The sequence below is a fragment of the Sinohyriopsis cumingii genome, chromosome 1 (assembly GCF_028554795.1).
Source record: "Sinohyriopsis cumingii isolate HCF-2022 chromosome 1, ASM2855479v2, whole genome shotgun sequence".
Lineage (NCBI taxonomy): Eukaryota > Metazoa > Mollusca > Bivalvia > Unionida > Unionidae > Sinohyriopsis > Sinohyriopsis cumingii.
In genome coordinates, this window is record NC_142961.1 from 144,232,090 (window position 1) to 144,808,805 (window position 576,716).

At 36.5% G+C, this 576,716-nt stretch overlaps 3 protein-coding genes, 1 long non-coding RNA gene and 2 other non-coding genes across 12 annotated transcripts; 5 read left to right on the forward strand and 1 right to left on the reverse strand.

Annotated features, from left to right (window-relative positions):
• The first annotated feature begins 1,270 nt into the window (after positions 1-1,270).
• On the forward strand, positions 1,271-100,075 carry LOC149808075 (uncharacterized). Its single transcript, XM_089964086.1, has 17 exons — positions 1,271-1,359; positions 6,023-6,139; positions 9,535-9,634; positions 12,135-12,306; positions 15,176-15,342; positions 23,578-23,758; positions 27,275-28,660; positions 33,365-33,534; positions 39,051-39,186; positions 41,178-41,359; positions 46,840-47,132; positions 57,781-58,025; positions 60,507-60,847; positions 62,432-62,658; positions 68,070-68,130; positions 89,933-90,029; positions 96,998-100,075. The coding sequence occupies exons 2-17, from the start codon at positions 6,040-6,042 to the stop codon at positions 97,097-97,099; spliced, it is 3,960 nt and encodes a 1,319-aa protein (XP_089820212.1). The 5' UTR covers positions 1,271-1,359; positions 6,023-6,039; the 3' UTR covers positions 97,100-100,075.
• Positions 100,076-176,132: 76,057 nt separating this feature from the next.
• Positions 176,133-346,695, forward strand: LOC149808076 (tetraspanin-18-like). Of its 3 annotated transcripts, XM_089973376.1 has the most exons (10): positions 266,357-266,560; positions 269,356-269,693; positions 324,283-324,444; positions 328,108-328,308; positions 332,885-332,959; positions 334,843-334,962; positions 335,790-335,883; positions 339,537-339,679; positions 344,842-344,925; positions 346,386-346,695. In XM_089973376.1, exons 2-10 carry the CDS (start codon positions 269,592-269,594, stop codon positions 346,458-346,460), a joined length of 1,056 nt encoding a protein of 351 aa, XP_089829502.1. In that variant the 5' UTR covers positions 266,357-266,560; positions 269,356-269,591; the 3' UTR covers positions 346,461-346,695. The 3 variants fall into 3 exon arrangements, with proteins under 3 accessions (XP_089829504.1, XP_089829502.1, XP_089829496.1); XM_089973378.1 differs by lacking the exons at positions 266,357-266,560; positions 269,356-269,693 and adding an exon at positions 176,133-176,652; XM_089973370.1 differs by lacking the exons at positions 266,357-266,560; positions 269,356-269,693 and adding an exon at positions 279,909-284,934.
• LOC149808077 (tetraspanin-9-like) lies at positions 279,727-428,544 on the reverse strand. Of its 5 annotated transcripts, none has more exons than XR_016423969.1 (10): positions 410,994-411,264; positions 389,751-389,960; positions 384,824-385,024; positions 383,442-383,516; positions 382,524-382,643; positions 381,241-381,343; positions 375,511-375,656; positions 374,659-374,742; positions 373,152-374,016; positions 279,727-279,871 (listed from the first exon to the last, which is right to left on the reverse strand). XR_016423969.1 is itself a non-coding variant. In XM_089973363.1 (9 exons), exons 1-9 carry the CDS (start codon positions 427,529-427,531, stop codon positions 373,927-373,929), a joined length of 1,059 nt encoding a protein of 352 aa, XP_089829489.1. In that variant the 5' UTR covers positions 427,532-428,544; the 3' UTR covers positions 364,369-373,926. The 5 variants fall into 5 exon arrangements, 2 of the variants coding, with proteins under 2 accessions (XP_089829489.1, XP_089829476.1); XR_016423974.1 differs by lacking the exon at positions 279,727-279,871 and adding an exon at positions 347,530-348,017; XR_016423971.1 differs by lacking the exon at positions 279,727-279,871 and adding an exon at positions 360,843-362,631.
• Positions 427,733-441,435, forward strand: LOC149808078 (uncharacterized). Its single transcript, XR_016424004.1, has 3 exons — positions 427,733-427,869; positions 437,977-438,183; positions 441,300-441,435. It is a non-coding gene; the product is annotated as an uncharacterized LOC149808078 (long non-coding RNA).
• A 12,430-nt stretch (positions 441,436-453,865) lies between these two features.
• Positions 453,866-453,939, forward strand: Trnar-acg (transfer RNA arginine (anticodon ACG)). The gene has a single exon. It is a non-coding gene; the product is annotated as a tRNA-Arg (tRNA).
• Positions 453,940-467,486: 13,547 nt separating this feature from the next.
• Positions 467,487-467,560, forward strand: Trnar-acg (transfer RNA arginine (anticodon ACG)). The gene has a single exon. It is a non-coding gene; the product is annotated as a tRNA-Arg (tRNA).
• Positions 467,561-576,716: the final 109,156 nt, after the last annotated feature.

The following is a 576,716-nucleotide window of genomic DNA, read 5'->3' on the forward strand; positions in this document are numbered from 1 at the left end:
CCCTCCACTCTTTGGTCCCAATTGTGGTCAGCCCCTTGCTATATTGTTACCCACCTTCCCTGTAATGTATTTTCCCATTGTCCCTAGACAGGCCCAATACTTTTTCCCCCTCTCTAGACCCACCCATGTTAAAATTCCCAAGGTTAAATTCCCATTGTCCCTAGACAGCCCCACAAGGTTAAATTCCCATTGTCCCCAGAGTGCCGGGACCCTGGTTGTAATGGTAAGTTCCATTGTCCCTAGATAGCCCCACTATACTACTTGCACACACGAAACCATATTCCCTCACGACTAAGCACACATCACCCAAAAATGTAGCAAACACAATCGCATGACGACCTAATAATTTATTCTCATGTATCTACATAGTCATGCAGGCATGACGACGAGTGCCGTTTACCCGAGGACCTGGATTCGAATCTCCGTAGAGTACGAATTAAAAATTCTCTAACCTGTATGATAGTATTATTTGTATTAAATATTAATTCTGCCTACTAGTATCAAGCATTCTTCTATAGAATCCAGGGATAGCACTTTTCGCTGTCTGGTGTGTATTTATAATTCTCTATAATTAATTATATATACCTTGATTTCTAGTCCGAGTTTCCTCTGACCCTTGCCACCCCATTTTTTATATTTGGACGTGTATGTTGGGGTGGGATGGCAAGGGTCAGAGGAAACTCGGACTACTTGATTTCTTTCACAGGAATTCGGAATGACAGTTTAGATACATGAAAATTAATTACTATTTATATTATCAGACTATAGGTCGTCATGCGAGCGTGTGTGTGTGTCCCTGTGTGTGTGTGTGTATATATATATATATATATATATATATATATATATATATATATATATATATATATATATATTCAGGGCCGTTGTAAAGGGGCGGGCGATACGTGCCTGGGGCGTCAAGCCGGGGTAGCTACGGGTAGGGGCAATGTCTCCGTTTCGTTACTTTTCGTAAATCTTAGACGACTATAATCATGACCTTCTTAATCTAATGATAAACATATATTTTATATCGAAACAAAGCGTGGAAGTATATATGTCGAAAAGAACCAACACATCAACTCTGTAGATTCAATATTGTTTCAACAAAGACAAAGATGAATGATTAACAATTAATCCTAACAACTTGCATGTATGAACTCGACAGTGGAAGTTTCCATCTTCCATATTTATATCATGTGACTTTCGCGAATGGCCAATGAATAACTGAAAATTAAACCACATGGTCAGCAACCACCATAGTTTACAACATGTCTGCCGGTAAAAGTCTATAGGATAAAGTCAAATAAGAACTTAATATAATGATTTAAAGTTGGATTTCCTATCTTATCGGAATATTTAAAGGTCAGAGCTTATATATATTTCTTAAGTTTTCTTAAAGCGGTGGATCAAACTGACTTTAGTGATTGTATATTTTGTTAGGATTGTAAGAGCGCAAGTTTTCTTCCATACATCGTCTACTGCATAGTTTATTTATGTTTGTCTTCCTTTTCTGCTCGCTAAAAACTGTAAGAATATAATGTAAGTTATATTCATAAATGTGCAACAAAAAGAAATGGCATTTAATATTTTTTAACCCATTTTCAATCGTACTATTTAAGCTGTACAAATTACATGCCGGTCTCAATTTTACCCTCATGAGCCATACGGAACCCAAAATGTATTTGTATTTATGTTGGTGGACACTTAGACATTCCAAACGTATTATTGACAGGAAAGATATTTACACAGTTCTTTAATTTTGCGAGCAGTGATGTGTGAGATTAGTTAATTAACGCACATAAACAGTGTTTGACGCACGATTTTTTTTTTGAGCGGAGAGTCTCGCTGCTTTCCAATATTTATGAGGTCAAAACAGAATCGCGTCTCAATTTTTAGTTTGTATATAGACTAATAATTTCCCAACAGGTATATAACTGTTTTAACTCAAAAAAGTAAATAAAATAGTATTGTGCAGTAAAACCATTCATTGTAGTAAGCATTTGGTCACTTGGTTGGTTTGTTGTTTGGCTATATCATGCAGATGAATTGGGAGCTATGTGCCTTTGCAAGGACACACAATCACAGCTCACCTGAATTTGCAGTTTTGGGGGTGCTTATCACACCCTAGACTATGGGGATGGTTATCACACCCTAGACTATTGGGGCGGTTATCACACCCAATACTCTTGGATGATGAGTCTGATGTTCTACAAACCGAGGTATCCCATCTAAGTTGTCTTCTGCTTTGTCTCCAATCTTCAAGGTCACCACTGTCATATTATTTTGTTACACCCACCCACTCCAGAAAAATTAAATGGTTGTCCCTTATGCTTGTGATATTGTTCATAAGCAGTGCTTAGAGAACATTTTTTAAAGACACAGGCCAAGGGCATGCGACATTTTAAAAAATCACAGAGCACTGACTAAATATCCATAGGCCCCGACTAAAATTCCATGTGTTCAGAAATTGCCCAAGCTTTTGTTGTTATTTTAATACAGTGTTGAAATTGAAGTACTTGAAATATGAAAAGGAATCAACAAAATTATATTAAACTGACTTGTGTTTTATGCAGTCTCAAAATATTTCAGTTAAAGCAATGTTTTCCTCTAGGTCCTGATGTGAACCATTGAATGCTCCAGTGCAAAAGGAAACTTTAAAAAAAAATCACTTGCCATGATTTCACATCCAATTGCTTGACAATATGATATTATTTGACTATTATTTTGCCACCCCACCCCCCATTATTGAAAGGTTGATATCTTACACTTGTGATATTTCTCATGAGACTAAACTCTTCTTCACATCTTACTAGAGTGCGGCTCACAAATAATGAGATTTTCAGCATTTCCACAGTTTCTGCATGATTAGGTGGTAATTTGTAAATAATTGTGGCATAGACATCTCTTGCAATCTCCTAGCTGAATACCTCAACTTTGCCTTCATTTGAATGTACAGTCTGTGTATTTCTTAACAATCTATTGCTAAGTATTCCGGGTCTTGGAGTAGTTTCTTTTTCTGAACACAGCAAAAATTTCCATGTTTCTCATTCTAAGTCAACATAGAATTGAAGTCAGTGGCATTGATGTTTTCATATGAATCGTTAAAAACAGTAGTTTCATGTTTCTTAATGAGTTCATGTGATAGTACTGTTTATGTGTCTCAGTTATTGAAGAGAATTGCTGAAAATATCACTAGAATCAGTGTCTACTATATCTTTTAACAAAATGGATTAGAATATAATGCAATGGTCTCAGTTCCTTGAGGATTAAAAACATTGTATTGAAGGCTTTAATATGGTGCTAATCCCCTAGCTTTATTTAACATTTGCATAGGTATTAATGTGATATATTTAACCAGCAATGTAATAAGAAGTGAGCATGAGCAAGAGACAGTTTATTATTGTTATTCATGCTGTAATGAGAGTGTCAGTTATAGGTAAACAATGAAATGTGGAGAACAGAAGTAGTCCTGTTCCCCATTCGAAGGTCATGATACATGCATTAGGCAAAGAAAAAGAATAAGTGTTTTCCTTTTGTACTGGTTTTAAAACAAGGGTTGGTAAGTAATTTTTTTTAATGTTTAAACATTATAGTATAAAATGATTAGTGATTTTATTTATTTTTATATATATATATATATATATATATATATATATATATATATATATATATATATATATATATATATATAACTTAATTAGATGTACAACTCAATTTTGGGAATTTTGTTTGTATTATTTTGGACTCTGGGGGAACAAATGCTAGTGTTGTCAATGAGAAACAGGGATGGTTGGCTGAATGGAAACATATTTGGTGTTGGTGGGGCCTTACATATGCACAATGATATATGCATTACATATACACAGAAAGTATTGTCTTGATAATATTTATTGAAAGTCATATTCTTTATATTCTGACAAAAAATACAATATATTAGTGCTTTTCACCCCCTTTGAGTTTTTTTACTCCTGAAATCAAAACCTTGACTTTTCTACTGTCTTGACTCTCCAAATTTAAATATGGGGGACTCTGACTCCCCATTCTGAATTTTCTGTTGAGTTCACTTCCTTTAAAATATATACTCTCCCCACTGCATTTAGTTTATTTTCTGTTGTTTTTTTTGTTTTTGTTTTTGTACCAGTGGGTCAGTTAAGGCAGGTGGTCACTTCATACATCAAACATATGATATCTCACAGAGCAAGATAAGATCTCGACAAGTTTGGATCATCTCATTGTCTCCTTGAGATCAATGTTTTGACAGAATATGAGATTTCCTGTGCCACATTATTTTTCTTGTGTTATTTTCAACCAAAGAACCATACTTCATACATGTTTTCATAAGACATGCGTGTTAAATTTAGTAAACGTGCAGATGAAATTCAATTAAGTATCATGTCAGTTGTGACTGAGTGCATATTCCACACACTCTATTACTTATTGAAATATGGTAAAAGTGAATTCAGAGGACCTTTTTTTGTGGGTTTTGCATCACTGTACATGGATGACTTTGGGGAAAAAAGTCAGAACTCATGAATTTAAACAAATTTCACAAAAAATAATGTAAAAATCTGTCTGATACTCAGAAAGTATCAGAGGTATGTATGTAGTTAATGAAAATTTTAGAGGTATAAATAGATGGTTGCTAGACTAGGTTTAGTTATATATTTATTGAAACTTAGGATAAGGCCATCATTTAAAATTGGTTTTCTGTATCCAGCCAAGAAGTTAAAATAGTGGATGTCATCTACACTCGCGTATAAGTCAAGTAGAACTGCAAACAACATAGACACTGATCTGCTGTCACAGTGTTCTGGGAGATCAGGATCTATGTTCTTTGTTCTACTGATTACTTATGGCAAACTTCATAGACCCAGAGCTGCCAGTGCATTACACAATGAAATATCTGGGTCTATGCTGTTTACAGTTGGATCTGATGTATAAGTGTATATATATGGTATCTGTACATTTGCTGATATATTGTGATTATATTGTGACAGTCACTGTAGCCCAATTGGTAGGGTATCATACCTTTAATCCAAAGGTTGCAGGTTCGATATCTGCCCAGGACAGCTTGGATTGACTTTCTTGTTGTTTTCCAGTGGAGAGGAACATAGCTCACATTTCTTTGGCATGGTATAGCCAGCATGTTAAAAGTGCAGTTACAGCCCACTAAACAAAGCAAACGAAAAAATCAAACCCAAAGACAGTAACAATGTAACCTGAATTTCATCAACACTAATTTTGTTGCAGTGTTTCAGGAGAATGAACAGAGGGGGAAAAACATTTTTGATCCAAAATGCGACCACCAGGATGTACTAAGTGTGCATTTTCATATATTATAAGGATTCTTTCTCACAGTCTGAACTCATTCTACACTGATTGAGGGGGACCCGAGTGGTCAAAAGTGCTCTCCGTTATGGATCACTGCCATCTCACCTCTGTCTGCACTTGTTCGAGTCTCAGATTCAGCCAATGTGGGTACGTGAGAAAGCTTGCCAGTAGCTTCTCGTGGGTTGGTGGTTCTTTCCGAGGTTTTCCTGGATTTTTCCTCCACCATTAATACTGGCTGCCATGTATAGCCTATCATGTGCTGAAAAATGGCGTTAAACCCTACAACAACAACAACAACAGCAACAGTGATTGAGGAAAGGTTATATATGTTACATAATTTACAAGGATTTGTAGATCAATAAAGGTCTATGGTCCTAAATGTTGCACAAAGGGTAAAAGGGTTTGGGGTAGGGAGCGGTGATGGTGATGGGTTGTTAAAAAGAAAAGAGCAGGTATTTCAGATAGCTTCCATCTCTTGTTCTTCAATTTTGTTTTGAGCCTGTTGGATGATCTTAAATAGTTCTAGAGATTCAGCATTGACAGTTTGCTTGAAAAGTGTTCTGGAATTATTGGGGTTGAGAAGAAGTCGCGGCACTTTTGTTCTATTGTTCAGAGGACAGCAAACAAAGAATGTTTAAGATATGTCTTGTATTGATTGAGTTTTGTTATGTCAACAGGAATTCTTATTTTACAGATTCAAGAAATGGTACAATGGAGTACCGATGTGGTGGACTTCTCTTCACCTCCAAATTTGACTCTGGGAATCTGGCCCGTGTGGAGAAGGTGTTAAGAGAAGATGATGATGAGCAAGGTAATACAGAATTATTGATAAGAATGATGATGGTGTTGAGGACAACAATGATGACATGCATCAAAAGAAAAGCACAATCTATTATAGTGGTTAAAGTTAAATAGTTTGGCTTAAATTACTAATATTTTAAAGTTGACCAGAACTTAAAACATATGAATCATGTCGCTTTATTAAAACCTCATGAATTTAGGCTTTAGGATAAAATCCCCACTTTGCAAATAATTTCCTATTGTTCTTGTATTGATATATTGATATACAAGGCTCAGGAGAAGCACTTATCCACTTTTCATGACATAGGAAAAAATTTGCTTGGTTAACCCTTTACCTCATACAAGCATCTTTGGACGCCTCTACTCCATTCGCATGGAAGCGCCTTTTGACGCCTCTGCAAGATTCGCATAGAAGCGCCTTTTGACGCCTGCTGTAAACATCAGCCATTTTGAGCTAGTTTTCGTAGCGCCACCTTCGGGGAAAACCCCCCTATTACATACTACATTCATTTCTGCGAATGACAATTACGTCAGATCACGTGGTCGCTATTCATGCACTGGTCGATATCTGCTATTTAAAGTAACTGGGTCGTAATATCCACTCTCCAAAATGGCAGCCGCGGATTTCATTCAGTACGTACGAAGTTTTCACGATTAGAATAACAACCACGAAAGATTCAATAAATTAGGTAAAGGCTCTGATATTAATGTAGGCAGCAATTAGTTTTTATAAATTATCAAATTCAGATGACTTAGTGATATAGACGCACACTAAAACCTTGTAAATTTCGAGTATCGGAAATGGCAGCTACGGTTGGTCACGCGGCCTCACGGACATGACGGTGAACGAGTTCTCTCAAGATTTTGAAGCACATAAAAAAATTCTTCTGTGGAAAATAATTACACAGCTATAACAATCAGACATTGCTCTTAAATTTGTCCACATATAATATATGTGTACCAAAAATGTAAAATGGTTAAAATTGTTGTTAAACGTAACATACACAAAATTGCTTAACAGTTCACAGGCAGGATTTCATTCAGTACTTACGAAGTTTTCACGAGTAGAATCACAACCACAAAAGATTCAGTAACTAAGGTAAAGGCTATGATATTTATGTAAGCAGCAATTAGTTTTTATTGATTATCAAATTCAGATTACTTAGTGATGTAGACGCAGACGAAAAACGTAAATTTCGAGTATGGGAAATGGCAGCTACGGTTGGTCACGCGGCCTCACGGACATGACGGTGAATGAGTTCTCTCATGATTTTGAAGCACATAGAATATTCTTCCGTGAAAAATAAGTACACAGCTATAACAATCGGACTTTACTCTTCAATTTTTCCATATATAATAGATGTCTACCTAAAACATAAAATGGTTAAAACTGCTGTTAAACGTTAACACCACTACATTGCTTAACAATTCACAGGCATGCCTATGCGGATGCGGTCTGCTAGGTAACAGGTGTTCTATTTATAGCGTGCTGCACTTTGTCACTATGCTCTATGAGGTAAAGGGTTAAGTAAAATGCTACTACATCCCTGGCCCAAGTAGATGCAGAATTGCATTTTGATCTTGCATCTAAGTGCATTTTCACCTCTTAACAGGTGCCATGCATCATTTATAAGTAAGTTAATTCTAATCTGCATATTGATGTCAGTCTAGAATGTGTTTTCTTTTTTTACTTGGGTACCTTATGTAAGCTTGATAATGGGTAAATATTGTGGACATGTTATGTTGCCGTTTCACACTTAGACCTTGATTTCGTAATGGTGTTGGTTTTTACAGTGACAATTTTCAGTAATTTAGATGTCAAAATTTATGTTGAGAAAGAGTTCCTTTCAGTGAACTGTAACACATCTTTAGAAATCAGACCTCTTAGAAGTTAAGAGACAGAATTTCAGAATTTGTGATTTTTCATATGGTCTGGCGATGTTACGGTTGTAGCAGGTCACCAGTGTTTTCAGGACTGTAGATTTATTGATACATTGTCATACCAAAAGGATGATGCCAACATATATTTTCTTTAAGCTTGCTAATATTTTAAGTCTCAGTCGATTCCCACCAATTTTCACATAATGTATGCTGTGTAATCTATTTATAAGCAGTTAATGTCAAGACAACAGCTGATTGGTCGAAATCTGTTTGTGTTAATATCCCAGAAAGGTTCCATTTCTTTATCCAATCAGCATTCTCCCTTTTTATTGTACCCATGTGTACCTCTGTAGAATGATGGTTTGACTGAAATAGATCAATTAGTACAAAAGATGGTGGAAATTGAGATGGTTGGAATTCTTTTACATGCAAGATACTGACATTTGTCTTGTGAAAGGTAATTACATACTTATATCAATATATGCTGGCATCTCTACTTTGGTTTGACAGTATATTAATAAAGCTAGTCTTCTAAATATTGGTGATCTGGGGTAAGCACAACAATGTCTGACCAGTTGAAAAGCAAAAAATGTTAACATTCTTTGTCTCTAAACTTTACACATATCTGACCCATAAAGGTGTAAGATAGCTCATTGATACGTAAAATTATGACACCTAGAATATTGAAGTTTCACAGTAAACACAAATACCACTAAGAAATCAAGGACTATATGTACAACTGCAGTTTCTTGAGTTGCAAACCTTGTATCTTATCACTGTGTTTATTTAAAACGCCATGTATTTGGGCATGCTAAAAGCCATGTATTTGGGCATGCTAAAGGGCATTATTAGGGCACGGCTTTTACCCATATTAGTATCAAGCTTGTGTCAAGTACCTGTGGTTCTTTTAGTAAAAGTGTAAGCAGCATTGTAAATAAGTGTACTGTGCTGAGTTTATTGAGGTCATGGACGAGTAACTCTTACGTCTTACTAGTCTCAAGGACGAGTGGTAGGGTCATTTTCTTCCGAACCCTGAAATAATTACACTGTTCTATGAAACAAATTTACATTACGTGCTTTTAAAACCAAAAAGATAAATAATTTTGGTTCTGGTAATGGTGTGAAATAAAATAAGTTAGAAGAAGGTTGGTACACAATTTTTTAATTATTTGTTCAGCTAGTGTTAGTTAATGTCACGCTTTTCAGTCTTGAGCTACCAGTTTAGGAAGTGAAAAATTGTGCACAGTTGGTACCCTTTTCTAGTTTACATGATAAAAAGTTATAGCATTTCCATCATTCAAATAAGGTAGGGCAGGTTACTGGAAATAAAAAATATTTTGTTATAGTGGGGTTGGGTGGCCTAAGGTGAGCACATGTTTTATATTAAGAAATGAAAGATGTTACAGTTTTTTTTATGAATTATCATGTAAGCTTAGTCTGAACATGGTTTATAAAGTTATTACTCATGTATTACATTAACTGCCAGCCAGTTGTCTGTGGCCAAATGCTACCTTTGTGTTGTAGGATCGGGCTATTATGCTGGTGGTGAACCCAGACCAGATTATGAGTTTAATGTATGGACTGTTCCAGATTGTGAAGGAACAGAGTATGAAAATGGAAATCGGTAAGGCTTTATTTCATGTTGAATTTAGCATTAAAAAAATGTTTTTGTTATTAAATATATACCTTTTTTTGCTTATTAGTGCTATAAAAAAAAATTTTTATTTTTAGAAATTGGCCCTGGGCAGGTGGCTTTAAAAAACTTGCCTGGATTAAAATTCACTTGCCTGACAAGGCAGTAGTTTTTACTATTATTTTAACACACTCATCACCTCCAGAAAATTTAATTGGTTTGTCCCTTATGCTTGTGATACTGTCATGAGCTTGAACCCTTGTTTACATTCTCCTGAAGGGAGAAATGGCAGGAGTTGATCTTACAGGACTTACACATTCCAAGTTGTCAACATGATAATGATCATGAGATACTCATCTGAATATCTATAAATGACGAAGCTTGCTGAGATTGGAATGTTTGTTCCAGCAGAATCTGTTGCAGCTGAGAAGTCTTAATTTGTAGAGGAGTGTTAAAACTAGATTAAGGATCAGCGTAAATCCTGAAACTGTGTCAGTGCTGATTAAACTTATCCCTTTATTTTTCTTTACTAGGGCAATAGGTCACTGGCACAAAGAAAACAATAGGCATTTGGCTATCCAATAAAATATTATAGTCTGATAATACAAACCCGTTTGTACCCCTCTACCGATTTAAATAATGGAAACCTTTAATATTATAAAAAGTGCAAGGAACTTAGTCAATTCATTCATTGATTTATAGTTTCTAACCTGACTGTGAGTGGAGTGGCCCTAACACCGTCACCTTATGCTCGTTTCATGCTTAACGGAAGTTTTCAGTGTAATAGATGGACATGCTCAGATCCATTTCCAGTTCCTGGACAAGTCCATTTTCAGCAAATGGGTGTGTGACGACTACAGATGTACATACATAAGTCATCTGCTTCCGATATTTACAAGGTCAAATCAAGCAAAGGAAACTAATGACAACTACAAATTTGCTTTTCATGTGGATTTAACAAGCGGTTTAATTTCTATGTTCATATATATAAAGGGATATAATTCCAAACTCTCAACATTATGTAATTTACGGAATTATCCGGCAGTTGCCAAACAGGATGACCTACATCATTATGTTGTCTGATGGAAATAAACTAGTCTTACGTGTATGCAGTATGGCGCCGTGTTAGTATGGAAAGTCCGTTAAGCATGAAAGTGTGCAGGGGATGCCAGTATTAGTGCCATTCTGGTCACAGTCAGGTTAGAAATTATAAATCAGTGATTCAGTTGACATAGACCAGTGCACTTTTTATCACAATAAATGTTTTCTTTATCGAAATCGGTAGTGGGGTACAAACAAACAGGGATGTAGAGTCAGACTATAATCAAGAGTATATATAACATTCAGGGTAGTAACTTACATGCAGTCTTTGCGTGTCTGCATGATTCTTTATAAATGTAATCTTAGACTTGATAGTACATATGAATAAAGGATAAATCATGTTTGAATCATTTATTGATTGTATTTTCTTATTTATAAATTCTCTCACGCTCTCACTCTCTCTCTTTCTCTCAAACATGCATGCTAAATATATCTTCTATACTTATTGGTACTTAAGTTATTTTTATCAGAAATCATCCTTCTTTTTCTTACAGAAAAAAATGACTAACTTTTTCATGACATAACACTTTCTTCCATATCATTATTTACAAACAGAAATGACAGGCACAAAGAAGTGTTCAAATCAGTGGCTAAAACATATACATTTTTTTACTTCCAAAATGTAATGTTAAGACCTCCTAAAATGATGCCTTGGAAGTCTTAGACTTGTTGAAATATGAAAAGAATAGTGGAACCCGTGTATTATCTAACATCAAGCTCCTTTTGTTTATTCCCAGCTGGCCCACCTACTGCATCTGGCATTGAAAAAGATCATTGCCAGCATCATACTAAAAGTACATGTGTACTGAACCTCAGGGCTCAAGAGTTTTTGTGTGGTTTGACACAGGGTGCTGTTGACTAAATAAGTATCAATTTTACAACCTGACGGGGAGGCAGATTTGAAAGGCTACATGCACTAGTCACTTTCAGCTCCACTGAGACATATATTGGGTCTTTCTTAGACTGTTGAATATACGAATCATACTTGCCAGTGTCCATGGATAGTGGAACACATTCTTACAGAGTGTATTGACTTCTATCTGTGAGACAGAAACTTTTGAAATGAACTCAGTTTAATAATGGTGTGATGATGTATTGCCAGAAAAAATGTTGGACTTTTGAGGAAGTATGATTTACCAAAAATAATTGACTCCATATTCTAAGGATTTATTTTATACCTTTATATTCCATTTTACATTCTATTTCGTGTACATTTTATAGGAAGTCCAAGCCAATCAGTTTTTCAGGAAGAAAGTATTTACCACAATAAGTCATGAATTGGGCCAATCTAAACGATTGTTAATTAACAAATTCATTTTCGATTTTCATAGTTTTTGTAACATTAAAGACGTGTTCATTATGAACATTGATGCCTCTTTCTTCTTTTAAGTTCTTGGTTTTACTTTGGAGTGCGTGGCTGGAACCCTAATCGACTTATCAAAATCAATGTCATGAATATGAATCGTCAGGGAAAGCTGTACAGCCAAGGACATGCACCGATCACCAAAACACTGCCAGGACGGCCACGCTGGGAACGAATTAGAGACAGGCCTACATTTGAGGTGGGCATTAATTGACTAAAATGTACTTGTCCACGTTTTTAATTTCTTTTTTTTTGTTGAGATTTTCATTTCAAGATACACTGATAGGACACTGCTGCATATTCTAATTGTCTTAATGATTGAAATTGAGTGTCTGAAATACATACCAATTATGATGAAAGACTTTTCTTTAGTTGATTTAGGTGAAAATTAAATGTTCTTGGATCTATCATTTACAACCCACCCACCCCCAACCAAAAAACAGTGATGCGTATGTCTGTGTAAAAGATTATACCAACATACATTTCCATGCATTTGCGAGCAAACAGGTTTAATCCATACTGCAGCAATTAAGTTGATTAATTAAGTTGTTCAATGCTTACATGTGGCATAAATGTGGAGAAAATGCCAACTTCTTTTTCCAAACATGTCTGAGCTAACCCATTTAATACCACTATTGTAATCTTAAATAATTATCATATATACTCATGTGCAAGTTGACTGACCTAAAATTTGACCCATCTACCCCGTTTAAGAAATACAGAAAGCCTGTTTTTCTTTGACCCTCTTATAAGACAGGGTGTATTTTGCAAGTCAGATCCATGTGAAGGGGTGACTTGTCAGTGAGTCAGAGTTGCACTTAAGAAAAATAAAAAAGCCTAACTAGATAGACAGATAGATAGGAAAAATAACACCAGTGTAAAATACATTATATTATTAAATGGAATAGGTCACAAATAAATTGACAACTTACAATTTGTTCTAATTAAATCCATTAAAATCCATAGTGCTTGACTTTTTAAGTCCATTTATGTGATAAATCCATGAATTCAATTATAAGACACATGCCAGTATGAAAATAGTTCAGAGTGATCTGATATCCTGTAATATGTCAACTCCACACATCTTACAAATAAACAATGAAAATTAGTTTCACATTTTTGTGATTCCCAGTATCCTATAAATATTACTATCCGTTAACTTCTGTTACAAACTCCAAGAATTAATCAGCTTTGAAATCCTCCATCATCATCTAGTCATTGTAAATATCATCCATTTCCTTGTCTTCTCAGTCATTTGCATGTACTTATGTTGAGACTAGGCTTGGGCTCTGTAAGTGACACTTTGATCATGCAGTCTATTAAAATCTACAACTGAATACATGTCAATTTTGTGGCAAGATCACAAGGAGGACAAATAAATACCTTCTGTTACTTTGTATTGAGCAAGTATTAAACTCATGGCTTGATCAAAGGGTTGTCACATGTGGAAAACAGACAGTTCTGTCTTTTTTTACAAGATAAAGGATTAAGATGAAACATTCACTTTAAGATGTAGAGCTCTATTTGACACTGAACATGTACTTTGTTAAATTTGCAGCTTGATCAAAAGGATTGTCAACTTGAAAACAAAGTGAGAGCTGCCTTTAAAAGCCTAGGGCTTGTCAGGTCACATGCACTGGCAGAAAACTTGGGAGATATAACTTGAGAATAAAATTTAACTTACGGAAAAGGAAAATGCTAATTTAAATTAAAACTTTTATCACCTCAAACACAGTGTTTATGCAGCAAAACACAAATACAGGTTGTTAGGACTAGCACCAAAATGTAAGCAATATACCTACTAGTAAACAACCATGGTAAAGAACATTGGTGAACACTTCACTTTGCAGTGGGTAGTATTTAATTATTAACATTCTCAAATTATTAAAATCAAATGTAGATACAATGATTGTGCAATGAATACATTCATGAAACATAAACACAGTGTATGGCATATACATATATTTGAATCAACAGGATTTTTATGTACTGTAAATATATATAGTTTCTAAAATTATCTATAGATTTATCTTTTTTTTTTCTGTCACGCTTATAAGACAACCCCTATCTGCATGAATGACACTTTCAGTATTTAAAAAAAAGTTTACTTTTAAGCGAGTGTATATGGTAGGTTCTTGGCTGTTCTTAAAGACCACTATCAAAGCATAAGATTCTCGACAATTAGGGATAGGGTGCTTGAACAAAGCCAATGACTGTAAACCAGCCACATGTACAGATAAATTGTATCCAAGGAGTTAATTGTTAACAACTTTTACAAGGAGGAATTTAAATCATGATTTAATGAGTGGTATTCAACATAGGTGATTGATGAGATAAATGAACTTTAGGACACTTTAGATGTGCATTTAAATCAGCTATCGGTCGACCTGAAAACATCAACCCTTAAACCAGCAGCTTATCTACACAATGGTCAAAATATTACTTTTGAGAGACCTGATTGAAATGGACTTTGAAAAAGCATGTCTAATGTGCTGAATCTTTAGCAGTTATTTGATATGTGCAAAAATAAATTTATAAATGGGAATAATATGTACTTTGGGAAATAAAGAAGGTCACAGACACTGAGTAAATCTGCATTTATCAGGTAGAGTTGTTATAGTATTACATGTAGTTTCCACGTTCATAAAGTTTGCATTCAGGTTCAACTGTAATCAATCGGTTTCAGTATTATTCATCATTCGTATACTTTTCTTAAAGTATATTTTACATTCTCAGCACCATGGATATCCATGATGTTAAAACAAAGAAAGAAACAGGTGATGCCATTCCATTGATGGAGTAGAGTGGGTGAATGTCGGCTTGATGTTCATTGTGACTTTAAATTCATGGGACTCCTCCACCATGAAAAGCACATAAATTTGATCCCCATGAATTTAAAGTGTTTCACGACATGTATTTTTGCGCTGTGATTAAATTGATTATTACTAAGAAGAGAGACAAGCTTAGGTAGTTTAGCAAGATTAATAAAACACTTGTATAAATGAACACATAAGATATTTTCTTTTAGGTGTGAAAGCTAGACTGAATTTATCTTTTCTGAATTTCAGACTGTAGATAATCAGTTCATACTGAGCTTCACCTACCGTTTCCCAGAACACAGGGGTGCAACAACCTACTTTGCTTTCTGCTACCCCTGGTCCTACACTGAGTGTCAGGAGAGACTTGCTGACCTGGACAAGAAATATGAGTACTGCGCCAAGCTCAATTCTAACAGGTTATAGTCATATCCATTCTTCATATATCTGTCATGTATGAATGAATTTGAGGAAGATACAGATACATAGAAAGCTTGACTTGAAAATGGAGAAGGCTCACCTTGGTCTGAGTCCAATGGGCTTTTGGCCCATCATCTGCTGTGCATCACCATGCATCTGTCAGTTGTTAATTTCAGTTTCAACTATTCTGGGACTGATGTACTGTCCGATTTGACCACCTTCATTTTAAAAATGCTTTAAATGTCTTATTCACCAAACTGTTGAACAAAATTTTATCAGATGTGACTGGAATAATCCTGACTTGAATACATCTAAATTTTGTACAAATTATACTGGTCTACCTTCAAATATGGCTGCCATTACCAAAAATAGAAAACCTGTCTGTTGTCCATCAATAATTGTTATTTTAAATTTTGTCTGGAGACTGACCAGACCAATTTGAACCAAACTTGGGGTAGAGCAAGCTTTTACAAATGATGCCATTCAAACATAAAATATGGCTGCCATAACTAACAATAGAAAAATCTTTAAATGACTTTGTCTCAATAACTACTGAACAGAACATTGACAGATATTATCCTGGCATGAAGACTTTTCAAATTTGTACAATTATGCTCATGCACCATCAGTTTGCACTTACTAAAAAATACTTATTAAAAGGTTTCTTCTCAGAAACTGTGCAGCATGATCATTGACAAGCATTGGAGGTAAGTATTTATAACTTACTACATTTGTATGTGAAAATAAGAACAAATGTTTTCTGAGTGATGGTACAGTGTGTTAATATTACAGTATTGCTTAGAAACCAGAACAAAAATTAATATTTTCTTATTATTTTAGCTCTACATCTCATAGATAGAAGAGCATACAGAATGGCTTGTTGTCTGTTCATTGTTGTTTGACACTGGTCATCAGTTAGTGCAATATTATCACTGCTTCTCCCAGACTAATAGAGAAATGCTTTCCACACTGTATGCTCTCAAATTAAGATCAAATCCTCTGAAGCCTGATTTTTCGGCTGTTTTTCAACCCAAATACAAAATCTTGTACAAAAAAAAAAAAAAAAACGCCACACCTTCCTTTGGCATTAGAATATCATCCAACCTTGACAGTACAAAAATTGATCTTTCTAAATTTCTGAAAACTTCCATCTCTGAAACACCTCCCTGGGTACTTAAACAACCAAAGGTACTTTTTACGCTTCATGATGGAAAAAAATCTGACACAAACCCTTCCATCTTCCACAACTCTTATCATGAAAAGAATTTATACTGATGGATCAATGGATGAGAAAAAGGCTGAGTCAGCTTTCGTTAGTGGAAAACACACAACACAAGTTCGCTTACCAAACAGCACATCAACTTTTTCTGCTGAAATCAGAGCAATAGATCTTGCTCTGCAATATATTGAAAACAAACATATTTTAAACAGCATCATCTTCTCCAACTCCCTAGCAGTACTTCAGTCATTACACAATAGAAAACTGGTGAACCCATTGTTGACCAATGTTCTCGTCAAAAATACTAAGACGAGTACCTCCCACAGTATTATATACTGTTGCCTACCTAGCCATGTTGGTATTAAAGGTAATGAAAAAGCAGATCACGCTGCTGAAATGGCCCTAACTCAAGAACCATCTGATTTTAAATAATGTATACTGATTTTAAGACTAGCATCAAAGAGACTTTACATCAGAAGTGGCAGGCATCATGGAATGAAGCAGTGAATAATAAACTTCATGCCATCAAGCCAACCCTAGGAGAATGGACTCCTTCCTACATAACCATCCGGAAGGATGAGGTAGTCATTGCAAGAATTTGAATTGGTCATACATATATAACCCACTCCCACATTACTAAAAGGTGAAGACCCACCAGATTACATTTCTTGCAATGTTAAGCGCTTTATGATAGAGTGTTTCGATCTACAACCTATGCGCGATCAGTATTACAGTGTATATGACATGAAGGAACTTTTTGATACAATAAACATCATTTCTGTTGTGAAATTCCTGAAAGAAGTGAACATTTATTCTAAGCTATAACCTGTATGCCATCATCTAGAGCATTTTTATGTAATGTATATACCATCCCTTTTTTCAATACCTTTTCATCTGTCTTCATTAACATGCACCATTTACATTCCCTGTTGATGGGGAAACTTTATTTTTTACTGTTACCATTTTATCATTTTAATTTCAACTATTTGGTTTTTGATATCGCTGGTCAATATGAAACTTTGTATAATTTTTAAACGATTGTACATGTAACCATTTGTATGGCGCTAAATAGCCTAACAGTGCTGGTGCATCGTTAAAATGCAATCAGTCAATCAATCTGCCAAACTAATAGGTGTTTGCCATGAAACTGTATATGCACATTCATAACGAGGTTGAGTTGGTCCTGAATGAAAATGATGCAGATCTGACATCCAGTATGGCCACCACAGCAGCCATCTTGAAAATCTTCTGAATATCACCATGACAGTCATTGTAAATATCTACTTCCTTAAAATGGAAAGCCACATTGACATGGGGTTTTCAACAGAAGAAAATTATGATATCTAGTTGATGCTGAATGAAAATGATGCCAATCTGACCTCAAATATGTATGCCACCATGAACATATTGAAAGTCTTGTCATTGATTCTCAGAACAGATGGTCATATCATAGTGGGGTTTGCACCAAAAGTCTTCTGATAGTGTCTTGTTGATCCTAAATAAAAATGGTGCTGATCTTTATCCATTATGGTTGCCACTGTGGCTTGTTTGAAATTGTTATTTCTCCACAAAATCAGAAATGGTTTCAGCACTCCAAACTTAAAAAGAAGAAATGGTTTTATCTTGAATTCCTGGATATTCTTTTTGGACAGTACAGTTGTTGTTGTTGTTGTTTTAGGGTTTAACGCCATTTTTCAGCACACGATAGGCTATACATGGCAGCCAGTATTAATGGTGGAGGAAGAACCCAGGAAAACCCCTGAAAGAACCACCGACCCACGAGAAGCTACTGGCAAGCTTTCTCACATACCCACATAGGCTGAATCCTAGACTCGAACCCACGCAGACAGAGGTGAGATGGCAGTGATCCGTAACATAGAGCGCTTTAGACCACTCGGGGCCCCTGGACAGTACAGTGTTAATCCCTTCAAGGGATTCTTGTTTATCTAGGACTGATTCTGGCATGAGCTTATTTCGTCTTGGAAAAAGAAGTATTTGTCTTTCAAAGTAGATATCTCTTTTTGAGGCCTGTGCAGTAATTTTGTTGTTGTTGTAGATATTGGGGGATTTAAAAAAATTTACAATGTCAAACATAGATCACTAAAATAGATACTTGATTTCAGTTATCAAATGATATGTGAACAGATTGATCTTGATCTGCCATCACATGATGTGTCAATAGATAGATCCTGATCTGTCATCATATCATGCGTCAATAGGTAAGAAGTGCTAAAAGTTATCTGCCCATCTAGTTGGTAGCCAGGCAGAGTGATCTCCTCTTGATATAGTGATTGTCTGCGAAACCCATGAATATCCCAGTTACTACTTATGGTTGTGCAGAGAAGTACGCTTTCACTATGAGAGACCTCACAAAAGCCAGAATCAACTTTGATACAAGCTGGAGTTCTAAGGAAGGTATACTCCATCTATATTTACAACTTTTCTTTCTTTTATGTCAACAAAGTTCTTTCTTTACAATTTTACCACACTTTGTCATCTTTACACATTTCATTGTACTTAGTTACTTGCACTGGTAGCCTATGTGACTTCACAATTAGTTTGGGCTGTTCTTTTTAATTTGTGTTCGTGCAAGCCCCTGAGACCTATAAAAAAAACCTCTTAATACATATATAATTCCACAACATCTGGCTACATTCAGGTGAGTTTTCTCTGCTAATACATCTAGTGTCTGGATGTCACGTTTCATTGCATTGACCTGTACAGGTCATCCTTGAACCTTTTACAGGATGTATGGTGAATTATGTTGTTTATACCTGGATACTTCATAGCTTTTATTAAATTCATCAGCTTTTCCAGGTAACGCTGTAAGGCAAAGCTCATATGGTCACTGATAAGAGACAGGGGCAGAGATGCAACAGGTTGATATATTCTGCTCAATTTGCCCTAAAGATTAGACAATGGGTAAAGCGCAGAAATGCGTGACTAAGGACAAAGACACCATAAGCCTATGAGCTGACATACCCTCAGTGTAGGAGTTTTTGGCAGATAAGGGAAATAAACAAAGGGCTCTTCAGTTAGAAAAGTGCCAAAAATCTACACAGTCAGAGATATCCCCAGCACCTATTGCACCACCACAGGACTCCTCATAGTTGACGATATATATAGGCCTTCCTTCCTCAGGGTTCCACTCTATATCTGTTAATGATCAGTCAGGAAGGAGCAAAACAAAGTATGCCATTGCTCAGCCAGCACACAGACTGTACATTACGACTCAGACAACATCCTCCCTGCAAACATGGCCTATTTCCATTTTGACTGGCTTAGGCCTGTTACAAGGGATCTTCAGGGACAAACACCTCAACATATACATGACGAGTTACCAGAAGTCAATCTCTTATTCAGTCTGTCTGGCCCAGTGTATACAGGCAATCATGGACCCACATATGGCCTTACCGCACACTCTATTTTTGATGCAGCACTTAGTACCTCAACTTTCTATAGATGTCACTTCTGAACTCTTTCAAACCTTGGTCAGTAGAGTGACTCTTTAAATCAGTGATCGATTGGAAATTACAGTTTCTACTTAAGGGTGCTGTACAGTTTTGTCAGAGGCAAACCTCGACACTCTTTGCCAGATCCTTCTCAGGCAACTTAACAGATGTCAGCCTCACCTCCTGCAGGCAAAGACAGTGATGCTTGCTTCTTGACTACACTGTATCACAGGAAGACTCAGCCTTAGAGCTTTGATTGAAGAAGTTTTCCACCTTTTACCTCCAGAGTTCTGCCCTCTTCCTTCTGCCCTGTCAACCACCTGGACCAGACCGCCAGCATCTGTTGATCTTATCACGAGAAAGAATCCAGCTTCAGATTACATCTGCAGTCTGGCAGAATCACATTTTTAACTGTATATATGGTCAGTTACAAGATCCCAGCATCAGCTGTCTCTTTTTCTTGCAAAACACCTTCCATCAAGTTTTCATGGGTGGTTCTACTATTGCCATATACCAGCCTTCCATTTGGAAACCCCAGCAGTTGACTGGGACATCACAGCTTTGGTGATGACAAAACCATACTCCATTTGTATGGATAGAGCATCTTTCAGTGACACTCAACAATTGCTTTGCAATGTAGTAGCTGTGGGATCTATGTTGGACTTGGTATTGATGACTGTCTTCCAACTGACTCATCTTCTCTTACTCCAGATTCCACAGAACATGCATGGACGTCACTCTCCAGAATGGTCCTAATCTTGAACAGAGATATTCAACATACTTTAGCTAATGCTGTCACAGCAGCTGCAAATTTGCAATTGGTGGAATGAGATTCACCGCTCTCTACTTCCACTTTCCTGAAGGATCATCATAATGCCAAGCTACCATCACAACCGTTATCATTTAATGTACTTTTTAACGGCCAGATCAATGAAGTTTGCAAATGAGCCACAAAGGAGAAACATTTTCTCGCCCCTCAACTGCAGCATCGATACAGGGGCATTTTGGGAGATTAACAAAAGGAACCAAGGGGCACAACTCAAAAACAACCTCTGACAAGCTATTATATATCATAGTTCCTCTCATCGAAAACCATGGTTCTCCCAAACCATTATGGACATAAGACAGAGAAGTAGCAATTGCTTATGCCAAAGTTTCTCTACATGACTGCCTCCATCTCTCAAAAAAGGACATCATCTCCATACTGCCCTTACCACAGATCCCAGTAGGAGGAAGTCTTCAGTTCCTTGCTGCTGAATGGGACAAGATTTGCCACAACGATCAGTGTACCAACAAGTGGCTTCCGAGGGGCTCTGCATCACTTTCAAAACACCTCCTCTATCCAGAGTCGTACCAGCTACAAACATTCCAACAGACCCATTCAAAGTCATCACCTTGCACCAAGAAGTAAATGAACTTCTCCTGAAAATGTGGTAGAAATATAAATTCTATGGGATTCTATTCCAGACTTTTCTTGGTCTCAAAGGCAAATGGCACTCTGCGCCCTGTCAACAACTGAAGTGCCCTCAGTCAATTCATTCATGCTAAGTTCTTGATGGAAACACTTTAGCACTTTTGAATGTTCAAGAGGGAGACTTCACAAGTAGTGTGGACTTAAAAGACACATATCTTCATGTCCCTATTCCCAAGGCTTCCGGGAAGTTCCTTCAGTTCATCTACAGTGACATAATTTATCAATTCCATGCATTCCCATTTGGAGTCAGTATCATTCCCAGGGTCCAGACCATCTCCAAGGTGGCAACATCAAGTTACCTGGATGACATCCTGCAAAAATCAATAGGTGAGTTATATAGAACACAATATAATAACACTGTTTCCAAATATAGGTTTCCCCATCAAAAAGGATGAATCCAACCTAGTACCATTTCAACAATTTGTTCATCTAGGTATGGAATTCAACAAATAGGTAAACAGAGTGAGTCTTCCCCAGGAACGAGCTTTGAAAATCAGGACATGGTGGCTTCATTACTCTCGGGTAATCTCTCTGCATGTGAATTCCTTCACCTTGTAGGCTTGCTTAACACGGGAACGGACCTCATCATCCTATGTTGCTTTATATGCATCTGTTACAAATGATTATTTTATCCCAGTGGAGGCCAAAAGTTTGGCCCACTGAACCAGCCTTTTGTCCTGGATTAAGCAGGTTATTCATTCTGCATATTGAGAAATAACTCCAGCTCTGATGAATTTGTTACACATTTCAACTCACAAGGTTAGAGCAGTGGCTACAAGCATGGCCTTTGACCGGAACTGTTCTGTAACTGATATTATCCATGCCAAGGGATGGAGTCCACATTCTCCAGTTTTTACCTCCGAGGTCTTTTCGTCCCAAAGGGATCAACTTGATTTGGTGGAACCTATAGCCTTGGTGCCACAGGTTGTTCAACAACTTCATAAGACAAGGCTTCATGGCTTCTGCTAGATTTGTTGGAGAGAAGATTGTTGTTGTTGTTGTGGGGTTTAACTCCATTTTTCGGCACACGATAGGTTATGTATGGCGGCCAGTATTAATGGTGGAGGAAGAACCTGGTAAAACCCAGGAAAGAACCACTGACCCACGAGAAGCTACTGGCAAGCTTTCTCACATACTCACATTGGCCGAATCCTAGACTCGAACCCACACAGAGGTGGGATAGCAGTGATCCGTAACATAGAGCGCTTTAGACCACTCGGCCACTCGGGGCCCCTTTTTCTTTTTGAAAGCTGCTCCCTAACAGATGGCATCTTCTCCAGTTGGGTTACATAGAAGCTGTCTCACATTCCCTGGGGACCAGAGATGGCATCTCCAGGGTAAGGGGATGTACCTCCCTCCACCTCTTACCTATTCTCCTAAGGTATTATACTTAGGTAATATATTTAAAGAAGAAAAAGAAAAAAATTCCCAGTAATATATGTTTCTTCATTAATATTTACCCAATCATAATACACCCTCCCAGCAGTTACGTCCATATAGAAAGTATGTCTTACGCTCCAGTACTAACTGAGATATTCATGGGTTTTGCATCCAATCCCAACATAAAAGGGAGATCAAAGTGCCTGACTGCCACCTATGTGAGCAGATAAATTTTAGATCTTGTTAGCTAAAGTGTTTTCTGGGAGGGCTGGATTTCTGAGGTAGTAGTAGTTCTTCTAAGGTATTATGATTAGGTAAGTATTCCTGAAAAAACTTATTTTACTAGAAAAAAATTAGTATCTACTTGCACAGTATTGGACTGACAGCTGATCAGGGCCTGTCTTGTTCATGACTTGTTATCTGTTTTACATGATACAATGCAACAGATACATTAATTTCACACTGTTATACTCCTTGATTTGTGGTATGTGGTACACTTTTATGGCAAACTTCAGTAGCATTATAGTGATGGACCAATGTATTCATTCTTTGATGAATACTATTTCACATTTATTAGAACATTGGGATGGCTATTCATAGCTATCAATAGACCCCTCCCCCCAATATTCTTCAGACATAAAGATTGACATCTACTATGTTAGTTTACAAAAATCAATGATATCATATTATGTTTTCATTTCCTTAATAGCCCACCCGAGACTATCTATTACCATAGGGAGCTTCTCTGTCATTCCCTGGACAAACGACATGTAGATCTCATAACAGTGACTTCCTGCCATGGTATTCAAAATGAAACTGAACCACGCTTTGACAGTAATCTGTTTCCTGACAGAGATACCCCTCGATGTAATGAGTTTAAAGGAAAAAGGGTAGGTAACTTTTATATAAGTTGTAACCTAGGGAAAATTGCACTTTTCTAGGAAATACCATTACAATATTTCCTTGTTGATCTTGAAAATATCAAGATATGTTCCAGAGCCCACAATAAGTTCTTAACAAAAAGTTGTTTCTTAAATTTCTGCAGCTGTCGTTTATTACTGTCACTGGCTTTTAACTTGCAAAAACAAAGTGGGGATGATAAATCCTAGCTTAAATTTGATTTACATAAAGCGTTAATATTTGAATCTTGATCAAAGATGTTATGGAATCTGTCTTTTTTACTTGCATTCCTAGTTAATGGATAGTGTTGTGATACATTTGTTGTGTACAAAGACATTTCTGTATTTAATTGCAAGTTGAGACTTTATGGGCATGTGTGCAGTTGAACTGCCTAGAGGAGATTAGTTACTGTACAATCATTGTTTGAAACTTTTGAAATGAATATCCTTCTTTTATTTCTCTTTTTTTTTCTAATTCTTCTTTTTCTAATTCTTCTTGATCTTTATCTTCCTAAGTAAGAAAGAATGATCATTTCCTCAAATGTAAGGGATTGAAATTACTAAATTCAGTATTAGAGATTGTCATATACTAAAATGTAAGGGATTGAGATTAATAAATTCACTATAGGGGATTGAGGTTACAAAATTCAGTATAAGGGATTGAGACTACTAAATTCAGTATAAGGGATTGTCATATACTAATTCAGTATAAGGGATTGTCATATAATAAATTCAGTATAAGGGATTGTCATATAATAAATTCAGTATAAGGGATTGCCATATAATAAATTCAGTATAAGGGATTGTCATATAATAAATTCAGTATAAGGGATTGTCATATAATAAATTCAGTATAAGGGATTGCCATATAATAAATTCAGTATAAGGGATTGTCATATAATAAATTCAGTATAGGGGATTGAGATTACTAAATTCAGTATAAGGGATTGTCATATAATAAATTCAGTATAAGGGATTGCCATATAATAAATTCAGTATAGGGGATTGAGATTACTAAATTCAGTATAAGGGATTGTCATATACTAATTCAGTATAAGGGATTGTCATATACTAATTCAGTATTGGGGATTGAGATTACTAAATTCAGTATAAGGGATTGTCACATACTAAAATGTAAGGGATTGAGATTAATAAATTCACTATAGGGGATTGAGGTTACAAAATTCAGTATAAGGGATTGAGACTACTAAATTCAGTATAAGGGATTGAGATTACTAAATTCAGTATAAGGGATTGAGACTACTAAATTCAGTATAAGGGATTGAGATTACTAAATTCAGTATAAGGGATTGAGATTACTAAATTCAGTATAAGGGATTGTCATATACTAATTCAGTATTGGGGATTGAGATTACTAAATTCAGTATAAGGGATTGAGATTACTAAATTCAGTATAAGGGATTGAGATTACTAAATTCAGTATAAGGGATTGTCATATACTAATTCAGTATTGGGGATTGAGATTACTAAATTCAGTATAAGGGATTGCCATATAATAAATTCAGTATAAGGGATTGTCATATAATAAATTCAGTATAGGGGATTGAGATTACTAAATTCAGTATAAGGGATTGCCATATAATAAATTCAGTATAGGGGATTGAGATTACTAAATTCAGTATAAGGGATTGCCATATAATAAATTCAGTATAAGGGATTGTCATATAATAAATTCAGTATAAGGGATTGTCATATACTAATTCAGTATTGGGGATTGAGATTACTAAATTCAGTATAAGGGATTGTCACATACTAAAATGTAAGGGATTGAGATTAATAAATTCACTATAGGGGATTGAGGTTACAAAATTCAGTATAAGGGATTGAGACTACTAAATTCAGTATAAGGGATTGAGATTACTAAATTCAGTATAAGGGATTGAGACTACTAAATTCAGTATAAGGGATTGAGATTACTAAATTCAGTATAAGGGATTGCCATATAATAAATTCAGTATAAGGGATTGTCATATAATAAATTCAGTATAGGGGATTGAGATTACTAAATTCAGTATAAGGGATTGCCATATAATAAATTCAGTATAGGGGATTGAGATTACTAAATTCAGTATAAGGGATTGCCATATAATAAATTCAGTATAAGGGATTGCCATATAATAAATTCAGTATAAGGGATTGCCATATAATAAATTCAGTATAGGGGATTGAGATTACTAAATTCAGTATAAGGGATTGCCATATAATAAATTCAGTATAAGGGATTGTCATATACTAATTCAGTATAGGGGATTGAGATTACTAAATTCAGTATAAGGGATTGCCATATAATAAATTCAGTATAAGGGATTGTCATATACTAATTCAGTATAGGGGATTGAGATTACTAAATTCAGTATAAGGGATTGCCATATAATAAATTCAGTATAAGGGATTGTCATATACTAATTCAGTATAAGGGATTGTCATATAATAAATTCAGTATAAGGGATTGTCATATAATAAATTCAGTATAGGGGATTGTCATATAATAAATTCAGTATAAGGGATTGAGATTACTAAATTCAGTATAAGGGATTGCCATATAATAAATTCAGTATAGGGGATTGAGATTACTAAATTCAGTATAAGGGATTGCCATATAATAAATTCAGTATAAGGGATTGCCATATAATAAATTCAGTATAAGGGATTGTCATATAATAAATTCAGTATAAGGGATTGTCATATAATAAATTCAGTATAGGGGATTGAGATTACTAAATTCAGTATAAGGGATTGCCATATAATAAATTCAGTATAAGGGATTGCCATATAATAAATTCAGTATAAGGGATTGCCATATAATAAATTCAGTATAAGGGATTGCCATATAATAAATTCAGTATAAGGGATTGCCATATAATAAATTCAGTATAAGGGATTGTCATATAATAAATTCAGTATAAGGGATTGCCATATAATAAATTCAGTATAAGGGATTGCCATATAATAAATTCAGTATAAGGGATTGCCATATAATAAATTCAGTATAAGGGATTGCCATATAATAAATTCAGTATAAGGGATTGTCATATAATAAATTCAGTATAAGGGATTGAGATTACTAAATTCAGTATAAGGGATTGTCATATACTAATTCAGTATAAGGGATTGTCATATACTAATTCAGTATTGGGGATTGAGATTACTAAATTCAGTATTAGAGATTGTCACATACTAAAATTTAAGGGATTGAGATTAATAAATTCACTATAGGGGATTGAGGTTACAAAATTCAGTATAAGGGATTGAGATTAATAAATTCACTATAGGGGATTGAGGTTACTAAATTCAGTATAAGGGATTGAGATTACTAAATTCAGTATTGGGGATTGTCATATAATAAAATATAAGGGATTGAGATGCATTAAAAAATCTTTATTTTTCAAAATAAGGCTAAAGTGATCTTTCTGCACATGGCATGCTTCATCATTGAAAAGACGTACATTTTTTGTCTCTGTATTGGAATCTTGTTTTCTTTATTAGGTATTTATGCTGACCAGTCGTGTACATCCTGGAGAGACACCAGCTAGCCATGTTTTTAATGGATTCCTGGATTTCATACTTCGTGAGAATGATGAGCGGGCAAAAATGTTACGAAAGATTTTCGTATTCAAAATGATACCGATACTTAATCCAGATGGTGTGTCACGGGGACATTACAGGACAGACCAGAGAGGCGTTAATTTAAATCGCCTGTACCTGGACCCTAGTTTTCATTTACATCCATCGATTTATGCTTGCAAGAGTGTTCTAGTGTACCATCACATTTGTAACAGAGTTATTAAAGATGGTGATAACCTTGATATTACTGTGGAATTTCCTGGCTATACTCTTTCAAGCAAGAAAAAAAAAATAGTTTTGGAAAATGCTTCCAAAAACTCTGAGATGGCACACCATCAACGCAGTGACGTACGTCTTAGTAGTAAAACAGATTCTGGTGATGGTGATAATGTAATTACGGACTTAACATTAAAAGATAATACACTAAATCGGATCACTAATCATGGGGAAAATTTGACATGGAACAATAATACTGTGAACATTGTAAATAATGATGATGATCCAACATTGAAAAGTAGTGTTGTTGGTACAGTTGATAATGGTGCTGTTATGAACAAAGATTTTGTCAGAGATGAGAGCAACCCTGATCGTTCAGGGTTGATGAATGGAGATTGGAATCTTGAAAGAAAAAGTGTGGATTCATTACAAAGGAAAAGTATTGCCTTTACACCGAGGAGTACTGAAGTTTCAGGTAGAATGATAGATTCATTAGAAAGGAGAAGTACGGATAGGGATCAAAATAAATTTATTCCTCCAAAAGTAGAGCCGTTAAACCTTTCAGCATTAGAGAGTGTGGATTTAACACAAGCTGAACATTTAGAGAGAATGTACAGTAACTACAATTTGCGAATGTCCACCGTTAGCAGCGTTTTGAGTGTGTATGACAGTAAGACTGTGATGGATGAAGAAAGAAAAATGGACGCTGAGCTTCATTTGAGATTGTCACGGATGACCATGTCAGATGATTACAGAGGACGTCTCAGTAAACAATTCAATATGCAGAGTGAAACGTTTGATTCTGATGATGAGTTAAACCCCACTGTGGAAAGCGTAAGACGTGATCCAGATGCACAAAATGTAGACAATGACCCCAATACAGAGCATATAGGTAATGAGGGATCTGATGATGATGATGATTATACCCCCGAACTAGTCACTAATACAAATTGTCCACACTTAAGTCAGCCTTGCCTAAGGGAGATTCCTCCTAATGAGAGTGGAATAGCCTTTTATGTTGATCTGCATGGACATGCATCAAAGAGAGGTTGCTTTATGTATGGGAACTACTTCGAAAATGAAGAAATCCAGGTAAAACATGCATACCTCTTTAGCTGTCATTATTTATAATGGGATAAAATAATACAAGGTCATAATATATGTGGGGAGATAATTTTTGTGGGTGACAAATGAATTTTTCAAAGTAAAACAGCATCACAGGAGTGTACTGTAAATTGATGCTATTTTGCACTGAAATGTGAAAATATTACCAATAAGTTATGTGACAGTTTTCCTGCTGTTATGGAACTACAACTAACAAAGATTTTCAGCTTTTCAGGAATGTTGAAAAGGATCTTAAACATGATGAGATTGGTTTTACTGGTGAATGAATAAGATGATCTCTCATTTCATTTTGATTACAGATCATCAAAATATGACCTATTGTAGAGTTTGCATCTTGAAACAATATCAAGTCAAGATAGGATTTGTATGACTTCAGTTTATTATTTTGAGGTTGGGGTAGGGCACAATTATTTTGAAGTGGAGGCATTTAAATTATAAGTTTACAGAAAAACACTTACAGGAATGATTTCTTGCACATGTTAAGTGTTATAATCATGCTGTGCAAAGAATGAAAATCTTGTATTGGTTTTACCACATACACTTAGGCATAATACTTTTTATTCATCTTTTTGTTCCTTTGTTTCTCCAAACATGGAGGGCTTCTCACAAGAAATATTATTGTAACTGTATTCTACAGGATTCTGTCAGACTTAAATTCGAAACTGAGCTCTGTCACAGTTTTTCTTTATTTACTGGTGTATCTAGGATCATGCTAGTTCTTGCTACATTGGTCCCTCACAGTAATGCTGTTTAAGAGGAGACTTATAGCGATGTAAGTTCAGTATCTAAACTACCATCATCACAGTAAAGGGATTCATGACCATGACAGTGTTATATGAGGGATCATGATATAGCAAGGTGTTCTGTAGTGAGGTAGGTTTAATATTTAAATTAGTTATGACAATAATGGAGTCCATGACAATACCTGTGTTATATGAAGGGACCATTATATAGTGAGGTGCTTTGAAGCAAGATAAGTTCATTATCAAAACAACTGTGAGATTTATGATCATACCCATATTATATGCAGGACTGTGCTTTACTGAGATGGATTCGTGACAGTATCTTGTCTTATATGAGGGGCTGTGCTATATTGATTGATGACAATACCTGCCTTATATGGGGAACTGTGCTATATTGATTGATGACAATACCTGCCTTATATGAGGAACTGTCCTATATTGATTTATGACAATCCCTGCCTTATATGAGGGACTGTGCTTCATTGATTGATGGCAGTACCTGCCTTATATGAAGAACTGTGCTATATTGATTGATGACAATACCTGCCTTATATGAGGAACTGTGCTATATTGATTGATGACAATACCTGACTTATATGAGGAACTGTGCTATATTGATTGATGACAATACCTGCCTTATATGAGGGACTGTGCTATATTGATTGATGACAATACCTGCCTTATTTGAGGGACTGTGCTATATTGATTGATGACAATACCTGCCTTATATGAGGGACTGTGCTATATTGATTTATGACAATACCTGCCTTATATGAGGGACTGTGCTATATTGATTTATGACAATACCTGCCTTATATGAGGGACTGTGCTATATTGATTGATGGCAGTACCTGCCTTATATGAAGAACTGTGCTATATTGATTGATGACAATACCTGCCTTATATGAGGAACTGTGCTATATTGATTGATGACAATACCTGCCTTATGTGAGTGACTGTGCTATATTGATTGATGACAATACCTGCCTTATATGAGGGGCTGTGCTATATTGATTTATGACAGTACCTGCCTTATATGAGGGACTGTGCTATATTGATTGATGACAATACCTGCCTTATATGAGGGACTGTGCTATATTGATTTATGACAATACCTGCCTTATATGAGGGACTGTGCTATATTATGACAACACCTGCCTTATATGAGGGACTGTGCTATATTGATTTATGACAATACCCATCTTGTACGAGGGACTGTGCTAAATTGATTGATGACCAAACCTGTCATATATGAGGGGTTGTGCTATATTGATTTATGATGTATGTGTCATAAGACTCGTATACAAGAGACTGTACTTTACTGATTCATGACCATACCTGTCTTTACAAAGGACTGTGCCATACTGAGATATTTTATAGTGATTGACCACTGTACTTGTTTACAACTTTCTTACATACATCCACCTGCAGTTTCTATGTCACTGCAGCAAACTGAATAAATGTTTTACGTATAATTATTCCTTCCCATACCTCATTAATTTATTAAACCATTCCTACTAACCTAGCAAGCCACTTGGAGTTTAAAAGTTACAAAAAAAACAGCATAAATTATGTCTAAAAATTAGTAGGAAACAAAATTTTGAAAACCGAAAGAAAGGGTTTATTACTGAAAGGTAGGAAAACTATGCAGTTTATAGCTTGACTGGCCATAAGACTAGGTGAGCTTATAATATGGCCTTTCATCCATTGTGTGCCTGTCCATCAGTAAATTTTTTTTTACCACTCTTGAGTCAAGATTACCGATCATGTTTCAGTTAAGCTTCTCTGATCCCAGATTCTTGATCCAATTTCAGTCAGACTTTGATCCTAGGTTAATATCATCAAAATGTTGGACAAATTCGATATTGAGCATGATCTATCCTAATGAGTAGGTTTTGAATCAGATTGGTAAACCCTGTTACCACTCTGGAATCCATTTTTTGGAACTGATTTTGATCAAACTTGGAATGTATATTTCTATCATTATGGTCTTGAATGAGTTCAGCAATGAGTGAGATCCATGCAGACTATTGAAGTGATCTTGCTTCTGATTGTATGAGCTTGTTAACACTCTCAAGGCAGCATTTCTGATCCAGTTTTGGGGGATTAAAATTGAAATATTTATTTATATAATTAAGATCTCGATGAGTTCAATAATGAATTGTATCCATGGATATTAAGTAGGCGATATTGCGTCAGATTGGCTGAGCTTGTTACCCCACTTTGAAATTATATTTGTGATCTGATTTTGATCAAACTTGAAATGTGGGCTTTTATCAGGATCTTAGATGGGTTCGATATTGAGCAAGATTCATGCACATTAATCAGGTACTCTTTGGCAGATTTTAGTTGCCACTCTGTAGGCCAAAATAGCAGGTTGATATTAAAGCAAGGGAAGTAACCTTTGATGAGTTCTATTGAGACTCACAGGTTTTGCATTGTGAAGATAGCTTTTCTTCTTGAAAAACATTGGTAAACTTTAAGGAAATGTTGTATGCAGAATTTAATGAATTTCAGTAGAACAATATAAATTAGCAAAATAATATACCTCATGGGTTCAGTTGAATAATCTGTAATTTAAAGCTGAATATGTATGAAAGAACACTTTATCATGAAAATAAAAGAATAAAACTCATAAGCATTTAAAATATTAAATTTGATATTTAATGTTGGGAGCGTCAACTTGCAGTTTTGTGCCTATAAACTAGATGAGTAATGTTGTGTCTGATGCACACAATTAACCTCACTGATCAACAAAAGCTATAATACTGTTTCAGCACCTAAATGTTACTGAAACATTGGTTGTTTTTATGTTTATTTATACATTATCTTTTATCATTTCTTATATTAAAAATTATTAATCACATTATTTTAGATTTATATTTTTGTATATTTGGCCTTAAAATCAATAACCCCATATACTTAATTTGTGAACGATTTCTAAATATAATTATGCCCATTAACTTAAATATATTGGAACTCCAGATTTCCAGATGTCTACGCTAGAAATTGGATGACCATAAAACAAATTCCAGATTTTCTGAATATTGTGACCAGGTCACGTTCATTTAATTCATGGTAACAGTATTAGACATCACATACACACACACACACACACACACACACAATTTCTCACAATAATTTTTAGCTCCTGCTGGACATAGACTAGGAAGCACGATTAAATTTGTTTGACTGTAAGTCCTCAGTTTAAATTAACAGCAAGTTACTTCAGGCAAATGCAAATTAATTAAGCAATTATTTAGAGTGTATATCTAATCTACAGAAAGCATATTAAAATGTTGAGTAATACTAACATGGTCTGTTTTTTAAAGAGGAATACTATGTTCAGTAAATGGAGAGGGAGAAATGAATTTGAAAAAATCTTATTCCATCCACTCAGTCCTGTTTCTATTTAGAATGAAACTCGAAACATATTTTTTTAGATCTAATAGACAATGTTGGAACTAAGTGCTCCAAATATGTCTTTCTACACCACAGTTTTACTACATGTATGAATTTGCATTCACTACCTTACAGTTGTCAATTGCCCATTTGATCAATATGAGGTCCACTTTGGCCTCTTGTTATTTTTGAAATGCCTAAAATGATGTAGATGGTATTGGCATTTGACCACAGTGCACAGATGAAAGTATTTGTTATCACTGTGTTCAATTTCTGATGCTAGTTTGAAGTTCCCCTTGTTTTTTGGAATAAGCAGAAGCTGTATAAATTAAACATTTTTTTTTAGTCTCCTAATGTTTTTGTTGTATCAGGTAATTTTAGAGGTTGATGTAAATAGGTTCCCTATAAAATACATTATCTTTAAGCAATCAGTCTATTTGTTAGAACATCAATTATTGTAATTTATCCTCATGATAAGAATATTAGCTTGTACAATCTTAAAAAGGATTTGAATATTTATTTGCAGATAGAAAATATGCTTTTTCCCAAGCTGATCTCGATGAATAGTGCCCATTTTGACTTCACAGGTTGTAACTTCTCAGAGAGAAACATGTACACTAAGGATAAGAGAGATGGAATGTCCAAAGAGGGAAGTGGTAGAGTAGCCATATTCAAGGCCCTAGGAATTATACACAGGTTGGCAAATTTCAGACTTCATTGTGGTACCATATATGCTCTCTTGTAAGTAGAATACACCTGCAAATTGCACAGATCTAGATCTGCCATTGCATGATACGCTGGCAGATCTGGGTCTGTGCAGTTTGTCAGAAGTAATCAGTAGGAAAATAGAAAAATGTGATCAACATTCATACACCTGCAGAATTCCCAAACTTAATTTTATCATGTCTCAGCGTGAAGACATTTCTTCTTAATTGTTATGTATATGTTGAGGAATGCCAATTAATATCATGAACTTTATTCCTATGAATGTTAGTTCTGAGATATATTACTATTGGACAAATCTTAAAGTTTGATTTTGTGATACAAGTTCTGTGCAGTTGTTTGTCCACATGTGTATATAATAGAGTTTGAACTAAAGTTAATATACATCATTATACTTTTATGTCTTGGGAATAATAAATTTATTGCTTTGTGAAATAGCTTTGTATCTTGAAGCTTTTATTTAAATATCTTATGCTATTTTAAGTGTGTAAGTAAAATTTATGAACTATATGTGTCTTGTTGACACATTTGGCCAGAGAACAAAATATGTGTTTCATATTATACTGGTTTTCAATCTAGGTAGGCAGGTCATTTTTTTTGTAATATTATATATATTTAATTTGATTTTTTTGGTGATTTTATTTTTTTACTAATGGGGGAAAAAAGAGCTTGAATCAACTATGAGAACTAGGGACAGTCGGCCAACTGGAAACACACAGATTGTTTTTTTTTGCCTTTAGTTAAGTTTGGTAGCACAAAATTGATAAGCTTCAACCCCAGATAAATTCAATACACATTGTTATACTTTTATGTCTTGTGAATAATAAATTTATTGCTTTGTGAAATACATTTGGCCAAGAAAACAAAATATTTTTGTTTCCTATTGTACTGGTTTTAAAATTAGGGTAGGCAGGTCATTTTTTTAGAAACATATATCAATAAATTGATTTTTTGTGATTTTCTTTTTTACATTGTTTAAAAAAGGTGCTATGGTCAGCAATGAGGAAACAGGGACAGTCGGCCAGCTGGAAACACTTATTGTTTTTTTTGTGTGTCTTTAGTTTCGTTTGGTAGCACTAAATTGAGTACTATTGATTAATGTTTGGTATTCTATGCTTAGTTATTTTAAACTTCATTTGATTGAGAACTTAAGGTTAATTTTCAATCAACTGGAGAAAAGTTTCCACTACACATGGATAATACTAATGGAAGAATCTTTTTTCTAATCTAAAACCATTTGTAAGAAAAATTTGTTTATGAACTCATTCAGGCAATGAGAAACATCAGTAAATTACATGGAAAAACTCCCATAATCTTTGAAATTATTCCAGTTTTTTAATCATATCTGATAAGCTTAAGGCATGGTGGGAAAATCAAGACTTGGTGGCAAGCATGTGCCCAGGTATATAAAATGAAGACTTGGTGGCAAGCATGTGCCTAGGTATATAAAATGAAGACTTGGTGGCAAACATGTGCCCAGGTATATAAAATGAAGACTTGGTGGCAAGCATGTGCCCAGGTATATAAAATGAAGACTTGGTGGCAAGCATGTGCCCAGGTATATAAAATATGGTGTGCCACCATGTTTGAATGGCTTGGGAAAGCTCTGTTCAGTTTTTTAGTAAGACACTGTTCCACTCTGCCACATTTTGTTGGTTGAATTACATAGAACTTTTTCTGTTGAAAATTACCTCTAATTTAAAATTGTGACTTTACAAATATGGTCACATTTAAAATGTATGCTTCAGTTCTAAAATGTAACAGCCACTAATACAGAAAAATCTTGAAACAGTGCAACAAAAAATAGTGTCAAAACTAATTTTGTTTTAGGGAAGATCTGGCCCCATAATGTGCTTTTTGAAGCCTTTTATTTTGGCTAAATATGGATAACATTTTACTCCCAGTTTGCAAAATCTCACCTATTATTTTGCTATAGTGAACCACATTTTAACACAACTGAAACATTCGTATGTGCAAAATTTCATCAGGATGTGTATCGATGTAGAGCAAAAATTCCAACGTCAGAGATTATGTCATGTTTTTGTTAATGCAGATTTTCACAGTATTTGTTCACTTCTTTGTACATATAGTAATGAAATATATTATCTGCATTTATCTTGATCTGTATAATACCATCATGATATATCTGGGTCACAACTGACTTTTAGTTTTATGCTTCATATACATTTGTGTTTGATCCTTTATTTATAATTTGAATGGGAGAGGTGAAACACTTTTAGAGAAAACAAAGTAGTTCATTAAATTTGGTCTTAACCAATAAGGAACAAATTAGATCCTGTCACAGCCCAAAAATATGATATGTCAGTGTTCCATGTACCCTTTTTCAAAATTTTGAAATTAAAAAATATTAATAGGGTGGTTGGTATGTCCTGGTAAGGAATCCTAAAGCCTATATTTATGTAATTTTTATTTTCACATTATATACATTTTTACTGTGTACTTTAACTTGCATGTAAAAAAAATTAATTGAGTTTGGGGCAGTGATCATGTACAAAATAATCAGTATACCAATCAGTGATTGAATTTCACAATTACGCAGTGTATGACAATTAGAGGGCAGAAGCTGTAAATTGCTTCAACCTAGGTCAAGGACCTGTGATTTTTACCACTGGACCAAGCTGTTTTTACCCCCAAAAGGCAAAGTGCTTGGAATGTATTCCAGTGTCTGGGATGCTGTAATGCCATCTTATCTTCATCAGTTTGTGGGACCCCGAGTGGTCTAAAGCGCTCTCTGTTACGGATCACTGCCATCTCACCTCTGTCTGCGTGGGTTCGAGTCTCGGATTCAGCCAATGTAGGTATGTGAGAAAGAGTGCCAGTAGCTTCTCGTGGGTCGGTGGTTCTTTCCAGGGTTCTTCCTCGACCATTAATACAGGCCACCATGTAAAGCCTAATTTGTGCTGAAAAATGGCGTTAAACCCCACAACAACAACAACAACAACAGTCTTCATCAATGTCCTCAGGCCAAGGATGTGAAAGCTGTTCAGCTTCTTTGCATGGAATCAGTACACTGTCCTTGTTTCACAGGCATATAACAGGGTTGGCAACACATTAGTTATGTAGACCTTAAGCTTTGATTGTAGACTAATGCCTCTGTACTCCAGCACATTTGTGTGTAGTTTGCTGAAGATCACGCTAGTCTTTTGCAATTTTGGTGTTGGTTTCATCATTGATGTGGACTACATGTGACAGTGTGCTGCTGAGATAGGTGAACTTGTCAACTGCCAGGAGGTTATGGCTTTTTACTGTGATGGCTATCCTGGAGCATCACATCTGTCTTCTTGAGATTGATTGTGAGACCAAAATTGTCACAAGCCAAAGAGAAATTGTGCATACTCTGTTGCATGTTTGACTCAGATTTGACATTTAGAGAACAGTCATCAGCAAATAGGAGATCACAAACAGTCACTTCCTATAAATCTGACCTCTTCTGTAGTCTTCATAAATTGAGGAGCTTGCCATCAGTCTGGTATCTGATGTCTCTGTCAGTGTCAAGGTCGCGAAAGGCATCAGTAAGCATGGCAGGGAACATCATACTGATGAGAGTTTGGCAAACACACAACCTTACTAGACTCAGTTGGTGACTGCTGGACTCAATTGGTGACTAACAGACTCAGTTGGTGACTGCTGGACTGAGTTGGTGACTAGGAATGGTTCAGATGATTCTCCTTCATCCTCGACAAGATTTTCATCTTGGAGTTGCTGAACCATCATGATGAATTTTTTTGGGCAACTAAATTTTACTACGATTTTTCAAAGGCCTCCATCAGTCTATTGTCAGGTTTGGTGAATGTCATGTACAGATTGTGGTACCGTTCCTGGCATTTCTTTTGAAGTTAAGACCATGTATGTGGTCCCTCTTTTTTCGCTGAATCCACGTTGAAGCAGGAGCCTATGATCAGTGTGATGTAAAAGGTGATTCAGCAGAATTCTGGTGAGGATTTTGTTGACTGTTGACTGCATGGAGATACCTGATGGATGTTGCAAGATTGTGTTGCCTTATATGAGTAGACAATGGAATCATCCTTGTACTTCTGGGGTATTGTACCCTGAGTCCGCTTTGACAGTAAACTTCTGTGCCATGTGCGAGTCTCCAGCTTTGTAGAATTCTGCAGGTCAATTGCTTTCACAGTTAATATCAGCATTGGAGGATCAGCAAGTGATATGTTGATTTCTGCTTGGGTCTGTCAATCATTTGTCTCCTCACTGATAGATGACTATTGGTTGAGATTGCTGTTGAAGTGTTCTGCCCATGTCTGAAGTATCTTTTCTTTGTTAGTGAGCAGTGTGGCATTGTCAGCATTCAGTACTAGAAATGTTCATAATGATTGTTGTCCGTAGATTGTCTTCAGAGTATCAGTGAAGTTCTTCATGTCATTATTGGCTGCGTAGAACCCCAGTAGATGTAGATATATGCAGAGATGAGAAATGGAACCGTGGGATCTATCAGGAAAAAATATTTGCCATTGCAACCAAGTAGTGCACAACATAATGCAATCTGATTAAAATCAGATCTCCACTGTCCTGTGTAAATATCTGACAGTGACTGGGATCATGTTATGGTGACATACATTATTGCCATAATCACTAAATTTATCAGCCAGTACCATTAAGTCTTATACCTTCATGTTTGGGAGACTGGGCAGTATGGTTGAAGAGCATCAGTGTGTGCTAAATGATTTACTTGATTCACTTTGTTGATTTTTAAAAGCTGCATTTCTATTGGCTAATTCAAAGGTCACCAGAACATGACCCCTTGGCAGTCACCATAAAATCTTCATGTAAGACAGTGGAGATATGATTTTAATTAGATTGCAGAATAATATGTACTGTATTTCATGCCTGGTGATTTCAGTGAAATATTGGGACCCAGTTTATATAGGATCATATCCAGCATAAATTCCATTGAAAGATCCTTGTTTCTACTATTGATCCAAAAAACAATGTTCAGTCCTTGGATAGTATAGAAAGGCATAACTCAAAATAAATGACTGTGAAGCACAGTTCCAGCCACAAACAGATGGTAAACTACAAACTGTAAATGGTAATATCAAATTTATCACAACCCTTGTCCCCTCCCCAGTAACTTCTTCATTAAATGTGGAAATGAATGGTATGTGTCAGACTTACTGAAATAAATACATTACATAGAAAAGAATTTTAACAATCATTTTGTCATAATAGGGTTCAAAGAGAACCACAGTTGAGGTCACAAGGGATCTGGAAGATAGAAAAGTCCAATTATTTTTTTTTTAGCTATTTACATGTAAACTGTCCAATAAAGAGACGTATGGAAAGGATGATAGATTATGCCAATTTGTATATGTAAGAAGTTCCTAATGCAACTTTATATCAGTTAAATGTTATACTGAGTCAAAGAAGCTTTAAAAAATCTTATTGATAGTCTTTGTGATATTAAAAAACAAATATTCATGTACATGTACTACATTGATAATCTTGTTTTACAGCTACACACTTGAATGTAATTACAACACAGGCCGGATGGTAAACCCGGTTCCCCCTGCCCATGGGGATGATGGGCGTGCCACACCGCCACCTCTAGCAGGATTCCCTCCCAAGTACACTGAAGTTCATTTTGAAGATGTGAGTAGCCCAATAAGGTTGGGTCATCAGTTTGCAAAATGTTTGGTTTGAAAATAGCTGATTAACTTAGTTCTTGTTATCTTTTTATGTTAGGGTTGTTCTATTTAAACATTCTTGGTACCCAGGGAAGGAAGTTTTTTGAAAATATATGCTTGGGTACCTTGATTTCACAGAGTTCATATTAAAATGATACGAAAATTCTAAATCGCATCTATGGGTGAGTACCCTACATTAAAAATACCTTCTCTGGGTTCCATGTATATTTTACTGGAACAGCCCTGTTGTAAAGAGTTTTTACTGGGCATTGTATTTCTGTTTTCTTCTTTATTCAGATATTAATATTATCATCAATAGAAATGTTGTAGAAGGTTGGCACATAATCAACAGACATCTTTTCAGGAATGTTAAACTGAAAATTACAGCCAGATTTCCCACAGAGATTAATGATGCATAGCATCACTCTCTTAAATAGTATATGTCATACATGACAGTCATAGAATTGAACAACATTCTTGCTCAGTGTTAGGGCTGTCAAAAATCACGAAAAACCAACCCGGGTACCCGTTGCGAAATTTAACGGGTACCCGGGTACCCGTTAGCACTTAAATGACATGTACAACCGTAGACCAACTAATTGTTATCCCCATTTCTTTAATATTTTATATGGCGATAGAGGCTAACCGTGTAATGCACTACTCGGTCTGATGCATCCGCACCGATGTAGCTGCGAATGATCTGACCGCACGCTATTAATTAATAAATTTATTTAGAATGACCTTTGTACACAGATGGTAGGTATAATCCAACTTTTAATGATCACTGTGATCAGCCGCGTTAAATCCTTTAGAACACTCACCTTTTTTTAAAGTATAAGTCCTTGTTAGAACAGACCACGTTTATTCATCGGCTTTTGACCGCAGATTTGAATTACCCACGCATGCGTGTAAAGCAGCTTTACCACATGTCAAGAGTAATGTGTTAAAACCGTCTTTGTGTGTGTGTGTGTGTGTACGAAGATTTCAAGGTGTCTAGGTGATAATTGTTCATAATATAAATTGTGGGATTTCTTCAACATGTGTGTTCGGAAATCAAAGGTATCCATCTGGATTTCATTAAAAGAGCACGCAATGTACCGATCATTTAGCACCCACAATCAATAGTTATCGTCTACAAAGAGGTTTATTACCTGTAGAACAATGCTATGTTTTAACCTTGGTATATAATGCCTCGGGGATAACGGTTTGTCCTGTTGCACAATGCCAATGAATTTTATTAATCCAAACAGACTCTCTGATGTATTGTTTATTTATATTAAGCAGGGATCTGGTTTCCAATTAAAGCCATAGCTGTCACACCTGTTTGAAGTGGTTGGCGAGTGTGGCGATTTTTTTTTACGGGTACCCGCGTTTACGTTTCAATACCTGGGTTTTTCAATACGGTCGGGTACCCGGGTACCCGTTGACAGCCCTGCTCAGTGTTATAAAAGTCTTCATGATATTAAAGTTGGTGCTGAGACTTAAGTTTGTATTAGTCCTACCAGTCATAAACTGGAGGAACTTATTGGATGACCTTTTGTATGTTGTCTGTCATCTGTTGTGTGTCTGTCTGTTGTCTGTCATCTGTTGTGTGTCTGTATGTTGTCTGTCAGCTGTTGTGTGTCTGTCTGTTTTTGCACAAGTTTGTCCTCCTAAATTACTTAGAGGATCTCCATGAAGCTTTATGCACACATTTATCCCAAGGTCTAGATTGTTCTAACTTAAATAGTGGCCATCTTGAAAATCTTGCTGCCACTCATACCTGAATGAATGGTCATATCAATACTGGTTTTTAACAAAAAGACATCTTATGGTGTCTGGTTATCTCCAAATGAACATCTAATTTGACTTGCATAACAGCCATCTACCATCCATACATTTTTATTCATTGTGGCCAAATTCCAGTAAGAAAATCATTTTTTCTTCTTATGGTAAATACCGATTTTCTCTGTCTAGGTTGGAAGAGCACTTGCCGTTGCTGCCCTTGATATGATAGACTGCAACCCATGGTCACGGATCACTCATTCTGAGCATGCTGCCTTACACGTTGTGAGGGAAAATGTCAGACGCTACATCCGAAGCATCAGAGGTGGCCCCAGAATACCTCGCAACCCAGTGCGGCCATACATTAGGAATAAGTAATGAACCACCATAGGATTTTATAAGCATAAGAAATGATATTTTTTAATCCTAGCAAGTGCTTATGTGTGTAGATCAGTAAATAGATAGATACAGGACTGAGCAAATATTTTCTTGATCAACTTGTCCAAGACAAGTGGCTTAGAATAAAATCACTTGTCCTGAAGAATTTATCATTTGTTCATGGATTTAAATAACAGAAAATATGGTCATTACTTTCAGGCAGGTGACATTTTTTATTTACTAATCTGGTTCACATTTGGTTTCATTTTACAGAAAAAACAGTATCAGTTTTGCTAAATATTCTTTAAAAAAATTCTACAGCATGTAATAACATTTAAAAACTAGTTTATCAGAATCATCATGTTAGTTCATTAAAAATTCTCCACAGTGGTCCTCCTCGTAATCTGCACCCCTCTGACCAGTGTCCACCAGCTTTTTTTGGTCAGAATCCCTTGGCACTGCTGACTATGTGTTCAAAAATGTATTTACTTTGTGTGATTAGATAAAATTTACACACCAGTGAAAAAACAACCATGATCATTTTATTCTATAAACTTAAGCACAGTATTCATAACTCAAGTCAGCACAATATCCAGCTGCCATAAGTAAAAATAGTATCTTAGTCATTTTGACTGCTCCCTCTTAAATAACGAAGTGTATATGAAAGGGTACAAGACTAAAGGCCGTAAATCATGTGACAAGCTCAGTTCTTTTATAAACTCCTAGCATTTCAAGTAAGAATTATAAATTGCAAATGGAACAATTGCTTTTTGCAGAAAATGCAGATGTTATAAGACATTTTCAGTTTACAACGAAAAGTGAAAGCAAATGAAGGATAGTCATTTGTTCAGAAAATTGTTATCAGCTTGATTCAAATCAACATCATCAATTATGTAATCTACAGAAAATGGAACTGATAGACATTCATGGTTACAGCCAGATATTTGTACCCTGATTTTATTAACGAGCATATTTGGCAACATAATTGATGATCATTCATAATTATTTTAAATATCATTAATATAAAATTTATTACATTGATTCCATAATGTGTCTGTGATGTTTAAATTAAAATATTAAATATTTAAAATCATTTATGGGGTTCATATTTTACATGTAATTATTGCTCACATCTGGCTACATGGTTGCTACAGAAGAGGTAGCCTTATAAAAGGGGTACCACTGTGATAAATTGTATAATGACTCAGAGCCATTTTACATGCTACAGTATATTAAATCTTTAATGTTAAGCTAGTTTTAGTACAGCTACCAAAATCTGCTTGATCTGCACATATATTACTGTCTTCCACTAATACAGCTAAAGGTAAGTTTCTTATGTGGTATTATTAGGTATAGCAGTATTGTCAAAGCCATGAATTGAAGTTATTAGGTATAGCAGTATTGTCAAAGCCATGAATTGAAGTTATTAGGTATAGCAGTATTGTCAAAGCCATGAATTGAAGTTATTAGGTATAGCAGTATTGTCAAAGCCATGAATTGGTGTTATTAGGTATAGCAGTATTGTCAAAGCCATGAATTGGTATTATTAGGTATAGCAGTATTGTCAGAGCCATGAATTGGTGTTATTAGGTATAGCAGTATTGTCAAAGCCATGAATTGGTATTATTAGGTATAGCAGTATTGTCAGAGCCATGAATTGGTGTTATTAGGTATAGCAGTATTGTCAAAGCCATGAATTGGTGTTATTAGGTATAGCAGTATTGTCAAAGCCATGAATTGAAGTTATTAGGGTTGCTTCTTGTCAGACAAAGTGATGTACTTTTGCCTGGTCATGCAAGGTACAAAACGGTCAACTTGGTGATTGTTTTGGCATGGCTGAACCAAGTGAATTCTGTAAGCTTTACTGCCAGGTAAGACTTAGAAATTCACTACCAAGTCTCAGAACTTTGTGACTTTGTTGCAGGCTCTTTGTAACATAGGTTGGCAGGTGTTCTTTTCAGTGCTTGTAGATAGGACTGTCGACCATACAGGCATTTACTTAAATAAGTTTGTCAAAACATCTGATTTCAAATTATTTTATAAGCTAGCTGTGAATCAGAGTTAGAAATCTGTGGTTGTTGAACTTTTGAAAATTGATAAAAACTGAATTGTCTTGGACAAGCTTTTCAGAAATTTCTTGAACATTGGGTTATGGGGTTTCTCATCCCAAAGATAGAGAGATGGTTGGGTGCAGGGATAGGTAGATGGGTCAGTAGATAGGTAGATGGTTGGTGGTTAGTTATGTAGGTAGAAGTTCACACAGGACTCTTCTGTTTGCTCACCTTGCCAAAGGCCTGATTCCATCACCCATCTGTCCATAAACACAGCCATATTTTCGATCAGATTTGGTATGTATCATCAAGATCTTGGATGACTTTGATTATAATTGTCATACACAATCAAGATCTTGGATGACTTTGATTACAATTATCATACACATACACTAATTATCATTCAAGCATGACAGAACAATTCATATGCATGATGATTTATTAATATTCATGTGATGTGTCTAGTTCCACAAGTGTCTATTCCTTTTGGGAGACTTGGTCATTATCGGTAAAATACACCGATACCTGACCAGATTTTTGTATTCCAGCTTATATATGTAAATACATTTATTTGTGAATAATAATATTAATAGATAATATGAAATTATTTGCAGATGGTAAAACAGGAAAGACATAGAACAATAGTGTGTGTAATTTGAAATTCCACGACTTGAAAATGTCCAGTAAAGCCACAGCTAGAAAAAAATAGCTGATGAGATGCACTGTAGTGACCTATCATTAGGGAATTAGGGAATAGATGGGTACCCTGCCTGACCTTCCAGACCAGGCTGGGTTTTACACTATCTGGAAATACCTGCCCTTGCATGATTTTAGGATCAAAATTTGATCTTGCTGGGATGGCCTCCTTAACCCCACCCCTGTCTTTTGGGGTGCTAGTAATAAAATACCCACCCACCCCTCCCCACAAGTTTTATGGTTGACAAAAATGCAGGTGAGAGGTGGGTTGGGGATACCATACAAAATGGGAATGAAGAAACCCTACCTGGTAAAAACTGATTCAGCTGAGTAGTTCCCTGATTGATATCCTGGACCCACCAGAATTTCCTTACCCATCCATCCCTACCCTTACCCATCCATCCCTACCAATAAACAAGAACAGAAAATGGATTTTTCAACATATTCTAGAGAAAAGTGTCAATCTTTCAGTCAGCTGGTTGATACTGGTATGTGCCTTCCTGTGTTCTGTTACCACTACCTTAAGTTAGAATTTCACGATAAAGTAAACAATACGTATCTATGGCAGTGGCAGTGACAGCCAGTATATGCAAACACTTAAGTATCAGTAACACAGGTACATCTCATCATTTGAATTGTATGCATTGAGGATTACACTCTCAACTTGGTTATTGTGCAGCAAGGGTTGCCAGGAGTTGTCTATCTTGTTCAATGCATCTGCTGTTATGCTCAGTCTGAAATGATAGTAGATAGTTTGATATCTTTCTTTTGTCTGTTTATCAGTGTATTTTAAAAATACAAATACATACAGTAAACATTGCTTTGTTGTTTGTTGGGCAGCAGAACTTAAATATTTTTCATAGATTTACCTATTTTATTCTCTAGAGCTGTAGTGAGACTTTCACCTAGATCTTGATCTGACTGCTTGAAAACTGGTTAAAATGGCTTTTTTTGTTTAATTTTTAGTAGCCATTCTTTCATCTTTACATAGAAATACTGTGCTGTCTATGTATGCTGGAAATTGGTAGACACTCGCAGTGTTAAATTATGATACTTGTATATGAGTGAATGCAACATGGTCGAACCCATCATGGGCTGAATGAGTATCTATGAAAAATTGCATACTTTAGACTGTGTCACAGTTGTTTGTAGAAAAGCTTCTTATAAACCCAAACAGAATATATCAGAAGAACTTAATTAATAAATGAGCAGAAATTAACTGAAAAGTCAAATCCTGTACATCCATGCTGATACAGCTGAAAACAAAGATGCAGTTTTATTGTGACAGGTGTTCCTCCACTTTGAGCATCAATTGAGACATAATGTTTCCATATGCAGATTATGAATGGTTTAGAACCTGTAGAGATCAAGCATAAAAAAAATTCTTTTAGGCGGTGATTTCTTTTTATGCTTTGTTACATCCAGCTATGGGTACTAGTATCAATGCAGTACTTGATAGTCTCATACGTATGAGACTGGAAACCAGTATGAGACTGGAAACCAGACTTATTGACCATGAGGGTTGAGCCAAAGGCAACTGTTATGGCCATCCTCAAGATCTCATCAGACAAAGTAATAGTGGGAATGGCATGAGGATTTGTACAGAACACTTCCTGCAGTAAGTAATTGGTCCTGAATAAAAAAAATGGGGCAGATCAGACCACCAGTAGGTCATTGCTGCTGTGAATAAATCTGAAAACGAGGACTACTTGACCTTGAGGTCAAGTCAGAGGTCACTGCTTGCCTTTTTTTTTAATTCACTGAGCTTATGATCACAGTGGGTATCTTTGGGTAAGTCTTGATGACACAAGAACAACATGAGAGCATTCATTTTGTTATGTTATTGTTCGTATTGTTCTTTTTTCTTTGTGAAGAATATTGTTCAGAAACATTGTTCACAGATTGATAACTCAAACTACCTCTAAAGTGGGAGTGGACAAGAACAAAGATAGTGGAACATTTGAAAGTCAATTTTACTTGGTAATTGAATGTAAATCCCAAACAGTTAGATAGTAACTTCTTATATATACATTGTATTTTATATTTTGTTGTTTTGCAATAAACAAATTGATAGACAGCACCCTGACATTGATTTTAGGATCGAAGACAGTGACTCGGCATTTTATCTGCAAAGGGTTATAGGTATAATAACAAAGGTTTTAGTAGATTTTTAATAAACCCAGTTTATTGATATATTTGAGGAATATCTTGAATGATACCAGTTTAATAATTTGGATTTTTTATTCACAAAATAATTATGGATTGAACCAAACTTAGGATGTTGGTATGTTGTGACGGTATCTGAGAAGAATTAGTTATCTTCTAACCATGATAAAATGTTTCAGGGTCCAAGGTCTTGACAAAAATGTTTGAACTTATTTTACGGACATGCAAACACACACAAAATTAACTATGCCATGCTTGGTATGTTGGAATTTCTCAAGAGTGGCTTAGATGGTTTCAGTATTGAGGAAGAAAATAAATTAATAAAAGGACTTCTTGTGAATTCCTGCAAGCTCTTTTTGACCAGTAGAGCATCTGTCCCTTCAAAAATCTCTTTTACTTGAAGGTTCTCTATCTTGACAAAATATCGATTCAGCTTTTGTCTTTAGTCAAAGTGTTGCTGCGTTTGATGAAAACTGATACATGCTAGTGATTGTTCAGAATGGTTGTCTTGCATTTATGGCAGGAAACAACATTGACAAATATATTTTTTTTCTACTATATAGCAGTGTTTCCAGTGTTTCCAGCAACCAGGCTAACAATCGGTATAACAGATCTCCGAATGATCAGCAGCCTGTGAGTAGTGCTAACACTCGGCTCTTGTATTCCCGCCTCAACTCAGACCCTGCCTCCAGTTCCACTACCACAAATAATTCTAGGTACAACAGCACCTCCTCTGTCACCATCAATTCTAGGTACAACAGCTCCTCCTCTGCCGTCATCAATTCTAGATACATCAGGAAGGAACCAGTTCTCAGCAACTCCAGGAGAGATCTAGCACTGGAACCAGTGCGAGAAAGTAAGTGTTCTTCATGCGTCTGCCAAGATTTATTATTGTCATATTGTTGTCACAATGCTCTTGACCAATTTCAAACAGACTTGGCAGAGAGCATTCTAGAATGAAAGAGTTTCAGATTTGTGCAAATGATGCTGATTTTCCATCAGATGTAGCAGTCATGACTAAAAAGAGAAAAATGTTTTAAAAACTTCGCAAAAACAACTCAACAGACTTAACCAAATTTGATAGAAAGCATCCTTTGCATAAAGGTCTGTTTAGTCTGTACAAATGCCAATCCATCAGCAAAAATGGATGCCTTTACTAAAAGTGGAAAAAACTTGAAAACAACTTCTCAAAAAAAACACTTATCAAAATCTGACCAAATTTTAGAGATAGAATCCTTAGCATTAAGGGATTTCATTTTTTTTTTAAACAGATGATGTTGATTTTCTATCAGATATGGCTGCCATTACTAAAAATAGAAAAACCTTGAAAAGAACTTCTTAAAAACACTCAACAGAATGTGATCAAATTGGACAGAGAACATGCTTCCATTAAGGGCTTTCATTTTAGTACAGATGATGCTGACCCACCAACACATTGCCATTTTTACTAAAAACAAAATCTTTTAAATGACCATCGAAAAAAGATGTTTAACAGAACAAGATAAAATTTGATGGGAAGCATTCTGGCATGAATTTAGTACAGATGATGCTGATTCACCAGATGATGCCAATTCACTGTCAGTTGCAGTTACAGTGAAACCTGTCTTGAAAGACCACTTCTGTGTGTGACCACCTGCCTGTGCACCCTGTGGGTTCAGTGATGTCAAATAGACCCTGTGCATCCTGTGGGTTCAGTGATGTCAAATAGACCCTATTCACTCTGTGGGTTCAGTGATGTCAAATAGACCCTTTTGCACCCTGTGGGTTCAGTGATGTCAGATAGACCCAATGCACCCTGTGGGTTCAGTGATGTCAAATAGACCCTATGCATCCTTCTGCTGACTGAATGGAGGAAACCTTTTTGCCATGGGTTGTGTCCTGTGTTGTTGGAGGTGAGGATCCTGGTAGATGAGTAAAGGAGATGCTGACGGTTGTCATTCCAGTGTAACACACTACGTTGGCCTCATCTTCGGCTCGATGGCTGGTCAGAAAGGCCTAGTATGATAGTTGTAAATCCAATCTGACACAAATTAAATCCATTTCCAAAGTCACAGTCACATTTCCTTAAGTGTGACTTCATTTTCGAGGTTGCAGGATAGTCCTATAATATTTAAATTCTAAATAATTATCAACCATGCAGTCTGTTTGTGAGTGTGTATGTAAATTGGATTTTTAACATAGCTTTAAAAAAAATTTAGTCATATCACTGCGATGTCCACACTGTGGCAGTTTATAGTGATGTTTAGCACTGGGGCATCATGCTGCAGACATTAACATCATGTCCCACCCAATCACATTATCCTGACACCAGGCTTTAATGATCATAACAGTGCACCAATTAAGAATCCCAATTCAGCCCATGAGGAGTGCATGGAACCGTTGGCCCCTGTTGACATATATTCAGTTTGACGCATAAAATTCCCAGCTGTTGTATCAGGGCCTAGCAAAAGAGCAGCAGTATACTGATGCTAGTGGATGTGTGCTCTAAAATAAACAGAGAGGATTCTACTAAACTCCAAAAGGATCTGACAGTGCAATCAGACTCTTGAATAAGTTTGGCAGTCTGAGAATTTGGGACACTAAAGAATCCCCATATATCACACTTGTGAATATTACTTGAAGTTCTGTACTTCCACCACTTTCTTAAATGTAGGACACCATTATGCAGTAGAATTGCCATGGCTTAAAGTCAGATATTGATGAAATTTGTCTTAAGAACATGATTCAGTAACTGTCTGCCTTCAGTAGTTCTTTCTAAAAGAAAACAGTAAAGTTAATTGTAAAATATTTCACAACATAGAGCACCTTTTCAAGAAATACTGATAAGGCTGTTGAAGGAGTTTCCATCATCATAAAAAACAGAATTCCACACAGCCAAACTAATCTCAATACTATTTTACATGCTGTAGACATTTGTATATACCTACACCAAATTTCTTCACTTTGCTCCATATGTCCACCTCTAAGCACCCCAATCTCTTATGTCCCTCTATAAGCACCCCAATCTCATATGTCCCCATCTAAGCACCCTGATTCCATATTTCTCTCTCTAAGCACCCTGATCCCATATGTTCCCTTCTAAGCACCCCAATCATGTATTTCCTCTTCTAACTAGTCCAAATCTCATATGTACCCTATAAGCACCCATGTCCCATATGTCCCCCTTCTAAGCACCCCAATCCCATATGGCCTTCTCTAACCAATTTCGATCCCATATGTCCCCCTCTAAGCACCCTGATCCCATATGTCCCTCTCTAAGCACCCTAATCCCATATGTCCTCTTCTAACTAATCCCAATCTCATATGTCCCCTCTAAGCACCCAGGTCCCATATGTCCCCCTCTAAGCACCCCAATCCCATATGGCCTCCTCTAACCAATTTTGATCCCATATGACCCCCTGTAAGAACCCTGATCCCATGTGTCCCCCTCTAATCACCCTGGATCCCATATGTCCCCCTGTAAGAACCCTGATCCCATATGTCCCCCTCTAATCATCCTAGATTCCATATGTCCCCCATCTCAACACTCCAATCTGATATGTCCCCCTCTAATCACCCTGGATCCAATATGTCTCCCATCTCAGCACTCCGATCCCATATGTCACCCTCTAATCACCCTAGATTCCATATGTCCCCCATCTCAGCACTCCAATCCCATATGTCACCCTCTAAGCACCCTGATCCACATGTTGCCCTCTAATCACCCCGATCCCATATGTCACCCTCTAAGCTCCCTGATCCATATGTTGCCCTCTAATCACCCTGATCCCATATGTTCCCATCTAATCACCCCAATCCCTTATGTTCCCCTCTAAACACCATTATTAATAAACCTGATCTTAGTCATCTTATTCAACATTTACAGCACCTTTTGTTTTACATGGCAAATTTAACAGCCACCATACATGTTGGGGATGTAAAGATGCCATTGAGGAAAGGAAGAATTTGTTCCAAGCACAATCTTTGCCTTTTTAATGACAAGTCATACCTACATGCATACTGCCAGATGACCATGCTCTCTAGACCTTAGCATCTGCATTCCATCTCTTTTAAATGACTTCTTTTTGGAAGTTGGTGACATCCTCAGTAGTAGTGACCACTGGCCAGTAGACTTAAGAACTAGTATTCATAAACCACAAGGCCTTGGATGGAAATTAAACAAGGCAAATTGAGTAATGTTTTAGTCCCTTGGCTAATTAAATTTGAGAGCTGGTTATTTGACAGTGTAGTAGATCCAAGACACTTTTTACAACTATACTCCAGAAAGTAGCTGGGAATACCATACTAAAAAATTAGGCGATTCCTAAATGTGTTAACAAACCTTAGTAGGATGGTTTATACAAGATGCCAGTAAACAACAACAAAAAAGTCCTTACTGTAGTATCATTATTTTCTTTGGGCTCAATTTTTGTGGTATTGTAAGAAAAGGCATATTCGTGGGTACTTAAATTCGCTATTTTGCCTGTCGAAGTTTGCATATTAGTATTATTTAATTACATGATTTAACCGCTACAAATACCCAAAATAAAGAATACAAAAGAATAAAATTATGCCGATGCAAACGGCAGTCACATTAATGTTTAAAACAATACTACCACCTGTATGAACACAAATCAAAGACCTGGCAAGTTCTATACTTACACTGTGTTTTTGACCAAGTGAATAACATCAGTCGTAGCCGACACAGCCAACAACACTAAAACAATATTTCCATCTCTATGAGCACAAATAAAACCCCTGTCAAAATTAATCACTTTCACCATGTTTTTGTTTGAGTGCTCAACGGAAGCCGATGCATCCAACAACACTAGGCCAGTCAGTTATTAAAGTACATATGAATGATCTCTTACTTAAACCACTGTTCATCAAGTTGCACCATCAGTACTTTCTGATGATCATGGCATTAACACAGTGGCTTAAGAGTGGTAAAATTCAACTTAGACCCCCTTCGGTTCCTGGACTTCCTAACCCATCAGAAGTTGTTGGCACGGCACAGGCGCTTGCTTACCAGGCAGCTAATGATGCAGTAGTACCCCCACTTCAGTCACTGTCCCGGAAAAGAAAGTGAGGAGAGTATAACAGTTATAACGAGGAAATCAAGGCAAAGATAGCTAGATACTCCATCCATAACAGTGTTACCAAGGCAGCCTGCACATTCAGTAGCGATCTGAGTTGTACGATCAGTGAGACCACTGTATGGAGTATATGGGACCAATGCATAAAGTTAAAAAAGCAAGATGGGCAAGAACTTTCTAATATATCCAAATCACCCCGGGTCAATCCTTTGATGCTAGGCAGCATGCTTGTTGCACAGATACAAGATTGGATTAAGAAAGTTAGAATTAATGGAGGAGTGATCAATATTAGGATTGTAATGGCTGGGACAGAGACTGTGATCACCAAGCATGCTTGCAGCCAGCTGGCACATTACGGTGGACACATCAGCATCACCAAGCATTGGGCAAGGTCCCTACTTTGCCATTTGGGATTTGTTAAGTGGAAAGGAATGAAAAGCATAAAACAGCTGCCCCGTGATTTTGTAGACATTAAGAAAACGTTCTTAGAGAAAGTTAACACTGTAGTGAAACAACACAGTATTCCAGACTGTCTTATAATAAATTGGGATCAGACCAGGTGTCAACTGGTATCAGGTGGCGACTGGACAATGGAAGCTCGTGGATCTAAGCAAGTGTCAGTTTCCACACTTGATGACAAGAGGCAGATTACAATTTTACTCACAATAGCAAAATCCGGAACTCTCCTGCCCCCACAAGTCATTTACACAGGGAAGACTGACAGATGCCTGCCCAAAGGTGTAGTTTTCCCTGACCACTGGGATGTGACTTAAACAGACTCACACTGGAGTAACGAAGAATCTATAATACGTTATGTGGATAATGTCATCATTCCATATGTGAACAAAACACGTGACCGCTGCCCCTTGCACAATGCAATCAGCAAGCAGTGGCAATATTTGATGTGTTTAGAGCCCACCAAAGTGCAAAGATGCTAACTAAATTGAAAGACAGTGGAATCACTCTTTTGTTTGTGCTTGCCTCTTGTACAGACCAACTTCAACCACTAGACTTGACAGTAAATAAAGAGTACAAAGAAGAATTAAAGTCACACTTCCATGAGTGGTATGCTAAACAAGTCATGGATGCCATTACGGAAGAAGATGTTACTGGTGACGATCAGTGCACAGTATTAGTAAATATTGCTACCTCATTAATCAAGCCAGTTCACGCTGAATGGATAATTGCAGCTCACACAACAATGAGTGAAAGATTGGACCTAATTATCAGTGGTTTTGAGAAAGCTGGACTTTTTTAATTCAGCAATTTGGGGATTATTTATCTGAGAAGCATTTGTGAGCACCATGAGACTTGATTAACATGATGTTGATACAGTGGTTTTGTCCAAAAATCTGCAAAGTGTGAGCTTTAATACTCTGCTGTAACTAGTGTATATACATAGTGTTTCATTAATAACAGTGTTTCAAGAAATAGTTATAGCATTTTATAGGATTGTTGTTCTTTTGGATTAAAAATGCATGGATAAAATGAAATGTGCTTTCAGAAGGATTTAAATGTTTCAACAACAGTTGTACTCGAATGAAGGATCTACTTGAATAAGTATTAAATTTAATTTTTATGTACTATTAATTTGTATTAATTTTTCTTTCATTTTCAGTATTACTATTGTTTGAATATCTTATGCTTTTTCTCTTTTTTCTCTCTTTCCTTACTTACCTCACATATCGATTGCAGTGAGTATAAAATTGCAGCTATCGGATACCTTATCGAACAAGTGCATTGAAGCAATATAAAATGATTTATAATTCTTGTTTCAAAAGGTTAAAATAAAAAAATAAAACAAACATATGTAAAAGCTAATATTTAATTACCAGTTTATTACAGTATTGACCTTCATTTGTCAAATACTAGTAGCTGTGTTAATCTAAGGGAATGAAACACTGTAAGAAACGGAGGGGGTCATCATCCTCTGTGGGTCATTTTTCGTTGGAGATTTAAATTCGTGGTTCAGGGCAACAACAAAAACCACGAAAATTGATGATACTACAGTAATTATATGAATGCCGATACATCAAAAAAAATCTGAATGAATAGCATATATACTGAGCGATATCATGTCATACCATTAGAGAGTGAACATCTAAATACAGTAAAACCTGTTATGAGCCACCTCTGCTATGAGCGACCACCTGTTATTTCTGACCACAATCATAATGCATGGATTGATTTTATTATATAAATGCTCTGCTGTGAGCAACCGCCTGCTGAACGGCAACCAATGACCATGATGTCTTAGCAAAATATGCATTTTGACACTGCTGTGAATGACTGCATCGCCCTTTATTTAATCCCTTTAACAATGACCATTTATACCATTCTATAAAGAGAAAGAAAAGAAAGAAAGAAAGAAAAATAGGATGGCTACCAGTATCTGAAATTTTGTAGGTCTGCTTATTGTGTTTTCTATTTTCTTTTATAAACCAGACTAAAGTACATGTAGGTTATTCCAACATTTAGCCAGGTTCCCGACCTTATAATAGATACCACTGTTAATGACATTATGAGTAGGACCCAGTATCCAGCTCTATGAATGACTGTATTGCAACAACAGAGACAGGCACCACTGATCTTTAAGTAATCATTTGTAACAATGACTGATTCATTTGTAAAGATTGTTCTGATAAAAAACAAACATTAATTTTTTGTATACAAATTCTGGCTCCCAGTGACAGATGCTACAGTCCATAAACCAGCAAGAGAGAATGGTTTTTGGGATTCGATTGATAGTGTTAAAGGCTTGTGATGTTTGTTGGTTTTTTGGGAATTTTTTTTCTCCAGTGTTACAGTGATTACATCCCAGTCACCAAGCTGTCGTCTATTCAAATTGGTGCGACCGGGTTCTACACTTTGTTTATAGAATTAATGTCTCCATTAAATTAAGCTGTTGACTTTTATCTCTGAGTAAATTGTTTCTAGATGAGAAAAATGTTTCTTTTTATTTCATTAATTGTTAGGTATGCCATGCATATGTATAGATTTTTCAAATTTTCTCTTAGCCTAGTCTACACTATCTTTACAGTTGATATTACAACTGAGTACTAATAATGTTAACATTGAGTACCTTAATAACAATGGACGAACCTCCAAATAAAATAAGCTAAATTTTAATGCTGGAGAAAATAATTATTGTAACTGCAAGAAGTGAAAAAGAGCAGACCAATCACAAAATAGTGATTTAACACAGGTAAAATAAATTTGGGGTGTTATATAGGAAAAGGAGTAAATCAGAGATGATTTCATCTGCTAATACATGTACATTTGATCTTCAGATATAAATGTGATTTCATGTTTAATGATAGAAGTATATTTTTATTGCTATGCAATTTGATTTCAGATGAATACATACAACACATTAGCAATTATTAATAAGGAATAGAATATATGTACAGTGATTGTGGTTATTTTCTTTAAATGTTTTTGGGAAGTGGATCGTGGAAACTAGGGTTTTTGTACAATCCTGTTATGAGAGACAACCTGTCTTGAGAGACCATATTTTGTTGGCAGAAGAGGCTGTCTCTCATAACAGGTTTTACTGTAAATAGCATATATACTGAGTGATAGCTTGTCATACCATTAGAGAGTGAACATCGAAATAAATAGCATATATACTGAGTGATAGCTTGTCATACCATTAGAGAGTGAACATCTAAATAAATAGCATATATACTGAGTGATAGTCTTGTCATACCATTAGGGAGTGAACATCTAAATAAATAGCATATATACTGAGTGATAGCTTGTCATACCATTAGAGAGTGAACATCTAAATAAATAGCATATATACTGAGTGATAGTCTTGTCATACCATTAGGGAGTGAACATCTAAATAAATAGCATATATACTGAGTGATAGTCTTGTCATACCATTAGGGAGTGAACATCTAAATAAATAGCATATATACTGAGTGATAGTCTTGTCATATCATTAGGGAGTGAACATCTAAATAAATATCATATATACTGAGTGATATCTTGTCATATCATTAGAGAGTGAACATCTAAATAAATATCATATATACTGAGTGATATCTTGTCATATCATTAGAGAGTGAACATCTAAATAAATATCATATATACTGAGTGATATCTTGTCATACCATTAGAGAGTGAACATCTAAATAAATAGCATATATATGTAGTGATATCTTGTCATACCATTAGTGAGTGAACATCTAAATAAATAGCATATATACTGAGTGATATCTTGTCATACCATTAGAGAGTGAACATCTAAATAAATAGCATATATATGTAGTGATATCTTGTCATACCATTAGTGAGTGAACATCTAAATAAATAGCATATATACTGAGTGATATCTTGTCATACCATTAGAGAGTGAACATCTAAATAAATAGCATATATATGTAGTGATATCTTGTCATACCATTAGAGAGTGAACATCTAAATAAATAGCATATATATGTAGTGATATCTTGTCATACCATTAGAGAGTGAACATCTAAATAAATAGCATATATATGTAGTGATATCTTGTCATACCATTAGAGAGTGAACATCTAAATAAATAGCATATATATGTAGTGATATCTTGTCATACCATTAGTGAGTGAACATGTGAATGATACTGCATACACTACTGCCTGGATAACTTGTGTCTGGATAACTCATGAGCATTTCTTTGAGAACCTAATTATGTGCCAACCATGTTTTGATCTCTGACTTGCAGAAATATTTGTTGCAGTGTTATACTCAGTTCAAAGCAGACCTGCTTGGCATTATCATGTTATATTATGTCTTTTATTGCAAATCAAAAAAATCGGGTGGAATAAATAAAAAAACATTTAATGGATTACAAGTTCTACCTGCATAAAAACTAGGAGTCATGATTTTGTCAGGTCGGTTCAGTTCAGTTGATCAATCAAACAGTGTTATAAATGTTATGTAAATAATATAATTAAATTACTTTAAGTTAGCCTAATCATTGACAGATGTGATCAAAAATAACAAGGCAACCAAGTGAAATGAATACTTGGTGGATATAAAGCTTGGTTTCACAGATATAGTTAACAATGAAGAAACAAGTTCCAGGGTTTGCAGCAAACTTAAAATTCATGAATTAGCACTCAAAGATTTCCTCAAGGAGTAGAAAACGTTTCACTATTACTTGCAGTGAAATCACAGCATCAGTATTTTACTAGTAGAACAATGCAAAATTTTGATTGCTTGGGTCATGTGACTTGACTGGAGCATCAGTTGATTTGTCGTATGACTAATGGCATTTAGGAAGCTAGCATCTATACATAACAGGTAAATATTTTTTCAAATTACTCATTATGATGTGTTTCTTGTTCAGTTCAGTTAAATCATGATTAGACAAAACCAAAAACAAGGTAGATAATGCTTGTTGAGACTAGTCACATGACCAAAGCAACCAAAATTTTCAAATGGGTGAATGAGAAAGAGTCAGATCTGATTGGTTGCTGGATCTGATGGAACAGCTGGATGTAGCCATGAAATTTGAAATACTGACAGGAGGTATGTTTGTATTATTCCATGGGTATTCACAAGTTTTCAAACATTGGAATTGACCCAGATATATTATGTACATATTGGCTAAAGGCCCCTTCCACTTAATGTAGCTTGAAAGACTTGAGTAATACCTGTGTCTAAAATATACACTGATGTGTTGTGGACAGATTTGTCTGCATCCTTTGCATGATTTTGTGAAGAGGTGAGATTAAACTGCAGACCATCATCAGTATCAGTTCAGGTTTGAGGACCGATTCATTAGACTGATAAAAAAGAAAAATGAACAAGTCTCATAAAGATCGTTTGAAATAAGCATGAATGCAACATTTTACTTGCCACATAAGAACGCACATTTTCCAAAAACACTGTGAAATTGGCATTATTTTGCCCAAAAATTTAATTGGGCATTGCAGGTGCTTTATGCTTACCAGTTGTGATATCACAACACTTATGTATGATATCACATGTGATATCTCATATGCCAGCATATCAGAAATTGGAAATGAGTCAAATCAGTGTCATATCTTTGATGGCATGTGATAATGTAGCATATTTATTTTATCTTGTTTGTAGTGAAATTTTGACTTTATGTCCATTTGTTTGTCCATTTAATAGCCATTCTTTTTGTCTCTGGATAGATCACAGATTGATTTGAACCCAATAATAAGTGTTATTTTTTGTATTTGGGGGCTGCTTATTATGTTTTTTTCAAGAGGAAAGAGTAATTCATATGTGTGCCAGGAAGATATTGGCTTTTCATCAAGTAGGGATGAAGTTTGATTTATGGAGACCACACATTTAGAATGATTACAAGAGAAAATATATATGATACAGTAGAAAGATAATAAAGCCATGAGAGTGGTAATATTATAATGATCAGTCAGTCACTTGAGCTTTACCGTTTATTCTCTCCAGCCACCAGAACTAACCTGAACCAGTCCAGGAGAAAAGTATCGTTGCCAAACTGTCCTGGGTCTGGGACAGGAAGTAGGTCAGCACAAGGTGGGCCATCATCAACTTCCAGCACAGTAACGCTGACAATGACAACAGCTACAGAGTCAAGATTACAGCTGGTGCCACGACAACTGTCCGCAGACAGTGCAATGTCCAGAATTGCAGAGGATGAGAAAGTAGAGCAGCTGAAGCATGTGTCAAATCTGGTAAAATAGTGAACAGATAACAAATGCATGTGTCGAATATGGTAAAATAGTGAACTGAAAATTAATTGCTTGTGACAGATCTGGTAAAATAGTGAACAGATAACAAATGCTTGTGTCAAATCTGGTAAAATAGTGAACAGAAAATTAATTGCTTGTGACAGATCTGGTAAAATAGTGAACAGATAACAAATGCTTGTGTCAAATCTGGTAAAATAGTGAACAGAAAATTAATTGCTTGTGACAAATGTAGTAAAATAGTGAACAGATAACAATTGCATGTGTCAAATCTGGTAAAATAGGGAACAGAAAATTTATTGCTTGTGACAAATCTGGTAAAATAGGGAACAGAAAATTTATTGCTTGTGACAAATCTGGTAAAATAGGGAACAGAAAATTTATTGCTTGTGACAAATCTGGTAAAATAGTGAACAAAGTACAATTGCATGGGTCAGATCTGGTAAAATAGTGAACAGCAAACAGTGGTATGTTGCAGGACTTGTAACAGTTGCAGATATCATATTTATCAGTTCTATTTGAATGGAGAACATTAAAGCTAAAATTGTTTTTTGTTTGACACGAGTATACTGTTTCATTACTTTCTGAGTAAATATCATAATGGTCAGTGGATCTTTTTGGAAATTTGCAAATTGTCATAGGTAAAATTAAATTGAAGATAAAATGACATTATTTATGATGGGCAGGTGTAATTGGCAATTTGGATCTTACAACCAGTCTATTGGCAGTTTTTACTTTGATAAAAATATTATGAAAACTAAAAGATGCCAAAATACTGTAACTTGGTATAAAAAAATAATTAAGTGTGTAAAATCAGGCTGTCTTAATGTTTGATTGAGTATAAGTTGGGGGAGGGAGATTTAATTTTTGTCACTGTTAACATGTTTTTAGTTGTAAATTATAAATCTGTTGGAATCAGCTAATGAGTATATTAAGATCAGTATAGTGGAACTAGGTGTATATACCTGGACTTGGTGTCATTTTGACAGTATTAGAATCCCAAGATCAGAACAGTTATGCTAGATCTATATACCTAGTGTTAGTGTTGTTTGGACAGTAGTTGACTAATTAGAATCCCAAGATCAGAACAGTTATGCTAGGTCTATATATCTAGTGTTAGTGTTGTTTGGACAGTAGTTGACTAATTAGAATCCCAAGATCAGAACAGTTGGGCTAGGTGTATATACCTTGGCATGGTGTCATTTTGACAGTATTTGGCTCATGGTAGGCATTCCTGACCATTTCTGGTCTTAAATGAAAAAAAATGTATTGAAACTGAAATTAAACCTATTCAGAATTTTGTTTCTTGGCCATTGTCATAAAAATGAAGTATTTATGTGGGTTTTAAGTGGCAGTAATTTTTTTTTATACATCTAGGTCCAAATCTGATCAAGGAAAATGGTGCATTAAACTGGATATACCAAAATGTAGATGCCTGGATAAGCTGTTTTTATATTTACTTTCAGTTGTAATCATGTTAATAGATTAAATTTGTAGTCTGGCAATCTCCAGTTTCTGCTGATGTTATTACAAAAAGGCCTGAACCTGAAAGAATGTGCCCACTGATGTTATTACAAAAAGGCCTGGGCCTGAAAGAATGTGTCCACTGATGTTATTACAAAAAGGCCTGGGCCTGAAAGAATGTGCCCACTGATGTTATTGCAAAAAGGCCTGGGCCTGAAAGAATGTGCCCACTGATGTTATTACAAAAAGGCCTGGGCCTGAAAGAATGTGCCCACTGATGTTATTACAAAAAGGCCTGGGCCTGAAAGAATGTGCCCACTGATGTTATTACAAAAATGTCTGGGCCTGAAAGAATGTGCCCACTGATTGCCATTTCAAGTGCTTTGGTTAAAATATTATTTCTTTCAACTTCTTTAATCACAAGTGGCAATTTATATTTTTATTTTGTGAAGCTTGTATTCAATCCTTAATAAGGTAGATATGGACCCGACAACTGGAAATATTAGTAGGAAAGTTCTTGCTCAGTACATATTTTAATAAAATGGCATCATTTTGTCTTCCAATCTATTTTAACCATGATACTTTGCAAATTTCTGATAAGGTTCATTACATATCTTGATGGTTGCTTTTGTTTCCTAAGAAATCATTTCTTCATCTGGTTTTCTCCCTATTGCATCATTTGTTTGGTCCTTTTCCCTAAAAACTAACAAACCAAACCTAATTAAAGAATTTAGTTAGTTTTACTATTACAATCTACATTTCATTTCGTTTTCACAATGTGTTGTATAATTTTGAAAAAAGTTTTGAAAGTTAATGTCTGTATGAAGTCAATTTTTCCATAACGAAAATGCCTCTTCAGAAGTAAACAAAATCGAATAATTAAATTTAAATCATTTTGGGATTCAGAAAACTGTATGCTTGTCCACTGTAAAGTATCTATGACACCTTGACTTGAAACTAATTGAATAATCATTTCATATATCATCATTTTGTCTTCAAAAGCTCGCCATTGCTAAGAAGAGTGGGCCTCCAAGTCGAATTCCACTGCCTACTGGAAGATACTTCCTAAATCTAACACCTCCAAACACAGAGTTACCTCCCCCTAAGACTCCTGGTCGACTTGGCAGCAGTTACAGATACCCTCTTTCAGCGAGGAAAGAGGCCTCCCCCAGGGTGCCTCTTGAGACTCCCATGTCACTGGGCATGTCAGAATATAAAGAGACAAGAGAAGTGTTAGAGATGTCAAAGGTTGATGCAATACCTTTGCCAACTCCACCAATAGGACCCCCACCACATCTTTTATCTGCTGGAGATGGAATGGGCAACTCTATTGACACTTCAAAGTAAGGATTTTGCTGCATTTTCCAAAGAGTGTTTTAGTTTTCTCCTGGGTTTTTAATGATAGTTAATTTTATACTGTACCGATATTCTCAAAAGTTAAAGGTTTAACCTGCCTTAAGATCAGCTTTCTTTTATATTTAACCTTCTAGTTCTTGAACTCCTAGAAAAATATATACTCAGTGATAAGCTAAACTGGAAAATATTCATTTGCGGTATTTTGTTAAAATGCAACTGTACCGTTAAATGTATTTATATAAGGAAAACAGATTAACCTGTATTATTATACATGTCCTGAATGTGTGATTGATGTTGTATGTATAAGTCCTGAATATGTTAATGTTGTACAAGGTCTGAACTTATTAATATTGCACAAGACCAGTAGATATTACTGTTGCAAAAGTCCTGAACATATGAATACTATTGTACAAGTCCTAAACATATGGTTAATGTTGTATGTATATGTCCTGAATATGTTAATGTTGCACAAGTCCTGAATTTATTAATATTGCACAAGTCCAGGAGCTATTAATTTTGCACAAGTCCTGAACATATGAATAATATTGTGCAAGTCCTAAACATGTTATAAAAATTATACGTCCAGAACATATTAATGTTGTACAAGTCCTGAACATATGAATAATATTGTGCAAGTCCTAAACATGTTATAAAAATTATACGTCCAGAACATATTAATGTTGTACAAGTCCTGAACATATGAATAATATTGTGCAAGTCCTAAACATGTTATAAAAATTATACAAATCCAGAACATATTAATGTTGTACAAGTCCTGAACATGTGAATAATATTGTATTAATTCTCCATTATAATACATTTTAAACATGGAGACAAGCAAAATGTTTATTATATAAATGTTCTGATAGCTGATGAAACATTTAGTTTTAACTAAAATTCCATGAGAACATTTGATTTTTACCAAAATCCATGAAACATTTAGTTTGTACCAAATTTTCACAAAACGTTTAGTTTTCCTGAAAATGATTTGATAATCATTTAGTTTTCACCAAAATTCCATGAGGCATTTAGTTCTTACCAAAGATATTTGTAAAATCAGAATCACCTTTTCCAAATTGATTTTATCTTTTACATCTTTAATACAATAATAGCTTTACTAATAAACCAGCCTTGAAAAGAAGTTAAATTTGAATCAGAAATGAGTATAATAAATTGAGGATATATTTTACAAAATGTGCAGATTTTATTTTATACACAAACCCGTTATACAAATTCAAACCAGCACTAGGTCCAGTGGTGTAGATTGTCATACAAGCAAATGCATGTGCATATGCATAGAACAGAAAAATAAAATTACCATATTTAAATTTTCAAGAGGAACTTCACCTTCCTTTTCTCCAGTCCCATTATAAGTGTGTATATTTGAAAACAACCTGACTGCACCCCTGATATTCCCAATAAACACAATAACTTCACATGATGTTTCCATAGTAATGCTAACTCAGTATTGTTACCATGTTTATGTATACCAGAGGTTTGAATAATCCAAGATGTACTGAGTGTGGTAATCTTAAATGATACAGATTGTTGTTTTCTTATTCTTCTCACAGTACTGACACGCAGAAGAAGCGCAGAAGGCTTAGCTATCTCAAGAGGAAAAGTATACAGCAGAGTCCCAAATTTGGCTCAAATAACAACACAAAAACCCTTTCCAAAGGTACAAGTGGGAATGATACATCAGCTGATGAGAAATCATCAAAGTCCAAACGAAAGAAAAGAAAGTCCAACAAGAAAAACCTTACCATTACCTCCCCATCGTCTGATGATGCAAGCCAAGGTAATATTTGATTTTGTATTTGACACTGATCAAGAATGCTTTACAATATGGTCAGTTACACAGGTAAAACACAGAAAATAATGGTACATTTTTGCATCATTTTGAACATTTGTTGGCATTCTGTTTTTTTCATCTCAGTATTTGCTCTTTTATTATTATTAATGCTGTACTGCAAACATTTGGAAGACAACTTACTACAGAATTCGGTTGCTCACCTTAATGTTACACGTTGCATGTCTTTTATGTGATTTGTGTTGAATCATTGCATGATTTATACATCATAAGTTGCACCTGCATGAATTTTTGTTACAGTAAATATTGTTGAAGGAAATAACTTTTAACCATTTTAATATTTTTATTTGTATGTTTTAGGAAAATCTTGTCAAAGTTCAAAATCATATATATATATATATATATATTGAACAGAAAATCCAGTAACTGCATGTTACTGTTTGTTCAAAGAATCCAGTAATACAAATGATAAAGTTGATCAAGTTTACAGCTCAGTTATCTTAATTTCAGAGATAATAAGTATTTCTTAATAAATCAGAAATTTCATTAACTTCATAACAGCTTGGCATTTAAAATCAAATAACTACTCTTTGTTTTAAAAGTTGATGCAACTTCTTTGTGATTATACCTTGATTATTGGGAATGCTGGTTTTTACCAATTAGTGCATACTATCATAGGATGTTTGTGGTATCCGGAAGCATGTCAGTCTCATGAAGTGGATCTTATATACCGTATTATTTTTGTGCAGAAAGACAGATTTGTGCCTGAAACAGTCAGTTGAATATTTATACATGTATATCCACCAGTAATTTGTTTGTCTCATGTCCATGCTGTGTTACTTTGTGTTGTAGGCATGTTTCTACCAGTCCCAGGTAATACTATTGAACCTCAGGCTTTTTCAGTCATTATTTGCTTTTGAATTTAAATATCACAGTTTAAAGTATGACATTAATTTTAATTGTTTTTTAATGATAATGATGTTTAGGTTTGGATGTATTGAAATAATAATTTTGTTAAGTCTGCAATTTAACTGCTGAATGAGATGAAGTTATAAAGTTACATTAATAGTTGTGTGGCACATTTTCTATTTATTCATAACCTTGGGCACATGGTTTTCAAGCTTTTTAGAGCTCACCTGGCCATATGGTATAGCCTTGTGTCCATCATCTATTTTAGGTTATCTGTCATTCATCTACATTTGCTTGTTACTACACTGGAGGCTATGTGTTTGATCAAACTTTGAATGTAGGTTTATATTATGAATATCTGAGGAGTTGAAATATGAGTGAAATCTATGCATATTCATGGGGTGATCTTGGATCTGACTGGCTAAGCTTGTTACCACTCAGGATGCCCGATTTCTTATCTGAATTTGATCATGCTTGGAATGTATGCTTATGTGAAGACCCCATACAAGTTAAATAATGAGCAAGATTGACGCATATTAATGAGGTGATCTTGCATCGGAATGGCTGAACTTGTTACCTCTCTAGAGAACATACTTCAAATTCAATTTTGAGTAAACATGTGAAAGAGATGTAAATCTTCAACATCATAGATGGGTGCAATTATAAGGAAATTCATTGCTATTGAAAAGGCAGTCTTGCATCTGATTGTCTGAGCTTGTCAATACTTTAGTGACTATTTCTGATAAGATTTTTATCAAATTTAGTAAACAGGTTTGCATAACAAATATCAAAAGTGTGCAGTTAGAAATAGTTCTCAATTCATATGCTTTGTAGTCAGTTTTTTTTCTGTCAACTTACCTGTTTTCTTCTCAGATTGAAAGCAAGAGAAGTAATCTGTGTTATTGACTATTGAGAACCACATGTTTTTAGTTATGAAGGTCTGTTCTCTAACTAAACATATAGGGGAAAAGTTGGCCCCTCCCCTCCGTTTGAAAAAAGGAGCAGATTTTCTGAATGTAGGAGGGATTTAATGAAGAAATACAGGTTAGGCTTAAAAATATGACATGCAGTACTGGTGCATTTAACATAATTTTTTACAATTTAGCATGAGTCTCAAAATGACAAGTTGTGTTGTAGACTCTAATCACAAAGAGTTCTTCACCTAGCTATAATATGTAAACTCAGATTTAAAAAATTAATAATATTTTAAGTAAAGCTGTATAGTTTTAAAACAATTTGTAAATATTAGAAAGATATTACAACTCAAGATTTAAAATGAATAGTGTTTAATTTATAACAAGGAAAAATTATAAAATATAAATATTATTGGAGACTATATAAATGCAGGCTAGCATACTCTGCATGCAGGGATGTAATTAAGGATAAAATGTTCTTCACACAATCTGTCAGTCATGAATATTTGTTTGCAAATATTTGTGTTTTTGTTGTCCAAAATTGATTTTGCTCCAGTTAGAAGATATTCCTTGCAAAAATCATGTCTGAGTTTATTAATTTAATTGAAATAATTATTTCATAAGGCTTTGCCACAATTGAAATTCGGAAATATCAGAAGCAAGCAAGATATGTTTGGTGAAATAGGGTTTGATAGTTGCTAGTATTAAGACATCAAAGTGACTGAAAGATTTGTCATTTATATGTTGTCACATATATTATGTCATTTATATGTTGTCACATATATTATGTCATGTATGTTATCACATATATTATGTCATTTATATGTTGTCACATATATTATTTCATTTATATGTTGTCACATATATTATGTCATTTATATGTTATCACATATATTATGTCATTTATATGTTGTCACATATATTATGTCATATGTTATCACATATATTATGTCATTATATGTTATCACATATATTATGTCATTTGTATGTTATTACATATATTATGTATTATTTTATGTTATTTTGTATTTTGATTGCAATTACTCAATTATGAAAAACTTATATTTGTTATTTTTAGCTTTTAATATAAAAATCTACCCCAATTTGATTTGTTCCTGACAAACTTCCAAACTTAATTAGCAGAAGTAAGAAACCCATGGTCATTAAAAAAAAAACACTAAAAAAAACCCACTAAACCTTGTGAATTATAATTTCAGTTTGTGTCAAAGCTATGTGCCTCAGCAGACAACAGATAATACTTTGTAATTAAAAATCTTGGATGACATTAGTTATGAGCAGGGGCTATGCATATTAGTTATGCCTTTATCTTTAGAAAGAATTTTTACCAGAATTTAGTCACATGTGTAAAATAGACGTGATATGAAGTTTGGGAGATAGTATACACCTAGGTTGTGTTCTTACAATACTGCATAAGCCTGTTTAGTGAAATGGTCAACTGTTAAGTTATATTAGCCAGGTGAACAATATCAGGTTAAAAAGGTTTCATGTTCACCAGTACTAACATTCATAACAAAAAAATAGAAGTTACATAAAAAATGTTTCTGTTTATTGACAAAATATTACATATTTTGCAAAGAGACTGCATTAAAGGTGTGCAACCATAGACTTCAGTTAGATAAATAGATCAAAATAATGATCAGTATCTTATTTTGTATTAAAACTACCGTTTCATATACGTGTGGTTTTTCAGAATAATGTCTGCTTGCTTGCCATCATGTCTGAAAGAGTTATGGCCCTTGAGCATAAAACCTTCAGTCTAACACCTTGTAACCAGCACAGCTGTTCAGCCTGAGTTTTCTTCATATTTTGATGTTGTTTGATTTATAGACTCTACAGCAGATGCAGAATTATAGCCCATATTCTAGAGAATTTACCATTTTATGCCTGCTGGTTCATTTTTTTTTTTTTTGTGTGGTGAAATTTTACTCTTAATATACAATCTTGATTTTATCACAAAAGTGTGCCATTATAACCAGGTAGCATAATGAATTATTAATGTTAAGAATGAGTTAAATTTTACAATTGATAAAGTTAGAACAGTTGAAATGTGTATTAGTTTGAATGAGACTTGTTGAATTAGGTAAACAGAAGTGCTTTCTCCTGATTTAGCATTCTGTATTATTACCTTAATAATACTTTTATTTTAACTTCTAAAAGGTGTTTCCAAATGCCAAGACTAACACAATTATATTTTTTTGCACAAGTTTGTTATGAGCATTGTGACAATGATTTGTATTCAGGTGACATGAATCATATTCCGAAATCACACCTATTACATGTATTGCATGTCACAGCATCATGAATATAACAAAAAAACTTTAAATTTATGGTAATCATAGATTTTGATAAATTAACATTTAAGCTAAAAGTAATAATGACTAAAATTACAGTTTGATGAAGAAATCTCAAGGATTATAAGCCATTATTAGCTTTAGGTCTCAAAAGAACAATTTAAAGTAGTGATTCCCTAAACTTATAACATTTGCTAACCATATTCAGGACATCAGTTTTATCAGTGTACCTGTTCTCTCAGCACAGTGTTGGATTTTTTTAATGCGAATTTTAGTGATTTATTTTTTGCCTTATACCCCCTGAACCCTTTTACATAACACCAGTGGTACGAGTACCACACTTTGAGAAACATGTATATAAATGATACACATGAGAAGTTTTTTTTTTCTATGAATAGAAAGCTAGCAATATTTAAGCAGTTTTCTGTTTACATAGACATTACAGTATTAATTTAATTTTATGTAATTGATGTAATTTGATGAATCTTGAAATATTTCTGACATAATGCAAAATGCAAACATTAATCCCTATTATGAATGCAACACAGTTAGAGATGACATCTATACATAAGGCATCTGTTATTGTTAATTACAGTTCTGACATGGTCAGTTCTTTCACAAACCAATAACTTATTTATAGCACTATATGTTCATAAGGATGTCATTGACTTTTTCTGGGCTAAATTTTACTGGAGGGGTTTATGTATAAAGTCTGCAGCTTTTAAAAGTTGTTTGACCTGTTTTTATTTTCTATTTTACAAAAACTATTCATTTGAGGCAGGTATAAAAATAATAATTAAAAAAAAACAAGCAAAGAAACAGAAAAAAATCATTTTCATTCAAGTTTTATTAAGTTGAAACTGACTGAAGTAACCTGAATGTGAAACACAATTATAACCTTTCATATATCTTACAGACCGTTGATAGAAATGGTCTTTCATGTGAATTGATGTTATAGGATGTTTTTTCTGCAGTTAGATTATAGGTATGAGAACAAGTTGATAATTGTGATAGATCATTTCACTTCTTTAATGTACAATTTTGCACTGGTTTTTTTAAAATGATACTCAGAAAACAGTTGAATAAGTTTTGTATCAGCATGGCAAAAAATAGTACTATGCCAAAAACAAAACTGCTTGCATATTCTTATACAAGACTTAGAGTAAATACATGCAAATTTTCATTCCTGAATGTTCTATTCTTCTGTATAGAGTAAATACATGCAAATTTTCATTCCTGAATGTTCTATTCTTCTGATGTACAGTGGACTTTAACTTAATTGGTGGTGTTGGTGTAGAGGGGAATGCTGTCACTCTGTCACCAAGGTAATGTGAACACATCATCTAGACTTTCTTCATTGCTAAGATTACCAATATAGCATCAATCATGGCATTTTCCATCTTCATATGGCATGTTGTCACAGCCTTATTATTCTTGCAGTGATGTTTATGTGAACGCAGCCAGGTCTGGAATTCATGAAGCTTATCAAGTAAAGACTGACTTTGTAATCAAACTCATTCTTCAGATATCACAGTTCTAACTCATTCTTTAGATATCACAATTATAACTCATTCTTTAGATATCACAGTTCTAACTCATTCTTTAGATATCACAGTTCTAAATCATTCAAAAGATATAACAGATCTAACTCATTCTTTAGATGTTACAGTTCTGACTAATTATGGCAGTTCTAACTCATTCTTTAGATATCACAATTATAACTCATTCTTTAGATATCACAGTTCTTACTCATTCTTTAGATATCACAATTATAGCTCATTCTTTAGATTTCACAGTTTGAAATCATTCAAAAGATATAACAGATCTAACTCATTCTTTAGATGTTACAGTTCTGACTAATTATGACAGATCTAACTCATTCTTTAGATATCACAGTTCTGACGGTGCAAAACTAATCAGTTCTACCTATGGAAAGGTTAACTATTTCAGTCTGTAGATATCATACTTTTACTCATGCAAAAGCTGAACTCATTTGCTAGATTATCATTGTACTGCAAAAGCTTAAGTCTTCCAGATGTCATAGTTGTACTCATGCAAAGCTTGACTCATTCATTAGATCTCATTGTACTGTAAAAGATTGACTCATTCTCTATATATCACAGTTCTACCCATCCAAGAGATTAATTCATTCTCTAGATATCATAGTTGTACTCATGCAAAGCTTAACTTGTTTTCTAGATATTATGTTGCTGCACATGAAAAAGTTTGTCAGTACTTCCCATGGAAAAGCTGAACTTCTTCTTTACATATCATAGTTCTATCCTAGATATCACATTTCTATAAATACAAATGCTTATCACAGTTATATTTTCTATGTAAAAGCTGAATTCATTCTTTAGATAACTTAATTCTACCCATGCAGAAGTCAAACTCATAATCTAAATATTCTGACCATACAAAAGCTTAAATTATCCTCAAGATATCATAGTTCTACTCTTGCAAAGCTTAACTCAATCATGTGATATAGTTCTACTCATGCAAAGCTTAACTCAATCATGTGATACAGTTCTACTCTTGTAAAGCTTAACTCATTCATGAGATATAATTCTACTCATGCAAAGCTTAACTCATGTGATATAGTTCTACTCTTGCAAAGCTTAACTCACTCATGTGATATAGTTCTACTTATGCAAAGCTTAACTCAGTCATGAGATATATTTCTACTCATGCAAAGCTTAACTCAATCATGTGATATATTTCTACTCATGCAAAGCTTAACTCGATCATGTGATATATTTCTACTCATGCAAAGCTTAACTCAATCATGTGATATATTTCTACTCATGCAAAGCTTAACTCAGTCATGTGATATATTTCTACTCATGCAAAGCTTAACTCAATCATGTGATATAGTTCTACCCATGCAAAGCTTAACTCAGTCATGTGATATATTTCTACTCATGCAAAGCTTAACTCAATCATGTGATATAGTTCTACTCACGCAAAGCTTAACTCAATCATGTGATATATTTCTACTCATGCAAAGTTTAACTCATTCATGAGATATAGTTCTACTCTTGCAAAGCTTAATACATTCTTTTTCATTTGCAGTATGCTAATCTTCATTTATTTCCGAGACACTAAAATCTGGATAATGAGTAAATACACTTATTTTAGGAATTCATAATTTGTTTATGCTCTTATGTTGTTAGTGGAATTTATTCCTAGTTATTTGTTATTTGCTTACAACTTGTATGCATAGCAGTCAGTTTGATACCATATATACTTGCATGTACATAGAGTCCAACTGTAAACATCATAGATCCTGATCGGCTGTAGGATAAAGGGGCTGCATATCATTATCTATGTTGTTCGTTCTACTGATTACTCCCAACAAACTGCAAAGACCCAGATCTGCTGGTGCACTATGTGACGGCAGATCTGGTCTGTGCAGTTTGCAGTTGGACTCATATAAGTGAGTACAGATGGTATATCAATATGGTTCGCTAAAGACTTGATAGCAAGAAGGCAAAGAGATAAATTAAGTCATAGTAATCACCTAATTAGGAACACAATTAGTGGAAGAAGAGAAAAATTTAGATCTTGCAATTTTTTTATTCTTTTGCACACAGATTAATCTTATTTTTGTTATGAAAATACTAGAAAGTCCAAGTGTACATATTGTATGCATATGCTTATTTGTGTGACCACATTATCCAGGTTTTACTGTGTTTGATGTCAAAGTTTTGAGTAATTTCTCAGTCTTGAAAGTTATACGAATTTAAGCCTTGTGTTATTTACTATTGCATGCAATATTGTTTTGATAATTTATTTATATGCTTATTTAAATGGTATTTATTTTGCTTTATTAACAATTTAAGCTTTATGTACCTCATAAATACCATCACTAGAGCTGTGTGTGATTTATTTAAATTTTTTGGCAAGCTTTTTCTTATGCTGGCACCATGTGAATAGCAGGGGTATATTGCATTATGTTTGTCTGTCTGTCTGTCCTGTATGTGCTTCCCAAAGTTCTTGTATGTGTTGCTTCCTAAAGTTCTTGTGTTTGTAGCTACTTTCCATGGAGTTTTGTTAAACTTAGTAAATATTTTTGACTTGGGGACAGTGTGTTCATTTTGTTCAGTTTCCAGATGCAGATGTATTTTTCCAAAGTAATAATCTAATAATATTTAATGTATACTGTCCAGTGAGCTTGGGGATGTCGAATTGGTTTGATGCTGCCTCATGATTGTTATAAGAAGTGACCAGTGGAGATGTGAACTGTGGTAACAGATTGATTAGCATGCAGAACTCATGCCCAAGGTTCATATCCTGCCTCCCGATCAGCCCTGGTCAGCTGCCATGGCGTATCCCAGGGCTAGATACTTTAATTGAGTTGCCACAGCATTAAATAACTTGTTCATCTTGCTGCTGTAAAACACCAAACGATGCCAAAGCATTAAATGTACATACCGTATGTAGTTGGTTTCAAACGGATAATAATTTAGTATTCATTTCAGCTTTTCTGTTGCTTAGGCAAGAATTCTATATGGAGTTGATGGCCATATTTCAACCAGTGTAACCACTACTCTGTATTTACCCTTTTTTTCCCTAATATCTATTCAGCTGCCAATTGGAAAGACAGCCATAATTGTTGATAGCAAGAGTATAATAATATGGTTCAAGAAGGTCGGGCAAGGAAAAATTCCATGGTTGCAACCAGTCATTAATGAGAATTCTGTGCAAAAATTAATTAGTGTATTTGGACCAGTTATATTCACAGAACGAGATTTGTTAATATATTGACATATAAAAAAATTAAAAGCTGTAAACACTGTAACAACTATGTGATAAATTATGATTCTTGTGTGTGCAACTTGTTCCATGGCTTTTAATGAATTGGCTGGAAGCTTGGCAGACATTATTCCCATTAGGTCAGTGTATGCATATCATGCTGACATCTTGTTTTGATGCATTTTTAGTCAGTTTTCCACCAGCAGCACTGATATTTTCATCATCAAGAATGTTAAAGGTTGAGTAGTCAGAAACACTGCTGACAAGCATAGAGATGCAGGTGAGACACCTGGTTCTGCAAATTTTGTTTTTATAGTTGTGTCCCCTTTCTTGTTGTCACATGTATATTGATTGTTCCTGTGTGATCATTGTGTGTGTAATTAGTTCCACAGCTTTTGATAAATTGCCTAGAGACTTGACATGAAGTCAGCATGTATATATTGTTCCAGTGTCTCATCAACTTTTCCATGAGTTATGCCCCTTTCTGGGTTAAATGAATATACTGTATATGATAATTATTGTGTGCAACTACCAGCAGCCTGCCAGCTTTTTGTCTTTTGGTTTCATTTTGTGGGGTTTAAAACCATTTTCGAGCACATGAACATGGTGGCCAGTATATTTGGTACAGAAAGTACTGTGGAAGTCCCCAGGAAGAACCACCAACCCACAGGAAGCTACTTGCAAGCTTTCTCATATATGCATACAGAGTTTTATCCACAAGTGGCTTCATGTAAGTCATTTGACTCATCAAGGCAAAAAACTGTGAGTCAGAATCCAAACCCATGAGTCTTGTTCAGGCTGATGATCGGTTTTTAGTAGTTTTTAAAAATAATTATGTTGTTTAAATACACAACAAAAATATTAGTTATATAATGTGACTAAAGCCAATAAGGCAAATCCCTTGCCAGAAGCATCTGAACATTCTGTATTTGTTAAAAATCTTGTTGATGGTTTCATGTCATCAGAAATAATCTGAGCATATGTGACAAGGTGTTTATTGCTGACTGTGTCATTGCTTTCATCTGCCGCTGCTGTCACATATGACAAATTTTGCAGGTCACATATAAAACTATCCTCAACAACATTTGATAGGCTCTCCAGTCACTCTGAACAGGTAGTAGCCGAGTTACACTGATTGGCAGAATTCTTCAAAATGCCAATGGCATCAATTTCTTCAGCTGTTAGGTCATGTATTAAATTAAGAAGAGATTTGTATTTTAAAAAAGGGATGTCTTCTACACTCAGCCAATGTACACACTTAAGTAGCAGTAGCACTTTCACTGCTATGTCTCGTTTGTAAAACTGCATTCAAATCTGCCTGGTGTCGTGGACCTTGAATCAGCAGTTTGTGTTCTGGTAACCCAGCATGCCTTGTCATTATACTGTTCTGAAAGTTATTGTTTTTTGCACATTTGGTCATGGAGGTCTATTTTTTAGCCACTATACATACATGGCAAAACATAAAGGCATATTCACTGTCACATTCTTCATGCAACTTAACTTCTTGAAAACGTAGCCACCTGTGTTTTCAACCATTGCTGCACAAATTGCGTTTTATCTTACGAGTAACTATTACCTCATTTTTGGATGATGAAGGCTCCACTGGTTCAATAACAATACTACTATCATTGGTTAGTCATAAACGCAGTCCAAAAGATAATTTCATTTGTTTTGGATCAGTTTTAATTCTTTTGCCTTGAACACCATTTTCATTCGAACGCTGACAGTATCTTGGAACAATGCAAGGAACAATGCAAGGCATACAATTGAGCAAATTGAAATTGTTGCTTCATTGTGTGACAAAGGTGCACATAAAATAATAATTTCTCATGAGAATCACTTTAAAATCACGTGTTTAGTTTCTGCCTCTTTCTTGGGTGGGGTGATTATATGGTTCTAACATCCTGTTGCTACAAATGATCTGACAGTTACAGGTCACATAAGGTCAGATCCAGGCTCTACACTCAGTTGAAACCCAATGTATTATGATAACATTAGCATAAGAAACTGATGTGTGCCTGTTTTCCATTTGGGAGAGTTGTAATCTAGCCATTAACATAGACCAAACCTTAATTATGTGCTAATCAGCAACACATAATATTGGGATGCGTCAATTTATGTTTCATCGACAATTTGTAGACCGAACGTTTGTTTTCTAATCAGCAAAACATAACAATGGGGTGCATCAGTTTATGTACCAGCGATGACTTTTGTGCATCAGATTGGAAAAGTCTGCATATTTGACGCATGACGCATGGGTAGAAACAACACTGCATATTAGTCAAGCCAAGACTTGAACTCATGCGGACAGAGGTGATGTTTGAGTAGTCTGTAGAGGGAGTGCCTTATACCTCTCAGCTGCCTGAGGGCCCCAGTAGCCTCACATCATTTGATGAATTGCCCAGATAGTTGGCTGACATTATTGGCATCAGTTGAACATCTGCATGTGCTTCTTTTGTCATGCTTTAACATGTTTTCAGGAGTTATGTCCCTTTTTTGGTGTTAAATGTATATATATATATATATATATATATATATATATATATATATATATATATATATATATATGCTCTGATTCTTGTGTGTACATTTCTCCCTCACCTTTTAATGATTTGGCCTGAAAAACAATTGGCTCACATTACTTTGACATGAAAATAATGTGTTAAAAAATCATCTAGTAAAACATCTGAAACTTGGCAAGCATTTTGGACATGAGGTGAACATTTGTACATGGTTCTGTCATCATGTTCTGCTGCATGTTTTAAGAGTTATTTCCCCTTTGGTGTTAAGTCTATATGTTGTACTTGAGATTTCTTGAATATGCAACTAGTCCTACAGCTTTTGATGTATTACCTTAAACATTGGTAGACATTATTAATATCACTGAAACCCTGGTGCAGTGATTTCTTTTTTAAAAAATGGCAAATTCTGCTTTCACTTTTTATAATCAATTTTTGGCCAGATGGCAAAAGCAATTGGTTTGATAAGGTCTGTTGATCCGTCCATGTGTTCATCCGACATTAGCACTTAAGTTAGAGTTTGCATTTAGATAATTTTCTCATCAATTATTGCTTGCAGAATCACGTAAGTTGGTACTTGGATTCATCGTGTGCAGTAATTCACCTTTCAGTGAAAATTAGGTTCCTATGACCTGTATTCATAGTTCATGATTTTGGTTAATCTTGGTGTTTAGCTCATTGTCCTGTCTATTATTTCCTGTGGAGTCACATAACCTGGTATAAGGAGTACTTAAACCATCATTGAAAACTAGGTCACTTTGACCTGATCCAGGTTAAACTTTGAATAAAGTTAATTTCCTCAGACAATAATGCCTTTTGAGTCAGATAACATATACATAATTATATTATGAGGTGTATTACAGCCATTAGTGAAAACTGGTCACTGTGACCAGTATTTCACATTCCAGTGATTTTCTTTACCCTTTTTGTTGAGTTTATTTTCTTTTGGTTAGGGTTTGTGTTTAGATATGTGACACTGTTATTCATAGTGTCACATAAGTTGATACTTGGATGTTTCATTTGAACATGCGGCTAGTGTAATCGTATGTATGTATGTATGTATGTATGTATGTATGTATGTATGTATATATGTATGTATCTTCCAGCCATAGAGAGCTGGATTTATCATCCCCACCCCCATTTCCCAAAGATTAAATAATTGATGCTTTAGCTTCTGCCCAGCTTAGCTTTACATCTAGAGTTTAGACAATATATGGCTGACTTTATTCAGATTTTAGACAACAGATGGCTTGCTTTGTTCGCTTACTCTCAGCAGTTGTTGGAGAAAATATATCTAGCACAATATACATGTATATACTGGACATATACGGATATATTATTTTTTTTTACATATTTGCACAGTGCTAAGACAGAAAATGTCTTTAGTGCCTAGACAGAAAATGTAGATAAGCTGTCAGTTTGGTCTGTTGCAACATGCAACCTTGTTTTATTATGTAGCTATGAAATGTTTAAGATCAATTAGGGAAGTAAGTTTTCTTTAAAAAACTATTGACAGATAACCTATATTAATGATAATCAGACATCCTTAATTGACAGTAACCATGCATTCTTAATTGATATTCTTAATTAACAGTAATCAGACATTCTTACTTAGGGATTCTTAATTGACAGTAATCAGACATTCCTAATTGACAGTAATCACACATTCTTAGTTGACAGTAATCACACATTCTTAATTGACAGAATCAGACATTCCTAATTGACAGCAATCATTCTTAATTGACAGTAATCTCACATTCTTAATGAACAGTAATCAGACTTTCCTAATTGACAGTAATCAGACTTTCCTAATTGACAGTAATTAGATGTTCTTAATTAACAGTAATCAGACATTCTTAATTGACAGTAATCAAGCATTCTTAATTGACAGTAATCAAGCATTCTTAATTTACAATAATGACATGTTTAAAGGCCAAAGCAAACTCACTATAGATACTTTCAGTACCATATGTACTCACTTACAAGTCAATTCAAACTGTACGCAATGATCCTGATCTGCCTTAGCATATTGCATCTGTAGATCACAGTCTGTCTTGCTTGTTCTACTGATTAATTCTAACAAACTTCACAAACCCAGATCTGTCAGCACATTATGCTGTGACAAGTCTGGGTCTGTGCAGTTTGCAGTTGGACTTATAAGTGAGTATATACAGCAAGTCAAAATGACTATAGGAATGATTTCTTTTACTAGTTGTGATGTCAAACAAGGAATCAGATGAACATCATGAAAAAAATTAATTCAAATATGCATTACATTATGAAAATCTTTTTTTGATACATTAAGTTGTTTTATATTTGGTCAATCTGGTGTTGATTTTCCAACTTTATGTAACAAAGCTAGACAAGTGTCCTTGTTTTATATTTGGTCAATCTGGTGTTGATTTTCCAACTTTATGTAACAAAGATAGATAAGTGTCCTTGTTTTATATTTGGTCAATCTGGTGTTTATTTTCCAACTTTATGTAACAAAGCTAGATAAGTGTCCTTGTTTTATATTTGGTCAATCTGGTGTTTATTTTCCAACTTTATGTAACAAAGCTAGATAAGTGTCCTTGTTTTATATTTGGTCAATCTGGTGTTGATTTTCCAACTTTATGTAACAAAGCTAGATAAGTGTCCTTGTTTTATATTTGGTCAATCTGGTGGTGATTTTCCAACTTTATGTAACAAAGCTAGATAAGTGTCCTTGTTATTTCTATTAATGTGCATGTACTTTACTTAATTTATCAATTGTAAAACTTAAGAATTATTTCTTTATTCAAATTAAATTTATAACATCAATTTTTTATTATAATAATCTACCAGAAGGGGTGAAAGTCCACAAAGTAATGGTAAAATTACTATACTTTATTTTATTTATTTATTTTTAATGTGAGCATATTTTTTTTAGCAACTTGGATTTATGGGCATGACTTTTCAGATTGAGATTTGAAAAACTCATGCCCATAAATTTTAGTCGTTTAACCTAGCATCTTGATTATTTCAAAGAACAGTTTATTGAGATAGCTTTTATAACAGATCATTTCCTTCCTTCCAAACTCTGATTAGATTGTAAGAATGGTGAAAATCATGATAAATAGTGGCATTTGGGCTTTAAATTTTAATGTAAGAAGGTAATCAAATTCAGCATAGTTGTATTTTTGATTTTATTAGATTCTTTAATAATCCATTTTTAAATGTTAGGATAACTTTTTTGATTTATTCATTATTAATGTTAGGCTGATTTCAGTTGACTTTGATTTTTGACAATGATGTTCTGTCTTGATATGATAGGGGATAACATTTATATACCATATATGCTCTCTTATAAGTCAAATCCAGCTGCAAACTGCACAGTTCCAGATCTACTGCTGCATAATGCACTGGCAGGTTTGGGTCTATGCAGTTTGGTATTAATTGTCAGTAGAACAAAGAATATAGACCCTGATCCGATGGTACATTATATGATGGTACATCAGGGTTTATATTGTTTTCAGTTGAATTTGACTTATAAGTGAATATATACATTTGTTACATTCCTTACATTAATGAAGTTAATATTCAATTTCTTTAATTCGTGCATTTTTTTTTTTACAGTTAGGATAATATGATTATCAGTCTAGATTTTTGACATCAGTTTTCCAACTTGATACATAAATGGAATTTTTAAAAAAAATAAGTTTTCCGATATCCTGGAAATTTCAAGTGGAGAGTTTCCTTGAAAAGAAAGCAAGTTACTCATTCATAAAGTGCAGTAGTCAATTTCCATCATTAAAAGTTTGTTAATTAAAATGAAGTGATTAATGACAAAGTGGCATATCACACAGAAGTATAATTGATTGACAAGAAAACGCCAAAGATGGTCATCTCACACCTGCCAAGAAGTGCATGATTTTGGGTCCCCTTAATTGCTTCATTGGTAATCAACACCCTGCAGACCATATCTCATGAGTTTATTTATTAGCTTCAGAGTATTAATGGGACAACAATAATTAAAATGGAGATCAAACTTTTCCATCCCACTTATGTAACAAAGCCAGCAATAATCTATAGACAGTTGTAGTTTTTATCTGGTATATTTGTTTGACATCATCAGGGTGAGGTAACTGAAAAACACTGCTATTAAAGGGTTTATAAAGATTTGCTGTATCATTGTCCCGCTTCTAATGCTGGTAAGGTCAGGGATTGCATTCAATGGGTCAAATTTTCTTTAATCATCTCTACTGAATTTATTTCACTTCATGTTAGTACTTAACTCATGCAAACCAGTTAAGATGTGATATATTTCATGTCATTAAATATTCATTTTTGTGTTTTAATGACAGCTAATTGTGATGTAATTTCATCATTAAATACCATATAGTAGGTTTTCTAACTTGTGATGTGGTGACTTTTATGGCTTACATTAATGTTGTTATCATGTCACGATGTTGTTTTACCCTAAATTCATGTATAAGCATAAAAGATATTAATAAGGGATGTGATCATATGTAATTATATGATATTAATAAGGGATGTGATCATATGTAATTATATGATATTAATAAGGGATGTGATCATATGTAATTATATGATATTAATAAGGGATGTGATTGTATGTAATTATTTGATATTGACATTCATTGTTTACAGAACTATATTGAATACTTATCATTCAGTGTTTATATAGAGGTTTCATTACATGTATCCATTGATGTCAGTTAAGATATAATAATTTAATTTAAGAATAATGATTAAAATTAATAGTTTCCCATTCATTGAAATGGGAATATATAAAATTGGAACACATCTTTTAAGTCTTCTGCCTCCCTTTTCAGGGTGTATCAAACTCAGAAATCATTGACATTGGTTATGTATGTAATCTGTCATAAGTATATAAACTATCTGCAAGTAAATCTCTCTTTAAAACTTCACAACCTTTTTCCTAGCAACTTGTTAGACACACTGCAAATGACTAGCAATATGGCGTTCCTATTTTAGTTTTTCTCACTGATCTTGCAGATTGATCTCAAAGAAAATCTTAAGTCATGTTTATCTTGATTTTCTTTCCTGACACCAAAATAAAAAAATAAAAAAATTACAAAGATTTCTTTTGTTTGCATCTGGAATTGAAAACGTTTATGTTAGGCTTTTAATTTTGATCATTAAATGTGATGATACGATGTAAAACAAAATACAGATGTAATTATCTCAAGACATCAATTCATTGTAAAAATACAGATGTAATTATCTCAAGTCATCAATTCATTGTAAAAATACAGATGTAATTATCTCAGGTCATCAGTTCGTCATAAAAATACGGATGTAATTATCTCAAGTCATCAATTCATTGTAAAAATACAGATGTAATTATCTCAAGTCATCAATTCATTGTTAAAATACAGATGTAATTATTTCAAGTTATCAGTTTATTTTAATCTCAAAAGAAGATGCAAATGCACTTCATTAATTTCTTTATTTTGGAAAATCATTAATGTGTGAGTAACAGTCAAGTTTTGTCCACTTTAGAAAACAATTGTATGTTTAATATTTATATGCCTACTTAAAGGCAGAACATAATGTTAAGACATTGTTCATCCATCTGTACATTTGTATTTACTTACAACTTCCATCTGTATATATGTACTTATGTAAACATCCATCTGTACATATGTACTTGTGTACATCATCCATGTGTACATTATGTATTTGTGTGCATCATCCATCTGTGTACATATGTACTTATGTAAACATTCATCTGTACATATGTACTTGTGTACATCATCCATGTGTACATTATGTACTAGTGTGCATCATCCAAGTGTACATTATGTACTTGTGTGCATGATCCAAGTGTACATTATGTACTTGTGTGCATCATCCATCTGTGTAGATATGTACTTGTGTACATTATCCATGTGTACATTATGTGTTTGTGAGTGTGTGTGTGTGTGATTTGGATTTTTAACGTAACTTTAACAATGTTTCAGTCATATCGCTACAATGTCTGCAGTGTGACAGTTTATAGTGATGTCTAGCACTGGGGCATCATGCCGCAGACATGTAGCATGATGTCCCACCCAGTCACATTATCCTGACACCAGGCCGACCAGTCCTAACACTAACATCTTAATGCTGAGCGCCAAGTGAGGCAGCTGTTGGTACCTTTTTTGTAAGTCATGTACTTGTGTACATCAACCATCTGTACATTATGGGCAATTTCCATAGATCTTCAGGATGCTTACTTTCACATCCCTATCTTCCTGTCACACAGAAAATGCTTCAAGTTCTATCTTGGCCAGGAGGTATTTCAGTTTCAAGCATTGTCTCCATCCTCAGAGGCGATGAGGATAGTAGCAGCCCATTCAAGGTCTGTAAGGAACTACATCCTCCGATATTTTGATAACTGGTTGATGCACAACATCCTAAGAGAATCTCTTCTAAAAGACATATCTCTTTGTTGGTTGATGGTGACTCCTCTTGGCCTTATTCCCAACATAGAGAAGTTCAGTCTTATCCATTTTCAGGACTTCATGTATGAGGGGATGAATTTCCTCACCAGCCTTGGGAGGGTTATGTTTCTATTTACAGAATTGACCAAATTCTGTCTGCTATAACAGGTCTTCTGGCCAGGACCTCATTGTTGGTTAACCTGTACCTGTGTATCCTAGGAACTCTGGACTCCCCTAGGGAGATCTTACTTCGACTCTCTGTTTTCTGCTTCTAGGAGACTGGAGATCACATAAGACCCCACTATCATTTCAGATCCTCCAAGAATCTGACTTTATTCACTACCTGCATTGGTGGCTAAATTGAAACTGATTTCTGACGAGTTCCAATTCACCCTCCCCATCCTATGAACCCCACCCCTATCTGTATATCTGTGCATCAGATTGGGAATGGGTTCTCACCTGGAGCCAGAATAGTTAGTTCTGAGGAGATTTTGTTATTGGGAGGACATCACCCATTCTCTAAACAGCTTGGAAATGCAGGCAATATTTCAAGTTTTATGATCTCAAGGTCATGGTCATGGTCAGTGTAATGAGAAAATAACGGTTTTCGCTGAGTAAATTTAGTTCAAGACTGCATACCTTGACCAAAGGTATCCAAGGTCAAGCTCATTGAGACCTAATGGTCGATGATCTCCAGAGTTTACCATGTCCGACTAGTGCTGACATAGAGGATGATTAAACTTGGGGTGAGTGTATAATGTACAATTCATGGCGAGTGTATAATGTACAATTTGTGATGCTTGTTTTCCTTTGATTTTGTTTGTAGCTAAGTTTGAAAATTTATACAAAGGACAATAGTAATTAAATTGATAATAAAGAATTTACTTTGTTTTTCTTTCAAAATTCATAGGTATTTAATAATTCATAAGCTTGACTTTTTCACATCTTTTGTGTTCTAGTTCACTCTTTGCTTGACATTTGCAAGGTTATAACATAATATCTGGGAGAGGGCTGTAAGATTATAACATGATATCTGGGATAGGGCTGTAAGATTATAACATGATATCTGGGAGAGAGCTGTGAGGAAAATACTTTTTATTCAGATGAAAGCATGTGAATCTGCTGAGCTTTTAATTTGAACTTCTAAAGATTAAGAAATTAAGAAACTTTTAAGTGAAAGAGCTACCATATATGCTTAAGGCATAGAAGAGGGACCCTTGTCTGATATCATATAATGTGCCATCAGTGGATCAGGGTCTATGTTGTTTGCTCTACTGATTACTCTTACATACTGCATTGATCAGGATCTACTTGTATATTATGCAATGACAGATCTGGGTCTTATATGTTTGAAGTTCTGCACATCTGGGTCTATGCATTTTGAAGTTCTGCACATCTGGGTCTATGCATTTTGAAGTTCGTTATGACATATAAGCAAGTATATATGATAGCCATTCTACATAGTAAAATTTCTGTTGATTTATACTTCCACTATATTAACTTTAATTTTCAATTAAATCTAGGCCAGTAAGGATATGAAATAAAAACTTAATGTGGATTATTCTTCCTACATCAAAAGATATTTGTACTAGTTATTTTGTGTTATGTTAGCTAATATCCCTGTATTTAGGATCAATGAATTTTGTGTAATATTATATAAAAGAAAGTTTATTATAGATTTGCCTAACTAACTTTCTGGCTTCAAGAAAATATATTGAACACTGGTATTGGTAAATGTCTTGTACCTGTTATGTTTTCTTTATTCTTTATGCCTATTTTATGTCCTGATACCATTTGTTATAAAAATAATATGGTATTTATTTACTGATCTACATGTATTTTGCTTTGACAGGCTTCCACTACCACCATCGGTAGGTCAGATATTTGGTGGTGTGTAACATCTACATTAGAACTGGATTTTAGATCAAAACTGGCTGCTATTTTTGGTGTGACAAATGCTGTGAATTTATTTATTCTCATGGGTTTGTTAAACAAAGGATATATTTTGGGGTCTTAAATTCATGGATTGTGGAAGAATCGTATCATTCTCACAGGATCAACAGTGTTTGTTGCATTTTTAAATTTGTGGTTAGCAGTGACCACAAAATCTGTTAAAATGAGTATCCCATGAAAAATAATAAATTCTCAGTACCTTGGTATGATTTGACTAATAGGATTATCAGAGTATTAATTGTTTTGCATAGCATACCATTAAAAGTTTTTTTTTTCCATTTAAGGCTGGATTTCACAGTGCTTAACTTAGAGCTGTATAGAAAAATTATTTTATATATTGGCCCAGATTGAAGTATCTTGTTTCTGTTTTTATCTTAAATAATAATTCTAAATATAAATCACATAGCTTGGGGATAAATGTAACATTTATGCATATTGTTTTGTCTGTTGTTCATAATTATGAAAAAATATTATTACCACACAAAAGTATCAGGAGGATATGATAGCAAATAACGAAGTCTGTCTTCATAAAGAAGCATCAGTAACTAAGTTGGTAGAGCATTGGATTTGTATCCAGGGGTTGCAGGTTTGGTACTTGCCCAGGTCAGATCTGCTTCCTTATTGTGTCCTTGTGAAATTCACTTATCTCCTATTTCCGCATTGTGTCCTTGTGAAAGGCACTTATCTCCTATTTCCTCATTGTGTCCTTGTGAAAGGCACTTATCTCCTATTTCCTCATTGTGTCCTTGTGAAAGGCACTTATCTCCTATTTCCTCATTGTGTCCTTGTGAAAGGCACTTATCTCCTATTTCCTTATTGTGTTCTTGTGAAAGGCACTTATCTCCTATTTCTTCATTGTGTCCTTGTGAAAGCAGGGTTCCCACGCTACCAGGAAAAAGTCAGGAGAAATAATAATTTCTTTCCCGACCTTGAAAAGTCCTTGAATTTTGCAAATATTGCTGAATGTCAGGAAAAACCTGGGAATTTTCCTCCACAATTTGACACCTGAAACAATTACGTAATTGAGTCGCAACTGAACTGATTGTGAGTTACATTTATCGAGTTCTAACCAGAATATTATTAGGAGGTTGCAGTTCGGATCATTTGGGTGCTTGCCATAAATATATTTTTTGAGACAATCCAAACGCTTCATAGATTAGATTTGTCTCATAGACGTTTTGTTTCACAGACAGTACGATATTTTTATCTTTTTTTTATATGGAAGGTATGAAAACCAGTGTAGCATCACAAGAAGAGAACATGGTGGCATTAAAGCATAGCTGCTTAGCGGATGGGCCAACAAACTTAAACATTGTTAAATCGAGTTATAACTGCATAAAATCGATATGAAAATTATTTATTTTCTCAGAAATTGCGAGTATTAAAATCGTTATGTCTTTAATCTGCTGAAAGATGAAAAACTAATGTGTTGATGAAATTTGAGCTGGTACTAGCAATTTCGAATTCTAGTTGCACGAGCACACATAATCTCACAGCCGTCATTTTCAAATAATGTAGAAAAAAATATTAAATGAAAGTTGTATACTGGTTGCAGTAAAAGTACAAATGTGAAAGAGCACAAAATTCTCAATATTTATTCCGAGACCTACTTCTGGAGTTTTGTTGTATCACATGACTACCATGTTGACATGTGCTCTCTCACGCAGGAAGCATAAGAAGCAGGGAACCAGACTACTCTGCTTGATGAATCAGACTGGCCAAGTTTCTTGTAGTTGTTCTCGAAATAAATATGTTGAGAATTATATGTTCTTTCTGGTTTTTACAAAAGGTATGAGACTTTCATTTAATATAGTTGAAACTTTGTACAACGATATTAAAAAGGAGTTTGTTGTTGATATCAATGACTATATGACTTTGTCGTTGTTTGAGAGTTGTGAAGTCATGTGACTATTAACGCAAATGGCGAGTACCAGGTCAGGTTTTATCTACACTGAGTTTCATCTAGTCTGTCAGCGGATTAAAGACATAACAAATATAATACTTGCCATTTTTGAGAAAATAAATGTTTTTGTTATCAATTTCAGGCAGGTATAAGTCGTTATAACATGGTTTAAATTTGCTAGGCCCGCTGGTAAGCTATCTTACGGTGGTGGCAGATTCCAATTTTTTTATTTGTAATTGCTCTGAACCCACTCGCCATCCTAAATCTCCAAATGTGAAGAATGGGATTGGAATATTCTGGATCAAATGGGTAGCCAGTGAAATGTAGCATAGTGAACAGTGTTTGTTTTGATTCTGGATCAAATGGGTAGCCAGTGAAATGTAGCATAGTGAACAGTGTTTGTTTTCATTCTGAATCAGATGGGTAGCCAGTGAAATGTAGCATAGTGAACAGTGTTTGTTTGTTTCTGGATCAGATGGGTAGCCAGTGAAATGTAGCATAGTGAACAGTCTTTGTTTTGATTCTGGATCAGATGGTTAGCCAGTGAAATGTAGCATAGTGAACAGTGTTTGTTTTGTTTCTGGATCAGATGGGTAGCCAGTGAAATGTAGCATAGTGAACAGTCTTTGTTTTGATTTTGGATCAAATGGGTAGCCAGTGAAATGCAGCATAGTGAACAGTGTTTGTTTTGATTCTGGATCAAATGGGTAGCCAGTGAAATGTAGCATAGTGAACAGTGTTTGTTTTGATTCTCGATCAAATGGGTAGCCAGTGAAATGTAGCATAGTGAACAGTGTTTGTTTTGATTCTGGATCAGATGGGTAGCCAGTGAAATGTAGCATAGTGAACAGTGTTTGTTTTGATTCTGGATCAGATGGGTAGCCAGTGAAATGTAGCATAGTGAACAGTGTTTGTTTTGATTCTGGATCAGATGGGTAGCCAGTGAAATTTAGCATAGTGAACAGTGTTTGTTTTATTTCTGGATCAGATGGGTAGCCAGTGAAATGTAGCATAGTGAACAGTGTTTGTTTTGATTCTGGATCAAATGGGTAGCCAGTGAAATGTAGCACAGTGAACAGTGTTTTTTGATTCTGGATCAAATGGGTAGCTAGTGAAGTTTGCAGAACAGGAGAGGTGTGCTCACTTCTTAATACTATAAGGATGATCAGAGCAGCCATGTTTTGAACTTTTTGAAGATTCTGTAGTAGATACTTTGATGTAGCAGATAGAAGTGAATTACATTAGTCCAGTCTTGAAAGTACTAAGAAACACACAATTGTTTTAGTGGCATCAACTGAAAGAAAATTGCAAATGAAGCTGGTGCATTTCAGCTCCAGATATGCAGCCTTGCATATGTTCATGACATGTTGGTGTAATGAGATCGTACCATAAAGAGTGACACCTTGGTTTCGTTGCTGACTGTAAATTTAATGTTAGCATTGCTGATACTTACTGTTTGAGGTAAAGGATATGAATTGGAAAATCTTTGCTTGGTGATCTGGATGGCTTCATTATTATCATCATTCATCTGTAGCTTGTTACATGAGTCAATTGAAATTGTGTGGTGATAATGAGTCAGTTGAAATTGTGTGGTGATAATGAGTCAGTTGAAATTGTGTGGTGATAATGAGTCAGTTGAAATTGTGTGGTGATGAATCAATTGAAATTGTGTGCTGCTGATGATGAGTCAATTGAAATTGTGTGGTGATAATGAGTCATTTGAAATTGTGTGGTGATGATGAGTCATTTGAAATTGTGTGGTGATAATGAGTCATTTGAAATTGTGTGGTGATGAGTCAATTGAAATTGTGTGGTGATGATGAGTCATTTGAAATTCTGTTTTCAAGCATATCTCTAATAGATTGAACTCCTTCACAGAAGAATTTGCAAACAGGTCCAGGAGATCGACTGGAGAGAAGTTCTTTATAAATTGGTGGTGTGCATTTATTCATTGACATTAGCTTGTTCGTAATTTCAAACTTCTCTTTGCAACTGAAACATTCAGTGATCATAGTGCTGTAGAAGGCTGAGTTTGCTGCATGAACATTGTTTGTAATATTCTTCTTAGAAGCTTTATTGATCTGCTTATGAATAGTGAGGCTGGTGGAAAGTCAAACCCTTGCAGCCTCATGGCGTTCTCTTTTAACAGTGTGAATCTGCCCCTAACACTACTATACCATGGAGAACACTTTTGAATAGATATCCTGCACTTTGTTGCTGGGGCATGTCTGTAAAGCAATAAACTCAAGCACTTGTCAAGTTGTACCACTGTAGGAGGTAATGAAGTTGTTAGGTTTGATTGACTGTCATGCTTTAGTTGGGTTCTATTTATCATACAGTGGTTTCTCTTAGTAGCAAACCAAGATGGAGGTTTAGGGACTGATACGGTAAGATTGCATATGATGCAGAGGTGATCTGATGCAGCTTCGTGGATGTAGACTGTTGTATATTATCATCAGGTCTGTGAAGAATCCAGTCTAAAATGTGACCATGTTTACGTGTGGGTTGGCTAACTGACTGTTTGAGGCTGAAAATTTCAATAGAATTTTGGAGTTTTTATATGTATATGGATTTCCAGGACAAAGTGAAATGTGAAATCTGCAAGAATAATCAGGTTACCACCTATACAATTTTTTATGCTCAAGAAAGTTAGGAAACTGCTTCAAACTGACAGATTTATTGGGCTTGTGTTTTCCACTAGAAGGAAGGCAGTAAAGGCAGAAGAAATGGACTGATCTTTAGTCCACTGAGAGTGAATTTTGAACTAGTTCAAACAATGTGTTTAAAATTAAAAGTTGATTTGATAAGATGTTAAATTATTGAGTTCTTTGCGATGACAGCAATTCCACATCTGCAGAAGTGGTGTATGAACAGCTTGATGGTGTAACCAGAGGGTGTTAGATCCACACACCTTGACATTTTTAGCCATGTTTCTGTTAGGAAAAAGACGTCAGTATCTGGACAATTGATAAAGTTAACTATTTCTCTTCACCTTTCATGTGGTCATACTGATTGGGCGTTGAATAATGTAATGCACAGTGTTTGATCAGACTCCAAGGTTGACATTTTAAGAGGAATTTGAATTAAGTTTTCCAAATTAACAGTCAAGTTTTCAAATTGCTGTGTATGAAAGGGTGAAATGGAGATAACTGGATTTTTTTCTTCCTGTTCTATGCTGGCTGGCTTTGAAACATTTCTTTTTTTGCTGCCATGTACATTCAAGTATATCTGAATGTAGTCCCAGCTCATTAAGTCTAGTGCATAATGTAGTATCGAGTGCCATAGAGATGTTATTTAATACAATTAATGATGTTCCAGCACATCATAAATGGGTCTACTGGCGAGTATAACATGATGACATCATGTTTGAAACAAAAGATGGTTGTGTAATTAGTGGAGCAAAATGGCTGAGGAAAAGTCTGATAGTTCTTTTTTCCAAAACAAGTAAATGAAGAAACATGTTCCAACAGTACAGCCAGTGCATGATGAATTAACTAATGTAGATGAATACTGACAACAAACACGTGTCATGAAAAACCGCACAAAAATCTGGAGTGACTGCCTCAAGCCTGTTAAGCAATGGTGGCCATTTTGAAAAATATATATATGCATACACATGGTATATTTCTAATTTCTTTGCTTGTGGAAACAATCATATATCAGATACATTTTATGTGATCTAGCTTTTTCTTTAAGTTGGGCAACAGCATTTTGTGCATTGCTTTAGGTTGTTGTTGTTGTTGTAGGGTTTAATGCCATTTTTCAGCACATGATAGGTTATACATGGCGGCCAATATTAATGGTGGAGGAAGAACCCGGGAAAACCCCGGAAAGAACCACCGACCCACGAGAAGCTACTGGTAAGATTTCTCACATACCCACATTGGCTGAATCCGAGACTCGAACCCACGCAGAAAGAGGTGAGATGGCAGTGATCCGTAACAGAGAGCGCTGTAGACCACTCGGCCACTCGGGGCCCCCCATTGCTTTAGGATGGAATTACAAATTTCTTGGAAAAGAGAACATGTAATTAAAGCATTGACTTAACTAAAGTCTTGTCTCTTCCTTTTATAGTGCTTGAACCAAATGAGTACTGTTGATACTTGCTTATAAGTTGAGTCTAACTGCAAACAACACAGACCCTGATTGGCCATCCCATAATTTGCTGGTACATCAGGGTCTGTGTTTATTCTATTGATTACTAATAACAGAGTGTATTATGTGATGGCAGATCTGGTTTTATGCAGTTTGTTTTTGGACTGGACTTCGAAGTTAAGATATACAATATATGGACTTTTTGTTCTTTTTAAATTATCACAGTTTTAAACTCTCTGTCTTGTGATGCATGCATTCTTATATTCATTCACTTGTTTCTTTTTTTTTGCTACACTTCAGACTGTAATCTTATCAATTACTTTAGAATGTATTATATTTTTGTACTGTTTATAGTCATACAAATGTAACTAAAACTAATGGTGGTGGAAACTGAGATTGATAATTATTCTATAACTAGTTTGTCATCTAAGTTTTACTAATCACTAATATAATTACTTTACTAGATTATTAAAGTATGTGAAGGATGACATACAAATTTTTTTTAAATGACTACTGAAGAAAAAAAAACACTCAACAGAACATAACCATCCAGGTATTAGATGACTTTTAGGGCACATATTCCTTAAAAATATAAAACCTAAGGAGGGCTTCTCAAAAACTGCACAACAGAATTTGGCCACATTGAAGAGGAAGCATAATGGTATGAAGTCTTTCAAGTTTGTTCAAAAGATGCTGATCTACCATAAGACATGGCTACTTTTAACTTAAAATAGAAAAACCTTTTAATTATTTCCTTTCAGCAACTCCTCGACAGAGTTTGGCCAGATTTGACAGAAGGCATCATGGCTTAAATGGCTCCATTCTGCCATTAAATATGACCAACATTGCTATAAAAAAACCCAGAAAAAATCTTTAAAAGACTATTTTCCAAATAACCACTTACTAGAATTTGATCAAATTGGATGCCTTGCATTCTGGCATTGAGGCCATTCAGATTTATACACATGATACAGATTCGCCTTTAAATACTGCCATCATTACTAAAACTTAAATGAAAAAAATTACATGATGTCTTTTCCAAACATGCCTCTCATTACAAATGTTGCTGATTCATCATTAAATATGACAACTGTTACCATCATGTACGATGACAGAAATTTGTCATTTTCTTGTAATAATCTGTACATTGAAGTAATAGTTATGACAATTATGTTTTTGATGCACCTGTAATAGAATTTCCTTCTTGTATATTATGCATTTTGTAATACTAATTTAAGGATAAAGAAAGAGTTTACATATCGGATGAATGGCAAATCACCTGCCTGCCTGATGATGATAATTGGTGTTGCAGGTGAACTTAACAGCTGTGGTATAAATCACAAAGTAACGATAGCTCTGATGTAAAAAAAAACATTGGTGTTATTCCCAATTTAATGCAAAATGAGTCAGTAATGAAAATCCTATTGTGTCAATAAAGTGACAAATCATTTCCTTTTTTTTTTTTCTCTAGACACACCTCCTTCCAGCTCTGCGAAGGGGGACCTCTTCCTCAATCCTATAGACAGCAGTTGTCTTCTGCCAGTAAGAGAAGGGTCCTCTCAACAACAGTGTGTATCATGAGTGTGATGTGTAATACATTTTGTATATTAATACTATCTGTATAATATGTGTTAGAGACATAATGCTAACTAAACATTTGATTTGTTTTGACTCAAGGTATTAAAATATATAACAGAAAGAAAATGAAACCTACAGTTTAAGTAAAATCAACAAGCAGTTTATTTACCTAAAATACAAAAAAGGAAAATTCAGAAGATACAATATTGTGAATTAAATTTTAAATAACCTAAACATAGAAAAAATATAGAATGTTCTGAATGAATTTATTAGTCTTGGATGTCATAATATAATACAATGATGCAATCCAGAATGTCTTTGAATGAATTCACAAAAATCCAAAGTAATATATTAATCCAAAAGTCGATGAGTGCTTTAGTAATTCCAATGAATATTTTAAATAAATAAATCCTCACAAATTATATCTAATTTAAACAACAACTGTAAAACACTGATTAAAATGGATTCCCACAGACTGACCTGAACAAAGGAATGAATTATTTGTTTATCAGATATACACATTTTCATATTTTCACTTAACCTGTAATGCACTTCACTGAAAAAACTACTCTAATTGCAAGCAAGACTGGCCTTGAACTCAAATGCTATGTAAACATTTTGTTTACAAGTTACAATCATGGACAAAAGTTTGCTATGTATTCTGCTTACAACTTGTAATCATGGATAAAAGTTAAGCACACATAATTTAAATATATATAACAAACTGACCTCTCAGCAAAAGTAGTATGCTTTAGGGATGGTGCAGTTTTATGTGTCAACATATTGGTTGTATTATTTTGCATCAGTTCTTCACTTCTTTTATTAATATGGAAAAATTATTGATTAAGTGTTTCATCCCTAAATATGCTCTAAGTTAAACACAGTGTAGTCTCATGTTTTCATTATTATGCATGTAGTGAAGCCTGTTAACATGGACACCTCAATAAAAGGATAACCTGTTCATTAGGGCCAACATTTTTTAATCCAATTTCTTAATTTCACTTGCATGTTTAACTGTTATATAATATATACCTGTCCATACATTATAAACTTTGTTGGTCTCTTTAGTGTCCCTAACAGACAGATTTTACTGTATCCTAAACAATATATAGTCAAACCTTGATGAACCATTTAGCATCCTTAAAGGACTGATTGTACTGTGTTCCCAAACAGTATATTATAGTCAAACCTTGATGAACTATTTAGTATCCTTAAAGGACAGATTGTACTGTGTTCTCCCAAAAAAAATTCTCAGTACAGGTAGCAACACTTTAAGAAATATCAGTTAAATAAGTGAAATTTGTATTTTAGTTCTATCTCTTAATTTGGTTTCAGTGTAAATGCTGTGTGGCATCATGTATTCAAACATGACAAGTGTCAATCAATTGTCACAGCTATGTCCACAAACATTTCCTAATTGCCAAATGTGGTCTGGTCTAATTTTGCAGAAGTGTTTCTTGTATTGTTGCAATCAATTAAATGTAGACATGCTTTTTATTATGATGCTGATTACATCTTTTGTGTCAAATCAAATAAAGGAGTGGAATAATACAAAAAATGTTAAATGTAAATCCTAGCTGTGTAAGAGCTAGCTGTCAAGATACTGTGTCAGGTCAGCTCATTTCAGTTGACCAGTTGTACACTGTTATAAATATTATTATGTAGGTGGCATAATTACAATATCTTTCTATGACTGCTAAGTTGGCCTAGTGGTTAGAGTGTCCACCTTGGATGTGGGAGGTCATATCAAAGACTTACACACATGGTACTAACAGCTGCCTCACTTGGCACTCAGCATTAAGAGGTTAGTGTTAGGACTGGTTGACCAGGTGTCAGGATCATGTGACTGGGTGGGACATCATGCTACATAACTGTGACATGGTGGCCCAGTGGTAGACATCACTATAAACTATCACACTGCAGACATCGTAGCAATATGACTTAAAAATTGTTAAAGCTATGTTAAAATTCCTGATCACACACATTCAGTCACACAGTATCTAACATTAATAAGTGGTTTATTCTACTGATTGACAAATGTGATAAAGAACAGGATGGGAAGCAAGCAAAAGGAATACTTGGTTAGTGAAAATTTTTGTTATGGATCATTATGGGAAGCAAGCAAAAGGAAAACTTGGTTAGTGAAAATCTTTGTTTCTCAGATATGGATCATTATGGGAAGCAAGCAAAAGGAATACTTGGTTAGTGAAAATCTTTGTTTCTCAGATATGGATCATTATGGAGAAGCAAGTTCCAAAGTTTGAGTTAACTTAAAATTCCTGAAATGGCACTCAGAGGTTTGCTGAAGGATGAGCACAAATTTCACTATCACTTGCAATGAAATGGCAGCAGAATTTACTTGTTGAACAACACTAAAAAAAATCGATTTTCAACAATGACAGTTGCTGTTTCATGAATTAAGTATCACTAGTTCTTGAAAAATGGAAATCTTGTTTAGATGTAAATTAACAATAAAACTCCAGTATATCCATATTCACCTGAAGCAAGGAATGATGTAATAATACACAATGTTTCAAAGTACACATTTGATGCATGTCAAACCAAAATGGAATAATTTTTTTTTGATCTTTCAAAGGTTGGTTATCTGGGTGGAAAAGGTACTAGAAAAGCAAACAATTTCACCTAGAAAAGCATTTTATTAACAGTTATTCCCGGCATGATTGTAAAACAAGTATTAAACCATTTAAAGCCTCCCACCCACCCTCCACCCAATCTACTCATTGTCAATGTCCAGGCATACCCTTCTTAATTTTTCAGAGGTCCTTCAGTAACTCGTGCACTTTCTTATACTGCAGTCTGTGTTTTGCACCGTGTTGTGCACAAGTTATTGAGGGAGAGGTGCATAATAAGTGGTACTTGAATTATGTCCCTTTTTTAAAAAAAGGAACAGGAATTAAACCCTTGCTATAATAGTATGATGTAACTGAACTTAATCCTTATTGTTATATTAGATACAATTTCCTAATGCAATAAGGGGTACTTGAATGATCTCCGTTTTAAAATATGGGGTACAGGAATTGTATCCTTTTTAAAAGATGGGCTACATAAATTAAAATCTTATAATAATATGGGGTCTGTGAATTATATATTTATCGTAATAATAGATAAAAAACTAAATCTCAATTATAATATGGTGTACACAAAATTGTATCCTTATTATTATGTAAGGTACTTGAATTATGTCCTTATTATAATATGGGGTACATGAATTATGTTGTTATTATAATATGGGGTTCATGAATTATGTCCTTTTTATAACATGAGGTACATAAATTACATTCTTATTATTATATGGAGTTTATAAATTATGTCCTTATAATAATATGGGGTACATAAAAAATGTCCTTTCTAAAACATGAGGTACATGAATTATGTCCTTATTATAATATGGGGTACATAAAAATGTCCTTATTATAATATGGGGTACATAAAAAATGTCCTTATTATAATATGGATTATATGAATTATGCCCTTATTATAATATGGGGTACATGAATTATGTCCTTATTATAATATGGGTTACATGAATTATGTCCTTATTATAATATGGGTACATAAAAATGTCCTTATTATAATATGGATTATATGAATTATGCCCTTATTATAATATGGGGTACATGAATTATGTCCTTATTATAATATGGGGTACATAAAAAATGTCCTTATTATAATATGGGGTACATGTCCTTATTATAACATAGTGGTACATGCATTATTCTTTTATTATAGTATGGGCTATATTACTTTTTTCCTCATTATATATGGGCACTTGATTATATACTTATTATTATATGGGGAAACATCAATTATATCCTTGTTATAATATGGGACACTTGAATTATATTCTTATTATAACATGGGGCACATGAATTATGTTCTTATTATAATATGGGATTCATAATTTTATCCTTAGTGTATATGGGCACATGAATTATATCCTTTTTTAACATGGGGTACTTGAATTATATTCTCATTATAACATGGAGCACATGAATTATATCCATATTACAATATAGGATACATCTGTTTTGTCCTTACTATAACATGGGGTACTTGAATTCACTTCTCACTAACAGTTTTTAAAAAATTCATATTCATACTGACATTATTTTACCATTGATCCTTATTGTTATAAATGAGCTGAGACCAATACATGTTGTTATGAATGAGCTGAGACCAATACATGTTATGAATGAGCTGAGACCAATACATGTTGTTATGAATGAGCAGAGACCAATACATGTTATGAATGAGCTGAGACCAATACATGTTGTTATGAATGAGCTGAGACCAATACATGTTGTTATGAATGAACAGAGACCAATACATGTTGTTATGAATGAGCTGAGACCAATACATGTTGTTATGAATGAACAGAGACCAATACATGTTGTTATGAATGAGCTGAGACCAATACATGTTGTTATGAATGAGCTGAGACCAATACATGTTGTTATGAATGAACAGAGACCAATACATGTTGTTATGAATGAGCTGAGACTAATACATGTTGTTATGAATGAGCAGAGACCAATACATGTTATGAATGAGCTGAGACCAATACATGTTGTTATGAATGAGCAGAGACCAATACATGTTGTTATGAATGAGCTGAGACCAATACATGTTGTTATGAATGAGCTGAGACCAATACATGTTGTTATGAATGAGCTGAGACCAATACATGTTGTTATGAATGAGCAGAGACCAATACATGTTGTTATGAATGAGCTGAGACCAATACATGTTGTTATGAATGAGCTGAGACCAGTACATGTTGTTATGAATGAGCTGAGACCAATACATGTTGTTATGAATGAGCAGAGACCAGTACATGTTGTTATGAATGAACAGAGACCAATACATGTTGTTATGAATGAGCTGAGACCAATACATGTTGTTATGAATGAGCTGAGACCAATACATGTTGTTATGAATGAGCTGAGACTAATACATGTTGTTATGAATGAGCAGAGACCAATACATGTTATGAATGAGCTGAGACTAATACATGTTGTTATGAATGAGCAGAGACCAATACATGTTATGAATGAGCTGAGACCAATACATGTTGTTATGAATGAGCTGAGACCAGTACATGTTGTTATGAATGAGCTGAGACCAATACATGTTGTTATGAATGAGCTGAGACCAATACATGTTATGAATGAGCTGAGACCAGTACATGTTGTTATGATTGAGCAGAGACCAGTACATGTTGTTATGAATGAGCAGAGACCAATACATGTTGTTATGAATGAGCAGAGACCAGTACATGTTGTTATGAATGAGTAGAGACCAATACATATTGTTATGAATGAGCTGAGACCAATACTTGAGACCAATACATGTTGTTATGAATGAGCTGAGACCAATACATGTTGTTATGAATGAGCTGAGACCAATACATGTTGTTATGAATGAACAGAGACCAATACATGTTGTTATGAATGAGCTGAGACTAATACATGTTGTTATGAATGAGCAGAGACCAATACATGTTATGAATGAGCTGAGACCAATACATGTTGTTATGAATGAGCTGAGACCAGTACATGTTGTTATGAATGAGCTGAGACCAATACATGTTGTTATGAATGAGCAGAGACCAGTACATGTTGTTATGAATGAGTAGAGACCAATACATGTTGTTATGAATGAGCAGAGACCAATACATGTTGTTATGAATGAGCAAAGACCAATACATGTTGTTATGAATGAGCAGAGACCAATACATATTGTTATGAATGAGCTGAGACCAATACATGTTGTTATGAATGAGCTCAGACCCATACAAGTTGTTATCAACGAGTTGAGACCTACTGTTATGAATGTGCTGAGACCCATACATATTGTTATGAATAGCTGAAACCCATACATAATGTTATGAATGAGCTAAAACCCATATATATTGTTATGAATTTCTGAGATCCATACAAATTGTTATAAATGAGCTGAGACCATACATATTGTTATGAATAAGCTGAGACCCATGCATATTGTTATAAATGAGCTGAGACCATACATATTTTTATGAATGAGCTGAGACCCATATTGTTATGAATGAGCTGAGACCCATACAAATTGTTATAAATGAGCTGAGACCAATACATGTTGTTATGAATGAGCTGAGACAAATACATGTTGTTATGAATGAGCAGAGACCAGTACATGTTGTTATGAATGAGCTGAGACCCATACAAATTGTTATAAATGAGCTGAGACCCATACATGTTGTTATGAATGAGCTGAGACCCATACAAATTGTTATAAATGAACTGAGACCCATACATGTTATGAATGAGCTGAGACCCATACATGTTGTTATGAATGAGCTGAGACCCATACAAATTGTTATAAATGAGCTGAGACCAATACATGTTGTTATGAATGAGCTGAGACCCATACATATTGTTGTGAATGCACTGAGACCAATACATGTTGTTATAAATAAGCTGAGACCCATACATATTGTTATGAATGAGCTGAGACCATTATGTATTGTTATAAATGAGCTGAGACCCATACGTATTGTTCGTTATAACAAGATATTAATTTATTAAAGTAATCTATGTGTGGAATCTGTCTGGTTGTTTGTTTGTTTGTTTTTGAAAGAGTATGTCTTTGATATCTGGGACTTTGGAGCAGTGAAGTTTGTTTTAGCATGGACTACAGTAAAATTACGATATGTATTATTCCATACCTGTTGGAAGATGATGATATTCTCTGCACAGTTGATTGTCTGAATAATTGAGTTTTAATCAGTTTGGGACTTAAGGACTTGGTGAAAGTTGATATGAATAATCAATCTGGACATCATTGTAATATTCAGTACAACTGTAATTAATCTGATTAAAAACATTATTACATTTTGTGTCTGTTATCTGTGATTCATATTAAATTTAACTTAATGGATACATTCTCTTTTTATTAATAGAGCAACACCCGTGTGGTGAATGGTGAGCTGTGTGGACAATCTGCAGGTATTCAACCATTTTCTTCTGCGAGTCGACTGAGTGTTTTCTGGATCGATTATTGACAAGATTATGTACCATATCATTGGGAGATGTGTCATGAATTTTCTTTACCATTTTAGCCATAATTCTTTCTTCTGTATTTACACACTTGAGTACTTGACCCATGCAGCACAGGTTGTCTGGATCCAAGTGACATAACACCTACAGTCTGGCATCAATCTGTATTGCTCAATCTTGACCTTTGGGACAAATAGTTGCTTTTGTTGTAAGGTGTAAAGACTCGTATTTAAATTGTATTATAAAAGTTATGTTTATATTCAGTGCTGAAGTACTTTATACAGAAAACACGGTTAGTATACAATAAAATAACACCTTTATTATACATAAAAAAGCAGTATAAATACTCTTCAGCACCGGATATAATAGTTTATAAATATGGTGTTGCAGGTAAATGGGGAATTTATTTATTGTTGTAGAATATTTTTATTTAAAAGTTCCTAGAGAAAAAAATAACCCATTTATGATAAGTTATATGATGGATGTGTAAATATTTTTGTACCAGTGTCTGATTTTTTGCATCAAGCTTAGTTTAAACAGGTATGGATCTAGTAAAGATGCATTACTGACAGGTAATTTTGAAATAAATATTTTATGGTCTTTGTCAAGTAATGCAAGCCTGGAATCAGTTTTGCTGTTTTAGTTTTATAATTACTTATAAAGAATCATTTCTTGCTACATTTTATCTTTGGTTGAACTTGTAAATTAATTGTGCCATGTTTGATAGTTGAAGCTAGTGTCAGTGTATATTCTCAAGAACATTTGATTACCTCCCTTACCCCAATACACAGTAAATGACTCCCCAATAATGTGGCAAGAAGTATTTTCCCATAGATTGATAAGAAAATCTTGTGTTTGACTAAAATTAAGTTTTGTAAAACAAAATTCACATACCCTATATTTCCATAATATTTAAGTTCATTTTTAAAATGAGGTATTAGATTCCTTTTGTTTTCAAAGACGGCCTTACTTTAGATACATGGAAGTCTCATTGCAAAGACATTGCAGAAAGGTTGATTTTTATTTCTCTGCCTGGCCAACTTGCATGCGATATTTTTGATTCATGCGATGTGTAAAAATAATTTAAAAGCTCATGTATTTGCTCTTGCGAGTGTGTTTGTTGCAGAAAAGATATTATTTTTCATTTTTTCTTTTATTTTTGATAATATTATAGAAATCAATTCAGAGTATTTGGAAGAAAGGTAGTTTTATTACTAATGATAAAATATAGTATAATTACAAAAGATTGTCATTATCCTATTTATAACATTTTAAAGACCGAATTCTCTTATTATTATTTTTTGGGGGGGGTAACCACTTTCAGGATTTCCTGGTTAATACAAGCTGCTTCCAGTGCAATAAATGATCCACCTTTGATTATAATAGGATCCCTTTCCACAATCCATTTTCCCCATCCACATCCCATGATTTTAAGGACTAATGAAAATTTAGTTTTTTCTTACAATATCACAAAGAATAGTACCTGCAAAAATGCATTCACAGCAATGCCTGCATTTTCACAGTTCAGCTGTGCATCTTTGGTAGTAAATTTAAAATTTAGTTTCTTATGAAATGACTGTTCATGACCACTGAAGCATGTTAAGGGGAGATAACAATATTATTCTTATTGCTAATCACTGCCCATGTTTGAAAGAAGTCCAACTCTAGAGCAGGCGTGTCCAGCCTGAGGCACATTGTGTGGCCTGCAGCCATTTAGATGGTCCTTTTGTCCTTTTAAAATATGCATTTTAATTAAATATGCATCATTAGTGATTAAAAAAACTGTTCTTGCTCATGTGGCCTGTGACCTTAAGCATTTTATCTGTTTTGGCACCCAGCCAAAAAAGGTTGGATAACACTGCTCTAGAGTAGTGTAAATTTATAAGCTGCAGAAAAAATTTCATTCAACATCATCCATTAGTATCAAAACTTGCAAAAGTAGAATAATTAGTCTATTTTTTTTTCAATTAAAATTTTTAATTACTCACTGTTTACGTATTGATTATTGTTTGCTTGTCTATAATCCTTACCCAGCAGTGAACATTAATTACCAAGATCTGCCATTTCATATTATTATGACATGTCATTTTGCAGTGTTTTCATTGTATAAATTGCCTGAAGCTGTTGGTAATAAATTACATTACCACCATATCCACACAAAATTCCACAGACTCAGCAAATAGTTTAGTCCAAGTTTCTAATGCCTTTATCTTATCATTTTCCAAATATCTGATATAGACATGATAACCTTGTCTAATTCCATATAACCACAGGCTGATATAGACATGATAACCTTGTCTAATTCCATATAACCACAGGCTGATATAGACATGATAACCTTGTCTAATTCCATATAACCACAGGCTGATATAGACATCTATACCACATGGTAACCTTGTCTAATTCCTTATAACCACAGGCTGAAAAACTAGATCTACTTTATGACATCACACGAATGACTTCAACCCCACTCAGTTCTCAAGAAGGTAACATTTTATAAAACATAACAACCATCCTATTCAGACACTGAAGCAGTGTTGAATAATTTAAACAGCAGCAAAAAGCTCAACATCCTTTTCAGCAACATTTTAATGCATTCTAAACAACCTATTGTCATGTGGATATTGCATGCCATCTCTGGTGTTTTGCATCATCTGCATCCGGTTAAATGGCTGAAATGGATGAGATTGTTTGCCGTACAAGAATACTGTCAACCACTTGTGTCAACAGTATACTCTGTAACGAAGGAGGATTCAGGTAACTGATATGGATATCAAATAAATCCCACTGTATAGGATCTGTTATAAGTCAAGTCTAGGTGCAGACAACAAAGATCCTGAGCTATCATCACATGAGGCACCTACAGTCAGAATCTATGTTGTGTGTTCTACTGACTACTAACAATTTGTTCAGACCCAGATGGGCAATTTGACAGTTGTAATGTAATTGACAGTTGTAGTGTAATTGACAGTTGTAGTGTAATTGACAGTTGTAATGTAATTGACATTTGTAGTGTAATTGACATTTGTAGTGTAATTGACAGTTGTAATGTAATTGACAGTTGTAATGTAATTGACAGTTGTAGTGTAATTGACAGTTGTAGTGTAATTGACAGTTGTAATGTAATTGACAGTTGTAATGTAATTGACAGTTGTAGTGTAATTGACAGTTGTAGTGTAATTGACAGTTGTAATGTAATTGACAGTTGTAGTGTAGTTGTAGTGTAATTGACATTTGTAGTGTAATTGACAGTTGTAGTGTAATTGACAGTTGTAATGTAATTGACAGTTGTAATGTAATTGACAGTTGTAGTGTAATTGACAGTTGTAGTGTAATTGACAGTTGTAGTGTAATTGACAGTTGTAATGTAATTGACAGTTGTAATGTAATTGACAGTTGTAGTGTAATTGACAGTTGTAGTGTAATTGACAGTTGTAGTGTAATTGGCGGGTTTATTGAGTATGAATTAGATATGGTTAATTACCCTCATTGAAAATATTGTCATTTTTTGTTTTCCTTTTCCATGAATTTTAAATTAAAATTTGTGTGCCCTTCTATATTTTACTTATTTTGTAGATTTTTTTTGTGTTTGACAAATGTATCAGTTTTAAGTGAAAATTCATGTAATACTTTTAAACTTGTTGCTTTGAGTTATCTTCAGTTATCTGTGATATTTAGTACACAAACTATTGCTGTGATCTTTCTTCTTTCATTTTACTCAAGCATCTGTCACTTCTAATGAATTATATTTTATCATAAAATATTTTGTTTCCTTATTGCATCAATTTCAATTCATTTTGTTTTTCTAATTTTTGTTTAAAGTTTTATGATCTTATTTTATTTTGACTCTATTTACAACTTATATTAATGCCATTTGACATTTTTTAGAATTCAAACCCCCCAAAAATGGGAGTTTGCCTTCCAGTGCCATGTGGTGCTTGATTTCATCATTGCAGTTTGAATTTTATCACTTGCCCAAAGTTATTGGTTACATATTTCCATAATTCCTAGCTGTATGACATGTATCAAAAGGTCAACATTTTGCAGATAATCCTTTTTTTCCATCAGTAATATGTTGTTGTTGTTGTTGTTGTAGGGTTTAACGCCATTTTTCAGCACATGATAGGCTATACATGGTGGCCAGTATTAATGGTGGAGGAAGAACCCAGGAAATCCCCAGAAAGAAACACCAACCCTAGAGAAGCTACTGGCAAGCTTTCTCACATACCCACATTGGCTGAATCCGAGACTCGAACCCACACAGACAGAGGTGAGATGGCAGTGATCCGTAACGGAGAGCACTTTAGACCACTCGGCCACTCGGGGCCCCTCAGTAATATGTAGCAAAGTGCAATCAGTATACACTCAGATCTACATTAGTGGATCAGTGTCTGTGCTGTTTTGTAACACTCATGATTTCAAGTGGAATATAGTCTGTTTCAACCAGACTTGCTTGGTTTCATGAGGTGTCTGCCATCAGCCATAATAAAATCTTTCATTGATCTCATTTACCAATAGTTGGTATTTCCATCAAATGTTTTAGAAGCAAAACTACAAAGATATTTCTCCCTATTCATAAATTTATCCAGATATACTTCTGCAGTCACTCATCAAAATTCTACCGTAAGGATATCCATCAAGATGACATTGTTTTCATGAGGTGTTGATGCAAAAGGCTTGACTCCATCAGCCAATGAACCAGTCCATGTTTATGCAAACGTGATGTCATCTGATGATCTGAATGATGTATTACATCATTTCATCTTGTCTCAGTCTGATCACTTTTCTAAATTTTGGGAAAGCCTCATTTTGGCATTACAAGGGAATTCAATTTTTTGTACCAGACCCTTGTTGGGAAGAAATATGATACATTTTTTTATGCTGTTACCAGTTTAATTTGTGCACATTAACTCTTGTTGTCCACCATCTGCAGTTACCAAACTTTGCGGATGACATAAACATGGAGTAAGGAAGAACCCATTTGATTTGGGGGCCAGAGGTTAAGGTAACTTTGAGTGAAAGGGGAAAACAGGTTTCTGCACAAAAGCTAGTCCTCCACCATCTACCATTACCACACATTATGGTAATCCTATTTATTTCACGGTCAAAATGTCCAAGATATGGGTCACTGCCTTGGTGAAGAATAATGGTTTCAGCAAAATAACTGAGATCTCTGCAGTCTTGAGTTACCAGACTTTGTGAATTTTTGTACGCTTTGGTTATTTATAAGAACCTAGTGATTTTGGGATCAGTCAAAAGTCAGTCACTGTGACTTAAAGAAGAATGTGTTCTGCACAATACCTACTGTTACTAAACTTTGTGGATGGCCAGCACTTGTGGTGAGGAGATGGCCAGCACTTGTGGTGAGGAGATGGCCAGCACTTGTGGTGAGGAGATGGCCAGCACTTGTGGTGAGGAAATAGTCTATTGTTTTGGAATCGCTGAAACTAAAGAAAAATGGTTTTTACAAACACAAAACTTTCAGTTATTGACTGTACCATTGTTTATGGATGACTTACAAATTCAGTAATAAAGAAGCCTACTGATTTTTGGGTCAAGGGTCGAGGTCATTTACAGAAACAGGAAAAATGTTTTTTGAATAATAACTTTGGTTTTACACCAGTTAATTTGATCAAAGTTTGTGGAGAGCTTGCACTGACATATTGGTATATTATTTTTGGGATCAGAATGTAAAGATCAAGACCATTGTGACTAAAGGGATTTTTTTTTTAAAACAATAACTTTTATTACACCGTAAGTTATTCTACCAAACTTTTTAGATTGCTTGCACTTAATGTAATAAAGAAACCTAGAGATTCTAAAGGTTGAAGATCACAATTGTGTTATGTCTAATAAAAAAAACAATGATTTCTGTAGAACTGCAGTCCTTGACCAGATGTCATCAAATCATGTTGGTTAGTAAATCTCCATAGTCAGTTAGACTCTGTTATCACCTACATGGAGAACTATTAAACACGGGGTGTGTGTATAATGTGCCATTCATGGTCCTTGTTTTATTTTATGAATACTTCAATCTTAAAGTTGATTAAGTAACATTTTCTCAATATTAAATCATGTGATTGCACTTCTTGATATAAAAACTGATAGCATGTAGCAGTAAAGCAAAGGCATTATGTCCAAGGCATTGGAATGTACTTCTGAGTCATCTCTCTACGTTACGTTGCATTATGTCCCTTGTCTTCATTACATTGCATTATGTCCCTTGTCTACATTACATTGCATTATGTCCCTTGGTCAAATTTCATTTCTTTGTTTCTTGTCTGTATTACACTGCATTATGTCCTTTGTCTTCATTACATTGCATTATGTCCCTTGTTTCCATTAAATTTTAGTTGTATGAATAAAAACATTAACATCTTTTTATATATACAGAATCTTGAGCTTCTTTCAAATTAAATTATGAAAATTGTTCAATAATTTTTGCTAGTCAAGGCTTATAAACAGTGTCAACTTTTTACATACATTTTTGAAAAGAAGTATTCCTGTAGACTTGTAAATAGAAAAAGAGCCTGGATAGTGTGTCCATTTATTTTTCTATCTTTCTTGCATTTTTATTGAAGACTGTATGCATTATGATGTTTAGATAATCATCACAAGTCATGGTGTTTACTAGTATTTATACTGAATATTGCATGCATTATGATGTTTAGATAATCATCACAAGTCATGGTGTTTACTAGTATTTATACTGAATATTGCATGCATTATGATGTTTAGATAATCATCACAAGTCATGGTGTTTACTAGTATTTATACTGAATATTGTATGCATTATGATGTTTAGATAATCATCACAAGTCATGGTGTTTACTAGTATTTATACTGAATATTGTATGCATTATGATGTTTAGATAATCATCACAAGTCATGGTGTTTACTAGTATTTATACTGAATATTGCATGCATTATGATGTTTAGATAATCATCACAAGTCATGGTGTTTACTAGTATTTATACTGAATATTGTATGCATTATGATGCTTAGATAATCATCACAAGTCATGGTGTTTACTAGTATTTATACTGAATATTGCATGCATTATGATGTTTAGATAATCATCACAAGTCATGGTGTTTACTAGTATTTATACTGAATATTGCATGCATTATGATGTTTAGATAATCATCACAAGTCATGGTGTTTACTAGTATTTATACTGAAGATTGTATGCATTATGATGTTTAGAGAATCATCACAAGTCACGGTATTTAATATTATTTTTAAGGAATTTTGAATCTTTTGTGCACGAAGGGCATTGTTCAACCAGTCTGTCACATGGCTTCATGAGATACATGGGTGGGTCAGTTAAAATGATTCACTGATCACTGTTACCAGTATAAGGGACTTTGGTAAAAGTTTGCAGAAGCAAAATTAGAAAGCGATCTATGAATTTGTTAAAATATATATTCTGCTGTCCTTTATGCCGGTGGTTCCCAACCTTTCATAGCCTTGACCAAAAAAAAGTTTTAATGAGCCTCACAACCCTGTTTCCACCCCACCCCACCCCACAAAATCCTAGTAATCCTCTGTAACCCTCCAGGATGTCTTCATGACTCTTATTTGGGTCATGACCTGGGGTTTGGGAACCACTGCTTTAAGCCATAATAATAATAGTGAAAACTTAAAAGGGTAAAACTTAATACATGTAGCAGTACAGAGGGCATGTTCCAATCATCCATCGAAAATAACCATGTATAGATGAAAAGTGACATCTTAAAATCATAGTTGCATAAGACATCTTCTAATTTCAGCCAATAAAATAACTGTTCCAGCTTTTGAAAAAAACTTATTCTGGCATTACAAGAAAATCTCAGTTTTTTACCAGACCCATGTAAGAGCAAAGACTTCGGATAAGGGCATAATGTTTCATTTAATTCTTGACAAATTCTGATTGTAAGGTGCTTCACTGAATGAGCCGGATACATTTTAAATTAATGTACCCTCTTGTTTAATCCACCTAGTCAGTGCTGAAGGAAATTTCTTCATAGGTTATCAAAAATATATTTGGATAAAAAGAAATTTTCATTACTTGTACAAATGTCCCTGTTAAACTAGCACGTTTGTATGTGTATTACAAAGTTTATAAATGGAAACTTGAAAATACTCTTAATCATTGTCTGTTGTAAAAAATGATACAGTATTGCTTGAAAACAAAAATAGTGCCAATTTTGTATTTATAAAAGTGAATCAAATTATTTTTTAGATTGTTATGTGTCCATTGTCTGCTAGTTTTAAGAACCTCTTATTTGAAATGACATATTGTTCCACTTTAGAGGTATAGGCCTGCAGTGAATGTAACATTTGTTTTGTGATGCATACAAATCCCTTTACAACCACAATCTGCCTGATTTGGCCACTGAACAATTTGTGATCCCAAAATGTTGCTATTATAAATATTTAAAATAATTTACATGTTTGGATAGCACATAAGCACATGCACTGCACAATATGTTTTCATTCTAGTTTAGTTGCAAAAAAGGACAATGTTATTTAATACTACCTGGGATTGTGTCATCTTAGGACAGGATTTGTATGCATCATTGAACATTTTGACATGCTTCTTACAAATCTCTATTAGGTTGCCATGATTAAAGTATTAAAGAATGTTTTATTAGACCTTTTCCACTTGAACTTTATTGTCTAGTTTCTTTTCGTCAAGGTTCAGTATGAAATGACAAATTGTTCCCTAACTTTTTACTAGTAGTATATTTTGGGTTTGATGTACCATATCGTATGACATGTTGTTGAACTCTAATATGTATAGAGAAATGATGCATTAGTCTTCCTGTAGTAACATTACTTTACCAGTATCAGTATTACCGTAGTAGCAAGTACATTTGTAAGGTAATTTACAGTAGAGATTTCAGACAATAAAATTTGTTTACATAGTCGTGTATAATCTGCATCCAACTATGAACAGCATACACTTAGATATACCGTTGTCAGACTTTAAATAGCGTAGACTTGGATATACCGTTGTCAGACTTTAAATAGCGTAGACTTAGATATACCGTTGTCAGACTTTAAATAGCGTAGACTTAGATGTGCTGTTGTCAGACTTTAAACGGCATGGACCCGTGCTATTATGCAGCTCTGAAAAGCATAGAGCCAGATGTATTGTTGCCCAAAAGTGTGAGTAGTATCAATTCAAATGTCTTGTTGCCCAGCTGTCAGTAGCATTGACTCGTGCTATTGCCCAGCTGAAAATAGCAAAAACACAGATGTGTCATTGCCCAGCTGGGAGTAGAATAGATTCATGTGTTGTTATCCAGCTGTGAATTGCATAAACTCAGATGTGTCATCATTAATGTAGATTCAGATGTGTCATCACCCAGCTGTGAATAGCATAGACATAGATGTGTCATTGCCCAGCTGTGAACAGCATAGACTCAGATGTGTAATTTCCCAGCTGTGAATAGCATAGACTTAGATGTGTCATTGCCCAGCTGTGAATAGCATAGATTCAGATGTGTCGTTGCCCAGCATTGAATAGCATTGACTCATATGACTTATTAAATAACTGTATGTTAAATTAAATGTTAAGACTGATTATAGAAAATCAAAACAGGCTACTCCATCATAAAACTTGAATCATTTCAATTTAATCCAAACTTCTAAAATATTACTAATTATGGAGAGATTCAGTAATTTGATTGGTCAGAATATTTTTGATTAAAATTTGGAATAAAGTTACTGTGTGGTTAGAGTCTACACTATTGATTGTAGCTGTGACTTGAAGCAAAAAATCACAGACCCTGATTGGCTAGTGTTATAATGTGATAGCAGATTTAGGTCCAGCTTTTTGTATTTGGATGCATGTTATGCACAGATAAACACAGTGATCTTTTATCACACAGGATTACATAACAATAGGATTATTATATCATGTTATGCACTGATGAACATTAGTAGGATTATTACATCATGTTCTACACTGATATATATCAGTAGGATTATTACATCATTTTCTTCACTGATATATATCAGTAGGATTATTACATCATGTTATACACAGTAGGATTATTACATGTTATATACTGATAAACATCAGTAGGATTATTGCATGTTATATACTGATAAACACCAGTAGGATTATTACATGTTATATACTGATTATTACATTCCTAATATTTAAGAGTTTATCTATCTTCATATTTGTCATTTGTAAATTATGTTCAGTGAACATCTTGTGGAAATGGTACGATTAAGATATTACTTTGAAAATCAGGACATATTTAATTTCTGGCAGGGACAGATAAAATGACCCTTATTTCCCCCAGTATACGTACAGTTCCCACATCAATGTAGATGACAGTCTTCATTGTTTACTTGCTCAAATCAAGATTCCTTAATAAAATTTCATCAGGTGAATGTTTGTGGTAATAAAATCAGTAAAAGAAACAAACGTAAATAAATCTGATTGGCCTATCGTTTATGTTACAGTTTATTGTCCTGTTTGGAAGCAGATACATTTTTATAAATTTGTCAGCATGTGTACATGAACTGTCTTAACAGTGGTGATAATTCAGCTTGAATGACACATGCTTAAAGAATTTTTTTCTCTCTGGCCTAGCATGTAGTGGACACGGTTTTTACATAAATGGTGAATTTCATGTCACTGTGTATTTAAAAACAAAACAACATAACAGTTGAATGTGGATTATAAATTGAGAATCATTAATGTTTTCATTATTTGAGCTGTAGAGACCTAGTTCTATAAAATGTAACATTTTGTTAAAATTGTTTGAAGAGTGAGGCTTGAATGCTGTTGTTTGTTTACTTTAGCTAAAGTGACCTCTACTGGTAACTTTAATTTCAAGAGAGTAAATCTCATGGTAAATTTGTCGATGCTGTCATACTTGGATTTTAAAATAAAAAAGCACTGCCCTTTCATATCTATACATCGCTACCTTCCATCTGACCTTCAGGCCAGGTCTATGCCTTTTCAAAATCTTAATCAAGTTTTCGATTATATTTCATTTATGATCGTAATTCTGAAACTTTGTGAAGGATAGCTGTTACACTTTAACTTCAGAATCACTAAGTACTGCCCTTTCATACCTGTGCATCCCTACCCTCCCTATTGACCCTTTGGCAAGGTCAGTGTCATTTGAAAATTTTAATTCAGTTTTCAGTCACATTTGTTTTGCGATTGTAAATAAAAACTATGTGAGGGCTAGATATTACATTTTGACTGTAGAAACATTAAGTACTGCCCTTTCATATCTATGTACCCCTGTCCTCTCTCTGACTCTCGGGCAAGGTCAGTGTCATTCGAAAATCTGAATTAAGTTTTTAATTACATTTTGTTTGTATGGTTGTATGTCCCAAACATTATAAGGGGTAGCTAGTACACTTTAAATGTAGAAACACTAGGTACTGCCCTTATTTATGCATCTCTACTTTCCCTGTGACCTTCAGGCAAAGTTAAGGTCATTTTTGAAAGTGAAAATATGTGTACCAGGCAAAGAGAGTGTGAAATATAATTCCTTGGAGTTTCTTGTTTCTAGCATTTAGGTTTATTCTAATCTTTTATGACAATGGTTTACATTTGATGAATGATGCTAGACATTTCATTGGTGTGTGGACTTTATTATTAACTAATTACTTGGTGGGTAACAATAATCATATTGACATTTCCTGGGAATTTATTATTAACTACTTACTTGGTTGGTAACAATAATCATATTGAAATTTCCTGGGAATTCACTGGTTGGTAACAATGATCATATTGACATTTCCTGGAAATTTATTATTAACTACTTACTTGGTTGGTAACAATAATCATATTGACATTTCCTGGAAATTTATTATTAACTACTTACTTGGTTGGTAACAATAATCATATTGACATTTCCTGGGAATTTATTATTAACTACTTACTTGGTTGGTAACAATAATCATATTGACATTTCCTGGGAATTTATTATTAACTACTTACTTGGTTGGTAACGATAATCATATTGACATTTCCTGGGAATTTATTATTAACTACTTACTTGGTTGGTAACAATAATCATATTGACATTTCCTGGGAATTTATTATTAACTACTTACTTGGTTGGTAACAATAATCATATTGACATTTCCTGGGAATTTATTATTAACTACTTACTTGGTTGGTAACAATAATCATATTGACATTTCCTGGGAATTTATTATTAACTACTTACTTGGTTGGTAACGATAATCATATTGACCTTTCCTGGGAATTTATTATTAACTACTTACTTGGTTGGTAACAATAATCATATTGATGATTCCTGGAAATTGGTTGGTAACAATAATCATATTGACATTTCCTGGGAATTTATTATTAACTACTTACTTGGTTGGTAACAATAATCATATTGACATTTCCTGGGAATTTCACTGGTTGGTAACAATAATCATACTGACATTTCCTGGGAATACTTGGTTGGTAACAATAATCATATTGACATTTCTTGGGAATTTCACTGGTTGGTAACAATAATCAAATTAACATTTCCTGGAAATACTTGGTTGGTAACAATAATCATATTGACATTTCCTGGGAATTACACAATCAAGTACTATGTTTCTTTAGTAATTTTAAAAGAGGTTTTTAGTTTTAATTGATATTACTCAGATTACCATATATACTCACTTATAAGATGAGTCCATTTGCAAACTGCACAGACCCAGATCTGCTGTCGCATAATATGCTAGCAGATCTGGGTCTGTGCAGTTTGTTAGGAGTAATCAGTAGAACAAGCAAGATAGACCCCGATCTGCAAGCTCATCATACTATGGCAGACCAAGATCTTTGATGTTTGCTGTTTTGACTCGACTTATAAGCAAGTATGTTGTTAAAGTTTTTAATTTGTTTGGCCTATCTTTTGTTTTATATAAGAACTATTTGACTTGTCATTCACAAAGCAAGGTTTTCTTGTATGTAAGTTGATTGATTAATTTATTCTATCAGATGCTTAGATAAGACATCTTGTGCATTCATTTTTTTTCTTACTTACGTTCTTTCTTTCTTTCTTTTTGTTGTTATTGGTGTGTAATTCTGTTTTCAGATCAGTGAAGCATTTGATTAACAGTTTTATATTATGCACAATGTCATCTTTATAGGATGAAGTTAATCTTATTTTGTAAACTCACATAGTTACTTGTGTTTTACTAAGATTTAGCTTGGAAATAAATGGCATGCTATTTTCTCTGTTTTCTGTATTCCTTTTAATATTTTCTTTTTTAACATTATTGCCTACATAAATACTGTCATTCTTTTCACATTAAAAAGAAATTCATTTTAAGATAAGATAAGAATTCTTTATTTCAGGCTGAGCAGTTCATACCTCTAACTTAAAATATAAAATGTATTTTAAACGTAAAAGATCATAGGTGTCCTATGTACAAATATACAAATGCATATACAAGTACAGAACGTGTCTGTTATTTTTTAGAAAAGATTTATAGGACTAGATTTAGATTAAGGGTAATTTGTTCCATTTATCTATAATTTGAGAATCTAAACAAATATCAAAGTCACAATGAGATTTCAAGATGCAAGTCATGCTATTAGATAGTCATCTCATAATTGAAGCTTTTCTCATTAATTCTTCAAAACTAAATACATTTTAATTTATGAACATGTGGCAGAGGTACTGTTCTATCTTACATTACTTAATAGTAACAGAGACTATTGTTATAAATAGTAAAAGAGACTAGTGATTTAAATAGTAACATAGACTATTGTTATAACAGTAAAGAGACTAGTGTAATACATAGTAACAGAGACTATTGTTATAAATAGTAAAAGAGACTAGTGTTATAAATAGTAGCAAACTATTGTTATTAATAGTAACAAAGACTATTGTTATAAATAGCAAAAGAGACTAGTGTTATAAATAGTAAGAGACCAGTGTTATTATTAGTAACAGACTACTGTTATAAATAGTAAAAGAGACTAGTGTTATTAATAGTAACAGACTATTGTTATAAATAGTGAAAGAGACTAGTGTTATAAATAGTAAAATAGACTAGTGTTATTAATAGTAACAGACTATTGTTATAAATAGTACAAGAGACTAGTGTTATTAATAGTAACAGAGACTATTGTTATTAATAGTAACAGAGACTATTGTTATAAATAGTAAAAGAGACTAGTGTTATAAATAGTAAAAGAGACTAGTGTTATAACCTAAAGCTTATTTTCTTTTCATACACTCACTAAATTTTGTCCACAGAGGAGTGTAGCACATTGGGTAGTCGTTACATTCAGACTAAAACTTATAAATTATATAAAAGGAGGTATTTTAAATAAAATTTGAAGACCAATGGACTGGATTTTTTTAAAGTAAACTTTAGAAGGCCAAGTTGGCAAACTTGCCCAGGCTTCTAAATTATTTGAACAACTATTTTTTCACGCAAGCAGACTTTTCAGTAAAATTTTAAAGGCTTGTGGCCCATGTTTATGGTGGAATATAATATAATTTATAGTTGAATTTTGAATACCAAAGGCTCAGGCCTTTTATATTAATAAGATTCTGATGACGAGTGACATATTTTTAAGCGGAATTTTGAGGATGAAGGTCAGATATTAGGGGTGACGGTCAAAGGTTAGAGGCAAATGTCAGAAGTCAAGTGGTCCTGAAATTGCCAAGAGTTTATTATTAATAAGGCAATTAATACAATTTATATTGTGTGATAACAGGTATCTCGTAGTTGCGGGGAATGGAACTATTGAACGAACCTTGATGCTAAATTGTCTTCGATTTATAGCAGTACCACTTGGTCAGAGGTGGCGTTAAGAGTACGCGGGGCCTAGGGTCGACTATGACCGCGCGGAGCTAGTGTATCGGTATCTCGATTGGTATGCTACTGCAAACACTGATTATGTCTAGACTAGATCAACTTTCGCGAGTTGGCGAACGAATTTAATTTTTTCATTATTCATAAAAACAATCCTGTTTTTGGACAACGGTTTCTTTTTAATCGAAATAATAACATGAGACATTAGGCCTGAGGAGCGGGACCTGGGGCGGTCGCCCCACTTGCCACCCCCAAATGCCATTCATGCACTTGGTGTGTGTGTGTATATATATATATATATATATATATATATATATATATATATATATATATATATATATATATATATATATATATATATCTGGCTATAGGTATGGGTGTTTCTCTTCCGAGTTCAACAGTTTTTCTCAATGGATATTAATATAATTGTTTTTAACGGAACGTTTAACAAATTATTGGTTCTATCATCCGGGGAAATGGGGAGCTAAATGCCTTTCCCACGGACAAGGAACAAACGGAAACCCAATTTTGTCCAAGATCCCATTATCTTTTTGTTTACAAAAGGGTTGTATCTGTCACAAATGAACAGTGAATATTACAAATATATATTATATTTATGATCCTTGAATCAAACGCTTGTCACGAACGTCGTATGCCAGCGCGTTGGCCAAATGGAATGTTGTGAAACATATTGGGGACAAACAAATCCAACTTTCGGAGAAAAAATAACTCAGATTAAAAGAAGACGGAAAAAAACACGTCATGTTAAGTTACTAACTTGTGTGTGCGAATGTGTCTAGTATATGTATTCCATTGTGAAACTACGAATCATCCTAATTTTCAGGAGCGCACTTGTTTTCTGTCTGAACTTGATGTAATTTCTCAAGTCCGCTAAATATTTTATCGTTTGTTAAGTAAGTGTGTTTTATGTTTTCTGGTCCTCTTTGATAAATATCTTGCCCGGTTGTTGGCATCCCACTCAAAGTTTCCTTGTCTATTATATCAATAGTGTAGCTAGGAAATGTAAAGCTTCAGTGTCAACACTTCTTATTTTGAACAATAGTCTCTCTAATGTCAGCACAATGTCTTTTACATTATTAGCTATAGTGTAAGCTTAATCACAGCATTAGCTATAGTGTAAGCTTAATCATAGCAATAGCTACAGTGTAAGCTTAATCATAGCATTATACATAGTGTAAGCTTAATCATAGCATTATATATAGTGTAAGTTTAATCATAGCATTATATATAGTGCAAGCTTAATCATAGCATTAGCTATAGTGTAAGTTTAATCATATCATTAGCTATAGTGTAAACTTAATCATATCATTATATATAGTGTAAGCTAAATCATAGCATTAGCTATAGTGTAAGCTTAATCATAGCAATAGCTACAGTGTAAGCTTAATCATAGCATTATACATAGTGTAAGCTTAATCATAGCATTATACATAGTGTAAGCTTAATCATAGCATTATATATAGTGTAAGTTTAATCATAGCATAAGCTATAGTGTAAGTTTAATCATAGCATTAGCTATAGTGTAAGCTTAATCATAGCATCAGCTATAGTGTAAGCTTAATCATAGCATTAACTATAGTGTAAGTTTAATCATAGCATTAGCTATAGTGTAAGTTTAATCACAGCATTAGCTATAGTGTAAATTTAATCACAGCATTAGCTATAGTGTAAGCTTGATCATAGCATTAGCTATAGTGTAAGCTTGATCATAGCATTAGCTATAGTGTAAATTTAATCATAGCATTAGCTATAGTGTAAGCTTAATCATAGCATTAGCTATAGTATAAGCTTAATCATAGCATTATATATAGTGTAAGCTTAATCATAGCATTATACATAGTGTAAGCTTAATCATAGCATTATATATAGTGTAAGTTTAATCATAGCATAAGCTATAGTGTAAGTTTAATCATAGCATTAGCTATAGTGTAAGCTTAATCATAGCATCAGCTATAGTGTAAGCTTAATCATAGCATTATATATAGTGTAAGTTTAATCATAGCATAAGCTATAGTGTAAGTTTAATCATAGCATTAGCTATAGTGTAAGCTTAATCATAGCATCAGCTATAGTGTAAGCTTAATCACAGCATTAACTATAGTGTAAGTTTAATCACAGCATTAGCTATAGTGTAAATTTAATCACAGCATTAGCTATAGTGTAAATTTAATCATAGCATTAGCTATAGTGTAAGTTTAATCATAGCATTAGCTATAGTGTAAGCTTGATCATAGCATTAGCTATAGTGTAAGCTTGATCATAGCATTAGCTATAGTGTAAATTTAATCATAGCATTAGCTATAGTGTAAGCTTAATCATAGCATTAGCTATAGTGTAAGCTTAATCATAGCATTATATATAGTGTAAGTTTAATCATAGCAATAGCTATAGTGTATGTTTAATCATAGCATTAGCTATAGTGTAAGTTGAATCATAGCATTAGCTATAGTGTAAGCTCAATCATAGCATTAGCTATAGTGTAAGCTCAATCATAGCATTATCTGTAGTGTAAACTTAATCATGGCATTATCTATAATGTAAGCTTAATCATAGCATTAGATATAGTGTAAGCTTAATCGTCCCACTTAAGTTACGGCTTTTAGATTACAACTTAAACAACAGTTTAGATATACAAAGTAAAATCATCTATATGCAACTGGACAATATACCACCGTATACCGTGGTTCAAATTTGTTCGGGGTATCCAGCTCTATTATTTATGATTTTAAAAAATAGCAAACATAATCAACATAAACAAAAATGGTGCAGTAATTTTTATAATAGTTTATAAACTGAGAGATTTGGAATTTGCATTTTTGGATATTTTTTTATATATTTATTTATTTCCCATTGGTGTCGTACTCTTTACATGTATTAGTAGTCCATATCTCTCAGTTTATAAATTATTATATTTAAAAATTATAAATTTTGCAGGCCAAAAAGATATTATATATCAGGCAAGAGAGTCACTAAATATTATATATTTTGTTTCCTATGTTCTCATTAGACTCTATTATTGAAATCAATTTGTGCGTTCTACAGGGATCTGTAATTGTGGCAGGCATCCAAACTTGGATGAAGTGCTTTGTTATATTTTTTATATAACTGACAGATGGAATAGACATTTAACGAGGATATATATAATATTTGACTACTTAAACTCACAGACGTAGACAAATGTTAAGACCCACCATGAAATGGTATATCAAAGATTCAATTCTCTACAGAAAAAGAACAAAAAGAGTAGAAATAGAAGTAACATCAGCACATAAACACTGTATGTTTTGAGTAGCTTATCTACTTATAACGTCTGGAAAGAGCCTTTGCGTGCGTAAAAATCGTGTGCAGCTCGATGTTTACATAAAACCTGGCACACACTTAAACCCTTTCTACATTAACGTAGTGTTCAGCACGAAAAATAAGTAATCTTAACAATGACATTCCCATTTACGTAATCCTTAATCAATAGCGATATAAAACGGCCATAAATGTGCATTTAAGAAATATATCCATTAAGATGCGTATTCACAAGATGAGCTTAGTATGATGATGCAAATCTATATGCTTCCCATCATGCACAGGTTTACCGGTTCTTAAATTCGTTTTATCTAACTCAACAACCATCCAAGAATAAGATAGCACAGTACGAAATGTTTCTCGTCACTGACGTAAAAGGTACGACATAAATACTATGCTGGAACAAAATAAAGTTCATACATAATTTCGTTCTTGTCACGAACAACCAGTTAACGCTTATGTGGGGTTTCATATATAATTAGTATTCAAGTCTATTAATGTAAAGTTCTCTTTATTGGTACATATACGAGTTCCTTGAAGATGGCAATAAATGTGACTTAATCACATTGCCGTTTTGAAGTACTATCTTGGAACAGTCTTGAAGCTAAGAGCCTATTAAGAACTTAAAGTCAAATCACAATATTCGTATCTACAGTTGCAATTTTCATGAAGCTTTCTATCTGAATGGTATGCCAGAAGATAATTGAAAACAGCTGAATTTTTATACTATATCATGTATCTCCATTTTTAGATATTTTAGGATATTTTAGCGCAATCATCTTTCTGTGGGGGAGGGATAATCCGAGTACTCGATTAATAAATGAAGCAAAATTTATATAAATATAGGTTTCCTATGTGCAGAATTTGTTTTCATTGTATTAAATGAATGTTTCTGTTATGTAGAAAGTTGTGTAAATGATTTGTGTACGTGTCGTAACTAAACTTAAATTTTTTTTATATCTCCCCTGTGTCGATATCGGACTTCGAGAGATAAGTATAACAATAGTTCAAAACGTACTACTGAAATTTTTCCCAATTTTTTGTATAACTGTGAAATGACTAATTGATTAAAATTTAACTGAAAAATTTATATGAAATATTACGCAATTTTACTCTGCGTGTTAGAATGCGCATAAACAATAGTTTATTTATTTTCGGCGACCATAACATTCTGTGCAGTTGTACAACTCGGCATTTGAGTTTAGGATTATAGGAAGCATACATATTTTAAAATGTTTTGTTTAATTTTATTTTTGAACTTTTGCTGCAGCACAAGATAAGAGTTTGAGCCCTTTCGAATGTAGTGTATTTTAAAAGCCCGTTGGTTTACATTCGGACAGTGGTAATACTGACTTGAATTATCCAACCTAAGTTTTAAAAAGAAATCGTCGCATTTACAAATGGCACTATCTGAACCAGCATGAAAAGATGTGTCAGCGATACCGTTTGCCTTACTCTCTCGTATCCTAAACATTATCGTGAAACCTATTGTGTCATTTTATTTGTCATTTTCACCTGATCTTTTCTTTTATCTGTTGTCTTTGGACGACGTTTATTCTTCTTACAGTTTAATCTAATTTTTTTACTATCATTTCGTTTGCTTGAAACAAATACGCATTTACGTATTAACTAGTCAAATCATAGCTATTTAAAATTGCAGACATTTAAGAACGAGAATGAATACTAAAATACAATTGCTACTCTGTCTTGCCACATAATGATTTATTTGTGGAAACAAAGACTTGTAAGACAAGAAGTTTTTCATGTACACGTGTAAGATCCTTCTGTACATGAGTTAGACACGACCTTTATATACAGTACAATTACAAAAAAAATATTGGCATGTATATACAAATGGCCTTGAGAGCAAGTTTTAGTATATTTTGTTTGTTTGTTGACATTTGTTTCATGGACTACATCATGAACTTTGTGTGTGAAAATAATCTCCTTTCCCAAAGACCACACAGTGGCAGATAACCCAGGTTTGCCCAGGCAGGTGTCAAGCGTCCGAACCTCAAATTCAGTTTCCGACGTCCTACCAAATAAATTACCGCGGTTTCCTTTTTCTTCATGTTTATTATCTTTTTTTTTCTGTAAACTAAACTATCATAAAAACTAATGACAACATATGTACCGTTTTGTTTTTATAAATCAGAGTCGAAACGAAAGGATTCTGTTTCCACTTGTACTAGTTGTTTGAAGATTATCTTATACAAAGCTTTTTAATGTTGATGTTTTATAGTTAAGAAAATTATCAAAACGTTGTATGCAACATAAATAGGTCATGACACATTTTCATTGTAGACATTAAATTACCTTGTACTGTGAGTAAATCGTTTGACAGAGGATTGATGTGTGTCCGTTTCGTACGTTCACGTGAGGTAAGAAAGATTATCAACTTAATATAAAAAAAATATTTTCTTCTCTGCCTATGCTTGATAACAACAACGGCATCTCATCAGAACGAAATGACTGTCACAATAAATGATTAATGATAATATAGACCCGTTCAATTTCTTTGTTATTGGATGCATCGACAGAAAATAGAAAACCTAGATATTAGCCCGTCATTTCTAATCTTCCCCCACATATATCATGTCTTAAACGAGTTTCAAAGGCTTAATATTTTCCTTGTGGATTAAATAGCCAGCAGTCCCGGCAAACATCAATAATGGTCGGCAGAGAAAGAAAACAATTAAGAATTAAGAACCCTTTTCATGTGCTTCAGCAACTGCCGGCAGCGATGTCTATAAATATGAGTCTAACCGTGCATTAACTGTCTTTAGCACAATATTACGAAGCACGGACATTTCACATGTCTAAATTGACATGAAATTGTCTCTCCTCTTCGTGTAACTTAATAATAAAGTTAAATATTTGTTCTGTATACCAGCTAAAGAATACCCTTCAGCAATAACGAACAAAAATAAGGGCTTTCCAAATGTAGTACATGTATCTCGACACATTCCCAACGAGCTTACGTCAAAAATTTATTTACGATAATTGATAGGTCTGAAGATAGAAACATTTACGTCACGACCGGTTTCTCTCTCAAACAGAAAGAAACATAGTAACTGATTTCATTGGACAAAACATTGATTTTTCATTCTGAATTACACTTTGGTTATACAAAATATTTCGCTTGCACAATATGTGTAGTTCCAACAAGATGTTTTTTTTTTATACATACGTCAGTACTAAATTAATCAGTTTGAAATTTTTGTTTGTTAAGCTACAAAAGTCTTTAAAATAAACAATACGAGCTGAATAAAACAAAATATAGTAACAATTTTTTTTTGCGAAATCATAGCAATAACATTTCCGGAAAACTCTGCAGTTAGTGATATGGTAAGTGACCCAACCGACGCCAATCCTTTGAACAATTCTTTATCTCTGTGAGCATTTGAGATTTTGAGGGGCTTACTCGATGCCTATCATTTGAACAATTCTTTATCTCTGTGAGCATTTGAGGTTTTGAGGGGCTTACTCGATGCCTATCCTTTGAACAATTCTTTATCTCTGTGAGCATTTGAGGTTTTGAGGGGCTTACTCGATGCCCATCCTTTGAACAATTCTTTATCTCTGTGAGCATTTGAGGTTTTGAGGGGCTTACTCGATGCCTATCCTTTCAACAACCTCTTATTTCCTACGGCAATCTATCGCTATGATCTATCACTATGATATAACAGGTATTATTACAAGTTAAAGAAAATCTATTTATATTTTTAAAGTCATGTACCAGGTGAAATGGAAGGACTTGTTATTATTTCTCTGTCTCTGTGTCTTTTTCATTGTTCATAACAAAGTTTACTGGGCACTGCATATCGTAGGGTTTCTACGTTTTCATTGTTCATATGCGAAGTCTTAGTCGCTTAAATATGATGGAAGAAAATTTAGAATGGACGGACTTGCAAAAGTCCTCATGATATTTGTTTGTTTCGAAACAATTAAATCGCTCAGTTCATGAACATGTGACGGATTTTTGTCACGAAGGAACTAGTGCTCAAGAGTTTAAAACGACTTCGAAGAATACTGTATTGGAAGCCAAATCAAGAATTTTGCATGAATGAATTTACTCCACTATGGAACTGACAGTAGCTGTAGTAAAATTAGTAGTAGTAGTAGTAGTAGTAGTAGTAGTAGCAACAGTAGTATTAGTAATGTAATAACTATTGTAACAGTAGTAGTAGTTGTAACATCATTACTAGTTGTCGCTGTTGTAGCTATTGCAGCAGAGGTAACAGTATTAGCAACATTATTGGTGGCAGCTTTTGTTGGCTGCTGTTGTTACTTTTGTTCTTGAAGTAAGAGAAGGGGAAACGTTGATAAAGAACAGAGGTTTTAGACGTTATAGCGGCAATTGAAGTAGATTTTGTATCAGTATTCATTAAGCGGGTTATCAGTGACAGTATTGTCATAAGACAGTATTCATTAAGTGGGTTATCAGTGATAGTATTGTCATAAGACAGTATTCATTAAGCGGGTTATCAGTGATAGTATTGTCATAAGACAGTATTCATTAAGCGGGTTATCAGTGATAGTATTGTCATAAGACAGTATTCATTAAGTGGGTTATCAGTGATAGTATTGTCATAAGACAGTATTCATTAAGTGGGTTATCAGTGATAGTATTGTCATAAGACAGTATTCATTAAGTGGGTTATCAGTGATAGTATTGTCATAAGACAGTATTCATTAAGCGGGTTATCAGTGATAGTATTGTCATAAGACAGTATTCATTAAGCGGGTTATCAGTGATAGTATTGTCATAAGACAGTATTCATTAAGTGGGTTATCAGTGATAGTATTGTCATAAGATATTGAAGTAATATCACTAGGTATGGTGGCAGCCTGGTATTATTGGCAGCTGTAATTGTAGAAACAGACGCAGCACTTTCACGAATGTATAGTACCAAGTACGTGTAGTAATTGTCATCGCAGTAGACGTAATAGTATAGTAGACGATCTATATATAAGTGTTGGTATAAAGCAAATTGATACACCAGTACTATTGTTATATCAAATTGTGATCCCCTCATGGCGCAATAATATGAATCTATTATTGAACTGCAGGTCTAGATTCAATGATGAATTTTCACTCATCATTAATTAATGACGTGTGAAAATAACGATAAAAATATTAATAGTCCCCGTTTTCTAAATGAATTTAACATGGTACACAATTTCATCGCAATTATTTCTTTTTTCCGTTCGCCTCTCCCTTATCATGCATAAGGGGCAACATACGCAGAAATATGGAGTGATTTAGAAAAACAATTTGGGCTTAATTTAAACCTTAAAACTAAACTTTCACCAAGTAAGCTACAAGAATACGTTTCGTCGTAACCGGCTTTATCTACATTGTTCATAATATCAATGATACATAGTTGCAATAGCCTGTCTACACTATAAGTTAAATTTGTCGGTTACGAGGCACACTTACCGTAACGTATTTAATGCTTTATTTTTGTTGTTGTTGTTGTCTATTGAACCTATTATAATATTCTAAAAATCAATTATTATTAATTGAATATGAAAATGTCCAAACGGCGGTCCCCCGCCCGCTACCTCCCTCCCTCTCTCTCTCTCGCACTCCCTCTCTTTTATGGTCAGTAGTATTGTTAATTAAAGCAGAATAATGACTTAGATCGACTGCAAAACATATTTAAATATTTTAATGACCTCTTTTTGGTTCGTCATTTTGCTTAGTTTCTATTCCACGATATCTTCCATACACCAGTCCGTAAATGCCTGAGTGTTCAGTGTGTTGGCAGTGCTCTTTTTTCTTCATAAACACAATCTTTCACAATAAATCATAGATGTGTCTTGTATTGTTTTAATCAACGTGAATAAAAACAGAAACTCAAAAAGAAAACAATCAACTTATCGATTTGCAAATGTGATTGTGAACAACAAGGAAAGGCATAGAACTACATTTTGTAGTGGACAACTTGCAGGGATGTGAGGAGTTCATTCACTCGGTTAATACACAGTGGTCCGGAGCATATTTAACTCCGTTGAAAGGGCACATATGTGCATAAGTATGTGATATAAATAAAATATATGGATAGTATGTACGCAGTATCAATGATATACCAGTAGTGATTTACTGAAAGAGGCTCCCTCTCGGTGTATTTTTGGAGCCTAAAAATATATACAGCTTTCGATGGAGGCTCGTGCTTATGGCGTAAATTGTATTTTGCACCCTGTGTCGTTTTCATTCTTTAACTACATTCCAGATAGTACAAACACGATGGGCAAACATTGTATCAACGGCGTCTCCAAATGTCAGATGAACTTTGCTACATGACTCCAACCAAACATCATTTAGCTCACTGGCCCCTCTTGGGCTAACGAGTTGTGTCTATTATGTCTCAGCGGAGAGTATTGTAGAATCGGCGTTGACCAAAGATCACAATTTTATGATGCTAAGTGGGGCCAACGATGGCCAGACATGTTGGCCCAACAGAGGAACAGTAAGCAAAATTGCGTAGGGTCAACGTTGGACACAAGTCGATATCCAATGGGTCAATGTTGGTCGAACAGAGGGCTAATGAGCACAATGATGTTGACAGTCCTTAGTGATGTATACAGTTTTAGCGATATGTTATGTAGATTGTTTATATGTTCAAAAAGCTTGTAAAAGTAAACATCGAAAGCGACAAATTGATTTATTTTCATTTTCACAACATCGGTTCAGTATTACGTAAAACATTGTTACAACGTTCTCTTTTCCTTTTATTTATTTCAAATAAATATGTTCTGCTCAAGATGTAAGAAACAAATAAATATATTCTTTATTACGCATTAAACTTCCGACATCTAAAAAACGTAAATTTCTTACTCCGTTTTAATTAAGATTTCTGGAAGACGTTAATGTATTTTGTAGAATTATTCGCCAAAAAGAAAACGCGTTGGACAAAGAGTAGGAGATGAACAAATGCGAACGAATATTGAAGTGCGAACTATTATATATATATATATATATATATATATATATATATATATATATATATATATATATATATATATATATATATATATATATATATATATATATATATATATATATATATATATATATATATATATAGAGAGAGAGAGAGAGAGAGAGAGAGAGAGAGAGAGAGAGAGTGCTTCATCACTCTCGAAAGATAAAGTATGTCTAAATTAATATCTTCTCAAAATAAAAAAGCATACTGTAGAAAACGCGTACATAAAGTTTATCTTGCGATTCAGAGTTTAAATTAAGTTAAATGATTATGTAATAGAGATATAATGCCTGAAACCAAAATTCAAAATTATCAAAACAAACATAAGCTCATTTGGTATTTTATTGTGATTTAAGAGAATAAAGGCCATAATAGATTATTGAAAGTAAGACCTTAATATATCATAAATAGTTGAAACAGCTATAAATTTTCGATCAGGAATTCGGATACATATACAAATTATAAGTAATTTGAGTCCATTTGCAAGATTTGCAAATTACATTAAACGACGATAAGAAGTGAGAAGATTCGACCTTGGTGAAAAAATGGTTACAAGAGAGCAGTATAAAAAAAATAACATACGCATTTGCTATGAAAAATGCGAAAATATGTATTTAGCAAAATTCATTGTAATTAAGAAATCATGGTGGCTAAACCTACGAAGTAACTGTTTTAAATCAATCAAATAGATGGCAACATTTAAATCTGAAATGATTGATACGTTGGAAAGAATTGAAGAAACGCCGTAAATTGCTGAAAAGATAAACATATTTTAGACGGTAGTCCAGTTGGTTTGTTGATGGCATCTATAGACAATTTTCAAGCATAACTACTTATTTATATGTTTCATACCTTTATAAATGTGTGCCAGAGAATGATATTTAGAACAGCTTTATTGCATCCTGAAAGCTGATATGAAAAAAATGGTTGACTGAATGGTCTACCTACGCATTACACCATCAAGTCATAAAAAGAGTTCCATACAAAAGAATTTATGTAAGTCACTGGACAACCAGTGCCAGGTGTAGATAGTTAACATGTAAACACACACATATATATATATATATATATATATATATATATATATATATATATATATATATATATATATATATATATATATATATATATATATATATATATATATATATATATAGTCATATACTCAAGGGTTGAGAGAGCGAAAACAACAAAGATAGATGTCAATATTCTAGGCAATTTAACACAAGCATGCAAACGGACAAAAACAGTTATAAATTTAAATTGTATGAATAACGCACAAGCACCCGTGACACAGTTAATATGTTGACGTAATAATCTCACTTGGATGTCTCATTTAAAAGGAAAATAGGAATTAGGAAATGTTTCATTACGTAGCTAAACCAAATGACAAAGTCAATATACATATGTAATACGTGGATCCCAAAGTAAGATCACGGAGCGTATATACAATTCAGCTGTAGAACATGTTGTCTCCGCCGGAGATTGGTAAATGGTGCAGCTCCTATATGACTATCCAGGGGGAAGAGAAAGGTGGCTACTTTGCAAACTTTATGATGAAGTTGAAAGATTGAATATTTAAATCCACATACAGATTGGCTTAATATATAGTTAAATGTTTCTAGTTAACTATAATATATATTATATATTGAAAAATGTATGCTTAAATAAATCAAAATGAAGACTTGTATAATTTATCAAAATATCAACACGTTTCATAATAATCTTCCAAAAAGAAAACGTTAGAGATACACGAATAAATAAAAATTAAACACAATCATCACCAAAAAAAATAAATAAAAAAATTAAACACAATAATACCCAAAAGACTTTGAGATTATTGTGTCCATATAACGTTTAGGTCTACTTTCTTTTTCCATTTAGGAAATACATCTGCCCTTATGTATGTTTATCATATTTACGTGTACTCTTCTTCTTCTTATTCTTTTAGTTCTTCCTCTTCTTCTTCTTCTCTCTCTCTCTCTCTCTCTCTCTCTCTCTCTCTCTCTCTCTCTCTCCATCAGGATGAATAGAACTTACAATGTGTCAAGACTGTTGACAACAACTATTTACAAGCCTAGGGTCACGCATTCAATACAGCATCGATATCACCCTTATTATTACCACAAAAAAAACACACAAAAAATTAAAAATAAGAACTTGCTCACGTGACTGTTACTAATTTTAATTAAGGTCGGGAACTAGGTCAGCACTAAGTGTTGACAAATGAATAGTCAAGGTCAAACTATTTTCTGAAAAACATTTCCAAATCACGTAAACAAGATTATATTATAACATCATGTAATGGAATAATAAAAAAAATTAAATCTGACAACAAACAATAAAATTAAAATAAGTATAAATTAAATCAGATATACGTAACACTTACCCCCATAAAGAAAAAGAAAGATTTATATGATAAAGGTTTTGTTTTACCACAAACTAATTATACAAGAGGTTAAAAGGAACTCTTGTAAATTACACACAGGATATATGAAATAATAAATTATTATGCACGGGAAAGTGCATCTGCTATTAAATTATCATATTTTTGATGTGCCTGATGTCAATATCATATTCCTCTAACAACAAACTCTACCTTAGTAGTCTTTGATTTTTATTTTTCATCTCGCCGATGAAAGTAAGGGGGTTGTGGTCACTAAACACAAGAATCGAAGAAGGAGCTGAACTAATTTTAACTTCAAAATGTTATAATGCCAATATAAAAGCCAAACATTCCTTCTCGATTGTTGAATAATTTCTTTGGTGCTTATTTAGTTTCGTAGAAAAATAGCACACTAGATGATCAATACCATTTCGTCATCTTGAATCAAAACTGCTCCAACCTGAACTCACTTGCATCAAAACAATTTAAATGATTGGCTGAAATTTGGAGCTGTAAGAACTAGTATGCTTTTAAGTATGGCTTTTAACTTGTCAAAAGCCTCATGACATTTTTCAGTCCAAAGGAACTTGTTTTTCTTACTCAAAAAATTGGTCAGGGGTTCAGCAATTATAGAAAAATTGGAACAAAATTTCCGATAGTATCTGGCCATACCTAAAAATCGTATCAGTTGCTTTTTTGTGTGCAAGCACAGGGAATTCAGAGATAGCCTTGATCTTAGCATCTAATGGTTGAACTTGTCCATGTCCCATGAAATGTCCTACAAAAGTTACACTAGCACGTCAGAACTCACTTTTGGATAAAATAATTGTCAAACTTGTATCTGTGAGTCTGTCAAAGAATTTCCGCATTGGTGCTAAACGTTTCTTCCAGGTGTCTTTGTAGATGATGACATCATCGATGTAAGCATCACAAGCGTCTAGACCAGAAGTGATCATGTTTATGAGACGTTGAAATGTACTTGGCGACCCTTTCGTCCCAATCGGCATTACTTTATATTGGTAAAGTCAATATGGAGTCACGAATGCAGAAATTTCCTTTGCTCGTTCCGTTTGTGGAATTTGCAAAATTCCTTGCAGAAGGTTAAATTTGGTGACATACTTGGCATTCCCGATCTTATCAACACAGTCATCGATTCACCAAGAATGAATCTGTTTTGTCACACTATTCATCTTCCTATAATTAGTAGACATACAGAAAGTTTTATCCGATTTTGGAACAAGTATACATGATGAACTCCAAATACTTTTACTGGGCTCTATACAATCATTGTCCAGCAAATTCTCAATTTCTTTTTTCAAGTATTCCTATTTGAGAGGGTTCGTCATGTACGGATGTTGTTTCACAGGTTTGAAATTTACAATTTCAGCGTCATGGAAAAGTTTTTTTCCTCCTTGTAGGAACATCTGGAAATAAGTGCTCATATTCAAATAATAACAGTTTATGTTCATTTCTTTATTTTTTGGTCTTGCAAATGTGAAAGTTTCTGGTCCAGTTCTTTCATAATTTCTGAATTCCGAAAATGTGTCACTCCAATATCAGTAGAATCTGATGATATTCCTTCACTTAATGCTTCAATGAGTGGGACACGTACAACTACATTAATTGCATGATTAACCTGGCTATCTCTTTGAATATACTGGTACTCTTATAATTTATTTAGATCACAGGAGCACAAATATTATAATTTAACTCATTCATTTTCTTCTTAACTTTGTAAGAGCCGTAATATCTAATCTGAAGAAAATTTTGAAGAATGAGTACGAGAGACAGAACTCCATCATTACCAAACTCAAAGTTCTCTCCATTGTAGTTATGTGAAACAGTAATTTCATTTTTGACTTGAACTGCTGAATGCCAAATTCAAGCATAATAGGCTGGAAAGTTCCAGACCTAAAATTTGACCCTTGACCCGATTGGACAGATTTGGGAAGGCCAAACTGACTAAAAACACTTTATCAAAGATTGAATATTCATCAATGGTATCGCCTCTGGAGACCTTGTTGACGCACGCATAATGGTCAACCCGTATTGGTTACCTGACTTGGTCTTAGATAAGGGACCAACACAGTCTACCACAGTTCTACCAAATGGTTCGTCAAAGGCAGTAATAGGTTGTATATGAGCCTTAGATATCTTCTGATTGGTTTTTCCTACCATTTGACAAGTATGAAAAATATCTACAGTATTTACCAACATTACGTATGAGTCAAGATCTTGTGAAAAATCTTATTAATCCGTAAATGACCAGCCAAAGGATTTTCATAGGCCAGACTAAGTATTTCCTGTATGTAAGGCTTTGTAACTACAATTTGATAGTTTACTGACCACTCATCACCAGCAGGTACCTCGGGAGGTCTCCATTTTCTCATAATAATTACATTTGTAATGAAATAACAGACAGGAACTTCAGTAGCTTCATTTACACGAATGGCCCAACAGGAGATCTCAGTATCTTTTTCCTGTTCGACGACACGTGATTGTCGTTTATCACCCTGATTAGAATAAAGAGAATGAGTAGTTAAATGAGGATCATTGTGATCAATACCTTCTGATTGACCCAAACAATGAATGAAAGTGACCTCATCAAAAGCCTGACCAATACATGTGTCAGCTAAAGGAATACTTTCCTTATCTACATCATTCTCAAGAACTTTCTTTGCCATAGCTCTTGTAACTGCACAAGCTGGGAATGAATCAAAAAATTATTTATCAACTGGATGGACTTTATGATCCAAGCAAGGCTTGTCAGTTACAAGTGGATTAACAACAACCTAGTCTCGACCTAGGTCATTGCCTAGTAATAAGTGAATGCCCTCAACAGGTAAAACATACACTGTGCTGACTGTCACGGGTCCTGAGATTAAGTCTGATGACAAATTTGCACAATCGAGAGAAACAATAACAAAGCTGCACTAGGGTTTATTAGACCCAACAAATGTATTGCTTTCAATACATGACCGTGACCTTGATCTCTTAGTAATAAGAGCATTTGGAATAGGTCTGTCTTGATTCAGATGCCCATTTTTTAATTTATAGCAATCAGAATTAACGTATCCTTTTTCTTGCAAAAGGTACACATAGGAAGAGACAAGGATCTTGAATCAAGCTTCTCTGAAGTTTGATTTTTAGAAGTTGTGCCAATTTGAGTTTTAGAAGGGCTTGTATTAGGCTGAAATACTTTTGTGCCAGAAGACTGTTGAGTGGAAGTCCTATTTACAAAAGGAACTTTATGAGTTAAAGAATACTCATCAGCAGCACGAGCAGTATTTTCCAAGGTTTCAATCTGATGCTCGTCAAGATAAGACTTAATGTCATTATGGACACAGTTTTTGAAATCTTCAAGTAATACAAGTTGTTTGAGAATTTCATAATATCGTTCAACTTTCTTGGCTAAGTACCATCTATCAAATAATTGCTCTTTTTCTCTAGCTAATTCGCCATGAGTTTGTCCAGCTTCTTTTCTTTAGTTTCTGAATTTTTGCCGATAAGTTTTAGGGACTAACTCATAACCTCTTAAGATGCATTCCTTAACCACATCATAGTCACCACTTTGGTAAGCTGAGAGTGAATTGTAAATATCACTAGCCTTACCAGTGAGAACACGTTGTAATAATTGAATCCAATTCTTTCTTGGCCATTTAAAATTTTCAGCAATGTTTTCAAAACGAGTAAAATATTTGTCTACTTCTTTTTCTCTGAAAGGGGTAACCAACCTAGTATTATTTGCGAGATCAAAACAAATTTTGTATTTGAAGTGTGAATGTGCTTTTCACTTGCAAGCTCCATTTCTTTTATTTTACATTGATATTCCCTTTCTTGCTTCTCTTTCTCCAACTGCAAATGCATTTGCTCTTTCTGTAAGTGTATTTGTTCTTTTTGTAACTGCATTTGTCTTTCTTTCTCTCTTTCTTCCTTATCTAACTGCATTTGCATCTGTTTTTCTTTCTCTCTTTCCTGACTCTCTCGCTGACCTTTCTCAGATTGTAACTTTATTTGTTCATTTTCTTTCTCCAATTTCATTTGTTCTTTCTCTTTATCCAATTACAACTGCATCTACATTTGTATTTCTTCTTTATCTTTCTGAAATTCCAGCTTCCTCAACTCCAATTTCATCTTTTATTTTAATTCTAATTCCTTTACATTTAAATCATAGCCCGATACAGACTTACTGATCAAAAGCAAAGCACTTTTATCCAAAACATTCTTTTGTCCCAAATACTGAACCAAAATATTTATTATTTCTTGTTTCTTTAAGGAAACCTTTACCTCAGAAAGATCGTATTTTCTGGCAAGTTGAATTAATTCATCTTTTATGAAAGGAATTAATTGTTCCTGCAGTAGATTTGAAAGAAAGATTTAAACTTGTAATGAAATTTTAGAAAACGCTTGAATGATTTCACTAAACATTTAAAAAAAAACTAGGGAATTCAAATTTCAAAAAACAAAGTTTTCTGAAAAATTTTAGCCAAAATTCAAAACCGTCCGAGGACGGGCGCTCAATTCTTATGTTACGTGTTTAGGCTCGAATAAACAGTAACACAAGAAAGATTGAAAACATCAAGCTTTGAAAAATGTAACAAACTATTTATTTCCCTGTAAAAATACTGTAAAAACGAAAAAAATGAGAACTTACAAATGAACAGTCAAGGTCAAACTATTTTCTGGAACAAAATTTCAAATCATGTAAAGCAAGACTATATTATAATAGCATGTAATGGAATAATAATAACAATTAAATCCGACAAACAAACAACACAATTAAAATTAATATAAATTAAATCAGATACACGTAACAATATATATGTATGTATATATTTTATATGTGTCTATATATATATATATATATATATATATATATATATATATATATATATATATATATATATATATATATATATATATATATATATATATATATATATATATATATATATATATATATATATATATATATATACATACATACATACATACACATATACATACATATACAATATATACATACATATATATTGTTACGTGTATCTGATTTAATTTATATTGATTTTAATATAGAAAGAGAGACAGAGATAGGTTAAGTATCAGTTTTAAGAGACATCCGAATGATAATCAAGCTTGCCAACACAAAATTCACTTCTGTTTGTAGAAATACTGAGAAAACAAAAAACAAAAAAAAATTTTAAAAATTCATATAAGTAAACTCACAATGACAAAATACTGTTGTTTAATGATATTACACGCTGAAGCATATTGGTGCATTCTGTCATGTTGCTAGATTACTTCCGCCCCATCACTGTTCACTATATCAATATCCGCAAGAAATGTATAAATGAACGCACAAAACAATTTTGCATAAAAACATACGATAATTTGAGAAAACATACAATATGAAGCACCATATGCATAATCCAAATTTGTATAATGTCACTGCCCTGAAATTATTGTTAAATTACAGAACTTCTTTTTATCGCTATAGTAATGGAGCCGTTATCCGTTAGCCTGGATATGGATGAATTGATGTAAACAAAAACGGACAGATGAACGAAGAGATGAACAAACAAACGGACAGATCGGCAAAGAGCAAACGGACAGATCACTGACTGGCAAAGAGATGGGTGAAGGAACTGATGCACAGACAAATTCAGATACGAAAAAAAATAGATTGATGCAGATAAGTTGCAGATGTGTGAACAGGCGGTGAGACTGAGAAGGTAAACAAACAGAACTACTCATATACATAACAGATATTAAAGTTGTCGAGTGAATAATTGCCCGAAAAAGCATGGGCGGACTTTCCAATAATTATTTAAAACAAACAAATAAGAGACCGATTAAAACGTCCATCAGACAACGAACACTAGAATGGATGAAAGAGTACGTGACTAATGCGGAGTCCATTCGTTCGTTTCGGAAACGGATAAACCGTGATGCCCATCGCGCGGATTTAGCTTTCCTATAAGGCGATTTATTATCACCTGCTTTTGCAGCACTTGCTTATTGGTACAGATCAAACTAACGTTAAACGTGTAATGTTAAATATTTCTACACCTAATTATGATTAAATATTCATATTTTGTATACCAATTTTGTTTTATAACGTTCTAAATTTCTTTTGTTTTGGTGATCCTGGGATGATTGTCTGAATAACAATACAGCGCAATTGATTTGAGTGGTTACTTGGATTTACGTCGCGTACGCCCAAAAGGGCATGTGTGACGGGTTTATTCCCGCACAGCGGGATGCAAAATGTTCCTGGGGGAAGGAATTAGTGCCACATCCCACAGGCGTTTATGTGCTTAAGGAGCATTGCTAATTTATCCGTCAGGTCGTAGGACTAAATGTCCCTAACGACCTGGATGAAGGGCTTTCATGAGTGGGAATGGGCCCAACACGCTCATGTTAACAAAGAGTTGATTTCAGTCCGTTATTGACAGTACTAGGTGTCGACCCAAGCAGTATGTAAAGCCCGTTGCGATTGGTCGCAACGATGACGTCACATCGGGACACCTAGCTTTAGGCTGGTGGAAATTATTCCACATCTCCGCCGTTATACAATGTCCGAGAGAGGCAAGAGGGCAAGGAACTCAGCAAGCCATCCATGGATGTCATGCACTCCCAACCCGTACTTAGTCAAATTTAGTCACGTTGTACTAATGGACAATACAAAATGCCAATAATGTGTTACCACCTGTGCAATTGGGTCAAATCAAAACAAGTTGTAAAATTTTCCTACGTCCTAACAATCGGAAAAATTCTAGTACATAGTGTACGTTGTATATGCCCTACAAATTTTTAATAACTAATCTGTCTGAGCGACTTATAACAGGTTTGGTCACTGTTAGATCATAAAAGGTTTGAATTTTGAAGCGGTGGATTGAAGATCAAGTTAGTGTACATAATAGTTTTATCAAAACGGGATACCAAGCCAAAATGGTTCCCTGGATAAGAGACAATATTGGTAGTCCTTAGAGAGGCTTTTTAAGCAAAAGTTACCCGTTTTTCTTCTACTTCTTTACATTTCTCCGCAGTCTTTTTTCCTCTCAGGTAATTTCGAGGTAGCTGAGTAGCGAAGAAATGTAGTTAGCTGCTGCTACTAGTTGCTGGACTGTGTAGTTCTTGTAGGCCTCTTGATAGAATTGTGTAATGATTCTGACACCATAGTGCCACTCGCTATTCATTTATTTTTGCTTTTATTTATATTAGGTGTTTCATGCGCACGTGGTACGCTTATTTGTGTTCGACTGAGGCAAGGGAGGAAGTGACCAGGAAGGCAGGCGACCATCTGCAGGCATGAGTCCGCTCATTCCAGGGTACTGGTCTAAATGGATGTACTTGCACAAATTTTGAGTTTTGGGTCTTGTGTCCGAAATTGTTCTAAAGTTGAGCTAGGTTGGATTGGATGGAAAACTCTGTGCTGCTTTATATTTAGTATGGTCTGTATCACAGAAGTAGCCTCAGTATTACCTTGGCTGTCTTTCATGTTAGGGCTATGTAGAGACCAAAGAAGTTTTTTTCAAAAAATATATTATTTTTGTTGATTTTTAAGGATATATTTAGGATTTAAGAAGACGGAAACCTTTGCTGAGTATTCAGGTCCCTAGGTACGTATCAAAAGCGGCTGTCTGTTTATCTATGTTAATCTGGTTTTAGAGAGTATTTGGGTGGGTTATGTCTGTTTTACAGGTTGTTATTTCTGAGCTAGAGGGACACCCTTGCTGAGTACTCAGGTCCCCCAGGACATGTCAAGGGTGCCCATCTGCTAGTGGAAATTTATTTTTAAGTGAGGTCGGTTTGTTTATTTTATGTTTTTATTTTATTTTATATTTTTTCTTTTAGCTTGGATGTGTCTAGGAATTTAAGTATGTTTTGTAGGTCAGATTTATGTTGGGGTTGTTATTTTTAAGGAAATCTGGGTATGTGGTAGGTATCCACTTTTTTTGTTGGGGTGTGTGTGTCTTTTTGAAATTCCATTCTAGCTACCTGATATTTTGAGCAGCTATTGAATATATGTGGCAGGTCATCAAATGTTTGATGAGATAGCAATGATTTTAGCAGGCTTGGGTCCTAGATGTTTGCCAAAACTTCATGCTAATTATGTTTTTCTGGTTATGATGCGATTGATAATTTTTTTGTCCAGGCTGTTCTCTTTGGGTGGTTTGATGGACCTATTAGTTTCTTTTATAATGATCTGCAGTTTTGATATAGAGCGTTTGTACGAACCAACTTAATTCTTTCATATTATGTCATGAATAACCTTTACGAACAAAATATCGCTGTGAGCGATGAATGCGCCTTTTGTTACATATCGTCCATAATGGTCTATTTCTGGCTAAAATTTGCTATTTCAGAGTTCATGACGTCTACATGTACCTATGACGTTATAGGTTACCAATTTGAAATCCTATCGACATTGTAACATTTCATGTAATCAATGAAAAGGCGCCAGTCTATTCATGAAAATATATTTATTACTAGATCTTAAGGCCGTTTAGAACGTAAAGCGAACCTTGGTAAAAAGGATTAGTTAAGACTATCCAAACCATAGCGATTACTCTTTGTCACACGTGACTTACATTGACAAACCCTTTTGCTTCAAATCAAACATGGTCAAATAACATTGATTTTCAAATTAACAAGTTAGAATTTGTCTTCATGTAAAGATGCGATCACAGAAATAAACCTTGAAAAGGCGTGCACCACTTTCAATAATGCTTGATGAAACTATTGAACAAAAATAAAATCAACAAACCAGACAAATCTGAATAATGTTCTGTATGCATCAATATGGAGTACATACATAACAACAATGTATATACGCTCATGCGTGTGCGTACGTTCACGCAACGAAGAAGAGGAGATAAGGACTTTCTGTGCACAACAAAATGCTTAGGCAGGGATAAAATGAAGTTTGTACCAGAGCTGAGGCCGACAATCAATATATTCATTCATAATTTGATTGAAAACGCAGCAGCTATGGTCGACCATCTTGCCCGGTTCTGACGATCTTTCAGTTTGCTCACCTACTCGTTCATATTTATTTGGGGACAAAGTTGGCTCTTATCCAACGTTGTTGTTTGACACTTGAGTTATATAGATTTATCAGCAAACACGGTCATATTTTCTTAACAAATGAATGATGTATAACTTAAATGTTGTTGTTCTTAAAACTGGAATGTGAACTCCTCTGAATTCGTTTGTAATTTCACTGCCCACATGCCAAGCTGATATCTGTGTTTGGACTATCGGGGAATGTATGATGCATGAAAATTACGTCACTTAGACTGCTTTACCTATATTTCTTATACAGTTTAAACCAGTTTTTCTACCAATGCACAAACTGATAATTGTTGGTATTAATGTCGGGGCAAACTTTCATTAGGGTGCGAAGAGCGAACAGATGACCAAGCCGTCAAACACAATCACTTAAGATACGAAAAAAGTTCAAATTATTTTGAGCACAATTTTTTCTTTTCTTCTTCTTCTGAATTTAGAGTCATTGTATCCTACACGAATGGGTTGGTGTAGAAAAAAAAAACAATTTCTAGAACGTTTTATATGTCATTTCGCCCACAACGAGTGGCTGTTGAAAAGAAGAGAAAGGAAAATTACTGAAATACAATGGGATGGACTCGCTATAAATATACTGATATCTATCGAACTAACAAACATAGATTAAACTAATTTCCTCATTCAAACAGGTTCAGCAAGGAGGTATTGTGAAGAATATAACTGTTCGTATTTCTAACGGAATTCACCCTTTGTTTTTAAACAACTTGTGTATTTGGTCCACGTTGCTTCTTCATGATGGGTTCCGCCGTCTCTAAATTCCGTTTTCGAGCTGCAGTAGGACTGACAAGATTTTATAAATAAATAGAAAATGTGTCATGTTATTGAGATCACGAGGGCTATTCTTGAAGCTGGCTGTTTCTAATTAAGTACAAGTTCCGGTTATTCTTTTATTCTTTTGTATGAGATACCAGTAATCCTTGACTGAATGAAATCATATCCCAATTTTGTATAAAAGAAAAATCATAATTAATTCGAATATGTATTGATCACTAGAAGTTTCTTTTGTATCAGTATGTGCCGAATTCGTATGACGAAAGAATCACTTCACATGTTCTTGTGTGCCTATTATGAAATGTTCAAGACTCGGCAGATATTGCGACTCTCAGAGGAAATCATTTTGGCATTTTTGGCCGATTGTTTTTATTGATTCAGCATCAAGATTGTCCCCTGGGTGTAAACCGCCTTTTTTTTGGTACCATAGCCAAATATGTATACATCAGTAGCACTTCTTTGGAGCCACTTTGAAACTGAAAACTGCAAATTTATAGTTGAAGCTAAGAATAAATGAAGATCTAAAACGTACCATAAAGCCTGATACTAAATAAAATACAGTTGGGACGGAGAAACGTGTAGACGCATCACTGCACTCGGACTAATCAACCATTTGCATCTCCTGTCTAAGCTGTTGGGAAAACTGATAGCTCTCGATTTCTAGCCGTGACTGTTAAATCCATAAATACATGAAATGAACATTTCCCTTTCCTCTAAAATGTACTATAATCGTCTACAGTATGTATTAACTCAAAACGAAATATTTATATTGAACACTGATTAGATCTTAGAACTGTTAGTACTTCTCTCGGTGTTGACTAAAGGGGTGGTTGTGGATCACAAAGGAAGAGAAACTTCTAATATGTTTTAATGGGAAAATGAAAATCAAAGAAATCTTTCATTAGCATATTTTTGTTTTTGTTTTTAAATCCTAACAATGTACTTAGATCAAGTCAAGAAATAAAAGGAAATGATCCAGCAAATAAATTATGAAACAATTAGGACATTTTCCATTTGCACTGAATATTGTATCTAGCAGATTTTTAAAGAAAAACAATATTTGATCTATTTCCGAAATTTAATTCAATATATACAAATAATTAACGACTTTGGGAATTTTAATAAAAATCTGTTTATAGGTTCGAGAAGATTGAAAATACGCAAACGAGGATTTGATCCGTCTGGCAATTATGGATACCTTATTTTAATATAGGAACTAAAATGGTAACCAGGGTAAACAAATAGAGGAAAGTGATGTGTCGGTATTCTCTGAGACTTCAGTTGTATTCAGCTCAGCTGTAGATCATGGGAAGTTTTTAAAAACTACACAGATGTCAGCAGATCATGCGCAGTTATTTAAATGATTTCTTTTAAAAGTACATCTTCTAGTTTCAGTAGCGTACTAACGTGGTGGGTGGGTGGGCGAGGAGGCAGACAAAACCTCTTTGGGCCATCATCGTCGCCCCGGGGGTCATTTAGTCTTAGTACGCTACTGTCTAGTTTCGTTCTGTGTTTGATGTCTTGTATGATTCGAATGGACTGATTTAAAATCTAATGAAGATATCTGTGCATTTTATCCTCATTTTGTTATGTCAAAATGACGTCACCTGTTGACACTTGATATGAGTTAAGACTCAATACAAGACCATCTTTTCATGACACTATCATTGGAAAACATAATTAAAGCGGCGTCAGCCTTCTAAAATATATTTAAGTATTGCAATTTATATTCCTTGACAGGGTAAAAAATGAGATATTGGTCTTCTCGGTCTGCTAGGTTTTCCGGTAAGTCTTCTTTCAATTAATTTTGCATATATTTCGTATAGAACGTTCTTTCTGATATCACCACGTTAGTTTTCCATCAAGAGAGATATTCAAATAGACATGCAGACATCAAATGGGTATTATAACTGACATATGATCATACCTACATACAAACTTACCTACCTACCTATATAATAAATGCATTATTTGATCACAAGGTGTAGAGCAGTTAACATGTCTTTGACTAGAATCGATGTGTGAACGTAAAAAAAAAAGGTATGCTACCGAAAACCAATCCACGATATAGTCTCAGTAACTTTGTTCAACTGAAATACTTATGAGTTTGAAGAGAATCCTTCACTGTATTCCACAAAATGGACTAAGAGGAAATGAGTTCAGTTTAGACATAGACAACGGTTAAAGAACAGCATGTAAATTGTTAGAATGTGACTTTGATCTCAATCATTAATAGATGTGTCCCTTTGATAGCGCATGCGGCAGGCAGATGCTACGCGTCATTTTCATATGCAAAAGATGGCTATTTCTCAACCTTAGTTGTAATGAAAAACGTACAAATTTCCTACATCTATTCGAAAAGGGAATAAAACTCGGAGGTAGAGCAGGGCATCTGCAGATCAAGAGTTCCAAAGTTTAATCGCAGGTGCCGCTTGCATGTTGAAAAGGTTTGGTCTTCAGACATTCCTGCATCCTTCAAGTGTCTCTATCTTGGGATGCCTTTGAATCGAAGTAACACATAACATCGAGTATGTGGTATGTGATATTGATGCATATTTCATTGTATGGTATCGAACAAATCAATAATAAATCTTCCTGATTACTTTTTACATTACTAAAAATGTATAATGCTCTCTCTTAACCACAAAACAATCACTGCTTCTTTTATATATATATATATATATATATATATATATATATATATATATATATATATATATATATATATATATATATATATATATACACACACACACACACACACACATAATAATATCATATATGAGAGAATTTTTAATTCGTACTCTAAGGAGATTCGAGGCCAGGTCCGCCAGTAAACGGTACCCGTAGCCTTGCCTTGCACACACGAGCCCATATTCCCTCATGGCTAAGCACACATCACCAAAAATGATGCTGCTCAATAGATGTTATATGCACTTATGTGAATCCAGGGATAATACTTTCCGTTCTGTCTGGTGTATATTTATAAATTTGTAACTCTGTCTATCTATCTATCTGTGTGTGTGTGTGTGTGTGTGTGTGTGTGTGTGAGAGAGAGAGAGAGAGAGAGAGAGCTAGCTATTTGAAAAGTGATTCAGCTCTTTGCTTAATGTAAAATCAATTTTGATTGGATAGTTAAAGAATGACGCCTGTTGGTAAGACTAAGCTTGAGATATAACTACTAGCAATCCCGTTTCATCTGCTCTCAAACCGTCTACTCCCAAGTTGCCCATTCCTATCATTCATTATAAATAACTGCACAATTTACTTTTTAGCAAAAACTTTTGTTGTGGTGTTACATGATCGTGTTGCACATGTATATATATTATTGCTGTTGTTGTTGTTGTTGTAGGGTTTAACGCCATTTTTCAGCACAAGATAGGCTATACATGGCGGCCCGTATTAATGGTGGAGGAAGAACCCGGGAAAACCCCGGAAAGAACCACCGACCCTCGAGAAGCTACTGCATGTATGTATATAATTATCTTGTTCCAGATAGTTAATTATACTTTTATTAATATATTTAGTACTAGTTAAAAGTAAAATTAAGTATGAAATCAGAATAATTCACAAGCTTTCAATCCCCACAATTTACCAAGCAAAGATGCCTAAACTTGTCACATTATATAATAAACTTTCAGCAGGAATTGCATATCGTTTATGTGAGAAGCTATGTATTGAGTGTTTAGTGTGTGAAAGGTCTTGTACTGAGTGTCTTGTATATTAGAAGTTTTGTATTGAGTGCCTTGTATACAACAAGTCTTGAACTGAGTCTCTTGTGTGTGAGAAGTCTTGTACTGAGTGCCTTGAATACAATAAGTCTTGAACTGAGTCTCTTGTGTGTGAGAAGTCTTGTACTGAGTGCCTTGAATACAATAAGTCTTGAACTGAGTCTCTTGTGTGTGAGAAGTCTTGTACTGAGTGCCTTGAATACAATAAGTCTTGAACTGAGTCTCTTGTGTGTTATAAGTCTTGTACTGAGTGCCTTGTATACAACAAGTCTTGAACTGAGTCTCTTGTGTGTGAGAAGTCTTGTACTGAGTGCCTTGGATACAACAAGTCTTGAACTGAGTCTCTTGTGTGTGAGAAGTCTTATTCTGAGTACCATGTATATCCGAAGTCTTGTGAGTATCTTTTGTGTTAGAAGTTTTGTACAAAGCTTATTAGGTGTGAGATGTCATTACTGAGTACATTGTATATTAGAAGCCTTGTACTGAGTGCCTTGTATAAAAGTATTGTACTGAGTACTTTGTATATTAAAAGATTCGTATACGAATCTTGTACTGTGTCTCTTGTGTGTGAGAAGTCTTGTACTGAGTGTCCTGTGTGTGAGAAGTCTTGTACTGGGTGTCTTGTGTGTGAGAAGACTTGTACTGAGTCACTTGCATGTTAGAAGTCTTGTACAGTGAGTCTTGCGTGTGAGAAGTCTTGTACTGAGTCTCTTGCGTGACAAATTCGTACTTATTTTCTTGTGTGTGAAAAGTCTTATACTGAATGTCGAATGTGTGAGAGGTCTTTACCGATTGTCTGGTGTGTGAGAGGTCCTGTACTGATTGTCTTGCATGTGAGAGGTCCTGTAATGATTGTCTTGCGTGTGATAGGTCTTGTACTGATTGTCTTGCGTGTGAGATGTCTTGTACTGATTATCTTGCGTCTGAGAGGTCCTGTAATGATTGTCTTGCGTGTGATAGGTCTTGTACTGATTGTCTTGCGTGTGAGATGTCTTGTACTGATTGTCTTGCGTGTGAGATGTCTTGTACTGATTGTCTTGCGTGTGAGATGTCTTGTACTGATTGTCTTGCGTGTGGTAGGTCTTGTACTGATTGTCTTGCGTGTGAGATGTCTTGTACTGATTGTCTTGCGTGTGTTAGGTCTTGTACTGATTGTCTTGCGTGTGATAGGCCTTGTACTGATTGTCTTGCGTGTGAGATGTCTTGTACTGATTGTCTTGTGTGTGAGATGTCTTGTACTGATGTCTTGCGTGTGAGAGGTCTTGTGCCGATTGTCTTGTGTGTGATAGGTCCTGTACTGGTTTTCTTGCGTATGAAAGGTCTTGTGCTGGTTGTCTTGTGTGTGAGAGGTCTTGTACTGGTTGTCTTGTGTGTGAGAGGTCTTGTATTAATTACACTGTGTGTGAGAGGACTTTTACTGATTGTCTTGTGTGTGAGAGGACTTGTACTGATTGTCTTGTGTGTGAGAGGTCTTGTACTGATTGTCTTGTGTGTGAGAGGTCTTGTATTAATCATACTGTGTGTGAGAGGACTTGTACTGATTGCCTTGTGTGTGAGAGGACTTGTACTGATTGTCTTGTATGTGTCAAATCTTGTTTTGAGAGACAAAAGGTCTGTTCGAATTTAATTATATTGAACTTTTCTTTTGAATTAATATATAGTCTGCAACGGGGGAATAATCATAGAAAATATAGAGTAATCTGCAATCTACTATCCTTTGCGAAACGTATGAACTGATTTTAAGGCAAATATGGACTAATATATTAGCAAAAGAAAACAAGAAAAAGGTTTTCCAGATCCAAAACAGTCTGCTGTGGATGTTCGATTGATATACATTCCAGATTGTATGTGGACAAAGATGGTTCCATAGAACATTACAAACTAATTTTCAGGTAATAAACGTTACGTCAAATAAGAGACACGTGACCTAACAAGATGTGTTTACAATGCATTTTGTCATGTATGTGGGCATTTTTTGATGACTAAATGGTATTTTAACTCTCCCAACAACTCCGAATTGTATGCATCATAACAAATGAAAACGTCTAAGCTGGTGAAACATTACGTATGTTTATTTGCTTTCAGCGAAGCATGGAAAATGCTGCACAGTTCTAATACACTGTTAACACTATTAAGATGATGCAACGAATATTGGACCACAGCTGGAACGGACCAGGAATCTTTCAATCTTGAACTTAAGGATTAGGCCATCGGATTGAAACTTGTATGATAGTGCGCGTTCATAATTATCATTTATAACCTCTGTCCTATCCAAATAAAATATCTCTTACAGATCATTATAAAGTCAGATTTGAAATGTTTATTAAAGTGTGTGTGTGTGTGTGTGATTTGGATTTTTAACGTAGCTTTAAAAAAAAATCAGTCATATCGCTACGATGTCTGCAGTGTGGCAGTTTATAGTCATGTCTAACACCTGGGCGTCATGCCGCAGACATTTAGCATGATGTCCCACCTAGTCCTATTATCCTGACACCAGGCCGACCAGTCCTAATACTAACCTCTTAATGCTGAGCGCCAAACGAGGCAGCTGTAGGTACCATTTTTGTAAGTCTTTGGTATGACTCGGCAGGGGATCAACCCACGATCTCCCGCATCCGAGGCAGACGCTCTAACCACTAGGCCACCGGAGCGGTCTATTAACGTCAAATCATTCAAATTTAAAGTTTTGAAAAATATTACTCTGTTATTATTTGACGTAACCTCCACGAGATGATCACGAAAATTTAATGTTAAATCATTTTATTTTTTTAATAAAAGAAATTATGTTACTTGTTAATTTAAAGTTAATTTATTTATTAAAATAATTATACTTTTTCGTATTTCAGATTTATAAATACTATTCTTAACCATAGTTGTATATAATTTAAGACTCCGTAAAATAAAATATTTATAATATTGCGTAGTTATTTTCATAGAAAAGTGTAAGGATATAGTAATAAGCACATCCGATATTTTAGATTTCAGTACCAGGATGTGTTTGATCAAATTTGTTGGAATTTCTAGTTGTTCACTATGTATTTATGTCACAATTTTAAATGGAAGCAAACGAGTTAGAAAGTTACTTAAAATGTCTGTATCATGAACAAAAATGTATGGAGATAAAAAAAACAATATAAACAATGATTGAAGACGCATGATCAGACAAACTATTAACCTGTCAAGGGACCTACACATACCATTTATAGGAATAAAGGAAATTTCCATCTGGAACAGTTTAGGTTACTCACACTCTGATTAATAATGCAAGCAGATTTAGATAAAAATTAGAACATATGAAAAAGAAAAAAGAAAAATATATATATATATATATATATATATATATATATATATATATATATATATATATATATATATATATATATATATATATATATATATATATATATATATATAGAGAGAGAGAGAGAGAGAGAGAGAGAGAGAGAGATACAGTCATTTTTAAAATGAAAGATGATGAAAATGTTTGTACATTTCAGATATAAAAGCAGCTCTAGTAGATAAATTAAATAAAACACTAAAAGTGTAGCACGCGTAAAGTTTTGATGAAAAACAACAACACAAATCGACACTATAAAAATATAGCTGATTTACATGACTTGATTAATGTGTATAGATAGTATACCAGTTAAATTAATTAAAGAGGTAAACATATCCAATTTATTGATTAATTGTTTTGGGATATTTAACAACTGTTAAATTTCAGAATGTCTAAGTTCAAACATTGGATAGAGTTTGAATGCTTTCGGATGCAAATCATTTTTTAAGAGGCAATGATATCTTCCAAATATTGCAGAAGAGATTTTTAAAATTGCTAAATTTATTCTAGGAGACCCTACTATATATTTGAGGATTTCAATGGTGCGGAAAATTAAGGGGAATATTTACACTCGACCAGGAGGGTATATTTCGGTTTGAAGATATTTTAAGGAGCAAAATTACCAACGCAAAAATACTGAGTTAAAAAAGGAAAGATTTTGATGATTCTTTGAAGTCTGGAACATCAGAACCTATTATCATATATATTTAATTTTTTAGTTAGTTTCTATAATAAAAAAATTATTTCATGGAATGATGTCGGTTATGTAAAAATGTTTATTTTGATCACTGACCTTGTCCAAAATCATTGTTTTCTAAACAACATTGTGTACCTTTAAATGACTGAATATTAAATATTAGGATTATTATCTTAGTCTGAGTTAAGGACATGTGTTTACCATGTTCTTTATTATAATTGTAGTAACAGGCCTTCAAATTATAGCTAAGATTTTATCTTGTAAACATTTGGAACCATTAGGAATTAATTTTTCCATAAGGTAATAGCTATTTTTAGAAAATGCTAATTGTGACCTAGGTAAGGAAGAGAAGTATAAAATCTTGTTTACGGGGGAAAAATGTATTCCTGCGGTCACATCTGAAGCAGAAATCAGTTTTATTGCTTCATCCAGTATTTAATTTGTGCTGTAATTTATTTATTCAATTAATATATTGAATGGAAGTACCAAGTGCTCATCTAATAATATTCTTGGAAATAGAGACTTGGAGTTATAGTGAAATTCAAAACAAGGATATATTGTTAGATATCATTAATGTGATTCAACAAAAAACTGATGGCACATCATTACTATTTGGGCCATAATAGACATATCAAAAGTTTCAGCGTTGGATTTATTTTGGAATGCGAATAAGGCTTATTCAGGACTTTAATTGTTAAGACTTGTGTTAGAAATTCTAGGATCATTTAGGATTTAATTTTCAATACTGTATTTTTTTTTTTTTTCATTTTCACTTTTTTATTTCAAGGAAATGAAACATTTTTTTATTGAAATTTACAAAACTTGTTCGTTTTCGCTCTTTTCTGTTATTTTGTTTAAGACCATGGAGCCGTAACAATATAAATGTAATATTATTTGGAGCGTATAATAACCAATTTGTTCCCACCCACCCAATCCTAACGCATCCTGAACACTTGAAACGGCTAGGCTTGTTCCATCCGAATCTTTCATGCACATAATGCTAATATGAGCTAATTGTTTGTAGAGGATAGGATCGTATTCTAAAAGTAAATTTTTTAAACAAAAAAAAAAAAACAAACAAAAAAAGAAATAAAGAAATTATATTATCAAAAGAACATAAGGGTCAACATAACTGTACCAGTAGTGTTCACATTTGTGAAACAGCGATGTGAGAGCAAAGAGAAAAAGCTAAGAGATATAGCAAACAAATTCCTAAAAGAGTTATAAAGTAAGTGACCATGTCTATCTAAATGATAAATAAAGACCAGTTCTATCAACTGCAATTTAAGTTTTAAAAAAATACCCCAGGTGTATTAATCTATTTGTCCAAATTCTATCTGGACATGATTTACATCTATTTATAAAAATGTTGAGAAAAAGTGTCCTAAATAATGACAATTATATTTCATTTTTTCAAAACCTTCGTAACAGACATGTTTGAAAAGGATGGAACAGTTTCTCTTTTTGCAAAATAGGCAATAAGGTTTGGTGATATTTTGCGTTTTACACGCCATGTTATAGATCTTATGTGCATATAAGTTTTCTTTGATGTTTATCTATATGCATATTCCTTGTAACATCAGATACTGTTTCCAAGGTCATGTGTGGTTCTTATATCCAACCATAAACAATGGTGCTAAAAATAAAAATTTGTAACAACGATATGTGCTGTTGTTCATAAAAAAAAATATTTCATTGCTTCAATAAACTCTTTTTTCTTTTAATAACCCTGTGAATAAAACACGTTTGTTAATTCTTCAAGAATAATAATTGTTTTATCTTTGACCGAATTAAAATATTTTTCATGTGTTTCTTTTACAAAGTATCAAAATTGTATTTAAAACACATTCTACCTGAATCAAGCGTGACATTTATTAAGGGTACATTATCGGCAACATCAATATTGTCTGTCTTGAAACGAGGTCAGAAAACAAAAGGAGGCCATTTCTGTACTTCTCGTTAATAATATCAGAAATCATCGAATCATATTTCAGACAAATATTCTCCATTTCATAATCCTGGTTAGTGCCATCTATCACTTCAGATGATTTCTTCAATGTAATGGTCAATCTAAAACCATGAGGAAAAACAAAGACAATAGCCTGTCAATGTATGGAAATCAAATGGTATTCGAAAACACTTACCATATACAAAAACCTGATAAGCGTAAGTCACAGTGCTCTGCGCATTAGCCGCTCCTAATTTTAACTTTGTTATTTATTAAGTCATAATTCTCTGCTGTGCTGAGTTCTGTTTGTCATAACAGTTGTTTCTAAGCGCAGATATTTAAAATGGCAATTAGTTTTACAATAACTTCACTACCAAAGTAACCGTTTTTGTCTCTTACATGTAATTTTCTTAAATCGTTTCAACTGAATATTTAGCATCTCATGGGACGCTCATGTCGAATGAAGCAGAAAAACCATCAGATGCAGCCATAATAATGTTTCCTACACAGTCATAATATTATTTCTTAATCTAGAGATTGCCACCTGTAAATGTAATAATAATCGGATGGTATGTGATATATTGATGAGTTTGATGAAGATGTTTTACACATTGTAATGTATTTCTTGCTTTTTGGAAGATTAGATATTTTCCGTATGTTGCCATTTGTTAACAGAGATAATCGATCACTGAACACAACGTGTTAGCTCTGCTCACATGTACCCATGGGCAATATAAAAACTTTGGTCCCAGTATGTCTGTATGAATATATATATATATATATATATATATATATATATATATATATATATATATATATATATATATATATATATATATATATATATATATATATATATATATATATATATATATATATATATATATATATATATATATATATATATATATATATATATATATATATAAGTAGTAAGGTGGGACGGTCTAGGGACTAGGGGAGTTCCATGTTAAAAAGGCAATATCCACTCTGGGGACAAGGGAATTTATCATGGGAGAAAGGACATATCCATTCTAGGGACAAAGGCAATTGAACAATGGGAGAAAAAAATATCCATTCTAGGGACAAAGGCAATTGAAACATGGGATTTTTTATTTTTTTAAAAATAAAAAAATAAAAAATAAAAATAAAGAGGGTTGGCAATGGAAAGTCAATCTCTTTTCGAGAAATGTGGGTGGCCCTGAAAAGGGCCTTTGGGTTTATGTTAATGTATCCATTAACATAAGGGGCACCGTATTGGTCTTCTTCTTGTCCTTAGGCTGCGCCTCACTGTAGGACCGTAAACCAGGACTCTTTTGAGGCATCCTTGTCTTTCTATGTAGGTCCCACGTATCCACAGACTGGTGTCTGTCCTGTGGACAACGGTCCACTTGGATCGGACATACATTAGCATGTCCGTCCTAAACATCATTGAAGACACAAGGGTGGATGATTCAACTGTGGTCCACATCTTGAGGCGACGAGAACAGGTGAATCAATGCAGTGAACTGCGCTTATTTATAGGTAGAGGAAGGATTGAAACGGATTGAGTTCATTGACCAATCCAAACACGCGTTACAAAATTCAGTCAGTCCGCATCCAATCCGAAGAGAGCAGTCTGTGACGTCACGTGGTCTATATAGATTCGCTAGCGCCTGTGTGCAGTCAATCTATGCGACAGTGATTCAACATGACGGAAACTCAGAAAACGATCCATTGGGGGGCACCAGCAGTGGAGACCGCCCAAGGGAATCCGGACTTACTTTCAGAAGAGGTAAATTGGGATTTTGTGGATTTTCTTACCTCGCAAGAATTTGTCCCGGAACCTTCGTCACCTTCTTCATTTCCGCAAGTGGAGAATTTTAGACAGAGACAGAAAGAAGAATTGGAGAAATTTATACAACGACAAAAGGAAGCGGAACAAGCTTTTTTCCTACAACAACATCAGCAAGAAGAAGAGGTTAGAAAAAAACAAGAAGAAGAAGAAGTAGCAGCAAAGAAACAAGAGGGTGAAAATCAAACTGTCACGGTACTGTTGGACATTTTAGCGGAGTTAAGAAGTCTGAAACAAATGTATCAAACTTCTTTATTACGACCGAAGAGAATACGACCTTCCCGAGCTAAACATGTCAACCCTGTGACTAAGCCTACCGTACCACCCTTAGTGATTTCAACCCAATCATCATCATCAACAGTACGCAGTCCAGAAGTAGGCCTTGGCCGTGGCAAAGGCTTAAGGCAGTTAAAGTTGATTGCTTAAACTCACCCCTACACCAAAAACCAAAGGCCCTTTTCAGGGCCACCCACGTCTCTCGAAAAGAGATAGACTTTCAATTGCCAATAACTCAAAAAAGAAAAAAAGAACCATTTTACCCCTATAGTACGTGTCTGTGTATGAGTGCGTGAGTGTAGGTTCTTATTTTAAAATCAAAACTCAAAGACACTTACCTTATATAATTAATGTATTCTTTTCTCAATAGTTACAATCCAATTCACAATTCACAACAGAACACTTTAAAAAGTTCATAGACTTCTTCTATCTCATTGTTTACTCTCTCTTTTTTTTCAATTTCTTCACCGTCACAGTCTTTTCCTCTTCTTCCTCTTCACTTTCTTCCCTTCTTCTTTTCTTCTCCTGTTTCTTTTTCTTCACCTGTCTGCTTTCTTCCTCTGAAGAATCCCTCTCTTCTTCTGAAGAATCCCTCTCTTCTTCTGGAGAATCCCTCTTTTCTTCTGACTCCTCTTGTTTCTTTTTTGGGCAATCTGGAGACCAATGTCCTTTTTCTTGACAATAATAACAGGTATCTTGACTTTTGTCTTTTCTAGCCCCTTTTTTTCTCTTTTGACGGTCTGGACACTCTGAAGACCAATGCCCTTTCTTTTGACAGATATAGCAAGTATCTTCACTTTTATCTCGAAAGGAAGGAGAGTAGTCCGTGGGCTGGTCTGAAGAAAATTTTCTAATGACCCCTCGCAAAGCTCTGATGAAACGTTCGATTTGGCTAGTCTCTTCCATCGTTGTGCTCGGTTTGAGAGTGAAATGAATAGTGAAAGGACAAGACACACACCCTTTTATATACGCTGGTCTGCCAGGACTATAAATTAGTCTATGGTGTTTAAACTTGAGTCATTTGACGTTTTACACTCAAGATGAAACGATCCTATTCATTCGAGAAGAAAGAAGAAGAAGAAGAAAGTAAGAGGCAGAAACGTGATCTATCGCCTCGTACCAGGGCTGAAATCTTGGCACAGATTCATGCCAGTGATTTTGAAGAGGACATGAGTGAACCAGAATCCGCACCCTCTAAACAAAGTTCACCACCCTTAGTCAACCCTGAAAAGTACTATTCCATTCGAGAGACGGAAAAGCGCTCCTCTAGAAAATTTAGAACCACGGCTTACAAATACACGGTGAAGTTTAAAGATTTCGAGGCTGAAGTACCGTTAGAGAAAGCAGAAGGGTTCATCACTGGGGTGTGGGATTCTTTGCTCACTGCACTCAAGCGACAATGTCAACCCAAAGAAGACGATCGCTTGAGACTTTCCATACAACACGACGGTTTGAAATCCCCTGTTTGGATCGAGTTTAGCACCCCTGCAGAATTGACTGCTTCCAAAGTCATGGACAAGATTCAACACGTGCAACAATCTAATGACCAGTTTGACATCACCGATGGAAAAGCCACACTCGACATGACCCACGTCTCTCCTCCTCAAGGGACCGGACAACGCAATAAGGTGTTACTGGTGAACGACCTTCGCATCACCAAAACGAGCCTCGTCCAAATTCACAACCCTCAAGACCAGATGTGTTTAGCCAGGGCTATCGTGGTGGGACGAACCTATGCCAACAAGAACAACACGGTAGAATAGAAAAGAGCCTGGGAGAACATTCGAAAATCGAACCGAGCCAAACAACGAAGTGAAGCAGAACTCCTGTTGCAACAAGCTGACCTGTCCAGAGACACACCCTGCGGTATTCCTGAAATGCAAACATTGCAAGACGTCCTAGCTCCATTCTACACCTTGAAAGTGCACCCTCAAGAAGTGCGCGGGCCTCTGTTGTTTCGAGGACAAGACTTTAAGGATGGAAAATACATTCACCTTTATCATCACGATGACCATTTCGATACCATTACCACTATCACCGGATTCCTGGGATACAAATATTACTGTGAGAAATGTGACTATGGTTATAATAATCGAGAGCAACACAAACATTGCGGATGGAAATGCTCAGGATGTTTGGCCTCTCCACCCTGTCTGAGCGAAGGACAAGAAAGAGTACATTGTCCTGCTTGTCTGCGCACGTTTGTCAGCCCTGCCTGTTACCAACAACATCTGAAGACGCAAGGTTCACAGCAGAAATGTGCTTGTCAACTGCTGAGATTGTGCCCTACGTGTAGACAAGGCATACGTACCAATAATGCCAAGACACACGTATGTTCAGGAAAGAAAAAATGTCACATTTGTCACCACATCGTGGACTTGGAACACGAATGCTACGTACAAAAATACCAGCCCCCACCAGAGAAAGAGGACGGTCACAAGAAAAAAGGCAATTTCATCTTTTTTGATTTCGAATGCATGCAAGAGACCGGTATTCACATTTCTAATTTCTGCGTGGCTCATCGAGCGTGCGAGAAGTGCATTCAAGAACCTATCTTCAGTCATTGTCCTCACTGCAGCAAGATTCCTGGAGGACGTGAAAAAATCTTTCGAGGACCGAACACGCTAACCGATTTTGCCCAATGGGTCTTAGACCCCATCGACAAGACGTGGAGCCAAGAGGACATCGAACGTTACGGAGATTGTCATCGTCATGCCACAGTGATGGCTCACAATTTCTCCGGATACGATGGACAGTTTCTTCTCAGATACTATACGGAACAAGGCACCGAACGTCCTAGAGTGACTTTGAACGGAGCCAAAATCATTTTCATGCAAGTGGGACAAGTACAGTTTAAAGATTCGATGAGCTATTTGGCCATGCCTTTGAGTCGAATGCCTAAAACGTTTGGAATGACAGAAATGGCTAAAGGGTACTTTCCACACTTTTTCAATACGGAAGCCAATCAACACGCCGTTCTACCCCATTTACCTGAGGCTCATTATTACGACCCCGACAACATGCGTACCGAACAACGAGAAGCTTTCTACGCTTGGTACCAGGCTCACGCCTCGGACCCTTTCGACTTTCAGGAAGAAATGCTAAAGTATTGTCGTTCCGACGTGGACATTTTACGGCGTTGCTGTGTAAAATTTCGAGAACTGTTCATGGAACACGGAGGGGTCGATCCTTTGAAAGAAGCTTGCACCATTGTCAAAGCGTGTTCCTTAGTGTACAGGCAACGATTCATGCCTGAAAACACCGTGGCTGTCATCAGTCCTCAAACGACCCACTATGTCAAACGTCAATACTCGGTCAAAGCCCTACGCTGGTTACATTACTTGTGCGACAAGGAAGACAAATGGATTCAGCATGCCCGCAACGGAGGAGGCGAAAAGACCATCGGAACGCATTCGGTCGATGGCTGGGACTTAGAAAACCCCAAGATCGTGTACGAGTTTAACGGTTGCTTATTTCACGGATGTCCCGTCTGTTATCCTGACCGCGCCACTAAAAATCAGTTTTTACAACGAACCATGGAAGACTTGTACCAGACCACTTGTCAGCGACGCCTAAAGTTAGAACAGCAAGGATACCAAGTGGTGGAAATGTGGGAACACGAGTACGATCACCGTATGAAAACCGATCCCGAGTTTAAACGCCTCGTGGAAAGTTACCAGTTCATGGACCCCCTGAACCCGAGGGATAGTTTGTACGGAGGAAGGACCAATGCCACCTGTTTGCTGTACCAAGCCGACGAAGAGAAAGGAGAAGAAATCAAATACTTGGACGTGTGTTCGCTGTATCCCTACGTGTGCAAATATTGTCCCTTTCCTGCAGGGCACCCACAATTGTTCACGGAACACATCGACCTGAAAAACATTCGACAATACGAAGGTCTGATCAAGTGCAAGGTTTTGCCTCCCACGCACTTGTACCATCCCGAGTTACCTCACCATTGCCAAGGCAAACTGATGTTTCCTTTGTGCCGTACTTGTGCCGAAACGTGCAACCAAGATCAACCTTACCAGCACACCCAGGAAGAACGCACATTAACGGGAACATGGGTCAGCGTGGAATTGTTCAAAGCTCTGGACATGGGATACCAACTGTTAGAAGTGTACGAAATTTGTCACTTTCCCAAGACACAACAATATCACAAGGGTGACCCCAGTCAGAAAGGCATTTTCGCCGACTACGTGGATGCATTTTTCAAACTGAAGCAAGAAGCCAGCGGCTATCCGTCCTGGTGTCACACTCCCGAAGACCAAACAAAATTCAAAGAGAAATACTATGAACAAGAAGGCATTCCTTTAGACCACATCGAGAAAAACGAAGGCAGGCGATCGTTTGCCAAAGTGATGTTAAATTGCTTGTGGGGTAAAATGGCACAACGTCCTTGTTTACCCAAGACGGAATATTTGACAGAACCTTCCCGCTACTTCCAGATGATTCACGACAAAACCAAATACATGAAACACGTGGACGTCGTTCGCGAGGATTTGGTCTTGGTCAATTACGAAGAAGATCTGGACTTTGTACAAGACGACCCCTTTGGAAATGTCATAATTGCGGCTTACCTGACAGCTCATGCTCGCTTAAAATTGTACGAAGCTTTAGAACTGTTAGGGGAACTCGTCCTGTACTTTGACACGGACAGTTGCATTTACATCCATCACCCGAGTCAACAGCACCCTGACATCGAAGGAGACCGTTTAGGAGCCTGAACAGACGAGCATCCCGACGACAAGATTCTAAGTTTCGTCAGTGGTGGTCCCAAAAATTACGGTTACGAATACCGGGACAAACAAGGAGAAGTGCTCACGCAGTGCAAAGTGAAAGGATTGACTCTGAATTATCGTACCAGTCGAGTGGTCAACTTTGGGGTACTGAAAGAAGCCTTGCAGTCTGGAAAAGATCAACACTTTAAAGTGACCACCTATCAACCGAACAAGATTGTACGTTTACCCAATCACCACATCGTCAGTCGACCCTTGGAAAAAGTCTATCAAATCGTGTACCAGAAGCGAGTGCGACTTCCCAATCATTTCACCTTACCGTATGGACACGTCGGTATTGGTCTGTATATAAAAAGGAACCCTAGGTAAGATCGATAGTTCATTGTGACTACCAAGACCAAGCGAACAAGATGAATACTTTCAGAGAAACACAAAACAAGTTTAGACAGGCACAATTCAAGTGTGGGGCTTCGGAAGTGGAATGCGATTGTGAGCCTTGCGATGGGTACGATGCTGTACGTTGTGACCTTAGCGATGCCGTAAAGCATCATGGGAACTTTGTTCTCACTACCCCTATCATGGAAAGGGATGCTGTGCGTGCCAAACCTGAGGGATGCGAAAGCGATGCCGCTCGTCCTCTTGGACATTTTACTGGGTTTCGTTTTAAAGGTGGATGTTCACCTTCACGTCTACCCCCCTACGGATGTCATTAAGCTCTGAGCAAACTCCTGTCCATGTCACCCAACCCTCATCGAAACGAACCTGTGAAAGACGAATATTCGTTTCCTGTACGTTTGTCGGAATACTGCGACTTTGAAAATCGTCTTCAATCGTTCAAAGGAAAATGGCCTAAGTATCTAGGAGGCCCGACCCCCGAAGAATTAGCCAGAGCCGGATTTTTCTACTTGGGCGAAGGAGATAAAGTCAAGTGCTTCAGTTGCGGTGTGTCACTTCACCACTGGGAACCGCAAGATTCGGCCTACGTAGAACATCCTCGATGGTCACCGAATTGTCGTTACTTACCCTTAGTGGGACCGAGACATTAAAGTAACTTACCATGTCGTTGACGAAGAAGAAACCACTTTGGCTAGGAGTCAAATGTTGGACATCAACAAGACCAGTATTTAAACTTCATTTCAAAAACGATATTGAATCATTACCTAAAGAACTGCAAGAGAAGATTTACAAGGAAGTTTGGCAGGGACTTGCCAGAGTGAAATCTCAATGGGTGACTGTAGAACTTTTGTGCCGAGAAATTCACAAGAGGAAAGTGAAAAAAGTCAACCAGTGTGTTAGATTTCTTTGGGTCAACTGTGCATTCGTCCTATTGTATTACTCTAGACCGTTTACATCAAAAGAGTTCAGTGACATTCTTGGACGTTACCCTGAATGGCAGTGGTCAGAAATTACTCACTATGTGGATTACTTTTGCTCTAGGAGAAGATTGTGAATTGTACGGACTGACCTATTCATGGATACTTTACAAGAGAACATTCGTGCTTTGCCTCTGGAGTTGAGAGAACGCATTTACCGAGAACTGATCAAAATACAAGTGAAACGCAAACGCAAAGTTATTCATCCGTTTTTAAATTATGCTCTGTTCCAAAGTATAAGAAGACTCATTATGAGTGGATATTACATCAGTCACATAGGTAAACGAGGCTATTGGCCACCACCCAGTGATTTCAAAAACAGCGTATATACTTATGGATACTTTACAAGAGAACATTTTGGGCTTGCCTGAGGAGTTGAGAGAACGCATTTACCGAGAGCTGGTCAAAATACAAGTCAAACGTAAAGAACAGTTGCATCCGTTACGTCACCAGATCTTTAACCACTGCTACCTGAATGGTATAAGAGGACTGATTCGTCAGAAATTGTTTCAGTGGTCAGACCTTGTCGAACACTTTCAGTTAGTGAATGAACTAAACGTTCGTAATTTTGGTTACTTCGAGATTCACCTACTGCAACGTATTGAGGAAGACGAGTTAAAGGATTACCAACATATTTTACGTGGAATCTGCTTAGCGGAAGACGAAACATCTAGACAAACTCTGACGTTTCGGTTACAGTATGCAAGATTTAGATTCCCTACTGGAGAACGAAGATGTCTAGTTAGAAATTACCTTTATTGCTTCCGAAACAAAGAGACTATAAAATCAGGCTGCCATGCCACGGATTATGTCACATGTGATTGAACAGATTCCGTGGAAGGAACTCAGTGACCATATTCAAACCGTGGATCATTACCATCGATTATTACAAGAACTGTATCCATTCAATTTGGGTCGACAAGTGGTGTGCGTCTTAGTGACTTGTTTTCTGGGATTTCGTTTACCAGCCGATTCTTTGTGGACTCTTTACGATCAGTACTTACCACACCCCCCATGGCCTTAAATGTTCACGAACAGCGAGTTAGTGCGAGCCTTGCAACGGGTGTTGAAATAAAGCGGTCGTCACCCTCTTCGATGGCAAACGGACAAAGGTACCGAATTTCTGAACCAAGCTTTCCAAAAAGAATTAAAGAAACGTGACATTCATTTTTTTACCACCGAGAATCCCGAAACCAAAGCCAGCATCGTGGAACGTTTTCAACGCACTTTGAAAGAACGCATGTGGAAATATTTTACGCATCACCACACTCTGAAGTACATCGACATCTTACCGCACCTGGTGCAAGCGTATAACCAATCTTAGAATCGAAGCATCGGACGTGCCCCGCAAGACGTGACTCCCGACAACGAAGTGCTGGTGTTTGAGCGTCTGTTTGGTACGTCCCCGACGAGGGCTGTCCCCAAGAAAAGTGGAGAGTTGACCGTAGGAGATTGGGTGCGCATTGGCAAAACCAAACGCACTTTCGACAAAGGTTACTTACCTAAATGGACGACAGAATTGTTTCGTGTCACTGGACGAGTGCATGGCCGTCATCCTGCCGTCTATAAATTGGAAGACATGAACGGAGAAGTGCTCAAAGGAACGTTTTATTTGCCCGAGTTATAACGTGTCACCAAAAAAGGAGACGACGTGTAAGACATCGAAAGCATTCTCGAACGCAGAATTCGTAAAGTAGGCAAACGACGTGTCAAAGAAGTCAAAGTACGTTGGAAAGGATATCCACCCAGTTTTGATTCTTGGATCGACGCTTCGCAACTCATCGACTATAAAAAGAAGTGACCATCATGCCCTTTCACACAGACGCAGCTACGTCGACCACTCCTTCACCTAGTTCTTCTCTGCAAGATTTACAAAAGCAACCTTTGTGGGTGTGGTGCGGAGAACGTGTGCCTAAAACGCAAATCGTCTTTTTCTGCCAAATCTTCGTGGTGTATTGTGTCATCGGGGCAGCCATCGCCAATTTGAGTTTGCAACAAGGAGACAAACAATTGTGGACCATTTTATTGAGCAGTTGCATCGGTTACCTGCTTCCCAATCCCTCCCTGAAATTCTCCTCGAACGGGAACCTTGTGTCCAGTGCCAGTGCCAGTCACCACTCCAATAACAACAACAACAACAAAAACAACCCCATTTTGGGCGGAGACACACCTCTGACGTCCAGTAACCCCTCGGACAGCCACAGAACTCTGGAATTATGAGTCACCAAAACCAATTTTACTTAACCTTACCCAGTGACAGTTCCATGGAGGTGTTTCCCAAGAACACGTTGTGCTGTTACACGGCCAAATTACCTCAGGCCATCCCATTAGATCACGAAGCCCATTGGGAAGTGGCTTTAGTGGAAATCATTCACCCGACCCAAGTCCTCAATGTCCTTCCCAATCAAAACGTTTTTGATGTGGAAGTTTATGACGAGTAAATGCAACAGTACTTGGATACCAATGGCAAATATGACAAGAAAACTCGTGGCACACAAAATCAAAAGTACACCACCTATCACTTGTTCATTCCCCCAGGCTATTATTTTAGTGGTCAACATTTGGTGAGCACCATTACCTCCCGGTTTAATGTCGTGTTTCTGAAAGCTTTGGAAAGTGTCAAAAAAAGTGTCACCATGGAATACCACAAAGCAGCTCGTCGCTTCTTGATGAAATTTGACGGGAGTAAAATCGTGTCCATTTTATTTTGTCCTGAATTGTTTGACATGTTGGGCGGAGACATGGACATGAGAATGGCCATGATCAAGAAAAATGAATTACCAATCGTTTACGACAACGAGTCTTTCAGCAAGTTATGTCGTGCCCCGGTAGAACTGAACCAAGGACTGAATTTGATGTTTGTGTACTCCGATGTGGTGGAGTACAACGTGGTGGGACACACCTCCGTACCGTTACTGCGTGTCATTCCTTTCAAAGTGGATTCTGCCACGAACGCTGACGAGGAAGGTGGAAACACTTACCACGTTCACCGCGAATTTGTACATCCTCACTATTTGCCTGTCAGTAAGTCTTATTTGGACACGGTCAACATTGCTATAAAAGAAGATCTGGGACAAAATATTCCATTCACCAAAGGAAAAGTCACGGTGAAACTCCATTTTCGAAAACGGTTCTCTCACGACTCGTAAGTCATGTATCCAGTGTACCGAGGGGTTGCTCGACAGCGAGGACACGGTTTAGGAGATATGCTGAAATCGGCCTTTCGTTCGGTGGCCCCAGTGTTGAAACCGATGGTGACACGCGGATTGCACGCCTTGAAAGATGCGGCACTGACACAAGGCAAAGAATTTCTCCAAAATGTCATCATCGACAAACAAAACCCTAAAGAAGTTTTCATGAGGGCAGGCAAAAATGTCTTGCTGCAAACGGGCAAAGACCTTTTGGGCCGACGAGAAACACCATAAATGCCCTGCACGCTACCGAGTCAGGCATTCAGCAAGGACAAGGCAGAAAGAGACGACGAAGAAAACATCCTTTCACCAGACTTCACACGTCTAAAGCTAGAAAGACAAAGAAAAGAAGAACCGTTCGAGACTTAGACGTTTTCGATTATTGAGAAAGAGAAAAAAATGATGCACCGAGAGTCTTGCGCTTGTTCCAAGTCGGAACTGGATCTGTTTGCCATGCCCCCCACCATGATGACCATGCAAGAATCCCAGTGGGTGGAATTTCACCCCGTCTCCTCTTTGACAGCCTCAGCTCCCATCGAGTTTGAAATCAAAGGACAGCCCGAACATTACATCGATCTGAATAGCAGTTACTTGTACCTGAAAGTCAAAGTTGTCGATGAGGATAATACGCCCCTAGATGGTGATGAGGTAATAGCTCCCGTCAACAATTTCATGCATTCCTTGTTCAGTGGAGTGGACTTGTACTTGAATAACAAACTAGTCAGTAGCAGCATGGATACTTAACCCTTATCGAGCGTACCTGGAAAATCTCTTGACGTACGGAATAGACGCCAAGAACACTCATCTCAATGCCTGTGTGGTATGGGAAGCTGACGATGCAGGCCAGTTTGAAGAATTCGAAATTAATACAACCAAAGAACACAATGCGGGATTTGTAGAACGAAGAGACAGAATCAAAAGTGGAGATAGTTTAGAACTGATGGATCGTTTGCATTTGGACCTGTGGTTACAAGAAAAGTATTTGCTGAACGAAGTGAATCTCCGCCTGGGACTGAATCGTAGTAGTGCCACTTTCCATTTGATAGGTACGAGTGCTTGCAAAACTGTCATCGAGGAAGCCAGGCTCTACGTACGACGCGTGGAAGTGTTACCTAAAGTGGGTAACGACAACAGTCAGACGTTGAGCAGAACGACCGCCAAGTATCACATACGACGCGTGGAAGTGAAAACCTTCACCATTCCAACGGGGCTGCGATCCATGATCGAAGATCATCTGTTCCAAGGACAGTTACCCAAACGTTTGATCCTTGGTATCGTCGAGAATGCAGCCTTCAACGGAGCTTTGGCTAAAAATCCTTTCCACTTTAAACACTTTGACGTGTCCAAGATCGAAGTCAGTCGCGATGGCAAGACCTTGTGTACCCGACCTTTCGAACCTAACTTTGACAAGAAGAATTACTTGAGGTCGTACTTGTCCCTGTACGAAGCCACCGGTCAGTTAGGAACCAACACCAGTCACGGTATTACGTACGAGGATTACGCAGGAGGTTACGCTTTGTGGGCTTTCGATTTCACTCCAGACCAAGGCAGCGACGAGGTACATTTCCACCCTATAAAATCTGGCCAGATTCGTGTGGAAATTCAGTTTACTACAAATCTAATAGAGACGGTGAACGTCCTCCTGTATGCCGAATTCGATAATACCATAGAAATCAACAGTTTGAGAGAAGTCATTCTAGACTATTAGAAGCCATGGAAAACTGTTATCCCTCTTTACCTAGTGGAGAAACTTTGGAGATGGAATGTGAGGAGACCGTGGAAGGAGAATCCCAAGACAAAGACGACGACGTTATGATGAATTCAAGATGGCCAGAACAAGAAGCGCATTTAGTCTCCTGTTTTACCAAACACTTGGTCGAAAAAATGACGGAATTGTTCAAGAAAGATTGCTATGGATGTCAAAACGATCATCCCAGTCAAATTCAACACGATAAATGCCTGATGCTGAGTCAAGAAGAAAAATTGGATGAGTATCTGGACGAAGCTTGGAGTCTCATCTCGGACGAAGTCGTGTTGCATCAGTGGTATAAAGACTTGCGTGAACATTCTTGTCCACCATTAACCACGCAAGAGATTCATCGTATCGAAGCTGTCCTGAATCAGAGTGAGGAGACGAAACGAAGAAACGGTTATTTGTCAGATATTTTCAAGCTTAAAGTCAGGATCGAATTGATGACTTATTATTACCTGTGAAGAAGAAAAAAAACACACAAAACATGGATCCCTGGGAACTTTATTACCTTTTGAACTACAGTTCGTATACGGCTTCTTGGAATCCTGTCGTCTGTGCTAAAGATGAACTCCCTCATCGCAAACCTCAAGACCATCTAGCTTATGTGATCAACACGGACGACAGTCATCTCCCAGGAACCCACTGGGTAGCCGTCTACTTTCCTCAAGAAGGATGTGTGGAATATTTCGATTCGTACGGATTGCCCCCTTTGGAAGACGATATCATTGACTTTATGAGAAGAAATTCTGACTACCCGATTCAATAATGTGAAATTACAATGCACATATTCCTTGGTGTGTGGACAATATTGTGTGTATTTTCTGCATCATCGCAGCCTGGGCTATTCCTTAGAACATTTAGTGACTCATTTTGATCCTCGTTCTTCTTCTAGAAACGACGTGAAAGTAGATCAATGGTTTTGTGACCATTATGCTTATCTTTTGTCTCAAGCTAGGAAACGTAGTGTCCATCAATGGCCTAATGATTTCCATCAGTGGAAATCACAATTTCATTCACAACGTTGTCAGCCCTGTTTAAAGTAGAGTGTGAATTGAAAAAAATGTTTGTCATTTAAAAAAATGTTAGATGTTATATTGTTGGATTATTGTTAAAAATGTTAGAGTTGTTGGTTAGTGTTAAGTGATTTTGAATAAAAAATGTTGTTTTGAAAAAAAATGCCTTTGTCTTTTGTTTGGCTATAAGAATGTTGATTCATGCTCTTTGACTTCTGTCTATCCCTCTCATGACACTCATTGAACGTTGCGGCTCGAAAACCGTAGAGGGATGTTTTCCTTCACGTTCGCGCTTTGACTTTAAGAACCAGGGTAGTTTCCAGTCTAACCATCCATTGTCGACTCATCCTCCTACGAAGATGTGCTCCAAACTAGCTAAGCTAAACGAAGCCTACGTGAATTTGCATAGGGTCAGACACAGTCTGATACCGAAGCCAGAAGAGATAGAGAATGTGAGAATGTTAAAAGTCACTGAAGACCTGATAGAAGAGCTCTTCAGAGAAGAAGTGAACAGGGAGAAAGAAGAATGGACAGAGAAGTACAGACTTCAGAGACAGCAGCAACAGCAACAACAACAGCAGCAGCAACCTGAACCTGACAGAGGCTTTGTCGATTGTCGTATCGACACCAAAGAGTTCTTATTCTCTTTCCGAAGAAGCAGACCTATCGTCAGAAAGTCTATCCTCAGAGGACGTCGCATTCTTAGAAACTAAAAGATTGCCATAGAAAAAAAAAAAAAAAAAAACAGCCCTTTTCAGGGCTACCCAATACTCGAGAAAAGAAATAACAATCCATTTGCCAATGTGTGTATGTAGAGTAGTGTGAATATAAAACACTGACTCTTTTTTATTAGTGTGAGGGTATGTGTTTGTGTGTTTGTAAGTGCTCAAGTACGTTGGTGTGGATAGTAGATTAAGATCTTGTTGTTTTTTGTTTTTTTTGCTGTTTGACGTGTGGGGAGAGTAGATTTGGGGTTTGATTGAATTGCTTTTGCGTATGTGAATAGTATATTGAAGTGATTAATGAAAATTTTTACATTGGTAATGGGTAGTATAAAAAAGTGAGTGAGTGTTTCTTTTAGGTCCGCGCGTTTGTTTGGTACTGATCTAGGTAATATCAATTTTGTTTTAAGGGGATGTTTTCCATCACGTCCGCGCTTTCACTATAAATTGAAACTCGCTGGGCAGTCTAGCTACCCTGTTCATTCGTTAACAAGACAATGAATACCAGAATTGTAAAGCTTATAGAACTCCAGATGCACCTGGAATATGCCAGGCGCCTGTTAAATGAATTGGCCGCGGAGGTCATTGTCTAAGAGGGAAGGATGAAAGAGGAGGAGGAAAGAAGAAAAAAAGAAGAGGAGGAAAAGGAGAGAAGAAATTTCAGAATCCCAGAGACAGAAAATTGGGATTCTGAAGCTACTTATCCCTCCTCTGCTCTTTCCCCCAAAAAAGTGAAAAGAGACTGGGGAAGAAGATGTGTGTGTGGTGCCAGGCCTGGAAGGTGCCATCATTAACCAGGTGTCATGGAGTTCAAAAAAAAAAAAACAGCCCTTTTCATGGCTACCCAAACCTTTAGAAAAGAAATAACAATCGATTTGCCAATGTGTGTAGGTAGAGTAGTGTGAATATAAACACTGACACTTTTTTCTTGTGTGTGTGTGTGTATGTGTGTGTGTGTGTGTGTTTGTAAGCGCTGACGTACGTTTGTGTGGATAGTAGATTAGGGGTTTCATTTTAATGCTTTGCGTGTGTGAATAGTAGACTTGGGTTTGTTTATTGCTGCTTCACGTATGTGGATAGTAGATCATATGAAATGAGAAAAGTAGGGGATGTTTTCCTTCACGTCCGCGCGTTGTTTGGTTATGATCTAGGTAATATCAATTTTATGTTTTGGGGGATGTATTCCATCACGTCCGCGCTTTCACTATAAGAACCCACAGTATTAGTCGTTCAAACCATTCTACAGAGAATAAAAAAGAAGATGGAGGTGACAAAATTATTTAACGATTTGAGACATAGCTATTTTTGGATCATGGATGGGACTTACGTAATAGAAAGATTGAATAAGGAAGGAAGATTTGAAGGTAGCCTAAACAATGTGAAGAGTCTTGGAGTAACAAAAGATCAAATAGGGGGAATGACTGAGGAAGAAGTAAAAAGAATCAGAGGATTCATTGACCCACCTTACGTGAGAGTAGGTACTTTAAAGGAAGCCTTGGATCATATCATAGAAGTAAGGAGCTTCCTAGAAAATAGCTTTCATTGGACTGACTGGTGGTACGTAAAGTGGGGTTGTAACCAGTTGATAAAAGCAGAAGAACTAATTAGAGATGTAATGAAAGTAGAAGTGATGAAGATAAAAGAAAAATGGAGCAAAGAGAGAAAGGAAGAAGAGAATAAGAAGAAGAAATTAGAGTTTGAAAGATTAAATGACAACTGGATGAAGATCCAACAGAAATTTAGAGAGATGGGCCATCCTGACTGGATAACAGAGGAGGAGAAGAAGAGGAAGAAGAAAGGAATTTTGGGAAAGATAAGGGGATGGTGGAAGAAGTGGAGGAGTTAGAAGAAGAAACCCAAAGGCCCTTTTCAGGGCCACTCATAGGTCTCGAAAAGAGATTGACTTTCCATTGCCAACCCTCTTTATTTTTATTTTTTATTTTTTTTATTTTTAAAAAAATAAAAAATCCCATGTTTCACTTGCCTTTGTCCCTAGAATGGATATTTTTTTTTTCTCCCCTTGTTCAATTGCCTTTGTCCCTAGAATGGATATTTCCTTTCTCCCATGTTAAATTCCCTTGTCCCCAGAGTGGATGCCTTTTTTTTCCCATGTTAAATTTATATAGTCCCCAGAGTGGATATTGCTTCCCATGTTAAATTTACGTAGTCCCCAGAGTGGATATTGCCTTTTTAACATGGAACTCCCCTAGTCCCTAGACCGTCCCACCATATATATATATATATATATATATATATATATATATATATATATATATATATATATATATATATATATATATATATATATATATATATATATATATATATATATATATATATATATATATATATATATATATATATATATATATATATGTGTGCGTGTGTGTGTGTGTGTGTGTGTGTGTGTACATACATATCTATTTATACATACATATATATATACATTAACGGTGCCTCTGTATTTGTACATTATTTGCTATTTAGTGCCAATCAAAAGTAAATTCTAACATTATTATTATTATTATTGTTATTATTATTATTATTATTATTATTATTATTATTATTATTATTATTATTATTAATCTTCGTCATCTCTGGAGTATAGGGCCTTCACTGCAGTTCTCCATTTGTCACAATCTTGTGCTATCTGTTTTGCCACTCTAAACAGCAACTCCTGGTTGGGAATTAGGTCTGGCCAACTGATGCACCGGATCAGAGAGCTGAGATAAGTATTGACAAAGGCCTGCAGCGTTTGTTCAACTTGTGCCTCCAGGTCTCTGCCGCGTAGAGTAGCACTGATTTGAGATTTCCTGATGCCATGGCGATTTGGCCTGGTGTAGTCCATCGAACATCTCTTAGTCGTACAATATCGGATTTGTTCCTGTCCATCTTTTTGACAACATGTGATGTTTTCTCTGAAAGATCTCATTACAATAAATGTATAATCTTAAGTCCACTTCTTCTCAGAATGCTAGGAAAGATTAAATTGTCTAGCTAAACATCTTAAGCATGAATAGAAGAAGAAACACAAAAACCAAATTGTTTCCATTCTGTCTAATTAAGCCTTGTCCACTTAATTTGTTTATCAAGGCAATATAGAGGTTTTGATCTGTTTCATTTAACTCGTTAGTTTCATTTGACTTTATCATCTCTGACCCTTTCACTAGTTGGATCATACACGGAAAAAGTAAAATGAATTCCTTTAAGTGGTAAAACATTAACGACTGCGTTACCAATCATCAATGCTGCTGTTGCAATGTGATGAGATCAAATTCTGAAACTGTCCCTTTTTTAGTCGAGAATGTATATAATTCTTTAATATCATTATTACACAACATTTTTGTTTTAAAAGTTTAAATGTTCTTGTTTCTTTTATGTTTTGAAATTTGACTTTATTTAATTCGCGTTTAGGTTTTCTAGTTATACTTAATGCTTAAGACACATTGTGAATAATATCCTTTAATGCAAATGAAAAAAAGATATCATTTTGGAATTCAATTTTCACGTTTCAAAATAATTGTAAATAAACTTTATTTATCATGATGTAAATTACGTACATACACTGCAATGTAATGGATCATAGTCATATTCAAAAGTAACAACTTTTATATGTGGTATTGTGTTTTCAGACAATAAATTCAACAAGTCATTTTCGTCTCTTAAAACGTACTTTTCCTTTCTTCCATATATGTAAATGATATATTAACACTAACTATTGCAGAAATATTTGTTTTATTTCGAAAAGCATGCAGTAATTTATAACCAAGAATTATTTTATTTCTAATGCATTAAGAACGTGATTGAACTGCTTCGCTTATTACTCTCTAAAATGTTTTTTACTATTAATCGCAAGACGCCATATTTCAGTTACTGTATTGAATTCAATCTTAATTTCTTACATATCTGCTTTTTTTTCTGATTGGGCTGTATTAATTGTTTCACTTAATTCTGAAGTTTCTTTTTTTTTCTTGAGTAAATGTTTTTGCTGCTGCTGTTAACGTTTGTTCGATATTATTACAATATTTTTTAATCCTTTCAACCTTTTATCAAAGCTATCAATATGCCTTTGTATACAATTATATATTTATTAAGGCTTTATCGGTATATGCATTAAGAATTTCTCCATCGGTATATGCTTGAGCAAATGCTTGAACATGTAATATTAAAACAGTAATTTCATTTTATAAAGTTGTCAAAATTCGATATTTTGGTGTTTTGATTTTGTCACATCAGTAAGTAATAGTTAAATCGTAAATATTGTCATGGAATTTGTTGTTTGGAATAAATACAATGTACTCTGGTTTCGTTTCCGTGTACAGCATTAACTGATGGCAGTTTATATATACCATACATTATTTCGATGTAGTGAGTTCGGTTCACCCCATGATGCTCAAAGTGCTTACAATGGGAAAACGTTGACCGCACAGGCTGTGTATTTCAACATAGCCAATGTACATATAGCCTAACCGTACAGTTAAACATTACACTACGGAAACGTCTTTGTCAGTGAGCGGTCCATTTTACGACGCGAGATCTCCAGCTTTAGAGGTATGTGAATTGTTAAATGTTTATTTTCCTATTTGTATTATAGGATAGAATTATTGTATTATCATATTTTTCCTGAATTTTAGGTTGTTCCGACTTGTGTCATAAAATGCAATGTCATTAGATTTATTATAGCCTGTTTTCTAGTTTACCTGTATGTAACTGAACAGAATGATTACACTTACATTAATGTTGCCTGTATTAAGGTACGAAAGAATGTTATTTCAAATCATCTATAAACAAAAATCATATTTTCGTTACCATTCATTGTGTCTTCATTGTTATCTAACCCATCCCGGTTCATCTTGTTACAAATATTTTTATTAGATGTCATAGCTTCAATAACACTAATTTAATGTTTGTTTTCATTTATCGTCTAATTAACCCCTCTAAATCATTCTAGAGTCAGCATATATCGTATCATACATTGTTACAACGGGACTATGAAATCAATGACTGAGTAGTATCTTTTTATTTCATTATTATCTGTTTTATCATTTCTAACGTCTTCAAGAGATTTCGTTACTGTTTCCATGTGAGCCTCTAATCCATTTAACACTTAGTATATCCTTTATTCAATACGTTGTAAATAGTGCTTGACTTGTTCCCTCGGATTTGGTACCTCATAACTTGTTAAATCTTGTTATTTCACTTTTTCTTTCAGTATCCAATGTTCTTTGAGAATTATACAGGATTGTATATGTATGCTTAATGAATTCTTTTGCACCTATCTTTAATTATGGTACAATCTTTACTTTGATATCACAATCAGTAGTTAATTTAATAATGAACGTTTCCCCGACATGTTTTCATATATCCGAAGCTATTATTCTCTAAAGTCTTATGTATGCGTGAATCATACAAGTTGGTACAAACATGCGATGAGACGCCTGAGTTAATTTTACATGGTCACGTAAAAGTTATAATACGGTCATTGCTTAAGCTCAGTTGACTATTTATTTATTGATATAGCAATTTGTTCATTTCGCTCTCTCGCTTGCTTTTCTCTTCTTCAGCTTATTTACTTATCTCTCTAAAATCAATGGGACCGCTTAAAAATATTTTCATGTTATTATTCTATTAAATTAACGCAAGAACAATACGTTAAGCTATTCCATGGAAATATATTACTTTTTCATCTTCATCTTTAATGCTTATGATTAATCTTATTTTACTTTGTAATCTCCATCGAGATCGAATGAAATAAAGTCACCATGAAAAAATATTTATCGTTAATACTCATCATAAGCATATTAAATGAACGGGTGGAAACATATTGAGGGAGGAACAAGCAGGGTTTAGAATGGACAGAAATTGCACTGAATATATATTTATTGTCAGAAATACAATATAACTAATCAATGTATGCTTGAGTAGCTTATATATTACATTGAATGATTTTGAGAAAACATGTGACATCATCTACTAATCATCAGCCTAGAAAACATTAAGGTATTATGGAATTCCAGGAAAAGTTGTCCGATTCGTCAAAACCTTGTACATCAGTAAATCGAAAGCAGTCTTACTTGTTAAGGATAAAAGCTGAGTCTCGGCAGGGATGTATAATATCATGCTTCCTTTTTCTATTAGTGACAGATATGGGTGATGAGGCAAACACTATGAATGGGGAGGGAAGAATTTCTTAATGACGTAGATTTTGCAGATGATGTTGCCCGAGTGTAAAAAAAATAACCAGTATGATATGCAGCAAAAGAAGAAAGAACTATACGAGAAAGGAATAGAAGCAGGATTATAAATAAGAAGCAAAGATGATGAAAAGAAGTTGTGAAGATAAAGAATCAATACTGATCTCCGAGCAGCAGAACCTATGGCTCATGAATGGTAAAAACGTTCACCTACTTGGGCTCAATAATGTCGCAAAACAGAGGATCAGGCATGGAAACCAAGGAAACGATAGACAAAGCAAGGCAAGCCAAAGCAAACTCAGGTGAGTCTTGGTGCCCTTCGAAGAAATAAGAAAGCTAACCAAGGGGCCTCCATAACTAATGTTTGAGAAAAATGCTGATACTATTGTGACCAAACAAGGTCTCTGATGGAGAGCTTCGCAGAATTACAGAGAACGTACCGTTAATCGAGGAAATAAAATGTAGGCGGTGGATATCGATAGGCTATGTACTGAGGTGATCAGCAAAGAGACTAATGACTTGTGCAATGGCATCGAAAGAGAAAAGGAAACGCAGAAGACCAAAGTTGACCTGGCAGAAATTTGCGAAGAAATAGATGAAAGCAATGGGCTGGAATACATGAGATGTCTACAAAGAAGCCATTGACTGAGGAAAGTGGAAGAATTTGCCAGAGGGCAATAAAAGTCTTAAAGAAGAAGAAGTACTCCAGTAAAATGATTAATATTCAATTGCATAAATCTGTGTTATTCTTCTGCTCCAGAAAATGTATACATTTGTAGATATCAAAACTGTATCTAATTCAGTAGTTAACATTCTAGTTCTCTTAATATTAAATCATAGTAATTTATAGTTGTAGATGGTTAGTATATACGTTGAGTAGTTAGTAGTAGGATTTACTACAAAATTTAATTATGTTTCAAGCACTAGGTATCAATACTTTCTTTGTTTTCATTAGTAGCAGTCATTCCATCTCAAGATTATACAATCCTCCTAGAACAAAAACGCTTTTTGTTTTATTCTCATCACTAATGTAATAGAATATTCTGCATTTTTATCATTGAAATATAAACGGATATAGAATCTATATTTCTGTAAAATAAAGTTGATAATTACCATTTCTGTTATCAAACTGATTGGTAAGATAGATTTCGCTACCAGATTGACCTTCTACTTTTGTGCAAATAGGACAAGTAGTCTTAATATTTTGTTAATATTAAAATAAAAACTTGTTCTCTTTGATCACCCCAACTCCATCAATATGAGATTGTCTTTAATATTTTCAAAAATCCATTTCTCTTAATTATTCAAACCCTCACATAAGATAATTGTTTCCTACAGTTCATTACGTTTTTATTTTACTATAGATACTTTCGTTTAAGATTTGACAAAATAATTAATGAATATTGCTAGAAATATATTTAACTTAGCTAAAAGAAAAATAAACAGCAGTATTGCCTGATAACATTAGCAGTTTAAAAGGATGCCTTCTAAGATCAGAGGGACAAATGATTCACATGATATCTGATTGTTATTTATTTACTTGCTCCAGCAATTGGTATTATTGTATGTGAACATAATCATGTGTATAGAGGTAACACAAATATTTTAACAAAGAGATTGATGACAAAGTAATTTCGTATGCTTCAACTAAAATGATATAAATGCTTCATTGCTTCTTTCATGAGAAAAAATTGACTATACCTTTATCTAAATTTTTAAACATAACGTTTCCTACTTTGAACTTGTGAACTTTATCTCAATTACACGATTCTTGTTGACATAATCCTCGTTTAATTGAAATTCTTTGTCCATATTTATTCGAATTTTTGCTGCAGGTAGTAAAAGTTTTGCAACGTCATTATTTACATTAGCATTAATACCAAGAATAAATTTATGAGAAGATTTTAATAAATTGGTGTCAAATACTGTACCACCTATTTTCATCACCATATTACCTTGAATTAAAAATATTCCACAACCGATAGTCTAACTTTTCATTTTCACGAATATTGTTGAAATCCTATTGTAATATTTTCATCAGACTTGTATCCATGGTGGCCTAAACTTATATTTTTTATTAACCTATTAAAAATCTCTTGTACATCCAATACAGAATGTGTAATAAATGTTCTATTTTCTACTTGTCCATCTATTAATACTGTAACAGCTCCTTCACAAGATCTATGAACTGTTAGAACAAATCAAACACAGATATCAGTCTTAGAAAGTAAGGCTGGGAAACAAGAAATCCCTAGAAAATTATATAATATTACAATCACAATAATTGCACAAAAGAATTAAACGATGAGTAAGATATTATTAGGCTGACAGTTGTTCATAATGGTGTCTCACACTTATAGAGGAATCTATAATAACTACGAAGAATTCATTGGCAAGATAGAGGACTTTGCTAGTAATATGTGAAAGGACAAACTTGCTTTAGCAATTCTGACTTTGGTTTCGTCATCGATATGGAATGCACCTAACAGTGCACTGTCGATGTATCTGAACTTGTCCACTGTCAAGAGGGTTTGGCCATCCAGTGGGATGATAGACTGTATGAAAGACTTTCTTTTTGCAGGTTGTTGCATCATCTCTGTCTCATAATTATGAATGTGAGACAAAAAGTATCACACGCTGTAGATGAATGGACCAATCTTTATTTCAAGTCAGATTCATTTGGCATTCAGGAAACAATTATCAGTGAGATCACGAACATTCAATTCCTGAAACTTTGTGTTGGCTCGAAGTCACCTCAGATTTAAACGCTTGTAGAAAGTCCGGTATATCATATCAATCCGGTGGCATCTGTACGCATGTCAGATAACTGAACTCCTACTAACGAAGGTCGGAGCTAGCATGCTGCATTTCAGGATTCCGTTGGTGACTGGAAATGATTCAGTTGACTCACCATCCACGTAACTGCCGACTGTCTCTAGATAGCACAATTTTGCACGATCTTCCAAAGGCCCACATGACCGGTTAGAGTTCTGTTCCTGAAAATTCTCACTGAATTGTGGTATCACATCTTATCCTGAAGCCATATTGACTCTCAGTAAGGAGCCCTTGTATCACGTGGTGTACAACGCGATTTAGCAAAATTATGGCAGGACTTTTGTAAAAGCAAGGATTTGGCCCTATCTTTTTAGCAGGATTGTCGGTTTCCTGTCAGCTTGTACAAGTGGACAATGGATGCATTAATGTGTTGCGGCTCTAACTTTGAACTGGATAATCCTCTTGATGTTGTTACGGGCTGCCTTTTTAGATAATGAAGTGCTGTCTTCTAAACAAGCGTTTTTGAGCCCATGTTATTCCTTCAGTTGTCTCCATATTACAGAAATGTTCTTATCAAACCAATCTTGATAATTACGTGTGATAGAACCGAGAGTTTTGGATCCAGCCTAGTACACAGAGTTTCTGAAGGATGCCCAATTTTCCTTGACGTTCTTGGAGTTCTCATTCATTATTCTAGCTGGCTGGACAGTTCTTCTACAAATAACTGTTTGGAATTTACCTTTTCAAACTTGAAGCCACTGAGCTTTTTGCGCATATTTGTATTGTAATCGTCTGTTAGGCTGAATCCAAACAGTGAGCTTTGAGATTATGAGCCTTTGGCAAGTCCAGGTTTATGCACTTCTTTTAGTATTCGTCACTCGGATATCGAGTCTGTCTCTTCTCCAGAAGGTGGTGTAGTCAGTAGCTTGGAGCACGGGTACATGCAATACATATTGTTGATGTTTTGCATGCTGAAGACTGTGTTGGTGATTAGAAGGTCGTATTCAACGCATTTGCTCAGTAGGAGGAGTCCACTGATGTTGCATTTGACAAAGCCATTTTTGTCGATCACGCTCGTCTACGTCTGGTGATCTGTACCAGTTCTAGCAATGAAGTCACCGAGGATGATGGCTTCTTTGCCTTCAGTACTTCTGCGAAGAGAGACTCTAAGGTTTCTTAAAATGTGTCCGTGATCTCATGTGGGTTGGTCATTATGGGCTTATAGGCACTGATGATATTTTCATAGTTTTTCCAGATAATTGGAATCTCATTTGCATTGGTTTGTTATGCATAACTTTTGTACGTTTTGTGAATATGTGACTACTGTATTGTAATTGCAAATACAATACTATCTTCACGTCGCTCTTCTTTACTTCGGCCACTCCAGAAGAAGAGGCAACAGGCTTGTAATTCGGTCAGATGATCTTGAACAGCTAGGCAAATTTCACTCAGGGCCACTGTTGGTTTGCTAATCCGGCCCGTTCTCGGATCTTCTCGCAAGTGTATCTGTTGATACAGTGTCTATTACTGTGCGCACGTTTTAGGCACCGTTGGTGAGTTAGATAACAGTTGATCTTTTCTTATAGAATTTTGGACCGCTAAGGTCGGATCCCCAGCAGCCCTGGTATTATGACCAGGGGTAAAAAAGTAGGCAACGTCGAGGGCACCATTCCTAGCTCCTTCCTCATGCGAAGCAGGTGAGTAGTGTGATCCTAACATGGGCTGCTCAGTAAACGGAGGGGGGGGGGTGCTGCAGAGTTCCACTGTCCAGTGAAATGCGGCCCTATGCCCTGGGCCGCCACACTTGCTGATTTGCACCTCGCCCATCGCCACAGGAATATAAAGTATTTAGTTGGGGGGTGTAATATCAACACGTAAAGACTTGCTCATGTGTTGGATTTAAGCGAGAGGAAGGTGCGCAGTCACCTCACTCTCTCTACAAGGACTGACTAAATCCAGTGACACAAAAATGTCGAGACGCCTAGAGACGAATCTGGATGCAGTGTATGACCATAAGGTCCTATTGCACCTAAGCTAACGTCACAACTCTTGCCAACTCCTCCTCGTTCAATATTGACTCGATGTTCTTTCCCCTTGAGTCTTCTAATTCATACAGAAACGAGTTTCCTAAAACTACTTACCTAATTATAAACAAATATCTTAAGTCAAATTAGGACGAGAGCCTAGAGCAAATAGACATGTTTGGAGATCCTGCTTTTCTCCTATTTTTAGGTTTGTAAGTTTCAGAAAAACCTGTTTTAAGGCAGCCGAGTAAGCTCATCCATATTTTTGTTTTATTTCCTTTCTTGTTTTCTTTAAACGGTGACTTGTCTACCGGTCGACTGTACGCTGTATTATATCCATCAATATACCGCTCCGGTGGCCTAATGGTTAGAGCGTCCGCCTCGGATGCGGGAGGTCGTGGCTTCAATCCCCGGCCGAGTCACACCAAAGACTTACAAAAATGGTACTAGCAGCTGCCTCGCTTGGCGCTCAGCATGAAGAGGTTAGTGTTAGGACTGGTCGGCCTGGTGTCAGGATAATGTGACTGGGTGGGACATCATGCTACATATCTGCGGCATGATGCCCCAGTGCTAGACACCACTTTAAACTGCCACACTGCAGACATCGTAGCGATATGACTGAAAATTTTTTAAAGCTAGGTTACAAATCCAAATCACACACACACATATCCATTAATAACATATGTTTTGATAATATAATGACAAACCGCATGATAAAGGGAATAATAATTTTGAATTTTAAAGGAAAACAAGGCGTAGAAGATTTTTAAAACCTGGCGCCCATTAACATTACTCAGCACGGACTATAAAAATACTCATCAAAATATTAACCAATAGGATAACATCTTGTAGGGGACATTATTTATCTTAACCAAAACTACGGGGAAGAGGGTAGGAACATAACAAATAATACACCCAGAAGAATAAAAGTTACAGATTATATGCAATATAAAGGAGAGAAAAGATTATTGACCAATAAAAAATGTTCGACGGAACTGAACATGGTTTCATATATAACATTCTGATAATATTTGGAGTTGTGCAGCATTTCCGCAATCGGATTTAAATATTATCCAGATATAAACTATAAAATCATAGTTAATGCAGAAAAAAGCTTAAAGATAGAAAGGTCTGTAAGACAGCGGTGTACACTTTCCATGTTCAAGTACATTTTAGCCATAGAACCTTTAAACATTAAATTTAATAACAATATAAAAATAGAAGGTATAAAGTTACCAAATCTGGAATAGGAACTGAAAATACAAAAATATGCGGATGATTGCACTAATTTTGGTAAAAGACGAGTTCTGTTTCAAACAGTTAGAAAAAGAACCTGAAAACTTTGGGAAGGCTACAATGTCAAAACTAAATCAGGGAGAAACAGAAATCGTACTGATTGGAAATTGGAAAGGAAACCACACGGGACTACCACAAAAACGTTTGTTGTTGTTGTTGTTGTTCTAGGGTTTAACGCCATTTTCCAGCACCAGATAGCTATACATGGCGGCCACTATAACTGGTGGAGGAAGAACCCTGGAAAACCCAGGGAAGAACCATCGACCCACGAGAAGCTACTGGCAGGCTTTCCCATGTACCCACGCTAGCCGAGCCTTTAACTCGAACCCAGGCAGACAGAGGTGAGATGGCAGTGATCCGGGACGGTGAGCGCTTTAGACCACTCGGCCACTCGGGTCCCTACCACAATAACTATTTAAAGACAAATGTGTAGCATTGGGAATAATCTATGCACAAAATACGGCTAAAATACACTCTGAACAACTAATACATAAAACTCGAAAACAGCTCGAAGTTTAGAAAAACTAAAAAATAACCCTAAAATAACCCTAAAGGAAAGAGTCCAGGTGGCGAAGACATATATATATACATACATGCATGCATGCATGCATACATACATACACAGATACATGCATACATACATACATACATACATATGTGCGTGTGTGTGTGGTCAGAAAGATATAAATGGTCCTAATGCTAAAAGGCTAAGCAATTTAGAGAGAGACATAACAGAAAGAAGAAGGAGGTTAAGGATTAGCACGTTTACAAAACTTCCCAACAGAAAATATCATTAATAGACTTATGAACGTACAATAAAAAAGAGAATCCACCTGAGCTGCACAATACATTTACATTTTTTAACATTTCTAATAAGAAATAAACCGGAAATCTACCGAAATAATAACCTATCCAAAATTCTAAAACCGCCTAAAACAATGAGTGAAATAAGAGATATACTTATAAATATAATATGGCAATATGGACGGGAGAAATAAAACACGATTCATATAGTATATAAAGAACAAAATAGACGAATAAGGCATAAGATAGAAATTAAAAAAATCTCGCCGTACAGTGGACCCAATGTATGAGAATGAAGCAAAACTGAAACAACAACTGAAGTAGTGGGTTATATACCTGCACAATTCATGGCCAATATTAGATGTATCACTTCACATACGTATCATAAACATATATAAAACATGTCCAATGTGTGGAAAATGCAAATTTACTAGACAAAAAGAAACATTTTCTTATAGAGTGTTTAGAAATATAAGAAGAAAGAAGAATCATTAAGAACATAATCCTACATTAGTATGGCTTTTAATTTTATATACAAGCAACATAGCAGACCAGGATTTATATAAGGAACTGATAAACAAAGTCACAAATATCATGAAAAATTTGGGGAAAATACGTGTAGAGAACATATATAAAATGCGTGGGCGTGGATGAACCCAGAAGTAAAATATCATAAACTAATCATAGACAGTGGTCCCTTCTGCTGAAGGGCGAAGAGGATTATTCGAGGCGAAGCGGCATCAAATGGTCGACCCGACAGTGGATGGCGCCGAACAACGGGCCGATCCTGTCACGCATCCATCCAAAAATACACCCTAACCCACCCACCCCATACAATGAGAAAATTTAACACAAATAATAACACTAACAACAGCTACAAAAGGGCGGAAACTAATACAACAATGTTAAGAACACAACCGAAACTATACGGGATACAAGGGTTGTGCGCTCAAACTGAGAAACAATGACGAGTGACGCCATTGCTACAACGCGAGGTAATAAAGGTCACAATGAGTTTCCGAAATGAGAGCTCAACATAAACATCATTACGCAACAAACAACACCAGGGGAACAACAATACAAACTAACAACACCAGGGGAACAACAATACAAACTAACAACAGTGAGCGCGTCTTGACTAACATGCAAAACAAGCAAATATACAACAATATCATCTTTTTTTAACCTTTTTGTTTTGTTTTTCGTGTTTTTGTTTATGTCAGCTTACCTTTTTTCAAACATCGGAACTAGATGCACTTGAGATCCGAAAGGGACAGAGATGGAAAAAAGAGGGCTCTCAGGGAAGAAGAAGGACGACATACCAAATTCAAATAGAAGATGGTAGACGAAGGCACCCTCTTGCCTCGCCCGAGAACCTGATATAACGCCACCTACTCTATTTTTTTCCTTTTCTACGTAATATCCCTTGAATAAATAAAGAACACTGAAAACAAAGAATTTAATCAAATACAGCCAGTGCATACAGAAACAGGAGTATAGCAATATCAAACAATAAAGCATACATACACATAACAAACACTATACTTTTTTTTATAGATACTGGCAAGGATCACTGTAAATAAACATGGCAAGAAACCCAGTCGAAAGGTGTAACATATAAAGGATGGTGGTACGAGTCGACATATCTGGGCCAGTAAGCAAAACGAACATGATCCTGAAAAGGAACCTAAACAAGTATGCTTCCATCAACAAGGAAAGGAACGAATGAACCCTAATCAAAATTATATACAATTTTTGTCTAAATTCTATTGTCTTATTCAAACACAACAATAGATCAATGGGGAATAAGAACAACATATAAAATCCTTTACAAAACTTTCGAAACAAAATGGGGTCACCTTGAAGGTCGCCAACATATCATGCCTCGAGAGCTGAGTTCTAGGCGTCTACCAAAAACAAAATGCACACTATCAATGGATATCCTAACAATGAGTATGTGTGTATATATATATATATATATATATATATATATATATATATATATATATATATATATATATATATATATATATATATATAATGGTTTAACTTTCAGTAAAATTCATCCATATCCTAGTTTTAAGACTTCGACCACATATTTCCAGTACAGGCAACTTTTTATGTCTAAGAGAGTGAAAAATTACTCAGTATTTCAATCTCATATCGTTATATTTGTAAACCTAAAGGTCGCGAGTTCGAACCCTGATTTCGGCCTTACAAAATTTTCAAATGCAATTGAGCCCCACGCTAAATCTTACTGCAAAGAAAGCAAATTATTTATATATAAAAATTAAAACAAAAATACACCCTCTGTTTAAAAACAAAATATGACAAAAATAACAACAAATGAAAATAGAAAAACAAGTTGCTAAATGCTCACATGAAGCGTCGATGGACTGACAAAAAAGGAATGTGCCCATATTGTGCAAATTGCATGTACAGGGAGTCTCGTGACAGTGGTAAACAAACAAACTAAAAGGCTAAATGCGCCTCCATGTGTTCGAATGAAGCATTCCAGGTCAGCCAGAATGCAACTGTTACCATATATGGCATGCATGAAGAACTGCGTCAAATTAGCAAAGCAAGAGTCCAAAGTGAGGGCTAATTACAGCCGTGTAGGAAGATATATGCAAAAGAGATGATGGCTATCCCTTAGCGGTGAGATGTTTAATTCTAATCTAACCACAAGAAAGAGGCTTTCTGTAGTAGGGTGGGCAATTTGCGAAATGTTGGCATACTTAAATATATCATTAATAAAATACGGGAATATGACTTCTAATATTTTGGAGGGAGGGTGTGAAGCTGTTAGAAAAGGTCGTTGACCTGGATCATTCAAGTCGTAAAATTTTGGCGACCACAGGCCACGGTGTTTTTACTAGAATTTTGGAGACCAGTTGTCTCGCACTTTTAGTATAATTTTGACAATCAAAGGCTTAGTTCTTTTTTTTTATTAAATCAGTTTTGTTTGAGTTTTTTGTTTAGTAAAATTATGACTATCGGCGGCTTTCTTTTTTTAAAAATACAAATAAAACAAATTGGTGACCAGAGCCTACGGTTTCCTTAGTAAACTTTTGGTGTCCAGTGGCATAGGTTATTCTTTTTATCAAAAGTTTGGTAACCAGTGTTCTGTCTAAAATCCATACAGTTGCGTAAAGTTTAAAAATTATCTAAAATGTAATGAAAATAAATAAAAGTCTTACAGCATAGTTTTAATTAACTGTATAAACTGTGACGACCATCCATTTTAAAATACGTTTTTGGTAACATTTACCATCTGTTTATGTACTGAGTGTCTGTGTGTTTATATGTATGTGATTGTGTGTGTGGTTCTGAAATAACTGTACCGTATTTCAGTTTGGCAATGACGAGGTTAATTAACGGTAATTTCCTCAGGAATCTCTTGCCCGCAATCTAAAGTAGCTGATGCTATTTGCTAATGGTCTAGTATTATACAAGCATATTTCCCTGGTTGAATAATGGCAACAACATTCAACCCGCTGTCTTCAATACGCCATCAGATATCAACTGCTCCAATAGCTAAGCAATCATCTAAAACTAGCAGTCTTTATGGTTTAGCACACCAGTTCAGCAACAATTTCAGATCTGTGGGGCTTAAACGTTCGTTTGTTTTGCACAGTTATCCGTTTAGTCATAAATATATAACCTGCAGCACGAACTTTGGTAAAGGACTATTTTGCAATTCAGTTGCTTTGCTATATTATGGTTCAGTTGTGTTCGCGTATCTGACACGTAATGAAAATGCAGCACCATCAGCGTCGCATTCTTGTTTTCGTTACAAGAAAGTCAGAACGTTCTATCATAATTATAATTAAAATCACCCGCCCGCCCTTTGTTACACCTCATCAGTGAAGCAAACAAGCGGGTTACGTGCTACTGACGACAATTTCATATGTGATTCCCTGATAAATTTGATCAATCATCATACACATGTGCTGCTATCTTACACTAGGTAATGATAGTTATTTCCCCTAACTCACTGCGACTGCATGTTGAACACATCTATACATGACTCGCATGCAATAGTCGCAGTATAACAGTGATTACAGCGAGCACGAGAAGCATCCACTCTTTTAAGGAAGAATAAAGCACGCTGAATACGTATCATAGCCAGCCAGAGAATAAAGCGACATTTGACCGATCAGATTACCGGCTTGATGTTCTATATTGACACAAGGGAATAACAATAAGAGATTACAAGCCGACCCACTGAGACACGTGTAGTAATTGTTGCTAAACCTGTTCAAAGAGGCATTAGTAAGTAGTGACTTACTTACTACCTACCTGTTCAGTCAGATATGGAGAGGACGTAGCTGCAGTATAAATGTATATGAGTGGAATACTTGCATTATTCTTTTGGAAATTGTATTTCATTCGGAGGAAAGTGTTCGTCTGATGTCACTGTATTACGATATGGGGCTTAAGGAAGACCCACCTGGAAATTTTGATGAAATCCAGGAAATGCACGAGACACAGGTAAGATCATTTTATCTAACGTCATCATTAATTCTTCAGAATAATATTCCTGTCTTATATAATTACACTCTTCTAATGCGATATCCATAGCAGTGGAATTGGCAGCTCCCTACACGACATACAACTTCCCCTTACTACCAAGATTATTTGCTGAATGGGTCTCCTCAACTAATATATACTGAATTCTAACTCATGAAAGAGAATTTTACACCTTTTGTCCACATCTGAAAACATTTTTTTTCCAGTTAGTGTTTTATTGTTTTTAAAATTATTGTTTATTTTATATCTCGTTTGTAACGGATCGCATTGGCATTTTCAAATGTTATTTAACGTTGTTTAGAAATCTTCATGGACAGATGTATTGCCTATTTCGTACCCAGGCGGGTTTGCGGTTGATCTTTTGCCCCTTTTGAGTCAAGATATAATATCCATTCCTGCTTTAGTAGATATTTTATTTTCCTTCATTTTCCCCTTTAAATTGGTAGTTAACCAATGGTAAGTCCGATAAACCCTACAGCGTATGGATGCAGCTGGTCTTGTCTTTTTTTCAGCAAGCAGTGTAACCTGCTATTATTTGCGTCAGAGAAAGGCGTTTATTTTAATTTCAGAATACCCTCATACTGTTAAAACGTTATACTGTTTACAATTTAACAATTCTGTAAATTGATTTTCGATGTACTTTGAACAACAGACGTATCTGTGCTTTGAACTACACTGTGCCATCAGTGACTGACTCCACCAGGAGATGGTGCAATTAAATTAGAGTTCTAGGATCGAAAGAGTATTTATCGGAACCCAGTGTCACTTTCCTCCTTGTGTGTGTGGGAGGTGGGGTGGTGGTGGTGGTGCCATCAATCATTAACTCTTTGATTATATATAATTATCAGTGTAGTTATAGACTCAATCTTTTAGCAGACCGAGTAAAAATTGTTACATTTTCTCAGCCTTTCGCAACATTGAAAAACATGATCTCCTTTACCAATATCATCGTTATCCATTCTTTAAATTGAAGCTAACAGACTTAATGTAGTGTAAATTATTTTATTTTATTTGGTATCGAGTTTCGTGACTTTGCCAAAATTACATTTGTATAAGTATTTAAAGTCATGGATAATGGAAAGGGTTGTATAGGTATTTAAAGTCATAGATAATGGAAAGGATCATATGGTTTTCACATAGGGATCATTTTTCGAATGGTTTATGTATTGGTGGTTTCTGGTAGCAATGAAATCCATGAAATTTGTTACCTTTCATCCGCCCCACATGAGTAAATCCACATAATATCTAAAAATCTAGAACTTTCCCTCCCTGCCGTTTAAGTAAGTCTTGATCTGACGGCAAATAATAGATGCCAAAACTCCGCCTCAGAATCAAAGTCTCTGCTAAAAATGGCAATATATATATATATATATATATATATATATATATATATATATATATATATATATATATATATAGAGAGAGAGAGAGAGAGAGAGAGAGAGAGAGAGAGAGAGAGAGTGAACTCGTGTTTTCTAATCACTATGAACTGAGATATAAAAGAGTTAGCCGCTGTTAATAAAAAATAAATGTTTCACAAAACTTTCTCAGATGCTTGTTAATGGACAATGGATGAGGGCACGGAGCATACATAGCTTCATCAGTTATTGGAAAACATGTTTAATACACAAAAACCTACTTGCATCTTCATTTAAACACCCTTGTATACATACACGCTCAAATCTCCGAGTGGGAGGGGGGCATTAAATTTTAGCCCCTAAAGGGTGTGATTGAAGAAATCATTCTAACACACACACACACACACACACATCTTCTTCTTCCTTTAAAACTAAAAAAGACACGACAGAATTAAAATTTGTGTTTGGTCTATCGCAAATCTATGATTCTTTTGTGTGTCTATGCATATCAATAAGAAACGTGTATTGAATAGAATATACTTCTCTACAAAGCTCTCTACAAATAAAACAAGTACTGGACAATATTTGATTTAAGTCTTTGATCCTATCTGACAAACACAGAAGTACTTCGAATACCGAGCTTTGATCGTTATGTAAAGCGGTTATAAGTATCTCTTCAGTAGCATTTCGTTACATGAAGCAATACTATAATGTACACAATTACCAAGGGGACAATGAAGATAGTTATGTATTTGTCTATGTCGGCTCTCTGGTGTACCTTCATATGTAGATAGCAAATGCATAGCACAATGTAGGAGAGGAACTGGATTTATTATCTGGCGTGGTTTTTTCTTCTTTCTTCTTGTTTCCCTTTTTTTTCCCCCTTTCTTTCGTTGTTGTTGTGATAAATAGCGCAAAGTACAAGGTCCATAGCTATTCCGCCTTCGTCTGTCTTTCCCAGTTCTATAAATTCAACAAATGTATCCAGTGTGGGTATGTGAGAAAGCTATCCAGTAGCTTCTCGTGGGTCGGTGGTTCTTTCCGGGGGCTTTCCCGGGTTCTTCCTCCACCATTAATACTGGCCGCCATGTATAGCCTATCGTGGGCTGAAAAATGGCGTTAAACCCTACAACAACAACAACAACAAATGTATCCCCTTCAGGGTAATAATCGGATGCCATGCGCTAAGTACCTGCTGTTTTGAAAGCGTTTGTTACATTTCAACAAGTGTGCCTGTATATTGTGCAACAATTTCTTTTCTGACCAAAAACAGGTTAAGCAAACTCACCGAAAGCGCTTCATCACCGATACCATTCTGCGAGACCTAAAATGCGAATCGCTTCATATCAGATACGTATATAATGGATTATTTAACTATACTGCTAAAGTTTAATTTTTCAGCTCTCTTTTTTAATATCCATATTTTCTAACTGTCATATTATGTTCATTGAACAATATGTTAGTATGGCCGTCATTTCCAAATTGCCTTTGCTTTCGTGTTCATATTATCCAGGTGAAGAGGTGCAAAGCACAACCAGCACTAAATTCAATATCATGTGTTTGAGATCAATATGAAATTGTTGAAATGTTATCTCTCAACAGTATACGTCATATTTTCTTTGTCAAACCGAAAAATATCGTGGAGTTCACAATAATTTTCTACGCAAGTAAAAAAATATGTTATTTAATTATTGAATTAATATAATTATTCATAAAAGCAATAATCATAAGTGTACATCTGACCGCTGTTTTTATTTATTTATTAAAGTAAGTTCATATATCTATCTTTAACATGCAATGGAAATCGCACTGACCGTTTAGATGTGTTCGTCTCCAGACTATATTCCTGAAGAGAACAACTTCTGTAAACGTTTAGAAGTTCTCTTCTTCAAACATTGTTTGGAAGTGTATCGTTTCCGTAGGTGAAAATATCGAGCATCCAAGTCAGATGGCTGGACGCATGGAAAATACATAACAAGGATATTGATCGTTAAAAAAAGAGTTTTTATTGGACGCATTGTCTCATTAAAATACAAAATTGTCCACAAATTTATGGAAATATCGATGGTCAGATGACTGGAGAGTTTAATTATTAAAAATTAAAGTTTGACTCTATAGACCAAGAAAACCTTTTTCGGATATTTTAATGAGAAAAACAAAACATAATTCGCATACGTAGACAAAACCTTGGGTGTGGGGTGGGATGTATTCGTTTATTTCGCTTTGTTGTGTATTTTGAGTAATTCATTTTTCGTACTGTTAAGTTGTTCGTATTAAGACCAGAGACATATATGTAGTTCCAAGAAAGTCGATAATGAGAACGCGAGAGAACAACGTCAAGAACGTAAGCCGTCAAAAAAGGAATTCTTATTTACGAGAAGAATCGCGGTGTAACAACTTATTTAACGAAATTCTTGAAGCAATCACAGCAGCAAAGTCTTCCCCAAAGCTAGAATCGGCCATTCACGTGTGTGCTTGTAGATAGCTTATGGTTTGTGGGTGCACTGCAAGGTGAGGGAATACTTGGGAGCACGATTTTTAAGACAAATACCCAAACCACAACTAATGTAGTTCAAAATGAACACGTGACATCCATGCGACTGATGAGGGCTATTTCTATCTCTACTTGAAGAATAGTAGGCAAAAGGCACAAAACATCCGTAATTTGTACATTTTTGAAAAAGTTTATAAATATTTGTAATTTAAAATCCTCAAAAAATGGTGATTTATTATAGGATTGCATACACTCAAAATGATATTTACCGCCTTATTGACTGCACAAGATGAGTTTGTTTTTGTTCTGTGGTCTGTCGCATTTTCTCAACCAGCAAATGGGATTATTTACAGGATGCATTATTAGTACCTATATGATTGGTTTGGGTATTGTGTATACATATACATACATTCACCGTATTGCATCGAACCCCAAGATTTCACCCCAGCTTACAGCAAGAGGTACGGGGCCCCAAGTGGCCGAGTGGTCTAAAGCGCTCACCGTTACGGATCACTGCCATCTCACCTCTGTCTGCGTGGGTTCGAGTCTCGGATTCGGCTAATGTGGTTATGTGTGAAAGCTTGCCAGTAGCTTCTCGTGGGTCGGTGGTTCTTTCCGGGTTTTTTCCGGGTTCTTCCTCCACCATTAATACTGGCCGCCATGTATAGCCTATCTTGTGCTGAAAAATGGCGTTAAACCCTACAACAACAACAACAGCAAGAGGTGAATATGAACAGGTCAGAGCTGAATCCCGACCTCTCGTGAAACGAACGCAGACGAGAATGATACAAAATTTAAACGGTTCGTGTTGACGCTAGTAGCCTGTGTTCTTTTTCAGAGCATGCCACACTGCTCACGTTCATCACACGCAGTCCTAATAGTATCTCGGTCATCACAACAACCTTGCCTTTCCCGTATGTCAGTTCGTTTGCCGCTCCTTCTATGTGACAACATTTGTTTTATGCTAGATTTTGGACGTATTCATCGTAGAAAAAGAAATAATACAAATAAGACGAATACAATCTGTCTTTGAACATTTTCTATTATTTATTTGTTGCTTTAAGGCTTTCGGTATCTTACAGTTCATACTATTATCTTCTAAAATAAACTAAATCAATTTAGTCCAGAGCCCTCTAAATACCATTGACGCAAAATGATGGAAAAAAATTAGAAATGATATTAAAATAAAAGAATTCTTTTGTGCATAAAATGAAAATTGCTGATCTTTTGTTTAAAATTTCTGATTTTATTTAATCGACAAGCAAGCTTCCGACCACTCTATTCAATCGCGATATTGATCGCTATTCTGGTCCGTGATAAGTAGAAGATGAAACACGATAATCGTACGCTCCTTGTGATAAAAAAAAAAAAAAACAATCGGGCAATTACAATAAATTAATACCATTTCTCTATCCTGCTGAGACCAGGTCAGTGTATGTGAAAACCAAGTCAGAGGCGTAGCTATGATATTTTGCGCCCGGGGACGAACTATAAAATTTGCGCCCCAGCCCCCTCCCCGTTTAATGACATTTTTGAATATTACCCTTGTTTACTTATTATAATGTAACGTTGTAAGCCTCATTTTGGCGCCCCTGTACCTTGGCGCACGGGGACATATGTACCCCCCTGCCCCCCCCCCCCCCCCAGCTACGCCTCTGAATCAAATCATCATAGAGGTCCTCTTAGGTCCTCTTTATGATCTGAACATATTATACTGGCACCCAACCGACACATCCGGATGTGAAGCCATGTGTACTAGTGTCTAAATTGATCATCACAATTATTTTCGAAAAGAATACTGGTTCTCTTTGTGGATAATCATTATATTATGTAATGTATCAGTGTACAGGAACTATAGCTTCATTCAAAACATGTGCGCTTTGTGTTCGAGTAAACGTGATGCATATGCAGTGACGATCCGCTTATATGTTTATAGACGGAGTCAACATACCATCGTAAGTGCAGATGCGCGGCATCTTGGAATAACAATAGTGCATATACATGCAACATTTAGTCTTGGAACATTGGAACCGAAATAATTGCAATTAACAGTATGTTATCCAGCGATTGGACCCCCGTTCGGCCATTTCCTTCAGGTCACGAAAATGTTCGGCAGTACTTGTAGTTATTTTGTACATATTTAAAAACTATTTTTGTGTGTTTTGTCCAAGTTCGATAACTACTTGCTTTTAGATCTTACCGCTATAACATTGTTTTAGTTCATCCAAGTGCAAAATATACCACATACAGCAGACATCCAATAGAGAACTTTGTACATGTCTTTGATTGTATTTTACATCAACGCATAAGCACCGACATTTTTAACCTTAATTAATGGTATGTGAGAAAGCCTGCCGGTAGCTTCTCGTGGGTCGGTGGTTCTTACTGGGGCTTTCCCAGGTTCTTCCTCCCCTATTGATACTGGCCGCCATGTATAGCCTATCTTGTGGTGAAAAATGGCGTTCAACCCTACAGCAACGACAGCCTTAATGGATACAATCGGACACAAATACTTAGTGCGTAATTATGTCTATATAACAGTTCAGTGGACCTCGCAGCTTATGCATGAGAGAGAGAGAGAGATAACCAGTGGACCTCGCAGCTTATGCATGAGAGAGATAACCAGTGGACCTCGCAGCTTATGCATGAGAGAGAGATAACCATTGGACCTCGCAGCTTATGCATGAGAGAGATAACCAGTGGATCTCGCAGCTTATGCATGAGAGAGATAACCAATGGACCTCGCAGCTTATGCATGAGAGAGAGATAACCAGTGGACCTCGCAGCTTATGCATGAGAGAGATAACCAGTGGACCTCGCAGCTTATGCATGAGAGAGATAACCAGTGGACATCGCAGCTTATGCACGAGAGAGATAACCAGTGGACCTCGCAGCTTATGCACGAGAGAGATAACCAGTGGACCTCGCAGCTTATGCATTGAGAGAGATAACCAGTGGACCTCGCAGCTTATGCATGAGAAAGATAACCAGTGGACCTCGCAGCTTATGCGTGAGAGAGATAACCAGTGGACCTCGCAGCTTATGCATGAGAGAGATAACCAGTGGACCTCGCAGCTTTTGCACGAGAGAGATAACCAGTGGACCTCGCAGCTTATGCACGAGAGACATAACCAGTGGATCTCGCAGTTTATGCATAAGAGAGATAACCAGTGGACCTCGCAGCTTATGCATGAGAGAGATAACCAATGGACCTCGCAGTTTATGCATGAGAAAGATAACCAGTGCAACTTAACAGTATGCTATTCAGTAATCTGAAGATCGCTCGTCCATTTCCTTCAGGTCATGAAAACGTCGTTGTAGTAATACACCTCAGTTTTGATGTATTTGATGGTTTAACTCTTGCGGAATGTACCACATATGTTACTACAGCAAAGACCGAAATGGTTCCGATTGTGACATTGTCTCCTCACGCCGCTTTATTTTTCATGTGAACGAAAGTAGCTTTGAATATAGTTCTCAGTTGCCACTGATTACATCCGAGGTTTCTTGTTCGACTTCACGGGATAGACCGATGATATTCCGATTGGTTATCCAGTCGAAACGGACATCTCTATTTAAAATGAAACTGGCATAATGCAAAAGATAAAAGAGAAAAATAGAAAAAAAATTAACATTGTGTTAGACTCCTTGGAAAACGCATTCCTGACTTCTTCTCACGATATATACCAATAATGGTAATGATAATATACAGTTATTTCAAGAATGAAAACCATAGGCTCAGATTACAGAACACATCGATAACAAATACATTAACACCGAGACTCAAATTACACAACATATTTACAAAATAATGCATCAACATTTTGGAGGTGAATGCCACAAATATCATCAATCAAACATAAATCTTTGATTCAGTCGTATTTTTTTAAAAATCTGTATATATTTCAGAGCCGTTAAATATTAGCTGAAAATAATGGACATGCCAGATTATCAGATGGAACTTTCATATGTAAAATTTTAACGAAAAAGAAATCAATTTTGGACCAATGCCAATATTTTCGTGGGATATGCTTTTCGAAATGCCATGATCCATAGTCATATAGATGGCTTAAAGGTCAAGGTTATTATAAGTTAAGTGAAGATTTGTGACACCTTTCCATGTCTGGATGGTAACTCTTTGGGCTATCGTAGATATTAGATAAAACAACACCCAAATATATAGATTGAGCAGTGTGTCGCATACCAATCAGGTATCACAACCCGTGTTCGTCTTTGATGATATTTAATACGTGTGTGTGTGTGTGTGTGTGTACAATAACACTAAAAGTTGCTTCTCATGAATTTTCATGTCCCAATAAAAAAAAATTTAGGTCATGAAAACATCACAGTTAGAGTGCATCATGTGCCGTTTGCTTTACTCTTCTTGGCATTCTCATGTCCAAATGTAAATGTCAAATGATTGAATAAAGGTTTTGAATGTTGACCTCTCTTATTAGTTTCCCCATAGCAAAACTGCTCATTTATTTCATTATATTTTCACGAGAGAGAGAGAGAGAGAGATTCTAACATACAAGAAGATTGATATCACTGTTTACAATACATTGAAATTTGTAACTGGCAAAGATTGTTTACAGAGACAAGTTAATGTAATACAAAAAATGAATGACAGAGAGAAGAAAAGTCCCATGACAGTTTTGTTTTCAGGGCTTTGCATAAGTACTTTACAACCATCATACACCTAACCTTTGTGAAAAGTTTGGTAAACAAACAACGGAAATAAAGATACAATTTAAATTTCATTTTCATCAGCCAGCTGATGTGGCCAATCAAACATGTTTGTTCTAAATATAAGACTTTTGATTATTCGGTGGAAGAGAACATTCATGTTTTTCTATTCTTCAAATATTTAATTACTATCCACCGCTGTGATTGAATCTTCGTGTTACTAATCAATGTATATTTCTTTGTATTTCATTAAGGATATCAACCAATCAGGCAATTGTAGTTCTCAATAAATCTTAATTTATTTCTTTTTCCTTTCATTTACATGCCCGGACTTTTTCGAGTAGTTGCGGATATGTGGACGGATAATATAAACGTGCAGATTTGTTTTATCACATTTAAAAAAAAACCTTGTTAAACTTAGAATTGCCCTCGATTTTCATACTTATTATTTTTTAGACTTCTTCGTTAATTGAAAACGAAGCTTCCTATGGGATGAATTACAGTTGTTCAATATGGTATATACTTCTGATTTTTCGTTTTTATGGCATCGAGTTTGTTTTTGATTTTATGTACTGTGCTTTATCTTCTAAATTGCGGGCAAAAGAAAGGATTTTTGTGTGTGCAAAATCTGTGTGGTCACCGTGGCACAATAACTTTTCTTTCTAATTGTTATCATTGCTATTCATAGAAAAGTTTGATTTACTTTAGACAGCCGTTATATTTATTCATCTTCTAATGCAATTCATACTGCAGTCTGGTTTGAAAACTGAACTGTAAAAATCTTGTAAACAAAACAAGTCACTAATAATTCTTTATACTTGTCTTTTCCTTCGGGTTTTCTTTGAACGAACTATTGTTTTCCTTTTGTTTGCGTGGTATCTAATTCAACTACTACCGTAAAGTAATGCACATGATGTATGTGATTGTTGAGTGCAAAATATTGTCATGGTTAACCTTGTTTTAAATCGTCATCGCATTTATACAGATCACACTGCGTTCAAAGTGTCAGTAAATGAGATGTTGATAGTGTGTTTCAACGTTGGACTAAATTATATACAGTCACGGCGCAGGACTGCCAAATAATAGGTCAGATGCACATGTGATATGACCATCTGGAACTGAAGTAGGCACGAACCTAAAATTACGTACAGAAGTAAGCGACTAGTTGAAACAGCTTAAATAATGCATTTACTGGGCTAATAAAAGTGTTACATATCGATACAATGTTCAATTTTTACTGCCAGAACGGAACTTTACGATCAGCCCAGTCCTTACAATAGACAAACGACATTAAGTAAAAATGCAAACTAGAAATGGTACAGGTATGGTGAACTCGGAAAAGTAGAAAAAAGAGTGGTAGAAAAGGTATATGATCGATAATGTTTAGATATACATAAAAATATAATAGACGTAATTATTTTGAGTTTACATGGGAACATGGTGATTTCAATATTAGTTCTATAAATTTGCTTACTGTGAAAATTGCTTTAACATTAATGCAATGCTTTAACATTAGTGTAATTTCGCAGCTCACTATATTTGCATGTATTAACATTATTTAGATACTTCCTACATATATATTGTTTTCTTAATCCAGCAAAGTGTTGACATTAAAAAATGTAGTGAGACGGATATTTCACGTTTTCTTCCAGATGCATCCAAATTTGGCCACATAGTTTCAATGGGAAACCTGTGATTGGTTGTAATAATCATTGTCAAAATGATTATATACTATTCTGACAGAGAGGTTAAAAATTATTTTTAAAAAAAAAAAAAAAAAAAAAAACGTGTTCGTGTTCACTTAGACCTTTATTTTCATGTCACCGTCTATTAATGCTTGTTGTCGAAACAATGAGTGGACAAGTATTTTTTATCTCAACATAGAATGGACAAGTATTTCTTTCTGCGTATAGAATGAACACGTATTATTGTCTAATATATAACGAACAAGTATTGCTGCCTGAACATATAATGGGCCAGTATTATTGTATGAAGATAGAATGGGCAAGTATTATTGTGTGAAGGTAGAATGGGCAAGTATTATTCACTGAGATAAAGTATTATTCACTGAACATAGAATGAAGAAGTAATATTGTTTGAGCATAGAATGAGCAAGTACTGTTGTCTGAACATGTAATGGGCACGTATTATTGTGTAAACATAGAATGGGCAAGTATTATTCACTGAGGGTAATTATTGTTCACTGAACATAGAATTAATAAATATTCTTGTTTGAACATAGAACGAGTAAGTATTATTGTCTGAGCATAGAATGGGCAGTTATTACTGTATGATCATAGAATGGCAAGTATTATTGTTGAACAGAGAATGGCAAGTATTATTGCCTGAACATAGAATGGGCAGTTATTACTGTATGATCATAGAATGGCAAGTATTATTGTTGAACATAGAATGGCAAGTATTTTTATTGTTGAACATAGAATGGCAAGTAGTATTGTTGAACATAGAATGGCAAGTATTATTGCCTGAACATAGAATGGGTAATTAAAATTGTCTGAACATAGAATGGCAAGTATTATTGCCTGAAAATATAATGGCAATTATTCTTGTCTGAACATAGAATGGCAAGTATTATTGTCTGAACATAGAATGGCAAGTATTATTGCCTGAAAATAGAATGGGCAAGTATTATTGTCTGAACATCGAATGGGCAATTATTATTGTCTGAACATAGAATGGGCAATTATTATTGTCAGAACATAGAATGGGCAATTATTATTGTCTGAACATAGAATGGGCAAGTATTATTGTCTGAACATAGAATGGGCAATTATTATTGTCAGAACATAGAATGGACAATTATTATTGTCTGAACATAGAATGGGCAAGTATTATTGTCTGAACATAGAATGGGCAATTATTATTGTCTGAACATAGAATGGGCAAGTATTATTGTCTGAACATAGAATGGCAAGTATTATTGTCGGAACATAGAGTGGGCGAGTATTATTTTATGATCATAGAATGGGCAGATATTATTTTCTGAGCAAGTAGTATCGTATGATCATAGATTGGGCAAGTATTATTGTTGAACATAGAATGGGCAATTATTATTGTATGATCATAGAATGGGCAAGTATTATTGTATGATCATTGAATGGGAAATTATTATTGTCTGAACACAGAATGAGCAATTATTATTGTTGAACATAGAATGGGAAATTATTATTGTATGATCATTGAATAGGAAATTATTATTGTCTGGACATAGAATGGGAAATTATTATTGTATGATCATAGAATGGGCAAGTATTATTGTATGATCATTGAATAGGCAATTATTATTGTCTGAACATAGAATGAGCAAGTATTATTGTTTGAACATAGAATGGGCGAGTATTATTTTATGATCATAGAATGGGCAAGTATTATTGCCTGAACATCGAATGAGCAAGTGTTATCGTATGATCATAGAATGGGCAATTATTATTGTATGATCACTGAATGGACAAGTATTATTGTATGATCATTGAGTTGGCAAGTGTTATTGTATGATTACCAAAAGGGCAAGTATTTTTTGTATGAACATAGAATGGGCAAGTATTATTTTCTCAATATCGAATGGGCAAGTATTATTGTCTGAACATATAATGAACAAGCATTATTGTTGAACATAGAATAGGCAAGTATTTTTGGACCACTCCGGTGGCCTAAATGGTTAGAGCGTCCACCTCTGATGCCTCACACACACACGCACACACGCAAGTATTACTGTCTGAACATAGGATGGTCAACTATTGTTGTATGAACATATAATGGGCAAATTATTGTTGTTTGAACATAGAATGGGGCAAAGTATTGTTGTTTAAACATAGAATGAACAAGTAATATTCTCTGAATATAAAATGGATGAGTATTGTTGTTTGAACATAAAATTGCTGTTGTTATGGACTTAACTCAATTGTTCAGCACATGATAGGCTCTATATAGTGGTCAGTATGTTTGGTGTAGGAAGAACCCCAGAAAATTCCGGGATGAACCACCTACACAACTGTAGCTATTGGCAAGCTTTCTCACATACCCACATTAGCCGCGCTTGAGACTCGAGCCCACGCTGACAGAGGTGAGGTAACAGTGAGCTATAAATCTGGCGCGTTATATCACTAAACCATCAGGGGCCTTTTGAACATTGAACGGACAAAAGTATTGTTCTTCGAACATGGAAAGGACGAATATTGTTGACTTTATTATGCAATTACATCTACAAGACTAAAACCACATTGCCCAATACCTAATTTCTGAAGAAGAAAAATAGGCTTAAAATAGATGTCAAACCTTTCGAAATGCTGTGGAAACAAATTTGCGAAATTAAATTGGAACTCACTTTTAGCCAAAGCGTGTATACAGTTAGGGTAAGGTTAATGTACACAGTTTTGAGCAGCACAATGCTGGTGACCAAAAGCACTTTGACTTGACTATAGCGGTCAAAAATAATGCTTAAATTTACCATCAGTGGTAATATTTGATCTGTATCATTGATATTTCCATTGTTACAAGCTCCGGATAAACATCCATTACGCTTTATATTCACCAGTGGATGCCTGCGATAAAATTTCATTGTTTTCATCAATACGCATAATCCTGCTTAATCAATCATTGCGAGCGCGCGTAAAAGTTTCTCGCATGGTTGCTCAAATATGATCGTTCATGCTCAATGAGTGAGCCAATCAGGGGTTTTTTTTGGTTTGTTTTTTTAAACACAGTAACATGTCGATCGATAATACGTCACTTTGTTGATGTAGAATAGTTTTATTTCATTGGCTCGTTGATGACGTATTTATTTATACATGTTCCCGAGAAGGTGGGAATCCTATTGCAGGCAGCGGATTTTCCTTCGCGGTTTGCGACGGTGTGATATTGCAGACGGAAGATGCAGTTAATTGTTGTTGTTATTGGGTTTAACGCCATTTTTCAGTACACGATAGGCTATGCATGGCGGCCAGTATTAATCATGGAGGAAGAACCCGGGAAGAACCACCGACCCACGAGAAGCTACTGGCAAGCTTTCTTACATACCCACATTGGCTGAATCCTAGACTCGATCCCAAGCAGACAGAGGTGAGATGGCAGTGATCCGTAACGGAGAGCTCTTTAGACCACTCGGCCACTCGGGGCCCCTGCAGTTAATATATCCATCGGTTTAAGCACTCCTCCCTCTTTTTATTATTATTTATTATTATTTTTAATTTAAAAATCCCCAAGGTGTTAATATCCAAGTTTTTTTTTTCTTTCTGAACAATATTTCTTAACATTTTCAATTTCCTGTATTTGGATACGATATAATTAAAAAATAAAAATTCTAAAACTCCCAGACCATACATATGTCTGTGTATTACCATGTAATGTAGGAATACGACACTATTTCTAGACCATTCATTATAATCTCTTGACCACTCAAATCATGAAGCCAATTAGGAAAGCTCAGTACTAATTTCGATGTCTCGCAACAAACATTATGGGGGCGCTCTACAGATATTACGTACTTCTGAGAGACTGACAGGTGAGGGTGAAGTGGTTTGCATTTGCAGCATGCACAATGGAGAGAATGTTGGCATAACTCTGCTAAATTCAGTACCTATTGTTGAAATTTCTTTATATATTTTACTTGTGGATTGTACAAGATCTAATTGCAGAGCTGTCTAAAATGGCTGTTACATGTGTCCGATAAGCATGGATTAGTCAAAAGTACACTAACTTTAGCAGTTACTAAAATAGGGAAAACGAATGTTGCCAGAGTATGCAATACCAGCTTCAGAAATTGCAATGAATGAAATGCAAAATATATTAAACTTAACAAAAGAGTTATCGGATCGTATTATTACAACGTACATTTAAAGCACAGGAGAAGAAAACGATGAAGCGGAGCTTGCAGTTTTTCTGTGGGTATACATCTGAAGGCCAAGCTGTATGATCAATAACCCAAACTACCTCAATCAATCCTACACCAATATAAAGGACATTAAAAGTTCTTTTTATAACATCTAAGACATACAAAGTCTTTTTTTTTATATATCCAGGACGACAAGCGATGAAACCCTACGCAAAATACGAAACCGTAGAGCGCCACCTTAAATAATGAACAAGGTATATATATATATATATATATATATATATATATATATATATATATATATATATATATATATATATATATATAATTCAAATTCGATCACGAAATATTTGGATTTGTGATTTGTTTTAAAATCCACATAACAAATGAAAATATTTAACAATAAAAAATAAAATAAAGTACATCATAAAGTCTACTTTCGATAAAAAGAATCTAAAAAGGAATTGTTTGGTTTAAGCATTTTTTTTATTTTAACAATACGCATTTAAATGAACATCATATCATTGAAATGTGAACACTGACAAGTTGAGTATATAAAAACTGCGATCCTGTGTGTAGATATCTGGGTGAAAGCCTAGTTAGCCATTGTTCGGATCATAGAATACGGATTCACGATAATGTGCAAGCAGTTGAAGGGCAAGAAGCAGCCTCTGTGGACGCTATGACATCATTGATCACAGGTGGTTCCGACGTTAAATAAGCATGGTATTGGACTCGTGACACTAGTGATTGGGTGCGTGCTTCTTAGTATTGTGGAACTCAAGGGCAGTAGGCAAACAAGAAGCCTTCTTTGAACTTCTGAAGAAATACAATAACACTAGTCAACAGTGAAATCATTGCTGACTTGAAAAGGCCCTAATCTGTAGTATTTTGGTGTGCCGAACACGAATATAACCGTGAAAAATTTGTATTGGCTCTCGTTTTGAAGATATTCATATACCTCATTTTCTATGTTTCACTGTGTAAATTTCTCCAGTAGGACTGCAGCAACATCCGGAATAATGATGTAACATTGCATAATACCATCATGCTCACATCATCCACAGTTGATTGCATCATCTTCTGATGCAATGCAATACTAATGCCATGCGGCTGCTGAAGTAAGTTGACGTCAGCAGTGTACTATACATGTGTAGGCCTATTATACTAATGCCAGGCGGCTGCTGAAGCTGACGTAAGCAGTGTACTATATAAAGCCCAATCAGATAGGTTCAGCATTTAAAATATTTTAGACGTTGTGCGAGACAGTTCAAGCTACTGTTACATAAAACTTATTATTTTATCCATTTACGTACAATAAAGAACAGTAATGCCTCGAAAGTGTGTTAATACCGCGGACAATTTTTGCTATATTTGTGGGGAAGTGACATTTGCCAACCAGAAGAAAAGTATCAATTCTCAAGTGAAGAAGGCATATCATCTTTACTTCGGATGCAAGGTTGGTGACCAAGACAAGCCTTGGGCTCCGCATATATGCTGTGCTACATGTACAACACAGCTTTCACAGTGCTTGAATTGCAAAAGGTCATCAATGCCGTTTGCAGTCCCAATGGTGTGGAGAGAGCCAAGCAACCACCTAAATGACTGTTACTTCTGCTTGGTTCCTCCTCTTTCCGGCGGAATAACGAAGCGAAAGAAGTCGAGAATAGTCTACCCAAACATTCCGTCTGCATTGAGACCAGTTCCACATGGTGAGGGACTTCCTATTCCAGAACCTCCAGCAGAATATTCTCTTGATTCATCTGACGAAGACAAAGGTGAGTCGACCTGTTCTTCTCCTGGTCCATCAGCATGCAGTGATCCAGATTTTCACTGTGGTGCATCATCAACCCCACACAGAATAACACAGGAAGAACTAAATGACCTGATTCGTGATTTGGACTTAACAAGAACAAGGCAGAATTGCTAGGATCAAGACTCCAACAATGGAATCTTCTAGAAGAAGATGTCACAATTACTGCATATCGAAAGCGCCACCAGCAATTGGAGCCTTTCTTCAGAAAGGAAAGTAATCTGATATTCTGTTCCGATATTGAGGGCCTCATGAATGCTTTAAAAATCACTCATGACCCACAAGAATGGAGACTATTTGTGGACTCTTCGAAACTGAGTCTCAAGGCTGTGCTTTTGCACAATGGAAACATTCTTCCATCTATTCCAGTAGCGTATGCTGTCCACATGAAAGAGACATACGATAACTTAAGGCAGCTACTGAATTCCATTGAGTATAACAAGTACAGCTGGCACCTCTGTGGTGATTTGAAGGTAGTTGCCCTTTTAATGGGACTGCAGCAAGGATATACAAAATACATGTGTTTCTTATGCGAGTGGGATAGCCGAGCAAGGGAAATGCACTACATGAGGAAGGAATGGACTCACAGGCAGAATGTAGCCATTGGAGAGAAGAATATCCAACACCCAGCTCTGGTTGAGGCTCAGAAAATCTTGCTACCACCCCTTCACATCAAACTAGGTTTGATGAAGAACTTCGTGAAAGCCATTGACCGGACTTTGCCAGCATTCCGATACCTGCATGAAAAATTCCCTCGACTCAGCGAAGCAAAGATTAAAGAGGGAGTTTCTGTGGGTCCTCAGATTCGAGAGCTTTTCAAAGATGACCGGTTCAACAACTTGCTGGAAGGTGACGCGAAACAAGCATGGAATGCTTTTCGCCTAGTTTCTACAAACTTCCTCGGAAATGTTAGGGCAGAAAACTATAAGGAACTAGTAGAAGACATGTTGATGAAGTATAAGAAACTTGGCTGCAATATGTCTCTAAAGATTCACTTCCTTCATTCCCATTTGGATTTCTTTCCTAGCAACTGTGGTATTGTTAGTGATGAACACGGCGAACGTTTTCATCAAGATATCGCAACAATGGAACAAAGATACCAGGGAAAATGGTCCACTACAATGCTGGCTGACTACTGCTGGACACTCCTCAGAGATGCTCCCGAACAGCTGTACAAGAGACAGGCGAAGAAATCTAAGATGTAGTCAATGACTTGATTTTTTATAGGTAGGCTATTACAGTTGACCTTTTACTATTGGAATGCATTTCGTTATGTAAACATTAATTTCTTGCAGATTACAAAAAAACTAGAGCCAATTTTGCAATTTGACTGTCATATTCGTGTTCAGCACATAAAAATTGATAAGAATTGACTAATTTTATTTCAGTAACATGACTTTTGTAAAAATTTGTTGTCCAGTGATATATATCACTCTACAACGATTTTGTAGTTGATAGGTTCATGAAAAAGGGAATGGGGAACAATTAAGCTAAAAGGACAATAATTTTTGTAGATGGCTTTTGATTCATTAGACAGGTTAGAAGTGCAAATGAAAAACAAATTAGGGAAAATAATTATATGTTCTAAATACCAGATAGCTATGATAACGGTTGCATTTTAAAAGGGAATTTGGATGTACATCAGAAAACGAAGATCAGCATGTTATCCACTACAAAAATATTAAGCTTTACATATAATAAGAATTTAAGTTGAAAAATATACACATGTTGTCTTGGTTGAACGACCGTCATGTTAAAACCCTATAATAAACTAAATGCAGGTCTGAGACAAAACGCAATAATTAATTAAGAGGAATAATTTTTTTTAAACTAATGAATAACAGAGTATTCGGTAAAGAGATGGAATATAGCATTTAATCAACAACAACAAATCATGTAGACTTGTTTGACCTTGACTTTCCGCATCTGTAAAATACTGTTATTTTCCTGAACATAGAAGTAATTCAAGCCTGTTGGTTCATCTTTGTTATAGAATAAATTTCATCAGCTGACAATGTTCTCAAATATTTAACAGTACTGCTCAATAGTTGTGTTTTCTTTATAAGCAGCTAACACAATAACCTGTGTAGGCCTCACCCCCAGCCCATTGGGTACTATTTTCTGTTTTCTTTCCATCCAATTACCTTAATGTGTCTCTAGTTATGCTTTGATGGACTTTTAAAACTATTTCAGCTCAAATTAAACTGTTTTATATCTCTGCTATTGTTATTTTGTTTTAAAAATGTCGTCATCAGGTAAAGATAATGCAAATGGATTTCTAATTTGGAAGAAAACTTGAAATATGTAAGCTGATTCTACTAAATCTGTAATTGTTATGCTTGCTTGATGCCAGTAAGATATACCACAACCATATGTCGGCCTTACCACGTATATTAGAGTTTTTGTCCAGCATTTCATGCTCTACTGTGTTCTGCATCAACTCATTATCTTCACGACTGTAAAATTGTAACGTCTATTCATAAGAAAAAAAAAGTTAAATGCAAGAAATAAATTCTCAGCATGGTACATTGTTATCCTTAAATAAGTTCGATTCATCTTAAACAATGCATAATACAGTAGGTCTGTGTACGGATTTTGATCGACCGTTAACTATTGATAGATCTCGGTACGGAATTTGGTACATCCTTAACTATTGATAGTAGGTCTGGGTACGTATTTTGGTACATCTTTAACTATTGATAGATCTCGGTACGGAATTTGGTACATCCTTAACTATTGATAGTAGGTCTGGGTACGTATTTTGGTACATCTTTAACTATTGATAGATCTCAGTACGGAATTTGGTACATCTTTAACTATTGATATATCTCAGTACGGAATTTGGTACATTTTTTGACTATTGATAGATCTCAGTACGGAATTTGGTACATCTTTAACTATTGTTATGTCTCAGTACGGGATTTGGTACATCTTTTACTACTGATATGTCTTAGTACGGAATTTGTTACATCTTTGGCTATTGATAGATCTCAGTACGGAATTTGGTACATCTTTAACTATTGATATATCTCAGTACGGAATTTGGTACATCTTTAACTATTGATATGTCTTAGTGTGGAATTTGTTACATCTTTGGCTATTGATATTTCTCGGTAGGGGTTTTGATACATCTTTAACTATTGATAGATCTCGGTACGGAATTTGGTGCATCTTTAACTATTGATATGTCTCGGTACGGAACTTGGTGCATCTTTAACTATTGATATGTCTCGGTACGGAATTTGGTGCATCTTTAACTATTGATATGTCTCGGTACGGAATTTGGTGCATCTTTAACTATTGATATGTCTCGGTACGGAATTTGGTACATCTTTAACTATTGATATGTCTCGGTACGGAATTTGGTACATCTTTAACTATTGATATGTCTCGGTACGGAATTTGGTACATCTTTAACTATTGATATGTCTCGGTACGGAATTTGGTACATCTTTAACTATTGATACGTCTCGGTACGGAATTTGGTACATCTTTAACTATTGATATGTCTCGGTACGGAATTTGGTACATCTTTAACTATTGATAGCAGGTCTCCAACTGGATTTTAAGGTCTGGGTATGGAATTTGATATTTGACTTTTGATAGGTCTCGATACGGAATTTGGTACATATTTAACTGTTGAAGTAGGTTTGAGTACGGTTTTCATACATCTTTAACTATTGATAAGTCGCGGTAAGGAATTTGATACACCTTTAACTACTGATAGTATGTGTGGGTACAAATTTTTTTATTATACATCTTTAACTATTGACAGTAGGTCTCGGTACGGATTTTAATAAATATTGATAGGTGTCGGTACGGAATTTGGTACATCTTCAACTATTGATTGTAGGTCTCGGTACGGAGTTTGATACATCTTTATAATGTATTTTAGGTCTCGGTGCGGACTTTGATACATCTTTATAATGAATTTTAGGTCTCGGTGCGGACTTTGATACATCTTTATAATGTATTTTAGGTCTCAGTACGGACTTTGATACATCTTTATAATGTATTTTAGGTTTCGGTACGGACTTTGATGCATCTTTCTAATGAATTTTAGGTCTCGGTACGGACTTTGATACATCTTTATAATGTATTTTAGGTCTCGGTACGGACTTTGATACATCCTTAAGTATGTATGGTGGGTCTGTGTAAAGAGTGTGTATCCAAGTCTCACCTGTCGTCTAAAGATACGACCTATCGTCTATTGGTTAGCTCATGTAAAAAAAAAAAACATTGTCGTGTTCAGGGATGATATCTACTAAAACAGAACATGTGTGATAATTTTTTTGCAAAGCTGAGCCACTGTTTCTAGAGTTAAGTATAATTCTTTGTTGATTTATCTCTCTAAGCTGTTCACTTCACCAACTACCATTTGCATCTCGATCATACTGCACCCTCTGTATGCTGGTTTTATTTTGTATTTCCTTTTGCCATTTCCTCTAAGTTTGCGTCTGTTGCATTATTAACAGTTTACTATTTATTTATGTACATTATAGTTTTCATTCCTACAAGATATAAAATGAATATAAAAAAAATAACTCCTCTTGTTTTAACACATTTTGGTTAATTTTATGGTAATACATTGCAACATAAGGTTTTATAGATCTGCTAAAATTGTATACGGTGAGTAGTTTATACAGGAAAAAGCGTTGCTTATGGTGTATATGGCATAATTGCTATAACTTATCTGAATACAGATTTTAAAAAGTTTCAATGAGCTCATGATAAAAGAACATTTGTGTAATTTTCCTTGTCTGTCTACTATATTCAAAATCTCAATGACTTGCTTGCAGGCTTGTACATTTCATGTTTTTCAACTTGTTTGAGATGCATTTGAAACCAGCTTCTTCATATCTGTGAATGTTATCAGTTTGCCCAGTGATTTCATTTACTACCATGCCACGACATTGTTTTCGTCTAGACGTATGCGTCATCTCGTTTTTCTCTTGTACCATTTTGCTGTTTGCTGGTGATTCGTTTTTACTTTTTTCTTTTGTACCTCTGGTTTCGTGAACAACATAGATTTGCATGCCGTGGGTGTTTCAATCCCTTCATTCTCGAAAATCTTATTATTTTTTCTACATCTGTCAAGTTATAGAAAGTCAATAACTTTCACTATCTGAGAGCTGTCATGATCGTTATTACTTCTATCTCTTTACCCTTCTTCAGTGCTCTTTGAAGGAAATTTCACCTCTGATGTACTTTTTGCACACAATTTAATGAACGGTATAATATTTTCAGCATGTTCCCATTCCATTTAACAAGTACATTTGTTTCGTCGTTCATTCTTTGGGTCTTCATACTTATTTCAGCTGTATGTACGCCATATTATCTTACTTATAGAGATGACTCACGTTTGTAAAAACACTTTATCCTCTCCCGTCGTGTTTTCCGCTTTGAAAACGACCACGGAAAGCTACTTGCCTAAGTTTCAATATTTCCTCTGAAAAGTTATCTGTGTTCCATGATGTTTGAATGTTTTGTCTACTTGCCATTAATACATCTAAATGGCATGTTTGTTTATCACGTGATGCAAAATTCTGCATTACCCATACTAATGAAGACATATACTGCATTCTGACTCAGAACATCCCTCAGAAGAATATGCCATGACTTAGATTATTGGCATCATGAGTAACAATATTATACGGGAACCATTAGTTTTATGTTTTATCATCACATCATTATCCTTTATCTGCTATTCTTTAGAGAAAGGTTTTCTGTTATATAGAGGTCATATTTGTAAGCTGTTGACCGAGCTAGATGGAATAAATGGTTGACCCGAAGGACTACACTCAATACGGAGAAAACCTACAAAGCAATTCAGTTTGAATCTGTTCAACGAATGCTTGAAATTCTCGTTTGCAAAATAATTGACAATATATGACAATATGGGTATACATTGGATGCATAATGAGTACCTAGTTCCAATATTATAGTGGTAATTAAATGCAGCATTTGCATTAGTTCTAGTCAAAAGAAGACAGGATGTATACAACAAAATAGCAACATAAAAGTTTTGGACTGAAATTCATCCACGTTATATGTAGAGTAAAATATGCTTCATTTAATCATCCAAGGAAACTTGATATAAAACCCGGTGTCTGTTTCTGAACAGACTAATTATTTAATCGGATTCTATAACTTTGTTTAAAAAAATGTAATAAACTGAATATAATACTGTCATGATGAACTGGTAGTGAAAAGAACCAATTAAATGCATTGAAATGTGAAACTAACGTGAAGAGATTATATTATGAAGTACACATAAACCGCTGGTCTGAAAGTTGAAAATGAATTTACTAGCATTTTATATATCATGATGTTGACTGAACAGTGTGTTTTGTGTGTGTGCAGATTGATCAACTGTACTCATCCTCATCCATGTGTATAAAGCAGGTCTGCGTGTTGCATATCAACCTGTTTTCTTATCTTTTATCTATCTTGACTGTGGTAAAATATGAAACATATATCTGAGCAAATGTGTCGAAATAGTGACAGGCGAACGTGACCTTGGCTTTGATACCGTAAATCTAGCTTGACACTGCTCGTCGCACATGTAAAGCCTAATGCCAAAATTTTCTTTGAATTCATGAAATCGCTCAGAGGTTATTGAGAAAATAAAATTTTAATGCAAATGATGGGGAACGTTTTAAATTGAAAAGAGGCTGCAATTACGTGAAATTGTGAAAATTGACCATGTCACAGATTCTTTAAATGAAAGCATCTTATTGGCTTGGATCCATGAAGTCCTTCAACAGGTTATTATGCGGAAACAAAAGGTTTCGATGCGAATATGGACTTTTGTTAGAAAAGGGGTAAAGTCGATCCTGAACGGGATCTTTTAAATGCAGAGCTGCTGATCAAATTTTGTTTCAGTCCATTAAAATGTATTGAGCGGTAGGGAATTTTGTGCGATGGGTCGTGACGTGACGTGACGTGACGAGGTTGATGGACAAGTAAAACAAATCTCCCTCCATAGATTGCAGGTTTGTATGTAATCTAGCTGTTCTTTAATTATGTCATATTTGGTAACACATTAATAATAATAATAATAATAATACTGTAACATGTCAGGTATACACTGTGAAGCCTACTGTATGACTTTGACTTGAGTCGACGATTCACTCATTGTCAAGCATTTCATGAAAAGAGTTGTTGTCAGTTGACAATTTTTTTTGAACGCGGTAATAAGACATACTTTTCCTCTAAGGACGACATAGTCAGGAAACAACAATTTCACACTTATATTTTTTTTCTTGCTTCACATTCGTTTGACTAAACCGTAGATAAGTATTTCATGACACATAGCATTAGACGTGTCTCAAACACAGACTACACAATTATTACTATCTCAAACTACTAAACACCTGTACGAGACAATATCCAGAGAATTCCTTGTATCACGACATTTGACAGAGGGCATTTTATGGAAATAATCATTGTTGCCTCAAAGACTCTTAAGTACAGTTTAGTATGAATGACCTCTTCCAATAACTGGCTGAGTATTCGGTTTGTGAAATATGTACCCAACACCGATTCTCTATAATCAAACAGGTAGTCGCTAAAATCAAACAAAACTTTAAACGGAAGCTTAAATACAAATAGCAGATACCCTGTGCTTGTATAATAATAATAATAATAATAATAATAATAATAATAATAATAATTATTATTATTATTATTATTATTATTATTATTATATGGTGTAACATAATAATTATTTACTTTGCCTATTCCATCAAAAAGACTTTTTTTACAAGTACCGTAATTTGCCCTTAATTTAATCTTTGCGAGGAATTGTAATAGCTTGCCATGCACATGCACAGAAAAATATATGCATTTGTGTAGACGTATAGAAAGGCAGACATGTTAATTTCCAGTGTTAGTTACTTTTCTTGGTTGGTCGGTTGGGTATGACTTTTGGAATGACACATCCTTTAATTTCTCTGAATGACACGGCTGATCTGAAAACAAATCCTTTAGCAGTTAATATCCGGTATAAATCCAGTATTCCGATACCAGCTGAGTGTTTTGTGCCGAGTCAAGAGAATCTTAATTCATTGATGTATATTGTATGATTAATACGATTTCATTCATTAATGTAGATTGTCTAATTAATACGATCTTCATTCATTGATGTAAATTGTCTAATTAATACCATATGCATTCATTGGTGGTGTTTGTCTTGTATAAATCCTTCTTCGTTCATTGGCGTAGAAAACTGTAGATGGTTCCAGACACAAAGTAAACACAACGCATGCTTAATACAATAGCGATTTGCATGTTCCAAAAGCGGTCATTCAGGCGATTTATATAAATAACGTAAGGAAAACCAATATTCTGTGATTTCTGATGAGGCAGTACGTCACTAATAAATAAAAGCAAAACTTTATTCTTCTCCTCTCATTAGTACTAAAGGCAAGGAGAAGGTTAGGAGCTGTCATTTCCATTCGCGTCCTGGTCGTGCGGTTTATGTAGCACGTATTTGTGTTAATACCGGTCTCAGATATTCCATTGCCGGCTTTCTCTAATCAGGGAATGACCGAGCTAATGATTTATCAGAATCAAATTTATATGACAACCCTTGCGGGACCCATGTGCCTCGAGTTACATGGCAGTAATTATATTCCATCGAAACCAGACATTACACGCTAATTAGATTTTTTAGAGTCTTAAACTAAGGACCTCTTGTTTGCATAAAAGTGACACTGTGGCCTTAATGATTATACGTCAGAGAATCTCGCACAGTTCCACGAGAATATAACAGATGCGAGAACGTACTGTGAGGAAAAACAGTATCCCATCCCAGGCTAATGCTGCAACGAAAGTTATACGTTCAAATGAAAAATTGCGAAGCCACAAGGTTACTGATAGAAACCACATTGTGCAAGACTTATTCCGACCACCTCCTTAAAAAGAAATATATAGAAATATATATAAACCAGTTGTATGCAATTTAGTGCCACATAACAGCATGCAAGCCGACAACGTTTGTATAAAAGATATATATATATATATATATATATATATATATATATATATATATATATATATATATATATATATATATATATATATATATGAACGAGAGAAGCTGGAAACATTGTATTGTCGCGAGTAGTAAAGCCACTCGTGCCAATATAAAGTGTTTCCACTTCACGAGTGTAATATTTTCTTATATCTACTCAAACAAGGTAGATTTTCTCTTTATTATATATATTTTTAAGGCAAACCCCGACGACTTGCATGGATTATTTCTCCATTATATTCCAGTGAGATTAACAGCTACATTATTACTACATCGATAAAAGAAGTTTCTAAATGTACAATAATTTTAGGACAGCGAACTTTAACAAATTTACCTTGTATAAATAATGCTTCAAATTTTGTATTTTGTAAACTGAATGTCTGTGTTTCAAACTAAAATGAACAATCTTCTATTTTCTTGAACACATTTTTTTACTGCATTTATACAATGAACGTTGCTGGAGTAGGGGTATTGTAGAAACATCACAGACCTGTCATATCCAACAGATTTCAGAGCGTAGCACCTTTCAACAAAACAAATGGATGATTATGAGTTTACTGGTATGGACTTTAGTTCTTTATTTTGTTCATTCCTGTATTCAAATGTGATTTTGGCCCTGGCAAGCTTGCATGTTTAGTTCTGTGGCCGATGGTGAACACAAATTTTTATTGTCATTTAATTTGGGTTTGCACATCAACACTCATTCATGCCCAATTCCATCGTTTTTAAGCATGATTTTGATTGTGTTGAAAGTTTGGATCGCTACTTAATTTTATTTCAATATTAACCAAGCCTTGTTTCCCAATCGTATGTCCGTTTGTCCGTATGTTCCTTTGTCGTAAAGTGTAACAGGCACATGAAAATCTGTGGTTGACAATGTAGAACAGTAATAGTTCAAGTAATCTCAGTCACTAAAAGTTTGCAGGATTCGTGAAAATTCAGAACTGAATAACGTAAATAAGGGCAAATATATAAATGTTAAATGCAAGTATTTCCAAAAGTGTTATCGCCAGCGATATATATTTCGATGTCTCATTGCCTAACATATGAAAAAAATATATATCTTCTCAAACATTATAAATCTATTTAGAAGACTATCGATTATCACTCTCGTAGTTATATTATGGTGTCGTTCTTTCTTGCTTTATTTCCTTGGTCATTTCCAATGATCTATTTCTTTCTAGCAGGGCCACAACGTCCCCATATGTTGGTGTAGAAGACACCATGCAGCTGACGCAAAATAATTATAATAATAAAATTATTATTATTACTATTATTATTAGTAGTAGTAGTAGTAGTGTCTTTATTTTAAGAGGTAACACATTCAGCATTGATAATTAATCTTCCATACAGTACGCAAAAATTGTGTACATAATACAGTCGTATGTGTATCGTTTATAATTAGTAATCCTAAATCTAAACATGATTAAGATGACATGTAAAAAGCAGGTAAATACTAACATTCATTTAAAAAGAAGAGCAACAACTATGTGCACACAATGATAATATTTCATCCGGGCATTCCCTTAGCAAATAGACATTAGCATGGTATAGCTGAAAAATTCCTCTCTAAAGAACTGCAGGCTTCTTAAAATTATTCATCCATTTATTCTGATAGGAGAATTCGTATACATTTATGTTATTAGTGGCCAAAGACTGTCATAGATACCAGCTAATGCAGTCTGAGAAATTAAAAGCAGTGGCAGAAAATATCACAAGCTTTCTCCATATCCGCATTGTGCATAATCTGATCTGCATTGTCTTCGTCGTTTGCTAATGTCTCAGCAATTAATAAAGCTCTTGTTTGGATGAATCCTTCCATGAATCGACGTTGTAGTTCTGCTTGCAGGGGTATAAAATGGGTTCTAACCTGTTCTAGATAATCTGTTATAACATTTTCAAGACAGTTATTTCTCTTTAGCTTGGTCGATATCGGCGGATTTTGCTCTCTTTTAGTACTGTGCTCGTATTCCCGACTTCATGTTTGATGTTTTATATTAAGGTCTCTGACAAGAGATTGATCAGTCTTGTATTGTTTTCTATCATGTGTGCATTTGTGTGTGTGTGTGTGTGTGTGTGTGTAATATTATTCCATATATCCATTTTTGTCTGAGATTTTCCACTATCGATACCGGCAATAACCCGTATAACTTCTGGTATGTTTACTTACTGTGATGTCTCACTGTCCACCCTTTAGTTTCGCAAGTCACAGTAATGTTTAGTTGTGAATATTTGTACTAGGTATCATCAGTTGTCACGCTTCAAAGATATTGCATTCTCACCAATATCATCTTCGCCAGTAACATCCTCACCAGTAGTGAGGTAATCATTATTTTTTCTTTTGTTTGATTAATTATAGAAACCAGAAGTATTTCTGTATGTATATTTGTATCTCTTATGCAAAATCGCCACGTGATCAGTTTGAGCCAATCAGAATTTGAGATTGCATGATGGCGTGTTTTTATTAATGCTCCAGACAGACGATTGACCATTTTCTCTACTCTACAGATAGAAATCAGGGGAGCAGTATTGTTTGTATCGCTATGTCCAAATATCATAACTTTTCACAGTTAGAGAAAAAGTTTCTGAGACATATCCGAAGGACTTTTACTGTTTGTTCAGTTTTAAAAGATGAAGTAAAATAAAAGCATTGAATGTATATTTTCAACTTTACACAAACACTTGGTGTTGTAAGAATCTTCTGGAAAACAAATATTCTGGATAACAATAAAACTTCGTTCATCATCAAAAATTAACAGTGTTCTTCTTCAAACACTTGCAAGCAGATTAAAAAATGTTTTAGAAAAACATTATAAATATTGCATTACAAAATTGATTTAAATGTTTGCTCTTTTAACGAGTCTGGACAAAAAGAGTAAGTGTAAAAATTAACGACAAACATTTTAAAGCAGTTTATATGGTGAAGTACTTTAGAAAGTAATTACCATGTTAGATTAATCTTTAAAAAAATAAAAGTAACATAAATAAGTACTGTTATATGAAAATGTAACGTGGAAAAAACAATGCATTAAACGGAGAAACGAAACACAAAATACGAACGATGTAAATGGGACGTAAGCATGGTGAGATCAAGCTGGTATTATATTAAAAGGCATACCTGTTATGAAAAGGCATACCTGTTATGAAAAGGCATATCTGTTATGAAAAGGCATATCTGTTATGAAAAGGCGTACCTGTTATGAAAAGGCGTACCTGTTATTAAAAGACATACCTGTTATTAAAAGGCATACCTGTTATGAAAAGGCATACCTGTTATGAAAAGGTATATTCAGATTAGAGGTGAATGTAGAAAGTGTTGTGATGTGATTTGGATTTTTAACGTAACCTTAACAATTTTTCAGTCATATCGCTACGATGTCTGCAATGTGGCGGTTTATAGTGATGTCTAGCACTGGGGCATCATGCCGCAGACATGTAGCATGATGTCCCACCCAGTCACATTATCCTGATACCAGGCCGACCAGTCCCAACACTAACCTCTTAATGCTGAGCGCCAAGCGAGGCAACTGTTGAATGTAGAAAGACTACAGCTAAAGGTTCACTGCGTGCTCACTAAGTTTCGTAATAGTTATTGACTTAAAAAAATAGAAATGTAATCAGTGCTAATAATAGAAATGTAATAAATGCTAATAATAGAAATGTAATAAATGCTAATAATAGAAATGTAATCAGTGCTAATAATAGAAATGTAATCAGTGCTAATAATAGAAATGTAATCAGTGCTAATAATAGAAATGTAATAAATGCTTACATTAATTTAACTGATATCAATAGCTGGAAGAAGAAAATTTGCTTAGCTTTATTGCGTCTTCAAGCAAGAAAAGAAATTAAAAGAATAATACGAGAAAATGACAAGAATTATTAGAAAAAGTATCGATGATTCATTTAGTTTGGAAATATAGAAATGAATACAGGTTTTACAGGGGATAAACATTATTTCTACGAATTTCTAAATGAAGTAGAACACAACTTTAAAATATATTTGGTGGAAGAATGATGCAACTTATTTGGTTAAAATTTCAGTTCTGTTTGTATTTATTTACAATTCAGCAGTTCCTGTTATAAGAAACACCAGCGCAACTGAAACTTACTAGAAACTAATATAACAGAACATAATCCCTAAACATCGTAAACAGAAATGAAATACAGATTTTTTTAAAACTGTTAAACTACTAAACATACACTGTTAGTTGTGGTTCTGTTTTTGTATCTTAGCAATGTAAACAGAATATCTTGTTATCTCTTTGCATTGCATCAGTAACATCTTTCATTATTCCAACGCTACATTGCTTGGTTGCAGTAGTCTCATTAGGTATAACGGTACCAATTGTACAACCCCAGGTGGGTGGAGCTTAAGGTGTAGGGAACATTGTATTTAGAAATAAACACAAAACACTAGCTGTGATTGGTACATTATGTAAGAGTTGCGCTTTTTGTTAGGTTAAAAAAGTTGAGCCTCTTGGCAACATGTGAGATTACTGTTAATTCATATATAGGTCATATTTATCTCTCTTAAATGCAATGGAGTACTGGTTCTGTCCTTGTCAAATTGACAATCTAACGTTGTTGTCTATGATAGTGTGTGACATGCATGCTGAGGTAGGATAGAAAGTATATTTATTTCACAATACACTAGCACTGGGGTTTATGGAAAAACAATGGTACCGTGACACCTATAGGGAAGACCAGCCTCACATCGTATCCATAGAAACGCATACATGTGGGCAGCATTTGTGAACTGTACTAGTTAAATGTAGGAAAACAAATGGATGCTGAACATTTTTGGTCAAATTTTGACAGTCTTTTTAAGAATAAAATGCATAAAAATCTTCAGAAAATAGCACAAGTTGGCTTTGCATGGGGGCTTTTGTAACTATGACATACATAGACTGATGGCTTTATGTCTGTGTAGTCAGCTTCAAGACTGGCATACATACAACAAAATAAGTCATGTAAAGATAATATGGTTAATTTTGGACAAATATTGACTATTGTACCTGAAAAATATGAAAAATCATGTATAAAAGCAACTATCTTGTTCTTGTAAGGCATGCCATAAACCAGGATAGAGAACACTACTTGTAGATAGATCACTTGTATCATGTAGGATGTTCTGGTATGATTAATTTTACGTAATTCATTAAAGATATGGTATTCCTTCCCACTTTAATTTTAATTGTCCTGCTCTAATTGTCCATTTTTGTACACTTTCCTGCCTTGAAATTGTTCATTCAGTTTATTTAGTTAAGTTCTCTTGCATTCCCTTTTGTTGAAGTAGCAGGGAATACCAACAGACAAGAGCAGTTTCTTGAAGTCAGCATTTCCTATTGACACTTGTATAAGCCCAGTTATAATCTACTATTGACATTCAGCTAATTCTATTTATTTCTGTCAAGCTGTTCTTGTGGAATTTTTAGATTAGATCCAACATTACTGAGTGATAACCATTTCATTCACATATTGCCCATTCCTTCCATTCAAGTCCACACAGTTCATCAAACTTTGCATCCCATCCCAAGAATCCAAATTGGCATGGGATCATATGTGCATGGTTTTGGAAGTCTGCACTCTACTTGCCGGCATTGTAGAGAACATGAACTATGTGATATATTATTGTTAATTTTTTATGTTGTTGTTGTTGTGTTTAACGCCATTTTTCAGCACACGATAGGCTATACATGGCGGCCAGTATTAATGGTGGAGGAAGAACCCGGAAAACGCCGGGAAAGAACCACCGACCCACAAGAAGCTACTGGCAAGCTTTCTCACATACCCACATTAGCCGAATCCGAGACTCGAACCAACGCAGACAGAGGTGAGATGGCAGTGATCCGTAACGTAGAGTGCTTTAGACCACTCGGCCACTCGGGGCCCCAATTTTTTATGTAGAAGAAATATACATAATACGTCTCTATATTATCTAAATTATTTACCCTTTTATATTAGATGGGAATGAACACCACTTCACTTGGAATGTGGGTGCCTGTAAGGGATGTTATAGCACAGTTGCCTTCTGACTGTCCTTGGACCTATGGGGCCCTGTCCCCATATATTTGTCCAAGGTAAGGTCTTCTTTAATTCTTTTATCATAAGCTACATCTCCATTTTAGATACACACTTTCCTCCTGTGTTTAACTCCATTTGACTCACTATACTTATTGTTTAAATTTGGCATTTGTCTGTATTTTAAGTCCCCAAATTTCACTACAATTCAACATAACCACTTAGAAGCTGTGATCTACTATAATTGGTGACAGACTGACTGACTGCATCAATTTTATTCACAACACAAAGGAGTAAAGCTTTCTATTTGTGTTACGAAGAGGATGGGTAGGTAGACCTTTGTGTGAGGACTGGGGGTTAGTGACCTCGTATATATGTACCCAGTGTAAAGTGTTCAAAGCTTATACTTTATAATAAGATTGGGTCATGTCCACTGTCTCTAATGTTACGTTCCGCATATACCTAACAAATATAAAGTCCTTTATTTTAGGTGAATTGGACTTTTTGAAGTAGGAGAGGTACATACTATTTGGTAAATTGGTACATTGCCTTTTGACCTAGTTATAACATAATATGGTCTAATGTGATTTATCCCATAACACCCATGTGAAGTTCAAAAAGTGCTGATATTAATAAAACACAACTCATAGCTAAAACAATTCATTTTTTTTCTCCAAAATCTAGTTTAATAGTAAAGCACAAATATGAAAAAAGCAGCTGAAATAGTTCAAAGTCCATTACATACACGTTAATATAAGCCACATCTTGGTACCTCATAAAATTGTTTTGGACAAGCGAGACTAAGTACACTTGTTACTTGTACAGTCCCGAGCTATATCATAAATTATTGAAAAAAATATGGTTGGCAGTAGGTATAACGGTACCAATTGTACAACACCAAGTGGGCGGAGCTTAAGGTGTAGGGAACATTGCATTCAGAAATAAACGATAACACTAGCTGTGATTGGCGCATTATGTAAGAGTTGTACTTTCTGTTAGGCTTAAAAAGTTGAGCCTTTTGGCAACATGTGAGATTATGTTAATTAATATCTAGATCATATTTTGTTTTTTAATGTTTTTTTTAATGTGGTACACATTACTGAAAATGTATTTCTTTTGACTAGATAAATATTACCCCTGTCTAGTTCCAGCGGAGTTATCTCTCTTAAATGCAATGGAGTACATGGCTCTGTCCTTGTCAAATTGACAATCTAACATTGTTCTCTATGACAGTGTGTGGCCTGCATGCTGAGGTAGGAAAGAAAGTATATTTATTTTACAAAACATTAGCATTGAGGTCTATGGAAAAACAATTGGTACCGTGATACCATTATATTCTTCAGATGTACTGACGGTATTTTTAAGTTTCTTCTTCCGATAGGTCTTGTGATTATATATATATATATATATATATATATATATATATATATATATATATATATATATATATATATATATATATATATATATATATATATATATATATATATATACACACACACTGCTGTATCATTAACTGCTACCTTGATTGTAAGGTTCATGCTCATGACATATAGTATAACAGAGATGGTACAACCTGTGATGATACCTATTTCCGGCGTTATCCACGAAGTGGTTAACTTCTCTGCCGTAAATCTTAGCTGTATGATAATGTAATACCATTAAAACCTGCTGATTAACTGTGCAAGTGCTGTGTAGATACCATCAACGCTTTGGTGTGATACCTGGCTGATATCCTCCTCCGACCATGATTGATGAATCTTCATACCGCTTGAAATTTTGTAGTTTCCTACAATGGCAACTAGCCTCCGCTACCTATAAATGTTCTTTGAACTAGCCGTTTCATTAACATTAAATCCGTAATCTCTAGTCTTTCATCCCCCAAGGCTCCTGGGGTGTTCATCATCTGTAGGTGTTGCAGATGTGTAGTGGGTCTCTCCCCCATGTGCCTGATTGAGTCTTTCTCGCTGTCATCTGTCTTTCCAGTGCCACCAATCTATCATCGATTGTCATCCAGTCTTTCCTGGCATTCACAGGTTACCAAGAAGAGCCAATATTGTAGTACATTATATCCGCTGCTGCACCACCATCAGCATCATTCTTGACCATCTATTATTGGATGTTTCGCCACTTATCCGGGAAAAGACTCCTGATGGTGAGGTGGCAGTGTTCAGCAGTCACTGTCTGTTGACCATATGTTCGCACTTCATCCGTAGCCACCTGGACACTATCAGCAGTTTGTTCATAGTGCTTCAACCGCCTTCTATCATATAGGCCTGTTCGATAAGGGTTGTTACCGCCCCTGACAATAGGCTCCCTTGAATAGCTCTTTGGTACATTGAAATCAAAAACCGTGTGCGTGAATTTACAATCCCTATTTCTGGCGAGCAATACTCCCGTTATGGATGCATCAACTAGTTTATCGCTAACCCTAAGCGATACTGAGTAATAAATACCAACCTTTTTCTTTTACATTTCTAGATCGATCTAGAGTGATGAGGCACATATAAATTGATATAAAATTTGTCATAATCGGTGGTTGTATACGATTGGTATGACTTATTTGCCTATCCGGAAAACGTTTGTACTGGAAAGCATTATGCGCACAGACGGACAAATGAAGACGTATTTAATAAGATACATAAACACATTATATACTTATGGATAGCCTGAATTCTGTATTTGAAATCTATAGTATTAGCATCAAAATATGTGGCACCATCGCAAAACGGCATGAATTGAGCACCTGGCACGGATACGTTAGATCGGTAAAGTGATTCTTATGTCAGGTGTTTAGGCTCGAATAAACAGTAACACAAGAAAGAGTGAAAACAACAAACTTTGAAAAATTTAATAATTTATTTCCCCGGAAAAATTATCTAAAACTGAATAAATATGAACTTACGGGTTTTAAGAATCAAATCCAAAAATAATCGAAGAATAATCCACCAATACAATTTTACGAGTCCTAATAATAAAATGTTCTAATGATTTCAAGTTCGAGTCCCGAAGAAAAATCTAAGATGGAAGACGATGACGTATGCTGTAACCTGTAGTATTGAAGTATAAATTTCCTTGAAGAAACAAGAAATATCACTCCGGTTTTGGAAATCTGAATAATTTTTTTTATAAAACCTGCCCTTGTTCGACAGTTTCCAAGATTTTTTAAAACTCCTTTTGAATTCAAGTAATTTTAAATAACTCCAAACAGTACAACATACAAATTCCAATGTAAGAGCCCAACTAACACTGAGAATATCTCTCCAAAACAAAGGTTATATCGTATTCTAAAACGCAACAAGGAGGTCACGTGATCATGTTCCAGAACCACGTCCAAATTACGCACTTGTTACAGATCACGTACACCCAGTGTGGCCCTGACGAAAAGCAATCATTTTACTCTAAGAAATAAAATAAAATTGTTTACATCTTAAACACGTGGTCCCGTCATGACCTCGACAACAACCAATCATTCTAAAATAAAAAATAGAACTTATTTACGTGGTTGCTACTAGTTTTGAATCAAGGTCAGGATCTAGATCAACACCTGGTGTTTATTAAAACAGTCAAAGTCAAACTATTTTCTGGAAAAAGTATCATTTCCAGTGAATACATTTGCACTACAATAGCATGTAATGAAAAATAGATTAAAAAAATTAAAACTGACAAACAAACAATTAAATTTAAATAAATATATATTACATCAGATATAATTAAATCAAATATACATAACACGATATTGATTTTAAAAAAATACTGACTGTTTTATTTTGCATTTTCACACATTTGTATTGGCGTTGATCGATTTAGGCTGATGAGAAACATATAAATTGATATCAAATTTGTCATAATCGGTGGTTGTTTACGATCGGTATGACCTATTTACCTATATAGAAAACGTTTGTATAGGAAAGCATTAAGCGCACGGACAGACAAATGAAGACGTATTTAATAAGATACATAAACATATCATATAGCTTGTTGCATAGCTTAATTTTGTGCTTGAAATATATAGTATTAGCATCGAAACATGTGGTACCATGGCAACAAGGCAAGGGTAGAGGCACATAGCATAAATATGTAGATCGGTATAGTCGCTAACCCTAAGCGATATCGAGTAAACAAAACTACCAAATATTTTATTTTGCATGTTTGCACATTTCTATTGGCATTGATCAGTTTAGAGTGGCGAGAAAAAGGTAAATTGATATCTTATTTGCCTCTACGAAATAAGTTTGTATAGGAATGCATTAGTCGCACGGACGGACAAATGAAGACGTACTTAATATGATACATATACATATTATATACTGCTGGATAACTTTAATTATATGCTTCATATCTATAATATTAGCATCGACATATGTGGCACCATCGCGAAAAGGCATGGGTAGAGGCATATAGTATGGATAAGTAGATAGGCAAGGTCGCTAACCCTAAGCAATACTGAGTTTTAAAAAATACATACTTTTTTGCATTTTTGCACATTTCTGTTGGCATAGATCGATTTAGAGTGATGAGAACCATATAAATCGATAGCATATTTGTCAAAATCGTTGTTGTACACGAATGGTATGACTTATTTGCCTATACGGAAAACGTTTGAATAGGTAGGCATTAGGCGCACGGACAGACAAATGAAGACGTACTTAATAAGATACATACACATATTATATACTGTCGTATAGCTTGAATTTTATGCTTCACATCCATATTGTTAGCATAGAGATATGTGGCACCATCCCAAAACGTCTCAACGATACGAAGATTGGTAATGTTTGCACTGGAAGATGTTAGGCGCACGAACAGACAAATGGAGACGTACTTAATAAGATACCTACACATATTATAGACTGTTGTATAGCTTGAATTCTATGCTTAACATATATAGTATTAGCATGGAAATATGTGATACCGTCACAAAACGGCATGGGTAAATTCACATAGCCCGGATATGAAAATCGTTAAACTCGCAAGCGATACTGAGTTTTAAAAAAAATACAAACTTTTTTATTTTCATTTGTACAAATTTCTATTGGCCCAGATGGCTTTAGAGTGATGAAAAACTTATCAAATTTGTCCTAATTGGTGGTTGTTTACGATTGATATGACTTGTCTGCCTAGACAAATAACGTTCGTGTATAAGTTCATTAGGCACGCAGACAAATGAAGACGTACTTAATAAGATGCACACACTTATTATAAACTGTTGTATAGCTTGGACTCTATGTTTCACATATATTGTATTAGTATCAAAATATGTGGCACCATGGCAAAACGGCATGGGTAGATGCGCGTAGTAAGGATATGAAAATTGGTAACGTTCGTATAGGAAAGCAGTAGGCGAACGGATAGACAAATGAAGAAGTAATCAATAACATATCTACAGATATTATATAATGTTGTATAGCTTGAATTATTGTACTAGCATCGAAATATGTGGCACCAAAGCAAAACAGCATGGGTGAGTCACGTTGCAAGGATATGAAAATCGGTAAATTAGCACGCGATACTAATTTAAAAAATTTAAAAAAATATTTTGCATTTTAACAAATTTTTATTGCCATATATCGATTTAGACTGATGAGAACCTTATAAATTGATATCAAATGAAGACGTTATTAATAAGATACATACACACATTATGTTGGATAGCTTTAATTCTTTGTTTTGCTGGCCTCCATCACAGCATATAAGATTTGCTCGCCGGAAGAACGTTGAATCATGGGTAAATTAGGGGAATTAATAAGTCCAGGGACGTAACAACCGTTATCGAACAGGCCTTTAGATTTAATCTGGCTGTTTTCAATATTCATTTGCGCATCTGAAACAAGGTACTCGTAGATTTTATAAGCATCGACGTTTTCTTTTCTATTTTATATGTGAGTGGATACATAGTTTGTACTTTGACTAGTTTATGACCGCCACCATGTTAGTCTGTTAATGAGTAACATCTCAAGTCAAGCCATATGCAAAAAGTTAACACTCACGTGTGTCATATATGTATACTTGTGACTCAGTTCCAAAAGAAGTGTTGCTTCTTTAAACCGTTACCCGAGTGTATTGCTTTGAGAATAGTACATAATATAAACCCTTCCACAACAATCCTTGTACTTGATATTGCTGAATTAAGAGATTTGTCTGCATCAGTTCCTCGTTATCTCTTACACAGTATCCATACTACTTTTAAATGCAGTCGTGGCGAATAGAGTATGACAGTTATTAAAATCGTGGTGAATCGAGTATGACAGTTATTAAAATCGTGGTGAATCGAGTATGACATTTATTAAAATCGTGGTGAATCGAGTATGACATTTATTAAAATCGTGATGAATCGAGTATGACATTTATTAAAATCGTGCTGAATCGAGCATGACACTTATTAAAGTCGTAATAGCTGCTATATCAATTGTTCTTTTTTTCTAGTAATGTAGTTGTAGAAAAAATAGATCCAGTTTATATGATTAATATTGACCAGTAGTCTGAACCATCGATTCTGCAGAAATGGCATCACATAAGAGACAAATTTTGTCTGATTCAAAATCAGAGTAACCACCTTTTATAACTAGACTCTCCTTAAGTAATGGTAAAAATTAAATCCTTGGAAGAACGTTTAATCCTTCTTATCTGTATATTTCGTACTCGTTTATTCTTCTTTTTCTTTCATTGTCTATATTTTCAAGATTTATCTAAGTATATTTAGCGGATTTTTAGAATTATGTCTTTTTAACAAACTCTGTATTAGTGTTTAATCCTATTATAACGCTGGTAGATTATTTTTAGAAGTTATTGTTGCACAAAAATTGCTACCAATTTTTATAAATATATCACTCAGTAGCAAACCTTGACCGTCAATATATTGCAGTCCAGTTTCACTTTTCAGTCTGAAACTTATTGCAGAAACCATGTTGAAATTATTTTATCGGAGTTATTATCTTGCTGTCCTAAAAGTAATTTCTGGAATCAGTTTTGGTGGACTCTTTGTCATGGGAAACGGGCTATGTAAAAGATGTTGTTCTGAATTTGACCCCATATAATTCACGAATAGCGTACAATCCGATTCTTTGTTTTAACTTTGCAATACCTTCATTTACCAATCTGTTGCTTTCTTGTTGAAAGAAATAATCCCAGCCAGTATATTCATTGGAATCTACATCAGTACTGTGAAGTTGTCATTTTCTTTAATTTTACAGTTGGAAAATTCTCACTCACGAACTTTTTCTTTAATTACATCATTCTTATTTTTATTAGTTACATTGACCTTTTCAAGTGATAAATATTATTATTGAATAGCTATTTCATTTCCCTGTTTTGCATCTTCAGACATGATTCGATTAAATGTTAACGTTTGTATACATTAGATTAAATTGATTCTTTACTATCTTATTACTATTCGAATTAAATGCATTGCCATTAAGTAAAACTATTTTATATTGATATAGCAGTTTTCCTATTTTGAAACCAGATGTGAAACCTATATACATGTATTATTCCCTATGGTGTACTTTGATATGTTCAATGCCAATAATACATTCAATATCCAGCTGTTGGCATTCATAATGGACAGTTAATTTGATTCTGCTAAAATCTCATGTCACGCTATGCTCCTTATGTACTGTTTGAGTCATTGCTGTTAAACCGTAATATGATATGTAACTATCGGCAGTGTTTAATGATTTCTAAGTAAAAATAGTTTCGTCGTAGTAGATTGTTTTCTCTTTAAATACTTCTGCAATATCTGTGTTAATTTGTACGTATGTAATAGCTGTGTTAATTGGTACTTGTACAATATCTGTCTTAATTGGTATTTGTGCAATATCTATGTTAATAGGTACTTATTTAATGGGGGCCCCGAGTGGCCGAGTGGTCTAAAGCGTTCGCCGTTACGGATCACTGCCATCTCACCTCTGTCTGCGCCGGTTCGAGTCTCAGATTCAGCCAATGTAGATATGTGAGAAAGCATACCAGTAGCTTCTCGTGGGTCGGTGGTTCTTTCCTGGCTTTCCCGGGTTCTTCCTCCACCATTAATACTGGCCGCCATATATAGCCTATCGTGTGCTGAAAAATGGCGTTAAACCCCATAACAACAACAACAACAACAACTTATGTAATGTCGGAGTTAATTGGTACTTATGTAATAGCTGTGTTAATTGGTACTTGTACAATAGCTGTAATGTCATATGTCCAGAATTTCAATGTCACGTGTTGTATTAAAAGCGCTTGTATTTGAAGTTCCATTTTCTAGGTCGAGATTTTAGATTATACGTGTTGAATTAAACAGTAGTAGTTGAAAGTTATATTTTCTATGTCGAGCTTTAAGATTGTGTCGTTTGAATTACACGGCGGTGGTTGAAATTTCAATGTCATACGTCGAGAATTCCTAATTTATGTTTTGGTTCAAAGAGTTCATGTTGAAAGTTCCATTTCATATGTCGAGTATTTAGATTTCATCTGTTGAATTACACAGCGCTGGTTAAAAATTCGATGTCCAATGTCGAGTTTTAGATTGGATCTTCTGAGTTACATGGCGGTTGATGAAATTTTAATGTCATATGTCGAGGGTTTCAATTTGACATGTTGAATGACATTCATTGTGCTGAAAGTTCCATTTCGTAGGTTGAGTTTTTAGATTGTATCTATTTAATTACACAACGGTGATTGCACATTTTATTGTGCTGGTCAGAATCGTTATTTTTATATGGTGAAATTTGTTGGTGTTAAAAGTAAAATTTCACAATGTCCACTTTAACAATTCAAAATAATATCGAGTATTAAGATACATCATTCGTGTATTCAATTATGAGGCGCCATTACATTTCATGCATTTACGGTTTCAAAGTTACCATTCTCAGGTCGAGAATTACTATGAATTTCATCGCTAGAGGTCGCTCTCGTAAAGGGTCCGCATTATTTTTAAACAAGGAGGCTGCTTCTCGTTGCTGTGAAATTCAGTAGATGAAATCTAAATACTCGCTATATGAAATGGAACTTTCATCACAACCAGTTGCATACAACGTGTGAATTAGGGATTCTCGACATATGATATTGGAATTTCAACCACCGCTGTGTAATTCAAAATATACACTGTAAAACGTCGACACAGGAAATAGAACTTTAAACCACCACTTGCATAATTCATTTGCATAAATCGAAAATTTCGATCTAGAAAATGGAATTTTACGGACATGCAATTTGATCCAATTTCAACTGCAACTTCCTCATCGGACCAGCTTTTGTCCGCTACGGCGCTTCATGTTGTTGTTGTTGTGGGGTTTAACGCCATTTTTCAGCACAATATAGGCTATACATAGCGGCCAGTAATAATGGTGGAGGAAGAACCCGGGAAAACCCCTGAAAGAACCACCGACCCACGAGACGCTACTGGCAAGCTTTCTCACATAGCCACATAGGCCGAACCCGAGACTATAACCCACGCAGACAGAGGTGAGATGGCAGTGATCCGTAACGGTGAGCGCTTTAGACCACTCGGCCACTCGGGGCCCCACGGCGCTTCATAGATAAGCGAATACTGCCGAGTCCCTATAATTAATCATCGACTAAATGATAAATGTGACCTGATATTCAAAATGGAAAACCTAAAACGGTTTATTGGAAACTTTAAGTACTTCATGAAAAAGTTGAAACAATTGCAGACAAATTTCACAAAAAACAGAAGGCAGACATATTCCATAGTTATTGGACTCGAATCTAATGGAGCAAATGTCATTACCGGGAGACATACAGGCATGGGGGTACGTTTGCGTGAAGACAATCCTTTCCTTATATACAGTCACTGTGCGGCTCATAGTGTACCACTTGCACCTCAATATGCATCTAAAGCTGTAAAAAAAAAATTGCAGGTTTCAAGAACACAGCCAGCCAAGTCTGCAAGTTTTATCAGTATTCGGCAACATGAAATGGCGGAAGGAACTGTATTTTGAGCGATGAAGGTTTTTGTATGTCAAGAGCTTTTGAATCTCTGAAAGAAGCATGGCCATCAGTTGTTCTCGAGCTTGAAGAAGTCCAGTGACTGAACAATATCGTTATTTATCATATAGTAGGTACAGTTTTCCTATAGTATGTGCAGTTTCATATTTTTTATATTACCACATGTTAAAATATCACTTTATGTGATTCTGATTGGTCCAAATAAGGCCATGAAATTATCGTGCAGTATCCTCTTTATTGATTGGCTGGGATCGTGAAAAAACGTTTTGAACCCCGCCTTCTTGAATGTTTGGTTTTGAATGAACATTTTTGGCGGGCATTTTTGAACTCAACTAGCGAAAGGAAATTGAGGAATAATTACCTCTGCTGTCAAAATATGAAAATGTTACCCCCACAGGGGTTTGTTATGTCATGTATAACAATATCATAATGAGAAACATGGCGTAAAAGTACAAGACAAGAACAACAATAAGAAGTAAAACTAAGGGTATTGCTTATTTGATGGCAGGGTGGGGAGAGAGCGCGCGGTATATCTGTAACATAGATATAGAATCAACCCACTGTATATCCTAGCGTGGTTTATATGTTAACTTACAGAAGTAAGTAAACTCACCTCTGTTCACAGAAGAATTTGGACATATATGGGTCTCCTAGCTGACAGAACTTCATCTAACCACAGCATCTTTACGCAGTATATATGGGATGCAAATTCGACTCAAAAGAAATGTGTTTGCGTCTTCTGTACAGTCTATTGTTCCAGTCAAATACTGTAAATATCCGGTCACAAATACACTGCAATAAATGTGGGAATTTCTGCATCCAGTAATCCTATTTCACATAAAAATCGTTTAGTTCTGCAAGTGACATTTTAGGGTAAACATGTACTCTAGACCTACTGTTTACCGTATCAATGTGGCATCACATCGCATTAATCATTCTGTTTTGAAAAAAATGATTTTGTCGTTATAAAATGTTCTGTTTATTCGGATGGAAGCATTTTATTTGATTTATAGTTTGTAGAAATGTACGATCTACTTTTACTAGTTCAACTTTGTTTGGGACTATATTTTATGCACAACAAATGAAAGGTGCACCGTCTGTCAGAATGAACGAATTTATTCGCTCTTCTTTCTAAATAATTTTCACTGAAATAAAAACATGTGATAAAATGAATCTCAAATGTTCTCCGAGCTGTGAAATAAATGCTTGAATGTCGAGATATTTCTTTGTTACGAATTTTATTTTTTGTATGCCATTTCCATTGTTGATTTTATTTGCTCTTGTTCAAAACAAATTAATAACCACGTGTTTGTTTGCAGGGGAGGGGGGCGGTTTAGCTTGGATTTAGCCTTTTTTCTGTTTATAGATAACTAATTCATGCAATCTATACAACGCTGAAGGCGAAGACTTTCGCTCACACCAAGTCACTAAAACTAAACAGTTCATGCGGTGCAAGGAAACATTTGAACTATTACTTTATAAGTGAACTCTGATCAAATTAATGTTAATTGTTTGTGGATTAAGTTGGTAACTGACAGGGACGATTAGAATGAGATTAGACTAAAGTTTGTTCCAATTACCATCGCGAATTTCGTCCTATTTGTAACTCGGTATATTTTCAAGTCAGCCATCATTAAATGTAACTACAGGTGCCTAATTTCGTTTTAAATACTGCGTATGAAACGAATTAGTTACTTTTAGCTTCATTTAACGATGCTGACCTGATAAGTTACTGAGTTACAGATAGGAGAAAATTCGTGATGCTGCGTGGAAGGAACTATGTATAGTGTCATTGTGTTGACTTGTGGCGCTGTCCATTATGAACGCAGCTCCTGTAAGGTCTCACTGGACAGTTTATCTGGTGAATTTTAATCCTAATTGCAGAAAAATGAGAATAATTTTACACTGAAGATACAAATAAAAACAAACTAATGATTTTTGTAGAAAGCATACATGTGAGATTTTGACTGCGGCAATCAGGTTAATTCCTAATGCAACTGGTGGCTTTTATACTGAACCAATACTGCCACCAACCCCTCTTTTATACATTCATTTTTGACAGGAACGATCTATTTTCAATATTTTCCTGTGACAAGGCAGCTAAAAGAATCAGTATGTGCCTTATGCATGAATCAAGTTCACTAGTACTATAACAAATTAGCATACTTTTCATCACCCCTCAACCATCTAGATGTTTAGATATTTACCTCTGTAGCAGACACATGTAAATACGTAAGCCAAGTTGGCTGCTCATTTGCAGCCCAAGTTACGCATTTGATCTCCAATGCTCGTCTAACTGTGACAGGCAGTCACCAACAAGCCAACCCATTTCCAAACCTAACTCAAAGTAAATCTCAACCACATTACAGATTTAGCTTCTGTGTGAATTTATAAATGCCTGGCTTGTGATAATTAGGTTTATGCATTCTACCTTAAAAATTAGGGGGATGTCAAAATACGAAACTATCCAGTGAGACGTAAAGGTCAGAAACTCAATCTCATTTCATTTTCTTGCTCGACCGAGTCATACCAGAGAGACATCATGCTACATGTATGCGGCATGATGCCCCAGTGCTAGATATCACTATAAACTGCCACATTGCAGACATCGTATCGATATGACTGACAAATGGTTAAAGCTACGTTAAAAATACACACACACGCACACACACACACACTTTCTCTCTCTCTCTCTCTCTCTCTCTCTCTCTCTCTCTCTCTCTCTTAAGTATTGTTTACTACGTAGTTTTTTCATTCAATGCAACTGATAAATCATGCTCATGAATATTAGCGGGATATAAAGGACGCAGAAGTATATCATATTTTATAAACGTGTAGTAGTAACCCGTGGTGGCCTGTTGGAGGTGGGGGAGGGGGCGGGGTGCATTAGCCCACGGGCGCCTGGAAAACGGGGGATGGGGAGCGTGCGTCTGGATCATTTTTGCAGCTGAAATTTTCATGGTATTTTACAGCATCTTCGTGGATTGAGGTTGGCATTTGACATAAAAACTGGTATATGTCAAGCATAAAACTTATCTGTGGAAAAAGTACAAAACTGTTATCATTGGCAAAATAGAGGCACTACTGATGAACATTGCCCGTCCACTTGAACTCTCGCATCGCCACCGGGGATACCTTTAGTTCTCCTCTCTTTATTGTCTAACGTCTGAACTTGGAGATCGACTTGCTTTCAGCATAAATGTTGTAATGAAGATTCAGTGGTAAAACTATGTTGATGAGTATACTCTAGTTAAGCTTCTTAACTTCTTACATGTATATATCTATCGGCCTATCTTGAGTGTATGACAGCTTATTTCCCTCAATGAAGACTGATTGCTTGATTCAACGTTATTCTCAACCATAATGGAAAACGTGCTTTAGAGGGCCTTAATACCCCATACAACAGTAATGGTTTCGTTAACAATTTACAGCTGTTTCATATACGACACATTCCCACGTCATGATCAATGCGGTCATGATCGGTAAGAAGTTTATCAACTACAGTTTACATTATATTGGAAGCATCGCGAGTTCCGGAAGCTGTAGGGTCTCCTCAGGTGAGCTATTCACCAGTTATAGAAACAATATTTACATAAAGCAGCTACAGATTTTTGCATGTATAAAGTTACTTATATTGTTGGGTGGAAGGATAGGTGGATGAATGCATTCGTGTACGCACAAAAGAACGTGTGCTCCTGAACAGCGTTGGGTTACCGTCCTTACGAATTTATAAGTCCAGTTGCAAACTGCACAGACCCAGATCTGCAACCGCATTATGCATTTTGAGAAGAGTAATAGGTCCTACAAATAATATAGATCAGGATCCGCAATATGGTGTAGAAGATCAAGATCTTTGTCGTTTTGAGTTTAACTCGACTTATAAGCGGGTACCGACGGTAAGTCATATTGTTAGTGCTGTCTAATGGGTGTAAATCGTTAAATAGTTTAAACACTGTAATTGTATAACGCATGGCATAACATTAACAACCGTTTGCCTCACGACACAGTTACTGCGAAGTCGATATTCACTGTTCGTTGCCAATTCATTGGCTATTCCACCTTCTCCACATTGTTTTGGATATTAATATATCGGCGCAGCCGTAGGGCGTTGTAGTTAACCTTGTTATTCTCCGTGTATCGCTAATTGCGATGAAAGACATTTTTAACAGCTCAATCTAAACCAAGATCTTTCCTCAATCACGTGGATATCAATGATGAAGAGAATATATGTAGTGTGTTATTGTCCTACTGTGCCCAAACAAGATTTTAATAATAGCTAAACTAATATTCCTTCTATGAGTTAAAATGATGTTATAGTGGTGAATTAAATTAATATATGGCTGAATTCTAACCGACTGTGAGTTGTTATTATTATATAGTGGGAAAATGCCTCCACACGTGGAAAATCTTCTACGATTTTGAAAGAGATCGCTGTTTTTTCTTTTCCTGACCTTTATCTTCTGATTCCATCAAAGCTACTATTTAGTCTTGCCGGAAAAAAAAATCAAAAACATTTCACCGGTTTTCAGTATTATTCTGTATTCCAAATGACAAAGATATATACAGTTCAGTTATTGATTGGTCGTCGCGGTTTCAAGCCCCGGCCGAGTCATACCAAAGACATAAAAATGGTACTAGCAGTTGGATTGCTTGGCGCTCAGCATTAAGAGGTTTTTGTTAGGACTAGTCGGCCTGGTGTCAGGACAATGTGACTGGGTGGGACATAATGATACATGTCTGCGGCATGATGCCCCAGTGCTAGACATCATTATAAACTATCTCACTGCAGACATCGTAGCGATATGACTGAAAATTGTTAAAGGTACGTTAAAAATCCAAATCACACACACACACACACACACACACATTAATTGGTCAGTTAACAGAATTAATCTCGGGATTGTCTTGCCAGATGATCTCTCTTTCTAGTGGTCAGCAAGGTGTGGATATCCGTTTCTTTCTATTGGTCATCAAAGTATGGTTGTCCGTTTCTAAGAAACTTGACTCGTCAGTACATGGCCTACTTGATGTGTGTACGGATTGAGTCGGAAATTAACTGACCACGGTGCCGCTAGAAACACGTGCGTATTGATTTGTAATTTAGAATTAAGTTGATAGACTGATGTTGATAGATGTTTGCGTAGGTAAGATGCGCACGATCATACTTCTGTACAACATGTCATTATATAAATTTGTTTGATGACTATCTTTATTGATTTCGTAATATTATCAGGAAAGAAAACATGTGATTTTTTTTAAATTCTTGCCTGAAAGATAATTATCGTTTTGTATTGAGCCACCCAAAGAGGGCTGACGAAACACAGGACATGCCTAAATTTGTTACCGCACGACGTCATTAAGAAATTGAGGGCTGACTTCTGTAGACAACACATGACACGCCTAGTTACCGCAACAGCCATTATGAAATGAAGGGGCTGACTTCTGCGGACAACACATGAAATTCCTAAAGTTTTTACCGCACGAGTCAGTATGAAGCATACAAATTCTACTTCGTTTACCATCTCTTTAGGCAGTAAGTCCTCCATGTCTCCGGCTTCAGATTTTCACCAGGTCTCGTAGTTCACTGATTTAATATATTTTCAAAAACGGTAGATTTTAAATTTAACAAATCTTTTACAAAAATTAAAACGTTTATACCAACCTACCTCCCCTAATTTTTCTTCAATGTAACAAGAACCACGCATATTATTTTGTAAATTTGGCTTTATCATCTCATAATGTACAACCTATCTCAAATACAGCAATGTAAAATATTTACAAATGTTTTACTTGTAGCAAAACCGCTATTATTTGAAAACACAGCATACTCTTAAAAACAAAAGTTGCGAATATAATAATGGGAATTCAAGCAAAACAATACCCAAACAGAAAGGTTGTACCCTCACAAATCTGATTAGAATAAGATCTCCACTGTCCTACGTGAAGATTGTACGCTCCACACGTTACAAATATTACAGTCTGTAAGAATTCCAGTGGAAATATTCCGTGAGAATTCGTACAAGTCTTTATAGACTTAGTCAAAATTGGAATTATTCTCAAGTAATGACTTTGATCAATTTCTCTTAAGACAATGGCAATCAATCAACAGCAGTGTATTTGACCCTGTAGGAGACCAGCCTCCCATGGGATTTTACAGATCTCAATATGTTAATGGCTTATGCAGGGACGATCATGGTCAGTACTGCTTATTCCATCGATTGTTCCGAGCAAAGAGCATGTTTCTAATTATGTCGGCACTCAGATATGAGCACGTATAGGCGAGTATCGAAGAGGTATTGTCTCACATGGCTGCATACGGAATTTATCTTTTTTGAAATAAGATCAATTGCTATTCTTTCCAGGTTTTAACAGTTGCAATATTAGCATTGACGAATATTATCAAAACAGACCTGGTCGGTATTCACCAAATTTCTAAAATTAATTGTGCACTCAAACTTGGTTATAATACAACGTAAGGAACAAATTTATTTAATTTTATTTGACTGATAATTTTTTTTTCAAAATCGATGGATTCCTACTGTCATCTTATGTTGATATTAAACCAATGATGCAATATTTGGGTTTACGTCTGCACTCTCGTCATGATATTTCATGACAACGCGGCCTGATCTTGTGCATACGTTTTAGTCAGCAAGTCAGACGTCGTAAATTGTGCATACGTTTTAGTCAGCAAGTCAGACGTCGTAAATTGTGCATACGTTTTAGTCAGCAAGTCAGACGTCGTAAATTTGAGAATCAGAAGGTGAGTGTGAAAAATAAATAATTCGCAAAGTGGGACACGTGTAAAATTAATTGATTGAAAACAAAACTGTTTGGAAATTAGACCTAACCCGTAAGTGAATACTCCACTACAAGGATAGGAAATCCAGCGGAACCAGCATTCTCGGTATTGGAAAAAATCTACAAACGATATATTTACTCTTCTGGTTTCCTTTCCTTTCACTAAACTTGTACGAATCAGAAAAATGATATCGTCCTACCCTCCGCAGGCATCCGAATGAGCGTCCGCAAAGATAAACGAGTAACATATATGCATACCCCTCGTATCATCCATTATTTCTTCCTATTTCCAAGGATTCAGCTTCGAGTGTGTTTAGTGGCACATTGTACATACATGTACATTTGTTTTTCATTCTCGGTTAAGTATTTGCCTTTAGTACAGGGGTTTATTCTTTACTTGTAAATATTATATGTTGTTATATCTGGACTGATTAAATTTGCTGAGGGGATAAATATTATGTGTACTATACCCTCGTCAAAAACCTGTCATTGTGACCCATATTTAATATTTCACTAGCTTTAAATTTTAAGTTTATTTCTGAAGATGTGTTCATTCCAGAATCGAGCTAGACGAATGTATACATCTCTTTAGTACCATAACAGTACAACGATGAAGGTCATTTCAACCTATATTACAAATTTTACTGCCTTGGTAAGTTTTGCGTTTAGCTCAAAACCAAATAGAGGTTTTGCTGCATATATGCAAACATTAGACCAAGATTCATGAAGCTTGGTGAGGGGATGTATTTTGGCGAGCACTATACTTTTATCACGAATTCATGTCACTGTGAGCCAAATTTCACGCCAAATTTCACGCTCCAGATACTTCGATTCAACCTCTAGCACTGTCATTATGACGTAGTCACTGTGACCCATATTTCTTACTTCATTGACTAGTTCAATTTCGTACTTTTATTGGTCATAGTTGCATCACTGAACTAGATGATTATGTACATCTCTCAGAAGTACACCCATGTCAAAAGAGGTCAATGTGACCTACATTTTGCATGTTACTGACTTTGGTGCGTTTTTGCATATAGCTTTTGGACCACTTAGTGGTTAGAGAATCAATCTCGGATACGGGAGGTCATGGGTACGAACCCTGGCGGAGTCGTACCAAAGACTTCTAAAAACACTGGACAACAAATTTTTACAAAAGTCATGTTACTGAAATAAAATTAGTCAATTCTTATCAATTTTTATGTGCTGAACACGAATATGACAGTCAAATTGCAAAATTGGCTCTAGTTTTTTTGTAATCTGCAAGAAATTAATGTTTACATAACGAAATGCATTCCAATAGTAAAAGGTCAACTGTAATAGCCTACCTATAAAAAATCAAGTCATTGACTACATCTTAGATTTCTTCGCCTGTCTCTTGTACAGCTGTTCGGGAGCATCTCTGAGGAGTGTCCAGCAGTAGTCAGCCAGCATTGTAGTGGACCATTTTCCCTGGTATCTTTGTTCCATTGTTGCGATATCTTGATGAAAACGTTCGCCGTGTTCATCACTAACAATACCACAGTTGCTAGGAAAGAAATCCAAATGGGAATGAAGGAAGTGAATCTTTAGAGACATATTGCAGCCAAGTTTCTTATACTTCATCAACATGTCTTCTACTAGTTCCTTATAGTTTTCTGCCCTAACATTTCCGAGGAAGTTTGTAGAAACTAGGCGAAAAGCATTCCATGCTTGTTTCGCGTCACCTTCCAGCAAGTTGTTGAACCGGTCATCTTTGAAAAGCTCTCGAATCTGAGGACCCACAAAAACTCCCTCTTTAATCTTTGCTTCGCTGAGTCGAGGGAATTTTTCATGCAGGTATCGGAATGCTGGCAAAGTCCGGTCAATGGCTTTCACGAAGTTCTTCATCAAACCTAGTTTGATGTGAAGGGGTGGTAGCAAGATTTTCTGAGCCTCAACCAGAGCTGGGTGTTGGATATTCTTCTCTCCAATGGCTACATTCTGCCTGTGAGTCCATTCCTTCCTCATGTAGTGCATTTCCCTTGCTCGGCTATCCCACTCGCATAAGAAACACATGTATTTTGTATATCCTTGCTGCAGTCCCATTAAAAGGGCAACTACCTTCAAATCACCACAGAGGTGCCAGCTGTACTTGTTATACTCAATGGAATTCAGTAGCTGCCTTAAGTTATCGTATGTCTCTTTCATGTGGACAGCATACGCTACTGGAATAGATGGAAGAATGTTTCCATTGTGCAAAAGCACAGCCTTGAGACTCAGTTTCGAAGAGTCCACAAATAGTCTCCATTTTTGTGGGTCATGAGTGATTTTTAAAGCATTCATGAGGCCCTCAATATCGGAACAGAATTTCAGATTACTTTCCTTTCTGAAGAAAGGCTCCAATTGCTGGTGGCACTTTCGATATGCAGTAATTGTGACATCTTCTTCTAGAAGATTCCATTGTTGGAGTCTTGATCCTAGCAATTCTGCCTTGTTCTTTGATAAGTCCAAATCACGAATCAGGTCATTTAGTTCTTCCTGTGTTATTCTGTGTGGGGTTGATGATGCACCACAGTGAAAATCTGGATCACTGCATGCTGATGGACCAGGAGAAGAACAGGTCGACTCACCTTTGTCTTCGTCAGATGAATCAAGAGAATATTCTGCTGGAGGTTCTGGAATAGGAAGTCCCTCACCATGTGGAACTGGTCTCAATGCAGACGGAATGTTTGGGTAGACTATTCTCGACTTCTTTCGCTTCGTTATTCCGCCGGAAAGAGGAGGAACCAAGCAGAAGTAACAGTCATTTAGGTGGTTGCTTGGCTCTCTCCACACCATTGGGACTGCAAACGGCATTGATGACCTTTTGCAATTCAACCACTGTGAAAGCTGTGTTGTACATGTAGCACAGCATATATGCGGAGCCCAAGGCTTGTCTTGGTCACCAACCTTGCATCCGAAGTAAAGATGATATGCCTTCTTCACTTGAGAATTGATACTTTTCTTCTGGTTGGCAAATGTCACTTCCCCACAAATATAGCAAAAATTGTCCGCGGTATTAACACACTTTCGAGGCATTACTGTTCTTTATTGTACGTAAATGGATAAAATAATAAGTTTTATGTAACAGTGGCTTGAACTGTCTCGCACAACGTCTAAAATATTTTAAATGCTGAACCTATCTGATTGGGCTTTATATAGTACACTGCTTACGTCAGCTTCAGCAGCCGCCTGGCATTAGTATAATAGGCCTACACATGTATAGTACACTACTGACGTCAACTTACTTCAGCAGCCGCATGGCATTAGTATTGCATTGCATCAGAAAATGATGCAATCAACTGTGGATGATGTGAGCATGATGGTATTATGCAATGTTACATCATTATTCCGGATGTTGCTGCAGTCCTACTGGAGAAATTTACACAGTGAAACATAGAAAATGAGGTATATGAATATCTTCAAAACCAGAGCCAATACAAATTTTTCACGGTTATATTCGTGTTCGGCACACCAAAATACTACAGATTAGGGCCTTTTCAAGTCAGTAATGATTTCACTGTTGACCAGTGAAATAGGACTTACAGCTGCCTCGCTAGGCGCTCAGCATTAAGAGGTTAGTGTTAGGACTGGTCGGTCTGGTGTCAGACTAATGTGACTAGAAGGGGATATTATGCTACATGTCTGCGGCGCGATGCCCCATTGCTAGACATCACTATTATCTGCAACGATGCAGAGATCATAGCGATATGACTGAATTTTGTTAAAAGCTAGGTTAATAATCCGATGCAAGCAAGCGCGCACGCACGCACACACACACACACACACACACTTTTGATCACATGGGGTCTTTACATGCTATATGCATACTATCCTATCTAGAGTCATGAACCTTGGTGTGTGAATACACCTTGATCAGTTCAATATTCTTATTCAAAAAGAAGACTGGTCAGGGCCGGATGGAGTAGGGGTGGGAGACTCAGGGTTTCCGGATCCCCCGCTAAAGAAAAAGGTGCACACACAAGCATCACTTGAAATTTGACAATCGATTTATTCTTACGCATGTTTATTGTGTATTATGCAGGCTTTCAGTAAACAGATAATGACTTTTGGTTTCGTGCCCTTTCGAGGAAAGTTTACCCACAACAATTGTACATGTGAACAAGTACAGGAATAAAATGAGTGGACTACCTGCATTTTATATTAGGCATCATCTATAGTAAATAATTAATACATGAACTATGTTTGTACTTGACTATCGTTCCAAGGTTACTCAAGGTCAGTATTTTCACCCAGTACAATCTGGCTTCCATGGGCGAATAATGATAATAACTTCTCAACCAGATTTTAATAACAGTGATTTAAAAAATAATACAAATACAACATTAATTTCTGACTTTCATTAAGTCAATATATTACGTTTGCTCTGATACAGGTGGGTGATGGGTGGATTAATGGACATAATGTGTAATTATGGGTGGATTAATATGGGTGGAAGGTTGTGTAGTTATAATTTGATGAGATTTTAAATAGAAAACCCGAGGTTATGAATTTAGCGGAATGATAATTTCCGCTGGCGTAGCGAGTTGGATTCTCTGATATAAGCACAAGGCCGAGATGATTATCGCATGTGTGTGTGTGTGTGTGTGTGTGTGTGTGTGTGTTTACTAAGAAAACTATAATAGGTGGTGAACAGTCACCAAAGAATGACATTGTTTTTGAAGAATAGGAAAGAGTTCCTCTTCAAATGCATAGAATCTTTAGAATTATTAAATATTGCGTACAAATTGTTAAACATTAGCAAGTTGAGACAAACAAAATGTGTATGGGACTTTATACACAGACTATATAGCGAACCCAGTAAAATAAAGAAAGTAAGTAAGTAAATAAGAAATAAAGAACTCCGAGAAACGTTTGGCTTCACAGATGCTTGGTTGCAGCAAAGCTGTAGGTAATGTTGATGTGTTCTTACAGGTAACACAACAACATTTCAAAGATAAGCGTGCTAAAAAAATGGAATTCAAGGCTTTAATCTTTTATTATAGTAAGGGAATTTATTCATCTTGCAGAATGTTTTTGATTTAAAAATATATTACTGGGTACTGTTTATGTCCCAATCGCTAAATCACGAACACGATCTCACAGGTTATAATGACAGTGTTCCACTGAATATAGACTCAAACATGTACGTAAATATTATTCGAGGCATATTGTTACATGTTTAGGCTCGAATAAACAGTAACACAAGAAAGAGTGAAAAAAAGCTTTGAAAAAATTAACAAATTATTTATTTCCCTGGAAAATTTCTGTAAAAATGAAGAGACAAAAAAGAACTTACGGTCTTAAGAATCAAATTCAAAAATAATCTGCTGCATAAAATTTCAATGAATTTATGGAACTGTTAAGAGGACGCTTTCTAAACGAGCCTCAGCCAACTACAATATGAAATAATCTCAACCAGGCCTCCACCAACTACAATATGAAATAATCTCAACCAGCCTAAGCCAACTACAATATGAAATGATCGCAATCAGCCTCAGCCAACTACAATATGAAATAATCTCAACCAGCCTCAGCCAACTACAATATGAAATAATCTCAACCAGCCTCAACCAAGTACAATATGAAATAATCTCAACCAGCCTCAACCAACTACAATGTGAATAATCTCAACCAGCGTCAGCCAACTACAATATGAAATAATCTCAACTAGCGTCAGCCAACTACAATATGAAATAATCTCAACCAGTCTCAGACAACTATAATATGAAATAATCTCAACCAGCCTCAGCCAACTACAATATGAAATAATACTTACAATAATAATTACACATGTAGCATACTTTGCTTCAACTGTTTATTTTGCAACTAATGAAATTGCTTTCATTTCCTTTTTAATATAATTGCATTTCTTTTATTTTTGTTTGGTTTTTGTATCAATTGATATTGATTCAAGAATCAAAATCATTCGCATATTGTCGTACATATCAAAATGTTTGATTATAATTCATACTAATTCATGCTGTATTGCACCACTGTGTGAATTTGGAGATTTGTGTCCCATTCTTTTTTCATATGCAGCCCCCACAACTTCATTTTAATATTAATTAATTTTGTTTAATTGTATGTTTGCACGAGTCCAATAGGCTATACAATATATATATATATATATATATATATATATATATATATATATATATATATATATATATATATATATATATATATATATATATATATATATATAGAGAGAGAGAGAGAGAGAGAGAGAGAGAGAGAGAGAGAGGTGAAGACAGTATGCAATATGGAAATCACATTGTATCAACGGCTGGTACATAATTTCATTCGACGTAGAATAAATAGTACAGTCATGATGCCCATATCACGTGGTGTACGAGAATAAATAGTACAGTCATGATGATCATATCACTTGGTGTACGAGAATAAATAGTATAGTCATGATGCCCATATCACGTGGTGTACGAGAATAAATAGTACAGTCATGATGCCCAAATCACGTGGAGTACGAGAATAAATAGCATAGTCATGATGCCCATATCACGTGGTGTACGAGAATAAATAGTATAGTCATGATGCCCATATCACGTGGTGTACGAGAATAAATAGTACAGTCATGATGCCCAAATCACGTGGAGTACGAGAATAAATAGTATAGTCATGATGCCCATATCACGTGGAGTACGAGAATAAATAGTATAGTCATGATGCCCAAATCACGTGGAGTACGAGAATAAATAGTACAGTCATGATGCCCAAATCACGTGGTGTACGAAAATAAATAGTATAGTCATGATGCCCAAATCACGTGGAGTACGAGTACTCTAGCATGAACGTATCCATCTTGGTTTTTCATTTGCTTTAGGCATGTACTCACGATGATCGTATCTCCGCATACTGTTTGCATGATCGGTTACATATGTTTGTAACATATGTTCGCAAATTCTATTAACCCATTCATATCCTATATATCTCAAGCTATTCACAAATTATATTTGCGTATATCTTATATTTTTCAAGCTATTCACAAATTCTAGTAGCCCATGCAAATTTCATACGTCCCAAACTATTCACAAATTATATTACCCCAAGCCTGTAGTATTGGTTCCAGGTTATTCACAAATTCTATTAGCATAAGCCTGTTATTCTGGTCCCAGGTTTGAACTCCAAGTCAATATGCAGCTAAACTCGAAGATCACTGCGAGTGGAGAAGGTGTGGGTCTCCCACGCCATTTATGTGCAAACGCGCATACGGGAAGAAGATGGGGTCGGAGTCCCAAATGTCTCTGAAATTGGAATATGTTAGTGTCAGCTGAAACTATATAGATAGATAGATAGATAGATAGATAGATAGATAGATAGATAGTGTTATACGACATTAGTGATACAAAGTTGCAATATCCTTGTCCGCGAGAGACAGGCGTACAGTAAATTTCTTGTTGACGCGGCACACACATACTTCATTTTATTTAATGATTTGTTTGTTTTGTTTTTATTTAACCCTTAATAACGTTAAAAAACAGATCATTTTATAAAACATTAAAATGTCAGAACGCCCCTCCCCCACTCTTTTGTCTCAATGTGTGTGGGTTGTTCAGTAAGCATGTCAGTTATACTTCGGATAATTCGGTGTTTGCAGCACTCTCATTTCTTCATTTACACCACCTTTCACGAATAATTTATTTTATCAATATGAAGGGGGAAAAGCTCAGAAAACCCAATTAAACTTTTTGTCAATGTATAACTTTTTATCAATGTATAAAAAATATGAATAGTTTAAATATCTGCAGAATTGTATGCTGTAGCGAACTCAGTGGGCATGGATGTAAAGCTTTCACTCTGTCCGTCAGTAAAATGTTTTCTGAAGTCAATCATAAATTAGTTGGAAACGCAAGTAAGAATAAATACCTTTAATAAAAAAATTGATTCATCTCGTGATATATCAAAAGATACAGCGTAATTCTCTCTATCTCTCTCTCTCTCTCTCTCTCTCTCTCTCTCTCTCTCTCTTAGGACTCATTCGGAAATATAGTCCGTTAGCATTATAAAAATTATTTTGAGAACAGACATGTAAGGTTGGTTGCCACGTTTTACTATTTATGAAATTTATAGTTTTCAGGCTCACAAAGCCTATTGTTAATTATCTTTGTACTGGATTAAGTATACAAAGCTAATTAGATATTCCGCCTGGGACGGATGTTTTCTCAATAAGTTACTATTTTGCTGCATAATTTCTACTTGGTCCACATTGAACATGCATATGTAATTCCCAAAGTGCTGGAAAATGTGCAAGTCTTAACTAGAACGATTGCTGATGCAACATTATATGGTATCTGATAGATACGCGAGCTGACTTACCACGAGTTAATCAGTCACAGACGATGTGTTAATATACTTCCACCATATAATGTATTGGATTATGAACATTCACTATTTACTTACTAAGAACAATTCATACTACCTCTTGTTTTGACATAATTTTAAACAAAAACATTGATATCTACCCTCTGCCTTTTTCCTATCTTCTTGCTTATATCTCTTTCATGATATAAAGACTCTCTGCCACACTTTGAAACACCACCAAACCCCTTCAGAGATAGATATACGTAAACATCTTGCAAGAATCAGCAGAGAAGGTGAACAGACCTTTTGCTAGAACGTCATTTTTGAAAAAATAAAGCTTCCAACGAAAACAAAAATAGGTCAATAACGCCAAACCAAAGCCTCTAACTTACTATGAGTTTCTCTTATTGGGTTAGTTTTTTTGTTACGTTATCTTTGTCGTTTGTGTTTTTTTCTAAATTTGTATGTGTTTTGTGTACCCACCAGACAATTCATTGAGGTCGTACCTCCTCTGCTACTATTAATGTGTGCGTAATTAAATCATTATTATATTAGTCTCTCAACCAAATATTTTATCAAGACCTATACGATATCGTGATCGAGGATCATGTAAATTTACCGTTATAAATCCGCGTGGAGCAGATTGTGCTTTTGAAAAGAAGTTTTTGAACTTAATCATGTCCACATCCCCATAGTCTGTTGAATATTTCGTAGAGTATGTGTATCAACTCCATTAAAAACAACTAAAATATTACAGTTATCTCTGATCACTTTAGGTATTTATGTATATCAAAAATCACATCCGTGTTTTTATGTCTGCTTCGAGAAAATATTTTAGCTGGATTTGATTGTTTGTCCAGCATTACATTATCGTATTCCACGAGATTATTAATAAATCCATCGAGGTCATCTACAGATGGGCTTCATCAATATCGGTGATAAAATTAATAATATTACCATCTTCGTCCAACATTTTTGCGTTTTCATTAAGATCTTTCAGTACATCATAACATCTCTGATCATCAACTGAGGGAGCTACTAAATACAACTTATCCCACCCGAACCATCTCATTGTCAAATTAAGTAATAATTAAGTTTTACCAGACCCAGATCGGCCTATTATTATCATTCTGATGGAATTCGGTAATGCTGAAAATGTTTTACTGGCTCTTCCTTTCTTGTCGCTGCGAAATCAATGACATCCATGTTATACAAATATAATAAATCTGGATTTATATTGTGTTCGATGTGTTCAAGAAGTGGATTAACAACAATAATAACAAAAAATAAAAAGCGTGCACTTACAGGTAAATGTGTAAAATGTGGTACAATAATATAAATTTATTTATAGTAATAAAGTCGGTGGTGACATCGCTGCTTCATTAGGAAAATTACCAGGAACTCCATGGGCTAAATACCCATGAGAAAAAACATATTCCAGGATATAATTATTGTGGTCCTTGAACCCGACTTGATATCCGACTTGACGAGCGAGATTAACCAAGACATGGAGAGTATCCAATAAGTGCTATTGATCAAATATGTCACGTTCATGATGTAGCTTATAAAAATCCAGATCTGCAAGAACGACATATTGCAGATGTGAAGTTGATTCACTCGTTAAATTCCATAAAAATATATATTTTAGAGAATCATTCGCTAATTGGTTGATAAGATCAGCGATAAAAGGTAAACTAGTATTAGGAGCCGGGAATTAATCATCAGATTATTAAAAAAATGGAATCGATTTATTATAGCCCAAGAGGATATTGGATGGGTAGAGCAGCGATTAGTAAACTCCATGATGCAGCAAATGTTACATACTCTATTGCTGCAAAATAGTTAGCAGGACTGGCAATATGGCAAATTCATCTACCACAACCTAAAAAATTCAATTAGCACATTTTGATGTCAGCACTCTTAATGAAGTTCATCAAGCAGATATTTTTTACCACACGATACTATTAAAATTGGTAGACGTCAATCACGTACATACAAATACGCGTTGACTGTCTTTGACTTTGCAAGTAGATATAAAGAGGCAGAACCACTATCAACTAAAACAGCATCTGAAGTCGTATCTGCTTTTGAATGAATTTATAAACGAGGACCCTTGCGATGACCACATTTACTACAGGTTGCTCCTGGCAAGGAATTTCTAGGTGCAATATTATCTCTGATGAAAAAACATGATGTCAAAATTAGACGAGGACATTCCGCAATTCATCGTGATCAGGCAATTGTTGAACAATTTAATTGAACACTGCTGAGCGGTTATTTGGATATCAAAATGCGAAGATTTAATAATTCAGATATTTCATCACTAATCTGTTTACTTATATTTTCATGGGTTATTCCGTCAGTTTTTGTGTGCGTTTGTTTAGAAGATTTACCGTAAATATCTACCATTAGACTTTAAGATCTGTTTAAAACGATTAGCGGCTACTTGTATAACCGTGCACGACTTTATGAGGTGGTAATGTTGATAATGACACAGCGTCGAGTACAGAAATTACTTCACGCCCCCATATTGGTGGATCTGTTATTGTCTGTGTTGGTAATGTTGAATACGAGACTGCAGTTTTTATTGTGTTTACGTAATTTAAAAATTCTTTTGGTGGAGCCAATCCATACGAATCAAAATAAATAATTCCACGTGGATCAACTGCTTATGCCACCCAATGAGTACCAGGACCAGATCTATTATCGAGATTATCGATACCGGTTTCAATATTGTTTGATTGTTTTGGTAATTGATCACGCATAAACACACCTAAAAATTTTATTATTTAATTTTTAGCAGTATCGTGTAAATCAAAATTTGACACTGGAAAGATTAACGAAGTGTTCTTGGAAGTCTCTGACATTTCCCTTATCGATAATGGGGTTCCTGGTAATCTTAGACCCCTTCCCTTTTTTAAAATCATTTTACTGTTGCTTTCTTTAATGCAATCTAGCAGCAGTTCCAACAGCACCAAGTGCAGATACTTTTGCAATAGCTGGGGCTACAGCGGCTATTAACGCTGGTATAGCTGCAAGAAGTGAAAATATACCACCTGTTTAAATTGAGTCTTTAATCGAACCAGAAGAAAGATTGAGTTTAACGCTGTTTTTGATTGTTTGGCACTAGTGTAATGTCTGAATTTGACATTTTGACAACGATAGTTTATTTTGACCACCTGTAATCTGATTTTTTTTAGTGATATTTTTATTCCGCAGGTCTTTGCTGAATTTGATTGAAGCTTTCTAATCTGACCAGGAGTTAGAGTAAAGCTAACATGATCATATGACATTATAAATATTGTGAGCGATTTAATTACATGTTGTCTACTGGAGCGTCAATAACTCTCATTCGTCCACCAACACCTTCAAGTAGCATTGCTTTATCAGTGAGTATAACTGCAATTGCTCTGTAATTAACACCACCAGGGTTTACACGAGCTTTAAAATGAATATCAACAACAGATTGTTTAAATAATTATATATGCTCCAGCGAAAAGTAATAGATCAGACACATTGTTGTAAAATCTCACTGTGATATTTGCAAACCAGTATCTATATTTTGATCACGTCCCATAAACCTCATTAAACGATGATATGCACGAGCCACATCATTTTGATCAAAATTGAACGTTATATCTTCAGATGGTTCTTGATGTCCGTTTATCCTTAAAGAAACGTCACAAAGATTAAATTTATCAAATATCATATGGCTATGTGTTTGTGAGTTTACTCGTGCAGCATCTTGTAAAGCAATAAATATATGTCGTGGTGCAGAAACTCCTTGCTGTGATGCTATATGCCATGTAAATAAACCATTAACATTCCTTTGAACGCTAAATTATAAAAGTAGTTAATTTTTCTTCTTCAGCAAGCGATGGGGGTCATTAGTGGCATCCACAACGAAAGTTTTGTTATTAGCACTTTGCCAGCATCACCGATAGGACGCCAGAGTGCATCGTCATTAGTAGCTTTTCTCACAAGTACGGTTGTGTGTTTTGCCCATAAAATAACCTTTCTGACATCTCTACAAAATCCAAAAATATGTGATAGTGGAATCGCTCATGAAAATCTACGACCAACTTTTAACATTGAGTTATGTGCATTAAATCCTAAGTTAAATTCTGGATTAGCACCATGAACCACCGGCCACACATCAGCGACATTGTTGTCGACAAAGTTTCTTGATCGTCTTATATTATACTGTTTGTTATCAGGGTGGTCAGAAGTGTCTTTGGCATACATCATGGACGAACAGCTGATCTAGAATAATCATCTGAATATCTTTCTACACCCAATATCGTTGTAGCAACATCAACGTCTTTTTGAACTGTTTCAATATTTCTTCCGTCGATAATATACGTAGCGCTGCCAAACAACGCCATAATACCATTATTAACAAAACCAAATCTAACATCAGCTGCATATTCAGTATCATCTGCTTTTATAATTTCTCCTTCTACTCCAATAAATGCTTCAGCATGTAAGAAATATCTGCTTGTATCTTGAACTTGCAGCTCAATTCGGGCACGCTGATTTGGTTGTTGTGCGTCGCAAGAATAATATTGATAATCGCGTATAGATTCATCTTTACGAATTGGTGCGTCTATACCAAACGCTGGATCGGATACACGTTTGAACATTTTATTATAATTATTTATCGTCTAACACGAAACCACTTCCCGCTAGTAAACTTGCCGTTATAGATATTCTTTTTCAGACGGGGATATATTAGCCAACTCTGTTAGTTTTTTATTTTGCAGCTTGATTTATTATTTTACTGATATTTACAGGCATAACTTCAGTGCTGGGTAATTTTACTGGCTGTGGTTTTCTTCGTACTAATCGAGCTAATCTTTCTTTGATTGCTGAAAATGCTTTACCGGCAGTATCACCAGCAACACCAATAACTCTATCACGAACAACGGCAATAGCTTTCATTGATAATTGTTTTGCAACCGGTGGTGCTTTTGGGACTATCCTTCTAAATGGATCCTGAACAACATCACCAAGTCCATCTCCGTAGGTAACTTTGTGTGTTGGTAATCGCGAATTTATCACCCTGACCATGATCGGTCCACGTTGAGCATTATGTACGATTATCTTATTTTATTGTCACTGATCTAATTACATACGCTCAATCACTGTGATAATTATCAATGATTTCATCAATGAGAGATCGATAAACATTAATATCCACGAATACCTCCTGTAAATAATCGTTGACAAAAATCAGATATTTCATTAATGATTTCTGGTGAATTATTAGAAGCTCGTTTTCCGCCAATCAGACTTTCAAGTCTTCATCATCGGCAAGAACATTATTATGACATGGAGTAACAAGACCACTTCCGGTTGTTTCTTTTTTCTTACTTATTGTTTTTTTTTTCTGCTTCTTCTCTACTTTGTGAAGAACGTGATTTCTTCCATTGTCTTATTGTAAATATTAAATCTTCTTCTTCCTTTTGTTTCCCTTCTCGTTGAACCTCCTTAAGTTTCGACTTCATTTCTTTCTTATGGTTTCTTTTCTGTTTTTGCTTATTCAAGTTGCAACTTCATTTCTTCTTCTTTTTGTTTCCTTTCCAGCATTGCTTGTCTAATATGCTCATCTACTGTCTTGTTAAAATGTCAAAGTTATTAACATCTTCCCAGATCTGATTTTTGGAGTATCAGTAGCGACACGATATACATCTCTTCTCCAATCATGATTTTTTAAAGTTTTAACATATTTGGGGTTTTATATTCTTATCTCTATCATGATATCCAAACGCAGCAATATCAATTATTTGGTTTAGGTCGTTGATAGCGGCAATACCTTCAGGTGTAAATTTCTCCATGATGTTTGTTCTAACCCTTGGCAGAGGTTGTGGTTGAACTTCAGGTTGTGGTTGAGGATATTTTGGGGGAGGGGGAATTGAGCTGCTTGAAGACGGACAGTAATATCAACAGGTAATGTTTCAAGAGCTTTTTGAGCCGTCTCAGTTGCTGTAACAATTTTCTTTGTTGGTTCGACAATTGGTTTAAATAATTGTTCTGTACCTTCTACATATTCAACTTGTGCTTCTTGACGTTCTTGCAGTTTTTGTTTGGGAGCATCACGAACAGGAGGATCTCTCAAATTGCTTCTAATCTTTCTCTGGCTAATCTACTAGTGTAAGATTCCATTATTGATATAATGATTTAATTACTCACACATTTATAGCAGCAGAAGAGGTGCGACGTCAATGAACGTCCGGCGGGTAAACGAACGTACATACAAATTTAGAAAAAACAAGAACGATAAAGATAAAGTAACAAAATAAACTAACCCAATTAGAGAATCTCTCGGCCAGTTAGAGGCTTCGGTTTAACATTATTGGCCTTAATATTTTCGTTTTCATAGAAAGCTTTATTTTTTAAAAATGGACTTTCCAGCAAGTGGTCTGTTCACCTCCTCTGCTGCTCAAGAGAAGGGCTTATTTGAGAATTCTTTTCGATGTATCCTGTGTACAACTGGTACTAATCTACCGTACAATACACCTTCATTTATCCGAACTCAATGAGGTACATGAGGATCGTTCATGTGTTTAGGAGTTTTCAAAAAGAAGTATGTTTCTTTAGAAGAGATGGTGGAGGGGATAGTCTTGATTCGAATGAAGCAGATATTGATAATAGAGGATCTCCTGAACAGTTTTGTATAATTCTTTTTTTAAACAAAATGTATTACTTACACCAAACCTTGTCTTAATTCCAACGTCACTCTCTGTGCCCGACTGATTTGCTTGTTTACAAGCATGAATAATAATAATAATAATAATAATAATAATAATAATAATATTATTATTATTATTATTATTAGTAGTAGTAGTAGTAGTAGTAGTAGTAGTAGTAGTAGTATTTGTTTTATGTGGGTAAATAAACAGATTTGTGTTTGACTATATTTATAGAATAGAACAATTTAAAGATCTTGTAAAACTTCTCAAGATCGTTAACCTGCCAAAACCACACATTGAGACCCAGTATATGAAGTAGTTGATTTTGAATCAGCCATAAGAATTTCAAATTATTACATAAACGTGAAATCATTTGTAATAAACTGAAATGATCCAGATTTAAAAGCAAGACTTATAACAAAATGAGTTTCTCGTGCTCATTTAACGGACCACTTTCATGTTTTATTTGGTGGCAAGTATTGTTCGTAAAGAGACCACAAGGAATCGGCCGGTAAACGAAATCCAAGAAAGGAAGTCACTAAGACACACACCACACGTCGACCCCAATTCAATGGACACTGTTCTCGTAATAAGTGCTGGTAATCCTCCACCGTTTGAACGTTATCATCAATTTCCTTCCACGGAATCTGTTGTATAACCACTGATAAATGTCGTGGCATGGTAGCCCGCTTTCATACCTCTGTTTTGGAGGCAATAAATGTACTTTCTGCACAGAGAGGATCGTAATCCAATGGCGAATCTAAATCGTTGTCACTAACTTGCACGTCATAAGACACCGTTCAGAAGTGTCCTCTTGAACTAAATTTACGTTGTGTAAAAGATTTTGGTAACCCTCTAACTCTTCCTCTGGAATTCGTTGCAGTATGTCTACCTTGTAGTAAAAAGAAGCAGTCACAACAAACCAATCTTTCTCGCCCACATCCAGTTTATCAATGTCTGACCACCGGAACACTCATTTGAATCAGTCCTCTTATATCATTCAGATACCAGAGGTGTAAGCATCGGTGACGTGACGGATGCAGTTGTTCATGCGTTTCACTTGTTTTTTTTTTACCAACTCTTGATAAATGCGGTCTCTCAACTCCACATGTAAACCACGAATGTTCTCTTGGAAAGAATCCGTGATCTTGTCAGTCAGTAACTATACCCACGTTAAGGGTCACTTCTAATTGTCCTTATTTTATTTAAAATCTTCTCCTAGAGCGAACGTAATGGACATAGTGAGTAATTTCTGACCACTGCCATTAAGGGTAACGGTCAAGAATGTCAAAAAAATCTTCTAATGTAAACGGTCTAAAGTGGAATCATCGGATGAACGCAGGCTTGATCCAGAGTTTGTTGACTTTTTTCACTTTCCTCTTGTGAATTTCTCGACGCAAAAATTCTACAGTCACCAATTGAGATTTTGCTCTGGCAAGTCCCTGCCAAACATCCTTGTAGATCTTCTCTTACAGTTCGTTTGGTAATCCTTGAATATTACTTTTCAAATGGGGTTTTAATACTTGTCTTGGTGTTGTCCAACGTTTGACTCCTAGCCAAGCTGGTATCTTCAAGGACATGGTATGCCACTTCAATTACTAGAGTCCTACTAAAGGTTGGTAGTGACAATGTCGAGACCATCGAGCATGTTCCAGGTAAGCCGAATCTTTCTGCTCCCGCTCGTGAAGTGACACACCACAACTGAAGCACTTGACTTTATCCACTATGTTGAAAGTAGATAAATCCTACTCTGGCTAATTCTTCGGGGATAGGTCCTCCCAGATATTTAGGCCATTTTTCTTGGAGCGTTTGCAATACACTTTCAAAATCGCAGTATTCAGGCAAACGCACAGGGAAGGAATATTCGTCTTTCACATGTTCATTTCGATGAGGGGTACGATGAAATCCGCAGTAGTTTGCTCAGTTTTGGATGACATCCGTAGGATGGAAGCTGCATGGTTTCAAAGTAAAGTGATATGGGGGCGCTCACCAATTAATATGTACTTTAGAGAGAGTGACGTATGTAAGATGAAGTAGTTTGCATTTAAAACATGCACAATGGAGAGAATGTTGGCATACCTATATGCTACAGTAATGTAATGTGGATGATATTTCTTTGGATATTGTACTTTTGGAAATTTTACATGATTTAAGCACACTGCTAACTAAAATGACTGCTCCCTTGTGTTAAAAAATCAGCCTGAATTAGTCTAAAGTACACTATACATAGCAGCTATTAAATTGGGGAAAATGAATTTTGCCAGGCTAGACAATACCAGCTTCTGAAAGTGCAAGGAATGAATTACCAGATATATAAAATGTAAAAAAAAGTTATCGGTTCTTTTTTATACAATTTACCTCTGAAGTTCAGGAAGCGAAAATGACCAAGTAGAGCTAGCACTTTTTTGAAAGGTGCACATTTGAAGTAAGGCTAAGCTGTATACTCTATAACCCATAGTACACCCATCAATCATACACCAAAATAAACGGAATTAAAGGTTCTTTTAATTATACCCAAGATATACAAGGTCTTTTTTTAAATAGCCAGTATAACCAGTGAGGAAAGCCGGGGAAATTCTTTTTCTTTAAAATCCTAACCCTATGGAAAATGAGAAACTGTATAGCGTCACCTTAAAGCAAATATAAAAATGTTTGCAATTTATTTTTTTATTTTCATATAATTATGTATGATGTTCTGAATAAAATGGTACATTCATATTGATGTTAAGCATGAAAATAAGCTAATTATGATCATTTTGCTCTTGCTTACATAATTTGCCATGAGGCATGTTTTTGTGAGTAGTGACCTTAATTATGGGGAAATTAGAAGTCTTAGAATATAGGAATATAGTCAACTTAAATTTAAAACTGTTGCAATAAGTGACAGAAATATATGGTGAAAATGTTTCTTTTCATTTATTTGTAATGAAATGAAAAAATAGATGATGAGAAAGTGAATTCGCTTCTTCCATATTAAACAATAGGCAAATATTTTACACTTTGACCTTTGACCTTTATGAACCTGATGAGTTACCTCCCTTTTCAAATTGTAAAATTCATTGTTGATATCTCAGACATAATTCTGGCTAGTTTCATGTTCCTGTCATTCAGCATAACACTGGTTGCTATGTTTACAAAATGTAATGTGCATTCTTAAAATAGCTCACTTTTTATCATGGGGGGGATGGACTTGTTAGAGACTCTGACACTCATAAATACTGTTCTGTGGGGGGAAAGGCAGGAGAATTATTCAAAAGGATTGTTTTGATGCTTGCGACTTAAATGTTTCAGCCATATAGACATAATTAAATCATACAATAATAATACCTATATTCTCTTTATGGGGGCGCTCACCAATTAATATGTACTTTAGAGAGAGTGACGTATGTAAGGTGAAGTAGTTTGCATTTAAAACATGCACAATGGAGAGAATGTTGGCATACCTATATGCTACAGTAATGTAATGTGGATGATATTTCTTTGGATATTGTACTTTTGGAAATTTTACATGATTTAAGCACATTGCTAACTAAAATGACTGCTCCCTTGTGTTAAAAAGTCAGCCTGAATTAGTATAAAGTACACTATACATAGCAGCTATTAAAATAGGGAAAATGAATTTTGCCAGGCTAGACAATACCTGCTTCTGAAAGTGCAAGGAATGAATTACCAGATATATAAAATGTAAAAAAAAAGTTATCGGCTGTTCTTTATACAATTTACCTCTGAAGTTCAGGAAGTGAAAATGACCAAGTAGAGCTAGCACTTTTTTGAAAGATGCACATTTGAAGTAAGGCTAAGCTGTATACTCTATAACCCATAGTACACCCATCAATCATACTCCAAAGTAAAGGGAATTAAAGGTTCTTTTAATTATACCTAAGATATACAAGGTCTATTTTAAATAACCAGTAAAACCAGTGAGGAAAGCCGGGGAAATTCTTTTTCTTTAAAATCCTAACCCTTCGGAAAATGAGAAACTGTATAGTGCCACCTAAGGTGTTCTGTAACGAGTGGCATCGCTTTCGCATCTGTCAGGTTTAACATGCACAACATCACTTTCCATGGTAGGCGTAGTGGTAGTAGTAGTCGTAGCAAAGTTCCCTTGATTTGATACTGAATGGCTGATGTCACAGCGTACTGCATCGCTCTCATCGCAAGGCACATCGTCGCACTCCATTTGAGAATCACCGAACTTGAATAATGTCTGTTTAAAAGTATTCACCTTCACCTTTCTCGCTTGGTCTTGGTAATTACAATGAACTATCGGTCTTGGATGTTGTCACTTTTTATAATGCTGACCAATATCGAAGTGACCGTACGGTAAAGTGAAGTGGTTGGGAAGCAGCACTCGCTTCTGGTACAGGATTTGATAAACTTTTTCCAAAGGCCGACCGACATGTTGGTGTGAGGGTAAACGTACAATCGTGTGCGGCTCGTAGTTGGTCACTTTAAAGTGTCCATCCTGTCCAGATTGCAAGGCTTCTTTCAGTACGCCAATGTTCACCACTCGACTGGTGCGATAATTAAGAGCCAATTCTTTAAATTTACACTCAGTGTGCACTTCTCCTTGATTGTTCCGGTATTCGTAGCCGTACTTTTTGAACTTCCACTAGCAAAACGTAGAATCGTGTCGTCAGGGTGCTCGTCCGTCCAGGTTCTTTAACGGTCCCCTTCGATTTTAGGGTACAGTGACAGAGGCGATAGATGTAGATGCAACTGTCCGTGTCAAAGTACAGGACGCCATCTCCTAACAGGTCTAAAACTTCGTAAAATTTTAAGCTAGCACGGGCTGTCACTTAAGCCGTAATTCGCAATGATGGCATTTCCAAATTCGTCGGCTTCTACAAAGTTCAGTTCTTCGTAATTGAGTAAGATCAAGTCCTTACGAAGGATGTCCACGTGTTTCATTTGTTTAGTTTTGTCGTGAATCATCTAGAAGTAGCAGTAAGGTTCTGTCAAATACTTTGTCTTGGGTAAACACGGTCGTTGTGCCATTTTACCCCACAAGCAATTTAACATCACTTCGGCAGACGATCGCGTTCCTTCGTTTTTCTCAACGTGGTCTAAAGCAATACCTTCCTGCCACCAGTATTTATCTTTGAATTTCTTTTGGTCTTCGGGTGTGTGGTACCAGGAAGGATAGCCACTGGCTTCTTGTTTCAGTTTCATAAAGGCATCCACGTATTCTGCGAAAATGCCTTTCTGAATTTGGTCACCCTTGTGGTATTTTTCTGACTTGAGAACGTGAGAAAGCTTGCCAGTAGCTTCTCGTGGGTCGGTGGTTCTTCCCGGGGTTTTCCAGGGTTCTGCCTCCACCAATTATACTGGCCGCCGTGTATAGCCTATCTTGTGCTGAAAAATGGCGTTAAACCCTACAAACAACAACAACAACTGACTTGACAAAGTAGTAAATTTCATACACTTCTAACAGTTCTTATCCCAGGTCCAGCGCTTTAAACAATTCCACGCTCGCCCACGTTTCCGTCAAGTCACATTTTTCCTGGGTGTGCTGAAAAGATAGGTCCTGGTTGCACGTTTCGGCACAAGTACGGCACAAGGGAAACATCAGTTTTCCTTGGCAATGGTGAGGTAAAACGGGATGGTACAAGTCCGTGGGAGGCAAGACTTTGCATGTAATCAATCCTTCGTATTGTCGAATTTTGTACAGGTCGATGTGCTCAGTCAGCAGTTGCGAGTGCCCTGCGGAAAAGTGGCAATATTTGCACACGTAATGATACAGCGAACACACGTGGTGCAGCAAACAGGTGGCATTCGTCCGTCCTCCGTACAAATTATCCCGTGGGTTCAATGGGTCTACCAGCTTTTAACTTTCCACTATACGTTTAAACTCGGGATCGGTTTTCAAACGTTAATCGTACTAGTGTTCCCACATTTCCAGCACTTGGTATCCTTGCTGTTCTAACTTTCAGCGTCGCCGACAAGTGTCTTCGTACAAGTCTTCCATGGTACTATGTAAAAACTGATTTTTAGTGTCACGTTGAGGGTAGCAAAGGGGACATCCGTGAAATAAGAATCCGTTAAACTCGTACACCATCTTGGGGCTTTCTAAGTCCCAGCCATCTACCGAATAAGGTCCGAAGGTCTTTTCGCCTCCTCCGTTGCGGGCATGTTGAATCCATTTGTCTTCCTTGTCGCACAAGTAATATAGCCAGCGTAGGACTTGGACCGAATATCGACGTTTGACAAAGTTGGTCGTTTGAGGACTGATGACAGCCAGAGTATTTTTGGGTATGAACCGTTGGCGGTATACTAAGAAACACGCTTTGGCCATGGTTTCAAAGGATAGATATCTCCGTGTTCCATGAACAGTTCTCGAACTTTTCCACAGCAACGCCGTAAAATGTCCACGTCGGAACTACAATACTTTAACATTTATTCCTGGAAGTCGAAGGGGTCCGAGGCGTGAGTCTGGTCCTAAGCGTAGAAAGCTTCTCGATGTTCGGTGCGCATGTTGTCGGAATCGTAGTACCGAGCCTCAGGCAAAAGGGGTAGAACGGCGTGTTGATTGGCTTCAGTATTGAAAAAGTGTGGAAAATAGCCTTTGCCCATTTATCTCATTCCAGACGTTTTAGGCATTCGACTGAAAGCATGGCCAAGTAACACGTTGAATTTTTACGCTGCATTTGTCATACTTGCATGGAAATCATTTTGGACTCCGTTCAAAGTCACTCTAGGACGTTCGGTCCTTTGTTCCATACAGTATCTCAAAAGAAAGGTTCCTGGATGCACGTCTCACACCCTCGATGAGCCACGCAGAAATTAGGAATGTGAATGCCAGTCTCTTGAATGCATTCGAAATCGAAGAAGATGAAATTGTCTTTCTTCTGGTCATCTTGTTCATGTTGGGGCTGGTAATTTTGAATGTAGCATTCGTGCTCCAAGTCCACGATTTGGTGACAAATGTGACATCGTTTCTTTCCTGAACATACGTGCGCCTTGGCATTATTGCTACGTATGACTTGTCCACAAGTAGTTCTCAATCTCAGGAGTTGACAAGCACTTTTCTCAACCAGGCCTCCACCAGCTACAATATGAAATAATCTCAACCAGCCTAAGCCAACTACAATATGAAATGATCGCAATCAGCCTCAGCCAACTACAATATGAAATAATCTCAACCAGCCTCAGCCAACTACAATATGAAATAATCTCAACCAGCCTCAGCCAACTACAATATGAAATGATCGCAATCAGCCTCAGCCAACTACAATATGAAATAATCTCAACCAGCCTCAAACAACTACAATGTGAAATAATCTCAACCAGCCTAAGCCAATTACAATATGAAATGATCGCAATCAGCCTCAGCCAACTACAATATGAAATAATCTCAACCAGCCTCGACCAACTACAATATGAAATAATCTCAACCAGCCTTAACCAACTACAATGTGAATAATCTCAACCAGCGTCAGCCAACTACAATATGAAATAATCTCAACCAGCGTTAACCAACTACAATATGAAATGATCGCAATCAGCCTCAGCCAACTACAATATGAAATAATCTCAACCAGCCTCAACCAACTACAATATGAAATGATCGCAATCAACCTCAGCCAACTACAATATGAAATAATTTCAACCAACTACAATATGAAATAATCTCAACCAGCCTCAACCAACTACAATGTGAATAATCTCAACCAGCGTCAGCCAACTACAATATGAAATAATCTCAACTAGCGTCAGCCAACTACAATATGAAATAATCTCAACCAGTATCAGCCAACTATAATATGAAATAATCTCAACCAGCCTCAGCCAACTACAATATGAAATAATCTCAACCAGTCTCAGACAACTATAATATGAAATAATCTCAACCAGCCTCAGCCAACTACAATATGAAATAATACTTACAATAATAATTACACATGTAGCATACTTTGCTTCAACTGTTTATTTTGCAACTAATGAAATTGCTTTCATTTCCTTTTTAATATAATTGCATTTCTTTTATTTTTGTTTGGTTTTTGTATCAATTGATATTGATTCAAGAATCAAAATCATTCGCATATTGTCGTACATATCAAAATGTTTGATTATAATTCATACTAATTCATGCTGTATTGCACCACTGTGTGAATTTGGAGATTTGTGTCCCATTCTTTTTTCATATGCAGCCCCCACAACTTCATTTTAATATTAATTAATTTTGTTTAATTGTATGTTTGCACGAGTCCAATAGGCTATACAATATATATATATATATATATATATATATATATATATATATATATATATATATATATATATATATATATATATATATATATAGAGAGAGAGAGAGAGAGAGAGAGAGAGAGAGAGAGAGAGAGGTGAAGACAGTATGCAATATGGAAATCACATTGTATCAACGGCTGGTACATAATTTCGACGTAGAATAAATAGTACAGTCATGATGCCCATATCACGTGGTGTACGAGAATAAATAGTACAGTCACGATGATCATATCACTTGGTGTACGAGAATAAATAGTATAGTCATGATGCCCATATCACGTGGTGTACGAGAATAAATAGTACAGTCATGATGCCCAAATCACGTGGAGTACGAGAATAAATAGTATAGTCATGATGCCCATATCACGTGGTGTACGAGAATAAATAGTATAGTCATGATGCCCATATCACGTGGTGTACGAGAATAAATAGTACAGTCATGATGCCCAAATCATGTGGAGTACAAAAATAAATAGTACAGTCATGATGCCCATATTACGTGGAGTACGAGAATAAATAGTATAGTCATGATGCCCAAATCACGTGGAGTACGAGAATAAATAGTACAGTCATGATGCCCAAATCACGTGGAGTACGAGTATAAATAGTATAGTCATGATGCCCAAATCACGTGGTGTACGAGAATAAATAGTATAGTAATGATGCCCAAATCACGTGGAGTACGAGTACTCTAGCATGAATGTATCCATCTTGGTTTTTCATTTGATTTAGGCATGTACTCACGATGATCGTATCTCCGCAAATACTGTTTGCATGATTGGTTACATATGTTTGTAACATATGTTCGCGAATTCTATTAACCCATTCATATCCTATATATCTCAAGCTATTCACAAATTATATTTGCGTATATCTTATATTTTTCAAGCTATTCGCAAATTCTAGTAGCCCATGCAAATTTCATACGTCCCAAACTATTCACAAATTATATTACCCCAAGCCTGTAGTATTGGTTCCAGGTTATTCACAAATTCTATTAGCATAAGCCTGTTATTCTGGTCCCAGGTTTGAACTCCAAGTCAATATGCAGCTAAACTCGAAGATCACTGCGAGTGGAGAAGGTGTGGGTCTCCCACGCCATTTATGTGCAAACGCGCATACGGAAAGAAGATGGGGTCGGAGTCCCAAATGTCTCTGAAATTGGAATATGTTAGTGTCAGCTGAAACTATATATATATATATATATATATATATATATATAAATAATATCAACAGGTAATGTTTCAAGAGCTTTTTGAAACGTCTCAGTTGCTGTAACAATTTTCTTTGTTGGTTCGACAATTGGTTTAAATAATTGTTCTGTACCTTCTACATATTCAACTTGTGCTTCTTGGCGTTCTTGCAGTTTTTGTTTGGGAGCATCACGAACAGGAAGATCTCTCAAATTGCTTCTAATCTTTCTCTAGCTAATCTACTAGTGTAAGATTCCATTATTGATATAATGATTTAATTATCTCAATGAACGTCCTAAACGAACGCACATACAAATTTAGAAAAAACAAGAACGATAAAGATAAAGTAACAAAATAAACTAACCCAATTAGAGAATCTCTCGGCCAGTAAGAGGCTTCGGTTTGACGTTATTGGCCTTAATATTTTCGTTTTCATAGAAAGCTTTTTTTTTCAAAAATGGACTTTCCAGCAAGTGGTCTGTTCTCCTCTGCTGCTCAAGAGAAGGGCTTATTTGAGAATTGTTTTCGATGTATCCTGTGTACAACTGGTACGAATCTACCCTACAATACACCTTCATTTATCCGAACTCACTGAGGTACATGAGGATCGTTCATGTGTTTAGGAGTTTTCAAAAAGAAGTATGTTTCTTTAGAAGAGATGGTGGAGGGGATAGTCTTGATTCGAATGAAGCAGATATTGATAATAGAGGATCTCCTGAACGGTTTTGTATAATTCATTTTTAAACAAAATTTATTACTTACACCAAACCTTGTCTTAATTCCAACGTCACTCTCTGTGCCCGACTGATTTGCTTGTTTACAAACATGAATAATAATAATAATAATAATAATAATAATAATAATAATAATAATGATATTATTATTATTATTATTATTAGTAGTAGTAGTAGTAGTAGTAGTAGTAGTAGTTTGTTTTATGTGGGTAAATAAACAGATTTGTGTTTGACTATATTTATAGAATAGAACAATTTAAAGATCTTGTACAACTTCTCAAGATCGTTAACCTGCCAAAACCACACATTGAGACCCAGTATATGAAGTAGTTGATTTTGAATCAGCCATAAGAATTTCAAATTATTACATAAACGTGAAATCATTTGTAATAAACTGAAATGATCCAGATTTAAATGCAAGACTTACAACAAAATGAGTTTCTCGTGCTCATTTAACGGGACCACTTGCATGTTTTATTTGGTGGCAAGTACTGTTCGTAAAGAGACCACAAGGAATCGGCCGGTAAACGAAATCCAAGAAAGGAAGTCACTAAGACACACACCACACGTCGACCCCAATTCAATGGACACAGTTCTCGTAATAAGTGTTGGTAATCCTCCACCGTTTGAATGTTATCATCAATTTCCTTCCAGGGAATCTGTTGTATAACCACTGATAAATGTCGTGGCATGGTAGCCCGCTTTCATACCTCTGTTTTGGAGGCAATAAATGTACTTTCTGCACAGAGAGGATCGTAATCCAATGGCGAATCTAAATCGTTTAGTCACTAACTTGCACATCATAAGACACCGTTCAGAAGTTTCTTCTTGAACTAAATTTACGTTGTGTAAAAGATTTTGGTAACCCTCTAACTCTTCCTCTGGAATTCGTTGCAGTATGTCTACCTTGTAGTAAAAAGAAGCAGTCGCAACAAACCAATCTTTCTCGCCCACATCCAGTTTATCAGTGTCTGACCACCGGAACACTTTCATTTGAATCAGTCCTCTTATATCATTCAGATACCAGAGGTGTAAACATCGGTGACGTGACGGATGCAGTTGTTCATGCGTTTCACTTGTTTTTTGACCAACTCTTGATAAATGCGGTCTCTCAACTCCACATGTAAACCACGAATGTTCTCTTGTAAAGAATCCATGATCTTGTCAGTCAGTAACTATACCCACGTTAAGGGTCACTTCTAATTGTCCTTATTTTATTTAAAATCTTCTCCTAGAGCGAACGTAATGGACATAGTGAGTAATTTATGACCACTGCCATTGAGGGTAACGGTCAAGAATGTCAAAATAATCTTCTAATGTAAACGGTCTAAAGCGGAATCATCGGATGAACGCAGGCTTGATCCAGAGTTTGTTGACTTTTTTCACTTTCCTTTTGTGAATTTCTCGACGCAAAAATTCTAGTCACCAATTGAGATTTTGCTCTGGCAAGTCCCTGCCAAACATCCTTGTAGATCTTCTCTTGCAGTTCGTTTGGTAATCCTTGAATATTACTTTTCAAATGGGGTTTTAATACTTGTCTTGGTGTTGTCCAGCGTTTGACTCCTAGCCAAGTTTGTATCTTCAAGGACATGGTATGCCACTTCAATTACTAGAGTCCTGCTAAAGGTTGGTACTAACAATGTCGAGACCATCGAGCATGTTCCAGGTAAGCCGAATCTTTCTGCTCCCGCTCGTGAAGTGACACACCACAACTGAAGCACTTGACTTTATCCACTATGTTGAAAGTAGATAAATCCTACTCTGGCTAATTCTTCGGGGATAGGTCCTCCCAGATATTTAGGCCATTTTTCTTGGAACGTTTGCAATACACTTTCAAAATCGCAGTATTCAGGCAAACGCACAGGGAAGGAATATTCGTCTTTCACAGGTTCATTTCGATGAAGGGTACGGTGAAATCCGCAGTAGTTTGCTCAGTTTTGGATGACATCCGTAGGGTGGAAGCTGCATGGTTTCAAAGTAAAGTGATATGGGGGCGCTCACCAATTAATATGTACTTTAGAGAGAGTGACGTATGTAAGGTGAAGTAGTTTGCATTTAAAACATGCACAATGGAGAGAATGTTGGCATACCTATATGCTACAGTAATGTAATGTGGATGATATTTCTTTGGATATTGTACTTTTGGAAATTTTACATGATTTAAGCACACTGCTAACTAAAATGACTGCTCCCTTGTGATAAAAAATCAGCCTGAATTAGTCTAAAGTACACTATACATAGCAGCTATTAAAATAGGGAAAATGAATTTTGCCAGGCTAGACAATACCAGCTTCTGAAAGTGCAATGAATGAATTACCAGATATATAAAATGTAAAATAAGTTATCGGCTCTTTTTTTATACAATTTACCTCTGAAGTTCAGGAAGTGAAAATGACCAAGTAGAGCTAGCACTTTTTTGAAAGGTGCACATTTGAAGTAAGGCCAAGCTGTATACTCTATAACCCATAGTACACCCATCAATCATACACCAAAATAAAGGGAATTAAAGGTTCTTTTAATTATACCTAAGATATACAAGGTCTTTTGTAAATAGCCAGTATAACCATTGAGGAAAGCCGGGGAAATTCTTTTTCTTTAAAATCCTAACCCTATGGAAAATGAGAAACTGTATAGCGCCATCTAAGGTGTTCTGTAACGAGTGGCATCGCTTTCGCATCTGTCAGGTTTAACACGCACAACATCACTTTCCATGATAGGCGTAGTGGTAGTAGTAGTCGTAGCAAAGTTCCCTTGATTTGATACTGAATGGCTGATGTCACAGCGTACTGCATCGCTCTCATCGCAAGGCACATCGTCGCACTCCATTTGAGAATCACCGAACTTGAATGATGTCTGTTTAAAAGTATTCACCTTTCTCGCTTGGTCTTGGTAATTACAATGAACTATCGGTCTTGGATGTTGTCACTTTTATAATGCTGACCAATATCGACGTGACCGTACGGTAAAGTGAAGTGGTTGGGAAGCAGCACTCGCTTCTGGTACAGGACTTGATAAACTTTTTCCAAAAGCCGACCGACATGTTGGTGTGAGGGTAAACGTACAATCTTGTGCGGCTCGTAGTTGGTCACTTTAAAGTGTCCATCCTGTCCAGATTGCAAGGCTTCATTCAGTACGCCAATGTTCACCACTCGACTGGTGCGATAATTAAGAGCCAATTCTTTAACTTTACACTCAGTGTGCACTTCTCCTTGATTGTTCCGGTATTCGTAGCCGTACTTTTTGAACTTCCACTAGCAAAACGTAGAATCGTGTCGTCGGGGTGCTCGTCCGTCCAGGCTCTTTAACGGTCCCCTTCGATTTTAGGGTACAGTGACAGAGGCGATTGATGCAGATGCAACTGTCCGTGTCAAAGTACAGGACGCCATCTCCTAACAGGTCTAAAACTTCGTAACATTTTAAGCTAGCACGGGCTGTCACGTAGGCCGTAATTCGCAATGATGGCATTTCCAAATTCGTCGGCTTCTACAAAGTTCATTTCTTCGTAATTGAGTAAGATCAAGTCCTCGCGAAGGATGTCCACGTGTTTCATGTATTTAGTTTTATCGTGAATCAGCTGGAAGTAGCGGTAAGGTTCTGTCAAATACTTCGTCTTGGGTAAACACCGTCGTTATGCCATTTTACCCCACAAGCAATTTAACATCACTTCGGCAGACGATCGCCTGCCTTCATTTTTCTCAACGTGATCTAAAGCAATACCTTCCTGCCACCAGTATTTATCTTTGAATTTCTTTTGGTCTTCGGGTGTGTGTCAACAGGAAGGATAGCCGCTGACTTCTTGTTTCAGTTTCATAAAGGCATCCACGTAGTCTGCGAAAATGCCTTTCTGAATTTGGTCACCCTTGTGGTATTTTTCTGACTTGAGAAAGTAGTAAATTTCGTACACTTCTAACAGTTCGTATCCCAGGTCCAGCGCTTTAAACAATTCCACGCTCGCCCACGTTTCCGTCAAGTCACATTCTTCCTGGGTATGCTGAAAAGATAGGTCCTGGTTGCACGTTTCGGCACAAGTACGGCACAAGGGAAACATCAGTTTTCCTTGGCAATGGTGAGGTAAAACGGGATGGTACAAGTCCGTGGGAGGCAAGACTTTGCATTTAATCAATCCTTTGTATTGTCGAATTTTGTACAGGTCGATGTGCTCGGTCAGCAGTTGCGAGTGCCCTGCGGAAAAGTGGCAATATTTGCACACATAATGATACAGCGAACACACGTCCAAATATTTGATTTCCTCTCCTTTCTCCTCGTCGGCGTGGTGCAGCAGACAGGTGGCATTCGTCCGTCCTCCGTACAAACTATCCCGTGGGTTCAATGGGTCTACCAGCTTTTAACTTTCCACTATACGTTTAAACTCGGGATCGGTTTTCAAACGTTAATCGTACTAGTGTTCCCACATTTCCACCACTTGGTATCCTTGTTGTTCTAACTTTAGGCGTCGCCGACAAGTGTCTTCGTACAAGTCTTCCATGGTACTATGTAAAAACTGATTTTTAGTGTCACGTTGAGGGTAGCAAAGGGGACATCCGTGAAATAAGCATCCGTTAAACTCGTACACCATCTTGGGGTTTTCTAAGTCCCAGCCATCTACCGAATAAGGTCCGAAGGTCTTTTCGCCTCCTTCGTTGCGGGCATGTTGAATCCATTTGTCTTCCTTGTCGCACAAGTAATGTAGCCAGCGTAGGACTTGGACCGAATATCGACGTTTGACAAAGTTGGTCGTTTGAGGACTGATGACAGGCAGGGTGTTTTCGGGCATGAATCGTTGGCGGTATACTAAGAAACACGCTTTGACCATGGTTTCAAAGGATAGATATCTCCGTGTTCCATGAACAGTTCTCGAACTTTTCCACAGCAACGCCGTAAAATGTCCACCTCGGAACTACAATACTTTAACATTTATTCCTGGAAGTCGAAGGGGTCCGAGGCGTGAGTCTGGTACTAAGCGTAGAAAGCTTCTCGATGTTCGGTGCGCATGTTGTCGAAGTCGTAGTACTGATCCTCAGGCAAAAGGGGTAGAACGGCGTGTTGATTGGCTTCAGTATTGAAAAAGTGTGGAAAATAGCCTTTGCCCATTTATCTCAATCCAGACGTTTTAGGCATTCGACTGAAAGCATGGCCAAGTAACACGTTGAATTTTTACGCTGCATTTGTCATACTTGCATGGAAATCATTTGGACTCCGTTCAAAGTCACTCTGGGACGTTCGGTCCTTTGTTCCATACAGTATCTCAAAAGAAAGGTTCCTGGATGCACTTCTCGCACGCTCGATGAGCCACGCAGAAATTAGGAATGTGAATGCCAGTCTCTTGAATGCATTCGAAATCGAAGAAGATGAAATTGTCTTTCTTCTGGTCATCTTGTTCATGTTGGGGCTGGTAATTTTGAATGTAGCATTCGTGCTCCAAGTCCACGATTTGGTGACAAATGTGACATCGTTTCTTTCCTGAACATACGTGCGCCTTGGCATTATTGCTACGTATGACTTGTCCACAAGTAGGGCTCAATCTCAGGAGTTAACAAGCACTTTTCTTCTGTGAACCTTGCATCATCAGATGTTTTTTTGTAACAGGCAGTGCTGACAAAGGTTCTCTGACAAGCATGGCAATGCACTCGTTTTTGTCCTTCGCCAAGATAGGGTTGAGAGGTCAAACATCCCTCACATTTCGATCCACAATGCTTTTGTTGCTCTCGATTGTTATAACCATAGTCTCATTTCTCACTGTAATAACTGTATCCCAGGAATTCAGTGATACTGGTAATGGCATCGAAATGCTTATATTGATAATAGACGCGAATGTATTTTCCGCCTTTGAAATCTTTGCCTCGAAACAACAGAGGTCCGCAAACTTCTTGAGAATGCACTTTCAACGTGTAGCGTAGAGCCAAGACGTTTTGCAATTTTTGCATTTTCGGAATGACACAAGGTGTGTTTTTGGATAGCACTTCTTGCTGTAACGGGAATTCTTTTTCTATTCGTTATTTGGTTCGGTTCGATTTTTGAATAGTTTGCCAGGATATTTTCCATTCTACCGTGTCGTTCTTATTGGCATAAGTTCGTCCTACGACGATGGCACGGGTTAAACACATCTTATCTTGAGGGTTGTTAATTCGGATGAGACTCGTTTTGGTGCTGCGAAGGTCGTCCACCAATAACACCTTTTTGCGCCCTGTCCCTTGGGGAAGAGACACGTGGGTCATAAACAGTGTCGCTTTTCTATCGGTGATGTGAAACTTGTTGTATTGTTGCACGTGTTGAATCTTGTCATTGACTCTGGAAGGTGTCAAGTCTGGTGGGCTTGTAAACCCGATCCAATCTGTGGACTTCAAACTGTCGTGATGACAGGAGTCTCAAGCGATCGTCTTCTTTGGATTGACATTGCCGCTTCAATATGTTTAACAAAGAATATCCCACCTCGGTGAAGAACCCTTCTGTTTTCTCGAACGGTACTTAGGACTTGAAATCTTTAAACTTCACCGTATAAGTGTAAGCTGTAGTTCTAAATTTTCTAGAGGAGCACTTTTCCGTCTTTCGAATGTGGTAGTCGTTTTGAGGGGTTAATAGTGGTGGACTTTGGTTGGGTGTATAATCTCTGGGTCTGGATTATAGCTCACTCATGTCATCTTCAAAGTCGTTGGCATGAATTTGAGCCAAGACCTCAACTACTGTGCGAGGCGATAAATCACGTTTCTGCCTCTTACTTCCTTCTCCTTTCTCCATGATCGTTTCATCTTGACTGCAAAAAGTCAAATGACTACATTTTAAACACCATTGGCCCCTTTATATCTATGTCAGACCAGTGAATATATAAAGGGTCAGTGACTTCCCTTCCAGTATTGATTTCATTCTCGAACCGACCAGAAAGACGGAAGTGCTAACACAGATCAAACTTCTGATCAGAGCTTTGCGAAGTGTCATACGAAAGTTTTCTTCAGACAAGTCGACGGAATACTCCCCCTCCTTATGAGATAAAAGTCAAGATACTTGCTGTATCTGTAATAAGAAAGGGCATTGGGCTACAGAGTGTCCAGACCATAAAAAAACAAGACAGGTGTCCGAAGAGACAAAAAGTCAAGATACCTGTTATCATTGTCAAGATAAAGGACATTTGGCTTTAGAATGCCCTAAGAAACAACATGAGCAAGAGGAAGAGACTCGTTCCGAACAGGAAGAAGAGGTACGCACCCAAAGGAACACCTCGGACACGTACAGATAGAAAAAAAAGAGAAGGAAAGAAGACTAGGAGAAAGTAAGGAAAATGAGGAGGACAAACTTGTGAAAGTGAAGAAATTTAAAAAAAACAGAGAGAGTGAACAGAGACACAGAAGAAGTCTATGAACATTTTAATGTTTTGTTTTGTGTTGTGAATTGGATTGTAAAATTTTGTACACGAATAGATCACACAGTAAACGTAAGTGTCTCTTGGTTTTGATTTTTTTAGAATATGGATCTACACTCACGCACTCACTCGCTCACACACGTACATCATGGGCAACATAGGGATTTTGAGTTTTAACTGATTTTGGCAAAATGAATACTATCTCTTTTCGAGAGAAGTGGGTGGCCCTGAAAAGGACCGTTGGGTGAGTTTTTTTAAAACAAAAAAACAAACTCAGGAATGTGACGTAATCATCTTTAACTGCCTTAAGCCTTTGCCACGGCCAAGGCCTACTTCTAGACTGGCTCATGTCGATGATTTGGTAGAAATCGCTTGGGGGGGGGGGGGCATCGCAGGCATAGTAACATAATTGGGTTGTTTTGCTCGGGAAGGTCTTTTTCGCTTGGTTCGTATTAAAGAAGTCTTATACATTTTTTTGAGACTACTTAACTCTGCTAAAATGTCGAAGAGTACCGTCACTGTTTGACTTTCACTGTCGTCCTTCTCCCCTAGACTTTGTTTCTTCTCTGCTTCTGCTTCTTCTTCCTCTAGTTTCCTTCTTTTTGCCTCTTCTTCTCGCTGTTGCTGTTGAAAGAGAAAAGCTTGTTCTGCTTTTTTTCTGTTGATGTAAAAATTTCACAAATTCTTCTTTATGTCTCAGTTTAAAATCCTCGACATGTGGTAAAAAAGGAGACGGTGGTGAAGGTACTGGTACCGGAACAAATTCTTGCGAAGAAGAAAGAAAATTTACCTCTTCTGGAAGTAGGACTGTGTTGACCTTGGTAGCCACTGCTATACCATCGCTTCTCGTCTCCACGGCCGGTGCACCAATCTTCAGTCCCTTTACGTCACCTCACCTATTCCATTCCTATTGTACCTATACTACAACCCCACTTTTCCTTGTCCGCAGCATGGCTATCTTAAAACTGTTGGAAAGCTTTTATTTTCTGTTGTGAATAACATACTGGTATTTGTTTTGCAGACTACATAGCACGTTTGGTCAATTGGTTTTGTTCCTTTGTAATCATTTATGAAATTCTGTAACCCCGGTAAATGAATTTCATGAAAACTGTTTTTTGGAACTGATGGGTACTCCTTGAAATAGTCATTCAAATCTAATGGAATCTCCAAATCCACTTATAAAACACAACCACTTTTATAGTTTTCTTGTATTTCTATCCTACAATGTCTTCATCGGTTACCCATCTCACGTTTTGACGAATTTCCAGACGACAATAGAAGTTGTTATAAGAAAGGACCGTGATATGACCTTTCATACTCGACATCGTACTATGCACATATACAGAAGGTACAATACAAATTTGTCTGTCATCTTTGTTCATGTCATGGTTTCCTTCAGCATACGTACGTTGTACCAAAATAATACCACCTTGTATTCCACTCTACATCATCATTAAATTATCATGGTCCGTCCAAAGTTCAAGTTTTACACCTGACATCTTCAGACTCGCATTATAAGCCAGTCATCATGCACTATAATAGTAAGCAGGGTATAGTAATTTGTAACACAGATGTATATATTCCTTTACAAACTGTAATGGTAGTATTCATGAAGTGATAACCATGTAGATCTTCTCGAAGTGTGTGAACGTAAAAATTTTCAGGACATCATATATGTGACGGTAGTCGTCAATGTCTATATATATTTCAGTCAGTAACTGGTAACTAACACTTTTTTCCTGGTGTAGCTATTTCATTTAACTTTTCAATGCTAATCGTTTATTCATGAAGGAAAATATCTTTCCTCTAATATTTAGATGCCATGTATATAAAATGTTGTTGAGTTAATATGGCTTTCATCTTCCCCTGTCAATAGGTTTTATATGTTTCGGTCTTAATTGTACATGCACCAATTGAGCACTCTTACTCTACGCAGTGAACATATATTTGAATTCAATGTGTATCTCTGTGCACTGCTTGTTCATGTTTCTTGTGGATTGATTTGAGTTACAAATGAAATGGAATGTATTGAACTGTATTGATTCTCCACGATAAGTCATCGCTTTGGATGTTAAGCTGTTGGCTTACCTCTCTCGAGGAGATGAGGTGTTCCTAAGAAACAGTAGATTGTTACGTACATCATATCAGTCATGTTTATGCCAGACACTCATTGTCCGTGCCGGACATGGAATATTTGTGTGCCATGTTATGCAAACCTTCGGCACATTTCGTAAAATTAACAAGAAAATGGAACTTTATATATATATATATATATATATATATATATATATATATATATATATATATATATATATATATATATATATATATATATATATATATATATATATATATAAAAACTGTGTGTGTCTGTGCTTTACGTGGTGGTTGTTGATTAAAGTTTAACTAGAGGATGATCGACCACGGTGTTATTGCCCGTATATGAAATGATGAATGGGTGGAATAACATAGATCTTAGCAGAGATATAGAATAGAACAACACGAGCCCAATAATTTAATCAATTACATAAATAATGAAATTGACAATGACATTTGAATAGTACAATTTCTCATAGAAATAAAATTGCGGTCATATACAAATTACAATTAGCCGTTCTGTTGATACTGATAAAACAAATTTGATCATGAAATCGATTGAACGATCAAACTCAGTTGCCCAGCAAGCCTGTATAACCTGGTTGCTTGCTGGTCCTTCCAAATATAATGTTGATAACAGACCAGAGTCGCTGTTTCATCCTCTCTGTCTCTAATGCAGCATCCTTTAGGATCATTAGTCGTAATATTTCTTCTCTCTTTTCCCACTGTTTGGGTGGCATATATGGAACACTCCACAATGTACCTTCTCAAGACTCGCTCTTTTCTATGTACTAGAATCTCTTTGTTCCTTTAACTTACGTGACCCGCAACTTCTACGCACTCGTCCATTGGACAAATTTTACGAGAAAGTACTTTCTACAAATCTCGGAGTCAGCTTCTTGCCTCGATGCTGAAACTTTGACTGACTAATTCCACGAGGGAAAACACTTAAAGCATTGAATATCATATGGGAACACACACACACACACACACACACACACACACACACACACACACACACATCCTTATTTAGCTTAGCCAATCATAATTACATTTATTTAACCGCCGAAAATTAACCAATGCATATCCAGGTTTGAGCAACCTCTCATATTTGCGCGGCTTCTTAACAAACGATTTCTGAAAAATCACAATTTATGACACTTATTTCAATGGTACGATGTTGTCGCTGCATTATTTCAACTTTGAAATTTTTCTGCTACTTAAACCCAAATTAATCTCGCCTCGTCCGTTTGTCTGTTATTCCAATTAAAAGTCAAATATGCCCCAAACAGGAACACTATGTCATTTTAGGCTAACAATTCATGGCGGTGGCTTACCCATTTGTCAAATTTAATTGTTTAATTGGTACGTGTCACGCTGACTGCGACAAGATTCATTTCGCTATGTTTTGAAATAACATCTTACAAAATTTACAGTTATATATATATATATATATATATATATATATATATATATATATATATATATATATATATATATATATATATATATATATATATATATATATTATCTTCATTCTGTGCAGGTCTTTTTCTAAATCTAAGAGTTTTTTTACTTTCGCTAAACCTAATTGCCAAATGTTTCTGTTGATGTTTTTCCTCACATATGGCTCAAACTCATTTAGACACATCAATTTTGGATGAGAGCTGTAAAATCTAAAGTCACCGATGTTTCTGTTCAATGAATCTCTGAGTCTTGTTTCCTTATCTTTCTGCTTCAGTTCTGTCTACTCATACATTTGAGTTCTTTTCTGGTTTATACGTGTATTAAATGTGGTTGGAAGGTTTTTGTCACTTAATATGGTATGGGCATATCAGGTAAGGAACTGTTCTTATAATTTGTTGAAGATGAAATATTTTAGTATAATTGACCTACAATATTTTAGTATGTAGTTGATATTGTCTTGATATTTTAAGGTACAGTGGCATAAGTAAGTTATTTAGCGCCGAAACAATTGAAGTAGAGTGCCTTCTACAAAGGGCACATCGCCATAATCCGGCATGGGCTGTTTTGATGATTGAATACGGACCTGCATGCGTTCGGTCGCGATTACGATGCTTCAAGCACCGAGCCATTGAGACCCCTTATATTTTCTTTAACTACAATTAGGTCAATAGAAGTCTCACTTTTTCTTACATGTTTTTGAATTTTATTGTTTTACGTCATCGTTTATTGGGTTTGTTTTGTATGACAATCTGTTCGTGCCGTTCGCTGAATCTCCCAATGTACAATTTTTAAGTTGTTGTTGTTGTTGTGGGGTTTAACGCCATTTTTCAGCACACGATAGGCTATACGTGGCGGCCAGTATTAATGGTGGAGGAAGAACCCGGGAAAACCTCGGAAAGAACCACCGACCCACGAGAAGCTACTGGCGAGCTTTCTCACATACCCACATTGGACGAATCCGAGACTCGAACCCCAATTTTTAAGTCGTATTGTTGAATGCCGTTCACGTCTTTTTTTCTATACAGATTTGTCCAATATACGATTATCAAGCTTCTTTATCTAGAAGAAAGAAAGATGTTTCAACTCTGCAGAGTTTCGAACTTCAGACTTTTAACTTTTGAATCCCTGTTGTACATATACACACTCTGCACATATACACTTGTTAAATTTTTTAATCTTTACAAATCCTATCGGACGACATGTGGTTACTTAAGTCGTATTTGGCTTATCTGACGAAATAGTTTGACTTGTACTTCAGTCGTATTAGCCTATCGGACGAAATTTTGTTATTTGTACTTCAGTTGTATTGGCCCATCGGACGAAATTTTGTTATTTGTACTTCTGTCGTATTGGCCCATCGGACGAAATTTTGTTATTTGTACTTCTGTCGTATTGGTCTATCAGACGAAATTTTGTTAATTGTACTTCAGTCGTATTGGCCCATCGGACGAAATTTTGTTATTTGTACTTCAGTCATATTGGCCCATCGGACGAAATTTTGTTACTTGTACTCATATTGGTCTAGCGGACGACATTTTGTTACCTTTACTTCATTCTTAATGGCTTAGAAAAATTTAATTTTTAATGTTCACGTTTGTCTACAAGAGATTGTGATACATATAAAATATGACTGGCCCCTTTTTCTCTCCTATTCATTTATACTCTTTTTATTTGATTTTATTTTGTTGGGCTTGATTGTTTTCGGCCCACCTTTAATAAACCTTGCATTTTTACAAGAAAATTTTCTAAGAAACCATGTTTTAGAGCTTAAAGCTGCAAAGTCAGCTACTGTTTACGGATATTGCTTTTCGAGCAATTATTCCAAATACTGAACTGTTCATAATATTTAAATTTTATTAGCTTATAATCTTTAAATTTTATTAGTACTTTTTGGAATTATGGCTGCGATTTGTGCTGTGAGCCCCGATATGGGATAAATGTAACGATAAGTAAGATCAAATATCAAGTGCCGTGCCACACGGACTGCAAAAACTCAAATATCAGACTACACTATCCATCGTCAGAAATTATTCACAGTACATGTGTATTTCTATTGGCAAAAACCGGCTTTTATTAAACATATCATACTGAGAGATTTAAATATACCAATGGGAGAAAAATGATATCGCCGATGTGTCAATATCACTTATGTTGCCACAGTGGCGATATCACATTTGGAACTATCGTACTTTTCTCCAATTTAGAAAATACATATGTTATTATGTTAGGTATGTTATTCAAACATTAAGCCAGCCAATTCATTTTTCTTCTGCTGTTCTCTCTCTCTCTCTCTCTCTCTCTCTCTCTCTCTCTCTCTCTCATCGCTCCGGTGGCCTGGTAGTTAGAGAGTCCGCCTCGGATGCGGGAAGTCGTGGGTTAGATCCCCGGCCAGGTTATACCATAAACTTACAAAAATGGTACTAGCAGCATCCTCGCTTGGCGCTCAGCAATAAGAGGTTAGTGTTAGGACTGGTCGGTCTGGTGTCAGGATAATGTGACTGGGTTCATCACTATAAACTGCCACATTGCAGACATCGTAGCGATATGACTGAAAATTTGTTAAAGCTACGTTAAAAATCCAAACCTCTCTCTCTCTCTCTCTCTCTCTCTCTCTGGCAGTAAGTACAGCTCTTAAAATGTGTCAGATGTATACATTCTAGAGTGCACTGATGCTATCAATAAGGTGCCATCAAGAAATGCGTATAAATGAACTCGAAACAGCAAAAGGAGACCTCAAGTATTACCATTTTATAATAAGTTTTCCTCATGAACCACGGAAACTGCCAGTAACTGAACTTATATGACATGCTGCTACGTAGTACCCATACAGTATTATATATCTGTAATTCTCTATGACAAACGGCACACAGTTTTAAGGAGGACTCGTGATTAAGTTTAGTAATGAACTTTTTAAGGTAGCAAGTTTAACTCGCATCACAGTTGTGTTTGGAAACGATGGATAAATCTGACGTTGATTTCAAACCTAAATTAAGTGATGGGCGTTTGCTACCGAACTAGATTGCAAGCTTGACAAGACCACAAGTAAATTAACGCTTGGATGAAGAAATGACATAAAGACCGAACATCCAAGCAAGTAAATATACAATCATTAAATCTGTTGTTTCAAGATGTTACGCTTTGATGTTTTAGCTTTAGAAAACACAGTCTACATAACCTCTATATATTTACTTTTAACCCCAAATACCGCCTTAAATGCGGGAGGTCGCGGGTTCTAACCCTGGCTAAGTCATAACAAAGACTTGTAAAAATGGTACTAGCAGCTGCCTCGCTTGGCGCTCAGTATTAAGAGGTTAGTGTTAGGACTGGTCGATCTGGTATCAGGATAATGTGACTGGGTGGGACATCATGCTGCTTGTCTGCGGCATGATGCCCAAGTGGTAGACATCACTATAAACTGCCACACTGTAGCGATATGACTGAACTTTTTTAAAGCTACGTTAAAAATCCAAATCTCTCTCTCTCTCTCACACACACACACACACACACACACACACACACACACATTTTGTATTTATTTATAAATTTAAGGGCAGCTATAACCAGGTTGATCCACAGTTTAGACTCAAAGTTTTCTCAGCGTGGGCATCATGACATTGTCCTGAACGGACGGACGTTCCACGAATGTTGATAGTGTGTATATATAACAAGGCATTTGACCGGAAATAAATGAAGGAATAGAGGCATAATTCTGTTTATATGTAGATGCCGTGTATATATTGTCATCTTATTTTACTAGTTTTGGGAGTATACGTATGTTTAAGTTTGATTTTTTTTCATTCAAAACATTGTGGCCAAAATGGTGCAAATACCACATTGCATAGTCTGTTGTAATTTTGGATGGCATGTTTGTATCTCGATGCTGGGATTAGGATCTTAATGTTTTTTAATGGTGTTATTATGTTTCAACGACTTTGTTATAAAACGTTTTTGTAAACCATCGTTATCACGTCTACGGTATATCGTTGATCACATCAGTATAGATAACATCACAGCCCACAGAAGGGGACTGTTGATAGCTGTTCGGGAAGCGACGTGTTTCGTGTGTAACTGGGCTTACAACATATATCAGTATGTATTGAACATTTAATATATATATATATATATATATATATATATATATATATATATATATATATATATATATATATATATATATATATATATATATATATAATTTTTCACACCTGGACTTGAAAAATAGCAATAGTGAGAGTGAGTTGGCCAATATAAGTTGGTTTGATTCGTTTGCGTGTTTAGTGTAGCTTGGTCTCACCTGCTCAGGTGGACTTCTAAGGGGTATAACTCTGTTATTCTTAATGGATGATCAACTACCGCCAAGACCGTTGTGGCTGAGTGTTGTGTTCCGTGATACCTGTGAAATGCATTGTACATCCATTGAATAACTAGTAGCAAGTTATCTTATGTTTTACATTTAATCAACAAAGCTCTGTGTGCTCTAATTGATTAAACCAGTTCATGTAACCAATTTGTCAGGCGTTCATTATTCATAGAATCGATTTTACAAGAATTGTGTAAATCTGTTACTGTCGACACATTTTTAGTATTAATTGAATTTGTATTATACCTTCAAGCTATCAAGATTCGCCGAACGTCCGCTCGTTCAGGCCATTATCATGATGCCCAAAACGACATACAAATTTACATTGGTTTGTGTTTAATGTTTAATGTTGTTGTAGAGTTTAACGCCATTTTTCAGCACAAGACAGACTATACATGGCGGCCAGTATAAATGATGGAAGAAGAGCCCGGGAAATCCCCAGAAAGAACGACCGACCCACGAGAAGCTACTGGCAAGCTTTCTCACATACTCGCATTGGGAATCCGAGACTCGAACCCACGCAGAAGAGGTGAGATGGCAGTGATCCGTAACGGTGAGAGCTTTAGACCACTCGGTCACTCGGAGCCCCTGTATTTAATATCCGAAGTCAATGTAAAAGTGCTGACATACGAACTTTATAGATAAAAAGATATCTTAAAAAAATATTTTCAAACACCTGCGTTGCCATTCATCTATATATATATATATATATATATATATATATATATATATATATATATATATATATACGCGCGCGCTACTGTACACATCAAACGTGTTTACTGCACATGGGTACTACACGTTTATAAGCCACTATACACGTGGAAGGTGTTTAATAAAAATCGCTACTACACATTACTAAGCTACTTATACACGTCGAAGGTATTTACTACACATCTCTAACTAATATATCAATCACTGTTTGAATATTAGCACTCTACGTTCGTCTCAAAGTAGAAATATATAAATAGTTCCTGTGTCGGCATTCAAGTGTTAGAAATGATACCAACGTTAAGCTTCCACTATTCCACACCTATTTATATACCTACCTGCGTTCATATACATCTGACAGGAATACAGTCACGCACACAGTCCGACCTTTGCAACTCAAGTATCTACCTGCCCCGTCCTGCCTGCTGACGTCACAGTTTTCTGTTGCTAAATGTTGTTCAATCAAATATTGGAGCACAGGGTATACAACGCCTCGTTCTGGTCCTGTTAAGAGGGTGTTATTTTTGTGGCGATTTTAATAGGACAAAGAGAGGGCAAAAGAGACAAGAATTACTACCTCAAGAAGTAAGCTAGCCACATGGGCAGTACATACTGTGTTACCTACCAGGACAAATACAAATACAGCCGACAAACGGATTGATCTATATCTACAGCAGGTTTGTGACGCTGTCTCCTTGTATCGATCTTCTCTCTGTAATTAAATATTATCGAAATGTATTAGTAAAGATGTACTTATGTTAAACTCGAGGAGTGTACATGTTTAATATTTAATTTCATCTCGTATATAAAGAGACTTTAAGCCGGTGTACTGGTAACGATGTACTTCTGTTAGACGCGAGGAATTCACATGCATAATATGTTGTTTCATCTCATATATTTTGGAGACTTTAAGCCGATTCAGTTGGCTACACGGCTAAAATGTTGGTCGCGCATGACTTCTTAACGGCCCGTACTTTGTTTACCCAAAGGGCATAACTTTTAGTCTCGCACCTGCCATTAGTGGACAAATGGACACGTACGTACACAGATAGGTGAAGAAAACTGTAGGTCTTATCAATTTCATATAATTTAAGGTATTTTATAGTCGGTAGACAATTCTTATATTTTAATGTTGTTGTAGTATTTTGCGATTCAAAAAAAAAAAATGTTTGACCTGACTACCTTTGGTAATAAGTGTAAATTTGTGTGAACTTTGAAGGTCAGATTGAGATTAGTTTCAAGGGCAACTGTGTCAGTGAAAAAGTTCCTGTTCATATTCAATCCGTTTAACATCATCATCTACGGATATTTTGGCATTATTTCGAATTTTATTCCATACGGATACTCAAAAGTGTATTTTTACTATGCTCGAAATTTCCTTTGAATTCCTGAATTTTCTGCTTCATTTAATTTTTAAACTTTCTTTGTTGTTTGAAAATATTTCAAGCTGAAGGGAAGAAGTAAATTTTAAAAAATATTGTGAAAACCACGAAGATGTCGCCTGTTTTGCCGGTTACTAGAAACACCGAATTACACTCAAAAACCTAAATACACAAGTATTACACCCCGATATTATGACTTGTAACTGTTGTAATAATAATAATAATAATAATAATAATAATCATCTTTGATTTAAGTGATTTTTATATAAATTATTTTCCTTTTACCAATTTCTAGTACATTTCTTTTGATGACGTCACTTGGTCCTACTTGATTTGACTCATTTGGACATGTATCATAATTGGTCAAGCGGTCAGAAAATAAAACGTAAGATAGTATATTCAGGGCTAAGGTTATGATTGTGAGAAGTCAGAATGATGATTTACATATTTTTCAGTATATATATATATATATATATATATATATATATATATATATATATATATATATATATATATATATTATTCTTATGTGTTTTAAAGTAAATATTTTACTTTTTATCACAATTCAAACACAAAATATAATACATTCGACTTTGTGAGTATTATGGTAAAAATATGTGCATTTCGGTATTTTAGCGTATTTCGATGTTTGTAGTAACCCCGGGTGTACTACTTGTACTGATTTTCTCATTGATTTACTTGCAATACAAATTATATGCTTTAAGTATGGATAAAATCAAGGATTTGTTTTTAGCACAGTCTGGGTGTCACCCTGTGTTGTGTTATACACAAAGCAAGTCTGTGTTCTATGTTGGAGGCGTCAAGATGTGTGGAAAATAAGGAAAACAAAAGCAAAAACTCATCCGTGGCGGATATGCCGGTTGTGACATTGCATACCAACCGTGTATCCGTTCAACAAGCATGTGTCTAAATTGTTCCTCACATGTATTTAAAAGATAAACTTTTCCATTTTCAATAAGATCTGGATGCGGAGTTGAGGAGTAGAGTTAGTACAGCTGATAGTTGAACTGTGCGTTTAAGACTGGAAATATTCATTCCCCTATGTTCCGTTGATTTATATGGTGTTTTACTGATCACGTAGGGTGCTTTCTTGCCTTCAGAACTAGTATTAGTCGGAAACGAGATCGATGAGCTAATGATCCAGCTGAAGCCAATGTTGACCCACAAATGTGGATTTATAAGAACTACGATGACGAGAGAAGGTTAATGCGTGAGAGTAGAGAGGTTGAAGTACTTTGTATGGTATAATACCGATACGAATATTTATGAATGACGTCCTTGCTGTTCGGTCGAGTGCTGTATTTTTTCCTCACGTATTTCTACTGATTATGTGTTGGTACTGGTATTCTCTACATGTAAAGTACATATTTTGTTTTTACTCAATTCGAGATTTTTCTTTTCTTTTCTCAATAGTATTTTGTTGTTTTTCCCCTTTATGTTATCTTGGAAGAAAATTGGAAGATTTGTTTTACATCGATTTTTGCTGTGTAGGCCATGCCACTTGAGCTTGTAAATAAAACTACGATAGGTTACTAGACAGCGTGATACAAGCACGATATAATTACAGTACTTACTACGCGAGTTTTAAGTAGCTCGAGAGAAAGTGATGTACGCGAACACGTATTTTCATTATGTATGGTTAACGTGTATGAATAACGTTATAGTTGGTTTTTCGAAGTAGAAGAGTAAATAATTCGATATTTTCCAGGTGTATGTGTGAGTATACGCTGCTTTTGAATTCCTCTCACAGATTCGGATCATAATGCTATGACGTAGATTCTTCGGTTTTAAGTGTATTAACATTGAAAACTCGAAAGTTCGATAATGAAAGTTAAGATTTATCTTTATGTTTGTAATGTATGTATATATATATATATATATATATATATATATATATATATATATATATATATATATATATATATATATATATATATATACTGTGACTGAAAATTGCACATCAGATAGAACTTGTATTTTTCTCTTCTACATCTTCCCTTGTTGTGTTTATTTATTTGTGTTTATTTATTTATTAGCAGGTAGATTAACTGATTACTTACACATTTCAGTTGTCTGGGATTTTATCGTACGCAAAGTGACCTTTTTGGACAAAGTGGAATACCTGAAGTCGTCTCCTGGGGATTTAATCGCTTGTTATGTGCGTCTTTGAGAAACCATTACTTAATACGTTGATATCGTTTTGATTTAAAATGAAACCCAGTAAGCATTTCGGAATAACATAAGAAACAGGACAAATATTACGTGATTTTAGTTATTCCAAGTTTGAAAATATTGGATATTCGTGATGGAGAACCACACGGGTGGTCAAGACCGGGATTCCGGCCGGTCCATTAGAAAAGACAACAAGGACAAGGACAAGAAGGCCAAGAAATCCCTCCTGTCCAAGGTAAGGACATCATAATCGGGTTTTTTTTGGGTGACCCATTGGACGTGCACATGCATCAGAGAATATTACATATGCGCATGTCATAGTTTTACTTAGCCATATGTACATATGTAAAGCTGTACCACCACATAAACAGGGAAGAGTTAGCAAAGTTCCATTGGTATAAACCCATCACAAATCAGGATGATTTTAGGACAAGTGGACCTGTGTGTATCGTCATAAATAAGTTTTTGAGCTCTGATCTAGGTATGCTATGGGTACAATAAAATAAAAAAAAACAGCGCTTCTAAAATAAGATTGTTTATTGATGAAAAAAATCTGCAGAAGTTACGTCTCACGTGATCGTCCAAAACAAATTCCTAATGCACGACAACGTGAGCTTGAAAAGTTAGTCACTGTAACCTCCTTTAAGCTGTGATGAAGAGTACTCCACGATAATACAATCGTGAAATCCCATTTTCATGCAAAAAGTGGTAGAGAAACTGAGCTAAATGCAAAAACTTAACGATGACGTTTGCGATTACGTATGCACCAAGAACGGAAACGAAAAAGCAATACCAGTGTCTCACCTATGCCTCAGTGCTGAGACAAATACAACTTAAATTTTTAAAAATTATGATTTGAATTCTAAGCTGTTCGTCAAACGGACATGAAATGCATCTCATTTGAAACAGTCTATTTGTGTAGCCCTTTGTAAGAGGCCATTCTAATCGTTCAACATAAATGCAGACGCCTAACAAAAACGTATATATCCTGACGCGCAGATACATCATTACTAATATAAATCTATACTCTGTAGCAGAAAATAGTGACACGTTTTTTAAAACATATCTTGCATGACCTAGTTTTGATAGTGTACCATCTGCGAAAAAATCTTATTCGTTGCATTCTCACTTGAATAACGGGCTTTTTTTTTCGGACGCATGGTCAGGATCTGTTGCTTGGTTGGATGCCTAAACCCTGCGGTATATTTGTGTAGTATGTTTGTCTGTCAGTTTGTCTCTCACATGCACACACATACACGCGTATACACAATGAACATTTTGTTTGGAAGATGTTCGAGGTTTGTTGATCAGTAAGTTGAAAAAAAGTTAGTCATCATAGATCGGTATAAGTACATGTCGTTGTTTTGTCGATGGCCAAGAAAGGGTTTAGACTTGTTTGACACTGCAGTTCTTTTGGCAGTGGCCAAGAAAGAGTTTAGACATGTTTGACATTGCAGTTCTTTTGGCAGTGGCCAAGAAAGAGTTTAGACATGTTTGACACTGCAGTTCTTTTGGCAGTGGCCAATAAAGAGTTTAGACATGTTTGACATTGCAGTTCTTTTGGCAGTGGCCAAGAAAGGGTTTAGACATGTTTGACACTGCAGTTCTTTTGGCAGTGGCCAAGAAAGAGTTTAGACATGTTTGACATTGCAGTTCTTTTGGCAGTGGCCAAGAAAGAGTTTAGACATGTTTGACACTGCAGTTCTTTTGGCAGTGGCCAAGAAAGAGTTTAGACATGTTTGACATTGCAGTTCTTTTGGCAGTGGCCAAGAAAGAGTTTAGACATGTTTGACACTGCAGTTCTTTTGGCAGTGGCCAAGAAAGAGTTTAGACATGTTTGACATTGCAGTTCTTTTGGCAGTGGCCAAGAAAGGGTTTAGACATGTTTGACACTGCAGTTCTTTTGGCAGTGGCCAAGAAAGGGTTTAGACAAGTATGAATGTGTAGTTGTTCCACGGCCAAGAAAGATTGCAGACATGTATGACATTATGACATTGTAGTTCTTTAGGCAGTGGCCAGAAAGAGTTTAAACAAGCATGAATCTATAGTTGTTTTGTCTTTGGCCAAGAAAGATTTTTTAACAAGTATGACACTGTAGTTGTTTTGGAGAAAGCATACTTTTCAAACACTAATTATTGTAGTTTTTGACACGCTACTGGCGGGGACCGGTCAATCGACTTTTTCCACAGGTTCCGTCGCCTCCCGCCCCCTTTACATTTACCTAATACTATATGACACAGGAGTTAGTAAATATAAATATAGGTATTGTTAGTAGGGGTGGGATGCGCGTGACGTAAATGCTGACACCGTCTGATATTAACTATATTACGTTTAAGTCTTTCTTGTTTTTAATTCATTTCTGAAACTGTTCCTATCTTCCTAGCCTGTACACAAGATTTAACTCACGAGAACAAATATCAAAATGGCATTCACTACTTTTGCGATGCCATGTACAGATGGAATAAGGACACATATACTGCATGTAAGAACACAATAAACTGCATGTCAAATTCGTGTTTATACTACTTTTAAAATGGATTCACCATGATGCCATTTATTATATTTCTTCATGTACGCAGTGCTATATACTATGAGAAAATCGAATTTACTTGATTGATTAATTGATTGATTTACAAGATAAAGTGTTTTTATTTTTTCCTGTGATCATCGATTAAAGAAGAGATAAATTTGGTATTTTTTCTTGGTGCTTTGCTCAAAAACGGCCTTTCTGATTTTAGACCAGAAGTAACAAAAATCAGATGCCTTAAGTTGAGAGATTAGCTGAAAGATAACATTGGTTCACAGGTGAAAGATAACATCGATTTATATATGAAAGATAAAATTTATTTATAGATAAAATGGATATTTTACAAAGAGAAAAGCGAGATTGAGGCCATCACAAATATCATTGCAGGGACTCAACCTTTATTATCTGCTCTTCCTAGTGACACGTCATATCAAATATAACCATCCCTTCTCAGTCGGTGTAAATCGAGTTCATTTTATAAGAAAGATTACGTATTCCGTATGAAAACGTAATCTTTGATCCCCACCTCCTCCATAGGGACTGAATCCAAAATCTAAATCTTCTTTGTCATCCACTCCTCCTTGTGAAACATACCAAATACAAACACTCTCTCATTCGGTGCAGGCTTAATTCAGGTTACAAGAAAAATGGTGAATTTTGAGATAAATGGACCGAGGGACACGCAGACCACATATACGTAACGGTATGGCCAGTCTCAATATAATGCAAAAGCGCAAATATATAAACGGTTGTTAGCTACAGTGTGGATATAACGATAACGCGATCTAGACGAAACGCTTTTCGTTTATATAATCCAGTTTATAGCCATGCTGTTCAAAACATGTAATCCAGTTTACGCCCATGCTATTCCAGATATCTACTTCGATTCACAATAACGCTTTTCCAAACATGCAATCCAGTTCGTAGCATGTTGTTCTAAGAAGTTTGGTTTTCCAAAGTAATATGTGATCGTTTCAACGACTGCTATTATCAAATGTTTTTTGTTTACGGGTGTTTTAACGATATTGTTAACATTTTTTGGCTATATTATGACAAGGTAATTCAGCTTCAGTGCCTTTTTCAAATAACACACCTAGGCAGCCGACCCGGGCTGTCCTGGGCAGGTGTCAGATCTTCACATAGCACAATGAAGATCTGATGTTAATCAGATTGTCGCAACTGCGACCCTTGAATCGGAAGTCTACGTTCTATCAACTGTGCTATCGGGGCTTTCGTTATCTAATGTATTAGCATTGCGTCATTCTTCAGGACTCAAGTTTTACGACATACTGTTCCAAGATGCTTGGTTCTCCAGGGCAAGATATGATGCTTATGTACATGTATGTGTGATTGTTTAAACAACTTCTTTTATCAAACGGACTGATAAACGTAGGTTTTCCTTTGTCATGCGCCAGGACTCCCAAAAGAAAATTTGACTATGATGTACACACATTGTTAATTAGCTTCAATTTTACTACATTAAGATTAAATGCGCCAAAGTCATCAAAGTAAAATGGATTCAATGTTCTTTATTAATACTTGAACATTAAATATTATATAATTATCTCTTTCCAGAGAAAAAGTTTATGTAAATAGTGCAACGTTGATGTTTCTTCGCCACAAATGCCGCGGTTTTTTTAATATACATATTATTTCATTTGAAACTGTCCAAGTTTAGGTTATCCAATACCCCAACTCGGGCTCAGTCCGGACCGTGAGACACATATTTACCACATGCACAATAAAACTATTGACCTAATTAAATAGAACCTGTTCGCATCTCTTTACCGGTATTCTCCACGTTCCGCGAGATAATGAGTGGTTCCACAGCAAGGTGACATTGTACTAAACATTCTTGCCTAATAGGTTTTGCAGTTCCCTTCATGACGTCACAGTAAGCCCATGCGCATTTGAATGGCTGTCAATTCATATGCCACTGCTATGCAATACAATAGGCAGTTGCTATGCAATACAATGTTATCATAGGTCACTGCTATGCAATACAATAGGCCGTTGCTATGCAATAAAATGTTATCATAGATTATTGCTATACAATAGTTTTATCACATGCCATTGCTAAGGAATACAATAGTATCATAGGCAGTTGCTGAGTAATACAGTGGTATCATGGCCACTTCTTTGCAATACATTGTTATCATTGGCCATTGCTGTATAATACAAGGTAATCGTAGGCTATTGCTGTGCAATACAATATTATCATAGGCCACTGCTATGCAATGCAGTTTTTTCTTAGAACCACTGCTAAACAACACATTATTATCAAATGCCGTTGTTATGCAACACAGTGTTATCACAAGCCACTGTTATGTAATACATAGAGGGTGTCAAATGGATAATAATTTAATATTGAATGTATGAAACGAGTTGAATAATGTCCAGCTTTTGCGAGCCTTTGGACGTATAGTCTTACGACCTGACTGTTAAATTAGCAGTGCTGCTTGAGCACATAAACGCCTGTGGGATGTGGCACTAATTACTTCCCCCAGGAACATTTAGCACCCGGCTGTGCGGGAATAAACCCGTCGCACACGCCCTTTTGGGCGCCTGCGACGCAAATCCAAGTAACCAATCAATCAATTACCCATTCAAGATTATTTTTATCACTTAGCTTATTTATTTTTTACCTTAATGGAAATTGTTCAGAGATAAAGAATCAAAGGAATAATTTCGTTCATCATGACTGAGATGATGCAGTTTTCATTTGTTCTTCCTAAAAATTGTCCCCGACGTAGTTCTAGAATCGGCTGTATAAAACCCTTATTTTTATTTGTTGTTGTTCTTGTCTTGGGGTTTTATGCCATTTTTCACGACACGATATGCTGTTCATAACGTAACCTATGGGGTAAATTGGCCTATCCAAACAGACTTTACCATTTCCCCCTATTTCCTGTCGGGAATAGATTCGAAAAATGGTGGCAAAATCATGATAATATAAGTGAAAACAAAATTCCAGATGGCCAGGTTGGGAAAATTTTCCCACTATCGAAGCTAATCAGTTAACTGGATTACTGCGCAAGAATTTCGTGGGCTTATTTGGACAAATCAGAATCACACAAAGTGACAAGTTAACATGTCATAATATCAAAAAAATTACACTGTACACACTATCGGTAAAATACACCGACTACGTGATAAAATGTTTTTATAGGCTACTGCTACGCAATATAGTTGTATCATAGGCCACTGCTATGCAATACAGTGATATCATAGGCTACTGCTGTGCAGTACAATGGTATCACAGGCCACTGCATGCAATCAGTGGTGTCATAGGCCACGTCTGTGCAATATAACGGTATCATAGGTTACTGCTATGCAGTACAGTGATATCTTTGGCCACTCTTATGGTGGCGCTCACCAGATAATATGTGCTTTTGAGAGAGTGACGTATGTAAGGTGAAGTAGTTCGAATTTAAAACATGCACAGTGGAGAGAATGTTTGCATACCTCTATGCTACATTAATGTAATGTGGATGATATTTCTTTTGGATATTGTACTTTTGGAAATTTTACATGATTTAAGCACACTGCTAACTAAAATGACTGCTCCCTTGTGTTAAAAAATCAGTCTGAATTAGTCTAAAGTACACTATACATAGCAGCTATTAAAATAGGGAAAATGAATTTTGCCAGACTAGACAATACCAGCTTCTGAAAGTGCAATGAATGAATTACCAAATATATAAAATGTAAAAAAAGTTATCGGCTCTTTTTTATACAATTGACCTCTGAAGTTCAGGAAGTGAAAATGACCAAGTAGAGCTAGCACTTTTTTGAAAGGTGCACATTTGAAGTAAGGCCAAGCTGTATACTCTATAACCCATAGTACACCCATCAATCATACACCAAAATAAAGGGAATTAAAGGTTCTTTGCATTATACCTAAGATATACAAGGTCTTTTTTAAATAGCCAGTATAACCAGTGAGGAAAGCCGGGGACATTCTTTTTCTTTAAATTCCTAACCCTATGCAAAATGCGAAACTGTATAGCGCCACCTATGCAGTACAGTGGTACCATATGTCACTGCTATGCAATACATTGATATAATAGGCCATTGCTGTGCAATACAACGGTATCATGGGCCACTGCTATGCATTACAGTGGTATCATATGTCACTGCTATTCAATACAGTGGTATCATAGGCCACTGATATGCAGTAGAATGGTATCATAGGCCACTGCTATGCAATACAATGATATCTTCGGCCACTGATATGCAATACCATGGTAACATAGGACATTGCTATGCATCACAGTGGTATCATATTTAGGGACTAGTTTGATAGATGTCATTTTAAGCAATATCCTTATCTTAACAAAATAAATTATTTATTTGTATGGATTATAAACAAGTTTTCAAACAGTAATCTAAACACTTGAAAGATGGTTGAAAAGTTCAGTGTGCGTATACATGATTATTCCATACCTATGAAATCGTACATGCTTGATCGGGCGATCGATACAGCTGCTCAGTCCTTATTTCCATATCACATACCGAAAATTATCTACATAGGCGTCATCTCTGACGTTCGCGCGTCGATAATTTTGGACGCAGTGAATCGAACTTTTATATTTGTTTGCAATTTCACTGATATTCTAAGCTAAAACTATTTCAAAGGTGCAAAAATGGAGTATGTGATAAATACAAAACCGCATTCGTCATTTCTTGCTCCGATTTGGGGGGAAATAATTTATTTGATATGGTTTGTGGATATGTCACGGCCTGACGTCTTCGATGTATCCCAACGCCTTACTCGTTCGTTGTGCTCACTCTGAGCAGATCACCTGAGCGGTTTTGTCTAGGATGCAACTCGATTAGTTGATTAACTGACTTCACATTTGTATCGCCCTAATTTTATCACATTCTGTTTGAAACTTATGTTTTTATATAATGTTTGATTTATTTAGGCAATGTTAACTTTTGATATTACATAAAACTCTAGCTGACTTTACCTGAATGTCGGTTCACTTTGCCCGGAAAGCTGTTTGCTTTAAAGATCGAATTTAACACAGTCGGCAAATTAAACTGCCGTCAAATAGCAAGTCTTGATGATCCCGGATATATTTACTAAAGTAAATATCTTTAATAAATTTTGTATTTTCCATTCAGAGGAAAGAGCAAATTAAGGTTGTTTTTTCTGTGAGTTACTGCATCGATTTCCCTGTATCGCTAATAATGAGATTCACTTGCAGTTAAATACACCCACCCCACTTTTAGGATGCATCCAACCTTCCACATAATTAAAGACATGAAAAAAATATTTACATGTAATTTGTTGAAGAGATGACTGTACAGTATCATTTCCTTCATGTAAACCTTGCCCCCCCCCTCCGATTTGCTTGAGTGGACAAAATAGAAGCTATCGTCCCTTATGTAGCTAATGTCTGAAACATAAAGATGCGAGTTAGACAACAGTGCGAGAGATAAATTGTTTGTAATGATCTGAAGATTAATAACATTAAATAAACGCCTCCAGGACGAATTTTAACAAGCTCCGTTACTATCTACTTATAACAGGCGTGTCCAATCCGCGGCCCAGTCCTTCACATTGGTCGACCCTAGGTCATGTAGGTAGTCCTTTTGAAAATATGCATTTTAATTAATATGCATTATTATTGATAAGGAAATAGTCTTGCTCATGCAGCCCATGGCTTTTAGCATTTTATTTGTTTTGCCCCAAGCAGTACTCTTTTCTAACCAAGAAAAACAAAAAAACGACCTGTACCGCAACATCAAATCGAAGATTGTGAGTCCATTTACGACTTTTGTCACCTATGCATTGTTGAGGGTCAGACAACTAAAGTATCGGCGTATGTCACTGAAGCTTTAACACGTGCCAGTAGCTATGGGCCTCCGACCAGTACTATGACCGAAGACGTGACCACCACGCGATTTACAGGTGCACTTGCAGCTTGTCTGGCTATGAAATTCTCAGTCGTCATCTATTCGATTGCCACTACGTAGCATATGAAAATTCCGATCGTTTCAACTTAATCATTTTTTAATAATTTTTCACGAACTTTTCAGTTTGCATTAAAAGGTAACTCTAATTTACTAGTGGTAAGAGTCAACGTAAAATACTTTTATTTTATATGATGTGCTATGGTATTGGTAAGGCGTGGTTATTTCCACCCTGGCGATAGGCCGGCGCATCAGTACTAATGTGTGACTGAGACATATTTTGTGCCTGGTTTTGTTTATATTTTATCTCGTATATCTTGATCTCAATTAAATCAGTCGAAGTTTTACGAGTACTATTTCGTTATCATCAATAAAGAAATTTTGAAAAATTAGTTAAAAGAAACGATTGACGGTTATTATATCGCGGCGTACGTCTTTGAATCAGGTGATTGCACAGTTGATTATTGATTGTATTTTTCCCCATAAATGTTACAAATAATTTTCTACATTATCATATTTATTTTTTTTAAATTGAATATCTGGGGGGGGGGGGGGCCGAGTGGTCGAAAGCGCTTACATTTACTGATCAATGCCATCTCTAATACGATACTGTAACTGCAGAGCAGATTTTATTCCGTCCGGAAAACTATATTTTTCAAAATAGAAAGTACAATCTAACGTAGACAACTACACCTGCCTAGCAAATACATCTAGTTAGTTCAGTTTTATTGCAACAAATCCATGAACAATGACAACATTCTGTCAGCTGTTGTCTTCCAATTCGAGCACAAAGAACAGTGTTGTAAGACTGCAATATTGTTCAACATCTCTAACGAAGTGAAGTAAGTAAAGTATAAACGCACATATGACCCGAAAACATTTGAACTTTAATGAATTTTGAATGAAATATTAACGGGTCATTCAAACTCTTGATCTACCTAGGTATACGTTTTTGAAGAACATATGCTTTACATGCTACTTTAAAAATATCAGTTGTGGTAATGGGTTATTTTAATATATTACAATGATTTCTGTACCAACATATAGTCAAATTTAATTCAACTTCTTGACTTAAAAAGAACGTGTTATTGATCATACTTACGTCTTATTCATGATATTTACTATATAGGTATCCTGAAAACATTAAAGTACATTTGCTCTATACTCCGTAAGTGATGTTACCATGTTTATATTAAGAGGCGCATTTATTCGAATCCACGTCCGAATAATGGTGTCACAGAAAAATACAGAAACTATTTTTTAACCGTTGAGTAAATTAGTTTCTATTTGAGATAGCTTTTGTCCTGACTTACCCTAAACTAAGGGTCTCAAACTCAAACCACCCTGAGGGGCGCATGAGGGCATTTTCGTTGGCCCAAGGGCCGCACCACCTTTGTTATCTCTCATGAAACCTTGTGATGCCAACCATTTTGAGGGCCACAGGATAAAGCTTGGTGGGCCGCGTGTTTGAGACCCCTGGCCTAAACAGCAATGACATTAATTAAAATACTGCAAGCCAGAGTAAGTGTTTACTGTCAGATCTTGACAAACATGTCCCTATCGAAATAAGCTTGCTCTCTCATATACCCACAATGGCTGGGCCCGAGACTCGTACCTACGTGGGCAGAGGTGAGATGGCAGTGACCGGTAAAGGAGAGCGCCTCAGAGCAATAGGCGCTTACCGATATTTTAAACACCTGTTTGACGTGCTTAGTCATGTTGGGTTATTGAATTATTCACAGTAATCTGTACACCATACTTTTGTGATGTACATTCTTTGTGTGACAAATTTAAGGAGTGTAATGATACCCGTTACGTCTTAGTCAATAAAGTTTAATGTAGTGGAACGGATGGGTGTAACAAATTCTTTCTGACGCGTACATGGTAACAGCAACGTGTTCTTTTCTTGTTTTTTGTCGCAAACTCTCTCCGCTCCTCCCCAACCACACCTCCTCTAGGTGTTTCTGAAAAGAAATTAATTAATTTGTAGCTTTTAAAGAATACATTATTTCCAGAACATATTGGACCAAGTTTATCCATACCAAATAAATGACAGAATAATGATTCAATTTGCAGATACAATAACAACGGGTAGAATATATTCACCACACAGACCTTCCAGGGCCCTATGCACTGAAACTGTTTTGTCCCCCTCCCCTTTACAAAATTTGAACTAAAGAAAATAACAAACACGAACAATGTTAAAAGCTTAAAAGCTGGAAAAATACAAGTGTTGCCATCATTCCAGATCAAAATACTAGTACATGCAGATCGAAATGATTAAATTTTATATCATCAACACATAATTTTATTTTTTTCTTCTAGTGCCCATGTTGGGCTGCTGCCCTAAGCACGTGCTTAGTGTGCTTAATGGATAATCTGGCACTGTGAGTACATAGCTAAATGCTATGAGGTACGTTTTGCCTCATATTTCCATTGGGACTTCTACATCGTAGAAAGTACGGGAGATGTAAATCATACGAGCATTTTGCCATGTGTTAAAACATATTCCGCGCTGTACATTGTGCGTATGCTGTGCGAGGTTGAGTCTTAACGCCCATAACTGTAATCTGCTGTGTTTTAACAATCGAAAGAAAAATATGGACTAATTTGTATACGTATTCTGCCTTGAAGGGAATCTCCTGCACGTTATTGCCTACGACTTTTCCTTGCGCACAGTTTCATTATATAGGCCTACACATCTCTTTATTTAGGCGTGTAATAAGTTACTACGTGCATTGCCTTTTCATTCACACTCCACTACGCTGTTGATCTGTTTACCTCAGCATTTGTAATTGAAATAGGTTTTCTGTTTAGTCCGCATTCCTCGTCATTGCTGCCTCTATATATTGTTTAAATATTGATAATATAGTGACAGACGGAGTCCCTGGTCAGCGTTAGTAGCGGATGTCGAGCGAAGATGGAATATTTGGTTATCAGTTCCGCTTATCCGATTCAATTAAGTAGCGGATGATTCTGGAAATATTCAATTGTCTTAGGACCAGATTGATACGTTACGGGCTTAAATACATATTGCTCAGCAATTGATCCAGTACGAGAGCATAGTGGAGACATATTTAAGATTGGTGGTCTGGGGGTGGGGGTGGTTACCACATACCTCTACACTATACGAGTAAATATGTGCCCTTCCGGGTTAGAAATAAGGGCAGTTTCGCATCTCCTGGACAAAACAAAATGTCTTTTGGCACTTAGCAAACTCCAAAATTAAACGCTTATGGAACTTTAAGTGCCTAAAATTTCGGTGCAGGAGTCGGAAGTCAATCCGTGCACACCACACAGCGCCAGAAGGGATCCATAAAGCAGTTCAGGGTGGGGAGCTTTTATCGGATGGAGTATAGTAACAAAAGGAATCTGTTGCGGTAGGCAATATTTAATTATTGCGGGTCTTTACTGCGGCAAATACTCATGTAGTCTTTTGTAACAGTGCCACCCTTGTCCTACCCTCATCGACTGGTGGTTCTTGAATTTTGATTAGATAAGTTCATTTGAGTTTGTGACAAAGAATGACACAGTAAACAAGAACAAAATGTTAGTACCATTCTGACTCATTGACTGATTGATTTTATCACATACAGGTTTTCTTGGGAGTTTGAATTATAAAAGAACATAAAAGCGCAGCTGCTGTACAAATACAACTGAATGAGGACACTGACCCATCACCATTTGTACACTGTTTGACTGCAGTCGGTCGGTCATCTGGGATAACGACCGCTCTGTTGTGAATGTGGATTTAATCCTCTTTTCCCAGAGCGACAATACTGATCGGATTGCGGTGTTAACGTTAGGCCGCCATTTATATTCATTTTCTTTGTCCATGCATGTCAAACAGGCTTTGCTCTTTTCAGACTTTTGGAGATGACGAAAGTTGTACCTGTTAAATTATATTTTGACTGTTACTAGAGCAGATCCAAAGCTTTGAAGAGATTAGGTTGCATTTGCTCCTTTGTGGTTTATCTTACAAGACACCGGTCTTTATGGAGTGACACGTGATGTCATTTTTAACAATCCTGAGGTCCAAAAATTCAAGGACATACATGCCATAATGATTAATAAATAAACTCCATTGATATTGTATAGTTTATTATAATACATTTCCATTGATATTGTATAGTTTATTATAATACATTTCTACAACAAAAGATTTTATTTTAAAGATCCATTTTTCTCAAGGTTAAAAAAATAAAAATTTAAAAGGTAATTTAAAAATATTTAACTTTACCCTTCATTTAATTAAAAAAAAAAAACAAATTTCCACTTAAGTAATAGAGATGTCCCCAAAGATATTCATTTTATATTTGTATCTGTACAAAGTACATGACCTGTGCGCACCTAACTTGATGCTGTATTCCTCAGAAGTGACCAGGCAAGAAGCCCCAAATGTATACCTTGCCATAGGTGTGTGTCATCTTTAATTGACAAATCAAGCTTTATCTGTAGAAAATGTTCACGAAATATCTGAGTTCATGGTTTTTGTTAAGACCAACTGAAGATTAATCTGGTTACGGTACCATAATCTAAAATTAAACCAGGGTCCAATCATATCGGAAGACCAAACTATCCCCATGTACACCGTAGCAGCATTTGAAGGGTGAAGAAAACACACTATAGAAATAACTGTGCAATCAAGTCTTATTTGCATCCATATAAATCTAAACATAATTTCAAAGGTGTGTAATATAGAAAGAAATCCGGCCTAAATCTGACGATCCCACATGCAAAAAGGACAAATAAAAACATCAGTATTACATTTTTGAAATTTGCACAAAATAACTGGTTTATTTACTTATATTGTTTGTATGCATCAAATAATTAGTTACTAATACATCTTCGATGCTTAAATATTGCAAAGCAAAATAAAAAAAAACCTGTTCACCGGAATTTTTCCTGCGCTAATTGGGTTACTTGTGCAATTTCGTCGTTTTTCTACATTAGAAAAAAAAAACAACAACAAAACAAATCCATTGCATTACTAAATTCAAATGTATTTGGGCACTAACTTTGGCACAACGTAAATAATTAGCCATAGTTTTTGCAGCATTTTTTGTGGAAATAAATACATTTCAATAAAATGACCTGAAATTTTAGTGCGAGGGACCTTTCCGGTATTGGTAAAATGAAACATGTTTGCTTTGTTAGCTTGAGCAAAAGTCTAGACTTGAGGCGATCGGAACATCGCTTGGCCATTTCCTTCAGGTCGTGAAATGAACCTCGGATGTTTTTGGGTTTTTTTGTCGCCGTTTAGAACTGTATTCTGAACTACATTCGTTCATATATCAAACCATATGGCGATGGAAGGATATAAATTCGCAGTCGGACAACCTAGGCCTTTGCTTTTGTAACATGTGGTGAAACTCCGCCAGAATCGAATCGCCAAACACATAAAATTGATGTTGTTGTTTGGTTTAACGCCATTTTCAGCACACGATAGGCTATACATGGGGGCCAGTATTAATGGTGGAGGAAGAACCCGGGAAAACCCCGGAAAGAACCAACGACCCACGAGAAGCGACTGGCAAGCTTTCTCACATACCGACATTGGCCGAATCCGAGACTCGAACCCACGCAGCTAGAGGTGAGATGGCAGTGATCCGTAACGGAGAGCGCTTTAGACCACTAGGCAACTCGGGGGCCCCCATAAAATTGATGTGTATTCCTATAACCACTTTTGAGGATATTTCGCGATCAGACAGAAATGGCTGAGCGATGTTCCGATCGGACTCTGGCGGCTGAATTCCGTAAACAATACATGTTTATAACTTTTGAAGGTGAAGGCGCAGGTCGGATACACTCGCTCGGATATCCCAGTTGGTCAGGGCATCCATATAGCGACAGGGAGGTTCTCGGTTTGAGCCAGAGTCCAAAAAGGCATTTTCTCTGTTATAAAATGCCCAACCGGGACAAGGCTTAGACCTCGGTCCGCTTAACTCTTGATGGATGTTGTACCATTTTTATCTATATTAATCGATTACCAATGACGCTTCCCGCGACACTCCATCTTCCAGCCCCCACCGTCCCATTTTTAAGAGATACGTCCATACATGACATTGACTGTCCATGAAACCCTTTTTTTTGTTCCTGTCTGGCCGATATTAATCTGTAGTTTAACACCCCCACCCCACCCCCAAAAAAGAAAAAAGAACAAAATATATTGTATAGGTCTTGCTACTGATATGAGTTAAACATGCTTAATTTTAAAAAAAAATAATCAGTATGCAAATGGTAAAGATAGATATATGTATTAAAAAAATAGCATCGGGTCTGTGGATTCAGATAGGTAAAATTCATTAATTCGTTCGTTCATTCATTCATTCGTTCATTCATTGATTTGCTCGTACGTTCACTCACCTAATGTACAAAAGACAGGATTTGAACTGAGACATTCAGGATTAACGCACCAATATATTGATTCGAAGAGGAGAATTACATAACTAAAACATCTTGTCAAAGTGTATTTCTTGTAAAGGATTCAGACATTAATAACACAACGATATTCACCACTAGGGCGCTTTTATATACCTGTTTCTACATGGGTATATTCAATGATAAAAATGACGCTATCCATACGGTCATCTCTCGTTTTAACTGTTCCTGTCATGTTTAGAGCCAATATGTATGTATGTATGTATGTATGTATCTAATCTTTGTAAATGAAAAATAAAGAAACCATTTTTTTTAAAGTTAGCTTTCAAGACATGTAACTTGTAACTTTGTAAAAATTACAAGCAAATATAATCTGTTTTATTGGACAATGCAGATGTTTGCGCGCAGGTGTGTATTTGGTCATTACGTCATCCGGGACCTGAGAGACTGCCTTTATTATACTCAATGTCGATAGGAGACCAGTCCACACACACACTATGTAAATACTCACAAATGGGATATGGTTGTCACATTTCCGATGAAATCCTCACCGGGTGGAGATTCCAGTTCCAATGCAAGGACGGTGGAAGAAATCCGCGAATGTGCCTTGGAAGGAAGTTTCGCGTATGGCTTAAAAGGATATGCGGTAATGTTCAGGGACGCTGAGAGATGGGTGGGGTGATGAACAGCATTGTATAATGTTTTAAATAATCGTTACCTTTAATATTTTCTGAATTTATTTATAAACGCATTATTACAGATGATATTATTAAATGTTTTAGTGCATCCCGATCTGTGATTTATTTCCATTGATTTGGACAAAAGGACTGGCCCCAAAGAGCCAGATACCGAACAACATTACAGTAACATATACTAAATGCTCTATCTTTCATAGCTCGTAGTAACAATGTATATAGTCAAAACTCCACGCGAGTTGACATATCTGTATAACTTAGCAAAGATGCAGACGATTTTTCTGGAGGGGGTAGGTTCAACCTACCATCTTTTAGCTCGTTGTAGTCTATAGTACACAGTGACGGATCCAGAGATAATGGAGGTTGTGGGTAGTGGGTAGATGGTGGCAAGCTGAATATAAACAAGTAGGAGAGGAGTCATGGTGATGGAACCCTAATTGAGACCTCAGCAGACGAAAGTTTGTGCATTTTAAGCTTTTCCGGGATATAATTTTAATCATTTTTGACCATCAAACTGTTATGAAAACTTTTTTTACGAAACGTTGCGGCTTTTACGAGAGTAATGAGGACGGAGAGTCAGCCCCTCTCCCCACACCCTATCAACATCTGGTACATAACAGTGTTCTAAAAAGAACCATATCCATATATTCCATAGCGCTACAATTCTTATAAAAACGTTAAATTTTTAAATAGATAAACACGTGCTGTGCAGCGTGCTGCTGTAGTAGTGACATATTCCAAGCACTGATAGTATCTTTTATCACCCAGTTTCCACAATACTGACATGGCATATTTTATCACCCAGTTTCCAAGATACTGACATAGCATCATTTGTCAATTATCACCCGATTTCCATAATACTTTTCAAGTCTTATGTTTTTCTTAACACTCCAAGCAACAAGTGCCTTACAAAAACAATATGTATGTGAAACAACACCCTTGCATAATTCTATCCATACCTCATGTATGTTTATGCTTCCACCATCTTGGTCACATAACTGAATGGTAGATGTTGATAGTTTAATGATCTGTTCGGGTTTTTTTTACTTGAAAATTTCAAATAAAGCTCAAGACAACTATTTTTTTTTGTTGATGTATCACCCATATTTGACATATCTCTTTATGAATAAAACAAAACCCATATATAACCTTCCATGCAGACAACAATACAATAATCCTGATCTTTCCTATGATTAAGATGATCAGTATTGATTTATTGATTTCCTAAGCACATACAACAGAATGAACATGATCAATATTGAATACTAAAAAGAACAGGTTATATATACTACATACATGGCATACAATAGGATCATAAAATCTTATATGGGCTAAATTTATGAAGACACTGATAGATGTTTACTGCTATAGACACAAACAGGTGTACTTCATTATATGCAGTTTAGTGTCATTCTGGATTGTGTCGGGTATAAAAAATTATATGTATTCTGTTCATATTTGAGAAGGGTAGAAATAAACAATTCTTTGTTGAAATGCAGAGTAGATAATACTGTTGAAGTGTGGTTAAGTACCTGGGGTCAGACGACCAGTAATTTTCTTCTATATTATATACATGTACAAGTTGAACTAATAGTGACCTTCCAATCACACAAGGACTCTTTTGAGTGCCTGCTGTTATAGACCAATGCAAATCAACACATTGCAGCAGTTGTCAAGAATATTTATGTTTAATACTACTGGGGTCAAGGTCTCTGAGGGTCAGTCAGAACATAGGCTATGACCACATCACACACTGACTTTGTATATCAGACCACTTCTACAACCACAATAAAATGCATGTGAAATTATTTGAAGATTTTTTTCCCCTAGTTATTCTGTGGCAAAAATAAGTTCTTTTCAGGCATATTGTAAAATGGAACTACTCAGCTTGGTACTGACAAAGAAACATTTTACCTTACTATCACTTTATCCTAGTTTGACCACAGTCAGACTATCACTTTATCCTAGTTTGACCACAGTCAGACTATCACTTTATCCTAGTTTGACCAGTCAGACTATCACTTTATCCTAGTTTGACCACAGTCAGACTATCACTTTATCCTAGTTTGACCAGTCAGACTATCACTTTATCCTAGTTTGACCACAGTCAGACTATCACTTTATCCTAGTTTGACCAGTCAGACTATCACTTTATCCTAGTTTGACCACAGTCAGACTATCACTTTATCCTAGTTTGACCACAGTCAGACTATCACTTTATCCTAGTTTGACCAGTCAGACTATCACTTTATCCTAGTTTGACCACAGTCAGACTATCACTTTATCCTAGTCTGCCCATTCTATAGTTTGTAGCTAGTTTAAATCAAGTTCTTGAATATACATGCTACACATATTTCATGTTTACTCTGAAAATTTGAATGATTTTCAGGTACAGTTTTGAGTTTGACAGCTTTTAGAAATTGGTTTTATTATGGAATATAGTGCAATGTTGGGTTTTAGTATGGAATATAGTGCAGTGTTGGGTTTTATTATGGAATATAGTGCAATTTTGGGTTTTATTATGGATCATAGTGCAGTTATGGGTTTTAATATGGAATATAGTGCAATTTTGGGCTTTAATAATAATAATAATAATGAGGACTTTGTATAGCGCCTAATCTTTAGAAGCTCTAAGCGCTTTACAACATCAGACAACACCTATAAGATAAGAAACATAATCATATTATTACAAAAACAAACATCACGAAATTAGAAAAACATTAAAAAATAAAAAACATGCTGAGAATATTTCAGGTAGGAAACATTAGGTCTTTAAGTTTGTTCTTGCAGTCGAAATAAGTGAGTTTTAATATGGAATATAGTGCAGTTATGGGTTTTAGTATGGAATATAGTGCAGTTTTGGGGTTTAGTATGGAATATAGTGCAGTTTGGGGTTTAGTATGGAATATAGAGCAATTTTGGGTTTTAGTATGGAAAATAGTGCAATTTGAGCTTTAGTATGGAATATAGTGCAATTTTGGGTTTTAGTATGGAATATAGTTCAATTTTAAGACCATAGTATGGAATATGGTGCAATTTTGAGACCATATGCTTTAAAAACAAAGAAACTAAATTTGCTATATCTTCCTTTATTTTAAGAATTTTTCAAAGCAACTTACTACTATTTAAATATAAGATATATTGTGTCTGTAAATATTTTTTTAAATAGAAAACACTGATAAATTTAATTATAATAGAATTTGAAATTAAAGTTTACAATTTTAAAAATGTTTTGAACATATAAACTAGATTTTTCTAAAACTTTAAACTGCCAAATTTTAGACAGCAAACTTGATCAAGCAGTGACATGTAAAACAACTGTTTGTTTGGGTCTGTGCAAATTTGGCATTTATTTTAGTCCATGGCCCATGATGCATGATAGCTTAGTCTTTTAAGGCAAAATGCAATATAATTATTTAAATTTGCATAGGTATACACACACAGTAAGACTGAATAGTGCTATCTGCCAGCAATAGTGTCAGGTACTCGGATAGTTCTTAGGGAACACAAGCCTGCTAAAATCACTCATTGTGTTGAGATCATGATCATGTTTTATTGCAGATTGCAAAACGTTAGAACCATAAAGATAGTCCTTTAATAGTAAACTCCAATTTTAAAAACGCTCTTCCTCTCTGAATATAGTGGCATCGAACTCTTAAGTGATGTCTTTGAAGTACTATGTTACATTGTGGTAGCACTGTTTTTGCCATGTAAGTTGGACATGTCCTCATGAGGACTTTGTATCATCACCTCACTGATGGGTACAATCTGAGGTAATCCGACTCTTCCAACTTTTTCCCCAGTACTAGACTGGACCAGAAAAGGGATGTATATTACTTTAATCTCACCAATCACTATTCTGCAAGTAAATGAAGTGAAAATAGGCTGGACGTGGATGTTGGAAAATTACCGTGTGTCAGCATTTAAAAAAAAAATAGACTTTACCCTGTGACACTTAGAAATGTAAAGCTTTGCACATGTATAAAAGTGACTATTCCTCCTTAAAAAATATCAGATTTCCAGATTGTATACACGTTAAATAATTAGAAAGCAGGGAGATTGGGTAGCAAATAAGTAAATTAAAAGATGTTATCAGAGGAAGTTAATTTAAGATGGAAATAACATTTATGGATGTTTACAGTTAATACGGTCTAATCAGTACTTGCTAGGTCCTTTATCTTCAGCCAAAGCTTTGTGAAGAGAAAAACAATTCTGGTCACCTGAATTCTGTATAAAACTGAACATACCTTTATGTGGGACATGTAACTTTGAACTTTGAAGTTCTTAAAATTAATTTTACAAGGTCAGTTCCAGTTCATGTATTTGAACGGTTATGGATTACATTTAAGAGTGTAAATCTGCGATTATGAAGCCAGATAGTTCCTGATAACACTGGTCAACAGTGAAATCATTACTGACTTGAAAAGGCCCTAATCTGTAGTATTTTGGTGTGCCGAACACGAATATAACCGTGAAAAATTTGTATTGGCTCTCGTTTTGAAGATATTCATATACCTCATTTTCTATGTTTCACTGTGTAAATTTCTCCAGTAGGACTGCAGCAACATCCGGAATAATGATGTAACATTGCATAATACCATCATGCTCACATCATCCACAGTTGATTGCATCATTTTCTGATGCAATGCAATACTAATGCCATGCGGCTGCTGAAGTAAGTTGACGTCAGCAGTGTACTATACATGTGTAGGCCTATTATACTAATGCCAGGCGGCTGCTGAAGCTGACGTAAGCAGTGTACTATATAAAGCCCAATCAGATAGGTTCAGCATTTAAAATATTTTAGACGTTGTGCGAGACAGTTCAAGCTACTGTTACATAAAACTTATTATTTTATCCATTTACGTACAATAAAGAACAGTAATGCCTCGAAAGTGTGTTAATACCGCGGACAATTTTTGCTATATTTGTGGGGAAGTGACATTTGCCAACCAGAAGAAAAGTATCAATTCTCAAGTGAAGAAGGCATATCATCTTTACTTCGGATGCAAGGTTGGTGACCAAGACAAGCCTTGGGCTCCGCATATATGCTGTGCTACATGTACAACACAGCTTTCACAGTGGTTGAATTGCAAAAGGTCATCAATGCCGTTTGCAGTCCCAATGGTGTGGAGAGAGCCAAGCAACCACCTAAATGACTGTTACTTCTGCTTGGTTCCTCCTCTTTCCGGCGGAATAACGAAGCGAAAGAAGTCGAGAATAGTCTACCCAAACATTCCATCTGCATTGAGACCAGTTCCACATGGTGGGGGACTTCCTATTCCAGAACCTCCAGCAGAATATTCTCTTGATTCATCTGACGAAGACAAAGGTGAGTCGACCTGTTCTTCTCCTGGTCCATCAGCATGCAGTGATCCAGATTTTCACTGTGGTGCATCATCAACCCCACACAGAATAACACAGGAAGAACTAAATGACCTGATTCGTGATTTGGACTTATTAAAGAACAAGGCAGAATTGCTAGGATCAAGACTCCAACAATGGAATCTTCTAGAAGAAGATGTCACAATTACTGCATATCGAAAGCGCCACCAGCAATTGGAGCCTTTCTTCAGAAAGGAAAGTAATCTGATATTCTGTTCCGATATTGAGGACCTCATGAATGCTTTAAAAATCACTCATGACCCACAAGAATGGAGACTATTTGTGGACTCTTCGAAACTGAGTCTCAAGGCTGTGCTTTTGCACAATGGAAACATTCTTCCATCTATTCCAGTAGCGTATGCTGTCCACATGAAAGAGACATACGATAACTTAAGGCAGCTACTGAATTCCATTGAGTATAACAAGTACAGCTGGCACCTCTGTGGTGATTTGAAGGTAGTTGCCCTTTTAATGGGACTGCAGCAAGGATATACAAAATACATGTGTTTCTTATGCGAGTGGGATAGCCGAGCAAGGGAAATGCACTACATGAGGAAGGAATGGACTCACAGGCAGAATGTAGCCATTGGAGAGAAGAATATCCAACACCCAGCTCTGGTTGAGGCTCAGAAAATCTTGCTACCACCCCTTCACATCAAACTAGGTTTGATGAAGAACTTCGTGAAAGCCATTGACCGGACTTTGCCAGCATTCCGATACCTGCATGAAAAATTCCCTCGACTCAGCGAAGCAAAGATTAAAGAGGGAGTTTTTGTGGGTCCTCAGATTCGAGAGCTTTTCAAAGATGACCGGTTCAACAACTTGCTGGAAGGTGACGCGAAACAAGCATGGAATGCTTTTCGCCTAGTTTCTACAAACTTCCTCGGAAATGTTAGGGCAGAAAACTATAAGGAACTAGTAGAAGACATGTTGATGAAGTATAAGAAACTTGGCTGCAATATGTCTCTAAAGATTCACTTCCTTCATTCCCATTTGGATTTCTTTCCTAGCAACTGTGGTATTGTTAGTGATGAACACGGCGAACGTTTTCATCAAGATATCGCAACAATGGAACAAAGATACCAGGGAAAATGGTCCACTACAATGCTGGCTGACTACTGCTGGACACTCCTCAGAGATGCTCCCGAACAGCTGTACAAGAGACAGGTGAAGAAATCTAAGATGTAGTCAATGACTTGATTTTTTATAGGTAGGCTATTACAGTTGACCTTTTACTATTGGAATGCATTTCGTTATGTAAACATTAATTTCTTGCAGATTACAAAAAAACTAGAGCCAATTTTGCAATTTGACTGTCATATTCGTGTTCAGCACATAAAAATTGATAAGAATTGACTAATTTTATTTCAGTAACATGACTTTTGTAAAAATTTGTTGTCCAGTGTAATGTTTCTGCAACAATGCATCACCATGGAAAGCAAGGTCTCAACCAAAATTATCAAGGCAAAGGAGTTCGTTTTATTTTAGACTTTATTTTAATGTTTTCCTACATCTCGGTTAATTTGACAGGTTGAGCAATACGTTTCACATCATTTACATGCATTTCTTTTCATGCATTTAATCCTCTGACAGTTTCAAATGGCTTAGTAGATAGTGTAGACTGTCTTCATCTCTCTGTCTCATTATGTGCAATTTAAGTCGTGTTTATAAATATCTCTTGTAAGCTGGACTCACAATATATGTTACTTGTATGTCACATCATCTTTGATAGTTTGGATCAATCATAAACACGTTCAAGCACCAATGTCGCCGTTTCCCCCCCCCCCCCATAAATTTCACCATTGTTCCAATCTAACTAAAACTTGTAAAGAAAAAAAGCTATCTTTCGTAAACCGTTTTTTTTAAATAATCAAGATGTTAGGTTTAAAAGACGTTCAGTTTAGAATAAAGAGGTACCAACCCCTAATTCAGTCACCGAAGTCGCTCATAATTCCGTTTTTTTTTCTTTCTCCGGGAGTGCTTCAAAATTAGTGACATGATACATTCGATAAATTCCATTAGCGACTAATCTAACAACAATATTCGTACGTGTCGGATAAATAGTCGAAAAGGAAAGAAGAGAGGCAGGCCCGCTTTATTTGAGCGGATCTGTGAAGAACAAACGTGCATTAGATAAAAATAAGACTCTGGTGAATATTGGTGATCAGTTGGTGCGCTGGAATGCCTTGAACGGCCAGCTTGTGCTGAAGACAAACCCCGGTATTGCTATTTTCCATATTCATTGGTAAACATACGACACGGACTTGTAAAAAATGATGCACGTCAGTTATGCACATAAAGAAAAAATACTCGTAAATGCTAGCTCGAGTACTGCATTATAAATCAAACCAAACTGAAAATAGTGTGGCACGTAAGGATTACCAACCATATCAGACATACCATGGTGTTGGCTTTTTATGGTTACAACGGTGATGTCATCAAATCATGTGTCCCAGTCTACTGAAATCGGTTGACCCATGGATTTCGCCGATCAACATCGGATTCATCCGTACACTGGCAAAGATGGCAGGATTTCTTAGTTCGAGGGAGAAATTACATGAGTCATAATGTGATGAAACGTGGATATTATATGCTTTGAATGGAACCCAGCGATGTTTAAGACGAATATCTTTCAAATGTCAGTATTATTCAGATAATTTGGCACATATGCCTTTTTGCACGTAACAGCGACATTGGAGCTTTAAACAGGGTCAATTATTCCAAGCAGAAAATCAACGAGAATCCTATCTTTATGAATCTTGAAAAAAAACCATATCCCCTGACAGTAATATTAAAAAATATTAAAAATGACGCTGTGAGAAATGAGTCAAATATCAATAATCTCACTTTACCTAGTTGTACAAAAAATTGATGCCTAGATATGTATTATTCAGTGTTGAGAAAGTTTGTTTTACAGATACTTTTATTTTCTAAAATTTGAATATAATTTTCTCAAAATATAAGATTTGCCCTTTCTGTAAATGGCATATACAAAAAGTTAATAAGTGTCAGGTTTTTAGCGCCAGTGGTATGGTCAAAATTGAGCTATTGTAATATACACCTATTTTAAAAATCCTTGACATGGGTCAGACGGTCATTACTTTTCTATAAATTACTTATATTTCTCTAAATTACACTCCGAGCAACGTTGCAATCAAACCATGAATCCTAAGGGTGACATTACCATTAAAGACCATTGCATATACGAAGACTTTGACGGTACTTGTCTGGGCTCGGCCAATAGTGGTACGTGAGAAAGCTTGCCGTTAGCTTCTCTCGGGTCGGTGGCTCTTCCTGGGTTTTCCCGTTTTCTTCCTCCACTATTTTTGCTGGCCGCCATGTATAACTTATCTTGTACTGAAAAACGGTGTTAAACCCCATAATAACATCAACGACAGCATTTGTCCAGCATATCTACGTTTAACAGCTGATAACAATCTACCGGGGTGAAGGTTTTTGTTTCCATATCAATCAAAATATAGGCTGCGGCCATATAATACAATTATTTTGCATGTGCATTTCTGCCATGTAACTTCGACAACCAGACTAAAGTGCATTTCAGAATATAGAATGATTCTTTCCAAATTATTCCATGGCCAAAAAAAATCATGTTTTTTTCAGGAATATTTCAGAATCAAAATAATAGCTACACAAAACCTCAAGGCAAAGATATGAACAAACTAGCATGGTACTGACATTGAACCGTTTTGTCCTAGTCCGAGACTAACTTGTTTCCCTGGAGTTGACTATAGTATTCTAACAAATACTCGTACTCCGCTCACTGTAATTACATAATGTGGACTTGCATGGTTCATTATATACGAACCAAATTATACTCACAATATTGCGATAGTATTCACGTATCTGAAATTATATACTTATTTTTAACAAATCTTGTTTTCAGTGTTATTGTTGAAAAAAAAATCGTTAGGTAACTGGTATCGTGAGACTGGTTTTGTATTCCATTTAATAAAATTACAAAATAATGCATCGATGATGCAGCGTTAGTTATACATTTGCTTCCTTTATCTCAAAACTTTGACCCGTTCAAATTATTTGGTCTATGTCGGCTTTGTCTCAATTGATTTGGAATTATCAATCTTTTCAACTTCAGTACAACACTCGACAAACTTCCGTTTGAAGGTTATCTGCTACCGAGGGAGAATATTGCGCCTGCGTGCACCCCCCTCAACCAATCGTATTTAGTACAGTGTAAATATAATTTTGTCATATCTACGTAAATGGTAGGTGTTCGATATCGGGTGATTATATTCTATAGCACGATAGAACGAGTCACAGCCTTATAGTTTATGTAATTAAACAAAATTTTAAAAGCTATAAACTCACTCGAAGACGTGCTTTATTTCTCATCTTCGTTGTATCAGTGTATTGTAAAGTTAACGAGGTTAAAAGAGTGTCAGCTTTCTGCATTGAGATCGGTCATCCGCTGTCACCTTCTAATCTAAGGATGCATAACACTTTGTATTAACTTGTGTTTGATTCTGTGTACTTTTTATAGTACCATCAAAAGCAGAAATATAACACGTTAAAGTTTTATCTTTATTATTGACTGTTCTTTGGGCAATATAATGAATGTAGGACTTCAGTTTTCTTTCTTCTCTTTCTCTCTCTGTTATTTCTTTCTGTGCATACAAAAGCTGTAGAAAAATCGTTAGGCGTACGACGTTTTACACAGCTTCCTATACATTTTACTTATGTTGTACGAGTTTCAGTTATCTCCACAGACATGCCAGTGCTTTAAGATTGTATTATTAATTGTAGGTATGCTATACAGATAAATGTTTCCCAAATTGTTTCGATTTGACAAGTAAGAGTAACACGTGTTTTGTTTATAGTCATTTGGCATTATCTGCTGTATGCGTAGTCATTTTATGGGAATTTTGTTCCGCTGTAAGGCCTGTTCACATTTGTCTAATATCAAGTGCGTGCACATATCCCAGACATATGGAGCTTTATCAATACTCTTGTTCATTGTGCCTTGAGGGAGATGGGAAAAAACATCATATCGTTTATTTCATTATCTACGCCTTGTTAAACAAACATTGGAAGTCAGTGCCTGGGGCATCTTGCTATGTTTACATTAGAAAGATCATGCTTCTCCTGTATTCTATCTTGAAAGGCCATTTCTGTTTGTGTGCATCACAATCTGGAAGGTCCACTGTAATTACCATCTTGTAATTTATTGATACTTTCTGAATGTCTCTCTGGTAGCAGCAAAATAAACCCACATGTTTTAAGTTTCTTGTCTTTCAGTCATGCAAACTATACATTTTCATTTTGCATGATCTGGGGCATTAGGGTAAAGAACTTACGGCTGCACTATATACGACAGCCTCGACTTGGCCTCAAGTACTTGAAATTGCAATCACCGACTGCACTGTCTCTCAAGTCTGTGAGTATGCCTACCCACTCACAATTCCGCAAATTTTTTGAGAATTTGTAGACAAACGTTAGTACCTTTTCGTCGTCGGTGAGAAACTAGCATGTTTGGGCATATATTAGTATACGCACGATAAAAGCTGCAGATCATTTATAAAAATAGAAATTTTGCGTCATTTCTGGCTGACCTGTCAGAACGCAGTATTAAATGCAGCGCACTTTATCTTGAAGGGTAACCAACGTGACAAAGGACGTGGGTTGGTTAAACGTAGGAAAACGGGATGGCGTTGTTCAGTATTATAAATGCTAGAATAATACGCTAAAGGCATTGAAAGTAGAATATTTTAGCTAAACATGGTTATCGCGTAGTATATGTTGCGAAAACAGTTTGATCAAAATGAGGTCACGTGGAAGCGTTCTTATTTATATTTCTACAATAGTAGTGTATATAGACTTAAGATATACTTTATAGAAAAGCAATAATATGAACACATGGTTGCACTAAAGAAAGAATACCAGGGGTGAGATCAGAATTACAATTAATACGTCTTCCAAATTGTCAGTAGGAGTATCATATTATTGCAAAGTCCGGAATCCCAAAATGAACTCTTGTCTCGGATGCACCAGACCCTTACTCGGATAGTTCGTCACAAGTTACGGTATATCTTAAAGAGCTGGGTTTTTTTTGTTTAAATAAAGAAAACAAAACATGATGTAAAATATGTATATTTTGGTCAACTACTAAAGACAATATTTTCACTCAGTAAAGTATACAAACTTAGTCATTAAGCGTACAATATATAAAATACAATACACGATTGTTGAAACTAAGTAAAAAGAAATAACGCAGGTCTGGCTTTTTTTTCTCCTTTTCCATAGCATTAATCTACATACGAACATACCTACATTTGTATATCTTGTAGAGAAGAGCTTATTTTGGAAACCGCGTGCTTTTGCGAAGGCGTGACATGTATACACCAAACGTTGCTCCTGTAGGCGGAGAGAACAAGTTTGATGTAGTGTATGGACATGTCGAGGTCGTCAGACTGAGACGTATTCATACGTAATATCAGACAAGGTCTTTCCCACAACTTAGAGCAAAACGTAACTTTTTATTTCTCACAGAAACCCTCATGTATGCTTTCGGAAAAGATCCGCTGTGGCTCAGTTGGTATAATGTCGAACTCCGATCCAAGGGTAGCTGTTTCGGATACCCGATCAGGCCTGTCCATGTCGGTTGTACTAAAAGTGCCTTTGAAGCCAGTAAAAACAAATTTCTGGGTATTTAAGATACAGATTGTGGATGGCACTTTTTGAAAAGTTGGATTTATAAAAGTCCGACTTCAAGAGTATCAGCGGGTTGATTTAAGAGATAACACCAACATATTTCCAATGTGCTTTAGGGATACACAGATACGACATTTGTATCGAGCAGCAAGCAGATCAAAATACGTGAATACATAGAATGCGTGTGGGTGGATCCATTGGCTCTTCAATTCCTCCTCTGTTTTGTCAGGGGGAAAATGTTGAAAAAAGGAAAGAGCGAACTGTCTTTATTACTCGTCAGATTTGACAAGTTCGTGTGATAAAACACATTTGAATACATGGATCATGCTTAAGCCGAATATTAAATGCAGAACAGCAATGATCAAGCTCGCTCAGGGATCTTTGCCCAATTTTTCATTTGTTAGTTATGCAGATAAGATGGCGGCGATCATTCGTAATGAATAAACATATCAGTCTTAGATGAAATAATGTCGCTGGCCAGATATCTCCATCAAGTTGACACATGAGCCATGTAGTCAATTCAAAACCACTCCATCACCAGCCTCTCAGCATCAGCCTTAATACTGCTCGCCAGATATTGTCTTTGGTTACAAACATCTCATCGGGACTTTAGTTTAAAATAACACCATCGACCAGTCTTGTTGTAATCATGAATTCATCCAACACAGGGTGAACAAATTGAATTTAGAAGCCTTATTTATCCATCCTAATAGCAATCAGGGCTTTTGCGCATAGTTAACTGTCATACTTAAAGACCACGAAATGGAACGAAGCCTCTCCCTGAAGACCAAGCAAGGCGACGAGAATGCTCAGCTGGAAGCAGATTTTACTTTGCCACAGCTCTGCTACATTGATTTAGCAACTAACAGGAGTTTAATATTGTGTGTGTGATTGTGATCTGGATTTTACGTAGCTTTAACAATTTTTCAGTCATATCACTACGATGTCTGCAGTGTGGCACTTTATAGTGATGTCTAGCACAAGGGCATCATGCCGCAGACATGTAGCACGATGTCCCACCCAGTCACATTATTCAGACACCAGGCCGACCAGTACTAACACTAACCTCTGAGACGCTGATCGCCTAGCGAGGCAGCTGTTACTACCGTTTTTAAGTCTTTGTTATGACTCTGTCATGATTCGTACCTGCGACCTCCCGCATCCGAGGCGGACGCTCTAACCACTAGGCTACGGAAGTGGTGTGTGTGTGTGTGTGTGTGTGTGTGTGTGTGTGTGTGTGTGTGTGTGTGTATGACCATAAGAAAGGGTTAGCAATTATGGAAACGGAGGGTATGATGATACGGACCAGGTTCGATACGCGTCCTGACTTTTATAGTTAGGATTACTAAGCACATCTTGTTGGGGTATAGAAAGTTACCCGAGAAAGATAGAAGCAAATTTTAATAACGACTGTATTTTCATTCAGAGCTATTTATCAGCTCTGTGGACACTATACAATAAACTCGTTATCTTCACGAGTGCTAGAGATCATGGAGCACAGTGAGTTACGACAAGCTATCTGTTAACGCTGATTAGATGCAATTCGGACTTTAATCGTACGGACACTGTACGTCAGGTATCTTATCAGCCCAGAATTTCAAGCCTTAGTTTTCTTACTAACTGAGCATACTTTTATTTGATTCGTTATAATCTAGTCCGCATTAGTGGCAAAAGAGACACTGCAGCAGGGGTCTCAAATTCTAACTTTCCCGCTTCCTTCCGTATACAGATCTCTGCAAAGTTTCAACTATTGACAAATCTTTCAACGTGCTTACGTTGCTCCTGCAACATATCAGCCCTGGCCAACTCAATAATCAAAAGCCAATCTTCAACCCCTGTCCAGTTTTTCCTGACATAGTTACAAAACGGGACCTCATTAGTAATAGCTCAAGTCCGAACCGGATTCGTTTAAGTGCTACATCATCGAACATGCCACGGATTTAATCCAGGGTAAAATCACATACATCAGTTTAAAATTGCTATATTTTACAATTACATCTGCTACATTAGCTGTGCGTGCTGTAAATAAATATAAAAATATATGCATTTGCCTAGGAATTAACACTATTTCCTTTACAAAATATTGACATCATTCTTCTTCTTAATATTATTATTATTATTATTATTAGTAGTAGTAGTAGTAGTAGTAGTAGTAGTAGTAGTATCTACATTTGAATCTATTTAAAAAATGTACATATAGTTTCATTTCATTATTAATAGTAATTGTTTATATGTATAATATAACTAAATACTACTTTAACGTCACGACGTAATAATGCTTCTGTGTTTTTTCGTAATTGTGAATTTTTAAGCGAACCTCTTCTACTGCTTTTGATGGGTCCCAAGTGAATCGCAAATCTAATACAGTCGCGCCAATCATGTCTAGTGACCGGTCTGTTGCTTTTTTAAATACATCATCTTGGTTATTTAGAAATAACTCCCCAAGAAGTTTAGACGCAGCATCAAATTCGCATCAGCATATTTTGCCCAGTAATAAGACTCGTAGATGTTAATTTCACACTTGAAATTCGCAGCTTACGGAAAATATACAGTCGAAATCACAATGGGAACGTTAGAATAGTGTATTGCTATCATTATTATTGTCGCTGTTCTTGCTGTTATGTCATCATCGTTGTCATCATCGTCCTCACTATTGCTATTATTTAGAAAAAAACTTTTAGATATTTGTCAAAATGACTGGGTTAATTATCGTTAATGGCAGATCTGGATCTAATAAAGGTTTAAAGTAAATTTACATGTATACATGGCCTTAACAATAGATTTTGTTTTACCCGATATGTGTTTATACAATATGTGGCCTTGTGACATAGGTGATAGGTTGTAATCAGTACATATTCCCAGTGTATTTTCCCACGATTATATGGATACATTAGAACAGAAGACAAAGTGACACGACATAACAGAAGATTGTTACTGTAGGAAAACTAGCAGAAAAATACACATGGAACAAAGAAAGATTCATCTTTTATCCAGAATTTTACAGATTTGCTATCTCAGAACGTAGATGCGATTTGAATTGATTTTAGTTGTGACAAACTTAATGCGTCTAACAATTATTGGTATTTATTATTGTGTAACAAATTAAATGAAAATAGTTAATGGAAAGGACAAATTTGAGAGTTCCTGTAAAACGTACAGAAGATCAATCATCAATCATGGTTTAATAGGGATTATATTGCTGCTTAAATCAAAACCCTTTGATATCTGAGACAAATTATAAAGCAAGGCACAATAGAATAACTTGAAGATAATAATCTTTTAGGAATATTTGTTCAGGAAGTGAAATCTGAAATAAAATCATAAAAAATGTCTGTATTATACGCCCAAAATACACAACTTTTTGCGCCTTTTGAAAGAGTTCCGTTATTAATGCACAATTCAATATCTGCTGCTTGATATGAATCTTTTTTCAGAATTATTTTATATTTTCCGTTCTTTTGATCAGTTACAAGAAAGTAAAAACTATCCAACTAATTCATGAAACTTAGAATAATTTGTGAGGAGGTCCTCTTAACACTGAGTAACTTGAAGTAATCATTATGTCGACCTGCAATGTAATTGCATCTATATTATTGGTTTTATTCTGTAAACTATTCGATATTGGCTTTTATCCAGAAAACCGGCTAATAGCTATCATTACACCATTCCTGTTTAAAGTTGATGCAGATATACCTTCCCGTTATAGAGGCATTAGTTTGGCACTTAAAAGCAAAATATCCACATCGGTTCTAAACAATAGGATAAAAAAAATGGTCGAAGAAACTAATCACTTGCAAAATAACACTGTTTTTAAAGCGGGTTACTCTATAGTAGATACTATGTAAACATTATATACATTAATTTGTAAGTATTTAAGAAAACATGGGGGCGATTCTATGTAGTTTTTATAGACTTTAAACAAGCCTTTGATAGGGTTGAGATAAATTTGTTGTACCACAAGCTAGTTAATGAAAATATTCGTAGATAAATGTAAAGAATTTAATATATAATGACGTAGAGGCGCGTCTTAAGCCTAAGTTTACTAGCGATGTGTTCCATCGCCCTGTAGGTGTATGCCAAGGTTATGTTTTATTGTCTTTACTGTTTTCTTTATTTTGGAATGGTTTGAAATCGTTCATATCAGTATCAGACTAGAGTTTATATAGAAACATTAAAATAATTTACACTGTTATATGGAGAAAATTTCGCTATTTTTTTCCTGACATTCAAGCAGTTAGAAAATATGTTCAATATACTACATTAGTGCTGCTTAAAGTGGAAATTAAAAATGAATATGGAAAATAAAATTGTATTTCGCACAGGTGGTTATCTCAGAAGCTATGAAAAGTGGTAATATAGTCCTGCTGATGTAAATACTGAATCATGTGATAACTATCTAGGATGCATGTTTTCCTTTAAAATATTTTTAAAAGACCAGCTAACTGTATAAGTGTCAGAAACTTTAGTTTTGCACGCATTGAAGGCTATTTATATTTTGAAGCGGAGACTTTTAGAATTTTCAAAAATATGTAACTGCATTACTTTCTATGTCTGACTCAAAGAAAGCTACCATTCTTAACTGTGGGTCTGAGGTCTGGGGTTTTTGTGTTGTCAGTGATATTGAAAACGTGCATGGACCCTTTCATCTTCTTTAATTTATGTTGTTTGATCCTTTTACAGAATGTTTCTGTGTTACATGTAATTTGAAGAAAAAAATTAAAATCATTAATTTTATGTATAATGTTCTCAGTAGACACATGATGTTCACAGTTACAAACTATAACACCTTGTACCGCATGATGTTTGAATTTGTATCATGGGCCAGTGGCCTGTATTACAATAAGGACTGCTTCGGTGGCCTAAGTGATTAGATTAGAAAGCCCACGTTCGAACCCCTGAAGATTCATGTAAGAGACTTTTTAAAAAAGTGGCACTAGCAGTCGCCTCGCTTTGCCCTCAGCATTAAGTGGTTAGTGGACTGCTCGGCCTGGTGTCAGGACAATATGACTGGGTGAGACATCATGCTTCATGTCTGCGGCATGATGCCCCATTGCTAGACATCACTATAAACTGCCACACTGCAGACATCGTAGCGATATGACTGAAAATTGTTAAAGCTATATACACACATCCACACACAAATAATCCCGTTATTATTATTATTATTATTATTACTCGAATTAGATGTCATGTGCGTTACAAAAGGAATATATTTTTGGCTTTCAAATGAATTTTTGCCCCAAATCCTCATCAACAGAAGAATACGCAAAATGTGTGTGGTTGTGTGTGGATGAAATGAAAGCATCGCTTTTGCATGATTATCACTTATTTGCAGTTATGGTTGTTTACTTCCGAAGATGTGTGTATTTTATATATATATATATATATATATATATATATATATATATATATATATATATATATATATATATATATATGCACGCTTTATCTCTGATATACCAAAGAGAGAGAGAGAGAGATTACAAATATATACCAAACACAGAACGGAAAGTGATATCCCAGGATTCCACAGCAGAATGCTTGAAAGTACAAACGGAATTTTTATGAATACGAATAAATGTCATTGCCATACAGGTTAGAGAGTTTTAATTCGTACTGCGCCTGTAAGCACCGATTCCTGTAAATGGACGAGATGGTATATGGATCGGTACTTACGGGCAAGGCGATGGGTGCCGTTTACCTACCGACCCAGGTTCGAATCTTCGCTGAGAACGAATGAAACTTTTCTAACCTGTATATTATATTATATTATATTATGTTATATTATATTATATTTAGAGGATCTCAAATGGGTAATGATTTTAATATTGAATCTATGAAACGAGTTGAGTAATGTCCGGCTTTTGCGGGCCTTGGCGAGCAAAAGCTGGGCATTATTCAACGAGTTTCATACATTTAATATTAAATGATTACCCATTTGAGATTCTTTGTATCAAATAGTTTTTACTGCAGTGGAAATAAATTCAGATAGAAAGCAGAACGATTAATTTCGTTCATTCTGACAAACGATGCACCTTTCATTTGTTGTGCGTCAAAATAGTCCAAAATAAAATTGAACTAGTATTAACGTTTAAAAGTAGATTATACCCTTCTTACAAACTATAAGCCAAAGCACAAGGTCCTTCCGAATAAACAGAACATTTTACACAGACAAAATCATTTTTTAACGCAGACTGTCCAATGCGCGTGATATCGCATTGTTTGATGTAGTAGTACCCGATAGAATTCAGTACACGATCCATGTTTACGTAACATGTCACTTTCACAACTAAACATTACATTGTTGCAATATTCGTGTGAAAGAAGGTTTACTGGATGCAGAAATTGTCATATTTACTATAATGTTTTTGTGACCGGATATTTGCATTGTTTGACTTGGAACAGCAGACTGCAGAATATGTAAACAAATTTCATTTTGAATCGGAATTGCATCACATTTACTGCGTAAATACGCAGTGGTTAGATAAATTTGTGTCAGTTTGGAGACCGGTTTATGTCCACATTCTTCTGTGAACAGAGGTGAGTTTATTTACTTCTGTAAGTTAACATTTAAACCACGCTTGTACATAGGGTTGATTCCATGCTACAGGTTTACTGCCCATCTCCACCCCCACCCCATGCTATGATCTGAGCAATACCCTTGGTTTTATTTGTTGTTGTTCTTGTCCTGGGGTTTTAGGCGTTTTTCATGTCATATTCTACATGACATAACAAGCCACTGTGTTGGTAAATTGACCATATTCAGAGAGACGAAACCATTTTTTTCTACAATTCCTTTCCTTTCGTGACTCGAATCGAAAAATGGCCGCCAAAATGTTCATTGAAAACAAAACATTCCAGAAGGCGGGGTTAAAAAAAATGATCCCACTACCGCAGCCAAACAGTAAAGAGAATACTGCACAGTAATTTCGTGGGCTTTTTTGGACCAATCAGAATTACATAAAGTGATATGTTCACGTTATAATATCAAAAATATGAAACTGCACACACTATGTGAATATATATATATATATATATATATATATATATATATATATATATATATATATATATATATATATATATATATATAGACACACACACTTCACTCTATTTGCTATTCACACAGCATACAGAGCTCGTAATCTCACAGTCCATTTGGGCTAACGAAAGTAAATAAAAGCCTTGCATTGTTTATTGCGTTCATCCGTATAATGTACGACTTTTGACCACTTAATGGTAGGAAAGTTAATCAAAATAACAAGTTCTGACCAGCGTAACTCTGGTCACTGGCATCTTGTGAGTGATTAAACACATCTGCTCTACACTAATATGATTAGGTCAAACCATGGTTATAACACTACTTATAACATTGCATTTCCGTAGACCGTATTAACCCTACTCGCAGTTTGTACATGTATCTGTACCATGTGGATGATTTGGACCATACTGAGGGATAATGCATTAAAATGGGTCCTTGCAATATGCCCAATGATCCTATCAAGCTGCGGGAAGAGAACGCCCTTGACACGTATGCTAAAATAGTGGATGTCAAACAAGATGGTCATCCTGAACTTCTGGTCAGTATTTTTATTTTCTGGCTCAGATTTTGTGTGTGCCTTGTTGAGCTTTTGTTGGTATTTCCCGTAAAAGAACCGCCCACATACATTGCAGGTATGCGTACTGTGTATCTTCGTAGAAATGCGTAATCTCTACCAGGTTGTGATATAACGTTTTACATGTTTCTTGTTTGTTTAATAATAAAGACCTTCTATAATACTTGTGTAAACCGTACAAGTGTTAATACGGTCAGGGCTGTGAAATAAGGTCATAAAATGTATGACTTAAGATTGATTGGTTTGTGAGGTTTAACGCTGTTTCTAAGTAGATGTTAGGTAATACATGGCGGCCAGTATACTTGGTGTGGGAGACCCGGGAAGAACGACCGACCCAACGGGAAGCTACTCGTAAGTTTTCTCACATACCCACGTTTGTCGAGTTCAGAATAAAACTTAAAGAACAGGCGAAATGTGTGGGTGTAAGGACAAGAGTGTTCGATCACTCTGCCCCCCGGGACCCTACACCAGAATGAGGATATACTTAAAATTACATGGATGTAGCAACTGCATCATATTATGTTCTAACATACGTACTATTTATTGCTTTATTTCATTTTTTTAAAATCAGTTTATCTAATGCAAAGTCCATACAAAGAGAAGCATAAACCGTAATTAAATTATATTGCGCCAAAATCGTGATGGTTATCAGGTATGAAAAAATCTGTATTGCTTTTATTTACATGGACAAAAAAAGTAAAAAAAACGAATTTCATTGGTTCAGGATGTCGAGCTGTATGATTTGCCTAGTCGTTTAGTCGACGCACGAAACACGAAGCACCATACAATCAACGTTGTTTTTGTTGTTGTTTTGTACTGAATATTGTCCATTACATCACCACCTGACCTGGTTTACGGGGCATTACCTTAAATTGTTTTCGTTCTGACTTTTACATTGATATGCCTAGTTACACATTCGCACAAAAAAGTGCACAAATATTGTACACAGACACCCGCTTACTTAGAAACCCTAAGGTTGGCCTGGTGTCAGAATAATGTGACTGGGTGGGACATAATGCTATATGTATGCGGCATGATGCCCCAGGGCTAGACATCACTATAAATTGTCACACTGCAGACATCGTAGCGGTATGACTGAAAACTTGTTAAAGCTACGTTAAAAATCCAAAATCACGCACACCTCCATTGAGATTGTTTTGATACGGTTATGTCCGTGATCGGAGATTCCTGTGGGAATCGCATGGCGCTTTGATCTAAACAATCCCCACCATCAACACATTTTACTCAGAAGACATGGTCTCTCATAACTATCACTAAGGTTTGAAAGAATAAAAAAGGAGATATTTTGATTCAGTCCACCCGTGTGGTCGTAAATGTTTAGTGCCATATAACTCTACCTTTACCATTAACTAGACGTTTGAACTCGAGTCGCACCGCTCCGATGGCCTAGTGGTTAGAGCGTCCGCCTCGGATGCGGGAGTTCGCGGGTTCGAACCCCGGCCGAGTCATATGAAAGACTTACAAAAATGGTACTAACAGCTGCCTTGCTTGGTGATCAGTGTTAATAGGTTAGTATTAGGAAATGGTCGTCCTGGTATCAGGATAGGGTCTACTTGTTAGTACACTCCGCATGCGGCCCGCGGGTTGGACAGCACTTGTGTATAGTTTCCATTAGTAAGGATAGTAAGGAAATTCCTGAGGAACCATGTTACGACTTGAATGATATTAAAAGCTTGTTTTCATTATTCATGACAAACTAGTTTAGAAAAATACACATTTGTGTTACAAAACGTTTGTATCTGTCAAAAAAAAATGGTGAATATTTCAAATATATTTATATTTATGATCCCTTTATCACATGTTTGGCACATGTATGCCACCGTGTTGTGAAGCCTATTTGGGCCAAATCCCACTTTCGGAAGCATTTTGGATTATACCCCCCCCCCAACAAAACAAAAACTACAAACACGTGTCATGTTTTAGTAATTTATTAACGCATGGGACTGTGCTAGGTATATGTATTCCTTAGCAAGACTGAGAATCGTATTATGATTTTCAGAAGCGCACTTGTTTTCTGCCTGAACTTCACAAAATTTCTCAAGTCCACTAAGTATTTGTACGTTTGGTGAGATTCTTTTACGTCTAGTGACCCTCTCTGATAAATATCTTGTCCTGGTGTTGGCATCCCACTCAAAGTTTCCATGCCTATTAGATCTATAGCGTAGCTAGAAAATTAACACTTACTATTTTTGATCAGTAGGTTCTCGTGTCAGCACGGTATCTGTTACAGTATCAGCTATAGTGTAAACTTAATCATCCCACTTTAGTTATAGCTTTTAGATTACAACTATTACAACAGTTAACATACATATAGCAAATGTACATATTGAAGGTACTGGCCTTTTAATTTAAAGGACACGGGGGAACCCTGTTATTTTCTTTTGAACTGAATTATTTTCTTTCTTTTATCAAATGATAAATACTATTTTGTTAATATATACGTTCAGGAACCCTCGGTATACCGTAGGACTATTTTTTCCTTGATACCTAGCTCTACTGTACATATCAGTTGGGGACCCCTGTTTGATGCACCTAGGTCTATTCCTACCCGCAAGAATTTAGCCCATTGTCATATTTAATCATTAGATCTAATAGCATATATATATATATATATATATATATATATATATATATATATATATATATATATATATATATATATATATATATATATATATATATTAAAATTTTTAACATGGAACGGTTTTGGTAACTGGGGTTCATCCCAACCTCCAGGGACATAGTCCATGGATCATAACTTGAACACTATATACATGCTTACTAGTATTTAACCCAATAGATCACAACTTGGAAACTTTTTAAATCTTCACCCTTTCGCCATATTTAATTTTACTGGGCTTAAAATTTTATCTTCTCTTGAAACAGTTAATCCAGCACTCTGAAAGATTATTTTGTTGTTGTTGGGCGTATCGAAAATAACTCAGTAAATAAAACTTCTGTGGTCAGCTTTAATGTGTTATACAGTGATGTAATGAACAAAATGTAACAAATTAGGCCATGTTTTATGATCAGTCCACCTCTTGTATTTTTGGATTATTGTCTGACTATACCAACCCGTTTGTTTGTACCCCCAATCGATTTCAATAATGGAAATATTTAATGTGATAAAAAAATTGCAAGGAACTTAGTCAATTCATTCATTGATTTATAATTTCTAACGTGATTATGAATAGAGTTGCCCTAACACCGTCATCTTCTGTGCGTTTCATGCTTAACGGAAGTTTTCAGTATAATAGACGGACATGCTCGAGATCCATTTCCAGTTTCTGGACAAGTCCATTTTCAGCAAAGGGGTGTGTACACAACTACTTACATAAGTCGTCTGCTTCCGATATTTACAATGTCGAATCAAGCAAAGGAAAAGAGTGACAACAACAAATTTGCCTTTCACGTGGATTTAATAAGCGGTTTAATTTCTATGTTCATGTGTGGAAAGGGGTATAATTACAAAATCTTAACGTTATTTAATTTACGGAATTAACCGGCAGTTGCCGAACAGGATGAACTACTTCATTATGTCGTCTGATGGAAATAAATTAGCCCATAGTGTACGCAATATGGCACCGTGTTGTTATGGAAAGTCCGTTAAGCATGAAAGGTGCAGGGGCTGCCAGTATTTATGCCTTTCTGGTGACAGTCAGGTTAGAAATTATAAATCAATGGTTCAGTTGACTTAGTTCTCTGCACTTTTTATCACATTAAACATTTTTCATTATTGAAATCGGCGGGGAGGGGGGTTAACAAATAAACGGGATGTATAGTTAGACTATAGTAAAGGTAAGGAAGATAAGTATATATAATTACTAATCTTACTAAATGCGAGATTTGTGTATCCCAGTCAAGATCAGATACATGTATATATCCTTTCCAGTGCACTGGATCCAGCAAGGTATCGCGTGTGTAGGGGATTGATTAAGATCAGTAATTAATGTTAATATTGATCCAACGACTTTGATTATTACACCATGTTGTTTGGCCATATGACTAAAAATGGATACAGCATACATTTCACATTATAATGAATTCTAACTGTTGGTCTAGATTACGTCATTTTAATTACAAGTATTTTAAATTGTCATAATCTCCCACTCAAGGGAGGAGGATTAAACTTCATCAGACATTCACATTTTTGAATGAACTCGGTGACTCGTGTTAAGGTTACTCACCAATCATTCAGCTAAGGAAGCGCCCCAGCTCTACGGCGGATTATAATTTGAACTAAGTAAAATTCTTCCTAAAAGTGAGTTGACTTGTTATTGCAAAAACGTAATATTGCCCATAATTATTGGAGCACATCTGTTGTCAAATCTTCAGGTTCCACCCATAGTTATTGGAGCACATCTGTTGTCAAATCTTCAGGTTTCACCCATAATTATTGGAGCACTTCCGTTGTCAAATCTTCAGGTTTCAGAGGTGCGTAGTTTTTTTTCACTTTATGAAGCTTTTCAGTTTCGGAGACAAGTAAATATTGCATATAGTCTGCAATCCCGCAATGCTCACTGAAAGTGATCGGTTTTGAAAAACACGAACGATTGACTCGCCTGTAACATCGATGTCCACGATACTATATGGTCTGTCTGTCGAAATATTTGACTAACAACAAATACAATTATCCTCAATATATAATTTACTTGCAACGACGCCTACAGTTAATTTAAAGTACTTTGGGTTATGTATGGTTCGGTTTCATGGACTGTAACGCAATTTTCAGCACAATGTTGGATTTATATGGCAACTATTATAGTTGGTGGAGGATAAACCCGAAAAAACCACGGGAAAAATCAGCAATCGTTGGGCAGCTGCTGGCAAATTTTTTACGTATCCATGTTGGTCCGAACCGAGACTAGAACTCACGTAAAGGTGAAATGTTACTGATCAGAAAAAGCGAGTACCTTAAGACCAATCAGCCACCCGATGCCCCTCCATAAATAATACAGTACCGTAGCAAGAAATTCTGCCCCGCCCCCATAAAGAATAAAATATAATTATGCCCCTCCCCAATTAAAATATAAGTTATCATGTGAATTGGGGTCCCCACTGCTGTCCCCACTAACGGGGATTGTTACGCCTCTGCAGTAGTAATAGCATTTAAATAAATAATGTTTCAGAACTTAAATTGGGTTTTATTTAGAGTATTTGGTTGGGTTTTATTCAGCGGGTGATTTCAGATTCGAACGCTCGAGCGGTTATGTTCATCTGATATGGAGGGATTTCGCTGTGTAAGGCATGTGCGTATCAGATCTCACAAAGCGGAGTTTACTTTAAGGTCATCACAGGTAACTACTGTACCAATCTAATTTTATCGTATTCATTGCCTGGGCAATCAGCGTACTAAGACCGCGGCCCTTTATCCGAACTGTCATGTATTGATTACATCTGGTTTAGATTTGTCACATAAAGCGAGAAAGATGAAAGCCTTCAGGTACCCCCCCCCCCCCCCCCCCCGTACCATGGTACACCCCAATCTCGAAAAAGGATACTGCTAGTATTGTCGGCAATAGAAGGGAATGTGTGTTGATGACCGATATGGTGTGATAAAGGTTTCTTTTTACATTTGTCAGATTCTTATTATAGTACTCAATAAAGTACATAGTACCGTCTTTTACTAGCTTATAAGTCGGCTGTAACTGCAGACTGCATAGAGACCCAGATCTGCCGTCATATCCTGCGCAGGCAGATATGGGTCTCTGACAGTTTGTTCGGAATAATCAGTAGAACAAACAACATACATCTTGATCTGCCGACACTTCATGCGATGGCAGATCATTATCTGTGTTTTTTGCACTTGGACCCAATGGATAAGCGAATACGCCTGGTAACTGATGTATAACAGGAGCGTTAACCATGTAGCTTAATCCACTTTGTAAAATGAAAACAGGAGGTAAATGCGACCCAATTAACAGGGCATTTACAATGCTTGTCATTTTCTGGAAATTTCTAATATTTTTGCATTCAAGGCACATGTGGCAATGTTATTTCTTTGTTTTTTTTTTCTTTCTTTTTAATGTTTCTGTGTCTGTTTGAAGAAAGTATTTATACTGCTGTAATACATGTAGGTAAAACAAATAACACCTACTTGATTCAGCCGTCGGTTTGTTACTTCATATGTAATATATTCTGATTCGGTATCCCGACTATTTCACGCCTGACTGTGTAACGCGTTGAAAACCACTTTTAGTCACCTATACTGCGGTAATTTCGTTTTACCGAAGTAGAAAAATAACCAGTTGCAATGAAAATGTGCTGAAATCCTATAATATAAAAAAAAAAAACACAGAGTACGCTATTCCCTGGGATCGTAATTGTTGTCGTCATTATCGCCACCTTTTTTTTTCATTGTCATCATTGTCGCCAAAGATATATTGTTGTTTTCTGTTGATGCAAAGCGACGGTTGTTCTTGGAGATAAAGTTTGTTGGAAACGTTAAGTTATAAATACTACATAATAAAGAGGTGTTGTGTCTAAGCTTCTCTATGATTTCAGCATGCAACCCCATGGTGTGCATTGTGAGGAAAGTATGATGAAAATCAAGCTACGCTACCACAGCAGTTTTAATTCGATAATCCATTCAAATTATTGCAACACTGATGTTGGTAAGGGTTGTTTCCAGAACAGTCTGATTTCGTCGGTGTGCATGCCATTTCGCAGAACGAATTTTTGCTGTTGTTGTTGGTTCGTGGAAAAGGACCGTTCTCGAATGATCACTAGTCGATATAGTGTTAAATACAAAGACTACAGTATTCATTGCAAAGTTTCTTCACTTATTCGTAAATTTTTTCCGTCATTTGTATATACGGCACGATTTAGCTGTACTTGGCCATCATCTGGTTGGTATCTGTCAGCCACCCGTCAATTTCCATTTATCCGTACTGTTTGTGAACCACTCGTAAGTGGTCTGTGGACTTTGTACTCGTGTCATCTTGTGTATACCGATATCCAGTTGCTCATAGATGAAAATGGCGCACGTTTACTCGGGTGTTCAGTATGGTCGCCATTAGTGGGTCAGCTTGAAAGCCATGTTGTCGCTTCTACTCTTAAACCTCTAAAAGGTTTGCCGTGACACCTAACTTGAACATATGTGACAGAGATATTAGTTCTGAATGGAAATGGTGTTACTGTCACATTCGACGAAACTGATTAGGTGGTCATACGGTATGTTTTTCTCGTCTCAGCTACTCCAAAAAACATTTGGAGGATGATAATAAAACGTAGCATGCACGGCTATTTGTTCTTCGCTGGAAATGGTACTAATTCATTAATTTCCGCGATGCATACCATCTTTAAAATTGTGTTGTCTCGCCCATTCCAAAAGGGTTGTTCATATTTATTTAAGTTTTTAAGGAAACGTGTCACAGTGACGTCCCTTCCAGCATTCACTATGGAGGTCTTGGCGGTCAGTTTGAAAATCTTTTATTGCTACCGCTCCAGCGCCATTGAAAAGATGTTCAAGAAATTTCTCATGCACACATGTTCTGAAGTCCTAAAGTCTTTTTTCTCGTACATAAAAAATTATTTCCGTCTGACATTCAGTATTGTTGCAATGTTAGAAAATCTTATTACTTTTACTGCTAAAGCACAAAGAAGTGGATCATAAAAACTAATACACATTTGTCACGTGGTCCGGTTAATGCAAAATAAATGTATGCCTCCCTAACGTTAAAGATTGCTGTCATAATATCTACTTGTAAACTTCTCCAGAACAATTTTTAAAATAATTTTACTCAAATGAACCTTCTTCCCACCTTTAAAATTATTTTCGTACTGTATTTGGTCCTTGGATGAAATTCTAACATTCTTTATTGCCACAACCAGATGCTTGCGGTGAATCTAGTAACATTATTCTATAGGATATTGAGTAGCTCTTCGGTAGAATGACGAGGTACTGACTTTAAAAAGGTTGCAATGATGGCATTTTAGAAATTGTAGTTAAATTGTTTACTTTTGTATGTAATGCACTCTATATGCATTTGGGTCAACTGCTCTAGCTCAGTCCAGTTCCTAATCCAAGGGTTCGATACCAGCTAAAACCAACCCGGGTCTTCTGCCTCGGTGTGCCCCTGGGAAAGATACTTGGCTTCTATTTCTAAGGCATATGTCCCATGATGTGTTAAAAGTGCCGTTGAAATCGGATAAATTATAATCGGGAAGTTATCGGTAAATTATTATCATTTCTTTTCTAGCCTACTTCAGAGACGCGAACAAAATTTCACCAATATCAAGTGAAAAAAGGACCTGCAATGTCTTATCTAGCTTATAATCAGTTAATATAATTTAGCAACTAAATTAATTGAGCTGAATCATTTTTGCCAAACGTTTGTGGTTATTGATACATATATCAACTTAGTATTTTGCATCTGGGCTATGTGCTACTTGTAATTACGTCTCCGTTTATAACTTTATTACATTTTAGTTATTATGGAGAAAAAAATGCTGAAAAGATATATTTCTCAAAACTGTTAATTAGTCAGTTGTTATTTGCATGTACCCTTCATACTAAACCTTATTCACGAGATTTTACATTATCATGGATTAGTATTGCAAACCAACCCGCCAGATTGCTTAATACAATGAATTCTCAGTATGTTCTGAGTATTATGTGTTTAGGTCATGTTTTGTAATGCGTGGCATGAAATGCCAATCTATGGCTTATACTTATGTACTGATAAATCATACTAGTGTGAAGTTAAGAAAAACCACACAAGTGTGAAATTGGAATCTCGTGAATATGTTTGTGTTATTAGCCCTTTAATAACCCTTTAGTTGTAAACGAATATTGTCTTGATGTCTTTGGTAATGGGGAAACCTGGATCACAAGTCAAATTTACGCAGTGGGTTCAGCATTGTTTTTCTTGTTTTATGTGTGTGTGTGTTTTCTTCGGTTAGCCTTGAATGATCTTATACAACCTGCTTTTTGGACCGAATGTGTGCTACAGTATACTGGCATTTGGAGCGAGGAACTGGTTATTTCTTCGCTTTTGATAATGAAATGATATTGACCATCTCTCATTGTTTGTATGTCTGTCTCTCACTCTTAAACATGATACTTTTCCTCGATACGTTAATAAAAAAATGTTGGATGACGTACTTAACATATCTTCAGCATAGGCAGGTTAAATAAAGCTTAACTTGTGTTGAATATGAAATACATCTAAACATTGCAACAACACCCGAGTCATGGACATTGTATTTTTCTGTTATTTTATTTTTGTTGATGCATTATTATCGATGCCATAGGTACGCTAACACGCACTTGTACTCTCTGTCTATGCCAAAGAGTATATGAACACACACTTGTACTCTCTGAGTATGCCAAAGGCATGCTGATATGAATTTGTACTCTTTGAGTATGCCAAAAGAATGTTGATATGAACTTGTACTCTCTTTCTGCTAGCATACATTTATACTCGCTGACTATGCCATAGGATATACTAACATACACTTGTGCTCTGGTTATGCCAAAGGATATACTAACATACACTTGTGCTCTGGTTATGCCAAAGGATATTCGTACATGCACTTGTATTCTCTATTTGAAAAACATCATGGAGCAAAGAACTCGCAAACTTTTCATGCTTTAAAAATTGGATTTTGACCAATGATCATTTGAGTAAGAGATCTGTATTCAATAGGCCAGGCTACTTAGTATTTTTGAATCCAGAAATTGTAGTCTTGCCAAGAGAAACATATTTTTGATAGGTTTTAAGACTTGGAAACAGATCAGATCAGACGGAAGATATAAATCAACGAAGAACCTTTAAACTTTCATGAATAGCATTTGTCAGTTTACACAAAGCACAATACAAAATAATTATCTAATTCAGTATCAAAGTTGAGTTATTTTATCGATTGATCACTCAGATCTTTTTCCAGGGTTTTGAAAACCTGTCTGTTCCGCATGCAGTAACTGTATATGCCTTGAGTAAGCGTATATACACCACCCTTTGTGGGGCCCCGAGTGGCCGAGTGGTCTAAAGCGCTCTCCGTTACGGATCACTGACATCTCACCTCTGTCTGCGTCGGTTCGAGTCTCGGATTCAGCCAATGTAGGTATACGAGAAAGCTTGCCCGTAGCTTCTCGTGGGTCGGTGGTTCTTTCAGGGTTTTCCCGGGTTCTTCCTCCACCATTAATACTGGCCGCGATGTATAGCCTATCGTGTGCTGAAAAATGGCGTTAAACCCTACAACAACAACCACCCTTTGTCGTAAGCGAGATAACCATAAGCAGATCCATCAAGTCCGTGATCTTGTTTGTCGGGGCGCGCGCATCTTTACATCCGTAATGTCAGTACTGTTGTTTCTGCAATACACGATCTGTCTCACTACAATTGTTCATGGAACGCTTGTTGTGTACGCAACTAATGGATACATATCCATGTTAATAAAAGGCAGGTGAAGCATTCATTTACAACCATAACTAATATGAAAAACTGCAGTTTGTTTTGTGAGGAAATAATATCCTCTCCAAAGGGATCCGAGTTTCATATCTGGTAGATATAGACCTGTGTGTGAAACGTGCCCTCTTGTGGGAGTTCAAAACTAAATGGAAGGAAAGAAAATGGCAAATAGCAGTCATTGTACTCAATGTTTTATCTTACTGTGTATTCTATGTCGTAAAGCATGTCTGCGATTCATCTCCCCACTTCTTTTGAAGCATGACGCTAATCCGATGATTATAAAGAGATGCAAATAAAATGACAGTATGAAATAGTAAACATAGGTGGCTTTTAATTTTGGAATTTCGACTTTCATGTCTCAAAAGGTCAAAGATCTGATACCATAGTTAACCCATGTGAAAGTACTATCTTGTCAGAATATATTAGTGTCACTTATGTACGTTTTTTTTAAAAACATTTTTTTCTCTAAAACTGAAATCGTGTATCCTGTTGTAAAGCTAGGAATTGATAAAGAAGATTAAATATGGGTGCAGGGAAATTTTATTACTTGCCTTTCAATACTGGCAGGCATCACTACTAAAGCTTTTGCCAGCTGATATGTCCGAGACAGACGTAGTCGTGACGTTCCTCGTGCAGACAAAAGGCATCGGCGTGGTGCATGATGGGAATGAACTAAGGGATAATTAACATCACTGTGACCGAATTAGCCGAATAAACGATCTCTTAAATACCAAGTTTGGGGTGTTAATTGCTGAAATAAAGAGCATGTTATCAGATTTTGATATCTTTAATAATTTTAAAGAGAAATTCTGTTACGAAGTTTTGTGATTTTTATTTTTACCGAATAATACCAGAAAATGAAACGTAGCCTTTGATTCAATTGTCTACCTATAAACTCATAATTTTAAGCTACCTACCCAGCACAACTCAGGCCAGCTATCGTGACGTGTGAGTTGGAAAATCACTGAACCCCCCATTACCTTTACACTTAAATAGTCCCTAATGTTTTATAGTGCCGTTAAACACCAACCAACTAAACATCCTCAAAGGTATCGTCACTAACAACAAGGTATGAGATGGTGTTAGGTTACTGAAACCCAATGCTTTATATTGTTTTATGACAAAGATGCAGATATCACATTACAAATAAAAAGTGCATGTTGTCATATCCCCTCCACAGTATTACGACTAACACGGCAGAAAGGTGGACATTTAAATTTTGAATGACTCACGAGCTCCACAGTCAGCAATGCTGACAGCCTCAATACATGAATAACTAAAGGTAAAATGTATAACAATGTAATCAATATTAATAATAAATAAAACTATTTAAGTAATTTCTGGATATAGATATTCCAATTACACTTCACTCAAAGATCAGTATATTAATTGACTTGTTAACAAATGCCTTTCTTTATTTCATTACACAAGAGGTAACTTCATAATGTGAGAAAGTCTCCCTTCAGTGAGTAGTCCCATGTGCTGATCTGCAGTCGTTTACCTCTTCTTGTATTCTCCCTTCTTCTTCCCTCCAGCACTCTTCTTGTGCTATTTCTATTTCCTCACACACCCTTCCCAATTTATTGTACTCTTTCCTTCGGCACTTCTGTGCTAATTCTTGTTCTTTCGCCTTCCCTCTCTTGGGATTTCAGTGCCGTCTCTTGCGAGCACCCTGGGATCTTCCTGTAGAAAATATAGTGGACGTACATCCTGTTCTCCCTATACTAATCTACGATATCTACCATGCTCTCACAGACTTCTCACCAGACAAATGGCGAACACTTTACCAGGCCCTCCTCGCACACTAACGTTTACTTATTTCATACATGTCTTGTCCTTCATGCAAATAATTTACTTACGCAGTCCGTTACACATGCACACAGTCTAAATATTATATTCTGACACAACAATCTGCCGTTGCTACTGTAATCGTTCACATTTTGCCTGTGTCCTAGATATTTTCTACCCGTAGAAGCATTCGATTTCTTACCCAGTTCAGTTCCTCGCCCTTTTTTTTTTTACTCGTTCGCTCGGAGTGTTCTTCTCCCAGAATCCTTTTTGATACTTCCTTGTAGTTCAGCTACATTCCGCCCTTCTGAAAGGTCAGGAAATACTAATTAATGTTACACAGATATGGCTAGATGTTTCTTTATCCCCTTGTAAGTCTCAGAGATTCGCTCCTCTTACTGGTAGATTTTTAAAATCCTCTTATTCCGATTGGCTGATACGTCTCGTCGGATGTTCGGCGGTGCTTTGGTCAGAATCTATTCGCATGTAACTGTGAGCGCAGAAATATGGCCTTCATATCGACACGAAGAACTTAAATCCCTTTGAAGCGACTAGCCGTCAAAGTACTAAATAAACACATAGCCGGCTATCTGCTGTTGGCCTCATAAAGCCCTTAGCCGACTGTCAAAAACCTTACGTAACCCTTTAGCCAGCAGAGAAGTTGAAATCACGGCCGTAAAGATGGAAAAATTCGGACTCTATTTCCTCACACGAGTATTATATTAATTGCATAAACATCGGTGAGTGCTTTTAAAAAAAAAAAAAACACCTATATCATTTTTAGAAGAATTGTTCTCCACATGTATAGTCGGATGTTCCTCCGCCAAAATCTTACCATTTGGGAAGTATCACTACGATGACCCCAAGTCTCATTCATTTCGTTGCATTTTTTCGACTTACATCGGAAAGAGACGGGGATGTTCCGAACGCCCAAAACGAAACGTCTTCAGTCTTTTCCGTGCATGCTAGGCACTCAGAGGGATTAAAACTAAATCAAAAGTGTGTGTTCTGAAGGATTTATGCCATGGGTCAAAAGAAGAGGGATTTTACTTACCATCCGTATTGAAAAGTCTGTCGAAATAAATTTATTAATTACAAGCTTTGGGCCGATAGTACGACTGCGCAGAAGTCTAAAAGGTCCATCGGAAACAGTGACACACACCATTTGTCTCCTTCATCGGTAATGTCGGTAGAAAAGACGGAGAGTTGCTTGTCGGTCATGGTATTTTCATTCTGTATGCAAAAATCCTGAACAGCGTTCTGTTGTTAGTGTCGCGAATCATTGACCAATCATGCTGTTGCAGGCAAAACTCCTCACCTGTCTTTAGTCCAGAGACAAGGGACCAGTCAACCCAGACACCATTGGTAAATTATCTAGCTTGCACACGTGCTTCCTAATAGCAGGTTATCGGCTTGGTGCACCATATCAGAAAGTGGTTAATCTTTGGTTTTTTTCTCCTGCATGTTAAACAAAATCTTAAAATTCGGCATCAGACATATAAGAGCAAAAATAATAGTAAATACAGTCTAGCTAGAGTGTCATAAAGTTGTTAACGCATACGTTGGCCAAATTTAGTGTTCTTTCTGTGACATTGGGTTCATTCTACCAAGAAGAGGTAACCCACTGCGAGGAATACGTAATTTACAGCTTCACTTATGTGTCTATACACCCGTCTCTCAAAATGACTATGTTCATTCATTGTTATTTTCAGTATCATGTTTACTGCTGTTGATGCTTTAATGGAATTTGATATTTGTGCATTTTCAGTTCCGGATTTCATTCGTAAGTACCCTTCTTCACAAGGCGTGTAGTAGTAGTGCTTTTTTTATATATGAAAACACAGTTTTACACAACATACCACATAGGCCTACAATAAACTGACCATCCTTGATAAAACATTCTTTTCAGTGTCCGTTGGACTCTTGCTTGAAAAAAATGGAGATGGGGAAACCAAACATATGATCTGTGACATGCAAAATTTGGCACTCAAAAGAAAAACAAAAACTTGAGCAACACGAGTTATTTTTATGTTTTTTAATCACCGAGACCACTTTGGGGTGGGGGTTATTGTGTGAACACACGCCAGCAACTGAAGCTGCATGGATTTTTCATCGATTCTAAAATGGGCAGACATGGGCTAAAAATAGCATTGGAAGATTTACATTTGGACCAATTCCAAAAACTTTGTCCTCTTCCTTTCAAGCAAGTGGTTTGTGTATGGATTGGGTATTTATTGTAGATGTGTATAGAGTGTTTCTCTGTATAAAACGGCAGTACTCTTTCCGTGTGGATGGAATGTGTCTGTCGTAGTAGAAGTGGTGACTATGCAGCTCTTAGCAATGGTAAATTGTAGTCTGTGTTTGTCTCAATTCCTACATCAGTTACCTTATAGAAATCGTGGACTAGTTAGTGATGTTATATGACAGACACAAAATCTCAATCAAAGTTGGATAGACAGCTTCGAAAAATTATTTTTAACGAAGATCAGTGGGAAAACTCTTTGCTCATCTGTTCTGGCTAACCCCAGATTCGAGTTATGTAAGCGTATTTGCAAATATTGCGCAGACGGTTCGACTAAAAACTGCATAAAGCAATTTGTAAATTCATTCAATACAGTTTAAGTTTAAGAATTTTTAGTAGTCCAAAGGTGTTCGAGTATTGCCATTGATGTAACATTTTGATCATTATTTCACATTATATTAGCGCACGATTTGTTTTGTATTGTTCAGATAATACCACATCAGTTCCAAAAAAGCAATTAGTTCCAAGTCACAGAGCACAGAGTTTATTAAAGTCGCCAGTTACCTTCAATGTACCAGAGCCATGCCCTTCCACAGTTAATGATTAAAGTTTAGGATTACTAATGTTCGTGTCTGTCCTGAAATATGACGGGCTTTTGAATGCTAGGATGATAAAGTTTATTACATCTGTGCAATCATATAATACGGGGTTGTGAGCTTAGATAAAACGCTACTGATGTTTGTATCAGTACTGTTTAAGGCGGGGACGACAACAAATTTTGTTCTTGTGGCAGTTGGAAATTTCTAACCTTTTGCTTGTATTATTTATTATTATATATTTTTTAAATATTTATTTTAGATTAACAGTAATAACAATTCTCGTCATTCTTTAAGTACAACATACTTATAAATTTATAACCGATGTGTGCATCTTCTTGGTATTTTGTACTTTGTTATTAACGACTGCTTTTAGATTGCACAATACCGAGTCTCTGTGTGTTTGTGTGGGTAAATTTGTGCTGAATTTCTTTCCTTTCGCACGTTTGATAATTCAAAATACAGCCAACAGCAATTTACCGCAAACAAATAATGCCTCTTGCAGACATATTATCGCAACACTGGCGGGCAACACACACCATCGTACATGGCGGCTTATACGTGTATGCATAAGCCAATATTACTGTCTGAACACCCGGTGAATGGACGCCAATTGACCTAACCACTACTTCACCTACCCATCTGCCAAACCTAAAAACTTACCAATTACACGTCAGCAGTGATTGTGGATTACCGTATTTACCGTATATCTTAAGACAAGAAAGGAAAAAAAGATTTTTTTGGGGCCCTATCCCATAACTTATTGTCAAACTTTCTGTTAAACTTTACGAACACGAAACAAGTCGTGTTGAATTCGTCCCCCCCCCCCAGTGTGCACGTTACGATAAAGTAAACATAACGCTTTATTGATAAAACCCTGAAAGGAACTGACCATGTTCTGTTCTTATTTATTTTTATTATTTTTTTGTTTTGTTTTTCGCAAGCAATTTATGTGCAAAAGGAACGTATCCACTATCAAAATTCAGTACGATCCTGTTATTTAGCGTTCACGCCCGTAATGCATCGCGTATGTTGAGTAAAAACATTGACAACGTTTTCACTGGCGTGAAGGTGTGTGTGTGTGTTTGTGTGATTTGGATTTTTAACGTAACTTTAAAAAAATTCAGTCATATCGCTACGATGTCTGCAGTGTGACAGTTTATAGTGTTGTTGTTGTTGTTATAGGGTTTAACGCCATTTTTCAGCACAAGATAGGCTATACATGGTAGCCAGTATTAACGGTGGAGGAAGAACCCGGGAAAACCTCGGAAAGAACCACCGACCCACTAGAAGCTACCGGCACGCTTTCTCACATATCCACATTGGCCGAGCCCGAGACTCGAACCCACTGTGTAGCATTGGGGCATCATGCCGTAGACATGTGTCATGATGTCCCACCCAATCACATTATCCTGACACCAGGCTGACCAGGCCTAACACTAAGCTCTTAATGCTGAGCGCCAAGCGAGGCAGCTGTTATTACCATTTTTGTAAGTCTTTGGTATGACTCGGCCGGGGATCGAAGCCACGACCTCCTGCATCCGAGGCGGACGCTTTAACCACTAGGCCACCGGAGCGGTCCGCGTGAAGATGTAGAAACGATTCGGGTTCGGCTGTACTCACAGGTTTCAACTAGGGGCGCCGGCTGAATTATTTTCGGGGTGGAGGGTGGGGCAAACACGTAGTGGTTAGTTATTAAGTTTTACGAATGTTTTGCCACAACATGTTAGAAATGAAATTCGTAAGGGGGGGGGGGGGGCAAGTGCCCCTTCTCCTGCCCCTTTGTACATGTGTACATGGTTTCAACATGTCATGAAACGTAAAATTGGATCCAACAAAATCGCAAACATGAGAGAGAAAAAACGGTTACTTCAAGGCATCAGTAATTGTAAAATAACAAAAAGTGAATTATAACCAGGTGAATAATATTACAATAATTCGCAAATAAAAGCCGGGGACCCCGAGTGGCCGAGTGGTCTAAAGCGCTCTTCGTTACGGATCACTGCCATCTCACCTCTGTCTGCGTGGGTTCGAGTCTCGGAATCAGCCGATCTGGGTATGTGAGAAAGCTTGCCAGTAGCTTCTCGAGGGTCGGTGGTTCTTTCCGGGGATTTCCCGGGTTCTTCCTCCACCATTAATACGGGCCGCCATGTATAGTCTATCTTGTGCTGAAAAATGTCGTTAAACCCTACAACAACAACAACAACAACAACAAATAAAAGCAAGTAACTATTTTTGCTAGCATTGGTTGCAACAAATTTCCTGAAGACAATCAGTGCTTTGTATGCTGTTGTGCCCAGCAGACATCAATGCCCGTTTGTATAAATATTTGATAACAAAGCGGCAAACAATAGAAATTTGGATGGTGAATAAACACACTTGGCGGAGAGAAATAAACTCGTTGTTTCAACTTGAGATATCAGATACAACGGTTGTTTCATTCACAAAGCATGCCAACTCAGAAAACCGACTTTGGATTCTTTCAAGACAAAATAGGCTGACCAAAGGAATCTGACCTTGGTTTCTTTGTACCAGTTTTCATAGGAATTTCGAAAATAAATTTAAGAATGGATGAGTTGGGACTGTGTGATACTTGGAGCATACATTATGTGAAATATTTTAAAGCATATAGGTTTCAGCTGTGTAGCATGATCACAGGAAGTCCGAATGACTGAATATAGGACTACTTGGCATTGAGCTTGTATCAAAGTCGCTGCTCGATCCAAGCAAAAGGCTTTGCGCTGGCAGGTAATAAGGAACTATTTGGAAATTACACCTGACTTACGAAGAAGGCAAATATAAATCAAATCAGAATTTTCGTTGCAATTGACAGCGTACAGCAAAGCACAAAATGTAATGGCCTGTGAGAATAGGCAAAATGTGTATGATTTGGGTTTGTAAGGTAGCTTTAAAACAAATTTCAGTCATATCGCTACGATGTCTGCAGTGTGGAAGTTTATGGTGATGTCTAGCACTGGGGCGTCATGTCGCAGACATGTAGTATGATGCCCCACCCAGTCACATTATCCCGACACCAGGCCGACCAGTCCTAACACAAACCTCTTAATGCTGAGCGCCAAGCGAGGCAGCTGTTAGTACAATTTTTATAAGTCTTTGGTATGACTCGGCCGGGAATTGAACCCACGTCCTACCACATCTGAGGTGGACGTTCTAACCACTTGGCTACTGGAGCGGTCAGACAAAACTTACTGTAAATGTAAATTCTAGTTCATTGAGCGACGTTTGCAAAGTAGAGTTTACTTTTGGATATTCTGGTGTGACTCTCTCTCTCTCTCTCTCTCTCTCTCTCTCTCTCTCTCTATATATATATATATATATATATATATTACACAAGGGATACATTGATGTCACATCAAATGATGGATTTAAACAGAGACATGTTATATTTTTATGAGTCAAAAATGACACCGTCAGATATGAATGTCATTTATACATTGTGTGGCCTCCCTGGCCGAGTCATACCAAAGACTTATAAAAATGGTGCTAACAGCTGCCACGCTTGGAGCTCGGCATTAGAGGTTAGTGTTAGGACTGGTCGGCCTGGTGTCAGGATAATGTGACTGGGTGGGACATCATGCTACATGTCTGCGACATGATGCCCCAGTACAAGGCATCACTATAAACTGCCACACTGCAGACATTGTAGCGATATGACTGAAAACTTGTTAAAGCTACGTTAAAAATCCAAATCACACACACACACACACACACACACACACACACACACACACATTGTGTGGCTAGTATGCAATATTGATGGATATTATGGATATTGCTCATGTCTTCAAACATGTTTTCCTGTCAAATGTTCTGTTCAACATTTGTTTTACAATTGCTCTCATCGTATTAATTAGTGTTGAAACCATAGAAGCCTCACTGAACTTCCAAAATAATCTACTTCATGATTTTATACTGTGCAAGTCTGTGTTGATTGTAAAAACCGCAAACCACGGTTTGTTACGGTGTTTGTCTGATAAATTCATTGAGAATTTGTCACCAAAATAAATACCTTTATCTATCCATATATTTAAGTATGAGAATAGAGGTTCGTCTTTCAATGATTGGCAAGGCACAAAATACCTGACTATAGCGCAGTCAAACCTTTCTCTATATCCACCACAGGTGAAAACGGTCACATGAATTGACCGTGGCTTGTCTGCCGAATGGTCAGATGCCTGTCTGATAATATGATTGAAGCAGGCATTGATGCTTGCATCATATCGACTTTAGCTATAATTGCGGAAAAGAATTCAATCGACTAGGACCAGACAGTTTTCTCCCGAAGATCAGACAGTACTTTTGCAGATTTCAGCTGATATTTTCGCGAAGCCCAAATTCTTAACTTAATACAAGATAAACCTTATATATTATTGTTAAAACATGTCATGTTACCAGATCCCGATAAAACGTAAAAGTTCGTTGGGCTTTCAGAAATAACAATATTAATTCAAAATACCATTACAGGTAAGTTCACCAGTTAAATTTCATGTGAATTAATTGTCTGTAATTGTTTATTTTTTTTTTATAGCCACTCAGAAAACGTCCACCTTCTATGGAAAACAATCTTCACGAATTCCAGCGAGTACGCCATAATTTGAAGTCGACTAGGGCACGGTCACCGGACAGAAGGAAAGAACCGTGTTATACATGCCTTAGAACAGCATTACACTGTTATAATATTGTTATATTGGTAAGTTTTAAATGGAGATTTATTGTTCATTTAAATTTTACCTTTCGTTAAGTTAGGTTTCATTTGTCATGACAAGAATACATATTTTGATCGTTACATATATGTTGGTTTTCAACTTCATTTCAATTTTGTAATCAACTCGTAGCATGTAGCTTGATAGCCTACATGAAATTAATTCAAGGTTGAAAAGTTGTCATACACTCACTGCGTTAACTTGGTGGTGGTGCTATTCCGACTTGATTTCGTTCATTGTTACCATGCTAAAGCAGCAGTTTTTGTACACACTCCATAAATGTGTGTGTGTGATTTGGATTTTTAACGTAGCTTTAACAATTTTTCAGTCACATCTCTACGATGTTTGCAGTGTGGCAGTTTATAGTGATGTCTAGCACTGGGGCATCATGCCGTAGACATGTAGCATGATGTCCCCACCCAGTCACATTATCCTGACACAGGCCGACCAGTCCTAACACTAACCTGTTAATGCTGAGCGCCAAGCGAGGCAGCTATTAGTACTATTTTTATAAGTTTTTGGTATGAATCGGCCGGGGATCGAACCCACGACCTCCCGCATCCGAGGCGTTCTACATAAATCGTTGTATATTATGTTATGATGTCTATCCATTCGTCTGTCTGTTATCAGATTTGTTTTCGTATTGCAGCTTGAGTTTTTTACCAATTTTTCTTTTACCCAACTCTATGGATGGCATACACTCGGGGTAAGGATAAACTGTCAGTTGTGGGATCAAAGGTCAAGGTCACTGAAAGAAGAAAAACAGTTTCAGCACAATAAATCGAATTTTTAAGTTTCCAAAAGCTATGAATGGTCTGGACTTGATTGGAAAAGATCCATCTATATTGAGGCAAAAAGATCAATGGTTAAGGTCACCGTGAATGAAAAAGAACAAATCGTTTCTGCACAGTAACATTGCTTCCACATTGCAGACCTGGACCAAGCTTTGTGGATGGCTAGCACTTGGGGTAAGGAAAATGCTAAGAACACTATAAACGTTGGGTCAAAAGTTCAAGGTCATTGTAACTGTAGGCTTCTTTCTGCACATAAATTTCAGTTTACAGCTAACTTGTGGATGACTTACACATTGGTGAGAAAGAAGCCTGTTGATATTTTTGTTAAAAGGTCCATACATGTAGTCAATACCATTTTGACTGAAAATAGAACATGTTTTTTCATAACTCCAGTACCTTGACCAAGGTTTTGTGGAGGGTTGGAACTTAAGTTGTGAAGAGGCTTTTAATATTGGGATCAAATGCTCAGGGTCATTATGGCAACGAAATGCCTTTTACAGAATACCATGGTCCAGAGTAAGTTCCTTGACCAAAACTTTTAGATGACTTGTGATTAAGGTAATAAAGCAACCTATATACATATATATGGGGGTCTAAAGGTCAGAAGTAATTCTTTTTGCACAGTAAATTTATTAGGACTGCATACCTTGACCAAAGGTTGAGGTCATTTAGACCATTTGGTCAGCAGTTTCCCAAGTCAGAGATGACATACTGGTGCCAATAAACAGGCTTATTAAATAAAGGCAGGTATGATGCTCTTGTCTATTATTGATCATATTGTCTAGCACTTTTACATACGGTCTCTCTCTCTCTCTCTCTCCCCTTCCTCTCTCTATCCCTCCCTCTCTCCTGCAGCATCTCTCTCTAGGGTTATCCACAGTTACTCCTGTGCGGAAAGAAAGAGTGAAAGCAAACTTTATGGGAGCAAAAGTATGATAGTACAAGATGCCTAAGTGAGCAGTTTTCATATTTTTCAGTTTCTTTTATTTATTTATTCTAGTTTTATGCTTAGAACAGCAATCTAGCTCCTCTGCTTGGGACTTATAATGTAAATATTCTGAATATATACACTTTGAGGATGGGTTGAAAATTTCACATCCTTAAAAATATATATATAATATATGCACTATACCTTTAGTATACCACACAATATAATTTTTCTTGAAAAAGGGAACATTTCTTGAAGATTTTAGTTCTAATGAAAATGTATTCATGTCTGTTATGTATACGACCTACAAATACACATAGATGCTTTCCAGTGGAGTAAGAACAACTACAGTATTCTGTCAATTGAATGATGAGGAGGACTTGGCACATTCATGCCAAATATGTCTCTTGCAAAATGTCATTCTGCATCTATTCCCAATTTTGTTAAAAAAATTCTTCATTTGATTCTTTTTATGAGTTTCTGCTGTCATTTCTACTGATTGAGTAAATAAATAATTTTTTTAAGTCAAGTTCAGATGGGAAAGTTGGTTAAAATAGAAAGTACAAACATTGCATAGACCTTGTCCCAAACAGGATATGGTCTGGGTTGATCTGTAGTCCATTGCCTGTCTGTCTGTTAGCTGAAGTTTGTTGTTGCTGTTTCTCAAAACTACTTGGAGGATTTCTGTAAAACTTTGCACAATACTATCAGCCCATTGTCTATTTGGTCCTAATGAAAATGGTGTTACTTATGCTACCGTAGGGGTTATCTTGAAAATCATGTTACCACCACTCCAGAATGGATTGTAATATCAACATGGTTGTTCAACTAAAAGATTTCTTATGATGCCTAGTTGGTCCTAAATGTATATGCTGCTGATCTGATGTCCATTATGTCCAGCATGGCAGCCATTTTGAGTATCTTGTTATTGCTTCTCACCATGAACAGCAAGCCATATTAACATCAGGGTTTTCACCACAAGACTTCATATGATGTACAGTTGGTCTTAGATGAAAACTGTTCCAATCTGTCCCCCAGCCCTAGTATGGCTGCCAAGTGGCAATCTTGAAAATTTTGTTTTTACTAATTCTCCTGAATGGATGATTGTGCCAAAATGTATTTTTCAACATATAACTTCTTATAATATCTAATTGGATCTAAATAAAGTTGGTGTCAATATAACATCCAACAAAGCCGGTGCAGCAGCCTGTCTAGAAAAGACTTCTTGTTATGTCTAGTTTGTTGAAAATGGAAATTTTGTTGATCTGACTTCCATTATGGCTGCCACATTGGCCTGCATGAAAACCTTGTTATGGCTACTTTTCCATGATAGTCATATCAACATTGTGCTTTTGATGGGAAATGGTTCCAATTTGGTATTGAATATGGCCATCATGAAACCATCTTGAAAACCTTGTTATGGCTACTTTTCCATGATAGTCATATCAACATTGTGCTTTTGATGGGAAATGGTTCCAATTTGGTATTGAATATGGCCATCATGAAACCATCTTGAAAACCTTGTTATGGCTACTTTTCCATGATAGTCATATCAACATTGTGCTTTTGATGGGAAATGGTTCCAATTTGGTATTGAATATGGCCATCATGAAAGCCATCTTGAAAACCTTGTTATCATTACTATTTTCAAAATAGGAAGTCATATCAGCATGAGGCTTCCATCAGAAGACTTTTTATGATGTTTTGTTGGTCCAGAATGAAAATGGTGCCAATCTTGACATCAACAGCTAATTTGAAAATCTTGTTATTGCTGCAGAAAATCAGAGATGGTTTCAGCACAAAATATTTAAAAGGAAGAAATGGTCTTGAGATCCTGGAAATACTCTTTGGTCAGTAAAGCATCATGTCCCTGCAATATTGTTGAAGATGAATTGCAATTTAAATGCCTGTCCTTTTGTTATCTGCAGATCTTAGGACTGGGCGTGCTGGGGATAGGAATATGGCTGTTGGTGACAGACTACAATGCCCGTGAGGTATCTGTTTTGATTGGCTCAAATCTGTTTGAAGTGGGAACTTACCTGATGATCGCTGGGGGAGGTTCCATCGCACTGCTGGCATTCTGTGGATGCTGTGGCACCATGAAGGAAGATAGATGCGTACTAGCATTTGTAAGTAGAATCTTCAAGGTTATAATTAAGTTACTCTTCATTAGCTCACTTGCATCATAATTAACAACCTGAATTCTTGCTCATTTGTTAACTAGATTATATTCTTTACTTCTTTGGTTGTTCTTTGTCATTTTTTTGTGTATATGTGTATCTGATGTTGCCACATATGCAATGTCTGAGTTAGGTGAGGTCAGTCATCGAGATGAATTTCCTGTGCATGAGCTTGTTTATGCACAGGTAAATCTGATATGTTATTTCCCTCCCTATATATGTACTAGTTTATACATAGTTCTGACTCATTATTCCATCCCCATACACAATCAGTTTATGCCACAGTTAGGTATGGTATATTATTCCATCCCCATACACAATCAATTTATGCCACAGGTATGATATATTATTCCATCCCCATACACAATCAATTTATGCCACAGTTAGGTATGATATATTATTCAATCCCCATACACAATCAATTTATGCCACAGTTAGGTATGATATATTATTCCATCCCCATACACAATCAATTTATGCCACAGTTAGGTATGATATATTATTCCATTCCCTTACATGTGCTAGTTGATGCACAGTTAGGTACATGTTCTAGTTGATGCACAGTTAGGTGTGACACATCATTCCATTTCATATATGTGCTAGTTGATGCACAGTTAGGTATGATACATTATTCCATTTCATATATGTGCTAGTTGATGTACAGTTAGGTATGATACATTATTCCATTTCATATATGTGCTAGTTGATGCACAGTTAGGTATGATACATCATTCCATTTCATATATGTTCTAGTTGATGCACAGTTAGGTATGACACATCATTCCATTTCATACATGTGGTGGTTGATGCACAGTTAGGTATGATACATCATTCCATTTCATACATGTGCTAGTTGATGCACAGTTAGGTGTGATAAATTATTCCATTTCATACATGTTCTAGTTGATGCCCAGTTAGGTATGATACATCATTCCATTTCATACATGTGGTGGTTCATGCACAGTTAAGTATGATACATTATTCCATTTCATACATGTGCTAGTTGATGCACAGTTAGGTATGATACATCATTCCATTTCATACATGTTCTAGTTGATGCACAGTTAGGTATGATACATCATTCCATTTCATACATGTGGTGGTTGATGCACAGTTAGGTATGATACATCATTCCATTTCATACATGTTCTAGTTGATGCCCAGTTAGGTATGATACATCATTCCATTTCATACATGTGGTGGTTGATGCACAGTTAAGTATGACACATCATTCCATTTCATACATGTGCTAGTTGATGCACAGTTAGGTGTGATAAATTATTCCATTTCATACATGTTCTAGTTGATGCCCAGTTAGGTGTGATACATCATTCCATTTCATACATGTGGTGGTTGATGCACAGTTAAGTATGATACATTATTCCATTTCATACATGTGCTAGTTGATGCACAGTTAGGTATGATACATCATTCCATTTCATACATGTTCTAGTTGATGCACAGTTAGGTATGATACATCATTCCATTTCATACATGTGGTGGTTGATGCACAGTTAGGTATGATACATCATTCCATTTCATACATGTTCTAGTTGATGCCCAGTTAGGTATGATACATCATTCCATTTCATACATGTGGTGGTTGATGCACAGTTAAGTATGACACATCATTCCATTTCATACATGTGCTAGTTGATGCACAGTTAGGTGTGATAAATTATTCCATTTCATACATGTTCTAGTTGATGCACAGTTAGGTATGATAAATTATTCCATTTCATACATGTTCTAGTTGATGCCCAGTTAGGTATGATACATCATTCCATTTCATACATGTTCTAGTTGATGCACAGTTAGGTATGATAAATTATTCCATTTCATACATGTTCTAGTTGATGCACAGTTAGGTATGACACATCATTCCATTTCATATATGTGCTAGTTGATGCACAGTTAGGTATGATACATCATTCCATTTCATACATGTTCTAGTTGATGCACAGTTAGGTATGATAAATTATTCCATTTCATACATGTTCTAGTTGATGCACAGTTAGGTATGACACATCATTCCATTTCATATATGTGCTAGTTGATGCACAGTTATGTATGATAAATTATTCCATTCCCATGCATGTTCTAGTTGATGCACAGTTAGGTATGACACATCATTCCATTTCATACATGTGCTAGTTGATGCACAGTTATGTATGATAAATTATTCCATTCCCATGCATGTGCTAGTTGATGCACAGTTCAGTAATTCCATTCCCATACATGTGCTGGTTGATGCACAGTTAGGTATGAAGCATTATTCCATTCCCATACATGCACTAGTTTGTGTAATATATTTATCATAATTATAGTACTACATAATTACTTTCATGATATACTACACAGCCATGATATACTACACAGCCATGATATACTACACAGCCATGATATATACTACACAACCATGATATACTACACAGCCATGATATACTACACAGCCATGATAAACTACACAATCATGATATACTACACAACCATGATATACTACACAATCATGATATACTACACACCCATGATATACTACACAGCCATGATATATACTACACAATCATAATGTACTACACAGCCATGATACATACTACACAGCCATGATATATACTACACAGCCATGATATATACTACACAGCCATGATATACTACACAATAATGATATACTACACAGCCATGATATACTACACAGTCATGATATACTATACAGCCATGATATACTACACAATCATGATATACTACACAGCCATGATATACTACACAATCATGGTCACGATATACTACACAGCCATGATATACTACACAGCCATGATATATACTACACAACCATGATATACTACACAGCCATGATAAACTACACAATCATGATATACTACACAACCATGATATACTACACAATCATGATATACTACACACCCATGATATACTACACAGCCATGATATATACTACACAATCATAATGTACTACACAGCCATGATACATACTACACAGCCATGATATATACTACACAACCATGATATACTACACAATAATGATATACTACACAGCCATGATATACTATACAGCCATGATATACTACACAATCATGATATACTACACAGCCATGATATACTACACAATCATGGTCACGATATACTACACAGCCATGATATACTACACAGCTGATCTACATAAACATTTTGTTGATGCTTGATCATAATGTGGATTTCACTGAGCCAGTGGAACACAACACAAGCATGTTGTTGTTGCTAAAAGCATTTCATGCATGTAACTAAGTCATAATAAATAATCAGTAGATCAGTCAAGCACCCATTTGAATCACATTAGTCCGAATTGACACTTTGTCGTATTTGGAGATAATCTTTCTTGTTTGAAAAGACTTTAAGGGTAGAGGTTGCCAGGTTGATTTAGAAATTTTATCGGAGTACATCTTTACTGTCCACCCATTCATTTGACTGAACAGTTACCTGGGCAATACTAGGTAAATCTTCTCGATATATGCACATGGCACAGACAGTGGTATAATTGTTGTTTTCCTTTAAATGGGAGAGCAGTTACCACTTTCTGATCATAGTACATAAGAGGCAAGTCATGAATATGGTATGTCACAATCCCATCAAGAAAATGAGTACCATATATGCTTACATACAAGTTAGATATAACTGCAATCTGGATTGACCCATATCTGCCATTGCATAGTGTTCCAGTAGATCTGGGTTTAAGCAGACTCTCAAGATTAATCACTAGACCAGTAACATTGACCCAGATCATGTGATGGCAGATCAGGGTCTGTGTTGTTTGCAGTTTCTCTGGACTTGTATGCAAGTATATATGTTGCTTCTTAAGCTCAGACAGACTGAAGACCATAATAGATTTTGAAATTTCCCACTGTGTCTACTGCATCAGACATTCTTTGGTTGAGACAGTGAAACTGAATTTTGACAGAACTGCTGCCATTAATTTTGTTTTGACACCAGATCCCTAATCATTGAGAGATTAATGTTTTGATATTGGTCTCTAAGAACACTTATCTTAATTAACACAGTAAAATTAGGCTTGCTTAATTATACATGTGCATTAATGCTAGATGTTAGCAATTAATACGTTCTAATCATCTTAAATACTGCAGTAGGGCTTAATTTTGTTTTCACATAAATGTGGGGAAAGGGAGTGGCAGGATAAATCCTTTGCAGAGAAATATACATTTATTTGTCAATATTTTGTCGTATTTTTTTCTTCTTCAAATGATAAATTATTAAAATGAAGTACCAATGAATATTTATAATTTTTTTAAACCAGACCTTGAGATTTGAAACTAATGAATTTAAAGTGATTCACAATATATGTAATAGATTTGGGGTTAATGATCACTGTGTCACAGTCAAGAAAAGGGTTGGAGGGTGATGGAAAGGCGGGGGGGAGGAATATGTGATCAATAGCATGGCGATTTTTCTAGGTGAGTTCTTCTTCATCGACTTCTTCTTAATAATTTGATTATTATTATTATTATTATTATTGCAGTATGGAGTGACCCTGATGATTGTGCTGATGGCCCTTTGTGTTGGCAGTGGTGTAGCTTTTGTTTTCAGGGGTTATGTAAGTCCTGTGATACATGATAAATTAACTGTTGAAAAGCATTCCTACGTTTATAACTTAAAAAAATACCACACTTGCATGTATGCAGGGTCAAACTGAAAAGAACATAGACCTTGATCTGTTGTTACATAATGTGCCAGCAGATCAAAGTCTTTTGTTGTTTGTTCTATTGATTACTCCTAACAACTGCATAGACCCAGATCTGCCAGCACATGATGGACTGGCAGATCTGGGTCTGTGCAGTTTGCAGCCAGACTCAACTGGTTGGCAATTATATGCCATTATTGTGTGACACTAATCTGAATTCCCAGCAAGGAAGGGTAAGATCAATAATACATGTCAAGAAAAAGGGAAGAAATTTCTTCATCTTTAATTGATATCACTTTAGGATTATATAAACCAATTGTGTACCTAGTCGTGCTTGATTTCCAGTTTAGCTAGATATTGTTTATCGATTGTTAATCATTCACTCCATTATGATTCACTTTATCAAGTATTTAACTTAATATTGAATCTTTATTTACTTTTTCCAGCAGCCCTTATTTTCTACTTTTCCAACTGTTTCATACTTCATAGTACAACTCCCTATTATTTCCCTACTTTTTCTAAAATGGCCCTGCTGTTTCTACTCTGCAAATTTATGTCACCATATGATAAAAATTAGTGTTTTGCTGACCATATGTAGAGAGGCTTCAAATTTTCCTCACAGTATTATTAGTAAAGGGAAATCTGGGAGGTTTACATACATGCCAACCATTATGCTTTTGGCATTATCATTATGCTTTTTTCTCCAAATTACATTTTCCACTAGTCTGTGTATAGAATAAGCTTTGTGCTATGTTAAAAATAAATAAAAATAAATAAAAAAATTGTTTTTGTCATTTTCATTGTCATCTATTTAATTTCACTCATATAAATTTGAGAATATTCTTAAAATTGTGACTGCTGCATAAGAATGGCTTAAGAGTACTTTCCTTATATGCTGTTTATAGCAACTGTATATGGCCCATTTCCAAGAAAACAGACTAGTTTCTTAAAAAGAGAACTTTACAGATTCATTTTATTGATAAGCTAATTAGTTAGTGAAGCAGCTTATATTTTTCAAGAAAATGGCACCAGATGTTAAGTGAAACACTTTACCATGTGAGTTATGGAAGTTATATGATGAAAAATATTAGAGCAGATGGATCTTTTCAAACTTCGAAACATCTAAGATCAGAAAAAGGGACAAATCAACACTGCTTTACAAACTTTAAAGAAGAATATGAGAGTAATGTAAATTAGCACTCTGAGCACCTGACCATGATCATTGCAGAATTCCAGTTCATGATCATTCAGCGAAAGTTACACGTGTAGACTAGTTGAAGTGAGAGCTGAATATAAATAATTTTTCTGCATGTTCTGTGTGCTTATTCTGGTTCTAATCCATATAAATTTTTTTCTTTTTGATAAAAATTTTGACCAGGTACAGAACCAGGTTAGCAGTAAAAATTATGTTTTTCATACCTGCTGTAATTCTGGTATGTAATATCTAAATTACACTTTTGACAGGCAGATTAGCTTATAATAGTAATAATTATGCTTATACCTCACTGTGGGTTGGCATGTATGATTTTAGAAGCTAGAGGTCAAAGGGTCTCAAGATACGGTTAGTATGCGAGTAAGAGCACGTTTTTGTTTAAGCCTACAAATCTTATGTCAAGTATAGGTTTCATTTTATTAGCAAACATAAATTTTCCCTTACATTGTCCCTACATTCTTGTTTAAAGAAAAGTAGCCCTTCTGTTACTCTACCTTTTCATGAAGAGTTGTTGGAAAGATGCAATGTTTTATAAATGTGTGTTATGAATGGGACTCATTTTTGCTGCATTTACAATTTTCAGTTGACAGAAAAAGTAAAAGAAAATTTCATACAGACACTAACAAAGAGTTATGGTGTAGAAACAAGGAAAAGTTCCCAAAATAGACTGATAACAGATGCCTGGGATTCTATGCAAAGGCGGGTATGTTTGCTCTAGTTACTACATACATCGTTTTTTCATTATGGTGGAAATCATGTAGAATAATCTACTTTTTATTTGGCAACTCAAATAGAGTATCAAATTTATTTCTAATTTAGTACTGACTATTGAAATAGAGTATCAAATTTCATTCTAATGAGGTACTGGCTATTCAAACCGAGTATCAGATTTCTTTCTAATGTAGTACTGGCTATTCAAACAGAGTATCAGATTTCTTTCTAATGTAGTACTGGCTATTCAAGCAGAGTATCAGATTTCTTTCTAATGAGGTTCTGGATAGAGTATCAGATTTCTTTCTAATGTAGTACTAGCTATTCAAACAGAGTATCAGATTTCTTTCTAATGAGGTAGCGGCTACTGAAATAGAGTATCATATTTCTTTCTAATGTAGTACTGGCTATTCAAACAGAGTATCTGATTTCTTTGTAATGAGGTACTGGCTATTCAAAGAGAGTATCATATTTCTTTCTCATGTAGTAACGGCTATTGAAATAGAGTATCAAATTTCTTTCTCATGTAGTAATGGCTATTGAAATAGAGTATCGAATTTCATTCTAATGAGGTACTGGCTATTGAAATAGAGTATCAAATTTCTTTATAATGTAGTACTGCCTATTCAAAGAGAGTATCAAATTTATTTCAAATGTGGTACTATCTTGTAATGTTTTTGATCTACAACGTTTGCTCAAAAGCTCTAATTATAGAGAAGTTTGAAATTGTTTGAAAAGCAATGTTGTGGGCCATATTTTATGCTAATGTACTGAATGTTATATTTTATATGCATTATAATTGCTTTTTCATACATTTAGCTACAGTGTTGTGGTGTCCATGGTGATGTACATTCCCTTTATTCCTGGAATATTTATGGCAGTCAAAGTGAATGGTATCAGCAAATCACTGGAAGTAAGCACTTTGATGACTTTTCATTCCATCATTTAAATATAGATTAAATTTAACTATGACTTAGGAAAGAGAAAACAACTTTCGAAATCGTCTCTTAATCCTTGATTGCTATTGGTCCTTTTTTGCTTTAATTAATCCATCTTTTATTCTGTATTAAGATTTTTTTTTAAAGTCATTTTTACATGAAGGTATCCAGTACTCAAAAATGTTATGGTATCAATGTGTGGATTCTTTTTGCATGAAGGCATCCAGTACTCATGGGTAAACTAGTATAGATGATTGGATTTGTTTTGCATGAAGGCATCCAGTACTCATGGATAAACTAGTATAGATGATTGGATTTGTTTTGCATGAAGGCATCCAGTACTCATGGATAATCTAGTATAGATGATTGGATTTGTTTTGCATGAAGGCATCCAGTACTCATGGATAAACTAGTATAGATGATTGGATTTGTTTTGCATGAAGGCATCCAGTACTCACAGATAAAATGGTTTAGAAGTGTTGATTCTTTTACATGAAGGCATCCAGTACTCATGGATAAACTAGTAGAGATGATTGGATTTGTTTTGCGTGAAGGCATCCAGTACTCACAGATAAAATGGTTCAGAAGTGTGGATTCTTTTACATGAAGGCATCCAGTACTCACATATAAAATGGCATAGAAATGTGGATTCTTTTACATGAAACCATCCAGTACTCATAGATGTGTGGATTCCATTTGCGTGAAGGCATCCTGTACTCATGGATAAACTAGTATAGATGAATTGGATTTGTTTTGCATGAAACCATCCAGTACTCACATAAAATGGTTTAAAAGTGTGGATTTCTTTTACATCATGGCATCCAGTACTCATAGAGAAAAAGATATAGATGTATGGGATTCTTTTTATTAAAGGCATCCAGCACTTGTAGATAAAATGGCATAGTTTTGTGGAATTCTTTTTACATGGTGGCATCCAATACCCATGGATAAAATAGTATAGAGGTGTGGGATTCTTTTGACATGAAAACATCCAGTACTTGCAAATAAAATAGTATAGAGGTGTTGATTTGTTTTACATGAAGGCATTCAGTATTCACAGATACAATGGTACAGAGATGTGGATTCATTTTGGATGTAGGCATCCAGTATTCACAGATAAAATAGCATAGATTTGTGATTTTTTTTACATCAGGGCATTACACACAGATAAAATGATATAGAAATGTTCATTTTTTTTACTTGAAGGCATTCAGTATTCACACAAAATAGTATAGAAGTGTGGATTCTTGTTACACATAGTACTTGCAAATAAAATGGTATAGAAGTGCAGATTGTTTTTGCATGAAGGCTCCGGTCCTCAGTGTGTGGAATTCCTTTTACCTGAGGGTATCAAGTACCTACCAGTAAAATAGTATAGTGGTGTGGGATTCTTTTACCCGAGGGTATTAAGTACCTACCAATAAAATAGTATAGTGGTGTGGGATTCTTTTACCTGAGGGTATTAAGTACCTACCGATAAAATAGCATAGTGGTGTGGGATTCTTTTTACCTGAGGGTATTAAGTACCTACCGATAAAATAGTATAGTGGTGTGGGATTCTTTTACCTGAGGGTATTAAGTACTTACCGATAAAATAGTATAGTGGTGTGTGATTCTTTTACCTGAGGGTATCAAGTACCTACTGATAAAATAGCATAGTGGTGTGGGATTTTTGTACATTAAGATATTCAGTACTCAAGAATAATATAGTATAGAGATGTGGATTCATTTTACTTGAAGGCATCCAGTACTCACAGATAAAGTGACATAAAGTTATGGATTCCTTTTGCATGAAGACATCAAGTAATCACAGATAAAATAGTATAGAAGTGTGTGATTCTTTTTACATGTAGATATCCAGTAACCAGGGATAAAATATTATAGAGGATTGGATTTGTTTTAGATGAAGGCATTTAGTACTCAAAAGGTGAAATGGCATAGAGCTGTGGGATTCATTTTACATGAAGATATCGTGTATTCATGGACTAAATAGTATTTATGTGACGATTTGTTTTAGACGAAGGCATCCAGTGCTCATGGATAAAATGGTACAGAGGTGTGGGATTCTTTTAATGAAGGCATATGTTACTCATGGATAAAATATTATAGATGTGTGGATTTGTTTTAGATGAAGGCATCAAGCACTCATGGATAAAATGGTGTAGAAGTGTGGAATCTTTTAACATGAAAGCATCCAGTACTCACAAAAAATGATATAGATGTGTGGATTCTTTTTGAATGAAGGCATCCTGAACTCAGATAAAATGACATAGAGGTATGGAATCATTTTACATGAAGCCATTTGGTACTCACATTAAATGGTATAGAAGTGTGGGATTCTTTTTACACGTAGTTATTCAGTACTTACAGATAAAATAGAATAGAGCACTAGGCATTGGATTCTTTTTACATGTAGTTATTCAGTACTCACAGATAAAATAGTATAGAGCACTAGCGGTATGGGATTCTTTTTAATGAATGCATCTAGTACTGTACTCACAGATGAAATGGTATAGAGGTGTGGAATCTTTTTAGATGAAAGCATCCAGCACTTATGGATACAAATTTTTATTAAGGTGTGATATTCTTTTACATGAAGGCATCAAGTGTTCACAGACAAAAGAGTATACAGGTGTGGACTTTTTTTTACATAAAAGCATCAAATAATTATTGATCAGATGGCATAGAGGTGTGGATTCTTTTATGTGAAGGCATCCAGTGCTCACACATAAAGTAGTATAGAGGTGTGGGGTTCTTTTTACACGAAGGTATCTGGTGAGAAAAGATATAATGGTATAGATGTGTGGATACTTTTTTAATGAAGGCATCCAGTACTCACAAATAAAATAGCATAGAAGTATGGATTCATTTTATATGAAGACTGACATTACAGATTTTTATCTTAAATACTTGTTTATAAGTAAAATCTAACTGCAAACAAAATAGACCCTGATCTGTCATTGCATAATGCACTGGTTGATCAAAGTCTGTGTTGTTTGTTCTGCTGATTACTCCTAACAAACTGATTTGACCCAGATCTGCTAGTGCATTATGTGATGGTAGTTCTGGGTCTATGCAGTATGCAGTTGGGCCCAACTTGTAAGCAAGTACATTCAGAAAGTCCTGGTTTGATTGATGCAAGCAGTATTTACTTTAAAATTCATCCATTCAGAACAGGGTGATTATGGTGTTACATGGTGGGAAAAACATTATTGTTTACAGTTTTCTTCCAGTTTCCTACAGGCAAAAACTTCATTGTGTAAAATTGTGAAATACATTGTTACTATTTAATGACAGATTGAGATCAGGCAGACAGACAGGGACAGGCAGATCATGTCAGTTGGCATGTAGATCTAAACAGAAAGATGTAGTGGTATGTGTACGAGGTCCCAGATCAGATTTTTGCTGATTACAGTGAATGAAATATTAGAAATAAAATTGCTGAAATAGAGTATACCATGCTTGTTTAAAAATTTAATATATACTGTATTTAATTTATAGTAAATTGTTGATTACAGTGAATGAGACAATGGAAATCAAATGCTTATGTGGAGTATAACTTGTTTGCTTAAAATCTTATTTTTGCAGCATATATGCTATATTTATAGTAAATTGCTGGCTTTTGCAGAGGCTCCCTATGTGCCTGATAGTTGCTGCAAAGAAAATGGAGACAAACAAATCTGTACAGGAACCATTCCAATCAATGGACCACCCGCCAAAAAACCTCCACTTCTTCCTGACAATGTCATGAATGAACATCTCAATACAGATGTAAGCCTACAGTCTGTCATATATGTTGTGTACTGTTTTCTTCTGAACTTATATCACAGGGATGTAAGCCTACAGTCTGTCATATCTGTTGTGTACTGTTTTCTTCTGAACTTATATCACAGGGATGTAAGCCTACAGTCTGTCATATCTGTTGTGTACTGTTTTCTTCTGAACTTATATGACAGGGATGTAAGCCTACAGTCTGTCATATCTGTTGTGCACTGTTTTCTTTTGAACTTATATCACAGGGATGTAAGCCTACAGTCTGTCATATCTGTTGTGCACTGTTTTCTTCTGAACTTATATGACAGGGATGTAAGCCTACAGTCTGTCATATCTGTTGTGTACTGTTTTCTTTTGAACTTACATCACAGGGATGTAAGTCTACAGTCTGTCATACCGTTGTGTGCTGTTTTCTTCTGAACTTATATCACAGGGATGTAAACCTACAGTCTGTCATATCTGTTGTGTACTGTTTTCTTTTGAACTTATATCACAGGGATGTAAGCCTACAGTCTGTCATATCTGTTGTGTACTGTTTTCTTCTGAACTTATATCACAGGGATGTAAGCCTACAGTCTGTCATATCTGTTGTGTACTGTTTTCTTCTGAACTTATATCACAGGGATGTAAGCCTACACTCTGTCATATCTGTTGTGTACTGTTTTCTTCTGAACTTATGTCACAGGGATGTAAGCCTACAGTCTGTCATATCTGTTGTGTACTGTTTTCTTCTGAACTTATATCACAGGGATGTAAGCCTACAGTCTGTCATATCTGTTGTGTACTGTTTTCTTTTGAACTTATATCACAAGAATGTAAGCCTACAGTCTGTCATATCTGTTGTGTACTGTTTTCTTTTGAACTTATATCACAAGAATGTAAGCCTACAGTCTGTCATATCTGTTGTGTACTGTTTTCTTCTGAACTTATATCACAGGGATGTAAGCCTACAGTCTGTCATATCTGTTGTGTACTGTTTTCTTCTGAACTTATATCACAGGGATGTAAGCCTACAGTCTGTCATATCTGTTGTGTACTGTTTTCTTCTGAACTTATATCACAGGGATGTAAGGAGAGCCTCATTAATTCCTCATTCTTTTATTAAATTAAACAGACCTCTCACAAAAACAAAAGAATGCTCTGATAAGTATTCCTTTCTCTTTTAAATTTTTTTTTTTTTACATTGGAAATTGAATAAAAGATGGAATTATACAAGGTTTATATGCATACTACAATGAACTCTTAATTTACCCCTTATATTGATGACCCACAGGGCTTTAGATTGGCCCCTTATATAAGTGATCCTCTGACTTCAGGATGGCTCCCTTATTTAGTTGACCTTTTCTGCAGGTGACTTACTAGGTTCCTGATGGACTCCTTAACAGACTCTGCATATGGCAGGTTTGGGATTTACAGTAGAAAATTGTAAAATTGTAAAATTTGATACCTGGTTGATTGTTTGTTATTTGGTGAAATATGCAGCAGGAATTTTTTTTCTTTCTGCCAAGTATTTTGATGAGAAGGAAAAGAACACATTTAGCTCATTGTATGCCATAAAAAATAACTTCCTGTTGCTTCATTTTAACCCATGATGCAAATGTGTTGGGGCAGACAATCACATCCTTGGTCATCAGGTTAGCAGTTGGGCCAATGAAATGTACATCATACATACCTATGTCTCATTTTCAGTTTTTAGCTGGACAAAGGCCAAGTGAGGTCATGACATGGCCCTTTTGTCCATTATGCATTGTCCATCATCCATCTGTCTTTTAACTCTTGCTTGTGAACACTCTGTAGGCTTCATTCCTGATCAGATTTGGCATGTAAGTTATATAGAGGATTCTGATGAGTTTGACCATGAGCGACATCCATGCATATTAATGAGGTGATCTTGCATCTGAATGGCTAAGCTTATGAACACTGTAGTGGCCACATTTCTTACCAGATTTGGTATGTAATCTTGTATCATAAAAATCTTATGCGAGTCCAGTTATGGGTAACATTCTCGGATATTAGTTAGGTGATATTACATATGATTGAGAGCTTGTGAACACTGCAACAGCCGTATTTCTAAGCAGATTTGGTATGCATGCATATTTAATCTACATCTTTGATTGATTAAATTATGGGCTCTATCTGTGCATATTAATGAGGTGATTTTGCTTCCAAACTGTCTGAGCTTGTTACCACTCTGGAGGCTGTATTTCTTAACAGATTTTGATGATATCTTGTATGTACAGATTATATCAACAAGATCTCAGAGTGACATCCATACATATTAATGAGGTGATCAGATTTTGATGATATCTGGTATGTACAGATTATATCAATAAGATCTCAGAGTGACATCCGTACATATTAATGAGGTGATCAGATTTTGATGATATCTGGTATGTACAGATTATATCAATAAGATCTCAGAGTGACATCCATACATATTAATGAGGTGATCAGATTTTGATATCTGGTATGTACAGATTATATCAATAAGATCTCAGAGTGACATCCATACATATTAATGAGGTGATCAGATTTTGATGATATCTGGTATGTACAGATTATATCAATAAGATCTCAGAGTGACATCCATACATATTAATGAGGTGATCAGATTTTGATGATATCTGGTATGTACAGATTATATCAATAAGATCTCAGAGTGACATCCATACATATTAATGAGGTGATCAGATTTTGATGATATCTGGTATGTACAGATTATATCAATAAGATCTCAGAGTGACATCCATACATATTAATGAGGTGATCAGATTTTGATGATATCTGGTATGTACAGATTATATCAATAAGATCTCAGAGTGACATCCATACATATTAATGAGGTGATCAGATTTTGATGATATCTGGTATGTACAGATTATATCAATAAGATCTCAGAGTGACATACATACATATTAATGAGGTGATCAGATTTTGATGATATCTGGTATGTACAGATTATATCAATAAGATCACAGAGTGACATCCATACATATTAATGAGTGAGTGACATCCATACATATTAATGAGGTGATCAGATTTTGATGATATCTGGTATGTACAGATTATATCAATAAGATCTCAGAGTGACATCCATACATATTAATGAGGTGATCAGATTTTGATGATATCTGGTATGTACAGATTATATCAATAAGATCTCAGAGTGACATCCATACATATTAATGAGGTGATCAGATTTTGATGATATCTGGTATGTACAGATTATATCAATAAGATCTCAGAGTGACATCCATACATATTAATGAGGTGATCAGATTTTGATGATATCTGGTATGTACAGATTATATCAATAAGATCTCAGAGTGACATCCATACATATTAATGAGGTGATCAGATTTTGATGATATCTGGTATGTACAGATTATATCAATAAGATCTCAGAGTGACATCCATACATATTAATGAGGTGATCAGATTTTGATGATATCTGGTATGTACAGATTATATCAATAAGATCTCAGAGTGACATCCATACATATTAATGAGGTGATCAGATTTTGATGATATCTGGTATGTACAGATTATATCAATAAGATCTCAGAGTGACATACATACATATTAATGAGGTGATCAGATTTTGATGATATCTGGTATGTACAGATTATATCAATAAGATCACAGAGTGACATCCATACATATTAATGAGGTGATCAGATTTTGATGATGTCTGATATGTACAGATTATATCAATAAGATCTCAGAGTGACATCCATACATATTAATGAGGTGATCAGATTTTGATGATATCTGGTATGTACAGATTATATCAATAAGATCTCAGAGTGACATCCATACATATTAATGAGGTGATCAGATTTTGATGATATCTGGTATGTACAGATTATATCAACAAGATCTCAGAGTGACATCCATACATATTAATGAGGTGATCAGATTTTGATGATGTCTGATATGTACAAATTATATCAGCAAGATCTCAGAGTGACATCCATACATATTAATGAGGTGATCGTGCATCTGACAGTTTGAGGTTGTGACCATTTTTAATGTATATTTCTGATCAGATTTTTTACTACTCTGATATACATGCATGTATGATGAAGATTTCAGAGTTTGAATTAGATTTATACATAATGATGAGGATCGAGGGTGATCAGATAGTAGGAATCAAATCTGCAAACCTTTGGGTCATTAGTCCAGCACCTCAACCACTTAGCCACAAAAGCTCCCTTGGGTGGGGCCCTTGGTGTTTTCCAAGTTATTACTACGGTTATCGTGCCGAAGGGGGCTAAGGACAGAAATAGTAATCCAAGCTGACTGCATAGATTAAATCACCTTATCATTTTAAGTATGTACCTGTAGGGTGGGTCTATAAACAATTTTTAAGTTATGAATCATGGCCAAGTCCCAAGGGACAGGGAAGAATGCTTATTGTATATATTACTTGTTCTTTGTTTTAAAGGAAAGTTATCATTTATATACAGTCTACAAAGAAGAAAAATTATGTAAAAATTAGTATACAGTATAGCTTCATTGTGCTCCACATTTTTTACCCTCTACAGTTTTAGTATGTGTGAGAATTTGCATTCATTCACAAGCTGATTTCTCAGTCCCATTTGGACCTATGCTGGTTTCTGCCAAGGATTTTTAGCTCAAGACTACATATCTGTATTTAGATCAGTTTGACTCTTAAACACAGAACCATCATACAATGCATGATTTATGGCACTCTTGTTGGTTATGGAAGCTGATTTGCCTATAACCTAAAATCAACATTTCAGTCATATGGAATCATTATGCACATAGGGATTATATGAATCAATCAAGAAAATGGAATTCGTGATAGAGTTATCAAATATTTCATCATTTCAGTACAAATTATTTCTTTCTGGCAAGAGAATGAAACTACAGTCACTGCAGGTTTTTTTTTGTTGTTTAGACTTCTATTGTTATTTTGAATTTATTGCCTCTCTGGCACCATTTTGGCATCCACAAAGATCAATAATATGATGTATAGCCCTTTCTTTAGAAAAGATCCATAAGGGCTATGTGATAGATTATATTATATCAAACATGGGGAACTATATGTCAAGTTGTGTATTGAACATGATAACTTCAGCAGACATGTTTACTATTGCTCCCAAGTAGTAACTTTCTGGTTTTTGTATTTTCAGGGTTGTTATGATAAAGTGATAGTCCATCTTCAAAAGCATGCCTTAATTCTTGGGTCAGTGGCAGCATGTGTACCAGTCCTTCTTGTAAGTACAATGCCATTGTTAGTACCCACTGTTCAGTCCCCAGGAAGTTGACTGGTTACCAATTGTCAGATTATCACCTGATCTGGATCATTGGAATTGTATCCATTCTAGCACCCTGTGTGCAAATCATTAATTTAAATAAAAATAACAAAATAAGTTTATTTAAGCAGAATATTATTTTATTAGAAAGTTGATGTAAACCAATATATGTTTAAAAATTAAACTTTTTCATCAGTAAGTTATGACATCATTTATGTAACATAGAAGTTAATGACATCATTTATGTAACATAGAAGTTATGACATCATTTATGTAACACAGAAGTTATGACATCATTTATGTAACATAGAAGGTATGACATTTATGTAACATAGAAGTTATGACATTATTTATGTAACATAGAAGTTATGACATCATTTATGTAACATAGAAGGTATGACATCATTTATGTAACATAGAAGGTATGACATTTATGTAACATAGAAGTTATGACATTTATGTAACATAGCAGATTGTGCACTTCCATAATTTTCAGATGGATTAATGTTTTTTTGTCTCAGCTGCAACTGGCAAAATGTAAATATTACTTTTCAGCAGTGCTTGTCAGCATGTTTAATATCTGCATCCATTGCTTTATTCAGCTGGAACATTAGTATAATAAACCTAAAGTTTTATACTGTAATATATACCAGAACTTTTCCTTTACTATCATTAACACAAAACAATGTCATTATAATACCATTCACAGGTGTGACACAGTGTTCTTTGGAGTTACTTTTGCTCCTTTTATCTACCCATTACTTTCTTTACCTGCAATTTGAAGGACCTTTACTTTGTTTCTGTCCATTACTTTCTTTATCAATGTTCTATGAAACTCCTGCTCTGTTTATTTGTCTGTTAGTTTCTTTACCTGTGTTGTTTGGAATTACTTTCATTACCTGTGTTCTTTGGAATTACCCATGCTCTGTTTATCCATCCATTAAATTTTTTTTTAACCTATGCTTTTGGATAAAACATATGAGCCTTTTGGCCAAGAGAAAGAAATATTGGAAGAGGAATGAAAGGATTTTTGAGAAGACTTTGGTGAGGGTACTTCTGGCTATATTAATGCCACATCCTCCTTTCCAACTCTCTAGGTTATCTGTGCTTATTACATATGTACATAGCATACATGACTTCCTGGTCATAAATTACAAGTATTGATTGGCATATATTTTAAACAATTAACAGGTCGGACACATTTATCTAACTTCTCCATTCATTCCTTAAATTAAGGTAGTAAATGTTTTTCTTTCATGGAAATAGTATATGTCAAATTAAACCAGAATTTTGTACAATGTTGAGCCTTAAGACTTGAATAGTCATAAAGTAAAATTTTTCATTAAACATACAACAAAAACTATCTCATGAACAAGTAATAATTTAACATTTAACTAATTGAAATTTATTCTGTTTTTCAGATATTTGGGATCATTATAGTGTTTTGCCTGTGTGCACGTGTACAAAGGAATGAAGATGATGAGAATTATGTGTAAACTTGCAACAAATCTAAACACCGTATCCGTCCACTGGAATGATTTAGAACCAGTGAAACTTGAGGGTTTAATTCCGTGGTGCTGGTATGAGACAATGGATTCGTACCAGGAACTTACAAACTCCATTTTGTCAGCTGTATGGGTGTATCTGCCAACTCTGAATTGAGTTTAATATTCTCTGAATTCAGATACGGAAGGAAAATATTATCACAGCATAAACATATGAATATTTGCATTTATAACCTGTCTTTATGGTTATATACTAAGTCCAAAGGAATCTTGATTTTATAAGCACAGACTGAAATGGATTATATAAAAATTTGAACTAACCAGGTCATTTTGTGAGAGAGGTGTCATTTTTTCTGTATTTTTCTATCATCATATTTCTTTGGGGTTAAACATTATTTATTTCCCTGAAATTGTAAAGGAATATAGAGGGGTAGGGATGAAATTTTTTTAATGATATGATGATGTTAAATTAAGCCCGAGTTGGAAGTGCAGGATAGCTTTTTATGTCTTATCATGTGTGAAGAAGCTGTCATATAAAAAGGAGTAGCATTTCTGTGAAATAATATTTTCTATTAGCCGATAGAAACAAGCACGGAGATCTTCTAAATCACCTGATATCTATGCACATAATACGGTATAATTTCCAGGCAAGGCCAACTCTGTGGAATCCAGCTGAGGCCCCTGTGTGGGACTGAGATGATTGTAGGCATCAAGTTAAGTCCTCATTTGTGGAATCCTTATGATTGTGGGTATCCAGTTGAAACCTCCATATGGTAACAGATGATTGTAGGCATCATATTGAGGCCTCCATATAGGTTAGAGATGATTGTAGGCATCATACTGAGGCCTCCATTGGGGTTACAGATGATTGTAGGCATCATATTGAGGCCTCCATTGGGATTACAGATGATTGTATGCATCATATTGAGGCGTTCATATGGGTAACAGATAATTGTAGGCATCATATTGTGGCCTCCATATGGGTAACAGATGATTGTAGGCATCATATTAAGGCCTCCATATGGGTTACAGATGATTGTAGGTATCATATTGAGGCCTCCATTGGGGTTAAAGATGATTGTAGGCATCATATTGAGGCCTCAGTGTAGGAAACCTAAGATTGGCTGCAGCTAGTTGAAGCTACCTTTTTGTGGGAAACAGAGGATTGGATTTTGAAGCTTTCTGTGGGTTACAGATGATTTGCTACACCTGTTTGAGCCTTCTGCATGGGATACGGATGACTGGCTGCATCTAGTCGAGGCTAACTCACTGTGGGATTCAGGTGATTGGCTGCATCGAGTTGAGTCCTTGACATGGTATCCAGGTGACTGGCTTCATGTTTTGCAGACTGCACCAAGATTGGATTTTTGTCATACATTAGAAAGAAATACTGAATGGTACTTAATGCAGCTTCACATATTTTAGTCCTTTCAGTTTTGTCACTTTACAGGATCAGTTGTATATATATATATATATATATATTCTGAGATGAGGTACACTTTGTTAAAGATGCTTCAACTGGAAATGTTCATGGATTGTGTTTGAGCACTGAAGTGAATAAAGAACAGGATTAGGACATGGTTTGTTGTGAAGAAATTATAACTGGAAATTTCAGTGATTTCAATAATATCAAATACAAAATGAATTCTACATTTTAACATTTCATGCACTTTTCTCATGCATTTTAAATGAGTATTTAATTAGGTAAGTGAAAATGAAATATATATATATATATATAATCTTTACAAGAAATTTTTATTTTTTTTTTATTTTTGGGGAAGTAATCATCTTGTTAAAAAATAAATTGCCTGACATTGAGGAGGAATCTGAAACCTCTACATGATTGTTTGAATTAACAGATCTGACATAATTGTCAGGATTAACAGATCCAACATACTTGTCAGGATTAATAGATCTGACATAATTGTCAGGATTAACAGATCCAACATAATTGTCAGGATTAACAGATCCAACATAATTGTCAGGATTAACAGATCCGACATAATTGCACTAAAGGCATCAGAAATTGTATGTACTTATTAGTCGAGTCTAACTGCACAGACCCAGATTTACTGGTGCATAATGTACTGTCAGATCTGGGTCTGTGCAGTTTGGTAAAGGTAATCAGTAGAACAAACAAAATAGACCCAGATCTGCAGGCACATTATGCTATGGCAGATTGGGATCTTTGTTGTGTGCAATTTTCTGTAGAGAAATGATTTAAAAGCTAGAATGTTGAGATTGCAGATGTGAACTGTTGTGGAGATGATAAGCATTGCATATTTATACTAAATATCAGTTGGAACATGGTCAATAAGTTCTAATTATTTTCCTGATTGTTTTTACTTACAAGGGGCCTTTATTTTTGTAATGCAGTCATCACATTGTTGTGAAGAAAAGACACTGACTAGTGTACGATAATGGAGACTTCCATGATGATTTACATTAAGATTTGCAAGATGTAATAATACATGAATTACTGTAAATATGTCAACACTTCATCTAAAATTGATCTCTATGAAGGTTGCTAATGTGATTATTTTAATGATTTAAATGATCCATACCAGATGTTTTAAATGTACTAAACAGCCAAAATTATTGCAATGATTTCAGTTTCATGTACATTGTATTGAAAATATCTATTACCTTTTTTACACAACGGTCTTAGAGAGAATTTCTTAAAACTAAATATGCATAAGTAAATAAGTGATGTTTAGAACAGTTTTTCTGTAAAATTTTGTTTTCTTCAATTAATTGAAATATTAACATGTATATGTTGATTTTTAACTTAAGATGTGTGAAAAATTGAAATTGTTCAATAATAGAACAGAGACTGTCTGAAATGTTTGTGCCCAAAAAATAAGTATGATTTTTATGGAATAGCTGTGGAAAAAGAATTCAATTTTATGAAAAATATATGAATTACAATATTTCATGCACTGGAAGAATGGTGGGGCATGCAAGGTTTACATCATGTATTAACTGAAACTGATGTTTTCACTTAGATTCCCTGGAGTCCAGTTTAAGGCTTACTTTCATTATAGAATTAATATTTTTGTAGACCATGCTGAATTGATGAGCAACTTTATCAACTAGATGACATCAGGATTAAGTTCTTTACTGGCTTAACAGCGAGTCAGCTTCTTGCAAAATGAAAACAAATATTCAGTATATGTTACATCGAGAGAGAAACTGAAATACATAAAACTTGTCAGTATGCGTAAGCTGCATAACAATCTCATTGACAATATTATGGTCTCATTGACAAATGATATAATGGTCTCATTGATAAATGATATTATGGTCTCATTGACAGATGATATAATGGTCTCATTGACAAACTACATAATGATCTCATTGACACTACAAAATGTCTCATTGACAAACTACATAACAATGTCATTAGCAACTCGTGCTGAGAGTATTTGCAAACAAAATATCAGTACATGTTGGCTAGATAAGTCTCATTGACAAACTACATAATGATCTCATTGACAAGTATTGTGGAGTATTTGCCAACAAAATGTCTGTTTTTATTTATTTTGCAAAGAGTGTTGATGGTCCTTTACAGATGTAAGTGTAATATATGACTGTTTTCAAAGTCCTTATTAATCCAATATGTGTAGATATGCTCTTCTAAATGATGTATGTGTTGAAATCTCTTCTAATTGATGTGTGTGTTGAAATCTCTTTTAATTGATGTGTGTGTTGAAATCTCTTTTAATATACATTTGTGATGAAAACTGTTGTGATTGATGTACATAATGAAAACTTTTCTGGTTGATGTACAAAATGAAAACTTTTCTGGTTGATGTACAAAATGAAAACTCTGCTAATTGATGTATTTAATGAAAACTCTTATATTCGATCTACATGTTGAAAACTCTTCTAATGTATGTGATGAGAAATCTGATTGATGTAGGTGATTAAAACTTGTAATTGATGTGTGTGAAGTCTTCAAATTGACATGTGTTGAAAACTCCTCTAATTGACATACTGTATGTAGGGAGAAATCTAATTGATGTGAGTGAAGTCTTCAAATTGACATGTGTTGAAAACTCCTCTAATTGACACACTGTATGTGATGAAAACTCATCTTATTGGTGAATGTGATGAAAAGTCACACAAAATCAATCCAATATGAATACTTCCTTTAAGTTTTTGAAATTTGACACTGTTACCAAATATGATTATGTCAATTTTGCATGAATGTATTTGATATATTAATAATGTTTACTGGGGGTTATTATAATTAGGTTAAGAGAAATCTCTCTCAGTCTCAGAATCACATAATTAAAATAATTAAGTGAAGTAAATAAACATGTGCAAACTTTCTTTAGACACACCATTAGGTTTTACTATTAATACATTAGTTGAGATTTGTGTTCAGCTGATCTAGAGTAGTGTTGTAATTAATAATTATAATTAAAGTCAGTGTTGAGTTGATCTAGACTAGTGTTGTAATTAATAGTTATGATTAAAGTCGGTGTTGAGCTGATCTAGACTAGGGTTGTAATGAATAGTTATGATTAAAGTCAGTGTTGAGCTGATGTAGACTTTGGTTGTAATTAAATAATTATGATCAAAGTCAGTGTTGAGCTGATCTAGACTAGGGTTGTAGTTAAATAATTATGATCAAAGTCAGTGTCGAGCTGATCTAGACTTGGGTTGTAATGAATAGTTATGATTCAAGTCAGTGTTCAACTGTTCTAGACAAGGGTTGTAATGAATAGTTATGATTAAAGTCAGTGTTGAGCTGATCTAGACTAGGGTTGTAATGAATAGTTATGATTAAAGTCAGTGTTGAGCTGAACTAGACTTGGGTTGTAATGAATAGTTATGATTAAAGTCAGTGTTGAGCTGATCTAGACTTGGGTTGTAATGAATAGTTATGATTAAAGTCAGTGTTGAGCTGATCTAAACTTGGGTTGTAATGAATAGTTATGATCAAAGTCAGTGTTGAACTGTTCTAGACAAGGGTTGTAATGAATAGTTATGATTAAAGTCAGTGTTGAGCTGATCTAGACTAGGGTTGTAATGAATAGTTATGATCAAAGTCAGTGTTGAGCTGATCTAGACTTGGGTTGTAATGAATAGTTATGATCAAAGTCAGTGTTGAGCTGATCTAGACATGGGTTGTAATGAATAGTTTTGATTAAAGTCAGTGTTGAGCTGATCTAGACTTGGGTTGTAATGAATGGTTATGATCAAACTAAGTGAATCATTTTGTTAAAAACAACATATTTCTTTTTTTTATCTAAATTTAATTTTATGTTGAAACCATTCTATCACTGACTGTATGATGCCAAAACTTGTGGTCTATCTGTTGTATGATTGACATTGATAATCTTTTCAGTAAGTGTAAGCTTGTACTCCTTGGACTTGATTTGAACTCCATTACTCTTTTAATCCCCAATCAAGCTTTATTTGATTTGTATCTAATTTTCTATTAAGTCCATTATGCAAACATTGTACTCTGCTTGCAGGATATTTCTGATCAAAAGCGGCATGAAGTTTTCACCCTGTTCAAAATGACTGCGTAATCCATTTTATATTAACATGTATTGAGTGGCTTATAATTTTGTGTTTAGGGGTCAATCCTTTATTTCACATAAAAAAAATTATTATTTGTCTTCTCAAAATCTTGTGAGAATATACTTTTTGCTATGAAATTGATATGTGTCTCCAATTCATATGAAATTTAGAATATATATTAATTGCCCAAGGACACACCACAATGGTGGATTCAGGCTGGTCCATTGATAGGATTTGAACCTGCACCCTTTAGCTCAGAAGTCTAGCATGTTAACACATTAACCCCTGGAGGTTTTTGCCATTTTCGCCTGAAATTAAAGTAGGGAACACATTTTGAAAGCTATTTCTGAATACATCCTAATACATCAACTTGCAGGTGATTTTCAAATAACCTAATGCCTAGTTGTTATTAGAAATATCGTTTTTCATTGGCTATTTGGCTTGCGCATGAGCAGAAGGGTAAAAGTTGGAGATCTTTTCTTTTTTTTTTTTGCTTAATGGATCCATTATTTTCGTATCAAGACCACTCTTTATTCCAAATGCCCATCTTATCCTACTTTTTGCAAAGGCTCATCTGTCTGTTTGCAGTTCATACCAGTCTGCCTTAGATCTGAGACCAAAAAGTCTAAAATCTGGACAGAAAATCGGATTCTTACCATGGGTGAATTTTGGGTGGAGAAAAATTGGGTGCAAAAAATCTACCTTTCTATAATACCACCCACTTTAGTGTATCATACATGATCTTGACACTACAGAGCTTGCCAGTATGCTACTACCTCCTGCCACGTAAACTCGTCGGCAGGGGTTAATGTGTTAACCACAGAGCCACTGTGGCCCCCCTGATTCAGAGAAAGTAAAAAGTTGAATGGACAAGTAAAAATTAGAACTTATTTGCTCATGGCAAGTGAACTTTTAAAGACCCAGACACCATGTGATCTCCTAATATTGTTTTATATATAACTATTGATCACTAATTTATCTATCCCCTTGTGATTTAAGCTGCTGGATTTCTACATTATTTTCCAAGACGTCATTCTTTGAGCATACAGTTAACATTTCTGTCACTGTAGCAGTTTTGTTCCTTATAGGAAACCGTCAGGTCTTTGGATTTATATCTTTGTCAATATAGCTGGATAGTGTGTTTTCAGATTCCAAGATTTGTCAGAGCCAGACAATGTGTTTTCAGATTCCAAGATTTGTCAGAGCTGGACAATGTGTTTTCAGATTCCAAGATTTGTCAGAGCTGGACAGTGTGTTTTCAGATTCCAAGATCTGTCAGAGGTGGACAGTGTTTTTTCAGATTTCAAGAAATAGTCTGAGCTAGACAGAAGTCTGTTTTCAGATTCCTAGTCTTGTAAGCAGGGCTGTTTTAGATGTTTCATCTGTCACAAACAAGGAATTTATTTATAAATTACTTTTTTGTTTTTATTTTTTAAATAGAAGGCATAGTTGTTTTCATTATAAATCAGTCATGGTTGTGCAGTTCAAGTAGTGACATTATTCACTGAATATTGTTTGGATAATCATTATATATTCAAAATTGCATAATTGTTTCTTGTATATTTAAAGGTTTGATAGATCTTTGATAACAATGGACAAAATATGCTGTTAGTTTTCATCACCAATGTTGATACTTTACATACATACCTGTATGTTATGTGCATTTATTAGATGGTAGACTATTGACTTAGTATATTGTTTTGCACAGGAGTGGAAATCAAAGGTTGATAATTTCAGCATGCAGTGAAGGGCAGTGTTTTTTAGTGGCATGCTGCTTTGCTGTAGAGAACAGTTTTAATGTCAGTTACTGCCCCCATACCCCACCCCAAGTAAATTTTGTGTGGAATGCCCCTGTGGTCAAGGTAAAATACTATGAAAAATCCAGGTGTAAAAAGGAAAAAAAGTGTGCTACTGATGGTACCCTCTTTGCTTGGTGTCTGGGGGCAATTCTCACCCTCCTCCCCCACTCCTCTTGTGGTACCACTGTCAGTAGTGCCTGGGGGTAATCCCCCCCTCCTCTTGTGGTACCACTGTCAGCTATACCTGTAATCGTGTAAATATCCATTTAAAATGTATTATATTTCCTTAATGTTATAGCCTTGGTTACTGAACTGTTATATTAATCAGCAGATATACCCATGCACATGGGCACCCCTATTTTCTTAAGATGGGTTGATCCATATATGTAAATACTGTATTATCGTATTGTAAGCAGACTGTAATTGTATACATACACAATATGAAACTGATTGGTGGGGGGGGAGGCACTAGGTCCACTGTTAAGGTGCTTATGAGGCAGTGAATGCCTTAATATTTTATTGCATTTGACCTGCATTATGCAAACAGACCATAGTGTAAGTAGTCAGCACGTGATCTGAAACAAGCCCTATAGGTTAAAATTCCCCTTGCCTGAGCATTGCATGTGTTATACCCATGGGCATAATATAAAATTCTCTTGCCTGAGCATTGCATGTTTTATGCCCATGGGCATAATATAAAATTCTCTTGCCTGAGCATTACATGTTTTATACCTATGGGGACAATATAAAATTCCCTTGCCTGCGCATTGCATGTTTTATACCCATGGGTATAATATAAAATTCTCTTGCCTGAGCATTACATGTTTTATACCTATGGGGACAATATAATATTCCCTTGCCTGAGCATTGCATGTTTTATACCCATGGGCATAATATAAAATTCTATTGCCTGAGCATTGCATGTTTTATACCAATGGGCATAATATAAAATTCCCTTGCCTGAACATCACATGTTTTATACCTATGGGGACAATATAATATTCCCTTGCCTGAACATCACATGTTTTATACCTATGGGGACAATATAAAATTCCCTTGCCTGAACATCACATGTTTTATACCCATGGGGACAATATTCTCCTTAATTTTAGTATCTTAAGGTGTATATTCTGCAATTGTGATTTTGAAAACATTCTTTTGGGGGTGGGTGTTTTGTTTAATTGGAGAGCATTATGATCCATGTTTTCAATAATATTTCCATTGCAACAGTTTATTTCTATTATTAGAGCACTAATTGATTCATATTTATTAGTGACAGATAGGGAATAGCAAAGCAATAATAATGACACATTTCCATGGCAACTGTAGCTCATTCATTATTCAGCAGTGATCATAATTCAGTGTGAACAGCTTTGCAAAAGAAAATTTTTATTGCTTTCTGGCACAAGGCATGTTCACTTGATGAGAAAATGTGTATATATGTATATTAAATGAGGTTAAACAAGGATGTTGGTCATAAACATTCCAAAATATTTGTTTGGTTTTCATCAGTTTTTAGCTGAGATGTTTTTAATTGTTTTGACTGCACTAGTTATTAAAATGTGTGATTAATTATCATTTTAACCATTTTTCATATTCATAATTAATTTACTTACAGAGAATAGTTGTTTATATCAATGATGTTGCATTTGTAAGTTGATTTTATGTAGTTTATTAGTAGACTAATGTAACTGACAATATTTGTCATACAGTATGAATGCTGTTTCTTTTGTAAGTTTTCAAGAAATGTCAACATTCATTTAGTAAAAATGACATGAAAAGATAATCTGATTAAGAAATGACTAAGGGGCCATCAATAAATGACGTTACGCGATTTTGGCCGATTTTTTACACCTACCCCCCCCCCCCCCCGTCACATATTTTTTAAACAAATTCCTTCCCCTCATCACACATCATCACAAATGTGTGACCCCCTCCCCCCCAGGTGCGTGACGTCATTTATGGACGGTCCCTAATATACTAATTTCTAGTCCTCAGCAGTTTGAAATATTGAAACTAACAAGGTGCAACTATTAAATAGATGTACATAATATCACAACACTTCAGCTGAAAGGTTTCTGATTACACTGTCTATCATTGTTAAAGGCAGATTAATAAAATTGACATATCCCTTTCATTTCCCTTTACACCTCCCTTACCCCTTGATGATTTCCTATTTTCTCTTGCAGCAGAATCTGAATCGTACAGACTATTACAGTTATTTATTTGATAAAAACATTGGATTTAATTTTATATTTAAAACATGTACAGATTTCATTGTATTCTAGGTTTAGACAATTATAAAATCAAATTAATTTATTATTCTTAATAATAATTTTGATATCCATAATTTTAAACCTTTTAATAACAAAATATTTCTGATCATTTGTATATAGTTGCTTATAAGTTGAGTCCAACTGCAAACTGCACAGACCCAGATCTGCCATAATGCACCAGCAGATCTGGGTCTGTGCAGCTTAAGAGGAATCAGTAGAACAACTAATATAGACCCTGATCTGCAGTTTAGATTAGCGACGGATATTTAATTAAAATAAATGATAGAAGCTGTGTGTTGACCTGATGACTTTTGTGCCTGGTGGTTCTTATAAGAGTCTTTCTATTATTATCATTATTAATCTGTAATTTTACATCAAAAAAGGATAAATTTTTCACTCAAAACGAAGGTGCCATATGAACTTGTCTAATAGTTGTGTCCGGCTACAAACTGCAAAGTCACAGATCTGCTGGTGCATTATGCAATGGCATATCGGGATCTATGATGTTTGAAAAAGGACTCGAAAAAAAAGCAAGTACACATGGTAATAGCTAGTATATAGGTAAACTGAACATAACAGAAACTGAATAAGGTCTCAGAAAAGCCCGTTACTCTATTCACAGACTGATTTCTGTCTAAAAATGGTAATTTGTGTATGTTTTCCTTTTTTTCACAAACAAGTTATGATTTAGTTTATCACTAACAAGCTGTCAGCCTTCCTTTGGAAAGTTGGACATCCCTTGCCTTCCTAGCATCACAGAATCTGTCGGGTTATCAATTTATGTTGAGTGCGTGCATGAAATTGAGTATCAAATTATCAAAACTTAAAAAGAAAGCCTGGGCTATCAATGGACTCCGCTATTCCACAGCAAAACAAGAAGATAACTGCTGAATAGCACAAGTCACAATTCTCCCATTCTTAAATTTTAAATTCAGCGGGCATCAGAAAAGAACAATAAAAGCGTGTGAAGAACCTATTTTACTGTAACCACTGCAGATATTGGCGGGATGGGATCGAAAGCTAACCATCATCAAGAAACAGTCATTTTTCCTTGCTGAAATAATTAGCTTGCATTGTTAAATTAATTCCATAGATTGTCCCAGTACTTTGGTTGGATCTGGCAATTAAATATTATTTTTTAATGTTTTTATTCTAGTATTTGTAAACAGAAATGTTCGTCGTGGTTAAAAGTCGGAAGAACTGAAAACTTTTTTTCTGGAAAAGTTTTAGAATTTTATAATATCATAAAATTCTTTGATTAAGAACAAAATTAGAAAATAATTGCGGAAGTTGTACAGTCTCCTCTTCATTTTAAAAGCTCTTTGGAAAGTGTTCTGCGTTTGTATTTGACACCACTACCAGTAAAATGCTTAAAGTAAAATGCATCTGGAATCCTGCCAGTCTTACATTTTTCTTGTAAATATTCGTGATTTTTTTTTAATCCTTTTTTTAAAAACACTTTTCTGCTTACAAAACTCGGTAGTAATCCACCTTGAAATTTTATATATATATGTGTGTGTGTGTGTGTGAATCATGCATGGGCTACTTTTCCACAAGAGAAAAACAGTATCTGTGTTATTATAATGAATCAAACGCGTTATTCCCTCTTGAATCAAGTAAGTTCTTGTGGCAAAAAAAAAATGAATCATCGTTCACAGACTAGTTGTAGTTTTCATATGGAAAATGCCAGCTTCATGATCAATAACGTGGGGATTTGCTGAGTGTAATATGTTGCACGTGACGGCTAAATGTTTTGTAGTTCTCTGTTTCAATATGGCGACAAGCTGATTATGACATTTAAATCAATGGTTACTATGGGGACCATGTATGGTTTTTACCGCCTGGCACCTGATCAGTTCTTGATAAACCTCTAAAATAGCTCCATAAAACCATAAGCACGAAATGTTTCAGGTTTGTCGTTTCATGTTTGACTGACTTTAACATCACACAACCACACGAGGCACAAGTTCATTTCGTAAGAGTTGATTTAGACATTTACATTGATTTTCTTTTCAAATAAAAAAAATATTTTGATTATAATAGTGTTCTTTTGTTATCTTAGAACACAGGAGGTATCGATCTTTTGCCAGCATCTGTATTCAGACATACAAAATTTGCCGGATCTCCTTAGGCAACACGAGTTCAACAAATTTGCACAGTAGTGTACATGTTAATAATCAATGACACGGTGAGCACTAGCGTGCAAAACATGCAACTACTTCATGATGCTCGTATCGACAGTGTAATGTGATCTACATGTATATCATCCAGCTACTCTTTTATCCACTACACATGCATGCGTGTGTGATTCGGAATTTTTTAATTTTATATATCCCGGCTAAACTCACCTAAAAATGTTTTAATCAATATTGAAATAATCCTTATTTAAAATTATACCACTGATTCAATAATAATAATAATAATCTCTTTTATCGTTTCATCCATTAAAAATTAATCGCGACCACGGGATTAACGTCATTGACGAGGCAATGGTTCGGTTTAAAACCGCTCTGGAACAAACGAACGAACGAACCATAATGTAGCATATTTTATCTGAGTAACAGCTGAACATGGTGAATGAGATGATGTATGTTGCACGGTTGTGAGGATTTGGTTTGGAAAGGTGCAGCGAATATTTAATTTCATACACTGCGAGGAAACGTGACCCGGAGACATCGTCGGCATTGTGCAAACGGTTGCTGGGATATTTTCAACAAGTTCAAAACTTGGTTTGTCAGCAAACCTTTCATTGGAAAAAAAAGTCATCTTCAAATAAAACAAAATACAAATCTGACCAATTTCTTCTTAACGAAACATGAAAATGCACAGTTTTTTTTTTCTTTCTTTCAAGGATTGTTCGGAATTTCGCCTGGTTTCGATATTAACGAGTCGTGTCAGATTTTTTGTCATATGACGATTTAAAGAATTTAAACTTGATAAAGAAAGTTTGACTTGATCCATGCAAATCAGGCTTGATTGCCGCTCTTCACATTGTGTTGGCACTGTGAAGTGTAACTTTTACAACGATATTAACATTTAAAAACTTGTTTTGCATAAAATCAGATTTCCTTCATTTTTAGACATGTGTTATCTACATATTGCGGAGGGAAAACGACAGTTACACTCAAGCGTTTTAAACTGCTTTGTTGATGTAAAATATTAAAAAGAAATGTTTGTTTTGGCTTGGTGTAGTTTAACGCCATCTTTAAGCATATTATATACATAACGGCAGTAAATTTGGTGGAGGAAGAGTTCGGGAAGAACCACTGATCCACGAGAAGCTCCTGACAATATTTCTCACATACGTACACTGGTCGAGCCCTTTGGCGAGAACTCCGCGCAGAACGAGGAATGATCGGTAAAATAGAGTACCTTAGGTATCTCCGTCACTTTTGTTTCACCTGCTACAAATTAATACAAACCTCCAGAATACATACGAACATTCAGGGATTGAACTGGATGGTAATAAAGCCGTTGACTGGAGGCCAGGCAATCGTTTTAAGAGGGAAAAAGAAAATTCATCTTGAGAGCAAGAGTCCCTCGAAGGAGCTGACGCGCTACTGATTGAAAAGAATTTCCAGGAATTCAATATAAAATTAGTTCTTCCTTTGAAACCATATTTGGTGTTAATACTGAACAATTTTCTTTTAAAGCCAGCAAATCCTCGCAAGAAATCTTATGGTAGAAACCCCATGGCAAGATGAATCTGCGTTTCGGAGAAGCAACAATAACAAGATAGATTTTTAAGATGGATGCCATTTCGGCCATATTCGATTTCAGATTGGCACCAATTCTGTGCCATCCAAGACATAAGAACTCTTTCAGTGGAAATATCATGCTGATATTAGCAGTCATTGAGAAGGAATAATGATAACAAGATTTTCAAGATGGCCACTGTGGCAGACATCTCGAAAGTGTGAATGGCACCGTTATGACCAAGTAGACACCATAGGTTGCGCTCCGCAGTTTCGTACTCTCATGGGGTTTAATTTTAATGAAAAAGAAATTTCCATGTTTTCCTCACTGGTTGTTCAGGCTATTAGGTATTGTTAAAATAACTTATATTGTGGTGTATGATTGATGTGTGTAATTTGTGTTATAGAGAACACAGCTAAGTTAGTATACATTGATCTGGAAAGTTTGATTGTTCCACTAAAGTTTCAAAATTCTATTAAAATTTGGAGCATTTACGCTGCCTTTAGTATGAATTTACAGAAATCATCCCCTTAGGAGTGCGTCATGTTACCATACAATCCTACATCGATGATTGAACCTATGGTAGCAACAAAATACGGATTCAACGAACCCGTGCTATACCGATCCTTTTGTTCCTAATTGAATCCTTACAGTTACAAATATTGTTTCAACGTGAACTGTATACATTCTAATTGAAAACCCCAGGTATGAAAAAGCTCCACTCTGCGTTCAACAAGACAATGATATAAAAAAAGAAGCTAGAAGATAAATTAAACAAAACAATGACCGACTCTGGAAACAAACATTTTTAAATTCATAGAACATAGCCGACAATAGCGTGAAGCGAAAATGTTATATCGATTTATAAAAAATAAAACTAATATTGTGATACAGATCAATAAGTGTATTAAATATCATCTAATCAATACACTATATTGAAGACACGAATGACTTGAGTGGATTCATCATGACCCACAAAGATTAAATTCGCTAAATTGAAAACTAAATACACTAAAGATCTCGTTGAAAAATTCAAACACGCAGCGGGAAGCAAACTGAACGTTATTGAAAATTTATTAATTTAATAATATTATTAACTTCTCGAACATAACCTGCTAATTAAAGAATGATATGACACGGATGATAACTTACCTAATAAAACGGCATGTTCTATAAATGATATTAGATACTACGACAGTGTCGCTGGAATATAAATTGAGATGTTATCTATGGAGTTAACACAGGGATGGACGAACGTAGAACGCATGCGAAAGGAAATATATTGGAGTCTACATATGAAAACTAGATGTAGAAAAATGTAGGACTTTATAAAGCATATTTTCCCGAAACTATTTAGTTTCATTTGATATTTAGACCAATTCTCTTCAAATCATATAAGGTACATGTTTTAAGCTGATTTCTGTATAAGTGTTTTGTCCTCCACCCCACCCAACACACACACACACACTCACATTCTCCTGTGAAGGGCTTGCCGGGCATGAAAAGGGAAATCCTCAAGTTAGCGCGCCGTTACCAATTTGTGTTATTCTGACCATTCTAAAGAACCCCACTCTTTTAAAGCAGCAATTCAAAGATACATATGCTAAGACTTTCATTCCGAAATTATTCGCTACAATCTGGCGTCGTTCCCAGTGGAACTACATCAAGGTCCTAATTAAATTCCGTCCCCTGGGAGCGATGCTATTTGTAGCTCAGAAATGATTGGATCGATATATCAAATTCACCTGTCTCCACATACCAGCTCCTGCACATCAAGGCCAGCCAGCCAGCCTCCCGTAAATTGTGTCCAGACTGGTATTGGGGAAATAATTCAAATAACCATCTTCAAGCAAATTCTATATAAAACAAAGTTATTGTCAAGACATCATGGAATCATGGCTTGCAGGTGGAGGGGGGGGGGGATAGCTTGGCTGGTATTTAGTTCACATCCAAGAATATTTTTCAGCACAGCGTCAAGCTAACACGATCAATAGTTTTTGCAAGCTGACGCATTTCTCGCCGGTGAAAACAAAGTATAGAGCAAAACGCTGGAGAATGTCGTCAATGTTGAAACCATTTTTTTTTTTTTTTTTTTTTTGTAATTGTCTTATACAAATGTAATATTTCGATATTTATCACAGACCTAAAATCAATACACTGCACAAAAGGAATAATCTATTTCAAAGCTAAAATAAACTCCGGTTCATGTATGATGACTAAAAATTCATGCATGCTTTGAGCGTGTGCGTGTGTGTGATTTGGATTTTTAACGTAGTTTTAACAAAATTTTCAGTCATATCGCTACGACGTCTTCAATGTGTCAGTCTGTGATGGTGTCTACGATTCTTCCAAACAACTCCTAATTTATGTATTTAAAAAAAACAACAACAAACCACCACCACCACCACCAACAAAAACCACAAAACACCCCCTCCCAGTAAAAAACAAACATCCGCGGTTATGTTTCTGGTTCTGCAACACAGCTATGACACAATGGCGAGGCTAGGGATTCTTTTATTAGTATTCGGTGTTGACACTATCCCCAATTCAAAGCATGAAATACGTCATGACATGAAAACCAGCACGTGCTTGGCCCAGTGTATAAATGTAGTACATACATAGGTCTACACACTGATTCCTTGTGACCTTTACCCTACCCTTGACTTTGTGGTAAAACAGAACATAATTACCATTACTAATGCACTCTTTCATGATATCCTTTAGGTCAGTTGTTCAAGATTTATCCCGCAAGCCGGACCTGGCCCGTGATCTGGTTTTCATCATATGGTGTGGTTTTAAATGTCGCTTATCTGGCCAGCACCCACGAGGAAGTTGCCCATGCCAGCTTTAGCTAGACTGGTACACATTTATAAAGAAAAAATAATTAACTGATGTCATATCCAAGGTTATAGGTTGACCAACTTGCTAAAAAAAATGGTGGTTTTTTTTGTTTTTTGTTGTTGCTAGTTTGTTTTAGAATATTTGTCAATGTTGTTTCTTTTACCCATTTTAGGGATGAATTGGTATACGAAAAAAAAACGTGGACCATGTGTTGTATATGTTGCGTATTCAATGTTGTCCATTTGCTCAAAATGTTTAATGATGACGTAATGCTATCTGATTACTGAGCGCGCGCGAGAGAGAAATAAATTAAAAAAATCACCGGTTTAGTTTCAAATATATCCATTTCTGAAAATTGTCAAATGTAATACAAATATTTTGATGATTCAATAGAAAAACACGAGCTTAATAATGTTTTGATAATAGCTTTTGTTACCGGAGGACAAAAATAAAGAAACGAAACTGAACACAGATGATTAAAAATACATGTAACATGATTTGATAGAAGTACTTAAATGTTTTAGTCATTTAGTCAACCCCGGGTTTATCTTAGTATTCAGGAACATAACCCCACCATCACCACATGGCAGTTTGACTAAATGGATGTATTTTTCATATAACATTATTTGTTTCTCTTTTATGGGTCGTTCTATCATTATTTCACTATTCCATTGACTCTCTCTCTCTCTCTCTCAAAATAGCATTGCTTAAAATACAATATTCATGAAATGGGATGCGCAAAACTTTATTTTCCAATCATTTTCCAGCGATGAAGTAAATCTTCGAAAATACTTTTTATATTGTCTCGAATACTGCAATAAACCCGCAAGACCAAACCAATAAACAACGTGACTTATTACGCATCAGTACTAAGTTCTGTTGCCAAGTCCCCGCGCTCCTATCACACGACTCACATTGTCAGGAAATGTGTGTAAAAGATAGTTCGGATCGATAGACCAAATAGCAAGCAAGACTATTGACGCGACTGCGAAGTGAAATGTAAGGAAATTACAATAATTTCTCAAAACTTCTGAAATTAATTCATAAGACACCTCGTGCTGGTCCCAGTAATAAGTTTTAAAGTGACAGTTTCTCGGGGAAAACATATATGCCCTTAATGCTTAAACTTTTCGTTTTTACTATTAACGTAATATAACTGACTCCACGATCAGACGTAAGAGAAAAATCAAATTTATTACAAGGGAGTTAATCTAAAAGGAATCTAAAGTAATGCCGCCTGAATTGCTTTTCTTGCGCTAACATTAATGACAAGGTGAAAATATGCATTTAGTTTATTTTCTCCCATGTGTGTGTGTGTGTGTGTGTGTGTGTGTGTGTGAGAGAGAGAGAGAGAGAGAATGTTATCAAAGGTACCGAACAATAAAGTGATATTTACAGAGACCGGAATGATAAATTAAAAAAACTATGCTGACATATGTTTCAGGTGAGCAAATAGTCGATGGGGCAGATGTTTCTAGGTCATGTGATAACATATAACGTGAAACAGAAGTGCATGCACAGGTTTCTCTTTGGAATTGGGAAATGGAAGTACTTATATTACTGTAAAATAATAATCCCATGCTAATAGTCACATATTCGTGAAAGTCAGAAAATCTTCACATCAGGATGAGAGAACACGATTTAATAGGCGACAAACATATGCAGATAAAAATGGAAACCGTCGTTACCCATGTATCATACGATTACTGAAATTGCATTTATGGCAAAACAACAACAAAAAGTAACACGAGAAAGTATTTACTGCATTTTATTACGTAAAATAATATTTTCTAAAATAAATTGGAATTAAAAAGCCATTGATTCATTAATTTCTTTCAACTAACATGTCGTGAAAATGGTTTGGCGCACATCACTACTTTCAAGTTTGATATAAAATGTACACACAAGAAAGTGCCTTGCCATAGGTCACGTCAAGTTAGCCTATTTTGGCTGATTGGATGGTGCCAATCAAACCTGCATTCAGGTCACAACGCCTTAGCCACCACAGTTCCTTGTAGTGAAATTGCTCTGCATACATAATATACACTTCTACACGGCATTGTAGTTTTGTGCATAATACTTCACCAAATTCCACTGAATATGTATTTTTATAAGCGTACGTTATATGCCTGTTGAAATGCATGCAGTGGCGATGTAAGAAACGGCTGTCCATTTTCTCAACCATATGCACAAGGGCAGATAATTCAAACTAAAATATAATGAAATTACAAGCATTCCTGGACAAATTTCAGTAATTTAAAATTCTCTTTGAAAAACAAATGATGCGGTGAAAGTAATTAATCCACTAGACAGTTTTGCTAAATTATTCTTTTGTTTTTAATTACATATTTTTCTCTCTAATTTAATCTAATTTAGCTTTACAAATAGTATAATCGTCAATACTTTTTGTTAATTTTATTATTTTTTGCCATTATTTTGATTTCAGCTTTCAAAGGTCCCCACTCCTGATTATACAAAATATGTAAACATATTATTTATTTAATAATAATGTAAAATATAAAAAATAAAAAAATAAAAGCATATGAGAAATACAACCGTTTTCACCATTTCTTAAGTTTCGAGAAGCGAATATTGTTTGAGTTTCTGAATACCCGAAGTTGGGAAGAATTAGAAATTGTGCTAAAAATGCAAACAATGTCAAATGACTGAAAATAAACTGACAGATTTTTAAAAACTGATTTAATGAAATAATGACAGTATTATAAGTGAAGAACATGATTTTCAAAGTATACAAAAAACCGACTAAAAGTGATTGTAATGAACTACATCAGTAAAACATCAGAATTAGAAAAATCAGAAAGCAATACTGACACATTCAATATCAACTTTCCTGTATGAAATATGATGATAATACTAGACTGTATTATACATATTACTGTAATACCATACAAGGTGTACATGTACATCTAATATGTAACAGCTATATTATTGTAATACTAAACTAGGTGTACGCGTACATTTAATATACAGTATACACATTATTGTAATACTACACTAGGTGTATGTGTACATCTAATATGTAGTATACATATTATGTAATACTACATTAGGTGTAAATGTACATCTAATATGCAGTATACATATTATTGTAATACTACACTAGGTGTATGTGTACATCTAATATGTAGTATACATATTATTGTAATACTACATTAGGTGTGCGTGTACATCTAATATGCAGTATACATATTATTGTAATACTACACTAGGTGTATGTGTACATCTAATATGCAGTATACATATTATTGTAATACTACGCTAAGTGTACATGTACGTCTAATATTATGTAAATATATTATTACAATAATACATACAAACATTATGAGCTTCATACTTGATAACGTATCTGCTAAAGTGAAATACATGCTTTTGAAATGAATTGCCATGACACAAGACATAGGCTCTGTGAATTTTTATTTTAACAAAAAAACATATGTCTTACGTTTAAATTGTTGAAACTGACATGCATAGAACATAAATCATTATTGAAATAGAACACGGAATATAATTATTGGGTTTTAACAGGTTATGGTCCCATAGTAACGCTAATGCGCATAAAGATCAACAAAACAACACGCATTTCACACACATCACATTCATTCAGAATGAAAGCCATATTTATATGTCATAATAAAAAATACCAACATCATTTGCATAATATATAGAAATTGTTAATATAACAAACTCAAACTGTGTCAAAAATGTTAACACTTATTTTATTTCAAACGTCATAAAGTACAGTTGACCTATTGCATATGGAAACTCTCATACTTTGGCATGAACAAGGAACAGCGTGCCAAAAGAAAACAAAACAAATATATCGGAACGAAGCAGGAATGATGAAACTGACTTTTTAAGAAAATCGAGGAACGTCGGACCGACTTTTCAGTATGGGGCAGGTCTCACGAAGGCAGTGGGCTTGAGTCAAATGATTGGCACTGCAATGGGCCTGACATTATCGTGAAACTTAGGGAACACATTTTCTATTCTAACACAGTTGCGAGTGTAATGCATTTCGTGATTGGTCCAACGTCAAATTTGCGATAGTAAAGCTTACATTCGGGGGTTTTGGAGCATCGCTGTATGGAGCGAAGGCACAGAGCCAGGTAACTTTTTCGGTAACTCTAACAGTGTGGGCAACGTTACTGTCTTGATTTCTTCGGCACCCAAAACTTACATACAAGCCTCTGATTTTCTTAGATAAACAATTACGTTTTAATCACTACAAGAAAATATATGTGCAGACGGCTGGGGAAAAAAAGGACCGCATCTGTGTGATTGATAGAGGAAATGTACTTGAAATAGCACAAAGTACACTACCTTTACCTGTCATTAAAATACAGAAGGGAATTTTCACGGTGCATGCATTAATATTTTATGAAAGTACAATTAACCAAAACCTTTTTTTAAAAAAAACAAAACAACTGATCGGCTAATTTCTTTATTTTTATTTTATAATTTATTTGAAGTTCAGGAAGTGAAAAGAGCCATGCAGAGTTATCAATCTAATATGAGACATAAATCCTAAATGTGTAGCAATCAAATGAGATATAATTCCTAGATGTGTAGCAATCAAATGAGATATAATTCCTAGATGTGTAGCAATCAAATGAGATATAATTCCTAGATGTAGAATTCTACTTAACCTCCATGATTCAGACATGAAAAATTAAATTCTGCCGTTTTTTTTTTTTTTTTTTACTTCACTAACGTTACATTTGTAAACAAGGATCATCAGTGGGGAAATGATGAACTCAAATATGCAACACCAGGAGTGGAACTAGAAATTGACCATCTGTCAGAAACTCTGACCTCATTGCTAGACCACTGGGAAATCTAAACATGAATTCATCGTATCCGCAAATTAGAACACGAGCACCTCGTCTGGATCTTATACTAATTCCTGTGTGACTGATTAAAATCCTATGAAGAACATGGGAAGAAATCATTAAAACCAAAATAATATTGAACAACTGAAAGGATATAATTTGATACCACTACTGATGCAGGAGGTGCGTGTCAATCGGCCTATTGATATGTTCATGTGTAGTGAAATGTGACATAATATTTTCATACCAATGACGTAAGATATTACCTAATCTTATCAGCCAATGAAATCGCTTTTCCAATAGTTGGGAAAGCATCGTTCTGGCGTTACGAAAACAACTAATTCCACAGCTGTCATTTTACGGCCATGTGGCAGGGGCAGTAATGCTATTCTACCAACGGGAGAAGACACATTGTGATGAGTGCGTACCTTATTGGGTCATCGAAAATGTAGACCAACAAGCAGGTCTCCGCTTTTTTCTTTGCTGACAGCGGGCAAAAAAAGCGTTGACCAACTTTTTGTTCTAAAGGAAATGCAGCTTTCGGAAATCTAAAAGTGAATCACATCGTTAAGCACACATTGATGCTATTATGCGATGCCGCTCATTCTCCCAAACGTTAAGATACAAGATTTCCTCTGATTAGCTGATACAATTAGAGGACATGGCAACATCATAGGTCACCAGAACATGGCCCCTAAGCGGTCGCTGTCTGATCTTTACGTAGAACAGCGGAGATCTGATTTCAATCAAATTTAAAGTTAAGTTGTTTACATTTACAACATGCACAATGGCGAGAATGTAAGTAATTTTTGCCCGACTAGACAATACCAGCTTCTGAAGTGCAATGAACGAATTATAAAATATATAAAATGTAAAAAAGTTACCGGCTCCTTTGGTTTGTTTTATACAATTTACCTCTGAAATCAAGGAAGTGAAAATGACCAAGCGGAACTAGCAGTTTTATTATGTAAGTGCACACCGGAAGTAAGGCCAAGCTGAATATTCTATAAACAATATTACACCCATAAAAGATACACCAAAATAAAGGTTATTAGATAGTTCTTTTAATAATGCCTAAGCTATACATTATTTTTTTCAAACAGCCAGTAAAACCTGTGAGGAAAACCAGGTTAATTCATTTTCTTTGAAATCCAACCCTATGCAAAATACGAAACTGTAGAGCGCCACCTAAGATAACAAAATTAGTCGTGTGCAGAGCTCTGGTTGGCAAATCCACTATGGCAAAACGAACTCTCATATTATGAAAATTTATTACCAAATGAAGCGCGTGTTCCTTATATACAAAAGTATAATGGCACTAAAGATTACACGGGTACTTGACTCTTATAATAAACTCAAATCTGAACGAATAAGATTTGTACCGTTTGCGTATTTGCTATTTTCTGCAGGCCTTTTTGGCATTTAGTTCTAAACCAGTGTTCGCAATTTTTATTACAAATTGGATTGCAGCCATTTCTTACAAAATATTTTGTAGAAGTGTCATGAAATAATGATGAGACTGATAAATATAGACTGATGATATCATTCTGATAAATTGATTATATACGATTATGTGCATCCTACGTCAACTTTACGCTGTAGCGTAATAACGGGGGGAGAGGGAGACGGATTAGTTGCCCCGAGCGCCAAAGGTCTTGGGATGCCTAAACCCCGGACACCGAAACCCCTTTGGGCCATAATCGAAGCTCAGGGCGCCATTTACACTTAGTACCTTCGTACGCCACTGTCTTTACAATCCCTTCTAGTATCAATATTTGGAATACTTTTTCTTGCTATCTCGAATTTTGTGATAATGTGTTAATTACAAGCAAAATTTGCTTAGTTTTGAGGTAAAAACGAAAACTAGTTACTAGCAAGGAGTGATCAAATGGATAAAAAAAAGTTTGGTCAAGGTCATATATGCAGAAATTATCATATTTCAAAGCGCTGTTAGTAACGACAGAATAAGCAATGAATGATGAATTTCGAAAAGTTGTAGAACCATCACTTCTATCGTCACTAGATCTTCCATTAAATGTACGAATATAATTATTTCTACATATCTCTATCAATATTTTCCTAGTGGTTTTAATTTCTTAATATAGCATACTCATTTCTTAGGCAATTTATACTTAGCGAGAATTTTCGCGTTATCATAGAAACACTAAACATATTAGGCACCAAAGTGTTTGACAAGGAACTCAGCCATCTTCTCTAACCAAGGTTCCGATATGATAACCCTCTCTACACCTTGGCGGATCGAACACATATATTGGTGCTTTGTCCTAGCGACATCTACTGGATTTCATGTATTGCATCCCTTAGTACGTAATGCCAACTAACCAATAGTGTGGTGCATTGTACATCTGCCGAAAATTATGGAGGCAATTGACCTAAATATGATACTTTAAAAGTTTAACATCGAAAGTATAACTACGTACCAGAGGGAAGCCGTTACAGGTCTATTTTACTGAAAGCTATTTGTGCAAACATGGGCCGTAAGTGGAATTTTGCTTATTTATCAGTCCATTCAAGTTATGTGCTCCCTTTGATTCGATCACGTTGGAACAGTTTTAAAATTTGAACAACTTAATTTTGATTGGATGTGATGGCTTGCCGCCGCATCCAATGAAATTTACAGACTCGAAGCACGTAAATATCTGCTCGATACGCCACAGGTATAGATAGGGATTATCACATTGGAACCTTGGCTAGCGAAGATGGAACCCAGCTTTTCCAAAGAATCATTGATATCACGGGCTATAGCATTAAAAGTTCTCATTAAAAACGTATATTTATTCGAAGTACACATTATGATAGTAACTGATGTTGCAAAGGTATCAATTTTTTTCCTTTGGCAGAAAACCTTGGTTCTGGTGGAGAAACATAAACGAAACCGAAATAAACGTCATCGTTAGTTTTAGATCCAGTTTGATTGACTTTGAAACGAAAGTTAGTATGCAATCTGAATCACAATGAATGATAATTACAAATGGAGAGATACAATTCTTTCGACAACAAACCAGTTAATCGTCAAATATGGATTAAGCCTTTCTGCCAACATGACCAGGACACAAACACATACACACACACACAAACACACTCACGGCGATAATCGATATTTTTCGGCTCAATGAAGAATTAGAGTTTGTGTTATTCTGACAAAACTTTCTAAAGTGTCTGTGGATGTGAATAACACCTTGGGGTCCGAGGATATAAAGCGTCGCGAAAAAAAACTCGGCGACAGTAAATTTAAACAAGTGTGACTTCTCAAATTACATTTGGTTTCAACGGTTTTATTGTCAGTATTGACACAATACTGTTGAATTATTGCTGGAAAATAAGTCGTTCATAAATAAAAAGCATGGCAGATACATTCTGAGAAGATAATGATGCCAAAAGATTAAATAAAGCAAATGAGAAAAATAGGAACAAAGGAAATTAAATGATTAGATAAAATGAAAGAAAAAGAGATAACAAAAGATGAAAATAGTGTAGATAGAAGAGAAAAACAAAAGCTAAATAAACACAAATATCATTTAAAACATTTAATCAAGTCTACCTTTAAATTTCCTTTTCAAGTTTTTTTTTAAATATATGACAGATTTATTTCAAAGTTTAAATAAAGTGATCCTAAATATAGGTCAAACCAGTTGTGTTCTTTGCTGCTGATAATCTGTATAATCAAAGAAAAATAATGTTGAAATTTTAAGTCAAATCCACAATAGTGAGAGTTTTCTCCGACTGTTCTCATCCCGAGTAAATTATCTGGACAGTTATGGCGGGATGGTAGGTCTGAACCAATCCATTTTCGAAAACATGGAATTCGCAGAAACCATGACGTAGCGGCAAAGTTATAAATTATGTTTTAATTGTTAAATATCCTCGATTTCAGCAGGTAGGGTATGATATAAGGTCGCACAATTTAGCTAAAGCAATTACCCTTAGCCACTACCGCGTGGTGTCGGCAAATTCCATGTTTTCGATAGAAGAAGCGCTATGGCTCCTCACCACACCTCACTCGCAATGTTACATAACTGTCCAAATATCCGACATGGGATGGAAAAGGTCAGATCAAATCGGACTAAGCCAGAGGAAAAAGAGTGGAGGATGGGGGTCGCTTTGGTCTTCAAATGCAAGATTGTTACCTCCATTCAAAAAACGCTTTTGGAAAATGTGTCAACAAGAGCAGAAAATGTAATTTTTCATGGCATTACAAGATCCAGAAAATAACCACGTCACATTGGCGTCCAACTTCCTGACACCATCACCTATCATTTATTTTTCTGCCGCAAATCATTCGTTAGACCAATTTGAAAGCGATTTAAATGCAGGTGTGTTCATATTTTGCGAAATATATTTATTGCCGCAACCGCTCCTATCGCCCCAGTTCGACAGCCTCGAAAATGGTCCCATAAACGAACACAAAGGCCATGCTACGTAAATCTAACGACAAATACTAACCTGTATCCTATACAACTTTTGTCATCTAGAAATTGTATTTGGTCACTCACTACTTTGTACGCGACAGAAGAATAAATCTAATTCTAGGTAAACAATAACGAGAGTGTGACTAACTAAAAGTTGTCTATATTTGAGTACAAAAAAATATGCCGAAAGATATTTTCATTTCTTGTCATTAGATATAGGACTGAAACTATTAGTGAAAATATAACCTGTCATTTTTTGGACGACTGTCACAAAAACGACGCATGAAAACTCCCTACATATATTTTTTTTTATATAGTTTTACCTGTATTGGCCTCGGAAATAAGCAAGTTGATACCTTGGTTTTTACTTTCATTTTAATCAGAGTTTATTATGAATAATTTTTATATATAAATATTTACATTTTTTAAAACAAACAAAAAGAAAATTAGGCACTATAACCGTTCCATCTACTCTTGCAAAAAAGTTCGTTCCTTTGCGATCTCTAATATCATACTAAAACAACGTCCTATTCAGACGTTTTAGTAGTACTTAAGAAATTCTGGTGCAGTGGTCGTTTTTATTGCTGCAACGGAATATATTTTCCTTTGGAATGATAATGTTACCGTTGTAATGGAAAATTGTATCGTCTCGACACTAAAATTACCACTATAACGATAAAATAGACTATTACAACAATAAATACCGTCGCACCGATATTTAAATATTATGGAAATGGATTGTGAATATGGTTCAAATCGTATATACCGAGATCTTTGCAACAGACATAAATACCATTGCAATAACACCTGTGTTAAAAATACCATTGCAAAGTGCATTATTGCAACGGCAAATAATACCCTGGCATTACATGTAACAAAATGTGCGTTGTAACGGTCACTGAATACGATTGCAACTGGGGGTACGTTTGCAACCGTAATGGTAGCTTTCACCCATACATTTCATAAGTACATGTACCAATAGAATGCAAAGCAATGGCCTCCATGATCAATTTCAAACGGGATCGATCAGTATATTAACGCAGAAGGACCTGTGCCAGTTCATTAATAATACTGTAATGTAATATGTGTAAATCTGTTATACGTTAGAATTCACTTATAAATCCTTTGCTGAAAAAATAGATCACAGAAGCACATGGATAAGGAGTGGAGATTCAATACGTTTTGTGAAACAGACTGCAGCAGCAGCAAGACAGAGCGTTACGACAAAAGCGGAAGCGACGTACGTGTGACGTACCTCCTTAGTTACGACGATCTGCGTCAGTCACCTCTGCTGACTGTATACCGGAGCATGCTCGAAAAATCATTTCCGTATATTGTAATATCCACACACTGAATATCCAATCAAATGGATAAGTGAGGTAAGTTTGATCTATTATTACACACAGCCTTTTAATGAATGAATAATCCACAACATTAACATCATGGCTGTTAGAGTGACATCTTCACATGTAGCACCGATCACCTCGACTGACTGATTGCACGTTTATGCACGATTCTTATTTACATTAAATTTTTTATTCCATGCGCATTTGTAGCAAATTCGACTGAATAAATGACACAGAACGTACTTATCTGATAATCCACACCCACTTTGGATACAAATGCATAAGCAAACGCTCCAACACACGTTGAATTATTCTTATCCCATGAATACACTCAAAAGACTCAAAGTACATTGTACTCATACAGGATTGATATTTTTCCATAGGAATATTCAATATGTTATGTTTGCGTGGACTGAATAACCACACAGGCACTGCAAGCATTTACATCCAATCTTGAGTGAAAATTTTGTAGAAAAAAAGGCCTGAAGAAATTTCGTTAATCCCGTGGATCCTCCCCGAATGAATTTTTGTCCGATAAGAATCTCCTGAGGATTTCATATTTTTTCAGGCACATTAAAATGCGATATTTGATGATGCATATAATCCTACAGGAACCAAAACGTCGATTGACAATGTTTTTCGGACGGCGAGTGGACGGATAGAATGAGTTGTCTCCCTTGGATGCTATACCTCGGATTCGTCATCATCCTCATCGTCATTCTCAACGTCCGGTAGAGTGCAGCAGAGATAGAAGGACAGCGCTATTCCAATTATCTGCATGTGAAATGGTCAAAAATGATATTACAGTGCAAACTAGTGAATTAAATGTCATAGAAATGGCACGTCTTTCAAGCTTGGACAAGCGTCTTTCAAGCTTGGACAAGGTCAACAGCACATGGAACGTAAAACGTAGCGCAAATTTTTTCAAAGTCAAATCGGCCAATTATTTCTTTTCTAAAACAACTGCTTTATTATATATATATATATATATATATATATATATATATATATATATATATATATGCAATTAGAAATAATATACATATTCATGACAACGGATGTTATATATAATTTCAAAGATTTCAAATACTGGTCTAGCGATTTCAAAACGGACACAACAATATCTAGAGTACTGAAGCATACAATAAATAAATAAATAAATAAATAAATAAATAAATAAATAAATAAAGCAGATTATGTAATCCTATTGTCAGGTTTTGCATCAGGAAAACAGAAGTGCTTCTTGTATGTTACGTCATTGTGCCTTCCTGCAATTTTTCCTTTTCAACGCTAATATAAATAAAAATGAATTCCACGACAATTTTCCTTTTATAATTTGTTACATTCATACTTCACCTAAAACAATGGTACTTCAAACTAAGATTTTTGCCTCCACCAATTTCTTTAATAACTTACCAAGAAGACAGGTATAGCACCAGTCACAATCGTCACTATGAGCGCGTGCTGCTTAAAATAATCCAGAGCTTTGTCATAACAACCCTGGAAGAAAAATTTGAATGATGTAAATGTTGCAATGGTGTCACCAACAATACAAAACGGTATTATAAAGACTCTGCAGTATGGTGCTGGAGACTGTAAGAAAGTATAGACAAGAGAGAGAGAGACAAACATACAGATAGTGCTATATAGATCAGATTAAGTTTAGGTATCCCCAAGAAGAGTAAGTTTAGGTATCCCCAAGAAGGATAAGTTTAGGTATCCCCAAGAAGAGTAAGTTTAGGTATCCCCAAGTAGAGTAAGTTTAGGTATCCCCAAGAAGAGTAAGTTTAGGTATCCCCAAGTAGAGAAAGTTTAGGTATCCCCAAGTAGAGTAAGTTTAGGTATCCCCAAGAAGAGTAAGTTTAGGTATCCCCAAGTAGAGTAAGTTTAGGTATCCCCAAGAAGAGTAAGTTTAGGTATCCCCAAGAAGAGTAAGCTTAGGTATCCCCAAGTAGAGTAAGTTTAGGTATCCCCAAGAAGAGTAAGTTTAGGTATCCCCAAGAAGAGTAAGCTTAGGTATCCCCAAGAAGGCACGAAAAACAAAAGCAAAATAAAGATAAAAATCATTAAATTACAAAGTCAAATTTTGATATAAACCTAACTCTTCAAAAGGTCTAAGACTTTCTCAATGTGAATATCACCATAGAACGCATCTTAGGGCAAAATGATTGCCTCCTTTAGTGGCCAGCTCTGACATGCAGTGGCATAATCCCTAACAAAAGGAGGAAGTAGAAGAAGAGGAGGAGGAGAGAGAGAGATCTTCCTGACCTCCATATGCAGGGCGTCATTCTGCTGATGTTCCAGGTACGATGATACAGGGGGGCCAAATGCTGGTGGACCTCGATACTTGCCATAGTAACCGTGACATTTGGATTTATCTTTGCCTTCCACGCAGCAGCTGTCAGGGACATAGACTGTACGAAGAAAAGAAAATTATCGTATGTACTCGAGCATAAATCGCATAATGCGCTGGCAAATCTGACTCTGCAGTTTGTTTGAATTAATAAGAAGAACAGACAGTGCAGACCTTGATCTGTCAGCGCATTAAGCGACAAAAGATCAAGGTCTATGTTGTTTGCGGTTTGACCCCACCTACATGTGAATATATATGGTTCTGAAGTTGCTGTAATTGACATGAAGAGTGTTATTTACTTTTGAATATATCTGTATTGAAGGGAGAAACGGATTCACTGACCGGGACTGCGGGTGGCCAAGTGGTCTGAATCGAACACTTTACCCATCCTCACCTCCTCACCTATATGAGAAAGCTTGCCAGTACCTTCCTGTGCGTGGGTGGGTCTTTGCGGGGGTTTTCCCGGATTCTTCCACCACCAGTTATACTAGCTGCCATATACTATCGCGTGCTGCAAAAATGAAAATAAACCACCACCACCAACAACATAACTGATGAAACATACGTGAGCATGTCGATTATTAATTCACAAAAATGCGGTAGTAACAATGCCCCCTTCAAGAACATATTTATGAATTTACGCGAATATGTAACAAACTGAAAACATACAAGGAAGAGCCTAACTGGGGGGTAAACAAGGAAGAGCCTAACTGGGGGCAAATGTAAAGGCATATTAGGAGATCCATGTGCCTATTGTCATTCAGAATGTGTTTGGTTTGGTGTTTTAAGGTACAGCAACACAAGTAGGTTGCCGATACAATTTGGAGTAAAGTGCCTTGCCCAAGGACACCAGGGTTGCTGCCCCAGGCTGGTCCAGTAGTAGGATTCGAAACCGGGCATTTTCCGTCAAGAGTCCGGCAAACTAGACACTGGGCAATAGCGAATCCACTGGTTCAGAATTAGGGTAGTCTTTAAATAGTGTGTCATTAATACGGGTAAAAATGGTATATCCCTACCATGAACCTGAAATATTTTAATACAGCCTTAGAATATGTAGTTATAATCAGTGTTTTATCCCCACCATTCCGTGCATATTTCAGACCGTCGTTCATAATTATCCAGTTATCAGGTATACTAGTTCACAAGGTTAAATGCACACCTATATAAAATAGATTTTGAAACTGGAGCGATTGTGGCAAGCGAACAGTATAACTTAAGTAAGCCAAACAAGAAATAAAGTCAATGAATAACTTTCTTTAGCGTCAACTTAAAATAAAAGGACAAATTGCACTTTTCATTTGATCTAGCTGAAGACTAAAGCTACTGACATTTGTGTCAGGTTTGCATTGCGCATGACAAGAATCGTATCAGTCATAAACCAGTGAATTCTCTCCTTAACTAACAACTGCAGCCAATACTATGGAGAATGCGTCTGATGAAAGAACTATTCACCTAAGGAATGACCATTTATTTTTTTACGTTCAACGAAATGTGAACGAAAAAAAGGCCGTGCAAACTGTATGACTCACGTATTTATTGATTCATAACTTTACGGACATATAACAATAAAGTGCTAAATTCGTATTAGTAACCTTTACGTCTAATAAATACAAAATAATTAAGAACCGTTTTAAAAAAATGTGTGAAATATATCATATTAATAACGTTGTCAAGCAGTGCATGAATACTTACAACCAGTATCTTTAATTTGCATAGAGCCAATCAGAAAACGTCAACCGTTCCCCGACAACATGGCACAAATTAACCCTTGGGCAGTAAATGGGTAATCATCATTTGAACAGCCTCCATTGTACTACATAGTCCAAGTACCCGAAGTAAAATAAATGATGGAAAAATATTCATATAATTATACCGTAACAATAATTTCAATTTGTTCAGTTACTTTTACCCTTATATCCCGATGTCGAAATTTGGGAGTGACGTCGACGTGTCTTAGCTAGTCTGCATTGTATTCCTTAGTTTTGTAATATTGTCAATAGCGACTTGAAGAGACAAATACGTCTTTCTTTTTCAGAGAGAGAAAGACAGTCGCAGTTTATGGACCCCATCAATGCACGAAGTGTCACTCAAAATTAAATCATTTCGGGTTAATAACAGGTGATAGCAAATCATTTTTAAAGCTTAAGCGGGGGGGGGGGCTGCTTGCGATTACTGTCAACAAATAATGGGTTTGTGAGTATGCTGTGTTTGTGTGTGTGCGATAGAGAGAGAGAGACAGACAGACAGAGACAGAGATTATGAGGTTGCACACTTGAAAACAGCATAACTGGAATCACGTTTTGAAACATCATCAGTTCGATTCATCCCTACGTGTCAGGTCTCACGCACTGCGCGTAAAACGCGGATTTTGCACTGAAATCACGCTCACAAGAACATCCTGAATTTTCTCTCACATTCTAACAAATGTTTTTGGACACGCGTTTTCAACGTATTAAATTTTGAAACCATAGAGAAACCTCTCCACCCTGACCTCACATGAGCTTAGCACCAGGAGCACCATCTCCTGACATTTAAGGACCTTTGACGTCAATGTTCACCTAGTTTTACTTTTCGCCCGTTTCAAGGTCTGTCTACATGAAATTCCTTCGATAAATATGCTTACCATCTCAATAAATTCCCAACTATAGCTTAAGTTTCAGATGATTCTCCACCCCACCCCCAATTATTTGCGACAGTCAAGGACAATTTCACGGTTTTCATGCTCAAGTCCTAACTATAAAATATACACGAATTTATTTATCTAAACTGAAATTACAACTTAAGATAATGTGAATTCCTTTCAGTTTTTATTTCAGGCTCAAAGTTCAATCAAAAATGAACATACTACGCTAGGCGTAGTTCCAGAACGTGCCTATATGCATCTTGGCCTTACTATGCTAGACCTAGGTCCAGAACGTGTCTATTTACATCTTGGCCTTACTATGCTAGGCCTAGGTCCAGAACGTGCCTATATGCATCTTGGCCTTACTATGCTAGGCCTAGGTCCAGAACGTGCCTATATGCATCTTGGCCTTACTATGCTAGGCCTAGGTCTAGAACGTGTCTATTTGCATCTTGGCCTTACTATGCTAGGCCTAGGTCCAGAACGTGTCTATTTACATCTTGGCCTTACTATGCTAGGCCTAGGTCTAGAACGTGTCTATTTGCATCTTGGCCTTACTATGCTAGGCCTAGGTTCAGAACGTGTCTATTTGCATCTTGGCCTTACTATGCTAGGCCTAGGTTCAGAACGTGTCTATTTGCATCTTGGCCTTACTATGCTAGGCCTAGGTCCAGAACGTGTCTATTTGCATCTTGGCCTTACTATGCTAGGCCTAGGTCTAGAACGTGTCTATTTGCATCTTGGCCTTACTATGCTAGGCCTAGGTCCAGAACGTGTCTATTTACATCTTGGCCTTACTATGCTAGGCCTAGGTCCAGAACGTGCCTATATGCATCTTGGCCTTACTATGCTAGACCTAGGTCCAGAACGTGTCTATTTGCATCTTGGCCTTACTATGCTAGGCCTAGGTCTAGAACGTGTCTATTTGCATCTTGGCCTTACTATGCTAGGCCTAGGTCTAGAACGTGTCTATTTGCATCTTGGCCTTACTATGCTAGGCCTAGGTCTAGAACGTGTCTATTTGCATCTTGGCCTTACTATGCTAGGCCTAGGTCTAGAACGTGTCTATTTGCATCTTGGCCTTACTATGCTAGGCCTAGGTCTAGAACGTGTCTATTTGCATCTTGGCCTTACTATGCTAGGCCTAGGTCTAGAACGTGTCTATTTGCATCTTGGCCTTACTATGCTAGGCCTAGGTCTAGAACGTGTCTATTTGCATCTTGGCCTTACTATGCTAGGCCTAGGTCTAGAACGTGTCTATTTGCATCTTGGCCTTACTATGCTAGGCCTAGGTTCAGAACGTGTCTATTTGCATCTTGGCCTTACTATGCTAGGCCTAGGTCCAGAACGTGTCTATTTGCATCTTGGCCTTACTATGCTAGGCCTAGGTCTAGAACGTGTCTATTTGCATCTTGGCCTTACTATGCTAGGCCTAGGTCCAGAACGTGTCTATTTGCATCTTGGCCTTACTATGCTAGGCCTAGGTCTAGAACGTGTCTATTTGCATCTTGGCCTTACTATGCTAGGCCTAGGTCCAGAACGTGTCTATTTGCATCTTGGCCTTACTATGCTAGGCCTAGGTCCAGAACGTGTCTATTTACATCTTGGCCTTACTATGCTAGGCCTAGGTCCAGAACGTGTCTATTTACATCTTGGCCTTACTATGCTAGGCCTAGGTCTAGAACGTGTCTATTTACATCTTGGCCTTACTATGGACATGTAAATTACCTGTCAGAATGTAACATGGACCAAAATTTGGAATATCAGATTCAGAATATCTCTCTCTGTCTCTCACTCTGCGGATTATATGCATTTTGACTGATCCACCTTTCAGCCATGGGTGTCAGCGGGAATTTTTCCAGGGGTAAGGGGTGGCCTCCTGCGGACACCAGTCATTTTAGCTTTACATTTTTAGAATCTCATAAATTCTTTTTTTTTTTTAAATTATTCACAGCATCATTTTTTTAATACCGTAAACATGAAATTGATGTAAAACAAAATTATGTGACTGTAGCTTTTAAATATTGTACACGTTAATTTCTCTGCGAATGTCCGGGAAAAACAGACCCAATGGGCGTATCTAAATATGTTGTATATTTTTCTTTGGTTCATAAAGGCCTGGTCAATCAGATTTCTGGATATTGAAATGAAGAAAGAAAAATTTAATTATATACAAATATAGATTCACACTAATGAAGTCGTCGAGTACAGCCGAGTAGAGCCGAAACTATGTATGACTGTCGGCGCTATTCTGCTATGATACTACTACTACTACTAATAATAATAATAATAATGTTGTTGTTCTAGGGTTTAACGCCATTTTTCAGCACAGGACAGGCTATGCTTGGCGGCCAGTATAACTGGTGGAGGAAGAACCTTGGAAAACCCAGGGAAGAACCACCGACCCACGAGAAGCTACTGGCAGGCTTTCCCATAATAATAATGCAAAATTGAAAGTCATGAATTCATTGAGAAAAGAAAGGTAGTTTTTTTATATCATCATTTTATCAAAATAAAATATTAATCAAAGGGCTTTATTTAACGGCCAAACATACGCGACAAAACGACCGACCAAACGGATGTACCGAGATAACCTGCTAATGCAAATATAACCAGACTGGATACCAAACATATTCACATTGTGTAATTGAAAATTTACGGCCACAATAACAACTTTTCGTATAAGGTATACAGAATACCAATTATTATTATGCATGGTAAAATGAATCCTTGCACAAGCGACTTTCTTCTCGATTTAGAGATCTTACTAATTCCTAGGTGTTACAAGAGACCTTTTTTTTCCAAATCACAGTTCCTGAATCACAGACCATGCTACTTACTACGTGGTAGTATGTGATCTTACAAATTCCTCACAAGAGTAGGTTTTTTTTCCCCCCATTTCGCAGAGCAACGAAATAAAGGAGACACGATTTGTTTTAATTTGATCAGCTTACTGCATGGTAATATGGGCTCTTCCACAAATTCCACCCCACCCCCCCCATTCGCAAATCATGATACTTACCGCTTGGTGATTTGGGTTCGAAGTTGAGCCAAACGCTGTGCATTTTGTAGATCCCCCAGCCGTACGACTCATGTTCGTCTACACAACACCCGCAACAACCCAGCTGCAGAAATAAAATTAATAACAAAATTATATATAACATAAAGAATCACGTCATTGAGCATTTTTCAAACAACGACTCCGGAAAATCGTGTTCATCGACACGACTTCCGCAACATTCCAGCTGCAGATGAAATAGTGTCAAACAGTACTTTTGTAAATCTCAACAAACAATGTTAACAAATTTAATGTTCAAAGAATGGAAATCAAGTAGAATAATGTTTTATACTGCTCTCCTGTACTGGCATATGTAATGACTATCCTCATACATTTGTATGTTGTCTAATCCAATTCTCAACAACTACCGTTTATAATCCCTTACAGGTCGAGTCTAACTGCGAATCCAGATCTGCAGTAGAATAAAATGCTAGAAGATCTGGGCTTATGTAATTTGTCAGGAGTAATCTGTAGAACAAAACAAATAGACCCTATCCTGATACCAGGACGACCGATCCTAATACTAACTAAACCTATTAATACTGAGCACCAAGCAAGGTAGCTGCTAGTACCATTTTTATAAGTCTCTGGTATGACTCGGCCGTGGTTAGAACCCGCGACCTCCCGCATCCGAGGCGGAGGCTGCAATCACGTAGGCTACCGGAGCGGTCTGTTGAAGAGGTAACAAATGTCATAGCAAGAAGTGGAACTAAGGTTTTTTCTTCTTTTGATGATGATGTTCAGCTGATTCTATATAATAATAAATAGCAACTTAGGCACAGTGAACACGATACGGAATAGGGGAAATTACCTACTTTAAACCGTTACATAGTATTCAAGAGTTACTGTCCTTACAACATGAAACGTCGGATTGAAACACCAGTTTGAATAAGGTTAATAAACCTGCTAATCGTTATCATAATGCTGTACGTTTTGTGCTCTTTTTCTGAAACTGATACCATGGTTAAGTGAACTGGCAGCCAGTTAATCAATAACAAAGTGACGTACTTTGATAATTCTAAACAAAAGAATTTTATATTTGCCAGTGGAAGTCAAGTACCTTACCCAAGGACACAATTAGGCTGCAGACTTTGCTGGCCTGGGCAGGTATATATTACCCATGATCCTTGGATTACGAGCTAGATCTACACAAAACCGAGCTAATGTGGTTTCACTAAATGTAACGTTAATTAACAAAATAATTTCTGAGTGCCTAATTAAAAGAGTAAAGAAAATGTCCATCTTACCGCTTGCTGCATAGAATCCCAAGCATCTGTTAACATTTTATTGGTAGTATTCCTTTGTATATCTATTCCATATTGTTTTATAATTGTCACTTTAAATCGCTCCTTGATTTTATCTGATATCTGGAAGAAACAATGAAAAGGATTAGAAAATATAAATATACACAATTACGGAATTTAAAGGCATAATAAACTGTTTTATAAATGCTTTTAATATTTAAAATTTTATGAAAAATTAAAATGTCAGCGAGATTCTAAAAAGCTGCAATTTGCATCTGATCAGTTAATCTATCTATGATGTATCTATGATTTAACCGAATGTCCCTGTGAGAGAGAGAGAGAGAGAGAGAGAGAGAGAGAGAGAGAGAATTTTATTATGAAAATAACATTCCACAAATGTTACTTTGGCAAAGAGATTATAAACGTGAATTGTCGTGTCTGAAGAAAGTCTCTAAATAAACGTGGCGGTCTATTATGACACAGTAACATATTTTTATGTTGCCTGTTTGTGTTCAGATTCTGGGAACTGTTGTCAGGTTTAGGAATTTGAAAAAGACTTACATTTTTCTTCCTATCATTTGGCTTTATTTTTTTTTATTTAAAATGGAAATGTTTCTATGAAACAATTTTGTTAAGTGCGCTAGTACTGCGGGCACCGACTTACCATATGGTGTCACAGTAAGCCAATTACAATTCTTGTAATGATCACATTTAAACACACCAAGGACAACAGTGAATATGTCTGAGACTTTGGGCTGCATTTGTTGATTGCTTATTACTGATACATGTATTATGAGACCATGCCGTGATACTTTTGTTATTACTTTTGTTGGTATTGTCGATAAAGGCCAAAGAAAGCAATAATCATTTGACATTTTGGTAAGACAAAAAAAAAAACAAAAAAAAACAATATGAGCTTACTTCATCTTTAAATAAGAATCCAAGAACCAGTCCTACACCAAGGGTAATGAGAACTAGTGTAAGTACTACACCATACTGAAAAAAAGACAGAAAAAAGAAATGAAAAATACAATATCATACATGGTTTCAGTACATGGAAATACATAATTTTAATGTTTCCCTATTTTGTTCAAGCAAAAATTACTTTAATTCAATACTTGATGTTCGATTTTCCGTCTTTTTAATTGCCGAATCTGGTGCTTCGTGCAATGTGTATCTATATTTTTATAAGAATAATGACTTTTGTGAGGAAAATTTTAACTCTGACAGACCGTATCACAGTTGAATTAATATAACATAAAAGTAATGAACAGTATAAATAATTAGAAAAGAAAAGATATGTTGCGAAAAACCACTGCGATTGTCCTGCCAAACTCAAATCGCAAAAGATTAACTTAATTTATTTTTACCAGTACTGTACCCACTACCCCACCAACTCCCCACCTGGCCGTTTATAGTCAAGTCACATGGGTTATGTAGGCATTCAACACTGATTTCAGTATTTCAGTAATGGGTGTCATTTTTTAGAATCTGATTCTACATAGTCATACCTTAGAGTGGAAAATATTCACTTTATTTGGATTCGTATACATCCATATTCCTTTGGAAGGTCATTATTTAGACGCACCGAGAAGTGCATAGGGCAAAATCAATGTTAAAGTACGTATACATTTTTGGACGAAATGAACAAAAAGGTGTGATCCAGTACAATCCGGATTGAATGTCACGCGTTGTGAAAGCTGCGCATATTGCTAAACAAATTCGTAGTACCCTCGATTGTAACGATTCCATTTGACCCGCTCTTATTTTGCCCCAATTTTAGTACATGGACTCTATTGTAAAAGTCCATAGCAACAGATAGTTTACATCTGGAAGTTTCTTGGTGACAGTTAGGGCAAAGATCTTTCAAAAATCAGGATTGAATAGACTTGAGTTAAAGAAACATAGTGTTAAATTTTAACAGAAAAATTTATATTTAATTTAAAACGAGTAAAAGCATATATACATAACCCATGTGACTTGTACATAGAAAAAGCACTTACCACACAATTACAAAAACAAACGAAGAAATGACAGAAAAATTTTCTTTGTTTCTTTTAAAAGATGACCGTCGAAGTAAATACAGTATGAAGATTTAAAATCTTTCTGAAACAAAATATTCTTTTTTTGAAACAATTTAAGATTGTAATATATGACTTTCAAATATGGCACATAAGGAACTGTGTTTAACAGTGCAAACATTACAAAGCTGAATCAAGACCAATACTGGAGTTACTAATGACAGTGAGTCTAATAATTCAAGACATTTTCTTTCAGATTTACGCAAAAGCAAGGCAACTCACAAATCCTAAGAACAATTTTTCTTTCTTCATAGTACCACAGCAGCCGCAGAAAGCTAGTATGGTCGCCGCTCCACCGCCCGATATCACCAAGAACGTGATGATCTCAATTGTCTGCGAACCCAATATCGCACTTATCTCCCTTGTATTGTATTCCTTCACTAACAACCAGATTCCCACTCCCAACGCCCCACAGCCTAGGATCTGTATAATAATAATAATAATAATAATAATAATAATAATAATAATAATAATAATAATAATAATAATAATGATGACAATAATAATAATAATTAATATGGGTGGTGGTGGCAACAATAATATGTTCTAACTATAATGAATAGAAGCAATGGTGGAGGGGGTGCTGGTAACACTTTTCTATAATTTGTTAGATGTCGACTGCTTCAGAGATAAAGTGTTGCAGCATATGTGTGGGACACACCTCTTGTCCTGATCTCCAATTTTGCTGCCAAAATAAAGGTGACATGCTTTCTTAACCATAGTGGTTATACTGTGCTTTTGTGATGCAAAAGTCACAACACCACAAACATAACAGAAATTATCTGCATTGTTCACACAAGTACAAGGGATCTCTGCTCACATTGGCTAAACAGAGATGTGTCCCTTTGCAAAATCAAACACTTACAAATAAGAGAGCACAACACGTTATGATTTCTAAAGCTGATATTTGGCAATTTGTTGAGTGATGTAAGCTTACGTATGATTGCACCATCCATGAATTCTTGGAATAAAATTATGTAATGCATATCATGTATGACGCAATACCAGCTCAGATTGCATCATTGTTTTGGTTAAAAAGCAAGTGCTGTCCAAACCCAGTCATAGATTTATTCATAGATCCAGTCACATATGTATTTTAGTCATTTCTGGTTTAAACTGAGATCCCTTCCCCTTATAACTCAATTATCCTCCGCCATTACCAAGTAAAGGGTCGTATATACTGACCCAGTATCATATCTTTAAAACTAGAGCTAATCAACATTTTTAAGCATCATTTTCGTTCTCAGTGAATTAGCAACGTTTGACTACATTTATTCGGAAGCATTTTGACTGTAGACCAGCGTAATCTAATTTTTTTAAAAACAACATAAAATACGCAGTAAGATAACTACGTGTTGAACTCTTTACTTCGTATGCCAATAATGGTTTCCTCTAAATAAAATTTATACTATACAAAATCTATAATACATTCTCAAAACAATTCTGCCACATGATACAAAACTTCAGATAGCTGTACAAAAATGGAGTGGTTTGATTGTAAGAGCAAAAGCTAACCAAAAAAAACTGAGGAGTTAGCCAGATATAATCAGATATGGCTTTCATAATGTGGCACATAAGAAATTGAACAAAACCGGTTTCAGTCTTTGACTCGGACTTTGAATAAGAACTCCGACATTTCTTTAGTTCATAACCAACGAACGTCAGATTTTTTTTTTCTTCAATAGCGAGATTGACGGGTTGAATCCCAGACCAATCACAAGTAACCTTATTTTTACTTTTTTAAAAACAACACTTGCCCACGAACAAAAATGTTAATATTTTTTAAATCAACAACATATACATACCACCCACAATACATATAATTTCTTTTAGATCGTTTTCTTTTCTGCCTCGGCCACAAATAACCTTATCTTCATTTTTCAGAAACCAGCACCCAACCATCCATCCTTACGAGACAAAAATTAAAAAAAGCAACAACAAATTACTTACAACAAATGAAGCCAGTGACATTACCAATATTTTATTTCTTATTTTTCAAGAACCAATAACCACACGAAAAGGAAATTCCTCCGTCTGCGTCCTAGCTCTGGCAACCACAATACATTTATAAAAATTAAAATTAAAATTACCAGCTCAGACGTTGTAACCCATACTAAAAAAATTATTATGTCCTACCGCAAATTAATCGACTCCTCGATAAAGCATACCAAAATCATCCGACCCCACTGTTTTAATATTAAAAGTCTGCTTATCTCAAATGACAAAAGAGATTATTCCAGTCAGACAGGATATCTGGTTGCGGACATAAAGTTTTTAAACTTTAAAAGAATAACCTCCTACTAGTAATATTACTCCCACGTCAATCTTTCATTTGCGCTTAAGATTTGTGTGAGTGGCAGAGATACAAAGTTTTATACATATTCAAAAAGCATCACCACTAACCCTGGTTTTGCGATGTTGAGAGATTATTTCATTTTCTAAATATCTTCTTCATATGAGTAGACGTGAGTGTTTGTTTTACCGACAAAATATTATATCTCTTTTCGTGACAAAATGAAAAATAAATAAGCTATTCGACGGCGGGACGTGATTACATGTTTTATTTTTTAATTCCTTATATATATATATATATTATTTTAAAAACTGCATGTATATTCTTTATAGAGGTTAAATTAAATTGATCAATCTTGTTCTAGAAAGTGCAGAAATCAGTATAAATCTTTTATGAGAATTCATCGATGTAGTGGCATAGTAACCGCCCCAAAGCAACTGCGGAGTTGGGTGGGGGAGCAGGCCCAGTGGGGGGGGGGGCTCAATATTAACATCAAACGTACGAAATTTTATTGGGAATGGCCCCAGAATTACGGGCGGTAGGTGGGTGGGTACGGGACAGGATTTCTTGCTACGCCACTACATCGTACCGCTCCGGTGGCCTAGTGGTTAGAGCGTCCGCCCCGGATGCGGGAGGTCGTGGGTTAGAACCCCGGCCAAGTCATATCAAAGACTTCTAAAAAAATGGTACTAACAGCTGCCTCGCTAGGCGCTCAGCATTAAGAGGTTAGTATTAGGACTGTTCGGCCTGGCGTCAGGATAATTCGACTGGGTGGGACATCATGCTACATGTCTGCGGCATGATGCCCCAGTGCTAGACATCACTTTAAACTGCCACAATGCAGACATCGTAGCGACATGACTGGAAAATTGTTAAAGCTACGTTAAAAATCTAAATCACACACACACACACACACACACACACACACACACGCCACTTCATCGATGACTAATTAAGATTATCACAGAAAGGTATCTAGCCTAACGGCAATTTCATTCCTATACCTTATGATGTCAGGTGTTAAGTATTAATGATATTTATCGCTATAAATTACGGTGAACAACTCAAATGTTGTAGTTCCCATCTCCCTACCTCCAGCGTGCACTAGTTCAAAATCTAGCAAACAACAGGACCTATAACAGCAACACGTACATACAATGTTGCCTAAAAAAAACCCCCACCATTTCACTTCCTGAGATAATATCGACAATTTCATTCTTAATATGAAATGGGTGTTAAAAATAATGTTCTATGTTTGCTGATTTGAGTCACAACATATTCATGACAAGTAATGCATACTCTGATTGCAATATTTCAGGTATGCATTTTTAGTTGGGATGACAGGTGCAATGTTACCAACAAATCTACTGTTTCAAAGAAATATGCGAAGATGAAAGTCGTGGAGCTAGACGTAATTTAATTTCCATGTGGCGAAATCCTGATAAACTTCTTCAGTATCCGTGTCCGCATGGCCTGTAATTAAGTTAATTACGGAAGCAAGCCGTATTCCAACGACGATGCATTCTGTTTCAATTTGCCAATGGGCCCGCGGTGTAAAGACTCATAAAAGCAAGATGGCTCGTTAGTGCTACCAAACTATCTTCTAATCCACTGGTTCTTAACCTTGACAGGCGGCGACCCAGATTAAGTTTGTGATGTTAGGCTCGCGACCAATAGAATGCGAAACAAAAATAACGTGGGTAGGAAATTTCAAAATATTAAGGTTCATCTCGCCGACCACCTAGAACAACATAACGATATATATATATATATATATATATATATATATATATATATATATATATATATATATATATATATATATATATATATATATATATATATATGTGTGTGTGTGTGTGTGTGTGTGTGTGTGTGTCTGTGTGAAAATACGTTCATTACACTACAAAAAAATACTGAAAACACTGGATTTCACTTAAAAACAACATAAAACAGTCATTTACCATAGAAGTTTAAGGGCTTTATTGAAAATGTAACTGAATAATCCCCTGTCTGTATTGTATGTACAAAAGAAGTTTAATGTTGAAAAAAATATATTCAATTTTTTTATTATCCCCGTAATAGGTTGGTTATTGGGTGACCAATGTCAACAATAAATGTAGGGTAGGGAAAAATAATACAGACACATGCAAGAACGCGTGCACACATTCACAATGGGTACACGCGTGCTTGCAAGTGTGTGTTCGCGTGTGTATTCAGTCATTCATATAGTACACAATCCCGTTTTAGACAGACACACATCATCTAAGTGACATATTCTAACTGTAGGAAATTACATTTTGTGGAAGGGTTTATCATCGAATATTGTTTGCAATCAATTTTTAAAGATATTTTTCGATGGTTTTGTTGGCACTACACATCCACCATTGTTCCGAGGTATCGTACAATTCTATTACCTTACATTCACCTGTAACAGTTAAATATCACAAAATTAATTTCTCCTCAAAATCTTCGAGTCCAAGGCTCGGCTAGCGTGGGTACGTGGGAAAGCCTGCCAGTAGCTTCTCGTGGGTCGGTGGTTCTTCCCTGGGTTTTCCAGGGTTCTTCCTCCACCAGTTATACTGGCCGCCATATATAGCCTATCTTGTGCTGAAAAATGGCGTTAAACCCTAAAACAACAACTGCTCAAAATCCACAAGACTGATACGTAATTTTGATTATTGGATTTCTCCCATTGCATAAAATTTAAAAAATGAAAGTACCCAATCAGTAGGTTCAAATTTTGGATTTTGCGTTCTGTTAGCTTCACCAAAGTTTTATACTGTCTAAAACTGGAAATATTGATTAAACGCAAAGAATATATTTTCCAGTATAAAATGCGCTGTGTGTTCTTACCATAATAAAAACATTGTAACACTGCAGAATAGACTTTGCATTGGAGACGCAGTTTTCTTTTCCATCTTTATTTCTTATTTTATTGGTTCTACTGGACCTATTGCGCGTGCTGCTGATGCTGTTTCGTTTGCTCCGGCTTTTCTTGTTGTCGAGACGGTCAATGTGATCAAAGTGGTGAGAGTTGTTGATCATGGGACGCTTGTTCAGCGGCTGAAATAAAAAAAAAAAAAGCACATCAACGACACATAAAGTCAAAGACAGTTTCTCTCATTTAATCCATAGCCGTTGCGAAGAAAAAGGATGCTTGCCGAGGAACATAAGCCATTTTGGATTATTTCGGACATCGGACGTTTTAGTGCCTAGCAGTTTCTTGGGTGGATACATGTGATCAACAGATACAAGTATATTTGGCAAAAGTAGAAGACATCACAAGTTCTGGACCATACTGAAATATTAAAATACCAGTATCGTTTTCTGCATGGGCGAAGTTTCCGTGAAAATAAACAAATACATCGATGCATTCCCCGAAATTCAAATTCAGGAACTGTCGGTTTACTCTCTGCTTACAAATTACGGGACCAATCAAATACAGCGCCACCTCCGACCATCGTTATTACGAATCTACTCTTTCATCTAGCTGAATTTCAATGCAAACAATACCACATGGTGTATAAATAAATTAAAACCTCGTTTTTTCTCACTTATACGCAAGCATAATTTAATATGTAAATAATAGCAGAAATATATTCAAATATGTACGAGACAAAAGACACGGAAACAGAGAGAATAGACACTAAAAAAGATCGATTAATTTTAGACAACATCTAGCTACGGCGTGGTGTTGTATTAGATACATTAGACACAACAAGTGTAATGGCAATGTTACATGCGGAGGAAACTCACTGGTAAAGTGTAAAACCTATTATTAAACCTTTTTGGTTTTGAAATTATTAAGAAAAAACGACGCGACACAAGAGTACAAGCGGTTTCATTTTTTTTTTTATTTTTTTTTAAAGGGCAATGTGGAGCAACAAGGGCAGATAATCCTGCTTATCTTTATGAATTTAAATTGTAAAGGCGCGTTACTAAATAATAAAATAAGTAAAATTGCAACGGAAATGGCAGGCAAATCAGATTTGAATACAAATGACACTATCATTGCTCATTATAACGAAGAACAGGCAAATGCAAAAGCATTGTGTTTTGGATAAACTACATCGAATTCTATAAAAGTGACCTGGATTTCTAATACAAGATTGATTAAATTAGTTGCAATATCTAGGTAACAAGTACAATGTTACTATATAAAAAAAACCACCATTTCTAACGGTTTATAAAAGAACAACAACACAGTGTGCATGATCTGCATAAGTTCGTTCTACAATCGTCGTCGCCTTAAATTTTACAGGATGTCTATAGTACTCTTATAAACAATTTTAGTGCAAGTTCCAAGAGGTTAATATTTAAGGACAGTCCAATTTACGTAATACAATTTATGGAACAGTGGGAAAAGATAATGTTGTCTGTATCTAACTAGTCTTGTTTATAAAAGATTTTAAAAAAAAAATAAACTATTATAGATCGGCTATTGAGCAAACCTACGAACGAAGAATGCAACAGGCATGAGTAGAATTTGTCGAAACATTAATGAAGATACACCTATTTACATGTATATATTTGTCTTTGGTTTACCGATAAAAACTAACAAGTTAACGAATCATGAAAATACATTATAGTTCAGACCGGCTGTACATATGCAACTGGAAAAGCACTTGTAACGCGGAACGGAAATACATATTCCGTGTACAAGAATGTTAATCCTAACGATAAAGGATTAATAGATACAAACTTTGCAAAACCAAAAAATAACCTTTGGAATAAAAAAAGTGGTTTTGGAATCCATTACAATTAGAGGATTTAAAGATAAATCCTACTTACATACGAAGAGAAAAATAATTAAATGCTTCTCGATTGCAAAACATTGATTTAAAAATATACCAACTGGTAAGAATTAACAGCAATGAAGAAAGCGTTCTCAACTATACAGAACACAGAATAGTTGCACGAGATTGTGGAAAGATATAAATCAATACAACTATTTCAGCTTTAGTGGAATAGTTTGGAGGATCAAAAAGAAAACACTGTATTTGCTGTCATTCTTGGAACATCTAAAGATGTAGAAACTACATCGTTTCTAAGAGACATAAATCATTTATTTTGAAAACAGAAGGTTTAAGAGATCCTCTGCATCAATCTTAAAGCATATAACAATTCCAATGGTTATGATATTTTATATCTACATGGGAAATATATGAATGGGGAAATTTGTAACATCCAAAACGACCTGCACTGATAGGAGTTGTGTTCCAAATGGTGCAACAATTCGAATGTTTGGAATTAAATTTTGAACTAACTCGTTTCGAATACGATGATGAAATGGAGTAGCTATAGAGGAATGTATGGAACAAGAGAACAACATAGAATGTGTCAATTCTGTGTCTGATATCAAGGCACCGGTAGACGTGCTTGGCCCCAACGATTACTGACCAACTAATCTCAGCGAAACCATTGTCGTATTAGGCTAATACTGATTGCGACCCCTGACCTTTCTACCGCACACGTTTGTAGGTTTCTTTGCTACTCTAAGTGCAAGCCATCAACAGCGTTTGGTCGAGGATCTTTCTAGAGAAGAAAAGTAATTCTGTAAAATCTTTACTTTTGATCCACAATGAGCTTGACCCCAAAATCAATAAGTCTCTTCTACGTCTTATGTGGTTACAAGGTCGATTACCCTGTATACAAGTAACTGTGGATAAAATCGTTGTTAATTTATAGGTTCAAGATTCAAGTTACAGTCGACCCGTTACAAAGACCAACATGATACTCTCTGTAAGCACTCGGTTCGGCCTCGTCAGTCAGAAAAGAACAGAACTTTAGTACACTCTGGTCATACCGTGATACATGAAGATCAATATAAAAGCAAATGGTGAAAGATTGTTACTTTCTTTGTTTTTGTCGGTTTTAATGGCACATTTAATGCATTAAATGATGAGGAAATGCGAACTAAGTGCCTTTCCCAAGGACGGGCAGGGATGGCCTGGATGGATATCGAACCCGCGACCCTTGGATTACGAGTCCAGACGCTTTACGGACTGAGCCACCACGGTTCCCTAAACAGATACAATAAACACAAAAGTATTAATACTTTGGGCGCTTATAAAGATTTTGGACAGAAATTTTATAAATTTACAAACGTTACTTGACCGCTCTGGAGGACTAGTGCTTAGAGCGTTCGCCTCGGATGCGGGAGGTAGCGGGTTCGAACCCCGACTAAGTCATATCAAATACTTATAAAAAATGGTACTAGCAGCTGCCTCGCGAGGCGCTCATCATTAAGTGGTTAGTATTAGGACTGGTCGGCCTGGTGTCAGGATAATGTGACTGGGTGGGACATGATTCTTCGTGTCTACGGCATGATGCCCCAGTGCTAGACATCACTATAAACTGCCGCATTGTAGAAATCGTAGCGATATGACTGAAAAATTGTCAAAGCTACGTTACAAATCCAAGTCTCACACACACACACACACACACACACACACACACACACACACACACACACTACTTGTTATTAAGTGCCTCTCGGTACTTTGTCCGAAACAATATGGCGGCAGCCGGGCACAGTGACATCATGGTCTATTTTTAGCACAAAGGGGTCGCTCACCAGTCATGTACTTTTGAGAGAGTGACGTATGTAAGGTGACGTTGTTTGCATTTAAAACATGCACAGTGGAGAGAATGTTGGCGTATCTCTATGCTACATTAAAGGAGACCAGAAACCAATGGAAATATTGGATAATAATAAAGGTACTATAGCAGTAAACCTTATTCTGAAGTATCATCTGCGACCGAAATGCCAATATTAAAATATTGGCCTATCTTCTAGGAGCTGAATTTCCGTGACCTCGTATGCAAAATTTCCGCGCCTATTCGGTTACTTTCGGGATGTGACGTCATAGTAGCGACTCCGGCAGCTCAAGTGGGAGTTGCCAGAGTAAAAGACAGTACCGTTTTGCGTTGCTTACGGGTGTAATAAAACATTAAGAAAAGCCAGTGGACAACATGTTTTTTTTTCTTTTCCGAAAGATAAAGGCATACTGAAAGAATGGATACATTATTACAGACGAGTCGATTTCAAAGCAACACCATACAGCCCTATGTGCTCGTTACATTTCTCAAAGAAGTGTTACGACAGGGATTTTGAAAAAATGGCAGCTCAAGGATACGCAAATGCTTGGCTTAGACAAAAAGTTGGCTCTGTTCCAGACATAACGTTGAATATTTTAAATCCTGGGAAAAGTGTTGAACGTGCGAGTTACGAAAATAGGCAGAAGGCCGAGTAAGTGACCACAAAATGCAAAATCAACAAAATGCAAAATCAATTCACAGATCTTTTATCTACACCAGCAGTGCTAAAAATAAATCGGATAGCCCGACACCCTGGGTCCCTCTGGTTTTAGTTCCGGCCCATCCTGTATTCAAAATGAGGTCCCCGTCAGGCTTGTCGAAACAAAAATTGTTTGCCTGAGGAAACTTTGATCGCGCTGGTGAAATTAGTAAATGTATTTTCAAGATGTTGACATGCATGCCTTAACACGGCACAATCTAAATCAAATCAATACTGTCCAAGGTGAAATTTAGATTTGATTTTAATCAAATGGAGGCTTTGCCAAAAAATAATATTCTAAACCTGTCGTGTTTCGAGAAAACACAATTTTCAGTAATCTTATAAAAATTAAAAATTTTTTTAAAAACTCATTGTATACATGTAGTATGTATAAACGGTAATCTGTAATGATTGGAACTGATATAAAATTATTCCTTGGGCAGTTTAAATAACAGCGATTAAAAGAAAAGAGGTCAAAGTTTCACATTAAATGGCTGACAATAGAAACTGGGGGGGGGGGGACTATTGACCCAACCCCTTGCCCCAATGTGCGAGCGCCCATGGGACGTACCTTTTCTCCATGTGATACGCCTTATTATTCCCCCAGGACAAGCCCATTTTGTATATTCTGGTCAGCTCTGGCTAAATTGCAAAATAGCTAAAGTTTTGATTTAAGTACGCAAACAATAAAGCCGATGTGACCGTTCCGGTGGCCTAGAGGTTAGAGCGTCCGCCTCGGATGCGGGAGGTCGTGGGTTCGATCCCCGGCCGAGTCATACGAAAGACTTTTAAAATGGTACTAACAGCTGCCTCGCTTGGCGTTCAGCATTAAGAGGTTAGTGTTAGGACTGGTCGGCCTGGTGTCAGGATAATGTGACTGGGTGGGACATCATGCTGCATGTCTGCGGCATGATGCCCCAGTGCTAGACATCACTTTAAACTGCCACATTGCAGACATCGTAGCGATATGACTGAAAAATTGTTAAAGCTACGTTAAAAATCAAAATCACATCACATCACAATAAAGCCGATGTGACTGATGAACATATTCCATCCTTGCATTGATCTTGTGAAAAGGACTGCCCTTCGGACATACTTCAAAGAAACCCTGTTCGACAGTGTGTGTGTGTGTGTGTGTGTGTGTGTGTAAGCACCAGCAATTGATTGCCAAAATAAACGATGCCTATTTTGTTGTTACTTACGATGCCATGGACTTCAGGTTTAAGTCTTAATGCATGTAACACTGTTTGCTGAACAAAATATTTATTCAGAATTAGTTCTTTAGGGCCACATATACTGCATGGTATATTTTGTTTTATTCCTTTTAATTTAATTATGGTAATTAAACTTTACATATACGGTCGAGGAATGTCAGGTGTTAACTGGCCGAGTTTCTTTGGCGGAAATGGAGATGCGATTTTTGTTTGCAGAGAAAATTTCACAGTGATCATTCATTTAAGCTAATTGGTGACAATTGTATTCTTTTAATTTTGTTATACTATAGTACTGTTGTAGTTGTTTAAAAACATCTGAAATTTACTTGAATAATGTTTAATTTTCACGTTCAATTTACTGAAGAAGAAAAAAAAAAGAAAAAAAATGTTGTGTGATATTAATTATTTCGTCCAGTGCCGGATTTAGACGTGTGTGCGTGTGATTTGAATTTTTAACATAGCTTTAACAATTTTTCAGTCATATCACTACGATGTCTGCAGTTTGGCAGCTTAGACTGTGGATTGCATACGTTATATCTATTCATAAACGGTTTGGGGTTGGTTTTTTCTTCTTCTGACAAATGAAAATTGACAGACATAATGTAATTATCGGGACTTCGCTGCGAAAAATTTAGAGATATTACGAGATCGAGATGTAGATGAGGAAATACCCCCAAAATCAGGAGGTTTTTCTCCCGGCTTGAGAGCTGACAGGTATGAACTGTCCGGGCTTGTGGAATTTCTGTCAGGGCTTGAGTTTATTTAAGTCACCTGCCCGGGGCCTGTGCCTAAAAAAGTTCTTTTAACACTGACCAGTACAGTACATAAACTATTATATCAGACTGCAGATTCAAGTTTTGAATGTGCAACCCAAATGTGGTCTCCTTCCGTCTGCCTCGCTCGCCAATGTTTATGTTTGTATTCGAGGACTGGCTAGTATTGCGTCACGGTACCACGTGATCTGTCGTCTCATTAAAACTCGGAAAAACTCGGCAATTTACGGAATCGTGGTATCTTCCATGCAATAAAATCACTACCCGCTTACGATATTTAATTTTTAAACATGTCAGTCGAATTAAAATCTGTAGAGAATTACATACGTAGAAGGAAAATTTTGATTTCTAGTCTCCTTTAATGTAATGTGGATGATATTTATTTGGATATTGTACTTTTGGAAACTGTACATGATTTAAACACACTGCTAACTAAAATGACTGATCCCTTGTGCTAAAACACCAGCCTGAATTAGTCTAAAGTACACTATCCATAGCAGCATCCATAGCAGCTATTAAAATAGCGAAAATTAATTTTTCCAGACTAGACAATAACAGCTTCTGAAAGTGCAATGAATGAATTACCAAATATATAAAATGTAAAAAAAAAGTTATTGGCTCTTTTTTTTATACAATTTACCTCTGAAGTTCAGGAAGTGAAAATGACCAAGTGGAGCTAGCAGTTTTTGAAAGGTGCACATCTGGAATAAGGCCAAGCTGTATACTCTGTAACCCATTATACACCCATCAATCATACAGCAAAATAAAGGGAATTAAAGGTTCTTTGAATTATACCTAAGATATACAAGGTATTTTTTAAATAGCCAGCATAGCCAGTGAGGAAAGCCGGGGAAATTCTTTTTCTTTAAAATCCTAACCCTATGCAAAATAGGAAACTGTAGAGCGCCACCAAAGTAGATTTTCAGTACACGCGCCGTAACATTCGCTATACACTGCTTTGCATTTTCAGTTGGGGAAAACACGTGACCATCTCAGACTTTATAGCAAGCTGTAATATTCGTTAACTAACAACGAAATATAAATCAATCACTTTTTAATAAAGAAAAATACTTGATTTCATCACTATACACTGCCACACTGTAGACATCGTAGTGATATGATTGAAAACTTGTTAAAGATCCAAATCACACACACACACACACACACACACACACACACACACAGATATAAACATTACTTAGAACGTTACATTTATTGAATTAAACAACAATTCAAATTTATATGCGTCAGGATATATGTAATAATACGGCTCCATATACATATTTTTTGTTTAAGATTAATCACACCTCCAAAGATAACGCATCTCGTCTCCAGCTTCATTTAGAAAACAATTCACATAATTTACCATTTTCCATATTCTATGTATGTAATGATTACTCATGAGGATTTTTGTTGTGGGGGGTGGACGATAATTGATAAATGTGTTGAAAGTGTAAAATAAAGGTCTACGCAGTGTATAATGTTCTAAATGTTATTTAGATGAATTGCAGATAAACCAATCACAAGATTGCAAAAACTGATTTGTTAAAATGCTGTTGAATTGATTTCAAAGAGTGAACTTCCAGGGCAAGATTCGTTACGCTGCAAAAGACTTAGTTCTATATCGTTAACCTATAAAGAAATCAAAATATTGACGACTTTTCTCGTAATAGTCTAACGAACAAATTCGCCATTTAGGTTTTGACAAATATTTCTAACGGTAATAGTCCTAGTTCTCTATATATTACTTTAATATGTATGTATGTATGTATGTATGTATGTATGTATGTATAAATTATGCATGTATGTATGTGTGTGTGTGTATGTATGTATATATGTACAATTATATATGTAAGGTATATATATATATATATATATATATATATATATATATATATATATATATATATATATATATGTATGTGTGTGTGTGTGTGTGATCGATCGACCTAAACAAGCTCTTTGTCAAGGGCAAAAACAACTTCACAAAACAAACACTAATTATAAACACACGCCAAGATAAAATCTTAATTCGTACATGTATGAATGGCTCCAGCTTGTTAATACAGAAATAACACGCTCGCATTTACAGATCACAGACATCTCACCTGTATCCGCATGGGTTCGAGCCTCTACCTCGGCGAATGTGGGTATTGGTAAGTGAGAAAGCTTGCCAATAGCTTCCCATGGGTCATTGGTTCTTGCGGGAGTTTTCCAGGTTCTTTCTCAACCAAAAATACTGGCTGCCATGTATAGCCTGTCATGTACTGAAGAATGGCATCAAACCCACAACCGCAACAACAATCGCCCTCATCTTGCTGTCAGTCAGGACGGGGGCTGCGAGTCTAATATGCGAGAACGTCGAGATACGACGGAAAAATGAGACCTGAATTCATTTATTTTAATTTCTTTTATGGATACAAGTTCTCTTCTTTATCAGATTGGTGTAGTGCTGACAGATTTATAACAGAAATGTCATTAACTCTCCGTCCATACAAGATGTATCGCTCAGAAAGGAAATTGCATGAATCGAACTTTGTAATTTCCTAATACATGAACAACGCGAGAACATGTAGTAATATCAGATTACTGACAAGGAAAACCGCTCATTGAGACTTCTTTATATATAGAAAATCGGCAAAAGTATATGTTGAAAGTTTAAAGATTGTTTATCAGGAGTATGTGTAACAGTACTAGAATGGAGGAAATGGTCAGCAACATTCATTAAACTACAAGAGTAATTCTTGTGGTCGGCAACATTCACTAAACTAAAAGAACAATTCTTTTTGTCAGCCACATTCACTAAACTACAAGAGCAATTCATTGTCAGCCACATTCACTAAACTACAAGAGCAATTCAAGTGTCAGCAACATTCACTAAACTACAAGAGTAATTCTTGTGGTGAGCAACATTCACTAAACTACAAGAGCAATTCTTTTTGTCAGCCACATTCACTAAACTACAAGAGCAATTCATGTGTCAGCAACATTCACTAAACTACAAGAGCAATTCATGTGTCAGCCACATTCACTAAACTACAAGAGCAATTCATGTGTCAGCAACATTCACTAAACTACAAGAGCAATTCTTGTGGTGAGCAACATTCACTAAACTACAAAAGCAATTCTTTTTGTCAGCCACATTCACTAAACTGCAAGAGCAATTCATGTGTCGGCTACATTCACTAAACTACAGGAGTAATTCTTGTGGTCGGCAACATTCACTAAACTACAAGAGCAATTCTTTGTCAGCCACATTCACTAAACTACAAGAGCAATTCATGTGTCGGCAACATTCACTAAACTACAAGAGTAATTCTTGTGGTCGGCAACATTCACTAAACTACAAGAGTAATTCTTTTTGTCAGCCACATTCACTAAACTACAAGAGCAATTCATGTGTCAGCCACATTCACTAAACTACAAGAGCAATTCATGTGTCAGCAACATTCACTAAACTACAAGAGCAATTCATGTGTCAGCCACATTCACTAAACTACAAGAGCAATTCATGTGTCAGCAACATTCACTAAACTACAAGAGCAATTCATCACGACATGTGTCAGCCACATTCACTAAACTACAAGAGCAATTCATGTGTCAGCCACATTCACTAAACTACAAGAGCAATTCATGTGTCAGCAACATTCACTAAACTACAAGAGCAATTCTTGTGGTGAGCAACATTCACTAAACTACAAGAGCAATTCTTTTTGTCAGCCACATTCACTAAACTACAAGAGCAATTCATGTGTCGGCTACATTCACTAAACTACAGGAGTAATTCTTGTGGTCGGCAACATTCACTAAACTACAAGAGCAATTCTTTTTGTCAGCAACATTCACTAAACTACAAAGGCAATTCTTTTTGTCAGCCACATTCACTAAACTACAAGAGCAATTCTTGTGGTCAGCAACATTAATTAAACTACAAGAGTAATTCTTGTGGTCAGCAAAATTCATTAAACAAGTAATTCTCGTGAACAGCAACGTTCAGAGTAAAAGATATTTTTAAGTGAACATTTGATCATACTGTTCATTTTTACAGCCATGCAGTGCCATCAAGTTATAGTTTAAACTGAGTTAACTACGATCCCTTAAAAATAAAAAAGGACTTGGAGCACGTGACTGAAATGATATATTTGGGCTTTGACTGGTCTTTTAATGTTACGCTAAACGAAAACTGGTCTGTTTATTTCCCTATCTCCTGTATCATTGTGTCTTTAAGAAACTAGAAAACGGAGCTTATCTAATAAGGAAAACATTGGTGGTGATAAATGATTAATGATTTTATTTAATATGTAGAGTATTAATATAGAATAGTTTTGTCATAGATGTGTAAAAGAATAATGATTTTTTTTTATATAAACGAAGAGTACAGTCAAATTAAGATGTATAAACTGAACATATTCTTTTGGGGACATTGGTGAAAGAAGCTGAAAACAGTTACGTTATTCACACAAGGCCGGTGGTTTACTTTAAACAGAATACTTCTTGCGGAATGATGAAACATAAGTGTTGTGGACATTAAATGCTTTCAACTCAAGGATGTTTTCTAGTTATCTCAATCGCTCATGTCCGAATTTGATCACGTTTTGCATTATACTGTATTACAAGTTATGACGCAGTGAAGATGTAATTTACAGAATGTACTTGAAATATTAAATATCACACTGAAAACATCAGCCAAGCCTTACGGTAAATGCATGTATATATTAATGTTCAATACCGTTACGAATATTGACTTCAACCTTTTATTTATACAAAATTACTTAATCTCAATCATTAACAATATTAATGTATCATAGACCTGTTTTTGGATATATGTGTCTGTCTGTCTGTCTGCATGTATGTATGTATGTATGTATGTATGTATGTCTTTCTATGTATGTATGTACCACTATGTCGGTAATGATTCATGTTGTTCTACATAATCACATAATCACTAGTGGTCCCACTATTGATAAGGCTTGTTCTCAATGTCACAGCATTATTTTCACCAAAATGTGCAATATCCCAATGGAATAGAAAACACAGGTAACTTAAGGATATCAAGATTTTTTTCCCTAAAGATTATGCTGATATTAAAAGTAGAACAATGGTCCCTCCAAGGGACTGGCGATTTCCCTTCTTAAAACAATTTTCAGGAACTCAAGATAAGATCATCTGTTCCTTTTAACTTCTTAATATTGAAACTAAATAAGGTATTATTCTGCGATATCAAAATAATTAAATTAACTGCTGTGGTGGACATATCCGATGTCAGATTGTCATCTTTTATTTACGACCAATTAGAGGTAATACAATTCCTTTTAAGTGTTGTTGTGGGGTTTAACGCCATTTTTCAGCACAAGATAGGCTATACATGGCGACCAGTATTACTGGTGGAGGAAGAACCCGGAAAAACTCTGGAAAGAACCACCGACCCACTGGCAAGCTTTCTCACATACCCACATCTGAGACTCGAACCCACGCAGACAAAGGTGAGATGGCAGTGGTCCGTAACGGTTAGCGCTTTAGACCACTCGGCCACTCGGGACCCCCACCTTTTAAGTGAAATCCAGTGTTAATATGACCAGACACTCATGAGTAACGATAACAAAATTTTCCAGATGAACCTCGAGATTGCCGCAAAGAAAATGTGCAGAAGAAGTAGCGATAACTATTTTAAAGATGGCTGCTGTGGCGGCCATGATGGAAGTCGGTGCAGCACCACTTTTATTTATCACCAAGTAGAATATGGTACGAAAGTGGATGAAACTTTCATGGCGATCGTCCAAGTAGTTTAGGAGAAGTAGCAACAACAACCTGTGCTCACGGACGGACGAGCGACCAACTACTAACGACAGGCCATACCTCAAGTTCTTCAGCTCTATGATATCAGAACTAAAGAAACACCAGTCTAATTTAAATAACAGTCTCCAATGTAGCGAGGTCAGGAATACAATGACCTACCATATATAATCGCTTAAAGGTCGAGTCAAAATGCAATTAACAAAGATCCTGGCCTGCCGTATCGTAATGTGCCTACAGACTGGGTCTATGTTAATTTGTCTACTGATTACTCCTAGCAAACTGCACAGAGCCTGATCTACCAACGCATTATGCGACGGCTGTTTGCCTTGTGCTACAAGCGAGTACATATGATATATTTAGTTTTGGTAGTCGATTTAAAAAAAAAAAATGCCCCAAACAAAACATGGAGTAGTATTCCACGCCTCCTTTAATGAATGGTGTTTTTTTGATGAAATAACAAAAGTACAGGACATCCAAGACTGGTCACTTCGCCTCTGTCAATTTATCTAAAAACGAGTTTGTATCTAAGCCTCGCCTACCGTCTATACTCGCTTATTAGTCCGGTCCAACAGCAAACAACATGGACCATGATCTGGCGTTGATAGTACGATAGCAGACAAGGGTATATGTCGCTTGTTCCGGCAAGATTTGGGTCTCATGACCTGCAATTTGTAGTTGGATCCGACTTACAGGCGAATACGGACGGTACCCAGAAGCGGCTGATTACACCAGTGATACCAACAAGGCCTGGAACATAATTGCTTATCTGCATACGTGTATTGAAATAAATAAACTTTTGTGGGGGTGAGGTATGGTATAACTAATTCTGTCTGTTCTACGACAATCCAAGATGGCAGTTGACATACTTTTTTGTGCAGTTTGTCCATTTTTGGTTAAGATATTGCTTTCAGTGTTTTATCTTAATTACCAAAAAAAACAAACAACAAAAATGTTTTTAAAAATTCAATATCCAGTATCCGCTGCACCCTGTCATTGCGAGTCAGCAGACAAGCCAACCGTACCAACTAGATCATGTATTTAATGGGGAACGAACAGGCACATGCACAAGATTGGTTGTCCTTAATTACGAATCAGTGCCACAGCTGGCAAGCCCATCATGGATAAAAGATTTCTGGCTCCAGACTGTAAAATATCAGTTACAACCTTACTTGTCCAAAAATTAGTACCAACAAAATAAACCCAACCGTAGAAAGTCCCGATTTTATAGATGCGCTAAGCATTCAAAGCCAAAGGAAACGTTCAGGGTGTTGAGTTGTCCAACACAATACCAGTCCTCGTATGGCTCGTCAAAAATGACAGGAATGACAGTAAAACCCATACAAACGATGACAAGAATCAATTCTGTATATTTACAATGCAATTCTAAATGGGAATACAGCCCGATAACGAAACTAAAGGGAATATTAATCACAAAAGTGCAATCACAGCCAAGAAAAGGCCAAAAGTTCCATACAGTGAGGCAAGCAACAAATCAATTTTTAATTTCATCAACTAGCAGAAAATGCAGCTGAACAAATAAAATCTCCAAAATTCCTGTCAAAGGAACGTTATTTTTGATGATAATATGGACAGAGTGGTATTACATACATGGACACTGCCGATACAGGAAAGCAGAAGTAAGAAAATACGAGATTCCCTCAAAGAAAAAGAACCACCTACGTGACTAAATTGAGATGCTGATAAAAAGTACTAATTCCATATTAGTACTATTTATCAGCATCTCAGTTTAGTCACTTAGGTTGCATGGCACGTAATATCAAGAATTACTTTGGTGGCGCCAACTAGATTATGTAAGTAGTAATGAAATAGGGCGTAAAGTAATGGACTGAGATACTAATAATTAGTATTCTGAAAGTGGAAAACGGGCGTTTCCTTAGTTGTAATTGAGTAATCACAATTTGAATTAGAATATAAGAAACGACCAATCTTTGTGTGTCCAGCTTTATCAAAACTTGGTTAAAAGGTACGCCCCGGCAGGGACCAAGAGTTCTGTGAAACTGTCGTGACAAAGCTGTTGAAAGTTTTGATTGTAATTATGGGTATCGGCCCACTTTTGGACCACGGGCTAAACAAATTTTTAAAATGTTTTCTAAAACTTCTCATAAACCCTACTATACAAAGTGTTACCAAAATGAATAATCTGTACGAAATCCTCATCACTGGAATAATAAATATACTTGCGGCTATTTTTGTTTTATCTATAATGATTACTTGATTATTATCTAAACTTTCTGGGGGGAAAAGAACAATAGTCTCCCTCCATTGCGTATTCTTTATCGTGACCTGTCTATAAATACGTATCGATATACTTTATCGTGGCCAGTCTATAAATACGTAATGATTTCCGTATTCTTTATTATGGCCTGCCCATAAAAAAAAAACGTAATGATCATGTTTCTAAGAGCAAATACTCATGTAGATATTAACAATGTCAATACTAATACCGTAAAACGAGATACAATTTACTGAAACGCTATTAAATTTTAACATAAAACCCGACTGATTTTTTTTTATTTAATGCAAAGGAAACACAGATATGGAATAATGGAATATGCTGTCTGGATAAGTGTGCTGCATAAGGAAATAAACTTTTCGGAAATCATTTCACTATTAAGGGAATATATATATATATATATATATATATATATATATATATATATATATATATATATATATATATATACCATACTTTCTAATACTATATAAAATAATGAAATCAACAATTTTTTCTAGGCCACATGCTTCCCAACATTTGTTTATTATCTGACCTACTTTAGAAGTGATATCCATTAGCAGTCGTAACTTGCAGTTATTGCGGTTGCGGTACCTATGTATATAGCAAAGGTCTTATACCTAGTGTAATTAAGGAAATGGAAATACATCATTATTAGCTGCTTGGGGTGGATTGGACCTTATCATTCATTGAGCTCTCCCCGAGTAAATTTGACGCATGCGTAACAGAATGTGTATCTATACTCTTGGGGTCTGCTTGCTTTGAAGTTCGGACTGTAATAAACGTTGGAGGCCGATTGCTAATGCTTTTGTTTTCGTCCCGCGAGAGCCATTGAAATCCAGGATGCAATTAAGGCTGAAGTGAACAAGAGTGATTTGAATCAATTGCTGGAAACTTTGAATGTATCTGGGAATAATATGGGCCTCTCCGACAGTTATTTAGGTTATATATGCCTCCAGTGGCCTTCAATCACAAACGGACTGTGTGCGTTATTGAATTTAAATGACAAAATATATGGGGAAAAAGCCGGCTTTCCAACAAAAACTGATTTTATACAGAGATGCAGATTCAGTTTCTGACATTTAGGATTATTGCTCGTGATATGGTTAAACATCAAGCACGTCGACGCCAGAAATCCAAAAGTCTGCTTCATTATGAAGTGATATTCGTAACGAATGATTAATGCCTCCCAACATGGCGTGGAAATAAACCCTTTAAACCTTAAGCGACACTGTGAAAAGAATCAATTCTTCGATCAGCTTTTGATCATTAACCTGAAAAACATCAGGCAAAGGGAATTTTCCACCAAGGCTTAACAAATGTCTAATTTTCAGACACCGTTTAATAATTGACTGGTAAAATGTAAGTGAAAATGTAAAAATGATATCAAATTTACAAACACGTTCTTCTGTAATATTTTAAAATAACCATTCCAATATCCAAATCCAAAAATAAGCGGAATACATATTTTTCCGGGAGATCAAATGTGATATGCACATATTTGTGATAATAAAAAGCAAGGTGAAATTATCAAGCTATCAAAATTCAACACGGTAACGTTAACTAGCCATAAGATAAAAGTCCCCAGCCGGTAGAGTTAACTAGGCATAATATACAAGCCCCCAGTCGGCAACGTTAACAAGGCATAAGATACAAGTCCTCAGTCTGTAACGTTAACTGTGCATAATATACTAGTCCCCTGTCGGTAACATTAACTGGACATACTATACAGGTCCTCAGTCGGTAACGTTAACAAGGCATAAGATACAAGTCCTCAGTCTGTAACGTTAACTGTACAGAATATACTAGTCCCCTGTCGGTAACATTAACTGGACATACTATACAGGTCCTCAGTCGGTAACGTTAACAAGGCATAAGATACAAGTCCTCAGTCTGTAACGTTAACTGTACAGAATATACTAGTCCCCTGTCGGTAACATTAACTGGACATACTATACAGGTCCTCAGTCGGTAACGTTAACAAGGCATAAGATACAAGTCCTCAGTATGTAACGTTAACTATGCATACTATACAAGCCCCCAGTCGGTAACGTTAACAAGGCATAAGATACAAGTCCTCAGTCGGTAACGTTAACTATGCATACTATACTAGGCCCTGTCGGTAACATTAACAAGGCATAAGATACAAGTCCACAGTCGGTAACGCTAACTGGGCATACTATACAAGACTCTAGTTAACATCCCTATTCTTGATATTTTACCTTTATAATGCCACCTTACTTTTAATTATCCAATCTAGAAACTCACGAGTAAATGTTTTAAAACTAACAACGTCGTGTATTTGTCAATATCCTCAAGGTTGTTCAGATACAACGCCGTGTATTTGTGTATATAAATTCAGGTTTTTGCGATACTGTGGCGTGTTTGTGTATATAATTGAGGATTTTGAGATACTGTAGCGTGTTTGTGTATATAATTGAGGTTTATGAGATACCGTGCCGTGTATGTGTGTATATAATATAGGTTCTTGATACAGAGCCGTGTATGTGTGTATATAATACAGGTTCTTGATACAGAGCCGTCTATGTGTGTAGATAATTGTGAGGTTCTTCAAATTTTTAATCTCCTTTTTGTAAATAAGTCTGGAAGAAAAGAGTTCCTTGTATGGTACTGGATAAGAAGTTCGGAATGCACTAGTGGCGCAATATATAGGGAGTTTAGAATACAAAAGTGGCCCTTTGATCAACAATTAAAAGAACGGTCATATGTCTGACACATCACTGATACATTCTGGTAAAGCATACTGAATATAAAACCTGAACATAGGGTCCATTGAAATAAAACATGTCTGGTGTCCATGAGGTATACACCTGTTAACGAATTTGATATAAAACTTTCCCTGTTGAAAACGTACAAAACGATTACAATGTGATGTTATTGTTTTTGTTGTTATTATTATTATTATTATTATTCAAATGTCTGACTCTAATCGCTATTTCATCGCTTTAATTATAAACAATTTATTTTTTGTAAATCACCATGAACAAAGCAGAAGTTATTTTCTACCAACGTAGATGGCTTTGAATGAAACAAACAGAACAGCAAATCACATCAGAGGAGAACGTCTCATATATCCTACACAACAAATAAAGTAATGCTACTTTGTGCTCGAAAAGATCAACCTGAATTAGTTTAAAGTACACTATTTTTAGCAGTTATTAAAATAGATAAAACGAATTTTGCTAGGCTGGACAATACCAACTTTTGAAAGTACAATACAAGAATTACAAAATAAATATAAAGTATATTAAAAAATTATCGGCTCTTTTTGTTTACAATTTACCTCTGAAGTCCATGAAGTGAAAATGACCAGGAGGAGCTAACAGGTTTTGATACGTGCACATCTAAAGTAAGGACAAGCTGTATAATCTAAAATAAACCAAATTACACCCATGAACCGTGAACCAAACTAAAGGGAAATAAAAGATCTTTTAACTATACCCAGGATACACAAGGTCTTAATTAAATAACTACGATACACAAGGTCGTAATTAAATACCCATGACACACAAGGTCCTAATTAAATACCCAGGATACACAAGGTCTTAATTAAATACCAAGGATACACAAGGTCCTAATTAAATACCCAGGATACACAAGGTTTTAATTAAATACACAGGAGACACAAAGTCTTAATTAAATACCCAGGATACACAAGGTCATAATTAAATACCCAGGATACACAAGGTCTTAATTAAATACCCAGGATACACAGTCTTAATTAAATACCTAGGATACACAAGGTCCTAATTAAATACCTAGGATACACAAGGTCTTAATTAAATGACTACGATACACAAGGTCTTAATTAAATACACTGGATAAACAAAGTCTTAATTACATACCCAGGATACACAAGGTCCTAATTAAATACCCAGGATACACAAGGTCTTATTTAAATACCCAGGATACACAAGGTTTTAATTAAATACACAGAAGACACAAAGTCTTAATTAAATACCCAGGATACACAAGGTCCTAATTAAATACCCAGGATACACAAGGTCCTAATTAAATACCCAGGATAGAGTCTAACTTAAATACACAGGATGATCAGTGAGATAAACCTGGGAAATTTGTTTGCTTTAAAAATCAACAAAATGCAATATACGAAACAGTAGAGCGCCACCTTTAGCTTATTGATGTGACCGACCATTGAAGCGGAGTATCGAAAAAAAGATTTTCGAGATGGCTGCCATGGCAGAAATAGTGAACGTCAGACCAGCACCATTTCGTTAACGACGAACTAGATATAACAAGTCGTGTTTTAGTGAAACCCGATGTTTATATAGCAGTGCATTTCAAATGATTAAGCGACAACAAGATTTTCAATCATTTGAAATAAGCCGCAACATATCGGATGTCCGAGCAGCACCATCTTCATTTAGGACCAATTAGACAGTGGGGTCAGTGTGTGTATAAAGTTTCGTGGCAATTCTCCAAGTAGTTTAGGAGTAGTAGCGATAACAAACTTGTCCCAACGGACGGACGACATTCAACGGAAAATAAAACATCGAATATCCTATCCTCGTTCGTGACCCTTAGATCTTTAAAAACAAAACGACACTTTCATGTAAAGCTGAATTGCTTGTCTTGTTTATAAATTAAGTATGATGTATACACACATCCAAGCTTGTATTTTTGGACTATGAAACGTTCACGAAACAATCAGCTTCTCAAGGAATGAACATAGACATATTAGGGTCAACCGATTTCACTGCAAGTGCATAGTCGGCTAATATGTAACACAAATATATGCAGTCCACCGTCCTATATAAACACCAGTAGAATATGTTATCAGAGAAGACGAAGTAACAATTTCACCCAACAGGATCCACCCTTGACTGCAGCATTTGGACAAAGCAACTGTTCTCTCCCCCACCTCTCACATCGACAGAATAGGGCAAAGTGGTGGGAAATTTTTTTAAATGTCTTAAAACAACCGTATTACTTAGCTTTTATTAGTAAGAAAAACAAGAAACACATGTAAACTTAAATAATTATTTACAATATTATAATTATTGTTACGTTGCTTTGATTCATAAAAACTGTTGAACTACCTTGTTACTGCTAAAGAAAGGAACCTCGAAAATAAGATATGGTTGACATCCGTTGGTAGATTTCGAGGTGAAAGTCCTTTTTCTTCCTACTTTTTTTTTTATACAGATTGATATACGGAATCTCCAAAGGGTTATATTCTAGAAATACACGGAAAATCACCCACTTATTCAAGCTTTACGTATAAATTTTCGGATGGAGTCTCGTCGATTGAAACCCAATTGCAGTTATGTACAATCCATTTAATTGACCAAAAGCAATAAACAAGGATTTTAAACCGTTTTACACTGTTCTCTTAACAAAACAACATCAACAACAACATAATCATTGATATTAAGAAAACGACAGCATCCACTGACCTAAAAATAAAAAAAAGAAAGGGTTGGGGGCCGGGGATAGATAAATGAGATATAAACTTCGCTTTCTCTGCGTATTTGGGCAAAATGACTGGTACCGGGAAATTATTTTGCCTGGATTGCACCCTAGTGTGGACCCAGATAACTGAAGATGATATCAGAAGAAAAAAAATATTTTCAAATCAGTGAATAAAATAGCTAGGTGCCAAATTTATATCGTTGTTCCTCGTAAAAAAAAATAAACTGTATGTGCCAGAGTGCACTGTTGTATTATCCGTAGGTAGATATATGCTTCGGAAGTAACATACGCGATAAACATCAATATTGCGGTAATTTAGTTAATGCCAACACGATCTTTATTTACCTTTCGGAATTTGTATGCACATGCTTAAGCTGAGTTCACATGTTTATACTTTAAGGAGTTTTACGAATAACGGGGGGGGGGGGGCGAGTGGCCGAGTGGTCTAAAGCGCTCTCCGTTATGGATCACTGCCATCTCACCTCTTTCTGCGTGGGTTCGAGTCTCGGATTCGGCCAATGTGGGTATGTGAGAAAGTTTGCCGGTAGCTTATCGTGGGTCGGTGGTTCTTTCTTCCTCCACCAATAATGCTAGCCGCCATGTATAGCCTATCGTGTGCTGAAAAATGGCGTTAAACCCTACAACAACAACGAATAACGTAGCGTGTACCATTGGAAAATAGTATCTAGATGCCTAAGCCTGAAATTCCAATATGCATTTTTCAAAATTAACTAACAGGTCCAAGAATGCGAGCATTTAATTCCTGTCCTGTAATGGGCTACAAGTCTTTGAAACAGCTGCCGATGGCACTCGGCATTAAACTAAACGGTCAATTTGAAAATCAAATAGGAACGGTGGATGCAAGCGTGCTTTTGAAAGTTCATGCACGAAAGGACCGACAAACAGAAGTGTAACCCGCCTTGGCGGAAAACGAAATAAAGTTGTTTTCCACTTTAACATACGGATTCAAAACAAAATAAATAAATGTTAAAATAATATCAGAAATTAAATTAAAGTTTTATGAAAAAATAAATATTCCATGATATATACAAATACATCATTGCATCTGTTCTTAATCTATTTAATGTAATCTGACTGAAATCAATCTCCACTGTCTTATGTGATGATCTGACTGACAACGACCGCTTAGGAGTCGTGATCTGGCAACTTCTGAATTAGCCAATGGAAATGCAGTGGAGATCTAGTTTTAATTAGATGGTCTGACGTTATTCACGTTATGTAGAAGGCGTTAGTAACCGATGACCTCTCTCTCTCTCTCTCTCTCATAGATAGATATATACGTACCAAAGTCCAGACATTCAAGGGAAGTTCGTCTTGTTTCCTTTCTTTTAACTTCGCAGTTAGTTCCATATCGCGTACAACTATTCCACAGAGTGAAGAGATGAAAGTATTGTCAGTACTTCGTTTGATTCTCCGTTTTCTACCAACACTTCAGCAAAACTGACATCGCAAAGACACGGTGTTTTAAGCTATTTATTCATTTATTTACGACCTAAGTCCGCGTGATTCTCACACCTACATGAAACATCGGTTTCTAGTAGGACTACTTCCGCTCTATATCCGGGCACTTCATATCCCGACGAGTTTAAGAGCTGGCATCTCGACTGATATATATTTGAAATGTTCATATACCACTGTATTTTATTATACCAGTTAACAATGAAACTTTGTCTTTATTGTTTCTTAGAAAGTCCCAGGCACGGATCATGTCCAGTGCTGGGGCGGTGTCCAAAATTTAAAATGGGCCCTGACTTTACTGGAAAGGGCACTAAAACGTCTGCGTGTCTGCTTTCTCATAGTGTGTATAACACCAAATAAACGTGCGCAAGAATATAAAAAAAATGTCAAATTTCAAGTGACGATTGAGTGTACGTTTGTGTGGAAACGTTGGGGGGGGGGGGTTGGCCGGAAGGGGGAATGCGGAAACTTTGGACTCCCACCCGAGCCAGCACTGGAACCAGCTAAAGTATATGTTTGTATACGTCTGGTTTTAGGGTTAGTGCAAACATAAATTAATCTAATCTTTCCGAAAAATGACGTAATTAGAATCTGAAATAAAGTACCACAATGTAGGCTGAAAGGGAAAACAACGTACATAAGACGGATTTCTAAAGGGTTTCTATATTAAACATAGCATCCTAATTATATACCATAGCGATATAATATAAAAGCACTTGCTGGCGTTTATCTTTCGAACCCTAACTAGACTGGGGACATTTCTGAAGAAAAAAATAATAAATACATTATAATAAATAAGTAAATTAAATATCCCCCTACTAAATTAAATAGCCCCTATACACACCCTTCATGCCTTACATGACTAGCAAAATAAGTGTAGTTTGATAAAGACAGTTTATAGATCTCATAGAAGAAAAAAAAAAAAATGGACTGGTGCACTATTGAGCGAAAAGAATTCCCAACATAAGAAGACAATGCCATTTCGTCCTTTTAACGGTAGAGAGTTGAGACCATCTCTGATATTCATAAGGGGGAAAAAAAATAACACCAGCTGCTGTTGTGCACATAACGGATTTTAGCCTGACACCATTTTCGTTTAGGAAAAAGTAGAAATTAAAAGTGTTTGGGTGAAACCCATGTCATAATGATAATCCATTCAAGGTCAGTAATGACAAACCGATATTGAAGACTGTTGTTGTGACAGCCATATTGGATGCAAGACTGGCGCCATTACATCTAGGTATAATAAGAGGGATACGGGGGGGGGGGGGATACCACATGCTGATATAGCCGTCTATTTGGGAGGGGAAGATTTAACAATAGTTTCAAGATATGGATTTCCATTCAGGAGTAGCAGTAACAAAATTGTCAAGATGGCTATTGTGGCTGCCATATTGGACGTCTAAACCAGCACCTTTTCAGTTTAAGAACAACTATATAACACAATCTTTAAGTGAAAAGCCCATGTTGATATAACTATACGTAATGGAGGACTAAGCGAATAAGAGCGCTCTTGCCCACCCCCCACACCCCCCCCCCCCCGAATTTCAGCCTTTCGGACACGACAGTAATCAAATGTCTTGAGTATGTTGTACCTCTTTGTTCGAGATACTTATATCAGTATATATCCTTCTGATATAGTACATATTTTAACAAAACATTGTTGGTATAAAGTCAATGAATAGTTCCAACAATATGAGTTGTTTACATAACATCGGCCGTGAGTAGGATGCTTGTTACAAAGTTTTCTCCCAGTTTTAAAATACACTAAGCACCGCTCTTCCATATATCAATAATGATAACAATATTGGCAGTGATATTTAATTATGTGTACATGCCTCTATAATAGACTGACAGCACAAAAAATTGTATTTAAGTAGACAATAATCTCCTTCCCCCGAACTCGTTAGGGTTACCTTTGAGCAATTCTCCATCCAAACTCACTCAACAGTAAATACACCCAGTCCTCGTTACATGCTCTTTAAATACCGTCATTTCATGTAAAGCTACAGCGCAATGAATTGGTTTGAGCGCCCACTAAAATTATCCGCCAGTCTGTTTTCCGAATGATATTATTTTCAGGGTAATTGGGGGAATGTGAAACTGAGTTGCCCCGTCTAATTGAATAACGTTAGAGCCCTATTTAATTTCAGTCAACAACCTTCCTGTAGTAATAAGGCTAGGGTTTGAACAGGTCAGGCAGATTATACTGTATAGTGGGTGTATCCGACCGACTAGATAAAGATCGGCATCGTCAGAAAAATCAGTGAATTTACAATAATTTAATCAGGTACATTATTTACTAACAGAAGAAGGCTTCTTGCTCTACGTATTAAGCGATTTTCATGAAGTTCACCGGGCCATGTATAAACAAAATACTACCAAACAAAGCATGTACTTTTCATATATTCATAAAAGGTGAGAACCGTCTTTCCAGCACCCCTTTGTGAAAAAGTAGTTTAATGTTTAAAAGTATGTGTGGAGAAAGTAGGGGGCAATATCGATATTTTATCTAAAATAACAGCTAGACATATTGTAAATTACTGGGGAACAAATGGTATGAAATTTAAGTAACTTGCTGGAAAATTTTTAAATCTTACTGGATTTACCTTCATGAACTTGACTTAAGTATTGTCAACTAACTGAAATCGCGTCCTAAATGTCTTTTTTGTGTATTTTTACTCTACCTTCTTAAAGACTCATCTTTTCATCAGGACATAAAATAAAAAGACAAAATAGAAACCGCTCAACCTATAGCTAGCAAAAAATGATTTCCATCATACCAACATTGAAGAAAAGTAAAAATAATATGGCAATTTTGGAAAACGAAGGAAAATATAACGAGTCTGACGAAAAATAGGTCACTGGAAAGATTGTGAAAACATATCCACATTTATATCTAACTTCAACTTTGCAACATACGGGTTTTATTGAAAATTAATAGCCGGCAAATATAACTCACACGAGAAGAGACGTGTACCTCTGTTATTAAAAAATAAAAAAATAAAAAATGTCCCACATCAACATTGTCGTAACCGTCTTAAGTCATTAAACCTTCAGCATTTTAAATCTAGTTTATTTTTCACCGATAAATCGGTTATGGACTGACAAATAGACGCGCTAGTATCCACAAGTCTTGTTCATAATTGTCGACGTGAGGGGAATCTCTCTCTCTCTCTCTCTCTCTCTCAATTATACCTTCGATAAAGTATTTTGTTCTGTGACACAGCGAGGGTTGCTATTGATTTCATGCCGGTAGGACTCGATGTCAGGTCGTTAAAGTTTGTTAGGCACTATGAGGCACCGTAACGGACAAAAGCTGGTCTAATGAGAACGTTGCAGTTGATATTTCGATGTCGTATGTCGAGAAATCCAAAATGACGTGGTGGATCAAATTGGATGTCTTTAAAGTTCCATTTTCGATTTTATATTTTGAATTACACGGCGGTGGTTGAAATTTCAATTATCGTATGTTGAGAATCCCTAATTCACAAGTTATATGTAACTGTGATGGAAGTTCCATTTCATATGGCTAGTATTTAGATGTCATCTGTTGAATTTCACTGCAACAAGAAGCAGCTTCTTTGTTTAAAAATAACGCGATCCGTTCATGAGAGCGACCTCGTGCGAAGAAATTCATAGAATTCTCGACCTGTGAATGGTAACTTTCAAACTGTAAATGCACGAAATGTAACGGCGCCTCATAACTGAATACACGAATGATGTATCTTAATACTCGATATTATTTTGAATTGTTAAAGTGGACATTATATAATATGTTTGTTGAAAACCAACACATCATTTCACCAGATAAAAATAACAATTCTGACAAGCACAATAAAATGTCCAATCACCGGTGTCACATTCAACAGATACAATCTGAAAACTCAACATACGAAATGGAACTTTCAGCACAATCAATGTGATTCGTGTAAAATTAAAACTCTCGACATATGACATTAAAATTTCAACCACCGTCGTGTAATTCAAACGACACAATCTAACACATCGACATAGAAAATATAACTTTCAACCACTACTGTTTAATTCAACAGAAACAATGTAAAATCTCGACCCAGAAAATGGAACTTTAAGGACAAACAGTTTTGATACAACACATGAAATTGCAATTCTGGACATATTACACTAAAATTTCAACAGCAACGTTCTGATTTGACCAGCTTTTGTCCGCTACGGCGCCTCATAAGGCACGGTAGTTAGCGAATATCCTATGCCGACACTGGGTTGTTTCGGCGAATACCAACTTCTTGACTGGCAACGAACTCCGATCTGATTAAAATCAGATCTCTATGTCGTACATAAAGATCTGACAGCGACCGCTCAGGGGTCATGTTCTGGTGAGCTATGTTTCTGAAATCAGATTCCCATATCGTAAATAAAGATCTGACAGCGGCCGCTTAGGGGTCATGTTCTTGTGACCTATACTATTTCCATAGTCCCTAATTTTACCAGCCCATCAGAGGAAGTCTTGAATCATCGCGTTTGTGAGACTGGGCAGTATGGCTGAAGAACATCAATATGTACCAAACCATTTGATTTACTTTCAGATTTCTGAAAACTTCATTTTCGTTGGCTAATTCAGAGGTCAAGAGAACTTAACCCCTAAGCGGTAGCTGTCAGATGTTCACGTAGGAAGTGGAGATCTGATTTTAATCAGATTACAATGCGCTCTGATCTATCATCCCAACATAAATGTCAAAAAAGCCACCTGTCTCCCCAAAAAATGTGTAGGGTAAGTCAGAAGAAACGTGGAAAATAAACATGACTTACAAACCTGTCAAACAGCCATTGTAGCGCCATGGTCATCAGAATCCCTATATAACTTAACTATTCCGTCTTTAAAGGATTCGCATCATGGAGACGTATTTTGTTCAAAGCGTCCTGTCTGCTGTGAAAACCACGCAATGTCTATACTGCTATTATGAGAGATCTTCTCGCCCTGCTTTCGAGTATTATACCGTCTGTCCTCTATGATACATAACGACCAGTGTGACTGAGGTCTTTGTCCTTTTCTATTGCTAAGTTTTTTGTTTTTTTCTGAATGACAAGGCTCTAAAACATTGTTAAGAGAACAATCTTTTTTATTTGCTGTAAATTTCGAAAGAATCTGTCATTGTTTTTCTTGTGAATTTAGACTATACATTCAAATGACCCTGGTGGTTTTCTAAAGGAAGATTTTGTACTTCTGAATAAGAAATGATTGTGATATTTAAGAAATACAAGTTTTCTAATTCTAGATATGTGTCTGACCTTGTCTTGTGGAAATGACTAGAGATTAAGCAGTACTAGCAAATTTCTCAGTTGATTAGTCTTTCCATCTTCGGTATCCAAGGTTCCAATGCGATAACCTTAATTACACCCGGGCGTATCGAGCAGACATTTCTGTGCTTCAAGTGCTTGAGTTTCATCGGATGCGGCGGCAAGCCACCGAATCGAATCAAAGCAAGTTACACAAATTTGAAAATCGTTTTTACAAAATCGAGACAAAGGGAACACACAACTTGAGTGGACTGATTCGCAAGCAAATTTCCATTGCCGGTCCATGTTTGCACAAATACCTTTCACTCAAATACATCTGCAATGGCTTCCCTCTGGTACACAGACATACTTTCGATGTTAAACATCCAAACTATCCTTTTTAGGTCAATTGCCCCACCATTGTCCGCCGATTTACAATGCACCACGTTACTTGTTAGTTGGCATTACATATGAAGAGAGGCAACTCACGACATCCAATAGATGTCGCTAGGACAAAGCACGAACATATCTGTTCGATCCGACAAAGTGTAGATAAGGTTATCATATCGGAACCTTGACTAGCAATGAAAGATGTAGACTTTCTGGCTAGAAGGAAATGTAGGTTAAATTGCACGCCAGGGCCTAGCAAAAAAAGAGCCAGAAACAAATTACAAAAAACTAGTTACATCCTAAAATGAATGTAAAGGAACCTAAATGGAACTAACAAAGACAAGAAAGAGCTATTACTACTGAAAAATAGAAACTTTAGCTATATTTGTAACACATGATGCAATTTCCACCATGCTGACAATAGGCAAACCCCTTCCTCACTGTCTGATTGATCCTAACTCTAACCCCACTTGACCCAAACCATCTTAACTGCCCGATTAACTCAAACCCTAAAACTCACTGGGCAAAACCCTTCCTCACTGCCTGAGTAACCCCTAACCCTGATTGGGCAAAAACTCACCTAACTACCAGAACCTTACCCAAATGCTGAAATCAAGTATTTGTCATTATTAAAAAGTGATTGATTTATATTTCGTTGTTAGTTAACAAATATTACAACTTGCCATAAAGTGTGAGATGGTCACGTGTTTTCCCCAACTGAAAATGCAACGCAGTGTATAGCCGAATGCCATCACAAATCTCATTAATATTCATAGGGGTGGGTATTTAGATGGTACAAATTTGACCCAATCTTACATCCAATGGATTTGTCAAATAAAACATTAGCATGTCGGAATTTTGCCATTAGTTGCGTAACAATCGAAATAGCAATGAGTAGTGTGCCCCCCACCCCCATTTCAGTCATATACTCTTTCTGACAGGCGAACACTATATACTAAATCGTTGGTTTCCAATGTTTTGGAGTACGAGGACCCCTTCTTTAAACAAAAAAAATCTTCGCTGACCAACACATGATAATGGTTGTACTTTTAGGCTTCCTCTGAATACCCCAACTCCAAGGTCTGCCGCAAGCACAGTTTGGGAACCACTGTTCTGCAGTATTAATTGCATTCAGTCTGTGTCTTTCATTTGTCTAGAAAGTTGTTTGAATAATTCTGAATGTTATGCATTGTTTTAAGCAGTCGGAGTAAAAAGTTCAACAGAACTTGGTAGATCCAACGCAAGCATATGCCCCGACTTTTACAATAAGATTACTTGAATTTGAGAAAAGACAGATTCGTCCCTGAAACCTACATTTGCAGTTCAGATTAATTGCCGTACATGTAATAAGCAAAGGAAATGCATGTGTCAAATTAAAAAGAAAATGGTTTCGACGATATCAAGAGGACGTACTGAATACAGATTTTTTTCAGGCACCAAGGTGAGTGTCAGCTCGGTCATTTCCACATTCCCCTCGAGCTATAACGTTAATGTGCGTGGCAGAATGATTTATAACCATGTATATGAAATACCGATGTCCATCTATCCCTAACCTAGTAATTACAGCCCTGGCCTTTTTCAGGTCCGATGATATGACGAAGAAACTCGTGACAGGGGTAAACCATTATTTGGATAATATTATCATTTATTGCCTTTAGCAAAGACAGTCTGAACTTCGTAATGATAGGGTTTTGATCAACCGCAAACTGCACTAAATACGCGTGTTCCTATATAGGCCTGCAGGTGCGTAATTATGTGCAGGTATACACTTCCTTACATACGTAAGTACGAACGTACGTATATATATATATATATATATATATATATATATATATATATATATATATACAAACACACACACACATGAGTTGTTGGTGTGTATGTACAAAAAGTCAATATAAGAATCAAATACTGCGAGAACAGGAAAAAAAAGAAAAAACCGTTAATCTGAAGTCTGTAGGTATCAAAATTCTGTAAAGATGTAAAGAGCAAATGAACATTAGTTCTGAAGTTCCATAGAATCATTGACCTAAAGATATGTCTTTTCTGCTCCACTTACTTTAACAGGTGTAGATAACACCTTTCATAGGTCTAGATAAGGCGTGTAACAGGTCTGGATAACACCTTTCATAGGTCTAGATAAGGCGTGTAACAGGTCTGGATAACACGCTTTGGGAAAAATGAACTTTTACTATACGCTCTCCACTCGACGTGCTTTTGGCACTATCAACATACCTTAAAAAATAAGCGAACTGAAGGTACTAAAACGATTATGATTTTTTTCTCTCTCTGGATAAACATTTAAAAAAGATGGTGTAGGGTTGAGTGAGGACTATTTGTAAAGTGTATACGCCAAGCTTGAGATATATACGAAAAGTTAATTAGATAAAATAAAAGCCTTACACACAATATTCCCTTCATCATATAGGCCAAGCGCCTTTTTGTAATTCATTGGTTAAAAAAAATTAAAACAATACATGTATACTTCTCTAATGCATATACTAAAAAGTATATTTTTTAAAGAAGTAATCATATTTTCCATATATATATATATATATATTACTGATTTGGTTACTGTTTCAGAATAAAACATGTCAATTTCCATCTGAAATTATAAATATCATTATGACATCGTGACTCTTGACACAAGGCCCCATCTCAAAAAGGTGTCCTTAAGGTAAACACGTGCGCTCATCTTCACCGACTCCGAAAGGAATTTTAGTTGGAACAATGGTATCGCCATCATTTATATCAACGTGAACAGCATTCAAGCGAAGACACTTTCTGTCAATGTTATCCGTGTCTGCTAAGCAGCGTTTAAGAAGAAATTATCAACAGCTTTTATATTTTAAGTAACAGCCACCATACTTAATTGCAGAGTGTAATTTTGCATTAACTTAAAAAAATAATTCATGCCAGACTTCTTCTGTTAAATGAAGTCAGATTGTACGGTACCATGTAGATTTTGAAAAGAAGCCTTTTAAAGATTTTCCATTTTAGTAATGGCGGCCACATTTGATTGCAAACTAGCATCATCTGCAAAACGCTTGCTGTCAAATTTGATAATATAAGTTTAAAACCGTTTATTCCTCGATGTTTTCTGTCCAATTTGGTCAGTTCGGTTAAGGTGCCTGAGAAGAATTCGTCTTTAGCTTCTTCCACGTTTTGGGGCATGGCGGCCATAAGATGTGGCAGATAGGTGTAAATGTACAAAAGTTGAATGTCATAGACGCCAGAATACTTTTGTCAAATTTGATCAAATTTTATTTTGCAATTTTGGACAAGTTATTTCAATGTTTCTATATTATATTAACGATGACTGTAATAGCACAAAATTTTGTAGAGATACTTATGCAGTACATTCTGTTTTGGTCAGCGTGACATGATTGACGTATGGGCAATAAATTGTTGACTACGTGGGATTGGATCTACTTTGTTTGAAGCATGAATTGAATTTTAGAGTCCGTTTGAATTGAGTTTTAGAATCCGTTCAAACTGAATTTTAATTAGAGTCCGTTCGATAACGCTTAGACAGATATATCAATGCAGGATTAAGGGTAGGGAATGACAGGGTCGAGACAAGCCAGGGAGAACCAGAGAAGAGACAGAGAAGTCTCTGATAATAAGCTGGCCTGGGAACGGAAAGGTACAAAGAAAAACAAAATAGCTCCATACCTGTAATGCACAGTGGAAAGGGCACGGTCTACAATGAAGGCAGTTGATGACGCGAAGAGGCTAGAGGGGGAGGGAGAGAACTGAAGCATCCAGGTTATGCTGACATGCCGGCAAACTGAGCTGTGCCGGTCACTCGAATATATGACGAAATTTGTTCTATCGGTATAAGAAAATGGCTAATTAAATTTCGCATACATTTTACAAAATATATTTCAAACAGAAATTTAATTATTCAAAGTTCATGATCAAATTCATTTTGCTTATGTAACTGAATAAATTGTTACATTTTACATACGGGGGTTTGTGTTGTATTATTATGTATCGCTGCTCAGATAACTTATTCCATCCATTAATTTTGTATTGTATCCATTTGATTGTCTCGCTGGCAATACCACTTTGGTTGATTGACTCCTAAAAAACGACTATCCAAAACATGATGAGGGGTGCGGAGATCACGTCATCATCTCATCTCATGACATCGGACTCATTTTAAGGCGGGGGGGGAGGCATATTCTAAAAAGGTTAGTTGCATGCCATTGTACTTTCTGTCGGAAAAAAGGTTGTAAACGACGGACAAAGTGTCATACCATAAGACATTCTGTCACGTGGTTATTTTTTGTAATCAGCATTTTACAATTTTAAGTACCACTCCGGTGGCCTAGTGGTTAGAGCGTCCGCCTCGGATGAAGGTCACGGGTTCAAACCCCGGCCGAGTCATACCAAAGACTTATAAAAATGGTACGAACAGCTGCCTCGTTAGGAGCAGAACATTAAGAGGTAGTGTTCAGACTGGTCAGGATAATGTGACTTGAAGGGACACGACGCTACATGAATGCGTGTCCCAGTGCTAGACATCGCTATAAACTGCCACACAGCGGTCATCGTAGCGTATGACTGAAAAATTGTTAAAGCTGCGTTAAAAATCCAAATCACACACAATTTTAAGTACCCACTAGAATAATAGCAGACCCTGGCAGTAGCTACGCATATTACGAGTAAATCGTATTGAGAGTAAAAATTAAATGCCTCAAAATAATACCAACTATACTCGCTTTTAAGTCGAGTCAAACCGCTAACAACAAAGATCCTGATCTGCCGTAGCATAATGCGCCTGCATATCAGGGTCTATATTGTTTGTTCTACTGATTACTAATAATAAACTGCACAGACCAAGATCTGTCGAAGCATTATGTTACAGTAGATCTGGGTCTGTGCATTTTGCAGTTGCACTACTACTACTACCATCGTTATGCATCTATATCATGCATATAGTCGGTTTCGAGTTGTCTTAAAAACGTTAAAGATAAGTTCTGTATATACAACATACACATACATCTGTAGTCTCTATGCAGGACTGCCCTTGCCACAATGAACAGGATAATGCAAGAGGGATTTTTTCCTCGTGTCCTGGAACGCCGTATCGTTTAATTGGTAAAATCTACATGTACATTTTCACTACTCATACACAGCACACTTTCAGTCGTAGAGCACCGATAAACCGTAAATTGTTTTTATTGCCATAGTGTGTTCTTTTGACATTACTCGTGTTGGCCGGAAATGTATCTACTTCGCCACCCAAATTAACGGCATAATTTCAGTTTATTGCTCGAAGCACATAGGAAAATCACCCAAATTAAGTTATTGTTATATTTATGCCACAAGTTTTGAAATACATGATAGACCCACGACAATCGTATTTTGGAAAAATGCTCAACCCATTATTGCAATGTTATTTATACCTTAATAATAATAATAATAATAATGACGAAAACGGAAAATCCACTTTATGCGTTTTTTGTGCGGAAAAAATGTTTCCATAATATCTTCTTTGACTTAAATTACTATTATTTATATAAACTGTTATATATATATATATATATATATATATATATATATATATATATATATATATATATATATATAATCCATCTTATGTTCTACAGAATGTCCGTCACGAGTCCGTGTTTCCTATGACCCTCCCCACCCTATTTTTAGACGTTCTGACACTGGGGCGGGCAGGTTTAGAGGACACTCAGACTTGGTCGTCTCTTACACCCAAAACAGAATACGTTTGCCTTTTCACGTCGTTCATAAAATGCGGTACTTGTGAACTGTGATGAATCATTACAAATTTTTATATTAAGAAGATAGGCGGAAGATTAAGGATGGTTTTGGTGAATTATTCTGCTTAGCGACAGCAATTATATTAGGATTGTATGGCACGCCAACACAATGGTGGTTACAAGCATAAAAATATCAGTTAAAAAAACTGAAAAATCCTGGAAGATAGAATACTTCCAAATAATATAGTAGCTAAACACCTATAATAAAAGTAAATAGTTTCTCTTACGATATAAAATGTGCAAAGTCCTGATGTAAATAAAACAACAAATAAAAACATTGTTAAGGGCAAATTTCTTACAATTTGGATTCAAATGTGCAATTTAAACCGCATTCGCTAAGAACCTCAATTTTGTATTTAATTTTTTTATATGGCGTAACATATTCTAAGTGCTGATTTATTCACCTGATATAAAATTTATGTCACGGTTAAGATCTGATACGCTCCTTAAGAATGCTTCCGGTCAGTAGACAGGGGCACGATATACACTTCGATGGCTTTAGTTGTTTATGTAGGGTCAGCAGGTATGTGTAACGATAGGAGATAAGAGGTATACATTTATGTGAAGACATTACTTCTTAGAGAAATTGCTTTTTTTAAATACAAACATAAACCGATTATTTAAAAAAAGACTGATTGTAACAAGCCTTATAGTCCTTTGTTCTTAAAAACGAAAACATATCAAAAGCTACACAAGTCATCGCGAGAATATGACGTAGTACTTCATGGGAGTTACACAAAGGTTGATACGAGGTCTTTGTCTAATGGGAATTAACTAAGTCTACTGACAGAATCAAGCCGACGATCGGAGTCAGCTGCAGTCATGCACCCAGGAAATCACGACATTCAGTTAAAAACCAACTACGCCATATTCGCTATTTAAAAAAAATAGCGACTCGGCTGTCTGGGTATTATCACTACGCCGAGGTCATGTCTAGATGTTAAGAGCCACAAATTAGTTCTAAATACGAGCACACATTAGTTTGTTAATTTTCATGACATACTGAAGTCAGTCTAATAATGTCTTGTAAGTAACTTTAAACTAAGCACAATTCTTTCAAAAAGTGTGCTAATACGCGTTTTTGCAGAGTGTAAATGGCCTATGCTTACTGACGCACTTCCGTTGTCAAATCTTTTGGAGGTACGTAGTTTTGCACATTGTAAAGCTATCGAATTTCGGAGGAAAGAAACATTCCTTGCAGTTCGCAATTCCATAATGCTTAAAATTATATATAAATAGAAGTAATCAGTTAAACAATATCCACAACCTGTGAAGTTTGTTAAACACCTTCTCTGTTCTTACTGACATAAAAGAAATTTTCATAATGCCCTATTTATAACTCTCACTGCATATTTATCAAATACACGTTCGGCCTGCAAAAGTGGGGTATATTTGTTAAATTACATACATAAACCCAATTAGCTGGCATTCTATGTGATAGCATCTATTGTATTTAAGTATGGGGTTAAGTAATGGACATAAGCTGGTCAAAAAAGAAAACTGAATGAGTCAATTGTTGGTGCTAAACGTTACATTTCATATTTCCAGTTTTGCAAACTTCATGTGCTAAATTACATAGCGGTGGTTGCGAGTTCAATTTTCTAGAGTTTTTAGATAGTAAATGTTGCATGACACAGCGGAGGTTCAAAATTCAGCGCAGTATGGCGGGAATTTCATTTTCACACGTCGAATAAAGTTGTTTGCGTTGAAAGTTTATAGCTTAAAAAATTCCAGCTTCACATATTTATTGAAATTGTTTGTGCTCAAAGTTTCATTTCATAACTCGAGAGTTCAATTTTATTTGTTCAATTACGAGGCAGTGTTTGAATGTTACATTTCTGACGTCGAGGTTTTGGATGTAATCTGTAGAGTTACACAATGGTAGTTGAAAGTTCCCTTTCCTATATCGACCGCGTCTGTTGCCTAGTGGTTAGTGTGTCCGCCTCGGATGCGGGAGGTCGTGGGTTCGAACCCCGTCCGAGTCACACCAAAGACAAATAAAAATAGTAGTAACAGCTGCCTCGCTAGGAGCAGAACAGTAAGAGGTTAGTGTTCCGACTGGTCAGGATAATGTGACTTAGAGGGACGGCACGCTTATAAAAAATAATCCTAACAGCTGTCTCTGGGCGCTCAGCATTAAGAGGTTAGTGTTAGGACTGGTCGGCCTGGCGTCAGGTTAATGTGACTGGTTGTGACATCATCCTACATGTCTGCGGCATGATGGCTCAGTGCTAGACATCACTATAAACTGCCACATTGCAGACATCATAGCGATATGACTAAAAAATTGTGAAAGCTACTTTTAAAAATCCAAAACATACACACCCACACAACAATTTCCTATATTGAGAATGCCTTTGTCACGTGTGGAGTCAGGTTTTGTATTGATATTGTTTGTCAACCACACACACGTTGTTTAAGGACAATATATTCCCTTTTTTGGTTCATAAACGTGAAGCTAGAATAAGAATTACACGTATCTGAGAAAAAATGATATTCTGAATATTGCTTATAATTGGCTCACAAGTAAATGCTGCAAGATTTAAGCACACTTAATTACTGCCATCTTTATAAAGTCTTTAAGCAAGAAAATATTTACAATCCCAACCTGCGAAGGTTTCTTTAAGTCTACTCTTGTATGTGCTTGCATATTTAATTTTCATCAACAAAATATAAAAAACGTCTCTTACTTCGTTTTTATTTACTGATTAATGTATGTTTTTTTATTCCATAAAACTGAAAGGACTCCATGGCTGTGTAATATTGAGTGTAACATAAATGTTACAAAATGGGGTCCACATCATTTTCTAGCATGCGTGTGACAACGGTTTTAACTCTGACGCACAGTGCGAAGTGTTTGACCATTTGTCCCTTACTATTAGTTGTTGTTGTAGGGTTTAACGCCATTTATCAGCACACGATATGCTTATACATGGCGGCCAGTATTAATGGTGGAGGAAGAACCCAGGAAAACCTCGGAAAGAACCACCGACCCACGAGAAGCTACTGGCAAGCTTTCTCACATACCCACATTGGCTGAATCCGAGACTCGAACCACGCAGACAGAGGTGCGATGGCAGTGATCTGTAACGGACAGCGCTTTAGACCACTCGGGGGCCCCTTACTATTAGTAATAGTTAAGCTAACATTTTAATCGAGTATTTACGGTACAAAAGAAGGAATAAGTTGCGAGCTCGTATTAGTGCAAGTTCATATAAACGTGGTTTGAGACACAGACCCCTCCCCTCTAGTCCGAGTTTCCTCTGACCCTAGACACCCCATTTTGTGATATTTGCACACCCCAACATAAATGTCCAAATATCAAAAATGGGGTGACAAGGGTCCGATGAATCTCGGACTACCCCCCCCCCCAAAAAAAAAGGAGCTGAAAATTATTTCACGACTTCCCAGTACCCATCTTTTTGATGGATACAAACAATACGAAAACTTCATACAAAATACAGAATTACATTTCAGAATGTGTGCCCCTGTGTGCACTGAGGAACAATAATCTCCTAAATATATTATAGTTCTAAATGTAGAATGTGCACACGTCACACTAATTTGTACTAGTGAATGCAAGTTATCTTCAACATCAGGAAACAGATTTCACTATCATAACCTGAGGGGTTCTAGATCCCGTCAACTAAAAACAGTAATATTTGTATCAGAACTCGGGACAAACACAAAATCAACGGAATGATGTACCTTTTTAATCACAAAATCAACACCTATTAAAGCGCCACGGAATTTTGTGATAAAGTAAACAGCCCCCCCCATGAACCCCTAATTAAAATGCTCCAATTAAATTAAGTTGTTTACCATGCTCGTTTTCATGATAGTGAAACATCTGTCCCTAATTCACGCATTATTTCTGGTACGCTTAACGTGATATCAAATAAAACGAGGAAACAAAGAATGATTAAACAGACTGAAATTACGAAATAAATAATTATTGCTTTATCTCTCCCCAAAAATACGGCGATAGTCACCCCCACCCCATATCCGCCCTCGTCAAAGGTTATCTGATGGTGAGATTTTATGGGAAACAGTGTAATGAACGCTGTGCAAGTGGTTCAGCTCAACCGGATCGAGACAAAGGAACCTAGCCATTGCTGTTAGTGGTAAGAAAAAAGTTCATATCCGTTTTGTATCAACCGCTTCTTCCAGCAGAAATTTGCAACAAACCAACACGAACTTTTTTCAGTCATCTGTTGAAATATTAATAGTGTAATTTTTAACTAAACGCGTAACCGTAAATATAGAAAATCAGTACCACATGAGTCAGACGCACAGGCACTTGATTCTGGGGTAAACTAATGTGTACAGTGTTACTAGTGAGTGTACACATTAGTTTACCCCAGAATCAAGTGCCTGTGGTCAGACGAGAGAGAGGCGGGTATCCACCCCTCTCTTAAAAACCTAGATGCAATTCTCTTAAATCATTGTTAACTTAGTATAATGTGTGGAGGAACTATATCATGTCTCCACATCTATACAGATTTCTTTAAAAGCATTACATGTGTATATTACCTGATTATGGTTTCTTTTAACGTTGATGAGATTACGATGACAAATGATTTCGCATCATGTACGTATTTTCATCGTTTTCCTCACTGCTGTGCACTTTACTGACTTTTACATAGTCTGATAAAACAGCCCCCTCCCCCGGGCAAACAAAGAAAAGTAACTTTGAGGACTGCTTTTTGGACTAATTTCTACAAAGCTACCCCCCTTTTCTGGTTTCATAAACTTCAGTTGTCTTTATTTTATGCGAACATACGACATAGATTTATTCATAGCTGCCCCATTATGTTTTTATACCCATCTATCCAGTATGCAAATTTTAAAAAAAAATTCATAACTATATTAGAAACTTTCTCTTACCTCTTTCTGTTCAGCTAGCTTAGAATCCATATTCTGGTCTTAAGAAATCCAAAGGAGTGGTAGAAAATGTAGTCCAGGCTTTCGTGCGGCACACACCAATCGAAAACACAGCTATGTCAACGAGATTCCGCGTTGTGGTTTCAAATTTCCCTTCAAGCATCTAACGCCGAAAAGTTCACTTCTCGAGCACGTATTGCTCCATTATAGAGATTTGAGGTTTGATATCGTCTACATTGCCACAACGTCACTGAAAGACAAAGCGTAGATCGTAATTACTAACTCTAAAAACCGTAATCTTAATGGCAAGTTGGTATTACTCCTCTTTAAATTGTGATGACAGCTCAGCAAAGTGTTGATCCAACGAAAAGGTAAATAACAGTTTTGATGACATATTTCATCAGCTTACAAAAGGAAACTGTTGACATGAACATTTATATATACACGATTCACAAAGCACACACTATTGACGAAATAATACCCAAAACCACGTGGCTACACCAACCAAACTGTTGTTTCTGTAAGGAGTATTTGCTGTAGTGAAAAGTCTTGAAAACCAATAACTGACATGACAGTTTCAATTACCACTACACTAATGCTCCATCCTCAAGTTTGCCTAGGATTTTTCGCGTTTCTTTGTCCTCCTTTAGTCCACCAATCCGCCGTTAGCTACACCCGACACACTATCGATTCCCGCCTTGCGATTTAAATTCTTCGCCACGCAAAGGTCTCCGTTATTTTATACAGTTGGGGTGTTCTTTCATCAGAAGTAGAACGCACTTCCTGCTGATAAGGATTGCCTCTAAATAGTCCTATTGATCTAAAAAAAATATCTTTTGTTCCATCCTTTGATTTGCTCTCCCAGAAGAATGAAAAAGGCTTTCAATGACATTTCTTATCAATGCAGCTGGCCGCGCTTTAAAGAGAATCCATTTATCAAGACCTAATAGGAAGTTTCTCGGGAATCTACATAAATAAACTTCGCCAGGTAACGTTTTGAATACAATATAATTTGGTGTCTGATTTCCTCTTACATTTATGCAGGAGGGTTGTCAAGCGCGTGATTGATTACACGTGGTGAGGAATTTCTTACCGTTATGTGCCCAAGGCAACGACAGGCCACGTTACTAAACTAAAATCCTAGGTTAGCCGGGAAAACGCGCGTTTCTTTTTCTTTGTTTTTGTTTTGTTTTTCACAAAGATTTGGTTGACTGAGCTTATCGTTTAAATTATGCGCGCGCTTATGGAAAGGCAGCTGGCTTGAGTCATTGTGAGAGAAATATATCATTTTGCACTACTTGACAAAGGGGTGCGGTTATTACTAACCAAAAACGTGTTTATTTCTGCTCATATTGCAAATAACATTATTTATAGAGCGAATCCATTAAAAAAAATTATAGAGATGGGTTACAGCCTTACACAAAAAAGGTAAAACAATACCGTAATTTATCTGTTTTCATTGTCATTATTTTTAGGGTGCCTTCTTAGAAACAAGATTTTATGTACACTTTGAGTAAATAGACACATAGGTCTTTGCTTTTGGTGCACTTTCGAGGAAAGTCGGGGCCCTTTTGAATTTTTGGAACCACCCCCAACAGTACAGTTGACCAGATCCAGCCCTGTAAATGTTACCCAAGGACATCTTTACTTTGTCGAATTAATAAAATTAAATAAAATTAATAATTTAAAATATCTCAAATCTTGTTTAGCATCTACTACTATAACAAGCTTTCTAACCCATGCACCCCCCCCCATACATACACAAGAATGATGTCATGTTTGGGGAGTACTGTACTAGAACATATCCATCCTCTTTCAATTAGATCCGTGATATCTACGTAAAATAGTCACGTAATCAATGGCGAAAAATCTTAATTTTGGAGCCCCCACCCATTTAAAGGAAAAGGTTGTTTCATGGGAATTATATGACCCCACTGGGCCTGACTACCACCATCACCACACATTTGTGGGGTTAATATGGGCGGTTGAAAAATTATTCCTGAAAGAGTCAGGGTAGGAGAATAACATTTAATGTCGACAGGCGAGATATTTACTACTATTTAGTAAATTAATAATATTTTCGAGTTCTCCAATGGGTTGAAATAAAGCTAAAACAGTTTGCTGAAAGATATGTGAACATTTTGCCCCATTTTATAAAATTGCTAACCTTGTTTATCACTTGTATTCTGTCCCTCTCTCTCTTTCTCACATCCTTCAATACCCACACACACACACACTTCTAAGAAATGAATTTAAAAAATTCAGACCAAATGCAATAAATTCTTGGGTTTTTTTTCCCCAAACAGACTGAAATGGACCTTGCTATAATTCGAACTTCTGTGCAGATTTTAGTTGCAGTGACACCCCAGCAATATTTCAGTATGGGTCAAAGTCGTAAAATTCCTCCCACCATTGACTGAAAGGACTGTAATAAATTCTTGTATATCGGCAGCTCTTAGTCCGTTCCAGCATACATAGCTGGTTAGAACGTCCGAAATGCCCACTCATAACGAGTCAGTAATTTTGTGGAGGTTCTTTACATATTCCTACCTGACCAAGCTTGTGGTCTTGGGGTCAAAGTTCAGTACTCCCCCCCCCACCTCCAGACAGTTGTCTGCTGGGCGGGTTTCCCTCCCGTATTCCCTCAAGAAGATTAATAAGCAACATCTACCCTGAGGTCTATAGTGCTGGTCATCGCTCTTTTTTAAATTTATATCTGTTTGTTCCAGATTTTAGTTGGGCTTTTTCCAAATTTTCGTGGTTGTCCTTACCATTATTATGATGTATGCGTGAGTACAATATCTCTTTCCACTCTCTTTCACATTTTACAGATGCCCGTTATGGATCCCTTTTTCTGTCCTTCCGGGGGTTTGGCGTGTGTGTGTGTGTGTGTCCGTTTTTCTTTTTTTTTTTTGAGTAAATAAAATATCCTTTACGTTCTCACTATATTAAAATTGGCGTCATCTCTATGTCCTCTAGCTCCTCATCAAAGTTCAGTGTGTAATAATCCTGTGTATGAGTATTTCCTTTGCTTCTTCCTTCTTCCGTCTTTTCTTCTCCAGTCCCTCTCCGTTTTCCCCTCTTTCTACCATGTCTTGTGATTGTACTTCTTTCTGTTTCAGCGCGTTCGTGATTTCATTTTTGGTTCTTTTGCTTTATTCTCTTTGCCCTCTGTTTTCGCCCATTGCATATTAGCTTGTTGATTGTTGTCGTTTGTTGTTTGCACCTGCTGTTGCTTCTGCTGTTGTTTATTATCTGTCTTCCTTGCATCTTTAAGCTGGCAATGCGACATATTCGCGATCCCACTTTGACGCAATGATTTGGATACAGAATTAACAAACTGAAGGCAAAACGGGTTCTTTTATCAGCTTAAAGGCAAGCTAATCCCAATCTCTTTATGACTGTTAAGAAGAGATTCGATTCGCCTATGCATAAATAATCTTCATTTCAAGGACAAATGGCACTTATGGTTTGATTCCCACACTGCTCAAACAAAGGATGCAATATGGCATGGTTTTATGTGAGAATGACAAGAGGATTCTAGAATTACGTTTCCAGGCAGAAAAGAAATGATTCCAAGTGTAACATCGGTTCTTTTAGAAGTACCAGAAAGGGACACTAGAGAAACTGTGTGAAACAGTTGTTGTGGAAACAGAGGATAAGGTTATGTACAACGTTCTGTTTACATTAGGTATGCATGGTGCACCATTCTTTCATTATAATCAACCGTTTTATATAAAGAAAAGAAAGATAGTCCAAAGAGGAAGTACGCTGGTACTTCCAAAAAAATAACAGTTCCAAAATACCCATATGCCACATACCAAATCTAATACTGAGGAAAAACCTGTATGATGATTAAATATAGTCGATAGTGATTTTAGTTTTTGACTACTATTCAACTGGACTGCGACAATTTACTAAACCCCTCCGCAATGGACAAAAGTGCTGATGCGGCATATAACTGATTTATAAACTTGCCGATGCGATATGTCCAAAACACTATCTCACAATGCGACATCTTGCCGGACGACAAACTCGCAAACTTAATTCTTCTAAGTCGTTGAGTAGAACTGAAACATGCTGAAAATTCGTCAAAATCCCTAACAAAATGATACGAAAATGAAACAAATAAACAATTAACACGTAAACAATTATTGCAATATTGATGCAATCGTGTTATCGGTTGTATTCATCAACAGACAAAAGTAAAGGAAAACGGAAGAAAAAAAAATACGCTGAACCCAGACTTTGTGCAAGAACATTGCCGATAACAATAGTCGTATTAATTTCATTCGAAAGAAAAATTTGCAAATAAGAGGGACAAAAAGGGAAAATAAGTGTGATAATTCAGAACACAAATTGCAGTGTCATTCAAACAATAATTTCATAATAAAATGATACATACCTGCATTGATACGTGTTTGTGAACCAGTAACAAATTCAACGGGATACTTCCGTATGAATAGATTCAGAAAAGGGTTACAATTTATTGACATGTCGTTCTTTGCCCTGATGCAACTATACAAAATGTTTTTTGTTTTTTTTTGAATACATAGTCTTATTAATACTGAATTGTCTGTTACACTGCGATGGCAGGTGCTACCGTCAGACTATTAAGCTGCAGTGCCAGGTGTGAACGTCAGACTTGTGGAACTGTCACATGAATTTCACGGTAAATTCTTCAGTGGTATGTATATGTAAATATGGAACGTAATTACTTCCGTCTATAGGGGCCCCGAGTGGCCAAGTGGTCTAAAGCGCTCACCGTTCCGGATCACTGCCATCTCACCTCTGTCTGCGTGGGTTCGAGTCCAAGGCTTGGCTAGGTGGGTACGTGGGAAAGCCTGCCAGTAGCTTCTCGTGGGTCGGTGGTTCTTACCTGGGTTTTCCAGGGTTCTTCCTCCACCGGTTATACTGGCCGCCATGTATAGCCTATCTTATGCTGAAAAAAGGCGTTAAACCCTAGAACAAAAAAAACTTCCGTCTATAGATTGTATTTAATACTGGACACCGAAAGGGATAAGCTCTTTATCAGGAGGATTCGCTCGTAATAAAGGGGACGAGTTGAAATTTAATGGAATGGAAACTAGTAACGCTGTCTGAGCGCTAAAGTGGTCTGAAAGATTGGGTTACCTTCGCAACAGAGCAAACGTACATTCATGGGAAGGTATGACCGTTAACTCTTCCATATATGCGTATTGACTAGACAGTATCGGGTTGATTTGTACATGAATATCTTTGACTTCTCTCTCTCTCTCTCTCTCTCTCTCTCTCTCTCTCTCTCTCTCTCTCCGGTGGCCTTGTGGTTAGAGCGTCCGTCTCGGATGCAGGTGGTCGCGGGTTCGAACATCGGCCGATTCATACCAAAGACTTATAAAAATTTTACTAACAGCTGCCTTGCGCTCAACATTAAGAGGTTAGTATTAGGACTCGTCGGCCTTGTGTCAGAAAAATGTGACTGGTGGGACATCATGCTACATGTCTGCGACATAATGCTCCAGTGCTAGACATCACTATAAACTGCCACACTGCAGACATCGTAGCGATATGACTGAAAATTTTTTTGGTAAATCTACGTTACAAATCCAAATCTCTCTCTCTCTCTCTCTCTCTCTCTCTCTCTCCACACACACATACACACACACACACACACAGAAGCAATTTGCATAAACAGCTTCAAAACCTTCATTAGTAACGTAATGAAACACTGTATTAATTGATCCTGTAATAAACCTGAATACATGCTAGTTATATTTAGGTCTCTGTTTATAGCGATGTGAGATTTTCGTGATTATTTGTATCGAACTGAAGAATATTTCTGAAACCGAGTAATTAGTCGATTTCGAGGAGAAAACCTCATCATACACAATATTCACGTGACTCTTTGCTTTATGGTGTGCAGCATTAGTGTGGTAAAATGGACTCTCCCTAAATTCTTAACATAAGGAAATTAGTAACTAGCAATGGCGTACTAAGTGGGGTGCGAGGGGAGGCCGTCCGCCCCGGGTGACAGCCAGAAGGCAGTGCCATCGGGAGAGCTGAATTTCCAGTACAAGTTTGTAAACTAAATGAAAAATTCGTCAAAGGAAAAGTTATTTCCAGTTTGTTTATGACAGCAACGTGCTGTTTAAAAAATCTACTTGCAAACACAATATATTTTTGTGTTTACATATTAAAATTATTTGTGGGGGTGCCAAAGGAAAGATCAGCCCCGGGTGCCAAATGCTTTAGGTATGTCCCTGTTAACTGGAGCTATGAAAAATTCTTTTTTATTATATGCTTTTACGAATCTATATTCAAAAACTAATTGACAGGAAAAAAAGAAAAACCAACAAGTTTTGTAAAACTTTTGAAACAATTTAATTATCAAAGTTATAAATGAATATGTGAGAGGAACTTAAAGTATTATGAAGTGCATGCAAACAAACCTTATCAAGGTCCATGAAAGTCCTAAATGAATGAAAACTTTCTTATAAATTTCAAAACTGGAAATGTACCTGTCCTCCAAGAACTGTGCCGTTGTCAAGATGGCGTTGTCCAGAATTCCTTCGAACAATTTAACAGTTCCAGAATAATATTTTAGTCCAAATAATGAACACTTTCTATTTCCACTGATCATTGCCAATTATTTGCTTTTCCTCTCGAATATTATCTAAGTACAACATAAAACAAATCTGCATTTTACAATAGGAACACAAGAAATTTGAATTAGTCCAAAATCGGAATGAAACTGATTGCTGTGGCGACCATATTGGGCGTCAGATCGGTGCCATTTTAATTTAGGACCAACTAGACAACATGAGATGTCATTAAGTGTAAAACCACACCCCCATCTCATGTTAATATTATCTATTTAGAAGAAGTAGCGATACCGATGTTGCAACCATATTGGATGTCTGAGGAACAACATTTTTATTTATGACACGGTAGACCATGAAATGAATGCGTTTGTGTCAAGTTTCAAAGCAATCTTCAACGTAGTTTAGGAGAAGCAGCGATAACAATCTTGTCATAACGGACGGATGGACAATCCCATAAGTTCTTCTGGTCATGGACCACTTGCATAAAAAAGAAATCATTGCGTTGCATTGTTCAATCGAATTTTCTTGGGCAAAAGTAGTCTAAAAATGTCCACAACGGTTTTTTTCTTCTTCTTTTTCTTAAGAGCAACAAATCGGTTCATCTCAAATCAACAACTCTCTCAAACCCTAATATTTTTATGATCAGCCAGTGAATGCGATTGAAAATGACACGAACTTACTAAAATGGGAGTGTGGGTGGTGTGCGGAAGGTGAGTCTAATTTTCTCCTCGGAAGCAGGTTTAATATAAAAAAATTTAAAACAAAATCCCTTTCTACGTTAGTACCGGACATGTTGCATATCGTGGTACCCCACAAATTAATTATTTTAACTCGTGGCTTTGCCAGTCCTTAAAAAGTCTCTATTTTGTAATACAGGATGAAATACATCCGTTATTAATGTTGAAAATATTTTCTGTGTATTAAGTGCTTAGGTCGATCTTTGACGTACATGGCGTGAAGTGCCGATCTCGTACTTGGAAAGTCTTTTTGATGAATCACACAAATGTAAAGTGTCAAATTAAAGCCTTTGGAACGTGTGGTCATTGGTGGATTAGAGAGAAATTATTTTTGTTGTTAAATACTTCACCTAACAACCACTGTTGTCTTCGGGTCCATGGAAATTGGGGAAATATGAATTTCAAGGCAGACTCATGCAAGCGTTGGTTTATGCCGTCGGTAGTGATATCCCTTGTTGTTACATTATTTTATAAAAGCAGTGAAACCCATTACCGTGTATATTAAATTTCAGCAATAGATTGTGAATAAGATACTACTGAACTTAAATACTGAAAAAATCTCGTAGAAATTATGTCGCAGAGGGTGTAAATGTGTGCATTTCCCCCCATTGATGCTTCTGTGATTGTTCATACAGTTGCCTATTCGATGGTTGATACAATTGCCTATTCGATAGTTGGTACAATTGCCAATGCGATAGTTGCTACAACTGCCTATACGATGGATGATACAATTGCTTATTCTATAGTTGATACAACTGCCTATTCGATAGTTGATACAATTACCTATGTGATAGTTTATACCATTGCCCATGCGATAGCTGGTACCATTACCCATGCGATAATTGACGCAATTGCCCAAGCAATGGTTGATATAATTGACCATGCACAACATATTGTCGAATTAACCAACATTAAGTTTTGCACATTAAGTTTTTTATGCAGTTGTCGCTTTCGATGATACAACATGGTAGACATTGTCAGTAAATATGTCTTCTGACACGCACTCTTAAAAATCGTATCGAAGAAGAAAACAGTTTGGGATGTGTTTGCTTTTACAACATCAAGACAGCAATATTTATGTGCGTTTAAGAGAGAGAGAGAGAGAGCATTGTAAGGATTATTGACGATTACTTATATAACCAAGTGTTTGTCTTTAATTATGTGCATCTGATTTGCCTCTAATTTCACAGTTAAGCTTCCAGGCATGTCATTGTTTTTCAGAATAATCCGAATCGCTTTAGAATATATCGGTTTTTGAAACTATTCCTTATTGCAGATAGACTGCATTTGTTAAATACTGACCTTAGCATGTAGGATTAATTGTTATATGCAGGCAAGTTCTGTATTTTTAGGCCTTTCACTTCTCCTAGGCAGGATCAACGTCCATTACCATACATCAGTCTACTAACGAAAACATGTTCTTATCCCGCAATTTACTACATGATCACATGCAAGTGTCATACAATGGACATATACACTAAATGCCACCATGTACAAAATGATTTCCGTTCGTCCTGTTCTATGGGTGACCTTTCATCCTTGATTTCCTGAATCACATCTCCCCGTATCTAATGAAACCTTTACGCCGTATTCCGCCTTGGTAAATACAATCAAGGACTTGCCTAATTGGTGGGTAGGACTGTTCATACTTATTACCAGCTAGGAAATCACCATATATTGAAGTTATGGCTTTTAGAGTCCAATCATTATATAGTAAGCTCAAACAAATTAGAAGACACATAACATTGTTTCCAAATGCATCAGATGTTTGAGTGATAATTTTGTCAAGGAAACAGTATAGAGGAAATACGCATAGAGAGACGGTGATGTAAATCTGAGAAACTGGCAAAGCGCGTCCTAGATCAAGGCGGACGAGGTAAATAAATGTCAGTTACAAACACAAACATGTAAACAAAATATATAGTTACATACTGTTTTGTTATTGAATCCAAAATAAAGAATCTAATAATCTAATTCTAATATATCCTTTAAAAGCAGGAAACTGTACATTTGCTTTTTTGCAAATCGATTATTTTAATTTGTCAAGACTTCGTGCTACATGTCTGCGACAAGATGCCTCAGTGCTCGTCATCACTATAAACTGCCACACCGCAGCCTTGTAGCGATATGAGTGACATTTTTTAAAGCTACATTAAATAATCCAAATCACACACACACACACACACACACACAATTTGTCACGAACACTCTTCGCATTTAGCTTACCCGCGTGTGACCTGTTCAACTGAAACAAAGCTAAGGTAACATATATATATATATCCACCCAAAACTTTGTCCCGGATAACATTTCAGTCTCATTCATTTGTGGCGTCCACTTGTGGATATGCCGATTGACCAAGTGCCTTCAACCCAGGACCGGCGTTTGGGGGTGGCAAGTGGGGCGACCGCCCCAGGTCCCGCTCTTGAGGGGGCCCTACGCTTCATGCCTAAGGTCGTCCTTATGAGAGCTTGTCAAGCTATATTCTCCGGGAAATTGGAAACGCTGATACAGGCCGCACGTAATGCACGCAAATCGCGAAAGTTGATCTAGTCTAGACATAATCAGTGTCTGCAGTAACATACCAATCGAGATACCGATACTCTGGCCCCGTGCGGTCATGGTCGGCCCATGGCCCCGCGTACTCCTAACGCCGCCTCTGCTTCAGCCGTTTCTGTTGACTGTTCAGTGGATTTCTTCGTGCAGGTTTAAACAGCTAAGTCAAGATCCTTCATTAGGGCATTTTTCTATGTGGTCATTCTTCTTCACGTCGCTTTCGGTCATATTTAGTTAATCATTCGGAATTCTGCTTTATTTCATTCACAATATGTTTCCCCCACTTTAAAAGTCTTTTCTGAGCAGATGTCTGCAAGCATTTGGTTGTTTTGTTTTATTTCTTATTTTGTCTCACTAGATATGTTTCGTTTTGGAGCAGGCAATGATGATAGTAAATCTAACCTCTTTTCCTGGCCTGTAGTGGTTGTCCGCTTTTTTGCGAATATAAGAATGTGGATAGAACACCCACATTGTTGAATCGCATTTGTTATTTGAGGGATATGTTCTTTTGCTTCCATATGTTTTCAAATTCACTAAATGTCGCATCTGTTTTCCCAATTGTAACGTTGAGCCTTTTTTTCTTTTCTTCAATCGACTCGTCATTAGCGGTGTGTCTGTCCAAGTAGGGAGAAGTAGTAGTTCACCCTTTGTCCAGTCCTGTAATGGTTCCTCCATTGTGTACTAACAGTCAGTTGGTGCAACCATTTGAGAATCGTCGAGCCGCCATCACAGGGATTTCTGCTATAATGATGTCCATTCCTGGTGCTTATATTAGCGATTAACGCACCTCGGCACTATACTGGCCAATTCAAGGTAAAGTTTCTCCAAAAAATGAAGGACATACATACTGACTGAAGGGACGCCTTTAAGTGTAATATCACCTATATTAATTGAAGAGACGCTTTTAGTGTAGCAGTAACTATGATTCAAGAAATGCCTTTTATGTGTAGTAGCAGTATACTGAGCGAATATATGCCTATAAGTGTGGTAACAACCGTATTGATTAAAGGGACGCATTTAAGTGTAGTAGCATCTATATTGGTTGAAGAGACGCTTTAAGTGTAGTAACAACTGTATTGATTGAAGTGACGCCTTCAAGTATAGTATTAACTAGAATGATTCAAGAGACGCCTTTATGTATAATAGCAGCTATACCGAGCAAAGAGACGCTTTAAGTGTAGCATTAACTATGCTTCAAGAGACGCCTTTTATGTGTAGTAGCAGTATACTGAGTGAAGATATATCTTTAAGTGTAGTAACAACTGTATTGATTAAAGGGACGCATTTAAGTGTAGTAATAACTGTATTGGTTGAAGAGACGCTTTAAGTGTAGTAACAAATGTATTGGTTGAAGAGACGCTTTAAGTGTAGTAACAAATGTATTGGTTGAAGAGACGCTTTAAGTGTAGTAACAGCTGTATTGATTGAAGGGACGCCTTTAAGTGTAGTATTAACTAGAATAATTCAAGAGACGCCTTTATGTATAATAGCAGCTATACCGAGCAAAGAGACGCCTTTAAGTGTAGTAACAACTGGACTGAGTTATTTTTCATCCAAGGAAACAGAATAAAAAATATGCAAGCTGTCATGAAGGAGGAGTGTTGGTCTTAAACGAAGAAATTCGAAAACTGCACGTGCAGCAAAACCTTTCAGACTGGTACGATACCAGCCAGTTTGATGCGTATTGTTCTTTCGAGTACGTGTGCCATGGTCACAGCGATAACGTTAAATGCACGTACCCTCTTGAGCTTGTTTGTTGTGTGTGTGTGCATGTGTGTTAGTTTCACTTCTTGTGCAATCAACCGACAAAAAATAAAGTTCCAAAAATAGAGCACACTATTAAAATAATATTACATGTACACGAATCACTCTTGAAAGATTTTTGCGAGACTCGAAGTTAAAAGTGATAAATCAACACTCGTAAGACGGAATCACTCATTGAAAGTATCCAGTAGTGGCCATATCCAATCATTGAAAGTATCCAGTAGTGGCCATATCCAATCATTGAAAGTATCCAGTAGTGGCCATATCCAATCAATTAGTGTATTTAAATAGGTGCTTGTGCGCTAAGAGCAGTAGGCTAAACAAGTATAGATTTCAAACAAATCAGATAAAACCGTGATTAATGTATATAAATGAAACTGCTACTTTACAACCAATAGGAAAATGATGATTCAATTTAATATCTTGCAGTACAATTTAAATGTTGCTTGTTTTCACAAATGGATGAATTATGTACGTACTTTTACATTTTGACATTGAAAAACCGATCAAAAAGGACCTCCCTTTCAATATATCACGAAAAGTTATGAACTTTGTTTTTATTACATAGTTGTAAAGTGAATTGCATCAAAATTCTTATATCGTGAAGATACGCCAAATGTACTCTACTTTTTTTCTCGTTACTTAAGCCGAATGGAGGTGTGTGTGTGTGTGTTTTATGTGCAAAAGAGGAAGAAACAAACTAGCACTTGTATGCCTCTAAAACAAGTGCCCCTGACTTAAAAGGCATGGATCAATGGTTATATTCCTGTAGAGTCGAGACAAATGTAATTAAAGTTGAGACAAATGTAGATTACTCCGTCGGTAACAAAGAGTAAAAGATATACTCTTCTGAGTGCCAGATTTTTCTTATGATACACCTCATAATTATGTAATTAACATAACGTTCATTACTTACGATATCTATGTAAGGCTAACACGATTTTCGTCTAATTTTCTATATCAGTTATTATGCTACGTGTTTAGGCTCGAATAAACAGTAACACAAGAAAGAGTGAAAACAACAAGCTTTGAAAAATATAACAAATAATTTATTTCCCTGGAAAAATACTGTAAAAATTAAAAAAGAATACGATTTTAAGAATCAAATCCAAAAATAATCTAAGAATAATCCACGAATAGAATTTTAGAAGTCCTAATAATAAAATGTTCTAATGATTTCAAGTTCGAGCCCCGACGAAGAATCCAAGATGGAAGAAGATGGCGTATGATGTAACCTATACTGTTAAAGTCTACAGTACCTTGTAGAAACGCAATAATTATTCCTCCAATTTTTGAAAATCCGTTATTGATTACTGTACCCTCATTTACAGAGTTTGAGCTATGCTTATTCACTTCTGCTTTTGACAAATGTACGTGCTTGTAAAATGACGGTGCAAAAAGAAGACACAAGGAATTATGGGTATTATTATCAAATACTTATCTAATGTCAAAAAATGAACTCTGCTCTTTTACTCTAAAAATTGGTTTTTACACGAATTATTAACTTTTATTAAGACTCAAAACAATTCATGTATGCAATGTATCAGCTTTAATTATATCGCATAAAATGACGCCAGTGGATGATGACAGCTTTACACTGTACGTAATACACCTGAGTACAAGCAATATCCTCACTTAATTTCCTGCATTCAGTGTATATCTTCACACATTCTATGAAGGTAGGTAGACTTTGCCGGATTTAGGCCTAAGCTAAATAAGCTACAGCTTAGTGCCTCACAGTCCGAACTCAGTCTGAAGGGACCTCTCAAATTTATTGTATACCAAATAAGGCCTCTACAGCTTAGTGCCTCACAGTCTGAACTCAGTCTGAAGGGACCTCTCAAATTTATTTTATACCAAATAAGGCCTCTACAGCTTAGTGCCTCACAGTCTGAACTCAGTCTGAAGGGACCTCTCAAATTATTTTATACCAAATAAGGCCTCTACAGCTTAGTGCCTCACAGTCTGAACTCAGTCTGAAGGGACCTCTCAAATTTATTTTATACCAAATAAGGCCTCAAAAGCTTCCCATAGCTTAAGGCCTCGCTATGTCTAAATCCAGCACTGTAGTCAGTCATTTTTTATATATTAATAATAACCTATACAGTGTGTCATATGCTTCCTTAATGCTTATAAATAATGTTCTTTTCTGTCTTTTTTTCTAGACTGCGAGGCAGGAAAGATGGTCTATACTGTACTTCGTCCCTTGCAATACCCATTTTGTCGATCAGCTATTGTATTTTGTAGTATATAAATAAACGGGAAATGTTTCTTGAAAAAAAATTCCTTTGCTGAGAAGAATTGGACCTTGCCTGTTGATAAATAACTATGTTAGACATATTAACAACATTCTTCCGATACTACATACATTTTATTTTAATGCTTTAATTTCCAAATAGAGTAAAATTTCTGGCATGATTGAAAGAAAACATTACTTCGTTTGATGACTCTTCAAATCAAAACAGGAAGAGATTCAAATTACATAATGCTGGAATCGTTCCACACACCGGGCCTGTTGTCAAATGAAATACAAGATATTGTCAGTTTAACAGCGTTTAATATGACTTTCCATTAAATACAAACTATGATTTGAAACTATTGCAACTATAAGCAGTGCGAGGTGTATGTGGTGCCCGTTTTTTTTTTGAGGGGTCTGGGGGTCGTGTGTGTGTGTGTGTGTGTGTGTGTGTGTGTGTGTGTGTGTTATCTGTATTTTTAACGTAGCTTTAACAATTTTTCAGTCATATCGCTACGATGTCTGCAGTGTTACAGTTTATAGTGATGTCTAGCACTGGGGCATCATGCCGCAGACATGTAGCATGATGTCCCACCCAGTCACATTATCCTGACACCAGGCCGACCAGTCCTAACACTAACCTCTTAATGCTGAGCGCCAAGCGAGGCAGCTGTAAGTACCATTTTTGTAAGTCTTTGGTATGACTCAACCGAGGACCGAACCCACGACCTCCCACATCCGAGGCGGACGCTGTAGTCACTAGGCCACCGGAGCGGTCCTGGGGGTGGTTGTGTTTTGGGTCAAATTAGTTTCGTTTTAACTTTGTCACTAAAGTTAGTCATGGAATACATGGTTTCTGTAATGGTCTTAATAAAACAAGGTTATGTCACCTAGTTTTATCCTATTTAATGTCAGTTTTGTTCGATAACATTTCATATTTGTGCCAATCTAACTTCTTTTAAACAAGGTAAAAATGGAAAAAAGTTACCCTGAGTCTATAGCTTAGTTATAAAGTTGTCTGATTTTAAACGCCCTTTAAAACAGTACTTGTTTTGAAACGTTACAAATATGTTCCTAAACCACAACTCAATAATGATGATTTTTTAAAATTAAAGTCGTGTGCGGCCATTCGACCATGCACGATTAACTGAATATTAAGTATATCCATTTGCTTGTTTAATGAGAAGTTAAGCTGATTAAATTCATCCGTAAGCTTTGATGACCTGGAGAGACGCTGTTCTACACTGCATAATAGAAATAAAGAAAAAACTTCTATAACTGACTGTCCATTTAACTGATTTAGTAGAACATGCTTTACATTCATGCCAGTCAAACGATTTTGCAATCTTTATTACGCAGTTGGGGTGACGAGTGCATTCATCACACCATCGTCTCAGTACCGAGTCACTTATTAAAGCAACGTTGGCACACAATGTCATGTATTATAATTTGTGTCAAAAATAGCTTGCATTAAATACTTCCTTATTCATATTTCGTTCTGCAATATCCAACTGATGAAATGTTCATTTTAGACCAAGCCACGTCTTCATTCACAGTGTTTTATTATCGTGCTTTTAGGCGGTTTGGGAAGCGATTTACTTCTCTTCTCCAGTATAACAAGTTTCCGGCATGTAAATTAAGCAAAGTTTTGCTAAACCGGTCAATATTTTTTTTGACATTGTTGTTCCAAACTTCGATTAGTCATCAGTCAGAAGACTCACGCCCACCTCAATTTTCGTGTTACACTGTGAGGGCGGATTTATAATAGTGGCATACCACCATGACCAAGGATTCCTGCTAGTTATATTTCTAACTTGAATTACATACAAATTTAACCTAAATCAAACATACTTAAAATATTAGATCCAGGTTATGTACCGGTCTGTTATCAAACCTCTGTCGATGTAAAGTCGGGGGGTCGGGGGGGGGGTGTTTTGAGAGAGAGAGAGATCTTTAAAGAAAACTCATATTTCACGTTTGTCCCTAAAACTAAAGTAATTGCCGAAACACGTTTACGCTTATTAATTAATTTGCTTGTCCAAGACATGATAAGGCAATTTGTTTTGTTTTTCTGATTCAATTATCCCTCTTTCTTCGCGGAACCTAGAATAGCGAAAACAATTCAGAGGAAGGATAGAGAGAAGGAAAATTAAAACTGATTCAGGCATTGCCAATATTCTCGTCAGTATCGAGGAGTCTAAAGCATTTCCACATTTCCTGAAAATAACATCTACCCCATCCTCTATTTTGTCACATGCATATGAATACGAAAGTCATTAGTCATGAACCTTTCAGACCCGTAAACATACACAAAATCTGTGGAATTGATTCATCAGTTGTTTTTTAACGAAACATCAGCATATAAAAAATTTTCGTGTTGAGCCAAATATAGTCAGGTGTCTTTCCAAGAGAAAAACCTCAACACTCGACCCTAACTGGACAGGGTAGGTCTCGAACCAGGGCCGGCGCTACCATATAGGGAAACTAGGCAGCCGCCTAGGGCGCTGATTTCAGGGGGCGCATTTTTAAATTTTTTTTTATTGTTTATAAATTTGGAAATTGATATTTTCCGGGGGGGGGGTGTTTGCACCAGAATCTAACCTTGCCTAGGGCGCCAGATAGTCTGGCCGGGTCTGGTGCCGGCCCTGTCTCGAACTCCAATCCTGCTAACAGAGAATCTAGTATGCTAACAACTTAGACCCTGCAGCTTATATGTGAAACCCAATACTACAGACATCGTGTAATTTTACTCAGAATTTCCGTCAATAAAAATAGTCTCGAAGGACAATCAAAAAGCTGTTATGACAATAATAACAACAAAAGACGATGGAAATATTTAGTTTTTATTTGTGCACGCCTAGGGTTATGTCATACATCGCCACATAATTCATGATCCAATGTGAGATAAGGAACGTGTGTGTGTGTATGTGTGTGTGTGTGCCAATATTATCAACATTACGATTACACATCTTACGTGCTGACTGTTATGTTCTGCGTGTTTTATACTCTACGATCTCGCCACAGAATCTTATTTTAGGTTACCACATTTTGGTACCACATGCCCGCAGTTCATCAATGTAACGATCCGTTAGTTCACACGATACGCTATTAAAGTTTCTCACTTTTTTCCATGTTGTAGTATCGCGTCTTCTCGCGCAGACAAGATAGTGTGAATGTTAACTATTTGAAGCAAGTTTTGACAAATAGGGAATACATATTTAGCTTTAAATCGATCGGTTATATTTTATTCGTAATAATTATAAGTAAATGGGATTCGCCTGCTTTCAAACCTAGCAACAGGCATTTTGTGTGAAAACTCTAAAACATTACAAAGCTTACCGTCTCTCAAAAGTCGGCTTGTAGAGATTATAATGATGAAGATTGCTGATTTCAGGCTGACTATGTAATACTTTTTAATACTATAACTCGTGAGATTTCTTTGACAGTTGTGTTGTAAATATGTCACTTTTCTTTAATACTTAGCTATCCGATTTTCTATAAAAGCGCGAAGTATGCACCGAAAATCTAGTACCCATAAGCGGTGATTATAATTTGTTGTTTACGTATGTGAGGGTGCAAATTTATGTCGATCTATCAAGAACACATTAATTTGGGCCAGAGAACAATTAAATAGATTTATGCGGACAGGCGCTATAATGCAATGATTTCTAATGTCTATGTCAGGAGAGGAAGAGATTCTTAATTAAGCCTCCGTTTATTTAACCGTGAGAAAGACTAGAAGATGGCAGGTAACTTCGATTTTATATCTGAACTGTCAGAAATTGAAATTCTCCAGAACAGTAATTCGAAAAAGTAAATGTGAAATTGACCCCAATTTTGGCGCCTAGTTATAAAAGGCGGTAAATATATTTCATCCTGATTGGTTAAGCTAAATAAGGGGCGTGTTTCCAAAACTAAATTTCCTGGCTGTAAATAGCGCCCCCCCCCCCCGAAAAATCGAATTAGTCTGCATTTTTCCTGCAAGAGTGAAACTATAAGGGATTCTGTGAGGATATTTGGAAGAAATTCTCTCATAAACATTTATCAAATGGGCCGGATGCCTGGGAAGACAACGGACACAATTCTGGCGGTATAAGCGAACAAAGCTTGAAGCACGAGGTATTTGCGTCAATTTCATATAATTTATTGATACCGATATTATGACATGCATGAATTTATTTGTTTAAATTCGTAGATGAATATTCTTGATATGCGTAAAACTGTTGAGTTCATCTGAATTCGTACAATAATCTTCTTTATATAAGTTTGAAAATTAGTTGAAGTTGTCGTCTTGTTTGTATAGGAATTGGGTATTCTAAGATTTCATGCATAACTTTAGTTGATATGAGTTACGGGAATCCGTTTGTATTCACGGATCTTAGATGATTTCACATATGATAAAGAGAGGCCCCGAGTGGCCGTGTGGTCTAAAGCGCTCTCCGTTACGGATCACTGCCATATCACCTCTGCCTGCGGCGGTTCGAGTCTCGGATTCAGCCAATGTGGGTATGTGAGAAAGCTTGCCAGTAGCTTCTCGTGGGTCGTTGGTTCTTTCCGGGGTTTTCCTGGGTTCTTCCTCCACCATTAATACTGGCCGCCATGTATAGCCTATCGCGTGCTGAAAAATGGCGTTAAGGCCCACAACAACAACAAAATATGATAAAGACTTGAATGTGTGTATTCGCTGAAAATAGCGTAGTTAAGTCATATAATGAATTGCATTCATTCACTTGTGTAATTGAGACGAGAATGGAACTGTTATGTCTCGTGTGCTGTTAATGTGAGTCAGGATCGAATAGCTATTAGTAAGTACATTAATCAGATGAAACTAGGTTTGTTTATGGTCTGCAATTTTTAGCTGACCAGATAGCCTTGATATCTGTCTGAATTCCGATAGAACGATATCTGACCATATTTCAGAAGGGGAAATAGCTCTGCTGACGTATACAGTAAAGTATCCACTGACGTATCCAATTTCCTACTGATACAAGTATCTACATATCTTCATGCTTACGTATCCACCTATCCACACAAAGTTTGAGGGCCGGAAAGAGGCGAGACAGTAGGGAGGTTGGAGGAGAAAATCCAAAAAGCGGAAGGACCGAGAGGAGCTACTACCGTGACGTTGGAGTGAACTGGAATGCACAGGTTATGAAGTTGTACAAGGCAATGACTTCCATCGTTCACTCGATTATATGATGAACTAATTCTATCATTTAAAACAGATCGGATATTTATATAAATATATTTGTGTTTGAAATTTGGTGAAAGATTTATTCCAAAAAGAAGTGTATCTTTCTAATGTAATGTATTATCCCATTTGTTTATGTAATTGATTAAATTTTTGTTTTCATGTACGGGGGCTCGAGTCATTCTGTTCTATATATCTGCTCAGATCTCTATTTATTCCACCTATAAGTTTCACACGTTATATTAATATTTACTCGATCCGGGCAATAACTCTGAAAGCGATCATCTCCTAGATAACGACAACGTCATAATACCACACCACCAGTAGCAAACCCCTACAACGTAATAAGTACATGAGACCGATCCATACCTACTGGTTGACAAATAATTAAATGAAAAAAGTACTCTCAAATCATTAAGTTGTGAGTATAAATAAATAATTAAACAAGTCGATTTTTTATTATTACCTTCACCTTCAACCTGAGAATTATCTTTCCCACTTCCGCACACCTTTCAGAAAAAAACTGTAATGATTTACTTTTTCCTCCCGTTTGATTATTCACAGTTGCTTGGAAAGAAAAACAAATAACAGTTCCTCCGTATTGAACCCAAAATGTATCGATAAAAGACTAGCACGTCTGATTTTATCTAGTAATTAAGCCATCAATTGCAACCTCAATTAAGCAGATGCAAGATAACACTGAGCATAAATAAGTCTGGTGCGCGATTCGTTAGAAAGAACTGTGTTGCACGGACATATTACTGCACGGAAGAACTACGACAACGAAGAAGCAGGCGAACGGGGGGGGGGGGTTGAGGAGTAGGAGGAAGACTTTACGTACAATTTATTAAAAAAATGGCAATTTTTGCCGTCATATTAGAAGTCATTATATCTACTAAAAATGTGTTCTGCATAAGTGACAATTATCACTTGTATGTTGTTAATGTGAAAGCCATGACCTTTTCTGAATAAACGACATTTATCAAGATTGACATTGTATATTAAAATTGGTACATCAGAAAGAAAGAAAGAAAAACAGATTGACAGTTAAACGTAAATACGGAAAGAAAGACAAACACTGGTACTGGTATTTTTAAAAAATAAAACAGAACACTTCTGTATTGCAATATCGTGTACAGTTAAATTTCATAGCTTTGTTCTTGATGTTGTTTCTATCCTATTTTCCTACGTATGAAAAATATAGATCTGTCATATACCTATTTACAATACTGCGGGGAAAATGCAAGACTAATTAGTATAAGAGAATAGTAGAATTAGTTGCACGTGCTTAATTTCTATCACACGAAGCCTACCGAGACTGAATCTCAATGATGTTTCCTAAAAAGGAACTGACACCTAGCTTGAAATTTGCCTTGTATGAGGTGGAAAATTGGTTCTCTTAAATGAATTTCACCAGGCACCAAACTTAATTAAAATGCTGATTACTTGATATTACGAACAACGACCAAATGCATCTGAGACGGTTTTTGAACTGACAGCTAATGTGCCAAGTTGCCAATATTTTAGGAAAATGTTGTATTGAATTGTTCCATCAAAAATCAGAAATAAAATCTACAGAAATACTGTTAGTAATTTAATAGAATAATGAGTTCAATTTGCTTTAGCGAATGTTTATCAACATTATTTTGTCCATCGTAATCTGTATATGTTGGCACAGAATCTGCATCCATATCATTGATATTGGGGATATAACGGATCTGTGTGTGTGTGTGTGTGTGTGTGAGAGAGAGAGAGAGAGAGAGAGTTTGAGGAAACCACATTTATCACAAGAGCTTAAACTGTTCAGTGATTCTAATTTACCATCTTAGAAACATCGAATGATAATAACTTTCGGAAAGAAAAAAAAAACTTGATTGTAACGACTGTCATATTTCTTTGTCATATTTATGCATGCATATATGCAACGTTTTCTAAACGAACCTTGTAAACAATGATGAGGGCAGAGACAACGAGAAATAATGTAAAGAGGCATCTGTCGGGAAATTGTTTCAAATATTCGTTCAATTGGATGCCCATTTTAAATTGTAATACTGTGTCCTTTTTGGTGGATTTTATTACCGATATAGCCAAACCTGCTTGTGTTAATTACACAGGACATTTCACCATACATCATATCATAATACCTTTAGAAGAATTGTTTTTATATGAGTTATCAATTTTAAAAAATCCTTTATGCACAAACGCCATTGCTGATTGCATAGTCCCCAGATTGTCGGTGCGCGCTGAAGAGCTTCCTTTCAAGGGAGATAAATAAATTTCCGACAAGGCCTATAAGCAACACAAGACAGCTACATTTAGATATTACATGCAGACATAATACGAATTATTTTGTAAAGAAGTTTCAGATTAAAGACTTCTTTCGTTTTAAAGCAAACTGCTTCATCTGTTGGATTGAAATACATGGTGGCTTTCTGTCTCAAATGAATCTAATCGGAAAGATCAGTCACAAGGTACTTTATCGATCAAAGAGACTCGGTGGCTTACTGGTTGGTCACGGTTTAACGACACACATGAAAGAATATGAGGAAACTGAAGTAAAGTGCCTTGCTCAGGATCACAACACGGGCTGGTCTGGACAGAATTCGAACCCATACTTATATTGCCGCGTTGACGAGAAACGAAACATCAGGATAATCTTCTCCCAGAAAATTAAAAAACATATTATGAAAAATTAAAATGTCCTTCACAGGAGAAATGTAAGAGTGAATTATCCATGTGGGGCATCCTTACATATATCAGTATGTACTATATACGAATTTGTATCGGTGAATGCTGAAAAGGGCCTCTGCGTACAGCTATTGTTTATACTTAAGTGCTTCTTGAGCATTGATATTGCATGGTATAGTTTGATATTTTGGCTTGATCCATAACGCGAGGTGTCCCAAACGAAATCACAACCGGATGGACATTTATTGCCCATACAATTATATTCCAAGAATTCGAAGTACGAGTTTTATTAACGAAAAGGCAGGAAGCGGACCGAAGTGTTTTAACTGGTAATGTGGCTTGTTGCAGTTTTGCATTGCTGTACAAACGTTTATACCGACAAGTCGTCATCATACTTTTATCCTGAACTCAAACATTCCTTAAGAATATTTTATCTTAATTATTTTTCCATGATATTTCTATCACTTTAGAGAACAAGACAAACAGTTTAAAGGTTTATTCTTTTTTCAGGGTAGATTAGCATAGAAGACGAGTGTCCTTGGCTTATTAAAAAAAAAGCCAGTAGAACTTGAAACGTTGCAGGTAATAGTAAAAACTAAGTTGTAATATCCAATGACATTAAATTCTCTGCACCAACTAATGTAGAGTCAATCCAACTCTTGTTTTTCAAGATCTAAGTGAGGAATTTAGCATAAATTGTAGGAACTATTGTGTTTCGACACATCACTCTGCTATTAACTGTTTCCTATATCTCGATTTATTAGTTTTACCTATTGCATTCTATGTATTATATACCTGAAGTTGAATTTTTATTTTCAATATCACCCACGGGTGCAATGATATGAGAGAGAGACAGACAGACAGAGACAGAGAGAAAGGGAGAGAGAGAGACAGACAGACAGACAGACAGAGAGAGAGACAGACAGAGAGACAGACAGAGAGAGAGGTTATTTAGTAGATATCTAAAACAAGATAAACGTTGACACATAACAAAATAGGCTACCTGATTCACTTACTCATTAAGCGAGCAAGTAATTGACCGATCTATCGATCTATCGATCTATCGATCTATCATTGATCAAAAACTGAAAGAGACGATGTGGTAAGTAACTAAGATGATTGGATTGTCAAAATGTCAACTTTCAACATTCGCTGCTAGAATGAATTACCACAATCGCCTATTTACGTAACGTTGTGTAAATCTTGAAAGCCTTAGATAGCATGCACCTGCAGGTTGTGACAATAACATCGTAGTTTTATACGAATATCCACAGACAAATCCAACAGCATATTATAGCCATGAATAATTCATTCTCAATCAGCGCAGCATGATGAAGTGCCGAGCTATATTAAACACGAACAGATGACAGGTTCCATAATAAGCCCAACCGAGATGGAGTTAAAGCGGACCTTGGACTGTCATTTTGCCAAATGATTTAACTGAAGTGAATGCCGCAAATTAGGCCATTAATTTTGTCTAATATACCGAGAGTAAGGGGAAATCATTATAAGCCGGTGTTATATAGAGCTTGTTCAAGACGCAGGAAAAACAATTTACAATTCGTGAATGTACATACTAATTGTATTTAGATTACACAGGGAAGAGGATTTAGTAAGAATCAATGGAGTAGGACACACACCTATGACAGCTTAATAATATTACACATTTATGAATTTAAGCTCCGCCTTTTATGTAGTAAACTCTCATACAGGAATATTGTTATCAGGGCCGGATCGGGTCAAGTGTGTGTGTGTGTGTGTGTGTGTGTGTGTGTGTGTGTGTTGGGGGGGGTAGTCTCCAAAATTTCAACAAGGCCCTTGCTTTCCTCGAAAGGGCACGAAAGCAAAAGTCTATTTGTCTGTTTACTCAAAATGTGCATACTACACAATGAACGTGCGCAAGAATAAAACGATGGTCAAATTTCAAGTGACAAGTGACTCAACATTTATATGTACGTTTTTTCTAGCTGGGAGAGGGAGCGTCCGGAAACCCTGGACACTACCCCTCCGGCCCTGGCTATATAAAACGCTAGATGCATAGTTATTAGGGTTTAGCTCCATAGCGATCGCTTGCACTAGGACCAACTCCAACACAGGAATATCGCTACATACTTGAAGTGGTTGAGGTTTGGGTGGCGGGGGCTAGATTCGTAAATAGGCCCCTGGCAAATTTCTTAACTTAAGGCTATGGTGTGACATTTTCAGTTATTACTGTTTACTGATTAAAGCTATGGATATATTTGTGAACTAAGTGTTTCTGGCTTGTGTTGTTCTTGTATTTGATGTCAGTCATGTACACCTTCCATAGTTACTCTGCAGTATGCTGATAGTGAAAAACCAATAGTCTAATAGGAAGAAGAGCTAGCTACCAATAGCAGTAAACATGTGGGTTCAGGGCAAGTAGAATATCTCAAAAACGACTTGAATGACAACTGTTTTCATCAGATTGTTTAGTACACACTGTTTTGCAGAATTATCATCTAGGAAAAGGGCTTGTGTTTGCACTGTGAGCATCACGTGGTGTCAAAATAGACCATCGGACTTGAAAATTGCACGTATAAATTTGGGATTGGGGTGCATAAACTTCTCTTGCAATGAACTGTCATTGACTTCTCTGGTCAAGTGGATAATATTCTTACAATTTGTGTTAATATAGGTATCCAAAAATATGGACCTTTTTGACCTCACTTGTGTATTTTACTTTTTATGCTATTTTAAATACTAGGCCGGTGATTGCGGCATTAAATTTGTGCATAAAAACTGGCCCCTGCCCCCTTAGTTCCATAAGGGTCCACTAACAACTCCAACAGATGGATATTGCCACAAAAAATTTTACATACATAGCCGTTAGGGTTTAGCCTCCTTCTGACCCATTATATTACGACCATCCCGGAATATGACCATACTAAAATTCTAGATAAATAGGGGTAATACATTTGCAGCAAAACACTAATTGGTTGATGAATTATCACGAAAGCGTTTGTTTGAAACAGATTTAGTATCCGGATCGTGACTCAAACTTTGCAGGATGCCTTTCCCCATCTATGTTCGCACGTAACAATTCTTGACCATTGTCATATGGTATGTGTTAAATACGCACATTTCTTAGCGTGACTTTATTCCCTCTAAAGCAAAGCACAGTTATTGTTCAAAGTTTAACGGTGCTGGTGAATCATACAGGAACAAAATACATGTAAACGTAACCGATTAAACGTAGAAGGAAACAAATTCAGTGTTTTTTTGAGACATTATTTCATACTATTTGCTTCCGGAATGCGGAAGAACAAACTAATTAAACTTTTAAATAATTCATAAATAAACAGGTTAAATTTGTGTGTTTATGTGTGTGCAACCCTACAGACCGTGACAATTAATATGAAACCACTCTCACCTTCATACTCTTCCAAAGTCTGTTACTGGTCTTCTCTCACCACCACCCTCGCCTCTGTCTCTGTCTGTCTGTCTGTCTCTCTCTCTCTCACATATATATATATATATATATATATATATATATATATATATATATATATATATATATATATATATATATATCCTAACGGTGAAATTACATCCCTTTTCTCAACACTTTTGATGGGGCTCTTTTGTTTGAAAATGGATTTATTAGTGACAATCTGTACTTCCATTCACTTAAAAGTTTAAAAGCTCGTACACAGGCATTCTACGGCCGGATCAGGTCAAGTGTTGAAGGTGGATGTGGCTCCAAAATTTTTAAAACGTCCATGACTTTCCTCGAAAGGACACATAAGCCAAAGTCTATGTGTCTATTCACACAACGTCTGTATACTGCTCAATAAACGTGCGCAAGAACAAAACGATGGTTAAATTTAAAGTGAGAAGTGACTGTAGGAGTTTTATAGCAAGGTGGGTGGGTCCGGAAACCATGCCCCCCCCCCCCATCAGGTCCTGCATTCCATGTTAGAGTTGTACGTGTCTCGTTTGCTACGATAGTGGTGTAAATGGGACACGTAATGGGGTTTGTTGCATGTTTGCTGGAATGAGAAACATTGTTTATTGCATTTTAAGTTCTTTGCTGCAAAGGCAAGAAAAAATCTTAGATATAAAAAGTGTGCAACGTCAACCGCCCTTATAAATAAAACACGTGACATTAAATGAGCGACATCAACAGCCTTAATAAATAAAACACTGTATAGGGGTATCTTTGCGTTCGCGTTCCCCTTTTACTGCTGTAACTACTCATAAAAAATGCCAATGTGTTTGTTACTGATGCTCTTTTAGATTTTTATTTGGTTGTTATAGTCTTAAATTTAAATTAATGAGAGAGAGAGAGAGAGAGAGAGTGAGTGAGAGAGAGAGAGAGAGATTTGTACAGTCAACAGAGGGAACTCTATTTATACACAACCAACAAAGAGCACAACCTTTTGCTTGACTGGTTATGTTTTTTTACTAAAATCTTCTATATGGCAATATGCGTTAGAGGACCTCTTTCTTCGTCACTAACACTGCGCAGTTCGGAGCATACAGTACAAAACTTTTCAACTGAAATACTATAAATAGAACACTACAAACAGTCGCAGGATTTTGAATGGAGATAGCTCATTCTTCATTAGCTATTGAGCTTTACCTGAACACGCGTAGGGCCTGTGGCCAAATTGGATAAGGCGTCTGACTACGGATCAGAAGACTGCAGGTTCGAGTCCTGCCAGGCTCGAAAATACTTTTCACTCTTTTTTTTTTTCCTTTTTTCATGTATGTTTTATTTCCTTCACTCTTTCTCTTTTGCTAGTAGAGACTGTATAATTTCTTACAGGTTTGGACGAGGGCATCATCAGAACTCGTAAATCTTTTTACGGCAAGGATAAGTAAAGTCCTTATATATATATATATATATATATATATATATATTCCTTCATGATCGAGACAAGGGGAACACACAGCTTGAATAGACTAATAAATAAGCAGTTTTCCTTTGCCGGTCAGTGTTTGCAGAAATGCCTTTCACTCAAATACACCGGTAATGGCTTACCGTGGGCACGTAGTCATACCTTCGATGTTAAACTTACAAAGTATCCTTTTTAGGTCAAATGCCTCCACCATTTATGTATGTATGTAAGTATGGTTTCAAGAATTGAACCCTAGCGTACCCCTTTATAGATATTACTCATGAACTACGAGAGTTCCCTTCCCCAGGAACAACTAGCAGGCTGCGGTGCAGTCATAAAAAAAGTGGCACATGCACAATTGTGCGCACGCCACTATAATTAAACTCAACAACACCAACCATAATCTAGACTGTCAAAACTGAAAGCCCGTATGCTGCTATTTTCTGGAGGGAGGAGTTTGTGGGGGTTAACAGTCGAATGCTTTTGACAAATCCACCAAAAGAACTGCAACATATTTGTTTTGGTCTATGGCTTAGAGCAAGACGTCTAGAAGTTGAATTAGTCTAATGTGAAAGCAGAGAGGCATGGGTGTTAAGATATTGTCAGAGTATTGAGCAATCTGGTTGCATATAACTCGTTCGAAGAATTTCGATATAGGTGGAGGAATATTGGCAGGACTGTAGACTTGTTCACCAAGTGGATCATTTTTCTTAAACATCTGGATCACGTGTGCTTCCTCGAGTCATTCTGGGAAAATTGTATGGTCAAGGCTGAAGTTTATGAGTTTGTTTATAGGACCAGTCAGACAATGAGTTCAAAGTTATAACAGTTTCAGTGAAACAAGATTTCTTCCATTTGCCATTTTAATGCTGATATTTGATACTGCATTAGGTGTAAAGACTTCAGTGACACGAGATAAATCAACTTTTGAAGAGTTATTGAAAGTCTTTTTGATATCCAGTATGCTCGGATGTTCATCGTTGGTTAGATGGTTATTGCCCCTGTGTTTAGCAACATCAATGAGGATCCCTGCTACACAGGCCTGATCAGATGTAATCTCACCATTTTCATGTAGGATAATTGAATTTTGTGACAAGACACCTTTGTTTATCAGGACGGGTTGGTAAAAAATATCTTACTTTTTGTTCCGCCTGAGCAGCGTTCGAAAAAGTAAACTTGCTTGAGTCTGGTCACCAAATTATATGAGTCTTTGCATTCTTTGTATTTGTTTCCAGTTTTTGGATGATCCAGATCTCTTGTATTTATGAAGTAGATGAACTTATCTGTGTATTGCTTTTCTTAGGTTTCCTTTGATAAAGGGAGCTAATTGCTTTCTTTGTCTTTCGTTGATTAAGTGGAGAATGATCCTCGATCACATTAGTTAGTAATCGGTAGCTATTGCTCAAAGAGCACAAAGACATTATCGGGATTATCACAAATATAAGCTACATGAAAAGGTGTAGACGGTAGGTCGGCATTGATTATCGGGATTATCACAAATATAAGCTACATGAAAAGGTGTAGACCGTAGGTCGGCATTGATTATCGGGATTATCAAAAATATAAGCTACATGAAAAGGTGTAGACCGTAGGTCGGCATTGATTATCGGGATTATCACAAATATAAGCTACATGAAAAGGTGTAGACCGTAGGTCGGCATTGATTATCGGGATTATCACAAATATAAGCTACATGAAAAGGTGTAGACCGTAGGTCGGCATTGATTATCGGGATTATCACAAATATAAGCTACATGAAAAGGTGTAGACGGTAGGTCGGCATTGATTATCGGGATTATCACAAATATAAGCTACATAAAAAGGTGTAGACGGTAGGTCGGCATTGATTATCGGGATTATCACAAATATAAGCTACATGAAAAGGTGTGGACCGTAGGTCGGCATTGATTGTTTTCTGGTTTAAATCCTTTAAACTGCGGTATGCAAATTCACTGCGGTTGTTGCTGGTACGCAAACTTTGATGATTGTGAAAGTCATATTATGAAAGTCACTAAAGGCAGTGTTAATATTTCCCGAGTTACATAGGTACCGCTTTTTGTTTCCTAGGATAACATCTACATGTGATGGTTTGTCCTGGTTTTTTAAGCAGGGCGGTCCAGAAATTATGTTTATTCATGTTAAAAACAACAGAATGTCGATAAGAGGCTGACATTTGTTATGGTCTAAAAGGTCGAACAATTTAGGTCTTCTAACAGTATGAAATTATCGTAATGGATAGTAATTTCATATAATTACGAAGTACAGCCCTTAGCGAACCTAGTGTCTAGCCACTTTGGGGGTCTGTTAGAACCATTTATGTTTGGATGGTTATTTTATATCTGTATATATACATTCAGTATGTTCAAGGTCTGTCCTTTTTCTGGTCAGTATGACCGATTGAATAAAATGACACAACCAACCTGTACAGCACAATCTTTCCGGAACATACGGTATCAAGTAATTGAAGAAGTAAGCTGGGCATTGTGGAATCTGTTTTGGTTTCAGTTAGCGCCAAGAAATATATATATATATATATATATATATATATATATATATATATATATATATATATATATATATATATATATATATATATATATATATATATATATGTAATTGAGTACACTTGGTTTCTCTCATCAGTCCTCAATCCATTATCAGGAAGGAGAGTGTACCTGGGCTGAATGGCTTGTATCATAAGGAATATGACAACAAATAAATGCCAAATATAGGAATTGACACTACTTCAAAATACGGTCAATAGAAATGAAACTGAGGTGTACTTAATTCCATGGAGACAATTTCAATATGCCGACAGCTTAAAATTACTTCCGAAGTGTCAAGTCTTTTGACCTGGGGCTTCCAGTAAGAGTTACATGCTGTCACTATTTGAAGTCATTCAGTGATATTATGGCTGATTTTGACGTAAGAAACCTGCTGCAACAACCTTCTCCATTCACTATTTGAAACCGCGACGAATTCTGTCCCTGTGGGCGACCAGGTGCCCTCAACATTTCAGAGATGACTGCCCGGAGGGATTGACACATCAGAGACAGAAATCAAATGAGGTTTTGATGACATTTATGATAATGGCCAAATATCTCGCAGCTACACACATAGTTACATATATATTGCATAATATATACTTAAAACAAAATGCCTTCACTGTAATATTTAGTATGTAAATACCAAAAACAAGTGAGAAAAAAATTACACCCACCCATCCCCTTTAACTACGTCCTCTATGTGGAAAATAACTAAGAACGAATAAACATAATTCAAAAAGAATCATAATGACATTAATTAGAGTCCATTTTAAATAAATGTAAATGAGAATAGATTTTATACTCGCAACAAACAAGACTTCAGTAAAACAAATTCAACAATTTGCTTCTGTGAAAACTCAATTACACATAAAAAGTCAGACCTTTGAAACGATCGACCGCACAGCCAGCGAGAAGTACAATGCAGAAACGTTTGTTGGTTTACTAAAGAATTAAACACATTAAAATAATGTACAGAAGCGAAACGAATAATGACAACAAACGGTTATTTCGACATCTTACATACCAAATTATGATCTCGAATTTTCGTTATATGAAAAGGAAATTAAGTATCAAATGACAACACTTACCAGATTTCTCTCCCTTTGAGGAGTACACTTTAATATAGCATCTCAATACACTTTAGTGAGTAGCCTTTCCAATTCTTCACATCATTTTACTAATAAAAAGCGCCTGAAGTACTTCGGCATGACGTTGGTGCGCTAGAACCTCACTGGCACAGTGTACACGGGAGAAATCATTGCATATGCGATCTATGGTTAATGTTGGTGAGCATTTACGTTTAAGTCATGATTACATATTGGATATGCAAGTACAAGAGCAAGGTCAGGAACGTTGTCTTGTTCATGAAAATTAAAGTTTCCCACATGGAATAAAAAATCCCCAAAATGATATACTTGAGGCGGATGAAACAGTTGGTCTGACTTCTTGTGGTCTATTTTTAGAGAGTCGGGACTGACGGTACTAATTCAGTTTCCAAAAACCCATGATATTAAAAATTCAATAACTTTAAATTTCTGACAGCTCATGATCAAATCTATATTTATCAGTATAGATGCATCCTGGATGACAACTTATATGAGCCGCGGCATTTTCTGGATCTACATGTTTTTGAAACATATACTTTCAATTCCGCTCCAAAGTCATGTGCAAATTTCAATAATGAGTGTACCAAACTCATGTCTGTTAAATAACTGAAATTCCATCAATGAAACAATGTCTCTTTTTCAGTTACAACTAGGATAAGCTCTCAAAAGACTATTTTATGTTCACCCATTTCCAGACTGGTTCCCATTTGTCCAAACCATTAGTATCGTGAGTCCTTCAATGTCTCAGCAATATAAAGCTTCATACCAAAATTTGACTGAAATTTGCATTTGCTTTTCTCCTCTAAATGTTGTGGAAACCAAAGTCATCTGGGCAGGTCACGGTTAACTTGGCTCCTGTAAATGTTGAGGAAACCAAGGTCATATGGGCAGACCACCATTTGCTTTTCTCCTGTAAATGCTGTGGAAACCAGAGTCAGCAGGGCAGACCACCATTTACTTGTCTCCAGTAAATGTTGTGGAAACCAAAGTCATCTGGGCAGGTCACCGTTAGCTTGGCTCCTGTAAATGTTGAGGAAACCAAGGTCATCTGGGCAGACCACATTTGCTTTTCTCCTGTAAATGTTGTGGAAACCAAGGTCATCTGGGCAGACCACATTTGCTTTTCTCCTGTAAATGTTGTAGAAACCAAAGTCATCTGGGAAGACCACCATTTGCTTTTCTCCTGTAAATACTGTGGAAACCAGAGTCATCAGGGCAGACCACCATTTACTTGTCTCCAGTAAATGTTGTGGAAACCAAAGTCATCTGGGCAGGTCACCGTTAGCTTGGCTCCTCTAAATGTTGAGGAAACCAAGGTCATCTGGGCAGACCACATTTGCTTTTCTCCTGTAAATGTTGTGGAAACCAAAGTCATCAGGGCAGACCACCATTTACTTGTCTCCAGTAAATGTTGTGGAAACCAAAGTCATCTGGGCAGACCTCCATTTGCTTGGCTCATGTAAATGTTGTGGAAACCAAAGTCATCTGGGCAGACCACCATTTGCTTGGCTCCTGTAAATGTTGTGGAAACCAAATTTATCTGGGCAGACCACCATTTACTTGGCTTCTGTAAATGCTGTAGAAACCAAAGTGATCTGTGCTGACTATTTTTAGTACAGAAGTGATGCCGAAACGAAAGCCAAAAGTAGATGTCATCAAATGTCTCTTTAAAAATACGTAATCCGGCCTTTTTCTGTTTTCCACATGAAAAATGCGCCTCGCAGAACATACATACATACATACATACATACATACATACATACATACATACATACATATGCTTTTCTACAGTGGATTCTACGCTGTGTCGATTAGGCTAAGTATGAGTTGGCACTTGCCGTTTACAATTAGTTATATACATATCAATGGTGATTTAGGGACAAGTTTCTGTAAAAAAAAATATAAATGTTATTTAGGTTGTATTGTGTATGACAGCTTAACAGTGGGTTAATACGTTGCATATACATGGGATGCTGTAGAAATCAGGATACAAGGAGACATCTTAATATGGCTGGTGATCTAGAAAACGAGAAAGTATTAGACCAAAGTAATCAATTTCGTACAGTTCCATGAACCCATTACAATGGTGCCAATAAAATGGCTAAGAGATTTAAGCTCAAGATTCATTAATTAATTATTAAGGAATAGAAAACTGAATAACCAATTATAGTCGGAGAGAGAGAGAGAGAGAGAGAGAGAGAGAGAGAGTGTGTGTGTGTGTGTGTGTTGGATTTTTAACGTAGCTTTAACAATTTTTCAGTCATATCGCTATAATGTCTGCAGTGTGACAGTTTATAGTGACTGGGGCATCATGCCGCAGACAAGTAGCATGATGTCCCACCCAGTCAAATTATCCTGACACCAGACTGACCAGTACTAACACTAACCTCTTAATGCCGAGCGCCAAGCGATGCAGCGGTTAGTACCATTTTTGTAAGTCTTTGGTATGACTCGGCCGGGGATCGAACCCACGACCTTCCACATCCGAGGCGGACGATCTAACCACTAGGCCACGTAGAATCGAGAGATGTACAGCATATACAGAATGACATGTGATGAGAGAATATTTAAATAGGCTACACTGTTCGTTTTATGGACCATCATAATGTATTGGACTAAAAATGGTGCCGTTATTATTATTATTACCAATATACATTCGAATTGTGTCATTGTCGTCATGAAATGCTGCTTATGGCCAATACGGGCCTCCCTACCTATTTTTAGAAACTCCTGTCAAGGTCGTTCAGTACTGACAAGAATCCGCTTCTTTGCAAACAGTATATGCAGAAAATCACTGCTCATGTTCAATTTCTCAAAGTTTGTACAAAATACACTTCTCCTTGCCACAAAATGGAATATTTACTAGGGTCACTACATACAGACTCCATACTGCTTTTCGCTGCATCAAAGTCTGTGGACAAGAACTGTAAGGAATGTTTTCTATTATAAGTTATTCTCTCACACACTCGCCACCAAATGTTGCAGGACACTAAACTGAAAGAAATAGGACATCGCTATTACCATAATGTTCAGCCATTTCTTTACAATCTGATTATTATCCTCCACCCATCTGTGCTAAATTTTGTGCATCACCAACTGCCCTTCATACCTGGACAGATCTAAAGTCGAATTACAGAAATGTAAATGACTACCTGGACTGATCTAAAGTCGAATTACAGAAATGTAAATGACTACCTTCGAAATGCATGACGAGATAAACACTACATATCTTCCAATCACACGTGTTAATCATGTGACCCAAAACAGTACCACTTTTTTGGAAATCACCTACTTGACTACGTAGGAGCACTGGTATATGCATTCTTCATAGAAGATTTGCTGATGATGTAGACACGGGTCAGTACACAACAAATGGAGAAAGTACAATGAAAATTGATTCATGTCTTAGTTTCATTGACTGCAAATGGCTGTTTTAGGTAACAATATTCATTCTACAATTGATTATGTCTTATCTACTGAGAATACTTTCACCTTCATTAAAAGCGTCAGAGCACAAAGATTTACAGACATTTAACATCATAGTCCATTGTCCTTCTCGTTCAAAACCGCAATGAATCGACATAATTAAGTAAATTTGACATTACTACAATATGTATAGCACCCGACTTTAAAACTGGGATCCTTGCTGATAGAAATCAAGGAGACATCAGGGAAATGAAAGAACATTTTAATGTTAATACCGTTGGACTCGTAGGCCAAAATGTATTCGATGAAAAAGCTGAAGCACTGACACTCCATCTTACCAAAAAAGAAAATTCGATTCTATGATAGTCCGAGGAAAAAAGCGGTGCATTTTCAGAATGGGAAATGTAATGTTCGTATTAAAGACAATACTTCTTGTTTTAATGGATGTTGTATTGCAAAGAAAAAAGGAAACTATATGAAACTGACATGATTATATACGGTTATTTCATATCCGATGTAAATAGAAAGAATTACATGATGAAATATGAAGAATACATAAGGTTATGCTAAATGTGTATACATGTAGTACTCTTTAATAGATCATGGGTTAAATAGCATATTTATGGGAAGGAAATCCGTATGAGTTTTAAAATGTTTTCAAAAGTCTGAAACGTTCCAGTAACTATTTGATTGTTGGTTTTTTAATGGACATTTTATGAAACTCACAACAGCTTTTATAAAAACATCAACACCGGTCAGTTAGAGCAGAGTATACAAAATGTAAGAGCAAGGTAGAACTGACTATATAACCGAACTGAGCTGGATAACCAATTACAATTGAAGAACTTAGCTTAGGTGCAAAAAAAAAATCGTAATAAAGCACAAGGTCTTGACACAATTTTGAACGATTACATTATTGAGTCGTTTCCACCTGTAGCAAACTACATTATAGTGACGTCACTGAAGCTAGAAATTTTGAGGTTATAACTATAGATTTGGGTTTTTCCACAGGACTTTCCACAGGTTGTAGCTATAAATAGATACAAGTGTTTTTAAACAAGATTGTCACACAAGTTGATACGATAAATATATGCTAGATTTCAAATCTCATACAAGTTTTGGCTATAAATAGACACTAGTGTTTTTCCACATAGTATTTTTAGTAGTGAAGAGATAGTATATTTTGTGAGATTTTATCTCCTTCTCTTACATTTAAAGTTAACACAGGGCGTTTGGATAGTGAGTCTGATTTAATGGATGGTATAGTGAGTGTAATGGATAGTATTTTGTGGTGTAAGGGATAGATATTTTATGAGATTTCATCTCATTCTCTTACATTCTAAGCGAACACAAAGTGTTTTTGATAGTGAGTATGATATGTTGGATAGCATAGTGGTGTGATGGATACTATTTTGGTGGTGTAAAGGATAGTCTTTTTGTGAGATCTCGTCTTCTTCGTTTACATTATGAGATATAAAAAAAAAAGAATTTTGGGATAGTGTGTTAAGGGGGTGTTAAATGGTATAATTAATGTAATGGATAGTATTTTTTGTGGTGTAAGGGATAGTCTATTTTGTGAAATTTCATCTTCTTCGTTTACATTCGAAGCTAGCACATAACGTTTGGAGAGAGAGAGAGAGAGAGAGAGAGAGTTGGTCTTTGTTTGTCCCTTTAAAACTCCCTTTGTCCCTAACGTGTTCATTTTACGTACCTACCTACCTACAGTAGCGCGTATTCAGGTCAGCCACTTAGTCTCTTGTAAATTTGACCATGAAATACAGAAATAGGGACATAAAATTAGCGTACTTACGGACACTAGGACACAGTAGAGACAAACATGGACATACAAATCCAATGGATATAAAATGTAGCTAACTAATCAAATTTATAAATGACCCATCTATAAATAACTACGAGATCTCATGCTCGGTTCAGCTAAATCTCAAAGCCTGTCGAACAGGTCTCTTCGTGTTACTTACTTACGGACACCTTTGCGACACTATACAAACAAAAAATAGGGACATAGAAAAGGGACATCATAGAGACATTTAGGGAAATTGTAGGGACATTAAAGCTACGCAACAAATTTAATCCGCATAGCTATAGCGTACTTAATCATATGTCCCAAAATACACAAATATTCTAAAGCATAACGGATCACATAGACTGGCTCCGCTGACTACTCAGATCTATAAATAACTTATGTATAATTAACTACGAGATCTCCTGCTCGGTTCAGCTGAAGCTCGGAGTATTTGTGTGTTTGTTTTTGTGTGTGTTTGTGTACGCGACTTTATTTTTTCCTTAACAAAATACTTGTCCCAAAACACAAAGTGCTTGTGTGTGTGTATGTGTGTGTGTGTGTGAGTGTGCAGACATATGTGTGTTTGGTTTATATGTGTATGTGTGCTCGTGTACGTTTGTGTATGTGTATGTTTGTTTTTTCTCTTAACAAAAAACACTTGTCCCTAAACACAAAAATAGTGCGTGTATGTGTTTTGATGAACGCGTTCGTTTGTGCGTGTGTATTTTGTTTGTGTGTATTTTGTTTGTGTGCGTGCGCGTATGTTTGTATCTGTATGTGTGCGCGCGTACGTTTGTGCGTATGTGTGTATCTTTGTGTGTGTGCGTGCGTGTACGTTTTTCTGTATATGTATGTGTGTTTGTGTATATCTGTGCGCACGTACGTTTGTGTATTTGTTTTTATCGTAACAAAAACACTTATCCCTAAACTATAAAAATAGTGTTTGCGTGTGTGTATTTTTGTTTGTGTGCGTTCGCGTACGTTTGTATGTGTGTATGCGTGTTTGTTTTCTTCCTTAAACAAAAAGCTCATCCATTAAGAAAAAAGTGTGTGTATATATGTGTTTTTGTATGTACGCGTTCGTTTGTTTGTATATTGTGCTTTTGTGAGTATTTTGTTTGTGTGAGCGCGTACGTTTGTATGTATTTGTGTGTTTGTTTTTTCCTTAACAAATAAACCTTGTCCCTGCTCAATATGTGTTTTGTGTGAATGTGGAGTAGTGTGACTAAAACCACTAACTCTTTTACTGTGGTGATTGTAGATAATGGTGTGTTTTGTAGATAAAAATATTCTTTCTCCACAATGATTTGATAGTAAATAACGTGGATTTTGTTAGTATGAGTGTGTTGTTTTGTATAGCAAACAAATCATTTTAGCACTCTCATTACTATGGATTGTTTAGTAGCTGATTCTTTGTCTATAAAGTTACATGTTATGAAGTTATATCTCCCGCCCAGCCAGGCGGATTTTTTTCCGCTGTCACTGTTTTGCTCGATTGAGGTCAGCCACTTGCAGCATTGTTGCCAATGTCCAGTACCGTGACGTCACCCCACCTGTTCCATTCCTATTTTACCTATAAAGACCCAATATTTTTGTCCCTATACAGGCCCAATATTCCCATGGTAAATTCCCATTGTCCCCAAAGTGTTGATCCTGTATTCCCCATGTTAAATTCCCGATGCCCCCGAAGTTGCCCACGACTTTTTGACTGACATTTCCATTGTCCGTGAATCGCTGTGAAAATATATAACGTTTGGCTGGGCGGGGCATATAACTTTATATAACGCCGGAAGAAATGATTATCTTGGGATAATTTAGGAACTGATGCTTACCATTGGCAAGAGTAAATTGAGGCGTACACTTTGAAAATAAGGTGAATTTAAAATGACGACCCTAGTCAAAATTCTTTAGTCTTAAATTTCCTGAGAGAAAAGCTTGGCCCCAACGACACCTAAAAAGAATAGTGCTTTCCCCGTTAAACAAGAAAAGGGGACCAAATGGGTGTCTTGTAAAAAGAGACAGTGTTTAGCGCTAGGACGCACAATTTGTGAAAGAAAACAGCATTAAGCTTTCTGGGGAGAGCCGAGACAGTCCGAAGACGGAAGTCCGAGAAAAGAAGTGACGAGTTCAGAATAAAGGACTATGAAATATAGGAAGGGGTGAAGCGTAGAGAATACGAATGTTCGAGGAAATAGGAAGACGTTGATACAGGTTCACGGGCTGAAGGTGATGAAATCAGTTGTGGACATTGCGCTCTTTTCACCACTCGTTATTATGATGAAATAAATCCAAATTAGATGCTGCTACTAAACTATGTTGACATAATTTAGATTGAAATGGGATTGCCGCTATTTATTTGTTTTAATTAATTTTTTTTTTATTTTCTTGTCTAAAGAGACTCGTATTGTATTATTTCTTCCCAATATTCTTGCTCGTTTCTCTGTTCAAATTCGATCTTTCCACTCTCACCGGCTGTACTATCGAGGGAGGTCATCCTCTAGATAACGCCAGCCAAATCCAGTTAACCACCCCTCTTGTTAAGAGGGCGACGTTACATATCCCTATGTTCAATTCCCTTTGACGCTAAACAGACCCAATATTTTTTGTCGCTAGAAAAGCCCAATATTTTCCCATGCTAAATTCCCCTTGACGCCAGAATGCCGGGACCATTTTGTTAACATAGAAGTCCCCTTGACGCTAGGGTGCCCTACTTCACTACTGTCTTAAAATAAGTATTAGAAAAGAGCGAGAAGATAAAACCTTTGTAAAATTCAACAAATAATTAATTTTCTTAGAATACAAAGTGAAAATGTAAAAAAGAAGTTACGGTAACGCAAATTAAATCTCAAATAATCCTGGAATTTATAACACAAGTCCTAATGAATAAAGTTCCGAATAAACTTTTGTGCTATTGCAAAGTACTGCCAACAGTCTTATGTTGAACCACAGTATTATGATCTTGGGTTTGCTTGTCTGAGTTCACTATATATCCCAGTTACTGTCTTGTTCCAGGAATATAATTGAGTACTTTGTATCTCCAGTGAAGAATATGGAATTAAATAATGTCACCTCAAATCAAACACTGGACACAACAAGTGATTCTGTCTGAAGATCTTATTGTATGAATGAATAATTTCTAGATCAACAAGATTATATTTTAAAAAAGAACCAAGACACAAAGAGCCAGAATGTTGGATAAAAGTTCATTTCCAGAACAATCCAAGTTACAATTAGACAAGGACTGTTGCTAAAATTATAATATAGAATGTGGTAAACATCGGGAATACCCGGCATTTTATGGGGAATTTCCAATATTCTTGACTCAGACTGAGATAAATGTTTTGTTTACAAAACCAAACTCAATGATTTTGGTTAGGAAGAAAATGGACCTGATTTTGGACAAGGTCAGCTATAAAATAACATTTACGTAACCCATAGCCGATGTTGTTGTTGTTTTTGTTATAGGGATTAACGCTATTTTTCAGCACAAGATAGGCTATACATGGCGGCCAGCATTAATGGTGGAGGAAGAACCCGGGAAAACCCCGGAAAGAACCATCGACCCACGAGACGCTACCTGCAAGCTTTCTCACATATCCACATTGGCCGAGACTCGAACCCACGCAGACAGAGTTAAGATGGCAGCGATCCGTGACGGGGAGCGCTTTAGACCACTCGGCCTTATAATGAGTAACAAAAATTTAACAAATAATGCAAATTGAATAATAATAATAATAATAATAATAATAATAATAATAATAATAATAATAATAATACTATTAATAATAATATTAATAATAATAATAATAATAATAATAATAATAATAATAACAATAATAATAATGGTGAATGTAACAATAATAATAATTATAATATCATCGTTGCTAATAATAATAATAATAATAATAAAAATAATAATAATAATAATAATATTATTATTATTATTATTATTATTATTATTATTGTTATGTTTTACTGAGTTGATATAAGGGAATATTTCACTTGTTTAATGTGAATTTATTCTCAATTTTCCGCAGTCTGTCCGTAGTCCTATGAAAATTCACATAAAAAACTGTCCAGTGAGACCGGCTCATATACTACTGCTCTTGCTGTTACTAAGTGACCATGTTGAATGATTCTGCTTAACTTGCTATCGTATACTATAAATTCCTTCTTATTAGACCATATACGTCAAATTGCTAAATATGAGTCTCACAGAGAGAGAGAGAGAGAGAGAGAGAGAAGAGAGAGAGAGACCAGTTTCAACTCGGTCATAATTTTGTGACAAGCATGTAACGTCTTTATTGCCTTCAGTTTTATACAGCTCTCTATAAGTTAGCTAGTGCTTGTGAACTTATTTCTTGATAATAAATGCTATGAACGATTTGCTGGAGACAAAAACATTACACGCAGAACCTATAAATAGACTACTACAGCAATGCACAAAGAGAGGAAAGGGATATATAACTTCAACTAACGTTTTTGTATCCATAGGGCCTGTGGCCAAATTGGATAAGGCGTCTGACTACGGATCAGAAGACTGCAGGTTCGAGTCCTGCCAGGCTCGATAATTTTTTTCACTCTTAAATTTATTAAATTTGTGTAGTTCTTATTTCCATGTTTTCTTTCATCGGCCAGGCTCGAAATATTTTTTTTTTCTTTCTTAATTTTGTAAATTTTGTTTAGTTTTTATTTACATGTTCTCTTTCACTGGCATATATAGAGATAATGACAAGCGGCTTTTGGGTGTTAGCACATTTTATTGGAGATAAGTGTTCCTTTTATTTTCTGGAGACCCCGTGACTAGGTTGACATGTAATGAATAAGTTCTTATGTTGCAAACAGGCTATGTATTAATTAAATAAAGAAAAGCGGAGATATAAAGTTTAGTACTGAGACAATACCTGCGCAGTGAATGCTAGATTCATACACAGAAAACCTGGCAATATTTTCATGCGTAACTGTCTACGTCAACACTCGCCTGCAATTACGGAACGACTATTTTCATTTTTACTGGGGTTGGTGTGGGTTTGGTTTTTGAAGTAATGGGCGATGTGATTTTTTTTAAATTGAAATTCCGGCTCACAAACAGCTTCAAAAATATTTTTTCTCTGATTTTTAGCAAAGGAACATTTTTATATCCGTTATATAAATAAAAATCACGAGCTTCTAGAAATCACGAGCTTCTAGAAAATAAAAAATTATTCCTGCTCGAATCCACCTTCAAATAAATAAATAAATAAATAAAATAAATAAATAAATGGTCGATCTCTTTCAAAATTGCACAGTAGATTCTTTAACAGGATATTTTTGTTGATTTGAACGTATATAACGACAGGCTGATTTTGTAAATTATACTGCAATTGGTGACAAGCAGAAAGGTGAACTACAGTACAGGTACAATTGATATAAAGATGAAAATGTATACACAAGAGAAATATTCCATGCATGGAAACAAATGTAAAAAAATATCGATAAGACTAATAGTGTGCTAACTGCTTGTATATACTCGTTTTTTTTTTTTTTAAATTCTAATATTACATGTGGAGATAAAATAGTTCTTCCCCCCCCCCCCCCCCCAGAATGTATCACGACGAGAATTGTTTGTGTTAAGGGTATTGCATATGCATTTGTACCTGGATCATTGCTTAATAGGGCTAATAAAGAAATGATACATCAGTCAAACCCTGAGGTTAAAGCAGACAAAATAGAAGAAGACTAGACATCTGGATAACAGACGGTATACCATGAGATTGGAGATACATTATTACAAAATAATAAAAACTCAACCATGTCCAGCAGGGCTATATCGTGTATCCCAAAACAGATACCAAATCAGGGGCGCCCGCAATTATTTGGTGGTGGTGGGGAATATATAGCGGTCAGCTATTAAGTTTTACTTATGTAGACCAAAACATGTTTAGAGGTGAAATGGGTGGGGGCACTTCCTCTTGCCCCTATATGTGGGCGCCCAACGACCAAACTGTAACTTTTCTTTTTCATGTACAATAAATATATTTAAACACTTGTATGTTGTACAATTTTCCGACAACCAGACTCTTTTGCCTTTTGGAGCAGGATATTTAATTTGGAAAACATTTAATCACCTGAAGTTAATACACTTGCCTTCAAGACTCCATATTGTGTAGGTTTGGATTACAGAATAATGCACAATAGAATACTTATAAAAGAAAGATTGACGTATGATGATAAAATTGGTAATGATTTATGTCGATTTTGACAATTGGAAACAGGATTTATTTGAAATAGGTTTCAAATAATCTCAGTTAAGCTCATTTATGAATTATGTTGCATAAAAAGTAGAGATTCTTTTTTTTTTAAATTGAGCTGGTGTATTGATAGCATTCTTTAAGAACAAATATTCATGATAGGATATAACAGTAACTCATCATCTGTGAATGACGATATTTTTAAAAATTAAGATCTGAGCACTGTATTTTTTGGAAAGAAACCTGATGTAGAAAGACTGTTTCAATATATGCTTATGAAATACACATCATATTTTTGTCAACAATACAAACACAAAAGTAAGCCTTTGATTACAAAATATTTTGTACAAGATAATCTTTTGATCAGATCGTTTCAGTAGAAATTGTTTAATAGACTGTAGCCTTTAGACAATAACAGATCAGTAGAAATTGTTTATAACACTGTAACTGTTAGATAATACCAGATAAGTATAAATCGTTTATAAGACAGTAGCCTTTAGATTAGGGGTCTCAAACTCATACCACCCTGGGGGCCGCATGAGGGCATTTTCGATTACCCAAGGGCCGCATCACCTTTGTTATCTTTCATGACGCCTTGTGACTCCAATCATTTTGCGGGTCACATGATACGGCTTGGCGGGCCGCGTGTTTGAGACCCCTGCTTGAGATAATAACAGATCAGTAGAAACCGTTTATAACACCGACGTTTTAGATAATAATAGATCAGTAGAAATTGTTTATAACATTGTAGCCTTTAGATAGTAACAGATTAGTAGAAATTGTTTATACTACTGTAGCCTTTAGAAAGTGGCAGATCAGTAGAAATTGTTTATAATACTGTAGCCTTTAGATAGTGACAGACTAGTAGAAATTGTTTATAATACTGTAGCCATTAGATAGTGACAGCTTAGCAGAAATTGTTTATAATACTGTAGCCTTTAGTTAATAACAGATTAGTAGAAATTGTTTATACTACTGTAGCCTTTAGATAGTGGCAGACCAGTAGAAATTGTTTATAATATTGTAGCCTTTAGATAGTAACAGATTAGTAGAAATTGTTTATACTACTGTAGCCTTTAGAAAGTGACAGATCAGTAGAAATTGTTTATAATGCTGTAGCCTTTAGATAGTGGCAGCTTAGCAGAAATTGTTTATAATATTGTGGCCTTTAGATAGTAACAGATTAGTAAAAATTGTTTATAATACTGTAGCCTTTAGATAGTGGCAGACCAGTAGAAATTGTTTATAATACTGTAGCCTTTAGATAGTGACAGATTAGCAGAAATGGTTTATAATACTGTAGCCTTTAGATAGTAACAGATTGGCAGAAATTGTTTATAATACTGTAGCCTTTAGATAGTGACAGATTAGCAGAAATTGTTTATAATGCTTAGCCTTTAGATAATGACAGATCAGTAGAAATTGTTTATAACACCGGAGCCTTTAGATTTAGCATTACATCGATACAATGTACATATGGACAGTATATTTTTAACATGTAAATTGTAAAAAAGGGTTTTAAATAAAAGAGAAAACAGGCATCTGACGAAAGAACAATTGACTGAAAGTTTTAGTCCTGCCAATGCTCGATTTTCTAAGGTATTTTTTCCACTTAATATTTTTGTATAGACTCTCTCTCTCTCTCTCTCTCTCTGTCCCTCTCTCTCTGTCCATCTCTCTCTCTCTCTCTCTCTCTCTCTCTGTTTGACAGATATACAGATAATGACTTATTGTATTAGAACAGTACAGACATGAAGCTTATTTATAATTGCTATGCCAGCACTGACAAGTGGCATGGGGGTGTTCATAATACTTTATTGTATATAGGTATCACCATTGCTGGTTAACTTGACATGTAATGACAGATTCCTTATGCTTCGTGAGGCTCCCCGCGGCCGAGTGGTCTAATGCGCTCGCTTTTACAGATCACTCACATCTCACATCTGACCGCTCGGGTTAGAGTCTCGGCTCGGCCAACGTTGGAATGTTAGAAAGCTTGTCAGTAGCTTCCGTTGGTCAGTGGTTCTTCCCGAAGTGTCCCCGGATTCTTCTTCCACCAAATATACTGGTCGCCAAGTGTGTCATGTGCTGAAAAATGGCGTCAAACGCATCAACCAAAGGAAAGCTAATATTTCAAACAAAGGTTGTGCAACGTACTATTTAAATGACGAAAACCTGAAATAACTTAAATATTTTTGTTTCTTTTTGCTTGAACAGTATTTATTCAAGAAAACAGTTTTATTTATAATTTATAAGAATATAATCTATACGGGGGTTCAGTAGAAAGCTGGAAGCTTGTTGAATACTGTCACCGCTGTTACAGAGAAAATTTAGCAGTCTATAATGTCTACCGATTTAAAGTAGACAAATCATTTACAGAATTGTTTCAAAGATCATATAGTGGTCAAAAAGATGGAATACACTTGAAATTTTAGTACTACTTGAAACGATACAGATGAAATATTAATTTTATTGCAACTTGAAACGACGCAGATTGCCTGGCGCAGACGATGCTAGGTCATACAACGTCAACTCTAGGGCTTCAATGTATGTGATAATATTATAATTATCGACAATTTAAACGAGGACTTACACAATGCTGAATATACAAATCTCAGGGAGTTAATGATTTTTAATTTCAGACAAATTGTAATAACTGAGCCGACCAATGTAACAGGTCGCAAGGCGACGCTGTTAGGCGCTGTTATTATATTTCCAACTAAAGATATTCTCCATGTCGTAACAACTTTTCCTTCTATTTCATTTGCTAAAGATTATATTCAACATGTCTCTTGTTAAGAAGCTGTGTCCAACTGTATGGAAAAGAGGAAAGTTAATGATATTGTGTAAAGGGGAATCGGTTATCCTTAAAATTACGGGCCTATTTCACAATTGAGTTTTGTAGGAAAGGTTTTGGAAAGAGTTATTTTTAAGCACCTCTAACATCAACTTCACTCTGATGATCTTATACTCAACTCTCCATCCGATGTTTATCTTAACAAATCTACTGGGTTTTCAGCTCATGGATATGCAACAAAGTATATGTATTGTGCTTGATAACATGGATGACGTGTGTGTAGTCTTTGCTGTCTCTAAAGCATTTGATCGTGTTTGGCATAAAGGTCTACTAATAAATAATGGCGCCGTGGCATTGATAACTCGCTTTTTGATTAGCTTTCTGGCTGTCTATCAAATAGATATTTGTAAACATGCCGAATCAAGTTACCATCATATTGCGGCTGCTGTACCACAGGGTTCTGTTTTGGGTCCGTTATTATTTATTGTGTGTTTTATTGATATAGGAAAAAGGCCCTTCACTGTAACGAAATTCTTTGCTGATGATAGTGTATCTGCGTATTTATTAAACGATACTTAATAAACTGAATATGTATTGAGTACAGATTTACATCTCATTGACGGTTGCTCAAAGCAGTGTTTGGCTGACTTTTATCCAACCATCTCTGAGGTAACGGTATTCTTACATAAGTTATAACCCGTTTTTCATAACCTAAAAATTCTCCCCAAAACTTCTGTCTTTTCTTGACAACCCTAAACATCTTAGCGCAACTTCTAGTAATGTAGGCAACTGGATGAAACATACCTAGAGCATATTTTATTCGACCTAAAAATATATCAATGTCCTGAAAAACTTAAATATAAATTTACCCCAGAAAGTTAGAAAAGATATTTTTACACACATCCACACTTTATTTAAGTATGCTGATGTTGTACGGAATGGCTATTAGGCCGAAGACTCTCTTAAAGTAGAAAAACTACAATTAGAAGCAGGGATAATTGTTATTGGTCTTACTAGATTTTTGCAGGAGGTGGTTTGTGTACCTTGGCAGATAGACGAAAATTTTATGAACTGTTTTTCTATAGTTTAATCTATTGTCATTTTCAGAAACTTTGTCAGATTCAAGTGTAATCATATGATTTTGGTTAAGGAGTTGAAAGCATCAGAGCACAATCTATCCAACAGTGCAAAAATACAGCATCATAAATCTTGATGCTGGATACAGATGATTATAAAAGAATCTCTCTCTCTCTCTCTCCCCCTCTCTCTCTCTCTCTCTCTCTCTCTCTCACACACACACACATACCCCCCCAAAGAATAAGGAGTAATCTAATTACGATTCAAAACGTTGTGAGTTAAATCGATTACTTAGATCTTTTAGTCATTTTAATTAAAGTTTCACAGACAGAACTATTTGTACGTTTTTATTCCATAGAGAATTTAGGGCTGCAAAATAAAAAAGTTTCGATTGCCAGGGCAAAAAGGAGTGTGTATAAGGTATGATCACTAAGATCGGAGTATTTTTGGACAGTCTGCTCTAGAAGAATGTGTTTTATAATCCTTATGTCACTGAAGAACACACGGTACTAATGATATGGAAAAATGGGAAGCAGCCTGGAAATTGGTGAACATAAAATAGAGTATATATGGGTTTGACTGACCAGGATTGGTTAATAATGTAAGTTATGTTTTAGGTAAAAGGATCTTTTGAGAGCTTATCCTAGTTGTAAGTGAAAACAAATAGAGACATTGTTTTATTGACGGAATTTAAGCCCTTTAACAGTCTTGAGTTTGGAACACTCATTACTAAAATGTTCACCTGTTTCGAATATATGCAGGTCCAGAAACTGCCGCGGCTCATATCCTTTCCTCAACACAGAAGCTGACATCCAGGTTTCATCTATACTGGTAAATATAGGTTTGATCATGAGCACTCAAAAATGTTAAGTTATCGAATTTTTAATATCTTGGTGTTTGCAAATATTTACTATGGGAATTGAATTAGTACCGTGAGTCCTGAAGGAGCAATGGTTATTTTTAGATACATGGTTTATATATAAACTGTAATGTAAATTACAGCACTTTTCTTTGCCCAGCATGTATAACCTGTGACGTCCCATCACCGCCATAATAATAAAATGGAGTGATTTTCTTTTGCATGATTCAAATAGGCCTTGAAATTATGCAGTGAAGGATTGTTTCTTATTTCTACCCGTAACAAGTTCCATATTCGACTCGTGAAGTGTAAAAACGAGTTATGGAACAATGTTGTTCTACACACTGCAGGTCCAATAGCGTTTGTAGATCGAGTGGAGTTGATTTCATTTCCTATAAATAAAGGTCCAATAGCGTTTGTAGATCGAGTGGATTTGATTTCATTTTCTATAAATAAAGGTCCAATAGCGTTTGTAGATCGAGTGGAGTTGATTTTGGCTTCTATAAATAAAGGTCCAATAGCGTTTGTAGATCGAGTGGAGTTGATTTCATTTTCTATAAATAAAGGTCCGATAGCGTTTGTAGATCGAATGGAGTTGATTTCATCTTCTATAAATAAAGGTCCGATAGCGTTTGTAGATCGAGTGGAGTTGATTTCATCTTCTATAAATAAAGGTCCAATAGCGTTTGTAGATCGAGTGGAGTTGATTTCATCTTCTATAAATAAAGATCCAATAGCATTTGTATATCGAGTGGAGTTGATTTCATCTTCTATAAATAAAGGTCCAATAGCGTTTGTATATCGAGTGGAGTTGATTTCATCTCTTATAAATAAAGGTCCAATAGCGTTTGTAGATCGAGTGGAGTTGATTTAATCTTCTATAAATAAAGCCCCAATAGCGTTAGTAGTGAATGGGGGCACCCTACGGACAATGGGAATTAGCATTAAAAAACCCCTTGGGCAAATCTACGGACAATGGAAATTTAACATGGAGAAAAATCGTGGGCAAATCTACGGACAAGGGGAATTAACATGGGAATAAATCGTGGGCCACTTTACGGACAAGGGGAATTTAACATGGTGATAAATCGTGGGTCACTCTACGGACAAGGGGAATTGAACATGGGATTTTTTTTTAAAAATTTTTTTAAAAAAAGGGGTAGGCAATTCAAAGACTATCTCTTTTCGAGAAATATGGCTGGCCCTGAAAAGGGCCTTTGGGTTTTCGTCTTCTTCTAATTTCTTCTTTTCCTCCACCAAGTTCTTATTTTATCTCCTACACTCTTCTTCTCTTTCTTTTTTTTCTTCTCCTCTTCTTTCTTCTTCTCTTCCTCCTCTTCTTTCTTCCTCTTTTCATTTTCTTCTTCTTTTTCAATTTTTTCATTCCATTCTCTCATCCTTATCCTTTCCTCTTCATCCTCCTTTTCCTCCTTTATTTCTTTCAACAGATCACTAATGATTACCTTCATTTTTCGTAAATTGTTTATCTCCATCTTCACTCTATGGGGACTATATGAGTAGTGATCCTCGTTTAGGTTAACCAACATTTGCTCAAACATTCCTAAATTGTCCATGACGTTTTGCAATTTTTCCATTTTGTTAAGGTGGTTTGAAGCCATCTTCTTTTTTTATTCTTTGCAGAATGGTTTGAACCACGAATACTGTGGGTTCTTATACAAAAAGCGCGGACGTGATGGAAAACATCCCCTAAAAACATAAAATGGATCTTACCTAGATCATGACCAACAACGTGCGAACGTGAAGGAAAACATCCCCACTTTTCTCATTTCATATAATCAAGCCCAAACTATACTCTCCACATACTCTAAGAAACAATAAAGAAACCCATAATCTACTATTCACACAAACTTACTTCATCATTTACAAACACAAACACACAAACACTTACACTTCCACTATTAATAAAGAGTTAGTGTTTATTTTCACACTACTCTACCTACATACATTGGCAAATTAATAGTTATTTCTTTTCTAGAGTATTGGGTAGCCCTGAAAAGGGCTGTTTTGTTTGGAACTTCATGGGCACCTGGTTAATGGTGGCACCTTCCAGGCCTGGCGCCACATACACATCTTATCCCCCAGTTACTTTTTACCTTTTGGGGGGAGAGAGCAGAGGCAGGATATGTTGCTTCAGAATCCCAATTTTCACTCTCTGGGATTTTGAAATTTCTTCTCTCCTTTTCCTCCTCCTCTTCTTTGTTTCTTCTTTCCTCTTTATATCTTCTTTCTTCTTCTTCTTTGTTTCTTCTTTCCTCCTCTCTTATCCTTCCCTCCTCGACAATGGCTTCCGCGGCCAGTTCATTTAATATGCGCCTGGCATATTCCAGATGCACATGAAGCTCCAACAGTTTCTCAAGTCTCGTGTTCATTTTTGGTGTTGATCAATCAACAAGGGTAGCTCGACTGCCGAACGAGTTTCAATTTATAGTGAAAGCGCGGACGTGATGGAAAACATCCCCCTAAAAACATAAAATTCATCTTACCTAGATCATGACCAAAAACAACAACAACGCGCGGACCTAAAAGAAACACTCGCTCACTTTTTTATGCTACCCATCACTTCAATAGACTATCCACATACGCAAAGCAATCCAATCTAACCCCTAATATACACCTCAAACAACCCCAAAAACAAACATCATTTTAATCTACTATCCACACCAACCTACTTTATCACTTACAAACACAATCACACAAACTCATACGCTCACATTTTTAAAAGCTAGAGTTAGTGTTTATTTTCACACTACTCTACCTACATACATTGGCAAATCGATCGTTATTTCTTTTCTAGAGTATTGGGTAGCCCTGAAAAGGGCTGTTTTTTTTGGTTTTTTTTGCTATGGCATTCTTTTTTAGTTTCTAAGAATGCGATGTCCTCTGAGGATAGACTTTCTGGCGATAGGTCTGCTTCTTCGGAAAGAGAAGAAGAATTCTTTGGTGTCGATACGACAATCGACAAAGCCTCTGTCAGGTTCAGGTTGCTGCTGCTGCTGTTGCTGTTGTTGCTGCTGTTGCTGCTGTTTCTGAAGTCTGTACTTCTCTGTCCATTCTTCTTTTTCCCTGTTCACTTCTTCTCTGAAGAGCTCTTCTATTAGGTCTTCAGTGATTTTTAACATTCTCACATTCTCTATTTCTTCTGGCTTCGGTATCAGACTGTGTCTGACCCTATGCAAATTCACGTAGGCTTCGTTGAGCTTAGCTAGTTTGGAGCACATCTTCGTAGGAGGATGAGTCGACAATGGATGGTTAGACTGGAAACAACCCCCGTTCTTAAAGTGAAAGCGCGGACGTGAAGGAAAACATCCCCACACGGTTTTCGAGCCGCAACGTTTAGTGAGTGTCATGAGAGGGATAGTAAGAAATCAAAGAGCATCAATCCAACATTCTTCTAGCTAAACAAAAGACAAAGACATTTTTTTTTCAAAACACAACATTTTTTATTCAACAATCACTTAACACTAAACAACAAAATTTCTAACATTTTTAACAATAATCCAACACTATAACATCAAACAATTATTATTCAAATCACAAACATTTTTTCTCAATGGACAATCTACTTTGAACAAGGCTGACAACGTTGTGAATGAAATTGTGATTTCCACTGTTGGAAATCATTAGGCCATTGATGGACACTACGTTTCCTAGCTTGAGACAAAAGATAAGCATAATGGTCACAAAACCATCGATCTACTTTCACATCGTTTCTAGCAGAAGAACGAGGATCGAAATGAGTCACTAAATGTTCTAAGGAATAGCCCAGGCTGCGATGATGCAGAAAATACACACAGTACTGTCCACACACCAAGGAATCTGTGCCTTGTAATTTCACATTATTGAATCGGGTGGTTTGAGCATTTCTTCTCATAAAGTCAATGATATCGTTTTCCAAAGGGGGCAATCCGTACGAATCGAAATATTCCACACATCCTTCTTGAGGAAAGTAGACGGCTACCCAGTGGGTTCCTGGGAGATGACTGTCGTCCGTGTTGATCACGTAAGCTTGATGGTCTTTAGGTTTGCGATGAGGGAGTTCATCTTTAGCACAGACGACGGGATTCCAAGAAGACGTATACGAACTGTGGTTCAAAAGGTAATAAAGTTCCCAGGTATCCATTGTTTTTGTGTTTGTTTTCTTCTTCACAGGTAATAATACGTCGTCAATTCGATCCTGACTTTTTGCTTGAAAATGTCTGACGAATAAACGGTTATTCGTTCTGTTTCCTCACTCTGATTCAGGAGAGCTTCGATACGATGGATCTCTTGAGTGGTTAATGCTGGACAAGAATGTTCACGCAAGTCTTTATACCACTGGTGCAACACGTCTTTGTTCGAGATGAGACTCCAAGCTTCGTCCAGATACTCGTCCAATTTTTCTTCTTGACTTAACATTAGGCATTTATCGTGTTGAATTTGACTGGGATGATCGTTTTGACATCCATAACAATTTTTCTTGATCAATTCCGTCATTTTGTCGACCAAGTGTTTGGCAAAACAGGAGACTAAATGGGCTTCTTGTTCTGGCCATCTCGACTTCATCATGATATCTTCTTCGTCTTTGTCTTGAGATTCTTCTCCTTCCACGGTCTCCTTACATTCCATCTCCAAAGTTTCTCCACTAGGTAAAGAGGGATAACAGTCTTCCATGGCTTTCTAATAATCTAGAATGACTTCTCTCAAACTGTTGATTTCTATGGTATTATCGAATTCTGCATACAGGATGACGTTCACTGTATGTTTCAGTACTTCTGCAAACTGAAGTTCCATACGAATCTGGCCAGATTTTATAGGGTGGAAATGTCCCTCGTCGCTGCCTTGGTCTGGAGTGAAATCGAAAGCCCACAAAGCATAGCCTCCTGCATAATCCTCATACTCAATGCCGTGACTGGTGTTGGTTCCTAACTGACCGGTGGCTTCGTACAGGGACAAGTACGATCTCAAGTAATTCATCTTCTTGTCACTAAAGTCAGGTTCGAAAGGTCGGGTACACAAGGTCTTGCCATCACGACTGACTTCGATTTTCTTCACTAAAAAGTGTTGAAAGTTGAAAGGATTTTCTTTGAAGGCTCCGTTGAAGGCTGAATTCGTGACCATACCAAGGATCAAACGTTTGGGTAACTGTCCTTGGAACAGATGATCTTCGGTTATGGATTGAAGGTTAGCGGGAATGGTGAACGTTTTCACTTCCACACGTCGGATGGGATACTTGGCAGTCGTTCTGCTCAACGTTTGACTGATGTCGTTACCCACTTTGGGTAACACTTCCACGCGTCGTACGTAGAGTTTGGCCTCCTGGATTATGCTTTTAGGAGCCTTAGCAGGATCAGCAGCTATCAAATGGAAAGCGGCACTGCTGCGATTCAGTCTCAAGCGGACATTGACCCCGTTCAGCAAATATTTCTCTTGCAACCACATGTCCAAATGCAAACGATCCATCAGTTCTAAACTCTTCTTCTCTAAGATTTTGCTTTCTCTTGCCTCAAAGCCGGAATTGCTTCCATCTGTTTTTTCGAACTTACCCGCTTCGTCAGCTACCCACAGCACGCAGGCATTGAGATGACTATCCTTGGCATCTATTCCGTACGTCAAGAGATTTTCCAAGTAGGCACGGTAAGGGTATGTATCCATGCTGCTGCTGACTAGTTTGTTATTCAAGTACAAATCCACTGAGCTGAACAAGGAATGCATGAAATTGTTGACGGGAGCTATTTCGTCAGCGTCATCTACTCCACTATCATCTTTTTCTAGAACTTGGACTTTCAAGTACAAGTAACTGCTATTCAGATCGATGTAATCTTCGGGCTGCCCCTTGATTTCAAATTCGATGGGAGCGGAATCGGTCAGTGAGGAGATGGGATTAAATTCCACCCATTGGGATTCTTGCATGGTCATCATGGTGGGGGGCATGGCAAACAGATCCAGTTCCGTCTTGGAACAGGCGCAAGACTCTCGGTGCATCATTTTTTGTTGTTGCTGTGTCTCAATAATCGAAAACGTCTAAGTCTCGAACGGTTCTTCTTTTCTTGGCCTTTCTCGCTTGAAGTCTGGTGAAAGGGTGTTTTCTTCTTCGTCGTCTCTTTCTGCCTTGTCCTTGCTGAATGCTTGACTCGGTAGCGTGCAGGGCATTTATAGGTGTGTCTCGTCGGCCCAAAATGTCTTTGCCCGTTTGCAGCAAGACATTTTTGCCTGCCCTCATGAAGGCTTCTTTAGGGTTTTGTTTGTCGATGATGACATTTTGGAGAAATTCTTTGCCTTGTGTCAGTGCCGCATCTTTCAAGGCGTGCAATCCGCGTGTCACCATCGGTTTCAACACTGGGGCCACCGAACGAAAGGCCGATTTTAACATGTCTCCTAAACCGTGTCCTCGCTGTCGAGCCACCCCTTGGTACACTGGATACATGACTTACTTACGAGTCGTGAGAGAACCGTTTTCGAAAATGGAGTTTCACCGTGACTTTTCCTTTGGTGAATGGAATATTTTGTCCCAAATCTCCTTTTATAGTAATGTTGACCGTGTCCAAGTACGACTTGCTGACGGGTAAATAGTGAGGATGGACAAATTCGCGGTGAACGTGGTAAGTGTTTCCACCTTCCTCGTCAGCGTTTGTGGCAGAATCCACTTTGAAAGGAATGACACGCAGTAACGGCACGGAGGTGTGTCCCACCACGTTGTACTCCACTATATCGGAATACACAAAGATCAAATTCAGTCCTTGGTTCAGTTCTACCGGGAAACGAAAATACCTGGCAAAAATATCGTTGTCGGAAATGACTGGCAATTCGTTTTTCTTTATCATGACCATTCTCATCTCCGTGTCACCGCCCAATATGTCAAACAATTCAGGACAAAATAAGAAAGACATGAATTTTTTGGACCCCTCAGAAAATTTCATCAGAAAGCGACGAGCTATTTTGTGGTATTCCAAGGTGACACTTTTTTGGACATTACTCAAAGCTTTATGGAACACGCCATTAAACCTGGAGGCTATGGCGCTGACCAAATGATGACCACTGAAATAATAGCCTGGGAGAATGGACAAGTTGTAGGTCCACGTTTTAAGTTTGTCATCATAGGTTCTATTGGTAGATGTGCCAATTTTATCCAACTCCACTTGCAATTGTTGGTCATGAACTTCCACCTTAAACCAATTTTGCTGGGCAATGATATTTTGGACTTGGGTTGGGTGAATCATTTCCACTAAAGCCACTTCCCAATGGGCTTCGTGATCTAAGGGGATGGCTTGAGGTAATTTGGCCGTGTAACAGCACAACGTGTTGTTGGGAAACACCTCCATGGAACTGTCACTGGGTAAGGTTAAGTAAAATTGGTTTTGGTGACTCATAATTCTAGAGTTCTGTGGCTGTCCGAGGGATATTACTGGACGTCAGAGGCGTGTCTTCGCCCAAAATGGGGTTCTGGTTGTGGTTGTTGTTGGAGTGGTGACTGGCACTGGCACTGGACACAACGTTCCCGTTCGAGGAGAATTTCAGGGAGGGATTGGGAAGTAGGTAACCGATGCAACTGCTCAATAAAATGGTCCACAATTGTTTGTCTCCTTGTTGCAAACTCAAATTGGCGATGGCTGCCCCGATGACACAATACACCACGAAGATTTGGCAGAAAAAGACGATTTGCGTTTTAGGCACACGTTCTCCACACCACACCCACAAGGGTTGTTTTTGTAAATCTTGCACAGAAGAACTAGGGGAAGAAGGACTGGTCGACGTAGCTGCGTCTGATGTGTGAAAGGGCATGATGGTCACTTCTTCTTTTTATAGTCGATGACTTGCGAAGCGTCGATCCAAGAATCGAAACTGGGTGGATATCCTTTCCAACGTACTTTGACTTCTTTGACACGTCGTTTGCCCACTTTACGGGTTCTGCGTTCGAGAATGCTTTCGATGTCGTACACGTCGTCTTCTTTTTTGGTGACACGTTGTAACTCGGGCAAATAAAACGTTCCTTTGAGTACTTCTCCGTTCATGTCTTCCAATTTATAGACGGCAGGATGACGGCCATGTACTCGTCCAGTGACGCGAAACAGTTCGGTCGTCCAGTTAGGTAAGTAACCTTTGTCGAAAGTGCGTTTGGTTTTGCCAATGCGCACCCAATCTCCTACGGTCAACTCTCCACTTTTCTTGGGGACAGCCCTCGTCGGGGACGTACCGAACAGGCGCTCGAACACCAGCACTTCGTTGTCGGGAGTCACGTCTTGCGGGGCACGTCCGATGCTTCGATGGTAAGATTGGTTGTACGCTTGCACCAGATGCGGTAAGATGTCGATGTACTTCAGAGTGTGGTGATGCGTAAAATATTTCCACATGCGTTCTTTCAAAGTGCGTTGAAAACGTTCCACGATGCTGGCTTTGGTTTCTGGATTCTCGGTGGTAAAAAAATGAATGTCACGTTTCTTTAATTCTTTTTGGAAAGCTTGGTTCAGAAATTCGGTGCCTTTGTCCGTTTGCCATCGAAGAGGGTGACGACCGCTTTGTTTCAACACCCGTTGCAGGGATCGCACTAACTCACTGCTCGATTTGGAAGTCAAGGGCACGACCCAGGCAAATTTGGAAAAGACGTCGATGACACAAAACAAATATTTGTAGCCACGATTGTAGCTGGCCAAATGAGAGACATCGGCTAAATCGGCTTGCCATTGATGATCGATGCCTTCCACTCGGGTGCGACTTCTGGCAAACTTGCGTCGAATGGGTTTGTGTAAAGTGTAGGTAACTTGTTCTTGTAACCATCGTTGCACTTGAGGTAAACGGAGACTTTTCAGTCGCGTTTTGGCAGCACGAAACAATTTTTGAACTCCTGCGTAACCTGCAGGATGGGAGGGATCGTAGTAAATGCTGGCTAAGACTTTTTCCATTTTTTGTGTTGATTGGTGTGTTAATAAGGCACCCACTCTTGGAAGAGGCTACTCTTTTTCTCTTGGGGTATTTTCTTGGATTGCAAGGCTTTGCGTGTGCGGCCAGCAATAGGTGTCGAAGAGGAGGATGTCTGAGCGGGGGATATCGGTTCTTGTTTCACTTCTGTCTTCACTTCTGTCTTCACTTTCTTTTTCTCTTGTGAGGAAGAAGGGGTGGCCATCATCTTTTTAATCCATCCAATTCTGGAGGTAGGTGGTGTTGTTAACTTGCGTACTTTTTCTGGTGGAGTTTGAAACCCTTCTTCTTCTTCTTCTTTTCCTTTTTCTGTCTTGGTCACGGGTACTGGTGGTACTGGTACTGGTACTGGTGATGGTGCTGGACTTTTCATCAAGGTCTTAAAATCTTTCAAAGTGGGTAGAGCTGTTTCGTCTAAAGCTTTCTGGTGAAAGAGTTGCAGTCGTTGCAAGAGTTGACCGTACTTTTGCGATTTTTCTGTTTCGGACAAATCTTGGCGATCCAGCAAGGATTGCAATTCGTGTTGTAACTGGGACATCTCGCTCAAATTGGGATTGGGAGGTAAATGCGGGGTGCGTTGTTCTTGCCACCGATGGTATTCCATCCATCGTTTGTAAGGCACTAAAGCTAGTTTTCGTCCTTCCATGGGGTTGTCAGGGGTGAATTCTGAGATCTTGGGACTTCCGAAGGCCTTTTTATCTTGCTCCCATCAGTCCTCCCAACATGGTTCCCAAGACTCCTTTCAGTATGGGGCCTAACAAGAGAGGTAAAATGCCTCCACGTTGGACCAACATCTTCTTTTTTTGACGAATGGGAATTTTCTTTTGAACCATTTTCCGAAGAACGTGACGATGTTTGCCTAAGCATTGTTTCTGGTGTTTGGACAAAGGGATCGTGCCTTTCAAAACGTTCAAACAACATTCGCACACGGTATCGATGACCTCTTTGGAGGCTGTTTGAATGAGTTTTTTTCGTAGGGGTGGAGAAGCTTTGGACAGGACAGATAACAGGTCCCCATGTTTGGCTAAACGTGGTGGCAATCCTTTTCTTTTCTTTCCTTGGGGTTTTCTGGAGGGTGACATCTTTGAGTCTTTAGGAGCACCTAAAAAACACTGATACCCTACTTGGTCACAGGCCTTTTTTATACTGGAACGCGTCGCCACTGATTGTCTTTACGTTTTATCAGTTTGAGGACAGGCATGACACGTCGTGCAGGGGTACGTAACGGACTAAATCGAGCCAGTTCTTGCTTGGACAAATCCAGTAAACTTTGTAACATGCCCGATCTTTCATGGACTTTGATTTTGGGAGAAGGTACTTTGTGAGCAGCAGCCACTGCCGCTAAATTGGAAGGTCCTGCCACTGGGGAAGTTCTTTTGGGGGTCATCAACGGAGAAGTTCTTGGTGTGATCAACGTCTCCAAGTACTCTTCAGTTCCTGGTGACATCAACGGAGAAGTGGACAAACGTGAGGCTGCCGGAGACGATGTGGCAGGTCGTGGTTTGCGAGTGTAAGGTTGCGTCCTGGCCGAAGTGCCTCTCTTGCGACTAGTTTTCTTCTGTGGACTTTTCTTTTTCTGAGGACTTTTTCTCTGTTTCTTTTTCTGGGGGCTTCTTTTCTTTTTCCGGGGTGGTGTCTGGTAAGAGGAGGGTCCCGCCACTGGAGAAGTTATTCTTCTTGGGGACTTGGTCTTTTTCTTTTTCTTCTTGGGGCTTCGTTGAACTTTTGTCTTGGGGATAACTTTGGGGGCATTAGGATCCCATCTTAAGAGTGAGCGAATGATGACCCCTCCTAGAGTACCGCTCCCTCCAGGTTTCAAAATGATTTGTTTTTTGGTTTGAGTGTCGATGCGGGGATCGGCCAGTTGGACCAAAGCGACTTTGTTTCGATCGAAAAAGCGTTGGGTTTGATGAGGAATCTGAATGATTCCTTGGAGTAATTGACGTGCCGTCACCGTGAACCATCGTAAGACTTCTTTGAGACTAGCTTCTAAGACACGGGCTCGTGTTTGTGGATCTTTTTCTCGGCTGATGCCATACAAGGCACGAATCAATTTGACGGGAAGATGTGACTGAAGGGACGTCATGTTCACACTGTGTGAGACAGACGAAAAAGGGTCTGAGGTTTTTATAGATTTTTTTCATGGGAGGAGTGAAATGAAGTCGAGGACGGAGACGTGTACAGGACAGGTCCTCCGTCTTGGCACCAGTGGTGAAACAAGTGGGTACGAAATCGCAAATCCTCGGGGGTCGTAGGTTTCAAATCGACGAGTAAATAGGCGTGTGGCGTTTGAGTGGCATCGTCGTACGCCTGAGTCAGCCAAGGCGTTCCTAACTGTTTGGCTAAGACTTGCACTTGCGATTTATCTCGAGGGCTTTTAAACAAGACTACGTAATGCGCATTGAGACTGATGGTGCGATGGGCTTTACTTTGTTGAAACAAATTTTGGGTGATGTAAACGACACTGGCATTACGGTGATGCCCTTTGCGCGTAAACCACAATTTAATTTCTTCTTCGTCTTCTCCTAACATGTCGTCGAAAATGACCAAATGGGTTAGACGGGAGTCAGAGACGATGCCATCGTCTTCTTTAGGAATGCCTTCCACAAACACGATGGAATCGCCTTGACTTTCTCGCAAGAGGCTGTACGCCGATTGCCACTCTTTGTAACACCACACGATCCGTTGAGGGGGCCGATCGATCAAATGATGTTTATGTTCGATCAAACGTTTGACGAATTCGGTTTTGCCTGAACCGCTAGGTCCAGCAATGAGCATGTTAAAGGGATGGCGAAGATACAAAGCCTCCCAACTGGCACGATCTAAGTGTTCGTCGATGACTTTGACAGTAGAGGAAGAGGGAGCAGAGACAGCAGAGGTAGCCATGGTATGAGAAATGTCACTTGTGACACGAAAAAACAAACAAGACAAGAGTTTATATACTTTTTCAGAACACGTTTATTGAATGTTTCAAATATGAACACGAAAGACAAAAATACATACAACCCAAATAGTGATGTACAGGAATATAAAACACAGCAAAGCGATCAAAGTGGAATATAAACAAGTGTCTGTACAACATGTTTTGGTTAACCAAGATGTCCTAGGGACAGTGTGTAATGTTCTTACAGTCTCTACATGAGGTATTGTCACACAAGTGTCCTCCCGGAATGACCTTTCAGGCATGTCCATGACAGTCCTGTCCTGAAGCGAGTGGTTGTTCTCGGTGACGGGTTCTTCTGGCACCGTCACTAACACGGGTTGAAAAGTAACTTTTTTCCTTGAACAACTCTTGTGCATACTGGGCCACTTCTTGGGTCCAAGCCTCAAAACCCCCCTTTTTCCAATCACGAACATCTGTCCAATGAGGGTGTAAGTCACAAGCTACACACACATCGTCATGCACGTCTTGGGTCGCTAAAAGTTGACGAATCTTTTTTTCCTGTTGAGGTCGAGAAGTATCCAGATGAAAACGCAAGGCTTTGAGCAAAAGGAGTTTTTCGTGACCATTTAAGGCCATGGAGGTGGTAAGTACTGATCGTAAAGAGTCCACAAAGAATCGGCTGGTAAACGAAATCCCAGAAAACAAGTCACTAAGACACACACCACTTGTCGTCCAAAATTGAATGGATACAGTTCTTGTAATAATTGATGGTAATGATCCACGGTTTGAATATGGTCATTGAGTTCCTTCCACGGAATCTGTTGGATGACATGTGACATAAACCGTGGCATGGCAGCCTGTTTTTATATTCTCTTTTTTTCGGATGCAATAGACGTACTTTCTAGCCAGAGATCTTCATTCTCCAGTAGGGAATCTAAATCTTGCATACTGTAACCGAAACGTCAGAGTTCGTTTAGGTGTTTCCTCTTCCTCTAAGTAGATTCCACGTAAAATATGTTGGTAATCCTTTAACTTGTCTTCCTCAATGTATTGCTGTAGGTGAATCTCGAAGTAACCATAATCATGAACATGTCGATCATTAGCGACCTCAAAGTTTTGAACAATGTCTGACCATTGAAAGAATTTCTGACGAATCAGTTCTCTTATACCATTCAAGTACCAGTGGTTAAAGATCTGGTGACGTATCGGATGCAATTGTTCTTTACGTTTCACTTGTATTTTCACCAGCTCTCGGTAAATGCGTTCTCTCAACTCCACAGGCAAAGCACGAATGTTCTCTTGTAAAGTATCCATGAATAGGTCATACTAAATCCTCTTTGGTCTGACACAAGAAATGTACTCTTTGCACAAACATGGTTTCACTTCAGTGTCGAATTTAAATCGTTGAGTCACTAATCTACACATTACAATTCGTTCAGAAGTTTCCTCTTTCACCAAGTTGACATTGTGTGAAAGATGTTGGTAATTCGTTAACTCTTCCTCTGGAATTCGATGCAATACGTTTACAATGTAGTAGATAGAATCGTCAATACCAAACCATTCCTTTTTATAACCAGGAGGTCGTTGATCAATGTCTGTCCAATGGAACACTTTCAATTGAATCAGTCCTTGTATAGCCTTCAGGTACCAGTGGTTCAAACACCGGTGACGTATCGGATGCAATTGTTCTTTACGTTTCACTTGTATTTTGACCAGCTCTCGGTAAATGCGTTCTCTCAACTCCACAGGCAAAGCACAAATGTTCTCTTGTAAAGTATCCATGAACAGATGATTATGGTAAGAAGTTACTTCAATGTCTCGGTCCCACTAAAGGTAAGTAATGACAATTCGGTGACCATCGAGCATGTTCTACGTAGGCCGAATCTTGCGGTTCCCAGTGGTGAAGTGACACACCGCAACTGAAGCACTTGACTTTATCTCCTTCGCCCAAGTAGAAAAATCCGGCTCTGGCTAATTCTTCGGGGGTCGGTCCTCCCAGATACTTTGGCCATTTTCCTTTGAACGATTGAAGACGATTTTCAAAGTCGCAGTATTCCGACGAACGCACAGGAAACGAATATTCGTTTTTCACAGGTTCGTTTCGATGAGGGTTGAGTGAAATGGGTAGGAGTTTGCTCAGGGCTGGATGACATCCGTAGGGAGGTAAACGTGAAGGTCGACATTCCCCTTTAAAACGAAACCCAGTAAAATGTCCAAGAGGACGAGCAGCATCGCTTTCGCATCCCACAGGTTTGACACGCACAGCATCACTTTCCATGACAGGGGTAGGGGCACTAAAGTTCCCATGATGCTTTACGGCATCGCTCAGGTCACAAGGTACAGCATCGGTCCCATCGCAAGGCTCACAATCGCACTCGTCTGCAAACTCCGTTACGCAATTACAATGGTAACCACATGGACAATCGCAGTTTCCTTCCGGACATTTTCCGTCGCAATGCATGGGTCTTATCCATCCAATATTAGTCACACTAGAGGAAGATACAACTTTTTTACAATCCCCAAACTGGAACGATGTCTCTTTCAAAGTATTCATCTTGTTCGCTCGGTCTTGGTAGTCACAATGAACTATAGATCTTGCCTAGGGTTCCTTTTTTATATACAGACCAATACCGACGTGACCGTACGGTAAGGTGAAATGATTGGGAAGTCTCACTCGCTTCTGGTACACGATTTGATAGACTTTTTCCAAGGGTCGACTGACGATGTGGTGAGTGGGTAAACGTACAATCTTGTTTGGTTGGTGAGTGGTCACTTTAAAGTTTCCATCCTCTCCCGATTGCAAGGCTTCTTTCAATACCCCAAAGTTGACCACTCGACTGGTACGATAATTCAGAGTCAGTCCTTTCACTTTGCACGTCGTGTGCACTTCTCCTTGTTTGTCCCGGTATTCGTAGCCGTAATTTTTGGGACCGCCACTGACAAAACTTAGAATCTTGTCGTCGGGATGCTCGTCTGTCCAGGCTCCTAAACGGTCTCCTTCGATGTTAGGGTGATGTTGAATCGGGTGATGGATGTAAATGCAACTGTCCGTGTCAAAGTACAGGACGCGTTCTTCTAACAGTTCTAAAGCTTCGTACAATTTTAAGCGAGCATGAGCTGTCACGTAAGCCGCAATGATGACATTTCCAAAAGGGTCGTCTTGCACAAAGTCCAGATCTTCTTCGTAATTGACCAAGATCAAATTCTCTCGAACGACGTCCACGTGTTTCATGTATTTGGTTTTGTCGTGAATCATCTGGAAGTAGCGGGAAGGTTCTGTCAAATATTCCGTCTTGGGTAAACACGGTCGTTGTGCCATTTTACCCCACAAGCAATTTAACATCACTTTGGCAAACGATCGCCTGCCTTCGTTTTTCTCGATGTGGTCTAAAGAGATGCCTTCTTGTTCGTAGTATTTCTCTTTGAATTGTATTTGGTCTTCGGGAGTGTGACACCAGGACGGATAGCCGCTGGCTTCTTGTTTCAGTTTCAAAAAGGCATCCACGTAGTCAGCGAAAATGCCTTTCTGACTGGGATCACCCTTGTGGTATTGTTGTGTCTTGGGAAAGTGGCAAATTTCGTACACTTCTAACAGTTGGTATCCCATGTCCAGAGCTTTGAACAATTCCACGCTGACCCAGGTTCCCGTCAAGGCCCGTTCTTCCTGGGTGTGCTGACAAGCTTGGTCTTGGTTGCACGTTTCGGCACAAGTACGGCACAAGGGAAACATCAGTTTGCCTTGACAATGGTGAGGTAAGACGGGATGGTAGAGGTTCGTGGGAGGCAAAACTTTACACTTGATCAAGCCTTCGTATTGTCGAATGTTTTTCAGGTCGATGTGTTCCGTCAGCAATTGCGGGTGCCCTACGGGAAAGCGACAATATTTGCACACGTAGGGATACAGCGAACACACGTCCAAGTATTTGATTTCTTCTCCTTTCTCTTCGTCGGCTTGGTACAACAAACAGGTGGCATTGGTCCTTCCTCCGTACAAACTATCCCTCGGGTTCAGCGGGTCCACGAACTGGTAACTTTCCACGAGGCGTTTAAACTCGGGATCAGTTTTCATACGGTGATCGTACTCGTGTTCCCACATTTCCACCACTTGGTATCCTTGCTGTTCTAACTTTAGGCGTCGCTGACAAGTGTCCTGGTACAAGTCTTCCATGGTTCGTTGCAAAAACTGATTTTTAGTGCCACGGTCAGGGTAACAGACGGGACATCCGTGAAATAAACAACCGTTAAACTCGTACACGATCTTGGGGTTTTCTAAGTCCCAGCCATCGACCGAATACGTTCCGATGGTCTTTTCGCCTCCTCCGTTGCGGGCATGCTGAATCCACTTGTCTTCCTTGTCGCACAAGTAATGTAACCAACGTAGGGCTTTGACCGAGTATTGACGTTTGACAAAGTGGGTCGTTTGAGGACTGATGACAGCCACGGTCTTTTCAGGCATGAATCGTTGTCGATACACTAAGGAACACGCTTTGGCAATGGTGCAAGCTTCTTTCAAAGGATCGACCCCTCCGTGTTCCATGAACAGTTCTCGAAATTTTCCACAGCAACGCCGTAAAATGTCCACGTCGGAACGACAATACTTTAGCATTTCTTCCTGAAAGTCGAAAGGGTCCGAGGCGTGAGCCTGGTACCAAGCGTAGAAAGCTTTTCGTTGTTCGGTACGCATGTTGTCGGGGTCGTAATAGTGAGCCTCAGGTAAATGGGGTAGAACGGCGTGTTGATTGGCTTCCGTATTGAAAAAGTGTGGAAAGTACCCTTTAGCCATTTCTGTCATTCCAAACGTTTTAGGCATTCGACTCAAAGGCATGGCCAAATAGCTCATCGAATCTTTAAACTGCACTTGTCCCACTTGCATGAAAATGATTTTGGCTCCGTTCAAAGTCACTTTAGGACGCTCGGTGCCTTGTTCCGTATAGTATCTGAGAAGAAACTGTCCATCGTATCCGGAGAAATTGTGAGCCATCACCGTGGCATGACGATGACAATCTCCGTAACGTTCGATGTCCTCTTGGCTCCACGTCTTTTCGACGGGGTCTAAGACCCATTGGGCAAAATCGGCTAACGTGTTCGGTCCCCGAAAGATTTTTTCACGCCCTCCAGGAATTTTGCTGCAGTGAGGGCAATAACTGAAGATAGGTTCTTGAATACACTTCTCGCACGCTCGATGAGCCACGCAGAAATTAGGAATGTGAATGCCAGTCTCCTGCATGCATTCGAAATCGAAAAAGATGAAATTGCCTTTCTTCTTGTGACCGTCCTCTTTCTCTGGTGGGGGTTGGTATTTTTGCACGTAACATTGGTGTTCCAAGTCCACGATGTGGTGACAAATGAGACATTTTTTCTTTCCTGAACATACGTGTGCCTTGACACTATTGGTACGTATGCCTTGTCCACACGCGGGGCACAATCTCAGCAGTTGACAAGCGCATTTCTTCTGTGAACCTTGCGTCTTCAAATGTTGTTGGTAACAGGTAGGGCTGACAAACGTGCGCAGACAAGTGGAACAAGGCACTGGTCCTTCGCTCAGACAGGGTGAAGAGGCCAAACATCCTGTGCATTTCGATCCACAATGCTTGTGTTGCTCTCGATTGTTATAACCATGGTCACATTTCTCACAGTAATAACTGTATCCCAGGAATCCAGTGATAGTGGTAATCGTATCGAAATGGTCATCGTGATAATAACATGAATGTATTTTCCGTCCTTAAAGTCTTGCCCTCGAAACAATAGAGGTCCGCGCACTTCTTGAGGGTGCACTTTCAAGGTGTATCGTGGAGCTAGGACATCTTGCAATTTTTGCATCTCAGGAATGCCGCAGGGTGTGTCTTTGGGCAGTCCGGCTTGTTGTAACAGGAGTTCTGCTTCATTTCGTTGTTTGGCTCGGTCGGAACGTTGAATAGTGTCCCAGGTTCTTTTCCATTCTACCGTGTCGTTCTTGTTGGCATAGGTTCGCCCCACCACGATGGCACGGGCTAAGCACATCTGGTCATGAAGGTTGTCAATTCGGACGAGACTTGTTTTGGTGTTGCGAAGGTAGTCCACCAATAACATCTTTTTGCGTCCTGTCCCTTGAGGAGGAGAGACGTGGGTCATGTCCAGTGTGGCTTTACCATCGGTGATGTCAAACTGATCATTAGATTGTTGTACGTGTTGAATCTTGTCCATGACTTTGGAAGCAGTTAATTCTGCAGGGGTGCTAAACTCGATCCAAACAGGGGATTTCAAACCGTCGTGTTGTATGGAAAGTCTCAAGCGATCGTCTTCTTTGGGTTGACATTGTCGCTTGAGTGCAGTGAGCAAAGAATCCCACACCTCGGTGATGAACACTTCTGCTTTCTCTAACGGCACTTCAGCCTTGAAATCTTTAAACTTCACCGTGTATTTGTAAGCCGTGGTTCTAAATTTTCTAGAGGAGCGCTTTTCGGTCTCTCGAATGGAATAGTACTTTTCAGGGTTGACTAAGGGTGGTGAACTTGGTTTAGAGGGTTCGGATTCTGGTTCACTCATGTCCTCTTCAAAATCACTGGCATGAATTTGTGCCAAGATTTCAGCCCTGGTACGAGGCGATAGATCACGTTTCTGCCTCTTACTTTCTTCTTCTTCTTTCTTCTCGAATGAATGGGATCGTTTCATCTTGAAAGCAAAAAGTCAAATGACTCAAGTTCAAACACCATAAACTACTTTATAGTCATAGCAGACCAGCGTATATAAAAGGGTGTGTGTCTTGTCCTTTCACTATTCATTTCACTCTCAAGCCGAGCACAACGATGGAAGAGACTGACCAGATGGAACGTTTCGTCAGAGCTTTGCGAGGGGTCATTAGAAAATTCTCTTCAGACCAGCCTACGGACTACTCTCCTTCCTTTAGAGATAAAAGTCAAGATACTTGCTATATCTGTCAGAAGAAAGGGCATTGGTCTTCAGAGTGTCCAGACCGTCAAAAAAGAAAAAAAACAGGGGATAAAAAAGACAAAAGTCAAGATACCTGTTATTATTGTAAAGAAAAAGGACATTGGTCTCCAGATTGCCCAAAAAAGAAACAAGAGGAGTCAGAAGAAAAGAGGAATTCTTCAGAAGAAGAGAGGGATTCTTCAGAGGAAGAGAGGGATTCTTCTGAGGAAGAAAGAAGACAGGTGAAGAAAAAGAAACAGGAGAAAAAAAGAAGAAGGGAAGAAAGCGAGGAGGAAGAAGAGGAAAAGAGTGTGACGGTGAAGAAATTCAAAAAACAGAGAGACTAAAAAAGGAGAAAAGAAGAAATTAATGAACTTTTTATTAAAGTGTTGTGTTATAAATTGTGAATTGGATTGTAAAAAATGGAGAAAAGAATAAATGAATGATATAAGGTAAGTGTCTTTGAGTTGTGATTTTAAAATAAGAAGCTACACTCACGCACTCATACACAGACACGTACTAAATGGGTAACATGGGTGAGTTTTTTTTTTTTTTTTTGAGTTATTGGCAAATTGAAATTGTATTTCTTTTCGAGAAATGTGGGTGGCCCTGAAAAGGGCCTTTTTTCTTCATGGTGTAGGGGTGAGTTTAAGCAATCAATTTTAACTGCCTTAAGCCTTTGCCACGGCCAAGGCCTACTTCTGGACTGCGTAATGTTGATGATGATGATAATGATTGGGTTGAAATCACTAAGGGTGGTACGGTAGGCTTAGTCACAGGGTTGACATGTTTGGCTCGGGAAGGTCGTATTCTCTTCGGTCGTGATAAAGAAGTCTGATACATTTGTTTCAGACTTCTTAACTCTGCTAAAATGTCCAACAGTACCGTGACCGTTTGATTTTCACCCTCTTGTTTCTTTGCTGCTACTTCTTCTTGCTGTTGTTGCTGTTGTTTTTTTCTTACCTCTTCTTCTTGTTGCTGTTGCTGTAGGAGAAAAGCCTGTTCCGCTTCCTTTTGTCGTTGTATAAATTTCTCCAATTCTTCTTTCTGTCTCTGTCTAAAATTCTCCACTTGCGGTAATGAAGAAAGTAACGAAGGTTCCGGAACAAATTCTTGCGAGGAGAGAAAATCCACAAAATCCCAATTCACCTCTTCTGAAAGTAAGTCCGGGTTCCCTTGGGCAGTCTCCCCTGCTGGTGCACCCCACTGGATCGTTTTCTGAGTTTCCGTCATGTTGAATCACTGTCGCATAGATTGACTGCACACAAGCGCTAGCGAATCTATATTGACTACGTGACGTCACAGACTGCTCTCTTCGGATTGGATGCGAGCTGACTGAATTCTGTAACGCGTGTTCGGATTGGTAAATGAACTCAATCCGTTTCAATCCTTCCTCCGCCTATAAATAAGCGCCGTTCAATGCATTGATTCACCTGTTCTCGTCGCTTCAAGATGTGGACTACAGTTGAGTCATCCACCCTTGTGTCTTCCATGATGTTTCGGACAGACTTGCTCATGTATGTCCGATCGAAGTGGACCGTTGTCCACAGGACAAACACCAGCCTGTGGATACGTAGGATCTACGTCGAAAGACAAGGATGCCTGAAAAGAGTGCTGATGTACGGACCAACAGTAAGACGCAGCCTAAGGACAAGAAGAAGACCAATGCGGTGCCATTTATGTTAATGAATACATTAACATAAAACCCAAAGGCCCTTTTCAGGGCCAGCCATATTTCTCGAAAAGAGATAGTCTTTGAATTGCCTACCCCTTTTTTTAAAAAAATTTTTAAAAAAAAATCCCATGTTCAATTCCCCTTGTCCGTAGAGTGACCCACGATTTATCACCATGTTAAATTCCCCTTGTCCGTAAAGTGGCCCACGATTTATTCCCATGTTAATTCCCCTTGTCCGTAGATTTGCCCACGATTTTTCTCCATGTTAAATTTCCATTGTCCGTAGATTTGCCCAAGGGGTTTTTTAATGCTAATTCCCATTGTCCGTAGGGTGCCCCCATTCACTACTAGCGTTTGTAGATTGAGTGGAGTTGATTTCATCTTCTATAAATAAAGGTCCAATAGCGTTTGTCGATCGAGTGGAGTTGATTTCATCGTCTATAAATAAAGGTCCAATAGCGTTTGTAGATCGAGTGGAGTTGATTTCATCTTCTATAAATAAGGGTCCAATAGCGTTTATCGATCGAGTGGAGTTGATTTCATCTTCTATAAATAAAGGTCCAATAGCGTTTGTAGATCGAGTGGAGTTGATTTCATCTTTTATAAATAAAGGTCCAATAGCGTTTGTAGATAGAGTTAAGTAGATTTCATCTTCTATAAATAAGGGTCCAATAGCGTTTATCGATCGAGTGGAGTTGATTTCATCTTCTATAAATAAGGGTCCAATAGCGTTTATCGATCGAGTGGAGTTGATTTCATCTTCTATAAATAAAGGTCCAATAGCGTTTGTAGATCGAGTTGAGTTGATTTCATCTTGTATAAATAAAGGTCCAATAGCGTTTGTAGATAGAGTTAAGTAGATTTCATCTTCTATAAATAAAGGTCGAATCTCATCATGTAGATATACGGGAGCTAGTCCGTGATACATTTTGAATAACTGAATCAATTTATATTTACAACGGCGAGACTCTTGGCTTCCCAAATTAGTTTCATGGTACAGATATGCAGTGGATGCAAATTTGGTTATATCTTACTATTCTCATCACCTTGAGATTTATTTCTTGAAAAGAGTTCGTTAGCTTGCATTATTATACAATTGTCACCGATGTAAGGAGCGTAATAAAAAAACTGGTATAATATAAGATTTGTACATTTTTCCAAAAACATGTTTTACTTTCACAACATTGTATGCGTCGTATCTCCTTATCTTGCTAACCTTCTACCACTGCTGGTGGTGAGACAAACGGGCATAAACCTCGAAATAGGAATGATTTTGTTAAAATTAAAGCTAGACTAGAGATAAATAGAAATTCATTTTTACAAGCTTCCTTTCATATCCGGAATATACACACTGATTTACTAAAACGCAGTAGTAACTTTTCTATCTTCAAAAGCATAATAAAGGCTAAGATCATACGCGTGACCCACTGTTTCTTAGTTGAAAAGAGAAAATTATTTATTCTACAGGTAAGAATTTTACATAATTTTATTGAGTTAAATTGTAATTTATATTACAACAATTTAAGAGATAATTCATTATGTGCTTGTCGTAAAGATACAGAAATCATATAATACATATTTATTTGCAAATACTAACTAGAAAAATACATAAAATAGGTTAACAGTCTGAATCGTTTCTATATATCAGCAACTATAAATATTTTGGCATGTGAATTAGCTGATTGAACGTTACTGATTATGAGTGGGAATGGACCCAACACGCACTCATGTTAAAAGATGTTATTTTAGTCTGCTATCAACTGAACCATGTGTCAGCCAAAGCAGTATGTGACGCCGTAGCGATTGGTCACCACTATTACGTCACACTGGAACACCTGGATTTGGACGAGTGGGACTGGTTCCACATCTCCGTCACGGTACAGGATGCCCTGGAGAGGCAAGGGAGGAGAGGTACCCAGCAACAGGCGCAAACGCACAGGCTCTAAAACGCCAGCCCGTACTTAACTAAATCTAGTCCAGTTATTTTAATGGACAATAAAAATACCAATTATGTATAATTCACCTGTGCAATTATTCAACTCAACTAAGTCAAAAATTGAAAGTGATTCATTTATAAAGTTGGAATTTAGTGTACAAAGCGTACATACAATAACTAATTATAAACCAATCAGTAAAGTCAATATGACTTATGCGTAGTTTGTATCACCCATAATAACAATTAGAGAATACAAATTTTGATGGTGGTATTAAAATAGAGATATTATCAAAAATGGCTCTCAAGCCAAAATGAGAACTATATACATTCAACCAGGCAATATGATAATTCCTCGATCTTTTCATATCGAATTTAGGAACGTCGTCCAGGCAAGTCCGGAAATGATGTGCACTGCTACACGGGTTGGCGTGTTCCTCATCCGTAGGCAGCAACATAGGTGTACTTCCTCCAGATGAATACCGCCATTTCCCTTTAGCAGTCTTGAGTAATTTACGGTCACAACATTGATACCGGACTATTGGGTATAACCGGTCGCTGATGGAAATCAGAGCTTAAGTCTTCGGACTCGATGGTTAGGTAGTTGGGTCACTGCGGGCTGCTACACATGTATATGGCCGTGCTCCCTTTTCTTCTATTTTGTTGGATAGTAACAGTCCATGTCCAGCATGCTTTTTCCGCTCCCTTCTTCTTCATTGTCGATTCAGTGACAAGCGCTCCTTTGCGGGGTTCTCAGTGTAGAGAAGCCACACCTTGGCACTTTGATAAGACTCCAGGTCGAGGAATCCGCTGCTCTCAATATATCAGGAAATAACAATTTTATAGATTAAACAGAGACAATATTTAAAATAAAGAATCGGGGCCCCGAGTGGCCGAATGGTCTAAAGCGCTCGCCGTTACGGATCACTGCTATCTCACCTCTGTCTGTGTGGGTTCGAGTCTCAGATTCGGCCAATGTTGGTATGTGAGAAAGCCTGCCAGTAGCTTCTCGTGGGTCGGTGGTTCTTACCGGAGGTTTTCCCGGGTTCTTCCTCCACCATTAATACTGGCCACCATGCACAGCCTATCGTGTGCTGAAAAATGGCTTTACACCCTACAACAACAACAACAATAAAATAAAGAATCACATTTTCACATATTATAACTTAAAATTAAATCTTATAAAGAAATACAGATGCAGGGTTCTCACCCTATAGATGCCACACTCGGGCACTTTAACAAGACCTAAAGTTGAGGCCTCTGCCACTGTATATAGTTCAATCAGTCTGGACTGACTCACCATGTACACGACACAGGACGGATGAAATAATCCTGGAGTACAGCCAACGATCTCCCCGTGCGTTCAGATGCACCCCATCTGGTCCCAGGTATAAGCGCCTAAATCCCTCCAGATTACAAAAGGCAACATGTGTATTTCCAGTAAAAACTCTTGCCAATTCTTGACTGACCTGGCGCGCCCGCCGCCCGTACTGGGAACAATTCAGTCCACGTGGTACAATCGAGGAAATAACGACCCGATACAAATAAATAGCACTCCACGCTGTATAAAGTCAAACAAATGAATTATCTTGTTTACTATTTCATTAGGCTCAATCAATCCAATATAATTTTCTCCCACCTTGAGAAAAACAACATCTGGGAGAGGAATCAATTGTGAAGGGCAGAGGAGAAAAGTCTCAACACGAGCCCTTGGACGAGCATCCATTGAAACTCTCATGTCAGCCGGTTGGCTACATAATTGAGGCAGCCACGGCTGCCCCTGGAGATGAGCAGCAAAGATTTGTCCACAATCAAGAGATACATAGTATAACCTTCTCGAGTGACAAATAAGGAATAACCAAGATCATATTACATGGTAAAATATATTGATGATACATAATAAGGATGTTTTCCATCACATCCGCGTGTTGGAGAATTTGAATCCTTTTCCTAATCATTTGAAATGTATGAAGGATTTTTCTTTTAGGTCCGAACGACTGCGGGATTGCTCAGATAGAGAAACTATGAATGGTACTCGAATGAGACTCTAGGAGAGAACTCTGCAGTTGTATTACACTTACTGATTCATGAATAATAACAAGAAATTTTAACCAGGATACACTTATTACAGAAGAAAGAGAAACATATGCAGGTTTTTCGTCCAAGAGAAGCCAACATTGGCGCTTCAGTAAGCAGCGAACAAAGTAGGAGTAACACCTAAAAATGGAGCTAGCGGCGGAAATACTAATCCCACACCAGGCGTTGAGCGCAATCCATGAGTTTAAGAGCCCAACATAAGAGAACAACGCTCTTATTGATATGGGAAGAAAAGAAAGAACAAAGAACTAGGCCCAGAAATCGACGTGGCGAGAAGAAAAATATGCAACAACAGCGGGAGCAACAAATGCAGACCCAGAATGTTAGCAGCCCCACCACAACGAGAAACACAACCACCATAACACAGCAGCCGACAGTCGTGGATGTTGAACCCTCACCAAAGGAAAACATTAACCGGGCCCAGGATACTGACCCTGCTGCTTATAAACAAACATTATCGAATATGTTAACAGTGCTCACTGCTAGAATGATACGCTCACCTGAACCGATACCCCAGGCAATCATACCTGAAGAACAATTTACCGCTACGGACGACGTCCTTTTGTCTGACCTTGAAGTATCGACTTCGACCGAAGATGAACGAAGCACACCGGTTAAAGAATGGGCAGCGGAGGTAGAAGAAAAATCGGGAGACGATACCGACCCCCTGGTTGAGAAATACACGGAAATGTGACTTGACCTGCCACTACATAGTACTAAAATTGCTGGGCAATTTGTCAGAGCAGTGCAATATGTAGCATTCCGGTCCCTTGACTCCTTTCAACCCAGACCATCACAATGGGGTTTTGGCACCAGAGTTCTCCCCCAACACTACACTACAGACGGGCCTTACTGCATATCCCCTCAGCCAATTGACCGAAGCCTCCGCATACATCGTTACCCACCACGGCTACTTATTCCCCGATGTCATTAAACAAGAGAAAAGGACAGCGGAACATGTCGTGAGGGCAGAAGAGCGGCGTGGCACCTTCCAGGAATAATAACAACAGTCCTTCTTAGGGCTCTTAAGATTGCCTATAATTTAATAGGGACCCACTTTGGCTCGGTGTCCCTCTTTGAACAACTAAATCTTACATACCTAATTTGAACATTTTTGGTACCGCCGTTTAAATTCTCACACTTCATTTTTACTATGCGTGACTTAAACTGTTATAAGTCGTTTAGACTTCACCGATTGGTATTCAAACTTTAACAATTATGTACACTATGTACACGAAATTCAAGCTTGTTCGTAAATATATTTTCAAAATTTATAACTCTAATAATTTGGCTAATTGCAGAGGTGGCTTACACATTATTGGTATATTTTGTCCACTAGTAAAACTGGACTTAATTTGAAATAAGTACGGGCTGGCGTTTCGGGAAGTACACAACGTCCATGGCTGGCTTGCCGAGTGCCTTTCCTCCATCACCATGCTCGGACAACGTACACGTGGCAGTATGTGGAACGATTTCCACCTGCCACACAACCAGGTGTCCTAATGTGACGTCATCGCTGCCGACCAATCGCAGCGGATGTCACATACTGCTTGGGTTGACACCTGGGGCTTTTCAATGCAATTGAACTTTTCAGTAACATGAGTTGTGTGGTACTATTCCCTCTCATGTAACAGCCATTCGGTTAGATTGCACTGGTCAACAGTGAAATCATTACTGACTTGAAAAGGCCCTAATCTGTAGTATTTTTGGTGTGCCAAACACGAATATAACCGTGAAAAATTTGTATTGGCTCTCGTTTTGAAGATATTAATATACCTCATTTTCTATGTTTCACTGTGTAAATTTCTCCAGTAGGACTGCAGCAACATCCGGAATAATGATGTAACATTGCATAATACCATCATGCTCACATCATCCACAGTTGATTGCATCATTTTCTGATGCAATGCAATACTAATGCCATGCGGCTGCTGAAGTAAGTTGACGTCAGCAGTGTACTATACATGTGTAGGCCTATTATACTAATGCCAGGTGGCTGCTGAAGCTGACGTAAGCAGTGTACTATATAAAGCCCAGTCAGATAGGTTCAGCATTTAAAATATTTTAGACGTTGTGCGAGACAGTTCAAGCTACTGTTACATAAAACTTATTATTTTATCCATTTACGTACAATAAAGAACAGTAATGCCTCGAAAGTGTGTTAATACCGCGGACAATTTTTGCTATATTTGTGGGGAAGTGACATTTGCCAACCAGAAGAAAAGTATCAATTCTCAAGTGAAGAAGGCATATCATCTTTACTTCGGATGCAAGGTTGGTGACCAAGACAAGCCTTGGGCTCCGCATATATGCTGTGCTACATGTACAACACAGCTTTCACAGTGGTTGAATTGCAAAAGGTCATCAATGCCGTTTGCAGTCCCAATGGTGTGGAGAGAGCCAAGCAACCACCTAAATGACTGTTACTTCTGCTTGGTTCCTCCTCTTTCCGGCGGAATAACGAAGCGAAAGAAGTCGAGAATAGTCTACCCAAACATTCCGTCTGCATTGAGACCAGTTCCACATGGTGAGGGACTTCCTATTCCAGAACCTCCAGCAGAATATTCTCTTGATTCATCTGACGAAGACAAAGGTGAGTCGACCTGTTCTTCTCCTGGTCCATCAGCATGCAGTGATCCAGATTTTCACTGTGGTGCATCATCAACCCCACACAGAATAACACAGGAAGAACTAAATGACCTGATTCGTGATTTGGACTTATCAAAGAACAAGGCAGAATTGCTAGGATCAAGACTCCAACAATGGAATCTTCTAGAAGAAGATGTCACAATTACTGCATATCGAAAGCGCCACCAGCAATTGGAGCCTTTCTTCAGAAAGGAAAGTAATCTGATATTCTGTTCCGATATTGAGGGCCTCATGAATGCTTTAAAAATCACTCGTGACCCACAAGAATGGAGACTATTTGTGGACTCTTCGAAACTGAGTCTCAAGGCTGTGCTTTTGCACAATGGAAACATTCTTCCATCTATTCCAGTAGCGTATGCTGTCCACATGAAAGAGACATACGATAACTTAAGGCAGCTACTGAATTCCATTGAGTATAACAAGTACAGCTGGCACCTCTGTGGTGATTTGAAGGTAGTTGCCCTTTTAATGGGACTGCAGCAAGGATATACAAAATACATGTGTTTCTTATGCGAGTGGGATAGCCGAGCAAGGGAAATGCACTACATGAGGAAGGAATGGACTCACAGGCAGAATGTAGCCATTGGAGAGAAGAATATCCAACACCCAGCTCTGGTTGAGGCTCAGAAAATCTTGCTACCACCCCTTCACATCAAACTAGGTTTGATGAAGAACTTCGTGAAAGCCATTGACCGGACTTTGCCAGCATTCCGATACCTGCATGAAAAATTCCCTCGACTCAGCGAAGCAAAGATTAAAGAGGGAGTTTTTGTGGGTCCTCAGATTCGAGAGCTTTTCAAAGATGACCGGTTCAACAACTTGCTGGAAGGTGACGCGAAACAAGCATGGAATGCTTTTCGCCTAGTTTCTACAAACTTCCTCGGAAATGTTAGGGCAGAAAACTATAAGGAACTAGTAGAAGACATGTTGATGAAGTATAAGAAACTTGGCTGCAATATGTCTCTAAAGATTCACTTCCTTCATTCCCATTTGGATTTCTTTCCTAGCAACTGTGGTATTGTTAGTGATGAACACGGCGAACGTTTTCATCAAGATATCGCAACAATGGAACAAAGATACCAGGGAAAATGGTCCACTACAATGCTGGCTGACTACTGCTGGACACTCCTCAGAGATGCTCCCGAACAGCTGTACAAGAGACAGGCGAAGAAATCTAAGATGTAGTCAATGACTTGATTTTTTATAGGTAGGCTATTACAGTTGACCTTTTACTATTGGAATGCATTTCGTTATGTAAACATTAATTTCTTGCAGCTTACAAAAAAACTAGAGCCAATTTTGCAATTTGACTGTCATATTCGTGTTCAGCACATAAAAATTGATAAGAATTGACTAATTTTATTTCAGTAACATGACTTTTGTAAAAATTTGTTGTCCAGTGTTGTTAGGGACTCAATAGTCCCACAATCTAAGGCTAAATTAATAAGTACTCTGTGAGTACATAAAAGCCTGGGGGATGAGGCTCTCTTTCCTTCCCCCATGAGTAATTAAAAATCACGCAGTGCGTGAACAAACTAGTAATACATGTTCTAGATGTACGAAAATCACTATAATTCAAATGAAGAAGAAGAAGAAGCTTCAGTAAGACTTTGGGGCGACGATCTTGCAGCTGTATATAGACAAGATAGCCCCCAATATTTACCCTATTCTTAATAACATGCGCCGCGGTGCATTCAATTAAAATTTAAATAAAACACAACACGGATGCTGTTTTCCATCACGTCAAGTGTATGGCAGTTGTTAAAAATGTGCTCTATGTCTTCTGGGACCCTGCAGTGGTAGCAGTTAGGGTTATGTGGTTGTGGTCCTATGTACTGTCCGAAGCTGTTAGTCAGCTTGGTTTTGCCCGTGAGTATTCTATTTATGAATTTTTGTTCACTGCCTTTTGTTTTGGGTGGTTTCCTATTTCTACATACTTCTTTAATGATGGTTTTTAGTTTCCTGCCTTGAGTGCTTGTGTTCCATAATTCCTGCCATTTATTATCAATGAGGGTTTTAGATATGCTATTGAGTTCGCATATGCTATAATCTAGGTTGATGTGAGTGGTTTCGTTTAGTTTTTGTTTAGCTGTTATATCTGCCATATCGTTACCTGGTATGTTAATATGGGATGGTATCCACATAAATTCTACTTGTAAGTTATTATTGTATTTTTAACAATAAATTGGTTTGCCTAAGATAGTTTTCTCTTGATTTGGTGTTGTTATTAAGTATTGAGTTTATGACGCTTAGCGAGTCACTTATTATTACCGCTTGGGGTATTTTGTTCTCTTTGATCCATTTGAGTGCTTCAAGTATGGCCCAGAATTCAGCTGTGTATATGGAGCAGAGGTTAGGTAGTCTTCGTCCTACTTTAATGTTAAGTTCGGGGATTACGTAAGCTGCTGCTGTTCTGGGTGGTTCTGTAATTTTGGATCCATCAGCGTAAATCTTAATGTAGTTGCAATATTTTGAGTTGATTTCTTCTGTACAGATTGTGTTTAGTTTGAGTTCCTGTTCGTTTTTATTGCCATATTTCGTAATGAGGGTGTTAACTGAGGGGTTGATATTTATCCATGGTTCTTTGTCATAGTGATTTGCAATTTCTGCTTGGAGGTTGTCTATAGGAAGCTGTTCAACTAATTGATGGACTAATTTCCCTGCTGGTATGTTTTGTGATAATTTAGTTCTAAAAGGTATGTTGCATTTATTTATAGCTAGCCGGGTGGGGTGTGTGTCGGGGTGTGTTGTTAGTCTGGCTGCATATCTGAGGGTGAGTTCTTGTCTTCTAAGGTGGAGCGGCAGTTCTCCAGTTAAGATTTGAAGTTCCACTAGTGATGTGGATGGTAGTGCTCCAGTGCAAATAATTAGGGCCTTTCTTTGTATACTATCTAGTTTCTTGAGGTTATTTTGGGGTGCCGAGTTGTAAATTTGGCATCCGTAATCTAGTTTAGATCTAATTAACGATTTATATAATGCTAGTAAGGTTTCTTGATTGGATCCCCAGGTGGTTCCTTTATGGGGTTGTAAGGAAGTTAAGGTCTTTATTGCACCTTTTGACTAGTTCGTTTATGTGGTGACCCCAGTTTAGCTTGGAGTCATAATGCATTCCTAAAAATCGTGCTACTTTTACGAATTTAATTTCTTGATTTTGGATGGTGAGTTTGGGAAACTGATTTTGTAATTTACATTTGGTGGTGAATAATACTGCTATGGTTTTTTCATGGGATAATTTGAAACCCCATTTATCAGCCCATTTCCCTATTTTGTTTAAACTTGTTTGAATATCGCTGATTACTTTGTGGTTGGAGGGGTTTCCTGCTCTCCATAATCCACTATCATCAGCAAATTGTGAGAGTTCAATTAGTTTTGATGTTAAGCTGGTGTCCAAGTCATTAATCATGATGTTGAAAAGGGTTGGGCTGAGTACGCTCCCTTGTGGTGTACCGTTTTCAAGTGTGTGTGGTTCAGAGTAGGTGTCGCTGACTCTGGTTGATATTTTACGGTCAGCGAGGAAGTTTTCAATGAATTTAAACATTAGACCTGTGATGGCGTAGTGGTTGAGTTTGGCTAATAAGCCTTTGGTCCATACAAGGTCGAATGCCTTTTCGAGGTCAATAAATACTGCAATTAAATTCCTATCAGCTTTGCGTTTGGAGTTGAACGCTAATTTGATTGCGGTTTCCAATCGTATTAGTTGATCCGTGGTGGATCTTTTGTTTCTAAATCCGCATTGATTATCGGAGATCAAATTATTGCTCTCTAGGTGGTGTCTGAGTCGGTTGGTGACTATGGTTTCCATGATCTTACAAATGTTGTTTGTTAGGGAAATGGGTCTGTAGGAGCTAATATCGTTAGGGTCTTTTCCTTGCTTGGGTATTGGAATTACTATTGCGTGTTTCCATTTATCGGGTAGTTTGCCTGAGGTCCATATTTGGTTTAGTAATTTAATAATTGTTTGTTTAATGTTATTTGGGATATTTTTGTATATTGTGTATCCTATTTGATCTTCCCCTGGGCTAGTTTCGTTTTTGGTTTTCAATGTTAGGTCCCATTCGTAAGTTGTAATGTCTTTATTTAGGTTCGAGACTTTGGGACCGAGGTCTTTAAAGAGATTACTATGGGTTCTTTCTACTTTGTCCCTATGTAATTGAAATGCTGGGGTGTGGTTGGTGTTGCTACTCATATCTGAGAAATGCTGAGCTAGTCGGTCAGCTTTTTCTTTATTAGTAATGGCTCCAGCTATTTTTGGGGTGGTGTTAGTTGTCTTTTCTCTAATTGATCTAATCTTATCCCAGACTTGTTTGGTACTAGTTGTGATATTGATATTCGTGCAGTAATTATGCCAAGTTGATTCCTTTGCCTGTTTAATTATGTTTTTAAGGTTTTTCTCCTTTTGTTTATATATAGTGAAATCAATAGAGTTTTTAGTGCGTTTGAATTTATTAGGGCTTTTTTCTTCTCAGTGATGGCATGTTTGCATTCATCATTCCACCATTGGACTGCTTGTTTATTTGGGTTACCACTAGTTTTGGGTATGTTAGTGGTGGCTGCCTTTAGTATGGTATCAATCAGGTCTTCGTAATATTATTATTATCATTTTCTAGGTTTTTGGTGTCTATTTTGCTTAGTGTTTCATTCAATCCCTTCCTGAACCAAATTTCTACCTATTTTGAGCTAAGGCGCATTCACTTAAAACGTAAACAAACAATTTACAAAGATGGTTTCCATCACGTCCGCGTGATGGAGATTATCAGTTTCTTCTTTGGGTGGCGCTCTACAGTTTCAAATTTTGCATAGGGTTAGGATTTTAAAGAAAAAGAATTTCCCCGGCTTTCCTCACTGGTTATACTGGCTATTTAAAAAAGACCTTGTATATCTCAGGTATAATTCAAAGAACCTTTAATTCCCTTTATTTTGGTATATGATTGATGGGTGTAATATGGGTTATAGAGTATACAACTTGTTCTTACTCCAGATGTGCACCTTTCAAAAAGTGCTAGCTCCACTTGGTCATTTTCACTTCCTGAACTTCAGAGGTAAATTGTATAAAAAAGAGCCGATAACTTTTTTTTCAATTTATATATTTGGTAATTCATTCATTGCACTTTCAGAAGCTGGTATTGTCTAGTCTGGCAAAATTCATTTTCCCTATTTTAATAGCTGCTATGGATAGTGTACTTTAGACAAATTCAGGCTGATTTTTTAGCACAAGGGAGCATTCATTTTAGTTAGCAGTGTGTTTAAATCATGTACAATTTCCAAAAGTACAATATCCAAAGAAATATCATCCATATTACATTAATGTAGCATAGAGGTATGCCACCATTCTCTCCATTGTGCATGTTTTAAATGCAAACAGCTTCACCTTACATACGTCACTCTCTCAAAAGTACATAATTATCAGGTCGCTGTGTGACCATTGAACAGTGGTACATGCACAACGTGCGCACACCACTATAATCAAATTAATCAATCAGTCAAACCTACAATGGGCTAAGGCGCATTAAATTAAAACTTAAACAAAATTGACAATGGATTTTTTGAGTGATAGAGACTTATATTCCCTATCAACAAAATCATGTTTATTAATCCTCATAACGCTAAGGCGCAACAAGGATACAAGCCAAATTGGATCCTAATATGCTAAGGCATATAGTTTAACTACAACTCAAGGAATACATGCACATCATGCACTCAACTACATAAACACAAGCATGTAAACACCTTATTCTTTTCAACACTAAATATTTTCTCTTTAGGCTTAAATGAGGTAAATTATCAAAACTTTTATGAACACAGTAGGCCTTAAATATGAGACAACTACCGAATAATTTGGTCTAGATAGAGCTGTCCTTACACAAACATGGGTACACATAAAACACTACAATCACTATCACACAACATGGGGTCAAGGAATGGAACCCAACCGTGAGACATGTTAGACGCATGGGGTGGTAGTACAATCCGAAATTCCAAGCAAGGAAGATGGAAATCAGGCCTACTGCCAGCCGAGGCAAAGGAAAGAGAGTACACCACTTGAGCTTCATATTGGGATAAATCAGACTCAACGACTTGATGAACAAAACATAGAGCAACCCTGACCAAATTAAACTTATATTTATTTACATTATTGTTTTGAACAAGAAAATCACAACACTGTTGGGATGGACAGGGGAAACCCACACCAAAAACACACTTTTAGAAAACCAGGGTGTCACTTCTAAGTCCTAATCAGCAAGGTATGCTGGGATGGAGCTAAAGAGTGCCAAACAATGGAGCAGTTTTTTCCTGCTACGTTCCCTGTTTCCAATGAAGTTATTCTGCAATACTCTTTGCTGTTCACTGCTAACAACGCACCAAAGCCACTTATTCAGGTCGTTAGGGACATTTAGTCCCACGACCTGAAGGCTCAATTAAATAGTGCTATGTGAGCACATAAATGCCTGGGGCACGTGGCACTAATTTCTTCCCCCATGAGTAATTAAATATTAAATATCCTGCATTACAGGAATAGAACAGAAGTACATGTACATTCGTACGAAAACCTATATAATCCAAGCTAAGTAAGTTACACGAAACGCTTTATATAATTAAGCTGTATTCAAATTTTAATTTATCCACTCATCAATTAATGGAAATATTAAAAACAGATATGATGTTCTTCGTTCCTAGCTCTTGATTGTTTTGTCAATTCCATTTTGGTTCTCTTGTCCAATATCTGCTACGATCATTTATTTTATTCATTTACGTTTTAATTCTTACAATCTCTCTCTCTCTCTCTCTCTCTCTCTCTCTCTCTCTCTCTCAGGTGCCCCGAGTGGTCGAGTGGTCTAAAGCGCTCTCTGTCACGGATCACTGCCATCTCACCTCTATCTGCGTGGGTTCGAGTCTCGGATTCAGCCTATGTGGGTATGTGAGAAAGCTTGCCAGTAGCTTCTCGTTTCCCCGGGTTCTTCCTCCACCATTAATACTGGCCGCCATGTATAGCTTATCGTGTGCTGAAAAATGGCGTTAAACCCTAAAACAACAAACAACAACTCTCTCTCTCTCTCTCTCTCTCTCTCTCTCGTGCATCTTTGCTTATAATTGTATGAGACCATATTTACTTTGTGACACCATCAACGTAAATTTCGAATCGAATGGAAGGGGATGGGTTTACATTGTAATGGCTTTGAAAATTGGTTATGCGGGGTTTGGAAGTATAATCGGTTATTGAAGTAAAGCTGTGAAACATAAAAACCTTAAAAGACGGTTCTAATTGTCATAAAAATATTAGCAATTATCAATAAGAAACAACAATCGTCATAGTTGAAAAACACCTTTAATGATATATAGTCACAATTTTAATTGCACGATTGAAGCTCTTGTTACAGACCAATAATGTATCCCTACTCATGGGGATAACTCATGGGGATTTGGAAGGATCGGTTATTCCATAAAACTACCAAACATAAAAGCTTTAAAACAACGGATCTAACTGTAATAAAAAGATTTGATTCGTGGTTGAAAATGTGTTTAATAATATATAGTCACAATTTTAATTGCACTATTTAATCTGTTAGATTAAAGAAATAAATTCTCCCTACTTTTGTAATTGTAGGCTAATATCTAGTCATTGCAACACTTTGTTGCGAGCGATTTTGATGCTTTGCATCAAACTTATCTTGTTTTAAGTTAAGAAGATGATTAGATTAACCCCGTTTGTCAACAGTTATGACAATAAAATAGGTGTAAAGACAAAATACATTTTTCATGTCGTGGTGACACAATGTAATCACCAAGGTGGGCATAAGCAGCGGACGCGAGCTTAAGGGGTTGTCGACCAACAAGTAGGTCTCCACTTTTTTCTTCTGACAACGGAGACCAGCGTTGTCGGGTCGTATTCCATACTGAAGTTTTACGCTGTTTTAACCTCCCCATCAGTTCTGGCTATCAGACGCTCGCTAGTAATTAATAAATTTATTTCGACTGACCTTGGTATGCGGATGGTATCTAAAAGTCCTCTTCCTTTGACACATGACATTAAATCCTTCAGAGCACTCACCTTTTAGTAATAATCCCTATCAGAACAGAACACATATGTATACATCTAAGTGGACACCTACTTGTTGGTATATGGGGGGCGGGTATAGGTAAGCATTACTTTGTCTCTGCATGGAAAATTCGCGCAATTTTACGTTTCTGAGCCGGTTACTTCAGCTTGGTCAAACACAGAAAAGACAATGATGGTTCGATGAATAGAAACATACATCAGAACGATTCAGGAGTAAAACAAACCATGGATTATGGACGAATGCCTGCATGGACGGGTATAATAGCCTGAGATTTGGGGTCAGATGCGGAACGAAATATTCGGAAGTTACTTACCTTGTCTCTTTAATAGTATGATATACAGGGTCCGGCATCGGAACGGGTCATAAGAGGAACCTGTGATAATTTTGTGAGTTTGGGCATGTCATAATATGAAAATACATAGCAATCAGCACTATAAACTCGATGTCGACGTTAAGAGACTACTGTCCTTGACTCCTTTATATTCTAAACTCTGTGACGACGTTAAGACACTACAGTAGTAAATGGGGGCACACTAGCGACAATGGGAATTAGCATTACAAGACCCCTTGGGCAACTCTAGCGACAATGGAAAATTAACATGGAGAAAAATCGTGGGACAATCTGGCGACAAGGGAAATTAACATGGAGAAAAATCGTGGGTCACTCTAGCGACAAGGGGAATTTAACATGGAACTATAGTGTGGGTCTGTCTAGCGACAAGGGGAAATTAACATGGGAATAGAGTTTGGGTTTGTCTAGGGACAAGGGGAATTGAATATGGGATTTTTTTTTTAAAATTTAAATTTAAATTTAAATTTAAAAAAAGGGGTAGGCAATGGAAAGGCTATCTCTTTTCGAGAAATATGGCTGGCCCTAAAAAGGGCCTTTGGGTTTATGTTAATATTAATATTAACATAGATGGCATCTGTCACATCTTCTTCTTCTTCTTCTTAAACTCCTTCTAACTGCCGGTCCATACACAAGTACCCTTTTGAGACATCCTTGTCTTTCTATGTAAACTCTCCTCATCCATTGACTAGTATCTGTCCTATCAACAACAGTCCACTTGGACCTGACATACATGAGCATGTCCGTCCTAAACATCATGGAAGACACAAGGGTGGATGACTCAACTGTGGTCCACATCTTGAAGCGACGAGAATAGGTGAATCAATGCAGTGAACTGCGCTTATTTATAGGTACAGGAAGGATTGAAACGGATTGAATTCATTCACCAATCCGAACACGCGTTACAAAATTCAGTCAGCTCGCATCCAATCCGAAGAGAGCAGTCTGTGACATCACGTGGTCTATATTGATTCGTTAGCGCTTGTGTGCGGTCAATCTATGCGACAGTGATTCAACATGACCGAAACTCAGAAAACGATCCATTGGGGTACACCAGCAGGGGAGACTGCCCAAGGGAACCCGGACTTACTTTCAGAAGAGGTACATTGGGATTTTGTGGATTTTCTTACCTCGCAAGAATTTGTTCCGGAACCTTCGTTACCTTCTTCATTACCGCAAGTGGAGAATTTTAGACAGAGACAGAAAGAAGAATTGGAGAAATTTATGCAACGACAAAAGGAAGCGGAACAAGCTTTTCTCCTACAGCAACAGCAACAGCAACAAGAAGAGGTAAGAAAAAAAACAACAGCAACAACAGCAAGAAGAAGTAGCAGCAAAGAAACAAGAGGGTGAAAATCAAACGGCTACGGTACTGTTGGACATTTTAGCGGAGTTAAGAAGTCTGAAACAAATGTATCAGACTTCTTTATCACGACCGAAGAGAATACGACCTTCCCGAGCTAAACACGCCAACCCTGTGACTAAGCCTATCGTACCACCCTTAGTGATTTCAACCCAATCATCAGACGTAGGCCTTGGCCGTGGCAAAGGCTTAAGGCAGTTAAAGTTGATTGGTTAAACTCACCCCTACACCAAAATAAAAAGGCCCTTTTCAGGGCCACCCACATTTCTCGAAAAGAAATACAATTTCAATTTACCAATAACTCAAAAATAAACCCCACCCATTTTACCCTTATAGTACGTGTCTGTGTATGAGTGCGTGAGTGTAGCTTCTTATTTTAAAATCAAAACTCAAAGACACTTACCTTATATCATTCATGTATTCTTTTATCCATTTTTTACAATTCAATTCACAGCACAACACTTTAATTAAAAGTTCATTGACTTCTTCTTTCTCCTTGTTTAGTCTCTCTGTTTTTTGAATTTCTTCACCGTTTTTTCCTCATTTTCTTCCCTTCTTTTCTTCTCCTGTTTCTTTGCTTCTTTTAAATAGAATTGTCTTCTTTCTTCCTCTGAAGAATCCCTCTCTTCTTCCGAAGAATCCCTCTCTTCTTCTGAAGAATCCTTCTTTTCTTCTGACTCCTCTTGTTTCTTTTTTGGGCAATCTGGAGACCAATGTCCTTTTTCTTTACAATAATAACAGGTATCTTGACTTTTGTCTTTTTTAGCCCCTGTTTTTGTTCTTTTTTGACGGTCTGGACACTCTGAAGACCAATGCCCTTTCTTCTGACAGATATAGCAAGTATCCTGACTCTTATCTCGAAAGGAAGGAGAGTAGTCTGTCGGCTGGTCTGAAGAGAATTTTCTAATGACCCCTCGCAAAGTTCTGACGAAACGTTCGATTTGGCTAGTCTCTTCCATCGTTCTCCTCGGTTTGAGAGTGAAATGAATAGTGAAAGGACAAGACACACCCTTTTTATATACGCTGGTTTGACATGACTATAAATTAGTCTATGGTGTTTGAACTTGAGTCATTTGACGTTTTGCACTCAAGATGAAACGATCCTATTCATTCGAGAAAAAAGAAGAAGAAGAAAGTAAGAGGCAGAAACGTGATCTATCGCCTCGTACCAGGGCTGAAATCATGGCACAAATTCATGCCAGTGATTTTGAAGAGGACATGAGTGAACCAGAATCCGAACCCTCTAAACCAAGTTCACCACCCTTAGTCAACCCTGAAAAGTACTATTCCATTCGAGAGACGGAAAAGCGCTCCTCTAGAAAATTTAGAACCACGGCTTACACCTACACGGTGAAGTTTAAAGATTTCAAGTCCGACGTACCCTTGGAGAAAGCAGAAGGGTTTATCACCGAGATGTGGGATTCTTTGCTCACCGCACTCAAGCGACAATGTCAACCCAAAGAAGACGATCGCTTGACACTATCCATAGATCACGACGGTTTGAAATCCCCTGTTTGGATCGAGTTTAGCAGACCCGCAGAACTAACCCCTTCCAAAATCATGGACAAGATTCAACACGTACAACAATCTAATGACCAGTTTGACATCACCGATGGTAAAGCCACACTGAAAATGGCCCAAGTCTGTCTTCCTCAAGGGACAGGACGCAAAAAGATGTTATTGGTGAACGAGCTTCGCAGCATTAAGCGTAGTCTTGTCCAAATTCACAATCCTCATGACCAGATGTGTTTAGCCCGTGCCATCGTGGTGGGACGAACCTATGCCAACAAGAACGACACGACAGAATGGAAAAGAACCTGGGAGAACATTCGAAAATCGAACCGAACCAAACAACGAAACGAAGCAGAACTCCTGTTGCAACAAGCTGGCCTGTCCAAAGACACACCCTGTGGCATTCCTGAGATGCAAAAATTGCAAGATGCCCTAGCTCCACGCTACACCTTGAAAGTGCACCCTCAAGAAATGCGCGGGTCTCTGTTGTTTCGAGGCCAAGACTTTAAGGACGGAAAATACATTCATGTTTATCATCACGATGACCATTTCGATACCATTACCAGTATCACCGGATTCCTGGGATACAGATATTACTGTGAGAAATGTGACTATGGTTATAATAATCGAGAGCAACACAAGCATTGTGGATGGAAATGCCCAGGATGTTTGGCCTCTCCACCCTGTCTGAGCGAAGAACCAGTGCCTTGTTCGACTTGTCTGCGCACGTTTGTCAGCCCTACCTGTTACCAACAACATTTGAAAACACAAGGTTCACAGAAGAAATGTGCTTGTCAACTCCTGAGATTGTGCCCTACGCGTAGACAAGGCATACGTACCAACAATGCCAAGGCACACGTATGTCGAGGAAAGAAAAAATGTCACATTTGTCACCACATCGTGGACTTGGAACACGAATGTTACGTGCAAAAATACCAACCCCCACCAGAGAAAGAGGACGGTCACAAGAAGAAAGGCAATTTCATCTTTTTCGATTTCGAATGCATGCAAGAGACTGGCATTCACATCCCTAATTTCTGCGTGGCTCATCGAGCGTGCGAGAAATGCATTCAAGAACCTATCTTCAGTCATTGCCCTCACTGCAGCAAGATTCCTGGAGGACGTGAAAAAATCTTTCGGGGACCAAACACGTTAGCCGATTTCGCCCAATGGGTCTTAGACCCCATCGACAAGACATGGAGCCAAGAGGACATCGAACGTTACGGAGATTGTCATCGTCATGCCACGGTGATGGCTCACAATTTCTCCGGATACGATGGACAGTTTCTTTTGAGGTACTATACGGAACATGGCACCGAACGTCCTAAAGTGATTTTGAACGGAGCCAAAATCATTTTCATGCAAGTGGGACAAGTACAGTTTAAAGATTCGATGAGTTACTTGGCCATGCCTTTGAGCCGAATGCCTAAAACGTTTGGAATGACAGAAATGGCTAAAGGGTACTTTCCATACTTTTTCAATACGGAAGCCAATCAACATGCTGTTCTACCCCATTTGCCTGAGGCTCACTATTACGACCCCGACAACATGCGTACCGAACAACGAGAAGCTTTCTACGCTTGGTACCAAGCTCACGCCTCGGACCCTTTCGACTTTCAGGAAGAAATGTTAAAGTATTGTCGTTCCGACGTGGACATTTTACGGCGTTGCTGTGGAAAATTTCGAGAACTGTTCATGGAACACGGAGGGGTCGATCCTTTGAAAGAAGCTTGCACCATTGCCAAAGCGTGTTCCTTAGTGTACTGCCAACGATTCATGCCTGAAAACACCGTGGCTGTCATCAGTCCTCAAACGACCCACTATGTCAAGCGTCAATACTCGGTCAAAGCCCTACGTTAGTTACATTACTTGTGCGACAAGGAAGACAAATGGATTCAGCATGCCCGCAACGGAGGAGGCGAAAAGACCATCGGAACGTATTCGGTAGATGGCTGGGACTTAGAAAACCCCAAGATCGTGTACGAGTTTAACGGTTGCTTATTTCACGGATGTCCCGTCTGTTACCCTGACCGTGGCACTAAAAATCAGTTTTTGCAACGAACCATGGAAGACCTGTACCAGGACACTTGTCAGCGACGCCTAAAGTTAGAACAGCAAGGATACCAAGTGGTGGAAATGTGGGAACACGAGTACGATCACCGTTTGAAAACCGATCCCGAGTTTAAACGCCTCGTGGAAAGTTACCAGTTCATGGACCCGCTGAACCCGGGGGATAGTTTGTACGGAGGAAGGACCAATGCCACCTGTTTGCTGTACCAAGCCGACGAAGAGAAAGGAGAAGAAATCAAATACTTGGACGTGTGTTCGCTGTATCCCTACGTGTGCAAATATTGTCGCTTTCCTGTAGGGCACCCGCAATTGTTCACGGAACACATCGACCTGAAAAACATTCGACAATACGAAGGCTTGATCAAGTGTAAAGTTTTGCCTCCCACGAACCTATACCATCCCGTCTTACCTCACCATTGTCAAGGCAAACTGATGTTTCCCTTGTGCCGTACTTGTGCCGAAACCTGCAACCAGGACCAACCTTGCCATCACAGCCAGGAAGAACGTGCCTTGACGGGAACCTGGGTCAGCGTGGAATTGTTCAAAGCTCTGGACATGGGATACCAACTGTTAGAAGTGTACGAAATTTGCCACTTTCCCAAGACACAACAGTACCACAAGGGTGACCCTACTCAGAAAGGCATTTTCGCCGACTACGTGGATGCCTTTTTGAAACTGAAACAAGAAGCCAGCGGCTATCCTTCCTGGTGTCACACTCCCGAAGACCAAATACAATTCAAAGAGAAATACTACGCACAAGAAGGCATCTCTTTAGACCACATCGAAAAAAACGAAGGCAGGCGATCGTTTGCCAAAGTGATGTTAAATTGCTTGTGGGGTAAAATGGCACAACGACCGTGTTTACCCAAGACGGAATATTTGACAGAACCTTCCCGCTACTTCCAGATGATTCACGACAAAACCAAATACATGAAACACGTGGACGTCGTTCGAGAGGATTTGATCTTGGTCAATTACGAAGAAGATCTGGACTTTGTACAAGACGACCCTTTTGGAAATGTCATCATTGCGGCTTACGTGACAGCTCATGCTCGCTTAAAATTGTACGAAGCTTTCGAACTGTTAGAAGAACGCGTCCTGTACTTTGACACGGACAGTTGCATTTACATCCATCACCCGATTCAACAGCACCCTGACATCGAAGGAGACCGTTTAGGAGCCTGGACAGACGAGCATCCCGACGACAAGATTCTAAGTTTCGTCAGTGGTGGTCCCAAAAATTACGGCTACGAATACCGGGACAAACAAGGAGAAGTGCACACGACGTGCAAAGTGAAAGGACTGACTCTGAATCATCGTACCAGTCGAGTGGTCAACTTTGGGGTATTGAAAGAAGCCTTGCAATCGGGAGAGGATGGAAACTTTAAAGTGACCACTTATCAACCGAACAAGATTGTACGTTTACCCACTCACCACATCGTCAGTCGGCCCCTGGAAAAAATCTATCAAATCGTGTACCAGAAGCGAGTGAGACTTCCCAATCACTTTACGTTGCCGTACGGTCACATCGATATTGGTCAGCATATAAAAAGGGACAACGTCCAAGACCAATAGTTCATTGTTCATTGAAGTAATTTACCATGTCGTTGACGAAGAAGAAACCAGATTGGTTAGGAGTCAAATGTTGGACATCACCGAGACCAGGGTTTTGAGGCTTGGACACAAGAGGTGGCCCAGTATGCACGAGAGTTATTCAAGGAAAAAAGTTACTTTTCAACCTGTGTTAGTGACGGTGCCAGAAGAACTCGTCACCCAGGACAGGACTGTCGTGGACAGGCCTGAAAGACCCTTTCGGGAGGACACTTGTGTGACCTTACCCCCTACTATAGAACTGGTTAGAACTTTACCCAAAACATGTGGTTGTTGTACAGACACTTGTTTTTTATTCCACGTTCATGTGCCTTTTATTCTTGTACTTAAGCCTTTGGCTTTTATGTATTTTTGTCTTTCGTATTCATGTTTGAAAAAAACATTCAATAAACGTGTTCTGAAAAAGTATATAAACTCTTGTCTTGTTTGTTTTTTCGTGTCACAAGTGACATTCCTCACACCATGGCTACCTCTACTGTCTCTGCTCCCTCTTCCTCTACTGTCAAAGTCATCGACGAACACTTAGATCGTGCCAGTTGGGAGGCTTTGTATCTTCGCCATCCCTTTAACATGATCATTGCTGGACCTAGCGGTTCTGGCAAAACTGAATTCGTCAAACGTTTGATCGAACATAAACATCATTTGATCGATCGGCCCCCTCAACGGATCGTGTGGTGTTACAAAGAGTGGCAATCGGCGTACAGCCTCTTGCGAGAAAGTCAAGGCGATTCCATCGTGTTTGTGGAAGGCATTCCTAAAGAAGACGACGGCATCGTCTCTGACTCCCGTCAAACCCATTTGGTCATTTTCGACGACATGTTAGGAGAAGACGAAGAAGAAATTAAACTGTGGTTCACGCGCAAAGGGCATCACCGTAATGCCAGTGTCGTTTACATCACCCAAAATTTGTTTCAACAAAGTAAAAGCGCATCGCACCATCAGTCTCAATGCGCATTACGTGGTCTTGTTTAAAAGCCCTCGAGATAAATCGCAAGTGCAAGTCTTAGCCAAACAGTTAGGAACGCCTTGGCTGACTCAGGCGTACGACGATGCCACTCAAACGCCACACGCCTATTTACTCGTCGATTTGAAACCTACGACTCCCGAGGATTTGCGATTTCGTACCCACTTGTTTCACCACTGGTGCCAAGACGGAGGGCCTGTCCTGTACACGTCTCCGTCCTCGACTTCATTTCACTCCCCATAAAAAAATCTATAAAACCTCAGACCCTTTTTCGTCTGTCTCACACAGTGCGAACATGACGTCCCTTCAGTCGCATCTTCCCGTCAAATTGATTCGTGCCTTGTATGGCATCAGTCGAGAAAAAAATCCACAAACACGAGCTCGTGTCTAAGAAGCTAGTCTCAAAGAAGTCTTACGATGGTTCACGGTGACGGCACGTCAATTACTCCAAGGAATCATTCAGATTCCTCATCAAAACAAACGCTTTTTTAATCGAAATAAAGTCGCTTTGGTCCAACTGGCCGATCCCCGCATCGACACTCAAACCAAAAAACAAATCATTTTGAAACCTGGAGGGAGCGGTACTCTAGGAGGGGTCATCATTCGCTCACTCTTAAGATGGGATCCTAATGCCCCCAAAGTTATACCCAAGACAAAAGTTCAACGAAGCCCCAAGAAGAAAAAGACCAGGTCCCCAAGGAGAACTTCTCCAGTGGCAGGACCCTCCTCTGACCAGACACCACCACCACCCCGGAAAAAGAAAAGAAGCCCCCAGGAAAAGAAAAGTCCACAGAAAACTAGTCGCAAGAGAGGCACTTCGGCCAGGACGCAACCTTACACTCGCAAACCACGACCTGCCACGGCGGTGACTGCGTCTCCGGCAGCTTCACGTTTGTCCACTTCTCCGTTAATGACACCCAGAACTGAAGAGTACTTGGAGACGTTGATCACACCAAGAACTTCTCCGTTGATGACCCCCAAAAGAACTTCCCCAGTGGCAGGACCTTCCAATTTAGTGGCAGTGGCTGCTGAACACAAAGTACCTTCTCCCAAAATCAAAGTTCAAGAAAGATCGGACATGTTACAAAGTTTACTGGATTTGTCCAAGCAAGAACTGGCTCGATTTAGTCCGTTACGTACCCCTGCACGACGTGTCATGCCTGTCCTCAAACTAATACGACGTAAAGACAATCAGTGGCGACGCGTTCCAGTATAAAAAAGGCCTGTGACCAAGTCGGGTATCAGTGTTTTTTGGTGCTCCTGAAGACTCAAAGATGCCACCCTCCAGAAAACCCCAAGGAAAGAAAAGGAAAGGACTACCACCACGTTTAGCCAAACATGGGGACATGTTATCTGTCCTGTCCAAAGCTTCTCCACCCCTACGAAAAAAACTCATTCAAACAGCCTCCAAAGAGGTCATCGATACCGTGTGCGAATGTTGTTTGAACGTTTTGAAAGGCACGATCCCTTTGTCCAAACACCAGAAACAATGTTTAGGCAAACATCGTCACGTTCTTCGCCAAATGGTTCAAAAGAAAATTCCCATTCGTCAAAAAAAGATGTTAGTGCAACGTGGAGGTATTTTACCTCTCTTGTTAGGCCCCATACTGAAAGGAGTCTTGGGAACCATGTTGGGAGGACTGGTGGGAGCAAGATAAAAAGGCCTCGGAAGTTCCAAGATCTCAGAATCGACCCCTGACAACCCCATGGAAGGACGAAAACTAGCTTTAGTGCCTTACAAACGATGGATGGAATACCATCGGTGGCAAGAACAACACACCCCGCATTTACCTCCCAGTCCCCATTTGAGCGAGATGGCCCAGTTACAACACGAATTGCAGTCCTTGATGGATCGCCAAGATTTGTCCGAAACAGAAAAATCGCAAAAGTACGGTCAACTCTTGCAACTACTGCAACTCTTTCACCAGAAAGCTTTAGACGAAACAGCTCTACCCACTCTGAAAGATTTTAAGACCTTGATGAAAAGTCCAGCACCATCACCAGTACCAGTACCAGTACCACCAGTACCCGTGACCAAGACAGAAAAAGGAGAAGAAGAGGAAGGGTTTCAGAAGAAGGCCAGAAAAAGTACGCAAGTTAACAACACCACCTACCTCCAGAATTGGATGGATTAAAAAGATGATGGCCACCCCTTCTTCCTCACAAGAGAAAAAGAAAGTGAAGACAGAAGTGAAGACAGAAGTGAAACAAGAACCGATATCCCCCGCTCAGACATCCTTCTCCTCTTCGACACCTATTGCTGGCTGCACACGCAAAGCATTGCAATCCAAGAAAATACCCCAAGAGAAAAAGAGTAGCATCCTCCAAGAGTGGGTGTCTTATTAACACACCAACCAACACAAAAAATGGAAAAAGTCTTAGCCAGCATTTACTACGATCCCTCCCATCCTGCAGGTTACGCAGGAGTTCAAAAATTGTATCGTGCTGCCAAAACGCGACTGAAAAGTCTCCGTTTACCTCAAGTGCAACGATGGTTACAAGAACAAGCTACCTACACTTTACACAAACCCATTCGACGCAAGTTTGCCAGAAGTCGCACCCGAGTGGAAGGCATCGATCATCAATGGCAAGCCGATTTAGCCGATGTCTCTCATTTGGCCAGCTACAATCGTGGCTACAAATATTTGTTTTGTGTCATCGACGTCTTTTCCAAATTTGCCTGGGTCGTGCCCTTGACTTCCAAATCGAGCAGCGAGTTAGTGCGAGCCCTGCAACGGGTGTTGAAACAAAGCGGTCGTCACCCTCTTCGATGGCAAACGGACAAAGGCACCGAATTTCTGAACCAAGCTTTCCAAAAAGAATTAAAGAAACGTGACATTCATTTTTTTACCACCGAGAATCCCGAAACCAAAGCCAGCATCGTGGAACCTTTTCAACGCACTTTGAAAGAACGCATGTGGAAATATTTTACGCATCACCACACTCTGAAGTACATCGACATCTTACCGCACCTGGTGCAAGCGTACAACCAATCTTACCATCGAAGCATCGGACGTGCCCCGCAAGACGTGACTCCCGACAACGAAGTGTTGGTGTTTGAGCGCCTGTTTGGTACGTCCCCGACGAGGGCTGTCCCCAAGAAAAGTGGAGAGTTGGCCGTAGGAGATTGGGTGCGCATTGGCAAAACCAAACGCACTTTCGACAAAGGTTACTTACCTAACTGGACGACCGAATTGTTTCGCGTCACTGGACGAGTGCATGGCCGTCATCCTGCCGTCTGTAAATTGGAAGACATGAACGGAGAAGTGCTCAAAGGAACGTTTTATTTGCCCGAGTTACAACGTGTCACCAAAAAAGAAGACGACGTGTACGACATCGAAAGCATTCTCGAACGCAGAACCCGTAAAGTGGGCAAACGACGTGTCAAAGAAGTCAAAGTACGTTGGAAAGGATGTCCACCCAGTTTTGATTCTTGGATCGACGCTTCGCAAGTCATCGACTATAAAAAGAAGTGACCATCATGCCCTTTCACACAGCACACGGAGCTACGTCGACCACTCCTCCTTCACCTAGTTCTTCTGTGCAAGATTTACAAAAACAACCCTTGTGGGTGTGGTGTGGAGAACGTGTGCCTAAAACGCAAATCGTCTTTTTCTGCCAAATCTTCGTGGTGTATTGTGTCATCGGGGCAGCCATCGCCAATTTGAGTTTGCAAGAAGGAGACAAACAATTGTGGACCATTTTATTGAGCAGTTGCATCGGTTACCTGCTTCCTAATCCCTCCCTGAAATTCACCTCGAACGGGAACCCCGGGAACCTTGTGTCCAGTGCCAGTGCCAGTCACCACTTCAATCACAACCAGAACCCCATTTTAGACGGAGACACGCCTCTGACGTCCAGTAACCCCTCGGACAGCCACAGAACTCTGGAATTATGAGTCACCAAAACCAGTTTTACTTAACTTTACCCAGTGACAGTTCCATGGAGGTGTTTCCCCACAACACGTTGTGCTGTTACACGGCCAAATTACCTCAGGCCATCCAGTTAGATCACGAAGCCCATTGGGAAGTGGCTTTAGTAGAAATGATTCACCCGACCCAAGTCCTCAATGTCCTTCCCAATCAAAATTTTTTTGATGTGGAAGTTCATGACGAGCAAATGCAACAGTGGATGGATAGCAATGTCAAATATGACAAGAAAACCCGTACACAAAAGTACACCACCTATCACTTGTTCATTCCCCCAGGCTATTATTTTAGTGGTCAACATTTGGTCAGCACCATAACCTCCAGGTTTAATGTCGTGTTTCTGAAAGCTTTGGAGCATGTCAACAAAAATGTCACCATGGAGTACCACAAAGCAGCTCGTCGCTTCTTGATGAAATTTGAACGGAGTAAAATCCTGTCCATTTTATTTTGTCCTGAATTGTATGACATGTTGGGCGGAGACATGGACATGAGAAAGACCATGCTCAAGAAAAACGAATTACCCATCGTTTACGACAACGAGTCTTTTAGCAAGTTATTTCGTCCCCCGGTAGAACTGAACCAAGGACTGAATTTGATGTTCGTGTATTCCGATGTGGTGGAGTACAACGTGGTGGGACACACCTCCGTACCGTTACTGCGTGTCATTCCTTTCAAAGTTGATTCTACCACGAACACTGACGAGGAAGGTGGAAACACTTACCACGTCCACCGCGAATTTGTCCATCCTCACTATTTGCCTGTCAGTAAGTCGTATTTGGACACGGTCAACATTGCTATAAAAGGAGATCTGGGACAAAATATTCCATTCACCAAAGGAAAAGTCACGGTGAAACTCCATTTTCGAAAACGGTTCTCTCACGACTCTTAAGTCATGTATCCAGTGTACCGAGGGGTTGCTCAACAGCGAGGACACGGCTTAGGAGATATGTTAAAATCGGCCTTTCGTTCGGTGGCCCCGGTGTTGAAACCGATGGTGACACGCGGATTGCACGCCTTGAAAGATGCGGCACTGACGCAAGGCAAAGAATTTCTCCAAAATGTCATCATCGACAAACAAAACCCTAGAGAAGCCTTCATGAGGGCAGGCAAAAATGTCTTGCTGCAAACGGGCAAAGACATTTTAGGCCAACGAGAAACACCTATAAATGCCCTGCACGCTACCGAGTCAGGCATTCAGCAAGGACAAGGCAGCAAGGACAAGGCAGAAAGAGACGACGAAGAAAACACCCTTTCACCAGACTTCAAGCGAGAAAGGCCAAGAAAAGAAGAACCGTTCGAGACTTAGACGTTTTCGATTATTGAGAAAAGAGACAAAAAAATGATGCACCGAGAATCTTGCGCTTGTTCCAAGACGGAACTGGATCTGTTTGCCATGCCCCCCCCCACCATGATGACCATGGAAGAATCCCAGTGGGTGGAATTTCACCCCGTCTCCTCACTGACCGATTCCGCTCCCATCGAGTTTGAAATCAAAGGACAGCCCGAAGATTACATCGATCTGAATAGCAGTTACTTGTACCTGAAAGTCAAAATTCTAGATAAGACTGGAGGTGCTATAGACGATGAAGCAGTAGCTCCCGTCAACAATTTCATGTATTCCTTGTTCAGTGGAGTGGACTTGTACTTGAATAACAAACTGGTCAGTAGCAGCATGGATACTTACCCTTATCGTGCCTACCTGGAAAATCTCTTGACGTACGGAATAGATGCCAAGAACACTCATCTCAATGCCTGTGTGGTATGGGAAGCTGACGAACCTACCAAGTTTGAAATATTGGAAACTGATGAAAAGAAAGACAACAATGATGGATTTGTAGAACGAAGAAAGAGAATCACGGGAGCCGACACAAGTTTAGAACTGATGGATCGTTTGCATTTGGACATGTGGTTGCAAGAAAAGTATTTGCTGAACGGGGTGGATGTCCGCCTGAGACTGAATCGTAGCAGTGCCGCTTTCCATTTGATGGCTGATAGTGACGGTTACAAAACCAAAATCCTAGAAGCCAGACTCTACGTACGCCGTGTGGAAGTGTTACCTAAAGTGGGAAACGACATCAGTCAGACGTTGAGCAGAACGACCGCCAAGTATCCCATACGACGCGTGGAAGTGAAAACCTTCACCATTCCCAAGGGACAGCGATCCATGATCGAAGATCATCTGTTCCAAGGACAGTTACCCAAACGTTTGATCGTTGGTATCGTCGAGAATACAGCCTTCAACGGAGCTGCCGAAAAAAATCCTTTCTACTTTCAACACTTTGGCGTGTCCAAAATCGAAGTCAGTCGCGATGGCAAGACCTTGTGTACCCGACCTTTCGAACCTGACTTTACCAAGAAGAATTACTTGAGATCGTACTTGTCCCTGTACGAAGCCACCGGACAGTTAGGAACCAATACCAGTCACGGTATTACGTACGAGGATTATGCAGGAGGCTACGCTTTGTGGGCTTTCGATTTCACTCCAGACCAAGGCAGCGACGAGGGACATTTCCACCCTATAAAATCCGGCCAGATTCGTGTGGAAATTCAGTTTAAAGACCGAGACCCTGATGAAACGGTGAACGTCATCCTGTATGCAGAATTCGATAATACCATAGAAATCAACAGTTTGAGAGAAGTCATCCTAGATTACTAGAAACCATGGAAGACTGTTATCCCTCTTTACCTAGTGGAGAAACTTTTAGTGTTGCATTGTTGTTAAAAAATGTTTGAGTTGTTGTTGTTTAGTGTTAAGTGATTTTTGAATAAAAAATGTTGTGTTTTGAAAAAATTGTTTGATATTATATTGTTGGATTATTGTTAAAAATGTTAGAGTTGTTGTTTAGTGTTAAGTGATTTTTAAATAAAAAATGTTGTGTTTTGAAAAAAATGCCTTTGTCTTTTGTTTAGCTATAAGAATGTTGGATTGATGCTCTTTCATTTCTTACTATCCCTCTCATGACACTCACTGAACGTTGCGACTCAAAAACCGTGTGGGGGATGTTTTCCTTCACGTCCGCGCTTTGACATTAAGAACCGGGTTGTTTCCAGTCTAACCATCCATTGTCGACTCATCCTCCTAAGAAGATGTGCTCCAAACTAGCTAAACTCAACGAAGCCTACGTGAATTTGCATAGGGTCAGACACAGTCTGATACCGAAGCCAGAAGAAATAGAGAATGTGAGAATGTTAAAAATCACTGAAGACCTGATAGAAGACCTCTTCAGAGAAGAAATGAACAGGGAAAAAGAAGAATGGACAGAGAAGTACAGACTTCAGAGACAGCAGCAACAACAACAACAAGAGCAGCAGCAGCAACCTGAAGCTGACAGAGGCTTTGTCGATTGTCGTATCGACACCAAAGAGTTCTTCTTCTCTTTCCGAAGAAGCAGACCTATCGCCAGAAAGTCTATCCTCAGAGGACATCGCATTCTTAGAAACTAAAAAGAATGCCATAGCAAACAAAAAAACCCAGCCCTTTTCAGGGCTACCCAATACTCTAGAAAAGAAATAACAATCGATTTGCCAATGTGTGTAGGTAGAGTAGTGTGAAAATAAACACTAACTCTTTTTTAAAAAAAATGTGAGGGTGTGTGTTTGTGTGTTTGTGTTTGTAAGTGGTTAAGTAAGTTGGTATGGATAGTAGATTAAAATGATGTCTTTTTTTTGGTGTTTGAGGTGTAAATTTGGGGTTAGATTGGATTGCTTTGCGTATGTGGATAGTCTATTGAAGTGATTTATAAAAAATTTTAAAATAGTGATGGGTAGCATAAAAAGTGAGTGAGTGTTTCTTTTAGGTCCGCGCGTTGTTGTTTTTTGGTCATGATGTAGGTAAGATCAATTTTATGTTTTTAGGGTATGTTTTCCTTCACGTCCGCGCTTTCACTATAAATTGAAACTCGTTCGGCAGTCCAGCTACCCTTGTTGATTGATCAACACCAAAAATGAACACGAGACTGGAGAAACTGTTGGAACTTCATGTGCATCTGGAATATGCCAGGCGCATATTAAATGAACTGGCCGCGGAAGCCATTGTGGAGGAGGGAAGGATAAGAGAGGAGGAGGAAAGAAGAAACAAAGAAGACGAGGAGAGAAGATATAAAGAAGAAGAGGAAAGAAGATACAAAGAGGAGGAGAGAAGATACAAAGAAGAGGAGGAGGAGGAAAAGGAGAGAAGAAGAAGAAATTTCAGAATCCCAGAGAGCGAAAATTGGGATTCTGAAGCGACATATCCTGCCTCTGCTCTCTCCCCCAAAAAGGTAAAAAGTAACTGGGGGACAAGATGTGTATGTGGCGCTAGGCCTGGAAGGTGCCACCATTAACCAGGTGTCCATGAAGTTCCAAAAAAAAAAAACAGCCCTTTTCAGGGCTACCCAATACTCTAGAAAAGAAATAACGATCGATTTGCCAATGTGTGTAGGTAGAGTAGTGTGATTATAAACACTAACTCTTTTTAAAGATAGTGTGAGGGTATGTGTTTGTGTGTTGGTGCTTGTAAGAGCTCAGGTATGTTTGTGGGAATAGTAGATTATGGGTTTCTTTATTGTTTCTTAGCGTAGGTGAAGAGTATAGTTAGGGTTCTGTAAGCGCTCACGTACGATTGTGTGGATAGTAGATTATGGATTAGTTTATTGTTCTTAGCGTATGTGTTTGTGTGTTTGTGTTTGTGTGTTTGTGTTTGTGTGTTTGTGTTTGTGTTTGTACCCGCTCACGTACGATTGTGTGAATAGTAGATTATGGATTTGTTTATTGTTCTTAGCGTATGTGAAGAGTATAGTTTGGGTTTTGTAAGCGCTCACGTAAGATTGTGTGGATAGTAGATTATGGATTTTGTTTATTGTTTCTTAGCGTATGTGGAGAGTATAGTTTGGGTTTTTATTATATGAAATGAGAAAGTATAGTTTGGGTTTTATTATATGAAATGAAAAAGTAGGGGGTTGTTTTCCTTCACGTTCGCGCGTTGTTTGGTCATGATCTAGGTAAGATCAATTTTACGTTTTAGGGGGATGTTTTCCTTCACGTACGCGCTTTAAGTATAAGAACCCATAGTATTCGTCGTTCAAACCATTCTGCAAAGAATAAAAAAAGAAGATGGCTTCTAACCAAATGGACAAAATACAAACATTACAAGACGTTTTAGACAACTTAGGAATGATGGAGCAGATGTTAATAAGACTGGTTGAAGACCATTATTCCTATAGTCCCCATCGTGTAAAGATGGAAATTAATAACTTAAAAAAGGTAAAGGACAAGATTAGTGGTGTCATGAAAGAGATAAAGGAGGAGAAGGAGGATGAAGAGGAAAGAATAAGAATAAGCAAATGGAACGAAAAGATTGAAAAAGAAGAAGAAAATGAGAAGAGGAAGAAAGAAGAGGAGGAAGAGAAGAAGAAGAAAGAAGAGCAGGAGAAAAAGAAAGAGAAGAAGAGAAAGAGTGTTGGAGATAAAATAAGAACTTGGTGGAGAAAAAGAAAAAATTAGAAGCAGAAGAAGAAGAAAACCCAAAGGCCCTTTTCAGGGCCAGCCATATTTCTCGAAAAGAGATAGCCTTTCCATTGCCTACCCCTTTTTTAAATTTAAATTTAAATTTAAATTTAAAAAAAAAATCCCATATTCAATTCCCCTTGTCCCTAGACAAACCCAAACTCTATTCCCATGTTAATTTCCCCTTGTCGCTAGACAGACCCACACTATAGTTCCATGTTAAATTCCCCTTGTCGCTAGAGTGACCCACGATTTTTCTCCATGTTAATTTCCCTTGTCGCCAGATTGTCCCACGATTTTTCTCCATGTTAATTTTCCATTGTCGCTAGAGTTGCCCAAGGGGTCTTGTAATGCTAATTCCCATTGTCGCTAGGGTGCCCCCATTTACTACTCACTACTGTCCGTTATATTCTAAACTATATGTCGACGTTAAGAGACTACTGTCCGTTATATTCTAAACTCTGTGACGACGTTAAGAGACTACTGTCCGTTATATTCTAAACTCTGTGACGACGTTAATAGACTACAGTCCGTTCCATCCTTAACTTTATTTTTCGACGTTGAGAGTTTACCTTCCTTTATCTCCTAAATTATATGTCGACGTTAAGAGACCACGGTCCGTTCAGCCTAATCTCCATTTCCACTTTTAGAACTTACCATTTGTTATATCCTGAACTATATGTCGACATTACGAGACTGACATACGTTACAACCTTGTTGTCAACAAAAGGAAATTCACATCCATTAAAAAATTAACCTCCGTACAATCCTACAGTCTATGTCGAAGTTAAGAGGTTAACATCTGTTACATAAATTTCTATGTCGACATTAATAGATTACGGTCAGATGTACCCTAGAGTATGTGTCGACACTACCAGATTAAAATCTGTCACATCCTAGACTGTATGTCGATGCTAAGAGATTAACATCCCCGACCCTAAACTCCGTGTCAACGTTAACAGATTAACATCCCTTACCCTAAACTCCGTGTCGACGTTAATAGATTAACATCCCCTGTCCCTGAACTTCGTGTCGACGTTAAGAGATTAAGATCCGTTGCATCCTAAGCTCTATGTCAACGTTAATAAATTAACATCCATTACCAAAAGTTTACCACTTATTATCTTTCAGAAAAAGGTAATTGGTAATTTTATAATCATTTGTTGTATTTGCACCAAAGTTTTGATGCGATTCTGTGTTTGGAATTTCATAGGAACTTAGAAATAAGGGAGACAGACTAACATCTGAAAATGTATTTTTCTTCAAGCATGTATAGTTACATATATTAAAATACTATCTTTCTTATACAGATTTACTGTGGAAGAGACTAAGTAAGAGTTGGGATTTCACGACAAAGGCGACCTTATTCGTAGTGTGTCCTATTGGAATATAGTGTAAAGCACTGTATATATTTATATATGCCTGTGTTATCTAATTTTCCCCCCACATTGTATATACAACATCTTCATAGGCTAGACAATATATTAACGTATTTAACCTGTGCCTGTTCATTGTACAAGATGGTTATGATCGCTTTGTTTGAAACGGAAGTTTAATCAGTACCTGAAATGTCTCAAACATAAGGTAATTATTTTTTAAATAATGCTGATGTTAACATCCGGTACTCCAGTAATTATTTATGTATCAGCTATAGGAAGACGCTGTTTGGTGCCAAAAATAGCACAAGTCCTTAAACAAGAATTTGAGTTGACTTGCAGTGTTACTAGGATTTCATCTATACACTTATTGAGCACGGTATTTGTACTAAAGAAAGTCTAGTTTGATAACCCGTCTCTGATCACAAAGCTCAACTGAAGTTTTACTCTTGTATTAAGTTAAAATCTAGGGCTTTCGTCTGCTTCCGAGATGAGCGATTACATTTCTTTTTGTCGAAATTCAGCCTCTGTTACCGCGGATTTTGATTGTGATATTTAAGTTTGTGCAGATAAGCAAGGCATCAGAGTTTGTGCATGTACATCTTCTATTACTCGGTGAAATTACTCTCTTTTCATAATTCAGTATGAAAGCTGAAAGCAGCGATTCTTCATTTTGTTTGTTATAATTTGCTCATTGCCCATTAGACTGATAAAACAGCCCACACGTATAATGATATTGACTGGCGGTTTAGGGAATGATATCGTCCATTCATTAGAACCTGGAAAATTCTGCAAACAGTATTTCCTACACACATCGGTGTATATTTTATACACTTACCGGTATTTCTCGCAGCTGTTGAGCTACCGTCGGCTGAATGGGTTCTTTTGACGACACGTACATACTTTTTCCGGATAAAATCCTGGGTTTGGCGACTTGTAAATTCACGTTGAATAGCACAACCCTCTGTCATGTGGCTATTTTGAATTTCGCGCTAGATATGGCTATTACCAAATACCGTTACGTTTCTAATCTGTACGCAGGTGTGTTCCGTAAAATTTGCATGCAGCAAAAATTTACATTTTAATAAACAGATGACATCTGACCCACATATCGTCTATCAGTATCAAAACAGATTTGGGGGTTTGTTTGATCGGACTACTTGACCAGGGACTACAATTTTTAAAAGTACTGTATATTTTACTCAGATATAAATAATTGATGATACCGACTAATGGGCTGATACTTAGTCGATTGTTGAGGTAAACAATTAATGAAGTGAAATAAAGAGTCGAACAAAGACAAGTATGACCATAGTATTAAATGGTAGAAGAGAGACTAATTATCGTCAATTGAAATGATAAAGTTAATGACAAAGCGCTAGCCAGCCCGTGATCCCAACCATAACAGAAACTATATACTTGGACATGGTTACTACTCACTCTTTTTCTGAACATTGTGTGATTCAAATATCATCCCTTTTCAGAAAACTACAATGAAACTATTCCGAATCTAATTGTATGACATGAAAAAAGTTTTTTTTAATACCTGTAATACTTTATTATCTAACAGCGTCACCAAGTTATTTTCGCCAATAAATAATTAGAAGCAAGATCATTCGTGGACGATTCATTTTATTACTGTTGTAATGAGGTTTGGCTATCGATTCAGCTCTAAGAATTGTCGGTTTCTTGAAACGCTAAAATGCTATTAAGATCCAGTAGTTAGGGAAAATCGAACATTTCCCATTCTGGGCAATTCCCATCATTTCTAAGGCTTTGATGGCGGATTACCGTACCGTCATTGGACTGTGCTATTATGCAATTCGAACGAGTATTGTTCTATCTTGTTAACTTTAATTACATCTGTAATTAATCAATAGTGGGCGAGTCAGCATTGATTGGTAGTAAAACTCCATCGACTCATCAACAGACTGCTGGAATTGACGGAAAAAGGAAACGTACTAAGGAATGTCTTGGATTGTAATCTGTGGAAAAACACGATTGTGTCGTAATTATTCTATCATGACACATTCCGTAAATTATCACTGTAGAACTAGATACGATAGCACACACTACCATGAAATGTTAAGTGCCTCTAGGCAGGAAAAATATAGTCAAGATATAAAACTAAATAGCATCGATTCTTGATCCATGAGTGGCGAACTGTTTTGAGTAGGGTATTCGAGATAACTGTTTTGAGTAGGGTATTCGAGATAACTGTTTTGAGTAGGGTATTCGAGATAACTGTTTTGAGTAGGGTATTCGAGATCAACCTTAATAATTTCAAAATTTCCAGAACAAGTGGATTTTTAGCATTTGATGGCTGGCGAAGCTAACATCAGAGACCTAATCTGGGTCGCCGCCCAAAAAGGTCGAGAACCTATGATATATAGGTTTGCGATATATTTGATTGAAGACATGAGTTAACGTTGATTGACGTTTACCTGCCTTACGAAGTGAGTATAAATAGAAATGACGTCTGCCAGAGAGAAGGTCTTAGCAATTTAAGCTGAGAGGCTTAGACAACAAATAAACACAAGCGGAATTTAATAAAAGAAATGGTATTTTTGGATGAAATATATCCATGTTCTTTGTAGGTTTATTAAGTCCCACATCGCACAATGGCAAAGCTTTTTAAAAAAAAAAATTCGATTGAGTGGGAGCGGGGATTTTAATCCAAATAATCCCAAAAGTAACATCGCCATGCAAGTCGACTACATAAGACGTACGTGTTAGTACTATAACCATGATATGAAAGTTATTTTTTCTAATTGTGTAAAAAAGTAATGACGAACCTTAAGCTACCTAGATGTGCGTAGTGAAATTAATTTGTTTTTTAAGGTAGGGCTGTAAATATTTTTATTTGTCCTGTAAGATTTAAATATCGTTTGAGTTTCCCTATCGGAATAGCATAATCTGGAAATGCAATCCATTGAATAATCTTGGTCTGAAAACTCAAGATAGGTATGTTCTTTCGATTTTTGCATATCACCCTCGAGCAACTCAAACCTTTAACTCATTTGGACTAAATAGCAACCGTACTGCGATGACCCATGGTCATTCAGACATAGGTCCGTGGATTATTTTTGTCATATCGAGGATTTGATTATAATTTTGTTCCACTGGCATAGCAGATGGGTTTAACTTGTGTAATTTACATGGTACCAGAGTAAAAATGGTAGATGACGCGCCATCTTATGTCCTTGACTTTGTTCATCATCAATGGAAGAAAACAAAATTGCATTTTTTCCGCCTCTGAATCAGCATCTGGCACATATTTTTGATGCAGTGCACAAAAACTGCAAGGAAACTGAGGAAAGCATTGAATTCACTTAGAAGTGTGATGAAATAGTTTCATTAATTTGCAGGGGCGCCCGCAGAATTATTTTCGGGGAGATAGATAAACATTTAGTCGTCAGCTATTAAATTTTATGCCTGTAAGCAAAAACATGTTTATGGATGAAATCATCGGGGGTGGGGGGGGGGGGCTCTATGTGTGGTGCCCATGTTGAGTTTCAATCCAATGTCTCACTCAGTCAGAAATTGTGTATGTGTGTGTACTTTACCTGTATGAATGCAGGAGAAAGAGATACAGAGAGGATATTTGCGTGTATGGAGTTGGTGATAACGCTGTATTTGCACGAGTGATTTTTCATACATGAGACGAAATATATCCATTATTCACACTGAGCAAGCAAATTATTTTTATTTTATTCTCAAACGTATTAATATTCATAGCGTACTAAAGCAGTTGATTTGTAATGGATCCCGCTAGATAATGTCAGTCGTTTGCCTTTTATGTTCTGCGCTGTGTTTTTTTTTTGTACATTCGCATAGAACATATACACAGTAACGTGATTATCCTTCCAATTCAAAATGTAAGAAAATGAAGCATTTACACATTGTTGGATTTAAACTGGGGTCGTCTGTGTTCGAAGCCACCAGATTTACCACTAGACGACGCAAGCGTCATTAAACAGTTCCCAAATTTCCTGGCCATACTGTTATAAATGTATTTTGAGAGGCATTGCAAAATATCCCTCGTATTTCACTCCAGTGAATAATCAAGATTATTTCTCCCCGAAAAGCCAATTATTCACTGTCTAGCATAACATATATGGTATTGCTTATTTATTACACAAAGAATGTCTCAATGATCGGTACCTAAATCACAAAGACTTACTAATGTATTTGTGATGTTTATGGTATTGCATCACCTGCAATCAACAAACCACAGTACTCCTTAAATACATCTGCAGAGCCTCCAAAAGGAGTATGAATATGTACATGGAATGTGAGCAGTGTAGCAAAATATTCAAGTGAATTGAATAAACCCTTTCCAGTTATGGCATGATCATTTTTAGAATACATACACTTTGGTTTAAAGACCTTCATGGCAACGCCAGTTTTCAAAATTCTGGGATTTTAATCTTATAAGGACCCCTTGATTCACAAAGGAGGTAGGAGGTTTTACACTTTAATCTGCATCATCTATTACACACTGAGAAAGGGATGGTCGACTTTCAAATGACACACTGATCACTTGGTGATAGAAATGGATGTAGAGAAGACAAAATTAGTTATAACTGGAACTGTTTATCGTCCGCCAGATTCCTCTGTTATATAAATGACAAATTTGAAACTAAACTAGATCATATTTGCAGTGAGATAAAGTGGGGACATTGTGTGCAGTGAGTATAAAGTGATGACAATGTGTGCAGTGAGGACAAATTGAGGACAGTGTGCAGTGAGGAAGTGTGGATATTGTGTGCAGTGATAATGCCATTAGGTCATTGTGTGCAGTGAAGATAAAATGAGGCCGTTGTGTGGAGTGAGGATAAAGTGAGACCATTGTGTGCATTGGGGATAAATTAAGACCATTGTGTGGAGTGAGGTTAAATTGAGGACAATGTGTGCATTGGGGATAAAGTGTGGATATTGTGTGCAGTGATAATGCCATTAGGTCATTGTGTGCAGTGAAGATAAAATGAGGCCGTTGTGTGGAGTGAGGATAAACTGAGGACAATGTGTGCACTGGGGATAAAGTGTGGATATTGTGTGCAGTGATAATGCCATTAGGTCATTGTGTGCAGTGAAGATAAAATGAGGCCGTTGTGTGGAGTGAGGATAAATTGAGGACAATGTGTGCATTGGGGATAAAGTGTGGCTATTGTGTGCAGTGATAATGCCATTAGGTCATTGTGTGCAGTGAAGATAAAATGAGGCCGTTGTGTGGAGTGAGGATAAATTGAGGATTTCGTGTGCAGTGAGGATAAAGTGAGGACATTGTGGGCAGTGAGGATAAAGAAACAATGATTATAGAAGCCTTTACTCTACAAAGTTACACAAGTAATGAAAGATGGAAAACACTTTGTGACTCATTTGGACTAACAAACTTGACTACAATACTTAGTAGAGTTGCAGAAAGCTCTAAGACATGTACATTCCGAATATGGGTTACACATCCAGGTACCATTATATACATTAAAGTATCAAATATAAATCTTAGTGACCATTTTAGGTATCAATTATTAGACAAGGTACCCACCAATTTCAAATTAACTCTAATGCATTTTGTTCTAATAAAGTATAGATATACAAAAGATTGTGACCCTAATCATTCATCAAGGATATTCATCACGTTCCTCGGTCTCTGTTACATGTATTTGATAATGAGTACTGGTGTGCTTGAATACTTGTGTTCTTGAGTTTTAGTGTGCTTGAGTCTTGGTGTGCTTGAGTACTGGTGCGATTGAGTAATGGTGTATTTGAGTACTGGTTTGCTTGAGTTTTAAGTCTTCGTGTGCTTGAGTACTGGTGTATTTGAATATTGGAATTACTTGAGTTTTGTAATAAAATTATTATTGCAGGTCCTTATTAAACGTTAAAAGTTCAAAGAACAGAGCAAAATTCACCCAAATACCAGGACAATTGCATGAGCATATAAATATTGCAATCAAAATCGGAAATAAATATGAATACAAAACTCAGCAATATACAAAAATGGAGAAGTACTGTATCTATTCATATCCAAGAATCTAAAAGTTGTGCAACAATATATCGACTTATCTATCAGCACCACCAGTGCATTTTGAAAATAGTTTGGACATTTGGTACCGAAATAAAACATACCAATCCTTACCTTTTACACAGCAGGTAAGTCCGAAATTTGTTCTACGTCCTGATGTACTGGACTTTTGTGATGCAGAACTAACACTGTCCATATATCTTTACGCTGGAAAATACAAATGTCATGGTCTGTTGCTTTTGATTCAATTAAAAATTCTTCATTGACATCGCTACTTCCTTTTCTCTAAACAGAGACATAATCATACCCTCCTCATTCAGTTACATAAGTTAAATTGGTTCTTGCGACAACCAGTTGTCTATTTTTAGCCGTGAGCAGTAATTATATCTTATGTCATTCTTAATGTACTGGTAATGTTTCCTTCTGTTCATGGCAAGCATATAACCTAATCATGGGCCTGACACTATGTGTCACATCAACCTCATCCTGGGCCTGACACTATGTGTCACATCAACCTAATCCTGGGCCTGACACTATGTGTCACATCAACCTCATCATGGGCCTGACACTATGTGTCACATCAACCTAATCCTGGGCCTGACACTATGTGTCACATCAACCTCATCCTGGGCCTGACACTATGTGTCATATCAACCTCATTCTGGGACTGACACTATGTGTCGCATCAACCTCACTCTGGGCCTGACACTATTTGTCACATTCACCTCATCCTGGGCCTGACACTATGTGTCACATCCTCCTCACCCTGGGCCTAACACTCTGTGTCACATCCACCTCATTCTGGGCCTGACACTATGTGTCACATCAACCTCATTCTGGGCCTGACACCATATGTCGCATCAACAATCTCAGTATACTGCATCTTAATGTTCAGAGTTTGAAATATAAAATTGACTTGATTCATCCAAAATAGAATGGAGTTTGATATACTGTGTTTTACTAAAACTTGGCTTAATGAATTCACTTCGAACAATTAAATTTCTGGATTAAATTTTTCAGATCCATTCTGTAAGGACAGAAAAAATACCACGAAGTAGTTTAGCTATATAAGCCAAAAGAAACATTCCTGTAGGCTGTAATTCTATGATCTGATCTTGACTTACCGGGACTAGAATGTATTTGGGGAGGAATAACTTTAGATAGTACGAAATTACTGTTTGGAGAGCTATATAGACCACCAAAATAGCTAATGATATGTTTGGAATCATATTGAATTAAGCATCGAGAGAGCTTAGAACACTAATCCAGATTACCTGGTTATGGGAGATTTTAATGAAAATTGTCTTGTTCCTAATAACAAAATACTTTAATTATGGCACTTTTGTAACCTACAGCAAATTACACAAGAAGCGATAAATTTTACCGAATATTCTGAGATTTGCATGTAATAATGGTGTCGGACCCTGAATTTGTATCTAGTTCTGGAGTCCTTGTTACATTTCGCTTTAGCGGAGTTAGATACCATTGACCAGTATATGCCACCTTAAAATTTACTACCCAAAAAATTCACATGTCTACTTTGGGATGCAGTAAGTGAAGCTGTACCACAAAATATGGGTAACATTCCTGTTAAAGACCCACCCTGGATGTCAAATGAAACTAGAAAACTCATTAGACAAGAAAGCGGCTTTACGATCGAGAGAAAAAAAAGCCCACGCAAATTCCACAACACTATTTTGTTATATCGTCACAAAAGGAATAAAATTATTAGTGAAATACGTGAATCAAAATATTTCCACAATCAGTAATTGGCTGACACAGTTAAGAATTATTCAGGTCATTCTAAGGAGTAATGGAAACTTGTTAAAGACATATCATCGTATACAATCATTACTTAGACTACCGCTGATGATACTACACTAGATATAATGCATGTAAATCCAAACGAGTCGGGTCTCAAATTCTCACTTTAAAGATACAAAAATGCAGGACTGGTCCCATCTTTAGTGTGTGACCTTTAACCCAGCCAAAACAGAGTCTATGCTTAAGAAACGAAAACAAAATTCAAGTAACCATCCTAAATTGCAGATGTCCAGCACAGATACTCAAGAATTATTCCAGCATAAGCAATTAGGTATTATGGTGATGCTCTACGATTTCGTATTTTGCATAGGGTTAGATATTTAAAGGAAACGAATTTCCTCAGTTTTACTCACTAGTCATACTGACTTTATAAAAGACAGAACCGGTTTATCTAAGATACTGTTCAAAGAACTTATAATTCCATTTATTTTGATGTATGATTGATGTGTGTTATATGGGTTATAGAGTATACAGCTTGGCCTTACTTCAGATGTATACCTTCCCAAAAAGCGGCTAACTCCGCTTGGTCATTTTCACTTCCTGGACTTAGAGGTAAATTTAAAAAAAAGGCAGATAACTTTATTTTTGCATTTTAAATTCGACCTCTTTTGTATTGAACCACATTTTACTAAAAATGATTTATGCCTTCCACAAATCCAACAGTGGTACTCGTTACCGATCGAAATAGTAAGTAGACCATCCATTAAGAATCTCAATATATTTGATAAACATATAATTTTTTCTTGTTATTTTGTTGGTGCTCGGTTGGATCAAGTTCATCACAGGCGATTTAAAACTAAATGCGGTAGCTTAACAAACGTGTTATTTCCCAAATTATGTTTTTTACATTAGGTACTTGACACGCGGACAACATTAGGTACTCGACACGCGGACAACATTAGGTACTTGACACGCGGACAACATTAGGTACTTGACACGCGGACAACATTAGGTACTTGACACGCGGACAACATTAGGTACTCGATACGCAGACAACATTAGGTACTCGACACTCGGACAACATTAGGTACTTGACACGCGGACAACATTAGGTACTCGACACGCGGACAACATTAGGTACTCGACACGCGGACAACATTAGGTACTTGATACGCGGACAAGTAAGAACAACTGAACACTTTCTATTAGAATGTCAAAATTGTACAACTCAGAGACATTGTGTTCTCTATACATTACCGTTCCGACTTACAATTAAGACATTATTATCTGGCAATCGGATGTATTCTGACGAAATTATTAAGTAAATATTTATTGCAGTGCAAACCTTCAAAAAATTATCAAAACGACTTTTCAAATGAACACACAGGTCACACACACAGGTCACAACTACGTAAGTGTATTCCATCTTTCTTTCCTACTATTAAATTATCTTTGAAATAATTTTATATACTAGAACTAATCAAATATACTTTTATATTTGTATATGATTTATCTACTTCAAGTCGGTAGACAATTATGGATCGTTTAAAGTTCATTGTAACAGAGGAGAGAGTTTTCAGCAAATTTCCAGCTTTCTAATGAATCTCCATTTAGATTATATTGTTATAAGTCATACATGAAAATGTTTCTTGATTAAATAGTGTACAAAGTCCGAAATTACATATAATAAAGAAATATGAAATCTTTTAAAGGAGTTATTTATCAGTGTTGCTCTAGAATAAGTTATAGTTGCAATAACCCTGCTGATGCTTTAACCCCACCCCCCAAAAACTTAGATTTTCTATCTATCAAATTTCCAGCTGGAATCAAGTTTGAAATTTCACCCACTGAAAATTTAGATGTTCTCAAAGATACTAAATCCATTATTCATAAAAAATATCTGCTGGACATTACGGAATTAGAAGACGATTAAAAACAAACATTGCGTTGACCATGTAAGCATTGCATCCATTAAGACCTGTTAGGGTTTCCTTTGTTATGTGGCCTTTGTTTGGTCAACATTATATAGGAAATGATCGACAACGATGTTATTGCCCGGATCGAGTAAATAATAAAATATGAAATTAATGGATGGAATAACTGATATCTGAGCAGAGATACAGAATAGAACAACACGAGCCCCCGAGTGTAAAATATAACAATGTAATCAATTACATAAACAAAATGAAATTCAACATCAGATTTCAATGATACACTATCTCTTAGAAATAAAATTACCACATTTATAAGGAATGCAATTATCCATTCTGCTATACCGTTAAAATAAATTATACATAAAATCGAGTGAACGATCGAACCCATTTGCTCATCGAGCCGACATAAATAACCTGGTCGCTTCCGGTCCTTCCATTATCAATGCTGGTGACGGGTCAGAGACGATGTATTCCTTCCCCCTTCTCTCTCCATCAAGCCTTTTCGGGTCATCAACCGCAACTTGGTGGTCGTTCCGGTGGCGTAGTGGTTAGAGCATCTGCCTCGGATACAGGAGGTTGTGGGTTCTAACCCTAGCCGAGTCATAACCAATACTTTACAAAAATGGTAAGAACAGCTGCCTTGCCAGGCGCTCAAAATTAAGAGGTTAGTGCTTGGACTGGTCGTCTTGCTGTCAGGATAATGTGACTGGGTGGGACATCATGCTGTATGTCTGCGGCATGATGCCTCATTGCTAGACATCACTATAAGCTGCCACACTGCAGATATCGTAACGATATGACTGAAAAATTGTTAAAGCTACGTTAAAAAATCCAATTAAATCCAAAACCATGGTTGTCTTTTCTCTATTTCCTGCTGAGGGGTGCACATATGAAGCTATTTTACCCTTGTTCTTTCCGATACTAGCTTTTCCTATGCAGCCGAATATTTGTATGGTTCGTGTCCCTCTGCTACCAGACACCCGTCCCTTGGACAATTTATAACCAGAAATACTTGTTATTTCCCGGAAATAATTTCTTGTCTTCCGACAGAAACTTAGACCGACTAGTTTCTCAAGGTTAATTACTTAAAACAATGAATTAAGTCTGGGGACTCCCCCACCCCCATTCAGCTTAGCCAAGTAGGATTAACACTATCTAATCGCCAAAGTTTTAACACGCCGATAGAAGTTAGAATAGTGCTCTCTATTCAGCCTGTATTAATAAATATTTCTTTAAAAACTATGTTATATTCAGATGGCACAAATCAACTCTAGTTTGTCTCCATTTTGAAATTCCCCTCCATTTATCCCCTCCCCCATTCACATCGCCTCTATAAATGTCTGACAATTATCTCAATTAAAATCCCCCCCCCCATCGCAGGCTAGCAATTTATTGCGGGCCAAGCCCATACTTCAAGGTTAATTGGCGCTGACTGCAACAAGATTCCTTCAGTTATCGTAAACTAATCATCTCTCAAAATTCACTATATTACACCCACAACCACATGTTCTTTTGAAGACCAATAAGAATCTACTAAAGGCAGGCCTTTCTTAAAAAGGGACAAGAGACCAACATAAAAAAATATATTTTAGCCAATTCCTAAAATACGTCTATGTCAGTTCGTGTACATTTATTTTAACACCTCATTTGTTAACCGAGACCTAGTGGTTAGAGCGTCCACCTCGGATGCGGGAGGTCGTGGGTTCGATCCCCGGTCGAGTCATACCAAAGACTTCACAAAAATGGTACTTACAGCTGCCTCGCTTGGCGCTCAGCATTAAGAGGTTAGTGTTTGGATTGGTCGGCTTGGTGTCAGGATAATGCGACTGAGTGGAACATCATGCTACAGTCTCCGGCATGATGCACCAGTGCTAGACATTACTATAAACTGTCACACTGCAGACATCGTAGCAATATGACTGAAAAATTGTTAAAACTACGTTAAAAATCCAAACGGAAAAAAAAAATCAGGACCCTTTTGAAATTTTGGAAATCCCCAACCCCAACAATTAACCTGATCCAACCATGTATATGACACTGCTGCTAAAGCTGTGAGTATAAATATCGATGCCATTTAGGGTAAGCTACATTATGACATATCAAGCCTTTCAACTTGATATACCAACATTGATATACGCGTAAATTCTATACAAAAAAAAATAAGGTCTCAACAACTGGCGTTGTACAGAAGAAAAGGATAATATACAGAAAGATTTTATTTTATACCCTCGGCTAGGTAAGCTTGAATCTCGTGGAGAAACTTCAGGAGTCACAGTTGACGAGATTTCTTTCACGCAATAAACACTTAAACTCTGCATGTAGTAAAGTTTCTTTCATGTTAATTCATTTCAAACGAATTAAGCATTTTTATAAGCCTATATCAAGAATGACTTTTTATAACTGTTTCATGTTACTCAATTTTGATTATTTGTTCGAATATTTGTGGACATTGTTCATCTTATCATTTCACTTTACTTCAAAAGCTAATAATGTTAAACTTTATTGACTGAATTAAAAAAACCACAAACTCAACGACTTTAACGTGAACAAATTTCACAGCAATGTGGCACCAGATTGTCTGAATACGTTTAGACCAGTCTCCAAAGCTCACTAACTAATCACGCGATCTTCTACTAAACATAAACATAGCGTCAAAAAATACAATATTTAAATATTGAAAACGAGTTTTACATACAACGATGTTTTAATATGGAATGTTTTACCTAAAAATATTACATAATGGACAACCTTTGCTCTTTGTAAACATTTTCCTTAACTCAAAACACAATTATATTGCCAACAGTCTGCGATAATACTTTTTTTATTTTTTTGTTTCATGTATTTTTTTTACATTATGTGATTACTGTAGATTTGTATACATCTCGAACCTGTGCTAGATGAGTCTATGGTTCAACTGTTCACCAATAACAAATCATGTAGATTTTCTTCTTCTTCTTCTTCTTCTTATTATTATTATTATCATCATTATTATTATTCAAAGTACCACTTCCTCAACACAAATTTCCACAACAAGACACTCTCTTCTGCAGACTTTGCGGAACACGCACATACTTCGTTTGCTCCTGTTTCTCTACCATTGTAGCTATTTATATTGGATTATACAAAGATAGGTTTAGAAACAATTATAATGTTTCAAAAATCTTACAGCGTGAGAAAACAACTGTCACTCTTATATGCTGGTTCATAGAAGAAAACACCCATTCCTAGATGCTAATTCGTAGGAGGACGTTGCCATTCCTCGATACTGATTCATTAGAAGAAACTGCAATTTTTCGGTGATGATTCATACGAGGAAACTGCCATTCCTAGATGTGTGACATACTGATCACAATGGGTTATATCCTTTCGTGTTGATACTGTCATTGCCATAATGATGTAACTCGGGCGGTAAAATGAAGAAAACCGAGTTTCCTACATGCTGATTGAAAAGAGAAAACTGCTGTTTCAAAGGCTGCAACTGTTTTTCCTAAATGCTGATTCATGGAAGAAAACTTTCTTCTTTAGATGTTGGTTTATGCGAGAAAACTGCATTTCCTACATGTTGGTTTATGCGTGAAAACTGCATTTCCGACATGCTGGTTTATGCGTGAAAACTGCATTTCCTGCATGCTGGTTTATGCGTGAAAACTGCATTTCCTACATGCTGGTTTATGCGTGAAAACTGCATTTCCTACATGCTGGTTCAAAGGAGAAAATTGCGCATCCTAGATATTGATTCACAGAAGAAAACTTATTTTCATATATGCTAATTTAGCGGAGAAAACTCCTTCATAGATGCTGATTTATAAAGAAAGATGATTTGGTACGTTTTCTGGTTTTTGCGGTAGCACTCACTATAGAACGTCTTGGTCACATCTGTGATTGTTAGATTTGAGAAAGGGAACATCGTATGATACTTGTTTAAATAAAACCTTCATAACAGGAATTTAGAAGCTCATTACGGAACACAAAATACTACAGTATTTGCAAACCCTCCCGTTTTGTGTACCCCATAAACGATTTAACAAAATAAATTCATAAATGATATAAAAATGCACAAAACTTAGTCATTTCATTCATATATTTATAATTTCTAACCTAATTATCGCCAAGGGGTCCTTAACACTGTCAAATTATTGGCGTTTCAGCGCAAACGGAAGCATCCGATGTAAGCAAGAAAACAAACTCTTAACTGTCCATTTCTGTTTTCTTGAAGTCTGTTTCAGTAAACACTGTGATGCCTGCATCCAACATTTACAATTTCTAGTTTTAATATTTCTGAAACAAATTGAACTATTAAGTACGGGAACACGTGTTTCAAGGTATTTAAATTCTGGAATTAATTAGATTTTCAAAGACATTGAACTTCATAGCATCTATAGCATCTATCATAGACTGCTCCAAGAAAATATGACGACCGTGTTGTAAAGAAACCCCCATTTGATTCAAAACGCTAACAAGCTGACAAGTGTTTGGGATCCCCTAACCATATTAGAACTTACAAATCAATGTATGAAATTACTAAGTTTGGTGCATTTTTTATATTCTTGATGTCTTCTGTTTTTAAAATCGGTAGCTGGGTTCAAACAAACTTGATGGTGTGTGAATACTATAAAGGTAATTAGCTCATAAGGAACTAATTTATTTTTTATATTCTGCATTCTAATATTTTGAAAAGATTTGTAAAGAACGACTAAAATAAAATTCAAAAAAAAATTAATATTGATTCTTCATTCATTTTCAAACTATTTGTATTTATGGGAATTGCACTCCAAAATCGGTACATCCGCCAATGCAAAGCTTGCATTATTGATGACGATTCTGCACTTCGTTCGGAACAAAGCTAACACAAAAATCAGTAACATTTTAGCCGTACGTGATTTAGCGATATACATATTTAAAAGAGCAATAACGACATTTCATACAAAGTCACAGCAAATAACGACTGATTGTCAGACTGTCTCCATATTCATGCTTTTCTCTAAAAAAATAAATCAAAACAAGCAACAAAAAGACCTTCGTTAGTTTCGTAACATCTACTGACGCTTTTAGTAATGCAAGGGTGCAGTTTCATTAATGATTAATAACCATAGTTGTATTAAATCGATCGAAACGAAGATAGGTACTGCATATAGGAGGCACTAGAGTGTTCTATATTTAACGAAAGGAGAGAGATAAAATAGTGCTTACACACGCGATTACAGTGTATTCGTCAAAAGAAGTCAACGAAAACGTCTTGGCACCAATACAAATTATTACCCAAGGTACGTTTTAACATCTGAGTATAGACACGTGTGTATTATAATTAATTTCTTTCAAAATTTGGCCCAAAAAGCATATAGTCAGTATTTTAAAAACATCCAGCTAAGTTCAGTTTAGAAGATAAGCATGTACGTGGCTACGGGGTTCTGGTGGCCTGTTACTTCATACCTGCACGAATCATTGCCTGCCAATCTTAATAGCCTAAGAAGAATATGGTGTTGAGGCACGACAAAAGATTGTTTAATGAGCAGCAGGATGGATGGAATAATTGATGGATGGATGAATGTGGTGCGTACTTCATATTTATCACCTGATTATGAGCAATGTGAAAAGATGGCAGAAATGCTCTTGAGCTTAGTTCAAAGTTGAAGAGGGTCTTAAATTTGAAACATTTTTAATGGAGAAAAATTAAACTAAAAAATGATTTGCCATATTAAGCCCTCGGATCAACTTTGGCTTTCATGAGGTTAATGACTTTAAACCACGGAATCCTTTCAATATTAATGAGTGTTAAGACAGAAGGAGAGGAATATATTATACTGAATTCCTTCCACAGAATATGGCAGCAGCGTCAAAAAAATAGGGCATACGATGAGTATTTCAAACGTTCTGAATATTAGTGCGCTGTACAAGAAAGTTCTCCAGTAGAACATTTACTCAAAATACTTCCTATGCGTCTCTACGCACTTTCTCAGTCTGATTATCCTATATTTAAATGCTATTTTGTATTTACTCTTTGGTATGTTGTTCAGTCACTGTAAATACTGCACTTCCTACCTCATGGCGTCATTGAAATCGTCTGACCCACAGCTAATCTTTGATAACGGGATTCAACCATACACCACTAGCAGCTTAATCAGAGCCGTAAGGAAGACGTGGACACGTTAGGAGGCTGTACTCCTTCAGAACGTCTGTCATGTCGGTGGATTTATGTGTCGGGCCATTATTATAGAATAGACGGGTACTTCCAGTACCAGTGTGTGGGTAGGTGATTCGTTAGTGTTCCAAAACATCTGGCAACACTCTGAAGGCACAAAAATGCCCAGTGACACTAGCAGAACCATGCACAGTTTCCCGAAAGATCAGTTCTTTTGCATCGAAAAATAATGCCTATAACGCTCTCCATTGCTACTACATTGATTGTTTTCATGAGTTCGGTTTAAAAACTAAATCTATGTTACATCACACGTGACAGCCTTATTCAAACCTATTTGGTCGCTCTTTTCGTATTTGGCGAGAAGCAGTTTCAATCTTAGCCTGCGTTTGACCATCGGTCAACAAGTTCTTCAATATAATAAAAACAGCTGAAGAATTAGCCCGTGATAATAGATGTGTATCAATCATCTTTGCCACTTGCCCCCTTCACAGCAGCCCATCCCACTCAGCAATTGCAGACAATGGTCTTCCAGAGCGTGGGCTATTTTCCATGGATTCGAGCCATCTTTAAAACGAGGAAACCACCTCATCATAGTAGGATATGTTAGTGAATTACATCCATAAACGTCATACAATTCGGCCTTCATATCAGTCAGAAAGTACCCTGGTTATATGGTATGTTTCTTCTCCATAATATATTTGTACTCCTTCGACATTTTTACGTGACTTTCATTTGCCTATGTTACGTAACACACATATATCTGTATCTATTCAGTTTGCTGCACGTACTGCTTCAGTTAATTTCAAAGAACGTTATTTTGTCTCTTTATCATCATTAACTTTTATGGATAGGTTTCAAAAACAGAAATGTTATAATGAATTATTATGAGCTTTTCCAATGCCACTCTCAAGCAATGAGAAAACGCCTTCGTTCTCCGCTCACTTTGAATAGATATTGATAATTGTACATGTCAAATATTCAAAATTTAAGACAAATTTTTGACCGTCTTTTCATATCGTTTCAAGCGTTTTTCACTTATCATCAGGTGCTTACGTCACTACATTTTCTTTGGCATGTCAGTGTTTTCCTTTCAGTTTTAGAAAAAACGAGACCAGTGTCCAGTAGGAGATGATGATGGGTCTCTAATGTTGGTCTAACTGTATATAGGGGCCATCGGCGCGAAATGTCTTGGAGGTGAGGAAATTCCTTACCTAAGAAGGTGGGTGATGGAAAAATATTTTATATGTTAAAGAATAAAGAACGAACTAGTCGACCTATTCTGAATTATTTGTTTTGTTTGTGGGTTATCTACAAACATTTTGTAATGTTCTATAGACGTTATTGTTTACATTTATTGGGAATACTGGTTATTTGACCTAAATGCGTTTGGTGTGCATGCATAGTTACATGTGTGTGCGTGCGTGTGTGTGCCTGTGCGAGCAAAGGACTGAGTTCTGTCCCCAAATATTGCTTAGAAAATGTCAAATTCATCTTTAGATTATTAATCTTGCTGATTGATGATGGCGATGATAATGATGATGATAATAGCAATGCTTTTGTTAGAGTCGGTAGTAGCAGTAGTATAATGAGGTACATAGTAAAATACCTTTATTAATAAATTCATTCTCCATCTCATCAATACATCATATTTATCATCATCATTATTAATAATCTTATTATCGGTGGCAGTATGCTAATAAATTTGCCAGTGTGCAAGTACGCACATCATGTACAGATGTTACGCTTGTTAATAGTATATTTGTAATGCTCATTTATGTTTCATAATGTTCCATTGTGTTTCATTCGCTGATATGTATACTTTATAAAACTAACATCTGTTCCTCAGGCGTTCTGCTTACAAATTGTTTATTTATTTAGTTGTCTCCCTAAGAAAGTTCATATAGTGCCTTTTTAACGGAATAGGTCTTTGAAGGTTCCGGTAGAAAATATAAATGAAATTTCTAACTCTAATACTTAATATTTCCTTAAAAAACAGCAAATTGTATCTGTTCCTGTTTAGCCTTTATTATTTTTTCTTTTTGTGCATATTATTACAATTTAGCAGGACATAAGCTTCACGTGGGTTAGAGTCAGAGCTAGATGTCTGCTAGGAATTAAACCTCACGCAGGACGGAGTCAGAACTATATGTCCAGCAGAGTTAGATGTCCAACAGGACGCAAGGCTCATGCAGCCAAGAGTCAGAGCTAGATGTTAAGCAGGGTATAAACCCCACGTAGGCTAATATAGGAGCTAGATGTCTGACACGACAGAAGCCTTACTATGGCAATAGTCAGGACTAGATGTCTAGCAGGACTTAAGCCTCTGGTAGGTTAGAATCAGAGTTAACTGTCTAGAAGGACAGACGACACGCGTAGGCTAGACTTAGGGTTAGCTGTCTTGAAGGACATAAACCTTATCTATGCAAGAGCCTTAGCTATTTGTAAATGAGTACATAAGCTTTACGTTGGCTAGAATCAGAGCTAGATGTCTGCAGGACATACATCTGGAGGCAAGAATCAGAGCTAGATGTCTGCAGGACATAACTCTAGAGGCTAGAATCAGAGCTAGATATCTGCAGGACATAGGCTTAGAGGTTAGAATCAGAGGTGTATCTTAAACAAGATTCATGACTCACGTAGATTAGAGTCAGATGTGGATGTTAAACAGGATACAAGACTCGTGCAGGTTAGAGTCAGAGATGGATGTTAAACGGGATACAGGACTCTCGTGGACTAGAGTTGGAACTAGATCTTAAGCAGGATACAGGATCCACGTAGGCTAGAGTCACAGGTATATGCTAAGCAAGACATCGGATTCGTGTAGGCTAGGCACAGGTAGGTTTTAAACAGGGTACAGGACTCACATATGTTAGAGTCAGAGATATATGTTAAACAGGATATAAATCTAGCAGAGGCGAGAGTCACATCTAGATCTTGTGCAGGACGTAAGCTTCACGTGGGCTACAGCTGTAGCTAGATGTTATGTAGGACATGAGATGTACAAAGGCTAAGCTAGATGTTATGTAGGACATGACATGTACAAAGGCTAAGCTAGATGTTATGTAGGACATGACATGTACAAAGGCTAAGCTAGATGTTATGTAGGACATGACATGTACAAAGGCTAAGCTAGATGTTATGTAGGACATGAGATGTACAAAGGCTAAGCTAGATGTTATGTAGGACATGAGATGTACAAAGGCTAAGCTAGATGTTATGTAGGACATGACATGTACAAAGGCTAAGCTAGATGTTATGTAGGACATGACATGTACAAAGGCTAAGCTAGATGTTATGTAGGACATGAGATGTACAAAGCTAAGCTAGATGTTATGCAGGACATGAGATGTACAAAGGCTAAGCTAGATGTTATGTAGGACATGAGATGTACAAAGCTAAGCTATATGTTATGTAGGACATGACATGTACAAAGGCTAAGCTAGATGTTATGTAGGACATGACATGTACAAAGGCTAAGCTAGATGTCTTTCAGAACGTAAGCCTCACTTTGGCTGGAGTAAGAGCTATGTATTTAACATGACATAAGCCTCAAGTTGACTAGATTCAGGGCTAGATGTCTGACAGGACACAATCCTCACGTAGGCTAGAGCGAGATCTAGATGTTAAGCAAACATACAATCTATACGTGTGTGCTTTTACTCAGACTTGAGATGCTCAATATAAATAAAAGCAGTGTTTATAGGCTGGAGTTTGGACTTGTCATTCATCAAAAGTAAAAGTTAATTGTGTACGTTATAGTTAGGACTTGACGTTCAGCAAAAGTAAAAGCTAATTGTGTACGTTATAGTTAGGATTTGACGTTCAGGAAAAATAAGATCAGTGGGTATAGGCTATAACTCGGACTAGAAGTTCAGCCAAATTCAGGTAATTGGTACAGACTATATTAACGACTAAAAGTTCCAATACAATAAAAACATTTTTTAAAGGCTGGAGTTAGGACTAAACATTCAGAAAAACTAAGTGCGACCGGTATAGGCTGTACGTAGGACTAGATGATCCAGACAAGTAAAAGCAGTGTGTATAGCTGGAGTTAGGACAAGACAATCAGGAAAAATAGTATTAGTATAGGCCATAATTAGGTCCAGATTCTAAGAAAAAAATGAAAGCGCTTTGCACATGCAAGAGCTAGTACTATACATAGAGCAAAGTTAAAAGCAATTTGAACAGGCTTGAGCTAGGACTACAAGTTCAGCAACATTTGTCCAGGCTTGAGCTAGGACCACAAGTTCAGCAACATTTGTCCAGGCTTGAGCTAGGATTACAAGTTCAGCATTATTTGTCCAGGCTAGAGCTAGGATTACAAGTTCAACAACATTTGTCCAGGCTTGAGCTAGGATTACAAGTTCAGCAACATTTGTCCAGGCTTGAGCTAGGATTACAAGTTCAGCAACATTTGTCCAGGCTTAAGCTAGGACTACAAGTTCACCATTATTTGTCCAGGCTAGAGCAAGGACTTTAAGTTCAGCAAAAATAAAAGTAATGTAAAGATGCTACGGTTAGAACTACACGTTCAAACACCATTTAATATAATCAGTATATGCCAGAGTTACTGACTAATGTTTAGAATAAATAAAAGTAAATTAGATTACTACTCCTCTCAATTGTTACTAAAATTTTGAGGTAGTTATTTCTATGTTCCAACCTGATTAACATTCTGAGGATGTCTTTCGACGTTCTAACTGGATTAACAATTGGACTTAGTCATTCGAAGTTCTAACCTGATTAACATTTCAAGGAAGTCATTCGAAGTTTTAACTGGATTAACATTTGGACAACCAAACATATTTAACATTTGGAGCTAGTTATTCGAAGTTTTAACTGGATGCCAACTAAACCTTTTCAACCTTTTTTAGGTAGGCATTCGAAGTTTTATCTGAACAAAGAGTGCATATGAGAGTTTATCAATTACTCATCTTATTTATGACATGGATGAGATCGGGACCTGCTGAACAGCGTTTGTGTCATAACCAGCAGGCTATTTTCATATTATAGTATTTTTAACTTTTATGAAAAGGGAAGACATATAATTTACAGTGCACCAAACAAAAACGTATTCTTTCTTCCTTATATCATGGTCTCCTTGCTCAGTGCCACAAACACGCTGCCGAAATATACTGAAACGCGAGTCCGCTATTAAACTTTTATTTCGAATCCTGAATTAAAAAAGCCATTAAAACAATCTTTCTGTTGGGCACAAAATGACATTCTTTGTTTAAATTGCAGATTTTCGAAATTCAGGAATTCAGTCATTTTATAAAGTGTTTGACATATTTATTCAAACAAAACACTGGGACAATACCTGGAAACAAAAGTTGCATATCAGCATGCATGGACCTTTGTATTAACGATTATAAAGTCTTTCTATTGGATTCGTTTGTTCTGTAGAACTTTTAACATTTTCTATGATTAATTAAAGACGGATAAATTGAAATTACTATATCAAGTTTGAGTTCCGTACTGGTGTATGAAGTGATTCAGTCATGCAACATGTTCATGAATTTTATTTTATAACTTAATAAGCTTTGTGCTTGTTTATCTTTCCACACATTAAAAAAAAATGTTACCCTGTTTATGCGGGTAAAATATGCAGCCGGCTTTGTATTCGAACACAAAATGACTGGAACGTGTGAGGCTTCTTTGTGTGTGTCGGCTTCATTTATCTTTTATCTTGACAGAGTCACTAAACGGGTAATTGACATATACTGAATGAAAGGAATTATCTGGAATAAATACAGAGACTTTTATTGGCTTCACATCTTGTCCCTAATGGGTCCTAATGGAACATTTCTGTCGGCAGGATTGAAGTCTGTTTTTTGTACACCACCAGACTCTCAATAAGGCATCACAAAAGAATCCCGCTGTAGAGTCTGATATGGAAACTCTAAAGTGACCCAGTATGGATCTAGCACAAGAGACATTTCAACAGACGGAGAAAAAAGAATCGGTACAGATAATAGATGAGTTGTACAAAAATATGTTTAAAGAGCTGTACGTAGCTGTGTCAAGTGCTTTATTGTCAGAGAAATGGTTCACAAGAGTTCTTTAAACGCAATAGCTTACATAGTTGTTTTAACGAGTATTTGCTATCTGAATCGTTCAATGAGTATTATAAGAGACTTGAAGACAAGTGCAAAGTACTCATCGAAATCAGGCCCATTTGCAACCGTACTGATGATGCTTAATATTGTCTAACGAGGAAGTACCAGAAACTACATGGCATTCTCGTGTGTGTGCTTGTGTGTGTCTTAGTGTGTGTGTGTGTGTGTCCGTGTGTGACAAAAGAGAGTTGTATATGCAGACAACACAGTGACTCGGTTCTAATTTCCATACACTCGATTTTGTTTCGTCTGTGCGTGTCGCCTACGTCTAAAAAAGCTTACAAATCATTCCATGATACCCAAAACTATGGACGATACTCTCTCTCCTTGCAGGATTTACATCTACTGTCCTTACTCGCTTACAAATCATGCCATGATACCCCAAACTATGGATGATTCTCTCCTTGCAGGATTTACATCTACCGTCCTTACTCGCGTACAAATCATTCCATGATACCCAAAACTATGGACGATACTCTCTCTCCTTGCAGGATTTACATCTACTGTCCTTACTCGCTTACAAATCATGCCATGATACCCCAAACTATGGATGATTCTCTCCTTGCAGGATTTACATCTACCGTCCTTACTCGCTTACAAATCATGCCATGATAACCCAAACTATGAATGATTCTCTCCTTGCAGGATTTACATCTACCGTCCATACTCGCTTATAAATCATGCCAAGTGCAAACAACAAAGATCCTGACATGCCGTCGCATAATGCGCCTGCGGATCAGGGTTTTTCTTGTTTGTTCCACTGATTATTACTAAGAAAACTGCACATATTCAAATCTGCCAGTACAATATGCGACAGAAGATCTATGTCAGTGCAGTTTGCAATTGGACTCGTCTTATAAGAGAGTAAGAACGGTAATTCTCTTCTTGGCTGTATCATTAGTCGTCTTTCATTCAGTATTTAACGGTGTACATTTTATTTGACTGTAATTCATAAACAAATGTATGTCATCCTTCACTTGATAGACAGGAGTCGGTCACCCCAACATGAACTATGTCTACTGTGTCAGTCTGTTTATCAATTGACACAGTACACTCTCTTCACACGTTTGACTGTGCTTCATGACAACCTGCGGCTGACCAATCGTCTGTTCACAGATGATTTGCATGATATTATCAAAAGCTTACCAGTAGCGGCATTTATTCCGTATCCGTTTCATTGTCTGCTTTGTAGAAAGTGGTGCGATTCTTAACAATGGGTCAACAAGTGAAGAGAAATGTGTATTCTGGAACAAGAAGAACATAAACATAAATATAAACACAAATATGTTTTTCTCTTTCTGTCTTTCTGTTTGTCTCGGATAGCTTAGAGATCGTAAGTTAGAAACTAGCGACGGCATCCTATATATATATATATATATATATATATATATATATATATATATATATATATATATATATATATATATATATATATGCTTTTTTATATTTGTAAGTTCAAACTTTCTTTAAACTCGTTCATCACAATTTACTTTTTTGTGTTTTTTTTTAATTCCGCTCCTAGAACAGACAGTTAACATAGTATGTAACATTTTTGTTGTCCACACAATCGTTTGCAATGAGATCATCTTCAAGACAATGTAAATTGTATATTTTTTGTACTTTTTGGATCCAGAATACACAATAAACGGAATAAATACTGCTACTACCATCTTTTAATAATATGAGAGAATACTATTGGTTAGCAGCATGTTGTCTAGAATAGCCTGACACGACCGTTTTGGTGAAGACGGGATTATCATTTAGCAGGCCACTGATAGATAGACAAGATTAGCATCCCAGCAATGTGACATGTTATCAGTTAATCAGGCCTCTAGATAGTCAGACAAAATTAGCATCCCGGTAGTGTGACATGTTATCAGTTAACCAGGCTCCTTTTAGTCAGACAAAATTAGCATCGCAGTAGTGTGACAGATTATCAGTTAATCAGGCTTCTAGATATTCAGACAAGATTAGCAACCCAGTAGTGTGACAGATTATCAGTTAATCAGGCTTCTAGCTAGTCAGACAAGATTAGCATCGCAGTAATGTGACATATTATCAGTTAGCCAGGCCTCTTTTAGATAGACAAGATTATCATCAACGTGCTATTAAGTAACAAGTCAAACAGGTCCTGGCTGCAAAGTAGATGGTGGTCCCAATAAACAACATGCAACTGACAGCCGATGGTGGCTGTTTAGGATTTACGCGACAACTTGTGGTAGGTAATTGGGGTTTGACCGCTTCTACGTAGGTGCAGTTTATGTTACTGTGGTGTTAAGTTGGTTGAATTGGACTTAATCCTTATTTTTCACAGTCTTAAGTCAATCTAGTTAGTGAATATTTTGGCATTATTATGATGTTAGGTGCATCATAATTTTATTAATCTAGGCACCACCTCCAATCAGCCCAATTGCTACTTCCCCCACCTCGAAAGTGTACAAAGTACGTAAAACTAATAGTTTGAAGTAAGAGGTAAACCACATAACACAGTCTTTATTTGTTTTCATATCTTTCCCAAATATAAAAGGTCGGTGTTGCCAACGTCAGTTCTATAAAATCTTGATCGCTGTAATTAACAATTCAGGATAAAGACTTAAAAGTCTGATGCATTATGTCGTACCTACTTTGAAGTTCCAAGATGTTCTGTTAAATTTGTACGCATTTGTCTGTTAATTTAACAGTGATGAAGCTTTCAGTTGTTATGCATTTTGTAACGAACCCATGGCGTGTATTATTTGCATCTATATTTCGGTCTTAGAATTTAATGATTATTGATATGGGGAGTAGGTGTTGGGAAGACATTTTTCAAATCGAGTAATCAGCCAGTAACTTGGAGCAGGCGTCATAATGTACTGTATTCACGGGACCTTTTGGTTGCATAGCATGGTTTGTAAAATTGCGATGACTTCATATAAAGCTTTCTTGGGATATTATCAAGTATAGGTGTTGAGTAATTTGAAATAGGACAAATTATGTGTATTAGTTGTTTTGGTCGTGTTTATTACTACGTGACATGAAATACCCAAATACGACTTAGAAATTCGCGAAATTTATACCAATGTGAGATAAGAAAGAAAAAAAAAAAAAAAACACACACCATGCAATTGTGAAATTAGAGTCTAGTGAATGTGTGGTCGTTAATATGAGTAGAGAAAATCATCTGTTGTATTAGCGCGTTAAAGAACCCAATCATCGACCATCGACGAGCAACGGGATCTGTCACCTAACTCCCACGCATTGGTACTCTAACTCGGATCCGCCATGCACAAATGGAAAAATGGAACAAGGTTATATTAAGAAATCGGCGAGCTTGGGGACCAACACCATTGGAACGCGAAAAGTTACTGCTCAGTTTCCTGCAGAAACCCCCCATTTCAATTTTAAACTGAAAGGTACATTATAATATGTCCCCTCCATTTCCACATTAAACTGTAATGTATATGCTAATCTGTAAAAAGAATGTGTCGAATGAGGCCTATAGACTGTTAAAGTTGTGTGTGTGTGTGTGTGTGTGTGTGTGTGTGTGAGAGAGAGAGAGAGAGAGAGAGAGATAGAGAGTTGTAATTCGTTTCAAGGTGAAACTGAACCCATGTCGCTAGTTCGACGTTCTGATGTCACGCTACAAATGACGTTTAATCCCAGTACGACTGGTGACGACATAGTCAATTGTCTATCATAATGTGAAGGTTTTGCAGCCCGAAATAAGAGGCGTTCGCAGGCCTTTATGCCATAACCAAGGCCTTTATGCCATAACCAAGGACGCATGGATGTGTCTGGCTAATAAAGGGCGTTAGATCAATTATTTATATTTTTTCCTTTGCCCATCGCTGCAATCAAGACTGTTGTTCAGTCGGAAACGACTCCCTATGTGGCATAAAAGACTAACTGCCGTGCCACTAGTAACGGCACCTGTCACTCATAACACATATGGACGGGTGATTGGTCTATAGCGCTCGCCTTTACAGATCACGGACATCTAAAATCTGCCTGGTTTCGAGTCTTGGCTCAGCCAACACGCGTGTAAGTAAGAAAGCTTGCCAGTAAATTTCCGTGGGTCTGTGGATCTTCCAGGAATTCTTCCGGGCTTTTCATTCACCATATATACTGGCTGCCATATATAGCCTTTCAGATGCTGACAATGACGTTAAACCCACAAAATTACAAACCGTGTGCGTGTGCGTGTGCGTGTGCGTGCGTCTGCTCACGGAAGACATAAGGAGATACAGGGAATCTGTTTTAATCTTCAGATCAGAATGTGAGAATTGTTTATGTTGTATCAAGTAAATGACATCAATGCTTCATTGATGAGGGACTCGTGTTTTCGATTCCCGTATTGTTTAAACCTGCATACTCATAGACCCTTTAAAACTGTAAATCTCCTTTGTAGTGTACATGGCGTATTTATATGACAAGATTATTCCTTTTTGGAATAGTATGCCACTGACTGAGAAACATTTTATTGACTTTGGTCGGAGTATAAATAAACACAGTGGCGTCGCTAGTGGGGTGCGGGGGGTGCGGACCGCACCGGGTGACACCATCTCAGAGGGGTGACACCAAAATGAAAAATTGCAAATTTTACAGAGCACACACTGCTCGGTCTAGTCGGATTTCATAAGCGGATAACCGATCATAGTTAAATACATGACTAGCAGGCACAGCAGTGGCGTCGCCAGGGGGATGCGGGGGGTGCCGACTGCACCGGGTGACACCATCAGAGGGGGTGACACCAACATGACATTACTAAGGATTCTGTATGGTCTGTTACGGAAGGAGGACCATGGGGGTGACACCATGAGCTACCGCACTGGGTGACACCAACCCGGTGACGCCACTGATTAAACAAGCTTAAGCATTCGATATCATTTGATGACAGCACGAAAACTGATTATAGACTCAAAAGTCAATCTTTGAAATGGAAAGCTGACATCTTGAAGTCATATGAGGATATGAACTGAAATACTATCAGACATTAATATCGCGAGTACATCAATCATTACGTGTACTACATCCAATTTTTTTGTATCCTATCGACACAGTTCTGAGCATTTGTTTTTTTACTAATCGCAGATGTAAAAGAGTTTGTGGATGTTTTAGACTTTACAAGAAAGCGATTAAATCCCGCCATTACTGTGGAACATAGTATATAACATTTTCATATTTGTTTATGCTGACGAAAGAACATTTGTCTTAACTATCGATCGCTCAGTTCCATTTGGAGTCTTATTTTTACTAGGGATTGTTTGGTTTTGAGCAAAACATAAATGAACGGTTAATGCAAGGGGATCAATAGTTTCAATCTTGCATATGTAATTCAGTATAATTATGTAATTATAAAACGATCTCCAAACATGTACTACTGGAACATATAATTAAAAAATGATCTCCTAATACGTACTTCTATTGTTATGCATATTTAATTTATTTTTTTGCTAGTTTTTTTAATTTTGCTTTTATTTCATTACATGCTACTGTAATCTAACACTGTATGTTGGACTTGACATTGTCCAAAATTGAGGTCATTTCTGCTTGACCTGACTGACTTTTTTATAAAAATTTTTATTTCTTTTTATGTCAATAACTAATACATAGCTAAATTATTCTCTATGTGAATGAGCTTAACATCAGAAGTATTATTCATGTAAACAAGAAGGAGTAAGTATGTTTATCTGGGTCGGTTTTTGGAATTTCCTAAGTGAATTTTACAGGTTATTGTGTTTTAGGTAAACAAGGCTCATTAGATCATTCTAGAAGGTTATTTTCCATTAGGTAATTTTTAAAAAAAAATTTAAAATAGAAAATGTTAATTGTGCCCTGAGGTCAAGTAGAGAACTATATAATCTTGTAATTGTGAGGACTTGATCATTTGTGCTTTAACATCTAGCACCTTCAAGTTGTATTATTTTGTGACTAGTTAGGGCTGAATTTTATTTTCTTCAAATTATTGAATTCAAGTGATTATTTTCTCTGGAAATACAAAAGTGCTCTGATTCTTGGATAAAGATATTCTGTGGAATTTATAATAATTCAAACTTGGAATTATATAACTGTGATTCAACAAAAGACTGTTGACACATCAACACTCCATTAGCTATAACAGATACGTCATCGCCTTCATTTTTTTTTGATGTCTATGGGTCTTGTACTGAGTTTTATTCAGGACTTTATATTATAGGACTTGTGTCTGTAATTCTTGGCTTATTTGGGGATTTAATTCCCATTACCGTAAGTTCTTTTTTTCTCATTTTCACTTTGTATTCCAGGGAATAAATTATTTGTTAAATTTTACAAAGCTTGTTGTATTTTACTCTTTTCTGTTACTTATTTTATAAGCATAGACTCGTAACACTAGAAAATGAGAGTCTTACTCTTTAAATAAGATCCAGTGTCAATAGAATTTTCTGATCAATAATATTTACACAGATACAAAAAAGTAGCTGAAGATAATAATTTGTTACAATCGTCGATTGCATTATATCAACATGTATTAATGAGTCCATGTTTTGTCCAACAATCTCTAAGATTATCTAATTCTTCTATACGAGGGATTTAATAGTATCATCACTATGAAATGGAGTGAAAGTTCCATGTACAGAAAGATCGTCCGCCCCATTACCGTATATAAAACAAAACGTTCCATGTTTAGAAGGTTTGTACCCCCCCCCCATCGCAGTATGTAAAGCAAAAAACGTTCCATGCGTGGAAAGTTCGTCCGCCCCATTATGTAAAGCAGATCAGATGTGCATCATCCTAAAGAGTGAATGTCTGAAGGTAGTAACCTCTGTTGCTGATTGTGTGAGAAGTACATTACATGTTTAAATGAACAACTGGCATACTTTAAAAATAATGTGATCCCTCTGCGTATCATAATCATACTTTAAACATACTGTGTACCCTCTGCGTATCATAATCATACTTTAATTTTAAGTTTACGCTTATGTAATATCTAAAATTTAATCATATGTTAATGTCAAATAAAAGTCTAATTTTGTTATGCCATTAAAAGTCTCCACGCATAGAAAATTACCTCATCACCTTTCCGGGCTCTCTTCTAAACAATTTGCGTACCATTTATGCTGTATTGTAATATGTGAACCGTTGTCAGTCAGGTAAGGTCGGGCTACGCATATTACCATAAGTAACAACATACGGTACTACTTGTGGTTGTTGTTACAGAGTGGACAATTACACCTGGCTCCCTTTGGACATCCCTCTCGGGTGGATCAGGCGTGAGTGCAGATAAGTTCATTCTCCAACACCCTCCGGCTGTGAAGGCAGATGACAAAAGCTGCTGGGGGAAGCGCATGGCATCCAATCAGGTGCATTAGAAACTGATGGATATTCACTACATTTGGACTAATTTCCAAACGCTTCGACATTGTCAAGACACTGGATTCAGCCAGGTCTTGACGAGCGAGTGAAGTTACTCTGCGCAACTTCTCTCACTTACATCCAACTCACGTACAAGACATTACATTATTCCCCTCCCCCAAAAGATATCGTTTGGCGTTTGGGGAGCTGTAAAGCAGCACGCGTGGATGCATTGGAAGATGTAGCAGCAGACCTGCAAACAGGCGGCTTAAGACGTATGGCCACTTTTTAATGGACCGAAGCAGCAGTGGAAATCGGCATTCCGCTAGGTGGCTGAGCAGACCTTTATATAATCACATTGCTCACCTCGTCGCAAATAAAAGGGGCCAGAAAAGGTGCCCTAAACATTGCCTGCTTCACTTTAACCCTGGTGAATAAGCCGCATCTGACGGGGATACCACCGTAGTGATTGCAAATCTAACAAGAAGACAAATGTGACGCAACTCACCATCGGTGCATGGAATATCCTCACACTAATGGAGAGTTCGTTGGCATACTGACCAGAAAGAACAGCTCAGCTCTTGGTAGAGAATTGGCAGAGTCAACACCCAGAGAGCAGCCTTGCCTGAAACTCGCATAGCCGAGGAAGGATAGATTATCGAAGTAGGAGCCTGCTACATGTTCTTCTAGAGTAACCGAAGAAAAGAATAACGAAGTGAAGCTGGTGATGTGTTTGCCATCACATCACTGCTAAACATCAAGCTCACAAACCTAAAAATGGCGTGAATGGCAGACTTACTTAAATGAGACTCACACTTTCTGGTAAAAGACATAGAGCTATCATCAGCTCTTAAATGCACCCACCATGACCAACCCAGATGAGATCAAGGACACATTTTATGAAGACCTGGTGTCTCTTATTGCAGAAGTACGGAACGTAGATACGCACATCATCCTTGTTGACTTTCATGATCTAGATGTCTCTGATCAAAAGACATGGCCGGGTGTTATTGGCATAAAGGGTTTTGGCAAATGCAGCTGCAATTGACTCGTCCTATTAAGGAAATGCACTGAACACGACCCCCTAATCACCAACAGAGCCGTCCGCCTGCCAAAGAGCACCAAGATGTTCGGGATGTACCCACGCTGTAAGTACTGGCATCTCAATGATTACGTCATCGTCAGGAGAAGAGGCATGAAGGATGTTCGAGTGAAGAAGGCCATAATAAATGCAGAATGCTGGACTGACTACAGACTCATAGTCTTAAAAAAAACATACAGACTCAGTCTAGCAAACGGCCATTCGGCAATAAAATGTCCTCAAACACCAATGTCTTCATATTCAATCAAATGAATGTGAACAGACAGAACTGTGCAGCCAAATATAAACATTTGATCCGAAAACCGAGAACGTCGAGGAAAACTGGGCATTCTTCTGTGTACTCAGCTGCATCTAGAACCCTTGGCCCAACCAGACATTAATATCAAAATTAGGTAGATGATAACGATGTTTCCATACATATAAATACTCACAGACAAACATCAGCTGAAAAACGACAGTTTTGAAGACAGCAATTCATCAATAAAGAAGGCAGCCTTCAGCAATATCACAATAATTGTCCAGGGCAAGTTCAGTGTTGCAAAACTCATGGCTGAGCAACAATGCAGATGAGATTCAGTACTACAACATATAGGACATGAATGACATTAGGAACGTCTATGATATGATGAAGACAATCTACGTGTCACAACCATCAGGAACATCTCCAAAACTGAACGCTGAGAGAACCACACTACTGGTTAACAAAGAAAAGACACAACAAAGTTGGGCAGAAAATACTTTAACATCGTTCTTGGTCAACAATCGTCTATCCGTGAGAAAGCAATTAGTCAACTGCACCAAGTGGAAATAACCACATCGCATGCTGATCCTCGAACTCTCACTTAAACCAAAAAGAATTGACCTGCTGTCAATTTGCAGAGTACATGAAGCAGATACTATACCAGCAGACGTCTACAAAGTCGGAGGCTCGATTCGTGGTACACAAACGTACCTAACTCTTCCAGTCAATGTGAGCTCAATGAACTATTCATCAGGACTACTAGGATGCATCTTTTGGTCACTTGTACACGCGGAAAGGCAACAGACGTTCCTTGACAACTATAGTGGCATCTACTTGCTGTTAATAGCCGGCACTAGCCGGAAAAATCCTCTCCAGAATTCCGCTCAATCGCCTTGTGCATCACCGCCTGAATGTCAGTGTGACTTCAGGAAAAGATAAGGGAGCACAGACATTGTATTTGCAGCTCATCGGCTCTAGAAGAACGTCCACGATTAGATCTTAAAACCTGTGCACGACATTCATCGATCTGACAAAAGCTTTGGACACAGCCGGTCTTGTTGGCTTCTGGAACATCATGACCGAATTGGGTTGCCCAGATCATTCATTGTAATGGTTTTGCAATTCCATGACGGCATGATCGTTCGTGTCGAGGACGACGACGGTGAGTCATCTGAATGATTCCTAGTCACCACTCGAGTCAAGCGAGGCTGTCACATGGCCCTAACTCTTTTCAGTATGATGTTTTCTACCACACCCATTGGTGCATTGTGTGACTAAAACAGTGGGATTGACATCAGATACTTGACTGACGGCAAGCTCTTCAATCAGAGGAGTTCACGGGCAAATTAGAAGTTACAATAAGTGACTGAGTGTTTGTGGGTTTTGGATTTTATAACGCAGCTTTAACAATTGTAGTCATATCGTGACGATGTCTGCAGTGTTGCTTCTTATAGTGATGCCTACCACTGGGAATCATGCAGCAGACATGTAGCATCATGTCTAACCCAGTCACATTATCCTGACACCAGGCTGACCAGTCCTAACATTAACTCCTTAATACTGAGCGTCAATCGAGGCAGCTGCTAGTACCACTGTATAAATCTTTGTTATGACTCGGCCGGGCTTTTGAACCCGCGACCATCCGCATCCGATGCGGACGCCCTCACCATCGATGCCACCGGAGCAGTACGGAATTGACTGATCTTAATCGCTTATTTGCTGACGACTGTTTCCTGGATGCCAAATCTGAGTTTGACATGCAACAAAATATGGTCAAACCCGACTGGCAATGGACAAGTCACCTATCTAAGCAACAAATTGTCACGCGCAGTCCACATCGATGATGAAACCAACGTCAGAATTGCTAAAGCAAGTGTGATCTTTGACAGACTATGCGCAAGTGTGTGTGTGTGTGTGAGTGAGAAAAGAGGTATTAGTCTGTCAACAAAACTGAAGGCCTACATATCAAGATCTATGTTGATTGCTGTTATAAACGAGTAAAGACGGTAATTGTCAAAGCATCAGCAGCAGTATTAATAGTGGTATGGGGTAAATATTCTGTGTGACATTAGGACTCCCCTTTCCGGTATTAACAGGTTTTTCCTGCATTAGCATTTACTGTTTAAGATTTAGGTTGGTGGATTAAGTCAAGATTTTTTGTATAACAATTACATTCAATCCCAGACGGTTATGATTGAAAGATCAAAATAGTCATATATGATAGCATCGTTGTTTTTGTTATACATTATTCATGTTTTTGGAATTGAACTAGCTAACAAATAGAATCGTGGCAGGTTTGGTTTGCTGCCATCATTTCTTTTTACCAAATGTGGCATGTGCTAATTTTGCCAGACATTTATTATCTATTCTCGAATATACATTGAACATGGACTGAAGGGGGTGGGGGGTGGGATACAAATTTTAAAGTATATATATGCTGATGGAATTATGTAACGCATACAAACTTTGGCTGTTCGAAATGTATATTCTTTTTATTGGATATTTACCATAATTGATTGTTAAGAATAAAACGTTTTTTCTTCAGACTACAACAAGTGCTGTTTCTAGAACTGATCTCTATCTGACGAGAAAATAGCATCTATTTATTGCAAAGATGCAAAATGCCGTTGCACAGCTTTTAATTAGCATAGTTCCTAGCATCATATCTTTCCATATCATTTCCAGGAAAAGCAGTTTTTTGTACGTACATATTTTGGTAAAGCGACATCGTGTTTTTATTAAATCTAGAACTATATATTCATACACAGCAGTTACCGTATATACTCGTTTTTAAGACGAATTCAACTGCAACTGCACAGACATAGATCTGCCGTCGCATAATGCGTCGGTAGATCAGGATCTGTGAAGTTTCTTTGGAAATCAGTAGAATAAACAAGATAGACGATGATCTACATGCGCATTATGATACGGCAATAAGGTTCTTTGTTGTTTGCACTTCGACTCGACTTATATGAGGGTTTAGACGGCATATAAGCGCGTTTAGATATTGATATTAATATGTTGTCATTATGCTGTTGTTTTTCATGTATTTATTGTTTAGCAGGTAGAAAGCAAGGCAGCTAAAATTAGCTCAAGTAGCAATGTTTGATTTAAATCTGCCGTCTCATTATAACATAGTCTAAAACGCTTAAAGTATTCACAGTTGTATTATCTGATATATAAATCATTTACTTTGGGATTTAATGATTTGTCCATTCATGTGGATATGAACGCAGTAGATTTTGTACATGTGCATGAATCAAGTTTCATAATAGCTTTTTGTTAGATCTAATTGATTCTACAGCTGAAGTATTTATAGATTACTGTATTTGTATGGGAAAATATCCTACAGCTGAAGTATTTATGGATTACTGTGTTTGTATGGGAAAATATCCTACAGCTGAAGTATTTATAGATTACTGTATTTGTATGGGAAAATATCCTACAGCTGAAGTATTTATAGATTACTGTATTTGTATGGGAAAATACGAGTGAGTCTTTTTCTGAGTAATAATGTACGACCTTTGGGATTGAAGTATTAATCCGAAGAAAAAAAAAACGAGTTCATATTTTGACATTCAAATGCAGTAACCTTTTTTCTAAATTATATACCCATTTAGTTTTCCTACCGAAGGCTTAATGATCAAGGAATACACTACAATAAACAAAGTAATTGAATTCATGCTGCATTTAAAAATAAATACAAAACCGTAGATTCATCAACACACAGTAACGATACAATTTCGCACAAAGTATCGCCAAGCGACCTTAGAATTTTGTCGCGTGCTCGACAACAGTTTTTAAAAAGTCTCGGTTTATCTATTTAAACGTGAAATTTACAGTCATATTTTGAATGAATGCACATTGAACAATAATTTTACAGTTGGTCTACTCTGGAGTGGATGTATTATTTTTAGTTTTTTTGTTATCCAACTTAATTCTGATTTTCTGCTTATGATGGTCTGAATTTATTGGGTCAATTCAGTGCAGTAAGCAAGACTGTGATTTCAGTTGGAATTGTAGTCAAAATTACAGTACAATTTCGGCGTTTATCAATGTTTTGATATAGGTAATGTCCTTTGGATTTGCAAAACTAAGGAAGTACATTTTGAAGAAATTCATGATGCATAAATGTAAGTATATTTATTACCATTCTTATTACCAGGGAAAAGAGACATATGTTTATGCCCTGTCACTTGCGAGCTCGCTGTTGGAGGGACCCCAGCTATTATCTTTATCATACAGTGTATGTCGTCTATCGCTAGCTGAACATTTGTTGTGGACATTGCGAATATCACGTTCATTCGTTTGCTTCTTTGATATTTTCATTTCTGACTCAGTAAACTCGTCCACATATCTACTTTCAAACAGACAAACAGCTTATTTAGTTTATCCACAAACAAATCTAATAAACTAAAATTTAAAGCGTCTACTACATGAGTGTACATAGTTTGTTTACACAGTTTTTGCTAATACACTATACTGTTGTGAAACGGACGTGTCGTGCACTATAAAGGTATTCAATATCGTAAAATATTGCACAATTCTGACAATGTAAAGTTAACGGAAAAATTAGTACATAATAATTTATGATTCCTTCAAAGTTTGCTGGCTGATAAATTACAGGGCAGCTAAGTCATTAACTTTAAAAGTCTTTCTCCCTTAATGAGAGAATAAAATGAAAGTAGATCGAACATGAACACTCCCACAGCTTGAAAGTATCGTGAAGATTTCTGAAGCAATTTCGTGTTTCACCAGGATAAAGCTTCAATCGGAAAAAGTCCAATCCTAGCAACATATTTCATCCGATCTTAATCTTTATTACAACTTCATTAATGCAGCTGACATTAAACCCAGACACACTTCGAGCGTTTTCTCGATGGAAAATGCACAATCCCTTGATTATAGACGCTGAATGCGCCAGGTAAATTATAGGTAAATTACAGGTAAGCTGGCACACGAATCTCCATACATAACGATACCTAATTGGCCATCAGAATAATGTATAAGCATAGATGTACTACGATGACGACCATCCATAGGATGCAAATAGACCGGTCATCAAAAGCGCAAGGAATATTTCCAAATGAAACATGAAATTATTACTGGAAATAACAGGTTATCGGCTAGTCTGAGACAATTTTGTTGTTTTCTACTGAATTTACCAATGGCTACAAGTGATTTTGACGTAGATTGAGAGGAAGATTATAAATTGTACAACTTACATATTTCTACTACATGTAAAATAAACAAACAAAAAAGAACATTTGAAACGCTATGTGAATACAATATGCATTTAACTTCATCAAAGAAGAAATCAGATTTGAAAGAAATGGATTGACAAAGCGTATTTATTTGTGTAAGAAGTACTCCACCGGTTCTTGAGTCAGGTAGGGATAGTACTGTGTGTATTTTGTTTTGCTTCTTTTGTCTTTTATTTTAGCAGTATCTTCTGTTACCATTAGATTTATTGCGGGAGCAGCTATGCGAATATTTCTGCCAAAATAGATCGTAGGAAAGAAGACACACAACAGTATAGAAAAGGAAACAACAATAGTGAAGATTTAAAAGAAATGCAACTTTATGCTTGGATGAAGACTCATTGCTGAACCATCAATATACAAATTGGTATTTTACAGAAAATCTTTGTTTGCTGGACTCTCAGTCCACCCAAAATATTGACTGTTGTATGCGATGTCAAAGAATATTTTGAATCTGCGCTTCGCTTCTTTCCTAAATTCTTGATCTATAACATAGAATTCTTCTGAATAGAAGTCGCATTTTGTGGTCCATCAAGATCAATCATAGAACAGTGTCACAGTTTCGTAGCATATTTAGTATGCAAGAGCTATTATTTCACAGGTTGTTTGTATTTATTTTGGAGTTTTTGTTTCACCGGGTGCAAAAGTCACTGTAAAATAGTGTTTATAAAAATACTCCCTTAACCACGCCCCTCCCCCACTCCCGAAAAGACACAACCATAAGGAAGAATAGTACATCACAATACAGTGGATACAATAGTAGAATGGTTACTCGTGATTTCTATATCTTGTTTTCTGGAATATCTTTTATAAAGTTTGATCTTTACAGTATTTTTCTTCCTTACATCAAAGAGCTAATTCTATGGAAGAAATTATTTTTCATGTCCTTCTCTAGGCGCCACTCGAAGTACATTAGACTTGCCGTGTCTAGGCGCCACTCGAAGTACATTAGACTTGCCGTCTCTAGGTACCACTCGAAGTACATTTGACTTAGTAGATATTGACATATTGCGAGTATTTGACAAGAAAGGAAATTTTCACTGAATGTTAAGTTGATAACACTAAGTGTTGGACGTCATGTTCAACTCCAGCGTGACCTTAACAGACGGTAACTGACTAATGCAAGCACTTATGGAACAAGTACCATCTGCTTTCGAATGACGGTTTGAAATAAAATGTCTGGAACTTGGAATGTTTTGATTTACGATTAGCCATAAACCCTGATAAAATGCAAGTTAGGACCATACAAATCGATTGATTCTATTTCATTTAGAAGCAGTTAGAAATAATCCAAAGCTGGCGAAAGCCCTATTTAAGAGTTTCCAGGTCTGTATAGGGTATAGTTCAAGGTGACTTGTACAAAATGCTGATCGTATAGACCTGGAAAACAAAGTATTAGCATCAACGATATTGAAGATTATACACAATTTATTTAAAGCCGACAAAGAATACACACATAGTTACACACACACACATATACATTATATATATATATATATATATATATATATATATATATATATATATATATATATATATATATATATATATATATATATATATATATATATATATATATATATATATATATATATATATATATATATATATATGCAATGATGTAACTCTAAACCAACCATGCAGTTGTTTATCACTTGCTTAAAACTTTGCAGGATTGTTATGGTAGTGTTATAAACTTATCTCTGTTAATGAACAAAATGTTCACAGAAAGTTTTTTCAACCGATTTCAAGAATATATGAAATTAACGGTAATTGTCTTTGACACTGAATGCTTATTTTACATACATTGAAACATCCTTTGGAAATAAAATCAATCAAATTGTCCTATGCTGGTATGCACGCAAAGGACATTGTCATATGCTGGTATGCACGCGAAGGACAGATTAGGCACGTAATTATGTTTTGCTGTACTAATTACTTCATCGACATAATTAGCCAGCCTACAAACAGTCTTCACATAACAGCTTTCAAAACAACTGAATACACGTAAGAATAATTGGATGTATCCATTATTATCTCCTTATTAAGTTTTGTTGATGATTTTGACACACACTGGATGTATTAAAAAGAAATATGACTCATCTTCGATAGTAACATTTAAAAAAAATATACGAATCTCGTCGTTCAAATCTATCGCTTCTTTACCTACTTATATAGACTTTACCTACTTATATAGACTTTACCTACTTATATAGACTTTACCTATTTATATAGACTTTACCTACTGATATAGACTTTACCTAATTATATAGACTTTACCTACTATATAGACTTTACCTACTATATAGACTTTACCTACTTATATAGACTTTACCTACTGATATAGACATTACCTACTATATAGAATTTACCTACTTATATAGACATTACCTACTATATAGTCTGTACCTACTTATATAGACTTTACCTACTTATATAGACTTTACCTACTATACAGACTTTAGCTACTATATAGACATTACCTACTTATATAGACATTATCTACTATACAGACTTTACCTACTGATATAGACATTGCCTACTGATATAGAATTTACCAACTTATATAGACATTTCCTACTATATAGACTTTACCTACTTATATAGACTTTACCTACTTATATAGACATTACCTACTATATATACTTTACCTACTGATATAGACTTTACCTACTTAAATAGACATTATCTACTATACAGACTTTACCTACTATATATAGACTTTACCTGCTTATATAGACTTTACCTACTTATATAGACTTTACCTACTTATATAGACATTACCTACTTATATAGACTTTACCTACTATACAGACTTTACCTACTATATAGACTTTACCTACTTATATAGACTTTACCTACTATACAGACTTTACCTACTATATAGACTTTACCTAATGATATAGACATAACCTACTATATAGACTTTACCTACTTATATAGACTTTACCTACTGATATAGACATTACCTACTATACAGACTTTACCTACTATATAGACTTTACCTAATGATATAGACATTACCTACTATATAGACTTTACCTACTTATATAGACTTTACCTACTTATATAGACTTTACTTTCTTACATAGACTTTACCTACTATACAGACTTTACCTACTATATAGACATTACCTACTTATATAGACTTTACCTACTATATATACTTTACCTACTGATATAGACGTTACCTACTATATAGAATTTACCTACTTATATAGACATTTCCTACTATATAGTCTTTACCTACTTATATAGACTTTACCTACTATATATACTTTACCTACTGATATAGACATTACCTACTATATAGAATTTACCTACTTATATAGACTTTACCTACTGATATAGACATTACCTACTATACAGACTTTACCTACTATATAGACTTTACCTAATGATATAGACATTACCTACTTATATAGACATTACCTACTATATAGACTTTACCTACTTATATAGACATTATCTACTATAAAGACTTTACCTACTATATATAGACTTTACCTGCTATATAGAATTTACCTACTTATATATACATTTCCTACTATACAGACTTTACCTACTTATATAGACTTTAACTACTTATATAGACTTTACCTACTTATATAGACTTTACCTACTATACAGACATTATCTACTATACAGACTTTACCTACTATATGTACTTTACCTACTTATATAGACTTTACCTACTTATATAGACTTTACCTACTTATATAGACATTACCTACTATACAAACTTTACCTACTGATATAGACATTACCTACTATACAGACTTTACCTGCTATATAGACTTTACCTAATGATATGGACATTACCTACTATATAGACTTTACCTACTATACAGACATTATCTACTATACAGACTTTACCTACTATATAGACTTTACCTACTTATATAGACTTTACCTACGTATATAGACTTTACCTACTATACAGACTTTACCTACTTATATAGACTTTACCTACTATACAAACTTTTCCTACTGATATAGACATTACCTACTATACAGACTTTACCTACTATATAGACTTTACCTAATGATATAGACATTACCTACTTATATAGACTTTACCTACTTATATAGACTTTACCTACTTATATAGACTTTACTTTCTTACATAGACTTTACCTACTATACAGACTTTACCTACTATATAGACATTACCTACTTATATAGACTTTACCTACTATATATACTTTACCTACTGATATAGACATTACCTACTATATAGAATTTACCTACTTATATAGACATTTCCTACTATATAGTCTTTACCTACTTATATAGAATTTACCTACTTATATAGACATTTCCTACTATATAGTCTTTACCTACTTATATAGACTTTACCTACTATATAGACTTTACATACTATACAGACTTTACCTACTGTATAGACTTTACCTACTATATAGACTTTACCTACTATACAGACTTTACCTACTGTATAGACTTTACCTACTTATATAGACTTTACCTACTTATATAGACATTACCTACTATATAGACTTTACCTACTTATATAGACTTTACCTATTTATATAGACTTTACCTACTGATATAGACTTTACCTAATTATATAGACATTACCTACTATATAGACTTTACCTACTTATATAGACATTACCTACCATATAGACTTTACCTACTTATATAGACTTTACCTACTTATATAGACATTACCTACTATATAGACTTTATCTACTATATAGAATTTACCTACTTATATAGACATTACCTACTATATAGACTTTACCTACTTATATAGACATTACCTACTTATATAGACTTTACCTACTGATATAGACATTACCTACTATATAGACTTTACCTACTTATATAGACTTTACCTACTTATATAGACATTACCTACTATATATACTTTACCTACTGATATAGACTTTCCCTACTTATATAGACATTATCTACTATACAGACTTTACCTACTTATATAGACTTTACCTACTTATATAGACTTTACCTACTTATATAGACTTTACCTACTATACAGACATTATCTACTATACAGACTTTACCTACTATATAGACTTTACCTACTTATATAGACTTTACCTACTTATATAGACTTTACCTACTATACAGACATTATCTACTATACAGACTTTACCTACTTATATAGACTTTACCTACTTATATAGACTTTACCTACTTATATAGACTTTACCTACTATACAGACATTATCTACTATACAGACTTTACCTACTTATATAGACTTTACCTACTTATATAGACTTTACCAACTTATATAGACTTTACCTACTATACAGACATTATCTACTATACAGACTTTACCTACTATATAGACTTTACCTACTTATATAGATTTTACCTACGTATATAGACTTTACCTACTATACAGACTTTACCTACTTATATAGACGTTACCTACTATACAAACTTTACCTACTGATATAGACATTACCTACTATACAGACTTTACCTACTATATAGACTTTACCTAATGATATAGACATTACCTACTTATATAGACTTTACCTACTTATATAGACTTTACTTTCTTACATAGACTTTACCTACTATACAGACTTTACCTACTATATAGACATTACCTACTTATATAGACTTTACCTACTATATATACTTTACCTACTGATATAGACATTACCTACTATATATAATTTACCTACTTATATAGACATTTCCTACTATATAGTCTTTACCTACTTATATAGAATTTACCTACTTATATAGACATTTCCTACTATATAGTCTTTACCTACTTATATAGACTTTACCTACTATATAGACTTTACATACTATACAGACTTTACCTACTGTATAGACTTTACCTACTATATAGACTTTACCTACTTATATAGACATTACCTACTATATAGACTTTACCTACTTATATAGACTTTATCTACTTATATAGACATTACCTACTTATATAGACTTTACCTACTTATATAGACATTACCTACTATATAGACTTTATCTACTATATAGTCTTTACCTACTTATATAGACTTTACCTACTATATAGACTTTACATACTATATAGACTTTACCTACTGTATAGACTTTACCTACTATATAGACTTTACCTACTTATATAGACTTTACCTACTTATATAGACATTACCTACTATATAGACTTTATCTACTATATAGAATTTACCTACTTATATAGACATTACCTACTATATAGACTTTACCTACTTATATAGACATTACCTACTATATAGACTTTACCTACTTATATAGACATTACCTACTATATAGACATTACCTACTTATATAGACTTTACCTACTTATATAGACATTACCTACTATATAGACTTTATCTACTATATAGAATTTACCTACTTATATAGACATTACCTACTATATAGACTTTACCTACTTATATAGACATTACCTGCTTATATAGACATTACCTACTATATAGACTTTACCTACTATATAGACTTTACCTACTTATATAGACTTTACCTACTGATATAGACATTACCTACTATATAGACTTTACCTACTTATATAGACATTACCTACTATATAGACTTTACCTACTTATATAGACTTTACCTACTTATATAGACATTACCTACTATATAGACTTTACTACTATATAGACTTTACTTACTTATATAGACTTTACCTACTATATAGACCTTATATCAGTGGTTTCCAAACTTTTTCGGGCCACCGCCCATTTGGTTATCCTCATTGACCCCCCCCCCGTACCCCGTAAAAAGCATAAGTGCCCCTTTCGTCAATCGCACCGCCCACTTCGGGAACCACTGGCTTTTATGAAAAACGATGGGATGATATTTTCAAATATGTAAGACATTTTCGATGTTCACTAATGCCAAGGCAGTCAAACGAAATCAAAGTCACTTTTACTGTACGTAATAACTATTCCTCATTTGACAAATATTTGTCAAGGAGTCACTCTCAGGCACCACATAATTTATCGTCACAATTGGCAAGGTAATATAACATATCCAACATAATTTATCGTCACTATTGTTAAGGTAATATAACATATCCAACATCTATCCGCACCAAAAAACAGTTGCATTGTCCTCAAGGTTGTTGTTATTAAATATAAACTGCTCAAAGACATAATACATTTTTGCGTCATAAAACCTGCAAGTAGATTTCCGTATCTTGATTGAATCCTTGTTTACTTTCTTGCTTTCGGGAACAATTCAAAAGTAAACGTTTTATAACATTCAGAAAGGCGTGGGTTTATTTATAAGGTTCAGATACCAGATATTTCAATTGATTGCAAGGAGAAATGACTATATAGCACTTTCTATTCTTGTAGAGCATGTTGGATTGATTTTAGCGTCACACATGCATAAGTATTCTGATCGCAGTGTTTTAGATTGTGCAGTTGAGAAATTTGATTGAGATGATTGTAGTAATAAAAAGATGTTTAGCAGCCAATTTTCACACAGCACAGCACAAAGGCATTCATCATGTCTTCTATTTAATTGCAGATAATGAAAAGATAAGCAGGCGTTAGTTATTTATCTTCCCTCGCTCATTGACACACACACACACACACACACACACACACATATATCTATCTGTCTGTGTGTGTGTGTGTGTGTGTGTTTGTGATACTGAATGGACAATATGTAAGCGCCAGGCGTAACCAGTCCATCTTGACTGCCACCAAGTTATCATTTTCTAAAAGTATATTTATTGATAGGGTGATGATGTACATAGGTTTTCTAAGAAAGTTAAACACTTTGGATCGAGCTGTAAACACTGAGGCCTAAAAAGCAGTCTTCCAAATACAACCTGGTCTTATCAAAAGAAAATAACAAATTCAGTGTATCATTAAGATATTGCAACTAAAATTAAGCATTCCTAAAACATCACAGGAATCAAATTTTTTAAAAACTATTTACTCAGCATTTTCAGTATCGAAGGAATTGCGTTGCAGATGCTGGTACACATGCTACACCACACAACAACGTGTTGAATCTCCGCAGTTGTGGGTAGATCCTACTTTAGTAGTGTGAATCTGTGTCTATGTGTGTGCTTAAGAAAGCGAACACAGTTAAGATCAGGATGCAAACTAATTTAAGGTAATCCCCCATACAGCAGGCCAGGTGGTGATGCATTGGACATGCAAAGTTCTAACAACTTTTGTTCGGTGAGAAAGGAATTACAATATCCTTTTTAAATTTATGACTAAGTGACTCAATTATTTAACTGATTTTGGCAATACTAGGTTCTTTATGAAATAAATACAAATGATATTTTGATTAGAATTAGAATTCGTGCAAAAGTTCTTAAAAAGGAGATGGCTTACGCGAAATTTGGATGAAACACGAGAGATATTCTCCTCGTATTACCCGATATTTGCAACTAATAAAAAACTGAAGCTCATCATTCAAACAATACCGTATTTGAATACGAGTAATCTTGATGTTTGACGCCTTAATGTTTTACGTCAGTTTGCTACAATACCGTATTTTGGAGAATAGTATACAAATGTGAACATTTTATGGCATACGTGATGAAGTCAAGAGTTTAAAGAACCTAAACTATTTCTCCAAGAATTTTGATGAATTTCGCGAAACGTTCCTTTTCTAAGCTCCGATCTTGTGCCACACTTGGCGAAGCTTTCATATATCTGGAGTGTCTCAATGTGGAACACCATACAGACGTTATCTACAACTAGACATGTGTTCAAGGTAGCAATTATAAATGTGGAACACCGTACAGACGTTATCTACAACTAGACATGTGTTCAAGGTAGCAATTATAAACTATACACAACTGTAACTATAAACTGTAAACTACAACCATAAACTGAGAACAGCAGTGAGGATATCATTGAGGAGAACATTCAGGATATCATTGAGGACGGCATTGAGGATATCATTCAGAACAACATTGAGGATATCACTGAGGACGGCATTGATGATATCATTGATGACGGCATTGAGGATATCATTGGGAAACTATGTGGCATTTTCCACAGCTCTGACACAAATAACAAAAAGTTAACTTTTCAACGTCCGGATTTTTGTCATCATCTTAAAATACTTATTTCCTTCGTGTAACGTAAAACAAATCTGAATTATGTAACGGCTTTCGTGTAACATAAAACAAATATGAATTACGTAACGGCTTTCGTGTAACATAAAACAAATCTGAATTACGTAACGGTTTTCAGAGGTTGTTAATTATACCGTTTGTTTCCAGTTTACCATTGTTCCACATGCAGTTGAACAAAAGCCTGTGAAAATTGCAAAGAAATTACTCTTCTAATTGGAAACAATTTCAAACAAAAATGCGTCAGTGCATTACCATAATTAATTGATATTTAAGTCTTATAAATTACTTGCTAACATTTAATTAGCTGCAAATTATTAAAAAGGTACTAGGTGTAAAATCGGTCCGAGAGTTATCTTTCATTGTATTATGATTAGATGAGCCCTTTTATAAGTATGGTTTAATGTGATTCAGTTGTCGTCTTGATGTCAGTGTTGCGGGAATCTATTCTGAGTATAATTTTTAATTTCAATGTTTCAGCAAACATATAGTTTTATTTTTGGAAAAACTCATCAATTAACTACGTACCTTCCTAGAAACTGGCAGACAAAATTTAAGATTAGTTTTTGTTTTCATTTATTAATTATATTTCTGATCTATAAAGAAATGGCTAAGCTGTTGGCTCCCCAAATATATGGGAAGTCAGCAAGAAGGAAAATTATAATTCTTTCAACTTATCCATGTTTTTTTTTCTCGAAGAAAAAGTGCTTAATCTTTCTTATATAATTTTTAAGTTTATATTTGTTCTTTTATTAACCCTTGTCACTCTAATCCCATTTAGTTACACCGTGTAACAATTTTCTTTTTGTTCCTGAGTAGTAAATATTTTTTCCTAATTGCTTATGCCTCAAAAGTATAGGAAATGGCTATTATTCTCCACAAACTTTGCTTTTGTGACCAGGACAGTGATATTTTGAAACTTACCTACTTTCCAGAACATTCCAGATAGATTCAGTGCTGAGTAAACTTGGAGTAACTTCTAGAACTTTCCAGTAATATAAATAGTAGTATAAATACAGGAGCCTTTAGCCCACCAGTTGAGTTTAGTTCCAGCTGCCTAAGTGGATACATATCTGCATTTTTCTGAGATGGTATCAAGAGGCAGCCAATTTATCAAGACAAGAGCGAAAACGTACTCCATGTAAGCATCTGCTAAGATGTGTGAGGCCTACAAGGCATATTTCAGCATGCTTCTCGGGGATCAAGACAAACCCTGGGCACCTCATTTCACCTGCGAGCACTGCAGAAAAAACTCTGGAGTGTAAGATGGACAATTGTTGCTCGGAATTTTATGTTATAAAATTTGTTAAAATTTTTAAAATTGTAGAGTTTTTAATTTTAAAATGTTATACAATTTTCAATGTTATTGAAAAAAATATATCATATATGAAAATGTTGCGAGAATCTCACACATTAGTCATGGGTGAAATAAATGTATTTTTGTAGGATGGTACATAGAGGAAAAGAGAGCCATGCAGTTCGTTATCCCAAGAATGTGGCGGCAACCTAATGACCACTCAAGCAACAGCTACTTCTTCATGGCGAATCCTTCCAAACATCAGACTGGCAAGAATGCACCTGCTATCACGTGTCTGGACCTCCTTCATCCATCTACCTGGCGCCACACTACCCTGAGCTCCCCGTAACCACTCCTCCGGAGAGGCCGCAGCCGTCTTTAGAAGAGAGGTGCAAGCCAGAGAGCGAGGAAGACCTTGTAGATCCGGATGACAATCTCAGAGGTGGAGCTGAGGAGAGAAACCCATACTACCTCAACCAAAGAGACCTCAACGACTTGATCAGAGATCTTAGTCTCACCAAGTCCAATTGCGAGCTTTTGACGGTTAGGCTCAAGTAATGGAATTTGTTGGATGAAAGTGTGCAAGTCGCAGATCAGAGGAAGCGTCACTAAGCTTTTTCCAGCTTCTTCACCCGTCAAGGTGGGCTCTGCTTCTGACACGATGTGACCAGTCTGTTCGAGGAAATCGGAATTGCCTGTAACCAGAATGAGTGGCGCCTCTTCATTGACAGTTCACCCAGGAGCCTCAAAGCCGTGCTGTTCCTTAATGGGAAGAAGTACCCGCCTCGTCCCTTGGCTCACTCGGTACACATCAAAGAGGATTCCAACAGCACCAAGACCTTGCTGGACACATTGAAGTATGATGAATATGGTTGGGAGGTTATCGGAGACTTCAAAATGGTAGCATTCCTGATGGGTCTCCAAGGAGGTTTTACCAAGTTTCCCTGCTATATTTGCTTTTGGGACAGCAGGGACACCAAGGCGCACTACCTCAGGCGGGACTGGCCACAGCGGACCGAGTTCTCTGTGAGGAGGAACAAAGTCAAGTGGGAGCCACTGGCGGACCTCCGGAAGATGCTGATGCCACCATTGCACATCAAATTGGGCCTTATAAAATAATTTGTCAGAGCTCTAGATAAGGAGTTGGCAGCCTTCAAGTACCTTCAAGAATTCTTCCCTAAGCTGTCTGAGGCAAAGGTCAAAACCGGTGTCTTCGTCAGACCACAGATAAAGAAGACCCTGGAGTGCAGTGAATTCCTCAAGAAGCTCACTGGCAAAGTGAAAGAGGATTGGAACAGCTTTGTCGCAGTGGTTCGGAGCTTTCTGGGTAGTCACAAAACTGAAAACTATGCGGAGCTTGTTGAGATTCTGGTGAAGAACTACGGCACAATGGGCTGCAGGATGTCACTCACAGTCCATATCCTTGATGCTCATCTTAAAAACATTCAAGGAGAACAGGGGAGAGCACTCAGAGTAACAAGGCGAGCGCTTCCACTTTGAACGCCGCTACCAAGGACAGTATAACGAGAACATGATGTGAGACTACATTCTGAGGCTGATTCGTGAAAGTGATTTACAGTACAATCGTAAATTCGAAAAACTTCTAAATCATTTGTGGTCATTTTTGTATTACTTTAGTATAAATACATGTTAATTTTGATTCATATACTTTTTTTTCTGACTTATGTGAACGAAGACACAAATTCGCTCTCGTTCTCATTGGAAATATGTAAATTTCAAAATATCACTGTCCTGGTCACAAAAGCAAAGTTTGTGGGGAATAATAGCCATTTTCTATACTTTTTAGGCATTAGCAATTACGAAATAACACTTACTACCCAGAAACAAAAATTGTATCAACGAAACAAGTCACTTTGTCATTTTGTGCGTGATATAATTATAAGAATCCTGCAATCTTATTGTTGGTTTCAACATGATTTTTAAACAGACTGACTATATTATGCCGAGGAAATTTGAGTGGGCTCGGTTTTGAAGTCGCAACCGTTGGATTACGAGTCCGACTGTCTACCAACAAATCGTGTAAAAATAACACTAAACTGTAAAACATCGCGGGCCTCATCACACCAAGCATACATAATGATCTATGTTGTCAACAGTCATGTATTTCATACCGGACCACAACGAGTGAAAATAATCGTCTGATATACGTAATCGTGTATTGCATTCCTGACCACGCCAGGTGAAAGTAATGGTCGCGTATGAACAATCGTGGATTGTAGAACGGTCCGATACTATTTGCATAAGGTGATATTGCAAGACAAAGGATTTAAGGGCAGCTTTCAGATCCAGATATAATGTAATTAAAATTTTAAGTTGATTAATTTAACACAATTTATCTTCCTCTTTTCTATGCCTTTTTAGATTCTTTAGACGTTTATACGCTATCTTGGTTCCTTAAGACTACCCAATTGACTGAATGGATTTGCTACTACATGCTAAACCGTTCTTTTCGTGTGGTGTGACTACTGTATTATACAATCTGGTCATTCCAGTGTCCATCTGGACAGAGGCATAGATGAAGCTCAAAACTTGTAGTCATTACACAAAAGATATTGTTGATATTCAAACGTCAACTTTGCAGCCAAGTTCACCCTTATTCTCAACACAACACAGCTTTTCAGAAAATGCCATGTTCAGAAAGAAATATTGGATTCTGTTCTCAGTCTGATCATAACGCACTGAGCGTAAAGAATC

Coding starts and splice junctions, on each gene's coding strand:
- LOC149808075 (XM_089964086.1), top strand. CDS start 6,040: ATGGAGTACCGATGTGGTGGACTTCTCTTCACCTCCAAATTTGACTCT. Junction 15,343..23,577: donor GCCAAGCTCAATTCTAACAG/GTTATAGTCATA, acceptor TTTCCTTAATAG/CCCACCCGAGACTATCTATT. Junction 60,848..62,431: donor AACTCTATTGACACTTCAAA/GTAAGGATTTTG, acceptor TTCTTCTCACAG/TACTGACACGCAGAAGAAGC.
- LOC149808076 (XM_089973370.1), top strand. CDS start 284,809: ATGGTTGTCACATTTCCGATGAAATCCTCACCGGGTGGAGATTCCAGT. Junction 335,884..339,536: donor GTATCAGCAAATCACTGGAA/GTAAGCACTTTG, acceptor TGGCTTTTGCAG/AGGCTCCCTATGTGCCTGAT. Junction 339,680..344,841: donor ATGAACATCTCAATACAGAT/GTAAGCCTACAG, acceptor TTGTATTTTCAG/GGTTGTTATGATAAAGTGAT.
- LOC149808077 (XM_089973350.1), bottom strand. CDS start 411,059: ATGGAACTAACTGCGAAGTTAAAAGAAAGGAAACAAGACGAACTTCCC. Junction 374,743..375,510: donor ATGACGCCCTGCATATGGAG/GTCAGGAAGATC, acceptor TTTTTCTTCCAG/GGTTGTTATGACAAAGCTCT. Junction 374,017..374,658: donor GTGCTATACCTGTCTTCTTG/GTAAGTTATTAA, acceptor TTTCACATGCAG/ATAATTGGAATAGCGCTGTC.